We start from the raw sequence: 576,716 nt of genomic DNA, 5'->3' as shown, positions 1-576,716 counted from the left end.
ATAAGGAAGATATGGCATAAAACAGATAGAAACTGAAACATAAGACAGAAATAAATGCCAATAACACTCCTCATAACTCCTCAGATGCTACGACGAGATCTGAGTTGTGAGCAGTATAAACTTAAATAATTTAGCGAAGAGGCTTCTTTAAGAAAAAGTATAAGATTAAGTAAAAGACTGGCAGAAGATGTATATATCTCAATAGAATGGAATTGAAAGTCCATGCAGAAATTCATACATCTGTGGCCAACTGATTTTTGACAAGAGTGCCAGGTACATTGAATGAGAAAATAATGATCTCTTCAATTAATGGTTCTGGGACAACCATATTTCCCCATTAAGAAAATGATAAATTGGACTTCCTCATATCATATACAAAAATTAACTCAAGATGGACCAATGATCTAAATATAAGAATTAAACCCATAAAACTTTAAAAATAAAACACAGGGATAAATCTTGATAATCTTGGATTTGGCAATAGATTTTCTGATGTTAAGTAAAAAAGGAAAAATAGATAAATTGAACTTCATTAAAATGTAGAGCTTTTGTTGTTCAAAGGACATGATCATGAAATTGAAAAGACTGCCTAAGTAAAGGGAAAACATATTTGTAAGTCATGTCTTGTAAGGGTCTAATAAGGGGAATAAATTGAAAAAACACTACTCCTAAAACTTAAAAAATGAAAAAAAATGGTTGAATTACTTGATTAGATTATTCTCCAAAGAAGATAAGCAAGTGATCTGTGAGTGCATAAAAAGATGCTCAACATCATTAATCACAAGAAATGCAAATCCAAATCCCCAAAAGACATCACTTCATGCCTACCAGGATAGTAGTAGTAGTAGTAGTAGTAATACTAATACTAATAATGATAATAATAATAATAAAGGTTGGAAAGAGATATTGAAACTCTCACTCATTGCTAGTAGGAACGTTAAAACTGGTGGTGATTCCTCCAAAAGATAATCTGTGAGATCCTGCAACTCATTTCCCAGAGATACACCCAAAAGAATTGAAAACTAGGACTGAAGGAGATATTTGTATGTCACTGTTCATTTCACCTTAATACGCAATAATTGAAAGGCAGAAACAGCTCAAGGATCCATCAACAGACGAGTGGGTGAAGAAAACGTGGCCTCTGCTCACCACGGAATTTGGTTTAGCCATAAAAATACATGATGTCTGACACATATTATAGCAAGATTGATCCTAGGAAATATAATGTTAAGTGAAATAAACAAGACACAAAAGACAATTATTGTATGATTTCTCTTATATGAACTATTTGGAATAGAAAAATTCATGAGTAGATAAAAAGCTACCCGGGGAAAGGCTGAGGGGTCATTGAGGAGACATTCCTTCATTGTTACAGAATTTCTATTTGAGGTGATGTGATAGTTTTGGGCATAGATAGTGTAGTGATGGTGGTTGCATGGTATTGTGAATATAATTAATGTCATCAATTTGTACACTAGAAATAGTCGCAAATATTTTACCAAAAAGTAATCTTATGTTATGCATATGTATGTCTTAACAACATAATATTTAGCTAACATAATTAATGATGATTTAGGTTTTGTATTACAATCATGAATAAACAAAAACAATTCTATTAAGGTGAGAAATGCAAATGAGGAAAGGCCACTCCTTGCTGCTCTTTCCAGGGAGATTAATTGAATTGCCACCCTGAAACCACAGTCTCACAGTTGTGCTTAAGAATGAACAATATATTAATCTAGAGAACTCCCTCGAATGTCTAAATACTAGGGTGAATACTTATTTAGAAAAAAAAAATTCATCACAACAAATTGTAACTTAAAAAAAACTGACATATATCACAAACGTCTCCGAGCCTTTACTATCTTTTTAGTTCTTTATTCTTTCAAAGTTTCTTCATATGATAATAATTTCTAAACCATTTTCTAAAGAAAGGATAGAAAGATGATTTAATATTTCTCCTACTCTGTATTGAAGGTTTTCTTGGTAGGATTAAAACCTAATACAGCCTTTGCGGAAAGAAGCATAGAGAATTCTCAAACAGCTAAAAGTAGACCTTCTACTTAATCCCACAATCCTATAACTAGGTATCTAGTCCAGAAGTAAAAAAAAAAAAAAAAATCATTTTACCGTAAGGACATCTGCAGTAGAATGTCATGGCAGCTCAATTCGCAATTGCCAAGATGTGGAACCAACCCAAGTGCCCATCACCTCACAAATGGATTAACAAACTGTGGTAAATGTATACCACGGAATGCTATTCAGCCATAAAGAAAGATGAAGGCGTCACATCTTTTGTATGTCCGTGGATAGAGTTGAACATTCTCCTTAGTAAAGTCTGGAAAAGCAAGTATCCCATGTACTCAATACTAATAGGAAACAAGCAGATAAATGAGAAAGACAGAAAAACTCGAGTGGGGGTGGTGCTAGGAGGACTATGGAGGGGGAGAGAAGATGGGAAGGGGGATTGGTGAGTGTAATTGGTGATCTTATCTAATGGGTGTAATGTAAGTACGGGTATGTGACACACCTCCAGGGTGAAGGCCTCAACTACAACTTGGATTTTCAATAACAAACACAAAAAAATGTAACCTAATTGTTTGTACTCCCATATTAATTGAAATATAAAATAAAATGGATGATTAAGGAAAAAAAATAATCAAAATTTTAATTGTATGGTTAAGAGTTAGTGCCACAGTCCAGGAGCCTCAGTATCACTTCAGGGAATCTTTCTTAATCCTCCACGCTTGTGGTTTACTTTTACTCACCCCACTGAGACCACCTGTGCTGCTGGAGGAAAGGCATGTCCTAATGGCTGTGTTCATTATTGCGAGGAATTTAATGTATATCTCAGACAAAAATCAAGAGCTTCCTGAGAAGACCTCCAGGTGCGGTTTCCTGACATGTGTTCCTGGTATACCTCAGTCTCTGGGAGGTTTCAGTGTCTCCCAAAAGCTCCCATATGCTCCCATAAAAGCATTTAATGTTGAAGTTCAAAGTGATCATAAAGATCGTCTAGTCTAGGATTTTTTAAACTTTAGTCAGGTAAGATCCACCCTCACTGTTTCATCACTTTCACATACCAGTTTTGCTATTGTTCAATTACCATTTATTTTCCAGGTGTTTACTTGATCATGCTAATCTGGCATGACACAATTCTATTCATGTAGTTACATGTTTGAATAGAAACATGTTTTTTTCCAATGTACATTAAAATATCAAAAAAAGTATGTGTGCTACCATGCCCAGCTATAACTGGCTCAAATCCTGTGTGCTATTAAAGATAATCCTGAAACGAAGTAAGTTGCAATGTCTAGGGAAGAAGATATTTATTAGGGAACTTCATGATAGAAGAATAAAAAATCCCAGTGATAAAAACTACACAGAAATCTTGTTATTTTCAAAGGCCAAAATGAGTATCCTTTCTATTTAAGCAAAGTCAAGAAAACAGCTATGCCTGGGGTGGATTTCTGTTTTTTTCTAGGAGTATTTTCATTTAAACAAGAATGATATTTTTCCTTAGATTATACCAATAATGAGTGCACTTAAAAGTCATTTTAGTCAAGTGAAAAAGGGTGATAAAATTGAGTTTATATAGAAAGGTAGGAGGGAGTGAGGGATCCAAGCCCAGAGTTAATAAAGAATAGAAAAAAAAAAGTCTTTGGCCATGTCCCCTATGAATCTATAAAAAATTTTCCTTCTCATTGTCCTAGTCAATCTCTAGACAGAGAAGCTAAAAACCCATTTATCACTTCATGCACTACCTTACCTACATAGTCTTTTGAAATTCAATTTTTATCTTTTTCTACAACAGTCTATAAAGACCTAGAAGCACTGAGTTGGTGCTATTCTCAAAGACATTCCCATTACCTGAGCTCATGCCAAGCACATGGTAAGTATTTACCATTATTGAACAAATGGACAGAAAGTTATATGTCATTCTAACATTTATTTTTCATTTCCCTTATCATTCTAACATTTATTTTTAATGTGCATGAACAATAAGCAATAAAATGTATAGTATTCCTATGATCAGAGCACTGAGTAGGAATTGTGAATGAATGCAGATTTAAGAGCATAAAAAGACTATAAGGTACTTTTTAAATTTCTGTAACACATCAGAAACTCTCCTGTTTAGTTAAAATACCTCAAAATGCATATAATGGGGTTAAAACATAGAAACCACAAAGAGTACACATCTATGAATCTTTTCACAAGGGAAAAAATCCTTGTGGAAGACACAGGAGAAATGGTCTTATGTTGCCACCAGCTAAGTTTACTCTATAGTGTGATATTTGATATCCAATGAAACTTCAGCCCAATTAAGACTTCTAAGTGGATCCCTTATATCTTGTTTATTTCCTAAAACAATATTTTAAATAAAATTCCATTTGTATTAGCACATGACCAAACTTAAAATAGTAACTTATTCATCATATTTATTTTTAATTAGAAACACAGAGAGTTTCATTCCTGCCACCATGGTGGTCTTTGATAAATGGGAGACAGACGGTAAACAAGTAAATTAAACAATACGATGAGTAATTGCAAATTTTGATAAATGCCATTAAGGAAATACTCGAGATACACTAACAGAAAATATTGGGGGAACTTACTTAGGATAGGTGAGAAAAGCCTTCCAGAGAAACTAAAAATCAGTTTGAGGCCTAAGAGAACAGTCCTTGTAACAGGGGTAAGACCATAAATTTTAGGCAAAAAAGAAGTCTTTGAAAAATTTCTGTGTTGAGAAAGTGCTTACCTAGGCCTAAAATTGTATAGAAGACCAAGATGACAGTACTTGTTAAACATAAGAGAAACATAACATTCATTCTGAAATGAATTGGGAGAAATGCAGGACCAGAGTGTTGAGGGAATTATAGGCAATGACAAGGAGTTCGGCTTTCACTCTATGTGTAGCACAAAGTATACTCATAATTGTAGAGGACGGAAATACGTGGGTATAGGACGAATGAGATCTGGAGGTCTAATACCTGACATGGTGACTGTAGTTAATAATGTGTATTATACAATTGAAATTTGCTGAGAGAGTGGATTTTAAATGTTCTCCCCATTATCGCTTGATGGTGCTAATCATTTCACATCATATACCTATATCAAAACATCATGTTGTATACCTTAAATACATAAAAGTCTTTGTCAGTTATACCCCCATTAAGCTTAAAAATTAAAAGAAAAAAGGCAAGATGGAAGAATGCTAAAATTATTTCAGCTGCTTGATGAAGAATAGAAGAGGCAATAGAAGAAGTAGGAAAATATGGGAAATCTATTTTTTTATTAGTAATTATTAAGTCAAATGGGAAAGCTATTAAGTTGTTCAGGAGAGGAGCATACTTTTACATTAGGATAATGATAGTATATATGAATAGAAATGCAGGAATTACAAATATGTCTGAGAAGTCAATGGTAGTAGAAAGGGATAAAATTCAAGATGATTTTAAATTTCTGGCTTGACTAACTACATGTGTGCCATTTACTGGGAAAGAGAAAAAAAAAAAAAAACCAGCAAGGAATTTTATTGAAAACATCAAAAGTTCTCCATAAAATCTTTTCCCAGGCCAAGGTTATTATATTTTCCCACTCTGTCTTCTAGAATTTTCATTGTTTTGTGCCTTAAATTTAAATCTTTTATCCAGTGAGAGGCAATTATTTTAAGCAGTGATGAAGGGCTGATAACTAGAATCCACGCAGAACTTAGAGTAATCAATCAGGAAGGAGCAAACCATCCCATTTATAAGTGGGCGAGAGACATGAACAGAACCTTCTCTTGAAGAAGACAGACAAATGGCAGCCAAACACATGAAACAATGCTCATCGTCCCTAATCACCAGAAAAATGCAAATTAAAACTACCCTAAGATATCACCTAACTCCAGTGAGAATAGACCACAACACAAAGTCCCAAAGCTGCAGATGTTGGCGTGTATGTGCAGAGAAGGGAACACTTTCACATTGTTGGTGGGACTGCAAACGAATACAGCCTCTATGGAATGAAGTATAGAGAATCCTCAAAGAGCCAAAAGTGGACCTTCCATATGATCCCACAATCCCATTATCTACCCAGAAGAAAAAGTCATTTTAGCATAAATGAAATTTGCACTTGAATGTTCATCACAGTCTAATTCACAATCTCCATGACGTGGAATCCACTCAAGTGCCCATCAACTCATGAATGAATTAACAGACTGTGATATGTGTATGGATGGAATACTATTCAGTCATAAAGAAGGACAGAGACTTACATCTTTTATATTTACCTGAATGGAGTTGAAGAACATTGTTCTCAGTAAGGTATCATAAGAATGGAAAAGCAAGTATCCATGTATGCAATACTAATATGAAACCAACAGAGAAACAACTGCCAGCCCTTATGAGAGAAAAATACAATTAAATTCAAGTTGAGGGGAGAAGGAGGAGAGAAAGGAAGAGGGACGGAGAGAGAGGGATCAGTAAGCTCTCACTTAATGGCACAATGGAAGGGTCTATGGCACAACCACTGGGTGAAGGGCTCAATTACAATTTTAACTTTAACCTAACAAATGCAAACAATGTAACCTAACCACGTGTACCCTCATATCAATCTGAAATTTAAAAAAGGAAAACAAAATCAGTAGTTTTTTTTTTTTTTTTTTGTAGAGACAGAGTCTCACTTTATGGCCCTCGGTAGAGTGCCGTGGCCTCACACAGCTCACAGCAACCTCCAACTCCTGGGCTTAAGCGATTCTCTTGCCTCAGCCTCCCGAGCAGCTGGGACTACAGGCGCCCGCCACAACGCCCGGCTATTTTTTGGTTGCAGTTTGGCTGGGGCTGGGTTTGAACCCCCTTGGTAGATGGGGCCGGCGCCTCACCGATTGAGCCACAGGCGCCGCCCCAAAATCAGTAGTTTTAGTTTGAACACATTTAAATTAAAATGTTCATAAAGTAGTCCTGTTGTAGGTAGGTAGTGGGCAATTGGATATACAAATCTGGCTTTAAAGACAATATAAATCCCCCGTCTCCCCCCTCTCACGCCCTGCTCTCCCTCTTTCTCATTTCCTCCCCTTACTCTCTTCCCTCTCTCTACTATAAAATAAGCATCTTTTTATAGCCTAAAATAATAAAATTAAAATAATATAAATCTTATTAAATAAATGTGGATAATATAAATTCAAATTAAGTATAAATGTAGTGTATAAATGATACAAATTTGGATGATATAAGTTTACTATCATCTGAAAGGAATTTAGTCCTATAGGAAAGAGTCAGCGGCAGAAATGGAAGGTGGCAGGTCCTCAGGCAGTAGGAGCTTGGTTTCTAGTCAGCCAATCATAGAGGTGCCTCCTTGTTTCTTTTTCCTTTTGTTTTTTTTTTTTGGCCGGGGCTGGGTTTGAACCCGCCACCTCTGGCATATGGGACCGGCGCCCTACCCGCTGAGCCACAGGCGCCGCCCAACCTTCCTGTTTCTTTAAAAAGAGAATAAGTAGCCAATTGGTGCAGAAAGTGAAAAGTTTGACGTTTTAGTATTGAAAACGTGAGGAAAATTTCTTCTAAACTGTTATTATTTTTTGAGGTTGGAAAAACAAAACAAAAGATAAAACAGTCATTATAGAGATAAAGATCGCAAGATAAACAGAGAAACAACAAACTCTTCTTCAAGTTTTAGGATTGGAATTTCCAAATCACTCAAATGGATTGGATGTGCCCTTGGTAAGGACATTCTGGCAGGGTTATGTTGTACTGAAGAGACCAACGGTGAATCTTCTCACACACGCTGACTACCAGAACACAGGCAATACCAAGGGAACTGTTCCCAGGGAAGGAGAGCTCAATTTAAATGTCCTTACTTCATAAAACTCCCTGGAATGAACATTGCTTTGATGCTCAAATAATTAGAAGGCATTTTTTGATCTAGTTTTTCTCTCTGTTGCAGAGTTTCTGCCAAAAAAAAAAAAAAAATAGAAATAACTGTTCTCTCGATATTTCTACTAAAGAATTTCAAATTTCGTTAATCATATACCTTTTACTATACAGATTTGTGGTCCTGCCCTCAGAGATTCTAATCGCATGTCTAAAGTTACCTGCAATTTTAATTAGTTCCTCAAAAGATTCTGATATATGGACTGTAATTTGAGAATCGCTATAGAGGGAAACAAAAGAGGGGTGAACCTTAATAACAAACATGATGTCTTTAATATTTTATCTACATGTGTTATCTTTAAGTGTAGGGGTCATCATAATAGAAAAACAAGACCATCAGACAGCAGAAAAAGGTGTGTATATAGTTTTTATATGTAACTGAATATATAAATATTGTATTCAAGTGAAAGACAAATGAAGGCGAACATTATTTTATGCTTTCATATTTTGATACATCTGTCAAAACTGAAGCTTGGATACAGGTGAATTGTCATCAATTTTCACTTAAGAAATATAACTTTTAGACATAGAGAACAAAAATTGAAATTGATTTAAACTACAATTACGGCTATTTGATTGGCATTAAATAATGTTGAACAAGATCAATCATATAATAAGAACATTATTTTAAAAGTGTATTATGAATCTGTCAGAATATTCTGAAACACAAATCTCTACTTTTGTTATAATCACTTTTCAACCATTGCTTTTTAAAAGTGATTGTTTCTCTCTTTGCACTGAAATATTATCCTAAATAAGTCAAATAACCAAGCGACAGCAGTGTAGAACACATTAAAACAAGTTTAAATGAAGATTATATTGAGAGAAAAATATACACGGTATCCCAATAAGCATTTACATTTTCGATGATAGTTTTGAAATCACCTTAAAAAACAAAAGGCACTATACTAGCAATAAATGTGTAGGAAAAAAGAGAACAAGGAGAGAAAAAATAGTTTTTATGTGACATTTAAATTTCTGAACTTTTTCTAGAATTATTAAACCTAGAAAAAAATACTTATTTTAAATACTCTCAATCTAAGGATTAAATATCTCAGTTATGTTTTGCTTCATGTGTACGTGTAGAAACAAATATTATTTTAGGAACGAAGCTTATAACCTGCATGCTCAAATTATCAAGATAAGATGTGCTTCAGTTTTCTCATCTGAAAATAGGATAATAGTAGTATTGACCTTGTCTATCTTTTGAAAGTGTAAAATGAATTAACGTGCATAAAGCACTTACACCAGGCTCTGGCACACATTACATAGTCTGTATTTATTCTTAGTATCAAGTTTTATTTTTACATTTAGTTTAAAATGTTTCCCCTATTTTATCTAAATTGCTGTGACATTGTTCAAGGTAGAAATGTACATACCCAATAGCTGCTGAGATTACCATGTATCTAAGTTCAGACCAAAAAAGAGGTGTGCAAAATTTTACTGTTTTGGAGACAAAGGGTTTGTTTATTTGTTCATTTGGTTTTTGTTTTCTGCTTTTCTTTTGAGACAGAGTCTCACTCTGTTGACCAGGCTAAAGCGCCATGGCATCAGCCTCGCCCACAGCACCCTCGAACTCTTGGGTTACAGAAATCCTTCTGCCTCAGCGTCCAGAGTAGCTGAGACTATAGGTGCCCACCACAACGCCCAATAATTTTTACCATTTTTAGTAGATAGAGTATTGCTCTTTGAGCTCAAGGGATCCTTCTCCCTTGGCTCCCCTTAGTGGTAGGACTGTAGGCATGAGCCCTACGCCAGGCAGAGATGTACAGTTTTGATTTGGTGCAGATAAATACACCCAAGACACAAACCATGTCATGGAGATACTACAACCACCTTGGACTTTCTGTCCTGAGGTTCCATTTAATGAGGCTACTGTTTTCAGGTTGCTACATGCAGCCACTGGGCCTAATTGACATATTTGTCTGAAGGAACTCAATATCATTTACATGTTGATCATCTAAAAACTACAAGTAGAGAGTAAGTTTCCAAATATGCTCATAGCTAGATAGCGGGTCTACAGCCGTCAGGTCCCTTGGCTGCCTGTTCTGGGCAGCCAGTAAGGCTCTGCTCTGCCCTGGTTCCTTATCTCCACGTGGCAAATATCACTCCCATCCAACTTTTTCTAAAGCTAACCTATACATTCTCTTTTCCCCCCTCACTGGAAGCTTCCCTCAAGGGAACTATGATATTAAGGATTCTGGTGCTTCATCTCTTAACTGTACATTTCCTTTTCTCTGTAAAGGAAGGAATAATATTTTTCTATGCACCTAAGTATGTGAACAACTAGCTAAAAATGAGTGGTTGTCCTAGAAATAAAGGAGCAAGACTTTCAGAGTAGCATGTGAAGACAGATTGTATTTCAGAGAAATTCCCTTTTCTATTAATGGTGATGGAGATAGTGAGTATCGTTGAAAGCCTACTATGTGCTGCTAATGATAAGTGTCATTTATTGAATGTTTGCTATGCTCCCTGTCCTGTACATGAATTAACTCCTTCACTCCTCCAAACAAACTTAGGACTTCAATAGTATTATTATCCTTCTCTGATAGATGCAGATATTGAGGCCATCTGATCCCCAAATTCATGTTTTTAAATATTAAAATAAATTTCCCTCCTATTTTCATTGTCTAAGTATTCTCGTTTCTCTTCATTTGGAGGAATATGGATTACACACGGTTTTAGCGATGGATTCTCTTTAGATACCTTTCTGGGTAGTATCTGTACTGTGTGATCTGACTCCCTTTTTCCTATCCAGAAATTGCTCTGTCTTCTATCTTCCCTATTCCAGACAGATATCAGATTGTCAAAATATATTTCTAGGTCCTTTATATTTTTATAAATAGTTCTCACTTAGGCTTTTATCACCATTTGCCAGAATAATTTTAAGTCTCTAACATGCACTTCAGAATTTCATGTTGCTGCCTTTTCAGCATCATACCCTGTAACAGAGGAAACCCGTTTATCTTTGGCAGCAGTCTATGGGCTGTTCAGCCCAACATTCTTAACAGCTTTGAATATCCCACTCCTACCTAATCAAGTATTTGTCAAGGATGCACTTGAATATGACCCAGCTTTTAAGAAAGTCCACTTCATCCTCTAATAGCTTAAATTGTTATCTGTTTTTCTCGAATTAAACTAAAGATTATTTGGGGGGCAATTATGTTCTAATTCTACTCATGAAAAATCTGCCATCTTTTGCCACATGTAGTGCACATTTTTTTGCCCAAATTTTTGAGAGAAAAATAAGGATGCACATTTTACATGGGTAGTACTAATTCTGTGCTACATAAATGTTTCTAATTCTTTTTTTTTTACGCTTATGCATTAAAAGTGTAACTCTAGAAAGCAATAATGGTATCTGTATGCAAAATAATACCCCAGAATATGGTAAGTATGCGCCCCCTGCCCCCCGCATGCTATGGGCTTTCCCAGCAGTCCCCTCGCCAGGTAGGTACTCCAGGTGACGGGGCCTCCAGCCCACCTGGCCGAAAGCACCCAACGCTACAGCTGCCAGCATCTTGGAAGCAGGCGCACTGTGACAGCAACGCGACAGTTAGTGTCAAGACCTTGGTGTAAGGGGGAGCAGTAGCTGTGCAGGGCACGGAGCTGGCCCATGCAAAGGAGCCAAGAGCAAGGTGGGCAGCAGGTGAGAGTGGCCCAGATGACCTGAGCAGCCAACTGTCCCCTCCCAGTACACCTGTCCCCACATTCTCTCATTTCCTATTCCCGGCCATGTCCACTGGCTACTTTCCCAGGATACTGGTCAAGAGCCAGGGCCATCCCTGCCTGCCCCAGGCTCCCGACAGTAGATTACTGCCCTGTCCAGGCTGCCTCATCTCTGGGGCAACTGTCTCCATTGCTGAACACCATGCTGGGGAGGGAAATCCCTGAGCTGGGTTCTGGGAGACCTAGGCTGTGAGACTCAGTTCCACGAGTACCCCATTGTCGTGACCTTGGGCCTCAGTTCCCATGAAGTTTCTGTCTGTGGGGGTACCCAGCAGCAAAGCATGAAAGCTTGGGGGGGCCTAGACCATGCATTGTAATTCTGAGCCTATAGTTTATGCAAACTCCCCAGCTGTTGATATGGGATAATTTCCCAAACTTGCCTGGGGAAATAACAATCTAGGATACTTGTTACTGAAATGGATACCCCAGTCTCTTTCCTGGAGAGATGAGTCAGTGTAATTGGATGGGGCTCAGCAGTCTCATTCTAACCAGTCCCCTGAGTGATTTGTAGGATTTGCAAGTTTGGGAAAACTGGTGTCATTCTGATGTTACTGAGTGCCCAAGATGTGGATGGTTCAAAGAGGGCACAGTCTAGTCCCTAAACAGAGATAGAAATGCACGGGAAAAAAAAAAAAAAAGAAAGAAAAAAAGAAAAAGAAAGAAAAGAAAAGAAATGCACCGGCCATTCAATCCTGTAATTCCTCTGCTGGGCATATACCCAGAAGACCAAAAATCACAACATAACAAAGATATTTGTACCAGAATGTTTATTGCAGCCCAATTCATAATAGCTAAGTCATGGAAAAAGCCCAAGTGTCCATCGATCCACGAATGGATTAATAAATTGTGGTATATGTATACCATGGAATACTATGCAGCCTTAAAGAAAGATGGAGACTTTACCTCTTTCATGTTTACATGGATGGAGCTGGAACATATTCTTCTTAGTAAAGTATCCCAAGAATGGAAGAAAAAATACCCAATGTACACAGCCCTACTATGAAACTAATTTGGGACTCTCACATGAAAGCTATAACCCAGCTACAACTTAACAATAGGGGGAAGTGGGAAAGGGGGGGGTGGGTAGAGGGAGGGGAATCGGTGGGATCACACCTGTGGTGCATATTATAGGGGTATTTGCGAAACTTGGTAAATGTAGAATGTAAATGTTTTGGCACAGTAACTGAGATAACGCCGGAAAGGCTATGTTAACCACTGTGATAAAAATGTGTCAAATGGTTTATGAAGTGAGTGTATGATGCCCCATAATCATATCATTGTATACAGTTATGATTTAATAAAAAAATTAAAAAAATAAAATAAAATAAAATAAAAAATAAAAAATAAATAAAAAAAAAAAAGAAATGCACCGGGGTGTCATCAGGAAGACTTCTTCCTCCATGTGTATCCCAGAGGCCTCAGAATGGGGCCAGCTGTGCAAGAGACTGGGCAGCCCAGAAATGGCAGGGATTTAGAAGCCCAGGATCGGCAGAGGAGGCAATCATGTAGTGAACTTCATTTATTATATAATATGGTTCTAAATAGCAACAGATCATTTTAGTACTTTTTTCTTTTTCTTTTTTTTTTTGCAACTACTCCTTTTAAATTGACTGCTGACTCCCAATTTGCCCTATCTCTAGGGTCCCAGAGTCTTGTGCCACAAAGTAAAAGTCTATGGAAGGATAAAAGTGCATGAGCTGCTGGTAAGCTTGAGAGAGCCGTGGACATTATGTCATAGAATCCTCAGGCCCAGCTGTGGGCCATGTTCCACCACATATGCTTTTTGAAGGTTCACCAATCCACGTGCCAATAGGAACTGACTGGTTAATATAAATGCATGTATTACATCAAGCAAGGACCATGCTGGCCCAGAGAATGCATAGTCCAAGTTCAGACCAAAGCAGCGTCTTATAAAAATAGAGGACTAACCTTGCCAGAACATGTGACTTTGTAAAAATAAGCCACAAATCTTGTGCTTACCTTGTGCTCAGAAATCATTTCTAATTTTTAGAAACGCAAAACGGAGACAAACAGAACACACCAGCAGCTCCCTTTTGTCCCTTTACCCTCCAGATTGTGGATAGTGATTTACCAGCAGCTCAGTGAGATTTAAATTATTACAGAGATTATTTAACATAACAATGGCTTTCAAATGTTATTTTAACTGTAGTGCAAAATATTTGATATGTTTAAAAAATTATTAAAGCCATCTAGGGAAGAATCACGTCTACGTATTACTCTACACTGGGAACTGTTAGATTGCAAAGCTAATGAATGTGGGGGGTGCCGATGTCTACATTTTACACAATAAATTATTTCTCTCATTCTCGCTGTTTCAGAAAGTTAATGATGGGCCTCAATTGATGGCAAATCAGCACTGTTAGTCTCTCCATTCCATTATGTAGTATATTTTACCTATTCTCCCTTCATTCCTTATTCTTCCAAAAGAATGAATTATTCTAATGTGCTGGAGAGGTATACTTCTATTTCTATGCAGTCTTTTAAAATTGAATTTTTTTTTTCTTAGACACATAATTGTAGCTTACTAAAATGACAGTATACTATGGAATTACTCATTTTCTACCTTTTTCTTTTTTTTTTTTTTAACTAGGCATGTTGTTTTCAGCATGTATGTCCATGTGGCTTATTCCCCAGTGTTTCTGAGGAGCAGTGCACATCCACTAGATCCAGCTGAAGTAACAAGTGCACAGCAAGAATCTAACTTGGTGCCATCACAGGCAATGCTGCCGCACCGAACCTGTGCATGTTCCCTTGTGTACTTGTGTAAAAAGGTCTTTGAGCTAGATGTGCAGGACATGGATCGCCAGTTCACAAGGCAAATGAATATTTAATGCTATTAAGTGCTGCTTGACTAGCTTTCCAGGCAGCCTGCAGCAACCTGCATTCCCACCAGCAGAACATGAGGGTTCCTATAGCCCACGTCTTGCCATACCCTTGGCATTATCCAGGTCCTTAATATATCTAAAATGTCATATAATTATATAATTTTTATTTCCTTACCTACCAAAGGATACAATTATTTCTTTATAAGCTTATTGACCTTTAAGATAGCTTTAAATTCCTGATCCCTGTTTCATATTGAGATTTTTATCTTTTTCTTGTTTATTTATGAAAATATCTTCTAGATCAAAAAGAAGGAAATTAATAGGCATACAAATTTCTTGGGGACCGTAAAAAAGAAAAATACATATTTTTGTTCACTACATTTGGCTTGGGTCCCAAGATTTTGCATTATTCATAGGCTCCCAGGTAATAACGATGTGGCAAAGGTTAAGACCGCGTGTAACTACTTATGAATCTTTATTCTTTCATTTGTATTAAAGTAAATTTATCAAGTTTTTCAGAATATCCAACTGAAGTTTTATTGGGTTGATCAATTAATGTTAAAATTAATTTAGAGATAATTGTTATTTTATACTATCATTCACTCAAGAACATAATTTTACCTGAAATTATTCATATTAGCTTCTATGTTTGTCATTGAGTGCAAAATTTTTTCATAAAATTTTTGTATATTCTTGGTAAAGTCCTAAATATATGGTAGCTTTCTGAATTGTGAAGTGTGTTTTATTATCGTTTATAGTTGGTTACAACTAGCGTAGAGAAGGAAGCTGTTGGTTGTATAATATTCTTATTTTATATGACAACTTTGCAACACTGTCAAATTCTCTTATTAATCCACATGATTTTTGTTTCGTTTTTGTTTGTGAGGCGATGTCTCACTCTGTCATCCAGGCTGAAATGCAGCACTGTGATCATAGCCCACTGCATCCTCAAACTTGCGGCTCAAACAATCCTCCCACCTCAGCCTCCTAGGTAACTAGGACTATAATTGTGTGCCACTGTATCTAGCTAATTGTTTTTATTCTTTATTCTTTTATTCTTTATGTGGACATGGGGTTTCCCTCTACAAAGGGATCCCCATCCCTATGTTCCCCAGGCTGGTTGAAAATTCCTAGCCTCAAGCCTTCCTCCCACCTCCCCTTCTCAAGTTGCTGGGATCACAGGTGTGAGCCACTGTGTCTGGATTCAAATAGTTTGTTAACTGAGGTGATTTTTTGTTGTTTTTAGGTAAATGACCACTTGATCTGGCTAAAGTCCCAATTTTATTCTTTTTCTTGCCATTCTTACACTTCTTCAGTCCCCCTTCCCCCAGAGCATTAATCAGGATGTCAATGCCATGTTAGCAGTGGTGATCATCAGTGTACTAGTCTTGACTCCATCTTCAAAGAAAAGCATCTGTGCCAGCACCTTGGTTCAATCCTATGATTAGCGTTGGAGGAGGCTGAGGGAGAAGGATTTCTGGAGGCTAGGTGTTCCAGACCATCCTAAGCAAGAGTAAAACCCTGTTTCTACAAAAAATAGAAAAATTAATGATATGTGCATGGTGGCACATACCTATAGTCCCAGCTACTTGGTGAGCTGAGGCAGGAGGATCACTTGAGCCCAAAGACTGAGGTTGTATTCACTGGGCTGTGATGATGCCACTGCACTCTAGCCTGTGAAACAGACTAAACTTTGTCTCAGAAAAAAACGAGGAAGGAAGGAAAGAAGGAAGGAACGAATTAGTAAATGTAATGTTACACATTTTTAATAATCATTACAATTATGGGAGAAATATATAAATAAATTTGTATGTTTTTAGCCATACTTTTCTTATAAATATGTTTTCTAGAAATATATTCATGCATAAGTGTGTATGAAATATGTATGTAACCTAACTATCTTAAATTATAAGTAAAACAAATGCATATAATACAGAATATAATTTCTGAAACATTCAGAATTTGTTAAGTTCTTATCAAAATATTAGGAGCTGTATTAAAAGCTCTCTCTGCAGCTCAGTGCCCATAGCACAGTAGTTACAGCACCAGCCACATACACTGAGGAGGCTGGTAGATTCAAACCTGGCCCGGCTGCTGAACAACAATGACAACTGCAACAAAAAATAGCCGGGTGTTGTGGCGGACGCCTGTAGTTCCAGCTAGTAGGGAGGCTGAGGCAAGAGAATCACTTAAACCCAAGAGTTGGACGTGACATAGTGAGACTCTGTCTAAAAAAAAAAAAAACTCTCTCTGCATCTATCGCTATTATTTTTCCCTTGAGATCATTAAAATATTAAGAGAAAAAGATAATTATATTGATAAATTTTCTGATATTGAATCATCTTTTAATTTCTGTAATAAATCTTACTTTGTAATTATGTGTTGTCTATTACAATTCTATATTTATCTCTTTCATTATTTCAGAATTGTCTTCATAATATTTTTAAAGATTCAAGAATTTTGGTCTTTACCTTTTGGGATTAAAATTATAGTAACTTCATAGAATAAGTTTGGACGCTTTACTTTTTCTCTTTTCTTTAACAATCTGTGTTGATAATTTAACTGCTTTGTAAAATTAGATAGAAATCCCACAAAATAATTTGGGCTTTGGATATTTATTATGAAGAGGTTTTGAAGAGTATTTTTATTACTAGTCTATTTTTTTAAATTCTCCATAGCAGTTAAATTTGTAATTTGTAATGACTTCTGATGTACTAATCATCTTTATTGTTCTTTAATTCTCTTTTAATACAAGCTCTTTGAGAATGTGTCAATTTATTTCTAAACATATTGAATTTTTAATACAGCTTGGATTACTGATTCCTAATTGAAATGGAGAATTTACACTGTAACATTTATTCTATGGATTTCCTCAGGCTTTTTAGTGGACTCATCCACAGACTATTTTGTAAATAAAGGTTTAGTTTGTTGAGTATGGATAGCTTTATAAACGTAGTTAGTAGCTCAAGTATCTCAGATACTTCGGTTTTTGTCCGTACTTTGCCTCAAAGAAGTATGTGTTAAAATGTCTGATGTAGTCATTGTTTTCTGTTATTTTATATAGTTTTTTTATGCAGTGAATTTACATGCAAACATACTCAGAACTCCTATGTTGTCTTTTTGTATAGTTCCTTTTGGGGAGATTATAAATTATTAACCACTTATTTCTCAAACAAATTAAATTGTGCTTTGCATGCAATAACTTTTAATAATAATGTTTTCCTTGAAGTAAGCTCAAACTTAATTACATAACATCATTTGTTTTTATGAGTAGATATACAGGCAATTCAAAAGTTAGAGGTTTCCGAATGAATTAGAATGGCAATAATACATCATTCTTCTCATGACATTTCCCTGAGATTGAATATTTCCGAGATTTCAGAAGCCAATTTATGTTTGTGGTTTCACCTGAAAAATTCTGTCTGTGAAACCACAACTAGAATCCAGGTCTTCTAAATTCAGCTTGAAAGAAAAAGAGAGAGAGAGGAAGAGAAGGAAAGGGAGAACGTAAGTCAGAATTATATGAATGTGTGAGAAAGATCAAGGGTCCGAGATGGGGAGAGGGGGAGACAGTCAGAATAACTCCCTTCTTTGCCCAGCATATCCCCAGGCACTGTGATAGGTTCTTTACATATATGATTTTGTGAAAAGAGACAAACATACTCCAGAAAGACAGTTCTAACAGCAGGAGCAATGTAGAGCAGACTTTTCCTATACAACTTGGCCATTTATGGCTTAAGTCTTCATAGTCAATTCAATTCAGAATGAGGAGATGATTTTGCATAATCTACAACAGCATCTATTTTTAGCAGATTTTAAAAGACTCCTTACCACATTTCTAGCAGGAAAAAAAGGAGCCAACACTTCTGTTATTGCCTAGCACATTTTAAAAATATTTCCATTGTAATGCTCTCCAAACCTCAGTGCAAAATCATGCCTAAATGAAGAGGGTGCCAAAAAAAATGTATACACGTTTTAAGAAAGGAAAAAGGATTAAATTTATAATACTCAAGTCAGGTTTGACTTCTGAAATTAAAAGAGGTACTCAAGGTGACTTACATTTATTCTTTGTTACTGGTATATATTGAATATTAAAAATTGAATACAGTGTTTTCCTCTCTTAAAATTTGTGTACATTTTTTGGCACCTCTGTTTTTAGCTAATAAGTGCATTTGGAAAGAAAGCATTGTGGAAACAGACTTTATATCCCTTGGTTACAAAAATAGTTAATATTTTCTAATATTTGTAATGATAAAAATATTATTATTATGGCTATATAAAATGTGAACAATGTGAAAATTATGTACTTTATGTATACTCTCTGCCATGTTTTTTTGTTTGTTTGTTTTTTAATTTTTTGGTCTTCAGGTTCTTAATCAGGAGTCGTTGAAATCTTTACGTTTTCCAGGAACGTGTGTTGTTTCTGTTGCCATTGTTATCACCTCATTGCCCTTGTTTTTTGCCAATATCATTTCAATTATCCTTTCTTTAAATGTCCCATACTCACAGCACATTTACTCCAGGATGTGACTCAAACTTAAACAGCAGAACATTCCACCCACACAGGTCAGTGATGGTTCACATATTAGCATGTGAGCTGTGTCAGGTCAAAGTCAATTACCTGAGATTTTACTAGAAAAACAGAACAAACAACAACAACAAAACACTCCCTTCCCAAAGATGTTGCTAACAGTGTTAGAAATGAAGTCCAGAGTTACCGGTGGCCATCTGCTATTTCCAGTACAATAAAACTAAACACAGGGCAGCAGAGGCAATAGATTCAAGAAGACACCATTTGAAGACTGATTTTAGTTTTGTCAAAAACAAATATTATTCCTGAGCTTCTTATTAAAATTGGCTTAAATTGGTTTTATATTTCTTCAATGCAGGTAATTATATTCCAATATAACAATTGTAGAGGTTTACAAAAATTATAAAATTATTTACAAATGCTGTATATATATGCATGCACGCGCGTGTGAGTGTGTGTGTGTGTATGTATAACAGGATGTTTTCTTAAGGAGGGTGATATGCTTTGATTAATGGCATATAAAACTGCCGGGTTTTGTCATTATAATGTATTTAAAGCTTCAAACAAGCTAAGTCAAACATTAACATTAGCCATTAATATTTTTGAACATTTTACTGGTTGTAAATTAATCCATAAATATCTGTAGGAAGACGAAGATCTGGAACGTTGTTTCTTCAGCAGTCACTATCCTCAGACAAATGGAATATTTTTATTAAAACTTTATTCACAGAATAGAGATTTTATCACAACTGTAAAAAAAATTATATAAACTTTTTATATGCAAATCATTATATGTAAATAAACATAACATTCAACTTATGTTTTTAAAGCATCAGATGAATTGATATTAAAGGTAAAAATGAAACATGTATTCATCCATAAAGGACTAATAGTTTGTGAATTAGGCACCATTTTTAAGATTGTCATCTGGAGATAAGAAATTAATAAAACTCTGAGAATGGTGAGGTGCTCTAATTACTTAAAAAAAAGTTGTCCCACAAGGAATATTCGATATAAGTTTTAGGATTATATTTCTTGATATTTCAACTAAATGTTATACATGTAAGAATTTGATATTTGAGATAACTATTTAGAAAATAATAATTGAAAACTAAAAGTGTAATGTACTTCATTCTTTGGAAAGCCTAGGAAGTTATTTCATTATATAGATTTAAAAATGTCTTTATATTTGGACTTAAAAATAAACTAAAATTCGGGTGGCGCCTGTGGCCCAAAGGGGTGGGACATTGGCCCCATATGCCAGAGGTGGCTGGTTCAAACCAGCCCCAGCCAAAACTGCAAAAAATAAAATAAATAAAAATAAATAAACTAAAATTCACATGTGCATGAGAATTAGGTTTGTTGCTATTGGTTTTCAGGATGGTTGCTTGACATGCAAAGCTCAAAGTAGATAAACTCACCTATGTAATAGTCTCTAAAGTATACTACAATGAAAATGTTTATATCATTTCTCGCCCAAACTGGGGTAATTTTAAGAGTGAAGGCAGGACTTATAAAAATTATTCTGGCATGAAAATTGAAGATGTTGCCGGGCATGGTGGCTCATGCCTGTAATCTTAGCCCTCTGGGAGGCTGAGGCGGGTGGATTGCCTGAGCTTCCATGTTGGAGACTAGCCTGAGCCAGAGCAAGACCTCATCTCTAAAAATATCCAGGTGGGTGTTGTGGTGGGCACCTGGAGTCCAAGGTACTTGGGAGGCTGAGGCAAGACAATCGCTTGAGCCCAAGAGTTTGAGGTTGATGTGAGCTATGATGCCACAGCACTCTACCAGGGGTAGACAAAATGAGACTCCGTCTCAAAAATAAAAAAGAAAAGAAAATTGAAGTTGTTGCAGACAAACCAGAATATATGATCACCTTAGCCACCAAAGCTCTGAACACTTCAAATTTACTTCTTTTTTTTCCCCCCAGTAAAATAGTTTCAGCAGAGGAGGCTTTGGGATATTTAGGACATTTGAGGTATTCCTTAACAGACTAGGTTCACTATGGCACATCTCCGATTGATTAAATAGGAGCACTGGATAACTGAAAGGCCTGGTTAGTGCTCAGCAGGAAGTCTCACCACGATCAATTTCAGTGGAAGAGGTAGTGGTCCAGATGTGGAATATTCTTTGACTTTGATGGAAGGTATATTATTATCTAGGTTAGCAATTTATTCGTCCTCTTACTTTATTGAACAAAGCAACAAGAAGAAGGTGTTGGTTAGCTGTCTACAGGATCTAAATTATGAGCAAAACAGTTCTATGGGATAGACCGTTATTAATGTCTCCATTTTAATAATAAAAATGGAGATACTGAGAAGTTTGAAACCTTCCTACAGTTACAGAGCTAAGAACTGGCAGAGCTGAGACCCAGACCCAGGCTGTTTTGGCTGCACTTACTCTGTACTGTGCTAGTTTGCTAGAAATTCTTTGCGTAGTGCTTGAGGCACATGGAATTTTGAAGTATTAATGCCCACAAGAAATATATAATCTAGTAGTACACTATCCGATTACAGTGTCTTCATTCATCCTTTTAAAATTAATGAATTCCTATAACCAGAAGAAGTGAAAGGAATTATTAAAATATGAAAAAGATCAAAAAGTCAGAATTGCTCAAAGGAATCATTTGTCCATAGAAACTAAAATAGCATATCTGGTGATTAGCAAGTACTTATAGAATGAATCAATGGGTATCTGTGTATAAACCTGTGATCTTTTCTCTTTTTCTCAATTTTAATAACTGTCCATAAAAGGCGACAAAAATGTGTGTTACAAAAACTGAGGCTGTTCAATAAGCCACAGTTACATGGGCAACAGTAAAAAGAAATGGCATGCCTGGGCCCCTGGACAAGCCTTGACCTGGGACTAGGAGTTTAGTCATAACCAGACTCACCTCCACCTCATACTGTGATCTTAAAATCTGATCTGAAAATATGCAAATTCTCTCAGCTTCCTTTTTCATTGAAATAAGAGAAAGCAAAGTATTTAAATGCATCTTAAAGTTTTATAATTTTAAGTGACTTTTTGTTCTTATACAAGTGGCCTGTTGTTGCTGCCTGCCAAAGTGGATGGTTGAGGTCTTAAGAGTTTTCATGTTATTCTATCTCTTAAATTCTTCCTTAAATCTAATTTTAGAACATTTAATCAACATTTCTCCAGTGTTTTTGATGTTCCTTAGTTAATTTGAACTGAAAATATATGACAAAGCTTTTCTATTTTTTTCCATGAAAATGTATCTGAGAAAGATGTGCACTTGCAGAAAAATCATAATGCTATTACTACGTAAGAGGATTGGTACCTATGGAAGACATTAGCAGAGCTGTATCCATGTCAGTAATTTAGAGGGGTTGGTCTAGCTGACTGATTATTATTCTTATGCTGGTTTAGAGCTAACTTAATTAGCAAATTATGATCCCAGCATGACACACTTATCAGAATGAATATATGTCCACAAGCTATCTAATAGCTGAAGGATATCATTTCCAGCTCACACAGGATGTCCAATGTATAATTTCTCATATGCTAAGTTATCAAAGTCATAACATTGCTTAATTTGGGTTAGGATGGAAATTTATGTCTCTGTATTTGTTGACATATTATGATAAATATATATTAGTTTTGCAATTTAAAAACAAAGTACAGTAGAAGATGGTGACTAGAAGCATCTGGCATGTACCTGCTCCACAAAGAATCAAAATAGCTAGTAGATAATCAGACTTTAAATGGAGCGTTGAAGAGGAAATGCTGACCTTCAGCACGGAAGGGAAGTAAAGCATCTGCCCCAGATGGGATAGGCTGGGAGTACAGAGAAACTGCCCAGTGTGGGCAAAAGTAAGCGTTCCCCAGTGGTTCAGATGGCTACTGTGCAATGCTGCAGTACTGCACATGGGAGAAGCCCTTGACCCTCACAGGCCCCGAGACTAGTACAGGAAGCTGCCTGGAGTTAGTGCAATGTCATTGCTCCAGAGAGGGAGCTCACCTAGGTCCCACACCCTGCCCATGACCCACGCAGCTATATCACACTGCCATTTTGTGTACCCAGTCCCATAGGACTGCATTTTGCCAGGAGCCCAACAGCCCCTGTATCTTCACATCTCTGTAGCCCAACTGACATATCCCTGCGTCCACCCCCAGGGCTGCACCAATGTGACACCCATCAGACCCAGAAGTGGAGCAGGGTCCCCACACCCTAGTCCACACAGTGTCCTGTACTATGGGGAGTGGACAGTGCGGCACACCAGGGAGGCCCCCCCGAGACAAAGGGAGCCAAAGCGTGGGCTCCCCAGACTCTGAAAGATGCCTGCCTGAGGCCACCCTCACAGAGAGCAGTTCAGCTCCCACAAGTGTCAGGGCTGTCACACAAAGAAATAAAAGGCTTCCAAATTGGCAAATAGAAAGTCAAATTGTCCCTCTTTACAGATTACACAATATTATATCCAAAAAACCAAAATCAGAAAATTTTGGTGAAGTTGCAGATTAGAAAATCAAAATTTAAAAATGAGTAGTGTTTCTATACACCGATAGTAAATTAGCTGAAAAGCCTAGCTGAAATCAAGAAGGCAATCCAATTTGTAATAATTACCAAAAAAAAAAAAAAAATATATATATATATGTATATTTAATCAGGGAGGTGAAGTCCTATAGAAGGAAAACTACAAAACATTGATGAAAGAAATTGAAGAGAACACAAATAAATTGAGGGAGACGTCTATCCTTATTGATTGGTAGAATTACAATTGTTAAAATGATCATAGTATCCAACACAATCTATAGATTTGCACTCCCTCTCAAAATATCAATGCCAGTTTTTCACAAAAATAGAATAAAGACAATCCTAAAATGTGTGTGGAACCCAAAAAGTACCTGAATAGCCAAAGACTCCTGGACAGAGAGAGACAAACTGAGGGCATTTCATTATAAAACTTCAAAATACATGTAAGGCTGTAGTAACCGTAACAGCATGACATTGCTAGACAAATAGACACATACACCAGTGGAAAAGAATCAGTAACTTAAAAATAAATCCACGATTTACAACCAATAAAAGTACCAAGAATATATACCCTCTTCAATAAATGGTGCTGGGAAAACTAGATATCCAGAGACAGAAGAACGAAACTAGTCCCCTATCCAAAATCACCTCAAAATTTACCAAATACTTAAATGTATTAGAGACATTTAATACTTAAATGTAAGTCATGAAACTATCAAAGTACTAGGAGAAAATACGTGGCCTTCTGATTTCAAGATTAAGACTGTTCTTTTTGGGCGGCACCTGTAGCTCAGTGAGTAATGCTCCAGCTCCATATACTAAAGGTGGCAGGTTCAAACCCAGCCCCGGCCAAACTGCAACAACAACAAAAACAAAAACACCCAGGTGTTGTGGTGAGCACCTATAGTCCCAGCTACTCGGGAAGCTGAGGCAAGACAATCGCTTAAGCCCAGGAGTTGGAGGTTGCTGTGAGCTGTAACACCACAGCACTCTACCAAGGGTGACAAAATGAGACTCTGTCTCAAAAAAAAAAAAAAAAAAAAAAGACTGTTCTTTTCTAAACCCCAAAAGGAGGCAAAAAAAGCTTCAAGCAGTTTCTCTGCTATAGCTCTTTTAATCAAAGGATTTGTCATGTAAAATATGGGTTGGGTCAAAGGCCTTACTTAAGAACTGGGAAGCGGGATGGAGGGAGTGGGGTGGGGCTTTGGTGTGTGTCACACTTTATGGGGGCAAGACGTGATTGCAAGAGGGACATTGCCTAACAATTGCAATCAATGTAACCTGGCTTATTGTACCCTCAATGAATCCCTAACAATAAAGAAAATAATAATAATAATAAAAAAAAAGAACTGGGAAGCGCACAAATTTCCTTTAGCCTTTAGGTTCCCCACTCACATGATTTTATGGCTAAGCCCTTAAAGGCACAGACAACAAAAACACAGTTAGATAAATGAAACTATATTAAACTAAAAACCTGGTGCACCTCGAAGGAAACCATCAACAGAATGAAGAGACATGCTGAAAAGGAGAAAATACGTGCAAACTATTTATCTGACAAAGGACTAGTATCCCGGATATTCAAGGAACTTAACAACCAAGGACAAACAATCCTATTTAAAAAGGGCAAAAGATCTAAAGAGATATCTCTTAAAAGAAGATACACAAATGACCAATAGGTATGTAAAAAAAAAAAAAAAAAAAAAGGTCGAACAACACAAATCACCCTGTAAATGCAAATTAAAACTATAATGAGACATCACCTTATTCCAGTTAGAATGGCTATTATCAAAGAGACAAAAATAACAGATACTAATGAGGAAGCAGAATAAAAGAGAAATCTCAGACATTGTTAGTAGGAATGTACATTTGTACAAATATTATGTAAAACAGTGTGGATATATCTGCACACCCATTTTTATGATAACACTATTCACAATAGCAAAGATAAGGAACCCACCTAAATCAATGAATGAATCAGTAAAGAAGATATGATTATATATATATATATACACTTATGTACATATATACACGTATATATATGAAATGGAATATTATTTGGCCATAAAAAAGAATGAAATCATGTTATTTACAGCAACATGGGTGGAACAGAGGACTTTATGTTCAATGAAGTAAGCCAGGCACAGAAACATATCACATATTCTCTGCCAATATGAGAGCTGAAAAGGATAATCTAGTAGACATAGAGAGTAGAGGATAGGGACTAATATGTGTGTGGTTGGGAGGCGAGGCAATGAAGACAGGTTGGTTAATCTACACAAACATACAGTTAAATAGAAGAACTAAGTTCTAATGTTCAATAACCAAGTAGAGTGACTACTTTTAACAACACTGTATTGTGTATGTCAGAATAGTTAGAAGGCAGGTCTTGAATTGTTGCCAACACATAGACATGATAAATGCAGAAGGTGATGAGTATCTAAATATTCTGACTTGATCATTACACATTCTACATAGGTAACAAAATATCACATGTACTCTGTAAATATGTATGAATATTGTGTATTAATGTATATATTTTTGAAATCTGCTCTTTCTTTTTTTTTTTTTTATTGTTGGGGATTCATTGAGGGTACAATAAGCCAGGTTACACTGATTGCAATTGTTAGGTAAAGTCCCTCTTGCAATCATGTCTTGCCCCCATAGAAATCTGCTCTTTCTTTACAGCAATATTTAATTAGAAACATCAGCTTTGTGTGTCGTCCTTAGGTCATGAAAAAAACACGCTCCTGAGAACGTCTCTAGTTTAAATTTGTATGTCACTCAGATCCTTGATAAACACCACATATATCTAATCATGTAATAACAATAATAATAATATATACTACAAGAGCTCCTATGTGGTATTAATAATACAGTATAATACTATAATAATAACAGTAATACCCCCATGCTGTAATAAGAAATTACAGAAACTATGGTGATCTTTCTTCTAATTCAAACAAACATAACATAAAAAACAAACTCATACAAGAAGTTTAGAGAGGAGATAGGAGACATTTCAAAAAAGAATTTTATTAGGCTAGCCCTCATTTAACTTCACATCAATGCTAGGCTAATAGCAAGCTTACACTTATTTCAATCTCCTAACCACATCAATAATAACCTTTCTAATTCAATAATTAATCCACTGTGATGCTTAGTAATAATTGATGCTTTTAGTGGAGCACTGCCATTCACCTGTTCCATTATTCTCTCTTTGTCTTTCGTAATTATTCCCATAGTCAAAGAACTGAAGCCTAACGATTTCTCAATAAATGATGGCTTCCGGCCTTTCGCTAAATGCTTGATTAGTTCTACTCCCCTTTCAATTGCAATCACCTTTTGTCTTTGCTGCAGACTCACCTGAACTTGCAATGGACTTTCATTTTGGAGGATGGACCTAAGGGTAAACACAGACTCACAAAACTGAATTTCAAAGTTCAGAACAAAGTGATGCCGTGTGTAAACGACTGTATAAGCAGTAAGACTAGCTGCTAGCACAAATATATCGCACCAACAAACTGCTTATGCCTTCTGGGTTTGTTTACATGCATGGAAGAAATTAATTCCTGAATTATTAATTTAATTATCTTCTTATGAATTATCCTTACAGGGAGTCTTAGAAGCTTGCTAGTAAGTATGAAATGCTGTAAGTTGGGTCCTCCATTACCCAGGGACTGGCAGTGTTACCAAGGCTTTGGCAAAAAATATAATATTTGAAGATATGTTTAGAATCTCCGGTTTAAAAAGTTCTTAACCTTAAAGTAAGCAAATAAAATTGGTACTTCCTGACAGGCCTACGAACCTTAAGACTAAAAGTAAATTCTAAAGTCTGTTTTGGTTTGCTTCCCAGCTTCAAGAACTTTTTAAATCTGAGATTCCTATGTTGAATAATGTAGAAAGAAAAGCATTGTGCATCCAAAGAAAAACTGTAATGCCTTTGTTATTACAATAGATTGTAGCCCTGTGCATTCTTTTCGAGCCTTATGATATAGCTGTGGACTAGACTAGACCCAGAATTCTCCTAATTTCCTCCAACATATGGCTACAACTCTCTAAATAAAAAGCAAAAACTGCTCTCTCCCCGTATAAGCTGAAACTTGTTGAATTTTAAGGAATAAGCCCGTGTCTGAGGTATGGGCCACACAAAAAGTTCACCAATCATCTAATGTCATGTCCAGAAAGGAAGATAAGTTGATATTTCGCACTGGGGACAGCTTTCTCCAAGATTTCAGAACAAAACTCTGTGTCATAAGGATACTCTTTATTTAAATAGCTGCCTTTAAGCCTGCGTTCCCAGGTCAAAATCATCATTCAAACTGAGATCGTCACATTACTGTTTATTTTAGTTTGCATTTTCCATTTTAAAACTTTGTGTCAGTTACTTGTTAAATTTTTTGTAGAAGTATGATTCCTACAAAATAATGCTGGCCCAACACTTGAGATGAAGGCAAAAGAACCCACAAAACTGGACTCGAGGGAAACTTAGTCGGAGAGCCACTTCCTTTAAACACCTGTTGTTTTCAGAAGTGGCCAAGGATGTTTTGACTCCAGTCACCAATCGCTCTCCCTAATGTAGAACAAGATCAGCAACCAAGACAGGTCCATCTCAGCATTGATGGATGTCAAAATCTAACTGCAGGATGGGTAACCAGTCATGCATTCAGAGAAGGTTTTTCATCAAAAGACATAAGTGAATGTTGTCAAAATCAAAATGGAGGCACTAATGTTAGCACTGACAAATAGCGACAGGGAAGGCTATGAAGACACGATTTTCATGCTTGTGTGCCTGATAATAGAAACTATCACAAGTATAATATTAGCTGTGAGTTTGTCACAGATGGCTTCCATCAGATTTTAAAAAAATGTGCCACCTATGCCTTTATTCTTAAGTGTTTTAATTAGAAAAGAATGCTGAATTGTATTGAATGCTTTCTCTGCACCTACTGAGAGGATCATAGGGTCTTTGTTTTTGCTTCTACTAGTATGTTAAATTACAGTTATGGACTTGTGTATGTTCAAACAGGCTTGCATTCATGAGATGAAAAATACTTGATTGTGATGAATGATTTCTTTACTGTATAGCTGTAATCTATTGGCTAGGATTTTATTGAGAAATTTTGCATCTATATTCATTAGTGAAACTGGTCTGAAATTTTCCTTTTTACCTGGGTATTCTCCTGGGTTTGGTATCAGGGTTTTGTTTGTTTGCTTTATAGAATGTGATGGGAAAGATTTCTTCCTTGTCGATTTTTTGGAATGATTTCTGCAGTATGCGTATAAGCTCTTTTTTGAAGGTTTGATAGAATTCTGGTGAGGAGCCATCTGGACCAGGGCATTTTTTGGTTGGGAGATATTTTATAGTTTCTTCAATCTCCGTTCTTGAAATTGGTCTGTTTGAGGATCTAATTCTTCTTGATTCAGTCTGAGGAGAGGGTGTGATTCCAGGTATTGACCCATTTCCTCCACATTGTCAAATTTCTGGGCATAGAATTTCTTGTAGTACTCAGAAATAATCTCTTGTATCTCTGTGGCATCTGTTGTTATTTTCCCATTATCATTTCTGATTGAAGTTATTAGACATTTTACTTTTCTATTTCTAGTTTATCTAGCCAAAAGTTTATCTATTTTATTTATTTAAAAAAAAAAAACAACTCCTTGTTTCATTGATTTTCTGAATGATTCTTTTGTTTTCAATTTTATTGTTCTCTAATTTAATTTTGGTGATTTCTTTTCTTCTTCTGGGTTTGGGATTAGGTCGTTCTTCTTTTTCCAGTTCCGTAAGATGATGGTTCATGAGTTTGTTGATGCACTCTCTTTCTGTTTTTCAAATGTAAACATAATGTGATAAATTTCCCTCTTAAGACTGCTTTTGCTGTATTCTACAGGTTTCAGTAACTTATGTCTTCATCATTGTTATGTTTGAGGAATTCAACAATTTCCTCTTTTATCTCTTCCTGAACCCAAATGTCATTCAGCATAAAGTAGTTTAATTTCCAAGTCTTCGTGTGTGGAAGAATGTTTTTGTTGAAGTTGAGTTCCACCTTTAGTGCTTTATGGTCTGAGAAGATACAGGGTACAATTTCTATTCCTTTAATTTTGCTGAGGTTTGATTGTATACTAGGATGTGGTTGATTTTGGAGTATGTACCAAGGGCTGAAGAGAAAAATGTATATTCCTTAGCTGTAGGATGGTGTGTTCTGTGTATGTCTATTAATCCCATTTGTTCTAGGGTCACATTTATGTCCTTTGTGTCTGTTTTTAGTTTCTGTTTAGAGAAACTGTTAGTTCAATCAGAGGGGTGTTAAAGTCCCTGACTTTACAACGTTATGGGATATCATATTGTTTAGGCCCAACAAGGTCTGTTATGTAAATCTGGAAACATTGAAGTTGGGTGCATAAATATTTAAAATGCAAATGTCTTTTTGTTGTATTCGTCTTTGCCCAGTATAAAGTGTCTATCTTTATCTTTCTTAACTTTAGTTGCTTTAAATACACTTGTATCTGAAAATAAGATTGCAACCCCTCCTTTCTTCTGATATCCATTTGCTTGAAATGGAAGCAAGAGTTTTCCATCCCTTAACCCTGAGTCTTGACTTGTCCTTCAAGGCTAGGTGTGTCTCCTGGAGACAGCATATGGATGGCCTGTGCTTTTCTTTTTAATCCAATCATCCAACCTGTGCCTCTTCAGGGGTGAATTCAATTCATTGACATTTTTTGTGAAAATTGATAAGTGTGGTGGAGCTCTATTCATTTTATTTTGTGAAAATCTGTTGTGTATTTTCATCCTTTGCACTATTGTGGAAGCTAAGTTTTGACCTTTACCTCCTGGGTGTTTACTTTGTAGGTGGTCCATTGTAATGGTGAATGTTGAGACTAGATCTAAGTATTTCCTATAGAGCTGGTCTTATTGCAGCAAATTTCATTGGTGCTTTTATATCTGCAAAAGATTTTATTTCTCCCTTAATTTTGAAGCTTAGTTTAACAGGCTACAGAATTCTGGGTTGAAAATTGTTTTGTTTAAGAAGTTGAAGGTGGATGACCATACTCTTCTGGCTTGGAAGGTTACAGTTGAAAAGTCCCTTGACATCCTAATGGCTCTGCCTCTGTAGGTCAGTTGGTGCTTACTCCTGGATGTTTGCAGAATTTTTTGTTTCATCTTGACTTTGCATAAGTTCATTACATTTTGTCTTAGAGATGCTCTGTTTGAGTTGAGATGACCCAGGGTATGATATCCATCTGAAAAAAGTGTGTCAGGATTTTTAGTTAAGACTTGGGAAGTTTTCATTTATGATAATCTCCAGTAGGGCTTCCATTCCTTTGGGACAATCTTCTTCCCCTTTAGAAAGCCCTACTATTCGTATGTTTGAACACTTCATGAAGTCATGTAGACTGAATGGAGTAAAACTGAAAGCTTTTCCACTTCAAACTGGAACCAGACAAGGTGTTGGAAGTTCTACCAATACAATCAGGCAGGAGAAGGAAATAAAGGGCACCCAAATAGAGGCAGAGGAGGTCAAACTCTCACTCTTTGTCAATGATATGATCTTATTGTTAGAGAACCCCAAAGACTCAACCACAAGACTCCTTGAAGTGATAAAAATATATAGCAATGTCTCATGATATAAAATCAGTAAACTTTGTATATGCCCATAACAGTGAGGATGAGGAGCCAATCAAGGACATAATTCCCTTCACAGTAGCTTCAAAAAAATTGAAATACCTAGAAATATACAGAACAAAATAGGTGAAGGACCTCTACAAAGAACATTACAAGACCCTAAGAAAAGAAATAGCAGATGTTAATAAATGGAAGAACATACCATGCTCATGGCTGGGAATAATCAACATTGTGAAAATATACTACTCAATCTACAAATTCAAAGCAATCCCCATTATAATATCATCATCATACTTTCAAGATTTGCAAAAAAATAATTCTTCATTTTGTATGGAACCAGAAGAAACCGTGTATAGCCACCACAATTCTTAGTAATGAAAACAAAGCCTGGGGTATCACCCTAACAGACTTTTGGCTATACCACAAGGCCATAATGATCAAAATACCATGGTATTGGCACAAAAATAGAGACATTGACATCTGGAACTGAATAGAAAACCAGGAGATGAAACTAGCCTCTTATAGCCACCTTATCTTTTATAAACCAATAAAGAACATACACTGGGGGACAGAATCCCTACTCAATAAATGCTGTTCAGAGAACCGGATAAGAACATATAAAAGACTGAAACTAGACCTGCATCTCTCACCACTTACAAAAATTGATTCAAAATGGACAAAAAATCTAAATCTAAGGCATGAAACAATAAAAATCTTTAAAGAAAGTGTGGGAAAAATACTTGATGATCTAGGCCCGGGGAAAGATTTTATGAAGACTTCTGTGGCTATTGCAACAACAACAAAAATAAACAAATGGGACATAATTAAACTGAAAAGCTTCCTTACAGCTAAGGAAACAACCACCAAAGCAAACAGACAACTTTCAGAATGGGAAAAGATATTTGTGTATTATGAATTGGACAAAACCTTGATAACTAAGATCTATAGAGAATTCAAATTAATCAACAGAAAAAGACCCAATAATCCCATATATCACTGGGCAAGAGACAGGAATTCTTCTCCCTAAAGAAGACAGATGAATGGCTAACAAAGATATGAAAAAATGCTCATCATCCCTAATCATCAGAGAAATGCAAATCAAAACTACACTGATATTATCATCTAACCCCAGTGAGAATGGCCCACATCACAAAGTCTCAATGCTGCTGATGCTGATATGGATGTGGAAAGAAGGGAACACTTTTACACTGTTGGTGGGACTGCTAATACAACCTTTTTGGAAGGAAGTACAGAGAATCCTCAAAAAACTCAAATTAGACCTCTCATTTGATCCTGCAATCCCTTATTAGGTATCTACCCAGAAGGAAAAAAAAAATCATTTTATCATTAGGACATTTACACTAGACTGTTTAACACAGCTCAACTTACAATTTCCAAAATGTAGAAATAGCCTAAATGCCCACCAATCCAGGAATAGATTAACAAGCTGTGGTATATGTATACCATGGAGTACTATTCAGCCACTAATAAAGATAGAGACTTTACATTTTTATATTAACCTGGATGGAGGTAGATCACATTCTTCTTAGGAAAGCATCACAAGAATGGAGAAACAGGAATCCATTGTACCCAATTCTAATATGAAGGCAGTAGAAGTGCTAATAATACAAGGTTGGGGGTAGAGGAATGAGCAAGTGAGGAGAAGGGAGGAGGAAGGGTGACGGAGGGTCATGGTGGATGGCACACCTCTTGGGATTAGGACATAATTATAAGAGGGACTTTATTTAACCAATGCAATCAGTGTAACCTAAGTTTTTGTACCCTCAATGAATTCCAAATGATAAAAGAAGAAATTAAAAAAAAAAAAAAACTATGACAAGACTGCACAAGTCACAACCTTGTATAAAGGCCATCACATTCTTCCGTAAAACATCAGCTCAGCAACTGTCCAATGTCAGACTGACATCACATTTATAACTGATCTTTGTATACATAGATAATTATTTCAAAATCATTATTTAATTCTCTTTATTTTTCCTTTAAAATCCTTTGTATTTCTTTACTTCCTTGAATACATGCATAGTTTATGATGGAATGTTTATTCTCGTTGCAATGCCCTACTCCCCTATAAATATCTTTTTATTTTAAAAGAAAGAAAAAAAGGGGAGAAGATACAGCAGAGGGGATAAAATTGTTATTTTTTTTTTAAGATTGTTACCGATTTGGAATTTCTAGATGCAACTTAATGGGTTGATACATTAGTTCACACGACACTCAACAAAGTAGATGCTATTAATATTTCCAGTTTATAGGGGAGTTAAGCAAGATTTTGAATATTTAATCATTCAGATGTTTAATTCATGATTAAACTTTCAAAGTCATATAGTTCATATGTGGCTTCAATAAATATTCTTTTTCAGATATATTTGTGTATTTGGAAGGTAGGAAATATTCTCAGAGTAGCAAGGCTGTGCCCAAGGTTTACACATTTTTAATTTAGAGAATTACTGGCAAATTGGCGTTCAAATAATATAATTCCCATTAACACAGCCAATGTCAAATGCGTCTTCACTTTCTTGCTAATGTGTATTGTTAATTTTTTTTTTTTTTTTTTTGGCCAGGGCTGGGTTTGAACCCGCCACCTCCGGCATATGGGACCGGCGCCCTACTTCTTGAGCCACAGGCGCCGCCCGTGGATTGTTAATTTTATTTTTAATTTACAAAAGTGAAAGATGAAAATTACAAGTAATTGTTCTAAGTTTTATTATATTTATTTTGTTCTCAGTGAGATCGAACATTCTTTTAGGTGTCTACTGGCCATTCATAATTGATTGCAGAGAAAAATTTCCAATGAGAAAACACAAAGCAGCAAAAATATAGGTAGACTTATTTTTTTTCCAATCTTGCTTGGCTGATTTTGCCCATGACATTGTGTCTTTGCTAGGTGATTAGGGTAAATTGTTGTAATTGACTCCACAAATTATATTTCTAAAATTTTGGTCCTTGAATATTGCAGTGATTATTATTGGCTGGGTGTAGTTAATTGGCTCTTGAGGAGAAAATAACCCTAAAGCAATTCTAACTAAAATATATAAATTGCATTTTAAAAATTAATCTGACAATAGGGGAAGGTTTTGAATTTCCTCTTTATTTTTCTCTAAAATACTAGAACTTGTGTTTGTGTCCTGACTCCACCACTGAGGAGTAATATCACTATAGAAAAATTACTTCACTCTATGAGGCTGGGTCTTAGGGTTCCTGATGACTCCTATTTCAGGGGATTGACATACTAATGGGAGATAATGTTTGTAAAATGCTGTTGTATTAAATATTCTCAACAGATAATGTTATGAGTAAAGTAAGAAATAATGTTATGAGTAAAGTAAGAAAAGCTAATCGATAAAATGTTAAACATTTTATGTAAATACATTTGTTGTATTTGTCAATGGCCATCTTCACACTAACATAATTAGTAATTCTGGAGGACATTTTAAAATAAAATTGAGTCTAAGGAGATTAAAAGAGAAAAGGAATTCATAAAGAACACCTTTAAATGGATTCTATTATAATTACAAAACTGACCTAAAATTATTCATCTTGAAAAGCAAAACAAAACCAAAATATAATTATAGTTTATTTATGGAAACAAAATTAATTTGCTCAAAACAATATTAATAGACCTCAAAACAAGTGGGAATGTTTTAGTACGATGTAAAAGAATGTAAACATTTTAAGAGGATTAACAACAAATTTGAAACAGCAGATCATGATGCTAGACGTTTCTTTACAACGTAGACCACAGTTGGGTGATGTCAGTATGATGTTAGATATTCAGAAGTAGGAGGTGTTATCTAAAAAGTACTATGTGTTCACCGTGCTGTGGAAATTCACAGACATCGATCATAATTATAAGAACCATCACAACAACCCCAAAAGTGCTCATAACAAGCCATATGAGAGAAAGTCAGTTTTTATGTTTACGCCATACTTCCTATCCCAACCCTCTGTTCACCTCCCAGGCTGTACTTTATTCAAAACACACAAACTAAGGAGAGGGAATGTGTAGGCAAAACCAATCAGTTTTGCAAATTAAAATAACTCCTTAAAGAAATAGAGATGAGAGACAATTTTCTTCATCTACATCTTTAATTTAGAAAATTGTTAACAGAAGTAGAAACTTAATGGAGAAGCTAAGGAACGGATTAGATTTAACTAAAATGATCTGAAATTGGACTCAATAATTTGCCTCAGAACCAAAATATATTTATTTTCAATATAGGCGGTGTATTCAAAGCTGGTATACTCAAATAAGGCACAAAGATTATCCTACTTCAAAATAAATACCGAAATTAGAAGTGAAGTTTCCAAAAGGAAAAGAAAATCTTAATTAAGTTAATGAAATTGTGCTTTTTATGCTGAGAATACAGGAATTGAATTCTTTAGTCTGAATTTATCTTCTGTGTACTATGCGAGGTGTCTATTATGTGCTGTTAATATTTTTCTCCTAACAACCCTACAATCTTGCAGGAAGCAAATGATTAGCTCTCGTTTTACAGTTGAGGAAACTGAAGCCTGAGCAGTTACAGGCCGGTATTGTTAGGAGGGAAGTGGCAGAGCTAAGGCACACTTTTACATTACCTCCCGCACTGGAGTTCACTGGAGAATTAAGTCTAGAAGAGGAAGTGCTACTATTAAGCGGGAGTGGGAAGAAAGAGCAATTAATGGTGTCAGGTAGAGCATGTCAGTGCATTCCATATCTGAGGATGCCATCTGGCTTAAAAATGAGTCCCAGAATGGTGAATGCCATGGGACTCTTACCTATAAACAAACTTCATATTAAAGGTATATACTTAGCTGATCTTTCCACTGTTAGAATCCAAATCTTCTCCCTCATTTCTTTCCTCACATGGTGTGAAATTGCTGGCAATAAAATCATTGGATTCCAAAGATTGGAGATATAATGACATGTCATTATAAAGTGAGATTTATGTATAGAAACACCTTTAGCAGAGCTGTGTGAGTGTGTTTCCGAGAACTGGGATACCTGTGGGAAATCCTAGTGTGTGGTCAATCCAATAGCAGTATTTCCCAATAGAAAAATGGTCAAGTCTCATGGACAAGATCCTTCAATCTTCATCCCGTTTCTGTTTTGGGACTTTTTATCTTAAGCCACAGGTCTTCAGTCATTAGAACTATTTTTTTTTTTTTTTTTTTGGCCAGGGCTGGGTCTGAACCCGCCACCTCCGGCATATGGGACCGGCGCCCTACTCCTTGAGCCACAGGCGCCACCCGTCATTAGAACTATTAACAGCATCATCTACAATGCTTTTAAAGCAGAGCTAACTTTCCTCATAGTCTCTGTTAACATCTCAGGAGTCCAGTTTAAGGCATCTGGGGAATGTCATGTACCATGAATACTTCTGGCATATTTGAAGAATAATATTATTTCTAAGCTGTACCAATAAAAGGGTGTGCATTGTGAAGGTAGGCAGCCTGCTATAACTGTTCTGTAACTAGTGTGCTTGGCAGAGGGAGGGAGGGATTCTTTTGTAAAGAATGCTTTGAAAGCCAAACAATAAGCCTCATTCTCATTTGTATCTGTTGCACGTCTACACCGTTTTCCTCTTGACCTTCTTAAAGCAAATCACCTTTTAAAACCGAAATATTAGGATAGTGCTTTTCAGTTTGAAACTATAATTCTTTGAAGTATTTGATGTTCCTTGTTCCATCCCTTCTACTCCGCTGAAGGCTAGGCGACTGAGCCACATGCTGGCTCAGTGAATGAGTGACCTTGGCTTCTACCAGCGGAGGGTCTAAAATAAGCAGTTACCACCTGAGAAGAGATGAAATGTTAGGATCCCTGTGCTCAGCAGACAGTGAGATCTGTGACCAAAGAATCGAGCTTCAACAGCTGGGCAGGACCGAATTCAAAAGAGCCAGATAAATGAATCAATAATCACACACCAGATTTTAGATATGAGGAAAACAAATTAAAATAAATCAGGAATTAGCAAATATTTTTTTTTTTCCTGAGCAGTTTTTTCAAGCATTGACTAAGAGTAACTTTTGGGATTCCTTTTTGACTTGGGATGACCTGAAGGGTTCATTTATGATTGAACATCCTCTTCTTTATGTTCCAGAGCTTTTCTGTATTTGCCTGGAGGAAAACTGAGCTATATGTAGAGGTCTCAGAGTCATCATGACTGCCTTCCAGAAAGTTTGTTTTTTCAGGAATGGACACTGGTTTTGGTGCACATGGGATCCAATATGTTCTCCACTCTGTATTCTGGTTTCCACCAGGGGCTATGGGGGATAGATTCAGTGGTATAGAAATATGAACCTATTAGCATTCCAACAGAGATGTTTATAAATAAGAAAAAAGATGTAGGGATGCTGGTAGTAAAAGCTACCAGCAATTTGGTTCACTCTCCGTGGAACACTCACATTTCCCTGGATGGAAGTATGGGGTCTACAGCCCCCAGGTCCATCCCCAAGTAAAATTCATGAGCAAACGTCAACCACCAACCACATGGAATTCACAATAACACACCCATTCTTTTCTTCTTTTTACACAGACTTGATTTGGAGACATGGGTTTGATAAATGATGGACTTGACTAAGCCAAGTTTACTTATAAGGTGACAGCAATGAACCCCACTACTGCTGCTTTATGGGTGGTGACAAAGCCTTATAAGTAACAGCTTCATGATTGCAAGATTATCACCAATTTTAGGAATTGTGTAATAAGGTAGTTTCTATTAATGAAATTGAAAGTCTCGGCCAGAAAACAAAAGTCTATTATCAGCACTCAAGCGCGGTAATGTACAGACATACATTTAATATCCGGCATAGAATGGTGTTCACTACATCAAAAACATTTTTTCTTTACCTGACTTAAAAAAAGTCTACCTCCTGCTATTTCTCCATTCCACTCTTTGTGAAGAAAATCACACATAGTACACTGCTTATAACAATTATTACCCTTGCCTGGTCTATTACAAAGACTTTTTAAATCTCCTCCACTGTTGTCCACAAGGCTAGCTGCTAGACTTATGTTTCCAAATCTCAAATCTAATCACATTTTCTTTCCACTTACTTTAGGACAGGACCAACATTTTTTATTATAACTTATATAAATTGTCATATGGGCATATCATTTTTTATATAAATAATTGCTCTTTAGTATGGAGAAAACAACACAGCCGTAAATTAGCAAATCCTTAGGCCATGACCATTAATTAGTAAGTATCTTCTAAAATTTTCAGCTGGGTTTAATTACACTTTCTACACATTCTGTTTTGGGTAATTGGTCTTAAGTAAATCCCTTTCTCTAAAGATATTATATACTAATACTGTATTAGGCAGGGTCCTTCAGACAAACAACCCATAGGATATACAAATATATCTAGAAAGATGCTCACAGAATGACCAAGAAATATTTTACTACTTATCTGGGCATCCCTTAGCCCAGTCACATTGACACACAAAATTAAGCATCATTAATATGCAACATAGAATTACTGATCCAGTGAAGAATAAAAGATATAAAATATGGGAAGCACCTAGTATATGATGGATAACAGATTAAATGGAAATATACTTAAATATATATATATTTTTCTCTCCAGCTATATCTCCTGTCTTTTCCCTTTTAAGTCAAGTTAATTAAAATGACTTCAAGTTTCCAGCTTGGGAGATTAAGTTGTTAGCAAGACTCCTCAAATAAAACTAGTTAGCATCTGTAAAATACCATCTTTGGGGATTGCTAATGCTTCCCCTTCCCTCTAAAATATTGTAAATCCCTTCTGTACTCAGGAGAAATTTTTATTTTATCTAAGAACATTCTTTAGCTGCTCTATATAAAAACAGTATTTAATTTTCCTAATTCTATAAAACGTTCTGATTAACTTTTTTATAATACTAATCTCTGTAAAGTAATGGCACGTGCCACGACCACCCATTGGTAGACTGTATCTTAGAGGGATACTCATTTATTCATTTCCCTATCCCCTGAAGTCTAAGAATATTCTGACTCACATGGTTGTGCTCAACAAATATGTGAATGTGATGGAGTAAATGAAAGTCTAATTTAAAAAATAAAGTTTCGAAGACTTAAATAATATCTCACAGCTAAAATACCATGTATACTGTATAAAATAATCAAAAGAGAAATGAATTTCCTAAAAGGAGAGAGCATCGGACACATCAGAAGATATGGTCAAATAAATTGACTTATGTTATCTAGAAACTAATGAAGATTTCCCAAGAACCTCATGAGACATTTATCATTATAAAGAATTTTTAAAATTGTAGTAGATAGGAGACTTGCAAAGGGCATATTTTAAAATACCTGTACTTGCCATTTTCTAACAAGAGTTATTCTCTCTTGCTGTCTCACATCCACAGGCTCGTAGTTCATTTAACAGGTCCCCGGAGAGAGGAGATAAGGGAAGAAGCAGAAGTTGGAGACTGGGGATTATTGTCTGTCCAGAGTCCCAGTCCAGAAGGAACCCGGAGTAAAGACCAAGCTACTAGGAATAGAAAAATATGCACTGATGTGATCGCATCATTATCTCTCAAAGTTTTGCTGCCATTTCTTCAGCAAACTTTCTTGGTTTTGACAGTTGCAGAATGAATTCTAAAGATAAATAAATAAACTACTTTGTTTGGCAGTGGAGTAAATTCTGTGGTTTAATCATTATAGGGAGTCATCGATGTAAAGAAAGTAGATGGTAAAAAATGGCACTTCGGGGATTCAGTAAAATGTGTGTTTATTAGAAAATATATACAAAGAATCCTGACACAGAGCAACTCAGTGGGCCTCTTTAGACTATTACACAATGCAGAGTTTTCTAGACGTACACAAAAATTTATTTCAAAGTAAGGGAAGCAGACGGCGAGTTCCTTAAGTAGTAGCCATGTAACAAAACGTGCCAAGAGAGACTTGCAGGGTTTGGATTGTGAACTCCCACCAGACTGGGCATTTTGTGTCATAGACTATATTGGGCTTTGCCTTACACCTGGTAGAATTCATGCAATAAATTAAATGCTAAAAAAGTAAGAATAGAAGCGTAAAAGATGAAATATTCTAAAGTTGCCTTTTCATAAGCACAAATAGAAACATACACACACATGTACAAAAAATAAATAAAATACATAAATTTCAGTCTGATCCCTTGGCAGTCTAGGAGAAATAATTGAGTCAGTTCCATGATTAAACATAAGGGAATAAGATTAATTAGTGTATTCTCCTATGATTTCAAATTGTGATATGATTGTGAGTTTAAGTGGAGTTCTCTGAACATATTTCATAGCCTGAACGGTAGCATTATTGGAATATTTTGCGAAGTGTTGCCTACATCATGCAGATGCCTACCTCTGAAATCCCAATATCACCTATCAGATCTTCCTTATGTATGTTGTGTTATATTGTTTTCTCACCTAAGAAACAGAAGTTCTTTCTTTAAAATTTGAACTCCATATTAACATCATGTATAACTCTTGGAGACAACAGATTCTTTCCTGATAGACATTAAATGATCAATTGCTCCTATAAATTCACTACTTCGTAAATCCATCAGCCATTGACATTTACATGCCCTGTTTTATTTCTAGGGTGGACTATCTCAATCATTTCCTTCAATTCCTAAGACTTTGGGGGAGGGTACATAATTTCTTCTCTCTTAATAACCATTAAGTCTCAAGATACATCCGAAGCTTCACACACAATGAATGACTTAGATGATCCTTTGAATTATGTTTGTAAAGGTGATAAGCCTTGAAGCTTATAGTCTGAAACACAGTCTAATCTGAAGCAGGTGAATTCAGCTCTGGAACACATACTGTGCTGTGCACCTGTCCTTTTTGAAGGTAGAAATTGAATTATCTTGGCCTATTTAACCCAACCATTTGCAGAAAAGTGTTATCTATAAAAGTAAAAAATGAAAAGGAGCTCAATTTAAAATAGGAAAGACCCCTTTACCACAGTAAGAAATTCTTATTTGTTATGGGCCACGGTCTTCTGTGTATCAGTGATGAAATTAAGGATAATATACCTCTCCATTATAGAGTTCACAGCTGTGGGTACCCATTGACACCTGTTGTCCTTAAAACACTTCTCGACTGATTTACTGAGGACTCTCAACACTTTGCATGAAAATAAAATGAATAGTGTGTCCATTCTCTTCTGTCAACCTTGCCTTTGGAACCTATTGAAATCCATTTCCTCTTCTCCCCTGAAAACCTATTTGAGCCAAACTCTTCCTTATTCCCTTATTAGTTTAATCATTTGCTTAATGCACTTTGGTGCAACTTTTAATCTTGTCTGCAAAGAAAAGCTCTACACCATCATGCTCCCTTTAACAGATGCTTGCTATTCTTAGTGATTGAGAACAGGAAGGATTAAGAATGGCAAAAGTCTCGACTTGGTTGCAGACCACCACTCTTTGAAAGCTGCTGCCTCTGAGGCCGTGCCTTTTCTGCAGCCAGCATTCAAGCATTCAATCTCATGTAGGAAGCATTGTTGGCTTCTCTGGAAGGCCCTAGGAGGTCTTGAAATTGCATCATTTCCTGACGTAAGTAATTTGGATCTACCTCAACCTCTTCCATCTATAGCTTCTCATCACTGCTGAAGGTAGTTTGCCCAGGGATCAGCCCTTTGGGGTGGGATGCTGGCAATATGAGTGATTTTTTTTTTTTTTATGGTGTTCACTGCCTAAGAAAACCTGTCAAACACCAGCAATGAAGCCTGAACCACAGCCTCACCCTATACCATCTCCCTTTATTCCCTGGCCTTGCCTCTGCATGAAGTTGGGGCCAGGTCTAAGAAGATTTATTTATTTTTGCTGAAACAGAGTCTCATCTCACTCTGTTCCCCTGAATAGCGTGTGACAACCTCAGCATAGCCCACAACAGCTTCTAACTCCTGGATTCAAGCAATGCTCCTGCCTCTGCCTTCTGAGTAGCTGAGACTATAAGCTCCCACCACCACCCCTGGCTATTTTTTCTAAGTTTAGGAGAGACAGGGTCTCATTCCTGCTCAGGCTGATCTTGAACTCCTGAGTTCAGGCGACCCTCCCACCTCAGCCTTCCAGAGTGCTTGGATTCCAGGTGTGAGCCACTGCATCCAGCCAAAGGAGATTTTTAAAAGGAATGACATCCTCATTTTTTAAGAATCAATTCCCCTCATCCTGATTAGAACAAAAAGACTTTCGGTAATATTCCTACCCAGTCCACAAGACTCATGCACCTCTGTTTAAGTTCTCCTCCCTGCAATTTAAGTCCTTTCTGTATGTGGACTAGTAAGATTGATGGAGTAGTGCATTACTCTAAGAGGGCCCTTCCAGCTTTTAAGAACCTGCACAGAAAAATCTTTAACCCTGGTTTCTGATGACTATGACCTCTTACGTGTGAAAGAAGGTTTGTTTTATAGTTGGGTCCAGCCAATCTATAGTTGGCCCTAAAGCAAATTTTAGGCGTGTGGAAGAGCCTCTACAGTCTAGTTATTAGGTCTCAGTCACAAGGATGTTTCCACCTTCCCCTCAGCTCCACCCCACAATTAACCTTCCTGGTGATGAGAGTAGTTCTAGTGGTCCAGCAGTACAGAAAATTTCCCAGTCTAATTTTAAATTCAACTTTGTATCAATGAAGGCAATGCATACATTTTGTGCCACTTAATTAAAACCCCATTGATAATGTTTCCAGCTTATTAAAAATCTTAGGGCAATAGCCACAGGGGTCATTATGACCCGTACAATACCAACCTCGTGTCTGGATATCACGTAGTCAGTCTTGGCACTGGGCCTCTGCCTGGGAAGCCGGTCGTTTTACTTTGTTTTATTTTTCACACCTGCAGATTACAAAGATCTGCTTGAAATGGATTAGCCTGACCTCTTCTCCTTGTTATAGGAAAAAAGAATCTGGTTTTAAGTGTCACCATTCATCTGGGAGGGCTCTAACAGAGCCATTCAATGCCCACGTGTTGGTGCTTTATAATAAAAGCCATCTTGGTAACAAATAAAAATGGTCCTTAATATAATAGTGAGGTTTTTCTTTCTCAAAAAGGAGAATTAGAGCTACAAAAATAGAAAACATTTGTGTTTCTCAAGTAATATTAAATTGTATTTTTTTTTTTAATCTGAAAGAAACCCACATAACTACTACAAAGAGAAGACATCTTGAGAGGAAACTGGTTGCCAATCATGCTGGTGGGAAGAATTGCCTGGATACAACTGTTCACACCTTCCGAGGGCCTAATTTCTCAGCATTCCTGCCACAGCCTCTGGCTCTTTCGAAGCACACAGGAATGAGTTAATTAGTTAGGTCCCCACTTGTAATTCTCTTCTGTACAGCTGTGAGATGCCGACTCCATTATTCAAGAAGACATACTTTTAAGCATATTTCTGAGTTAGTGTGTGTTGGGGTGGAGCTCAGGAAGAGGAAGCACCTTTCTCGAGTCGCCAGGTGATGCTCCATCCCCAGGGAGCTGAGGGACAGTGTCTGTCCTCGTTCTCTGCATTCCCAGGGCTCAGACAAAACATCAGACACTGCCCACGTCTGAGACTCAGGCCTGTTGTCTTCCCCCTGTCTCATAGCTTGCCCAGACACATCCTAGTCTGGGAAAGAAAAGACAGTTCCTAACACCAATCCTCCACAATAACAACAAGCTGATTATTGAGAAAAGATTTGGGAACGGTTATGTTTTGTGTTTAAGTTACTAAACACAGTAAATTGGGTGATCAGGGTAGACCACTCTGCGTGTAACTCATCTGACAAAGAACAGGAATCTTTTCTCTGCTTCTTGAATCTTTCCTTTCCTACTATGCACGGACATACATGTCTCTCCCACTCTAGGATTTCTGATTATGTTTCTCTGCCCAGATCTCATATTTTTTAGACCCTTTTCTCTTACTTCCATGTTTCTTGGAATTATTACTCCTATTCCATTTGTTTCTTTTAATTTCTCTTTATTTAGTTGAAGACCCTTTATACTTTGACACCTTCACAAACTTCAATATTATAAAATTCAATAAATGCTTTCTAAATTATATTTTTTGTACTGGAATCCATTGAATACCAAATTCTCTAAGCCCTGAATTTCCCAGAGTGTCCCTGCTTTTCTGAACATACAGTGCTGGTGTCCTGTACGTTTGCTACGTTCACCCTGGAGCCTCAGAGTTGGGCCAGGGCCTGTGTTCTCTGGTCCAGGGTTTCACCCAGCTGAGGGCTATGACTGCACCGTCCACATGCATGTGCCGCTTCTGAGCTCTAACACACCGCTTCCACCATCACCAGCCTCACCTATCTGAGATGTCCTAAAAGACCAGGCATCAACCTGTCCAAGTGTCAACTGGGCATTGCTCAGCGCTGATCTTCCTTTCTTTAATATTCTTGTAGAGTCTCTGATTATATATCCTCAGCACTTCCATTCATATTTTAACAAATGAATTAATGATGGTTAATGAAAATTAGCAATAACTGTGTCTAGAATAATCATATGAAAGTAATTGACATGTTTACCCCAAATATCAGGTTCATTGAGCGTATAGTAACTCAAAAGTTAAAATCACTAACAGTTTTGTTTCTCCCTTGAAACCTTTTATGGCTTTCTCACTCCTCTACCCCCTCCCACCATAGTCTATAGATATCTAGAAATAAAAATGTCAATCTTTGTCCTACCACAACATTCATACATAACAAAGGCAGAAGTGACCGCACGGTAGAGTGGTTAGTTTGTCTAACAGGGTTGGTTTGTTTGTGGCCTGCGAGGTGAGCATCCTGAAGATGGAGATGTGCCTTTTTAGTTTTGTCCGTGCCTGACATACTGACACTGCTGGACTTAGTATTTTTAGACAAATAATAAAATCCGTATAACATTTTTAATGTAGGATTTTCTTCTTGCTTTCTATGTAAGACTTCATTAGATGATTAAATATATACTTTTAAACATGTCTTTAATATTTGCTAAACTACCATGGTGCTTATAATGGAAGGCAAGAAAATATTAACAGCACTTATTTAAAGAAAACACCATGATTAATAAATGAAAGACTATGAAATAGATATAAATATCTTTTGAGACAGTGTCTCAGTATGTCGCCCTCCATAGAGTGCTGTGGCATCACAGCCCACAGCAACGTCAAACCCTTGGGCTCAAGTGATTCTCTTGCCTCAGCCTCCCAAGTAGCAGGGACTAAAGGTACCCGTTACAACGCCCAGCTTTTTTTGTTGTTGCAGTTGTCATTGTTGATTTTAGCTGTCCTGGGCTGGGCTCGAACTCACCAGCCTCAGTGTATGTGGCTGGCACCCTAACCACTGAGCTACAGGCACCACCCTAGGCTATTAAATATTGAAGTAAATTAGTATTATTCATTATAAAACACAGATCCAAATCTTGATTGCTTACCACCTGCTCAGATTTTTCCAGACCCTGCCCCTAGGGATCATTGCCAAGAGGGTGATGCTATTACTAATGGGAGTACATCCTATCTCTCAGGTAAATTAGAGTAAAAAAAAAAAAAATCAAGAGGAAAATGTAAAAAACATCACAAAACATTATTTTCTTCATCTGTAGAAAGCAGAATGACACATACAAGCTATTCTATAGGAAAGTTCCAAGAATTAATAATCACCCCAAATAAGTCATTAAACTTACTGTAATCCTCAGGGTATTTTTACTTCATAAGATAATGTCTATATGTCATATCTTAATCCCTAACCCAGTTTAGTGAATTTGGACTAGAATAATGGTAATCTTTTCTGAAGGGAATCAGATTACTTTTATATAATTAATCTTCTTTAGTCATTTAAACATCAAATTTTATTATAGATGTTAAGAAGATATTTGCATAGATGATTTCTACTTTTAATTTTTCCAAAGAAAATAAAGTTAATTACATGACAAACTGAAAAGTTGGTTAGCAGTTCATGATTCCTGTAATTATTAATAACATACTAAATTGGAAAATAATCTCTTCAGTAATATGGCTTCAATGGTTTTATATCTGAAAAGTTTTGTTCGTATCAGTTAATCAGTTTGATGTAAGCATTCCACATTGTATAACAAATCAGCACATATGTATCAGCATAATGTACACAAGTTCATTAATGTACACAGTTATGATTTAATACAAAAAATTTCCGTTTCATTTGATATGGTCAATAACTTGAACATTGTTTTATGAATGATGGAGTAATTTTGCCACAATTATTCTAAAGTCAAGTAAAAAGAAATCCCAAGTGATCTTGAACAATTGGTACTCAGATTATTTATTATATAGATAAACATAAAGAAAAGCTAATACTTGTATCACAAATAAAGCTAAAATTCTATTTTCTCAAATCATAGATATAACACTATTGAAAATATTTATATTCTCAAAATCCACCCCCCAAAATGATGATTATTCATTGATAACATTTATTTTTCAATATTTGTTTCCTATACTATACTTGGGTAAAATTCTCTTAGATTTAAAAGTAAAAGCAATCTCTCCACAGAAATTGAAATTCAAAAGAAAAGTGAAAGATACAGAAATGACTTTATAAAGATTTCTTTATATCTAATAAAAATGTATCTGGAATATCTGGGATGGCTATATATTTCTGCAACATCAAATAGCTGACTTGCGATGTGAGTCACTCTGCAAAACAAAGACACATGTATCACTCTCAGTTGCTACAACCCAAATAAAAAATGTGTCGTATCTATTCAGATAATTAACCATTATTCCCTTTCTAAAAATAAGAGAAAAATTAATCTCTCGTAGCTGAGACATATTTAAACATACTTGTTTACTGATACATTATGGTAGTAAAACATTCTGAACAAAGCTACTGATGCTTATGGATACCTGGGCACACTGCAGTCTTCTAAGCATTAGATAAAAAGTCAGCATCTGTAGGGCCTAATTTCAGTAATGTGAGTCACCATGGCAAACATAGTACAAGCTAAATCTAAGTTAGCTTTCTATGTAGATGTTAAGCAGCTTTTGATTGCACCATAATTCAATATGCATAAACAGTCTATTACACAGTGCTGGCTGCCAGATTTTCATTCCCTACTGTCTAGACAGCCAGTCTAAACACTGTGCTCTGAAACCTTCGTGGAGCATAACTCCCCCTGAAAACTTCTGAAAACTCCTGGTCGTGTTAACTGCTTTGGAAACTCCCATTTTATTGCCTTACTATGGCACAGTTTGTCAAGAGAAAGAGAATATAGGATTCCTTAGGAGGGGGGAGGAAACTTCAGTCATTCTTTAACTTGTAAAATCAATAATGTCTTTATAACCAGTCGCCCACTCTCAGTCTACAGTCCTCATGATAGCTTTTAAACGGTATTCTGCAATCAGGCTGAGTAGTTTTTAGAAGAGATAAAAGTATTTCCATGAAATATACAATACATAAAATGTTTCCCGAGAGTGAAACCCCTGGAATTAAGATGAACATTCTCTATTAATTGGTGCAATGTTCAATTTATTGGCATATCTATACACATGCTTTATAAAAACAAAATAAAATAAAATAACTTTGTTTTTAACACTATACGGAGCAGTGGATCATAAGTAGGTTAAAACCCACGGTAGAAGAAATGGGTTCAATCTGAGGACAACCATAGCACTCTCGAGGACAGTCAGCCAAATTCAATCAGGACCTCCAGAGAGATGTTAAAAATAAGAATATAATCTATCAATCAAGTGTGGCTCTAAACTAGGATCAAAAGCCAAAGACAATGGGGTAGAAAGTTCAGAAAGAATCCAAGCAATGGACACTGCCAAGAAACATTCCATGAAAAGCAAGAAGATGCTAAAATCCATGATAAATAGTTTGATACCAAACGACTTTCCACTATTGTGCATGTAGCAAAGATTATATGGAAATTATTATTTTCTACTGGCCTCCTTACAAACTGTGATATCCTTGCATGCAATGTTTTTTGTTAACTTGTTATACTTCATAGTTCCTGGAACATAATAATATGTTCAGAAAAAAATTTGTAAAGGTACAGACTAGAAGGAGGCTAGAATGGGTAAGCATCAACATGGCCCTTGACTGATAGCTCTCAGCTTCCTCAAGGTCTAGACAGAGCTTGTAAATAAACCTGAGCCTGCATCTCAAGGGGGAATTACTTGTGCAGCACTATACAGAAAAAGTGTAGCAGGGTTATCATCTTATGGCTGACAGACTGAGAGATAGGTTTAACCACAGAAGTAGCTTAGAAGAAAAAAAAAAAAAAAAAGGACAAAAGCTCATAATTTAAGGGAACCAAATACTAAACATTTGATTATGAGGCTCCCATTTCTAAACGTGTTCTCTTATGTACTTAGACTTATCTGCTCTATTTTTCTTTTAATTTCCCTCAAGAACGCTTTAGAATATAGGTTGACAATTTTGTTTTTTCTGTAAAGAGCCAGTGAGTACGTATCTTAGGTTTTCAGGCCACATATAGTCAGTCTTGTATTTTTCTTTATGTGTGTGTTTCATGATGCTTTAAAAATGTGAAAACAATTCTTACGAAGAGCTAAACAGAAACATGTCACAGGCCATAATTCGCCAACCTCTATTTCAGAATAAATTGCTGTGACATCAATTGGGTTCCGATCGATGGCTGAGTACCATGAGTTTTCAAAAGGCAGAGACACGGAAATTAGGGATGGAAGTATCTGTTAAGCACCCTTCCCATTCCACCCAAATACATACCCCGTGAATATGCAAAACCTTGTGCATCTAATCATTTGGCACAGAGTGAGGATGGACATGTTGACGTGTTTGAGGCTTTCTGGAGTTTGGCTTCTAAATATTTGTAAGTTAATGGAAACCAAAAGCTTTTAGATAAACTTGGAGAACAACTATGTTGTATTTACAGACATATTTTATGCTAAGTAGTAACATTTGATTCACATATTTCTTATAAATTAAAATTTAATGCTTCCAAAATAAATGTCAGCATAAATCTATAGTAATGCCTCTTTATTTGGGAAATGACATGATTTTTTATTTTTATTTATTTATTCATTGTTAAATCATAGCTGTGTACATCAATGCATTTATGGGGTACAATGTGCTGGTTTTATATACCATTTGAAATACTTACGACAAACTGGTTAACATAGCCTTCACTGCACTTTCTTAATTATTCTGTTAATGTTATTATAATTAAACATAATGTTGTTATAATAAACGTAATTTTATAATAAACATAATATTATGTTTATACTCTACACTTAGTAGATTTGATGTGTTACCCTTGTAAAATGCACCATAGGGGTGGTCTGACAAATTACCCTCCCTCTGCCCATCCTCCCCCCCCCTCTTCTCTCCCCCTCATCTTGGGCTGCAGTTGGGTTATAGCTTTCATATGGAAGTGTGAGTGATTATGTATTGATTTCATAGTAGAGCTGAGTTTAAAATTTATATTAAAGGCATATTTGAAAAGGCTAAAGATGTATATAATAATCTTTATTTCCATAGAGCACAAACATTTAAAAATGTCTTATCTATCTATTTTATTTGGGTGAACACGTTAGGATTATTATTTTTATATTTGACAGCTGTTTACTGAACATCTAACTTGTCTTGTTAGAGTACAATGAGGAACGAGATAGACACAGTCCTTATTGTCATGGAGTCTACTTTCCATAAACTGAGGGAAGATAAAAGAAGAAACAGGTAAGAGAATTCTAGACTGTGACAAGTGAAGAAAGTAAACATGGCAACTTTGGGTGAATAAAGAAGCCTCTGTAAAGTTGTCATATTAAAGGTGGGACCTCAGTGTGGAAGAAAAGGCAAAATTGTAAAGAGATCTGGGCAAAGCATGTCAAGGCTGAGGAGAGTCAGTAGAAAAGGCCCCACATGGAAACAGCTCAGTGTGTTTGAAGAATCATCATGAAGTCGAATATCTGAGGCAGTGAGTGTGACCAGGACATGCTGAGGCCGTGACAGGGACTAAGGCTCAGGCTCCCTCTCGGAGAAAAGACTGAAGCCGGAGAGAGAAGATGGAAAAATAGCAGGGAAGAATCAACATCTCCCTTCCCTTAGCTAAAAAGTCCACAAATTCCCCAAGTGAGAGACGGCAACGGGTTAACGGCAGAGAGATGAAAAGAGAGACATGGGATGGTGGAGGGTGAAGGCCACGGCCTATTTGCATTCCCGGGGGAATGACCCCGTAGAGAGGGAAAAGACTGAGGATGCAAAGCAAGAAGAAATAACCAAGAAATTTAAGCGCTTCTGAACTCAAATTGCGTTTTATTTAGCATATATTTTTAACAAAAATGACAGGAAAGTTGTCTGTTGTTTAAATTCTTGCAACATTTAGAAATGAATTTTAAAATGTTAACCATCAGCTTATTTACCTTAAAAGTTTTAATTCACTGAACATGAATAATTGCCACACAAGGCTATATGCTAGATACTGAGAATGAAAATATACAAATATATGACTCTTGACATCTATGAGCTTGCATTTTAGGTGCTACTTATCCTTTGTGAAAATATTTAAGATTATTTTATATTTTTCCTTTACATTTTTTGTTGTATCTTAAGCAAGCAAACACACGAAATGTTTTAAAACAGCACAGGGCTCCGACTTTTCTTCCTCCTTGTCTTCTTCTCCTTCCTTTTTCTTCCTGAATAATTCACTTGTTGAGTCATTAAGTAAAGCTGAGAAGGGTATGTCTGCATCCGGGGCTGGGATGCCGAGGTGGCCCAGAGCAGAGTTTTGAAGACCAGCAGTGTAATGAGAACATGTGCGTGGGCCATGGGTGGGGCTGGGTGGTTTGGCAGGCTGAGGAGGTTGCACGCCGAGTTGGGGCAGACCTGTGCAGGGACGCAGAGCTCAAGCAGCATGAGCAGGAAGTTAAGCACCTGCTGCAGTGTTTGGGAGCCCAAATAGGGTGAGAAAGGTGCCACCATAAAGAATGGCCCTGTGTAGGCTCTGTGCCCATTGCTCAGTGGTTAGGGCACCGGCCACATACTCTAGGGCTGGCTGTTTGAAACTGGCCCAGGGCCCCCTAAACAATAATGACAACTGAAACAAAAAAATAGCCAGGCATTGCTGTGGGCACCTGTAATTCCAGCTACTTGGAAGGCTGAGAAAAGAGAATCACTTAAGCCCAAGAGCTTGAGGTTGCTGTGAGCTGTGACGCAATGGCACTCTACCAAGGGTGACATAGTGGGACTCTGTCTCAAAAAAAAAATAAAAAAGAATGAAAGAAAGAATGGCCCTGTGTATGGAATCAGAGCCCAAGGCAAGGTAAAAATGACATTCATATGTGGGCAAGCTTAGCAAAGGATGTTGGAATCCCAGCAGAGTGAGGAAGAAGGCAGTGTATAGTAACAGGCAAAAGTGCAGAGATTTGCAGCCCAAATATGGCAAATAGGACATCCATTCCACCAGTGTGGCTGGTGCCTTGCCGCGAGGGCTCAGAGACTCCCGGGACACAGAGAGAGCCAAAGCCATGATGGAGACCTAATCACAGCAGGCCTCGGAGGGTGTCTCCACCGGGGAGGATCGCCGCAGAGAGGGCAGATTGATTACAGACATGGAAATTGATTGACTACATGTTTATCAAGGGTAATGGGAGCCAGGATTCTTGCTAGCAGAGAAGGGATGGAACCCTGAGGGGTTGAATTGGAATTAGAAATATCGTTGTGAATTCATCCTATGCAATCTTTGTAAATAGAACTATAATACATATAAAAGTTCATATAGATGTGTATGTATATATATACATAAATCATTCATAAAAATGATTTCTCAGCTCAGTCTGCTGAAAGGTGCTGAAAGGGCCTGGGAGTAGCAACCCCTCGGTGGCAATGAGCCCACCTAGCATCTAGATTGTGGCTTCTGAAAACCTTCTCCTCTAAGAGGAGCTGTCATTCGTTGGAGATGTGGATAAATCCACTCACTGCTAGGACAGGGAAAGTAAAGAATAAAGTTGGTGCCCAAAGAGCCCAAAGCACAGAAGAGCATAAGAAAGATGAAGATGTGTCAAAAAGACACAGAAGCAGGTTCATGGAGCCCCCGCTACCGCATCAGCACCATGTGTGCACCACTAACAACAGCACAATCACAGTTTATTATAAATTGTTTAACAAAATAAGAAGCCCTCAGACTTCTTTACCTCAGATAAAATATAACACAAAGATAAAAATAAACAAAAACACACAAAACATATAAACATATAACTTTAAGAGGGAAGAGATATTTATATAGTTTTGAAGTATCTCTCATAAAATTTGTACTATTTCTTTATTAATTTTGCAGTTTTTTGCCAGGGCTGGGTTTGAACCCGCCACCTCCAGCATATGGGTCCGGTGCCCTACTCCTTTGAGCCACAGGTGCTGCCTGTACTATTTTAAAAGTAGGAAAGATACACTTTAAAATGGAGAAGTCAGGCAGATACCCTGTAAGTGAGGATTAATCACTATCATTCTGAGTAATAGGGCAAATCAATATTATGTAACACCTGATAGGCTGAAATGAGCAAAACAAAGTATATCCTGGGTTATATTCCTGCCCAAGTTACATGAACTGAAACTAATTGTGAGGAAACACAAAAAAAATTGGACATTCTACAAAATACAGCAAGTGTACAGCAAACTGGTCTGCAAGTCTACATCTTCAAAAGTGTCAAAATCCGTGAATGTCAAAGAAATATTAAGAAACATTTCCAGACAGAAGAAAACTACAGACACATTACAACTAAATGCAATGCTTGATTCCAAACTGGATCCTTTCTGCATTAAGGAATTTTTAATGACGCTATTGGTGAAACTCACGTGGGATCTGTGCCTTAGATGTCAGTAATAAGTTAACATAAATTTTCCTGATTTAGGTTGTTAGCTTGTGGTTAAATCAGATTATTATGAGAAGGTGGAGCATCAGGTCAGAAATTATTTTCAAATAGATCAGAAAACAAATATTCTCATATCATACTTATAGCCTTTCTGTAAATTTGAAGTTTCAAATTCAAAAATAAAATTAACCACACACATCTAGTATTAGAATCATAATTTTTAAAAAAAACCTATTATTTAAACTACTACATAATTTCTAATTAAAAACTAAAACAGCCCATTCTGGTTTAATGATGTTTCTTGTGCTCATTTGTTCAATTAATCATTTTTTCATTTATTCTTTCTTACATTTATTAATGAACCAATCTATTTTGATACCTCTTTGTGTCAGGCATAGCATCATGATTGGATATTTTGTATACATTTTTCATTTAATCATAACATCCTTGCAAGCTGTGAATTAGCCTTCTAAATTTTGCGTGAAAATAATGTTCAGTGAATTGTAGGCCCCAGTTTCATACAATTACAGACTTCAACTTCAAGCCTGACAGACTCAGCAGATAAGGCTCCACTCAATCAAACACACTTAAGACAAATCATCCATCCTTTCTATTAAGTGGTCGATTAACTAATAATTATGATGTTACATTAACACACCTTAAAAGCATAGCATCATAAACCTTCTTTACTCAATACCATTTCAAATAACCTCTAGCAGAGAAAGAAAGATAGCAGATAAAAATGCAACTCAGAAAAGGCAGAGGAAACATAAATACATATTACTCTGTAAATACATATTACCTTACAGAGGAAATGTAAATACATATTACTCTGTGGAAGAAGCAGCAGACATGGAAAAGCTACATACTATCCGATTGCAACCACATGGAATTCTGCAAAAGGCAAAACTGCGGAAACAATAAAAATATGACTCGTTGCTTGCCATTTTTAATGCATTTTAAGGTACAGTAACAAGTAGCCTCCCCAGGCTGTCTGTACAGCAGGGACAGAAGGGATGGAGGAATGAGCTGGAGATGGAAGAAATCCTAGGAGAGCCTGGGGATGTGGGGGGAAAGCTGTGTGAGCAGTAAAGAGCGCTCTTTCTTCTTACCCACTCATCTTCAGCAAATTTGTCAGAAAGGTCAGGGTGTAGTTTCAGTTCACAGGGAAGCTAGTGAGCAACGAAGTCCTTTCTCAGAGCAGAACTAAGTGGAAGGGTACTGAGCCCACACAGACTAGGGAGCTGTTTGGCCGAATCCTGCTAATTCTCCAAAGGCCTGAAAGTCTAAGGTTCCTTGGATTCTACAAATATCTATATATCACCAGATTGCTGTGTCCATATGTTCTTTCACTGAGTAATACATGTTTAAGTTTCCTCTGTCTTTTTTATAAAGGGTAGGGTCCAAGGATGGAGCTGAGATTACAGTGCATTTCAGTTTTACAAAATGTGCTCAAAGAATTTTTGAAATTTCCTTTGCCTGCAATTTGTGCAATGAAATTATTGAACATAACTGAATAGTATCAAGACATTTATATACTATATATATATATATATCAAATGCATACATACCCATACATTTTGCCATTTATTTTTTGCAAATGTGTGTGTATACCCACATGTAGTAGGTATTTACTGAGAGAGCACATACATAATAAAAATAACATTATGATGAATTAGGTTCTACAACAAGGAGAAGGCTCTTGGAAATACCTTAGGAAAATGCCAGATTTAAAATACACACAGACCCACGTTCATTAAGCCCAAAACAATCCATTTTCCTCTCATAGGACTATGTCGTTATTTATTTGGCTGAAGATCATAGAAAGATGACATTTTTATATCTTTCAGCAGAAGAATTAACACTTGGCACCATGGGTTTACAATAAGGCAGGATTTGGGGGGTCCTCGACCAGCTAAGGGGCAGCAGGGTTCCAACTCCCATGGCCCATTCACTTGCAAAGGGGACCAGAGAAAGACTAATCTGTGAAATGGTCATTTTGTGTATGTGCATGAAGGCAAATATATAGACTCATCTAAGTATAGGTTCCACTATAAGTCCAGAGAGTTGACTATGAACATTCAAAGAGAAAAATCTCTTAAAAAATACATTAGGAGGAAAAATGGTAAGAAAAATAATTTAATTCTACCAGTCACATCCGCCAAATAGTTATTTGGTGATAATCCAGTATTGCATGGAAGGTGGCGTGAGAGATCTCTGTTGTAAAGAAGAGTTTTGAGGTGATAACTAATTTAGACAGAGAACCAGATGCAGAATGGGGAGACAAAGGCTAAGTAAAGACAATTCCATCCTATAACAAAATACACTTTAATTTTGCTTTAAAGTACTCATAATTGTACCAATTTAAGACCATAAAATGTTTCTTAATTCAATAAACTAGAAATTTTATAAATTTGTAAGGCATTGATAGATATTAAAAACTCTGTATAAAAAAACCATACTAAAAAATTAAGACATCCGTGATAGGCTAAGCAGTGGGAATCTAACAGGATGGGACTGAACTTGTCTGACTGTAGATTGATGATCAAAGGGAGTCTCCTGCTAAAATTGTGTGTGGGGGGGTGAAACCTAATATTCACATTATTCATTCAGCCTCATAGATTTTTGAAGTAAACTATAGACACAAAACCTATTTATGCAAAAAAAGTACAAAAAGAAAAGGAAAGAAAAGAAAACAACTTGGAATACTCTCTGAAATCTGATCTGTTTCACTTTCCTTCCCCTGCAGTCCCACAGAGCCATTCTCCATGAAACATCTCCATTGCTGATGCCCGAGTGACATTACAGACCTATATAAATTCTCCTAAGAGTAGACAGATGCTTATGAAATCACGGCTGAGTCATATATATGTTCATCTTATAGAGATGTAGAGGCAAGTTTGGGCAGTAACTGTGTGTAAGTTGCTGGTTCTGCTTCAGTAACCAAAGTCAAAACCATCTTTTTTTCTTGTGGAGAATGTCACAAGAGGAGGGAAAATGACTCCAGCAGATGCGTGTGCACCTGGGCACCACCCAATGCTTGCTTGCTGTGGCCTTTCCAGGCTCAAGAGTACAGTAAGTTGACTGCGAAACCTTGCACAGGAAAACTCACACCTCCCCAATGGCTCCAAGCCCTGAGACTGACCTCCTGTCTCCAGCAGTCCCTGTGGTTTGCCGTATGTCAACATGGTAGTTTATTCACCTCACATATGGATGGATGTACACAAAGCTTTCAACAATGTCATAAACTTTAGCAAACTTTACTGGCAGTAAATTAATACGAAAAGAATGGGCTTACAGCCACCTGTTCTCTAAGTTATACACATGTGCATTCTCTCTCATCTCTCTCTTCTTTATACCCTTTTCCACTCAATATTCAAAACAAAAATTCTCATCACCTTCAACGTAGTTTAATCTCCTTCTCCATAAGCATCAGTATTATCTGGTCCTCAGCTGCATAATGACTCAAATTCTATCTCAAATAAACTTACCAAGAAATCACTCTCAAATACCATATGTACTTACTATATAGGAAAAATTCTAGTAACTAGAATGTTCTCAACCTTATCACCTATAACACATATTAGGGTTTACCTAATGTCCTCAGTATAAACATAAAAATCTGCATATGCGTGACAACCCCCAATCATTTTCTGGAAAACCAGTTCATCTCACAGGGGGGCTAAGCAGAATCAAGAAACATTTGACGAATGGTTCCTGCCTCCAGTATCAAGAAACATTTGACGAATGGTTCCTGCCTCCAGTGAGCCGATGGAGATGTAGGTGTGACCGAGCTGGCTGCCAGTTTGGTCTGGTGATTTTCTCAAATATATTTATTCACTTGTTAAAAATTTCAGAATATTGCAGGGGTGCAAATATTTTGGTTACATGGATTGCTTCTGTACTGCTTGAGTCAGGTTCCAAGTGTGTCTACCCCCAGATAGTGTTTGTTGCACTGGCAAGGTGTGATTTTACATGTCCCCTCCTCGCCCTCCCACCTGCTTGACTGAGTTTTACCTCCTTCTGTGCACAGCTCCTTGTTCCCATGAGCACGTGCAGTGTTTGTTTTACCTTTTTTTTTTTTTACTTACGCATATTTACTGTTGCTGGTTAAGAATAATTAGAAAATAACCTACTCATGTATTTTTCCAAAGGTATTTTTACAGACAACAGTGACTCTAGGAGAGAGGTCTGTTCATTTTATTTACCTATTATTTATTTATTTATTTATGTTTCAGGTTATTATCGGGCATGTATGTTTTGGGTAGACAGCTTTGCTTTAACCAGCTTTGTCTGGTTAAAGTCAGAGTTACAGGTGGGTCCTTCACCCAGAAAGTGTACAACGTATCCATGTTGTGTAATTACTGGGTGGGAATTTGCCCTCACTCTTCCCCCCATTCCCAACTTGAATTTCATTTTAACCTTTTCTTCTCTGTGAGCCTCTGTGTTGATCCAGTGGTTCTAATTTAGCATTTGAGCACATGTGGCGTTTGTTTTTCCATTGTTGCAACATTTCACTTAGGGGAATGGTCTCCAATTCCATCACTTACGATATTGGTCTTCAGCTCCATCCGATTTTTGCAAAAGGAATTAAGCCATCTTCACGGCCGAGTGGTTTTCCATGGGATGTATATGTATGCTTATCTCACACACACACACACATTTATTTTTGTATTTATACCACATTCTCTAAATCCACTCAGGAACTGATGGGCCCTTGTGTTGATTCCATATCTTTGCAATTGTGAATTTGTGTTGTAATGAAGATTCAAATGCAAGCATCTTTGTGACAAAATGACTCCTTTTCATCTGGGTATATACCCAGTAGTGGGATTGCTGGATCAAATGATAAGTCCGTTTTAATGCTTTGAGGCATCTCCATAGTGTTTTCGAGAAAGGTTGCACTAGTTTGCTGTCCCACCAACAGTACATACGTATTCATTTCTGTCTTTACCCATCCCAACACGCAGATGGGGGGAGGTTTGAGAGCTGAACTTGGGTGCGGAGGGAGCCCATGTAGACTGAACTGATGGGAGTATGCTGGGGGGGGGTCCAAGGCCCAGTGACTGAGGACAGCTCCCACCCCTCCCTAGAGAAAAACTGCACTATTGGGAAGGAATGTATTTATTCACTTTTGAAGCTAAAGATATTCAGCCCTTGATTTTCAGAAAGACTACAAACCAGGTAAGCTAAGAACACTCTTTCTGGACAGCTCGCCTATGTGTAAATATTATTAATGTGTGGCTTTGCTCACATGATAGCAAAGGAAAACCTGTGACAGCTGTGACATCAGAGGCCCTCCCTGACATTCAAACATATCTATATATGGTTCCAATAAGCCTGTAATAGCTGTGATGTTCACAGGCCCTCCCTGATATTCAGGTATATCTACACATGGTTCCAGTTTGTCTTCTGGTTCTAGGATTGCCTCTTTTGTAGCAATGGCCACCAAGTAGAGTGTTTGTTATTCTGTGGATAATTAACATTGCTCTGGTAGCATGCCTTCATGACATTTGTTTTACAATAGTACTATCAGCCTTTCTCTGCCTCCTCCCGAGTCTTTGTCCCTGGACAGTGAGTTTGGAACTAAGTATACTCAAAATGCAAATAAAAACTATATTAAATATCTCCTTTTCACATCATCTTCTTTATGGAGGGGTGTTTTCTCCGATTAGCACAGTGCATGAGATTTGCCCCATCAGAAGAGATCTGGGACTTCCCAGGTACGCCATCATTTGCATATGTTAAAAAGAGGACTATAGCATCAGGGAATCTACTGATGTGCACATTTAAAACATTTCCTCATTGGCCTTGGATGTATAAAGAAGATAATCTCACCTGTCTCTGTCTCCTCTTATTTATTGATATGTTTCTGAGTTTGGGTACAAAGAATATGAAGACAAGAGCTAGTATTGCTCTTTCCTAAATGCCAACAAGATGTTAGGGACACTTACCTAATTTCCTATGACTATGAGCTCATCAAGAAGCGGATGCCTGTTTGGAGAACGCTGAAATTCCCCAAGTCTCCAAGCTATGTAAACTATCTTTACACTCCAGCCCTACCTTCAGGATCTCCTACCGCAAACTCTTCTCACATGGATACTTACGTTGTTTTCATCATCCAGGATATTTCAATAGTCCATTTCCTGTTTAAAGAATTCCTCTTTCATGTTTACATGGATGGAGCTGGAACATATTCTTCTTAGTAAAGTATCTCAAGAATGGAAGAAAAAGTATCCAATGTACTCAGCCCTACTATGAAACTAATTTATGGCTTTCATATGAAAGCTATAACCCAGTTACAACCTAAGAATAGGGAGAAGGGGAGGGGAGAGAGGGGGAGGATGCGTGGAGGGAGGGTGATTGGTGGGATTACACCTGCAGTGCATCTTACAAGGGTACATGTGAAACTTAGTAAATGTAGAATATAAATGTCTTAACACAATAACTAAGAAAATGCCAGGAAGGCTATGCTAACCAGTGTGATGAAAATGTGTCAAACGGTCTATAAAACCAGTGTATGGTGCCCCATGATTGCATTAATGTACACAGCTATGATTTAATAATAATGAAAAATTAAATAAAGAATTCCTCAAATTCTAAGCCAGCAGTTTTCAGCCTGTGGGTTGCAACCCCTTTGGGGGTCGAACGACCCTTTCACAGAGGTCGCCTAAAACCATCCTGCATATCAGATATTTATATTACAATTCATAACAGTAGCAAAATTGCAGTTATGAAGTAGCAATGAAAATAATTTTATGGTTGGGGGTCACCACACCATGAGGAACTGTATTAAAGGGTTGCGGCATTAGGGAGGTTGAGAACCACTGTTCTAAGCTATGGTGTTAGCACGCTCTTCTTTGGAGAACCAACACCATTTGCCTGTAAGCCTGATTTTAACCTTACAAAAATGCTGTAACAGATTCGATACCTTTGAATTGATATTCTTACTACTTTAATAAATGTGGGTTCTGTTAACTGTAGCTAAGACATAAACATATCCTCTGAACATCTCCCAGGTAAAGTTAGCCAGAACTGCTTATCTCCAAGTACACCCCTGCTGGTTATAATGGTCTTCATTAACCTTCATTAACCTCCAAAACACATCATTAAATCCAAGAAAAGAGCTTTTCACAAAAAATTGGTGCTAATTTTACTTTTCAATTCTTAGAAGAATTTCCCACATGTTCAAAAAACTTCTTCTAAATATATGAGTTTCTTTTTTCAACTCTCAAAACACAAACTGCCTATCTAATGAAATTGACCTTCCTGAACTTAGGCTGCTTTTTTCAAAGGAGCAGGAAAAAACTAAATATATTGAATATAACTGTGGATAACACACTGACAAAGATGTTTTATGCACAAATGTCCTTTGACTTTCCAACTCTTACTATAAAAGCTACATGAATTCCCTATTTTTACTTTACAGATAGGAAAGCGTGGCATTAGAAATTATGTAATCTGCTGATAGTCACACAGTCAGCACTCCAGCACAACTCTACATGATTTCAGCTATTCTCATTCCCAACACTGTGCGACATTGTCTCATTTTTAGACCTAGCTTATAAAATATTGAAGAACATGTTAGGTACAATATGTTGTATTTCCAGAAAAAGCCTCAGGCCATGATGGTTCCCATGGAAACATGCGATAGCGGAAAGTACAGAATTGAAGCTAGAATGAGCTCATACACTAGGATAAGACAGTACAGATCGGTAGGTCCCGAGGAGCAGGCTCCTAGGTGAACCTCTCCACACCTCAAAGCAGCTTCAGCTTCATGGCAGAAAATGGTTTGTATTATTTTAATGATAGCCACTAGAGTGATTTTTACATTGGCTAACTCTGATAAACCAGAATTATAGGCATTCATAAGCCTTAATTCAACAACAAAGTCAGAATTGTGCGTTTATTAAATAATTATTGAGTGTCTAATATAGACAAATTATAATTAAGTGTTGAGGGTACAGAGAATAAATTGATGTTGTGAATATCTGAGTATCAGAAGCAGATTTCAGCCACTGAGTCTTTAGATCATAACAGAATAATATTTCTAAAAGGGAAGGGAAATCTGAAGACTCAGGGTAAAAACAAATTGTAAACTAGAGGTAGAATGGAGGATAAGTGAAATGAGCACTTGAAGGACATTGCTAAGTGTCAGTGATCACCACATGGTCCCCCACAGTCTAGATCTATATCACGATCTGATTGAAATTTCAATAATTCCCCTTTCACTTAGATCTATGTTCTTGGATTTTAATAGAGATTCCGAAGACTCATACTCAAGAAATTGATTCAAGGTTCTTTGTGGAGTGGTTCACAAATTCCACTAAACTCTATTTAACTCTGCATATTTTGCTCTTCAGTTCTGCTTCCAATCCTTAATGTGTTCTCTATAAAGATCATTATTAAGCCATATATGATAATATTATTTTATTAAACCATCAATTTGGTCTATTTTCTTGGTGAAGAAGAGTATATATTTCATTTCAAATCTTTTGAATTCAGGTTTCATATTTGGAATTAGTCATTTAATGATTAGTTGACACTTGAATAAAGATTATTTTCATGATTTTTTTTTTTTTTTTTTTGAGACAGAGTCACTATGTTGCCCTCAGTAGAGCATTGTGGCGTCACGGCTCACGGCAACCTCAAACTCTTGGGCTTAAGCGATTCTCTTGCCTCAGCCTGCCAGGTAGCTGGGACTATAGGCACCTGCCACAACGCCCAGCTATTTTTTGGTTGCAGTTGTCATTGATGTTTGGCAGACCCGGGCCAGGCTCAAACCCACCAGCTTTGGTGTATGTGGCTGGCACCCTACTCACTGAGCTACAGGTGCTGAGGCTACTTTAATAATTTTAAAAATAAACGTGCACCTGCTATTGGTGTTATGTGTGCAATTTGAGATGAGTGTGGTGCTCTGGTAGGTATTACATTTTCTTGTAATAGATTTTCTAGGTATCCATCAAGTTACTACATAGATACAGATATCAAAACTCCGTTAGGATTAAGAGAGAAGGCTCAACTGACATCATCTCAAACAGCTGAGATTTTTCCAAAATAATTTGAGAAAATAATTTTATTCTCATCATCATATCCTCAGTGTTATTGTCTATATCTTAGCTCTAGATCAAATACTGATCTTACATTGTTTTTTTCTTTTCTTTCTTCTTTCTGAACTGTAAAAGTATATAAATTATTTTTGGCAAAATTACCAACACAAATCTCAACCCTTACATGTATACATATTGCGTATAAAACCCTTTTATGCTGGATTGAATTATGAAAATGACGATAGTGGAAAACTAAAGTATATACAAGCCAAAATGATTTAGACCAGGGATCAGGGAATTCTTCCATAGAGGTTCAGATAATACACATAGTGGCCTTGTGGGACATACTGTCACTGTCACACATATTAAACTTTGTTATTGTAGCACAAAGGCAGCTGTAGGCATTATAAAAATATCTATGTTCCAATAAAACTTTATTGACCAAAGCAGTTGGCAAGCAGATTTAGTCTATGGGACATAGTATGCTGACTTCTAATTTAGATACTCTCCAAAACAACATTGATGTTTATTAACAGTAAAAACTAAAATTATAGAATGATTTTTGAATAATGATCAAATATGGAAATCAAAAGTGTAATTATCCCACACTTAAAACAAAAAAAAAATGGGCTACACATAATCTCTGAGGGGTTAAAAGGGTCAATAAAATAAGATTTACTACAATCATCGAACATCTTCCTATCTTAAAATTGTCACCACCACTCCACACCCCACTCTGTGGCTTAAAGGAAGTGAATTAAAAGAATGAGAGAATTTTTCAACCTAAATATAAAAGCTGCCAACTTTATGAAATAAGTGTTGGTGGAAAGAAAACAATTTCCTTCTCAGTAAAATGAGCACTAATTTCCCCTGTCCCCGAGGTATGTTTCACAGCAGGAAGCTCTGGTTCAAGGACATCCAGTGATTGAGAGGGAAAGATGGTCACTTCCTTCCTGGGCAGATAATGCACCAGCTGTAGGATACTGAGGTCCATCCTGGTGCCACAGCTGAAATGACATTGGTCACAAGGAATTAGATCTTAGGAAGGCTTGATGCGCAGTCCCTGCATTTTGAGGCAATAGGGAAACACGTTACAATCAGTGTCCATTTCTAGTCTATGGTTTTCTAAGGACTTGAGACTTGTGGAGAAAACCTGGGTCCAAAGACAGTGCCAGGAAGCAGTTATAACATTCTTGTAAAGAAGTATAATTCAGGCTCTAGTACACCTTCCCTCAAGACTATAGAAGAGGAACTTGGCATTTCTGATGAAGTGTTACAAACATTCAAATAGGTAACAAGCCCTGGGAAACACCCAGGAACACAGGTATTTCTTGAGTGTGTGTGTGACTACAATGGTAATAGCTAAAGGATGTTAGAGAAGCATTTTTTATAGCTGACCATGTTTTCTCCCTTTACTGCAAGCAGAGAGACACTCAAATCTATGATAGGGAAGAAAAGAAAGAGTACATATTTACTCTGAGTTTAAAACTTAACTTTCAAAGTGACCTAGAATTTTATCAAAGAAGTGAAAGTTTTAGAAACTTCACAACGCACTAAGGACTATGAAGGGAGTACGTTGCATGTCATGTTTGGGCACAGTAAAATTAAAATATTTAAAAGTTATGACCAATAGACCAACTCAACATGTAACCAATAGAATGATGATATGATGATTCAGAAAAAAGAAAGTTTCAAAAACAGGAAGAACTTCAGCTGTGGTCTAGAAATTACTATATACGATATATGTATACATTTTATGTAGACCACCACCCATAAGACTGACCCCAGTTTTATGTCTACTGCTTAAGTGTTACCTTTCAAGAAATGAAGAAAATGGGGATTGCATTTCTGTTCCATTCATTTATCATGGATTTTAGAACATCCAGGATTGATTTCCCTGGAAGTAATTTATTTACATAGATCACCTACATCTGAAGTCAGGGTCAAGAAGCAGTCTTTGTTTACTGAACATGCTTGTAGCAACTCTGCATTCCAAACTATAATTGTGGCTTTGTTATATGACCAGCTAATAAAGGCAGCAATATTATTATGTACCCAGGTGATGAGTATACCATAATCCATTGATTATTTACTATGTCTTAATTTACAAATAAATGTTTCCAATTACTATAGGGTTAGTTACTCAATATGAAGGGAGTAAAGGAATCAGAAATATCATGTGACTTTTAAAACTCTGGTCTCTCAAAATCCTTTAAACAAACAGTTCTGTTTTCACTAACAATGTTAGTTCCAAGGGTACAATGTATTGATCTAAGAACATGATGTCAAGCTTGAATATTGTACCCAACAAAAGAAGTGAAAACTTATATATTTTTTTTAACTAGTCAATCAAATAGTTTTAACATAAAATAATAGCCTATGCACATTTGGGAAAAATAAGTTAGAGAGTCAGAGGTACATAGAATTAAAATGATATAATATTTTTATTTTAACATAATTCAATTTGTATGGAGTCTTACTAATAAATATTCTGAAGCTATTAGAACAGATAGAAGATGGGGTTCTAGTTATGAATAAAAAACAATAATATATTGAGTAATTTGATGGAACAGTGCCTTCTGAATATTTAGCGGAGGTATATAGAAGAACAAAGTGACAAATAATACAGCCATTAACTTAAGCTATAAATGAGAGTGTCAGTATGATATGGAAAACATCATAATAATTAAACACATACATACTCATCACCGTGAGGCTTTCAATGAGATGTAGTGGGTTTAAATGTAAGTTTATTTCTATTTCTTTCTCAACCCACAGCAATAGGATTTTTAAAAAGATAAAAAGCAGCATAAATAAAAACAGCATGAAAAGAAAATGACAAGATGTCAATAGATTAAAGCTATCAAAAAAGTTTTTAAAAAGGGAAGGCAGCATGGGTAGAGATAGCTAATCTGTCAGGATAATGGAGAAAACTATTATCTAAGTGCTTGCAGAAGAGTAAGCCAAACAGCAGCAAACTCCTGGCCACAGAAGAAGTCAAGCTCAAAGCTCCAGGACCGCTCAAGAAAAGGATGTGGGATCTTTTAAATAACAGCAGAAGTTTTTGAAAAATTATATATGTAAAGCTGTATAAGATTCTATCTTCAGTCCCACCCAAGGTAGGCCTACTTTTCATCCATCATCCCAGACACTTAGAAATTTACTCTGTGAGCATTAGGCCTATAAGATATCTGGACTTAGGGACCCCAGGCACAACTGAGTGTGAGGTAGCTATACTGAAAACTTGACAATGCGATTAAGTGTAATTCTAGATTGTGAAAAGTGAAATCCCGATCTCGTCTATGTAACTCCTAGACATGTACCACCTGGGGTGGAAAAATGAAAGATGTATTTCTAAGGAGTTTGCCCCAAAATGAAATCCAAATTTTACAATTAATCATGGCAGCTGATGACTGGTGTCCACAGCGAGAACGGTGTGTTAGGAATCATGCCATTTAACTGGGGTCTGTTCTAACTCCTGGAAGGTATTGTCAGAATGGTATTGAAGCCCACTGGTTATGTCAGAATGTATGGAATCCAGAGAACAGAAGAGTGTGCAGATTAGTAACGTTAAGAAAATCCCAAAGCTGCTTGTTTGAAGAAGGCCCAGGAAACCAGCCAGAGTGTAGGGTACATATAGATGGAGGCCTCCCAGAGAGTGAAACTGACAGATAGCCTGATGGGTTACTTATACTTGGAGAGCATTTTTGATTATTTGATAAATTTTAATGAATTGGTGATAGTTACAAAAAAAACCCGAGCAAATTAAAAAAGGCAATTATTCGCTCCATGTAAATGCGAATAAAAATAATACACCATATGACTCAATGTTCAACAGTCATTATAAAGACATAAAATTTAAACATTGTTCAAATCCAATAAGACTGTTTTGGAAATATGGGAGAATAAAAGTTAGTTTGGTGAAAAGAATCTCCATCTTTCATCTTCTTATGAGTAAGTTGGAAAATATTATACAAAATTGAAATTTTAAGAAATATCATAGAGAATATTATTTACAAATTTAAAGGTATAAACCAAAAACAGGATAAAAATAGCTGAAGATACTGTCTCTGGGAAATGAGGTCCAGAGATGTGCTAAGGTGATTCCATAACCTGGGTCATTATAAAGATCCAAACCCCTTTGGTGATTAAGAATTCAAAATTCAGAGATTTTCAATTTAGAGGGGCAAGATGATGAAAAAATAATACATGTTAAAACCCTTGCAATGGAGTTTGGTACATCATAATCACATATATACCTTTGACATGAAACATTTGAATGTTTATTGTCCGCAGATAAAAAAAAATAGATTATAACTAACCCTATGTATACAACTTTAGGTAAGATTTTGCTACCAAATGAGCTTTAAAAAATCTTTCATTTTTCAAAGCTTTTTGAAAATTTTAATTGTAGTTAAGGATTTTCTTTTACCTATTTGAAACTTTTGTTTTTGAAATCATGTACATGTTGTCATTTAATAACACTGCAGATCTATTTTTAAAAGGCAGATAGGTAAAGATAGGATAAGGGAAAACCAAAGATGGCTTAACTACTCATTTTCAGATAAATATGCCATGCAGGTTTATGAAATATAACTTGTGAAAAAAAAAACAAGAAAAGAAAGATGTCTTGGATTTTGTGTTCTTGGTGCTAAAGTAGCCAGAGAAAGAGGAACCCAATTTTGTTAATAAGAGAATAAATAGGCAAACTTCATAAATTTGAAGGGTTTTTTTTTCTTTGACCCCATCAAATAACTTTATTCACACGAATGCCCCTTAATTTCCAAAGCCTCAGTCATTCATACATATTAGGGGCATCCACAGTGTTCAAGGAACTTAAATATAATGTATCATACCAACCCAAGTAAACCAAGTACAAAAAATATTCATATAAAGTTGTTCACATGTAGGTCCTAGATTACCAGCTTCTGTGCAAAAAAGGAAATAAAGAAAAATAGATTAACTACTATTTGAAACTAACTTTGTGCCTGGCTTAAAACCTCCCTCTCACTCAAGTCTGTTCCACACGAATGTTTAAGAAATCAGTGAAATACACTTTCCTGCTCCAATAATATAATAAATTCACTATATCATCAAGAAAATATAGTAATGTAATATTAAATTAAGGTAAATTGCTGTACAGTAAATTACACTTATAAACAGAGTCAACATGAACGCCTATAGAATATTTGAACGCCTTGACAATAGTGTCAAAAAATATTTCTTCACTATTAATGATTTTAGTGTTCCCACATTGAGATTGTGTAGTGTAGAGGAAAGGGTTAACCTTGTAGATCTGGTTGCTCAAACCCTGCTTATTTCCAAGAAAGACCTTTTGTTAGGATCTGGCCTTTTGCTGCCTACTGAGAGCTGAGTGCTGAGTACTTAGAAGGTCTTACCTGAAAGAAGTTTTTGTACGCCTAGAGCCTTGGACCATGCTGTACCAATGTGACCAGATAGTTTTTGGTAACAATGTCACTTATGCTGAACACCTGCTCTTTTTCCTGGGGGTCTGGGATTACAGAGTAGTTGTATATATAAATCATTTGCAGTGCTTTATTGAGAGACCCCAGTACAGACTCTGGGTGCCCAGACTCAGGTGGGCTTTCCTGGTTGGCATTGCTTCATACGTATTGTCACACACCATGGCCGGGAGAATTAGGTTCCACATGTGAAACTGCACAAGAAGAGGACAATTGGAAATGGCACCTGTTTTCTCCCAGACCTCATCCCATGTTTCCTTTTTTTTTTCCCCCCTTTTGCTGATTTTTAATCCACATTCTTTCTGTGTCATAAACTGTAATTCTTAGTAGAAGAGCTTCAGAATCCTATGAGTCAATCTACTGAATCAGTGAGTTTGACAGTGGTCTTGGGGATTTCCACATGTGATATTAAAAATTATACTAAAATAATAAAATTTGGCATTAAGCATGTATGCATTTCTGATGCCATAAAATTTGATTACTGGGACTTACTTCTTTTGTTAACGTTGCAGCTATTGTTACTCTTGTTTACTACATTTTATTTCAACTGGAGATCTTATATTTTGCTGCCATTTTACACTTTAATAGACTTTTTGAAGTCTAAAAGTCTATCATTAGTCAGGGACGAATTCTACTTTCTGTTCTGATGCCCTCTCAGAAGATCCATTACCTTACCAATTTTCCACACAAATTTAGTCCTGAGTTTCGCTGTAAGCCATGATGGATAATATGTGCCATGCGGAAGAAACTATTAACCCTTTCTTTTCAGCTCAAGGTGGCAAATTGGCAGAGTCTCATTTATGCAAGAAGTAGGCAAAATTGTTAGCAAAGCAAATACACAGTGATTGTATCTACCTCATATGGCTGTGCAGAAGACTGACCAAAATAAAGTCTATGTATTTGAGAAGGGCTTCCTAAACTTAATAAAGATGTTAGTTATTAACTCTACCTGCATTTGTGTATTACAGCAGTGGCCAACTTGCTCAATTTGTTTCTTTTACTCCAGACTGATTCCCTTTTCCCTTCATTAGGAAAAAAGGAATCTTCTAAGATTGCTCAAGAAGGGATATGATTTTCAAAGTAAACTACTGTTTAACAAGATAGCCTAAGATGTGTAATGCAGCTTCCCCCCGTCAAGGTAAACAAACTTCTTATGAGTTGTATGTTATCAGATCGCTGGAATGGACCATATTCCCATAGGAATTTCCAATGTGAAGAATAATTAGAACAGATACGTTCTGAACAATGACCCTTTGTTTTCAAGGTGGATGGCACAGTGTAGGAAGACTAAATTTTTTGTGTGTAAACAAAGCTGCATCTGCTGTGATCATTAACTGAACACCCTTCTGTAATACATAACTGATGTTTTATATTTTGTCTTGAAGCTGTTACTTCAGCCAAGCATGCCTTGCCCCTTGCTGTGTTGTCTGGTCCTTCTGCCTCTAGTTATAGTCAGCAGAAGCCGTCCTGGGGGGAAAACACCAACTCTTTCCTTCCTGCTGTGCTTTCAAAAATTAGCTTCAACAAAAAGACATGTCACATGTCGAAAACAGTTACTGTGACCTCCCCAAAGCATCCTTTTCTAAGTAAACGTTTTTCCCTAGAGAAAAATAATTCTGTACATTGTAATTTGGCAAGGAAAGAAAGATTCTCCGTCCTTCAGAAATCTCCTGCCTGCTTCATTTTCTTCAACTCTGTCTTCACAGAAGTCTATTGGCATTAAGGAGAGGGCAGCTCAGCCCACATTCTTCAGCACCCAGGTACAGATAGATGGAAAGCAAGGAAAAGAGCAGGGTACACGTCTGCACTTCATTTCTTCTTTCTATTTTCTCCTTCCTTACTCTTTCTCTTCTCTTCTACCTATTTTGCATCCCTTAGGATTTAATAAGAAAAAGGAAGTGTGACTGTGGGGAGGCACAGAGACTCTCATCAGTGCAAACACAGTAAATAAATGCCATCCTGGGTTTCGTACATCCTCAAGGACGGTAACCAAGAAGAGCAACACAAAACAATGACAATTAGATTTCTTCAACACGGTCAGACAAAAGTAAAGACAATGGCTAAAAATTCACTCATCTTACTAACTATTCAATTTAGAATCTTGTCTTGTTCCCCAAACAAGTTACTTTCTTTTGATTTGTAACAAATTTACTCATTCAACAATAATGTAATTGATTTTTATGCCCAAGACTTGGCTCCCGGTGGGCTCTGCAGGCCACCAAGATGGCTCTCAACCCGCATAACATGAGGAGTCACTGGGTGGTTCAACAGGAGAGTGGTACTGTCTCAATTAGGAATTTTTTGAAGATGGCTGCAACATGAAATCATAAAAAGAAAATTATTTGTCACTGTAATTTCTTCTTCCTTTTAAAAGCCTGAGGGCTTACTCTTCCATTAACTGCAGTGGAATGGAGTGAGCCAGAAGTTTGGATCGACAATTCCAGGATTCAAAGAACAGCTCCAAAAAATGAAAATACAGAGGTGAGTATACAGAGGCGAGTGAAACGTTTAGAAAAGTGCCTCGGGGATATCAAGACAGGGCTTGAAGAAATTAAGCCGGGGAGCCATCCCCTCTCTCTTCACTTCCCCAGAGAGCCCTCTTTCCTCGCCAGCTCCTGACTCCCTTCACTCAGCACCCTGGTGGCTCCAGTTCATTGCCTCCTGCTTTGAATGCACCTGACATCCAGAACATGCTGTGGTTCAGCCACTTCGCAGCCACATTGTCCTCCTACCCAGGCCTCAGCCCAACCCACTGCATTTCTTGCAGTTGCTTTCAATGAAATGTTTCTAAGCAGCCGTTTCAGAGACTTGCTCACGTCAACTGCACACATGTTCTGCAGTAAATATTGTGCTTCAACCTCTACGTTGATGCTCTTCCAAGCAGAGGGATCTTAAGAAAACGCAACATAAATTGTTAATATCTCGGCTAAAGAAAATTAGGGAAATGTTTCATTCTTTAAAAAAAAAAAAAACCTATGGGAAACGAACCATATAAAATTAACTAAATAGAAAATGATTTTTATTTTTCAGGAAAAGAATAATTCTGATAAGTAAAAAAAGTAGATGACATACAGAGTAATTTCCAAGAGGCATCGGAGAGCTGAGAGTGTTGTGGACTGGACTGTGTCCTCCTTCCAACCCCCCACAAATTCATAGATTGCATCGCTGCCTCTGCAATGTGACTGCATTTGGAGTTAGAGCCTCTAAAGATGTAATTTTGGCCAATGAGACCATAAGGGAGGGCTCTAATCTAATATGTCTGTAGTCCTTATAGAAAGAGGAAGAGATACCAGGGACACGTGGGCATGAATAGAAACAGCCACATGAGAACACAGAGAGAAGGCCCCATCTGCAAGCCAGGAAGGGGGGCCCCAGGGACACCACCCGACAGCAGCTGGATTCCAGGGTTCCAGCCTCCAGATCTGCGGGGTGACACCTTCCTGTTGCTTCTCTCCAGAGACACTGTCTGTAGCTTTTTGTTGTGACAACGCAGCTGACAAATACAAAGAGACTGAAGACAAACAGAAGTTCAGTAAAGAGGACCAGAGCATAGAATGTGGACAGGGGTTGAGAAGGGGAATTAGCTGGCCTTCGCTATGCAGAGATGGCTGGCTGTGAGATCGTGAAGGTGGTGTGGGCGCTGGAGCTGAAGCCCTGGAGAGAAGTCAAACTAAACATGTCCAGGAAACACATGCTTGTCACTTACAACTTGTAAGGGACTGCAAGTCTGTGTCCTCCCCAAATCCACACGTTGTAACTGTAACCCCCAATTTAGTGGTATTAGGAGGTAGGCCTTTGGGAGATAGTTAGACATAGATGAGGTTGTATGGATAGATTCCCCACAACGGGATTAGCAGCCCTGTGAGAAGAAAAGGAGATCAGAGCTTGCGCTCCAGGCCCTGTGCGGATACAGTTCCAAGGCAGCCATCTCCAGCCAGGAAATGGGCCCTCACCAGACCCTAGACCAGTGTCTTGATCTTGGACTTCCCAGCTCTAAAATGCAGAGAAATAGATGTTTGTCTATGGTATTTTTTATTATGGCAGCTGAAAGTGCCTGAGACACAGCAGTTTCTATAAATAATGTAAAAGTAGATTTATTTCAGGTAATACAGTTCTATATGAACTGTACTCAAATGAGTAAGAAAATAAATTCCAGAGAAACTTAACTGTATGTAATAAATATAGGTTTTACCATTAATTACAAAGTATGAGTGATATTTAATCTATTTAAATTTCAATTTCCTCATCTACACTAGTTACTGCAAAGATCTCATTAAACTGCCATTTTTAGTCTGCATTAGTTGTCACCATGGCAACTAAGTAAATGAATATATCCAGTTTACACTCAGTGGTACGCTTTATGTTGGGAGAATTTTACAAGTAACATACAGAGTTAAAGGACCCTCAGACAAGAAAGAAAGAAACACTGGAATCATTTGGTCCTGCTCTCTCATTTGACCCACAGTAATAAAAGTGATGTTGATGTAAGACGAAGGTTAAGGGACTCGTTTGACAGTGCAGGGACTACAGCACAGGGCTCACACTTCCCACATCAGTGTTAAGCCTATCTCAGAGCCTGGGCAGCAAACACACATTGTACACACCGCAGCAGTCCTTACTACCAAATGCCAAGCGATTGCATTTCAGAGCTTGATTTGTAGGAATTGTATAATCGTGTTATTTTTACTTTACAATTAAGATGAGAAGATTGAGCCCTAGACATTTAAATAAGGGAGCACAGGATAACAAAGCATGCTCTTTGTAGACACAGAGCTATGCCTAGCATCTATTGACTTAAAGCCTTGTTAGCTCACAGACTTTCTTGTGCCCAGTCTTCTGGAATACCAAGGACTGTGCGGCCAAAGCCCATGAAAGAGAATGCATTGTTCGCAGAAAAACTAAAAACAATAATAAAACAGAACACAACTTGGTCTGTTTGTAATTATACCCCTGCACCAGTAATTCTGAATAATTTTAGTGATAAAATATTTTTTCCTGGAAAAAATATTTATTGGTGAATGCCCTAAGCAATTACTGAAGGTATCATTGAATTTTAATAGTATATATAAAAGCTTCAAATGAGCACATATTTATTATTTATCGTTTAATAAATATTATATTCTACACGGAACTAAATGGTGGAGAATTCCCAGTCATACAATGAGTCTCTAATATACCTTCATTCATTTTCTGTAACAAAAACAATTTAGACTGGTTAGCTATTAGGACAATAAAAATGCACTATGTTTCACAATTTACCTGTAAAGGGAATTTGAGTATATTCATCTTCGCTTTTAAGTGGGCTTTCGTTACATAAGTAAGGTCATTGGAAAGGCAAATTCAACAAATCTTTCAGCACACATGTTTGGGAATTAAAAAAAAATTACCGTGTAATATTAAAAACTACTTGAAAGTGTTCATTAAAAAATATCCATCTTTTCTCTGTTTTTTCTTCAATGTCTTATTATAGAAACTATGATAATTTACCTAAGCTAAGCGTGAATCAAGGGATTCCACATCTGCTAATCTTTCTTTTCTCCTCTACTCTCTGTATTTTGGACAATATCTTGAAATGTGCACACACAGAGGACACTTGCACAGTACTTGGAAATACTTTCTGGATTTTATGTGAGTAGCACTAATTTACTTGAAACTCTATTACTAATTCTTCAAACAGTATTTTTTAAATTATATACCACGGTACTCTTAACGCCTGAGTAGAGAACCCAAGAAAAGTCACAGTCCCTAAAATCTCAGTGCTGAGAAGTAATTAATATCAGCAAGGTCAGAAGCAAACTAATATTGAGACCACAAATTAAAATATATTAGAGTCTCAAAAGAGGAGAATGAGAGAGGGTACCTGAGAAGGGTGAGGTCTAGAGAACAGGTCTGCTCCAGGAGACCACGAGGATACACCTGCAGGGGCCTCTCCATGGTGACTCAGCTCTTGGGAATTTGTAAACTTAACTTCCTGGAATGTGGAAATGTCCAAGTTCCATGAAATCCTGTAGTTCTGTAGGGGCTGGAACAGCATGTCCCACTTGATTCAAACTGGCCAGTGAGAAGGGTACCTATGGGTTGGAACTTTTTGACTATTGATAAAAAGGGAAAGACCAAGCCAGTCGGGGAGCACAGCCATTTGGAATTCTTCTATGCCATTCGCTCCCGGCCGGTAAATAAAGCCCTTCCTCTTATTAAAAAAAAAAAAAAAAAAATTGGGTGGCACCTGTGGCTCAAAGGGGTAGGGCACCGGCCCCATATACCAGAGGTGGCGGGTTCAAACTCGGTTCTGGCCAAAAACTGCAAAAAATAAAAATAAATAAAAATAAAATCGTAATTTTTAATATTGATTTCCAAAAAAAAAACCAAAAACACCAGCTGTATTGACAGCACAACAAAAGTACTATAATCAATAAGTTAGGGTCCACTTTCAAATAACTAAAAGAGTGGAAATGGAATGTTCTGAGCACAAGGAGATGTCAAAGGCCTGGGGTCACCCCAATTATCTAGATTTGATTAATTCTCATTGTATGCCTATATCAAAACATCACATGTACACTATAAAGATATACAAATATTATGTACCCAGAAAAATTATACATTTAAAACATAAATAAAATTATGAAAATATGCTTTCTATATATTAGTTATATTTCTGGCTCTTTAGTGTTTTTTTTTTTTTTAAATAGTTCAACTATTTATATCCATAGTGTACTTTTCTGGCAAATTATGTGATAACATAAATTTATATTAGTCATTTTGCATATGAATTAAACTCTGTTAATTACTGTTATTAGATTTCCAACAAGGATTTCTTAATCTATTGATATTCAAATTATTCTCAGTTATAGCCCAATTATGTCAATACTCTTCCAGTTTTTTTTTTTAATTCGCCTATCTCTGCTATAATTTTGGTAGACTCTGTAATTAGAGTTTACTACCATTTTCATTAACTTCCTAAATTTTCAATTTACAATTAGTTTGCATTTTTTTGCAAGTATATCTGCAGATTAAGTACTTAGAGTGGACATTCAGAAAAGACAGATCAACAAAGGTATTGAGAGAAAAGATACTATGATAGAAGAAATTGTTGGAATCAGATTCCCTTTGTAATTATTCAAGTCTTTAGTAAATAATTTCACGAGATCTACATTATGAAAATACCAGGATGACCTTTATTCTCTTCTCAGCATCATTAAACTTCAAAGAGGTTTCTTCCTGACTATAGGTCCCTGAGTTCCCTTTTCTTACAGCATTTACTTTAAAAACTTATCATTGCCAATTCTTTCTATGTCCCCTTTGAAATGTGTCTAAATCTCTTTAGGTGATTTGCCATCTTTAAGCCTCTTGCCAACTCTAAGACCCAGGGACTATCTCATTCAAGTACCTGTGAACTATCTCTTTGAAATATAATCTTCCTGAAAAATACTTTATCTCACAGTTGCTTTGAGAAGCTGGGAGGCTAACTTTGATAGACACCTAGCTCCAAGCTGTCCTGAAGATAGCTTCAAGTTTACTTTTCCTTTTGGGTAAGATGAGTTAGCAAATGTAAGTGGCCTAATATCTTTGGCCCCAATGCACCTCACTCTTAAAAACTCTGGCCCTCTAGTTCAGTGGTATTCTATCTCTTCACCTGTTGGAACGGTTTTGAATAAAATCCTCCTTGCTTTTCTAACTTTGTCCAGTGTAATTTTTCTTTGACAGTGTTTTCTCTAATTCACTTTTCTAACTCCTAGGACTCATACAATGAGTATTCACCTAGCCATAATTTTCTCTATTATAAATTTTGGGAGAGTGCTGCTGTTTTTCACAGGTAGTCAAGAAACTTTGAAATAAACAAATCCTCCCTCTTAGTAGTATATATACTGGTTATACTCAAAAGATACATCTGTATCAAGTTGCAAGATTTTCATTTCTATTTGGAGACTCCATTGGAGAATCCGTTTCCTTGCCTTTTTCATCCTATGAAGACCACCCACATTACGTGGTTCATGACCCCTTCCTCATCATCAAAGCCAGTGGTGTTGCATATCCGGCCATTCTGCAGCCACGTTCCCTATGAATTTCCTTTTGTGATTAATCCCTCTGGGCCCATCTGGATAATTCAGGATTATCTAGCCTTCTCAATGATTTTAATTGAATCACATCTGCAAAATATATTCCTTTATATAACATAACTTACTCATAGGTTCTGATGATTAGGACATGGGCATCTTTGGGTGCCATTATTCTGCCAATCTCAATAATTGAATTATTTTCTTTAACAAATCCATGGCATTAAAAAAAAGGAGATTTCTAGATTGTTGACCTGAATTTATTTTTATGCATATTTGTGAATTTCCATAATAAACATTATATAAATATACTTAAAAGACTTAAAATATTATGCATGGTCATTTTAAATACTAATTTAAACTTTAAAAAAAAATTTGTCAAGTATGATGATTGCATTATACTCATATGAGAAAATGTGTATTTTTTTTTTTTTTTTTTTTTTTTTTGTACGAAAGGTTTTTATTGACGAGGGAGGGATGCTGCAGAGCAGCACCAAGGAGGAGAGAAAAGAAGAGAGAGAGGGGGAGAAAAGAGAGAGAGGAAAAAGAGGGGGGGAGAGAGACGGGGAGAGAGGGAAGAGACTGAGAGAGACATAGGAGAGAGAGGAGGGGAGAGAGAGAGAGAGCACACGTTGCGAGAGAGAGAGAGAGAGAGAGAGAGAGAGAGCAATGTGTATTTTTTTTTTAGAATATGTTTATTTTAGTGATATATGCTGAAGTATATAGAGGATTATATGATTTCTGAACTGTCTTTAAAATACCTCAGCAAAGAAAGAAAGATAAAAATGACAAATGGTAAATGAACAAAAATACAGTTAAATGTACATAAAATGTACATGTGGGGATCTATTATGTTCTCTTTTTATTTTTACGTATATTTTTTAATTTCCATAATAAATACTATGTATATACATATTTGCTGAAAATACATTATAAGGTTTTACTTATAATATAAACATATTCTTGTTTTTTAACAAATTTATGCACACGTGAAAGATCAATGTGTGGAAAGCATTCAATATAACTATGGTTATCTCCCAATGAAGTAATTATGGATAACTATGCTCTTTTATTTTATTTTTTAATTGTCTATGTTTTATAACTACAATGAGAATGTATCATTGAAATAATTAGAGTTAATGATGAAACATACCAACAGCTTGGGTTTATACCTTCCAAGGCTCAGAAAATGAGAAGATAACATGTATTGACGATCAGATTTGAGTTTGTGTTCCTTGGTTCTTGGTTCTTCCTGATCAAAGAATCAAAGGAATGAATAAACACGCCAAAGAGGAAGATTTATTTGGCACAGAATATCCTGGAGAGGGGCCTGATCTACCTCTGCAAGTGGAGAAGGCCCTGAATTTAAAGACAGAGTATAAAAAGTTATGTATACACCCTCAAAACTGGTAGAGAATGAACTGCTCCAATAAGAAAAAGCAGTCCCCAGGTCTAGAGTCTGTCTTTTTTTTATGCTAAATCCCTAATAGTATGCTAAACTTTGGGTGGAATAGTCATGATTTTTCTGGAAAAGGGGTAAAAAGTTCTCAGAATCTGGAGTATACTTCTTTTTTGACCTTTTAGGATGACTTTCAAGGGTTGTAATGGTTACTGTAAACTGTTATAGTACTGATGGGTGTGATTTTCATTACTCCAACAAAGATAGGTCATTTGAGGAGTTGGACCTCCCCTTTGTGCTAATATTTGAAAAGCTAAATGGTAAAAAGATGTTGCTGCCCTGTGATTTGAGAACATGTTGTAAACTTATGTGATCTGTCCTGGGTCTTTTAGGATATAACAAATTCATGCTTAGAAATCTAAGAATGTTTATTGCAGCCCAATTCATAATAGCTAAGTCATGGAAAAAGCCCAAGTGCCCATCTATCCACGAATGGATTAATAAATTGTGGTATATGTATACCATGGAATACTATGCAGCCTTAAAGAAAGATGGAGACTTTACCTCTTTCATGTTTACATGGATGGAGCTGGAACATATTCTTCTTAGTAAAGTATCCCAAGAATGGAAGAAAAAGTACCCAATGTACACAGCCCTACTATGAAACTAATTTGGGACTCTCACATGAAAGCTATAACCCAGCTACAACTTAACAATAGGGGGAAGTGGGAAAGGGGGAGGGGTGGGTAGAGGGAGGGGAATCGGTGGGATCACACCTGTGGTGCATATTACAGGGGTATTTGCGAAACTTGGTAAATGTAGAATGTAAATGTTTTGGCACAGTAACTGAGATAACGCCGGAAAGGCTATGTTAACCACTGTGATAAAAATGTGTCAAATGGTTTATGAAGCAAGTGTATGATGCCCCATGATCATATCAATGTATACAGTTATGATTTAATAAAAAAAAAAAAAAAGAAATCTAAGTTCTCAATAAGCCGGACGTATTTTACAATGATTGTGCAACAAAAAGAGACAATATCCTTAGTAATGAGTATGTTTAGCACACACACGAATTCCCAACTGATTCCCTGAGCTCTGTTTTCATTTTTTGTCTTTTTTTTGCCCCATAACAGTGGTTTATCCACCTACTTCCTTTGTAGCCATCTCACCAGAATTTGGTCTCATTGTTTCTCACAAGAGCTGTCAAATAGATGCCCGGAGGGTCCACCTGCTTTCCAGTATTACTCTCCTTTAAAGTGCCTTTCATATTAAAGTCAGAGTGGTTTTCCATAAGGCAAATATGCCTATAAACTTTCCATTAACCATAAGATTTGGCCCTAGTTGTTGAGCATGAAATGCAGGGTCCTTTATGACTTTAGCATCGTGGTTGGTCATCTTCACCTTCAATTACTCTTCAGTCTTCCCTTTGCAGTTACATGATCCAAAATCACTTGTATTTTTGCTGAAAAGACTAGGTTATGTCTCAAATCTAAAAAAAAAGGATTCCCTTCCACCCACACATTTGCAGCTTTCTCCCTAAGAAAAGTGACCTGTTTCTATTTAGAGTGTCCCTTGGGAGTCTCTCTTGATCCTGCACTCTGTGTGTTTTCCTAAACCCACCACCTTAACCACCCCACAAGAAAGCCAGACCCTGGATCCTCCTGTGACTTTTCTCCACTTCTCCACCATCTCTCTCCTAAGTAGGCCCTGCCTTATTCCAAAATTCTGTCTAAAATAAAAACCTTGATCTAGGCAAAGGAGAACAATCCCCCCCAAACAAAACTGTTATTCCTTCTTTCAAGAATGTCCACCCATTTCCACCATCATTATTACCTGGGAATGGTTCTACAATGCATAAGTACCAACGTCACCTTCCTTGAGAGGCAAGCTTTCATATCTTCATGTGGACCAAAGCTCCTCTTTTTCTTTGCACGCATAGCATTTTTTAATACTTTTTAAAATTTCAAGTATTTTGTTTTCCTGTCTTACCTTGCTACACCATAAGCACTTACAGGTCAGAGGCCATTTTCTATATCTCATTTCTAGGACAGGAACTGGAATATAACTGCTGCTGTCTAAATTTTCTTGAATTAACTTGAAAAAAAATCCTGGCTATTTTCTAGTCACTCTTCTCCTGCTCATTCTTCACTTCCAGTCTTTTGTTAGTACTGCCATTTTTTCCTACGTGAAGCAACATGAACATATTTGAATGATACCGTACGTCAAGGAAATATTCGTGAAGTCTGGGGGAAGGCAGGGAATAGTCAATATTTGCTTTATATAAGATGACAAAGGAATAATTTCAGTAAGTTATGGCCTCATAAAAATTATTATGTAAGCATCTATGGTATTTCACATCTGTCTCATATGAACGATGCTTTCCAAACCGGGGACTACGAATATGGAAATAAACATGTGTAAAACACTGTCTTGAACAGCACACGGCCAACTGAATCCCACTGATGCAGAGCCCTGAACTGATGTGTTACCTACATATATGCACAATGTTTTGTTTAACAAGCACAAATGTCACCTCCTTACAATGTATACTATGCTAATGTGAAAAACAAAGCTACACATATTGACACAATGAGTTAACAGTTTTAAAATTTCTAGACTCCAGTGGAAGAATGTTTGTCATCTGTGGTGCCCATAAATTAGAGCTTTGTCCTCTATAAAAGGGATAAACATTCAAAAAAAGAAGTATCTGACAGGAGCACAAGTCATAGAAGTTGAGAGTTTGAAAGAGCTACCAAGCCCTTTGTTTCTAGTCATTCTATATTTCAAACAGAGCAACATACATGTTATCAATATTCTATAAAATAGAGGCCTTTACTTACAATGCAAACACTGGTTTAATATTTAATAAAACCAATAACTTCTGAATTATAACAGTAAGGCCAATAGGGTAAATTGTTGTTAGATTCAAGGATGTCTCCTCTTTTTTCTTGAATGTGCTTTCTGCATTCTGAGAAACTGCATTACTGCATTTTGAGTTCTTGCTAAATAGTTGCTATACAGACCCAAATTGACAGAGGCCTAGTAAAAGTGCACTCTGCAGGCAAAAGTGTCCCCATAGAAGAGAATGCCTCAGGTTGGGGATGTAGCAAGGTTTATGCAGTGGATTAACCCAGCCAAGTGCAAGTACCATTTTTGCTTTACAGACCTGATTTTGTTCAGCTCCAGTAATTTTGCTCATGCTGTATTTCTACCAGTTCTACTTATGAGATTTATAGGTTCTTAAACCTTATTTATTCCACAAAGAACATCTCAAATGTCATCTTAATGGAGTAAGCCCCTCTGATACCCAGAAGGAGTACAAATCTTTCACACTTTTCACAGGATTTGCATGTAAACAAATAAGGTCAAGTACCCATACTCAGAATTATACTCAAAATCCATCAGAAGGGCCACTCTAGAGGCAAATAGATCAACTTTCAATAAGTCTTCACTGGGAGACACCACCCCTCATTTGAGCACCAGTGAAGGTATTTCTACGTTGTTCAGTGCAGGACACACTAGTTCTATCAAGTACTTGAAACAAGGCCAATGGCACAAGTTGAAATGATAATGTTTTTAATATAGTTGGTGAATAATAAAATATATTATTAAAATTATTTTACCACTTTCAGTTTCTGGTGTGGCATTTAAGGGCCATGAAATTTGACACTTCATCCTAGAAAAAAGTAAAAATCTGAACAAATTGAAAAACCAACAATTCTTAGATTAATTTGACAAGTACAGTTGCAAGCCACATCACTGTCCTCAAGATCAGAAGGACAGACAGGTGACTACAAAGAGCCATAATCCAATAGAGCACAAACTCCGGAACAGAAATCTGTGTGGGAACCAGTGCCAGACTAGGAGAGGCCAAACTGTAATTGATAAATGTTGGAGGTTTAACGTAGACAAGCCTGCATAACAAACACCAGTGGGACTCAGTCTTACAGAGGCCTCCAAACTCTGTGAGGTTCCTCTCCAAGTCCTCACAGGTAACACCAGAGAAAGAATCCCGCCCCACCCCCACCCCCAGTAGTATTGGCAGGGAAAGGGGAAACAGCTGGTTTTGGAATAGTCCAGAGCATTTGGGTTTTTGTTGTTGTTGTTGTTTTATAAAAGGCTTTCCATCCACGGAAAATCTTCTACCTGGGATTTTTACAAGAGTCTAATCTACTTGAGAGAAGACAGAAGGAAAATATTTAACTCCAGGGTTCTCTAGCCATCCATTCACATCTAAGGGATATGGGGGGTGGGGGGGGGCTGGTGCCGAGTAGCACTGGTGACATTTACAGTTCAGGGGCACAGGTTCACCCAAAAGGCTGAGACTTCATCATAGACTGTATCGACCATTTCCCTCCCCCCACATTTCACCACTACATTACTAAAATCTAATTAACACAGTTCATTCTGCCAAGTACATTACACCCACCAATCAACAAAAGATTACAAGGCATACAAAAGGGCAAAAATACAGTTTGGAAAGAATGAACAAGCATCAGAATCAAAGTCAGATAGGGAAGGAATGTTGGAATTATTACACCAAGAATTTAAAAGAACTACAGTTTATTTGAAAGAACAATGGTTTACATCTAAAAGAACTATGGTTTATATGAGAAAAGTGGGCTTGGGGAAAAGGACAGATAAAGTAAACATAAAGATGGACATTTTAAGATAGCATCTAAAAGAAATGCTGGAGATCAAATATACTACAACAAAAATGAAGAATGCAATTTGATAGACTGAGGAAAGAATCTCTCACCTTGAAAAAATATTAACAGAAACTAGGAAGCAAAGAGGACGTCGACTAAAAAGGGAACAGAATATCCAAAAACTATGGAACAACCCCATGAGGTGTAAATCTACATGATATAAATATCACAATGAGAAGCAGAAAGAGGCATAATATTTGAAGCAAAAATGACTGACAGGCAGACGCTAAGAGCAAAGACCACGGCCAAGTCCGGGGATAAGAGCAGCAGCAATGGGAAGAAAAGCCTGGAACAGAAAGCCGCCACCAAGGAACCTCAGGAGGCTGCAGTCGCTGAGGATGGGGCCACAGAAAGCGGGGTCCAACCCACGAAAGCGGCTGCCTTTCCCCCAGACATTTAATGTTCACCAGGTGGAAACAGCATCAGTGGAAGGAAAAGTTGGCAGCTAAGAAAAGACTTAAAAAAAAAGAGAGGGGCGCTTGTTGAGAAGGCTCCACCAAAACCTGTACCAAAGAGCACTGACAACCAGCGAGTGTACGATGAAACCACAGTAGACCCTAAGGATGGAGAGGTTGCTTATGATGAAGCTACAGGTGAATTTGCTTCTTATTTCAACGACTTCTCCCAAGATTCTGATCACACATCAGGTAGGCCTCATGGAGAACAGCACGACTCTGAACAGCTCTCCACAGTTACACCAGACTCCCATGTTTATTACAGAAGAGGACTGGCTCCGAAAAAAATGATTCCACAGTGCATCTCAGGAGATTTCACAGATCTGATTGTTATTAATGAAGATCGTAAAACCCCACAGACTTATTTTGAGTCACTTGCCAAATGGTCCAACTGAGTGTTCATCTTCGTAAAGAAATTAAGAGAAGAGGCAAGAACCCCAAAGAACACATCTGAGATAATTCTGAATAATTTTACAACACGGTTGGGTCATTACATTGGACGAATGTTTGCATCTCTCTTTCCTCATGATCCTCAATTTATGGGAAGGCAGGTTACCACATTCCATAATCAACATGACTATATATTCTTTAGATTTCACAGGTACATGTTCAAGTGTAAAAAAAAAGTAGGAATTCAGGAACTTGGACCACGTTTTACCTTAAAATTAAGATCTCTTCAGATAGGAACCTTTGATTCTAAATATGAAAAGTATGAACGGGTCCATAAGCCCCAAGAAATGAATACAAGTAGAAGAAAATCCCATTTATAAAGTGCCGAAGGAACAGAATTAGACTTTTCTGAATACACCAATTTTAAAGTTGGTAAAATATTTGTGACAAAACGCTCTTTTCAAAATGGTATTTACTGATTTCATAAATCATCTTTCATGTCTGGACAAATTGCTAAATAATAGTACATTTATATAGCAAACACAAATAAAAGTCACTTTGGAACAGTTTAGGTTTCCTAAAACTTAAAAAAAAAAAAAAAAAGACTGAGAATTTCTTCAAATTAATGTAAAAGACCAAAACACATGTAAACATTCCACATTGTATATCAACTCAGAACCTTGTACCCGATAAATGCATTGATGTACACAGTTATTATTTAATAAAGAATTTTTAAAGCAATCCTCTTGCCTCAGTTTTTTTTTTTTTTGTAGAGACAGAGTCTCACTTTATGGCCCTCGGTAGAGTGCCGTGGCCTCACACAGCTCACAGCAACCTCCAACTCCTGGGCTTAAGCGATTCTATTGCCTCAGCCTCCCAAATAGCTGAGACTACAGGCGCCCGCCACAACGCCCGGCTATTTTTTTGGTTGCAGTTTGGTCGGGGCCGGGTTTGAACCCGCCACCCTCGGTATATGGGGCCGGCGCCTTACCGACTGAGCCACAGGCGCCGCCCTTAATAAAGAAATTTTAAAAATGTAGTCCCAGCTACTCTGGAGGCTGAGAAAAGTGAATCACCTAAGCCCAAGAGCTAGAGGTTGCTATGAGCTTTGACACCAGGGCACTCTACCAAGGGTGACAAAGTAAGACTCTGTCTCTAAATAAATAAATAAAAAGACTAAAACAAAGATTCAGGAAGCTCAGTGAAAACCAAGCAAGATAAAAGTCAAAACAAACAAACAAAACTATACTGAGGCTTACCTAGGCATGTTGTATTTAAATTTCAGAAAATAAGAGATGAATAAATCTTGAAAGAACTCAGAAGACAAAACAACTTACCTTGAGGAGGAAAGGTAAGAATGACATCTAACTTTTTCTTAGAAACCATGCAAGCGGGAAGAGGGTGGAGTAAAATATTTAAAGTGTTGAAAGAAAAAAAATAAAAAATCAACCCAGAATTATATACCCAGAGAAGTTATTCTTCAAACGTGGAAGAAAAAATAATGAAGTCTTTTTGATATAAAAAACATTAAAAGAAAATTTTCAGAGAAAAGGAAAATGATATGAACCAGAAACTCAGATCTACATAAAAGAAAGTGATTAGATCAGCAAGACAGAGCCAACATAAATGGAATTAATGCCCTTGTGAAAATCCTTGCCCCACCTGGCCATTTCAGCCTTGTTACATTTCAGTGAAAAGATTGCCACTTAAGAAATGGACCTTAAGCAGATATCATACCTATTAGCAACTTGGTTTTAGACTTCCCAGCTTCCAGAACTAGCCATACTTTAACTGCATATCAAAAAGCAGCTAGAATTAATTTTTGGTGAAAGAACATTGTCCAGTACTCCTGATAACTTTTACAAGGCTTTATAAACAATACCTGGTACTCAGAAAAAAATTACGAAATAACTGAAAACCCAGGAGGGGAAAAAAGCAATAGAAACATCCCCCAAGGCAATCTAGGTATCAGAGAACTTAGACGTGGATTTTAAAGTAATTGTAATTGATATGTTTTCCAAAGATGAAAAATTGAAATTGAGTAGGAGAAAGGAATAGATTTTAAAACAAAGTATATGGAAATCAAACAACTAAAAATGCTCTACCTAACATTAAGATACTGAGAATTGGTTTAATAGAAGATTAGACTAGTAAAAGAGAGAAGGTGACAGGGAAAAGAGGTCATTCCAAAGTATTCAAAATAATGCAGGGAAAGCAAGTGGGAGGCTCTCCCAATATAAGGCTCAGATTTCAGATTTCTCAAGGCTACTCAAACCCTTAAATCATAATAATAGGAGTTCAAATGATCACTCAGAGAAACTGCTGGCATCTTCTTCCCTCCCTCATCTTACCCACTGGGCAAATAGACTTCAATAAAAGCAGAGTGGCGCAAACACTCTGGACCATTGCCTGAAACCCACAAACGGGCAAAGGATCCTGAGTTCCCACCTTTAATTCTATGCTGTGACTCATGTCTCTTTCTTTGCTGTTGTTTCTTTCTGGCAGTTCCACAGGTCTTAGTGGACCCTGCCTCTGGGGTGGGACCCCGACAGATCAATAGTAAAATAAATAAATTGTGTAATATTTAGTCAATGAATTACTATGCAGTAGAGAAAATTAAATTAATATTAGAGGAATAATGTAACTCAATCTCATAAACAAAATGCTAAGTGGAAAAAAACCAGACATAAAAGAGTGTATAGCTGCATGATTATGTTTGGTTCAAAAATAATCAAAACTAACAGATAGTTTTAAAATCAAGATAAAGGCTAATATTAGGGAAGATGGAGGCCTATTAACTAGAGAACATGTCATGGGGTTTCTGGAGTGCTGAAAATATTCTTTTGTGATCTGGGTAGCGGTCAAGTGGTCATTTGTAACAATCTATTAGGCCATATACTTGTGATTTGTGTACTTTTTTTGGATGTTGTTAAACTAAATAAATAAAATGCTTTTAATATAAATAGGTAATAAGAGGCACTTCATGTAATGTAAATGTTAATATGTGGTATTTGGGAAATTAAATAAAAGGAATTGTGAAAGATTTTAGCCAATATGCGAACTTTCTTATCCTTAAAATATTATTTTCTCGCTTGTATGAAAATAGAAAAAAATAGGTCAAGTCCAGTTTCTCAATATAACCTCAACCCAGCAAAATGGACTTGTAAATATCTTTTTTTAAATGTACACCTTTAACAAACATTCACTGTCTCTTCTTTGTGTATCTTTAAGGGCTACAAAGAATGTAAAAATATAAATAGCATAGTAACATTCTAGCTTGTCTCAAATGGGAATGAGATAAAAATGTGCTCCCAGGTTAATTTTCTGTTCTTGTTTATCTTAATATCTTAGCAATCATCTCTTCCACAGACGATTAATTAGTCTACAAAATTATACCCAAAATGGTCAGCACATTTTACTCATTTTTCTTGGGTTAAATAATCATTTGGGGGTAGGTATACATATATGTAATTTAAAATTATTTTCTATATTTCAAGTATATTTTTCTGGAACAAATCTATCATGATTTCTCTTGTTACTAATATTTGGGAAGAACGAGTACAACTAAAAACATGTGGTCTAAAAGCCCACAACAGGAGAAATTTTCTAGAACACGCTTCACAAACTGCTAAACCCGATTTTTTTCTCAAACTTTAGAGGCTAGTGTGCATTTAAGCTTAAGACTAATACCTAGATGACAATTTGATGGCAGCCTGAACAGTCTCTTGAGATAAGCTGGAAAAAAGTAAGGCTGCATTTCTCACGTATCAAGTTTTACAATAGATATTAATCTCAAGAAAACATTTAGTCACTTAGTCCACTGTTAGTAATAAGAAAAGGTACATGTTCCATCTTTTAACAATTCCTTTTTCTGGACTTCAGGGACAACTTTTAGCCCTTATTAAGCCTGCATGTGCTGTCCCATCTGCTACCAAGTTTCCAAAATTATATAATGCATCTCTTTATCAAGTAAGAGAAGCACTACAGATTGCTAGAGGATGAAATGTGCTGTCTTGAAGCCAAAATTGATTAGAAATTAATTCTAGAATCTTGCCAAATGATTCCTGAAGTGAACAGAAATCTGGACATCGGTATTTACGAAAACTTGAGGATTAATGTGGAAAAGAGGTTCTGTTACACATGACCAAAAAGACGTATGTGCTCACAGCCACAAATACACTCTGCAATAGTGTTTACATTTCATATCTAAAATTACTATCTTATTTCCAATACATCAATTAAGCAACATTGGTCAAGGGCCTAGTCTATACTGCCTCTAGGTTGATGGTCATTCAAAGAGCTACAAAGCTGTGGAAGTTATAAAATAGTAAAAGCAAGATCAGTATAATCAATATAGAGCCAAGTGTCAGGCAGTGAACACTAAGGAAAGTGTGGGTATAGAGTAGTCTAGGCAGGATAAAGATCATAACTAAAAATCAAGACTATAAAAAGTACCCATTGTATCTGGGGGAGAATGAGGTAGAATCTGATGGGAGGGGAAGCAGTATGTCTGTGAAACAAACTGTTAAGTGTAATGAAAGGATGCCAAAACTTGAATGCCAGAAAAAGCATTATGGACTCACTGTGGACTCATTTCTTTGGATAAGTCAGATAGCAAAGTATGAAATAGACTAAAAGGAGATGGAAGGAGCTTAAAACAGATGAGCTGGCTAGAATACTTGCTGAGTTGACCCAAGCAGTGGTTTAGAATACTATTAACAAGGATGGAGAAAATAGAACTGTGGAAACTTCATGAGAAACTGTGAAAGGAAAGACCGCAACCCCAGTCAAATGTATACCAAATGTGCATAATATTGTTCTTCATTTATTTTATAATATAACTAATATTCAGTTTTAATTCAATATTTAATGAATTGAACTAACGTGATTAAACTAATATTCAATTTTTAATAATCAATAATACTAATTTCAATATTTTAATTGAAATGAATAGAGTGAAGCATTTGACTGAAAAGACTGAGTTGTTTATCTAATTGTTTAGAGGTTGACATTTTAAATTGCATGGATCAATAGGAAATGTCAAAGGGGAGGAAAGCAAAGAGAATCTTACAGTCTTAATTCCAGACCTTCCATTTTTAAAAGCCCATATTGGATTTATTAGCATGTATGACTCCCAAAATGAATAATAACAAATAATATTTATGCAGCACTTACCATGTTCCTATCACCATGCTGAGCATTTAATTTTTACTGTACTCTTACTCATTTATTTATTTTTAGAAATAAGGTCTTATTGTGTTACCTAGGCTGGAGTGCAATGATGAGATCTTAGCTCACTGCAGCCTCAAACTTTTGAGCTCAAGTGATTCTCCTTCCTCAGGCCCCTGGGTAGCTGGGACGTCAGGTGCATACCACCACATTAGCTAATTTTTGTTTTTAGAAATGGGGTCTTACTGTGTTGCCCAGGCTAGTTGTGAACAACTGGCCTCAAGTAATTCTCCTGCCTTGACCTCTCAAAGTGCTGGAATTACAGGTGTGAGCCTGGCCTTATACTAAGTATTTAAATAAAACATTCTGATTACTCTTTACAAATGCCTTCCTGGTAAAATCTATAATTATCAACATATTGTAAACAATAAAATGTAGTCTAAGAAAGATCACAAAATCTGCCACAGTCATGAAGTTACTAAGTGGCAAAGTCTAAAGCAACTCATTAAGGTTAGTCTATTGACAAAACTCTGCTCTTAACTATATGGCACTTTTCTAAAACAATCTTCTGTAGCATTTTTTATTTAGTACACTTGAAAAATCATATTTCAGGAGTTGAGATAACTGATTTTTTTTTTTTTTAGAGACAGAGTCTCACTTTGTCGCCATTGGTAGAGTGCTGTGGCGTCACAGCTCACAGCAACCTCCAGCTCTTGGGCTTCGGCGATTCTCTTACTTTAGCCTCCCGAGTAGCTAGGACCACAAGTGCCGCCACAATGCCCATCTATTTTTTGTTGCAATTTGGCCAGGTCTGGGTTTGAAGCCTTCATCCTCAGTATATGGGGCCGGCGCCCTACTCACTGAGCCACAGGCACCGCCCGAGATGACTGATTTTTATACTTTGGTCTGTCAGTAACTGGTTCTGTGACCTTAGGCAGGCCAATTAATCTTGGTAACTTACAATTTCCCAATATAGAAATAAGGATATTTGTATATTCTGATTCGTTTAAGCAATAATGTTAAATGACTAACTGATATTTAACATAGTATTAGGTTTACAGAACTGCAAGAATTTATAATTGACACTTGTTAGGGTTTAATACATGATTTTTTCTTTTGTTTTATAGTCAGTTAAGGATGCTGGCTGCTTGCAACCTCAACTTTTAAATAATCAGCTTTGTAGTTAGTGATAAATACTTACTGTTTTTGAAGCACCATTATTTTCCCCAACTCAATCTGTCTGTTTTATTTTAAGCTAAATTTCATTATGTAGAGCTCTACATCTTTGCTCTGAGCATTAATATTCAATAGTGAGTTATATTTGAAGCTAGTAATATTACAATACTAAATCCACTTAATGCATAAACACATTTAGAAAGGACATGTTTAACATAATTGCATTGGAACTTTACAATAAAGGTCTAATCCCTTTCAGAAAATTATAACCATAAGAATTGTTCATGGGCAAGCAGGAAAAGAGCTTTATGTTTTTTTAATTTTAAAATCATGGATATGCATTCACACACATATACAAAATATACTTTTGCTACTCGACATCTAGTCACAACAAGTCACAACCTGCACTTGCATGAGTTTCCCAGTAACTTTTCCTTAAAATGTTAAGCATAAGCTCTATAGATTTGTTCTAAAATCTAATACCAAATCTACTTTGATTAATTAACCACTGTATAAGTAAATTATTAAATCTAAGATTAAAGCAAATCTCATGGCATACAGTTAACTCAAATAACAATAAGAACTGTTTTTTTTTTTTAATTTGTTTGTTTATTTGAGACAGAGTCTCATTTTGTTGCCCCTAGCAGAGTGCTGTGGCATCATAGCTCACAGCAACCTCAAACTCTTGGGCTCAAGCAGTTGTCTTGCATAGGCCTTCCCAGTAGCTGGGACTATAGGTGCCAGCCACAACGCCCATCTGGCTATTTTTAGAGATGAGGCCTTGCTCTGGCTCAGGCTGGTCTCAAACCTGTGATCTCAGGCAATCCACCTGCTTCCGCCTCCCAGACGGATGGGATTCTAGGTATGAGCCACTGCGCCTGGCCATTTGATATATTTTATATATACTAACTTTCTTTTTAAGAAGAAAACAAAAACAATTAAATTCTGTCTAATATTTTCCAAAAATATTAATATCAATAATTAAAAAATTCTTACCAAAATATGAATATCCAATGTGTTTCATTATGACACACCACAAGTATGGTAACTCTTTTCCTAAATACATATAAAATGATAGAATTTTTTCAAAATCTACTTCTTTAAAACATGGAAAGCAAAGCAGTATTCACTTGCACTAATTCAATTGTATATTTCAAAAATATGTGAAAGGGATTAAAATATCAATTTAAATCCTTGAAACAATATTTTTGCATAACTGTGGGCAGGGCGTGGAAGACACCAATCTTACAAGTCCATCTTCACCCCCTTGGGCATCGCAGCATGAGCATCTTACCAGGTTTAATGCAATCCTAATTGTTACAGGTAGATATTTTACAACATATCCTCAAATAGTAGCCAAATGACTTCAACATATTTTCAACTAAAACATACCAAAAGAAACATTAATCTGTTACCCTGGTGGAGAACTAAAAAAAAAAAAAAACTGGCTTATTAGAGTTATTAAAAGATGGTATGTCCAAACGTAGTGTTCTCCCCAAAGAATTTTTAATGGTAAGTTTACTAACTCATCATTTTGTTTGTTTTGACTTAGTAAAAAAAAATATAACTCAATGATATCACAGTCTTCATTTGAGTGTACCTGTATATTTCAGTTAACACCTGATATAGCATATACATTGCCGTTTTTCTTTTCCTCCTATACTTTGCTGTAAGTACCACACAACTAAAATAATCTTTTTAATAAATTCGGGGCATGGTATCTATAGATCTGAAGACACAAATTCTCCAGTTTACAGATGCCATATTTTTTTCTGTTTAGCTTGTACAATAAGGAATGTGAATCAGATTTAAGGAGCAAGATTCAGTGGCCGGCATGTGCGGACCGAAGGACGCCTTTTGTGTACAGAGAATTAAAGCAATTGTTTATCTTATGCGATTAGCCCTTTGAAAGGCTTTTGGGAGCGCACCTGATCTGAATGCTCAACAAAGGCCTCCATGTTTTCTGCTACTCTCACGCCTGCCTCAACCCTAATATTCACTTCTATGTGTAACTATTTAAAAATAAACTAGTTGAAATTTTTGAATTTCCTTATAAACCCATGGATGAAAAGAAAAGCCAAAATAAGTTATAGATTACTTGAAATTAACAAAAATAAAGCTATTCCATATCAAAACATAAGAATACTTTGTTCTATATTTATAAAGAACCTTGGCAATACTCAGCAATTGGAGGCCACAGCTACCTCTGAAGGCAAACAATTAGAGCAGAGTTCAAACCCAGAAAATCTAACACCTACTGAACTGAAGCAGTAAAGATTACTCTCCTTATAGAAGTTGATCAAAAGTTTTTTTGAGCTTGGGGATACAAGGCAAAGCGGAAAGAAAAGTTGGGGTACACGATGAAAAGCAGACTAGGTCTCGTCAACTAAGTAGTGAACTTCAATCAAGCCAAGAAAAATAAATTTTATAGAATACCCAGGAGGTGGAAATGAATGAATTTTTCATGCTTTTATTTCACTATTAATATAACCGAACCATCAACATGTGAAATGTTATTTAAATTCAGTCGTCTTTAGCATTTTGCTTTTCTAGTCATATAAAAACCAAATCTTTATTCATCATTTTTATTTTGTCAATACAAAGGTATTTTTTGTCAAGGAAGAAGTATATAATGTATTTTATTTAGTAGTTTTTTTAGCTAGTCTTGTAAATTTTAAATATTTAGGCATTTGAAATATGATCTATCATTTGTATTCCTGTTACTGGTCTTGCAAATTTGAGTGCTAGGTCTTTTATGTTCTTTTTCAGGCAAAATCTGTTAGTAGAAAATATAAATACATGACTTTTGTATTAGCCACGGGTTCTTCATGGGTCACTATGTAAGTTTTGAGTCAGATTGTGTAATGTGCATTATTTTGCTTCCAAGAAACACAGTCGACAGCATCCTTTCTGATTCCCCTGTGCAAGTTTCACCTTGCTTGGTTTATTGCTGTTGCAGTAAAGACTTCATTTGTTTCCATCCATGCGGATTTTATGTTGCTTTATTTTTGTATATCCCAAAACTTTCATGATGACCTATCTTTGAACTGAAGTAAGAACTTCTCTCAGCTCTACCACTATTACCACAACACAATTTGGAATACAAAGTCAGTAACAGATGCAATCAAAGAGAAAACACAACTCCGTACTTGGTCTTTATTCTTATTTAAATTTCTATCTTTCAGGTTATTCAGATTGCTGGTTTTTCTCCTGTAATTATAAATGCAAGAAAAATTTGTTTAATTGAAAATGTATTTCTTCAAAAGAAAATTTAAATAAGTGACATTCAAGATAGATTTCTAAAATGAGATCTTAATGTATGCTTTGCCCATTAAAACAATTATATTCTACATGTAGTGTTTTACATAAGGAATTACAATTATGGGGTAATTTTACTGTAACTGTATATTGGTCAATTTTTAGGAAGCCAAAGACACACTAAAAACTTCACAATGGTCACTACGAAACAGTGTGTTGTACTATTTTCGTGCATATATAATTTAATGCGTCTACAAAAGTCATCAAATTCTCTCTTCTTTAAAAATCATAACAGGTTCATGTGCAATGCCTCAGTCATTGAGATTATAGCCTTTCTAAGCCACACAAGAACATAATTGTCCCATGAATTGATTAATATTTCTCTGGACTCAGAAAGTGACTATGCTGAGCCCCTATGTCCACTAGAGAAAACCTCCAAAGATATAATGATCAAACAAATACTACATATATTCAACAATATTGATCCCAAAAATTGCATCTCAAGAATTTAAATTAGCTTGGGTAGACCTGAACTACTGATAAGCGTAATGAAAAAACACATTTGGTTTCTTTTCATCAGCACTCGTCTGCGAGGTAATAATTTGGCTCAGAATTAAATGGTGAGGTAAATACACATCAGTCTAGGGATTTGTCTATTCATGGTTTCTTTTGTGGAATATGAATACTACTTTATGTTTTCGGCCCTAAATGGATGGCAAGTTTTGAATAGCTACATTATGAATAACACTTTTTCCTTATTAGAATGTTTTGGCAACACTGGAAGCCTCCGCTCTCCTACTAATGTAACTATGAACTTCTCGTACAACTTAAGGTCAAGAGAGCACAGCAGGATGTGTGCACCCGAACGGTAACCTTCTCTCTGCGCGTTTACAGAGTCTCGGCAGTAGCTCTGTGCTGAAAGACAGCTTGGGAGAGAAATCATGGATATTTGCTTTGGGGGAGATTGCTTTTCAGCAAAAATTTATGTGAAATTCTACAAAATGTGACCCATTTCTAATTACATACAGAAAATGGAATGAACTCCATGAATAAAGCCACGTATGTCTCATGTTTGAAATAGTGAAAAGCAACTTCAAGTCCATTGTAAATACCTTGTAGCTCTGGAGAACATGATTCAATTTGATTTAATTTTTAGTATTTGAAAATGTTTTCTTCCCCACCAGTTCCCTAACAGCTGAATAAAAATGAGTCCTGTGCTTATGCAGGTGTACATGTGGTTTGTTCTGTCTGTAGTAGGTTCAATCTTGTATTTTTTTAAAAAAATTATTGGTAGCTTCTTTAATCTAGTATACTTTAGTTCAAAGAATAGCAGAGGGTTAGAATTTTACATATGCCACCGTCACTGGCCATATCATTGGCTCCTTAAAAAAGGTAGGGCTATGTCTGTATACCTGGATGAAAGTACCCAAATGTTTAAAAGCAAACCAACAAAAAAAAAAAAAAAACTTGACTTGAATCTATTTTTTGATGTAACAGAAATAAAATGGACAAATACCACCTGCAAATGACATCTCAGGCTATGCTCTGGGAAGCCTGGGCCTTTGGCATGAAAGATGCACCCCACGCAGGGAAGAGATTCTGTGGCCAGTAGATGAATAGCGTTGCCTCAAATAACCTGCAAGACCCAAGAATAGACTAAAGCCAGGGACAGGATACCATTGTTGATTTTGTGGGACATCTGCAAGAGTAAAATATTGCAGAGAGGTCTAAAAGATACATAAAAATAAGTGGGAATGATAAAAAACAACAGTTAGTAAGCATAGAAAATCTAGCACCATTGAAAGGAAACATTTTCATGGAGCAAGTGTGTACATGTGTGTGTTTCTGTCTGTGTGTATGTGTGCTTGCTTCATGTGAGTCTGTGTGTCAGGTGAGGGGTAGGTATGTTTTCCGTGAATTATCTACCCTGGTATAAATGTCACACAGGCTGTAGGATAATATTTAGAAATAAACATATCCTATATCAAGCACACAAAGTGAACTCAGTGTGAGTTTAAAATGACTTGCTATTTTTCCAGAGGCTTAAGGGACATGGGCCCCCTGGGACACATGCAGAGTTGGCTTGCCTGGAGTTAACAATTCCACAAGCCCATTCTCTGAATCTGTGCACCCTGTGAAGCCTGAGATCAGAGATACGGGCCAAAGGGTTGACGTATGTTAACAGCATCTTGTCAGAGGTCTATAAGTGCTCTGCCCTGAGGAAAAGACACAGTCGTTACTTCATACTTAGTAAACTGAGTGAACGCTTAAAGATACTCTTCCATTAACTCTGTTCCCCTGTGGCTACTTTCTTCTTTATGGTTTTGTTTAGACACCTGCCCAGAGATTAGTCAGTGTCTAGAAGAAGTTTACTGCGAAAGTGATTGTGTTGATGTGGTAACAGGATGTTTCCTTTCAAGTTGATTTCAGATCGGTAAAATGAGGTAATGGTGAAACTAACAGATGATAGATTAAGTGTGTACGTGACTAGAAAGGTGTAAAATCAAACCCCTAAATAAAGAACTTGGCTACACGCCATCCCATCCCATGTAGTCTGTTTCTTGACTTAATAATTACAGGAGCGAGTTTACACCCACGGCAAAGCTGCTGTTCGTTCATGTCTCCAGTCAGCAACACAGGCAGTATGTGGACATGCTGCCTTTTGGTAACACCAAATTGATCTTTATTTTTTGAGCATGTATCTTTGAAGCTATTCTTTGTGACAGTATGCTACCACTACTTAGAAATCAATTTCCTTTAAGCCTTATTTATTTTTTATAAAACAGCATCTTTATCTTTTCTGAAATCAATTGCATATCTGGTGATGTTTCCTCATTTATATCCAGTATGACTGTATTATACAATTTCTCTACAAACATCTGGTATATATTTTTTCTTCAATTTATTCCATTTCTATTTAGAAAACAAAGCTAACAATATTTTGTTCGGAATTCTCTTTCTTTGGGCTGACATTTTCTTAGAATGGACATTAATAGCCTCAATTAAAGTGCACGCAATTAATGTACGTGCAAAAAAGACCTGACTCTTTCTCCCAGGAAAGAAATAAATGGAATTCTGCAAGGGCAGCTTGAAAGACAGAAACTGGGTTAGAAGCTACATAATAGAGAAGGGGATAGGAGATGCGTTTTGGAAAGAAGTGGAAAAGGCCAGTTTGTGCAGGAAAAGAAGCTAAGTGAAGGAAATGCCTGAGGCCTTTAGGGACAAGCAGAAATTTAGGGCAGGTAAAAGGAAAATAAAATAAAATAGGGAATACTAGTAAAACTTAAGGGTCAAACAAATGTGTAGATATTCCAAAGAAGAAATATGAAGATAAGGCAATGTTTGAATAAGTAAGGGCTGACAATTATCCAATGCTGATGCTGAGTACCAAGCATCTCATTTTAGAATTCTCAGACAAGACAAATATAAACAAAAGTTAACCTAAACACAAAATAGTAAAACTACAGAAAATCAAAGACAAAGATAAAATCTTATATCTAGCCAGAAAGAGAAGACAGAGCACCTGCAAAGGAACATCAAAATGAGCTTGATTTGCGACAGACACATCCGCAGCCAGGAGACAATCTACATCCCCAAAGGACTTTGTGTGGGAGGGGGATGGGGAGAAAAATATGCTAATTAATAATTTAATACCCATAAAATATCCTTTAAAATGAAAGCGAAATGTTTTAGAACTAAAGGTAGTAGTTGCAGAACATTGTGAATATACTAAATGTCATTGAATTATTCACTTTAAAAAGGATTAATTTTATGTTATGTGAACGTTGCCTCAACCAAATAAAAAAAAAGCAGGTGATATGAATTCATTTTCCTATAATCAAAACTATGGAAACTTACCTGCAAATAAACCATATTGAAATCATTTAATTATCTCAGTAGAATCATTAGTAATATGTATAAAAATTCAATGGCTATTCCTGATAGAATCTTCTAGCATGCCAGAAGGAAACCTCCCTGACACAGAGAAACATCATACTACAGGAGGAAGTGTTCAAAGCATTCCCTCCGAACTTGATAAGGCAACATCATTGTAATAGAAGTTACAATCACAGAAGTTACAAAACAAAACTCTGGAGAGCAAGATCCAAGTAACAGCCCCTGGAAGTACTTGGGAAGGTTTTACATTTCTAGGAAGAATAATTAGTAAAATCTCAAACTTTTACATCCACTCTTGATGCTACCCAACTCAATAAAAGATTACGTTAGAGTTTTAAGCCACAGGATCATTGAAAAAAATAAAGGTAGATAATCCTTTTTGGTAGGCACACAAAAACGTTTTAAAGTTTATAAATAAATAAAACTCCAGCAGGGATGTATTAATTTTCCTGAGAGAATTAACAAATAAAGTTCCATAGATTGGATTCACACTGTCATTGGTATTGGAAGAGAGAGGAAAGGCTATTGATACTAGGTTTTAATTTTTCTTTTAAATCTAATATTTTTAATGTTATATATAGAAGCTAAATTAAGATATCATTTTACTGAGAAGAATGTTTATTTTGGAAGCACATGGAATATGCAAGCGTTTGTTTTATGTTGTTCTCCCTTCACCTATTCTTGTTGAAAGCCTAATTAGATGTTTAAACTTGTATCAAGTTCAAGTTGATAACTCTTAAGCATCAGAAAATCTTTTATCCTTAATGAACTATAATGAATTTTTAATACGTTTTAAAAATATTTAAACCAAAAAAAATATTCAAATCTATAAGATATCTATCCCAAAGAATACCATATTTGGGGGATGAGAAGTTTTAAACATGAGTGCAGCCAGACCAGTCCCTTGTGTCTGTTCATTTCCCCATTGCCTTTGGGATTGCAATGTGAAATGATGATCTTCTTACACTGGTGCTTCTTTTAAGATTTTATAGAGGATTCTGGGACCACAGAATCTTCTTCATAGATGAGTAGCAAATAGATTCTTGGGACCTCTTTCAGCACAAACTCCATAAAGGAAAAGACACAAGATGGACAGCATCATATATGTTACAAAATGTCATAAAAAAATAATCAAGAACTTTTAATAAAGATAACAATATTCTACATTAACTGAAGGAAGATATAATCATACACTAATCATAACACAATATGATTATGTAAAGCCAAGGTCCTATTCACAGTAACAACTCTCAAAGAGTCTGGGGAGTATAGGTTTGGAGCTTGGAGGTTTTGCTGTACTGCAAGACAGTCCAGAGGAGATAAGAAATTGGTATCATAAATGAGATCACTGGTAGTGTTCTCACAAATAAAAATATCCGTGGAAGAGTGTATAAATAACTTGTGGTAGTCATATGCTGCAGTTATATATATAGTATGGAAATAAAGTATGCCTTCACACATGGAGTGTATGAGTCTTGGGAACAGAATGGTGAGAGAAAAAAAGAGGAGAGTCAGTAGGATTCCGTCTTTGTAAAGTTTAAAACCAAATAAAACCAAACAATATTCTGTTTGGGGACACAATCATATGTGGAAAAAGTATCAGAGAAATCAGTTGAATAACATGTCCAGAGAGTATTTACCTCTGAGGGTAGAGAGAGAGAATGGGATCTGGGATGGACCTTTCAAGGCCTCAAAGTTTGGGGTTGTTTCTGGAATTTTTTCAAAGTAGACAATGAGTAAACAGGTGTTTGCTTTGTTACTAGTCTTATTTTCCACTTATATGTTATACATGTTTTCTGTATATATTTAATTTTCATAAAAAATTTTTGAAAAAGAAAAGCCAAAGGAAAAATTAAGGGTATTCGTAACTAAAAGAAAATCAGCATTTGATTTTTCTTAAATCACCAAAAAAGTCGGGAAGCTCAGAGTGCCATTTAATTCATCAAATTCAAGAAAACAAATTTGAAAAATGAGGACACGCATAGGATCTCAGCAAGGGGGGAGGGAAAACGTACATGTGGGTGGGGCGGAACAATTACCTGGGGGAATGGAAAGAAAACTGGTGGCTTTACTGCAGCACGGGAGGAAGTCAAAGAGGTGAGATAAACCTAAAAACATAAGTGATCGCCTGAAGGGAATTAATTGTCAAGGTAATTGAACTTGTGAAGTTTGTTTTTGTTTTATGTGTTGGAAGCACTGGGAGTCTGTAAAGATTTTTTTTAATAGTATATCCTTACTATGTTAATTATGTTTGAAAGCTAAGCTGATGGTCCTGTGGGGAATGAATTGCAAACGGACCTTATCCACCCTTGACCCTGCGCCAGGGGTCCTCAAACTACAGCCCGTGGGCCACATAAGGCGGTGTGATTGTATTTCTCCCGTTTTGTTTTTTTACTTCAAAATAAGATATGTGCAGTGTGCATAGGAATTTGTTCATAGTTTGTTTTTTTTTTTTTTTTTACTATAGTCCGGCCCTCCAAGGGTCCGAGGGACAGTGAACTGGCCCCCTGTTTAAAAAGTGTGAGGACGCCTGAAGGCCCGCACTGATTTCCGTGTGTGTGCTGAGACCTCTACGGAAACGCCTGACCACAGGGGACTTGCCTGCACTTTTGCTTCATGGCTACAGGCATTTCCTCTCCATTTTAAATATTTGTAGTCACAGATGTTTATTGCAGGAAACAAACATTATTGTTTTCCTTCCCCAGAAAGCATGGAGAAATGAAAATGCTAAAATGAATAAACAAAGAAGTCACGTAAAGGAAAATGGTGGAGAGAAAGCGAATGGGAGACAGTCGGGAGGCGGGAGGAGCAGCGGGCGGGAACCAGAGACCCGACCCGAGAAGCCGGCCTGCCGGGTTCTGTCCTCTCCCACAGGTTCCCCAGGAGTAAACAGAAGAGCTCAGCTAGATGACCCTAAGTCCCCCCAGAGACGGAAATGTGTGATGTGACTCTTTTATTTTATGATTCCATTACAGAGGTTACTGAGGGTTCCAGGGTAGAGCTGGGGTGACAGGAGGCCAGGCAGGGGATTAAGAAGAGAAGAGAGGAGTCTCCAAACGTCCCGTCCCTGTCACACGACTTCAGGAGGCTCTGTGACCCGGGCCTGTGGGGCTGGATGTGGGACAGGGATTGCTAGGGGATCATCCTCTAATGCAGAAGGACTGATCTTTGCACCAAGGACTAACCTTGGATTTACTCCCTTCCATGAGGGGACCAGGAGCTCATCTTTGGTGCCACCAAGGGCTGGGCAGGAAAATTACTGTTCTGTTGTCTCCCGGGAACACTGACCTTGAACCATCCGGGAGTGCAGGGAGGGAGTCTTCTGGGATCCTGCAGTTTGGTTTCTGGCCTGTTTTTTCCAAAATGGCTGCACTCTTGCCAGGACAAAGTCATTGTAGCTTTCTTCATGTTGAAGTCACTAGAGCAAGATTCAAAGATGCTGGAAACATACAATCGTGTGTGTGAGTGTGTGTGTGTGTCTGTGTTGAGAGAGAGAGAAATGAAATTCAACTGTAGCTTCAGAGTTTTATATTTTTTTCAGGGACTTAATTTGGATGTAGGAACAAAACAAGAACATTAATTACAGCAAATTGTTATTATTTTGCTCACTGAGAGTGAAAGGAGGCATTCAGTGACCTGCCCAGCACCACTCAACATCACATGTTATTTACAAAACCAGAATTTAATGATCTTTTTTCCTTTTGCTGCTTTAAAATGATAGTATTTCTGATAATACACGCAGAGCTTTTAATTCCATAAAGATTTGCCTGTTTAAAGTGCCCCAAACCTTGACCCCTAAAAACTATTGTGAAAGAAATAAATGTTTTAAAAAACAGCCAGAGCAATTAGATTTGACTGTTAAAAAATTCGAATTGATAAAAGTGAATATTATTTAATAAACTAATAATGCAATCATTACTGTAGTAATCACAATTATAAAGGCTAAGGAAAAAAAGAAGCTATTCATGGGAAGACAATATTAACATTATGGTCTTTTCATTTCAATTCTGAAGCAGAAAATACAGTGGTTGTCTAGTTTATCATATATTTGTTTATATAGTTTATGTCCCCTAACTTCAGTTACATTCTCTATTTTACTAGTGTCCTGCTAATAAAATTAAATGGCTAAAAAATTGCTAAGGAAGTCTACTAACACGTGTGATTTAAAATAGCTAATATTTGGGGGAGCTTATGTGCATCAGAAATTTTGCATCAGAAAAAAGTAGGAATTTTAATTATCTATTATCTATTTTACTATATAATTAATCTTCAAACTAATGGCAAAGATTCCCTTCTTGACCAAAGTCTAGTCAGCATCTTCTGAATTCTTACCTAAGCCTCAATCTTGACTTATGAAAACTTGGAAAGAAAACTAACATAGTTTCTAGCCACAGAAGGCCGCATCCTCAGGATGACCAGAGCTCCATCTAAAGTGTCTGCCTGAGAAGACTCAAGGCTACCAAAACAAGTTATGGTTTTTCCAGCCAGTTTCTGAAAATTGGGTTCCTATTTCTCAGCTTCTATGGGAGGATGTGAGACTAACTTCAATAAGCACCAGCTGGCAAACTTGAATTAGTTTCGTGTGGACTAACCTCTCTTCTTGTATTTTGTAATTTTTCACTTTCCCGACTCGGTATTTAAGTCCCTGCCTATCACCTTTCCTGTTCCCTCGTCCTTCGTTTAAACTGCCCAATATTCTTCCCTCTTACAGTAGTACATTACTGATTGAAATCTGTCCTTACCACTTTAGTGTCTGGTTTTGTTTATCTTTGACACAAATAAATTCTCATCTGTGGAAGAAAAATTTAACTCAGAACTGTAGTTTAGCAAGATGACAAAGTAACAGGTAAAAATCAAAATTTCAATCTGGATGTGTTTATGAATCACTACATTATCTTATTACTTACTTGGACAGATATGTTTAATTTTCTTAAAAATAAAGAGTAAAGCATATCCTGAAGCTGATTAAGTGTCAATAACATCCTGAATATGAGAAAACTTGTGTGACATTAGAATTCAGAACTGAAGAATCAACTTCTGTTAAAAATTGCATTATGAAGATTAAATTCATAGAGGAAACTATGAAAACCTAAAAAATATATCTAGGCCAATTAAAGATTAAAAAGGCAATACATGAAACAAAAATAATACTGATACTGACATTATTTGCTTATTGGATTTTTTTTTTAATTGTTGGGGATTCATTGAGAGTACAAAGAACCAGGTTACATTGATTGAATTTGTTAGCCAAAGTCCTTCTTATAATTGTGTCCCACTCCCAACACATTGTATGACATTGTGCTTCTTGGATTATTAAAGGAATTGATAATTTTAAGGAATTTTTTTCCACAGATTTTCCACTGGGTGCTTAAAAGTTTCTTCAGCAGAAGTTACAAATGCAAACAACATAAGCTTGAAAATCAGGGAGGCAGAATTTCTAATGACACTCCTGAATGTATTGGCCTGTGACCTTGACCAAAGTCCTTAATTCTGTGAGTCTCAGCTTCTTCGGCGATATACTAAAGACAACATGTTGGTGGACAGAATGCTAGGATAGTCCCCAGGATTTCCAGACCTTTACATACAATGCCATATATGATCCCATTTTGTTAAACTGTAGGTGTTAAACTCACTATAGATATGGTGAGACATAATTCCTATGATTATATTCCTTTATATGGTAAAGAGGATGATATGTTACAGATGTAATGAATGTCCCTAATCAGTCGAATTTGACTTAATTGTAAGGGCTATTATTCCAAGTAAGCTGGTAAGCTGTTTAAAAAGGGGTTAGAGGTCAGAGAAAGAAGAAGTCAGTAGATATGCCTGTGATGGTCTTTAAGAACGGAGTTGTTCTCCTGTGAGAGGATCTTTAAGTGGTAATTATGGAGCCAATAGCAGCCAAGAACAGAAGCACCTCAGCTCTATAGCTAGAAGAATTGGATTCTGCCAACAACCCGAGTCAACCTGAAGAAGGACTTCTAGAATCTAAAAAGGCCACATTCCTGGCTGACAACTTCATTTTTGCCTGGTGAGACCACGAGATCAGGACCCAGCTAACTTGTACCTAATCACCTTTGGATTGCAGAGTCACTTTTTGGGAGGCTGTCATAACACTAGAAATGCACTTCCAGATTACAAAGCATTACTTCTTTTAAAATATCTCAGCTTTCCTCATATAATAGAGAAGATAAGGAAATTATAAGGTCCTACTCTACTTACTGCCATTCCCTTTATTGTTTTTAAGACTATTTGGAGGGAGGGGGTGGATATTACTACTGTCCTAAATTCTTCAGCTGCTCTTGTTTTCTGCTCAGAAATTTCAAATTCAATTTCTAAATGTCAAAATGATTCTCATATACAGTATTTAGCTTTTCAAAACACCAGTCACCACTGTAAGTCTATGTTGCAGGCCAGTTATTTGATTTAGAATCTCTCAGCTACAAATAAGTGAACACCTGACAATGGGGTTTAAATAATTATATTAATTTATTCCATATCCCCTCAAAGATCAATATAGACTTTGTTTTGGCAATTAAACAATTAAACAGATTCTTCCCAGTTTCTCTTCTGGTAATATCAGGTGTTGGTAATGTTTTTCCTTAGCACAAAATGATCCTTGTAGTATTATTTATCACATTCTTGAATAGTAGCACCACAGGCAGGGAGGAAATGGGTAATGTTGCAAAAGGGTTCTATTTTATTGTGTTCTTTTTTTCATTTGTAAGTTAAACATTAATAAAAAGTACTGCATTGGGACTCTTCCCTTTTAGCTAAAATGGGGTCTCATAACTGTTGGCAGAGAAGAATGGAATTACTACGGCTGGCACAGACCAAAACAACTAATTCCTTGAGTTAGACATGTTGCCAACAAAGCACATCAAAATGTTTCAACTTGGAAAGGTGGAGAAGTGACTGTTCCTTGGACCATCAACAATGACCAACATGAAAAAGGCTTTTTCTCAATGTTGTACAAGCTTGGGCTGCTTTTGGTCAATGCTTGAAACAAATTACATAAAATCCTATGATATGGGTTTGGGAAAGGCCTTATTGGGAAAAAGAGAAACTTATAAAGGCTGTGAGTCTGTAAAAGAAGAGAAGGTAAATATTCTATAGCCTCCAGTTATATGTACATTCAGAAGTGCCTCAGTGTATACAGGGGATTGGTGCCAGGATACCCTCCCCCAAACTTGCATATTCCAAAATCCACACACATCTGTGTCCTGCAGTTGGCCCTGTAGATGTGCAGGTTTTCCATGCAGAGAATGCTGTATTTTCAATCTGCATTTTATTTAAAAAACATCATATAAGCAGACATATGCTGTCAAATCTGTGTTGTCCAGTGGTCAACTGTGTGTAAACATACCTTAATATATAACCTACAACCTTCAACTGATGGCTTAAATGACAAATACTCATTGTGGTAATGGAAGCTGGCAAGTTCAAGGTCAGGGTATCTGTCGTTTAGGCTCTCAGTGAGGTCCTCCTTCCTAGTTTGCACACAGCTACTTTTCTGTTGTATACTCACACGGAAGAGGGGGCTCTTATTACGGCAACTCCAAATTCATGATCTAATTGTTTCCCAAAGTTTTTCCTACCCTCCACATACCGCCAAGTTGGGGGTTAGAACTTCAACTTAAGAATTTGGGGGCAGTCAGATTGCCTATTCTTTGTTTGTTCGTTTGTTTGGTTTGTGTATTAAGCTCTATGAGGATAGAAGAGTTGAATTTTGTCACCATCAAGGACAAAGAGAATAGCTGAAGTACCACCCAAGCCAAAGGCAGTGTCTCTTTTGGCTCATTCAGATATAACTTGACATCTTACTATTAAGGTCAGAGCAGTGAAAGGACAGAGATTTACATGTATTGTTTCTTCTTGCCCTTCACAAATTTCCAAATTTCTTGGTAGATTACTTATATAAATGGACCCAGAGTTAAGCCACTCCCTCAGTGGACCCTCTCTCTAGTACATCAGCCAACAGGGGTCATGACCTGATCCACCTCAAGTACCAGCTGTTGGAAACCTCAGGAGTCTAGAGATGAACAGTGTGATACCTTTTCTCCCTATGATAAGGGTCATAGCTAATACTCCTATAAGAAAGATGGGTTAACAAGAGAAAAGCATAACAAATTTACTTAATCAAAATTCTGTGTGACATGGAAACTTTCAGAATGCGGAACCAAAGATACGCAGACACTATCCATTTTTAAGCCTAGACTTAAAATACATATAGCCATAGAGAAAAATGATTAAACAAAAAGCCCTTGACCTAATGTTAGTAGATTGAGTTAGGGAAACCGGCAAGGAATGGCAGTTCGTGTACATCATCCCTTCCTCCCAAATATGGGGGCAGGGCGACTGGACCTTTGTGCAGCAAGCATCTTGTTACGTACAATCAGACCAAGAAGGGTCAGAGAATTTCTTTATGTGGCCAGCTCTTAGAAATGCAGGAAGAGATTAAATTACTAAACCTAGTTTTTATGGCTTGCTTTGCTCTAGTTTCTATGATTTGCCTTGGAACAAAAGGAATCCCTAAATATTTGGAGATTTAAGAAAAAAGTTTCATTTCTATGACTCCCTTCAGGAAAGGAGAGTGGAGAGGTGTCAGGGTCAGAGAAGGCCAGAGGAACCTTGGTTCTAAGGCATCTTAGGAGGCCTTCCAATGTCCTTTAGTCCAAGGAATTCAGTGCCAAAGTGGTGTACTGGGGGGCCTGGTTTCCTGAGCCCTGGCAGGAGCTGCTGCTAATACCAGAAGTGACCTCTGGAGCCACAGTTAGTGCTATGGTGTCAGATGCTGATGAGCCGCTGTGTGCGCTGGACCATCCTGTCTGTCCCCCTAAGGCACTGTCAGTGTTAATGGTGATCCCACCCCTGGGATCCCATTGGTCACATGGAGGCCATAAATGCCAAGGTTCAGGTGCTGATTTCTGCACAAAAGCCAAGGACTCCCCTTCATGTCCAATTTCTTGCACAATTCCCACAAACTACTTTGACAAGGTAAGTCCTAAATCTTTTAGTTCCTCCCCCGTCGTCCTTTTGGTACAATTCCACATTTTGTTATAATGGGCAGGAAGATAATTTGAGCCCTTTACTATAATTGCAATGCTCTCTAGATATCAACAACCTGTCTGCTTCAACTAACTTTCCTTATGATTAATTCTTCTTAGAAATCTCCTTGTTCTTTCACATAGATAAATGCCTACCCTAAACTCTGAGTCTCCTAACATATCTAGAATGAGCACCATCTTAAGTCAGTGGCCTCCCTCCCTTCACGCTCATAGAATCTTTCTCTTTTTTAATACTTGCTGTTTTCTTCTGTGTCTCTATGTTGATTGTTAGTGAAGATCCTTAAGTACATAAATTCAAGTGACTATTTTTAAGAACATCAATAAAAAATGACTTTAATAGTCCTCATATATACTCCTTGCCTTGCTTTTAGTCTTCCTGTTTCCCTAGTTTTAAAAATACACGTGAAAAACCAAAAGCACAAAGATGAAATAGAAATAAACAGAAAAAGAATCTGCAGAACATAGGCAATTCAATGACAGCTACTGAGAGAAAAGAAAAGAGGCTGAACATTAGAAGTACACATAGGGCTGGACGTGAGCTCTGAGCAGGTCTGTAGTTGGTGAACAGGCCCTGGGACTCCCTCTCCACCCACCCAACCTCTTCATAGTCTTTTCAGACCAAAGTCACTATATTCTGTGTCTAGTACCTTAATTCTCTCCCTCTGTTCTGTTTAAACAAAAGACATGTATGTACTTGTATAAACCCTGAAACCGTCTTTACAATGAAGAGAAGGTAATTTTGCAACCTCATGTGAGATTGTCTGAACATCACCCTTGGGAACAGCATGTTCAGGGAACAAGGTCAACACACACACACACACACACGAAACAAAACAAAACAAAAAAAACCCCAAAAAACACAGAATGGCAAATGGACCTGAGTTTCTCCTCTTTACTGAAATTCCTGTTTGTCTTAGGCAATCTGAAAAACATTAAGAAAGTGAAGAAAAGAAATACTTCCAGACAAATTTAATTGAAAGAAAAATCATATCCTGCTAGAGCCAAAAGCAAGCAAAGCTTAGCACTTCAAGTACTTTGCGTCAACATCCTCAGTAGGCTGACCCGTTCTTTGCCATAGGTTATGGTAGTTCCTCCTCCCATGAAGGAGACAGAGACATTCACCGCCCCTGCTTTTGGGTTTAACACGTGATCTGTTTCGGTTAATGGAATGCTAACAGTTTGTGCCGTGTACTTACTCTCTTTTACATCTGCCATAGGTCGAGAAGAGTGTGCCTGGGCCAGTCTGGTGGAAAATTAGAGGCATACGGAGCCACGCCGTCCACAGAAGTGCTATATCAGAGAGACTGCAGATTTGTGGGGTAGGTAAATGCCTGTTACTATCTGCTACCGAAATCATGTGGTTGACTGTCACACATCTTGCTTTGTGACCCTAAATTAACGGACAAAGAGTCTAACAACTTCAACTCCTTCAATTTACAAAGGAGAAAATTGCACCCCCAAAGTAGAACAGACTCGCAGTTGTGGCAGGACTGAGAGTGGAGCCCCCAAAACAGAACGGTGAAGCTCTGGGCTTTGCCTTAGGCTCACGTACTTACTGGCCTTGGAAATTCAGTTTTAACAAATTTCAATGTTTCTTTTTTTAATTGGGAGTAATATATACAGTACTCTATATAAACAATAACTGTGTGGTCTAAACAAGATAATTAATGTGAAAACACTTGTGGAAAAGGAAGAAAGACGCTAACACACGCTTACTGTTTACTGTTTGCCAAGCACACAATTAAACGTTTATTTACATGATGCTGTTTTATCTCCTTTAATCCCATTAACACCTGCTTATTAGTAAGGTAGAAGCCTGCCCATTTGTTCAGCAACAGTTGATTACCATGTGCTTACCCAGAGCCAGATCCTGTGTGCATTTAATCAATGAGCAGGTTGAAGTGAAGGGAATTTAAGTTCCTTACCCAAGTAATGTAATCCTGTAGCATCTGGCATTATTTCATTAATTGTTATTGCCTACTGATTGTACCTGTTAACCACTACTATTATAATAATTTTTTTTTTCCTATTGGTCACCTAGATACATGTTACAAAGTCATTCAGATTGAAACGTCTGTTTTTACTGAGTTTGAGAATTTGATTAGAAACATCTTTGTTTCTTGCTGTCCATCTACACCATCCCGGCTGCCATCAGCAGTCACCCTGCTCCCTAATCACAACTCCTCTGTCCCCGCAACTGTGGAGGATGACCACCCCTCCTTATGACGTGCTCCCAAAGGCATCAGGTGCATTTTAAAGGTGGCCTACATTTTTATTCAAACCACATCAAGTATACCTTCAGAACTCATTAAAATAAATATGCATATTTAGATTTTAACTTCTTTGGATGAGTACTGCCTATTTTTTTGAGGTATTCCCTAAGGCCTTTCGAAATGAAATGCATCAAGATACCTGCCTGTAAATGTAGAGGGAAAAATGATAAGAGAAAAAACAATATTTATTTATATGAGTAAATATTACTTAAGGAAATATAAGGTCAGTGCCCTCAATTACTGGGAATCTTGATTAGCAATCCAGAATCTTGCCTAAAGTAAGACTTCAGAGAAAAACACAAAAAGATTTTGAAAAGTATAGGCGAGCACAGAAACTCACAGATCTGCTTTCTGCTTTCAGGGTATTGTGTTGAAATTCTTCCCTGTTTTCCTAATTGCATGTTGGTTTTACATATGAGAAGTTTTTCTGACGTGACATCTCATGCAATTTCTTAGAATCATCAGGCATTTTGGTTAATCCAGATTTAAGTAAACCATTCTGAATTTGAGAGGATTAAATGATATACTTTTATTCCACCTGAAAATCTCTTTCCCAATAAAATGTATTTGACATAGATTCTTTTCATGGGTCCTAAACCTTCACAATATTTCAAAGAAAATAAGAGATGTCATTGGAGGGAGACAGAGGAGCCCTCAGAGAATCTAAGAAGGCTTACCTCTCAGCTAGGTTCATTCTGATCACTTCCACAGCACTGAGACAGGACTTTCAGGACACAAAGAAATGAAGGGACGAACAGTGAGAGCTTCCTTTTCAACTCCAGATAAAGCTTTGCAGATCCATATCTCCCTCTATTTGAATAAAAACCTTCAATTCATAATTCCTGAACACAAATGGACTACAGGCGAGACCTTTGCAAACATTTCCTATTCTTTTTTTATTGAACTATTTATAATTCATATTTAAGAAAGACACATGATTTTGGAAAGAATCTCTTAGATAAATTGTTTAATTATGATAGTTTACTGGCTAATAACAATAAATATCTAGTTTAATAATAACTGTATATATGTATATGTAAAGTGCCAGGGTAATATTATATTTCACAAAGGTACTAATAATTCGTTCTTTTTTTTTATTTTTTGAGACAAAGTCTCAAGCTGTCTCTCTGGGTAGAGTGCCGTGGTGTCACAGCTCACAGTAACCTCAGACTCTTGGGCTTAAGAGATTCTCTTGCCTCAGCTTCCCAAGTAGCTGGGACAACAGGTACGCCACAATGCCCAGCTATTTTTTGTTGTTGTTGCAGTTGTCATTGTTATTTTAGCTGGCCCAGGCCGGGTTGGACCCACCAGCTTCCATGTATGTGGCCGGCACCCAACCCACTGAGCTACGGGTGCCATCCTAATAATTCTTTAATGAGGTAAGTTCTGCTTTTATACATCTGGTTAGCAAATGTATACTTTTATCATGTGTAAAAATTCAATGTGCCATAATTATAATATTCACAACCCAAAAAAATTCTTTAATGAGAAAATTTAGCAGTATTTTCAGTAGGAAAATATTACCATGTACTGTGGAAGACGATAGTATCCTGACTGTATGCTGCAGAGGAGGAACTCAAGGAAGTGCTACTCTCCCCTGTCTGCATTTTAAACAATGCCTAAAAGTGACTGTGTCAGATTTAAATGTCAATTTACATTCAGAAATATCAAAGTGCTCTAGAAAAAAAAACATATTTAAAATGGAACTCACTTGTGGGTAATAAAGGGAGTTTTGTGTTTGTTTCTAATCCCTGCGCAGCTCACTTTCCCTTTGATTTGTGGTTAGGGAAGAAGACGGGGGGTTAGCATACGCTTCTATATATTGAGTGGGCTTCTGCTCAAAAAGACTAGTGGAGAGTGTTGGGGTCAGGGCTCCTGTTCCCCCAAATGCAGTTGACCTGGTTCAATTACACAACTGAGCTGGAAAATTCTACACAGCCATGGAGGTAATTGGAAATAATAATGAAAGGAAACTGCAAATAAACTGGAGCAGCACAGGCAGAGTGAAGAGCAAAAGTAACCTGCACAAGTTTCAAGGTACCAAGGAAAGATTTTATTTAGGAAGAACAAAGAGAAAGTTTAGAGCACTTCCAAAGAGAGTTGGAAGCGGGTCCCTCTCACGGAGAAGAGAAGGTGAGAGAGACAGAGATGCAAAGGTATACCTGCAGGGTATAAAACCCTCTGCCTTTGACATTGGTCACAAGGCTTTCATTGTCCTCTGTGCCTCCAGGCAGTGGTGCCCTGGCTATTCATCACTGATCGTCTCTTTCTATTGGCCATTGGTTACCTAGGTGACTCCACACCCACATTCTTTTTTTTTGTTGTTGAAATTTTTGGCTGGGGCTGGGTTTCAACCCACCACCTCCAGCATGTGGAGCCAGCACCTTACTCCATTGAGCCACAGGTGCTGCCCCACACCCACATTCTTATAGGCCCTCCAGACTTCTGGTTCAGGAGGCCAGGGTTTCCTCCCCCCTCCCTTAAAGCCCCTTTCTTAGTGTCCCTTCACAGAGAACATCGCACAAAACCCCTCTCCTGCGGACAAAGTGTCCGTGTTCATATATATGTGGTGGTGTGATGCTTTGAAATTAAGAGGTTCTCTGAATTTTTCTGTATGACTTGACATGTCTCCCATCAAAATACCTGAACTGTGGGATGTAATTACTTTTCTCCTAGAGTAGCAAAAAGCAATTTGAAATTGTAAAGACAAAAAAACAAACAAACAAAAAAAAAAAAACAGAGTCTGGGTTAGAGTTTGAATAGATTTAGAACACTGGAAACAAAGCTTCCCAGGCTCCTTGACCATTATAGCCATTGGTGAGGGAGTGGGTGCACAGGTTGGAAAAGCCCAGCAAAGAATCAAAATGAAATGGAAAAAAGGAACAGGGTAGAACGTAAGATTTCCTAAGAGAGGTGGGTTCTGGGCCCGGCCCCAGGAGGCCGAGTAATTGAAAGGCACCTGGAAGCCTGAGAGTTTAAGGGATGGAGATGAGACTCACCTGGAGATCACTAGGTCTGAATCTGATTACCTGGGAAAGGCAATAGGGAAAGAGCAAGGATTTTAAAAACCCGCTCTCCTTAATGCCATTATGAGACTCAGATCCCCTAATAAGAAACCCCAGTCTCAGCTGTAAGCCTAAGCTGCTATGGAAACAATTAAAAAGGCCAGGCAAGGGGAGAGAAAGTGAGCCATTTGCAGCTTCTGTTAAACTCCTTGGCAACTGGTCTGCAATTGACACGGTCCCTCTTTGATGTAGGCTAGAAGGGTAATGGAGAGGAAAGGCGAAGTGGCACAAATACTCAAACACTAGAGAGGAAATTTACATTTCACAGCGATTGGTAAAGCGACAAGCACCCCACTAAAATACCTGGAGTGCTAGGAAGTCTGTGCTATGCCTCCCTTGGTGGTGATATGGAGGTGCAAATGTGCCTGACAACCAGGCACGTCTTGGTTTTGCTTATGCTAACTCTGGCCAAGAGCGAGGAGTTCACCACCCCCAGAGAACCTGCTGAGTGAGTATGGCTGGTTGCGTCTCATAGAGAACAGCTGTGTAACATGACTTGCAGAAAATGATAAAAGTTTGGGGAACAACTTTTTACTTTTCAGTCTGTGCATGGCAAACAGGGCTTGTACATATTTGTTGTAAACAATCGAAAAGACTAAGTGTATTTTAATGGTACTATGAAAGTTTTGAGACAGATTGTGTTCCATTATTTCACTTCCAAGAAAGTTTCACTTCCAAGAAACATGGTTGACGATATCCTTTCTCATTCACACCAGTGCAAGTATCACCTTGCTCCCGGCCTATCCCGGCTTCCCTTGCTTCCATCCAGGCAGATTTTGCTTCTTGATTTTTGCACATCTTTCATCATGACCCATGTACCCAAAAAATTAGCTGGGGTTCTCTGTAACTATCGGATGATCTGCCTTCTTTTTATTATCGAACAAAGGAGGGCAGGATATCTAATAAACGATCAAAGAATTTGACAGCTCAGAACCACCTCACATTAGAAGCTACATTTGAAACACAGAGTTTAAGAGAGGCGTGTCTTACAGATTGATGTTACAAAGAAACTGGGTACAGGAAAGCACCAAAGAAAAACTATGCCAATGTAGTTAAACAAGCCCGGGAGATATTATTCAAGATTCTTGCAATAAGAGGGGAGAAATTGAACTAGACTTTGTTAAAACCAAAGGCAGGAGAGTTTTAAAGCACAATAGTGAGCTAGTGAAATAATACTGGAGAACTTTAGGGTCGCAGGTGTGTGGGTCCATGTGATTTGGCCATCTGTTTGCTAATTGGGGCTTATGGAAGTCAGTATCCTACTCTCTCTCCGAAACTGAGTGATTGGGGTCCCATGTTTCTTGTCGGTTACTTTTCAAAGAGATAGTTCCTAGGACCTTGAGAAAAACATTTTTGGGTTGTAAAACTGGCAAGAGACTAGTAGATTGATATCGTAAGGGGGCATAGAAAGAATGCATAAGTTTTTTAAAGTAAGTGCTCTAAGAAAAGGGAGGTAAGGAGCTTATAGTCAGAAGAAAGCTGTTTAGAGTTTAGTCAAGCTCCAATGATCAGTAAGGTTAAAAAAAAGAAGAAAGAAAAATAGAGTTTAGTCAAGCTGAAAGGAATATTAAAGATGCTTTGGTCATAAGGTAGCATTAGGCTTAGAAAGGATTTGAAGATACATTTCCTTCCTAGCATCAGGGCACAGACGGGAGCACATGGGAATCCAAGACTTGCAGCATCCTATTCTGTTACTTGGAAATGGGAAAGAGGTGTTGGTCTCAGTTTCCAACTGGACTCTTTTCAGCACTGGTATGGTGGAAAGGTTTAACAATTTCGGTCTTCAGGAAAAAAAATCAAAAGGATTATTTTTGTAATGTTCACTAATTTCCATAGTGTAAATACTTTTACCCTGGCTTATCTTAAGCTACCAACTTGATTACATTGAAATGTGAATGCGGGAAGAGATGTTTGCAATTGTCTCCACAAAAGTAGAACCAGCCATCTCAAAAATACCTCTACTATTTACCCTTACACCCTAGCAAGACATAGGAATAAACACCTAGAGATAAAATAATCTATGCTAGGGATACAGCCTCTCATTAATGAGACAGCAGACAAGTTCATGAAGAGAAACTTAAGATACAAGTGTCTTAAGTATTATAACAGATTTATTGACTTGTAACCCCTAACAGTTACAGCTGCAGTAATTCCCACTACTGAGTTTGTTGGGTTTCAAGGCAGCTGTCTGTCTCCGAAAATGTCAGAGTTTCAGGTAGCTATCTCTGTCCTCAGTTCTTAGAGTGCTTGGTTGAAAAATGACCAGATACCCCAAAGTGAGGCAAGCATGAAGTTTATTGAGAAAGAGAACAAGACCAACATAAAGGCTTATAAACCAAGATACCTTTGTTACAGACAGTGATCAGGGCTCTCCGGTCCTGACAAGGAAGAAGGCAAAGAGGGAAAAGTTATGGCTAGGGAGGTTCCCTTTCTAACTGCCTGAGTTGGGTCTACCTTGTGGATCAGAGGTCACCTTGGCACCAGAGTCTTAGTGCATGCATGGACCGCCTATGAGCCTCTGTGAGAGCCCATGTGGGCGTGTGGACCACAATGTAGATTTCACCTAACAACATTGTGTTTAGTCTTAAGGCTGTTCCAGTCACTATTAAGACCCTGTTGTTAGGCTAGAGAGCCTTCTACGTAGTTTTGCAGCTGACACACTAAGTTCTAATTGGTAGACCAGTAGGGTCTCCCTCTTCCCCAGGGGTGAGCAATCACTTGGGATAGAATGAAGGTGGGCGACAATGATACCAAGGCCTGGAAGCCTCGGCCTGTTTTCTTTCCCAGCAGAGCCATTCCTAACTACCTACCTAACAAGTTCAGACAAAGAACCTGAGGTTCTCAGCTTTGGATACATATTAATAGTAAATAGCAAAGCTGAGAGTGAACCAGAGAACAGAGCTGCTTCCTACACCCTCTCTCCTCTCTCTTTGTGCTCAGCAGAGTCCAATCTGTGTTGAGACATCCACTAACTCAATTACAGAAAACATTCACAACCCACACCCTTAAGAATCTCCTTTATTATCTTACTCAAGAGTTCACACTCCTACATGTTGACACCTGCTTTAAAGATAAACATTTAACTCAGGGAGTTGAAAATAATGTGAACCTTTGGCAGTCAGGAGCCTCATTATTCCATTAGCAGCTCTTAAACACTAGTGCAAAATATTCTGATATTGCCCAGTGGGTCAAAAAAGAAATAAATTTTTAATTTGGAAGGAGAAAGGTATAGGAAATTATAACAGAGCGATGCCCGATCATGAGGGCAGGAAAGCAAATATAGGTGTACAGTGGGGACGGGCAACAACAGAGACCCCTGGAAACAATAATCAGCTGACTCACTCATCTTTGTATCCTTAGCCATCTGCAGGTTTTTGAACTCATGGCAGGTACCTGATACTAGAGTGAAGGAAGGAAAGAAAATTAAAAGAGAAGATGGATAGAATAAAGGATGGAAAGAGAGAGGAATGAAAGAAAAGGAGTCAAGAAAGAGGGCGGGGCACCTGGTGGATGAAACTCTTAAATAGTCTTAAAGAAGAATAAAAAAGCTGTCACGAGAGGGAAATGCACTTTCCTTTGAGACTAATCTAAGTACTGCCTTCCATAGGCCCCCTACAATTATGCTAAGTGAATTTTGTTTATAACATTTGCCGTAACAAAACATCGAATTCCACTATTTATGCTCTTTTGTTAACTGCCCATACTTGTTAACTGCTATAGGGGACTAACTGGGCACTGATGCCATCCTCATGTCTTGTCTTTACCTTTGACAATTTGTATTATAAATTGAATATGCATCGTATGTGTGCTTTTTATGGAAAAATAAGAAAGATTTTTTACTCATAAGGAGTCAAATAAAAGTAACAGAAAGTTCTCCTTTTTCATTCAGTTAAGTCAACAAACTGCCCACCAGGAGGGTAAAGTTTCCACTGGGAACCTTGAAGCTACATTAATCATTGTATCTTCTCTGATACAACCATTGAGAAAAATATTTTTTTTCTGGTTTTTAACAAAGTACTGTTCTATGGGGGATATTATAATCTTCCTATGCAGTTATTAGTAGTTTATTTTTCCCATTAACATAATTTTAATTTGTTATCCAGATAATCAAAACCTCTGAAATATACCTAGATAATGATATAGACTTAGGATTATTCATGGATTTTTGTCATCATTTTTTTCAAAACTAATTACTACGTATTACATATTTCTCTGTTAAAAAAGTATTCACTGACCAGAAAATGGTATTTATGTTATGAACACTTTCATTAAAAAAAAAAAAAGGTCTCCAAAATTCTCTGTACAAATTAAGGCTATTAATTAATAACTTTTCCATGATATTTAGTGAACAAACCATGCTCTACTCCAACTATAATCATCAGGGCCAGGCCGGTTGCTCGTCACATTGGAGAAATTTATTTGCAGAAGCAGATTCAGATTCGGATATTTAAGGTACAAACTTTCATTCATTTCCTGAATGAAAAAATCATTTTAAAATCAGTAAAACTTTTTTTTTTTTTTTTTTTTGTAGAGACAGAGTCTCACTTTATGGCGCTTGGCAGAGTACCGTGGCCTCACACAGCTCACAGCAACCTCCAACTCCTGGGCTTAAACGATTCTCTTGCCTCAGCCTCTCGAGTAGCTGGGACTACAAAATCAGTAAAACTTTTAAAAACGTATTTTTTTTTTTTTGTCTTCTTATTTATCTCTTGCCATCCCTTCAGAAGAAAAATGTTTATTGTCAGGAGGCACTAAGCACCTCCGGAAAAACCGAATCTTTTGACAGAATGTGCTACTGCCAGATAAGAGAAAATAATGGACTAAAGTCATTGCAGGGTAAAGTGTCCGAAATCAACCAGAGGAAGACGCCTGGTCAACTGGATGAACTGCTGTGAATGTAAGCCTAGCCCTGGCCATCAGAGGAATGGGACCTGGTAGAACCAGGCCATAAGGCAAGAGGATTCGAAGAATTCATCCACTTCTACCTTAGGAACCCCAAATGCACTAAGAAGACATTAAAATGGTTTTATTGCATCAAAATTTAACTTTATGACATTTCTGGGATTTTTGCTGCTTACAGGGAGAAACCAAGGTTAAACCTCCAAGTGCACCAGGGGAGATGGTCAGCAGGGCACTAGCCAATAAGAAAGGACACGGGTTACACTGATTCAGGGTCCTGAAGGATCCCTGATGTACCGGACTTAACTGTTTCCAGTGATTCTCAACCTGTGGGTCACGACCCACAGGAACTATATTAAAGGGCTGCAGCATTAGGAAGGTTGAGAACCACTGGTTTACACTCTGCCCTGTGGAAAAGGAGGAGCACCCTGGCAGAAGAGTGTCCTATTCCACCTGGGCTGCTATAACAAAGGACCGCAGCCTGGGTGTCTCATAAACGACAGAACTTTAGTTCCTGTTGTTCTGGAGGCGGGGAAGTCCACCTTCAAGGCAGGGGCATATTTAGTGTTGGATGAAAGCCTGCATCCTAGTTCATAGAAGGTGCCTTCCCTGTGTGTCCTCATGTGGTAGAACGTGCAAGGCAGCTGCTGGGGCCTCTTTGATGGGGGCACTAATCCCATTCCTGAGGGCTCCACCTTCATGAGCTAATCACCTCCCAAAGTCCCACCTTCGAATACCATTACATTGGACATTAGGTTTCAACATATGAATTTTTGGGGAAAACATATTCAGCCTGTAGCAAGAAGGTTCGTGAGAAACTACAAATTTCAGCATCCCATGGTCAGTGTAATGTAATATCCTTGTCATATGTAATTCTTTAGGTATTTATTCATTCCAGTAGTTATGAGTCAGAGTCTTTCAATTAATACCCATTTCTTCCCACCTGCCAGACCCTGATATACTTTTATTTATGCAATATTTCATTCATAGGTCATTTAAAAATATTGTACCCTTATATTTTTTTCTCACTTCAAACTTTAAGGGTAACTCACATAACAGGACAGATAACATAGAATAAAAAGTGACCTCTTTATAGGATTCATTTTATTTTTTGTCTCCAATGAATTTGTTCATTACTACACTCTTCAGCCTACAAATGGGAGCTATTAAATTCAAAAGAAATGTTTAAGCAACTAACATTTTGAGCCAGAAATATGCTTTCTTATTCATAAATATATGTAGGAGTGACAAAAACATTAACATATGGATATTTACAGCCCTTCTTCCTCCCCACACTCCCCTTCCTCTCCTGGAAGAGTTTGGCTGGCATTTTTCTCCTCTTGTCTGTGTATTATGCAAATGAAATCATAGGGAATAGTACTTAGGAGTGGGGAAGAGAACATAAATATAATACTTATGTGTGTCATAATTCTTCACATGCACACACCTGGGATGTGATTCTCTTCTCTGCCTGAAATTGTAACACACAAAGAAACCTTATACATTACAGGTACTGTGACTGTTGTTTAAAGAAATGAACAAATATCTATCCAACCAGAAAGTAGTTACGCCAAGTAAGCTTTCTTCATTTGATCAATATCTCCGCCCTTCCCAAATCATCAGTACTGTACGCCATTATTCATCAGCCATGGATATAACCAGATACCAGCACTGAATTTTTAATAAATCAAATTCCTTTGGACTCGAAGATGTTTGTTCCTCACATTCTGGTCATGTCACTATCTTTTTCCTTTTCAACTGAGTCCTTTGGAATGGTAGAACCAGTGAAAAAGTAGGAGAAAAAAAGAGTATCAACCAATTAATTCACTAAATATTTTTATAGTACCTAATATGTACTGACACTAAATCACTCAAAATTCTTTTGAAAAGTAGGTAAAGTATGAATTCATCAGACACAGATCCTAAAACTTAGGATATTCCAGGCCATTAGTAATGTCAGGAAAACAAATAGGATAAAATTTTGCTACATTCACTTTATCAACACAGAATGACAGCCCATGTAAGAGTAGTGATAACTTCAGGTATGTACCAGAGAACTTCTCAAAGGAGGGGGCTATGGGTGCTCCAGGCACTGGCTGTTCAGCATAATTATGAAGAGAGCAAGCTACAAAGTTATATGTGGTTCAGAGGATATGACTTTGGGTTTCACAGTTAATAACTAGAGGCCCCAGGCAGATGACTTTTCTTCTAAGTATCTATTTACTCAATCTGTTTATACATTAGAGAGTGAAAGGGTGAAAGAGAAAGAGAGAATGGTTAACATAACTTAAGTATGTAGGTCATTATGAAAGTTTTGAGATACACAAAAATCAAGAAACATTAAAATCCACCCAAAAGGAAACAAATGAAGCCTCTTAGCAAAGCCAATAAGTTGCACACATTAAAACGTACACTGGTGAATGAGAAAGCATGCGGTCTACTGTATTTCTTGGAGGCAAAATAATGGACCATAACACAGTTTGTCTCAAAGCTTCCATAGTGACTCAATACATTGTACTTTTTTTTCTGAATAATTATGGCGATGTATTCAGAGGACTATAATAATTTCTGTATAAGTGATGTGAAAAGGTTCAGATTAGATAATGAGAATCTAGGCAGAAAAGAGAGTTCAGGGTTAGAGGAAGTTCTGGTAAAAAATACTAGTTGTGGCAGGTTGAGATTTCTGGAAGCAGATGCTGAGGAACAGTTGGTTTATAAGGGATTAAAACCTGCGAGAGGAAGGAGCAGGAAAACGTGTAGAATCAGAACTGCGAGGCAAGCTTGACAAAGCCTCCGCCTCCCTGCAGAAAGTGAGGACTTACTGCAGAGGCTGGAATGGCCAGGCCTTTGGAGCCCTTCCTCACTCAGTCTCCAAATATGGGCTGCCTCAGGAAAGGCAGGGCCTGGATCAAGACAGCTCTGCGAAGCTGAGATACACGGCCATAGTCCCTTCTGCTGTTCAGACTCCCAGCAGCTGGGCAGCAGGGAGAATCTGGGCGGTGAACGGCTTCCTCTGTCAAACCAGGATGGCAAACAGGATGCTCTCTTCCCCTCTTGGAGGAGATAGCCTTCCTCAGTTCCCTTGGAGTTGATCTAGGGAAATGATTCTGTGATTCTATGTAGACAACAATTGAAACCCTAGGTCTTCTGTTTTAACAGGAAGTGTTGGAGACCTTGAAGAAGACACTGACGTGATTAGATTTGCCTTAAGAAATATTAATTTGGCAACAATGTGCAATTGTGAAAGTGATAAGGCTGGAGGTAGATAGCTAAGTAGATGCTACATAAGCAAAACAAATAAAAGAACAAGGAAAAAGGATTTAGAGTGAAAGAAAGAAATTTAAGCTACAGTTAGGTGTTAGCTAACTATTTAATGATGAATTGGTTGTAGGGCAGGATATGCAGCCTGGGGTATGGTGGCATAATGCTGGTGTCCTTTACTTTATTTCCATTCAGAGTGGCTCTCATAGAATAATAATAGCAGCTAAGATTCACCAAGTACTTATGTATCCCAGCCACTCTGCTCGTCACTTCTCAAGCAATCCTCTACCTTTTGGATGACTCATTGTCCCTTCTGCCTTGCTGACAGAACCTCACTCAATTTAGAAACTAGTTCATCATATATCTTATGGCGCTTTTCTATCCCCAGGGGACAAATGCGCATTTGCCTATGACAATTATAACAATTCTGGTTTTCTTATTGGTGATTTGTTAGATAAGTTCATGTGACAAAAAATGAGAGAGAAAGTCAAGTCAGAGGCTCTGGAGTTGTTTTCTTCATAATCAAAAAAAAGGGAGGGAAAAATAATTCTTCGTTTTGTATGGAACCAGAAAAACTCCATATAACTAAGGCAGCAGTTCTTAGTAATAAAAACAAAGCCAGGGGCATCAGCCTACCAGACTTTAGGCTGTACTACAAAGCCATAGTGGACAAAACAGCATGGTACTGGCACAAAAATATAAACATAGACATTTGGAATCAAATAGAAAACCAGGAAATGAAACTAACATCTTACAGCCACCTAATCTTCAATAAAAAAACAAGAACATACACTGGGGGAAAGACTCTCTATTCAATAAATGGAGCAGGGAGAACTGGATATCCACATGTAAAAGACTGAAACTGGACTCACACCTTTCCCACTCACAAAAATTGATTCAAGATGGATAAAAGACCTAAATTTAAGGCATGAAATGTTAAAAGTCCTAAAAGCAAGCATTAAAAAAAAACACTGGAAGATATCGGCCTGGGGAAAGACTTTATGAAGAAGACTTCCCTGGCAATTGCAACAACAAAAATAAACACATGGGATTTAATTAAACTGAAAAGCTTTTGTACAGCTAAGGAGACAACAACCAAAGAAAATAGACAACCTACACAATGCGGAGGACATTTGGAGATTTTAAATCAGATCAAAGCTTGATAACTAGGATCTACAGAGAACTCATATTAATCCACATGAAAAAAGCCAACAATCCCATATATCAATGGGCAAGAGACATGAATAGAACCTTCTCTAAAGAAGACAGACGAATGGCTAGCAAACTTATTAAAAAATGCTCATCATCCCAATTATTAGAGAAATGCAAATCAAAACCACCCTGAGATATCATCTAACCCCAAGAGAATGGCCCACATTACAAAATCTCAAGACTATAGATGCTGGCATGGATGTGCAGAGAAGGGAACACTTCCACTGCTAGTGGGACTGCAAACTAGTACAACCTTTTTGGAAGGAAGTGTGAAGAACCCTCAAAGAACTCAAGCTAGATCTCCCATTTGATCCTGCAATCTCATTACTGGGCATCTACACAGAAGGAAAAAAGTCCTTTTACCATAGGATCTTACACTAAACTGTTTATTGTAGCTCAATTTACAATTACCAAAATGTGGAAACAGCCTAAATAAATGCCCACCAACCCAGGAATGGCTTAACAAGTTTGTGTTACCATGTATTTCCAGTATACCACGGAATACTATTCAGCCATTAAAAAGGTGGAAACTTTACATCCTTTGTATTAACCTGGATGGAAGTGGAACACTTTATTCTTAGTAAAGCATCACAAGAATGGAGAAGCAAGAATCCTATGTACTCAATTCTGATATGAGGACAATTAATGACCTAGTACATGGTAGGGGGGTCAGGGAAGGGGAGAGCAGAGAGAGGGAAGAAGGGAGGGGATGGGGGGTCATGGTGTGTGATACACCTTTTGGGGGTGGGACACAATTGTAAGAGGGACTTTACCTAACAAATTCAATTGCTGTAACTTGGTTCTTTGTACCCTCAATGAATCCCCAACAATTAAAAAAAAAAAAGGACGGGAACTAAGGTAGGCACTTGCTTGTTCCTGGCTTTGGACACTTTCAGGTGAAGCCCCAACAGTAGAAGTGACTATATTCTTATCTGGGGTTAAAGAGGGAACTCCCAGAGAAACTGACACAGATCCCTCACCTCTGGAGCCCTGAGTTAACCAACTCTGGATAGCCTACTTGGGACTTCACGGCAGTGCATTTTCTAAACTTTTGGTTTATTCAGTTACTTATAGCTAAATAATTTTCTGATATTTAATCCTGTCTATGTACCAAAAAAGGGAGGAAAAGGAGTAACAAAAAGTCATAAGCTCCCCAAATCTGCTAGGGAGACTGAAAGATCCTTTCACAGATTTGGAAGTCATGCTAATGAAAATATTAAAACCTTAAATGCCACTATTTGGGAAAATACAATTTGCTTGGTTCATTTTCTTTTTCTGAGATCTGACCTCAGACTTTCACAGTCTAAAATTGTCTTCTCAATGTAAGACATCTTTTGTTTCATGTGATTTCAACATCACATTATAGCAGCAGTCTTGCTAGGACCCTTAAACATTTCCCTGGCTCCGTTTACCACAACAGAGGGAGAGTGTCATTAGCTCCAAATGGTTGTTAGTGGCTCTCTAAGAACTAACTATAGAAATCCATCCTTTCATTAGGGACTGGTTTGCAATTTTATGACATTTAACAGAGTCCTATGCTCTGCAGATCAAAAGACTTGGACTATATGTTTCTGTCACTGCAAACTTTTTAGGGATTGTGTTTTTTGAACAGAAGATGCTGCTACCAAACTCTCATATTGTATTTTTGGTGTCGTAGTCTCCTAATTCCTATGACCGTTTGTTTGAAAAACATTTTTTTTCCCTAGTCTTAGTTACCCTTCAAATCTATGTTGACTTCATTGGACAATTATTGTAAAATTAAAATAAGATAATTGATCTTCTAAAGGTTATGCCCTAATTGAAGTTGTTTCCATTGAAGGAGGGAAAGAGAGACAATTCCATCCTGAAGAATAGTTTTACCTAAGACACTGTATTTTCAGTGTTGTAGTCTCCTTAGTGTCTTAGAATGTTAACCAAAGAATAACTCTAACCAAATCTATCTTGATGCTTTTTACATGTTTACTTCTAAATTGACTGTTTAAATACAGACAATGAAATCAATATATTCTCTTAGCAATATGCTCAATTTCCCAAAGTAAAAAAATGGTATGAAATGTCAGGTCCTCTGCTTGGGGTTTGGATCCTATAAGTTCTCAGCTTTTCTTTGTTTTGTTTTTTTACAGTTTTTGGCCAGGGCTGGGTTTGAACCTGCCACCTCCAGCATGTAGGGCCAACACCCTACTCCTTTGAGCCACAGGCATCGCCAACTTCTCAGCTTTTCAAGGGCTTTCCTCAATACCTAATTCTCTTACCTGCATCAACAATTTCTTGATTATTTATGGGATATTACTGATAGCACACAAACAAGCACTGTTTTATTTTTTTCTTGAAACAAAATTATTCCATCCTTAAGGATCATTCGAGGAATAATTTGGAGAAAATTTCTATCAAATTCTATTTGGAAATGGCAAAAAAAAAAAAAAAAAATTCTAGCAATAAAAGCATTAAATAGACCATACCAAAAAAATAAACATCACACAATGAGCTCTCCAAAAAAAATGTAATGTAGAGCTTACGAGGATAATGGTTGAAAATCCATCAAACAAACCACCATTCTAAAACTCACACAATCTGGGGACACATACTCATTAGCCCATTATTCAGTGGGGTAGTCCTAAGGCACTGTAAAGAGCTTAAGCGTAATTAGTGGGTGAATAGCGAGTTTATGAGAAAACTGATCACATCAGGTGATTTAAGCTAAAAATGGCAGAAAATCCTTTAATCACTTGAAAGTCCTTACATAAAATGGCTGCGAATCTGAGGCATAAGCATTAAAGATGATTTTCTTTTCCTCAATATAATGAAAGGAGAGCAAGACCTGGGATATTTCCAGATTAGGTCAGCATAAAGCCTTGGGTTTCAGAACTGAAATTGCTCCTACCAACTTTAATAAATGATGCGTGCGCTTTTGAAATCTAGGTAAGCATTTCCATAATATGCCTTCTTTCAGTGTGAAATAAAACTTGAGGGGCTCCAAACAGCTGTAAAGCGATTGCTTCAGTGATTCATTCATTCATCCATCTGATGGGCCACCTGTTGAATGTGCTCTTTGAAAGGATTGCATATTCTTTGTAGGGAAGTAAATTATTCCATCAAGTTCAGTTATGTCACATTAGTTGAGACTTGGTTCAAGTCTTCTGTATCCTTATTAATTTTTCTGTAAAAATTTCAATTATAATTGTAAACTTGTATATTTTTTATAGGGTTTTTTTTAAGAGGTGGAGACTTCTGATTCTGTTTCCTCATTTAATTGGTGCTGTCACCTCTATGAAATACCCCGCTTCACCTTTATATCTTGTCCTGTGGTATTAAAGTAGATGTTTCCATCTTTTTACTTTGAGCTTGCTTGTAACTCCATAGTTAAAACACATTTCTTCTAAATGACACACAATTGGATTTAGCTGCTATACTATTCATGTCACTTTATTTCCTTCATAAACTCTGATGTCTCTCTAATCTCTAGAACTTCCTTTAACCTTTAAACTTCCTTTAAAAGTGCTAATCTTCTTATGCTGCAGTCTCCCAGTTTTACTTGGACTGAAAATATTTTACTGTATGAAGAATTCTCAGTTGCTAACATGTTTTTCCAGGAATTTATAGTTGTTGCTGCAATGTATTCCGGTTTTCACCGTCTCTGATGAAGTAAACAATATTATTGTATTTATTCTTCTAGATTTAATTTCTCTTTCCTTTTCATTTTGAAGCTGTTTTTTCTTTAATTCTGTTTATATAAAATTTGAATTACAGGCTTCAGTTTTGTTTTTTTGTTTCTTTCCCCAGTTGGAATTTGTTGAGCTTCTAGAACATGTGACCTTGGACCTGTGAGCAAATTTTGAAGGTTTAAGCAAATTATCCCTTTAATCTTTTCACTTTTTCTGGAAGCACTAGTTTTTTGTTAGCATTCATGTTAGATTTCTTAGAATCATCACTGTATAGGTTTAATATAAAAATAAGTGTTTTATTATTGTCAATAATTTTTTTCTTTCGGTGCTTCCGTATGGATAATTTCTATCACTATTTCCTTTTATGTGTGCTGCTTTTTCTTTTTTCCCCCTGTGGCATTTAATCTATAGGAAAGTTCAGCAGAACATGTAATGTATTTTGCGTTCTGTAAGTCCTCTTTGGTTCCTTTTTACTGTATTTTATTTTACTTTTCACTATGTTCATGTTTACACCAGTCCTTGAAATATCTGTATGTTTCCCTTTTCCCAATCCCCAGGTTACCCAGATAGCAGATTGTGGACCATTTTGATAAAGTACTGGATAATTAATACTGGGTATTTGTCACATTGAAAAAAGATCCTCTGTTGTAAACCCAGCCTCTCTTTTAGTCAATGGGTTGGTGGTCTGAAAACTGAGTAGTTGTGGAACGTGGGAAGGACTGTGCCCTTTATAGCTTTCCTCAGTCTCTTCATCATCCTTCTTTGATTTATTTCAATTCCACAAATTAAATAAAAGCTTGTTGACTGTCTGTTAATTTTTCCTCCAACAGTGACACGTTTTGTTAACTGTCTTCATATCTCCTGAGTACAGGCTCCCCTATCTACAAATCAGATCTCGCCACTCTGTGATTACTGCACTTAACCTGCTTCTGCTGACCGAGCACCACCACTACCTTGTCCTTATTTTGAGGTCTCATCATTCTAAGAACTGTCAGGATGTCCATTAACATAACAGCACCAGAGAACAGCCACTCTAAGCTTTGTAATAAGAAGTACTTCCCTTTACCGGCACATTTCTTCTCCTGCTATTGACTGGACTGTCCCCTAGGCCTGTCGATAGTTTACCCAGGCTTATTTGGTATATCCACTTTAGTTTACTTCTCTGATCTCTCTGCTGCTTTTTAATTTTTTTCCCATCTGCTTAATATTGTGGCATTTCTACTTAATTTACTTTGAGTCAGTATTTTCCCATGTTCCAAGAGCTAACCTGGGAGCGGATTAGTACGATCCTCCGGGGTAGATAGCCGTGCACTGAATTCTGTTTCACAGTCCATACTGACGAGCTCTCTGTTTCCTCAGTTCTGTGCTGTTCCGTCCCCTGTGGCTCAGTATTCTCAGCACCACTCCCATGCATAGGTTCTTGTCTCCAGATCCTACAGCAACTCCACATTGGTCCTTACTCCTGACCAAGCCTGGCATGTTTCCACGTGGATGCCCTGGGATTTGGGCTGGTGCTGTATTAGACAGGCTTCCTGGAAGTGGGGACTTGCAAAGAGAAGGTTGATTGGCAATGTGAAATTCAGCACCAGGAGGAACCTATCTGCAGTGCAGGCATCCCTGAGTGCTCACCCAAGGCACAGGAAGTTCTGGAGTTTGGGGTGATCTTTAGAGTTGTCCCACATAAAATAAGGATGTCAGGCTTCAAATAGCACATCACGTAGTAATTGTCCACAGGTGTCCTTCCCCCTACCCTGACCCAGAAAGAGATATAATTTTGAACCAACAGATCCTCGCTGAAGGAAAACCCCAATGAAGGATCTGACTTGGTGCTATTTCATCAGCAGCTGGCAGACTGATGCGTTGGCCCTACAGAGGTGACTTGGGCAGAAAATATTATATCCACTATATATGACATTCAAAATGTTGAAATCAAGACTCTAGTTTCTTTTGTTCTGACTTCCGCACTTACGGTTTGCAATTGTTCTGCGCTAACTTAGTCAAATGTAATATTGCGTTCATTCTACTTAGTAAAATCCACCTGTATTTTTTTCTTTTTGGGGGGAGGAGTTGTTTGTTCTCTGTTTCAATTTGTGGCATCACTATTCACCTTGTTTTCCAAGGTAAAATTCTGGAATTCATCTTTACCTCCCCCAATTTTCTGCCTTTGGTTTTATTTATTTATTTATTTATACAAATGTATCCAGGAGGTGTTTACCAAATGACACACTGAGTGACTGGAATTCTAAATTCATGTAGGCAAGACAGTGGTAAGAAATATTACTTAATATTATATGTGAAATATTTTATATTACGTTCATTTTTAAAATTAGGGAAAAAAATTTTTAAGTGAATGAATTTCAAAATCATGATACACTTGTTATTAGTCTTGAAAATCAACTGAGGGGAGAATTGTTCGTTTCATCTCTGTTACATCTCTCAGTTGACTCTCCCTCAGTTAACCATAAGTGACGCCGTGTATTACTGGTTCCTGTGAAGAGCACATTTGGTGGAAGAAACTGGGCCTTATAAACGAAAATTGATGTTTGACTTAAACTATGAAATGAACCCATTAGCCAGAAGACAGTGATAAATACAACAAACAGAGAAGGGCCTCTGAAAATTGATGACTCAAGCAGCTTATTTAAAAGGGATGGTTCACATTCCAGTAAATCTTCATTACTCTGAGCCAAACCAGATTGTAACCTTTTAGTGTTCTAAGATGGAATTGGTTATTGATCATAAACAAAAGTCATAGAATTTGATACAGGCATAATGAGATGAGAAATAGGGAAATATCCCTCATGTTAATGGCTGTTAACACACTATGAACCTTCGTTTGAAGTAATTCAAATATACTTTAGCATATTATCTTCCATAAGGAACATTTTCCAACATGCGTCCATTTCATGTGTTGTATGACAGGATAATTTCCTAGAGTAATGACATTAAGCCCATAACGCTTTCTTCAGTTTTGGATTTATAACCTCCTTGTTCTCATTTCTTTCTTAGTTTATAGTAATGAAATACCACATATATAGCTGTACAATTAAGCATTGATTTCTTTTTGACTGCATTTTTCCTATGCAATCTCTGAAAGTAATTTTTAGATTCTTTCTTAAGTGCATAGTAACTTGTCTTTAAGAAATATTGAGCCTACATGTCCTTAACCTTATCTCCAAAATTCTGGATTATAGTTTGGTATCTTCATGAAATTTATGTTTGCATTAGATATTCCACCCAAAACAACTAAGTATTCCAGAGTCTTTCAGGAATATCTTAGATTTTTGAAGAACTGGAAAGTAAAGTGATGTTTAGAGAAGAGTTTTAGCATGCCTTGTATTATACTGGTAAAATACTGTGAATTCCAAAGAACATATGTGAACAGTTTTGGAGGCGGGGGAAAATTTTAGAGAGGGAAGACCGAGAAATAGGAAGGGTGATTAGTGACTGGGATGCCTGAGGTTCCTTGTAGTGACCATATAAAAGGGATGAGAGTTCAACGAAATCGATTCTTCTGAATTTAAGACAAATAGAGATGAGGAAACGGTAGGGGGTGGGTAGAAAGAAATGAGTGTCTGGTATATCACCTTGACCTCTGCTGACCGAAGAAAGGAAGGGAACTCAGGTCTTACCATTAACAAAGATCTCTTATGGCTGGAATTTTAGGGGTAAAATCCCTGTAGAAGTGTGGTCTAGAACAATGTGCGTATTTATTCTTGACTACTATTGACAAAGAAGAAGCTTTACGTAAAATTTAGTACAAGTTAAATTTTCTATATTACATACAGAAAAGTTACACATTCCAATTAATATTTATTGAGTGTTTAGTACATGTCAGGTAATGTGTGTACTTAGTATGTAAATGTTATAATTCAAGTAAACAACATAAGACATAGATGCAATTATCATCCCTATTTTATACATGAAGAAACTGAGGCAGAGAAGGTTAAGTAGTTTTCTAAGATCATGAAACTACTGAGAAAATTCCAGAATTTTATCCCAGGGAGTCAGGCCGTATGACCCATATATTTACCTAAATGCCAATAAATGAAAATACAGTGATCTTTTTGTTGTCTGTCTTAGCAGAGCTCCATTTTCATATGTTAAATCTAACCTAGACAACCCCAAATCAGTTCTATGGGATGAAAAATTATGTTGTCCTATTTCCATTCATAGCCAGCAGCAGAACACTTTGATTGATCACCTTTGATATCTGTTGATGAAAATGTGTTTAATTGACTTAATTATTTCCTCTCTGCAGATGTTAACTATTGAACTATTGAAAGCATCCAATTTTATCTGTTAATTACAGCTATTAGGTAAAATAAAAACACTTTCTACCTCAGGAACAGATATTTAAGAAGTGTTTTTAACAACAACCATGATCCCGCCACCCGTCCTCCTCTTTAACAAGAGCACATCAGAGACAAAGCTGAGAAAGCATCAGAGAAGTGGAAGGAAGTATTGCTAGAAAAAAAACCACCAGAATAGCTCCTCAAGAAACAAGGAAATAGGTCAATTATTTGGAAAGCTGTTAGGCAAGAGCCGGCTCTGCTGTTCAGGCCCAAATTCTGTGTTTGAGATTCTAGGATGATAATTGTGATTGAACATTATTTTAAGCAGAAGCCAGATGTGTGATCAAATTCTATGGTTTGGCTACAGTTTGCATGACAGTTTGATTTTGCAACATTGCCTGCACTTAGCAGATGCCTTCATGTCCACTGTATAAAACTTAAATGGATGAACAACCAGTTGTCATCAAACAAAGGTAATAGTTTCTTGGGTTCATATTTTCTACAATTTGAATTTCAGCTTGCAAATTTATTTAATTACAAAGTAAATCCACCATTTCAGATACTTGCAATTTATTTTGTTAATTTGCGGGGTTTTATCAGGGGTTAAGGTACATCCATGCAAATTGCTCCTTTTTTGTCGGATTTCAGTCTTCCTTGCCATGACTTATAAATTTCATTACTCTGAACAGAAATGGAACATAAATGTCCACAATTGCTTCTCCAGCTTTTGGATGGGAGAAACCAGACCAAGAAGAAATCAATGCCAGACTGAAGAAAAATCAATAAACCAAGGATTAACGCAGTACATGCTACCAGAGGATTTCCTCTTTATGTTTTTTTTGAAAAATTATGATAATAAGGCTTAATCATGCCAATTTGTTTTTGCTTTTCCCCCCAGATAGCAATTACCCAATAGTATTTTTGTAAAGATTAGTCGTGCACTTAAAAATTATTTGTCAATTTTCTTCTAACTTGTTACTTTTCCAAGTTAAGTCATATCTACTTCTTTTGGAATCGATTTTACTAACTGAACTTCTAATCGCCTCTGGATATATTTTCTATATAATGAAGGAGATGTGTAATGTTCTTCAAAATGAGAATTTAATATATGAAGACTGTCAGAGTTAAAAAAATAAAAACTAAACAGAAGATGTATTGTATGCATGCAATAACCATTCCCATTACCCAGCATTCTGCTGAGAGTCCTGAGACTGTCTCCAAATTGTAAAAATATAATAACCACCAGATTCATTTTCTATATGAATATGGTGTTCTTGATACTCAGAACCAGAGCTTCTTTGGTGCTTACCCGTAAGAATGATAAAGTTAAATCAAACAAACCTATTTCCTTGCTGTGTTCCTTGAGATCAGCTATAAACACTGCAAAAAGAGTTGGAAAACTTTGGGGACCATTTGCACCAGCATGTCGCAGTGTCTTCCTTTTGTTCAGTGAGCTTCATGGCTGTTGGCTGCTCATCTCCTAGACATGGGTCCTTAGTTGTGCACTACTAAGATCAGTATTACCCAGAACCTCCAGCCTTTGGTAGGTAGGGAAGCTGGAGAAGACCTGAACATGGCTGAGCCAGCTGAACACTACCCAGGCCAGACTGATACCTACAAGGTTTGCAGAGAAAAAAATTTAAGCATAAAAGGATAAGCTGAGACAGAAAGGCAAGCTCAGGGAATCTAGCTCTGTATAAGGAGCTTGGGGGGATAATAAGCTTCAAAGCAACGTGGTTGAATTGTTCAAGTTTGTTCCAGCAAAAAATGTTGGTCATTCATTGCCAATGTCATCCTTATTATGCCACCCCTTTATCCTGGGGTACTGACAGCCCACCCCATATTTACCCAAACCAACATTTTGCTTGGAATCTTCAGCTCTGAGTTTGATGCGCCACCTCTGTGGCTTTATCTACCAGTTGTTCTTCAGCCTCCCACTGTTCAGACCAGCACTACAACAACAGCCCTGCAGCAGGTATCAGTCCCTGGGTAACAACGTACGCAATTCTCACTTGTTAGATGCTTCTTGTTGATCCCATCTACTTTACCTTTTATACTAAATTCGTTTGGTCGTTCTTTAAAAATTGAATAATACAGGCTCTGCGTCAGACTTGACAGCTACCTGGATGTCTGTCCTTTCACTCTTTGTAAGCAAGAAAAATATGAAGCATAGTAGTGTAGCTCCTCAATATCACTCACATTGAATCAGTTGATGATTGGAGAGGCTGAGGAATTGAAAGATGATGATTCACCATGGCACAGTCCTGGACCAGCCTCTTTATTCTGCATGTAACAAGACAGAGCACATGTCGTCATCATGATCACCACATGGGGTCTACTCTTGGGACCTTATCAATGAAAAGTTGACTAACTTCCTAACACTTAGGTGAGCACAAAATACACAAGTAAATATCCTTTGGGTTGACCATTATGCTTTTAGCTGAAATCCTATTTTCGAATCTTTACCTATTTGTTGTTTCCTCTTCACCTTCCTGACTTTCCAATACTAAGGTACCAAAGGAGTCTATCCGTGAAGTTTGGTATACTCCCTTCTCAGATGAGCTCACCAAGCCAGCTGGTTTTGCATCTTGCATACTTCTGATGATGCAAATGTCTACCTTTATCCTACACTTTACTTGGAACTCCAGCTGCCTTTCTTGATGTCACTTGGATATCTAACATGCATCTCAAAGTTAACACACACTAATCCAGATCTTATGCCTTTATCAAACCTGGAGTGCCTTCTACTTTAGTCTTACCCATGTCAATACAAGGAAATTTTCTCTCTTCAGAACCCAAAAAATAAAAACAAAAAAATAAATCCTTAGGGTTATTCTTGACACCCCTATTTATTTCATAACCCATAATCTGTCCATCTACAGATGCTCCTCAACTTAAAATTGAGTTACATTCTAATAAACCTATTGTAAATTGAAAATATCAAAGTCCAAATTGTATTTCATGCATCTGACTTCCCAATCACAGCTTAGCCTCACCGACCTTAAACATGCTCAGAATCCTTATATTTGCCTATCATCAGGCAAGATCATCCAACACACAGCTTATTTTTTTAAGTCATTAAAAATAATTTTGAAACAAAATTCAATAAAATATGTTGTCTACTGAATATGCATCACTTCAGCTTCACTGTAAAGTCGAAAACTCGTAAGTTAAACCATCTTAAGTGAAAGACCGTTTATATAGTTATAACTTTTGTTAAACTTTTAAAACATATCCCAGCATCAAGTACTTCTCACCATCTCCACCGGGATCCCCCCCTGTCCAAAGCAATAGCATCTCCCTGTAAGATTAGTGCAATTATCAGCTAGATCATCTGTTAAGCTTCCGACTTTGCCCAAGATTTGAACTCCATGTTAGACTGATCCTTTTACAAAGTATGTCAGCTTACTTTTCGGATCTTGCCCCTCTCAGATATAATTTCTATAACAGCTTCTCATTTTACTCAAAGTAAAACTCCAAGCCATATTATTACTATAATATTTTAAATTATAAAATATTATAAATTTTACCCCTCCCACCTGGTCTTCCTCATCTCACTTCGCTCCTCCCTCACTCCACTCTGAGCTGTTTAACTTTTCCTCAGACATCCTTGGTGTGTTCAGGCCTTTGGCTCATGCTCTCTCCTTCCCTGAAATTCTCTTCCACTGACTACACAAGGTTAGCTCCCAAAGTTCTTTGTATCTCCGTTCAGATGTCACCTTGCCTAACTTTTGTATATATAATAACATTTTTATGACCCTCACTTTCCCGACCTCGTCATTTTCCATTCTTCTTACACATCTGTGTTTCTCTTCCAATTTCTCATTAACATTGGAAATATTCTATATTTGATGAGTGAATACGTGTTTACTTATGACAACTCTCATGAGAATACAAACCCTCTTGTTTTCTGTGCATTACTGTATTCCATCTTTTAGAATTTTGCCTTGGCCTAGTAGACACTGATTAAATACTTGTAGAATACATTAAATGTATAAGAATTGCGGTATTAATTCCTGGGAGTCCAACATTTTTTTCTTGTATAATGAATGCACATCCAAAGTAACCAAAAATATGCAGTAATTCAAATGTTTTCTGCCCAATCTTGTCTTTAGAATAATATGAATACTTGGTCATTATGTTTTTGTAATTTCCAGATTAAAGCTTAAGCCATTAATGTGGATAAAAGAAAAGACAAGTCTTCGAATAATTTTTTTGTTTCTCTCTCAAACAAAATATAGAAACAATAGCATCAAATAAAGAGAACCATGCTTAATGGCCTGATTAATTATGTTACCACAAGAGGGCATAAATTCATTCATAAAAGTCTGTTTAGGACCGTGCTGATGCAATTGGAAGAAAATGGAATACAATAGCAAAATCCACAACCCCACTCTCACAACTACGAGGACATTTCTTTGGACAAATAAAAATAAATATTTCTATTTATTTTCTATCCTATCAGGTGTTGAAGAATTTCACTGATTTAATAAGCACTATTTTAATTTTAAGGTTTCAGTGAGAAGCATAGAACAGATGGGTATTTACTAAAGAAAGTATCCCGGTGAGTTTTTTATTTTGTATTTGCTATTTTTTTATTTTTGGTTTTGAAAAAGAAGTTCTGGCAAACTGCTCTATGTAAGAAGGAAACTATAACCTGAGGTCAAGGCAGCTACAAAGGCAGAACCATGGCCTTGAGGTAGAGTGGCTGAGAAGACGGATGCAGTTTGAATAGGAAAGGGAGAGACAGAGTAAGATGTGATCAAAGACAAATCCCACGTTGTACAAAATGAAATGTAAAATTGTAGGCTAATATAATCTAATGGACAAATTAAACTGAGTGCTGGTACGTTAGCTAGGATATAATCCCCCACTGTGCCGTGTTTGTTTCAGTGAGATATGATGCTACGCGCCCAAAGCCTTGTGCACTTTGCTGAGAGGACAATAAGGGTGATTGATGTTCAGTCTTAGGGGAGACAGATGGAGAAGACATCAGGGCAGTGGGTGCGACATGGAACCCAGAAACCAGGGGAAACAGGCCCGTGGGGCAGGTGGGGAAAGGGAGAGAGAAGACTCTCAGAGATGCTGGGAAGGGGCTGGTTTATCCTCCAGTGTGAGTAGAAGGGGGAAGTGAGCTTCCGTAGGGTGTTAAGACAGATATTTAAAGGATCTGAAAACTAAAGTGGCAAAATACTGGTTTATACAGAAGACAGTCTTTTACATCAAATCATCTAGTTATGTCAAGTTTGGGTCTTGGAAAAAAAGAAACAACAGACTGTGTTAGCTACTAACATGCAAAACTTCTTCCTCTGAACTGTACTCCATTGTTCAGCTGTTAACTTTAATTGCTTGACACTTCCTCTTTCTAAGGAATTAATGCTACAGCTTAGCATTTTTCAATTTTGCTCTGACTTTCAGGAATCTCCAAGTTAGTATTTTACGCTTGAGCAATGCCCAGTGATTAACCGTTACAGTCAGGATAGCTGTCTCCTCTCTTTCCTTTAGTTACAATGTTTACATTTGTATCAATTAACTTATTGCCTGAACTGCCTTTAGTATAAGCTTCTCAAATCCTTTTTTGTAAAGAAGTTCCATAAAATAAATAATGTCAACAGACCTTAAGTCAATTGAAGGTGATAGACCATCCAGAAAGGAAGCTAACCTACATTCTCATCCTGCGTTTTCATTGCCAGATTTCTTATCCTTCTCTCAAATACCAAGTTCTCTCTCTCTGTTATTCTTCATTTATTCCTTTTTCAATTGCTATAATTTGAAACCAAATATCTGATAGATATTTGTTGAATGAGTGAAAGAGAATAGTCAAGAGCAAGATGTTAAACTGAACCTATCTTGCACTCAAGGATTATGAGTTTCCAGGAAGAAGGGCTGATGACTCAAAAGTTCTGGATTATGTGGAAACTTCCACAGGAGTGGAAGTTTTCATTAAATCGGGGTAATTATCCAGGTCATTAATGTCAGCATCCTCAGAAGGTAATATTGAGAAATCTTTTCTGCTCTAAAAGAACTAAATCTAAAAGAACTTCCTTATGAGGACACTGCTTCTCTTAAATGAAAGCAAATGTTTTCCCTTTTCTGTTTTTCCTTTGCCACTGTCATTGTCACTTTTCCCCAGTTATTGTAAGTTCCTTAGTAAAACTGCATTCTTTTATTCAAAAAAGCAATGAATGTCCAGTTTATACACAGTATCACACACCGCTGTATCTAACAATGAATGTCTGGTTCATACATAGTATTGTTAGGCCTAGACTAAGGTGGGAAAATATCCGTTAACTCCTGGCAAATTTCTGGGCTGCAAGCCCTGGAACAAAATGGAGTAAGTCTGGTTCACTCCCAAGATAGAAGGGAAAGTATTGATTGATTTCTTGCTTAACTAACTCATACCCTGGGAAATAGACCAGGCAGTACCAACTGTCCCTGGACTGACCTTTAAATAATACCAGGTGGACCTTTAAATAATACTGAACCAAGAAGTGTATTGGAAGACAGTACTGAAACAAAGATGTATGACTAACTACAAAGTGCTTCTTTTTTTTTTGCAGTTTTTGGCTGGGGCTGGGTTTGAATCCACCACTTCCGGCATATGGGGCCAGCATCCTACTCCTTTGAGCCACAGGTGCCGCCCCAAAGTTCTGCTTCTGTACAATGCTTGCTTACCAACCTGGGTGCACCTGGGCAGCCTGCGTTGCAGACCAGGCCTTAAAAACCCAACCCCTTAAGCAGTCGGGGCTGCTCTCCAAACCCCTGGGTTGGTCTAAATCAGTGGCCAGCCGGCTTTTCAATAAGGGACTCTTCTGCTAATTTAGCTTGTGTGCAGGTGTGGTCTTTGGGAGCTCGTGGGCACAACAGTATCCCACAAAGAAAAATCTTTGGCAAAGACCACTTCATCACATTTCTTCGTCTCCTCTCAAATAGTTTTCTGTTTTAAAGAAGCAGTTTTGGAACTTTTCCTTTTTATCAGGATGTGTGTGTGCAGGGGTGGATATTTGGATAATTTTAATTTCTTAACCATCTGTTGATTGTTCTTGATAACATAATTTTAATACTCACATGTGCCAGTTTCTAGTTAGGAGAATATTAATATTTTTTAAAGTGTGAATTGCATCTTCTGGCATTTGAAACTCAAATGCATATATATTTCTTGTTTTAAAATAATTTTTAGGCTAAGTGGACATTTGTATTTGTTGTGCAGTTAGGACTACCATGTACACTTAGCTGGTGAAAGTGTCAATTTCTAAGGGAGACAATTTTGTGACTAAAACACAATGATCATAAATTGTCACATGGAGAGAAACATTTCACATTTTTTACTATAATTGAACAATGATTTTAAACTAAAATTGAACAACAGTTTTTTCCCCAAAGCATGATTTGATTCTAGAAAGGAACATTTAAAAGGAGGCCTCAATGTTAACTGAAGCCACACAGCAAGTTGGATTTAACACACACCATAATTTCCAGTGTTGTAGAAGCATAATTAGGAGCATGTTTTGCTTTTTGAAATATATTTACCTTCTTTCTTCATGTTTCTTACTATGCCTACATCTACACTTTTAAAAAATAATGACCATTATACAAAAGGACACTTCTCCAATAAAATCAAATCTTGCATTACTCCCACCCCCACCCCAGTCTAAGCTTTTTTCCCCTTTGCAGTTTAATTTCCTGGTAATTGTGGAGACTTTCCTGAAATGAAAAAGAGACTTTTCACATACCGCTCCCATTACTACCAGGCGATAATAAAATTTCACAATCTGTAGTATTTGTAAATGCTGGCCATGTGTATTTCCATGAAGTGGATTTCAGTGTCTACCCTGTAGTATGCACCAGGGCACAATCACCTATACTTGTGTTTCCTGCAGTATTGACTGTAAGAGCAAGCACTAATCGTCAAAGTATCTCACAAATGAAAACTGAATAATTAGATTCTGGTGGTGCATTTCCATCAGGAACAAGTTAACAGCTAAATATGTGTGTGTGTGTGCCTATATACATGTATGTGTGTGCATATACACATGTATGTGTGTGCATATACACATGTATAAATGTGCAGATATTTCCAAGATTCATCCCTGAGTGGAACCAAATCAGGTGCCGGAGCATTATATAAATCATGATGCTGTCACTATAAAGCCCCCCCCCCCATATTCATACACACATCAGTACTTTTTTTATTGATATTTATTTTTATTTTTTATTTTTTTTTTATTGTTGGGGATTCATTGAGGGTACAATAAGCCAGGTTACACTGATTGCAATTGTTAGGTAAAGTCCCTCTTGCAATCATGTCTTGCCCCCATGAAGTGTGACGCACACCAAGGCCCCACCCCCCTCCCTCCGTCCTTGATATTTATTTTTAAATTTATTTTTATTTCAGATTGAGAATAAAATTTTAAATTTATTTTATTTCAGATTGAGGGTACAAATGATTAGGCTAAATCGTTTGCATTTCTAATGTAAAGCTCAAGTTGCAGTTGAGCCCAGTAATGTCAAATATTAGAATGGTCACATTGGGAGCAGGGATGTGCAGATGGTGGTAAATGAAGACTTTTGTTTTAGATGAATTTTTAGTAATAGTAATAAGTTAATATATTTTAAGTGAACTGAAAACTTTAATTTAAAGGAAGGTAAGAGGTGATGTATGTCTTCCTCATTTTATTCCTAAGCGCTTTCCCTCAATTTTTAGATATTTTAAGCTGAAGTGGTTTTTTTGTTTGTTTGTTTGTTTTGAAACAGGGTCTCACTTTGGTAGAGTGCCAGGGCATCTTATCTCACAGCAACCTCCAACTCCTAGGCTTAAGCGATTCTCTTGCCTCAGCTTCCCGAGTAGCTGGGACTACAGGCGCCCGCCACAACACCCAGCTATTTTTAGAGACAGGTTCTCACTCTGGCTCAGGCTCGTCTCCAACCTGTGAGCTCAGGCAATCCACCCACCTCAGCCTCCCTAGTGCTGAAATTACAGGCGTGAGCCACCGCATCTGGCTAAGCTGAAGTTTGAAGAGTATTTACTTGACATATGATAAAATGCTGCATATTTCCTTCTTGCTAATCTTACAAAGGAAATGTTGTCAATGCACTAAACATTATTTACCCTTGCCGTCGAATTTCATGTTTCACAATAAATTTCTCTACATTTTATTTATATTCAATTATGAAAACATAGACATTATTAAAAAAATGTATCAGGTTAGTACACTGTGGATTCAAACCTCACATTGGATAAGAATAAACACTTTTAAATATTTATGTATCTTTCCAAATACATTGTGTGGCATCCCCAGAAAAACTGAAGGGCACTTGCAGAGAGTATGTGCTCTGTCTTTAGAAAGCTCATTTTGATAATAGTCATTGGTTAAAGTAACCTTTCAATGATTAGCTTTATTTTATGATTGAAAGACTGCAATGTCTCAAACTCTGTGAACTTCTTTCTCTGATGGATCACACTGCCTGCCAGGGTGTGTGATTTTTTTTTTTATAAAATCTGAATCTCAAATAATCTCAAACAGGTTCAGCTGCTTTACACATTTATAACTGGCCTGGGACCAAAGATACTCTCTGAGCCTACTAAGGCAAGTGCATCTTATCATGGGAGCCTGCATTTCTGTGGGAGGCTGTGGCTTGCCCTGTTTACATTGTTACTTTTTAATACTCAGTGTGTATTTATTTCCTCAGAAAACCCTCAGGAATACTTGGATCTTGTTACCATCTGCTGTGAACAATCCTCTCCTTACCTGTGCCCAAACCAGAAATTGAAGAATGCTTTCAGAAACCCAGCATAAAATGTACCCTCAGACTTAAGTACCTTTGAGTAAAAAAGATGTCAGACAATTTCAGTATTACTTTTTCCAAAAACAAACAACTTGATAAAACACCCTACTTAAGGGTTCGCAAGTCAGTAATTGATAAATCATATTTGCCAATTAATTAGATTAAATCATACTGATGGCGAATACAAGCTTATAGAGTCACAACAGCCCTTCAAAATCTCCTCATCTTCTGAACAGAATCACATGTCGGTGAGATGAGCCGTGCACAGCAGGAGACGTAATCAGCTTTCCATCCGTCTTTCCCCACTTGGGTATATGTTCATGGAAAGGAACAGACATGAGTGAACTAGGCTCCACAAAGACAAATGGCGTACGCAGTGTGACCCCACTGTATCCTTTTGCTCTTGAAAATAAGAGCTATGAGGGGAAAATTTCATTCCCTCATGTGTACATATAATTTAATGTCTAAAATCCTCAATATTCCTGGTGGCACCTGTGGCTCAAAGCAGTAGGGTGCCAGCCCCATATACTGGAGGTGGCCGGTTCAAACTCAGCCCTGGCCAAAAACTGCAAAATCAATCAATTAATTAATTAAATAAAATCCTCAATATTCCAATGAAGAATTAGTACTACATTTTTAAAGTCTTGAGGCGGATTTAGATAGTTTTAGACAGTGTATCGACATCATTTATTGTTCCCAGTCTCGTTTGCATCCGAGTACAAATTTATTCAATGTGAGGTTGTATCCATTCCTTAGTCCTCCTATGCTGAAGTGGCCAGTTTAAATAATAATAAATATACCAAAAGTTCCCTTCAAAAAAAGGAGATAAACCACCTCCTTGTCCGGCTGCCTGGAATGTGATGTCTGGAGTTGTAGCATTGTTTGTACCGTGAGAGAAAAGTTCATATTCTAAGGATGTCAAAGGATGTCACAGCAGGGAGTTGGAAAAGTTTGATTTGTGATGATTTTATGAAGTTCCCATTCTGGGTCTAAAGAGAGTTGTTTGTTATTTTGGATTTTCTGATGGATATGGGCTAACAGAGTTTAACCCAAATTGGTTTCAATACATTTTTGTTTATTGGACGTCTACCTGTAGTTGCTCGAGTCTTTCTGAATTCACATATGCCTGTTGAATGCGTTTCTAAATTTTTCATGGAGAATTACATGACAAAAAATGCTCCCAATGCCATTCTTAATTTCTAACTTAGACTTCTGCTCTCTTTGACGGAGGCACACCTTGGAGATATTGTAAGTGTGGTTCCAGACAATTACAATAAGATGAGTATCATAATAAAGTCAATCACACAAATAGTTTTGCTTTCCAGTACGTGTAAGAGTTGTATTTGCGCTCTACTGTAGATTATTATGTGTGCAATAGCATTACATCTAAAGATAGACATAAATGAATATTAACATACTACAGATTATCTGAGCCTTCGGTAAGAAATAATGATCATTTTGCTGGTGGAAGGTGTTGCCTTGGTGTCGAGGGCTTTGCTCTGGATTAGGCTTTGGCTAAAGAGAGAGATCTGGCTGGTTTGATCTTCTATGCAGACCACTAAAACTTTCTCCACTTCAGCAATAAGGCTGTTTCACTTTCTTAAGATCTGTGTGTGCCCTGGAGTAGCACTTCCAACTTTCTCTGAGAACATTTCCTTGCATTCACAATTTGGCTCACTGCTCTGTGAGAGAACCCTGCCTTCTAACCTGTTTCAGTTGTTGAAATTTCTTCCTCGCTTAACTTCACCATGTCTCACTTCTGATTTTTTTATTTTTATTTTTTTCTGCTCATAAGAGCAGGGGTTTTTATTTTTATTTTTTTTAAATAAGAAAGTCACTTTTTATTTTTATTTTTGGGAAGGGAACATTCCATTATATTTAATTTCATTTTTTATTAAGTCATATACACGTAGATCATGAATACATTTATGCATATGTGAGATACAATGTGTTGATTTTTTTATACAATCTGACGTGCTTACATCAAACCAATCAACATAGCTTTTGCCTCATTTACTTGATTATTGTGTTAAGACATTTATGTTCTACACTTGACAGATTTGGCCTGAATCCTTGCAATATGCTCCATAGGTGTGGTCTCGCATTTTACCCTCCCTCTATCAAGCTTCCCCCCTCCCCTCCCTTCCCACTCCATTTCTCTCCTTCATCCTGGGCTATAGTTGTGTTCTATCTTCCATAAGGAAGTGTGAGTAAATATAAGTAGGTTTCATAGAAGTACTGAGTACATTGGATACTTTTTCCTCCATTCTTGAGATACTTTACTCAGGAGAATATGTTCCAGGTCCCTCCACGTAAACATAAAAGAGGTAAAGGCTCCATCTTTTTTTAAGGCTACATAGTATTCCATGGTATACATATACCATAATTTATTAATCCATTCATGGGTTGATGGGCCCTTGGGCTTCTTCCATCACTTGGCTATTATGAATTGAGTTGCAATGAATAATCTGGTGCAAATATCTTTTTTGCAAAGTGATTTTTGGTATTTTGGATATACTCCTAGTAGAGGAATTGCAGGATCCAACAGCAGCTCAATTTTTAGATCCCCGAGTGTTCTCCAAACTTCTTTCCAAAAGGAACATATTAGTTTGTATTCCCACCAGCAGTGGAGAGGTGTTCCCTTTTCTCCACATGCATGCCAACATCTGTAGTTTGGGGATTTTGTTATGTGGGCTACTCTTACTGGAATTAGATGATATCTCAAAGTGGTTTTGATTTGCATTTCTCTGATGATTAAAGATGACGAGAATTTTTTCATGTGTCTGTGGACCACGCGCCCGTCTTCTTCGGAAAAGCTTCTGTTCAGGTCTCTTGCCCATAGTGAAATGGGATCACATGTTCTTTTCTTATTAATAAGTTTGAGTTCTCTGTGGATTCTGGTTATCAGAGCTTTGTGGAAATGTAACCTGCAAATATCCTCTCCCATTCTGAGGGCAGTCTACTTGCTTTACTTAACTGTGTTCTTGGCAGTGCAGCTTTTTAGTTTGATCAGATCCCAGTAATGTATTTTTGGTGTTGCTTCAATTGCCCTGGGAGTCCGCCTCATAAAGTTTTCTCCCTGGCCAATTTCTTCAAGTGTTTTCCCTGCACTCTTTCCAAGAATCTTTATGGTTTCATGTCTTAGGTTTAAGTCTTTTATCCAGTGAGAGTCAATTTTTGTTAGAGGTAAAAGGTGGGGTCCAGTTTCAGTCTTCTACAAGTCACCAGCAAATTCACCCAGCACCATTTGTTAAATAGGGAGTCTTTCCCCCAATTTAAGTTTTTGATAGGCTTATCAAAGATAAATGACAATAGTGTCTGGATTCATGTCTTGGTTCTCAATTCTGTTCCATACATCTACCGCTCTATTTTTGTGCCAATACCATGCTGTTTTGATCACTATAGATTTATAGCATAGTCTGAAGTTTGAATGAAGCATAATTTCACCTGATTTGTTTTTATTTCTGAGTAATGTCTTGGCTATTCAAGGTTTTTTTCTGCTTCCATATAAAATGAAGTACGAGTTTTTCCAGATCTTTAAAGTATGACAGAGGTGCTTTAATGGGGATTGCATTAAATCTGTAGATTGCTTTGGGTAATATGAACATTTTAACAATGTTGATTCCACAAGTGATAATACTGCAATTTCACTGTAACTCTTCTCTGTTTAGATATGTGTCGATTCACAAACACTTACATGGTGTTAAAACGGCCCACCGTACTCAGTGCAGTGACATCCTGGACGGGCTGGTAGAGTAGAAGTAACAGGCTGTGTGGTGCAGGCGAGGTAGATAGCACAGTTTTGTTAGTGCCGTGTGACATGCACTTGATGAAATCTGTACAAGGACAATGCATTTCTCCTAATACATCCCAGTTGTTAAGTAACAATTGGCTGCTTTTCTGTCATTTCAGTTCTGTCTTATTACATAGGATACAGAAAGATAAAACTCAGGTTTCATATAATCTTTTTGTTTTTTTCTGCACTAACCTCTTTATTCTCTTTCACTTTAGCCTTTTTTCAGTCCTTCTGATGTCTTACTAGGTTGGACAATTAAGTTCCCAAACTGGCCACCTGTGCTGATGTTGGCAGCACTGCACGGACAGCTCAGAAAGGTTCCACAATGTTGCTACATCAGCATCTCACGGCTGTGCTCACATTCATGTGTGGTGGTGCCTTGCTGAGTGGTGCTGACATTTGTCATCGTTTGGGGGTGTTTTATATGCTGTATGACAACAGTTCTGATGCTTATTCCAGAAAAAAGAATTCCAAAATCTTTGAAGGGCGGACAAGGCACTGGTGTCTGTGCGTAATTTCCCAAGGGAATACTTTGAAGGTGGCCATAGTGATAGTCGGCAAGGAGGGATGTGGCACTTTTGCCAGGATAAGTTTGTGAGCTTAATTGTCAGAACTAGTATGTTTCTCTTCCCTTTTGGGCTGCTCTGTATAGGATTTTGCCCTTTTTAACTACAAGCCACCCCTTGGGTCTCAGTAAATTTGTGCGCCCACCAGGTTAGATCCCTTGGGTAGGTAGTCTCTACAAACCACAAATCTTTTTTCACAGAACTTAGCAAAGTTGTAATTTTTTGTTAACCAATATAATTAAATGCTCAATGTAGTTCTATCCAAGTAGATTTTAAACTCTATCAAAACAGGATCTGGTTCTTTTGTCCTCATTGTTTTGTTCCTAGGACCCAGTACAGTCCATGTTCCATAGCGGGCTGCTAGTAAATCAAAAAGAGGAATCATCCTGCCCTAGTAGGTTAACCTGATTAATTATGTGAAGTGAGGCCAGCAAGGAGAGAGCTGCATGTTAAATGTAACATACTTGAACTCTAAAAGCAGAGAAGATGTGAATATTACCTACACCGGTATTTTCAGCAAAAAAGAAAAAATCCATTAAATGGTACTTTTCATTGGGAACTGATGATTGCTTAGTAGATTTTGTAAAAATGGTATTGAATTATTAATTGAATTGTGAAAATAGCAAATGTAAAATTTGAAGATAAAAGAGGAGATGGTGATTTAGAAAGTAAATATAATCAAAACTTAAAGAATAAACTCAATTCAAGGAAAATTATAGGCACTTTATCTGGTCTGGGCATCTCTAGTCTCACCATGATTCATTGTAGAAATTGCTACTAGAATTATCCTGCTGATGATTAGACCTGGTCATTTCACATCCTTGCAAAACCTTTCAGGCACTTTCCAGAGAGTGTAGCAAATATAGTGCTTATTGTTGAAAAAATTCACAAAATGAAGAACAACAACTTTTTAGCACTTCTTCTTTATGGACTTTATATTAAATGCTTGGGGAAAAGTTGACTTTCTAATTTACAATTCCCAATAAATCTCAGGTTGCAGCACTCAGTATGGATTTTAAAATAGTTTGAATGGGTCCAGGGGACAATATTTCAATGCCTATCATCCCAAAGGTACCGTCAAATTGATTCCCCACTGGATTGTTCAAGGTACTAAGTCTTAGTTTCCAGGGGTTCAAATCATGCATGACAAACTAGTTTCCTTTGTTATGTTACAGGATACTCTATGTACCGAGGCAGATTGTTGAGAGTAAACCAATTTAGGTATCAAAAACAATATAATAGGTTTGTTTTCATATTATCGTTTTGAGATAAACCTAATGAGTTATTATTTAAGTGGTTAACAGTAATGTGTTTGAACTTCACACTACTTAATGAGTAAGAAGTAGCAACAATCACGCAAGCTGACTGTAGCTGATGAATCTGAAGTAAGAATGGACATTTTTTAGGTGTTCATGAGGCACTTGCTGAGTCAGAGTCCCATTTTTGATGCAGTCTGATTGCCTAGTCATTTTTATATATACTGGTGGACACGCTCAGAAAACTCCTGGGTGGTAATAATGAGGACTCATTAGGTATCGTTAATGACCTATTCTTTTGTATATAGTTATCAACTTCTTAAGCAGATTCTGGGAACAAAACTTGGAGAACATCTCGACTGACACAGAACCCAAATTTATCATTTTCCAGCAACACCCCTTGTGTGAATACTAATTCCTGTTAGTATAACCGTAATTGTAAAACACCCCTTGGCAAGAAAGTCATAGCGATAATAAAAGCATTTTTTTTTTTAGAGTTTAGAAAACGGAAAGGATACCTATATACCACGAAATTACTTTAAATTTCAGTCTTCCTTTAGTTCTGAAGGAATACGACAACAGTTTACCCACGAACCAAAGAAAACATCTAATCTAGGTAATGAAAACCGAATCAGATAAGCAAATAATATAAACAACACGTTTATTTAAAAAAATAAACAGAAAAATGCTGTTTGTCTGGTACATTTTCTCATGAAGCATAGATAAATGGCTATAAAAAACTATCATATGTTAAATACAAATTACAAATGACTTTCTGACTAAGAGAACTAATAGATGTTCAGCACATGCTTAGTGTGAAATTCACTGTATTTGACTTGTTGGCTGCTAATGATAGAAAATGGTCATCATGAAAAAACTTCTGATCTTTTTTAATTCATTCAACTGCATTAAATCTTTTTCATTTTTATTCTGTTGTTATATTTTAATTCGACCCAAGTCCATTTTTTGTTAGACAACTGATTTTTATAGAAGAAAGAGAAATCAATTTCTTGAGGATTCTTAACCTTTTTTTCTTTTTAAGATCACTGCAAGAAACTGCTTGTTGCGGTCTCAAAATTCCTGTGACTATCTGTGCAAATAAAAGGACACCTCATTACCCTGAATGGAAGTAACAGTGTGAACATGAGGAGTGCACTGAGAAGTGATCAGTAAAAACCTATTTCCTCCTCTTTCAACAACATGGGGTGAAGGATTGAAAGCAAAATATTTTCTGAGCCGTGCCTGTGGCTCAGTGAGTAGGGCGCTGGCCCCATATACTGAGGGTGGTGGGTTCGAATCCGGCCCTGGCCAAACTGCAACAAAAAAATAGCTGGGCATTGTGGTGGGTGCCTGTAGTCCCAGCTACTCAGGAGGCTGAGGCAAGAGAATTGCCTAAGCCCAGGAGTTGGAGGTTGCTGTGAGCTATGATGCCACAGCACTGCACTGAGGGCAATAAAGTAAGACTCTGTCTCTACAAAAAAAAAAGCAAAATATTTTCAAACAATTGACAACAATGCTGTTATTTCATTATGGCTTTGAAAGTGAACAAAAGATGGCAAATATCCTCTCTCTACACACAGCAACCTCGGTCCTAGTATTGTCCGTCGCTATGATGCTTCTCTGTTCAATTTTCTTTCTGTCTACATGTTTTTAAATGATGTGTAATTTGGGCTGGAGATAACTCCAATCTCTGTGCTTTCACCTTCCCACGTAATAAATCAATTTATAGTTTATTAGCGTAAGTGCTGAATCTTAAATTATTTGGTCACACATCTAAGAATAATTTATTTCCATAGTAAAATAACATGAGTTTGGTTTGTTTTTTGTTGTTTGGTTGGTTTCTAATTTAGTCCCTTTGTTGCATGTATTTTGACTTCTTAGTAATTTTGGAGTAAAAAGATTTAAGGCTGTGGCTTTCTCCCACCCACCCCCAAGGCTCTGCTGCTAGATGTGAGGCAGATGGTGTCCATGTCGCCGTGCCAGTGACCCCTGATGCTCCAGAGGTGAGGGATTTGCTGCTTTGAGATGCTCAGGTTAATTTAAAATTAGATCTGGCCTCAAGAAGTCATACTGATGAATTGGAACTGAGAAATTCAAATTTACATGCCTCCAAATAAAGGTATTCCTTCCAACCTGAAGAAGCTGTCGGAGGAGAAAAATAAAACATAATCAGTGTAAGCAGTCAGTATAGTTTAACGAAACACATGAAAATTATTATAAACGAGGCAGTCATTTATTAACAATACACATAAGTTTAAATGATCTGAATTATCAAACATTTAACTCAATGGTCTAAACATACTTTAAACGGATGCACCATTGAAATTTCAATTATAAAAACATTATTCTATAACAGGCATCAACATTTAGTAGTACAGTGGCACTTCATATTTAAATTAAAAGATCTTCTCTTATCTTTAACGGTTTTGTGAAACTGAGATAAATCTGACCACATGTAAATGTGTCAACTTTTCAAGGTATTTCTTAAACTTGCTGACAATAAACTTTTTTACAGATATCACCCTCAAAAACAGTTAAGAAATTCTTTTTCATTAAGGCAGAGGCTACATCTAGAACAAAAACCAAGGAAAGCATTTCCAAACACTTTGTAATATAATAATAATGCAGCCTTTCATTACAATCTATATAGTTTATCCATACACATCAGATTGTCAGAGGATAGCCTTTCTTTGATGCATCAGCTACTAAAGGTTTAACCTACCTTTTCTTTGTGAATATCTTCAATACTTTTAAATTAGCACCAATATGTAAATATGTAATGAATATACATATTTTGGACAGCTAAAAGAAATGAAGCCTAGCCATAAATTCTGATTGTTCCATTCAGCATCAAATATGTTTAGTGCCACTTAATGTAAAGGGTGCTTCTGGCCTATTTAAGGATGTAATTGACAATGTTTATGCTTATAATGACTCCAAACAATAGGCTCAGAAAGTTATAAAAATAAAGCTGGTACCATAATTAACAAATCATTAGAAAAGTGAGAGACAAATGCCTTTAAGTGAATTTGTTTATCCTTAAAAGTCCATTGCAAGAGGGACATTGCCTAACAATTGCAATCAATGTAACCTGGCTTATTGTACCCTCAATGAATCTCCAACAATAAAATAAACAAATAAATAAATAATAAAAAATAAGTATAAAAAGTAAAAAAAAAAAAAAGTCCATCTGAGAATGTCCTGCTTTAACCTTTTTGTTTGCAGTTAGGCGACCCCTAAAGAACATGCCGCCTTCTTCTATTGACACACAGACCACAGGGTAACATTTAGTCCTTCTGTGATAAAACCTATAATTATTATTATAGTAAGTTAATAAGTGATGATTTTCATTATGTTACCCAACCACCACAGCAATGTCTTAGTACTAAATAATTTAAATAAATAATAAAAAAGGAAAAGAAGTAAATAACGCTTAATTGCAAGTTCAAAACTAGAAAAATCATCAAACATAGTAAGTCAATATGGGTCAAAATAAGAATATTACTCCGGCTCATCATATCATAAAACATCAAAGGTGTTCTATGAAAGACACAGGAGGGCAGCGCCTGTGACTCAAAGGGGTAGGGCACCAGCCCCATATGCCGGAGGTGGCGGGTTCAAACCCGGCCCTGGCCAAAAACTGCAAAAAAAAAAAAGAAAGATACAGATGGAGTGGAAGATGGTCTTTCACCAGGGAGCTGCTCAGGAAGATGCAAAGTCATGTCTGTACAGAGAAGTGAAGAAGGGTGGATTGAACGGCCCTGATAGTCCTGTAATCCTGTTTGCTTTGCTGGTGTTGTCAATTTGTACCATTTTGTTTTATTGACAGATTAAGCCCCATATCTATAAAGGAAACTAGCACTCAGGCTGTTACTAATGTACAAACAAGAGTCCTACAATAATTAATATTTTGATTTTACTATTAAATAAAACAATATGAAAAACAGACAAAGGTGACTTTGTACAAATACATAGGTGCATAACTCATATACACTTACAACAAAGAGAATTAAGTGTACCAATTATGTGCTTATGTCTCTGCAACCTGGAAGTCTTTAGCAATATTTACAATTGTTCCAGGTATTAAAACTGTTAAATAAATCTATCATTGATTTATTTACTTATTCGAAAACATTTATCCATCGCTAACTTTATACCAGATACTGCTCCAGGAGCCGTGAATGCAAGAAACTAATCTCCTGCCATCCCCAGAAATCAGTTATCAAAGGTAAAAAGGCAGGCAAACATTCAGGGTAAAAGATTTGTGCCATAATATTGGTAAATAGGAAATAAAAATCGACACAGGAGTAGTAAGCCTACATTTGAATTGAGACTTAAAGAATGGATTGGAATTGTCATAAATAATACATTGTTCCTAGTTATGAAATAAGGGTGTTTCTAACAGAGGAACCAAGATGGGCAAAGGTTTAGAAATAAGGGAGAATGCAGGACCTTCAATATTGTGCCACATAAAATTTAAAGGAGAGAAGACATAAGTTTCTGAAATGCTGGGCAGAAGACGTTATCCTTTTATACCATAAAAAAATTATATTTTTCTTCAAATAGTGGTGAGAAATGTTGAAGAATTCTGATGCGGAGAGAGGATAAAGGAAGTGTGGAAACTATGACTGAGGGAAAGAGGAAGTCCATTTGGCTGGCATTGTCAGGGCAGAGACACCGACTGGAAGCAGTAAGAATAACTTCAGTTACAGATATCTTCTTTCTTTTTTTTTTATTGTTAAATCATAGCTGTGTATATTAGTGCAATCAAGGGGTACAATGTGCTGGTTTCATATACAATCTGAAATATTCTCATCAAACTGTTCAGTGTAGCCTTCATGGCATTTTCTTAGTTATTGTATGTAGACATTTGTATTCTGCATTTAGTAAGTTTCGCCTGTACCCATTCTAAGATGCACCGTAGGTGTGGCCCCACCCATTCCCCTCCCCACCATAACCTCCCCCCTCCCTTCCCCTCCCTTGGCCCTTTCCCCATATTCTTGGGCTATAGTTGGGTTATAGCCTTCATGTGAAAGCTATAAATTAGCTTCATAGTAGGGCTGAGTACATTGAATACTTTTTCTTCCATTCCTGAGATACTTTGCTAAGAAAAATATGTTCCAGCTCTATCCATGTAAACATGAAAGAGGGAAGGTCTCCATCTTTCTTTAAGGCTGCATAATATTCCATGGTATACATATACCACAATTTGCTAGTCCATTCATGGGTCTATGAGCACTTGGGCTTCTTTGATGACTTAGCAATTATGAATTGGGCTGCAATGAACATTTTGGTACAGATGTCTTTGTTATATTGTGATTTTTGGTCTTCTGGGTATACACCTAGTAAAGGAATTATAGGATCGAATGGCAGGTCTATTTTTAGATCTCTAAGTATTCTCCAAACATCCTTCCAGAAGGAACGTATTACTGTGCATTCCCATCAGCAGTGTAGAAGTGTGCCCTTTTCTCCACATCCACACCAACATCTCTGGTTTGGGGATTTTGTTATGTGGGCTACTCATACTGGGGTTAGGTGATATCTCAAAGTAGTTTTGATTTGCATTTCTCTGCATTTGATGATTAAGGATGATGAGCTTTTTTTTCATGTGTTTGTAGATTGTGCATCTATCTTCTTCAGAGAAGTTTCTGTTCAAGTCCTTTGCCCACCCTGAGATGGGATCGCTTGTTCTTTCCTTGCTAGTACATTTGAGTTCTCTGTGGATTCTGGTTATTAAACCTTTATTGGAGGTATATCCTGCAAATATTTTCTCCCATTCTGAGGGCTGTCTGCTTCCTTTACTTACTATGTTCTTGGCTGTGCAGAAGCTTTTTAGTTTTATCAGGTCCCAGTAGGGTATTTTTGATACTGCTTCAATTGCCTGGGGAGTCCTCCTCGTAAAATATTCACCCAGGCTGATTCCTTCAAGAGTTTTCCCTGCACTTTCTTCAACTATTTTTATAGTTTCATGTCTTAAGTTTAAATCTTTTATCCAGTGAGAGTCTATCTTAGTTAATGGTGAAAGATGTGGGTCCAGTTTCAGTCTTTTACAGATCGCCAGCCAGTTCACCCAGTACCATTTGTTAAATAGGGAGTCTTTTCCCCACTGAATGTTTTTAATTGGCTTGTCAAAGATCAAATAACGGTAAGTAGCTGGATTCGTCTCTTGGTTCTCTATTCTGTTCCAGGCATCTACTTCTCTGTTTTTGTGCCAGTTCCATGCTGTTTTGATCACTTTCGGTTTATAGTATAGTCTCAGGTCTGGTAGCGTGATTCCTCCTACTTTGTTTTTATTTCTGAGTGATGTTTTGGCTATTCGAGGTTTTTTTCTGATTCCATATAAAACGAAGTATTATTTTTTCAAGATCTTTAAAATATGACAATGGAGCTTTAATAGGAATTGCATTAAAATTATATATTGCTTTGGGTAGTAAAGACATTTTAACAATGTTGATTCTTCCCAGCCATGAGCATGGTATGTTTTTCCATTTGTTAACATCTTCAGCTATTTCTTTTCTTAAAGTTTCATAGTTCTCTTTGTAGAGATCTTTCACGTTCTTTGTTAGGTATGCTCCCAAATATTTCATCTTCTTTGTCACTACTGTGAAAGGAATAGAGTCCTTGACTGTTTTTTTGGCTTGGTTATTTTTGGTATGTATAAAGGTTACAGATTTATGGGTGTTGATTTTGTAGCCTGAGACATTGCTGTATTGCTTGATCACTTCTAAAAGTTTTGTAGTAGAATCCCTAGTGTTTTCCAGATATACGATCAAATCATCTGTGAAGAGTGAAAGTTTGATCTCTTCTGACTATGTGGATACTCTTGATCGTCTTTTCTTCCCTAATTGCAATGGCTAAAACTTCCATTACAATGTTAAAGAGCAATGGAGACAATGGGCAACCTTGCCTGGTTCCTGATCTAAGTGGAAATGATTTCAATTTAACTCCATTCAATACGGTATTGGCTGTGTGTTTTTTGTAGATGGCCTCTATCAGTTTAAGAAATGTCCCTTCTATACCAATTTTCTTAAGTGTTCTGATCATGAAGGAATGCTGGATATTATCAAAAGCTTTTTCTGCATCAATTAAGAGAATCATATGGTCTTTATTTTTTAGTTTGTTTATGTGCTGAATGATATTTATAGATTTACATATATTGAACCAGCCTTGAGACCCTGGGATAAATCCCATTTGCTCATGGTGTATAATTTTTTTGATGTGTTGTTGAATTCTGTTTGTTAAGATCTTATTGAGTATTTTTGCATCAATATTCATTAGTGATATTGGTCTATAATTTTCTTATTGGGTCTTTCCCTGGTTTGGGGAACAAGGTGACGTTTGCTTCATAGGATGTGTTGGGTAGTCTTTCTTTCTCTATATTTTGGAAGAGGTTTAGTAATATAGGCACTAGTTCTTTTTTAAAGGTTTGGTAGAATTCTGATGTAAAGCCATCTGGTCCGAGGCTTTTCTTTTTAGGGAGATTTTGTATAGTTGATGCTATTTCAGAACTTGATATAGGCCTGTTCAACATTTCCACTTCATTCTGGCTAAGTCTTGGTAGGTGGCATACTTCCAAGTATTGGTCAACTGCTTTCAGATTTTCATATTTCTGAGAGTAGAGTATCTTCTAGTATTCGCTAAGTATTTTTTGAATTTATGAGGGGTTTGTTCTTATTTCCTCGTTAGCATTTCTGATTGATGAAATTAGAGATTTTATTCTTTTTTTCCTGGTTAGGTTGGCCAAAAGTTTATCTATTTTATTGATCTTTTCAAAAAACCAACTTTTGGATTTATTGATCTGTTGTATAATTCTTTTGTTTTCAATTTCATTTAATTCTGCTCTGATTTTGTTATTTCTTTTCTTCTGCTGGGTTTGGTGTTGGAATGTTCTTCGTTCTCCAGTTGCTTGAGATGTCCCATTAAGTTATTAACTTCCTCTCTTTCCATTTTCTTGAGGAAGGCTTGCAGTGCTATAAATTTCCCTCTTACGACTGTCTTTGCAGTATCCCAGAGGTTCTGGTAATTTGTGTGTTGATTGTTGTTTTGTTCCAAAAATTTGGTCATTTCCTTCTTAATCTCATCTATAACCCATGTATCCTTCAGCATAAGGTTGTTTAGCTTCCATATTTTTGTATGGGTATGCAGGTTCCTGTTGTTATTGAGTTCAACTTTTTTTTTTTTTTGTAGAGACAGAGTCTCACTATACCGCCCGTGGCATCACATGGCTCACAGCAACCTCTAACTCTTGGGCTTACGCGATTCTCTTGCCTCAGCCTCCTGAGCAGCTGGTGAGTTCAACTTTTATTCCATGATGGTCTGAGAAGATGCAAGGAATAATTTCTATTTTTTTAAATTTGCTGAGGTTAGATTTGTGGCCTAGGATGTGATCGATTTTGGAGTATGTTCTGTGGGCTGATGAAAAGAATGTGTATTCAGTTTTGTTGGGATGAAATGTTCTGTAGATGTCTGTTACATCCAGATGTTGAATGCTTAAGTTTAAATCTAAAATTTCTTTGCTTAGATTCCTTTTGGAGGATCTATCCAGCACTGCTAAAGGGGTATTAAAATCTCCAACTACTATGGAACTGGAGCAAATCAAGATGCTCATGTCTGTTAGAGTTTCTCTTATAAACTGAGGTGCGTTCTGGTTGGGTGCATAAATATTAATAATTGAAATCTCATATTGAGTATTACCTTTGACAAATATGAAGTGTCCATCTTTATCCTTCCTTATTTCAGTTGGTTTAAAGCCTATTGAGTCTGTGAATAGGATTGCAAAGCCTGCTTTTTTCTGCTTTCCATTTGCCTGGAGTATAGATGACCATCCCTTCACCTTGAGTCTATATTTGTCTTTTAATGTAAGATGAGATTCTTGTATGCATCAGCTGTCTGGCTTGAGTTTTTGTATCCAGTCAGCCAAACTGTGCCTCATTAGAGGACAATTTAAACCATTCACATTAATTGAGAATATTGATAAGCCTTTCGAGACTCTGGTGGACATTTTTAATCCTTTTGCAACTGTGGAACTTGGAATTTGATCAAAATTTTCTGGCTGGGTTTATTTTTGTGGCGGAGGATTATGCTGGTGTTTATGGAGGACAGGTCTGAGAATATCCTGGAGAGCTGGTTTAGTTATGGCAAATTTCTTCAACATGTGAATGTCATTGAAGTATTTAATTTCTCCGTCATAAATGAAACTCAGTTTAGCAGGGTATAGGATCCTGGGTTGAAAGTTATTTTGTTTTAGGAAATTAAAATTCGATGACCATCCTCTTCTAGCTCGAAAGGTTTCAGCAGAAAGATCTGCAGTTATTCTAATATTCTTCCCATTGTAGGTGATGGTTTTCTTTCGTCTGGCAGCTTTCAGAATTTTCTCCTTCATATTAACTTTAGTGAAATTGATTATGATGTATCCGGGGGATGTCTTATTTGGGTTGAGTCGTGTTGGAGTTCTGAAACTGTCTGCTATCTGAATTTCAGAATCTCTTCGCATGTCTGGAAATCTCTCCTTCATAATCTCATGGAGAAGAGACTCTGTGCCTTGTGAAGCCACTTCATCACTTTTGGGGATCCCTATAAGACGAATATTGGTTTTCTTCGAATTATCCCAGAGCTCTATGAGAGAGTGATCTGTTTTTGCCCTCCATTTCTCTTCCTCTCTGAGAGTTTGGGAGCATTTGAAAACCTTGTCTTCAATGTCAGAAATCCTTTCTTCTGCTTGCTCCATTCTGTTACTGAGGGATTCTACTGTGTTTCTCAGATCTTTGAAGGCTGCAACTTCTTGTCTCAATGTGTCAAAATCTGTGGTCATTTGGTCTTTGAATTCGTTGAATTCTTGAGACATCTTTTGGGTTACTGCATGGAATTCTTATACAATCTTATTTACTATCCAGATTCTGAATTCAATTTCTGACATCTCCGCTATTTTTTTGTGCATGGGATCTTGTGCTGTGTCTGCCCCATTGATCCTTGGGGGAGTTGATCTACTCTGGTTATTCATATTGCCAGAGTTTTTCTGTTGATTTTGCCTCATGATTGTTTTTCACTGTTGCCTATGGCCATCCTCAGAGTTGGGGAGGTTTCTCTCCAAGATTAGACCCCAGCGGGATCACTCTGTTGTTGCGGATCTTTGTAGGAAATGACCCTGTGTAGTTCCTCTGGGGCTGCCCCAGCCAGGGAGTTCTGGTTATGAAAGAAGCTCTGGAGAGTGACACACCCAGATCCAGGTGCACACGTGGTGCACACGGTTCTGGGAGTGCCTGGCACCCAGTTACTCTGGCACAGAGGGTCCAAGGCTCCAGCAGTCTCTGGCCAGGAGAAGGGCTCCGTGCAGATGCAGGGAGGGCTCTGGAGGGCACGTGGCTACCAGAGTCCCTGGCCAGATGAGCGGGCCAGTGTGGAGGCAGGGAGGTACAGGGGAGAGGATGTGGGGTACGTGGCTCCCAGAGTTCCTGGTCAGGGGATTGCGGAGGCCTGGTGGGCTCCAGTAGTGGGTTGGGGGTCACGGTGCAGCTCTTACTGAGGTCCTGGTGGGCGCTGATAGTGGTTGCGGGGTAACACTTATGGAGGTCCAGGCGAACGCCAATCACAGTCTCAGCTCAGCTCTTATGGAGGTCCCGGGGGGCTCTTATCATGGTTGCAGTGCAGCTCTTATGGAGCTCTGGGCAGGTGCTAATCCAGGTTGAGGTGCGGCTCTTACGGAGGTATGGGCGGTTGCGGCCGTAAAAGTTTAGCAGTGGGGCTGTCCTCAGGCATAGCTGGATACCTGGTTCTTCACCTTGAAGGTCTGCTTTCTCTGGGTAGGCTCCATTCTCAGAAAGGCTTTCCTGATGTATCCATGAGATGACTATAGCAGTTCAAACACATACATCCAGGCTTAAGCCCTAGGTGAAGTGTGAGTCTGCTTTCCCGTTACTCAAACAAATGAAAATCCCACAATTGAATCTCACAAATATTTACTTAATGGCAAATTGAAGAAAGAGAAACTACCAATTCCTCCATATTAAATTAGGAAAAAATTGTATTCAATCACCACCCAGTCAAGGTAATACCCAACATTACTATGAGGCTTTTTCTGTTCCACTGATGTTTTTAGGTATCTCATGGACACCAATAACTCATCGTTCAGCCTTCTGCAGCAATATATCAGAAGGAGAAGTTTTTATATATGCTTATTGGACTCTAAGATTGAGTAATAAAAAAATGCATTTTTTTTTTTTTTTGAGACAATCTCACTATGTTGCCCTTGGGAGAGTGCCATGGTGTCATAGCTCACAGCAACCTCAAACTCTTGGGCTTAAGTGATTCTCTGACCTCAGCCTCCCAAGTAGCTGGGACTACAGGTGCCCACCTCAATGCCTGGCTATTTTCTTCTTGCAGTTGTTATTGCTGTTTAGCCATGTTCAGCGCATGTGGCTAGTGCCATAACCACTGTGCCGTGGGTGCTGACCCTTAAAAAATGCATTTAAGTCTCACTGAGCTTTGGAGATTCATTACCAATATCCAGCCCCTTTCTGGATAGTATTAGCAATGTTCTAAATAATTTAAATAAATAATTTAAATTTAAATTTTTTATAATAAATTTAACTTTATTAAGTTGTTATCTTTATTAGTATTTCTTACCTCTTTTTTTTTTTCTTTTGGTTTCTTGAGTTAAATGCAAAAATGCACATTTGATCCATTAACTTTAGGCCCACTAAAGAAAAGCCTCAAATAGCTTTTCATGTATAATTTGCCAATTTAGTAATTTCATGAGTGTTCCTTATTATAGATTTTAAACAAAAAAAAATTAACTTCACATTATCTCTTTTGCATATTTCTTCAAATATGGAGACATAATATACCATCATTGTTGTACAAGTTGAATAAATTCACTGTGAATTGAAATAAAAAATGAATTAAATGCATACACCAAGGTTTTGTATAAACAAAAATGTATTGAAGTGCCTTGAATGGAAATGCTTTCTAACCCACATTCTTTAGATAAATGGTTTAATTGCTACGTCCTATTCAAAATGGATTTGCTTAAAACCACTTAAGGTTTATTTATTTTTTGAATGGAAGAGGTCAAAGTTTTCAAGGACTTTAGTGGTCTTTTTTTTATTCTTATGTTTCCACATACATATGTGATATGCAATATAATGAATAATACTAATTTTTTGGCTTTGGATGATTTTATGTCAATTTATGTAAGGAACATTTTAAATGACCGAGAGCATTTCTATTTATTAAGGGCAGCATGACTTAAAAATTTCAGATATAGAAATGAAGCTAAAAATCAAGTAAAAAATTGTGTATTTACTTGGATTTTGATATTTTAAAAATACTTTCATATCTAACTAATTTAATCCTTCTTTTTATTGATTCAAATAGGCTTTTATTGATATTTTTATTACCTAGATTATAGCATTTTCTATAAATATTGAGAATTTAATCATTCCTTTTAAAAATTTACAACTTAGGGTTTTTTTTTTATCTCTGTTTACTTCATTGTACTTTCTCTAATTCAATGTTGGACAGTGACAGTGATAAGAAATGGTCCGTGCATATTCTTATGGTGCTGCCTTATATTTATGGGAAAGATTTGATTGCCTTTCATTCCCTTCTGTTGATATTGGTTATTTAAATGTTTCTTATAACAAATTTAGTAATTTATGGCTTTCTATAAGATAAACTATTTTATTTACATTGACACATATAAATTCCTTAAATCTACGTGTTTCTGATTTCTAAAGTTACTCATTTAATTTCTATTATTTTTCTTCTTAATCTTTTATGGCAAAAAAAGAAAACCCACATTCTTTTTCAAAATAAAGGTGATTTTTTTTTTTTTAGGATATAATGTATAAGTTTATATTATATTAAAGAGAAGGAAGAGAGTGAGTAGGGAGAAGGGATGAAAAAGAGAGAGAGAAGAGAGCAGAGAGTGAATGAGGGAAAGATGGTGGGAAAGAGAGAGAAAAGGACCAAGGGAATGGTGAATCATCCCCAAGAAAGAAAGCAAGGAAGATGATTTTTAAAACTGAGTTTTTTATATTTGTCAGGTTTGCTAGTTTTTATTACGTTTTTATTTTTATTAGAATTTCTTACCTTTTTTTTTTGGTTTCTTGAGTTAAATGTATATTTGGAATTTTATTGCTTTATGAGTCAGATAATATGGTCTCTTTGGTTCTATATTCCCAAATACTTGTGTTTCTTAATGTAAATAAAGGGAAAGAAAAACCCGTTCTTCTTTTCCTACAAAAGGCACTAACTTTCAAGCTCTATTTCCATGGAAACCTAAAGCTGAGAATCAACCATCTTACTAGGCAATATTGCTCATGAGAAAATAAACCCTGGGTGGTTAACTGCATCTGGTTTGGGAGGAATGCAAATGACTGTAAATCTTCATGAGCTTTCTTGGGTGCAGTGTCTTCTTGTATGTGTGTCATTATGAAAGTTTTGAGATACATATGTTGCAGGAAGATGAGGCCCAATGGAGAGAAAGAGCACCCAAGCACCATGTTTATAAGAGGGAGGGTTTTATTTCAGCCAGCAGAGCTTATGGCATAGAAAGATTAGAAATGGCCATGATGTCTGACTGGTTTGGTCTGTCCCTTTTTATCTCCAGTCAAAAAGTTCCAACCCACAGGTACACTTCTCATTGGTCAGTTTGAATCAAGTGGTAGATGCTGTTTCAGCCCCCACAGAACTACAGGATTTCACAGAAGTGGAAATTTCCATGTTCTAGGAAATCAAGTCTACAAATTCCTAAGAGCTGAGTCACTATGGAGAGGACCCTGTAGGTGTATCCTTGTAGTCTCCTTAAGAAGACCTCTGATCTCCTAGACCTCACCCTTCCCAGGTATCCTCTCTCACATAAAAATTAAGAAATGTAAAATCCATGTGGCTGGAAACAAATGCAGCCCTTCCAGCAACACCAATAAGCTGAGCAAGTTGAAACTTGCACGAGTGAATCACAAAGGACACTGTCGACTGTGTTCTTGGAAGTGAAATAATGGACCCTAACCCAGCCTGTCTCAGAGTGCACTAACTCATCATGGTGGACCCTAACCCAGTCTGTCTCAGAGTGCACTAACTCATCATGGTCTTTTCTTATGGGCTGTTACATTCCTCTGAAGAAGCCATTGTCAAGGGCGGCCTACTGTGGTCATGTGAGATTGATTTTTCAGATGAGCCCACGTTTCTATATGAAGATTGTTTTTATTTATGTGTTTATCAAAATGTGATTGGTTTCCCACTCTGTGACATGCAGAGGGTGGTCAAGAGGGGTGCAGGGCAAGAATGTGCCACACCTGCAATTCCGTACGCGCTCTGCAGATACAACACTGAGCATCCTGAGGATGGTGCCACTGATGCCCCTGTGACAAGGCTGTCTTATAAGAAAGGAAATTTTGAATAGGAGATTCAATGTCATTATTTTAGGAAGAATTAACAAAAATGTAAAAAGTGCTACATTGGAGGGTCAGAGCAGGAGTTTCCTAGATGCCTGGAAAAAAGTTTCAAAAAGCTTTCAATCCTAGAAGTAATATTCAATCTAGTTCTCAAAAGATAGATAAGGCAATATCTACAATCTAAAAAAGCAAGCAGGGGGAGAATTATAGGTAGACAGATTTAAAAGACCATGTTGCATTTTTTTAAACATCATATGCCGTCTTTCACCTGTGCAGTTATGTTTCATATTCAGCCCACATATCAGTTTGAAATTGCAAGAAATTTAATTGTTTCTGTTATTTACATATGCGTAGAATTCAACACATGATTAAATTATAAAATGCTAATTATAGAGGTACTTTATTGTAATCTTTAAGTTCTATTAAATTATCTACCTACTTGAGAAAAACATTTCATTTCATGCTTCACCAATTATGAATATTGAGAAAATCACCTTGAAAATGATCATATTAACATGAGGGGAATGATATTGCTGATTCTAGCTTCATGTTCTAAGTCAATGCAAATAATTTCTTCTTGTAAATTATCTATGATGTTTTCGAAAGAGCACGTGTGAGTATCTGCTGGCTGCTCCTGCTCTCCTGAGTCTGGGAGCAGCGTATGTGCTACAAAGTCTGTACACACTGAAAGAACTCTGAGTTAATGCTTATCATGCTGAGGATATTTAGTATGTATGTAGCTGTCTGACAAAGCAACGGTGTAGAGACATGCTCATGTCAGATTAGATGGTCATTTTTTAAAAAAATAAGTATCCAATACTCTGAAATACTCGCAGAATTGCCTTTCTCATCTGAACTGGTGCATCAGACCATCATTACATTGAGTAACATTAAGTTCAAATTATTAGGGCCAGCTACAAAATTTGGAAGGCTCACTAAAAAAATAAAATGCAGGGTTCTCCTGCTGTGTTCAAACAGCAGGAGAAAAGTTTTGCCTTTAGTATCCAGTCTCTTGGGGTTTTATTTGCAATTTAATGCCTTGCTCCATTTGACACAGGGGTACTTACAATGTGAGTTCAGACCCCATGCTGCTTGGGGCCCAGCCCTCCAACTCAGAGGATATCCTAAGAATGCCAGTGCTGTGGCTCCCAGTGAGACAGAGGCAGGGATCTCTGGGTGTGGGAGGGAAGTTGGTGGCCAGAAACTCATCCCAGGAAATTTGGAATGATGCTTGAGGGGAGGCACAGCATCTTAGCACGCTCTGCAGGGTCCCACCAGGCTTCATGTCCAATGCACAAATTCCAAGATAAATTTATTATTGTATCAAGACAGTGAATGTGGAGCATAACCACCCGAGTGTGGGGGGCTGCAGGGAGGTTGCTTCCCAGCACAGTGGCCCTAGGAATCTAAGCCTGCAAGTCTGTCCCAGATAGACTATTTCATTTGCCCCTCTCCAAGCCCTTACCCTGAACCTGAAACAACACCAGCCACATGTTCAGCTTAGCCTGGCACTGTGCTTTACTGTGTCAGAAATAACTACAGGAGAATAATGTGCATAAAAGATAAGCAGTAACAAAGGTAGTTAGGAACTAAGAACGCCTTAAAAGACTTATATACAAACCAATATTTTTATTCCATTCTGGCTGTAAGTTACTAATGCCCAGTTTCTAAAATTTTGATGCTTTTATGTATTTTTTTTAAAAAATGGAATCTTTCACCTATTTCTGCAAATCTTATCCTCTAAATAAGAACATAACTTGTAAAGGCCAATTACAATATAAAAATGCTTGAAAAACAAATTTGGTAAAATCTGCTAAGAAAATTAGCAATAGTTTCATAATAAGGGTGAGTACATTGGGTACTTTTTCTTCCATTCCTGAGATACTGTACTAAGAAGAATATGTTCCAGCTCCATCCATGTAAACATGAAAGAGGTAAAGTCTCCATCTTTTTTAAGGCTGCATAATATTCCATGGTGTACATATACCACAATTTATTAATCTCTATAACCCAGTTACAACCTAAGAATAGGGAAAAGGGGGAAAGGGAGGGGAGGGAGGGGGAGGGAGGTGGAAGGAGAGGGATTAATGGGATTACACCTGCAGTGCATCTTACAAGGGTATATGTGAATCCTAGTAAACGTGGAATGTAAAGGTCTTAGCAAAATAACTAAGAAAATGCTACAAAAGCTATGTTAACTAGTGTGATGAAAATGTGTCAAATGATCTACGAACCAAGTGTATGGTGCCCCATGATCATACTAATGTACACAGCTATGATTTAATAAAAATGAATAAATAAATAAAAAGAAAATTAGCAATAGATATAAATGAAGATATAGAAGTTCTGCTGTCTATGAAACACTTGTATTTATACCGCAACAAACTATTGTATTATTACTATCTGAAACCATATGTCTTCTTTTTACATATGTATATTCATGAGAACATGATACCCCAAAATATGGCACCTTGGCCTATGGGAAATTTTAAGCTGAAGGAACTCGGCAATATCAGAGAAGCAGATAAGTGTCTCTGACCTTCACCCCTGAGACAAGTCATAAAACTCCCAAGAAATAGGTGCCCTCTCTATACCTGGACAACACATTTCTGAAGACAAAAGACCATACAGAAGAATCTTAACAAATAGGCTCTGCTATGTTTCCTTTCCATTATCATCATTCAATCATACATTTTTTATTCCTATCCTAATTTTTCATAACTATCCATTTCTCCATCAAATATCACCCACCTAAAAAATACATAAGTTGATCCATTTCTTCAGGTCCCTCATTCCTCACGAATGTTCTCATGCCAAGTAAAACTTACATGAAATAAATTTGTATGCTCTTGTCTTGCTAATCTGTCTTTCATTTTGGGAGCCTGAGCCATTAACTTAGAAAAGGGGGAGAAAATATCTTTTCCTACCCTGTGATATGCCCAGGATATTATTAATTTGAAAAAGGATACTTGTCAGTTATTTTGCCAAATTAATTTAATTCAGATGAAATCAATTTGGTAACGTAAATTTTAATAATGATGGAAAGTGTGTTTTATGAAGGATACCTTTAAGGTTACTATGATGTGTTAACTTTTTCAGGTATTAATAATAATCTTGTAATTATTTCAATATGTATATTGTCAACAAAACACTCAAACAGCAGACTCTGGGAGGCTGAGGTGTGTGGATTGCTTGAGTTCAGGAGTTCGAGACCAGCCTGAGCAAGAGTGAGACCCCATCTCTACTAAAAATAGAAAAAAATTAGCCAGTGTTGCAGATGGCACCAGTAGTCCCAGCTACTCAAAGCCAAAGCAGGAGGATTGCTTGAACGCAATAATTTGAGGTTTGTGTGAGCTAGATTGATGCTGTGGCATGCTAGCCTGAGTCAACAGAGTGAGACTCTGTCTCAAAATAAAAAAAATACATCTTAGAAGTCTAGGTCAAGCCTAATTTGGAATATTTTAGCAGACTTGTGCAAAATTTTCTTATTGCTCTACAAAGTGTGGGGTTAAATACCAAAGTCAAATTCTCTCATGGAAAAGGAATAAATGATGAGGAAAAGAAGTCATTTTATTTTTTCTCCCTTTAGGTTCCAAGTTGAAGCCATTGCCTTGAAGAATACTTTCTAGAAATCCTTTTCTACTGCTTTCTAGGGACATAAAGAAATCTTTGATTAGTCAAGACCAAAACAATTTCTTGTGATTAAGTATAAATTATGGTTTTAAATTCTGGGGTTCAAAATTACATTCCAACCCACAGTAGTTCTAGGAGATTGTACAAGATTGTTTTTAAGATTTAGTTCTCATCTGTTAAAAAAAAGAAAAGTATAGACCTTTCTCCTTCCTTCCTTCTTTCCCTTCCTTCCTTTTCTTCCTTCCTCCTCCCTCCCTTCCTTCCTTCCTTCCTTTTCTTTCTTACAAAATATTATGAAAGCATAATCTTTTTCTTTATTGTTTCAGATTCATTGAGGGTACAAAGAATTAGGTTACACTGTTTGCATTTGTTCGGTAAAGTCTCTCTTGTAATTGGGTCCCACCCCCTAAAGGTGAGCGGTACACCATGACCCCCATGCCCCTCCCTCATCTCCTCTCCCTGGTCCATTGTTCCCTGCTGTCCACCTTGAATTGATTTGAGTTTTTCTCTTATGTGAGTGTTATTAGATCATCTACTGGCTTTATATTGGAATTGAGTACATTGGATGCTTGCTTTTCCATTTTTGTGATACTTCACTAAGAAGAATGTGTTCCAACTCTATCCAGGTTAATACAAAAAAATGTAAAGTCTCCATCTTTTTAATGGCTGAATAGTATTTCATGGTATAAATATACCACAGCTTGTTAATCCATTCCTGGGTTGGTGGGCATTTAGGTTGTTTCCACATTTTGGCGATTGTAAATTGAGCTGTGATAAACAGTCTAGTGTAAATGTCCTTATGATAAAACGATTTTTTTTTCTTTTGGGTAGATGCCTAGTAATGGGATTGCAAGATCAAATGGAAGGTCTAATTTGAGTTCTCTGAGGATTCTCCACCCTTCCTTTCAAAAAGGTTGTATTAGTTTGCAGTCCCACCAGCAGTGTAAAAGTGTTCCCTTCTCTGCACATCCATGCCAGCTTTGAGACTTTGTGATGTGGGTTATCCTCACTGGGACTAGATGATATCTCAGGGTGGTTTTGATTTGCGTTTCTCTCACAATCAGGAACAATGAGAATATTTTCAAATGTTTGTTAACCATTTGTCTGTCTTCATCAGAGAAGGTTCTGTTCATATCTCTTGCCCAGTGGCAGATGGGATTGTTTGCACTTTTTTGTTGTTGTCAATTAATTTGTATTCTCTGTACATTCTAGTTATCGACCCTTTGCCAGATTTATACCCTGCAAACATCTTTTCCTATTCTGAAGGTTGTCTTTTTGCTTTACTTGTTGTGTCCCTAGCTGTGCAGAAGCTTTTCAGAAGAGTTCAGACGCCATGGAGAAGCGGCACAAGGGCATAATCATTTTGATTATGTGATTTGCTTTTGTGCAGTTTGAGTCAAAATTATAGTTGTGCCCGTCTCCCAGATCTCATGCATTGTTCCTGTTACCCTGTTTCCCCGAAAATAAGACAGTGTCTTATTTTAAGGGGTGCTCCCAAAGATGTGCTAGGTCTTATTTTCAGGGGACGTCTTATCGTTCCTGTAAGTAGGTCTTATTTTCGGAGGATGTCTTATTTTTGGGGAAATGGGGTAGATGTAAATTTATCTAGCCCCTCATCTGCACTCCCATCTGCTTGGTTTCACTGAGTTTTACTGCCATATGTGCACATGGGCGTTGGTCAGTTAGTTCCAATTTAATAGTGAGGACATGAGTGTTTGCTTTTTTATTCCTGAGATACTTCACTAAGAAGAATGGCCTCCAGTTTCATCTAAGTCGTTACCAAAGGTATTAACTCACAATTTCTCATAGTATTCCATAATATAAATATGCCACATTTTATCAATCTATTTTGCATTGGTGTACACCTGGGTTGATTCCACATCTTTGTGACTGTAAATTGTGCTGCAGTAAACATTTTAGTGCATGTGTATTTTTGATGAAATGACTTCTTTTCCTTTGGCTAAATACCAAATAGTGTATCTAATTTCAGTTCTTTGAGGTATCTCCACTCTATTTTTCATTGACATTGGACTGGTTTGCAGTTTCACCATCAGTGTATCTGTAAGAAGTGTTCCTTTCTCTCCACACCCTTTCCAGCATCTCTTGTTATGGGACTTTTTGATAAACACTGTTTTCACTGGAGTTAGGTGATATCTCATTGTAGTCTTGATTTCCATTTCCCTGATGATTAGAGATGTTGAGCACTTTTTCATGTGTATATTGGCCATTCTTCTATCTTCTTTTGAAAAGCTTTTGTTCTTATCTTTCGCCCACTTTTTTATGGGGTTGTTTGACATTTTTTTATTGATTGAGTTCTTTATAGATTCTGGTTATCAATCCTTTCTTGAATGTACACTATGTAAATATTTTCTCCCATTCTGTTGGTTGTCTGTTTGCTCTATTTATTGTTTCCTTGGCTGTCCAGAAGCCTTTTAATTGAATCGAGTCCCATTTGTCACTTTGTGTTGCGGTTGTGATTGTCTTTGGAGCCTTCTTCATAAATTCCTTGCCAAGGTCAATACTGATAAGGTTTTTCAATGTTTTTTTTCTAGAATTCGTATAGTTTCATGTCTATGGTTTAAGTCTTTTATCTGTGATTAATTGGTTTTGTGAGGGATGAGGGGTGACGGTCCTGTTTCAGTCTTCTACATGTGACTATCCAATTTTCCTATCACCTTTTATTGAACAGACATTAATATCTCTCTCCAAGGTGAATAAAGAAAGTAAATAATGACATAGATAAAAAGGAATTTTCAATGTTCATGTATTTCTTTTTTCTTTTTCTTTTTTTTTTTTGAGACAGAGTTTCACTTTGACACCCTAGGTAAATTGCTGCAGCATCACAGCTCACAGCAAACTTCAACTCCTGGGCTTAGGTGATTCTGTTGCCTCAGCCTCCTGAGTAGCTGGGACCACAGGCACCTGTCACAATGCCAGGTTATTTTGTTGTTGTTGTTGCAGTTTGACCAGGGCTGGGTTTGAACCCGCCACTCTCTGTATATGGGGCCTGTGCCCTACTCATTGAGCCATAGGCACTGCCCTCATGTATTTCTTCTTTACAAAGAGAGAGAAATATTGAACAAATATAAAATTTCTGTAGCTAATGGTATAAAAGTGCAGAACAAGCTACCTGAGCACTTGACTTAAAAAGTTAAATCTCTAAGGCTACTTGGCACACCTTGATAGGAGAGCTGTCTCACATCTTGTATTCAGAGTTCCGCTACTGAAGGAGGCCGTAATAGCAGATTTTCCAAGGAATAAAACCAGAATCAAAATGGTTTTGTTATTGTTAATAACAGCATATGCCACTTTTGCAATCAAAAAGTTATAAAATGCTTCCTGATGTCTAATTATTTTAGTGTAAGGCGAGTGCATAATATAAAAAGTGTAAATACTCTAGGAACCAATTTAGAAACAGTCCCCAGGATAGGGTCCTTTTCCATGAACACAGAACAGCACATTAAATGAGAACCCCTATGTCATTATCAGAGGAAGTCGGGGCTTCAGGAGTATAAAACATAGATGTTCACTCTGCCTCCCTTGACCCTCACTAATGGTGTTCAGAGGACTGTTGTGTTTTCTGAAAAAGGTCAGCTTACAGAATGTTTTCATCAGCCTAAGCTAAACAGGAATTTTACTCATGCTAATAATTGTGAATTTTTTTTTTAACCTCTTCCTAATTCTCTATGTTCCATGCCCTCCTTTTAATTTCCTTTTTTATTCACTGATGTGCTGCTTAGAGAAACAGTTGTAGCCAGATTGGGGAGTGCAGTAAAATGAATGGCTGTGATATTTATCCCTCCTTCTGGCAAAAATTCTTTGCGTAACTGCATTAAACCCTGCAGAATTTAATGTGAACATGTGCATATTCTACTGAGTTCCTTTGGAAATGAGGCATGCCAGGAGAATGGCATAATTTTTTCATGGTGGAATGACAGTACCTTCAATTCAGAACAAAATTAAAATGCAAACATTACTCCCTTCTTCTTGTTTAAACATTTATGTCAAACAACATTTATTTCTGCTTTTAATTTATTACATGAAACAAGTGATAACAATACTTCGCTCTCTAATATCTACCAACGTTTTTTCAATCATTAAAAGTGTTAGACAAGCAATCACACCCTGCTTTCATCTTTATGTAAAGCCATTTCTTTTTTCCTTTAGCTTTTAAATAAATGATAGGATGCCTTCCATGAATCAGCAAGCTGGTGTTTATGGTTTGTGATTTTATGAACTTAATATAAGCAGATTAGCTAGTAGTCCCTCCTCAAGCATAGGAAGAGTTAAAAGTCAAAAACAGTTTGGTCAGCCACGACTAATCTGTTGAATAAAGTTATATCACAGATTGAAAAAGAAATGAGGGATTTTCCTGAATTATTAAGGCCACTGAAGCTACTGGACTTGAAAAAAACCTAACATCTAGTTGTCTAGGGAAGAGGGTATCTCTAATCTTCATTTTCTGTTTGAAACTTTGTACTTCAGAAGAAATTAGAAACAAAGTAAAATAAAATACTCTACCAAAATTTTATTTTTATTCTTCCAAGATGCTTTGCCCCTTAGTCAACCATTACCAAATAATGTAAGATTAAGGAGAGGAAAATGCCTTGCTTCAAGTACAATACAATGATATTTCTGGAAAGTCCTTATGAAACAAAATGTGAATATTGTCTCTTAAAATGGCTCTGTTTTACTCAAGGAGAATAAAATAATGTGACAACTTTAATTGCCAGGTGTTTAGGATATATTTTACTTAATCTGAGAATGGGTCAATTCTTTACCACCTATCAATGTTGCCACCATTATGAACTAGGAAATGTGATTATTTGTAAGTACACAAAACAAAAGAGATTACCCCTGTACATTGGACACAGAAGTGAACAATAAGTAGTCATTTACTGCCATTAAACTTGAAATTAATTGAAAGTTCTGAGTATTTTAACATTTGACAGGGTACTTCTCAAATACAATTTGATAATGTATCATTTTAACTCCCCCCCAAATAATACAACTATCTGCCCCATAAAATTGCCACAATTTCATGTTATCTTCGTACTTGAACAAGTTCCAGTAATGGTGAAACCAATTCAGTGCACTTGTGGTTTCTTCTTTTACGTCCATGAACCATATACAAACAAGCGACACCTATGATTTATATGCTTTCAATTTGCATTATCAATAGACTCTAACTTTAATAGATCTCCAGAATTCAGTGTACTTCTGGATATGGGGACTCAGTTGAATATCGTAAGGCTCTGTACGATATATACCTAGAAGGCCTGGTTTTCTCTACTGTTTTGTTCACTTTCTATATCAGATTCTAAAGATTGAACTTTTCCTGTCTGTCAAACCGAAATCCAAGTTATAACATGTAGAGAAGTGTTCCATGATATACTGTAAAGGACAAAACTAATGAGAATGGAGGTGGAAGGCAAAATGTAGGTGAAGAACATAGTCATATCAAATTCAAGTTACTTGATAACTCACAATTGCTAAAAAATATATAAAATTTGAAGCCAACTACAAATCATGTTTTAACTCTGAAATATCTAAAATAGAAAATAATAGCAATTTATATGTTATTACTTTGAAAATAAATGTTGAATATTGCAATAATTAAGCGAGTTTAGCTTTATTGATAAATGCTAACAAGCATTGTGTCCAGCTGCCACTCGGTAAATATGTTAAGTAAATATATTAAATATTAAAACACTTGTTTAGTTTCATTGCAGTAAAGGTATTGAACTTTGTAAGATTTTAAAGAACATTTAGACCACATCCTTAATTTTAATAGATAAGGCAATGGGGGGCTTAGGAGGTAAGGAAGCAATAATGCTTCTTATTACTTTCCAATACAACGAACAATAAATATTTGACAAAGGCCAATTTTTTAATAAACTGAAACTCATTTGGTTATGCACTTTTCTGTTAACTACTTTTGATGGGAATTTTATTTATTATTTTTTCAATAGCCAATAAAACTGAATACACAGGAGATAATTAAACCTTTTATTAATTACTGATGTTTATAATTGAGAAAAACAACCATGACCCTATGTGAGTGGTTATCAATGTCAGGAGTGGTTTCACATCCTTCCTCAGATATTTGCTGATACCTGGAGATGTCCTCACTGTAGAGGTGGTGTCTGGTGCAACTTGCATTTACTGAAAAGAGATCAAGGGCACTGCTAAGTCTGCTACCACACACAAGACGGCCTCTCTCTCCAGGAATATCCTCAACAAAAACTTCTGGAGGGTATACACTGCACATTACATGAGTCAAACTGTAAACCTCAACCCTTTTTCAACTATATAGTCAACCACTGCAGATACCTTCCATCAACAATAGTAAGAAGTGTGGTTAAAATAGAGAGAGTAATACCTTAGAACATTGATGCACATCAATTTTTAAATTTACTCTTAATTTTTATTCTACCTCACATATTTTAATATGAGGATCTTTTAAAAAGATAGTAGTAAGATGCAAATTCCAGTGTTACTTATGAGAAATTATAACAGTATTTGTCATCTTTATGTCTTGAAATACATAATTTAAAAACTCTAAATTTCTTAATTTAGGTGACATTCTATACATAAAACAAGGAATCTTGTGAAATGCTAAAACACTTTTGGAATCTCATTTGTTTATAGCCCTAACGATAGCAGTTAAAAACAACAACAACAACAACAACAACAAAAGGAAAACGTTGTCATTTTTAGAGCTGGTAGGAGACTTTCTCATTGCATTCCTTCCACAAATTCATGTTTTTTGTATAGCTGAGCCTGGCTAACAAAGACAATGCTTATCAGCAATGTTCAGTTCCAAGCAAAGTCTAACACTGGCATAGTATAGTCAATCTAACTACAGAAATATATATTTTTTAAAAATGTAAACATGGGCAGCACCTGTGGCTCAAAGGAGTAGGGCATTGGCCCCATATGCCAGAGATGGTGGGTTCAAACCCAGCCTCGGCCAAAAACTGCAAAAAAAAAAACAAAGACAGAAAACACAATTAAGGGCTCTGTCTACCTTAGGCCTCTTGATGAAGCAAAACAAATTTTGGGGGCAGCACCTGTGGCTCAAAGGTACAGAGCGTTGGCTCCATATACCGGAGGTGTTCACAGCCTGCCCCGGCCAAAGACTGCAAAAAAAAAAAAAATCAACAACAGCAACAACAACAACAACAAAAACAACGTAAACATGTGCCATAAACTGCTCAAGGTGCTTGGAAAACAAAAGTAAAGTGATATTAAAATAGCAAGTGACTTTTGAGCAGAAATATGAGAATAATGAACTCTGCATGGGGGAATTGGAAAACTTTGAAACCTACCTTCTTTTTTTTTTTTTTATTTTTTATTTATTTATTTTTTTTTTTTGTAGAGACAGAGTCTCACTGTACCGCCCTTGGTAGAGTGCCGTGGCGTCACACGGCTCACAGCAACCTCTAAGTCTTGGGCTTACGCGATTCTCTTGCCTCAGCCTCCCGAGCAGCTGGGACTACAGGCGCCCGCCACAACGCCCGGCTATTTTTTGGTTGCAGTTTGGCCGGGGCTGGGTTTGAACCCGCCACCCTCGGTATATGGGGCCGGCGCCCTACTCACTGAGCCACAGGCGCCGCCCGAAACCTACCTTCTTTATGACAGATGAATAGAATGTCAACAAGAGAAGGAAAGTTATTTTAGCAAAGCAAGGGCAGCATAAGAAAGTGCATATCCAAGGATGGTAAGAAATTAACGCAGTGAGAGCCTGGCATGCAGAGGTGATAGTGATAGTGGGAGACCAGGCCACCGAGGAAAATTGGAAGAGCATTCATAAGAGACTGATTGCCCTGCTAGAGTTAAGATGGCACTGTGCAGGGAATGGGGGAGAAGTCTTAAATGTGTTTCCCTGAGCAGTGTCCAGGGCAGATTGGCACTTTAGAAGGATATCTCTGCAGGGATATGAAAAATGCAGCAGAAAAGAACCGAATCAAGAATTGAATTCAAATGTCTTAACACAATAACTAAGAAAATGCCAGGAAGGCCATGTTAACCAGTGTGATGAAAATGTGTCAAACGGTCTATAAAAACAGTGTATGGTGCCCCATGATCACATTAATGTACACAGCTATGATTTAATGAAAAAAAAAAAATAGCACTTAGGGGGTTATTAATGTGATGTTCCAACTAAAAGAGAATAAGTTATTGAACTGAGAACATGGCAACAGGAATTGAGACTAGGGAATGGATTTGATCAATATTTAGGGTGTAGACTGAACAAAACATGAAAAATAATTGGAGTTGAAAATGAGGGGGTGAGGGAGATTTTCAATTATTATTTCTGGTCTAGTGACTTGAATTGACAGCAATGCCATTTCTCAAGCTAGAAGACGACAAGGAAGAGGTGTGGGCAATACACTGTTAACTGCACCTAATATACCATTACGCTAATTGCCTATGTTGTACATAAACAACATGTATAACAAAGGATATTTAATGCATTTAAGCATAAATTATAGAAATGTTGGGTAAAGTAGGAAATCTGACTTCTTGAATCACAAGCTATCCAAAAGGAACTCTACTTGTCAATATTATTTCTATTAATAAAAGGAGATTCAATTGGAAATCTTTAAATTTCATTTTCGTGTCAGGCCTTAATTGAGTAAGGTCAGGAAATGTGCAAACAATGCCAGAAAGAGAAATTCAGCTGAATAGAAGGAGGATAATGTTTGATTAATACATTAAAACTCTTTGAGTTTGTACACAAATAGAATGGCTGCCTTTGTGAAGTTATGAATACTTTAGAGAATCCAATGAAAGCTATAGATGTAATTCCTTATAAATTTGTAGATTTACATATATGTAACATTTTGTTTATGATTTCAATATAGAGTTCCATGGACTAACTCCCTTGCATTGTATTAACTTCAGCTTAAGGGCCTTTGGTTTACAACTGGACAAGTTTAGTAATGAAAAGGTAATATTTACAAAATCAAGGACAGATTTAGAGGTATCCCATTAGCACTAACAGGGAATGTTCTCCATCCAAATAAACTCATAAGGTGATGTCAAGGTTTACAACTCAGCAGTAATGACATTTGGGTTAGATAATTCTTTGCTGGAGCAGGAAATGGGAGATTGGGACTGGCCTATAAACTGTAGACTGGTGACAGCATCTCTGGCCTCTACCCATCAGATGTCCTTAGCAACCTATACTTGTGAAAAACACAAATGTCATCAGATCCTGTCCAATTTCTCCTGTCTCATTTGAGAATCGTTGCTATTGATAATGGTTTTTATGTGTATAAAACTCACCCCTGAGAAATTAAGTTAGGAATTGTCTTTCTGAAGAAGAAAAGTTAAGAGAAAATTTTGTAGAACAGAACTACAAAATTAACAAGCAGCTGAGGGCATAGCTGAAGTCTCCTGTTTTTGTGGGAACAAACACACACAATATTTTCTCTGTCATCCTTATACTCTTCTAGGAGTGAAAATTACCCTTTCTCCATAATGGCTAAGAGTCACACAATTAAATTCTTAAATCATGCAGCTGCCTTTATTTTTTTCTCTTGTCTTTAAAAATTTATTTCCTTTTTAATAAATTAACACTCAAATTTAAGTAATTATAGTAGAAAGTGTTATTTTCATAGCAATAGGAAATCAATCCATCTCCTTAAAAATAAATGAAATATTATAAAAGCAAGTGAGTAATTGTATGTACTACCATCTGTGATGTGAGTCAATGTTCTTATAGAAAACATTAACTTTATCTATTTCCATAACAGGAAATCTGTAAGCAATGGGACATACTGGCATAAAGATGCTTAAAAATCAACAGAAAGGTTGTTTTGCAATTTTTTTTTTGCTATTTCTTTATATCCAGCCTTCATAAAGCAATACATTTTGTCTTTCCATTTATCATCTTTCATATTTCTTATTCCTTTGTATTTTTCAGTACACTAGATACCTCTATTTTGTTCTCTGTATTCTTTGCTTTGTTTCCTGATAATATTCTCTGTCTTCATTCCAGGGGACTTTCCCTCCCTAACTATTAACCCAGGTATTTCACATATTCTGGTAGAGAAATAGCCTTTTTCTACGTAAAACAGGACACCTAATACTTAACTAAGTATCTGATCATGCAGAATAAATACTATCGTGAGGTTAAGTGTGGCTATGGGACAAATTCAGAAAAGAAGTGAAAGCATTATGTGGACAATTCTGGAAAATATTTCTTGCTTTCCTTTGCTGCTTAGAATGTAGATTTGAGGGCTGAAGCTCTGGCTACCATTTTTCACAATTAGTATAAACTTACTATGTTAGAGATTGCCAAGTGGAGATTTTTATTTATTTTTATTTATTTTTATTGTTAAATCATAGCTGTGTAAATTAATGCAATCATGGGGCACCGGCACCATACACTGGTTTTATAGACCGTTTGACACATTTTCATCACACTGGTTAAAATAGCCTTCCTGGCATTTTCTTAGTTATTGTATTAAGACATTTATAGTCTACATTTACCAAGTTTCACATGTGGAGATTTTTAAATGAAACTCAATCTTTAAGGACTTTGTAGGCCAAAGCTGCTGTATTGGCCCTGATCCATCTCAAGACGTACATTAAGGAATAAATTTGCATCTTGTCTTTTTCAAGACACTGTGATTTGAGAACTCTGTTATTCCACAGGAGCCTAATCTTAGCTAATACTGGTAAGAATTCATTCTCAACTCAGGATGGAGATTGTGACCTAAATACAAGCCAGACACTGACCATATTCACTTCAGAAGTAGGAATGCACTATACCAACTTCTATTATATTTGTCTAAAATATAAAAATTCATGTAAGGTTGAGACAAAGCAAAACATTCATGGGAAAAATGCATATAGTTTTAAAGGATGAAAGTGAATAACTCAGGGTTATGCAATTGAACCAAATATAGGGAACCATGAACATGCTTTACAGAAGAAAAACGTAAATAAGATTGTCTCATGGGAGCTAAACAAATTCTGGAATTTGTAGAAAGACTTGGTAGCAGATCCTCATTACCTCATACATCATCAAGCCAAATAATCTTCACCCATCCATTCCAACTAACCCTTCCCAGCAGTTGACCAGTTTGTGAGAAAGAGAACAAAGATGTTTATAGCTTTTAAAGGTATGTCAGAACTTTTTAACTAAAAATGTCAGTGAAGGTTGATTTTGTTAAGAGCCATTTCTGATACTCATTCCTTAGATACAATTCAAATAGTTTATTGGGCACTTGAAATACTACTTAAAAACTCATAGGCTTTCATGGTATAGTTCAAATACTTACCACTAATGGCTACAATGAAGTGATGGCATTCAACCAATATCGAATTATCCATGCTATTTCTTGGGCACTATTAAACACACTTTATGTTTAATAGTGGGTAAACAAAAGATTCAAAAGTTTATAACTTTGTGGAACTTACATTTTAGTATAAGATTGTATGCAAGAGCAAGCTAAGTCTTGGGGTGTGAGTGAGGAGGGCAGGAGGCCAAAAAAATGCTTCTCCCATGAGAAGAAACCTGATCTTTGCAGTGTGGGGCTAGTTCGAGGGAAGGAAGAAGAAAACAGTGGTCACCATACTTCAAGTTTCTGTCTCATTTATTTTTCTTCTGTCCTGTTTAAACCAGAAAAAATTTACCCACTTGTCAAATCGAGAGATAGGGTATAGCAAATGCATGATATCTTTAAGTTTGTTTTCCAATGTTAATATATATTTTCTTAAACTTTGAAATAATGCACAATTACTGAAAATTATCGGAAAATATGAACAGCTTAAATAAGGGGTAAAATGTCCTTTCAGACACTAAGAGGCATCCACTATTATAGCTTTATTGTATTTTATTCTTATCTTTAAACATTTTTGTCTCTTCGATCTCATTGTTATGCATCATATTGTAGAATCTGATATCAAAAATCATTATCACATTATTTAATTATAAAATGGTTCTACAATATTTTAAAGTAAAACTATGTACTTAGTAATTTTTAAAGTTAATGTGTATAATTGCATAACATACTCTTTGATATTTGGTCAGCCTTTGAGCAGGGTAGAGGTGGCGGAGTTCACTATAAATCGCCTTCAAATACAAACACTTTGAGTGGAGAGCTGGAGGCTGTGCCTTCTCCTCCTTCATTCACCCTTCTTGATATTCCCAGGCCTCCTTTGCATGAGAAGTCTCCGTGCTGGATAGTGCAAGTGAGTGAACTACGGTTTTCTCTTCAGTATCATATCCACGGAATATGTTAGATCAAATCAGGTTGCCACGGAGATGTCTCCCAGTTCTGCAGTGGACAGCCACAGAACTCAAATCTTCTCACTTTTGCAAAAGGGATGTTGAGATAAACTGCCATGACTGTGACACTTGCTTTTGGGTGTGTGGTGTATTGCCCCACATCTCAAGCGATTCTCTGGTTCATACCTGCTCACAGTCAGAGGTACACTGAGTGTGATTGTATTGTTGCCGATATTTGTTGCATCATTGGCGTTGTTGCTCTCAGTAGCTTTTGAAAGAGAAAAATGGCTTTCAAAATTCCTTTATTCTGTGAACCATAATCTGAAAACTAATTTCATGCCTACAATCCTTGAAATAGCTCAGGTTTATTTAAGATATTTACAGAAATATTTTGGGTATTATCATAGAGGATTTTTGTCCTTTGGTTTAATCAGCAATTAGTCAACAAACATATATCTAACATCTTTAATCTGAACCATGAACTATGTGAGGTACCAAAAATGTGGACATGAATGCTATAATGTCTTACAATCAAAGAACTCACAAATGTAGTAAGTAAGATAGACATGTAAATAAACAGAAAAGTGCAATGTGTGTGTATTTTTCCATGAGACAAATATCCAAATGAAGATATGGGAAGTCAGAGGAGATAGCAGATGAGTTAGTTGTATGTCATTGCAAAGAGAAGATGATGTGCGAATTATGGCATTAGAGATTATTAGGAATTTACCAGGCAGAGACAGACAGGGAGAGCTAGTCAGTGAAAGAATAGTGTGCTTAAAGAATGGAACAAAGATTGGGTTCTTTGTACACTATTGAGCTATAAGAATTACTTATATATTTTGAAAATCATTCTTTTATCAACTATACTATGGTTTACAAATATTTCTCTTATTCTACAGATTGCCTTTTCCTTCTGTACTGGGTTTTCATTCTGTTGATTGCTCTTTTTGCTCTGCAGAAGATGTTTCATGTGATGCAATATCACTTATCTGTTTTATCTTTTGTGTCTATATTTTTGATGTCTTATTCAATATATTACTATCAAGATCAATGTGAAGCTTTCCTCCTATGTTTTCTTCTAGAAGTTTTACAATTTTAGATCTCATGTTTATGTTTTTGATCTATTTTAAGTTGATGTTTATGTATGATGTAAGATAAGGGTCCAATTTCATTCTTTACATGTGGAAACTAACTTTTTCTAACACTGTTTATTTAAGAGACTATTCTAGCTCACTGTGTATTCTGGAAAACTGTTGAAGATCAGTGGATCATGTATGAATGGATTTATTTATGGTCTCTCTATTCTGTTTTATTGGTCTATATATTTGTCCATCTACTAGCACAATAGTTTCAATTACTTTAGCTTTGCATATACTTTGAAATCAGGAACTGTGATGTCGCTAACTTTGTTCATTTCTCTAAAGATCAGTTACATTATTTTGGATCTTTCATGGTTACACATGAATTTTAGAAATGTTTTGTTCCTTAAAAATGTTATTCAACAGTAAAAAAACAAAACAAAACAAATATCTCACTTAAAAATTAGACAAAGGACTTGAACAGACATTTCTACAAATGGTCAACAAGTATAAGAAAAGATGCTCAACATTGTTGATTATCAGGAAAATGAAAATCAAATGTAATATGGGCTAATCTTACTGGAGTTAGATGATATCTCAAAGTAGTTTTGATTTGCATTTCTCTGATGATTAAAGATGATGAGCATTTTTTCATATGTCTATAGGCCGTGTGCCTGTCTTCTTCATAGAAGTTTCTCTTCAAGTCCCTTGCCCAGCTTGCGATGGGATCACTTGTTCTTTTCTTGCTTATACGTTTGAGTTCTCTGTGGATTCTGGTTATTAAACCTTTATCAGAGACATAACCTGCAAATGTCTTCTCCCATTCTGAGGGCTGTCGATCCACGAATGGATTAATAAATTGTGGTATATGTACACCATGGAATATTATGCAGCCTTAAAGAAAGATGGAGACTTTACCTCTTTCATGTTTACATGGATGGAGCTGGAACATATTCTTCTTAGTAAAGTATCTCAAGAATGGAAGAAAAAGTATCCAATGTACTCAGCCCTACTATGAAACTAATTTATGGCTTTCATATGAAAGCTATAACCAAGTTACAACCTAAGAATGGGGGAAGAAGAAAAGGGAGGGGAGGGAAGAGGGAAGGGGGCGGAGAGAGGGGGATTGGTGGGATTATACCTGCGGTGCATCTTAAAAGGGTATATGTGAAACTCAGTAAATGTAGAATGTAAATGTCTTAACACAATAACTAAGAAAATGCCAGGGAGGCTATGTTAACCTGTGTGATGAAAATGTGTCAAACGATCTATAAAACCAGTGTATGGTGCCCCATGATCACATTAGTGTACACAGCTATGACTTAATAAAAAAAAAAAAGAAAGAAAATCAAAAGTACAATGAGATATTACCTAATACCTGTCAGGATGGCAATTATCATAAAAATCAGAAGAAAAGAAGTGTTGGTAAAGATATGAAAAAAAACTGGCATCTTTGTACACTGTTGGTAACGTAAAATGGCGTAGCCATTATGGAAAACAGTATTACTTTCCTCATAAAATTAAAAATAGAATTACCATATAATCTAGATATCCCACTTCTGACTATATAGTGCCAAAGAATTGAAATTAGCATATTAAAGAAATATCTGCGTTACCATGTTCATTGCAACATTATTCCCAGTAACCACAAAGTGAAAACAGCCCAAGTGTCCGTTGATAGATGAATGGATTAAAAAATGTGGTAAATAAATATGATGGAATATTATTCACCCCACAAAAAAAAAAAAGAAATTCTGCTATTTGAAATAACAGGGGAGGGGAAAGGGAAGTTGTTCAATAGGTATAAAGTTTCAGTTGTGCTAGACATGCAAATTCTAAAGATCTGAACTGACATGTGCTGTCTTTGTAATAATGAAGCAATGTTAACAGTTCCTAAGGATGAGAGCAGTCTACCACAAAGAAGTGAGCACTCGTTTTTAATCCTTCTAAATTATTTTCTGTTTATTCCTGCTACGTTTACATAAAAACGTTATCTAATTGTGATCGTTTGTACGCAAAATTTAAGCTAATGTGAGCTGAATAACTTGAAGAATGGTTACATAAGCATTCTTATTTTATTAATGTTTTAACATCGTATTTTTCTAAAAACATCGTATCTTAAAACATTTACTTTCTCTTGTTACTCCAATCTCTGGTGCAAAGCAGTCCCTTATATTTTGTATACATGTGGTTAACACTTACAGGAACAGAAGGAAATTTAAATGCTTTGAAATAATTTTAAATCTAACATTCTACTTGACAGAATTCTGTATTAACCAGGATTATATTAAACCCATTGTTTTTGTTGTTGTTGTTCATTTACTGGCATTAAAAATGAGGGCACCATTTGGAGAATTGTCAATTATAACAATATCTTCAATGCTCATTTATTTTATCAAATATTTAATAAGACTGTTTTATATATCCAACTCTATAATTAGCTGCTTATAGTCTTATATGGAAAGAAGACTTTTGTGCAATATTGAGGATTAGAGTTACCGGAAAATCAGTGAAATGGAAGATCAGTGTGAGCTGATGAGTTTAAGAAAGAATTTACGAAAAAGTGGGAACTAAGCTGATTATTCAAAGTAAGTAGAGATAAAAGTCACTGCTTAAAAATGGAAATGGAATTCATACAGAGAGAGGACAATTGCTATGCATATATTGTCCAAAAGATTCATTCAGAATATATTAAAACATCTGTGTATCAATGAAAAAGATACAAGAGAAAATAGTAAGTAAGAAAATAGTTTAATAGTTCACATTAAAGAAATCCAAATGGCCAATAGATATATTTAAAAATATATATTAGTCAATGGAAAAATTCAAACAAAAATACAGTATGATGCCACCATGTATCTCTTAAAACAAATAAAATAAAGGACAGGGAATGCCAAGTTTTGGTAAGAAATTCTTATAGAGCCAGAACTCTTCTAGACTACAGGTGTAAGAATAAATTCTTATAGAGCCAGAACTCTTCTAGACTACAGGTGTAAGAATAAATTTTCCAAATACTTTGGAAAACTATTTGAAGTATCTACTAAAGCAAAATATCTGGATAAAAACTAATCAACTCCATTTATAAGTTTATACTAATACATAGATAAGTTTATCAAAGTACAGGCACTAAAATTTTTATAGCATCACAGCTTAAAACAGCCCCAAACTGCAATCTTCTCTAATACCTATGCCTTTCAACATTAGAATGGATAAAATAAATTTTGGTACAGTTCTGTAATACTAGTATTTAGCAATGAGAGTAACAGTGAAAAACCACATGCGATACTATGGATAAAGGTTGTAGATACTTTATATGTCAGTCAAAAGAAGTTAGGTATAAAAGACTACTACTTATCTCTCTATGTATACAAGGTGCAAAATGGACAAAATTAGTCTGTGACATTAGAAATCAAGAAAGTTACCTTGAGTGTGAGAAATAATGATTAAAAAGAAGTCTAAGTGAGCTTTAGAAGTGCTGGTGGTGATCTATTTCTGCATCTTACTTCTAATTACACAATATGTTCACTTTGAGAAAATTTATTGCATTGTAAATTGATGATAGGTGGACATTCATGTATGTATATGTTAATTCAATAACAATTTTAAAAATGGGTAAAGGAGGTTTAGGAAAAAAGTAGAGTGATTTATTCTTTTATTAAAGAACACTTTTCATGGTCAAAACAAAAAAAATTGTTTTCTTAAATAAAAATAAAGATGAAAGAACCTTAAAAACTCTAAAAATTTTCCCTGAAGTGAGACGTTTTCTCAGACTTCATATAATGCAATCTGCTTACACTAATCTATTCTAAACAGCCTTTCAACACAATGACGATCCAAGATCAACAGCTCTTATTTATATATGTAAGGCATGTCTAGGCTACATTTGAATCATCAAAGATGGACAAAGATGGGTTCAATTTAATTTAAATCTATTTGGTTCCATTTTCATTCTTCGAACATCAGTAGAACCACATGTTATATCTAAGGGAAAATATTTCACAGACTATTTGCTTAAGTAGCTAGTTATGCAAGGGTTTATGATCCATTTTTTCAATTTTAAAGACTTCATTTTATTTTAGAATCATTTGATTTTGTTCTCCACTTTCTTCTTTCAATTCTATGACAAGTCATAATTAAAACCTATGTATTCTACACCATAATCTGCCAGATTATATAAAGTAGAGACTATCATACAAACATTTGGGGAAAAGAAAAAAAGAATCATGCACCACGTAGACTCTACGATCTTGTGCAGTCAGGGTAATCCTCAAAAAGAAGAAATGACTAGGTTATCGACTTCTTGGCAAATTTGGTTGGAGGTTTCACTTTCTTGTATGATGATGAGGAAAGTTAATGAATTTAAATTTCAAAGGCGAACCACAAGTGCTAGTGGCTGGCAGAACCTGTTATCAAGGATCTAATTTTCTTCATTTTTATAAGGAATAGGATCATTTTAACAGGTAAATGCCAATAACCTCTATCAGTGATAAAATGTTAAATCAACAACTTCTAAAATGATTTATACATGGATATACTTATTTGCACTTTTCAATTGTCAACACTGGAACAAATTTTAACCTCTTCCTTGATTAATTAATAATTATTTAATCTTCATGAGTACATTTTACATATAGTAAACAGGTCACTTCTGCATTTAATTTCAAAAAAGAAATACTTTTAAAGTTTAAGTTTTACACTTTGAAAAGCATGAACATTCTTAACTAGCTAGCTGAAATTCCCTTGTAGGACAAATCCCTTTACTGAGGATAAGCTGTAAGAGATAGAATAAGAACATAAATTAAGAAGGTCAGGGAAAACAGGAACTTTAAAAAAAGGTGCAATTAAAACTGGGTAAGGAAATAATTCCAGAAGATTTCACAGAATTACAAGGTCATCAATTTTTAACATTTACTAAAGAAAGTAAAAGAAAGATCAAGAGCCGAACAGACTGATGGTCCTCCCTTTTTCTTCTAAAACTTCATTGAAAAGGAATGAAATAATGTCTCTTATAGCAACTTGGATGGGACTGGAGAACCTTATCCTAAGTGAAGTATTTCAGGAATTGAAATAGGAATTAATGAAGGAAAAATCTGAGATTAATGAAATTGAAAACCACATGCAACCATACAAGTGCACACACACACACACACACAAACAAACTGAATTTCTAGGTTTAGATATTGCTTTATTGAAAACACCAATAAGAGAGAAGGACATTTGAAACCTTAAGTACATTAAATAAACCATATGATAGTTCAGATTTGGAATAAGAAAGGAAAATCAATTGCAGATCCAGATGAGACTAAAAGAATTAAAATATATAGAACACGTAACTCTCTGGCACAAATTAAGTTAAAACATATACTATTTCCTAGGGGGTTTAACTTAATGTAATATCTCCCCCCAAAATGAATTGGTTACAGATTAGTTAGAAAGGTTATTGTTTCAATTAACAAAGAAAAAAAATCAGAAAAATGATCAAAGATCTACCACTAAAGGGCAACTAACTAGGAAACCGATTCAGAAGAGAAATGGCAAAAGCCAAAAAATTGAGAGAAATAAGCAGAATCCAAATAAGAGAAACCAGATGATTTCAGATCTAAAACTTCAGCAATGGACAGTGCAGAGTATTTATTTTATTTTATTTTTTTATTAATAATAAATCATAGCTCTGTACATTAATGCAATCATGGGGCACCATACATTGGTTTTATAAACAGTTTGACACATTTTCATCACACTGGTTAATATAGCCTTCCTGGCATTTTCTTAGTTACTGTGTTAAGACAATTATATTCTACATTTACTAAGTTTCACATGAACCCTTGTAAGATGCACCGCAGGTATAATACCACCTATCACCCTCCCTCTGCCCATCCTCCCCCCTCCCTCCAATGTACTCAGCCCTACTATGAAACTAATTTTTGGCTTTCATATGAAAGCCATAACCCAGTTATGACCTAAGAGTATGGGAAATGGGGAGAGGGAGCAGAGAGAGTATTTCTTTTAAATGTGTAAGTGTGGTTCAGCCAAACAGAGGGCAGGAGCAGACACTAAGTAGATAAATATTCTTAACGAACAAACAACAACAACAACAACAAAAAAAAACAGCGCCAGACCGGAGTTAATTGTTGGAGACTTCCTGTTAGCAGTACAGTATATCCGCCTATGTCTGATAATCATTCAGACGATGTATTTAGATACATGAAGAAAACTTATGAATCTTATGAATCTGACACAGGGAAAGATGACAGGTTCCAATTTGGGTAATTCTTCACTATTTGGTACAAGGAATCAGTTCAATCTCCTTAAAATAGTTAATTTCACTTACATTCCTGAGTAACATGGTCCCCTTGGCTTGCAGTTTAACTGTGACTGCCCTTTCATTGAAGCTAATGTTGATAGAAATAATGTCAGACTTCATCAAATGACTTTTTAGGTCCTAAGATCCTATCTGAGTTGGATGTCACAAATCTAACTCAGGACAACGACAGAACACTGGAACCCAAGATAAAGCTTTAGATAAGTAAAAATTTCAGGAGCTGGAAGATCAAGTTAACTATGATTAATTACATAACATTTTACAATCAGAAGAAAATATAACTTGGAATTTTTTATTCTGTCAAATAATATTCTAGTTCTCTTATTTTGCTATCATTTTTGCTTATTTAAAAAGCAAAATCTTTCTAAAATCAAACTCCATAGGCATTCCAGAATGAAAAATATTTTAACAGTGCTTCAGTTCGGTCACCTACATCCAGGCTGACCCCTGTGTACTAAACAGGATTCTGTGTTTAAAAGAAAAGAAAAGAATATGTGGATAGTTTTGTAATATTTTGTAGTTGATTAGAAAAAAGAAGGAGTATTTCTTAGAATAAAAACTGAAAAGCCACACCCAGACTGAACTAGGTAAATAGAAGCTACGGCAACTCTGAATAACCAAGAAACTAGTGACCTGTATCTATTGTGGTCCTTTCCAGGGATAATTAACTTGCCACCTCCTGTAGTTCATATTCTAGGGAGAGAGATTCTGATTGACTTGGATCAATTTTCAAACTTGATCAGGAGAGGAAAGGGCATTATACTACCAGCCCCTCTTGGAGCTTATCCAACAAAAGCAGATTAGGCCTTCAAAGAAAAGCTTGGTGGTTGTACCAAGCTTACAGAGAAACGCATGCTGGGTAAACCAAACAACAAATACCTGTGCCACACTCTGTGGTTCCTGAGAAAGTCTATCCATTCTACTTAAACGTAATCAACACAGAGAGTCCATAACCTCCCAGAGCAGCCAATTTCATAGTTAGATAGCTTCATTACACATGTTTCTCTTAAGCTGAGCTTGCTTTCTTTATTATAACTTTGATCTTCCCCTTTGAATTCTACCCCATGGAACTTTTCCCTAGTCCTTATCATATATTTGAAAGCAACTTCAAACAACTCAACCAGTTTTTGATCTACTAAGTAGTCCATATATCATATTTGTGTATCCACAACTTATTGACAAAGAATTTGGGGAAACTTTGAAAAAATGTCTTAACTATGTATTTACCTGCCAGTGCCAAGGGCATGGTTGAAATGCACACAACCTTCCATAGAGCCCTTTCTTGGCTCTGGTGATCATCTCTTCCTCTTCTGTTATTTTGTTTCCATAAGTCAGCCATTTCGTAATTAACTAAATAAAGTTTGATATATGTGGTTAAGACTTTGGCTTACCATTGCCACATGGTGGTGACATAAACAACAGAAATATCTAGAATTATTTTTCAATAGACTTATATTTTTATAAATCTTAATGATTGAGGGAGAAACATAAATTAAAAATGTCACTTTAGAAAATGCTTGATAAACTAATCCTTCCTTCCTTTCTTTTTTCCTTTTATTTTCATATATATATGTGTTTTCATATACATATTTTACTATTTTATTATATTTTATGAGACAAAGTCTCACTGTCACCCTAGTAGATGGCCATAGCATCATCCTTGCTCACAACAAGCTTAAACTCTTGGGCTTGAATAATCCTCTTGTCTCAACCTTCCAAGTAGCTAGGACTACAGTTACCTGCCACAATGCCCAGCTACTTTTTCTATGTTTAGTAAAGACAGAGTCTCACTCTTATGCAAGCTGTTCTTGAACTCCAGAGCTCAAGCAATCCATCTGCCTTGGCCTCCCAGAGTACTAAAATTACAGTCTTGAGCTTCACACCCAGCCTCTCTTTTCTCTTATAAAATAAATGGGGCCTTGGTGTGTGTCACACTTTATGGGGGCAAGACATGATTGCAAGAGGGACTTTACCTAACAATTGCAATCAGTGTAACCTGGCTTATTGTACCCTCAATTAATCCCCAACAATAAAAAAATAATAATAATAAAATAAAAAAAATAAAAATAAATGCCTATGCTCCCAAAGGCACCTGATTCTATACATAGATATGTATTGTATTTTTTTTACTAAATAATACTTGCCAATTTAATGTGAGATTGTGTATCTGCAGGCATTCATTCTGAGTATAGCATCTCAGTCGTGCAGCTTTTTTTGTTAACATGCAAGGTAAGCTCCCTTTTCATAGTGACATCTCCCTCTGGCAGTCATACAGTGCTTTGAGAATCGCTGATCTGATCAGTTCTACCGAACACTGGAGCATTTTCTAAAAGATAAAGCTTTCTATATGAAATAGAATCGATTGAGATTGCAGCTCTACTGCAATTTGTGAATTTGTTCAAGTTTGATTAATGACATTGATTCTTAACAGAGTAAAAGTTGATTGCCTAATTTACATATCAAAATAGCTTAAGAAAATTGAAAACAAACCAAAACAAAAAAATGAAATAAAACTTGAAAGTATAAAGCAAAGATAAATTCTTTAGTAGCCCAGTAGGTTAATTGGTAAATATAAACTATAAACACCCCCCCAGCCATCTCCCTGGCCCTGCAGTTATGACAAATCTCTAAGCATAAACTTATATGTCATTTTGTTTCTCTTTTGAAAAAAAAAAGTTACAGATTTTTTAACACACATTTAACTTGGAACACATTTTCTCCATAATGAAAGTAAGCTTCAGGTAATCCTAAAGGCAAGCTTTCTCTTCTATAATTGATGAAGAAATTAACCTCTTGGTGACTCTGATGGAGCAAATTACCTCAGCAGAGCTAACTATAAACAATAATATTTTAATGTTTTTTTTTTACCCAAACTTCAAAAGAAAGTTTGCTTTTAATTTCCAAAAGAAACATGCTTTTGTTCAGAAAGAGGATAGACAAGGCTGAAACAAAGCAAAACAAAAGTAACAAACAACAAAATATCTCCACAAACACACCAGAAGCTATTGAATCAAGAGCTAGTGGCCAAAGAAAAAGATACCCTTTTGTTTATTTATTTGTTTCTCTATTTTTTAATATTCTATAAGCTGTGACATGGTTTAGCTCCATGCAATTCCTAATAATTAAATAAGCAGCACAGGGCAAGAAAGATGATTTTTAAACCTACTGAAAATATCCAACTAATATTAGGAAAGAGCATAACGAGAAAACATAGAGGCAGATTAAAGAGGACCAAGTTCCACACACCTCAGAAAGTGGTTAACTTTCATGATTTTGGTTTTCCTACGTGGAGCAAAGCACAGAGAAAAAGCAGAAGCATTTCAAATACCCAGAGGTTTTATATGTAAAAAATATGAATACATATAAATCATTACAATTAACAGCTGAATTTAGCAAGGTCAGCAATCAAGACTGACTGCAGCATAAAAACTGATTCTATTTCTCTATATAAGAAATAAACAAAAAGAAAAAGAAAAATTATACCGTTTATATTAGCAACATATTACATCAGATATGAAAGAAAATAGCGAAAAGATCGTCAAGTGTTCTATATAAAAATAATGCCCAATAATACAAGAGAAATTATAGAAAAGCTAAATCAAATGAGGTCTGTATTAGTATGTTAATATATTAATACATAATATATTAATCAGTTTAGAATAAATCTAGATGATTTAGCATACTGAAAATTGTCTGGATGTATCAAAATAAAAAACTTTAATTTTATTTTCATAAAACAAGTCTCTCTTGGGAGATGTCCATATTGCACGTGGAAAATTGATGGATTTATAGTCGCTAATTTGGTAGGGATGAAAGAAAAAGAAGAATGCAATTAAATGATAATTTTTATATTATTTTTACATAATTACCTAACTTGCAGATGTTTTCAGACACCTACATACCCATGGATCTATTTTCTCTCAATAATTGCCTGGCATCCTAATAGGTTCTGAAATTGAATGATCATAATAGCATTAAGGGTAAAAGAGAGGGGCCTTTAAAGAAAATTAATTGAATTCTATATTTTTGTAAAGAAATATCCTTCCTGTGATTTTGCTGTCAACGTAAAATGTAAAGTCAATGCTACTTTTTTCATAGTATCACACAATTTTATAAAAGATCATTTAAAAGTACAACCACCCCCCCCATATTACCTATTATAAAATCACTAATTTCCTCAAATTGATCTATATAGTCAGGATAACCCCCCCATAAATCTCAGGGGTCTTTCATTGAGAAACTGAAAAACTGACCCTAAAATTTATAGAGAAACAAGAAAGGTTAAGAATAGCTAAGGTAAGAGAAGAACAAAAATTGAGAACTTACACTATAGCATGAGACTCCTTTTACAAAGCTGTTGTAATTAAGACAGCTTGGTGTTGGTGTAAGGATACAAAATGAGTCCAAAGGGACAGAATGGAGAGGCCAGAAACAGCCACAGACTTACACTCAATTGATTTATGACAAAGGTAACAGCAGTATAGTAGGGAAAGTTTGCTCTTTCCCAATAAAATATTTAAACATAAAAAGAAATAAACACAAAAAGTTTTAGAAAGAAAGTATGTATAAATGTATTTATAATTTCTATGCGAGGGTAGTATTTTTAATGATAACACGAAATACAAAAGCTATTAAGGAAAATTTAGTTAAATTTAGCTATCATTTTTTTTGTTGTTGTTGCTGTTGTTTGTTTGTTTTTTGAGACAGAGTCTCACTCTGTGACTCTCAGGAGAGCGATGTGGTCTCAGACCTCACAGCAACTTCAAACACTTGGACTCAAGCAATACTCTTACCTCAGCTTCCAGAATAGCTGAGACTTCAGGCAGGTGCCACTACACCTGACTAATTACTTTTTTTTCTATTTTTAGTAGATATGGGGTCTCGCTTTTGTTCAGGCTGGTCTCAAACTCCTGAGCTCAAAAAATACACCTGCCTCGACCTCCCAGAGTGCGAGGATTATATGCGTCATCTCTGGCACCTGGCACACTATAAATGTTTTACCAATTTCAAGGAAAAAAACAAAACTGTGACTTAAAGAAACCAGACAGACACTATGTGGTTACATGAGACACCCTGAGAATGGATCACTAAAAGAATGAAAATGAATCATAAAACCTTTTCTACTAATGTGAAAATATCATCTGAACAGAATGAAAATAAAGGCCAAAGCTCCCTAAAGTATCCAATGACATGGTCATTATTTTGAGAGTAATACTCAGTAAGCTATTGGACTATTATTCAATAAGCCAAAACTTCAAACATTGAGTAATATTCTAAAGTCCTAGGAGTTACAATATAACCATTTAAGCATCTGAGTATATTTACCACAAAACATTTCAGTAGATCAAATCTGCCATTTCCATTTTTATTCATTGATTACATAGATTTAAAAACACATTTAAGTTTCATAGTATTTTATTTAAGGCTTATAAAAAAATTCCCTCCAGAATTCTACTTACTCAAAACTGATAGGAATAGTAGGATTTCCAGAAGGCTAAAAATGTGAAATATCCAATGTATCTTTAAATATATTTAAGAAACTACTTCTTTCTTCAATTGACAATTTCTTGTAATGAATTTTTTTCTCCCAATAAGTGGAGAAGCAAAGGAACCCCTATGTCCAAAAAGAAAAAAAAAAAAGTCATAGATAGAAAATAGTGCTATCAAATAGGATTACATTTATTGATGTCATATGTACCCTATAAAATAGAACAATTTGTTGAGATAATCTAAAGAGATTCTCGGCTTCTCAAATTTTGAGCCCAAATTTGTCCTTCAGTATACCATTTTAGGAGGCTGATGTTTATATATGAAACTCAGATATGCCAATTGTCTTTTTTAAAAAAGAAAAACTTTCTTTCAGTTGAGTTGAACAAAAAAAGTAATCCATTGTGCTCTCCTATAACCACGTAGGGACTTGTTATCTATGGTTTCAACCTTACCTTTTGATAGCAACTTGAGTATGGAAGATACATGTTCAAATACATACATTCTTTTTTTTTTTGCTTAATCTTCTTTTTTATTATATATATTTTAAGTCATATATACATAGATCATGAATACATTTATGCTTTGTGGGATTTGTGGAGACCTTGCCTCTTTTATGTTTACATGGATGGAGCTGGAAAATATTCTTCTAGTAAAGTATCTCAGGAATGGAAAAAAAAATATCCAATGTACTCAGTCTACTAGATACATACAATTTTAGGCCACCAGATAATTCTTAATATTTTAACATTACAATTTTTTATACAGATATCTAAAATATACCTTGTAGAAAACATCTTCTACACAAGCATCCTGCTAGAGTGCTGTTCCTATTGCCTACATACTTAATTTGGAAACTTTAGTTTTCAGTGTCTTTTGCTAATTTCTTCCAAAATTATACCTGCCTCATTACATTACCTGCTGCTGCTTAACCTCTATTTATATTTATACATGTGATTCCTGAGAACATGAACCATATAATATTAGCCTTTTTAATCTTTGCCAGTGCCAGAAGAATGTTCAATCTAGTATGTAAATAATAGCTTTATATGCAGGAATTAGTAAAGGTGCAGAAAAGTTTAGAAACCAGATCTCTTCTGCAAATATTTGATCTTGGTTTGTCTCAGCAGGTGGCCCTGTCTCTCTGCTCATTGCTGTTTGCTAAATAGCCTCTTGCAGAAAGGAAGTATTTGCTAAAAGCTGTAATTACCGACATTGAACTCAGATCAGCCAGCCACTCTGATGAGGTCAAATCAGACTGGTACACAGATGGAGCTACCTACATAATAGACACAGTTTTGAGCTCTGCACTTACAAAGTGAAATCTAAGATCAGCTGCAAACCTGTGAACTTTTAAAATGGTTTCATTCAGGTTCAGGTATAAAGGTCTCCACGAATTTGAAAGGGTTTTTACCAGGTGCAAAATCATTCCCTCACTTTCAGTCATCATAGTGATGTTGTCAAACTTACGAAGTGAATAAAGTGAGGTATGGGCAAAAATGTCAGTATTAAGGCTTAAAAGTGGAAATCAAATTTCAGATGGTTAAAGAAGAAAATTTGTGATATAACAATATTAAATCAATAAACTTCTAAATAAGAGTTTTATAGAATATTTTAAGGATATCATATCTAGGTTGGAAACTATAAAGACTAGACTGGCTAGCTTCAACTCATTTTATATCCACCATCCAACTTAATGGAAGAGTTAAATTCAGTCCAATAAAAGAGAAGGTTGTCACACAGCAAACATAGGAACTCCCATATATGTATCACTGATAGGACCAATGCTTTAAAAAAGACTTTTAAATAATTCTCCATTCCACTTATTATGAAAAGTAGCCTTTTGTATATAGGCATGATTTTCAGTTTTGTTCTGGTTATTTCTTCTTCTCTGTGATTCTTTCTACTACCCTCATTCTCCAATTCTCAAAACTTTTGCCCAGAAAGGCAGGTTCTTAGTCCGTCCGTCCTTCCTTTCTTTCTTCCTTCCTTCCTTTCGCTCTTTCTTTCTTTTTTGTATTTCCTGAATCATTGTCTGAGACTCCTTTTTCCCCCTTTATTTCCTCTTAAAGAATACATTGTCTCACTTCAGTATTGAGTTAGGATTCTAGGCATGCATATGAGAATAGAATAAGTGGTTATTTGCTAGCAAAACAAATAACCTAGAAGAAATGGACAAATTCTTAGAAATATGCAAACTATCAAGACTGAATCATGAAGAAATTATGAAAATCTGAAGAAGTCTATAACTCATAAGGTTATTAAATCAGTAATAAAAACTCCAAACAAAAAAATCTAGTACAAAAAGCTGGCTTTACTAAAGGATTCTACCATGTTTATGTGTAGAAATTAGAATTAACACCAATTTTCCAGGGCGGCGCCTGTGGCTCAAAGGGGTAGGGCGCTGGTCCCATATGCCAGAGGTGGTGGGTTCAAACCCAGCCCTGGCCAAAAACCACAAAAAAAAAAAAAACCACCAATTTTCCTCAAACTCTTTCAAAACAATTTAGGAGAGAGAACACTTCCCACCTAATTCTATAAAGCCAGGCTTATCCTAATACCAAACAAAGCCAAATAAGGATACTATAAGAAAAGAAAACTTACAGACCAGTATCCCTAGTGAATATTAATGATTGATACATAGACTCAACAAAATATCAAACTGAATTCAACATCATGTTACACACTAGGGTCGGAGAGGACTTATTCCGGGGATGCAAGTATGGTTCAATATATGAAAATCAATGTAATACAGAGAATAAAAACCACAGGAGCACTCTATTGATCCAAATAAAAATTGAATAAATTCAGCATGATTTCATGATAAAAACATTCAACAAAATAAGAATAGAAAGAACTTACCTCAACACACAAAAAGCCATATACAAAAGACAACAGCTAATATCATACTCAATGGTGATTGAAAGCTTCTCCTGCATAGTAAGGATCTAGACAAGGATGCTCACTCTCACCACTTTTATTCAGCATAGGACTAGAAGACTTAGCAAGAGCAATTAGTCAAGAAAATAAAATGAAAGAGACCCAAATTGGAAATGAAGAGGTAAAATTATCTCCTATTGCAAATGACATGATTTTATATGTAGAAAACTCTAAAGATCACACACACACACGCACACACACCCTTCTTAAAACTAATAACAGATTTCAGCAAACTTACAGACACAGAATTCACTGACAAAATTAATCATGCTTCTTTTCATGGAAGTGAGTAACACTAAAAGGAAATTAGCAAAATAACCCAACTTACAATCAGATCAAAAAGAATAAAGTATAAATAAACTTAACTAAGGAGAGAAAAGACTCATATTCCAAAAACTATAAAATGTTGCTTAAAGGAATTAGAGAAGACATATAAATGAAAAGACATTCTGTGTTCATATATTAAAAAAATTAATATCATTACATATACATACTACCCCCCAAATTATCTACAGATTCAATGTAATTCCTGTCAAAATCACAAGGGAAAATTTTTACAGAAATTGAAAAATCATCCTAAAATTCATATGGAATCTCCAGGGGCCCAAACAGCAAAAACAGTTTTTAAAAAGAACAAAGATGAATTTCTGACACTTCATGATTTCAATACATATTACAGAGCTTTAGTATTCAAAATAAAAGCTTTAGTAGTACAAAATAGAGTTGTACTTGCAGAAAGACAGATATGTGAGGTTCTGACAATTAAGTTTTAAGATCAAACATGTTTTAGAAAAAGTGCTACCTACCTTCTTGCTGAATGGCATTATAGTCACCTTTAAAGTACTCCCCCTGGGAAGCTATGAACAGAAACCAGAACCTAGTGTACCCTTTAAAGAAATTTTGGAATTCTTTTTTGGAAATAACTATCAGAGCTGTCATACGTACATCAATGGAACAGAATAGAGACCCCAGAACTAAATACTTGCGTTTGTTGTCAAAAGATATTTGACAGGGTTGCAAATATCATTCAGTGAGCAAAGAATAGACTCTTCAATAAATGCTGCTAGGAAAATTGAATATTGACATGCAAAAGAATGAAACTGGATCTCTACCTTAAATAATATACAGAAATTAACTCAAAACTGATCAAAGGCCTAAAGATAAGGCCTAATATTATACAACTCCTGGAAACAAACAAGGAAGAAAAGCTTCATGACATTTGATTTGGTTATGATTTCTGAATATCACACCAAAAGCATAGGCAAAAAAAAAATATATATATATATATATACACACATATATATATGAGTCTATATCAAACTATAAAACCTGTGCACATCAAAGGAGACTTATCAGTAGCAAAAGGCAACCTATGGAAGGGGAGTAAATATTTGTAAATGTAAATGATGTATTTGATAAGGAGTAGATATCCAGAATATAAAAAGAACTCCAAGAACTCAACACCAGTAAAAATCACAGTTCATCCACTCTTTTCCTGCTTCAGCCTGCCTCTGGAGCAGGCACACTAGGACATTACCAAACCTAGTCCACTGGCAATGTCACCCAAATTCCTTCCTAGGGAGCTGAGTTCCTACTAACCCAAATTGTCAGTAACACCACAGCAGCTATCTCCCAACCCAAGCTGAAAGGTAGCATACCTCTCCCTCTCTATACCGAACAGCAGAGTTCCCAGCAGAGGTGAACAGGTGTACCAGTTTTAAGCCAAGAGAAGAGATTGCAGATGAGAAGGAACCAGCATAAGATGCTGGTAATATGAAAACACAGGACCCCTCGACACCCCCAAAGGATCACACTGTCTTCCCAGTGAAGGACTTTAACCTAAAGGAAACTTCTCAAATGTCAGATATGGAATTCAAAATATGGATCAGAAGTAAACTCCATAGGATCAATGAGAAAGCAGAAAACCAACACTGAGAAACCAAATACATAATTCAAGGCATGCAGGCGTCACATTGACACCTAAGCCAGGAAAGGACACACGCACACACACACACACACACGCATGCAACACACAGAGACAAGAATGTAGAGACCAATATCCCTTGTGAACATGAATGCAAAAATCCTCAACAAAATAGTATAAAATTGAATTGAACAGCAAATCAAAAAGAAAATGTGTAATTCATCACAATAAAGTGGTTTTCATCCAATGGATGCAAGGGTAGTTCAACATACATGAATTTGTAAACAGAATTAACTACATAAATAGAACTTAAAAAGAACAAAAACAATGTGATAATTTTAAGAGATGCAGAAAAAGCATTTTATAAAATTCAGCACTCCTTCATGAAAAATAATTTGTTACACGTTGAGAATAGAAGGGACATACCTCAAAATAATAAAAGCCAAAATAACAAAACTCACAGCCACCATCATACTGAATGGGGAATAGTTGAAAGCATTTCCCTGGGAAATGGAACAAAGTAAGGGTGGCCACTTTCTCCACTTCTACTCAGCGTAGTACTGGAAGCCTGAGGTCAGAGCAATCAGGAAAGAGAAAGAAATAAAGGCATCCAAATTTGAGAAAAAGAAGGTCAGCTATCTCTGCTTTTTTCAACAATATGACCTGATATTTAAAAAACCCTAAAGATTCCTTCAAAAGACACCTAAAATTAATAAAGGAATTCAATAAAGGCTTAAGTTACAAAATTAACATACATAAATAAGTAGCATTTTTATACACAAATAACAGCCACACTGAAAATCAAATCGAAAGTCAGTATTATTTATAATAGCTAAAAAATATAAATAAAATAACAAGAAATATACCTCACTAAGGAAGTGGAAGATTTCTTCAAGGAGAACTACAAAATACTGATGAAATAAATCATGGATGACAAAAATAAATAGAAAACACTCCATGCTCATAGATTGGCACAATCTATTGTTAAACTGTCCCTACTGCCCAAAAGTGATTTACAAATTCAATATGATTCCCTTCAAAAATTCAACACCACTTTTCACAGAATTAGGAAAAACAATCTTAAATTTAATATAGAATAAAAATAAACAAACAGAAAAATATCTCAAATAGCCCAAACAATCCTAACCAAAAAGAACAAATTTGGAGGATTCACATTACCTAAGTTCAAATTATACTACAAGGCTATAGTAACCAAACTAGCATGGTACTGGATATAATAGTGGAAACAAAGATCAATAGAACTGGATAGAAAACTCAAAAATAAAACCACATATCTCCAACTAACTGATCTTCGGCAAAGCAGACAAAAACATACACGGGGTAAGTAAATCCTATTCAGTAAATATTATTAAAGGCTGGGTGTGGTGGCTCAACCCTGTTATCCCAGCACTCTGGGAGGCTGAGGCAAGCAGATCTCTTGATCTCAAGAGCTCAGGAGACTGGCCTGAGCAAGAGCGAGACCCTGTCTGTAAAAAATAGAAAAACTAGCTGGACATTGCGCTGGGCACCTGTAGTCCCAGCTACTGGAAGGCTGAGGCAAGAGGATCACTTGAGCCCAGGAGTTTGAGGCTGCAGTGACTATGATACCATGGCACTCTACCAAGGGCAACAAAGTGAGACTCTGTCATAAATAAAATTAGTATTGGAAAAATTGGAGATAAATACGCAGCAGAACGAAATTGTATACTAATCTCTAACCTTATATAAAGTCAGCTCAAGATCAATTAAGGATTTTAATGTAAGATCTGTCACTGTAAAAATGTTAGAAGAAGACCTGGGAAAAACTCTTCTGGATATTAGCCTAAGCAGAGAATTAGAATGACTAAGATCCCATTGGCAAATACAACAAAGCAAAAATAAATGAGATCTAATTAAACTAAAAGGTTTCTGCACAGCAAAATCAATAATCAACATAGTAAATAAATAGTCTTCCGAGACGGAGGACATATTCTCAAACTACACATTCAACAAAGGATTAATATCCAGAATCTACAAGGAACCCAAACAAATCAACAACAAAAACAACAACAAATAACACTATTTAAAAGTGTGCAAAAGACATGAACAGACATTATTTTTCCAAAGAAGATATGCAAATGGAAAACATACAAATGAAAAAATGCTCAGCATCACTGAGCATCAGACAAATGCAAATTAAAACCACAATGAGATACCACTTTCCCTGAGTCAGAATGGCCTTTATTAAAAAATCAAAAAATAACAGACGTTTGCATGCATGCACTGAAAAGCAAACACTTATACAATGTTGGAAAGAATTTAAATTTGTTCAAGCTGTATGGAAAACAGTCTGTAGATTCCTCAAAGAACTAAGAATCAACCCAGCAATCCCACTACAGGGGATCTACCCATAAGAAAATATGTCCTGGGTGGCGCCTGTGGCTCAAAGGAATAGGGCGTCAGCCCCATATACCAGAGGTGGTGGGTTCAAACTTGGCCCTGGCCAAAAACTACCAAAAAAAAAAAAAAAAAAGAAAGAAAAGAAGTTCTTACATGAAAAATACACCTGAACTCTTACATTTATCACAGCATTGTTTATAATAGTGAGTATAAGGAATCAACTGAATTTGTCTGTAAACTGATGAGTGGTATATATATCTCACGAAATACTATTCAGCCATGAAAAAGAATGAAATATCTTTTGTAGCAACTTAGATGTAACTGGAGGTCATTATTCTAATTGATGTAATAAAGGAACAACAAAAAATATACCACACGTTCTCATTTGTAAGTGGGAGCTAAGCGATGGCTATGTAGATTCCCACAGAGTGATTTAATGGACATTGATGACCCAGGAGGCGAAGGTGAATGGGGAATGGAAAATCACCTAAGGTGTAAAATGTGCACTATTCAGGGGGTGAGTAAATAAAAAGCCTAAAGTTTTCCACTATGCAGTTCATCCATGTAAAAAAAAATCCACTTGTGCTTCCTAAAAACACTTAAATAAAAAATGAAAAAAAATGAATACAGAGCTTAAATTTGTATGTGTTCAGTGAAGATGTTCAAGTGTCCAATGAACCTTTGAAAAGATGTTCATTGTCACTAATCATTAAAGTAAAGTAGATCAGAATCATAATAAGATATCATTCATAATTATCAGGATGGCCACTGACTAAAAATAAAAACAGAAAGTGATAAGTATTGGTACAAATGTGGAGAAACTAGACCATTTATGCACTGTTTGTAGGAATGTAAAATGATGCAGCCACCATGTCTGGATGTACAGTAGAACCTCTGTACATTGACCACCTAAGACACTGTAACCAACTGGTGAAAACATGACATAGAGATGGTCGACATATGGACCTAGGTCCACTGTACTGATATGTACATGTGGTGCATGTCCAGTCTATGAAAAATAGGTCAACTTAAGGAGGGGGTCAATGTAAGAAGATGGTCAGGTATGGAGGTTCTACTATACATCTGAAGTATCAGGATCTCAAAAATATTTTTGCACACCCATGTTGTTCACATCATTATTCATAATAGGCAAGATATGGAAACAACCCACATACCTATTAATGGACAAGGAAAATGGGCCATATACACACAATGGAACATTGATCAGTCTCAAAAGGAAGGAAATTCTAACACATACCACAGCATGAATGAACTTTAAGGACACCATGCTGAGTGAAATAAACCAATCACAACAGGCAAACGCTGTATGTTTCTACTTCTACCCATAGAAACAGAAAGTATCGTGGTAGTTGCCATGGGCTGGGATGCTGACAACAGGGGCATCTGGTGTTCAATGGGCATGAAGTTTCAATATTGCATACTGAGGAAGTTCTGGAGATCTGTTGCAAAACTGAAATTTGAAATACAAAGGATTATAAATTTTATTCATTCCCCTGACATATTTGTTGAGCCAAATGTTGATGTTATCTTTAACTCAAAACAAACAAACATAAAATCTAACAACATATTTATGATTTGCACAGATATTCAATAAGCTATATCTCAAACTGGTGAGAATCTCTATGACATCATTTTAAACCTGAAAAGATGAATATCACATATTGATAAAAACAAATACAAATGAATAAATATAAAGAAATAATATCAAAAATAAATATATCAAAATAGAGAATTAGAAGGAGAAAGGAAATCAGCCAGTTTTATTAATCAGTTAGCAGAATCTGTTTCTTCTACACACACATCATTGTAGTAAGTGATATAAGTTGAAATAAAATAGATGTAAGTTTAAGCATGTATTTAATGTATTTAAACATTAAATGTTTAAACTATGGTAAAAACACTTTGGTAAAGAGCACATGATTTTTTTTTGTTTGTTTTGACTCATTGAAAGCACTAAAATAGAGAGAAGAAGAAAGCAATTGATTTCAAAAAATGAATTGATAGAGCCCCTTTTAACCAGCTCATGAAAACTTGGGGAAAGCTGGATAATCAGACAGGATTCACAAGTTTCTGTGGTAATTGCATTTGAAAGCTCTAGATGCTTCCTAGTTCCATAATAACAAAGTTACCAAGGAGATAATTTAGACAGAGCTGATCATAGGTTGAAACTTGTTCATGATTACAGACCATATTGTGCTAACACGGGAGAAATTTCAATAATTTTTAGTAATACAGGCAGAAATTTAGCACAATAAAAATTTTCAGAGTTAGATGCCAGGAAATGGTATTGAATACCAAACATATATTTTACAATATCATAATCCTCTCTGGACTTTGAACCCAAATCCCTTACATACGAAAAAATATACAACACAAAAAATACTGCCATGTGACTAGAATCTCATTTAATTACATTATATTTCACCCTGTCCGTCATCACACTGTGTGGGGAGTGAAACCATCCAGGCTCACAGGCTTCCTATATAGAGTAAAGCCATTTACTCTTCCTATGTAGAGTAAAGCCGTCCAGGCTTATGGGCTTCCACTCCATTTTGGGGGGTTTCAAAAGCAAGAGTGGCCTTAGCAAACAGAGAGTTTTACCCTTTCAGGCACCTAATAATACTGAGTTAAGACACAACGTCCTCTTTTGCTCTCACCCTCATTCAAGGTGTTCATATAATATTGGATTCTCCTTTATTTATACCCATTTAGCAATTCCTTTATCCTCAGCTACCATTATGCTTTCTCTCCATTAATACCGAGACATTGTCATCTTTGGAAGGAAAATTAGAATCTGACTGCAGGCGGCAATAATAGTCTAGCCATTCCTCTTCCTCAGGCCCCTCCCAGTCAAATGGGCACAGAACTGGTGAGCCATCTTCACTACCAGGCAATATAGTTGCACTCACTCTAGCCCCAATTTTGCCAGGTACGGTAAAGACACAACTCATCCCTCTCGGACCCTTAGAAATTCTGACATAAGGCTTCAAACTATAAGTTAGAGATTCTTGCTTAGGAATCATTCCTGTTTCCTAAACTAGTAGTTGCAGGAGTGGTCCGAGGACCACTGTATCAATGGTCAGAGGGAACTGAGGTGATGTAAGGAAGATAGAAAAAAGTATAATCACAAACATAGATCAAGTGGAAGAGTTCAAAAGATCTCCAGCAACTAGACAGGGGGGGGTCCAAATAAAAACCCCTTTGAGACATCATCTAACTACAATAAGAGTGGCTCACATGACAAAATCCCTAAACTACAGATGTTGGTGTGGATATGGAGAAAAGAGAACACTTCGGCACTGCTGGTGGGAATGCAAGCTAATACTCGCCTTTTGGAAAGAAGTATGGAGGATACTCAGGGATCTGAAGGTAGACCTGCTGTTTGATCCTGCAATTTCTATACTAGGTGTATATCCAAAAGACCAAAAATCACTTTATAACAAAGAAATGTGCACCAGATTGTTCATTGCAGCTCAATTCCTAATAGCCAAGTCATGGAAGAAGCCCCAGTGTCCATCAACCCATAAATGGATTAATAAATTGTGGTATATGTATACCATGGAATATTATGCAGCCTTAAAAAAGATGGAGACTTTACCTCTTTTATGTTTATATGGATGGAGCTAGAACATATCCTACTTAGTAAAGTATCTCAAGAATGAGGAAAAAGTATCCAATGTACTTAGTACTATTATGAACCAATTTATAATCACTCATACTTTCATATGAAGAATAGATCACAACTACGGCCCAGGATGAAGGGGGAGAGATGGGAAGGGAGGAGGGAGGCCAGATGGAGGGAGGGTGAATGGTAGGATCACATCTATGGTTCATATTTGAAGGGTACATCTCAGATCTATTAAGCACAGAGTATAAATGTCATAATACAATAATTAAGTAAATGAGATGAGGGATAAATCAACCACGTAAGCATTCCAAATTGTATAGGAAATCAGCACACGGTACCCCCTAAATTCATTAATGTATACATGATCTACCTCTTTTTTATTTAATAAAAAAAATTAAAAAATAATAAGTAAAGCTGAAAAAAAAAAGAAAAACATATAATCATTATATCAGGATACTTCTACCTTAGGCAGAGTTGCACAGCCATACCAGTGTTTTTCTCCACAATAACTTCCCCAGACCAAAGAGAAAAAATGGAAGGAAGTCTAGCAGGGACACTCCTTTAGTTCCGCCCATGTTGAATGTGAGTACACACTTGTGAAGACATGTACGTCAGCCCTTCATGCGTTTCTCTCTTCCTATTTTAGACAACCAATTCTTTACCCATTATGCTTTCCAGCAAGCTATTACAATGTGACCTGTACAGTGTGTTCCTTGGTTGGCTCTCCACATCTGTACATTAACTTCTGCTCTGTTTTTCTACAGCACTCTGTGCACTTGAAATTTCCATCAGGCAAGCATAGCCTAGTCCAGGTTCTATGTCTATTCCTTTCAAGACCCATTTGTAGCCCTCTGGGGCTACCAGCATCAGTCTCACTTGCCAGCTATACACAAAGCCCTTCCCACCTGGGAATCTGCCACCTAGCCATCAACAGTCTGTCTCTTCTCCTGGCAAACAGAACAGTTTTTATTGGTATTACTGATTATGAACCTATACATGTTAATGTGATACAAAATGTTAAAAGGGAGAACATTTAAACATAATTGGTTCTAAATATTCACAGCATACTGCACTTTAATTGCCAGCCTGGTCTTGCTATGGAAATTCAGGAAGTGTACAGCACTCTATGGGGTTGTGTTCCAATGTACTAGGACACCAAAAGAGCCCTACTAAAGGAGTAAATAAATATCAACTCCAAAGCCATGCTAGTAAAATTTTAATGACTAGTCCTCCAGTCATGATGGGGGGAAGGGTTTGATCTGTAGTCTTTGCCAAGATCCATGGCTACTAAAATACCCCCACCGTGGCTGACTAAGCTACCAACTTGACATCTCTAAATGCAGAGTTCAGAAAAGGTGTTCACAGTCAGCATTTACAATTTTGTGCAGGCCAGATCCAGCACATCACAGTGACAGCAGCAACCCCCGAATTGCATTAGAACTGACATAATCTCCAAATCATACTAGGCAGGGCTTCCTTGGCTTAATAGCATTTGAAAAATATTTATGGAGTATACTAATGCACCATTCTTGGCCTCTGTATTTCAGAATTTATAACACATTGTAGTCTACTATTGACTTTTAAGTACAAATATCTATTTCCCACCTTGATTTATATCTTTTGAGGGGAAATATTTTATCAATTCATGCATAGGACTTCTTATGATTAGATTCTGAGACCTGTTAACTTACAAAGTATATCTTTTATCTCAATTTTCCCACAAACGTGAAAACTAAATGCCACACTTTAAACTTGTGGTTAAAGGGTCACAGTGAAGGTTACACTGTTCTAGAATACAATTTATGCTTTAATTATATCCCTTTCAAATACTCATAGAGGTTAAAAAGATTAACCTCCGTATAAACATTTTCAGTCTGAGCGAAGATAAGCATAAGTGAGTCAATAAAAAGCAAAGTATTTTCAGGTGAAAGTGATGAAAAGTTAAACTTGGATGACACGGTAGTGCTAGAAAGAGCATCTCAGGGTAAATAATAACTTTGTTTATCATATTTAGGAAGTATAATTTTGACTCTCTGATAAATACAATAGACATCTTGTGTTTCATACCCTCTTTCATTCCTTCTTGAACTCCACATACCTGCAGCTTCCACATTGTCCTAATTCTTCAAACTAGTTCCTCAAACTATCCTCATCATCTCTTTGTACAGTAGTAACCATTTCCTTCCTATCTTCTTGCTGGGCTCCCAATACCCACCCCGCTCTCGGCTTGTCCCAGCTCTTCTTTGTGAACTCTGACTGGTTAATTTTATCTCCTTTTATAACATAACCTTATAATTGACACTCGAACCTATGTCTTCAGCTCCAAAATTTCTCCAAGTTGCACGTTTTCTGCTTAACTTTTAGTTAGACATCTGCTGCTGGATGTTCCACAGGTTCTACACATTCAGAAGTGACCTAAAATGACTGTACATCTTCATACTAAACTCTGTTTCTGATCCTAGAAGGTTTTACTTCGGTTGTACCATGATTAACTTTCTTACCTGGCTTGGAAACCTGAGACATCATCCTGTGGAGAGATTTATATACCTACGCTACAAAATCTCCACACTGTTCTCCTATTCCATTCCATTATCACCTTCAAAATAGTATTTTTATGTATATTGCAAAGTGATGAAAATTATTTAATAAAACATTATTTTAAAAAACCTAAATATATTATTCCAAACTGGTAGAGGAAATGTCAGTTTTGACATTTTGACAAATATCCCCAACCTCATATTGGGATTATGGGAGAGAAATGGATGTTGTAGCCATGTAAATAAAGCCCTATTTTCATGGCTTTCTCTCAGTCTCTGTGGCAAATTTGAGGTAATCTGAGGAGCCCATTTGGATCCACATAGCAGAAGTTCATAGCTACTGGACTGTAGAATAATGTTCACATCTTGGGATGACATGTAAAAACCTTCTCCCCACCTTAGTCTTCACAGTCCAACAATCTCAAACCAACGGGCACGTCCCCAAGAATCACACTGTCATTCACTGTCATCTTTGATTATATTTTCCCTTTGAGACTCTCCACTCAGTGTCATTTGGCCCTTTACTAGAATGTTGTAAATTTAAATTATATGACATTTCTCTCATTCATTAGTCACACATCCCCATGTGAACAAAATTAAAAAAAAAAAAAACTTGCTATCATGGGATTTATAATCCTGTGGGAGGAGACAGACAATAAGCAAACAAATACAAAAACCCCAGTAAATGGGGGACTGCTTAAATCATCTGTTATTAGTGCCATGCTGGCCACAAAGCAGGCACTCCAAAATATATTTAGTGAGCATCTTTTAGTTGCCATTTACAATGATAAATGCTTTCATATAAATGATAGTTTTAATTCTCAAAAATGTGTCAAAAAGAAATATTACTTTGCCTCTTTTGTAGATGGAGACAGGGCTCAGAGAATTTTATAATTTTACCTATGGTCACATATCAGGAATGTATGACTCTTAATACAATTTCAGAAATTTCCAATGTCAGAAGATATTGCTTTTCTATAACTTTACAAAATTATAGAGTCCATCCTTATCTCAAGTCAATTCACATGCTCAAATTTTTCAATCCTAGGTGGATTTTACTAAATTCTAGGAAGCTTAGGGGAAGTTTTACAGTGTAGCCCTTTAGAATTCAAAGGATTTAATCATGAGCAGTGATTCTGCAAAATATGCTCTCAGAGCCCCACTGGTTTCAGCTATAGGAAGGAACAGTCTCCTGCAGCATCTGTTAGAATGAAATGGCTTTGGGAAGGGAAGGAAAAGCATAAGGGGTGTACTGAATGTCTGGTATTTAAGGCATTCTTTGCTATATATAAGCACCATATTAAAGCGTTAGTTATTCTTTTTGAAAATGCATACTGCTATGCAATAAAATTCTCAAATATTAGATGTGGGCTTCAAACATAATCAGAAAATACAATTTATAGTAGTATGTGGTTACTATAAGAATACAATGAGAATAAATAGTGTAAACAATGTCAAAAATTAGGCGTTTGAGTGCTTGGACTGCTGGTTCCTGCTGCCCGGATGCAGAAAAGCATGCCGTACAGATTAAAGCCTTTCCCTGGAGAGTTTGAACAAATATTCTTTTTGAGCCTGCTGGAGTAAATTTTCAAGAGAAGACAAAATCAGAAAAGCTCAAATTCATATTTTATTTCAAATAATCTCCTTTCATTTATTATTAAAATAGGGAGATCTTTTGGGAAGTTAGTATAATCTGGGCAGGTATTATTTGCCATAAATGAAGAAATATCCCCTTAAGAAAACTTCATAATTATATCATTAAAAATTAATAACTTAAAAAATTGCCTCCTTGCTGGAAAACAGAGGAAAATAATGTTCTATCTTTGTGTCTCATTTTTTAATATGAAAAATGCTGTAGGTACTTAAGTTCTTACTGTTACTATTTCAAACTATTGTATTATGTTTAAATACTCATATTATTTCTTTGGGCTTTTTAAATCTGAAGCTGTTACTTTACCTGTTTGATTTGATTACCCAGGAGGAGGGGGAAGATGGCTGACCAAAGCCAGCTTTCAACAGAAGCTCCCATCCAGAAAGAGACATAATGGCCAGAAAGAACCCAATAAAGCTGAAGGTCGGGAGCTAAGCTGAGAGAGAAGACTGATAACTGCACATCATTCCTGGTGAGGCAAGTTGCGATTTTAAGAAAGCAAATTTGAGGTAAAAAATCCATCCCAAAGAGGACAAGAGTCTGTCCCCTCCCCAAAGAGAGTGACTTGCTGTGTGACTTCTGCAAGTGAGCAGTGAACAGAAGACCTCTTGTCTCACCCCACAGGGCAGAGTTGCTGAAGGCTGGGTCTCCTTCTCCAGAGAGACACCGCTGTGAGCCTGGGGATTCTCTTGACTGGCATAAAAGTTGAACAAATATCCTCCCTGACATTTTGAACTCCAAGTCCGCCCTTCCCCCCTTGTCTGGCAGTCTGGAAGCCCACCCCCTACAGAGACTGGAGTGCCCATGGTTCCTTGCTAGGGCTGGACATTGCAGGAGCTGCAGAAGCGCAGCTGCACTGAAACTGTGACTTGAGCAGTAGGGGAGAGAGGCTCGGGGGAGGGTGACTGGCCCAGCACTGTGAAAGTGCATATTAGCGGTGGGCGAAGGCTCAGGAACCTGCACGCAGGTGCCTGCCATGCAGCAGCAGTTACAGTAGTGTGATCCCACCAGGGTCAAAGTTTAGACACATCCCCAATTCTGTGGACTTCCAGAGGGAGCCAGATTTTGCCCTGCCTGGGTACCAGATGAGCAGTGTGGCTGGGGCAGAGGTGTGTTCTCTGAGGGAGAAAAGCATTCACTGCATCGTTAACCGCTGGCTTGGAACAAACTCAGGTGGAACACTCCCCAGTTTCCATTGCACCAGAGGAAGTCAGACTTCAGCTCCCCCTGCCGGCTGGTGGCAGAGGGTGGGAGGCTGGCCAAGGAGGCATTGACTACCCCTTTGACTCTGGCAGATGCAAATCTCTGGCACATTTGCTCATTGGAGGGAACTAGGCCACACCCCACAGGGTTACCAGTGACTGGGAGTGGTTAAGGTGCAAGGTAGGGAAGGATGCACCAGCTCCCTTGGACTAACTTTTTTGCTGGGTGGGCCTTTCTGACTCCACAGAGCACCTGAATGAGTCACACTTGTGCTGGAGAACTTTTGAACTCTCCCAGTTGATCAGTGATTGTACTGATCAGGACAATGGGTTTGGAACTCTCAACCTGGGCCGGTTATCCAGGGACCCACCAGGGTTGAGCCCCGGTTGTGTTGTAGTGGGAGAGGCTGATTTTCCCTTCCAGGTGTTGCCTGTCAGGGGTGGGGTGTCTTAGTGGCTTGTATTTCTCTTCAGCTGAGATTTCAGCCCAAAGCCACAGATTCACTAGGATAGGATAGAGACTAGCTAAATACAAGACAGAGCCACCTAGCCCCATCACACCAAGCAGGTCCCCAGAGTCTCAGGCTCCAGTACTGAGTGGGACCTTTATAAAGCTGTAGGGGAAAAGCCACAGTCATCAATCCCAGCTCTTTGGTAAAGGGCTGGTTAATTACAACTCCAGGAGCCCACAATCCAGTTTCACCTTACCAGCTTCTCTAGCTAAATGGTGAAAAATAATCACAGGGCAGAATCAGCAGAAAAATTATGGCAACATGAATAATTAGAATAGATCAACTCTGCCAAGGAACAACAAAGGAAACACAATAGAAGATGCCAGTCATAAAAAAGTGGCTGTTATGTCAGAAATCAAGGTCAGAATATGGATGGCAAATAAGAGTAATAGAATGGCTGTAAAGTTGGAATTAGAAATTCAAGGAGTAATTCAAAAGTTGTCTCAAGAAATCAATGAATTCAAAGACAAAATCTCAAAGATTTAGAAGAAAAATGAAGCAAGAAATTGTAGCCCTCAAAGATCTGAGAAACACAGTAGAATCCCTCAGTAACAGAATGGAGCAGGCAGAAGAAAGGATCTCTGACACTGAAGACAAAGCTCTTGAATGCTCCCAAATGCTCAAGAAGGCAGAGAAGTGGAGGACAAAAACAGATCATTCTTTTGAGAGTGTTGTGGGACCACTCCATAAAAGGAAACATTCACCTTATAGGAATTCCTGAAGTAGAAGAGAATGGTCCTAAAGGCACCAATGCTCTACTCCAAGATATATTGGAGGTGAATTTCCCAAGCATGGCAAGACATACAGAAATTCAGATTGCAGACAGTTTCAGAGCCCCAGCACAACTTAATCCAAATAAAGTATTGCCTATACACATTGTAATTAACTTTGCCAAAGTTAATAAAAGGCAGAAAATTCTGTAAGTAGCCAGACCTAAGAAAATCATAACCTACAAAGGGAAGAATATTAGAATGACTGCAGGTCTATCAGCTGAAACTTTTAAAGACAGAAGACAATGGTCATCAACCTTCAATCTCCTAAAACAGTGGTTCTCAAACTGTGGGTTGTGACCCACAGGAACCTGGTTGAGAACCACTGTCCTAAAACATAAAAACTTTCATCCCAGGATCCTGTATCCAGCTAAACTGAGTTTCATTTGGGAAGGATAAATCAAATACTTTAATGACATAGACACGTTGAAGAAATTTGTCATAACTAAACCAACTCTCCAGGATATTCTCAGGCCCATCCTCCACAATGACCAGCACAATGCTCCACCACCAAAGTAAACTCACCCAGAAATTGTCAAACAAAACCCAACTTCTACAGTGGTGAAAGGATTAAAAATGTCCACAGGACGTTCAAAAAACTTGACACCCAAAACACTAACAGGCTTATCAATTCTCTCAATTAATATGAATGCTTTAAATTGTCCTCTAAAGAGTCACAGGTTGGATGACTGGACACATAAACTCAGACTAGATATTTGATGCATACAAGAATCTTATCTTACCTTAAAGGATAAAAATAGACTCAGGGTGAAGGGATAGACAGCTACAATTCAGGCATATGGCAATTAGAAAAAAAGCAGATGTTGAAATTTTATTCGCAGATATAATAGGCTTTAAACCAACAAAGGTAAGGAAAGATAAGAATGCTCACTTCATATTTGTCAAGGGAAACACTCAACATGAAGAGGTTTCAATTATTAACATTTATGCACCCAACCAGAATGTTCCTCAGTCTATAAAGGAAACCCTAATAGACATGAACAATTTGATATCTTCCTGCACCACAATAGTTGGAGATTTTAACACCCCTTTGGCATTGTTGGATAGATGCTCCAACAATAAACTAAACAAAGAAATGTTGGACTTAAACTTGACCCTACAACAAATGGACTTAATAGACTTCTACAGAACATTTCATCCAAATAAAACTGGAATACACATTCTTCTCATCAGCCCATGGAACGTCCTCCAAAATTGATCACATCTTAAGTCACAAGTCTATCCTCGGCAAATTTAAAAGAATAGAAATTATTCTTTATATTTTCTTGGACCATCACAGAATAAAAGTTGAATTCAACAATAACAGGAATCTTCGTACTCATACAAAGGCATGGAAACTAAATAATCTTGTGCTGAATGATAGCTGGCTCATAGATGAGATTAAGAAGGAAATTACCAAACTTTTGGAGCAAAATGACAATGAAGCCACGAATTATCAAAACCTGTGGGATACTGTAAGGCAGTCCTAAGAGGGAAATTCATAGTGTTGCAAGCCTTCCTCAAGAGAATGGAAAGAGAGGCAATCACAACTTAATGGGACATCTCAAGCAACTGGAAAAGGAAGAACATTCCAACCCTAAACCCAGAAGAGGGAAAACATAAACCAAAATTAGAGCAGAATTTAGTGAACTTGAAAACCAAAGAACCATTCAAAAGATCAATTAATAAAAAATTGGTTTTTTGAAAAGATTAACAAAATTGATAAACCTTTGGCTAACCTAATCAGAAACAGAAAAGTAAAATCCCTAATATCATCAATCAGAAATGATAAAGGTGAAATAACAACAGACAAATCAGAAATTCAAAAAATCCTTAATAAATACTATAAAAAACTCTATTCTAAGAAATATGAAAATCTGGAGGATATATACCAATCCTGGAAGCAGGCCACCTTCTTAGACTCAATCAAAAAGAATTGAAAGTGTTGAATAGATCTATATCAAGTACTAAAATAGCATCAATTATACAAAATCTGTCAAAAAAGAGAAGCCTGGGACCAGATGACTTCGTAGCATAATTCTACCAAACCTTTAAAGAGGAACTAGTACCTATATTATATAACCTTTTCCAAAACAGAAAAAGAAGGAATACTTCCCAACACATTCTATGAAGCAAATATAACCCTAATCCCCAACAAAGGATCCAACAAAGAAAGAAAATTATAGACCAATATTATCAATGAATATTGACACAAAATATTCAATAAAATCTTAGCAAACAGAATTCAGCAACACATCAAAAAAATTATACACCTTGATCAAGTTGGTATTATTTCAGGGTTACAGGGTTGTTCGACATAGGCAAATATATAATATAAATGTAATACATCACATAAATTAAATAAAATCAAAGACCATATGATTCTCTCAATTGATGCAGAAAATGTTTTTGATAATAGCCAGCATCCGTTCATGATCAGAATACTTAAAAAAATAGGTATACAAAGGACATTTCTTCAACTGAAAGAGGCCATCTACAGCAAACCCACAGCCAATATCATATTGAATGGTGTACAATTGAAAACATTTCCACTCAGATCTGGAACTAGGCAAGGATGCCCATTATCTCCACTTCTTTTCAACATAGTAATGGAAGTCTTAGCCATCGCAATCAGGCAAGAGAAGGCAATCAAGGGTGTCCAAGTAGGGTCAGAGGAGATCAAACTCTCACTCTTTGCAGATGACATGATTTTATACATGGAAAACCCCAGAGACTCAACTACAAAACTCTTAGAAGTGATAAAGGAATACAGGAGCATCTCTGGATACAAAATCAATACTCACAAATCAGTAGCTTTGATTTGATTATCTAAATTCTAAGAAAAATTACAATAAATACTGTCTTAAAATTTTTTTCAGCTTATGCATATGTTTAAAATACAGATTTTGAAAATTATTTGCATATACTATTACTTATGCATCTCTGTGTATAATTTAAGCAAATGGTATATGTAATTCTATATCATAATTTCTTCATGTGACATTATATATAAATGCTGAATCATCATTTATAATAGCTTCCCACTAATTTGTTGCAAAGGTATTCTATTGTTTACTTAATCTTTGGGGGGACATTTAGGTTATTTTTAGTTTTTTTTTCCTGTATTCTTAACACTTGTTTGCCTAATCTTTAAGAGTCTTCCGGAATTTTATGTATTTAAAAGTTTTCTTAAAAATTATAAAAATAAATATATAAAAGACTCTACTAGTAAATCTTATTTTCTGCATTTCCATATTTTAACATGAATAAAGCCTGAAGTCTTGGTTTTATTTGGACACATGAAACAGGTAACAATAGTGATTTTTTAGATAATAGTGTTTGTTAAATCCATTATATATATATATATTTTACAGTAATTCTGTAAGACAAATATTTTTCTCCATTTACAAACAACCATTTTAATATTTTCCTGGTTTGTTAAAATGGGTGACTGCAGGGTGGTGAGGGTGAGAGGTTGAGAAGAAAAAGGATAGTAGGAGCTTGTGTGAAGGAGCCTGAATTCAGCCTTGGAGACCTTGAATGCCCAAATGAAGTTATATAGCAAGTAAGTGAACACACATTTTGAAACTTGGAAGAGAATATGTTTCTTAAGAGACCAATTTGAATGTCTTTCTCATTAGATGTGGACAAGAAGCTGTGGAACCGAAAGAGATTATCCTAGTAAAGTATGCAACACTTCAGGCACAGTAGGCAAGTCCACAATCTTGGAGCAGCAGTACACTTGGCCAAAAGAAGAAAAGAAACTCAGGAAAGAACAAAAAGAAGAACAGAAAAGTATAAGGAAATAAGAGGAAATAAGCATGGGTGATGTCTTAGAAATCAAGGAAAGAGACAATTCCAGGACAGGACATTAACCATTCAGAACTGTGGATGCCAATGGAGATCTTGGTTAAAGGATGCTTTTCTTGATATTCTAGGGGTAAAGGGTGTGAGGGATTTTGGTGGGCTGGTGATCTGCTGTCCAATTTAATGGGCAGAACTGTTTTGGAAGGCAAATGTGAAAAACGAGAAAAAAATGCTGCTCTTTTATAAATTGTAGTAACAAAGCTCCTACATAGGTAGATGGAAGGACCAGGCACTTTGCCATGGAGACACTCAAAGCCGCCTCTTAGGATCCATTGCCCTGAGTTCAGCCTAGTTTTATGGGAAAGTGATACTGAATGTTTTCTCAATGCCCAAAGTAAATATTCCAGTCAAAATAGGCAAGAGATATGAACTGTTAATTATCTTGTATAACTAATGAATAAAACCAAGAGCAAGTACTCTTTTTTTGTCCAGTTTGTATAATTTCAAATTATTTAAACCATGAGCTATTAAGTTATGATGATGATAGCTGCCTTTTTCCTTCAGATTGGTATTTTTGTTTTCCATGAACCAGGAGTTAGCAGCAGGATTCTGTTTTTGAACAGTTCACAATTTGTTAACATACGATGCTTAAATATCTGTTTTTAACAAAAGTCAAAATACTGTAGGGAATTGAGGAAGGCTGTGCAGATGTTACCATTTCTACACTCCCTCAATGCATGACCTTTAAACATCCAGCCCTAATGCTCCCCTGCAGCTGCATGGCTTCAGAAAGCTTACAGACAAAAGTGCAACTGTGAGTTCGTGACATCCTCTGATAATTACTGCTACTATTTGAGTCTGCAGGAGACAATTCTTTGTTCTGCCTTACTTTTGTTTAGAAAACCAAACCAAAATAAAACAACAAAAAAATGCTATTGACATCTTTATTTTCTTTATGTTTTGTATTCAGAGTATTATAAGAACTACCAAAATCACATGAAGCCCCTGGCATTCTCTTACTGACTCTATTCCATACTGAACTGTGCAAAAATACTTTTAATTGGATAAAATGAGCAAATTTCATGCCAAGTACAAAGGAACATGTTTAGCATCATAATCTCCTCTTTTTCCCAAGATGTTTTCAAAATGTTGACATAATCAAATCTCATCCACAACTCTGGAGTCTCAAAAAGAATGAATTAAGGTTACACTACAGTTGGAGCTTATAGATTCCCTTCCCAGAAGACAGGTGTTCCTTTGTCTTCTCACTTTAGTATTCATTCACTCACTCATTCATTCATTCAACAAAAATGTTTTGAAGATAATTTTCAGCCAACATTTTCTTTTTAGGACCTTTAGCAATCAAAAGAATGAAAATATTCCCTGCACAGATGATAGCCTAGTAAGGAAAGGCATGTAAACACATGATAATTACAACCTGAGGGTCCCATAGTAGGAACAGAAGATGTAAATAGAAGATGCATGTTGCCTAGAGTATTGGTGATGGGTGTGAGGTGTGGTAGAGAAGTCTCCCAGAGGCGTGAAGAGAGATTGGGGCTGAAGGCTGAGTAGTACCACCATGATTCTGTTGCTATAGCTAGGGTTACATGATATTTTTGACTGAGCCATATATATTTCTGTCATCAAGACACAAGTTTGATCAAAGGGGAAAAATTTAAAAAAAATGGACAGATCAACTCAAAGCTATAAAAGGCATTAACTAATGTAAATATATTGATTATGACAAATAGCCTTTTTATCTATAACTAGATCTATATCTATGTGTAGATATAAAAATGAATTGATACTGAAAAAGTGTTAATAAAAATGTTACAAATGTAAGTATTAGGTCATTAAAATGCTCCAATTCAATATTTATTGAAGAGTCGTGAGATTGCTAGAATTGATACAAGTCTCAGACAATTAAAAAATTTTCAGGGTATTGTACAATTCCTTTAATTGAATGATGAAAGACAAACAAAAATAAAATGCTTTTAGATGTCAGAGATATTATGCCTACTCATTAATTGCATGATGATATTTAAAAAGCACAATTTGGGGACTATTTTAATTTCATGACTCCTTATTTCCATTTGAGAGCTATGTGAAATAGGGCATAGTGACACCCTAATTTTAGAGAGATGACCTCAGAGTCAAGACAAATTTCTTAGAAAGGAGGAATATGGCATGAGGAAATGGAATTTACTTAACAAACCAGTCAGAATAATTGCAGCATAATGTTCATTGAAGATATCAGATATTTTAATGGCAGTTGCTGATGAAAATAACTCTCTTTAGCACAATAAAAATTCATGATCTTTTTTACATACCTGAAAAATTGATAACAATATATTCAGCTTTTGGTTTTTACTGTAATTAATGCAACATTACTTAATTGACTTGCTTTCAAGATTTTTCCATCTGTTGTTGCCATAAATCTTTGAGTAAACTTGGGAATTTTTGTGTCATCTTGTATCACAGACAATATGGCAAAGAGAATACTTAGCGCCATTCGTGTATCTATGCTAAGACTTCTCACTGTAATCCTCTGCTTACTTCCATGATGAACTAAAAGGAAATTATATGCCATTTCTTTCATCATTTTGTTTTTCTTCTTTGCTCAGTTTTATAATGTGCACCAAATAAATACTTCTGTGGGAAATACTAGATAGATACAATACTGAATGAATTCTATGGGCAACTCATCTTATCAGAGGAAATGGATGACAAAGTAATATAAGGCACTTTCCTTTTCCTAGGTTTTGTTTTATCTTGGTTGGTTAGACATAAAAGGAATAATTTAAACAAAAAGTGGTAATATTGTTCCCCATCCACAGGATCAGATCTCTCTGTACTGATGCCAGTGCCAGTGAGTAGTCTCCCTGCCATCAGGTATTTTAGCAGAAAACTGGATACAACCAAAAATTATTTTTTTAACCTTGAACATACAGTTTTTTAAAACCCCACAGATTCAGTCATATAAATATACGTCTTGTTTCTGAACCCTCCTTCCACTAACATACTTAAAATATTCATCGGAATGATTTATGTTCAAAGGGAAGCCTAATACCATTACAAAGACTGATCCTAACAATAACTCTGCACTTACCTACAAAAGTCTTATCTTGTCCTTGTGGTATCAAGAGTCCACAATGGTCTGGTGCCCACTCACTTCACTTGCTTCTCTCCTGCAGCACCTACCACCCTCCCTTTCAGCCATGTCAGCTGAATGGAGGTCCCGGAATATTCTGGGCTGGTGTGTTTATACTGCTGGGATTGCCCAGACCTCTGAAGGACACAGTCGCTCTCTAACATCTTTGTTTGTTTGTTTTGTTTTTTGTTTGTTTGTTATTCAATACATATTTATTATGTTAAAGATCTGCTATGTGCCAGATTCAGGACTAAGTCTTCGTAATGAAAAACAAAACAAAAAACTCCATCAAATTTGCAACTTCAAGGAGCCCAACAGTCCTGAAGAAGATGGCACTGAAACTAATCAGATAGTCACTAACTTGTCATGACTCCAACTCCTACCTCCCCCTAGTCTTCCTGCTGCTTCAGCCCACCTGGCCTCGTTGTAACCAGACCTCCCACTTCAGCACCTGCATACACTGTGCCCTTGGGTTGAGATACTCTCCCTTCACACATCATCATATCTTGTTCCCTTATTTTATTAAGTTCTCTGTTCAAATATCTTTTCACAGTGGCCTGTACTCATAATCTTTTTCAGGGCTAAAAAAAGATATTTTCTCATTATTTTTAAATTTTTTGTGTTCAAAATATGTATTGCTACTGAAGTTATATTATACATGTTTCTTGCTGACTTTTCTGTCTCCCCCAGAATATAGGTTCCATTGAAGCTGGAACTTGGTCTATTTGTCCTCAAGGCTTAGAACAGTGCTTGCTACGTGGTAGGCTCTTCTTAAATATTTGATGAAACAGTAAATGGATTACATAGTAATTTAAGCATGCACTGAGATGTTATACTAGGAGAAAGTCCAGGGTGTAACAAGAGCATAAAATACATGGGGGTGGGAGAGATAATCTAAAGAGACCCATAGAAGAATGGCATTGTGATGGCTAAACTGAGGTCTGAAGAATGACAAGGAGTTAATCAGACCTTAGGACAAAAGTTTCACGAGTCCTGAAATCTCTGTGAAGAGAAATGTAATGAACAATATAATTGATCTCTGAAAAATGGCAGTTCATTCATGAAGAGAATATTAACTAGTATTTCTTGAAAATTTACAATGTGCCAGGCACTATTCTAAGGGCTTACCTGAATCAACACATTTAATTTTCTCAGCAACACTTAGGAATAGATGCAATCCTCATCCCCAGTTTACAGATGAGGAATCTGAAACAGAGAGAGAAGCAACTTGTCCGTGAGTGCACACAGCAAGTAAGTGCTGGGGTTAGGATCTGAACCTTGATCTTGTGCCTCAGTCCCTGCACTCTTAATAACTACTCTGTAAGAAGACTATCGCAAAAGTAAACTTATTTTTGTCTAATTAATTAACAGATTCCATACAATTCCAATTAGGGTGGAGGGTTAGAAATTTGCAAGAAATGGAGCCTAAGAAAGAAGATGACATTCATTTGCAATAATAGCCAGTTGGGAAAGCTAATAAAAGTTAGAGTAAATGATATTCTTAGATATGCCAAATATAAAAATCTATGCAAAGATTGGGAGAACTATTTCCAAATGGTGGTCACCTGATTTCTAAGATTATGGGTAATTTGATTAAATAAAATCAAAAACCTTGTATAATTTCATCAAAAATTAAAGTATTTAGAACATCTGTAAACTATAATGTGATATCAAGACAAAGTACTGACCAAATAACTATATACTGCACAGGGACAAAATAAATGAAGAAACACATGATCTGGGACATCCTGAAATTCAAAGGCACAGGAAAATGTACTAGTCCAGGGTAATTGTGAGAAATACTTGGCTAGTTTTTAAAGAGTATGTTAAAAACAAGACTCTTATTTCTTTCTGGCATAAATGTTAATATAAATGACTTGTATAGAAAAAAACAAAAGTCACATTTGCTATATTGAGAATATAAAATATTATTTATGATCAGTATATTGTTTGTATGCTGATTACACTGTTAAAATGTTACATCTTTTCTATAATTATATTCTTGAAATCTTATTTAAATTATTAATTTACTTAGGAAAACTCTCATAGAAAACACAAGAGTTTCCTCCATATTAGTATTAGATTCCATGTACTTAGATGTAATTCTATAAAATCATTTTGCAGGCTGAACTACATACAGTGATGGTGGTGTTGCAAAAAGTAATGTGACTATTCAAAATGTGCCTTATGCAGAATTTTAAATTGTATCCTAGTCTCCATTTGATATAACTACATTACAAATTTTTAATATTTCTTGAAACATCATTTTTAGTAAAACTTTATAGCTGATAACAACTAGAAGTGTTATGTACCAAGCATTATTGTTAGTGATACACACACACACTCATTTCTAAGAATGCATATATGAATTCTCAGAATATACAAATACATAGACATATATGTACATACACATATAAAGCACTAAGCATATATGTGTTCTTAGAATATGTAAAGTGTATATGTATAGATACATATAAATAGGTAAGAATATAAATATTCTTAGAGTATCTATCAAGAAAGAAAATTTCCACCACTCCAGGTGCTATTATTACTCATAATTTATGAAAGATAAAAGCTTAGAGAAAGAGTGTTAAGCAACTTACTTGAGTTCTCACAGTCAGTATGTAGTAGAGGCAAGCATAAGGATGAAATAGTAGCCTAGCTCTGGAGTTCATAATATTAACCATCTTGATTTGCTAATACTACTTCAGATAATGAAAATTTGAGTTATTGGCTCAGCGCCCACAGCTCAGTAGTTAGGGAGGCAGCCACATAGATCAGGGTTGGTGGGTTTGAACCTCTTCCGGGCTTGCTAAACAACAACAACTTCAACAACAACAATAACAACAACAAAAATATCTGGGCATTGTGGCAGACGCCTGTAGTCCCAGCTAGGCAAGAGAATCACTTATACCCAAGAGTTTGAGGTTGCTGTGAGCTGTAATGCCACAGTGCTCTACTGAGGGGGACATAGTGAGAATCTGTCTCAAGAAAGAAAAGAAAAGAAAATTTGAGTTATCTAAGCAATCTAGATATCTGTCTAGATTGCTTAATTCATTTACTAGAATTTTAGTATTTTATTTTTCTTTACATTGTAATTTCCTGTTAGTTTGAAATAGGAGAAAACTAGAGTCCTTAAATATTTTAAATTATTGAAAGATATGCTGTATATAAAAGAACATTTCCTACAATACCTGGACTTTTGTGTATACTGAATAAATGTTAACAACTATTATTATGGCTACTGACTCATAAATCCTATATTTTATTACATTAAAGTCCAACATAATGTCTTAATATATGTTGCTAGAAGGTTACCCACATTTGAGATTCTGCAATGTACACAAAGACTGCTTAACCTTGAAATATACATCATATAATATCAGAGGTTTCTCTTTTTCTCTCATACCCTAAGAAATCTTGGCTCTATGAGAGAATACTAACGCGCATTAGTCAACACTTCCAGTGCTACTACTATTGGTCTAAGTGCCATTATTTTTCTTCTGAGACTAAGGCAACAGCATCTAACTGCTCTTCCATCTGGTACTCTTGAGCTTTGCAGTATTTCTCAACACAGAAGCCAGAATAACAATTCGAAAATTTAGTCATTTCATATTAGCACTCTGTTCAAAGCCCAGGGACTTTACAGTGGCTTTGGATGTTCTGTGCAATCTGTTATTTTTGACACTACATGTTCACCCCACTTTGGCCACACTGAGATCCTTGTCCTTCCTTACATGCTCAGAGGTGTTCTCCCTTTAGGAATTCCACATTTGCTTTTCCCATTGACTCTAAAAAACTTAATGCAAATAATTGCATGGCTAAGTCTCCTATCATCTTCTCATTGAAATCAAACATGACAGCCCCATGTGAAATTGTAAACTTACCCTTTCTTCCTAACCTGTCATTTTAAATCCTGCCTATCTTTCTCTACCTCCTCTTCCCCATAGAATTTGTCACTTGATGACATGCCATAGAATGTAATTATTTTATATGTTTATTGCATATTTGTCTGTGTTTCCTCTGGAATATAAGCTTCAAAAAGAAACACAATCTCCGTTTTTTCACTAATATATCCTTGTGTGCTTAGTAAAATTTGTAGTGCATAATAGTCACTCAATAAAGTCTCATTTAATAAATGGATAGTTGGACTTGCATACATTTCATTTAACAATTATTTATTGAGCACTTACATGCATAAATTAGAAAAATATGATTCTTGCAAAAAAAAAAACTCATGGACTGTAAATTTCCATATGATGATGGTCACTAACATAACCTTTTTCAGTGTATGATGAAATGAATTATAAAATGAAATAATGTATTAATTACTAATTGAACACTACTATTGTTCTCATAGGTATTGGAGACTCATTTTTCGTGCTGCTGAAGTATAGAGTATTTGGATAGTCCATCTCTTTTTACTACATAAAAGTGACTTACAGTTCATTCAAGTAAGAGAACGAAATGGGAAAAAATAGAATCCATTAAAACACTGTTCAAGACACATTTTGAGAAAACATTTGTATTTACAAATACAGAAATACAATAAAATTGTGCATAATGTAGAAATTTCTGCAATTTTGAGATAATTATTCAAGAAATACATTTATTTTTCCAAATTTCCATTGTTTGCTAATTCTCTGATCAAAAGGCGGGAAAGGAAAGAGAGTGCAGATTCCAACTATCCCCCCTAAATAGTTGTACTCTAATTGGATGAAACCAGAACAAGATTGGCAGAGATGGAGATCAGTTATGTGAATGCCAGAACAATTGCTGATGTGCCTAGGCAAGGGACTATATTATTCTCTGAAATTTATGAATTAAGGTATACAAGAAGCTTGAGAGGATTTAATATTTATATTTAAGAAAATTAGAGGGGTTACAAATGTTTTGGTTGCAGAGATTGCTGTTGAACTGCTTGAGATAAAGCTATATTTGTTCCTACCTGGTGTACATGGTACCTGTTAGGTTTGATTTCTCCCATCCCTGACCCCCCACTCACCACATACTTGATTTCCATTGAGCTTTACTTCCATCTGTGAACGTGAGTGTAGTTCAGTGAGTTCCAACTTTTTACATGTGCATAAGAAAGATGCATATCTTTTCATTTGGAAGAGACAAATAAAGTGGTAAAAGATCAAAAGAAGATTTAACAAATTATCATTTTGTGTAGAAAAATGGCAGAATAAAGACAAAAAGTAAAGAAGAAGGATGGAAATGAAAATGAGAGGAAGCAAATGTGAAACAAATGGGGATGTCACATTCACAGGGATGGCGCAGGTAGAAACACCATGTACAGAATATGCTGAACCCTGAGTGAGGTGTGTCACACTCACAGGATGAAGGCTTCCTTTGGTAGGTTAGGAGATGGGAGGCAAGAGCATTATTCTTACGCTATGAATATTACAATTACTCTTTTTTGCCCCCCCCAGTTAGCAAAATGAAATATCAATAAAATTTATATTAAGTGTTCCCCCCTACCTTGGGAGTATATCTAAGCAAGTCATTAATTAAAAACTTCTACTAAATGGAGGGCTTCATCATATAAGGTTCTTTATATGTTCTTCATATAAGGTTCTTTTTTTTTTTTTTTTTTTGTAGAGACAGAGTCTCACTTTATGGCCCTCGGTAGAGTGCCGTGGCCTCACACAGCTCACAGCAACCTCCAGCTCCTGGGCTTAAGCGATTCTCTTGCCTCAGCCTTCCGAGTAGCTGGGACTACAGGTGCCCGTCCACAACGCCCGGCTATTTTTTGGTTGCAGTTTGGCTGGGGCTGGGTTTGAACCTGCCACCCTCGGTATATGGGGCCGGCGTCTTACCGACTGAGCCACAGGTGCCGCCCTTCATGTAAGGTTCTTTTAGACTATGTTAACCATGCATTCTTCCAAATTAAGGAAATACTTGGTAAACATTTCATTTCACAAAGATTGTACACAATTTCCAAGGATTTCAAAGAAATTAGTCATTCTCACCTTACATAAATTTACATGGGAGATCAAGATGAAATAATTAAAAAAAAAATAAGCTTAACTAAACCTACAAAGTACCAAAGACAAAACTCATAAAATTTATATTGTTAATCTCTGTTGTTAGAACATTCCCACAAATTGACAATCAAAACTATTTAAATTTATTCTTCTATAGTTCTAATGCTATTTTTCTAGTATTATCTAGGATTGGGAATGTGGATTTCACAGACAACTGGCTTTTGTACCGTTGTCTGTACAATATTGTTGTACAATATGTCTCAAGTCATAGTATTATTTGCAAATTGATTTAATGAGTATATATGATGTTTTCATCAGTAACAAATCAAATGGAAAATATGTCACATACTTTGTGGTCTCTCTTTGTACTTTTGTGATCTAAATAGAAAAATCAAAAAAGATAACCTGTATTCTCCTATTAATGAGACATTATAATTGAAAGTTACCTTGATGGAGTTAATTTATTCTGTAGTGTGTTAATAATGTTTGGTGCACAAACACAAAAGTTAAGAGGAAAATATTTCCTACAATCCATCTGATATCACACACAGACAAATCAGCAGTGATATCACATCTGTCGTAAGATTGTGATCATCTATCAACATTGTCAATATCACTCTGGTCAGTCAAACTCACCCTCTCTGAAATAACAAATCCTAAGACTACAATGAAGAGTAACATTTCATCTTTCTTATTAATATATATCCCAAGAAAAGTATAAAACAATGATATCTTAGTCATAATATAGCTGAAGCAATTAAAAATTATTTAAGATACTTTACATAATATTGTCAAAATCTAATGCACCAAAAATGGAAAATTATGACAAATCATTTAAACTTCAGTCATAATCAAATAGCAATAATATTAGAGCTCTGATATTCTCAGATGTAGTATAATAACTCTGACTGCGCCTGTTAATTTAAAATAATATGCCCCTTCTCTTTAGAACCTGAGTGATATCCCCTACACTACATCATGGTACAGTTTACAATCATTTATTGTCTTATTAGTAACCTACACTGCAGTACAAAATCCTTCAGGCCAGAAGCCTACTTCAATTTTTTTGTTTGTTTGTTTGAGACAGAGTCTCACTTTGTCACCCTCGGTAGAGTACTGTAGCATCACAGCTCACAGCAACCTCCAGCTTTGGGGCTAAGGTGATTCTCTTGCCTCAGCCTCCCAAGTAGCTGGGACTACAGGCACCCATCACAACGCCTGGCTACCTTTTTTTGTTGCAGTTTGGCCAGAGCCAGGTTGGAACCCGCCACCCTCAATATATGGGGCTGGTGCCCTACTCACTGAGCCACAGGTGCCACCCAACCTACTGCAAGGTTTGTTTTTTTTTTTTGTGGTTTTTGGCCAGGGCTGGGTTTGAACCCGCCACCTCCGGCATATGGGACCAGCGCCCTACTCCTTGAGCCACAGGCGCCTACTTCAAGTTTTGAGATCATACTTACTGCCTACCAAAAGCTGAACCTCATGATTTCCTGATAGCAGAGTCCTGATTATATCCTGGTCCACTGTCATACACCATGTAATTTAGGGAGGAGTGACATCTCTCTTGGTGGAAGGTAAACTGTGGATTTTAGCTGAACCTTGTCATTCCTTTCTATTTCTAGTGATTTGTTTAGGCATAGGTGTTAGACACAATGCTGGCCAGTGAGAAGTGAGGAGGAAGGCTTTTATACTTTTTGGGAAAGGTTTAATATGCCTTTAAAAAATTAAAAAAAAGAAGAAGAGAGAATTGATAACTTTCCTCCTTTGGAAATTTCCATTTGCGTCTGAATGTGATATCTCTAACAGTGATAAGGATTTACCAACCACGAAGGACCAAGGATAGAAAAGAACCGGTTTCTTGCATCTATTTTTAGCTACTGAGCCACCATTCTGGAAGTTGTATGTCTTCTTACTATGACAGATAATTGATATTTTTGTGTTTAATTTGGTGGTATTTTCTGACACTTGAAATCAGAAGACTACCATAGGACATAAGTTTTTTCACATTACAGAGTTAGGACTACAATGTTAAATAAACAGTGAACTCTAGGTTTCACTGCAGGATAGAAACACTGATCGGAAAATTTATCAAAAAGAATTATCTTATGCATAAGAGAGGTACATTATAGGATTTCTGAAATAGCACCCATAATATGAACTCACAATAAAGTTTTAACAAATATAGTGTATTATAAAGAGGAAGAACTGAATCTGCAAGGCATTTATTTTTTGTCTCATTAACACTAGATTTCTAAATTAAGGAAGGAAAAAACAGAATATTGAATTGGCATTACTTCAAATTTGCAGTCTTGAATGTAAGGTAACATGTAAGTGTACAAAGCAAACCCCCTATATTTGGATATTAAAAAACTATCAAAAAGTTGTTTATAAAGTTTTCTTTCTGACATTCAAATTTAATTAATAGTGTCTTGATGCTAGACAGCGTGATTTACTTTCAAACACTGGTTTATAAAGAGCAGGGAGTTGTGAAGTGTCCCAGATGAGGGAAGATATTACATCAAGTTCTCCACAAAGGCAATAGTGCATGATGCTCCTATCAGGTCCTTTTCCTTTTAAGTCAAATGCCATCATCTTTCTAGATTATTACTAGGCAAGAATAAAGAGCCTTGATATGTGAAAGACAGCATTGCCATTTTGTTTGCAGCGAGTGGTTAAGTAGAAAATTGAAAATACACAGGTGCAAAAAGCACCTTGGTGATTTCTATGCAAATCTCTTTTGCATGAGATTATTAATCGAATCATTATTGTTATCAGATTATCCATGAGTTTCTTCAAAAGCTTTCAGAAAATAAATGATCAAGGATAAATAGAAAAAGACAAAAGCATAGACTTGGCTAGTAATAACATGTACACAACTGTCATATTTCTCTTCAGAAACATTTTTCCTCTGGCTAAATCTATGCACAAGAATCTGTCACTAGTGTCAACTCATTATTTTACATGAAAAGTAGCTAATAAATAAAGCTTAAAATGTTTATGCGGTCATAATAATTCTATGATTTGAAAGATATTTTAAATTATTAGCACGATTTTCATAATATGTCCATCATAGCATTATAATAAACCACATTAATATCAAAATAATTACCAAACAATGGGTAAATGGTTATGAAAATTATTATTAGAAAATTATTATTAGACTGTAAAGTCACTGAGTAAACATCCCAGGTCCATATTCCTCACCCTCAGCATATTGCCTAGTACACAGTAGGTGCTCGGGAATTTTGGTTCATTCACTCAGTCATGCAGCCTACTTATTAATTCAATGACCACACATTAAGCTTTATATTCATTCGGGAGTTTGCCAGCCACTGGTGATACAAAGAAAAATAAGATGCAATTTTGTCTTTAAGTGGAAAGTGCTGTGATATGTGTTTGATGATACCGCGGGGTAGGAAGGAAGGACAAAAAGAAAAAAATAACACATGAAAGTAGGGTGTTGCAGTGATAGATAATACACCTCAGTGTCTGATGGTGGTTTGTGGAGTAGATGATGGAAACCATGGGTTTTTATCAGGGAAATAAAAAAGAGAGAAGGGTTAAAAAGAAAAGGGGTAGAATTCACTTGATTCAAAGAACAAGAGGAAGTCAGGGTTGCTACCTGAGAGAATCAGTCGCATAGGTGAGAAAACAGATCTTTGTTTGTCAGGGAATCAGGGAACATGGTGGATTGGAAAAAGGATTGGACACAGAAGGGGCCCAGTAAATATTTCTGGAATGAATGTAGCAACTTGGTATAAATGAGAACTGGGAAAAAGCTTCTAGATTTTTTTCATTTTTGATCTACATTTCTCTGTGTTGGAAATTTTCTGGAGATGCCCTCTCCCAGGTTCTCCTGATTTGTGTTTGCTTGTATGTGACACAGACGCAGATAAGATGTAGTAGAGGCTGAACTAATGCTTGCAGCTGTTAAGGCCTAAGAGCCACTTTGATGTTCAGAATTCCACGTGGGACAGTGAGCCTTCCAAAGATGTTTGGCCAGCCAGAGAGGAGCAGAGGAGTTTTCCCCAGTGTCCACTGTACAGAAGGAGGCCTAGGTTATTAGAATAAAGCAGCAAGACTCGAGAAATGCCTCCCTGTACTCTATTTGTACACTTCATCTCAAAAGAGATTGGGGAGGGGACAGAAACACACTTCAAAAATCATGCATCTGAGACGTTCAAACATAAAGAATAACAAAAGGAAAAGCACCAACAGGTTGATTTTGATTTTCCTACACACCACCACTGCTTTCACCTTTTTTCCTTTGCTTTATTTTTAATATGAGAATAAGAATATCATAGGGAAAAATGATGCAGTTATAGATCTCAGAAATTAAATTTGGAAATGAAATTGTAGATGATATTGATAAAGGGTTTGTTAAGGTATAATAACCCTAATAGAGATCATATTTATATATATCAGGAATTATCATAAAGACAAATATTTTTACTTAATTTGGACTTTTTATTGAATCTGGGAAACATTCATTTATAGCTTATCACCCAGTTACAATATGAATAAGAAATATGTGTGTGTTCGTATATTTTTCATTGACTAGTAAAGGATATAAATGTGAAAAATTGAAATGTTTCCTTGAGCTCTTCCACAATGCTTTGTGCCACTCACACTAAAGTCCTAATTTTATTTCAAAGGCATAATATGCAATGTTCAAAACTTTAACAAGGTTGCCACTTACAGAAGTCAGACATAGGAAACCAATAGATTTCAATACCTCCCACCCTAAGTCAAATCTAGCATAAAGTAATTTTGTTCATAACACTTTCTCAGAAAGTGTTAAATAGTTCCACTATTTTAGTGGAACTAAAATAGTTCCAATTATATATTTTATATTATGTATTTCCACATTTTATTTCAATAAGTACTCTAACAATATTAATCAATATTAATCAGTGACTATAACAACAGTATATGCCGCTCACTTCTATGGTCATTTCTTTTTCTTTTTGACACCTTAATATTGTTATTTAATATACTATTATAAATATATCTAGCACAAAGAAGAAATTATTTACCTGAAAAAAGACATTAAGTAATCTCTTAATGCCCATTGATTTTTCTTTATAATTGCTTTCTAATTATAAAACGCATATTATGTAATCCTAAAGCCACAAGGGAAACTGATGGAGCTTGAAAATACAATAAAATTCTGGCCAAAGAGCAGTTTTCTGACCTAATCTGGGCATTGATATCAGAGAAATATTCAGAAAAAGACTGCATAAAAAAGTCAGGATGATAGCCGGGCATTGTGGCGGGCGCCTGTAGTCCCAGCTACTCGGGAGGCTGAGGCAAGAGAATCGCTTAAGCCCAGGAGTTGGAGGTTGCTGTGAGCTGTGTGACGCCACGGCACTCTACCGAGGGCCATAAAGTGAGACTCTGTCTCTACAAAAAAAAAAAAAAGTCAGGATGCATTCAAATTCCTGAACAGCCATCTAAATATATTCCTACTGATTAATTGAGTAGTATATATTTAAATTCTGCAATTTTTATAGTATCCACATCTTAGAAACTCAACCAATTGTTACTGTGAAAATTATATCACATGGAAGAAAGCTATCTTATGAAACAAATAGGTATAAAGAGGTAAAACTATTGAGTCGAAGGCTTGGGTTCTAGACCTGACCCACTATGGAAATTTTGGCAAGCTGCTTATTGCTGTTCGGACTCAGATTCTTCATCCATTGCATGTTTTAATGTCAAATCTTTGACCTTTTTATCTAAGATTTTGAATTTCCAATTTCCACATAAAAAATTAATTTTACCTTTTTTTTTTTTTTTTTTGAGGCAAGGTCTCACTCCAGTCTAGAGCGCTGTGGTGTCAGCCTAGTTCATACCAACCACAAACTCAAGCCCTCAAGTGATCCTCCTGCCTCAGCCTCCTGAGTTTCTGGGCCTACAGGCACTCAACACAATTGCCAGCTAATTTTCCTATTTTTGGTAGAGGTAGGGTCTCGCTCTTGCTCATGCTGGTCTCAAACTCCTGAGTCCAAGTCATCCTCCTGCTTTGGCATCCCAGAGTTCTAGGATTACAGACGTGAGCCATCACGTGTGGTGCTGTCATTTTATCTTTAATTTCTTTTTTATATTAGGAAAGAAAATTCCTCTGTGTACCTGACTGCATTTCTAGACTGATTAGGACATTCTTTTTCTAGTCTATTACAAGAAAGTTAAAAGCCTTGACTATATGCAGATTATAGATATAGAACCTCCATTTATATAAGTAGGTTATAAGAATATATTTTCAAGATTATAAGTAAAATTATGCAGCATTTTTCTTTATGAGTTATATGCTCTGAGTTCATCCGTATTTCACAAACTTGGCTGCATCTCCCTCTATAAGGTTGAATAATATCCGTGCGTGTTTGCGTGTATGTATGTATGTTTTATGCCTCTCAATCCTTTTGTTCATTCACCTGTCCACAAACCCAAGTTTTTTTGCCTCAGCTATTGTGACTAATGCTGCAATAAAGATAGTTATGCAAATTCCTGTTTAAGGTACTGGTTTTATGTCTTTTGGTTTCTAGATCATATGACCGTTCTAGTTTTTATTTTTCGAGAGCCTTCCTTACTGTTTTCCACAGTGGCTGCAGCAATTTACACTCCCACCAACCATGTATAAGGGCCCCTCTCCTCCATACCTGGACCAGCGCTTGTTAATCAATTGTCTTCCTGATAATAGCTGTTCTGGTAGATGTGATATCTCATCAGGGTTTTAATTCACATTTCCCTGAATATTAGTGATGTTGAGTATATTTTCATATATCTGTTGGCCATCCATATATTTTCTTTTGAAAAATGTCAATTCATATCTTTTGCTCATTTAAAAATGGGGTTACTATTTTGTTATGGAGTTGTGTGAGTCCCTTGTATGTATTTGATGTCAATCCTTTGTCAAACATATAAATATTTTCTCCCAATCTTTCAGTTACCTTTCCATTTTGTTGATTATTTCTTTTGCTAGACATGATCTCAATAAAACGTGGAACCGTTTAAAAAGGCAAATACATAGAAATAGAAAGAGTGGTTACCTGTATTTGGGAGGGAAAGAAATGAGTAGATGTGGATAATAAATTGTAAACTTGCGTTTACGAAGGAGGAATAAGTCTATAGCCCTAATGGACAACAGGAGGAGGACAGCTAATAATATTGCATGTGGAAATTTTGCTAACAGAGTAGATTCTAAGTGCTCTTCTCATAAATAAAGTGGTAACCAGGAAAGGTGATGCTTATGTAAAATTGCTTGCTTGTAGTAATAATTTTACTATGTATGTGTATATCAAAGTATCACGTTGGAGGCCTCAAATTTATACAATTTTTAAAAATAGTTTAAAAGTAGCCCAACCATTAGAGGTCTGCAGAACACTAACAACATAGAATCAGAGAGTTGTTAATAAGTGGGAAAAAAGAAGGCACACATGGGCAAACGAGGGCTAACTTAATAATTTAGAACACAGAACCTTCTGGGTGAGGAACTGGGAAAGGAAACTGCCCTCCCTCTCACAGTTTGGGTTCCTGCTCTGTAAACCTCTCACTCCTCCCTGTAAAGAGAAGTGTAAGTTATCTGTTGAATTTAAAAGAACAGATGATCGTGCTTGTCTCCACCTGCTTCACTCTGCAGTTCATGGACTATGTCACAGGCTGTTTCCTGGGCCCCACACAGCTTGCATCTGTAATAGACACAGGCTTTTGTCCAGCAGTTTCAGGCAGCTTCATTTCTAATCCACAAGAGATGTGTCTATAGTAATATATGGCCCAGATCGTCAATCTAGGTTTGGTCAGTAATAAAGCTGACATACTCAAAACTTTCTGCTGAAACTTTATAAATATCAATGGTTCTCAAAATAATCTCTGTATTAGAGGGGTAGTGTTAAGTGGCTACTCTAAAACTATAACAAACAGAACATCAGATACTTTATATCATTTATTTACTCAGTCTACATTTGACTAATATTTGATCACCGGTCAAGAGAGAAAAGATTACCACTCTCCAGTGATTCTGTAGCCTAGTGGGAGGAAGCAGATAAATCAGGTAAACAAATAAGTAAAATAATTGCAGTTGTGGTAGGCCGAAAAAGGGTCCTGCAAAGATGTCCACATCCCAATCCCCAGAATCCACGAATGAAATGTTACATGGTAAAAGAGAATTAAGATTGCAGAGAAAACAAGAGTTGCTAATCTACTCTCTTTGAGGTGGGGGCATTATTCTAGATTACCCATGTCTGCCTACTGTAATGACAAGACAACTTTAAATTTGAAGAGGAAGGCAAAAGAGCCACAGTCTGTGTGATGAAGCGTGAGGAAGAATCGACTAGCCACTGCTGGCTTTGGAGATGGAAGAAGGGACCATGAACCAAGGAATGCAGGCTGCCCCTAGAAATCAGAAAAGGAAAGGAATGCATTCTCTTGCTAGAACTTTAGAATGAACACAGCCTTGTCAACTCCTTGGTTTTAATCCAGTGAAACCTATTTCATATTTATGTGTACTATAACTTTTAGATAATGAATTTGTGTTCCTTTCTGCCACTAATGTTATAGTAACTTGACATAGCAGCAGTAGATACAGGAGTAATTAGTGCTGTGAAGGTATCTCTACTCATGATTGGAAAGTTTGTATTTGGAGTGAGGTGTGCTCGCTGCCAAGTACAGGGTAGTTCAGGCAAGCTAGCTAAGTATTTTAAAATTGTTTTAATTTTAATTCTTTTAGGATATCTAGACATGTACGAACATTTTCTTCTGGGTCACATGCACTTGTTATGACTTTTTTTCCATTGGCTATCATACGCAAAATAACCAGTACCTATGAGATTTTTAGAAACCAAAAATAATTTTGCAAAACCCTTTCCCTGTCCCTGAAATAGTAAATTAAAAAATAAGTAACATGGGTGGCACTGTGGCTCAAGGAGTAGGGCGCGGGTCCCATATGCCGGAGGTGGCAGGTTCAAACCCAGCCCCGGCCAAAAACCACAATAAATAAATAAATAATAAAGTAAATTAAAAAAAAAATAAGTAACATGCACTGATTGTGCTATTGAACATGAACATGCTTAACATCACTAATCCTCAAGGAAATGCAAATCAAAACCAGAGGGAGGTATCACAACACCTCTTGTAAAAGCTGTTATCATGAAGACAGAAAATAGCAAATGCTGGTGAGAATGGGGATAAAAAGCAACATTTACATGCTGCTGTGAACGTAGATTAGCACAGCCACAGTGGAGAACAGTATGCAGGTGCCTCAGACATCTACAAATGAAACTGTCCTGTGATCCAGTATGCCTATGGCTGGGTAACCAAAAGAAAGGAAATCAACACATTGAAGAGGTATCTGCATTTCCATGTGTATTGTGGCACTATTTAAAATACCCAAGGTAAAGAATCAACATAATCGTCCATTAATGGATAAACAGATAAAGAAAATGTAATATTTATATACAATGTAATAATATTTGACAAAAAAAAAAAAAGAATTAACCCTGTTATTTGCAGCAACATGGATGAAACTAGAGGTCATTATGTTGAGTAAAATAAGGCAGGAAAGGAAAGATGAATTACTACATGTCCTTATTCATATGTGAGGCCTCCAAATTAATCTCATGTAGGTAGTAATAGAACGGAAGTTATCAGAGGTTGGGAGGAGGAGGGATGAGGAGGAGGGGTTGGTTAATGGATACAAAAATATACTTAGAGAGAAGGAATAAGTTCTAGTGTTTAAAAGAATAGGGTGATTATAATTGACAGTAATTTATTATATATTTTAAAATAGCTAGAGGACAATATCTGGAATTTTTTCAACATAAGTAATTGGCAAATATTCGATATAATGGAAATCTCAGTTACCCAGATTTGATAATAATACATTGTATGCCTTTATCAAAATATCTCATTTACCCCATAAATGTGTACAATTATTATGTATCAAAAATTTTTTTTAAAACCTTTGAAAAATAAAGTTAAGAAACTTAATTACATGCTTATAAAATGCATTATCATGCTATCTTTATTATCTTTATTTTTGTATAAAATTTATTGCATTTGTAAACAATCTTATCACTTTGAAAAAAAGTCTCCTGTATTTCTGATTACTAAGTGTATATAATTATAATGACATTGTAGATAATTGACAATCAGACCAGTTAATTTTAGTCAAATAATCACATGAAGGAAAGTTAGAACATCATCTAAACAGTTAACTGCAAACGTATTCTGTGCAGTGCAGGATGGGGAGTATTTTAACAAGTTGTGATGTCGCATGGGCAGGGTCTCTGAAGCTCAGCATCTATGTATGTGAGCATCTTCAAAGGTTTCTGCTCACTGCTCTGTATTACTTCATGCTAAACAAAGAGATGGCTTTGTTTTCATTATCAAGATGTTCCCAAATTGCAAATGAATTTTTGACTCTCTGTCCAATCAACCATTGACACACTAGAAAATGTAAAAGAAGTTTAACTTGCCTTTACGTTGGGCCAGCAAGGAGTACAGACAAATAACATCTATACTGGCCTCTGATATGTTTCCCTTACACTGAATTCCATATCTGACCTACTTTCCACCTTTGAAATAAGGAAAAGATGGTATAGTACAATAAAATACTTGACTAGAGCTAAACTTCCTGGGTACCTGTAGTCATAGGATATCTGAAAATCTTAAAGGGTCTCAGTTTTTCATGTTTAATGGAAAATTTGATACAAATAAACATTAAACTCTAACACATCTTTTTATATGTCTTCTAAGGGACACAACAATACTGGGCTATGTTTAACCAATGCATCTAGCATAAATCATCACCTCTGAGACTCCATGTAACTTCAACTTTGACAGGACAGATTTAACCTACCTGGAATTTTGAGAGAGGTCGAGACTAAGATAGGTGCCCAAATAATTGATATCCCAGTATCCCAGCTCCTCTATAATTCATCAAGTTGCAATCTGTTTCTTTTATAAAGCACATTCTTCTTGAAAATTTAAAAATGTTGTAATCCATTTGGGGGAATTACATGAAAAAATAAACCTGTATAGGAAAATGTAAATTGTAAGTTCATTCCAAAATACCAATCGGAAGAACTTCACTGGAAGTATGTTTGTAGGACTGTGTCTGGAGGGAACTATAAACCAGACTCCAAAATTATGGAAGACACAGTATCTTATTTCAAAATAGCTGTGATATTTCTAAATTGGTATTTGCTTCTAGAAGTACAAACATTTCATAAGTGTGAAACCCTTAAATATATCAACTTGTAACAGACCACTGTGAACTTAAAAACAAACCACCATCAAAATAAATGCTGTTTAAATCAAGATATTGTTTAGTTTTGAAATATCATACTAAGATCAAGGGGTTTCATATGGGGTTTTCATGTTAATAAAGATTGATTCTTCACAGCGTATGTTTTTCCAGAAAGTGACTCTCATATGTAGGTTTATATGTAATTATAAGATGTTTTATAAAAATGTGCCAAAGAGTAAAGATATATGCAGGAGAACGTTTGAACAAACAATACAATTCTACTCTACAAAATCTTCCTGCTAGTATCGGCATCACTTGAAGATGACCGGTTAGGAATGACCTGGGCATACCATTATAATCAAATGCTAATTTAGACTAAATGTATTTTTGCTGGGAGAATGGGGACCAAAGACCACATTCTTGGAAAGGGAAAGCACCCCCAGAAAAAGAGGAAAATTAAAAATTAGGCTGAGTGAGTCAGAACAAAGAAAAGTCAGCTAGTTTACATTTCAGCTAGCCATTGCTAGCAAGCTTTCTGCCTTTTCTGAAATTCTAGCCTGTTGGGGATATAACTTACAAATACCCCTGCTAGGTCTGTGAGCACTCTGAGGAAAAATGGCCATAGAAGACGCTATGACAAAGACCTAGAAAGATGCATTTACTGGGTCATTTCCTGCCTAGTAAACAGGAAAAGCAGATACCCATTGTGGAGATTTTCATTTGCCCGGGGCAAAGATCAAGGGAGTAGCTGGAGCCCTGAGATATGGGCAGAAGAGCTTATATCCCTTATCACAGAGGAAGATCCTCTGTGGTGGTGATGGGAGAAAAATGCCTCCCTCCCACTGATTCCTCAGAGGAGATTAATGCCAGTAACATAGGGAACTATGGAGTTTAACACCTCCCTAGAAGTCTGTGTGTGTGATCTCAAATGGGAGGCTCTCCCAATATAAGGCTCAGATTTCAGATTTTTCAAGGCTACTCAAACCCTTAAATAATAACAATAGGAGTTCATATGCTCACTCAGAGAAACTGCTGGCATCTTTGTTCCCTCTCTCATCTTACCCACTGGTCAATAAAAGCAGAGTAGAGTAAACACCCTGGACCATTGCCTGAATCCCACAAATGGGCGATGGACCCCTGAGTTCCCACTTTTAATTCTGTGCTGTGACTCATTGTCTCTTTCTTTGTCGTTGTTTCTAACTTTATATTTCTTCAGTCAGTCGCCACCAGTTACGTAGGTCTTAGCAGACCCTGCCCCGACAGTATTTGATAACACTTAGGTACCTTATTCTATTATGCTTCCTATTTCCCAAACTCTTCAAAAAAGTTGTGCATGTACATCAAATTTAATTATCATCATCCTTTGGCTCTAGGATAGAGTCCTGAGACAGGCATGTTTAATGCTATAATTACCTTTTTCCTAGTGTTTTCAGTACTTGGTAGTGGTTTCTTGTACTTCATAAAATTACCAAGTGTCTTCTTTACAATTTCCTTTAATATTTCCTACTTGGGCCGGTAGTCTCCTCTCACCAAGGCTGAGGTACACTGAGAGTGTCAAGGTCAAAATCATGGTCAAGTCCCTATTGGGTGACCTCTCTGAGCCTTAATTTCTTAGCAAGAAACAAGGGAAGTAAACTTTTACCTGAAGGGTGAGCAAGAAGGCTATTAAATTCTCCAAAACTCTTCTAAACTTCAGGATTTTTTTTTTTGCTTGTTTTTTATTTTTTTCCAGACTATAGAGCTTTTACTTCCCTTTCCTTAGAGCATTTACATTAGAGAACTTTCAATTGTGAATGTTCTCTATCCAGTTTAATATGTAAATGCTTCCTATCCAGTTTTACAAACTAGAAAGATCTTTCTTGACCTGGAAGCCATCCCTTTTAGATAGCAGCATCAAACCTAGTGCCCCATTTCCAAGCCTGGGACCCTAACTTAGATAAGCACCAATTAGCAAAGGCGGGGACCTGGTCCCATTGACCGACCTTCCCCTCCACCACCCTAACCACTCACATCAGTGCTAGAAATGTAGCCCACCTTTCTCTCAGCAAAGCTGAGCTCAGTCTTTCTCTCTTACTGAACTAATCTTAACCTCTATTCCAACAGCCCTGAATCAAGTCTTCCTTCACAGTTTAACCTATCCAGTTCAATTTTTCTCTAAAAAAGGTTGGTTAAAGAATTTGAATAGCATAGGGAAAACACTCAACATTGGGTATAACAATTGCTTAGTAAATGTTAAATTTTCTCCATCACCTTATCTTTCAAACCACAAAATTATTCTCTGAATTGAGAGCCTTGAAAATTGCAAATACTTCTTTTCAAAAATCAGGAATAATAGTATGATGTAGCACCTAAAGAACTTAGAAAAACTCCTTGTTGTTTTTTTTTTTTTTTTTTGAAGGGGTGCTTTGAATGAACAGACACCGCAGGCACTTGCAGCAAGTTGTTTCCCTCATCCACAGAGTCAACTGGAGTGGTCTGCTCGTTAAACCCGGTTCCAATGAAGGCGCTTTCACAGTCGCATCCCAGCCAGAAGGCGCAGAAGGTCTCCAGACCAGATGTACTGTTACAAACAAAGACGTCTAAAAAAGAGGGCAAACATTCCCCCCAAACCAAACTACAAGTTGCCTTCTTAGGAACTGATAAAGTCATCAGGGGAAAATATCTAACTATCAGGAGACAGAGGAGGGAAACTTGGGCAAAGTCTTTTTTCATGGTTTCCATAGGAAAGGAAAATGTAGTTGGCATGAGCAGGTCTAAGATTGGACAGTTTGAATATTTTCAGCAGGCCCTGGGGTGCCTGGGACAGGGATGCTTCCCCAGGTGGCCTGGTGTGGACGTTGCCTCCTTTTAGGAGCTGTTAAGTATCAAACTATCTTTTCAATGGCAATTGTCTCCTGATCCATTAGCCTCTCTTTACCTGAATCATAATTAAACCTGCATTTTAAAACAGAGAGAAAAAAAAAAGAAAAGAAAATATCGAAATATCATTTTATCAGGAGCACGCAGATGACATACTTAGAAAGTATCAGATGTAAGATCATAAAGTCCATTTAATTCTAAATGCACTCAGAGTTAAGTCAAAGGACCCCTTCTTCCAAGTAGCTGAGTATAAAAGGGTAAAATACAAGTCACTGTCATCTTCATTAACGTGATAATGGTCTTTTAATTCTTTACTGGGATCATTCTCAAGCCATTCTATTTTAATTAGATTACATTTAATTAGACACAAAGTAAATATTTGAATAAGGGGTTTTTTTCAAAGGCAATGTGTGTTACAATATTTTTCTATCCAGTCATCCTATGCCAGGCTCCAGTTCGAGTTTATTAACTGGCAATATTTATTTCTACAAATAATGACCACAGGGTCATAGAAGAGCACCGTCAATAGTTTATAATTGTTGCTATCCTTAACATTAAACACAGAATTGAAATAATTATTAAATCATTATTTTTAGCTCATATCCTGTATATCAAAAGAGAGACTTTTGCTATCACAGCTAAAGAGCATAGAAACAAACGAATAAATAGACGGTAGTTCTTTAAAGCTAGTGTGGAAAATATAAGCTGGCAATTAAAAAAATGCTATAATAGAAAAATATAATTGTAAGAGTTTATAAATAATATCATTTTTCTGGGCACTGAAATTGACTTCAACTTCTTTAGAATAAAAATTAAAAAGATATACAGATACTTAAAGTTTTTTAAAAGCACATGTAAAAAATTAATAAGGTAGGGTGGTGCCTGTGGCTCATTGAGTAGGGCGCCAGCCCCATATACTGAGGGTGGCGAGTTCAAACCAAGCCCTGGCCAAACTGCTACAAAAAATAACCAGGCGTTGTGGTGGGCCCTTGTAGTCCCAGCTATTCAGGAGGCTGAGGCAAGAGAATCGCCTAAGCCCAAGAGCTGGAGGTTGCTGTGAGCTGTGACGCCAAAGCACTTTACTGAGGGCAACAAAGTGAGACTCTGTCTCTAAATAAATAAAGAAAGAAAAAAAAAGAAAAAATATTAAGGTATTAAACATAGTTTAATTTTATCAGCACAATTTATAGAAAGTATAATTTGATGGAGGTCATAAAGAATATAACATTTCTGACAATGTCAAAATATTAGATTTGATTCTTTAATTCTACTCTCAGCAAATATGAATAAAAGCTGTCAATAAATTATTTTCATACAATTAAAATAATATTCTATATTCATAGCCAGTAGAGTTACTGATACCAAAGTATGTTACTGACACCTAAGCAATGTTCTTAAAAGGTGCACAATTCATCTCTTGCTCTTTACAGCAATTTAATTTTCTAACTTTACTTTCCTCTTTTTGGAATAGACATTGAGCCTGTGAATGACAGAAAGTCTGAGTAGTAAGTTAATGCCCACTTGAACCTTAAATGGATCTCTAAGTTAGTAATTAATTACTTTTTATTGCTGCATTAAGTTAAAAACAACTTTTAATGCTCCACATAAACTTTCTAAAATGTGGCTCTCTGAGTACATTTTGTCTCTTGCACGTATGTGTACATAGGCTTCATAAGTCCTGATTTTATGCAATTAGGATAAAGTGATATCAGATGTATCATTGTCTTTATTATTTTATGATTGTTAGGCCTGGTAACACAGAGTGGCCATGAAGTTTGTGTGCAATTTAAAATAGTTACTACTATTTATAGTAAATCGATATATTAAATCCAATAGCTAAGTATATATTAGAATCAGCTGAGTAATTTTAAACCTACTGCTATCTGAACCCATCCATATAGAGATAATGATTTAACTGTCCCATGATGGGCCTCAGGGAGTAAGGCTCCCTGGGTGATTCTGATAGTTTAAAAAGAAATTGAGACCCACATTGGTATACATTGGAAAGCAAAGAAATAAGGCTTCTGAGATTAAAAAAAAAAAAAAAATCCTGAGTACATTGATGTTCTATGCCATAAAATGCTAAAAATTCTTAGAACATATATTCTTAGATTTTGCTCATTTCTCTTTTGTGCAATCAACACCATACCGAAACCCTGTATTCTTTCAGATTGGCAACACATCCCTGGGCTAGAAAAGAATAAAGAAAAGAACAGCTTCAAGCCAGGAGTCAGTTTCTCCTTCCCATAGAAACTCTCCCTCCCCCACCGCCACCATCACCACCAGCATCTCAGATCCAAGATTAGGTGGGAATTCTGCTTCCCACAGCACTGTCTGCACAGATTGTCTTTTACCCTTCCCCACCACCAGCAGGAGTTTTTGTTTCTTATAACCTTTAAGAAATGGTTTCTCTGCGGAGTTTAGAGAGGAGTCTAAAAATCTATATTCTCTTCAGAGAAAAGTTTCTTCTCTCAGCCTCTGTGTTTTGACAATAGGGCAGCAAGAAGCCCACTATTCTGTTTGCCTACCTAAGCCCGGATGTACCATCAGTATCTAACTCATTACAGAAAAGCTCCTAAAATGCCTTGAAGTAGTACAAACTGCCAAATCCAATTCCGTCTCCCTGTTGCTTTAAAGATCAGTGAATATCAAGTAAGTAGCAGCTATTTATATGGGCCTTAGGTTACAGGGACTCTACAATAGCTTCCCTCATTTCCTGGATTAGGAAATTTGAGAACTAACCTTTATAACTGTAGGCTAAGCAAATGCCACAATTTTTAACTATCAATAAGAAAACTCTCAGACACAGTGTCATAGACATAAGAATAGTCTTTTCAAATCTCACTTGATTCTTCTTAGACGTTACAAGGAACAATACATTAAATACAAGCAATAGGAAAAGCTATGAGATTAGGACAGAAAATCAATACAGCACTTTATACCTGACTATTCATTCTATGAATTCGGTCAACAAATACATATTGAGATGGCAGCTGTGGCTTTACCAAAGTGATTTCATCAAAGGCAACAGAGAGAATGCCCTGCATTCAGTCCACATGATAGCACTCCTCCGAATAAAACAACAGGAGGCCTCAGTTCACTAGGCTTAGAAAATACATTTGCTGTAAATGCTGTACATAACCGTAGAATGTACAAAACCCATTAGAATTTTCTCACTGGGAAGAAAACTCCTATCCCTTGTGTGTGTTTATTGCAGTAAGTGGACAGGTTTAGGATAGTTAAGGAGAATGCCATCTGTACAATTCCAATGACAAATTGTATTTACCTCTTTGATTTTTATCTTTGAATCTGACACGGAGATCCTTGCCAGCAGGGAGCACTCATCTTGTCCCATCTACATCACCATGGTGATTTGGATAGAATTTAGAATGAAATGGATCTTAAATACATGCAATTGAATGACTAAATATAAACCTAAGTAAAAGCCTTATCCTCATGGGAATGTTTATATAGCAGACCTCTCTCTCAGAAATCCCTCTTAACAGCTATATGCATCACTGGAAGGAAAAAGTCACTTTTTCCACATTAACTTAGTCAAAGTAGAATGTATCTTCAAGTTTAAGCAAAATGAGTAACATCAAAATTATAATCTTAATCTAAGTGGTAAAAAGTGTAACTGAATATACATTAATTTAAGGGCTTGTTTTATTTTACTTTATTTTTTATTCTATTTTATTATTTTATTTGAGATAGAGTCTCATTCTATCACTCTAGCTAGAGTGCAGCGGTACCATCACAGCTCACTGTAACCTCAAACACCTGAGCTGAAGTGATCCTCTGGCCTCAGCCTCCTCTACAATTGGGACTACAGGTGCACACCACAAGGCCTGGCTGAATTTTTCCTATTTTTAGTAGACACAGGGTCTCACTATTGCTCAGGGTGGTCTCAAACTCCCAAGCTCAAACAATCCTCCCTCCCAGAGTGCTAGTATTACAAGTGTGATACTGGAGTTGGGTCAAATATTTATTTATTCCCTTGGAGTTGGGTCAAATATTAAGTAGAAGATTGTAATCTCTTCTTTTAAAAACATTTGTAGTCCTTTATTTTTAATTGACAAAAAAAAATTTATATATTTATGATGTACAACATGTTGTTTTGGAATATGTATACAGTGTGGAAAGGCTTTATTGAGCTAATTAATATACGTGATACCTCCCATAACCCATATTTGTGGTGAGAGAATTTCTCAATTTTAATGATTTTTCACTTCCCATTGTCCTTTTTGCTGAGCACTTTCTGCACATGTGACAGAACTTTACATCATTAATTTGAATTCTCTTGTTTATTTCTTCTTTTGTGCCAAGATCCTAAGATACCAATATGTACCAATTCATCTTCTCCAGAGAATTGCTTGCTTTAAGTAAATAGGAATTCATTTTAGATCAAGTGAGGTAAGTTACATTTCTATGCATGAATTTTCAAAAGTTTGCTCATTAAAGTGAAGGCATTGGATTTAATCATTTTAAGTTCCTTCAGTACACATACCCTATGACTTTTTGTTGTTAATAGTAAAAGTAGGTTGGTAGACACTGCCTTTAATAGTATTGCTAACTTAAGAGAAGATGAACATTTAAAACACTTCATTTAATTCCTAACTGGTTATTTAAATGCACATTTAAAAAACTTGCATTTATTTAATTCCTAGTTGGTTATTTCTTTCCATATATATTTGTAGGTTTTATTTTGTGGATTTTTACCTGTGTCATATACATCTTACCCTTATCATTTTTTAAAGATAAGGAGAAAGCTTAATAAATGATTGAAATATACAGAGAAAGATTTACGAGACCATAACACTGAGAAGTTATTTCAGACTTGAGCCACAAGTGCAAGAGAAGGGTGCAACCATGACAAGTGAACAACACACGTCAACAGGGCAGGAATTACCCCACCTGGCTGCAGGATTCCTTTTATTATTGGGCTTCTCAGATCCACATGGAAAATTAGACATGGAAGAGTTTTGTTAGCATTGCCAAACCCAGAATTAAAAAATTTAAAATAGTAGATAAACCTAACCCATCGAAAGGTGGGGGTTGTGATGAATAGCGAAAGTAAAATTTCTCTGTTGGAATTATGCATGGAGTGACGCTCAGGGCAAGTGGTCAAGTGATTCCAGATGGGTGGCAAATGGGACTTTAGGAGTGAGAGGATGAAAGCCTCTCTCACCAGGGTCATTAGGAAGTGACTTCACTAAGGAAGAGTGGGCAAAGAATTAAAATTATTTAGATAAAAGGCAACAAGGGAGATAAAAATGCTAAATATATCTGAAATTTGGAGTTTGGGTAATCAGAAAACTAAGAAGTCATATGGAAGAGATATTTTTAATATTGATTCTCTAATAACTGGTAAGTCCACTTAAAAAAGAAATCTTTTTTTTTTGGTTTTTGGCCGGGGCTAGGTTTGAACCTGCCACCTCCGGCATATGGGACCGGCGCCGTATACTCCTTGAGCCACAGGTGCCACCCAAAAAAAAAAAAAAAGAAATCTTTTTAAAAGGCAGAGCTTCAATACTGTATTTTAAATGTCAAGCAAAACACAATGATAATTTGATACAACCATGCAGTTTTAAGAGTGGATAAAATAGATCAAAATACTCTATTTTCTCATAAAGTCTGGTTTGAAATGCTAGAAAATAATAGTTCCAGATGAAGTTTTTTTAGATTGCCCTTGGCAATATTTAATTTCCTTATACTTAAGGCTTAAATGATCAGAGGACTTCAGTTTTCACTGAAGGCACCTCAATGAAATAGTATTTGAATATATCACAAACTTTGATTAAAACAAAGTAATAGTTAAAATATCACTGATAATCCTTTCTCAGCCTTTTGGCTAAGATCAAGTACAAACTATCACTGATAAATGTTTTTAACCACAATCATAAACATTCTCTTTTTTAAACAAAAGCTTGATGACTTAATTTCTTATTTGAACAATTTTTTTTAATGTATAGATGACTAGTAGTATTGGAATTTAATTAGTTTAACAAATTATACTTTAAATATACTTACTCATGTGCTTTATGTGTTGAGGCAGCCTGGGGAGGGCTCCGGTATTCGCTGAAATAATTGAAGAGAATAAGAGCAAGTTTTGGCAAGAGACGAAAAGTTTGTTTTAATGACCTGAGCAGCAGGCAGAGCCTCAGCCTAGAGACCGCAGGCATCATGGAGAGTACAGTGCTTGATTTTATAAACAACTTTTGAGGGGTCTCAGTTGCTTCTTAGAAGTTTCCTAGGGGCTTGATCAAGTCTATTCCAATAACACGCTCCCATAACAACTTGTATCTATCTGTACATGTCATTAAGTCCCTGGGACATTAATCAGTCACCCAAAACAACCACCTCCCCCAAACAACCTACCAAGGTCTTGCATCTGCAAGGTCTTGGTTAGCTCTATTCTCATAAGAGCTCAGGCAGCCTGACCCAAGCCAGTCCAAAAAGCCAAAATACCCTAATCGCATCCTCCATCCACCCTACTTATGTCTGACTACCTACCTAACCGTACATATTGTAATAAGTAATTAAAACTAAGTTACACTTGTCAAAATAGTTTAATAAAATGCGCTTATTATTTTAGTCACCATTCAGGGGTCCTCAAACTGCGGCTCGTGGGCCACATGCAGCAGTGTGATTGTATTTGTTCCTGTTTTGTTTCTTTACTTCAAAATAAAATGTGTGCAGTGTGCGTAGGAATTTGTTCATAGTTTTTTTTTTTTAAACTATAGTCCGGCCTCCCAATGCTCTGTGGGACAGTGAACTGGCCCCCTGTTTAAAAAGTTTGAGGACCCCTGCGCGGCATGTTCATTTTCTGACTTGATAATTCACAAAATGTAATCATTCAAAAATGAGACTTTTACATGTGAACTGACAAAGTCCTAAGAAAGTCATTAGGCTTACCTGATAATATTAATGTAAGAACATCTAAATAAATAATTACTTTATAAATGAGATGATTAAAATATCATTAGCACCATCCTAGGCAAATGCAAAACAATCAAATTAATGAAGTATAATAAATAAACCATGTTAACAAAGAACATGGAAATTTGACAAGAAATATCACAAATTAATAAGAATGATTTGTGTTTGTTTTCATAGTTTACTGTTGGTTAAGTACTTTGACATTCCTTAAATAATTAAGGGTTTGCAACAATATGTCATCAGGCGGAACCTTTCAGAAGAGAAATGTGGGGAAGTGTTAGCAAACTGGGTGGGGGGACAGATAATTATATAGAAATAAACATGTAGAAATAAAATGCATAAAACCACAAAATTTGAGCAAAAAGTATAGGATCAAGATCTTGTGATGGAATAGAAAAAATAAATGGAAATGCACATTATTTTTGTATTTGCCACTGCAAGAGAGACATGAGTTGAGAAAGGACTAGTACTTGACTAAATAAATGAAACAGAACTTATGATTGAGCTGAACTATGTGTGTACCCACCCTGTGTCAGCAGAAGAGCTGTTACCCCATGCAAATAACATGATGAAATTTAAAACAAAATATCAGGTAAGTAGTAATTAGCTATGAGGCCAAATATAGTTTAGTTGGCTCTAATCTAGGGGATAAGAGCTTGGGAGGTGTTTCTGATAGAAGCAAAGAATGAGGTAGAATGATGAGACTTCTGGGCACTAGTCTATCCTGATTAATAAAAAAATATATACTTATTTTTCTCTCATTTTATATGTTTCAACACTCTTGAAAAGTTCCTGAAAATCTCTACAGATTACCTGTATAGATTGCAAAATCCACACATGAAGGCAGTTCTGAAAGGTGGTGAAGAGTGTGTGTCGTGGAGCCAAGACTTGCCTCCCTTATTTCCAGCGTGACCACTTAACTGGCTCTAAGGTCTTGGGCAGCCAGTTTCCGGTGCCATAGTTTTCTCATATTTAAAAGTGTGGATAACAATATAGTGTCTAGGACATCAAATTGTTATGAAGGAAAAATCATGTGCATAATAATAATATATGCAAATCGCATAGAAGAGTATTTGGCATACGCTCTTGAGAAGGGTTGGACATCAAGTCTTGCTACCATGAACCCTTACCTCCCCCAGGAACACAACGTTTTAGTTAGCTGGTCTCAGATCCCCTTTGGTGGTTAGGAAGATTGACAATTCCATCATCAAATAGTGGAAAATCATATTTATAGTCTAATAACAAAAGAATGCAAATACTCTTATTGGAGAGTTTGAATGCACTGGTGTTTTTTTGGAGGTTCCATGGAGTGAATGTATTGCTATTTTGAGCTATAGGGGTCAATGTTAAAGAGATGTAATTCATAAATGAAATATTAGTGAATGATACATAGTTGTGACACATTCGGGGTTAATGGCATAATTCTGTGGAACCAGAACTTCTTTGAATAAAAATCCAAGTAACAGTCTTTGAACTTAGAAGAGGAAAAAAAGCCTGAAAGATGAAGCCGCTGGATAATACATGAGAAAATGAGGCTTGCATTATGCAGCAGCTCATTCATTTTAGACAGTAGCTAAATTGCCTGAAATTCCTTTCATAGTCTGCAAAGATCAAACACATTAAGAATGTCAAAACAACATTAGGTAACCCCTTTCAGGCGTCAAAATAACTGTTCAGAATAAAGGAAAAGATTTGTGAAGTTCAGGGCTATGAAGTACATAATTTAATGCTGTCTTGTGGGGGAAAACTATGGTGATTCACACTGGCACTAAAATGCCAGCATGATACTTACTAAGGGGCCCCTTTTGGCAAAATACTAAAAACGATGTCTTGGATTTCTCTGCTTGTAAATGAGGACAATAATATCTATTTTATACATAGCATTGCAAATTTGTAAAGTGGCAGATTAAAGTTAGTATATTAGTCTATCTCTACTTGACGCGTCTAGGAGTTATCAATTATAAGTAATATTTCCTCATTATTTTTCATTGGTCTTCATGCAATTCTATACCTGTATAACTGTATTTTAAAGAGAGAGTTTCTTTATGGTCTCCTTATGTCCTTTGACCTAAAGATGGCTTCGTTCTTTACATTCCCCTTCAGTTTCCTCTCAAAAGACTAAAATGATAAACACAAGCGTCTCAAATGAAACGACCCCCTACATAATTGCTGTTTCTCTAAGATACAGCTAACTGCAATTGCACGGTCAACACTGCTGTGTGCCCTAGTCATGGCATCTCCTGTTTCATTATTTCAGGATCATGCAACTTGAAAAATTCTGAAACTCCAAAATGTTTGCCCTGAAACCTTAATTACAGCGTCACAGTCACACGTTGACCTCAACAATGTCATGTGATTTGTGATCACATCCAGTCTCTGTCAGATACCGTACATTGTACCTAATTTTCTGACATGGATTTTAATAAACAGAGAAATAGAAATGATTACATCTCTCATAAATCATCCATATTTCACCACAGTGCATTGCAATGTAATGTGTCATGATAATTTGGAGTGTAAATTATAGCAAAAGGTGCCTCCAACAGAGAATCTCAAAAAGCAAAATCTTTAAAATAATTAAAAGAGTTGGCATCGCATTGTCATTTTATTCCATGGGAAAAAAATTCAATCCAGGCAATGATTCATCACTTGATTACACCGTTCCTTGTGCAATTATATGCAGAACTTCTCAGAATTTTCTTCATGTAGCACCCAGAGGGAGCTATAATTAGCACCTAAAGATAAAAGGTTTTGTACAGTTTCACAGACTGTGTGTAGCTGCTGCTCTAGTCGTGCTAAAAGTACTGAGTAATCTGTTCAGAAAAAGGCGCTTAATATCGTGTCTTATTCTTTTATTCATTTAAAAATTAGGATGCAGTTATAATTCAAACACAAGATTTTGGGGGTTAATTAAAGCACTTTTGCAAATAGTACATTCTTTTTTTATTATTATTAAGCTAATAAGGGGAGATATGAATATAATAATATCAAATTGGAAGAGTGGAAAATTTCTCCCTTGGCATGGTCTGGTATTTTTGTTAAGATATTTTTACATTTAGCTAAGGCATGACTTAAAAATATCAGTTTTATTTCCTTTTACAACTGCTGTAACTATTGCAAGGTGGCACACAAGATAGGTCCATTTTTATTTTCTTTTTGTCTCTCATTAGTAGAGACAAAATGACTTCCAAAAATGGGATAATTTGTGTTTAAAGTAAAAAGACAAAAATCTTTTCTATCCTGTTTTAATCAACGAGTCTCATCTTTTGAAATATGTTCTATGTTTACACTATTATTGTGATAATTATTATTAGTCTATTACTGTTTTGCATTTTGTGGCAATACCACCTTCAAGAAGTATGAACACTGGCTCTGTGGCACAAACTATGTATAAATAAAATTGTTCAAATCTATATTGTTTTTGAAAAGCAGTTTCTTTTAGGATTTCACCTAATGAAAAAAAAAAAAAACTCACCTAATGTATACAGTGTAAGGGTGTGCTGAGCACCCAGTGGGTGAAGGGCTTACCTACAACTTCAACTTTACCTTAAAATTGAAAACGATGTGACCTAAAAATTTTTGCCCTCATGATAAGAAAAAAAAAAGTATTTAAGAAAAGCAGTTCTTTAAAAAATATTCAGGAAAAAGAACTATGTAATGATGATGAGTAGCATTTGCATTTCAAAATTTAAATTTTGAGAGCAACGTTGGCTGATTAAGAAACTATGCTACCACCTATTACAAGTTTCTATGCTAATAACACAATACCCTCTTCACTGGCGTCTATGTTTACAAGTTTATATATATTTGCAAATAAATAACTAAGTTCCCGTGAATGTTGCAAAATTATCGGTTGGGCAAGAAAACATACTAACATTAAGTAGTTCAAATTTTAATGAAAAATAAAATAAAAGAATGAATAAACTCAAAAGATGCTCCAAATATTGTTTTCATCTAACATTTAATGTTGATCATAAATAAACTGTAATAAGAAAGAAACATCAATAACTGTAACATTTGTGGGCCGGGATTAAACTCAGTTTTCTAGGCCAATAGTTGACTCTTGATGTGTTGAATAAAAACAAGTAGAGTTTTGACATATGTCAATAATCACAGAGAAAAATATGGTCATTCACGGGGAAGCTTTGTCCATACTTCGAGGAAGAGAGATGGATTTGAACCTCCGAGGTTATTTCTGGGCATCTGGCTTAATATCCAATAGCTTGAATGATTCAGCTTATTCAAAGTGCTTTATTGCAAGCAAGTTGTCTGCTTGGGGATGACTTGTGATTATTAGAAAGCTCTATCTTCAGGTCCAGATTGGTTTGCAGACATTAACAAGGGTCAAGGTCTCAAACTGTACAGTTATTATTAGGCCACAGTGGCTGGCCTAATAGAAGAAAGAAGATGGGCTGAAGAAAGAAAACTCTGGGTCTTTCACAATAGTTTATAATCTTGAACAGACTAATGCTTGATGGACATACGAAAGGACGCAATTATTTAAAATCTAGAAAGATGATGAAACCCTGGATTTATTTATATCACAACTGTGAATGCATTAAAAAGTTAGGAACACATAATTTTGGTGCTTACCAAGTCAATTATTTATTTACCTGTCTCATAGCTATTAAACATACTGATAATACAGTTAATAAATTTCAGATTATGGCCTTTCTTGATCATTGTCCTTATAAATTGCAACTTTCTGAAAACTTGGATTATATTGTTTGCATTAATTCCATATCCAACACATACAGAAGAAAGAGCACGCTGAGTGCTCAACAAGACATTTTCTGTTTTTCACTCATTTGATCATTGCTTCAAAAATAAAGCTAATTTTCTTTCTGTATTCTGTCTAAAATATATTCCATTTTTTAATAGGAAGATGTTTAAAAGCAGCACTTCCTATTACCATGATGTAGGCCGAAAAAGGCAATAAAGGAATATAATCATATAATTGAAGACTACCTCCCTGCAGCAGCAAAAAAAAAAAAAAACGTTTAGCGATCAGTTGCACAGTAAACACATTGCCACCACACCTGACTATCTCTATTCTTACCACTGAATGGACCAATTTTGTTTAGAAACCCACCTTCATCATGACTCCAGAGCAGATAAACTCATTTTCTAGGTCCAGGGCAAAAACATCTCATCAGTTCAAATCAATGCAGTTGGGAATTGATGTTGGCTCCTAAGTGGGTAAATTTTCTAAGTTGGCAAATGAGACTAAAGAGGACTTTTTCTTTCTTTTTTTTTCTTTTTTAATGTTTGAAGGAAAAAAAGATTCCTTCTCTTCCATCTATGGAACAGCAAAGAACTATGACATCTTTCAACTCTGAGAGAATAAAGTTTTCAGCCAATGCTGAACACACAGGTCACAGAAGCATCTGTTATTTCCCCCTAGAATCCTCCTATAAATGTGTGTTCTCTCAAGGAAGTAGAAAACTCACTGATGCAGGAGGAACAACACACCACAGCCTCACATTTAGTCTGTTCTGGAACAATGCTGAGCATGAGAAGGGTCTAAAGAACCTGGCCTCACACACGGGGGGACTTGAGTCCAGGGTTCTTGAAGTACCAGATGGAGATGTATAATATGCATAATATGTGTAAATGTCTGTTTAGGACATGGAATATGATATTTAATTTAGAAAAGGCTGATATAAACTCACTGCAGTCTTCTCTAAATTTTTTCAGATGAATAGGAATACGGGGTAAAATGAACAACTACTTTAATTCTGGGGAACATTTGGTTTTGCCATTATTTACTGCTATTTATTGACATAATGATATTTCCAAAGATGAAAATATTTTTATTACATATGTAGCTGAACATATCATTCATAATCGTATAGTATAGAAAATAAACTTTTTGGTATTGTCCTCAGCATTTCATAATGAAAAACTAGTGACAAACATCTTTAAAAAAAATAATAAAATAGTCCTTCAGTATTAAAATTTCTTAGTAAAAAGTATCAGATCAAAGAGTATGACATGTTATCAATGCATAGATGAATTAGTCATGAGTAAAATGAATCAAATCCCGCCTCTTCTAGTAAATCAAAATATTTGAAATCTGCAGGTCACAGTCAGTCACAGGGCAATTGTGAAATCAATGCATTCATATTTTTTCATCACTCTGGGGTTTTTGATGATACAACATTTAAAATAACGCCTACCCCATGGATAAGCAACACACTGGCTGCATACTTACCAGGTGATTTTTATGCACTTTGCTGAATGCAGGATTAATATGTTTTGGGTTTTTATTGCTTGAGTAGAAAGTGCTCATTACTTATTATTTTATGCTTATAATATAGAAAATTTTTAAAAAGAACCAAAAAGTTATTTTTAAATGGCATACATCACACTGTTGTAGTGGTTGATTTCCTCAAGATCGTCTTCTGTGGTTTGGGCGCAGTGGGAGGCACAGTTGCGGGTCTGAGAGGGGGGAAGCTGTTACTGTGGCTGATTCCCAGCCCCCCGTTTTCTAGTGGGAGAGCAGGGAGGTGGGGTGGAGGAGGGAGCGGAGGGCCTTGGTGAGGAATCTTTCCCGGTGGGTGGATGGGCTCACTGTGTAAGTGGACCTCCCTGGTTTTTATGTGATACCGGGTATCACAGTCAGGACAACAGCCATGGTACTGTACTTTTTCATTAAACCGAACCCGTTCTCGAGGCCCTGGCTGGGGACACCTGTCTTTTTCAGGTCTATGCATTAGAGGCTGCACTGCAGTCTTGTCCAAGTTACTATTGGGTACGCAGCAGATGTCTCCATTGGGAATTTTGCTAGGTCCACCTGGTAAGCTTCCGTTCCGCAGAAGGGTGCCATTGGTCTTTACGGGATTACCAGTTGGCACTATTCTTTGTGGGTCTTCGCACTTCACAGGTGTCAACCGTGGAGGAGGCGGTGGGGGATTTGGCTTTCTCAGGACCGTGAGGATAGCGGATGGGTGTGCTGGGGGTTTAATAAGTGGCGCATTGGCCTGCACTTTGATCTTCTCCAGGCTGGAGGCTGTGGTCCCACTGGAACTACTGTTCAGCGTGTCTGTTTTAGAGCTGTCAGTCATCTCATCCTCCAGCTGCAGGTCAGAGGTCAGTGTATCAATCTGGTCAACCACCTGGTAGAAAGGACAAGGTAATTGTGTTGAAGAATAACTCACAGCAAAACATACTAGAAACAATTGTTTTTTTGTGTGCTTTTTTTCTGGCTTTAATCTAATATACAAGTTTTAATACTGAACTGTGCTTTCCACGCTACTTAACATTTCCTGTCAGTAAGTTTAGAGAGCAGTTACCATGACACAAACTGCCAAGTGTTTGATAACATAATTTCACATGCTTAGAATATAATATATTATTTTTGTATACATTCTATCCCCAAAGTGCTATACCCATGAAAGATGAACCCTGATGTGGGAATATAACTGATTTTTCTTTAAATAAGGTGGTGAGAATATCCGTTCTTCTTAGTGTGTGGGCACCACAGGCCAACCTGCTTCCATGCTGCAGATGAGGAAAAGGCCAGATTAACCTGCAAGATTCACAACTTTTCTTGAGACCAACAGAGTCTGAGATCACAAGGCAACTAAATGAATGAACTATGAAGAGTTTCACGTCCTCTAAGGATAGATAGGATACAATAATTGTCTAATCTTGGGAGGAAAATTACAAAAAATAGAGGCAGCAGACATCGGACAGAGTAAACAGTTGAAACTCTGATTGCTAATGAAGGGCTGAACGTGGGCTGTCCTGACAGCCTGGAACCCTGGGAGCCCAGACACAATGCTGTCTGTGTCCACTCTCTCCTTTCCTTGGACCTCTCATGTGGAGCTTGAGGAAGGAAAGAGACTGGAAAGAGCCCCTCATGGACACATAGACACAAAACATATCCATTTCTTGAACTCTTCTCACTTACAAAGTGGTTCACACCTGTAATCCTGTCACTCTGGGAGGCCAAGGTGAGAGGATCACTTGACTTGGGAGTTCAAAACCAGTCTAAGCAAGACCAAGACCCTACCTCTAGTAAAAAAGAAAAATGAACTAGGCATCCGACCAGTGCCTATAGTCCCTGCTATTTGAGAGGCAGAGGCAGGAGGACTGCTTGAGTCCAAGAGTTTGAGGTGGAAGTGAGCTATGATGACACCACTGCACTCTACCTAGGGTGACAAAGTGAGACCGTATGTCAACAACAACAACAACAACAACAAAAAGCAGATGCCTTGAGCACTGGTGTTGGAGAAAGAAACTCTTCAGCTTCTAAGACACAGGTAAATAACCTTCTGGGAAAGCATAGAAGCCAAAGGTCTGTGACCTTGAGAAATGGGACAAAACTTACTATGGGCCCAGGATGCTGTGCTAACTAAAAGAAGATGTTGCTGTCACTGGGGGAGTGTCAGGAAATCATGACCACTCAGAGCTCTCTATAGGCACCAGACAGGGAATCACATAATCATAACGCTGGCAGAGAAATCAGACCACAATGCAGGTCTAAACCCAAGTTAAGGAGAGAGGTTGTAAAGATGGGAAAATTGGATGGAAGCATCTTAGACCAGCAGGATCAGCAGTCTTCAATCTTTTGGGCACCAGGGACCAGTTTCATAGAAGACAATTTTTCCATGGACAAGGGTAGGGGAAGTGGTTTTCAGGAAGATTCAAGCACACTACATTTACCTAAGATCATCAGGCATTAGATCCTCATGAGAAGCGTGCAACCTCGATCCCTCAGGACTCAGTCATCAGGTATCTCAAAGGCCAATGAAGTCAACATTTTCAATACTTTCACCCAATACAAAACATAAAACAAATTACTTCTAAAGTTTTCTATTTTAGCAAATGCTAATACGAACTTCCATCTGAATAGTGAGAAGTCTGGAAACAATCCTTGATATTACCCTTTCACTCACCTTCTGGGCAGGGCTCCTGGAGGATAAGTCCTTCTCGTTTTAGCCCCTAAAGCAATCTAAAATCCATTCCCTTTCCTACATTTTCACTTCTGTGATCCTTGCCTGAGCCTCCCTGATTAACCATGTGGATCCCCCAAAGTCACCTTGTTTCCTATTTCTGTAGTCTCAGTGATTTATGTTTAAACAGATATGTGCTCTTTTCAACTCCCTGCTTAAGTAATCTCAGTATCTGTTCATTTCTCCGGTGATCAAGATCAATATTTAGCAAGGATTTCAAGGTCTCACTCAGTGGTGTGCTGCTACTGGCTCTTGGCAGTGTAAGGGAGTCTGGATTTGAAGAGTTTCAATTCCCAGGGTGTAAAAATCACACTGTGGTTTATTTCAAGTTAGCGACAGAGCATCACTGAATATGGCATTGAAAATAAATACGTAGTAACACACAAGGTGGTTCCACTATATTGATATAATAGGCTTCAATAAACTCAGGAGCGCAAATAAGAATAAAGTAATTAAGAATAACTAGGATGAATTTGAAAATCTGTGTCTTCAATGCAATTTGTTTAACGGTAAGTTTACACAGTTTTGTTCTTAATAATGATTGTGCCTAACAACCAGCTCACAAAATTTCTGAAAATGTAATTAAGGATTGGCCCTTCTTAGCCAGTATCCGTGGATTCCAGCACGTGACTACCTCTCACTCCTAAATAATTCTCATCCTCAACTCTAATAAGTTTACCTTCTTAGGTTTGTTCCTAATCTTTCCATTCCTCGTTTAGACCCTGATAATTGCCAGTCTGCTTTCTAGCAGGATGTTTGTATGTACTAATATATATTTTTTTCTTAAAACGTTCTGACCTCTCCTCTTTGTCCAATTAACTCTTTCATGTCCTTGAATTCTTAGTTCAAGAGTTACTCATGAAGTAACCTTTCCATGCCAGACTGCAATTACAGGTCCGATTCACGTTCTAAATATTCACAAGGAACCTTGTCTCTTACATTCAAAGCATTCACATCATTTTAAATTAAATGTTTATTGATGTGGTGAGAATCAGAATAATGTTTCCCTTGTTTATTTTCTCTGTTATATTCTGAAGGCCTCAATCAGCCACCGGTACTTACTGGGGGTCAGCAAATACTTGTTAAGTAAATGCTCTGGAGGGTCAAGTGTGAGCATTTTCTTTCTTACTTCATTTTTGGAGGTGTTGTTATTTTAAAATTTGCTTAGATATTCTAGAAGAAAATGGGAAACAAAAGGATTTATGAATAAATTTATGAATAAATCCTTTTGAATGAAATGGTAGAATATTCTAATTCTAAGTCAGATATTGTCAAAATTCATGTAGGAAATATCAAAAGAAGGTAAGAAGTGGGTACAGACTTATGGGCATCTGTGCCATTGCACCTGGAGAGGTTATCTACCACAGTTTTTATCCCATTGCATTCTGTAGCAAAGGAGAGAAAATGGGTCCACTGTGAGGGAAGTGAACTGATTTTCGGAGATGAATACTTGCTGCATAGGTCCCTGATAGTTTTCAACCTCTTGGCTGTTCCAGTCTCTACAGTGTTATTCCCCAGGTGCCTATAAAATGGCAAGAAAATTTAAATAAACAAACAAACAAAATGACAACTGGTAAAATGTCACAGTTTCATGGATCAGGGAACCCAGTCCAAAGGCTTGACTTTAGTCGCCAGAGTTGGTGAGTTCAAACCCAGCCCCAGCCAAAATCTGCAAAAAAAAAAAAAAAAAAAAAAGAATACGAGAGTGAGAGGAGAAGAGGACCGGAGGAAGAGTGGTTCAAGCCATCTGCTCAGGAAAGAGCCCCAGAAAGGCTTCTGCCACCAGGAGGCAACTGAGTGCGATTTAAAGACCATTTTGGCTGAAGGGCACCGTGGGACATGAGATTGGAGGCTAGACTGTTACTTTGTGTTGTAACACAGTGTGGCATATTTTTTAAAAGAATTCCAAAAGTGAGATAAGTAAAGAGTCAATAAATTAGTGTTTTGAAGAACTGAAGTGTCCTCTAGTTTAAGTACACAGAGTTTCAAACAAGAAAATATAAGCAAACCTTTACCCAGACATACTGTAGTGAAACTACCACTGAAAAACCATGGCAAAGTTTTACACCAACAAAAGGAACACTCAAAATTTGTAAAGTCATAAAAATGAAGCTGGTGGGAGATTATCACACTAGTAATAGAAACCTCGAAACAATTTAGAAATAGTTTCCACATTGGATGAAATAATTGGAAATGTAGCACAGTTTAACGCTCATGCAAAAGTTTTGAGCAAAATAGACATTTTCAGACAACAAAGACTGCCGGTATTTTTATAGCTCAGTATTAAAAGCACTGATAAATAACATCTCAGTGAAAGGCAAATTATTGGGAAGAAGTACTGAAAGTACACGGTGAACTTATAAATCAAATGTGCACTGATTACAAAAATAATACATTAATGTCTAATTGGGATAGACTAGAAAAATGTGAAAGGAAAATACTAGGAAATATAAAAAGTCTGATTATAGAACCATCAGAATTAAAATATTTTAAGGTCATTATCTTATTTTGTGTGTGAAAGAAAATCTGTATGCACATAGTATTTGATACTGATTAACTTTGACCATATTTATAGTTAAGAATGCACAGGAAACATTTTAACTTCCAAAATAATATAAGGAGTGAAAAGTGAGGCAAGAATACTCACTATATCTTTAAAAAAGGCAGAAAGTTTAACAAAACTTAAAAAAAAAAGGAAAAAAGACATAATAAATAAAAGTCACTCTGTAAGTAGAAGAAATAATTTTGATATATTTGCTATAACAAATTCAGCCTTTTGGGAAAACTTTTTGATAACATCTTGTAACTTGGACAGGGGGCATGCCCTGTGGCACAATTTTTGTAAGAACACGTCCTACACGACTCTAAGGAAGCTTCAGCAGATGTTCACAGAGATGGAATTACACAAGGATGTTCCCGGCAGATTTTTGATTTTATCATAGCTAAAAACTGGGGGGAAAAATACCCCTAAATATCAGTAAGTGATTGGTTAAGTAAATACAGACTAGTCAAATGGATTAACTAGCGTGATTTGTACCAGCACGGATTCATTTAAAAACATAAGATGAATATCTTTAAAAATTATTATAAACAGATACATACCTTCATATGTACCTATAGGATACATACCTATAGAAAGACAGGTAGTTTAGTTTACATGACATAAAAATAAATGACACGCATCAAATTCAGACAATGAGGATGAGGCTGAATGTTGGGCCACAGCAGCTACACAATTGAATTATTTGTTCCTTTGAAAACTCGATAAAGGTATTCTGAGAAAATGTTAACATTCATTAAGCCTGGGTTATTGTGTTATATTAATTTGTTTATTTTTAGTTATAAATAAAATAAGTGAAATATTCCATAATTAAAAAATAAATAAATATTTTCAAACCAAATATCATTGTGTACATTTAAAGTATACTAAATTATTTAATAAGATATATATATCGCAAAAAGATTACTCAAGTGGCACACATTAACATATTCCTCAACTCACACAGGTGCCCCTTTCACCTTCTGATAAAATGTTACGATCCACCCACTTAGCAAAAGTCCAGAATAGTCTTATTATTAACTATAGTTCCCTTGTTGTATGTTGGATCTTTTGACTTGTCCATCTTACAATTTGCTACTTTGTATCCTTGTACCTACATCTCCTCATTTCCTTCCCAACTCCCAACCCTGTTTGTTTGTTGGAGTTTCTGTTTGTTTCTTTGTCAGTTCCTTTGGAAACCTCCTATAAGGGAGATCATGCAGTAATTTTCTTTCTGCGTCTGCTTTACTTAGCGTAATGTCCTCTAAGTCCATCCATGTTGCGGCAGATAGCAGAATCGCCTTCTTTTTTTAAGGTTGAATGAACACGTTTAACATTAGTTAAATAAAGATAGAAAGAAAGAAGTGATCTGTAAAGATGCCACAGGGAGACTATATTGAAGGACACTGCAGTTTATTTAACCGGCCATTTAAACTTTATTATACCAAGTGAGAAATGAATAAATTACTCAGACAAGGAATCCAATGTAGCCTTATAATTGCACGTTTCTGTTTTGCTTAAGCTATTTTAAAGAATTATGTCACATCTGAAGGAATAGTAACCACAAGTGTGATGGAAATTAAAGAGAAAATAAAATGGAAGAAAGTATGAATGGAAGAACAGATTTTTTGCAGGTATCTTGAGATGAGAAGACATCAAGCATAAATGTAAAAACACCTACACTGCTGAAATGTCAGGCCCTAAGAAAAAATATGAATATCTCAAACTCAAAATGGGGTCCTTTGTCCAAATAACTGTGATTACATCAGCCTATGGAGGACTTTACTAATAGCGTGAAACAGAGAGAGTTTTAAAAGAAAGCTAATGATAGGTGCTGTTTTTGAAAATTCCAAGATGTTTTTTGTAGTCACCCATGTAAGGAAGCTACGGTTAGATTGTGGAATAGTTAAGAATAATGATAAATAGGACTTACGAATTACATGAGTTCGAGATTTTCCCATCTCAGAAAATATACCTAAGTCTTTTTTCTAACAGAGAAACAGATTTATAAGATATTAAATGAATATATGATCTAAATTATTTGTGGGAATCAAAATTCAGTTAATGTTACTTCTATACATCTTAAACTACACATAATAAAGCAAATATACCACAGGAGTGTCATTAGAGTGGAATTGAAAAAAAATGGATTCACCCAAAAGTTAGAAAAATCATATTATATTAGGACCTTTCCTCATGCTCCCACTATACTCTGTTCCTTTGTTAGAACGATTGCCTTTTTGTACTAGAATTGTCTAATTCTGTGTTTCCCCTCAGACTATACAAGCTTGTATTTCTATCTTTAATCCCTGGCAAAGAGCACAGTGATGGCACACAGTAAGAATTCAGTAAAACACGACTTAGTGAAGAACTAAATAACTGTAGATCCCCAGAGAAAAGGCATTTCTTCCTTTTTTATTTCCACCCCTCTCCAAGTGGGTCTGATTTTCAAGGTCTTCCACACCAGCATTCACAGATGGCCTAGGAAGTCACATAAAAATAGATCAGCTAGAGAAAAAGGAAGCGATAAAGGCTGGGTGAACTCTTTCTAGGTGACCTGAAAGCTTTTTCTCCAAAGCCTGACAATGACACGGGTCAGTCTGTCTTCAAAACTCTGCCTTTTAAGTGTATATTTATCTTTAAATATCAGTCCATAGAGCTTTAAGTATATTTAGAGTTTTCCTAAATTCTATTTCTTGTTTAATCAAAATATGTAACATACAATTCAATGGTTTTAAAAACAAACAAACAAACATCAAGAAACTTCTTTAAATTTGAGAGAGTCTTTCTCTAACGCCTCCTCCTCAATTCTCAACCATATCAATGCCCAGTGCAAACTTAACAGGTAGAAAGGAGGGAGTTAACTCGGACTAAAACTTTTTCAAGAAAATTTATAAATTCTTCTAAGACCTTTAAGATCGATTTATAAAAACAAAAACAGCCACACTTAATATACGGTGTCATAAGCAGTGAAAAAATGGAAAAGGAAATGAACAGGAGCTATAGGGATGTCAACCAAGATAAACAGGTGAAAACACAACTGTTTGGCCACACTCAGTAGCTGAACCCACATGCTGGCCGGCACAAAAACTTTGTCCAACAGGACATAATATGCAGAATAGCTACAGATCTTTTGCCAGAAGAGAAAAGAGGTAAGCCTACCAGAGCAGAAGCAAATGTGGTAGACTCAGTGGTGAGAATATTCAAGCATTAAGACAAGAAGGCCAGTTTTCCCCAAGCTCATCTTTATAACCCACACATTTCATACCAATTTAAAAAATTTCTATGTATCTATTCCAAGCTCATCCGACAGCCTACAACTTGGTGCTCAGTGATCACAAAACTTTTGACATGCTGCATATAAATTAATGTGTATAATAAACTCTTTCATTACCTTGTTAATGGTAAAATCATATTGCATTATACACGTATTCGATATAATTTGATCAATGAAAACATTTACATTATTCCACTATTGGATCACTCGGCTTTTGCATTTATTTATTAAAAAGGATCCATAAGAACTTTACAAAAATGTGGGAGTGATGAGGCTTCTCTGCACCTCTGAAAACGCCCATGGTCCTGTATAGAAAAATCGCACAGGTGGTTAACACTAAACGCTTGGTTCCTAAAGAATACTATAATTGCCTTGGGTTTCTTGAACGGTCCTTGGATTTCTAAAGTAACCATTATTTCTTTGACAACATTATAGTTTTTTAGAGATGGGGTCAATTAGCTGTTGAGATAGTGCCAAATTTTTTTCTAAGATCTCTCTCTCTTTGCAGTTTAAAACATCCCAACACCATAAATTATTACCTAAATTGTAAACCAAGCTGTGTTATCTCAATTTTTCTCTTTTTCCTTGCTATATTTGATAGAATATACAGGGTAGATAATGGACATGATCTAGACTCAGTAAGGCAATATGCTGAAGTTGTCCGAGACCTCGACTCCACCTAACTTTCCGCTCTGCTCTCCTAGGGTATGGACTTCATGTCCAAGTTCAGGACGGAAGCTCAGCTTGCACAAATGCATTTCGATGGGAAGGATGGAAAAGGATGGAGCAGGCATGCCTAATTCATTTTTAAATATATTTCAGGAGTTACGCATTTTATTCACTGACATCTTACCAAGAAAAATTAAGTGACTTCAACATAGGGGACTGGGAAATGTTGATTTTCATCTGGGATTCAGTGTGTCCAGTAAAAACTTATGGTTTTACTGCAAAATAAAGGATTCCAAGGCAACAAGCACCATCTGAAAGAAATACTATAACAAATAACAAAACACATACGTACAAATAGACACATTCATCTTCCTGTTGGAAGGTAAATAAGAAAAACATGGAGGACACAGACTACCAATTGTTACTGAAATGTTTTTGCAATTTTTTGAGACAGAATATACTAAATCTGGGGAGATGTTGAGTTATTTATTTTTGTCATATAGGTGGTTCTCTGGAAGTAAACTAGATTAAAAATGAATAAACAATCATCACTCACAGTCAAGCCTGATGTTACAGTGATTAATTACTTTATTCACCCCATAGAGTTTGTCTCCTAAAGACTGCAACCTCCTGAAGGGCAGGGAATCCTATTCCTTTATGTCTTGAATATATATCCTTGGAATGAATGAATAATAAACATAAATGAATCAAATGAAAAATTCTACACCTAAGTATTTTTACATTATGTACATATTGCTTATATTTTGCATATGTTCAGACATTTTTGAAGTAAAGAATTTGGGCTGTAAATAGCTAATCCATGAGATTTCTAATATCTATTTCTTAAATACATATTATTCTACACATATCTTTAAAATTTATGGCACTTTGAGAAATAGTTATTTTGGAGGGAAGATGTTCAAATTACAAACTGTAAAATAAGCTTCAAAGATTACTATGGCATTTCATTTATAAATATTTTAAAGAAAAATTTAAATTTACATAAAATGATATTTTGACACATTTTTACTCTTTACATCACAGATATTGCTTAGTATACAATTTTTAGTATGTTGACGATTTTCCTTAAATTTTCTTAGAATCTAGGTATAATGTTAAATTATTTGTCAGAAATGCCAGAAAAGCATTCTCTCTAATATCTCTAGCACTTAATTATACCGTAGAAATAATAGGATTTATCAAAAATTTACAATAATATTATTAGAAATGGTGATATAGCACCAATGGATATAAATAAAGCTAGGATAGTTGTATGTAATTATAATTTGGACTCTCACTAGTACTGTGATGATAAAATTGGCTCCTCTAGAGTTAGTTTCTACTTTCTTATTTTATTTTATTTTGAGACAGAGTCTCACTATGTCGCCTCAGTAGAGTGCCATGCTACCACAGCTCACAGCAACCTTAAACTCTTGGGGTCAAGCGATTCCCTGGCCTCAGGCTCCCAAGTAGCTGGGACTACAGGCACCTGCCACAACGCCTGGCTATCTTTTTGTTGCAGTTGTCATTGTTGCTTAGCTGGCCCAGGCTGGGTTTGAAACCTCCAGACTTGGTGTACGTGGCTGGCGCTGTAACTATTTTGCTATGGGTGCCGAGCCCTTTCTTATTTTAAAAAGAAGAAAGGGAGAAGGAAATTGTGAAAGCTAAACTTTGAAGGATCATGTAGAAAAAAAAAGTGGAAGGGTACTCCAGTCACAATAAAATGCAAAGAAAGGAAATTAGGTTTGAAAAATAAAATGAGACTCCCAGCAGGAGAAAGTCATCTGATGTGGTATAGTTAAGGGACAGGATGGGTAAGTAAGTGCACGTGTGCATATTAGGGGGATATGTAGGTGAATAAAGGGTCACGGGAGGAAAAGGAGGTAGTGTGTGAGGACAAGTATGGAGAGGGGGCCACGGGGACCTCCACACCAGGCTAAGGAGCTTAGCCCTTACCAGAAGGCGATGTAGATGGCCACAAACAGTTTAAACAAAAAAGTGACCTGGGCATCTATGATTTTGCACAGCCTTGGGGAAGTGGAAAGACATTGCCAGAAGTCAAGTCATTACAACAGATCATTCCTGTCACAAGCAAACCTAGGGAAAACTACGGAAAGTGACGCAAGATGTGCGGTTACATTATGTTATTTTTATGTTGTTGAAAACATTTGAAAATCTCTAAAGCCCACCTTTAGAACATCTTTCTCAACTTGAAAACGCCTGTTTAGCTCAATTGTGACAGAGTGTGCTTAGCATGAATGCACCTGGGGACATTATCCTTGGTTTAATAAAGGCATGCGAGCATTATGAATTCCTTTCCATACTCGAGTTCTGGCATTTTTAATGGAGAGAGGGGACTTGCATGTTAAAATATAACACCTTCACGGCTGATGTAATGATCCTGAATATATGAGACGAAAGAGAAAGGGGGGATTTAAAATTTGGAATTCTTGCAGAGTAGGCTTTCCAAGCATCTGTTTTCCCTGTCATGGGGCTCCAGAGGTATTTTACAGAAGTAAATTACACATAATTTGGAAAACAATGAAAGTCTTCATCACAGACACAACGGTCACCTAAATCTACTAGGAGATTTTGAAAATTAATCTTTTATGACTCTCATTCTGTTGCCAATACTCAGAAAGACTTCAACATTCATTTTTTTCTTTATATTAACAGAGTATTCGCTGTATTCATAGCAAAAGCTATTCCTGTTATTTAGCCTTAACAAAACTGTATTGGGAGTTACTATAAATACACATGTTCTATATGTGGTATTGAGAAAAGCAAAATTTAGAACGTGTCCTCACTTTCAAAAATCTAAGGCAATGAACATAGGAAAACTTTAAAACTTATCTCATTTGTTAAACTGTGTTATTTACCACTCTTCACATATTAAAATATAAAACATTGCTTTCACCACATACAATGCATTAAATACATTACATATCAGCTTATAGTTAGGATCAAAGTATTGCATATTTTATATATTACAACTTCACTTAAAACTGTCTAATTATATAAAACCTTTGCTAAACTTACAACCCTTGTCATTGTTCATCTTCATAATTATACTTTTATTGGTAAAATATATCAAAGCCCTCTAGTGGCCAAAATTGTACATTTCTACTGTATTTCCCTAAATTTTCTATGAATTATTATTTAAAAAAATTAATTAGCACATTTGTTATGCTGTTAGTATAAAACCCAGGAATACTGTTTCTTCTTTAAAAAAAAAAAGAGAGAATTTCTCTTTTATTGTGGTCTAATTTAAAAGAAAATATGAAACAATGTGCCATGTAAGTTAGTGTCATTATTGAAAAAGACATTTAAAAAATATGCCATGTAGTATAAAATTAGACTATGAACAGATTGCTTTGAACTTTAAGATTTAATATATGGAGGATTAGGCATGTGGACTGAGGGACACATGATTTTCATATTAGAAACCAAGAATTAGAGAATAATGACAAAGTAGCCTGGGTAAATTGTAATATCTATCCATTCAAACAAATTTTCTTTTTAGAAGGCTAATGTCAATCAAATATTTACATAAGAACTACATGAAGCACTTTTATACAGCAATAAGCCATTTCAAATATACCACAGAGTCTAGTTGGCCAAACAAGAAGGTGGAGATGCGACTCTACCACATAAAGCAGGGAACCAGGGGGCAGGGGGCAGGATTGATTAGCTCATGAGAACCCAGGATGAGGCCCCCACATCCCCTGTTCAAAGGACTTTCAGAGAAGGTAGAAAGACAGATTTTTATGTTATATCTACAGATTTTCAAATACTGGTGTGATTTTAAAAAATGATAATGCAGGTTGAGCTAAATGTGTGTTTAGGAGTTAGTACACGGATCACTATTTTGAGACTTTTTGCTTAATAAACTCAGGGTCATTACATCAAGACACCACAGGGTTATCCTTTTATGGCGCATTTGAAAATAACACTTAGCCAAATCCTCCTCAAAATTAAAATATCTGCATTAGTCTGTCCCCATCAACAAATTAACATACGGCATGCCCTTTCACATGGGATCATTTTATCTAATAAACATTTTTTTCCCCCAAACTTTCATTTCCTCATCACCTATAGGAAGATGTGCCATGTGGTAATGCTTTCCAAGTGTGTGACATGGGTAATCCCAGTAAGGATTTTCTCAGTTCTCCGTATATTTACTGTTTTAGTCAATATATTGCTGGAGAGTTAATCTTTTTAAAGTAAATTAATTCTGCCACTTCAAAATTGATGATTAGAAAACTAAGTTACCCTCAGTCCACCTCAAAAAAGGCTTTGAACCACAAGAGTGTTGTCACAGGTTACTAATGGACTTTCTATTACAAGCTGTTTTGCATAGAATTGCTTATCAAAGAGTATGAACTTGCTGAGACACAGGGTGGGGAACCTGTGGCCTTCTAGGTCCTTACGTGGGGCCTTTTGGATGTATTTTACAGAGCAAATCTTTTCACTTTTATTAATCCTTTTTTTTGTTTTTATTTATTTATTTATTTTTGCAGTTTTTGGCCAGGGCTGGGTTTGAACCCACCACCTCCTGCATATGGGGCCGGTGCCCTACTCCTTTGAGCCACAGGCGCCACCCACTTTTTAATTTTTGTTTTATTTATTTATTATTTATTCACTTACTTATTTAGAGACAGAGTTTCACTCTGTCACCCTGGGTAAAGTGCCATGGCACCATAGCTCACAGCAACCTTAAACTCTTGATTTCAAGTGATCCTCCTGCCTCAGCCTCCTGAGTAGCTGGGGCTACAATCACCTGCTTCAAAGCCCAGCGAGTTTTTCTATTTTTGAGTAGAGATGGGGTCTTGCTCTGGCTTAGGCTGATCTCCAATTCCTAAACTCAAGCAATCCACTTGCCTTGGCCTCCTACAATGCTGAGATCACAGTGTGAGCCACTGTGCCTGGTTGTCTTATCTTTAAAAGGAATATATTTAAAATACCAAAGAATGAAATAAGTTTCAATGAAATAATTTTCCTAATTGACCGGCACAATTAGAACCTTACTTTTTAGTAAGCCATAAAGGTTAAGTGGGTGGCTGCCCTCCTCATGATTTAGTTTTAACTTCCTCCACCTGACTACAAAATGGGCTGGTTGGCGAGAGTTTATGGGGGTTAAGTACAGTAATCTGCTATCATTTTTTGACAATATCCAGTGTTTCTCTTTGAAATGTAACAGTGAATAGTTGTACTCCTTGATGGTATTTCTAAATTCTGTCTGCTTAAGAGCACCCTGTCAATGAAGACCAAGAAAACATTGAAGGAAGAAAACAGATTTTTTTTTTTTAAATGAGGATTGGGATTTGCAATGTTATCTTGTTCCTGCTATAGATAAGGTGATTTGTTAGCTTTGTGATATCGGAATAGCTACATTAAAGAAATTCAAGTCTCATTAGCATTATAATACTCATAAGCACCACAAATATTTTAAATTAGAGAGAGAGATATGAAAGTAGCAAAAGCAATTCTTTCAAGTAACAATAAGACTAGAAATAATGCCACTGAAACAACTTATAAAGTAGCTTATATACCTGGGGAAAAAGAGGGGAAGCCATTTAGTGATATGGAACTCGTGAAATAATGCAATGTTGAAGTTGTAGGATGCTTAGACCCTGAATGCATTTAAAACCACCTCTTTCAAGGAGAACCAGAATGGACCATCAGCATGAAAGAGCCTTCAATTTAACAGAACTTCATGCAATACTTCAAAAGAAAAATATTTATTTTCAATCACTTTGGACAAATCAATTGATACTACTGACACAGGGCAGTTTTTATATTTCATTCAGGTCAAAACAGAAGATTTTCCCTGCTATAAAGACTTACTTGTTTGGGGCACAGAACATGAGGAATAGGTATCTTCAACAACAATCAAGCTAAATGTAGTGAAGTTGGAGGGAATTTGGTAAATTTAGTAAGCGTATGTGCAGACGGTGTACCTTCCGTAACAGGAAAACATGAAGGGTTTATTGAACAGATTAAAAATTATTATTATTATTATTATTTTATTTATTTATTTATTTTTGCAGTTTTTGGTGGGGGCTGCGTTTGAACCCTCCATATCTGGTATATGGGACCAGTGCCCTTCTCTTTTGAGCCACAGGCGCCACCCACAGATTAAAAATTATTAAGAGATTCAGATGCTCTCATTTCTTTTCATTGTATCTTGCATTAGGAAAACGTCTGTGCTTTAAGTGCAATTTTAAGTGACACCTTGCAACAAGTTGTAAGTATTGTCAACTGTATTCCTGCAAAGGGAGCATGACATTGTCAGTTTCATAATATGCTCAAGTTGAAGGGTGAAGTATTCAGTGTTGATTTCCCTCAACATTCTAAAGTGCATTGGCCATCACAGGGACAGGTATCAGCCAAAATTTTGTCTCTGCAAGAACAGATGGTTAAATTTTAGGAAGAATTAAATCAGCAATGTGATATTATTGAGAAATAATTCTATAGGACTGCAGCATTTCTGAGTGATATCATGTCAAATCAAACAACTCGAATATTTCTTTGCAAGGTAAAACTAGTCTATCTATGCTATGTGGCCAACAATTCTAAGCATTTAGTAAAAGATCTTTTTTCAAAAAACTTCTTTGAAAGGAAATTTCAGATGACTATTTTCCCCAGTTAGCACAACTCACGGATGAGCAGGTTGACATACATGTATGTGATTCATCTGAAGAATACACAGCCATTATAAACCTGCTTGATAGGAAGACACCATGAGAGGTTCATGGTCTTGGACGATCATAGCATCACACTCAAATTAGGATTTTAGCCTCACCTAATTGATATCACCAAGGCACCTAAAGAACTGGTTGAGCTCTCAGTAGATGACATTTTAAAGCCATTGTTTGATGCTAAGAAAGATCCAACTGAAACGTGGAAAAACGTGGTAGAATACCCACACCTTCAGCAATATGCCTCCAGAATGCTTTCTTACTTTTCAACCACTTACTTATTGGTGTAAATCTACAATTTTCTGTCTACCTCAAATCAATATGCTGTTAAGGTCACAGATGACTGACACCCATCTGGATAAACTGAAACTGTGGACCTCTATGCTGCAACCAAATAGCCAAACGCTTTCCAACAGAAACCAGATGCAACAAAGTAATTAAAAGGTTACTTAAGATTAACAGTTTTTATTTTTTGAAATTAAGTACATAGTAGTTAGATTTTTACAAAATAGCATTTTTTTTTAAGTATATCTAATGAATTTTCTTGACTGCAGGCTTAATTGATTACAACTAAATTCATGTGGCCTTCCAACATGGAAGATTCCCCATGCCTGGCTTAGACTCAATTGTCAAAAACACAAAGTAAAAATCTAATTTCCATAAATATACTAGATTCACTGCACAGTGTGTGATAAGAATGTGTCTATCAGAGAGGCAAGAGTTTTTTAGACAGAAGAAAAATGAAGTTTGAGGCTCGGCACCCATAGCACAGGGGTTATGGTGCCAGCCACGTACATCTATTCAGTGGGTTCGAACCTGGCCTGGGCCAGCTAAAGCAACAATGACAACTGTAATGAAAAATAGCCAGGTGTGATGGTGGGAGGCAGAGGCAAGAGAATTGCTTAAGCCCAAGAGTTGGAGGTTGCTATGAGCTGTGACGCCACGGCACTCTATCCAGGGTGACATAGTGAGACTCTGTCTCAAAAAAAAAAAAAAAAAAAATGAAGTTTGATTGTTGAAAACTCATAACATACGATTTTCTAATTTGTGATTTTCTTTCTAAACTCATTTTCCTTAGCTTCGATGTCTTGGCATGAGCTAGATAAAGAACTAAACCTACTTTACACAGTAGGATGAGGAGTGAAATCTCAGGAAGTATGACAAAGGAAATTAAGAGCAAATAAATAATCATGGTAGGAAGTGTGCACAGAGCAAAGTGAAAATAAAATCAATTCCAATTTTTAAAAACTAACCTTTTCACCATTTTCAACAGCATACATGTATTATTTTCACTTACAAAAATGAGGTCATAGTGAAAAGTTTAAGAAAGTAGAATTTCTTTCCTCAATACCAAAATAATAAAAAAAGATAAATATTTAATAGTAGAAACCAAAAACCCTAAAGAGTAACAATCCACTGTCTTACATTTGAGGTACTATCTACTACAGAAAAAAAAAAAAGAAAACTGTTATCAAACTATTCAACAAAATGCACACAACTAAATAGAAGACAGACGTGATTGAAGCTGAATTTATGACTTAATAACTGTGAACACAGGAGGGATTTCATATAGAAATTTCACCCCAAACATTTGTAGGGTTTAGGGTAAGAGTAAAATACCATATGTCTCTAAAATGAAATAAAGGTCATGTCAAGCTAATAAACTGTTTTAAAATGTTTATATAGTCCATCCACTTATCTTGAAAAATAGTCCATCCACTTATCTTGAAAAATATACTGTGGTGCGGCACCTGTGGCTCAGTCGGTAAGGCGCCGGCCCCATATACTGAGGGTGGCGGGTTCAAACCCGCCCTGGCCAAACTGCAACCAAAAAATAGCCGGGTGTTGTGGCGGGCGCCTGTAGTCCCAGCTACTCGGGAGGCTGAGGCAAGAGAATCGCTTAAGCCCAGGAGCTGGAGGTTGCTGTGAGCTGTGTGAGGCCACGGCACTCTACCGAGGGCCATAAAGTGAGACTCTGTCTCTACAAAAAAAAAAAAAAAAAAAGATTTAAAATAAATAAATAAAATAAAAAGAAAAATATACTGTGATAGAGAATTCTGGGACCAGTTCTGAATACAGAATTTATAAACAGCTCAGAGAACTCCATGTCAGAGGGTGGCAGGGAAGAAGAAACCTGTGCTGGCTCCTAGCACTGACTGTGGCCTCTCACCCTCTTCATTCCACTGCGGCTGTGCCCTGCACCATGAGGGGGCCTCAGATGTACTTATGTGGACACCCCAGCCCACACGTCCAAGCTCTGTCCACAGACAATCTTTGGCCTTTCCTTGGTCTAAAAATAAGTATATCAGTGGTCTGGTCTACTCTCAGAAAGAAAAATCATGAAATAAAGGTACCAATGTCCTTAAACTGTGTTTGGAATCAATAGTAAAGGATTCCAGGGTCTTGGATAATGTAGGGTGATCCAGAGAGGAAACAGACTCCAGGTGAGCACAGGTGCCTGGCAGCCAGAGGAGGGCATGGCCAGGCCCACTAAAGCACGGTGCCCAAAAGGTTTACAGAAATTAGAAAGGGGATTGGAGAGGAAATAATAGGTATAGAGGAAATTCAACGTTGATATACATCAGAGGAAACACTTTTTTGGTAATAAATAGACTACATTATTATGGAACAGAAATAAAAGAGTATTCAAGAGCCTAATTTCTTTGAAAGGAAGCAACCACTGAATTTGGCCACTTAAACTGTATAATATGTTTCAGTAAGATCTACTGGTGAACAATAGCCTTTAAAAAATACCCACCAGTTCAGAAATAGGCCTGCAGGAGGAAGGGGGGAATGTTGGGCTCGTCTGACTTCTGCAGAGCAGCGCCAGATGATAGAAGATGGAAAAGCAAAGGTACAAAGCTCTGAAGGAAGGAAAGTGTGACCCAGGCATTTCATGCCCAGCTAAGGTGCTGTGAAGTATAAAGACAACAGATATCACAGTCTGAAACCTCAAGTACCCATGAAATACACCAAACTCAAAATCTTCCAACCCAAAAGATGAAAGGACAAGCCATTATGAAAAGATTAGATCGAAATTCACCATCCATTTCTACACGTTCTGCAGAAACTTATTACTTTAGACTGCTTTTAAATCACGAACTTATCCTTCGTGGAGGAGAGACAACTGACAGAAAACCTCAAAGATCTAATCACACAAAGATGACAACAGCTTTGAAAATTTCTTTAAAAGCAAACACATAAAAACTAAACATAATTTCTGGAGAATGTAATTAATAGCAAAGGGTCATCTCAGAACTGGAAAAGGATTTCAAATCAATATGGCTTTTTATATTCCATAATCACTCCACAATAAACTCATAATCATAATTGAAAATAAACACAGAAATTATACACTTATGCAAATTTTAAAAAGTCATATTAGAGTACATATTGTCGTGGGTATCTTTGCAGTAAAAGCCCAAAAGCAATTAGAGGATAAGTAACAAGTTCAAGGAGAAGAAGATTGAGTTCAGAGTAAGGAACTCGAGCTTTCACTGTATCTGTGTAGTTTAAGTAAGAAAACAAAGTCTCTAAACAAATAGGTTAAACAAAAATGTGTTGAAAAAAGGATTATTGGTACTATGCACTTAATACCTTATGTACTTTAACATATGCTTAAAAATGCCCATTATTAAACATATTTTAAAAAGTGCAAAGCCAAAAACATACTTTTTTTGCTTTAGCATTGAGAAGTTTTGACTATTTTATTGTGTAATATGTGAGATTATTAAAAATCAGACTCACTGTTAGAAACGTGAATAAACAGAAAGAGCTCAGTGGCACGCTTCCTTCATAGTGATGTTTGTTAATAAAAAGAAGTTAGAGTTACACAATATGTTGCCACTAATATCACATTATTTAAACTGTGTTGGTAACAACAGAAAGTGTTTGTAAGAAAACTCTAGAAAAAAGTGTAGGGGAAAAACTCTGGATACTATCAGCCTGGGAAAAGACTTTATGAAGAAGCCCTGTTTGGCAATTGCAGCAACACCAAAAATAAATGAATGGGACATGACCAAGCCAAAAAGCTTCTGTACAGCTTAGGACACAGCAACTAAAGCAAACAGACAACCTTTGAAATGGGAGAAGATATTTGTATCCTACAAATCTGATAAAAGGCTGATAACTAGAATTTACAGATAAGTTAATCAACAAAAGAGAACAAACAATCCCCTGTGTCTCTGGGAAAGAGACACAGACAGAACTTTCTCTGAAGAAGACAGAACGAATGACCACAAAACATTTGAAAAAATCCTCATCATCACCAACAATCAGAGAACTGCAAATCAAAACCACCCTGAGATTTCAACTAACCTGCGTGAGAATAGTCCTCATCAGTCCCAAAGCCATAGATGCTGGGGTGGATGTGGAGAGAAGGGAAAACTTTTACACTGTTGGTGGGACCGCAAACTAATACAGCCTCTATAGAATACAACCAAATAGAATTATGAAGAATCTGCAAAGAGTTAAAAGAAGACTTTCCATGTGATCCTGCAATCCCATTAGTAGGTATCTATCCAGAAGAAAAACCTCATTTTACCATAAGAACATGGGTACTAGAATGTTTATCACAGCTGAATTCACAATTGCTAAGATGTAGAATTGACCCCATTGCCCATCAGCACATGAATGGATTAATAAACTGTGGTTCACATATATACCATGGAATACTATTCAGCCATAACAAGATGGTGACTTTACAGCTTTTGCATTAACCCGGATGGAGTTAAAGCACATTCTTCTTAATAAAGTATCACAAGAACAGAAAAGCAAGTATCTAATGTAATCAATACTAATATGAAACCAATAGAAAAACAAGTACAAACCCACAAGAAAGAAAAACACAATGGAATTTAAGTGGGGATGAGGGAGGATGGAAGGAGGGAGAGGGACTGGTCAGCCCTCACTCAGTGGGTACAATGGAGGATATATATAGCACACGTCCTGGTGAAAGGCTCAACTAAAACTCGGACTTTGCCTGATAAATGGAAACAATGCAAGCTAATTATTTGCACCTTCATATTAATCTGAAAATAAAAGAAATATAATTTCAAATTCAAAACCAATTATAATGCATATGGTTGGGGACCAGAAGATAGAAAGTTGGTAAGTGTATGATGTGTGTGTGTTTAGCCTCTCGAGGCATCCATGTATTTATACTGTCCTTATGCCACTCTGACCAGCTTAGGATAAATTTAGTAATGAAATGCTTGTCTGTGCCCTGGGCTCCATACTGACTCCCAGGAAGAGGAACCTGGCTTGGGACTGTGCGTGGCTGCACGCCTGTGGAGGGAAGTACTAGGTCTCTGGGTTGGAGGACACAGGTACCATCCCAGATTCTTCAGTAACCAGCTCAGGAGGCAGATACAAAGATGTTTAAGCTACAACATCTGTCTATCTCTATAAAAGGGAAGTGATTTGGATCAGCAGTTCATTCCCAAAGCTTTACCACTTAAACCATCCTCACTTCACATATCACCGTATTTGTTTTTTGATTAAAGGATGTCAAGGCAGCCAAGATTCTAGTATAAACCCAAGAGACCTGACATGTCAAACCCCAGGCACCCAAGGATCATAACGAACAAAAATTAATTAACCAGAGTCAGAAGGAACATCTATGTTGAAAAGATGGGGTGGTGGACCTGTGGCCTTAAAAAACTTTTTACCTTCCTGGCCCTCTAGCGGGATCAAATTTTATACAACCAATCCTTTCATTAAAAGCAGTGCCGCAGAGAAAGAGGAGGCTTTCCTTGTCTTCTTTTGTGCTTAAAAAAGAAAGGTCTTGAAATGAGAAGGTGATCTTTATACATTATATAAACCTATCAAAATATCACATGTACCCTAAAATTATGTACAAATATTATTTATAAATAAAAATCATTTACACATTGTGAAGGAGAAAATATATCATCAGGGCACTTTAGAATTATAAAATTTTTCAATTACACGGACAATTGATACTCTCAAGGTTCTAAAATTACACAGGATACAGATCTCTTCAATACTTCTTTAAAAATTAATGTACTTAATAATGAAATCTAGCCAACAACAAAGTAGAGTAAAACAAATGCAGTCTTTGAGAAACCTTAACTACTAGGTCCTGGAGTCCAATGGACTCACTTTTGAACTTTCATGATGTGGAGCCAATGTTTCTTATTGTATGTGTCCAATTAACTTTTGGCTCATGACAGACTCAGCATCAAATTAACCTAACTTCTGAGAGGAGCCTGGAAGGATAGGGGAAGGACAGATAAAGGCAAGAAAAAGGAAAAAAAAAAAGATTGACAAGAAGTACAATTTCTGTAGGTTTTAGATGAACAAGGGCAAGATAACTTGATTTCAGACTATATGTCTAGATTTTAATTTACAAGAGTATTCATTTTCAAATAAACATTTACCCCCAAATAATTAGAAAATGGGAGCAGATTTGATTACAAACTTGGGCATTTTATCATTGGCATTTTATTATCGGAGCTCTTTATGTATTTTGTATCCTTATGTTCAGGGAGTTCTATCTGCATATGTATTATTGGAGTAGCTTATTTTTTGTATTAAGTAAATTGAAAAGTTTCTGCTAGACAATATGATTAGATTAGAACTAATAAGGGATAAAAAAAGACTAGAAAAATTTTTGTGACTGAGTACAGAGAACCATTGAGATTGATTAAATTATTATACTGTTTGGAACAACTTCAGCATATTATGGGGAGAGTGGAATAGTAATCAATGAAGAGAGTTATTTTCTTTCTTTCTATTTTTTTTTTTTTTTTGAGACAGAGTCTCACTATGTCACCCTTGGTAGAGTGCTGTGGCATCATAGCTCACAGTAAACTCAAACTCTTGGGCTTAAGCGATTCTCTTGCGTCAGCCTTCCAAGCAGCTGGGACTACAGGCATCCACCATAACACCCAACTATTTTTTTGTTGTAGTTGCCATTGTTGTCTGGCTGGCCAGGGCTGAATTTGAACCTGCCAGCCCTGGTGTATGTGGCTGGTGCCCTAGTCACTGAGCTTCACGTGCCATGCCTGAATAGAGTTATTTTCTATCTGCTTCATTCTTTCTTAGTGCTGCCTAGACATTCCACAAATGGTGGTTTCAAGAACAACTAGACTTCAGAGCACATCCCAACCACCTGTGGGGAACTATTACTACAGCTGCAGAAATACCCAAATCCTACAAACCTAAGTGTGGTTAGAGTTGATAAACTGGGCGGATGGACATGTCACAATGGAAATACCTAATTATGGGCTTCACTACTGTGAGGGATGCATTCCATTCTGAAATCAAGTATTGTTGCAGAAAAAAAAAAAAAACTGTACCACAAAATTCTGCAGCTAAAACTATAGAGAGAGAATGGAATTTAAATCTATAAATACTTCATTTTCAAATATGGGTCCAGTAGGTAAAGCTCTGTGGGAACAAAAAATAACTGATCACCTTCAGGGCATGGTGGCTCACGCCTGGAATCCCAAAACTCTGGCAGGCCAAGGCAGGTGGATTGCCTGAGTTCACAGGTTCAAGACCAGCCCGAGCCAGAGTGAGACCCTCTATCTCCAAAACATAGTTGGGTGTTATGGCAGGTGCCTGTAGTCCCAGTACTTAGGAGGCTCAGGCAAGAGATCGCTTAAGCCCAAGAGTTTGAGGTTGCTGTGAGCTGTGATGCCATAGTATTCTACCAAGGGGGACCAAGTGAGACTCTGTATCAAAAAAAAAAAAAAAATCATAAGTATTCCCAGAAAGGTATCCAAAAGGACAATGGTTGGTATTGGGCTCATGAAGGTAGAAAGATTGTCCTAATGGAAACATTTTTTTTTTCCCATAGAGAAAGAGTCATAACTTTATTAAAGTCCAGTTCTTAATAGTTAAGTCCAATAGACAAAAGAACCAAAATTGAAGATTGGGGACCCAGGGAGGGAACATTTTTTCACACTGCTGATGTTTTCTTCTGAGTGAAGTCACATTTTTTCACATCCTCACTTCTTTTTCCTTTGAGAAGGGAGAATGAGTTGGGGAATGTGGAAATTTCTTACATAATTGAAGTTCTTCCTTTCCTTCCTCTCATGAGTAAGCCATCAGCAGAGAACACACTCAGCTCCGGGGCAGGGAGTGCATCTCCCAGCATCTGCTGTGTGGGACAGTGCGGAACTCCGGGGCCCAGATCCAGAAAAAGGCACTTTTCAAATGGTGGTGTTCCGTTAAATGTTTAACACCCATATCCCCAGAAGAAAAAAGCCCCTGCGTGGTGTCATTTGCAATTTCCATAGTGTAAATACTTCAACCACAACTGATTTCAAGCGGCCAATATGAAGTCCCTGAACCTGGAACAGGGAAAACGTGGACCAATCAGCTTTCATAAACCCCTACCTGGCTCAAGCACATCCCTTAATATAGTGAGAGTCATTCTTCAAGCTGTTTTTATTAGAAACTTAGTTGTTATTTTAGCTTCAATCTGCTTATTCAGAAGTTTATTCTTAATTGGCTTAAAACCAAGGCTGGCAAGAGGTGTCCTAATTATTTATCTCCCTCAAACAGCAAAATATGTGTGCACCATTTCTAATTTACCTGTATAGTAACCGAACCATACCAAGCATCCAGCAAATGAAAATGAATAAGTTTGATTTTGTGAATAGGAAATTTTTCCCTAGGAAAATTTCCCTATTCTATAAAATAACACTAGGTAAAACCTCCATTTGAACAATCTAAGCATTTACTTAAAAAATATTGGCTACTACAGAGGCCTAAATGCAGATGTGTCTTATTCTACAATTCCGAGGAATCAAAATACTAGGTTATTTTATGTTTAATCTCAAATATTTCTCCCAAAAGCATTTGGATGTATTTTCTTCTTGAAGAAGTCTTCAATAAAAGAAACTTACTCTTTGCACAGATGGTAATTTCATACCTCATAATAAATGTAGATCAGATGGAATAAATTTCCAAAGTTAACTTTGAAACATTAAGCACACACTAGTCACTTACGTATGATAGCAGTTCAACAATTGACCGACCACTTAAATTGCTTATATGTATTTATAACATATGCAAAAATTATAAAAGTGGCTACTCTTAAAATTGGCAATGAGCTACTCTGGCAAGGAATTTGTAACTATGTTAACTCAAACGTGTCCTTTTCATAGCTTATTTGTAGTACAGCTAATTCACACTGGATTTTAGTTCTTGACTTTGTACTCAAGGTGATTTTCCTTTCTATTCCAGTGTGTTTGAAAAGTATGTGAGTGAAACGTTTTATTTATTTATTTATTTTTGAAGCATGATCACTACTGTTAGAAAGTCTTTCTGTTTTCTTTGGAGCTTAATGTGACAGGAGAGATTTGGGGGGGAAATAATGTTTTTCACTTAATAGCAATTACTCTTCTTACCTCGCTTAAGAAAAGTGGTGCTATAAAAAATGAACAGTTGACCTAAAAATCAGGAAAGATATAATTTTAAATGAGCTATATAATCTGACTCTATTGCACAGAAAGCATAATTGCAGAAATTCGGTGCTGAGAAATTAAAGTACAGTAAAATCCTATCATAAAGTGGTAAGTAGCATGCAAGTGATTCAGTCACGTAAAAGGTGGTGAAGCTATTTTGAGAATAATGAACAGTTGAGGGGTTGTGAATTCTGTGTCTGGCCCGGTGTTCCAAATCCAAGCTGCAGTTGAAATTTGGCGCCACCTGGTGGCGACTATCCGTTCAGTCAAAAATACAGAATATGGTGAAGGCTGCGTTCTGAGACTAGTTGGGGCTTCCCAAATGAAGAGAGTGATTCAAGGACTCCACCGCTTAGCTGGAACCTGTCTTATCCGTCCTAACTGAGGAGTTGGGAAGGATTCTCACCAAGAATCCAAAGACCTCTGTTCATGCACAGCTCTTTGGGACCCCGTCTCATTCTCCTCCCCACATCTGACCCCATTTGACTACCTTCATTAGGAAATGTGGGCTGGTTTAAGGATAAAAATCAATACCAATCACTGTCATCCAAGTTGTATTCCCACTAGTCATGTGTGCCCAGTTTTTTTTTTTTTTTTTGTATTATGCTCCATACCAGGGGATGTAAATGGATAATCCCACAGACTATATCCTTAAGTTCTGATGTTACAAATTAAACAAAGAATTATAAGGAGAAAAAAATGAAGCAAAAAAAGTAGGTTCTCAGGTATCACTATATGTTTATGTACTGTTTTCTTCTTTATTTTATGTATTTATATAAAAACAGGACTTGGTCAAGATGGCTGACTAGACACAGGTAGAATGTGTCTCCTCCACCAGAAGAACCAACTTCTTGGTTCTTTGAGAACCAAGAGATTCTTAGAGAATCTCTAAACAGATTCTCATGTCATGAAGAGAGAATGCTGGGATGTGCAGGCTAGCTGTGAGAAGCGCTTAAGGTGTACAAGGCAAGGACTCAGGGCAACTTGACTGGCCCAAGACCAGCTAACAGCTTGGGGGAGCTCCTGGATGTGGGGAAACAGTAAAAGAGAAGACCCCAGGGCTGACAAAAAACTGAGACGCCATTCCTATACAATATATACATGTAACAGAATTCAACTTGTACCCAATAGATCCATTAAAATTAAAATATACACTAGAGAAACAAAGGCTAAAAATACTATCCTCTACAACACCCGGCTATTTTTTTGTTGCAGTTTGGCCGGGGCTGGGTTTGAACCCACCACCCTTGGAATATGGGGCTGGCGCCCTACTTACTGACCCATAGGCACCTGTAGTCCCAGCTACTCGGGAGGCTGAGGCAGAAGAATCGCCTAAGCCCAGGAGCTGGAGGTTGCTGTGAGCTGTGTGATGCCACGGCACTCTACTGAGGGCAATAAAGTGAAACTCTGTCTCTACAAAAAAAATAAAATAAAATAAATACTATCCTCTTCCTTACTTTTGAATTTCTTTAATTATCTGGCATAAAATATTTAGATGTTTATTGCTCAAAAAATCCCTTTATAATGCACATAATCTAAATTCTATTGAAGAAACGAATGCTCCCATGGCTGTTAATTTTAAGTGAGCTATGACATGTACACAAAGTAAGAAAATCATGAGTATAGCTCAATCTATTGTTTTTTAAGGTGAACACCCCTATGTGACCAATATGGAGACAACGCATCTGAGTATTTTTTTATTTCAAAATGTTAATTAAAGGAGTGATGGCACACCAGGAATCTGAACATTAGCAGCTCTCCACAAAGTCGCTGCCTGCCTCTCTTGTTACTTCCCATTCCCGAGTGAAAACAGATTCCTAATTTATAACATGATGTACTAGTTTTGCCTATCCTTGAACTTTATCTAAGTAGATTAGTGTCTCATATGCATTCTTTGTCTTTATTTATTTATTTATTTATTTATTTATTTTATTTTTGCAGTTTATGGCCAGGGCTGGGTTTGAACCCACCACCTCTGGCATATGGGGCCAGCGCCCTACTCCTTTGAGCCACAGGCTCTGCCCATGTGGCTGAATTTTAGGTGAATGAAATATTTCTGCATTGTTCCATACATAGCTTTGTTGTAATCTTTAGAACATTTTCAGATGTACTGAATTAGTGAGAAAAAATTACAGAGAAATACTGTGTTCCCCACACTCAATTTCCTCTACTTTTAGCATCTTACTTTAGTATGGTGTATTTCTCACAACCAATGACCCAATATTAATACATTATGCCCATCCTTCATTGAGATTGCCTCACTTTTCCTCTAACATTCTCTTAGTGTTCCATCATCCCATTGATGATACTAGATTACAGATAGTCATCACATATCCTTAGACCCGTTTTATTGTTGCAATTTATCAGATTTTCCTTGTTTTTCATGACCGTGTCAGTTTTGAGCATGATTGGTGAAGTATTTTATGGAATGTCACTCAATTGAGAGGTGGCTACAACGAAGAGGATAATTTTTGTAAAATTTTGTAGGGAATATGTTGTAAATAAAGGAATACGTTGTACATTTAGCTACAACTTCCCATTTTCCACACGGAGGCAGTTTCGTGGACCCCATATATACTACAAAATAAAAAGTTTATTTGATGCTAAAGTATAACATCATGACTACAATGGGAAATCGAAATGCACATGAAAAGGGCATTTACCATTGTCCCAATTTATGACGTCAATGTACAATATCAATCCTAAAAACCTAGACACCTTTGTAAATATTTTCTTTAACACAATCATCAAAATTGACTGTCAAATAGTTAACTTGATTTTGAGTCAGTGTACATATATGGAAATAATCCTGTAGCAAGTACACACAAAGCCAACTGAAAGAACTAGGAAGTACAGAAATAATTCATGTGCAAAAAATCATTTGAAAATCTGGATTAGTCAAATTTTGAGTGATTTCTGTCATTTCCTTTTGTTTTGCATTTGAAGGCCTATTTCCGGAGTTTCTAAAGAAAAGTTCCAAAAATTTACCACATCTACCACAAGTATAGAAGAATGAAACATTTATTCATAGATTAACATAATCATATAATTTAATTTATTATGAAGGTTCTTATAAAAATACAATCAACAAGCAAGTTACTACCATCTCTTTCATCTTATAAGAAAACAAATATTTAAAAATGCGGTGGGTAATATAATTGAAGAATGTCTTAATTATTTCTCTGGTCTAATATTTTATTAATATAACAACCCTGAAAATAATACAGCACATTTTTCCTATACCATATTGGAAATTGTATAATCTAAGTATTGATTATATAATTAAATTTTTATTGCTACTCAGTAATGAAAATTAACTTCTAAATTGTCATAGGGCTGGAGTTACATCTATTTATTTTATGCTTAAACCTAATTATCATACATCTTTTTTGAAATTAAGTAAAATTAAAAACCTGGGTAATTCATAAATCCTGTAAATTCAGTAGCAGTGGAAATGACAATGATCTTTAAAAACAGATTTTCCTATCTTCATTCATTCCTGAGCCAAAACAACTCTGATCTTCACGGTAACAGTGAATCACGTGGGCTGCCGTGGCTGTCATACATAAATCTGAATGATAAATGCATTGTAACCTTCTGAAAAAAGAAAACCACTGAATTACCTTAAAACTGATATTCATACTAAATTTCAAAAGAGCAGGAGAACAGTGTAATGAATTAGAGCTAAAATATTCCCCCAGATAGTTTATTTTCTACATGACTTAAGTCAGACCTTCTCCTAATGCAGTGGAGTGGTGTGCTGGAGCCACCAGCTCCTACTGGCTCTCAACAGCGATTTGTTACATTTTGGAACAAGTGGAATTTGTTAGCCTTTTGTTAAAAGTAGCCACTATTAAAAACTTAAAATCATATAAACTTATATTTAATCATACCCAAAATAAAGGTAATAAATACCCTCAAATGATCACTTTGAATGAGTTATTGCCCTCTATGTTTTGTTTGTTTGTTTGTTTTTGGCCAGGGCCGGGTTTGAACTCACCACCTCTGGCATATGGGGCCAGCACCCTACTCCCTTGAGCCACAGGTGCTGCCCACCATCTATGTTTTTGAGGTTACTTACATCTATCATATATGCTAAAAATTCTCTAAATAGTGTACTCCTGTGCATCTTTTCCCAATTCCACATTCAGTGACATAATGTTGGTAGCTTAAAACAAGCCACAGTGAGAGTATTTATACCACAGGAATAGGCAGATGCTACAAACCCGGGCTCTGCCTTCCTACCTCAAAAAGCTATCTGGCTGTGAAAATGTACCAGCACACCACTGACCCCATATTTATCTCTCCCCCCAAAATCTATCTCACAAGGAAAATCAAGCTCTTAGCTTTTGTTCTCTATAAAGATACTTGTCTTGGAGAAATGTCCTAGTTTTCCCACTTTCATATCCTTCATTCATTTAAAAATGATAAATAGTGATCTTAAGTCTCTTGAGAGAAAAACATAAAAGCAACGCTACTCTCAACAACCCACCATCTCTCAGGTAGAAAGCTTCTATATGGAGTTTACCAAATGCTGAATTTAAGGGAAGGTAGAGGAGCACATTGGTAGTGGAAAAAACGAGTTTAATTCTGATTTTGCCACTTACCACACTGGAAATACAATTAATCTCTCAAAGACTTGAATCCTTATTTATTTAAAAAAGTGGTTATACACTAAAGTTGTTTTGAAGAATCAAGTGCAATTACAAACATGAAGCTAATGGAGACACTCTGTAAAGATTAGCTATTATTTGTATCACCACTTTGACAACAGAAGCTACGATTCAAAACACCTAAGTAGTGCAATATAGACCCACCTTTCCTAAACTCTGCTCACACATTTACATTGATTAATAGTATATTAAATCACAGAGAAGTTCTGCACATCAAAAGCTAAATAAATATACCTACAATGTTCCAAAAACTTCTCACATTTTGTTTGCTCTTCCAATTTCTGTTCATTGCTAACCCATTCCTCTCCAAAATTCTGTATCTAATAAGTCCCCTCAGCAGGGCTAAACATCAATATAAGGCTGTTTCATTTCTCTGCTAGTCCCTAAGTCAAGATCTCTGTGTGTGCCTCCAAACATAAAATTCTATAATCTGGCAATTTTCTCTTATTACCTATAAATACAAGTTATTGTAAAATGCCTTAGGAAATGATATTAAAATGAAGCATAATTATTCAGATACTGTCACTAAGGACTGCAATATTTTCTAGGCTATATGAAATTAAAAAGGAGTATAAGTTTTTAAACAAGGTTCAGATGTCAGCCCACAGCAAGTACAGATTTAAAACTACTGAACTCATGAGTAACTCTGTTAGAGATTGGAATTAGTAAAGGAATAATTTGAAGAATGATATTATAATTAACTTGAATTAAGCCAAGGCTTAGCAATCAAAGGAACTGACAAATGACTATCAAGTCACGGAACAAAGATAAATAAATTTACTTCTTGGTACAAGTACTTAATTCTAATTATAAACAATAATTTCTTGACAAAGACTGGTATTTATATAGTCAAATATATAGTAGCTCTGTTTGTAAAATCTATTTTTTAAACCTCCTCAAAAATTAAGGAGATTTTCTTGTATGCAGAACATTTTAATTGTAATCTTTGAGAGCAAGACAGAAGATTGGGAAACATCAGAAATCTTTTCTGTTCAACAAATAATATGATTAAAGCCAATCATATTATTAGTTGCCTACGTATTAGGCAACAACTAAATAATTTCTGGGGAAAAAAAAAATTGTCAATGTATTCCGGTATTTCCTCCTCAAAATTTTTCATCCTGTACTTTTTTCTGCAATGACCTTTTGGCAACCTTTTCCTTATTCTTAGATTCCTTTTGAGGCTTGTATAAATCATTAATAATTTACTTCATTTCAGAAAGCATTTAATACAACTTTTATTATTGTTTGTGTCATCCCCTGACACAAGTGTTCCAAGTGGAAGAACTACTGCCTTTTCACCTGCTGTTTCTGTAACCCATATTCCCTGAAAAACAATACAAAACAAAACAAAAAACAAAATTTATGTAATGGTTGCTTCTGGTATCTACAATTCTGTGCTCATGTTTTTTTTAGCCTTCCCATTGGTAATTAGTTTCTCTCTTGCTCTTAATGTCTTCAATTCTCATCTGTTAGATTGGTATAAACACATTCATTGCAATGATTTGTCTCTGTTAACCCCAAATCAGGATCTCAATTACCCTTCTGGACTAGTAAGACGGCCTCCAGCCAGCAGTCGGATCACTCTCTTCCTCTTGTGATCTAACATACCATTTCATACTAAAGCAGAGTGCTTACTTTATCACCACCCATCTTTGAAACATTCAGTTCTCTCTTGTCTATGCTAAAAGAATCCATGCAGTTCACACTCTGTACTATGGTCCCCGCTTCTCACTGTTCTCCTATATTCAAGAGAGTCTCTAAGTTTTCCTGATTTATGACTTTGCTCATGATAGTCCCTTAACCTGGAAAGTCATGTTCTTGGCTGCTACAATTTTACAAGTTCTCCAAGGTCATTTGTTCATTTTTTAATTCATTTAATTAGAGTCACGCATATTGGCAAATAAGACAAACATTACTGCCGTCCTTACATAGTTCTAGTATGAAAGGAAACACAGAAAATAAGCAAATTCCTGTAAATAAATGTTGCAAATGTGTGAGGTGTCATGAAGAACAAGTTAGAGGTAAGATGGAAAACACTCTATAAATTACGTGACTAAAACTTTTCTGACACCTTCTTAATCTATCCCTTACATCCACAGATTGTTGTCATATTTCCTGTTTCTAAGCTCTGTGCCAGTTTTATATTTCAATAATACTCCAATAATATTTCTATGGTAGTTGCCAAACTCCAGTACATCCAACTTTTTGTGTGTGTTAACACACAAAGAACTCATCTTCATATTTGCAGGATTGTAGGTAACTTGAACATCGATCCCTCAGCAGATGGCCAGTTTACATCAATCACGATCCCCCCACTGAACAGTGAGACCTGGAGCAAAGACTGCTGGGCTGCTTCCAGGGAACAGTTTCCTTAGTCTCAGGAAAGTTAACCACAAGACTTTCTTCTGCTCATTTATATCAAAGATGCAATGCCTGGAAGTCTGCGCTGATTAATCACCAGAGTTAGCATAGTACCAAAACCAAGAGTGACACAGTGGAGCAACAAAGGAACCTGTGCTCTTGCTAATACCGTTGGGATATTGAATGATCTAATCCAGCAGTTCCTTAAACCACTTATTAAATGACTTGAAGCTGTTCTTTTTGTTTAAATGAGTAATTTTCTGCAAATACCATAGAGATACACTATATTACTAGATTGTAAACACTTTGAAGATGAAGACTATGTCTTGTTATATTCATAATTTCCACAGTATGAGAAATGACTTTTGCTTATAATAGCTGATCACAAATAGTAGTTTGGAAAATTAAAACTGCACTTCAATTAAAATATTCTGTGGGGGGTGTCAAGGCTCTTATGCATTACACAGTACTAGGCCTCATGCCTCAGCTTCTTTAGAAAGAAGCTCTAACATTAAAATGATGTTATAACCCTACAGGTTGGGCTTACATAATGATATAAAGAGACAAGAGACTTGATTTTTCAAATCTTTGCTGGTTTAGTAAACAAGGCAATCATCTCTTGTTTCTATATGGGATGTAAACAGACCAAGCAATCTGCATTTTTAAAGAGAATTAAAAAGGTGTAGGTAACAGAGAAGTTGAAATTGTCCAACATTTTTCAGAGATGTCAAGATGTTCATATGTTGACAAAACACTTACTCAAAATAGAGCCACGGAGATAAATATCTGATTCTGGTCAACATCTGACTTTAGAAGGATTGGTTGCAGAGAGGAATCTGGTATTATAAATGAAAGTCAGATAAGAAGGCTTTCTCTCAAAGTTCTCATTTCAGGTTTTGTAAATTCCTACATGGTTATGAACTTACAGTACATGCCAAGTGAAGGACATAAACCAGCAACAGTCTTTCACTCTACCAAATGCCCTCAGTGGTGATGCTCTATCGGAGAATGACCGGGATCGTCCATTACTCTAAGAAAGAGCTGAAATGCTATTCCAAATGTCAGGTCGAATGAAGAATCATGCCTATGTGTTTTAAAAAAGGAGGTAGCCCTGGCCTTCACCTTGACAGATTATGAAATATTTTTGACCCCAAAACCATGATTAAGTGAAAATATAAATGCAATTCGATTCTCTATTGACTCAGGTATAAATGCCATGGCTAACTATCAAATATTCTGGAAAGCCCATGTTTGTACTCTCTGAGTGTGTTAACCTGTGCCCTCTATCTGCCCTATATATCTTTAAATCTCATGAGGCTCTTTTATTAAGAATATGAACAAAGTTAAATATCACATATTACAATATCCGTGTTTGAAATTTTCCAAGTTTCTTGTTCTTAGCCTAGTTGGGCTTTTCCTTTCAATTTTCAATATTCTATATGTTGAAGTTAAATTATAAAAATAATAGCCATATTTACTGAATGCTTACTCTGTGTCTGGAATTAAACTAAAAACTTTATGGATAAATCCTCATTATGAAGTAGTTATTATTAACATAGTTTCTGTTTCTCCGGAATGGGAACTGGATATTAGAGAAGTAACTATGTACTTTACACAACTAGAAAGGTAATAAATAGGTTCAAGACCTAAGTCTTTGAACCTCTATCTAGGTTGGTCTTTGGCCTTAGCTACATAGAGTTAGCGCCCAGGCTGTTCTCAATTCCCTAGTTTATCCAGGTTTATTGAAACCTTAGCTGGAAATGGAAGCACCTGCTGCTTACACTGGAAGGCTCATTTTTCCATTTTGTCCTGTTAGGATATTTTCTGTACGATTCGTCACATTTTCAGTATAGATATTTTAGTCATATTTAATAATTTTGGTAGTTGTAAAAGATAAATCACTCAAAGTATAGTGTAGAATTCAGTTTTCTAAAGACTTATAGTAGTCCGACAAAGAAAAAAAGAATGAATTATACTTTTTTTGTCTTTAGCATGCTCTTATTTTTCTAGCTTTACTAAGTTTAAACACTTAGTAAGTGAAATGTAACCCAAACTTAAAATCATAAGTAGCTATTTTGACTACCAGTGCTCATAGTACAATTATGTAAATAAGAGAATCTTTGGAAGGGCTAAATATTGGGCATGCTCTTTTCAAATTCCTTAGCTTTACTCATAAGAAATTGAAAAGGCCAAAAAAAAAGAACATTTCATATCTAGTATTTGGCCCACAAATGGTGTAAAAGTGGCAAGTAAAAAATAATGTAAGCAGACTCTTCTTGATTTCAATACTTTCATTATCAAAAGCTTACATTTTAATTCTTATTTAAGTAAAAATATGGAAACATATCACTGCATCAATATTTTAAGAGTATATTTACCTTGAAAATGAAGTTTGCTCTGATTATAATAATATAGGAAGCAGGCTATCCATTTATTCATGTCACAAGTATAGGCATATATCTCAAGCTTTTCATAGAATTTATATTCAATATGTGGAAGTTACATAATAAAAATAATATCCAGTATTATTAAATGTTTATTCTGTGCCTGGAATTAAACTAAGAAACATAGGCAGAAAGTCTGTGTTAGGAAGGTACTCAGAGACGGAGAGTGAAACCACGAATACTGGTTTCAGTGCGTATCCTGGAGAAACAGTTGTGAAGACAGACTTACACAGTAATATACAAGTGGAGGTGTAAAAGCAGGGGGAATATAGAGAAAGAAGGTTGTGCCGAGGGGTTGGTGGTGGTGGTGTGATGAGAAATAGATGGCACTCCATGGGCTTCAGATGGTAAATAGCCAGTTGCATGGAGTTCCTGCCAGGGGGTCACATTCTGGGAGGAGAAACCATTGTTTGCACAGAGGGGTGATAGATCCCAGTGAGTCTATGAGGTAGCAAGAGTTCAGTATGGTCGCAGCATGAGGTGTAAAGATGAAGAGAGCAGAGAATGAGCCTGAGCAGGTGCACAGCTAAGAGTTTACATATCGTGCGAGGATTTTATAAGTTTTTCTATAGATCAATTCTTTTCAAACTGCCCTGCAGATGTCCCAAGATACCTTAAGGTATCCAGTAAGGAATGATTTAAACAAACAAAAAAAAAAAACACCTCTCTGAGACCACCATTCTTTTTATATCCCTGTCCTACCACAATGAACTTCACATTTGATCAAATCCATGTAATTGTGACAAAATATTATTGATAAGAAGTTTTTGCCACCAGAAACTAGCTTAAAAACCATTGTCATGGTACAAAAGACAGTTGTTGAAGAATTTTTAGAAGAGAAATGACAAGGTCAGCTTTTCCTATGAAAGATCAAGAGGTCCACGTGGTGGCTATTGGAGCTAAAAGTGATTAGCAAAGACAGTGTCCCACCCTCCAGATGAGAACTGGTGATGGTCTGAGGAAGGAACAAAGGAATGGATAAATAGACAGTTTGGGAGAGGGCACTGACTAACTGTAGAGAGGAAGGAGAAAGGAAGTTTGCAGAAGGGACATGAACGCGTAGCTTGAGTAAATGGGCAACAATTTAAGACACACTTAATGAACGGTGGGTTGGAGGTTCCAAAGGAACCTTTCCTGGTTCCACAGGAAAGGCAGAGAACCAAAAGGACTCAGTTTTTCATATACAAGGTTGAAGTTCTATGGACATCCAGGGAACTGTGATCAGAACACAAAAGGACGCCCATCTCGCAGTCAGGTGGGGAGCTGACCTGTGGGTTCAGGGTGGCGCTCTCTCCAGATGGAGAGTGAAGCTGCATAGGGATGACTCGTCCACAGCACGGTTTTCAGAGAGAACAGAGATATTTTCTTATACTTGTTTTCATTAGAAGAAATGAAATCCAGCTATAATGGAGGAAAGGCCAAGGTCTTCTTACACAGCCAGAGCAGATGAATGGATGTCTTTTTTCTCTATAGCACGAACAGTGTTTTCCTGCAGGAAGACTCCTTACAGGTCATTCTAGGCCTCAGCCCCACTTCACGAAGGACAGGGTGACAATGTGGCAAGTCTAACTTTCCTACAGAAAGGTGGATGATATAGTTAAAGGGAAAGGAGGGGAAAAACATTTCCTATTCTATACATATGCATGTGTGTGTATGTATCTGTAGTTGCTTATGTTAATCTAACAGCATTATAATTACTGGTTTGCCCATCTCCTTCTATTAATCTTCCCCATTGGGCGGCGCCTGTGGCTCAGTCAGTAAGGCGCCGGCCCCATATACCGAGGGTGGCGGGTTCAAACCTGGCCCCGGCTGAATTGCAACCAAAAAATAGCCGGGCGTTGTGGCGGGCACCTGTATCCCAGCTACTCGGAAGGCTGAGGCAGGAGAATCGCTTAGGCCCAGGAGTTGGAGGTTGCTGTGAGCTGTGTGAGGCCATAGCACTCTACCGAGGGCCATAAAGTGAGACTCTGTCTCTACAAAAAAAAAAAAAAAAAAAAATCTTCCCCATTAATCAGTTAGCTCTATGAAACCAGGTATTATAACTTTTTTTTTAATTTTCAATTGAAATCATAACTGTATGCATTAATGGGGTACATTGTGATGATTTGATATAGTTATCATAGCTTCTTAACTATTGACTTTTCCAGTCCTTTCATATAGTCCTCAGTAAGAATTTGCTGAATGGATAAATTGAGAAAAAGGATTTTGTTTATTTGTATTGTGTATGGAAAAGGCAGGTCATGTCCTGCTGTAGCCTCGGCACAGTTTTAAACTGGACAGAAGTTCTGTTTAGCTTCTCAGCCTCACTGTTTCTTTTTGCTTGTTTACTACTCCCCTTAAGCTCCTCTTCCATCCCACCCAACTCTGTTCCTCTGGTTACCAAGGCCAGGATCTTACAACAGTCCTATTTTCAAAATGATATAATAGATAACTCTTGATATCTCTTACACTCACTGCCTCTAGGCTCTGTAGGATGTCGGCCACGTAGTCATTTAGAGCAAATTCACAGAAGGGCAAAGTAAAAACAGCCTAACCAATAAACTAGTTCATTCAAAAGGGTCAAAGGCTCACAGTGGTTTAGTGGGTGAGAGACTGAGACAGGGGAGAAGAGGTAAGCTTTATTTCATCTTTTCTTGTTTGATTTTTTTTGAGAGTAAGATCATTTGATGGTACCATTTATCTACTTTTTAATAAAGATGAAAACGTTGGCCAAAAGTTACCCTGTGAAAACATAATAACAGTAAAATCCATATTTTAATTTTGACCCTTGACCTATGGCTGCAGTAATAAACACATATAAACAAGCTAACTGTGATTTCAATCCTCTATTCATATGTAAATAATTAGCGTGATCATTAAAACACCATTTTTCCTAAGATTATACTGCCTTAAAACCTGATATTTCACTTATGGTGAATTATAAGACTTTGATGAAACATTAGAATGACCATAGATCTCTATAAAAGAACTATGAAACCCTGAGGAAAGAAACAGCAGATGATACTAACAAATCAAAGAATATACCATGCTCGTGGCTGGGAAGAAACAACATTGTAAAAGTGTCTATAACACCCAAAGCAATCTATAGATTTAATGCAATTCCCATCAAAGCACCACTATTTCACTTCAAAGAACTTGAAAACATAGTACCTCATTTTATATGGAATCTGAAACCAAATCTGGAGGCATTATGTTACCAGATGTCAGGTTATACTATAAATCTATAGTAATCAAATCAGCATTGTACTGGCACAAAAATAGAGACGTAGATCTATGGAATAGGATAGACAATTTGGAGATGAATCCAGCTATTTAGGGTCTTTTTATATTTGATAAGCCTAACAAAACCATGCACTGGGGAAAAGAATCCCTATTTAACAAATGTTGCTGGCAGAACTGATCAGCCACTTGTAGAAGACTGAAACTGGACCCACATCTCTCACCACTGACAAAAATTGATTTTCTCTGGATAAAAATTTAAATTTAAGACATGAAACAATAAAAATTTTAGAAGAGATTTGGATAAAATGCTTGAAAATATTGGCCTGGGAAAATATTTTATGAAGAAGAACCCCCTGGCAATTGTAGCAACACCAAAAATAAATAAGTAGGATTTGATCAAGCAAGAAGCTTCTATATACAAACAGAAAAACTTTGGAATGGGAGAAGATTTTTGGATGTTATGAATCTGACCTAGGTCTGATAACTAGGATCTACAGAGAATTCACATTAATAAATAAGAAAAAAGGAAACAACCCATTTCTGTGTAGGCAAGAAACTTAAACAGAAACTTCTCCGAAGATGACACATGAATAGCAAACAAAAACATGAAAAAATGCTCATCATCTTTAATCATCAGAAAAATGCAAATCAAAACCACCCTGAAATATCAACTAGCCTATGTGAGAATAGTCCACATCCTGAAGTCCCCAAGCTGCAGATGCTGGTGCGGATGTGGAGAGAAGGGAACACTTCCACACTGCTGGTGGGATTGTAAACTAATATAATCTTATGAAAAGAAGTATGAAGAATCCTCAAGCACTAAAAGTTGAACTTCCATGTTGGAAGGAATTCCAATTCCTTCCAATGGGATGGCAGGAATGATCAGCTGTACAATCCCAACACTCTGGAAAGCTGAGGTAGGAGCATCCCTCCAGCTCAGGAGTTCAAGATTAGCCTAAGTAAGAGCAAATCCCCACCTCTAGTAAAAATAGAACAATTATCCAGGCAAGGTGGTAGATACCTGTAGCCCCAGTTATTCAGGAGGCTGAAGCAGGGGGATTGCTTAACCCAGGAGTTTCAGGTTGCCATGAGGTAGGCTGACACCATGGCACTCTAGCCTGGACAACAGAGTGAGATTTTGTCTATTCAAAAAAAAAAAAAAAAACTCCTATAAAATAACATCTTTCCTGAGCATGGGAGCATTTGGATCAGATAGTCCATAAGTCCATATTGGGGTCATTATTATAAACCAAAGAGCAAGAGTGTTCACTCCTTTTCTTCCTAGTGGTGGCCACCTGTAGTCACAGCTACTCCGGAGGCCAAGGCAAGAGAATTTCTTGAGCCCAAGAGTTTGAGGTTGCAGTGAGATATGACACCATGGCACTCAATGCCAGTGGGACTGAGTGAGACTCTGTCTCACAAAAAAAGAAGAAGATAAACAGAGAGATAGAAGTAGTATTTCTAAGATAATTACCACCTCATAGGCTGTGTGTGAGTGTGTGTTGGTGCGCATGTGTGTGTGTGACTTGAGAGACAGAATAGGGTAGGAATTGATAACTGGACTGTGGAGCCATACTTCAGACGGCCTGTTTGCAAATCCTGAAATGTCTCTGAGGAGGCTCCACCTCTAAGCACTTAATATTTAAATGGAATTGTAAGAGGATCTCGGGAACTTGAAGGGGAGAGCAGAGAGAGAAAGAAGGAGGGAGGGGTGGGGAAAGGAAGAGCAGAGAGAGGGAAGGTGGGAGGGGGGTGGGGCCTTGGTGTGTGCCACACCTTTTGGGGGCAAGACACGATTGCAAGAGGGACTTTACCTAAGAAATGCAATCAGTGTAACCTGGCTTATTGTACCCTCAATGAATCCCCCACAATAATAATAATTTTAAAAAAAGAATTAAATGAAAAAGAAATAAATGGAAAGTTTCAAAACGGTGCTTGGCTCACAGTACCATTATCTTACCAACCATTATTGAAATCCTTCTCATCTTTATGTGTCTGTGAAATATCATAATAATGTTGGATCAAATATATTGTTTAAACAACTTTTGCATATACGCCTGTTTCAAACACCACGTTACTGATAACAAACCAAATGGCCTTCGTGAAATAATCTGCGTGAGATGCCATTTCTGTGCAGGTTAAGCATCCCTAATCTGAAAACATAAAATTAAAAAACTAAAATCCTGAGAAAGAATACCTGAGAAAAGTATGTTCTAATCTGGAAGGACAAAAGGCATCTCACAGAAACCCAAGGACACGCCTGCAAAGTCTCTAAGATTTATGAAATCTTAGCTTCCTGGAACCTTGAAACTAACACTTGCTTCTGCTTCTGTAAACCCTGAACATGCTTTGAAACATCCAGGGAGGACAATATAATAATTCCTTTGTCTGCCTTCCTGTAAACCTTACCAAAGGACAGGGAGGAAGCAGGCCAGGGAGTTTCGGACTCTAGTCATTTTGGACTCTAGTACCCACCGGCTCTGCCGGCTTAAATAATGCCTTCCTCTTGCAAACACAGATGTTCAGGTGACTCTTTCTCTCCATCAGGCCTCACCTTCAAAATGTGAACCTTTTTCAGCACCAACATGATGCCACAAGTAGAAAATTCCACACCTGACCTCACATAGCAGGTCACAGTCAAAATGCATTCAGTGCTCTGTTTCAATCAAAAAAATAATAAATATTGTATAAAATTACCTTCAGGCTATGTATATGAGAGGTACATAAAACATAAATAGATTTCAGATTTAGACTTGGGTCACATCCCAAAGATCTTATTTTTATATGCGAAAATTCCAAGATCTGAAAATTTCTGAAATCTGAAACATTTCTTGCCTTAAGCATTTAAGATCAGGGGTACTCAGACTGATTTTTAAAACAGATTACTCTGACACCTGCCAACACCAGAAAAGTTCAAGAAGAATTAGTCAATTTGGCTAAAATTTCTAATAAGAATTGAAAAATATTATTACAATATCTCAATGTGTCTTTGTTTTTGTGTGTTACTGAATGCTTTCTAAATTAAACCAACAATAAAACTGCTAAATCCAGGTTCCTTTTAAAGGAGATTTTATAAATGTGTATATCAAAGAGTTACAAAGCAGGAAAAATAGGAAGACACCAAGAGGAAATAGATTCATAAAAAAAGAAACAAATGATGCATGAATTGGTACTCAAATGCTAACGTACCTTTTTCCATTTCCTCTTAGGCTCAGTTTAAAAAAAAAAAAAGTATTCCAGGCTTATATATATTTACATATATGATTAGGACTCTAGTGCCTCCAAAATCAATAATTAAAAAAAATCGACTCTTACTTTACTGTAGTGATTGATAAAAATAAAGATGTTTCTATTTTAAATTAATAAGTTCCCTTTGAATTTTTATGTTGTAAATAAATCTTCACTATCAATCAATTCATTTTATTGTCACTTTGCTTCTTTATGATGAGTCAATTCCAAAGGTTAAAAATCAGTTTGTTTGTGTGTGATGCTGGTCCTGAATATTTACAGAAAACATGGCTAAACAACTAAGGGATATGAAAAAATTTTATTCCTCTGAATTAACAGACTGGATAAACTAAATAATCTGCAACTTCTCTACACATGTCTATCTCGATTTGCTCAAAAGGAAATCAACATTCAAAGTGCCAGAAATAGAAAAGTAAACTAATGAGCTATGATGCAAAAAATCCTGGGGCTGGGAAGGAAGGTGATCATTTGCCTGGTAATCAAGTAATCTAAGATTTGACAGTCATGTGGAACCACTAATAATGAGAAAGTGGTGATACCGGCATCAAATCAGAATCCTAGAACACTTGTGCCCTGTAATAGGGCAGGCAAGAAAGAAAAATATATCCACTCAAAGTGGAAGGTAAGAACATTTTTCCTGTATTATGGATGCATGAAAAAAGTGGAGTTTCTTTTGGTAACATCTGAAAATCTTTAGTTGGGCTTGGGATCCAAATTCATACAACTTTCACATCTTGACTATCACATGGCTAGTGAGAGCACAGGGGCATCTGGCAGAAGTAGAGGAAAGCCAGGCCACAGGAGATTTTGAAGCTTAAGATGACTGCATGATCATAAAATCACAACATGTATATGAGAACAGCCCATTGTGGATAAGAGCCCGGAAAATAAACAATAGACATAGAAATCTCAGAACTTAATAAAATAAAAAAGTAAACTGTGAAATAGCATTTTAAATTGACTAAGTCATAAATTTTAAAAAATAGAATAAGATATACACATAGTATATATTAATATAAATAAAAATATAATCAAATTTTATGCAGCTTAAGAGGAAAAAGTGAACAGACAAGAGACAATATAGAAGACAAATATACAGATATTGAAAATATTAAAAAGTCGTTAAGAGCTGCGTAGGCTTGAACAAGAAGGAACAACATTTTGTAGAAGTTGAGAGAAAAAGCAAAGGAGAGAATGAAAATAAGAAAAATATAAATAAACTAGTATTTAAAGAAAAATAGTTCAGAATTTTCCAGAATTGATGAAAATCATGAATCTTTGAATAGGAGGGGGAAAAAATGAGACGTGAGTTAAACATACACACAGAGCTGGTGGCATCACAATGGCCAATGACAAAAGAAAATAAAAGAACCATAAAGAATAGACAGATTAACTTCTAAACAATTAAATTATTCTAAAGTCGATTTTAGGCTACTCAAAGACAACAGTAGAACCCAGAAAATAGTGGATTGATACCATTTAACTGCTGAGCGGAAATCACTGTTTGGCTAGAATTCTATATGTACTGATAAGACATCATCTAAGTGAAATAAATATAATTTGTATCAAAACAGAGTCTTCTACTAACTAGTCTTAACTGAAAAAAAAAACTAAAAAATATATGTTAAGAATATGGAAACTGAGCCAGAAATGGTTTTGAGGCTATAGGGAGCAAAGAAACTGGAAAGTAAGTCCTTAAACCTAAAACATTGTTGTGTAAAAACTATAATGATTATTTTATAATACAAAAATAAGCCTAAAATATTAGACAGTAAGCTACTGTGCAGAATTAAAACATTTTAAGATCCTTTAAATGGTCAAGAGGCATATAGAAATACTTTACACACATTTTAAAATTTGTACTTCAGAAACACGCACTTGAAAATGTCATATTAGAAATCTCTTCAGGTAACATAGTCAGGAGGCATATATGTGTTTACTTCAAACAAGTAAATTCAACAATGAAAATCCCAGCTTCCTGCCTAACATGCTTACTGTTGGAAGACAAAGATATACACAGAATGTCCTACACCAAAAGACAAACATTTGCTTTATCCTAGAGAAATCTAATCTCTTTTGCCTACATTTTTATATACTTTCCCCTTTAAGCCTTATAGGAGAAAGAGTTCCAATAAATTTACATCCTTCCTAGAGTTTAAACCACAGTGCTGGGTTTTGCCAGAAACACATAACAGAAACAGAATCCGTTCTTCGACATGTGTGCAGAGAGCTCTAACAAGTGTCTGCAAACTCGCCAATACACGTGCTTTACATTAAATTCACCCAATTCAGTCTCATGTACATGTAATAAATGTCTTAAAAGCAAAATAAAGAAAACCAGTAAAATGTTTACATAGTTCTCCGCCTGTCAGCAAAGTAGTTTCTGAATTAAAAAAAAAACAACAATAAAAAAAGAACACCCCCCCCCAAAAGCACAAAGTGACAACAGGAGGCCTACAAGTTAAAAAGCGAAGGATGCCGACTTGAAGCTTAAACTTTAGGGGATAATCCATTTTTTACAAGTAAGGAATATAACCAGATAACCAGAGTGATTGAAGAATTGATTATAGGATCAATGTTGCTGCTAAAGAAAACATATCTAGTAACAAGAGGAAGGAAATGTAATTAAGAAATAGAATCATATGAAGAATAAGTCAATAGATACTGTATATGACCAAAATCTATTGTATATTTTCAAAAATCCAGAAGAGAGGACTTTGAATGTCCACAGCCACAAACAAATGATAAATGCTTGAATTGATGGATTTGCTTGTTATTCCGATTTGATCATCATATACTGTATATATGCATTGAAATATCATTCTGTCCTCTGTAAATACGTATGATGATCACATGTCAACTACAAATAAAAGGGGAAAAAGAATAAAAAGATAAGTGTAAGAACAAAAGAAATACACCCACAAGAATAAAAACAACAGAAAGGGGATATAATTAATAAATATAATTAGATTAAGAATAGGGCAAGAGATACTATTTAAAACAAAACAAGAACAGCACAGTAACATGTCTTCTATTTCTTTAATAAAAAGAATAATAAGGAAGACAGAGAATGGATTTGCCAGCTTTTGACAGTGTCTCTCCAACAGGAAGTTGTTGAGTCCGTAAGAAATGGACTGAGATGTAAGGCTTTGAAGCATCAGGAATCATTTGGAATATTCCTGGGGAAGAATACCCTGTTTCCCCGAAAATAAGACCTACAGGAAAGATATGACGTCCCCTGAAAATAAGACCTAGCGCATCTTTGGGAGCACACCTTAAAATAAGACACTGTCTTATTTTCAGGGCAACAGGGTAGCTAGCCATCTATCAGAGCCCAATTCCACCTTTAAAAACAGAAGTGTGCCTGTCTTCTTTTGCTTTGATGTAATCTATAATATTTTCCTAATTTTTTTCCACATAGTTTAAAGCCCAAGAATGAAAAATGATGCACTCAGGAACATTATTTTCAAACGAATATGGCCGTGTGAGTGGATTTTTCTTTCTCCACCTGTTCTGTTGGAAGATGCCTGATAACACACCTCGAAGACGACCATAACACATTCACCTCAAAATTTAAAGCTTTATTGTTTGCAGCTCATCTTACCATAGGACACTTAAAGAATATTATAAGGTGAGAGTGTTATAACTTCTTAAGAACCCAACTACGACGTCTGCCCTGATTGTGAAGACTTAAACATTCACTTCAAACAATGAACGCCAAGAATTAGACACATCTCAGCCATTCAAAAGCTACATGGGGGTGGGTTTAATCTTAATATGCCACTGTTGCTGAATCTGGAAAGTGGTGGAAGTGATAAATGGATGCATTACATATCTCACAACGTAGGACTAAATACAAATCAAAGGACAGAACATTGTAAAATTGAGTTTTCACTGTAAAGAGGTGTCTCTGAATGACTCCCCAGACTACAGGTGCAGAATTGCTTCTTTATAGATCATCCTCTCTGTATGAATCTAACAACCCAATGAAACTTCCCTTTCAACATTTTCATTTGAAGGGACAGATTTTAAATTAAATGCATAAATTTATTGCCAAAGTTAGATATTCTGTTTGTCAAAAATCCAAGAGAAACAGTATCAGTACAGAATTCTAAATAAAGAAAACTTCCTATTCTATTGCCAATTTATTTTTATACTGGATATTAAAAATGACTTTCTTTTATTCTACAAATTATGGAGAAAGGGTAGATAAGTTTTAAAATTACAATGGATTGTAGATGTTTAACTTGATTTTCAGCCTGCTTTATTCTTATCATGAAATTATGGTCCAGGTACTTCTGGGCCATGATCCAATTTCTTTGTCCCTTTATAAATAGTTTTATTGGGGTATAACTTGCATATAATAAAACTTACCCATTGAAGTGCACAACTTTCTTTTTTAGTAAATGATTTTTACTAAATTTGCAGATTTGTACAACCATCACTGCAATCCAGCTTTAGAAAGCTGTAGCATGTGTCACTGGCTTACCTTTTGTTGCTAAAAAGTACCCCACAGCATGGATATATCATACGCTGTTAATCCAATCATCAGTTCATGGACATTTAAATGGCTTTCATTTTTTGACTATAGCAATAATTGACTATGTAAATATCATAATCCAGTATTATGGTTATATACACGTTTATAGTGATTATTCAGCCTTGGGGAAATTGGTACGAAGATGTATAAAGCATAAATTTAATCTTCCCAGGTTCTTGATTATTTAAGTTTTCTGGAAGAAGAAAGAATTGCAGAGCGGTTATGAGCATAGACTCTGGAGTCAGGTACTTGAGTTTCTAAACCAGTTCAACATTATACTAATCCTAAATTAGACAAGTCATTAACTTTCCAGGTTTCCTTCACTTTACAATGGGGACAATGACAATGGCTCCTTGACAAGATTGTGCTTAAGGTTTGATCATGCAAAACACACTTTGCACAGTGCTCACTAGATACGATTAACAGCAATGTACCAAATCATCATTTAGTAGTGCTAATAAAACAAGATGCTTGAGAGATTTCTGAGTCCACTGTCCTACTAATTGATGTAAACCTCATTATGAATGACATAATAATTACCAAGCACAAACATGTATTTTGAATGGAAAATAGAAAAATCCTTGTTTTCTAATCTGGCTGCCACCACACAGTCATTGATGGGGAAGAAACTCTCCAATAGTGATTCACCTTAAGACAGCACATCACTAGGTTCAGAGACAAAGTAACAGAACTAGATTTGTACCCCTGAACACTAGTTCTTCCTGCTACCATATCCTCATGAATATGACACTAGGCATGTGACAAAAGAAAAGAAAAAAAAAATAAAACGAATTAAAAGCAATTTTGTAGCTTTCTCAACATAACAAATATATAGTGCACATTTTGGATCAGAAGCAGTTCTTAATCTTTATTTTATTTTATTTTTATTTTGTTGTTGTTGTTGTTGCAGTTTTTGGCTGGAGCTGGGTTTGAACCCACCACCTCCAGTATATGGGGCCGGTGTCCTACTTCTTGAGCCACAGGCACCGCCCCAGTTCTTAATCTTTTAAAAATAGTAACTCGTAAAAGCCAAATGAACTAGTGGCTATTTATTATCACCATTGATAACTGTGGCACAGAGATGTTGAATAATTTGTTCAGCTGGCAAAAACAAAGCTGAATCTCCAAGCAGACACCCGGCGCCAGTGTTTACCTCTGCACTACTGTGCCACGCCACCTCTTTTAGTGGAAGTAGAAACACCTGAGTCAAGTAACATATTTTTGGAAAAGACGGGTGGAAGCATGGTAAGTTTTGTTCTGCACACACACCTATTCCCTTTAATCATGCTGTTTGATTTGCTTTAAGCCACAGAAAACTATTTCTTTCAAAGATGAGTGGAACAAAGCAAGGGAAACTGTATCTTACTGTTTCATCTTAAATTCTCTTGTCTATTATATATATATGAGTGCAGTGCTAAAAAATTAAAAATTTTCAAGTTCACAGATGAATTTCTATGGATAGAAATTTCATAGGAATATAAACAAAAATAGAAAAAAACAAACCCCAAATTCTATTTTTTGTTTCAGAAAAAAATCTCTAACCTGACCATAAAAATGTTATCCTCATAAGCAATCATCATTTCATTATCTGTGAATTGACAGATCATCTACATAAAAATTCCCAATTGTGGGGCGGTGCCCATGGCTCAAAGGGTAGGGCGCCAGCCCCATATGGCCAGAGGTGGTGGGTTCAAACCCGGCCCCAGCCAAAAACTGCAAAAAAAAAATTCCCAATTGTGAAAAATCTTGCACAATTTATGTCTCTTTCGGAAGATCATGGTATGTATTAATATTTGTTAAGTTTTTAACTATATGAACATTATGTCCATACCTGTAAAACATTAAAAACCTCCAGTTAAGTGGCACGCACCTCCACATTCACATTTTCTTACATACAAAGTAAGGTCATTGATATAATGATTAAATCAAGACAAGTAACATATCCATCCTTATTCATGTATTCCCAGCTCCGAAAGGTCCTGATGTATTGAAACCTGACTAAATTTGTTTAACTCAACATTTATCACATGTTTAAATAATGCATTCTGTTTTTTCCTGTGGAACGTCCATTTACCTACATTGGAAAGCACTACTCTGGATGTCTAACTCACCTATTACAAATTAATACAATTACTTCTTATTGTTCTGATGAAATTTTATTCTAATAAAACCAATAGGATTTATGACACTGAAAGGATACCAGTTAATAAGGAATGATGGCACAGGCAAATGTAAACATGATATAAAGTCACCCTACCTTAGCTAACATTATCTTAATGCTCAAAACAACCCCATAAGGCAAGTATTTGTTTGTTAATCCTTATTTTATAAAAGAAGTAACTGAGAAATGTGCCCCCGCACACCGCTGGGATTAGGTGGTAAACTGAGTTTCAGATACAGGTGTTCCACACCAGAATCCATGCTGGCGTACTTCTCACTGTGTCCCAGGCAATCAGATCATTTATACAGGTTATAGTATTAGGATTCTCTATTACTATAAATGAATTAGGACATAGATGATAGTTATATAAAACGACCATGGAAAATCTAGGAGTGGTAGATAGGATTTCCTCATGAAAATCTGTTCCTGTTAACTCTCGATACTTTTGCTGTTATAAAACTTTTCCATTTTCATCTGTGTCTCTTCCTCTTCATGAAGGAGTCTGATGATAAGCATATTCATTTTTATTCCCTATCCTAATCTAACTGCAGCGGCAGCACATTTTCGAAGGATGGTATATTCTGTAAATAGTTGAAAATAATCAAATGTGTCTGCAGTCAAAGCACTACTTTATATTATTCTTCATTTTTTCCCCAGGAAAGATTAACATGCATTAATCCCTAATTCCAAGATATAAAATGTGTGATGTTTATGCACGAACAGGACACATTTTTATTGTTCTATCTCCCCACTGCATACTTTCCAAAGTGCTAACGTTAAGTTTCTGCAAATAAAATCCTTTCTGACACACAGTCTTTTAAAGAACAAAGGGGAAGTCCTGTAAGAATACTTGATTTAAAGGGTGTGAAAAGTTGCTAAAATACGGAATGCTGACTTGTAAAAAATGCACACACGTCACGCTTTGCTCTTAAAAGCCAATAACAGAATAATGAGTAAGATATTTCTTCAGCTCCCTGTAGCTTTTTTATGTGTTGGTAACCTCTCTCCAGCCTCTGAAGATGGAAAAAGAGAAAACAAACTTGGTTGTAGAGTCTCTCTGCTCACTCCCTATACACTTACTGTGCCATTACTTTTCTAGATATTGAGGACTCGGGAATGAAAAGGGCAGATGAGAGCCATACTCTAAAGAAGCTTACATTTGACAGGACGAGAGAGTGAGCAAAGAAGAAATAAACATATAAACAAGACGTCCCAAAGTGGCAAATGCCATGAAGAAACTGTAGATGGTTCCATGAGAACAGAACTGCACCAGGAGGGTCAGGGTGTGAGTGAGAGTGGGGGAGACACCTATGAGCAGCAGATGTTCAGTTGGGTGTTCAGCAAAAGCACCTCTTGGAAAAGGTGGCATATGAAACAGGACTAAAAAAATAGAGAGTTCCAAACAGGTGCGTAGCAAGCGTAAAGGCCCAACAGCCAGAATAAGTTTGGGAAACCCAGGCCCCAAAGAGTAGCTTGTATGGTACAGCACTGGGTGGAGGCATCAGAGACTGATCTGAGATCGGTTTATGGGACAGAGTGATCACGTGGACTGATCACTAGACAGCCAGGAGAGTGACAGAGCCCTAGTGGCAATGAACAGCTGCCAAGTTTTCAGCCTAGGATGGCACAGATCCTTCTATTAAAAAAAAAGTTACTTCCTGGAAAATGAATTCCAGAAAATCCAGAGAAGGAGCAGAAATGAGTTGAGAATTCATGCAAGTTCAGTCTAACTAGATAATAAAATAAGGACGGCTAAAGTAGGAGTGAAGATGGTGAAAGGAAGAATCCGGGTTATGTTTTGGAGGTAGATTTGACCAAAGATTTCCAAAGGATGGCAGTGGGGGGTGAGTAACAGGGGGAAAGCAAGAATGACAGCCAGAATTTTAGCTTAAGCAACTTGTTAAATGAGGAAGTGATTCATTGGCATAGAGAAAACCAAGGCAGGAGAGTTGTGGGCCGAAGAATCAATCCTGAAGTCCCCTCGCCACGCTTATTTGAAGATGCTTATTAAACATCCAAGGAAGGTGATGAATGAGGGGAGAGGGCTACAGCTACGGATTTGGAAGCCATTCGCGTAGAGTAGCGAAGCTAAGGGAACAGGGGCCGTCAGCAAGAAGAGCCAGGGTGGGAGCAGAGGGGTGGAGGAACCAGGGAGAGAGGAAGGAGAGACAGGCTTGGGCTGAGGACTGGGGCCTTGTAACAGTTAGAGGTCGAGGAAACAAAAAGCATTCAGCAAAAACTGTGATGAGAGGTGGCCAGGGAATTAGAAGGGGAAATGTAAATAAATTTACCTGTTTCGTGCACAGAACCTACCCAGACCATATTCTAACAAAAAACAACCAAAAAGTAATATTCTTTGGCATTTTATACACAAGTTTACTGATCTACATCCCAGGTCTTCTTGTTTGTTGATGGAGGCTACGTGGAAAGAATATTTCTCTAGAATAATTTCTAGAGTTGTTTTGACAACAAAATAAAGCAGCCCCACCTCATCAGCACACTTTCCTGCAGGTACTGAATCACTGTGCCCTTACGTGGAGAACTGCAACGTAATTATGAAGTCACAACTGCTGGCCTTGCTGCCACTACGTTCTGTAATTCTTCACTGTTATCATAGTCAAGGTCATTCTTTGCGATAAATAAAAGGTATTTATTTTAATTTTTATTTAAATTTAAATAAAATTTAATTTTCTTTAATTTTTAAGATAAATTTCATGCACTGTGTTATTGTGGAATTATACAATCTCGCACGATTCTTGTATAAATTTCTCATCATCTTCTTTTTATTTCACTAGAACACCAAACTCGGCCAGGGCTCACTGATTTATTGTGCTTTCCTTCTTCAGAAATTCAGATAACTATTACACAATACTAATTCCAGCTTTTCAGTCTCATTAAATTTAACTATTCTGTATTATCACCATACATTCTTATTTTATAAAACTCAATTTATTAACTTTTATTCTCCCTTTGAGTTATCTCCAACTCAAACAAAACACAATTATTTGTGTGTCAACATCTATTTACTAATCTTACTTTTTTTCTTTTACTTTTTAACTCTTCTACTCTGTCTGTGTGACCATGAACATACCAAGGACATAACTATGTCTCATTAATCTTTATCTCTTTTATTTCTAATATAGTGCCCAGTGCAAAGTTCATGTTCAATAATTATTGAGTGAATTAATGGATTAAAGAGTCTATTAGATTAGTTCAAACTGTTCAGTTTTAGTCTGACAAAAGTAGCAAAGATATTAAAAAAAGGCTTGCTTTAAAATATTCTAAATTAGACTCTTAGAAAAAGTTTTCCTAAGCTAAGATTCATCAGTTCCTAAAATTTCCCTGCGTCCCTTTGATTTGAGTATGTAATTTTCATTAGTTGGCTGCTATAATAGCAAACCGTTCTGAGTGATAACTGCGGTTGAATTAATCTATGATTTTATTTAATTCTTAGGAACTAGCATGTGATTAAAATCAATAGCCACGTTAACAAGCTGGGATTTCTCTCTTGCTGGATGCAACAAATGCTTTATAATTTTAACAAAATTTATAGTCTCGAGCGGCACCTGTGGCTCAAAGGAGTGGGGCACCAGCCCCATATGCTGGAGGTGGCGGGTTCAAACCTAGCCCTGGCCAAAAAAAAAAAAAAACCTGCAAAATTTATAGTCTCTATAGTAATTATTAAAAGACACTGCAAATTCCACATGACTATTTTCAATAGTCAACTTCATAATTACTTCAATAGTAATTTCATCATTTTTTATCAAATGAACTAAGTTGAAACAGGTAAATATGACAACTGAGTTTGAGAGTTTCTGTCAGTGTCTGAGAAGTGCCTCAGCAATCTCCACGGTACAAAATACTTGAGGGGAAGATGTTTGTGGCACCACGGCATCTTTACAAAGGGTTGCTTCTGAATATATTCACAATTTGGCACAAACTTTTTATCCCAAACAACACAAGCCTAGCTCACGCCTCTTGGCAACAGCTGAAGTCCACCTAAGGCTTCTTGGTAAAGAAGAAAGACCATTAAGACTTTATTGCAGTGGGAAAAGCTGAGCCTACAGCATTATTTCCCCCACTTTTTATGTAAAAGTCATGGCAAACAGAATACATGGAAACTATGTCTTGAATTCTCTCTTTCATTAGGTCAGCTGAAGAACTTAGCAATTTAGTTTGAATAGGTCTTAGGAAATCAGATTGAATACCTGACTTATAAAATAGTAATTAGCAAGTTACTATTAGAGTTAAAATTGAAATTGAGAAATCTGAGTTTCTGGTCTTACACCCGCTTCACAGCTGAGTTTAATACCAGTTATGTCACACAGCTTCATGAGGAATTCATGTTATTTATAAAAAAGGAAAACAAACCAAAAAAATTCCAAATATTTTTCATGGGTCTTTCCCATCAGCAATAGAACAATGGACCCTTACTTTCCCGTCAGGATATTTTTTTCTGTTTTACATTCTGTGGCATAACTTCCTTTTTGCTTATCTCAAAGTAGAATTTGATTGAGAAGATAACATTTCCTCTTGTTTTATAGTTAAAATACATTTAAAATGAAGACTTGATTCATGGAACAGGTCTAACAGTTAGAGAACAGCATAATTACTATAATCTCACAAATGAAAATAGCTTACTTATATTCTTAAAGTCAAAATATGGAAAGTTTGCATAATAGGTGCTCAACTTATTATAAGATCAATATCGCTTAGGGGAATTCATTCAAACTGAATGTTCCCAAATGCATGACAAAGAGATATAACTGATTAAAGAAAAACAATGATTATAAATATTCTGCTATATCCTTAGTATTTGATATTATCCAGACATCTTTTATTTTTGGTTTTCGATAAAGTAAATTTAACCTTCAAATGTAATAAACACTACTCACTGTGTGTTTCAACTTTTATCTAGAAATATAAAATTTCAGTATCTATGTTTAGCTCATCCATAACTAGAGTCCCATATAGATAGAAGGGCGGAAAGTAAATTATTGTCCCAGAAACATCAGAGCTTAATGATCAATAAAGCTCTTGTTCTTTTATACATGGAAAAATATTAAGACCAATGAAACCCTTTAATGACTGGAAAATAGAATATTGCAACAAAAAAATGTTATTGACCTTGAGTGGACATGTTTTCACATCACTAGGAAGTCACAGCTGTTGAAGGTAATGATCCTTCTTGTGGCCACATATGGCAAAACCAAGATTTGCCCGGAACTATGAACGAATTCTATGTATAACAAATCAATCTTTTCCAAAACATGATCTATTGGTTTTAAATTATTATACTTTTCATGGAATTTTTGTTGTTTGTCTAGCCGCTAAAATTAATTTCCTACCATAATATATACGAAGAGAAATTATTGAAATGTAAACTAGTTTTGCTCATAGTAAGTATGAATATTCTAACAAACTCATTAATTCTGTCACCTTGGAAGTTAAATCGTATCATTCAAAAACACCGTAAATGTTCCCTAAGATATTTTTTGATGCTACAAAGAAAACATTGCTAAATACATGATGTTATTGTACTTTTTTCCTTTGGGGGAATTTAAACATAAAACACAGACCAAAAATAGAAAAATTGATAGGATGATAACTATTGTTATGATTACTAATCATGTTATTCACGGACATTATTTAATAACTTTAATACTTAAAGAGATTTAATTGTTAATCTCCACTTTTGCATATATTTTGAGCAAATGGCATACAGAACTCGCATATTTCTTAGAGAGGCAGGTAGGTACTATCCACATTCCTGAAAGCATCATGTTAAGGTGGGGCTGACCTGCTCAGGCAATTCCTGATGTCCTGGTGTCACTGCCTGCAGCACTCTTTCCCTGAGTCACCATGTGGGGAGGTGGGAGTAGGTTATGGAGCTTCTGTTAAAAAAATTAGAAAACTTTTAAAAATAATATATTTACTTCAGAATTTCCAAAACACACTGAACTGAACAAGGTGCAGGAAGTTATGGATGAGGTGGGGGCATCAGTCAGTATGAAGGAACAGGGTATACCGATGGAAATTCACACATGGATGGAAGACAGAAGGAGTCAACAGGTGAGCAAATCTATGGAGGACGTTCATGGGAAAGACCACATACTCTGAGTGAGGACGTAAGAACTATGAGAATAGACCAGTCGGTCAAGTCTTCAAGAATTTTCACTGAGTCCCTTGTCTTCCTGTGCACAGAATGCCACAGCAAATCACTGGCAACTTTTTTGAGTTTAACACTGATTCATTATTCAATACTGTTTTAGCATTGCTGCCCCATGAGTTATTAACATAAACAAATTAGGGCAGCTCTAGGGATAGTAATCAGAAAGAGAAAGGACAATCAACTATGTCACAGAAGCTGACATGAACACTCCAAGTCTTGAGGGAGGATAGAATAGTCAAGGTAAATAAGAGGACTATGCTAATATATTTGAAAGGATGCCCTTGGCTGGGAGCCTGTAGCTCAATGGTTAGAGTGCCGCCCTGTGCTCTGGGGGTGACAGGTTCAAACTCAGCCAGGGCCCCCCAAACAAAAACAACAACAAAAAAAAAAAAAAGAAGAAGAAGAAAGAAAAGAAACGATGCCCTCTCTCAGGAAACCTGTTCATTGTAGGAGATGCCATGGGTTGAGCCAACCTCAGGGAAACATAACCTGTGGTCACGTGATCTAAAGACTACACTATATCTGAATGACAAAGGCAGTATTATAGCAGAAGCTAAGTGATCTTGAAACCACCCTTTACAAATTAATAAAAGGGTATAAGGCAAGAATTGTGGTAAGGAGCTAAACTTTACAAATGCACAGGCATAGCTAACAATAATGATAATAACCAGCCACTCACCCCTAATTTGCTTTTGTATAATTGCTACTTAGAAGTCACAAAGATTCTTCATTTCCCCATCACTCTTGTGAAATTGAGTTTTCCAGGCCCTGCATTCCAGTCAAACAACGGTCTGGCTCAGACCAGTGCCCATACTTAGAACTGACTCAACAGGTGTTGCAACCCCCACCTAAGAATTGATTCAGCAAAGAAGACAATTTCTGCACCCCTATTGTTCTGCCCTCCAACTCAGCCAGTTAGCAGACCCAATCACCTAGTATCCTGCCAGCCAAACTCTCTTTAAAAACTCCTTCTCCCAAATTTTTGGGGCAATGGATTTGAGAAATTTGTCCCATCTTCTCACCTGCCACCTGCGCTATTGAATTCTTTTTCTGCTGTAAACCTTGCTGTCTCGGTGTATAGGCTTCTCTTGAGCAGTGGTCAGGCTGTCACAATCACTTGGTGTTGACACTGCAAAGATTCTCACTCAGTTCCAGGGGGCAGTTCCAGCTTATGGTCTGTGAGGTCAGGCTCCCTCTAGAGATGCAAGATTACTGTGTGAAGTGGGTACCCCTCACTTTTACCTTACATCTTTGGTAACTTACTCCCTAAACACTCCACTTGTTATTCTTGAGACTTATTCAAGCTAGGTATGAAAAAAAGAATGAGAGCTTAAATTATTCAGTCTGTTCAATATTCACTCATTCTTTCATTAGCTGAAGAACCCTGTGCTGTGTCAGTACTTGGATATAGAAATGAATGAAAAAGTTCCCTTCTTAAGGAGCTCAAAAGAAGCAGCCTTGGGTAGATGTTGAGAAAGGATGTAATCTTCTCAGCTTCTTTCAGCTCCCCTTGTTATTGCTGATTTTCTTAATCAATAATAATCTTGAATATTTAATAGAGAAAGCAAAACTTACATTTGAATACACTCAAGGCAACTAACTTCATCATTCACCCATTCATGAATACATTCAATAAAACACTCATTCAGCCCTATGTGCTGGAACACTTCTAGTTGTTGGGAATATGAGAATGAATAAAATGCCCAGATACCTCCCTCATACTTTCATTTCTACACATGGATTATAGAAAACATTTCTGTTTATAATAAATTGTAATGTCTATATGCAAAATACTAATTTAAAATAATTATCAAATGTAGACATCATTTAATTATTATTCAGTGTTAATTTTATGGGTAAAACATTTAACAAAATATGGGAGGGGACAGGAAGAAGAGGTAAATTCAAACCTAACAGGTTCAATGCACACCATCCAGGTAAGAGCCACACTTATAACTTGGACTCAAACTGTACAAAAGTGGTTCACGAAACCAAAACATTTGTACCCCTGTAGTATTCTGAAATTTGACTATTCTTAAAATGAATAGTCAAAAATAAATTTCCAATTGCATTTCACTTCAAATTAACAATGAATACGCTTGACATTATGGACAAAAATTAGAGTTTATAAAATTATAATGCTGGAATAAGAAAGCAAAGAAATGGTAATAATTATGCTCTTTGTATTAATACTAATAAAGGAATTTATATATCTCTGTTTTCCCTTCTACCCAAAGAGGTTAAAAAAAAACTTTAACAAACAAAAAAGTCCTAAGAGCCTACAGGAGAGAATAATGTTTCCCTGGAACACTGTTTCATTTTTCATAACAAAACACTAATGAGTGGTGGCCGAGCACCTATGGTTTCCACAGTTAGACTCACTTAGCTTTGCAACTCCTAGTAAGGTACTTACTTCTCTGTGTCTCTCTTTGCTCATGTTTGAAAAGAAGGCTAAAAAATGTACTAGCTTCATAGATATGAGAATCAAACCAACTAATACATGGAAAGAATGTAACCATTTTTGAAGTATACAATAGGTGCTTACAAATGTTTGCTCTTGTTTCTGTTATTAAGTTGGGAGAACACTGGAGTAACCATGCAGAGGTTCTCAGAACAACATGCATGAAGCATTCTGAATCAAGAAATGAAGCTCTGTGGTTGATACAAGTGTCACATATTCTCCATGCAGCAGAGAAGCAGACCACGCAGCAATGCAATACCCAGACGGTCCTCTCAAGAGCAAACTCCAGAAGCCAAATTTTGTGTGTGCTTCCAAAATCCTCAAGCTCAGAAATGCCACCATTTTTTTTTTCCCCATTTGACAGTACAGCGTCTGTTCTGCTGCTTGGCTGAGACTGTCTGGCTTTGCAAAGTAGAAAAACTATTACCAAACCATTCCAGCCATAACTTGTGATTTTATTCAGCAACAAAACTTTCCTGCCAACTACAAGCTGAACAATTCCTTTCTTCATTTCCCTCTTGTATTTTAGATTTAGTCTTGAACAAGGCTAACCAAACTACAGGGAAAGTTTGAAAATTGTCTACTAAATGTTTGAAGTATGTCATTAAATTGTATTTTAATTATCTAGACTCGGGGGTGTCCAACCTTCAGCCCATGGGCCGCATGTAGATTTTGTAAGAGCTTTTTTTAAATATATATATATACATTATATATACAAATATACATTTGTATATTTGCCTAATCAACTAATCAACTTTTGTTAGTGTTTGCATATTTAATGTATGGCCCAAGACAACTTGTCTTCTTCCCATGTGTGTCAGAGAAAAAACAAAAGGTTGGACAGAGTGTTATTGTCCATTCTAGAAGGAAAATGTCTAATTTTATGCTTGACTTTGACTACTGGGAAACAACATCTGATGATGTGAATTTGTTGGAGGGGAGAGTACAAAACCTGAACTCATGACAAGTGTGAGTTTAAACTTTCGTCCTTTGCAGAATTAATCAGCAAACTCAATCTGTTTGGTAATTCCACCATACACATTTTCTCATTCTGCCAATAAGAAAATTCAAGGCCCAAAGTATAAGAACAGTGTGTTCAATAGACTTCTGAAAAATCATGACAGGTTTTTCATGGAGCTTGCCACATAATCTTGACTCCTTTGTGGTCAATGAAGTATATTGTAAAATACATCGCTATAATCCTCAAATACCCAACAGCTGAATACGTGTGTGTGAAAGTGCTTTGCTAAGGAAAGCTCTTTTCAAATACTGACCATTATCCAACTAAGACTTCCTTTAGGGAAGTGATCACCTTGCCTTCATCTTTATAATAATAGCTCTGATAACCAAAGATTTGTTTATAGATTAACCACACTTATTTAAAGCCCAGCTTTTAGGTTAACCAGCAGAGGGCTACTGAAATCTCCATCCATATTTCTTAAAGGAACCATATACTTGGATATAAAGAATTAAAATGCAAAGTTTAGTCTATTTTTCGTGGCCATCACCTAAATGATGTATTATTGTCTTAAAGAAAAAGTATTTATCAAGCATTAGAATATATCTCAGCTGCTAAAATTATGCAAAGGACCCCAGAAAAGCCTACAATATAAGCTCTAAAAACTAAATTTTAGTATGCAATACATCATATATGTAAAATAATTTTTTTCACCTTTTTTATTGTTTGGGATTCATTGAGGGTACAAAGAATTAGGTTACACTGATTGCATTTGTTAGGTAAAGTCCCTCTTATAATTGTGTTTCACTCCCAAGAGATGGAAGATCATACCCCCATCCCTCTTCTGCCTCCCCTCTCCCTGCTCCCTCATTTCCCCTACATCTCCCCCTTGTATTAACTCACCTACTGCCTTCATATTAGACTTGAGTACATTGCATTCTTTCTTCTCCATTCTTGTGATACTTTACTAAGAATGTGTTCCACCTCAATCCAGGTTAATACAAACGATGTAAAGTCTACATCCTTTTTCAAGGCTGAATAGTATTCCTTGGTATACATATACCACAGCTTGTGAATCCATTCCCGGCATTTAGGTTGTTTCCATATTTTGGTAATTGTGACCTGAGCTGTGATAAACAGTCTAGTGCAAATGTCCTCATGATAATTTTTTTTTTCCTTCTAGGTAGATGCCTAGTAATGGGATTGCAGGATCAAATGAGAGATATAATTTGAGTTCTTTGAATATTCTTCAAACTTCCTTCCAAAAAGTTTGTGTTAGTTTGCAGTCCCACCAGCAGTGTAAAAGTGTTCCCTTGTCTCCCCATCCACACCAGCATCTGCAGCTTTGAGATTTTGTGCTGTGGTCCTTTCTCACTGGGGTTGGGTGGTATCTTAGGGTGGTTCTGATTGGCATTTCTCTGATGGTTAGGGGCAATGAGCATTTTTCTATGTTTGTCAACTATTAGTGTATCTTCTTCAGAAAGGTTCTAGTCATGTCTCTTGCCCAGGGATATGTGGGATTGCTGGCACTTTTTTTGTTGAGTAATTTGAGTTCTCTATCGAGATCCTAGTTATCAAGCTTTTGTCTGATTCTTAATATGCAAATATATTTTCCCATTCTGAAGTTCGTCTTTGGTTGTTATCTCCTTAGCTGTACAGAAGCTATTCAGTTTAATTGAGTCCCATTTGTTTATTTCTGTTGTTGTTGCAATTCCCATGGAAGTCTTCTTCATAAAATCCAGCCCAATATCTTCAAATGTTTTCTCCACCCCTTCTTTGAGGATTTTTTATTGTTTCATGCTTTATATTTAAATCTTTTATCCATCTTGAATCATTCTGTAAGTGGTGAAAGGTACAGGCCAAGCTTCAGTCTTTTACATGCAAATTTTCAATAAAGTCTGTGTAGGACTTAAGTCAGAAATTTTAGTAATGAGCTTAAGGATTTCCTAAAAAATACAAAGCACAACCTTACAACATGGTACAAAATAATTCATATCAAAATTTAAGAAAAAGTAGAAAACAGAAAAGAAATGAAATTTACAGATTTTCAAGTTTAATTTCAAGTGACACACTACAACAAAAGCAATGATAAAATCTGACTATAAAATCTAATATTTCTCATTTATAAAACACCAATACCAACATTATGTGTACTTCAATTTCTGCTAAGCCGCCGACTGTATGCTTTGCCCATAAGTTTTCAAAGTATACATAATGCTTCTGTGTCTTTATCCAATCAGTGACTGAGTTACAGAAAATAATGCAATTAGAGTGACTTCTTATTTAATGCATCATTTTAGTAAAGTAATAATATGAGTTTTCTGAATCAAAATATGACCATATAGGTCTGTATTTCTATTTTTGTGCCAGTACTGTGTTGTTTTGATCACCACTACAGACTTATAGTATAATGTGAAGTCTGGAAATGTGAGGCCTTCAGTTTTTTTTTGTTTTGTTTTGTTTTTTAATTTCTAAGAATTGCATTTGCTATTCAGGGTTTTTTTTTTTTTTTCTGTTTCCATATGAAGTGAAGTACTATTTCTTCAAGTTCTTCAAAGTATGACATTGGTGCTTTGATGAGGATTGCATTAAATCTGTAGATTGCTTTAAGTAGTATGGACATTTTAATGATGTTGATTCTTCCCAGCCATGAGTAGGATGTGTTTTTCCAGTTGTTAACATCTCCCACTATTTCTTTACTCAGGGTTTCATAGTTCTCTTTATAGAGACCTTTTACATCCTTTGTTCAATGAATTCCCAGATATTTCATCTTTTTTGGAGCTACTGTAAAAGATACAGAGTCTTTAATTTTATTCTTACCTTGACTGTTATTGGCATATGTAAAGGCTATGGATTTGTGGGTGTTGATTTTGTATCCCAAAATGTTACTATATTTCTTGGTCACTTCTAAGAGCTTTGTAGTTGAGTCCTTGGAATTTTCCAGGTATAAGATCATGTCCACAAAGAGCAAGAGTTTGGCCCGCTCTGACCCAATTTGAACACGTTTGATTTCATTCCCTTGCCTGATTGAAATGGCTACAACTTTCAGCACTATGTTGAATAGCAGTGATGAAAATGGGCATCGTATTCCAGGTCCGGTTTTGAATGCAAATGCTTTCATTTTTACTCCATTCAATATCATATTGGCTGTGAGTTTGTTATAAATGGCCTCTATTCAGTTTAAGAAATCTCCCACCTAAGCCTATTTTCTTAAGTGTTGTTATCAAAACAGTATGCTGGATATCCTCAAAAGCTTTTCTGCATCAATTGAGAGAATCATATGGTCTTTGTTTCTGATTTTATTTATGTGATGGATTATATTTTTGGATTTATGTATGTTGAACCAACCTTGCATCCCTAGAATAAAACCAACTTGATCATGATATATAACATTTTTAATGAGTTGCTGTGTTCTACTTGCTAATATCTTATGGAATATTTTTGCTTTGATAGTCATTAATGATGATGGCCTATAATTTTCTTTTTTCATTGAGTTCTTTCCTGGTTCTGGAATCAGAGTGATATTTGCTTCATAGAACATGTTAGGGAAGATTACATTCTTCCCTATGTTTTAGAATAGCTTATGTAATATAGGAATTAGTTCCTCTTTGAAGGTTTGATAGAATTCTGGTGTGAAACCATCTGGTAGGCTGGGTGTGGTGACTCATGCCTGTAATCCTAGCACTCTGGGAGGCCAAGGCAGGTGGATTCCCTGAACGCAGGAGTTTGAGACCAGCCTGAGCCAGAGGTGAAGGCATCTAATACTATAAATTTCCCTCTTAGGACCACCTTTGCAGTATCTCACAGGTTTTAATAGCTGTGACTTCATTATCATTTTCTTCAAGAAATCTAATGATTCCTTCTTAATCTTGTCTTTGACCCAGCTATTATTCAGCTTAAGGTTATTTAGTTTTCATCACTTTGTTTGAATATGAGGATTTCTGTTGCTGTTTACGTCAACTTTTATTCTGTGATGATATAAGAAGATACAAGGAATAATTTCTACATTTCTTAATTCATTGAAATTAGAATTGTGTCCTAAGATTTGATCAATTTGGGGAAATGATAAATGGGCTACAAGAAAAATGTGTATTCAGTTTTGTTAGGACGAAAAGTTCTATACACATCTGTTAAGTCCATTTGTTCTAGGGTTGTGTTTAAGTCTATTATTTCTTTGTTGAGTTTCTGCTTGAAGGATCTGTCCAGTACTATTAAGGGGGTATTAAAATCTTCACAACTATTACAGTGCAGGAAGCTATCATATTGTTTAGATCATTTAGAGTTTATTTAATGAATCCAGAGCATTCGAATGTGGTGCATAAATGTTAATTATTAAAATCTCTTCATGTTGTATACATCCCTTGACAAGTATGTAATGTCCAAGCTTGTCTTTCCTTATTTTTGTTTTTCTTTAAATTCAATTGTATTTACAAATTGCAAATAAGATTGCAACTCCTACTTTTTTCCTGATTTCCATTTGCCTGGATTATTGTTTTCCATTCCTTTACTTTGAGTCTTTTTTCATTTGTTGAGGTAAGGTGTGTTTCTTGCAAACAACAGGTTTTAGATTGGGCTTTTATATCCAGTCAGGCTGCCTCTTTAGATGAGAATTCAAGCCATTCACAGTTATTGAGAGAACTGATAGGTATGGTGGAGTTTTGGTCCTCTTGTTTTTCAGAGGTCTAGAGCTTATTTTTATCTCTTGCACATTGTGGAGGCTAGGCTTTGTTCTTTAATTTCTGGGTGTATTTACTTTGGTGATGGGCCATGATGTGGGTCTGAGTATTTCCTGTAGAGGTGGTCTAGTTGTGGCAAATTTCCTCATCGTTTGCATGTCAGTAAAATATTTGATTTTTTTCATCACAAACAAAACTCAATTTTGTAGGATATAGAATCCTGGGCTGCAAGTTGTTTTGTTTAAGATTAAAGGCTGATGATCATCCTCTTCTGGCTTGAAAAGTTTCAGTTGAAAGATCCGCGGTCATCCTGATACTTTTCCCTTTGTAGGTAATACTTTTCTTAAGCCTGACTGCTCACAGGATTTTCTCCTTCATATTAACTTTGGCAAAGTTAATTACAATGCGTGAGCCACATGCGGCAGTGTGAATTGTATTTGTTCCCATTTTGTTTTTTACTTCAAAATAAGATATGTGCAGTGTGCATAGGAATTTGTTCATAGTTTTTATTTTTAAACTATAGTCCGGCCCTCCAATAGTCTGAGGGACAGTGAATTGGCCCCCTGTTTAAAAAGTTTGAGGACGCCTGGAATAGAAGATGCTTTTTTTGGATTGAGTCCTGTGGAGTTCTGAAACTATCTACTATCTGAATTTCTGTGTATTTTGCTATGCTTGGGAAATTCTCCACCATAGTCTCAGAGGAGAGCATCTGTGCCTTTAGGACCATCCACTTCTCCTTGAGGAATCCCCATAATTCAGATGTTTGATCATAACTCTCTCAGTAAATATTCTGTTTGTTCTCCTTCTTTCTGCCTCATTGAATGCTTGGTATAGTTCAAAGGTCTTGTCTTCAGTTTCCAAGATTCTCTTTTCTCCATGTTCAGCTCTATCAGTGAGGGTGTCTACTGAGTTTTGAAACTCCTTGACTGCCTCTTTCAAATCCCTAAGCTCTGCTATATCTGTCCTCCGTATATCTATATCCTTTGTGACTTTGTTTTTGAATTCACTAATTTCTTGTGACAACTTTTGGACTATTTTTTGAATTTCTATTTCTATTTTCCCCTTCATTTCAATCATCTTATTTGCCATCCATATTCTAAATTCTATTTCTGACATTTCAGCAATTTCTCTATGGATGGTATTCTCTGCTGTATTTTTCTTACAATCTCTTGTGGGAGTTGCTCTGCTCTGATTTTTCATGTTGCCAGAAAAAATACTCTTCGTGAGTATTTTAAGTTTTTTGTTTGTTTGTTTGTTTGTTTTTTAAGCATTATACTTTTTTACTTGAAATGAGCAGTTGTCCCTGAATAGACATTGAAATAACCTAGTTGGGGACCCTTAGGAAACCCTGTACCAACATAATTGGCAACTAAAACTGGTGGGGTGAGATCAGATTGGAAGGCCTCAGGAACTACAGCTAACTGCTCCTTCGCAAATTAGCTGGAGCTTGCATTTGTGGCCTTTCATCAACAGACTGGCAAAACTCCCTCTCAGGGCTGCAACTAGAGTCTCCGAGTGCCAACCTAAACAGTCAGCTCAGCCTGGTTCTGTCCTGGCATCAGCTTGCCCTCCATTCAATCCCACAGTATTGCAGTACTTAACTGGAACCTCCACTGAACCAAGATCCACACACCTGCAGCTCTGCCCCCTGCTGGTTACAGCTGGAGGACAATCTGCAAGTAGATATGCAGAATTTGCCCCTCCCTAGTCCAACTTCCCACACCACAGCATAAACAAATTAAGTCAAACTGTGGCAGCAGGAGAGCAGGAATTCATGGCTGACTTAACAACTGAGATTTCCAGCCAAGCTCACTCAGGCAGCATAAGCAAGGAGGAGCTGGGGGAGGGAGTCCTTCACAGGAAAGGGAGGCAGCTGAGACCACACCTCTCCACAGCAAAGTTATGACTGACTATACACCACTGTTGGAGCACCCATGCTCAGGGACCCAGACAATGGGTGGGTCTCTTAGACTATTTCCCAAACACTCTGGCCCCTGCAGGGGGCAGTGTACCAGGCAAGCAGGTAGGGTTAAAGGGGAGACTGTGGGCTCAGAACTGTGGAGAGAAATTTTGTTCTCTTTTGCACCAGGCAGGACGGGAACTGGGCTCAGAGCTAGATCTTCCCAGGTGTAGGAGAACCAGGAACTTGTGACTGTGTCCAGTGGGCTGAGGTAAGAGGTCTTTTATTCCTTGCTCGCTTCTGGAAAGCCCAGAGCATGGGTTCCCAGTTGGGGGAGGGTCTCCTGTCCCCTTGATAAGAGCCTTCCCAGTAGTCATTCAGTTGTATTCTGTTAACTTTCTTCTTTCTCACCTCCAAGTTTGTCTCAGTGGGGATTGGGAGCACCACATATTCTGCTCAGATTCAACTCCCCACCTTCAGCTTCTCCCTCTGTCCAGGAGCATCTGATGACAACTGACTCTAGTTCACCATCTTGCTCCACAACGCTATCATATTTTCTAACTACTAAAGTGCTTGCAAATTTGGACTGTTAACCAATAAACAAACCATGACCTTGCAAACGTGTCTGTATTTTTGCTTTTGTTTTGTTTTTGCATTAGTGGGATAGTTTTGTATTAACTATTCTTCACTTTTGCCTCTTATTTTGAAAACTAATGTTATTATCATAAACTCTGAATGCTAGCTCTGCTTTCAACATGCAATGTTCCTATAAGAATGGCTCAGAGCTATCAATGTCCTTGGAAAGGTGAGTCTAAGAAACCTTGTTTGCGTAATAAGCATGCTATTTTTACTTCAAGCTTAGATTCATTTGGAAGGGCTAAGAGCAAGGAAATAATAGAGAAATGCAAGGAAGGCTAAATCTTACTCCATTCTTGTTCTATCACAAACCTCCAGGTTTTACTTCTAATCAGTTTAGACTAAGTCAAAACACTGGACCTATTTCTAGGAAACCTAAGGGAAGGGACTCTACCAAAATATACTCCCCTTTTCTTGTGAGTTTAAGATGGGGACACCCATGAACAGTGCATCTGAATGATTACCCTTGCTTGCAGTAACTCCACTGCAGCAACTCCCAGATTTGCTTCCCTCTGGAATGGATGAGTTGAAGAAAGGCACGGTTCAAAGATATAAAAAAGTAGATCTCTAGATGTAAGGTTTGCTAGTGTTGATTCATTTCTTTATTTACAAGGGGAAGAGAACTAAAGGAGAATGAAATGTCTCAGAATGCATCAGGTTTAGAAGATTCCCCTAGTATTATCTGAAATGAATTTACCAGAATTAAAACACACATACATAAACATACAGAAAATAAACTCCTGTAAAACAAAACAAATGAAACCAAACAATCGCTGTAACAAAAAAACTCTAATGGCATGAGTTAAAGACGTCAGTAAAATCTTCCTTAATATGCTTTGGGGGTGGGAAATTTCTAGTACAAAATTTCTTTCTTTGAGAAGCTGACTGTAAGAAGAATTTTGAAACCAAAACCAACCCTAGAGAAGGCACAGGACTGATGAAGCCCACGTCAAGGGTCCCTACTGAGGCACCATATTCACAGAGCAGCTCTGGGACCCGACTTCCCCTGTCCTTACAAAGCTCGGGGCCCATGCTAAATTTCCTTTAAATAATTAAATATCTCAAAGAAATTAAACATTTATCTCCAAAAGTGAAAAGCATAAGAATGATTTGTTTTAGTTTCCTCCATGATATCATTCACATTGTATCATTGCATGTGAAATTTAGTGTCTAAAAAACAAATACTAGGATACTATCACTTTTCAAAAGAGATAGTGTCCTTGAAAAATGAATAAATGATATTTATTCCACAAATGCCTGTTTGAGCAATGATGTTATAAATGATGAATGTATTTTACTGTTTCAAATGCTTTCTTGATTTCAAAACAGTTGAACCAGGTGCCACCATTTATAGGTTCCAGGGAGGCAGCTACATAAGAGAATTCACTAAAACTTAAAATTCCTACACTCATAAATCTAATAGAGTAAAAGGAACATCCTTTTCAATTGGACCTGCAGAGCCTGCAAATAATATTCCACTGGATTTGCAGGACCTGCAAATAATTTACAAAATGTAAATTTACAAAATGTAAATTATTTGAATGTTTGTAGGGCTAAATAATTATAGACAGTAACGCTGTGTTTGGTATAGGAAATGGCATGGTTTACCACAATTCTCTGTAAAAGTGTCAGATTGGTGACTAATGTGACTTCAGCTAATAAATGAAAAACATTTAAAATGTAATTGTAATAGTTACGTATTTATTTTCATATTACTTAGAAAAACATAACTGTTTTATCAAACCAGTGATAGAAGTTTCTCATCTCAAAGGGATATATTTAAATTAAACATTAGCCAATGTAAAAATAAGAGTACAACAATGCAGAAGATAACTTACTGTGATAAAAAATAAATATGTATCTGACATAAAAGTGAGTAATTCACAACTTTCTTTTATTTAAGTCAAAAAGTCTAATAACCATATAACTGGATGTTAGTCTTATCCTTGCTACAAATAAGGTGATGCTCTTAGCAGGCTACTTATTCTCTATTCACTTCTGAAGAGATAAAAATAATCCCAATTATTACTATAGTTTATTCACATGATAAATACAAAATTGAAAACCCTTGGAGAAAGCATTTAGGATATGTGGGGCATACATATTCCATCAATTCAAAGGGTTTTTTGGTGTAAACAAGATAACCCAAGGTGGCTTAAACAAAAAAGTAAAACTAGTGCAACTGGCAAAGTGTATGCTTCAGAGGATCCTCTGCTGCTTCATACACACATACGACTGAGAAAATATAAATGGAAAATCCTTTAAAAAAAAACCAACAAACAAAGCTGGGCTACCAAATGAGAGCATTTCCCTGGAATGGAGTCAGAACAGAAATGAGAAGGAGTGAGCAGGACTTAAGCAGGGATGTTATGCTTCAGAGGTGGCAGCTGGATGTACATAAAACTCCTGGGGGGATGACAGAAATTCACAGGGCTTAAACTATTTACTGCAGATTTGAGTCAGACTCAAAATTGAGGGCTAAAATCTGTGGCAAAGCTCCTCATAAGTCCTGTGAGCTGGGGAAAGAGAACATCAGGGGCTCCTTATGAGCAGGAAAGAGGAAATTGTCCCATCTGTCTAATAGCTGAGTGACTGGTTTAACTGTACCAGCCATAACACATGAGGAAAGAGCTGGTTCTCAATTGGAAGGGTCTGTGTCAGGGGCCAGTTTAAGGCACACCACATATCACTAAAAGAGAAAGGTAAACACAGAGTGAGTAAGAAAAATATAGGCAGAATAAATAAAATAATGATGCATTTTAAGCATTTTAACAAACTGAATGATAATCTTAGGGCAGATGCTTGTAATCCCAGCTACACTGGAGGCTGAGATGGGAGGATTCCTTGAGCTCAGGAAGTTCAAAACCAGCTTGGGCAACATAGTGAGGCCCTCATCTCAGAATACATGTTTTCTCTCTCTCCCTCTCTCTTTCTCTTTTCTTCCCTCTCTCCTTCCCTCCCTCCCTCCTCTCTTTCGCATAAATGAAACAGAACATCACTCTAATTCAATATTGTAGAGTACTATGGCAAAAACTATAAAATAATTATATTTATAAGTTTAAAGAGATCTAGGAAACTTAGTCTTTCTCTTAGAAAAGAATAACAAATTGTTAAACAAAATGAGAGTTTAAAAAGTGCAAATGCATTATGACTCATTAAAAAAGAGGAAATGAATACTAAGAAGCATGAAACTTTGCTTAAGAAATCAACATTTCAGGGCGGCGCCTGTGGCTCAAAGGAGTAGGGTGCCGGCCCCATATGCCAGAGGTGGTGGGTTCAAACCCAGCCCCGGCCAAAAACTGCAAAAAAAAAAAAAAGAAAGAAAGAAATTAATTAATATTTCAGTAACTATATTAAAATTTCAAATAAAATCATGATAGTAGAAATAGAAAATTTCTCTATGGTAGTAAATGCAAAATTTATGTTTAGGCTTGAAAATTTTGCATGGTGATTACATTTCTCTGTTTAGCCTGTGCAATGTTTCGACTTAAGAATTGGGGGAGGGAAAAGAAATAATCAATACACATGGCACCCAGAATAGAAGAGGAAAAAGCATAGCATAGAAAACTTTATCTGTCAACCAGGAGGCATGAAAGAAAGAAAAAAAATCACAAAAAAGAATCAAAGCACAATAATATGAGATCTGACAATTAAGTTCCTGAACGCATCCTAGACAAAGGGCTCCATACCTCATTGCCAAATATCACGACAGTCATCAAATGGCTTAGGGGAGTACTTAGAAGGTGACTATAGGATTTTGAAGATATACTTGCATTAAAATACGGATTATATCATCATATTTCTAAAAATGCATCAAAAATAGATTTTTAAAGACACATTCTCCCTCCATTGTCCCAGGCTAGAGTACCATGGCATCATAGCTTACAGCAACCTCAAACTCCTAGGCTCAAGTGATCCTCTTTTCAGCCTCCCAAGCAGCTAGGACAAAAGGCGCATGCCACCACACGTGGCTAATGTTCCTACTTTTAGTCAAGACAGTCTCACTCTTGCTCAGGCTGGTCTGGTACTCCTGAGCTCAAGTGATCTACCATCTAAGCCTACCAGAGTGCTAGGATGACAGATGTAAGCCACCGCACCTGGCCTAAAATATATTTTGTTAAAATATGTTTAAATGATGAGGGAGACCTTTACCAAAAATACTATGAAACTTCACTGTGAGACAGTAAAGATGAACTGCATATATGTAAATATGATTCATGTTCATGTTTAAGAAGAATCTATATTGTAGCAATGACTAGTCACTCCAAATGATTATAACTATCCAAAGAAATTTCACTAAAATTCTAAATAAACTTTTCATAAAAATTCACAAACTGATCTTAAATAGCAAATGACATAGCAAAGACGCAATAATAGCCACGAATTTTTAATAGCCAAGTAGAAGAGTTGGAAGGATGAGATGGAGGAAGAGAAATAGAAAAAGAAAAGTGATGGGCCTATCAAATTTGAGAAAATCGTTCCCCTAAAAATCAAGACACTATAGTCATAGAAATCGAGAACACATGTAATACTCTTTATAGGCTATGATGATGTTACCTAGATCAAATAAGAGAAGAGAAAGCCTAGAAATATACTCATACTAATGGGGACTTGACATGATAAATCAGTAAGGGGAGAAGACTACATGGTATTTGAGAATTTGGGAAATCAGAATATTTATCCTTGCTTTCTATGATTTCCAAAAATAAATCTTTATGAATTAAAAATGTAAATGTAAAAGTCAGGACTTTAACACTTTTAGAAATTCTAGAGGAAACACGTATATGGATAAGAAGAGAATTCTCAAAAGTAAAAGGCAAACTTTTAGAAGAAAATAATGGAAAATATAGTTTCATGACCTTGGAATATAAATGGATTTCTTAACAAGACAAAAAGCACAAAGCATAACGTGGATGATAAATTTTATTACAAATGACAAGACATTCTAAATAAAAATTTTCAAAACAACAAACAGATTAGAAGATATTTTCAAAGCATACACCTTATAAAGTATGTAGAATGTAAATGTTTTGGCACAGTAACTGAGATAACGCCGGAAAGGCTATGTTAACCACTGTGATAAAAATGTGTCAAATGGTTTATGAAGTGAGTGTATGATGCCCCATAATCATATCATTGTATACAGTTATGATTTAATAAAAAAATTAAAAAAAAATAAAGTATGTTTATTCTAATACTATTAACAGGAAATACATTAGGTAGTCTTTAATGATTAAAATATTAAGACTACATTTAAGTTGCAAAGTTAAATTTTTATAAATAAGATTACTGTTGAGATACCCCAAACCCTTTCAAGTATTATACGAAAGTGATGTAGACTAAATTGGTTGAAAGGAGGGTCCTAAAGGCAAACCCCAAATCCACATTAAGACTTCGTGGGAATCAGGTGATTTCTTAAGTTAGTAATCTGTTACACATTTTAAAAGGTTGGCTTCCATTGATTCAAGCTACAGTAGAAAATAAAACAAGATATTTTTAGAAGGTAGCATTTAATATTGAGATCCTGGGATATTACACAGGAAACATCCTAATAAATGTTGATAAACTAATAAAATACTTTTACATGCCCTATAAAATAGCAACCATTATTATGAGAATCCAAAGTCACTTATTAGCTAAGATATGGAGATACATTATCTTTATTTAAACAATAAATTATGGTCTTCCTACGGATCGGTCATAGACAAAGTGGGCATCATGCGAAAAGAAAAGATGTAACGTATGGAGCAATTGTATTTCAAATTGCTTTCACTAGACAGTACTACAAAACAGTAGAGGACCATCGTTCACAAAAAGCCTATCTTCTTAAAATTACAATATTAAATAATCTTATTTTCTATGACTCATACACTTCCTATAAATGTAATATATTGGTTGAAGCACTGTTGGTCAAAGCAAAACAAAAACAAATTACCTGTCTCACATAAAGTATTTGCAGCTTGGTTTCCTTCACCATCAATTCAGCCAAGAGCATTTGCTAAGCATCCACTTGCAGGATCCTGCTCCTGCGGCTCCAGGAGTTATTCCGCATTTCATTCTCCAGGCCTCCAAGTACGTTTCTCATGTGAATAACTAGAGTATTTTCATCTCAAATTTATGTTTGAAAGAGTGTTTCGGAAGCAGCACACAGACTTCAAACAAGTGAAGTCTGTTACCAAGATTTCTGGAAGGGTTGCGTGGCCTCTTCCTCTGTGTGTCTGGCAAAACTGTCCATAGGATAATTCGGTGGTTATGCTAGTTTGTCTTCTTAAGACATTTTGATGATGAAAGTGATAGATGTCTTAAATGCCACATGAGATTCAAGCTGTTGTACTGCAGAAGAAATAAAGACTCTGACAGCAATCCTGGGCTTTTTTTATCTTATGCCTATCAAATGGAATCATAGAAGGATCTTGCAAAGTTGTTTAGCATGTCTCTCAGCGAAGACACATGTCCTATTCTAAAACTTGTGTCTTTAATTTACACTTTGAAGGAAGAAGGATAGGGGAATCCCCGTTCCTTTTATATATCTTTGCTGAGAACACCACTGATCTCTGTAAGTGTACTATTTTAAACTTCTTCTTACCATTGTATTATATAGTAATTCCTATAATTCTAAAAATGGAAAGTGACCAACACTACCTACATCCCCAACACACTCAGGCCGTTCATGTCGTTATGAGATAACAGGAAGTAATTATACAGATAATTAAGAAAACACATAAGGTATCTGAACATATAAACTATTTGTTTCTAACTTAACTCACAAAACCAGTTATTGCATGTATTAAGTTAGCTACATAAAATCACTTTGTACTTTGCTTTATAATGTGTAATGTATAGTGTATAGAGAGTTCCAAGAAAACAGTGAAATACAGATAGATGGCCCATTTTTCGTAAGCCAATTAGGATTGTGTCCATTTATAAACACATTTATATTGCCTTTAATCCAATTATTAGGACAAGTGAAGGAAGAAGACTATACAAAAAACACACATATATACCCTTAGAATTCTCTTAAAATCAAAAACTTACTATAAAAAGAATATATAAATAACTATTATTGAATTGATTTTAGAATAGTTTGGAACACCCATAGATTAAATCTAAAAAATACAAAGGAAAGCCGCTTTCTTTATTGTACACAATTATACAACAGAGCTGTGGTGAACAATTGTAGTTGATATACACACTATTTTATTTATAGTAACAATAATATAGCCAATAGCAATGAATGTTTATCATAAGATAGAAGCTGGACTTCATAGTCAAGGACATATTCTCTCTTCTCTTTTTTCCCTCATTTTTCAAAATTTCAGATTAATGTGAGGATACAAATGACCAAATCACAATATTTGAATTGGTTAGTTAGAACCCATCTTATAGCTACGTCCTGCAGCCAAAAGGTGTAACACACATTTCCACATTGCGCTCATTCAGTGCTTTTCCCCTAATTTTAAAATTATAGAAATAGGGACTCGAGCAGGTCACAAACCTAGAAACCCCCAGATAGTAATATGAACCCCCATTTGTCTGACTTCAAAATCCCCCAGTAAGTTAGTTCAGGTGCTAATCTTAATTGCTAGGGATTCTAGATATATTAGCTGCATATCAAAATTCTCACGCTTTCTTAAAAGAAGTAAAAATTTCTAAAACTTCAATATTAAATCAGTCCTTATAGAGTAAATGGAAAATTACATCAATCATAAAAGAATAAGCATGAAATAAAAATATTTATTAAGAGATTCCTACTGATAAAATACTTGCGGAAAACACAAAATGACGCATAGATCCCTCAAAGTGTCCACTCTTTCTCAGGGGGATATAGCAAGGGTGCATATAATTTCAGGACCCAGAAGGACTGAATGGATGCTGCAAGGTAGGCACAAATTGTGATTGGCATTCATAGGAAAGAGGTAAGTGAAAAGAGGAAGAACTGCCAATCAGAGCTGGATCTTGAAGCATCACGTTGGAGAGAAGGTGGGGATGAGGCATTAGGTATAGTTACTTACCTTTTGTTTTTAATATGCTGAGAGAAAAACATATTCTTACAGCTAAATATTTTCTGAAAAGCATGTCATTGAAGGGCACAAAAATATTAATTCTTCAAAGGCTGATATAAACATTAAATAAATCAACTCAGTCTCATGGAAATGATTTTTGAGTACAGAAGGAAGGTAATCCATTATCATATACCTAAGGAAAACTATACTTGGTTCTAAGCTGCCTTCTTGGCAAGCAAATTCAGAATATAATTTTATTTTTGGCTTGTGGCCTTTGACCAGTTGGTTAAATAATTACTGCCTTAGATCCACAGCCTCAGACTAAGCAATGCGTTTTGTACTAGTTTGAATTTTCTCACACCTTGAGAATTTGTGTATACTTTCCTGGAACGGAGCTAGGTTATATAAAATGTTAATAGATTCTGATAATTAAAAAGTGCATAGAGAACATTCTAGTTAAAGAGTATTGCATCTGCAAAGCTGTGAAAATCAGAGCCAATAAAAAACCCTCAGAAATTAGGCATGTTCCAGGTTAACCGGAGTATACATATTTTAAAGGCAGAAGCCACATTTCATGAAGTGCCTTTAATTTAGATTGTAAAAGCTTTGACAATCAAGTTGATGGTTTTTTATTCTTTATTGAATGAAAAAGCTTACTCACTTAATTCTTATAATAACCTGATATCAAGTGGTTTTCTTTTTATATCTATTTTATGGAGGATAAAATTGAAGTACAGAGAGGTTATCTAATTTAAAGTCGTCTTGCTTGGAAATGGCAGAGCCAACATTCTAACTTAGAAAGTTTACTGTGACTTTTCTCCCTAAGAAAATAACATTGATAGAGCTGCGTTTAAATAACCCATGGATCCTGTGTTAGATATGGAGAGATGACAATGTCACTTTCCTATTATTAAAAAAAAAAAAGAAAAGAAAAATACGGGACAGAGAGATAAAGGCGTTTTAATTCCAGGTTGAAGGTTCATTGACAGAACTTCTATTCCATATTCAATGATGAATTAGATTCACAAAAAAGAGTTAATCTAAGGCATATAATTAACAAATACCGACATACCTCGGAATCCTTCTGCCTTGACCAGGATGGAAATGACCCAGTGTCTATGAGCCTGGGTTGATCTATTGCACCACCCGTCTCATGGGATCCCTGAGAAAGATTAAATGAGCGAACATACGAAAGTGGTTTCTGAAGGACCTCATAGATAGAAAGCTCTTAAATTCAGAAGACTACTATTTTATAGAGGGTACCCTGATTAAAAATGAGACTTGAAGTCAGAAGTTAGAATACCCTGTTTCCCTGAAAATAAGACAGTGTCTTATTTTAAGGTGTGCTCCCAAAGATGCGCGAGGTCTTATTTTCAGGGAACATCTTATCTTTCCTGTACGTAGGTCTTATTTTCAGAGGATGTCTTATTTTTGGGGAAACAGGGTAGTTAATCCCGGTTGTGTGAATTACTGAATGTTTGATCATGGGCCTTTGATAGCTTGTCCAAAATATCCCTTCATTCATCATGAAATTCAGATAATCTACTCTGTGCCTGTCTAAAAGAAACTGGGCCTCAAATTAGATACCACATGTGAAGTAGAAAAGCAGTTCAAATGTAGTATAAATTTCAAATAGCATTCTCAAAATACTTCTCAAAATTCAAGAATAAGGGCAAAAAAATTTAGCAATTAAAATTCAATCTATTAATCAACTAGGCCACCCTCTTGCCTTCCTAGACCAATTTACTACCTTGCATTTAATTAGAATTTTGCAGTTACTTACTACATGCTAAGAGTCTTACTCATTCTAAAGGTTTGTAATTTTTGACATCTGCTATCCCAGAGTTTAAATCAGAACACGGGAAAGTGAAGGCGTTGTGTCTATTCAGTTTAAATTATCAACTCTTCCTTTATGTTCTGGCAAGTACTTACCCTTTAAGCCTTCAACTTCTATGACTTCCCATTTTGTCCTCTTATTTATAATTAGTCCTTGTGACGTCCTGTCTCTATTCTTTTCAAGTGGTTCTTCCTCTGTCTAGAAGACTTATCTTTCTTTTACCTTTTATCATGACACTTCCTATCCTGTAGTGAAATGGCCTATTTGCATGTAGATCCCTTACTGCACAGAGAAGACCTTGCCCATCCGTGTACTTTCATCCTAGTAACATATTTAATAAGTGCTGAATTGAACAAATTAAAAGAATCAAGACAATCTTTAAAACAAATCTCTGGAACATGTGGGACAGCCTGGGTCAACTTCCTATATGATTACAGCTGCCTGTGGTCTGGGAACCCTCCATAACATCACATGACTAGCGGATAGATGTCCTACAGCCTTGGTGTCCAGCACTTAAGTCAGATTCCACTCAAACAACAAACATCACTGTAAAGCATTCAGCAACTTCCAGAGACGTCTTTCTGTCAAGCAACTAAGCTTAGCCTTAACACTTCAACATGCCCAAATCTCAAGATTTGCAAACAGTTATAATCCCATTCTTGACACAGTTGTTTTGTTTTTAAGGCTGTTTCTAGTCATGTTCCACAAAGCAAATTCTAGGTTTCTCAGTAAAAATATATTCACCAATATAAAAGAGACAGAATACAGTCTCTCCTTGTGAGCTGGCCCAACCCCTGTCATGTTTAATAAATTACTTCCCAGAGACAAATGTGACTCATGGCTTCCTACCTGGTTTGCCAGTCCCTGGCAATTTTTAGAACCCTCAGATGGAATAGCAGGTTGTATTTTCCAGGCATGGTGATATGCATCAATGTCAATCACACACATACACTCTCTCTCTTTCTCTCTCTCTCTCTCTCTTTCTTGCATATAGCTATTAAAATCCAATATTGGAAATCCTCCAATGAAATGTGATGTCTATATTTCCTTCTCTGTAATCCTGGATGGAGCATTGTAACTGCTTCTGCCAATAAAGTGCAGAGGAAGCGATTCTGCATGACTTCTGGGGTAAGATATAAAAGGCAAAATGACTTCAGCTTGGCTCAGCCTCTAACTTAGGACACTTGTTCTTGGAAGCCAGCCACCACATTGTAAGGAAGCCCAGGCAACATGAAAATGTCCCATGTGGCCCTTCCAGTCAACATCCACAACAGACCTTCACCCCTAGATCTGTGATGAGTAAGACTACAGATAATTTTAAACCACAGAAGCCATGAGAAATAACAGGTGATTACTGCCGTTTTAAGCCCCCTTGTTTTAGAACTATTTGTCATGCAGCAATAGATAAGCAATATAGATCAGACAGGCTGCTGGCTTCTGGATTATCAATTTATAACCAGAGTTAAGGCTGTCTGAGACCTCTCATACTCCCTCTGGGAAATATTTTATTGATGGACTAACTAAAAATAACCACTCTGAAATTCACATTCCTATAGCAAGTACTACCATTATGAATGAAATAAGAAAATCATTCAGAAAATGCTATAGCCAACTCCGGTTTGATAAAAGCTTCTAGATCATTTCTTTAAAGTCATTCGCAATTTCACACTTCCCTACCTAAGCTTCAACCACATTTCTCCAGCAGAGTTTGAAGAATAAAGTTTGTTGTTTTGTTTAATTTTTTTTTTATTTATTTCCTTTTGTTTTTAATGACACGTGAATTCTTTTTGGTAGAAAATGCTAAGTACTGTAAACTACGGTCCTCATTATTCCTATTAAATCACAATGAGGACTTAGCTCATTTCTTTGAATTTAAGTTTCTCTATGTAAAATAAATCCTTGGTACCATTCAAAATCTTTGACTTAGAAGAATATTTGCCAGAAACGCAGTTTTGTTCATGTAATTTTCACTCTTTAAATTCTATTCCCCACCACCCTTTAACCGCTCACCTCCCAGTCACTCATCAAGGAACTCTACCACAGTTACCACAAAGCTTTCTTAAACATGTCAATTGAAATATCTTTACTCCAATTGACTATACAACATACTTCTGATGACTACATAAATCAATTCCCTCTCTGAATTATTATTCACTTTTTCATATATGTTTCAGTTTTCCCATCTGAAAAATGGGAATAGTGATTGTGTCTACCTCCTGAGGTTGCTTTAAGAATTAAATGAAAATATAAGCACTTAATAAGTTGGGCTATAATTATTATTATATGCATAGCTTATCTTCACAATTGCACTCAATCTCTTTCTGAGCAGGTTCTTTATCTCACCCCACCACTGTGTCTGGCCAATCATTTAATACACATTATATGTGATTATCTGCAGTTAGACGAGACTGCAGATATATTAATCCTGCATATTATTCATTTGAAGGAAAAATAGGAAAATATTCAAAGTCAGGGGATGACTATAATTTAAAACACATCCACAAAGGTAGAAAAAAATAATTTTCTTACACTATGCCACATAGAATTTGTTAATTCTGAAAAAAACACATGCAAATTCAGAAAGCCAAGTAACGATAGTAAACTAGATCAAGAAACACAATTTTAGAAACTAGAGCCACCTCTCCCAGGGTAAGTTCAGCAAACAACCTCTTTCTCAAGAAAGAGTCAGCTTTTTCTCTCAATTCAAAGAAATACAAGGCAAAAAATAAAGGAAGCTTTGGCAATCTCTCCGGACTCAGGACAGAAGTTAACAGATGATTTTGACAACCAGGTCCAGCTGGGGGATTATATTTGAGTAATAATGATGAGAGAATCCTCAGTAATCTGAAGGCGATGAGCAAAGACGTGAAATAAAATGTCTGTACAAATAGTGCTGATGCTTCCAGAAAATAAATCTCCATGTAAATGTTTTTAATCTGTATCATTATAAAGTTTACTTGAAAAAGATAAGAATTACCAAAAAATAAAAAAATCCATTGTAGTTGTAGAATACAGCCATATCAGTATTCTTTTTTTTTTTTTTTTATTAAATCATAGCTGTGTACATTGATATGATCATGGGGCATCATTCACTAGCTTCACAGACCGTTTACCAAGTTTCACATATACCCTTGTAAGATGCACCGCTGGTGTAATCCCACCAATCCCCTTCCCTCTACCCACCTGCCCCCTCCCTCCCCTCCCTTTCCCCCTTCCCCCTATTCTTAGGTTGTAACTGGGTTATAGCTTTCATGTGAAAACCCTAAATTAGTCTCATAGTAGGGCTGAGTACATTGGGTACTTTCTCTTCCATTCTTGAGATACTTTACTATTTGGAAAGAGATATGGAGAACACTTAGAGATCTAAAAATAGATCTGCCATTCAATCCTGTAATTCCTCTACTGGGCATATACCCAGAAGACCAAAAATCACGCCGTCTCAGTATTCTAAGATCCTATGAGTCACAGGAAAAATATCACTGAGGTGCTTTATCTTAATAGATGATGATATACAATTTACCTCAAGGAAAATTACAAAGTAAAGGGTAAAAAGGTCTAGAATTTAATGGTTTTTAACGTTTATTTCCATTTGTAGTAATCAGGCTATACAAGAGGGCATTATAATACACCATTCCTGAAATTAAAAAAAAAAAAATTCTGTTAAGAAAAAATTACTTTAAAACTTTTATATAAAATGCATATCCAGATGTCAGAGGAGATTAACCCTAAATTAATTAGCCCTAAATACCCTCTATGGATACTGATGTTCATGCTTGTATTATGTATCACAATGAAAAATAAAATGTCCTCAAATAGAAATGTGGCTAATTAAATTATCGCTCATTTAGAGATGGCTCCTAAAACTTACAGTAGTGTTATGTCCCGTCCCAACTAACCCTACTTTAAGGTAAAAACATCATAAGTCAAAAATTCATTTAATACCCTTATAAACCAATCATAAAGTTGAAAAATTATAAGTTGAGCCATCGACACCATCTATACTCAATGTATAATTATACGATACTAAATTGTTTATGATGAATTATAGTAACTCAGAGAATTCTTAAGGTATAATGTTTGGTGAAGAATAAGATAGCAAGATTACATATAGGCTAGTAATCATAAAGTTGAAAAATTATAAGTTGAGCCATCGACACCATCTATACTCAATGTATAATTATACGATACTAAATTGTTTATGATGAATTATAGTAACTCAGAGAATTCTTAAGGTATAATGTTTGGTGAAGAATAAGATAGCAAGATTACATATAGGCTAGTATGACTACAATCATGTCAATGTATGCACAGTATCATAACTGAGGTACACATTACATAGAGTCCTTTGATTGCAGGTTGATAACTGACGTTTTTCTATCATATTTTCATTATTCCTCCAAATATTTCATACTATTTGGTATTCAGAAGGTCTATCTTCTAAAATGAATTTTTTGTAGTTACTTTGTTCTTATCTTCGCTTTCCCCTTACTTTCATTGTATTTCCTTTTGCACACGTTAGCATACCACTGAAGACCATGATCTTTGGATTCCAAAAGAATTTGGATCACGTCTCAGCCACCTTCTAACAATGTGAAATCATTTACATACGTAACCTCATAGGTTTCCAGATCTACAAAAATTAACATAATGGGAGCATCTGCATCTCTGATTTTTGGGAAAATTAAATGAGATAATAGAAATTAATCTCCTTGCATTGTGCCTGCCACACAGTCATTGTCCGGTAAGTAAGACCTGCCCCTCAGGCACCCTCTTCCCTGTCATTCTCCCTGCTGCGTCTTTCTCTCTTTGGAGAAGTTCAGTATTAACAGAGGCAGAAGGCACATGCAGCGTTACCCAACCAAAGCAAACATTTGTATATTCTTTCCTGCTGCATTGACTTGTGCGAAAAGATCTGCCCAAGTTCTAGGAAGCAGTGTGCCGTTCATGAAATGACGTTTCCCCCACATACCAGGATGGTGTCCACGTTACAAAGAGGAAACCCACCGGACCACAAGTTAGCATCAGGAAAACATCCGTATCATTTCTTTGCTCCTATTTTATTTCCTCAAAACCGAACTAATGTGACAATCAAGTTGCTCTCTGTGGGGATGATGGGTGGGCCAGTGTCATTCTCTAGACCTCAGTAAAACACTCTCTCTCTAGTTTCTCCAGTTTTTCAAAGTTCATAGCATTTGCTAACTGAGCTTTCACATGCTCGTGACTCCTCCATACAAACCTCGCAAGGCTTTGAACATGAACATTTAAGATAAAATACAAAACCTTGCTGTTGGAGATTCCCTTGTTACGTTTTCAAGGCATAACCTGGGGTGTGTATTGTGTTTGTCTGAATATTTTACTACATATATTTATAGGTGAATCATGTTAATATGAACTCACAAGAATATGAGATATTTCACACATTTTTGAATAATTTTGTGGAATTATATATGTAAAAGAAAAAAAGAGAATCAGCGTAGGAAAACCAAATCTTTTAAAAATGGTCTTTGGATTAGGTTTCTCCAGAGAAACAGAAGGGTGTGTGTGTGTGTGTATAAAAGAGATTTATTATAATGAATTCACTCACACAATTACAGAGGCAAAGAAGTCCCAGGATCTGCAGTTGGCAGGTTGGAGAGCCAGGAGAGCCAATGATATAGTTCCAGTTAGAGTCTAAAGCCTGTAAGCCGGGAGGGCTGATGGCATAAGTTCTAGTCAGAAAGCCAACAAACTTAAAAATCTGAGAAGAGCTGATATTTCAATTCCAGTCTGAAGGCAGGAAGAGGCCAGTGTCTCAACCCGGGCAGTCAGAGTTCTGGAATTCTCTTTTACTCACATAAGGTCAGCCTTTTGGTTCTATTCAGGCCTTGGACTGGAGGAGAGCCACCCATATTTGGCATGGCAATCGCCTTATTCAGTACACAAACTCAAAAGTTTAAATACATCCAGAAAAACCCTCACAGGCACAACCACAGATATTTGGGTACACGGCAGCCCAGTCAAATTGACACATAAAATTATTTACCACAGAGTTTTATGCAGGTGCTTGTAAAATAAATGCAACATGAGAAGTGGATTTTCTCTTACATACTCCTAAGGTTAGGTGAAGAGCACATTACCTGGGATGCAGTTAACATACAAAAAGGAGTGATTTGTAAACGAACATTAATATATTCCATCTTCTCTTACACATTTTGACCATCATTTACTACGCATGACTACAGTGGAGCTTTTAAGACCACATGAATAATTGCTTCTGTACTTTACTTCTAAATAAGTAAATGAAAAGAGGGTAATCACTTATTAGATAAAAATATCACCTTGGCTCAGTGCTTATAGCTCAATGAGTAGGGCACCAGCCACATACACCAAGGTTGGCAGTGTGAGCCCAGCCTGGGCCTGCTAAACAACGACAACTGCAACCAAAAAATAGTGGGAATTGTGGTGGGCACCTCCTGCCTCCCAGCTACTTGGAAGGCTGAGGCAAGAGAATCACTGAAGTCCAAGAGTTTGAGGTTGCTGCAAGCTGTGACACCACCGCACTCTACCGAGGGTAGAATAGTGAAACTCTGTATCAAAAAAAAAAAAAAAAATTACCTGGTCATCTTCCCTGCTTGAAGTAAAAAAAAAAAAAAAATTTTTTTTTTGAGACAGAGTGTACTCAGTGGCCCTGGGTAGAATGTTTTGGCATCCTAGCTCATATCAACCTCAAATTCTTGGGCTCAAGCAAGAATTACTGAGACTAAGCAAATTCTTAGTTTCAGCCTCCCACATAGCTGGGATTATAGGCACCTGCCACATACCCAGCTAGTTTTTCTATTTTCAGTAGAGAAGGTCTTGCTTTTCTTGAGACAGAGTCTCACTTTATCGCCCTTGATAGAGTGCTGTGGTGTCACAGCTCACAACAACCTCCAGCTCCTTCTCTTGCCTCAGTCTCCCAAGTAGCTGGGACCACAGGCACCTGCCAAAATGTCTGGCTATTTTTTTGTTGCAGTTTGGCCCGGGGCTGGGTTCGAACCCACCACTCTCAGTATATAGGGCCGGCGCCCTACCCACTGAGCCACAGGCCCCACCCTGGAAGGTCTCACTCTTGCTCAAGCTGGTCTCAAACTTCTGAGCTCAGACAATCCGTCTGCCTTGGCCTCCCTGAGTGATAGGATTCTAGGTGTGAGCCACTGCACCTGGCCTGAAGGGAAAAATTACATGGTCAAAATACTATACGGCAGTCTAAGAGTGAATAAGCCTCTCTTTCAGCATTTTATTTTAAGTAGCATTACGTAAGGGATATCCACTTAACCTCATGGTGTTCAGTAAGAAAAATGTGTACATTAGTGATGGGAAAGAAAATCATTACCTACACATTTATCCTAATCTCAACCACATTTGCTTTTGCAAGCAAAAGGTATATGTGAAAGCAAGCCCCTTCCAGGAAACCTAGAGCAAAGTGAAATGAACATGTTTTACTTTTACGGAAATTAGGGAGAAAGGGGTTATGGAGGATCATCTACAAAGAAGAGACCGCAGACAAACACTCCAAGAATGATGAGGTAGAAAAGGGGGAAAGCGGGCAGTGTGTTAAAATATATGGAGCACACTGATGCTGTCACCATTCCTTGAGGCTCTGCCTCAACTGGGTTAGATTTGCAGAGCCTTGCAGCCAGAGTAAGGCTCACACAGCAAAGCATTTGTTCCTTCTCACAAAAACTGATAAGCTATAAAATGGATCCAAGTCCATTTAAGAATAAACTCATATGAGTGAGTATCCCTTACTCACACCTGTAATCCTAGCACTCTGCGAGGCCAAGGTAGGTGGAGTGCTTGAGCTCAGGAATTTGAGACTAGCCTAAGCAGGAGTGAGACCCCATGTCTACTAAAAAAAGAAATCCTTCTTACAAGTGAAGGATTATGTTGTAGATACAATTCGATCATGTTTCTTCTCTCCTACTTTCTAAATGAAAACAGAAGAGTACATATTTTTAAGTTTGCAAAATCCAAAATCAAATCATATAAACATACCACTTCTATTTTCACATTTCGAACACACAAATTCCCAAGAAAGCATTTGTCCTTCAGGATATAAATGACTAAAATGATGACAGAAAAAAAATATATAATAAATAATTAAAAATAAGAAAAAGTAAAGGCATCCCCTGAGTAAAGAGTGGCGAGTACCTTAAAGCCACTAATTCTGAGAGTGCCCTAGACAAAATTATTCACGGTATCCTGAAGAAGTGGTAGGGTTACCCAAGTTCAAGTTCCCCAAAGAAAGTTAAGGACAAAGATTTTAAAGATGTATTTTGACCGGTCACTGCTTTTTTAAATTAAAAATAATTTCTGATTTTTCTAGGCAAAATTCCAAGAATAGAGTATTAGTATTATTAAAGAATTACAACTCAATTTAGGATAATACCTGAAAAAGGGCAAAGTGTAGGAGGGGATTTTTGCTTAACGGCAGAAAGATTTTTGTTATAAAAATGTTGAGCCTTTTCTCTTGAAGAAATCAATTTGCAAATATGTTCCCTTTATTCATTTTTCTACCTTTATTAACACATTTTATTACAGGGGTCCTCAAACTACGGCCTGCGGGCCACATGAGGCGGCATGATTGTATTTGTTCCTGTTTTGTTTTTTTACTTCAAAATAAGACATGTGCAGTGTGCATAGGAATTTGTTCATAGTTTTCTTTTTAAACTATAGTCTGGCCCTCCAACGGTCTGAGGCACAGTGAACTGGCCCCTGTTTAAAAAGTTTGAGGACCTCAGAAACCATACAAAGTACACACCTATGAAATCAAGAAATAGTTTATGAGCTACTCCATTAGCTCCCCTTAAACCCTTTCTCAGTTACTGTCTCTCCAGAAAAATAACCAGGATTCTTATTTCTAATTCCACAAATTCATTTAATATGTTTAATTATTTATTTTTTTTTTAATTTGAGACAGAGTGAGTCTCTGTGTCTCTGGGTAGAGTGCCATGGTGCCACAGCTCACAGCAACCTCAAACACCTGGGCTCAAGTGATCCTCTTGTCTCAGCCTCCTGAGTAGCTGGGACTACAAGTGTCTGCCACAATGCCAGGCTAATTTTTCTATTTTTAGTAGAAATGCGGTCTCGCTCTTGCTTAGGCTAGTCTCAAATTCCTGAGCTCAAGCACTCCACCCACCTTGGCCTCCCAGAGTGCTAGGATTACAGGTGTGAGCCACGGCACCAGGATGAGATTTTATATAAATGAAATAATTTTTGTGTCTGGCTTGTTTTGCTCAAAATAGTAAAACATTATGAATTATTTAATAATTCATAAATTTATGAGTAATTATAAATATATTCATAAATTCATAAATTTAATCCATAGTATTGCATATAGTTTATTACGTGCTACATAGTATTCTAAGTATACGATATATCACACTTTACCCAGTCTATTATTAACCAGTGGGTTATTTCTAGTTTTTCTTTCTGTGCATTTATGATTGACACATAATAATTGTACATATTTATAAAGGGAACAACCTAATGTTTTCATACATGTGTAAGGATCAAATAAGGATAATTAGCATATTCACCTCCTTAAACATTTCTCATTTATTTATAATGTAAACTTTCAAAAAACTTCTAGCTATTTTGAAATACTCATAATTAACTTTAGTCACCCTATTATATAATAGGGCATCACAACTTACTACTGCTATCTAACCATATTTTTGTACACATTGGAAAATACCTCCCTTACCTTCTCCAACCTCTGGTAAACACTATATACGTTTAAGGAAACAATTTTTTTTTTTTTTTTGCAATTTTCGGCTGGGGCCAGGTTTGAATCCTCCACCTCCAGCATATGGAGTTGGCACCCTACTCCTTTGAGCTACAGACACTGCCCAAAAGAAATAATTTTTTACAATCTACATATGAGTGTGATCATGTGGTAATTTTCTTTCTAGATCTGCATTATTTCACTTCACGTAGAGCCTTGCAGGGTCGTCCCCATTGTCCCAAATGGCAGGATTTCACACTTTTTCATGGCTGAAAAGTATTCTACTGTGTATATATACCACAGGTTTCTACTCAGGCATCCACTGATGGACACTTAGGGTGCTGATTCAGTATCTTGGCTATGCTCCGATAAATATAAGAGTGCACACAGTTCTCCACACACTGACATTTCATTTCCTCTGGATACTTGCTGGACCATATCATAGTTCTATTTTTAATTTTTTGAGGAACCTCTATGCCATTTTTCATAATGGCTATAGTAATTTACATTTTTTATCAACAGTGTATAAGGGCACCCTTTTCTGCACACCTTCACCAACACTTGTTTTACGTATGTTTTAATTTTTTGATAATGGCCATTCTAACTAAAGTGATAAAGTTTAACTTATAAATTGGAGATTAACAATAAAACTAAACAATGATAACAATGTATTACAATAAAATTAATATGAATGTGGTGGCCCTGTCTCTCTCTGTGCATACATGTATACATACATACACACAAATACATAGATCATTATTCATATACATATATATACTCACTGTAGATATATATATATATATGCATATCCATATATCATTATACTATACTCACTCATTTATCTCTTTTTGGATAAGCGTTGAGCACAGGTAACCGAAAATGCAGAAAGCAAAACTATGAATAAGGAGGATTGTTGTATGTGAATAATTACCTTTGGTATATACCTCGAAGTGAAATTACTGTGTTTTAATGTCCACATTATAGTCATTCTTTGGGGGATTTCATTGTTGGGAATTCATTGAGGATACAAAGAACCAGGTTAAATTGATTGCATTTGTTAGGTAAAGTTCCTCTGATCATTGTGTCCCGCTCCCAAAAGGTGTGTCACACACCGTGACCCCCCACCTCACTCCTTCCTTACCTCTCTCTGCTCTCCCCTTCTCCCTCTCCCCACCATCCCCCACCGTGTACTAGGTCATTAATTGTCCTCATATCAGAATTGAGTACATAGGATTCTTGCTTCTCCATTCTTGTGATGCTTTACTGAGAATAATGTGTTCCACTTCCATCCAGGTTAATACAAAAGATGTAAAATCTCCATCTTTTTTAATGGCTGAAGGGTATTCCATGGTGTACACATACCACAGCTTGTTAATCCATTCCTGGGTTGGTGGGCATTTAGGCTGTTTCCACATTTTGAAGATTGTAAATTGAGCTGCAATGAACAGTCTAGTGCAAGTGTCCTTATGATAAAAGGATTTTTTTTTCTTCTGGGTAGATGACCAGCACTGGGATTGCAGGATCAAATGGTGAGGTCTAGTTTGAATTATTTGAGGGTTCTCCATACTTCCTTCCAAAATGGTTGTTTAGTTTGCAGCCCCACCAGCAGTGTAAAAGTGTTCCCTTCTCTCCACATCTACACCAGCATCTGCAGTTTTGAGATTTTGTGATGTGTGCTGTACTCACTGGGGTTAGATGATACCTCCAGGTGGTTTTGATTTGCATTTCTCTAATAATTAGGGATGATGAGCATTTTTTCATATGTTTGTTAGCCATGTATCTGTCTTCTTTAGAGAAGGTTCTATTCATCTCTCTTGCCCAGTGACATAAGGGATTGTTGGCTCTTTTTATGTTAATTATTTTCAACTTTAGTTCACTCGAAAGCAGCAAATTAGTTGCACCAATCTGCATTTCTACCAACAATGCATCAGAGTCCTAGTTGTTCCAGATACTCCCAAAATCCCATATCACTTTTTCATTTTAATTATTCTACTGAGTGTGTAAAAATATCCTGAAACAGTTTTAATTTGCATTTAGCTGCGATGAAATTAAATAGCATTTTATATATTTATTGATAATTTGGTTACACTCTTGGTGACGTGGCCATTTGCATCTTTTGTGCATTTTTTTGTATAGGATATCTTTATTATTACTTTTATTGACTTGAAATTATTATATTCTGTAAACAATTACTTTCTAAAATATACATATTACAAATATCTTTCCTCATTATGTGCCTGTATTTTCCTCCTAAAAAAATCATGAAGATGTTGTAGTTTTTTAATTCAGTGGTTTATCTTTCATTTTTAGAACTATCATCATCCCAAAATTCATTGCATGTAATGATATAAATTACAGTTAAATATTTATTTATTATTTCTAGTCTGTATATCTAACTGACATAGCATTATTTATTGAGAAAATATATCCTTTCTTCAGAGATACAGACTTTTGGGCCAACTTTAGCTTACTTATTGTGCAAATTCAAAGTAACAAGTCAGACACATAATTATGCTGCTCTTTATAAATACTTAGAGAACAAGTCTATTACCTACACAGTAGCAATGTATTTCAACCATATTCCTAATTCCACAACCTTACAGGTTTCTTAGAGAATAGGAGTTAAACATCTTATATTCATAGCATCTTCCAAAGTCCTGGCATATTACAGGTGCTTAATCAATGTCTCTTGAATGAAGTGGTTTTTATATTCTTCCACTAAAAGTACTGGATTCTTTGTTATTTAATAAGTATATCCAAATTCAAAATAATTATAAATATCAAAGTGATTTGATTTGAAAGGATGACATGTAGAACCTTTATGAAAGAATTAAGTAGAATTTAAAAATATGAGAATCCATAAAACGAGTGATATTTCTCACAACAGAACAGAAACCTCAGATTTAAAATTGGGCTCATTAAGAAAATTACTGCTTTAGAAATTCAAGTATTTCTATTTGAAAGGATAATTCTTGCCCTGGGATTATGCCTCGTATCCTACTTTCTCCTTTACACTTCAGCATATTAGCCAAATGAGCCTACAGTATTTTTGTATTCAGTAAAAAATGTTACCTACAAAAGTTTTCATTTATCTCAAAACTACCGGTCCCTAGTGAGAAGCATTCCTATCAAAGTCCTCAGAAGAAGGCAGGTGGTTGAATGTTCAGTATCAGGAAAAAGTTGGGTCTTCTGGCTTACCTATCTGCTGCTATTTAAAAGGCTAGAAGGTTAGTGTTAGAAAAGTACAAAACAAAACAAAAATCTTCTCTCAAATCCATCTCCTCCCTATATTCTCCTAATTTCATGTAATTACAGACATTTGCCTAGAAGAGAAAATGTGTTCAGTTAGCAAAAGTGGCACCGTAGCACCATCACGTAAACCCAGCAGTGGAGAGGACAGTACGCTAAATTCTGCTCTAGAGAAAACCAGCACCCTAACAGCTTTGGGGAGACTTGAGCAAAGACTCAGTTCTGAAGTTTGACCATTTAAAGACTGCCTAAATCAAATTCTGTGTCATGGTTATTACCCAATGGTCTTTAAAATCCAAACAGTCCTCTCTGAATTTTTCAGACTAATACTAAACAAGCTTGTAACGTTAAGTGTATGTTTGCAATTCTGGATAAAGTCGGGAAATGAACCGCATGCTCTGCGGTGTGGTTTCAGCAAACCTTTTGATTTATGAGTGAATCCGTTTCACAGAATTCATGAGTGGTAGAAATAGGGAGTAAATGACCCTAGATTCCTGCGATTTGTATTTCTCAAAACGAAATAACATCAGAACAAGGGTGGATTAAATGAAAATTGTCCTATCTAACTTAACACATAGAAGAGAGAGAAATGAAAGTTTTATTTCAAAATATATTACTTAGGTTACTTTCCTGCCCTTATTTCCCTCTAAGTTTAATGTGAACTTAAACATGTTTTGAAATCAAGTAACACATTTTCTCTTGAATCCTGTATATATTCTTCTTTAACGTTTTCTGGTTTTAGTTTTATGAAAATGATATTTAACTGAATGGAGAACAATCACTTCAAAACCAAGGAAAGTCAAGGCTATTAAAAAACTTGTATAAAATTTACATTTACGATTATTAATATGTGACTTATTATTATGGAAAAAGGAAATACATCAATCTCTTGGCTTTCATTATGAAAGACTGAAAGGCGAGTCACTTTTTGCGCTCCTCTATTTCATCACAATAAAAAAAAAATGAAAAATCAGGAAACTTTGAGAATAGAACACAGTGTTAAAAATCAGTAACCGGGCCCTTAAGCAACTTCACTGTAAAAATTATACAGTGTTTCATAGTTTAAAGAGTACATTTATGTACATATCTGCTTGTTTCTCAAAATAAGACAAAAATAGCTAAAATGTTATTACACCTTACTTCACTAAATTGAAATTAAATTCAGGAAGGGGAGAGAGTTGGCATCTTAACTTCCCATGTCAACGCTGAGCAAGTTAGCTGTGGGACACCGGACAATTATTTAAAATCATTAAGCCTCAACTTCTCATCTGCAAAATGACAAAGATAATCCTTCTTACCTCAGTTTATAGGAAGGATGCTAGGAGACAGTAGGTACAACTGGAAAAGCCCCGTTTTCTGTGGTCTTGCTATGGAGGTTAATATTACTACCATCATCATCACTATTATCTCAGCATTCAGTTGAGTAAGCAGAGCCAAGTCTGGACCTCGGATTCCCTATCTCCTGCTTTAATGCTCTCTCAGCTCATTGTACTTCTTCTAAAGTTTTACTAAATTAGCTCAACAGAAGGTTGCAGCTTTGGCACAATCAAATCTGCAGTTCTAATGCAAATGCCTTCAGACAGAGTCAAGGTGTGAACTACGGCATTACTAAGACAACAGATAACAGTGTGAATTAGGGCCAGCTGGGAAGTATAAGGCCAAAGGCTTCCGAGTTTAATTGTTGTTTCTCTATATTTAAAATTGAAATTTACTTCTCCTGCCATTTTGACATGAGTCAGAAAACATTTCAAAACAAGTATCTGAATGCAATGTGATGAAACCATCAAAATATTTATCCATGTGAGAGGGAGACAAACGAAAACATAGGTGATAGCCACGAGAACTAATTCTAATCAGCATTCTTTAACTCACAAACTTACAGTCACAGCCATTAGCTTTACCCATTTCCTTGAGTTGATGCAAATGCCCAGGGCCTTCTCTTTGTCTCTGCTCAAAAACAAGGAGCAGAATGAGAACAGCCACATTTCATTTTGGCAGACAAGATGCATAATAGAAAATGTATTATGGATGGTGCCCGTGTTCGCTTTCCTGTTTTTTCTCTCCTTACATTGTGTCTTGAGGTTGCTTCCATCGGGATATTTCTTTTCCATGACTCAAACAAAATAGCTCCCAAAATTCACTCATGGATTCCAGATTGCAAAATGATATCCACTTTGTAACCAATTTGACCATTTGCTGCACCTCTAACTTTTTCACGAGGCTTCCGATACATCATTTTCCCTGGGTTCTTCTACTTCATGACCCACACTTTAATTTCTTTGCTAGGTTTTCCTTATGTCTACAATCTTTCACATGCGAACTTCACTTAAGCTCAGCGATCAGCTCTCTCCCCTTATCCACCGACTTTTCTCACTAAATGAAACTCACTCAGTCCCATTAATCTAAACACCACCTATATACAAACAGCTCTCTGCTCAAACCTCTCTACTGAACTCCCGACTCGTATATGAAAGCCTACTTATGTGTCTAAATGGGTAATGTAACAGGTAACTCGAACTGGATGTGTATAAAATGGAACTTCTGATCTTCCTTCCCGCACTTTTCCCTGTCCCATTAAATGGCAATCTGTCTCTCCAGTTGTATAAATAGGAAAAAGAAAAAAAAGAACTTTTTTTTTTTTTTTTTTAGGTAGGACATACTTTCTCTTTCAAACACCACCTCTAACCCACTGGACAAATGTAGAGATTTCATTTAAAATTTGTCTAGAGTTTTTGTTTGTGTTCTTAATATTTAATTATTATGAGTACACAATACTTATATATGTTTCTGGGTAGATGCGCTGTTTAGATCAACCACTTCTGATAACCTGCACCTCTTGCACTATGTAGGTAACATGTGGCCACAAACCCTTTGAGAGTTTTCTCCTGAAGGGATGAGTTTTAAATTCACTATTCTAGAATTTGGGTGGGGCTGTGACTGCTCTAACCAACAAAATATGAGAGAAGTGACGTGGCAGGTACCACCTCTGGTCTTTGGGGATATTTGCCAGAATCTTAAACTGCTGGATATGAAGTCTGGAAACCATGATGGAACGACCTTGCTTGTGGTGAGCCCCTAGTACTACACCAAAGGATAGAGTCAAACCTTTCATAGCTCCCTTTCTAGATACCAGCATGTATGTGAAGTTGTTTTGGATCTTCTAGACAAGCCACCAACTAAATGGCTCCAAATTATGCTACTTAGCTCCTCATGAAGCAGAATTGTCCAGCTGAGGGTGCTGCCCATGTTCTTGACCCATAAACACGTGATACATAACAAAATAGGTGTTGTCAAAAAGCAGCCCAGTTTTAGGAAAACTTTTTCCAAAGTAACAGCTAACCAAATTATCCTCTCCAAGGTACTATCACGCCTCTCTTGAATAAGTTACAGCTTTCTAACTGATCTCTGATCTCCTTGATTTCAAGCTTCCCCTTTCCATTCTGCTCTTCACAAAGCATCCAGAGTAATCTTCAAAAATATATTGCTCCTTTGCTCAAAACCCTCTAGTGGATTCCAGTATCACTGAGGTCAACAGCCCCATTCTTAGGATGACTTTCACGGCCCTACGTGATCTAGACCTCCCCTCATTTTCTGACTTCAGATCATCCGTTTGTTCCTGCCCTCACTCCACTCGACATGCTGGCTCCACACAAGTTCCTGGGACACGCCGAGCACGCCCTGGCGGCACTCACTGTTGTGTTCCCGGGACACGCCGAGCACGCCCTCAGGGCACTCACTGTTGTGTTTCCATTTTTACTCCTTCTGCCCACAACAGACATCCTCCCTTGTCACCGCGTGGCTCCCTCCTTAACTCCTCTCCATTCTCTGCTTAAATGCCACCTGATGAGAGAAGAATTCAATGATCACGATATCTATAAAATAAAACCCCAATATTTCTATCCAGTTTTCCCTATCATCTTATATTGTTTCATTTTTTCCTAAATAATATAAGACTGCTATCTATATGACCTATTTGCTTATTTTATGTTTCATCCCTTTTTGCATCATTTTATTGCTTTCCTATTCTTCTTTTTAAAAAAACTATACCTTTTTAAACCTTAGTTGTTTTCAAGTTTACAAAAAGCATCACGTTTATAATCTTGAGTATTCCATTTAACAATTTATTGTTAAGATCTATCCATATTGCTTCATGTTTATAATTCATTCATTTCTTCATTTCGACTGTGGTCTTATGTTGTGAATTTATTAAAAAGTACTCATGCACCTTTACCCTTATGGGTATAAGATACTCATGCACCCTTGCCAAACCATCTAGCATTATACTGGCTATTAGCCTGTTACCCTCCTTCTATTATCCTTTGCATCAGGCCACATTTTCATTGAAAACCAACCTACCTTACACATCTGGACCAACAAATCTACCCATGCGGGATATGGGTAACTGCTCTTCACCATTGATCTCCCTTTCTTCCACCAACAGTGCCCTAATTTTCCCTTGATAAATTCACTTCATTCCTATTTTCAGCAGTTTAGAGGGTTGGGATACAATGCCATCTCTAGGAATGGAACTGAGTGGCAGAAAGGATTTAATACACATCATCTCCTTTATCCAGAGTAATTGGTCAGGATAACCAGCAAAGCTATTTGCTGGAGCTCCTGGAAAGAGTTGTTGCTCTTCTATGGAATTTACTTTAAAAACGCTGTCGTATCGTAACTTGGCAGCAAAAAGACATAATTTTCTAGGAATGAAGCAAAATTCTGAAGACACAGAGCAAAGAAATAATAATACAGAAACCGCATCTTGGTCACATCCTCAAGCTTCAGCCTTATTATGGTCCTAATAAGCCAAATCTAAAATGAATCTTATCCCTGGTATTTTAAGCTTTTATGATCTAATAATCCCCACTCTTTTCTAGTTCTTTAACCAGATCTTCTGTTTCTTAATTCATGTTTATCTTTAACAGTCCTGCACATTTTAACCCTTTGCCCAACTGTGCCCAGCTGGGTCGCTCATTTCCAAACACTTGCCTGGCGTTCATTATTTTCTATTTTCTATCGGGCAAATTCTCATCCACATTTCAAGCCCAGCTTTAAATCCACCTCTTTGATGAATCTTCCCTGATCACTCTGCAAGTTGATAAAAGAGCACATTTTAAAAAAATGTACTGTCTTAAGTGTCTTAACTCTTATGGAGGATACAGTGAACAATCAATAGAAGGTATTTTATGAGTATATAAGAGAAAAACTCTTATAACATCTCCAAAAACATTCATAAACATTTATAAACAGAAAAGAGTATAAACGATCCCTAAAAACAGGATAGGAGTGATGAGTAAAATGAATATCTCTAACGTGACTGAAAGTAACAAATAGAAAATTCACAAGCTAAGAAACCTCAAACAGGATCTAATTTTATGACTGAGAGATGAATGGTGATTCTATTGAGTTTTTCTGTTTGTCAAAACTCTATGATGACAGCATTCCAAAAATACTTCACAGTTTTTCTAAAATTAGCTAAGTTCCTTTTTCAACATTTCCATACAGATGGTTATGAAAAGTGTACCAGACAATTAATGTCCAAATCCTGTTCCTCATACACAAAAAAGCATCCAAATCACTTTATGAAAAAAATACAACGAGGCGGCGCCTATGGCTCAAAGGAGTAGGGCGCCAGCCCCATATGCCGGAGGTGGTGGGTTCAAACCAAGCCCTGGCCAAAAACTGCAAAAAAAAAAAAAAAAGTGAGGTTGTATATAAAACTATCGTGACTGAAGAATGTGTAATTCTCACCTTTGTGTTACCTGCTTCACTCTAACATATGTGCCATGATATACAACATAGAAAATAAATTAACAAATATTAAACAATATTTTCTACTTAGACCTGGTTCTCTTGATTAGGTAATAGAGAAGGTGACAAGATGGAGGGAGAGGAGTTGCTATTTTATTTTCTTTTTTATCCACAGCATTAACAAAGTCATGTTTTTCCCCAGACAACTATATTTTGGTTTCTTTCAGAAAAGATCTTTCCAATATCGATCTCGTCATCCTGATCATAACCAGGGACAGAAGGTTCATCACTTGCCTCGTGCACTGTATTTCCCCACCAGGTGCACAACTGTGTTGCCTAAAGTGTTTTTAATAGTATGGGCTCTTTAGGTTCTAGTCCAGTTCTACTGGTCCAGAATCTCCCTGGTGTGACCTGGAGCCCTGTAATTTTCAAAGCCAGCTTACTGGGATCGTATTTGCTTTTGCAATCTCTGCCATCATTGCACGTTGTTAGGTCCCATCTGCTTACATTTTTCTGAGCTCTCCAGACCTCTCAAATGACCGCTGATGTGTAGCGAAGCAATTCCATCACAACACAAAGCGCATCATAACCTGTTCAGTAGGCGGATGATGTATTAACAACCACGGAAATACGGTAGGGTCCCAGTATAGTCCATTCATGAATTGAAACTTTTACCAAATATTCAAAATGCACTGTGTAGATACAGCCTGCTCCAACAGACATGGGGGGCCTGAGTAGGGTAGGTGAAAATGGAGCAGACCTAGATAAGTTGAGGTGTGGTCCACAGGGACTTAGCAATGATTTCACAGGAGTGGTCCCCAGAAGGTAATCAGCTGTATTAACCATGACTCTCTGCCAGCCTCTGTGTACGGCCTATTCCACACAAACATTCTTACTGAAAGGTCAGATGTGAGGTAGAGCACAAGGGCAGGAATGTGATCTAAAGGTCCAGTCCTTCAGAGGAGAAGTCCTATGAGAGCGAGGCAGGCTGCCGGGACCCTAAGCAGAGATTGTGCTTCAGAAAAAAGAAACTAGGCCAGAAATCAGTGGCACAGACTGGGCAAGTGTTTTTCAGTGAAGGGCCAAAACTGTCCTTTGGCAGATGTGAGTGTTCCACTACAAGCTTAAATGGCATGTGGGAGACACTGATCTTGAGAAAATGGATTTATTCCTCTATACCAATGTATAAGATACAGTAAGTATGACGGCAATACACAGGCCAGACGTGCTGGCTCACGCCTGTAATCGCAGCGCTCTGGGAGGCCGAGGCTAAGCTCACGGGTTCGAGACCAGCCTGAGCCAGATCAAGACCCCGTCTCTAAAAAGTACCTGCGCGTTGTGGTGGGCACCTGTGGTACCAGCTACTTGGGAGGCTGAGGCAAGAGGATCACTTAAGCTCAAGAGTTTGAGGTTGCTGTGAGCTGTGACGCCATGGCACTCTACCCAGGGTGACAGAGTGAGACTCTGTCTCAAAAGTAAATAAGTAAATAAATAAAGTAAAATAAAATAAAAATTAAAAAAACTTCAAACTAAAACATTCAAATACAAAATTCAAGAAAAATAAAAATATTTTTAAAAAAGAAAGCATAACACAAATTGATCTTACTAACATAAAAGAACAAACATGAACTGCTGGAAACCTGTTTACTTTGAAACTTTGGAAGAGTTGAATATGCCATAGGAGCAAAAAAAAAAAGAAAAAAAAAAAAGCAAGGGACAGAATTTCAAGAGACATATAAGACAATCACATTTTATCAATTTAAGAGTAATACATATGTCAGAAACACAGTGAAACATAAAAAGAGTATAGTGCTGGTCAAGGTAAGGTAAACGTGCTTTTCTGATTGAATTCACAGAGGATTGTTTCTGAAATATGTATGGGAAGCTCGTCAAGAAACTGTTAATAGTCACAGTTTCCCAGGAGAAGCAGTGAGAGGCAAAGACCTTGAGACCGAAAAATCTTACTCTAAAGTCCACACTCTTTAAAATTTTACAGTGTGTACAAACTATTTAAAAACGAATCACTCTTAAAAAAAATAATAAATTAGTGCTTAAATCTCTCATTTTATTTTTTCATACATGGATATAACCATATTCTGAAATCAGTGATTAAAAATATTTCCGTCAGCCAATAACACACCTCTGCAAAAGACATTGCAGTAAATAGTGGTGAGGCCAACAGATCTGTTTACTTTGTATAAAAAGTAAAAAATACCCACCAAAGTAATATATGTAAAGCTCAAAATGATACAAAAGCATGTGACGGTCAAGTTATTGGTTGGTAACACCCACTGGAATGGGTAGGAAGATAGTCGCACATTTTAGTCAAATGTTGGTTTTATGCTACTTTGAATATAATATCATAGACCGGGTAATTTTTAAAGAGAAGAGATTTGTCTCACAGATCAGCAGGCTGGGAAGTTCAAGATCAAGGGATATTGGCAAGGCCTTCTCACTCCATCATAACATAGAGGAAGACAGTAAGGAGGATGAGAGAAAGTGAAAGAAAATGATAGTAAATTGAAGAGAGAGAAAGTAGGGGCCATATTCATCCTTTTCATCAGGAATCCACTCCTGAATTAACAGCACTAATCCTTTCATGATGGTCAAGACCTCAAGGCCTAATCACCTCTTAAGAATCCCACATCTTAGGGCGGCGCCTGTGGCTCAGTCGGTAGGGCGCCGGCCCCATATACCGAGGGTGGCGGGTTCAAACCCGGCCCCGGCCAAACTGCAACCAAAAAATAGCCGGGCGTCGTGGCGGGCGCCTGTAGTCCCAGCTACTCGGGAGGCTGAGGCAAGAGAATCGCTTAAGCCCAGGAGTTGGAGGTTGCTGTGAGCTGTGTGAGGCCACGGCACTCTACCGAGGGCCATAAAGTGAGACTCTGTCTCTACAAAAAAAAAAAAAAAAAAAAAAAAAAGAATCCCACATCTTCATACTGTTACAGCAGCAATTAAATGCTCCCGAGTTTTGTTCACGTTCAAACCATAGCACCAACCATCCCATGTGTACACGTTCAACACAGAAAATTCTTTGATGCTTGTAGGAAGAAGATAGATCAGACCTGTCAAAATTCAGGGAAAGTTATTTGGAATAAATTTTAAATGTCCATATGGTGTAAAAGAAAGCCATGTGTGATACAAATATAAAGTTAATTGTACTTCCAATAGGCTTAATACTCAAACAATGATAGAATAATTTTAGCAGCATTGGGTCTTGAGATGATAACTACTAAGGCTTATAACACACTTTACAATTAACAAGGCTGACAGGAAACACACCTTTCTTGCATCCCAGAAATCTTTTCAGTAGTGGTTATTTGTTTTAATTTTATATGTAATAGTAGAGAGTTGCTAGAGATTTCACAACTGTTAAGTGGGGGAGATAGGAATTAAAGTCAGGATTCATCTCAAATATCTAGGATTTTTCCAGACCCAATTCTAATGAATTAGAAATTTAATCAAACATGGCAGAACCAGTTCTTCTTAAAACTACACTCATTAAACGTTTCTCCACATTTTGGCAAGGCTAATCAGATTAATCTGAATGGGCTCATTTCCACACACAAAGTATAAGGAGTACAGAGCCTTACAATGTCACCTCATCTTGGTGATATGTATAATTACACCAAATTACCATTTTATATTTCAAAGATATGCCTTGCCTTAATATATTTTTAAATTCTTTTTCTTTTCTAGTTAATGTCTAATATATTACACATAAAGAAATTGAAAAATTCAGGTAGGATTTCGGCACGAGTATTAATCACAGCCACATAAATACATCATCGGAATGCTAGACCCCCAGAAACTATTAGGATATATTATGCCATTGCATATATTGAGACCATTCGATTGTATACTACTAACACACACCATTAAAATGTTTTAGGTTAATGTGTGCTCTAAGGTGCTGTAATCCAAAACAACCAAAACAAAAAATTGCCAGGGTTTCAGATGAAGCCCACATATTGTATTATGATGTTGTCATTGTACATACAATCTGGACCTTATTCACGTATAAAACAAGCAATAAAGTTCCTTCCCATATTGACTGTACAGGAATAATTGGGAGAGACTGACATTTAGAGCTATTGGTCAAAAGGATTTAGATATGGGTTTAAAAAAACATCATTAGCCAATTATTTCTCGGAAGGATATTGTTAATATTTCCTCAAAATAGTAGGTTTCAAAAATCATATTCAAAGTTGCATATGGAATTTAGATTAGAGTCTAGTGCAAAGGTGTCCATTTTCTTTCAACATCTCCTATGTCAAAACATAAAATTAGAATGTTGATTCTATTTATAATCCTTCCAAATGTCCTTTCCCTTTCCACAGCTATATATTGTTTGTATAAAGAAAGAATTTATCTTACATCTCATTAATTTACCTCTTTTTTCCATTTTTATTTCAAATTAATATGAGGGTACAAATTTTTAGGTTACATTGTTTTCAATTAATAAGGTTCAAGTTGTAGTTGAGCCCTTCACCCCGGGGGGCTGCTGAAAATCCTCAGGCTATGCATATTAGGGGAGACCCCCCAAAAAAATTGGGGAGAAGATAGAGATGAATTCACTTCTTAATAGTCTTTCAGCCTTTAAGTGGAGAAGACCTCAGTGCCTTTACACTTTTCGTACATGGATTAATAAACTCTACTATATGTATGACATGGAATACTATTCAGCCATGCCAAAAGATGGAGACTTTACAACTTTTGTATTAACCTAGATGGAGTTAAAGAACATTCTCCTTAGTAAAGTATCATAAGAGTGGAAAAGCAAGTATCTCATGTACTTAATACTAATAGGAAACCAGTAGATCAACAACTATACACCCACGTGAGGGAAAAAATAATAAAATTCAAGTTGGGAGGAAAAGAAGGGGGAGTGAAGAGGGGAGGAGGGACAGGGATTCGTAAACTCTCACCTAATGGGCAATGTAAGGGCAAATTTGAAATGTTTTTAAATATTATTAGTTTACAAGTAGCCTGAGTTTGAAAATGATTCTTCAGAAGAATCTATGTATAAAAATTCTAACTTTGAAAAACATGCTATTTCAAGGGATTCTAATTACTTTCAAATTGTCAATAACCTAATTATCAGGTGTAGTTCACATTTTTTATAATACTAAGTATTGCCACATATGATTTTGGAGTTTCTGCCTTGAAGAGGTTTAGCAAGTTGAGGATTAGTGAGGGTTGAAAGCCAGCCAGTCTTCCAGTTTCCAAGATGTGCAGTTGGTAGCCAACCCAGGGGAAAGGGGTTTTGCAATTCATCTGTTCACAGCAAGCTCCTTTTTCCTAAATTGAACAAAAGCATACAGAACGTGCAAGCAATCCTCTGTATGTGGGTGGCAAAGAAGTTGTAGCCAAAAATTCAAATATCTAGCCTTGGTATCTATCTTTAATCAACGATACTATAAATGAGTGTGTACAGGCTATACAAGGATTTTTCTCAAGAAATAGCTCTGTATCTATTTAATTCTTAAAGCCAATAAAATCAATCACAGAGATGGAAACCAGAAAGAACAGCCTTGGCCTGAATGATGGTGATCACAGACATTTTCTGTTTGGGCTTCTGTTTGGTGCTCCCCAAAAAGCCAAGTAGATAAATTATAGGGGATGTGAACCTCCAGATAAACAATGGTTTAGCAGATTGCTTATGCTCCATTTGGATAGCATGGTACAAAAACAAAAGAATGAAATTAATTCTGGTATAAATAGTACTATAATAAAAGCTCTTACTGGTAATTGGAGAATAGGTGGCCTATTTACTGAATTTTCTGGCATTCAAAGCATATGTTTTCTGTATGCTTTGCAGATGCTAAAAAGCTGTGAGTTGAGACAGTTCTATTTCATGTCATTTTAACTGTGAATCTTCCATTCTGAATTCTCTGAGTCTCAGAATGGTGAAAAGAATTGGTGAAAACTGTGATGCCTTTATTCAAAAACTATGACTTGGCTGACATATTTCTGTCCATGGAAATAAGTCCTCATCAGTTTAAAAAAAAAAATGCAATTTTTCTCTAGAAAACAAATATGACAAGGGTGAGGATGATCTTTTGTAAACTAGAATCTTGCTGTTCTCATGATAAAAAAAAATGGAGTAGGGGTGGAGAAACTCACATCAGAAAAAAATAAAAGCTTTAAAAGGCCACCTAGAACATTGTGCTTATAATTTAGAAAAATCAGGAAGTTATTAATTTTACAGAACAGGTATTGTTATGGAGTAAATGTTTGTAGCCTCCTTCCCAAATTCACATGTTGAAGCCCTAATGTCTCCGAAAGTAATTAGGTTTAGATGAGGTCGTGGGAGGGGAACCCCTATGGTAGGGTTACATGAAATAAAATCAAAACTCTCTTAGAAGGCTACTCTCAAGGGTACAGTGGGCCAGTGCCTTCATTTGGGACTCTTGCCTCAGAATTGCGAAAAATACATTCCTATTATTTAAGCCAGCCAGTCTGTGGTATTTTGTCACAGACGCCAGAGCTGACTGGCACAGACCCAAAAAGTATTTTGCAAAACTAATTTTTGGCAGTGGTCAACTTTTTTCAAATAAATTTTATATTAATATAACAGCTCTGAGATGAAAGAGTTTATTGGAGTATAGGAAATCTGGAACAGAGAATTTGTTTTGAGTGAGAATGTAATCTCTGCTCTCCACAAATGAGATTATCACCTTCCGAATGCTGAATTTGCTATTAATAAAATAATAAATATATGCTATATATTTACAAAGAAGCTTTCTTTGAAAGAACACTCAAATTGTCAGTATAAATCTTCTCAAATTGCTAATATAAACCTTCATAATACACAGGCCATGAGTTACAAGAATTTGGCTTCATCTTCATTAAAGCCAAATTCTCCGTTTCCAGAGTGTCACTTTCCTAACATCCCGTCTGTGCAGTATGGAGGTAGCTGCTGCTTCTTTTTTTTTTTTTCCATTTTTTTTTTAATTAAATCATAGCTGTGTACATTAATGCAATCATGGGGTACAATGAGCTGGTTTTATATACAATTTGAAATATTTTCATCCAACTGGTTAACATATTCTTCACCGCATTTTTCTTAGTTATTATGTTAAGATATTCATATTCTACAGTTAGTAAATTTCACATGTACCCTTGTAAGATGCACCGTAGGTGTGATCCCACCAATCACCCTCCCTCCACCCATCCTCCCCCCTCCCCTCCCTTCCCCATCCCCTTTCCCCATATTCTTGGGCTATAATTGGTTTCATAGTAGGGCTGAGTATATTGGATACATTTTCTTCCATTCTTGAGATACTTTGCTAAGAAGAATATGTTCCTGCTGCTTCTGTTGTGCTTCGTTACCTTTCCTGTGTTCGGTGAAAGTCGTAGGAAATTGTGACAGGTGTTTATGATATTTCCTTCCTTCCAACCCCAACCTACCCATAATGCTTCAAACAGTCATATTAAAATGGAGAGAGCAGAGCCGCTGCGGCCAAGGTGAGCTGGGAAGGCTGGAGCTTGGAGTATTGTGAGGCTTATGTGAAATACTCTCTGTGAAACTCAGACAGGACCTCAAACATAAACACAGTCCTTACTCAGGAATGTCAGATCTCTTACTTACACATCTGCCAGTCTTTCCCCCATTTGAGAAGTAGAATTACCTCTCAGATTGGAGTCCAGTTGCACTTTGAATTTTATTATTATTTTACTATTCCGTTGGCTCATGTCTTCACTGAGTATTAATGAAGCAACCTAGTTCTTTAATACCCAGTTTTGTTTTTACAAGTTTTTTGGTCCATTCTGTAGTTTGCATAACTGAAATTTTTAAAATATTAATTTATAATTTGAAATCCTTCTCTGTTAAATTTGTTCATGGTTTCTACCAACATTTTCAGACTACCAGGATCTTGTGAATGTGGAAAACAGACAAACACTATACATTTATAAATTCTCCCTTGAAAGAAAATGCGGAGATTATTGGCAGAAAACCTCCCAAAGTGGGAGTCTGCAGACAGAACCTAGAAAATCTCCCATAGCAGTCCTGCCCACACACCTGGTCCCTGCCACAAACAGCATTAAACAAACTGGATTTAGAAAATCAGATTCTAAACTTCAATATGTTCACTCTCCCCTCTTGATTGTGTATTACCTGTGAACTTGGTTAATATTCAGTGTATGGATATAATCCATTTAAGGAAAATGGGTTGAAAAGGGACAAAACTCATTGGAATGTGACTAGAGAAGGCTTTGCCGGTCAGACCAAGCAGAAATGCAACTTAACGCTAGAAAATTTCCTGCCTGTGATCTCATTCACAGAAAGACTGTTACTAATTGATATGAGCTGAGCATGTTGTTTCACTGATAATTATACCAAGTTATAATGTCATTGAGCATTTTATTGGAAGCATGATTACTGACTGTAGTATAAGAATTGTGAAAAATAAAACACACTAATCAGAAGGAATGAGAGAAAATGGTTATATCTGTAGATGCTAGAAACTGATTGCATAGTGCCTTGAAACACAGCGAGAGATTTCTAATTCTTTAAAAAAAAAAAAAAAAAACTTACCAGTTGCTATGGATATGTATGGATATGGCCTTAAAATTCCTCTGCAAGAATGTGAAAGAAAATGATTATGATGATCTAATGATATCACAAATAAGGCATGAAGACCATTTACTTGAAAATAAAGACATTCACCTTGAAAAACATTTTTCAGAAAAGGAGAAAGAACAAACGTCAATAATTGAATCAAAAAGCTCTAAAACTCAGACCTGTGAGCAGTATTATTTAGAATGATTGCATGTTTGATAAACTGTGAGCAATACTCCAAAGAAATGCTCTTTCTTTAAGTTGGAAGCAGCCTCTTCTGTGCAACAGAAACATCATGAGACACTGCAAAATGCCTCCGTAAAATCAAATTATGGCACAGAGAAAGTAGTTTCTAATTGATCATTTCCATTTTGCAATCCTACCAAAACATTAAATGAGTTTGATAAAATTGGCCCTCAGGGACTATAGACTGGTGATTACTTCTTTTTTTGATGTCCTCAAACCAGGGTTTAATACCAAATCTATGCAGAATTCTACAAGAATACTACGATGAAGGGCGGCACCTGTGGCTCAAGGAGTAGGGTGCCGGCCCGGCCCCTTATGCCGTGGGTGGCAGGTTCAAGCCCGGCCCTGCCAAAACTGCCAATAAATAAATAAACAAATAAAAAGAATACTCCTATGTTTACATCTCTCATGATCTTTCATTTTTCAATAAAGGAATTTCTCACTTAGTAACCTGTGATCTCCATACTTCGTGTTATCCATGTGTTGTGAAAATACCAGTAAAACTAAGGTCAGAAAACATGGATTACATTTTTAGGTTCCTCACCGAGAAAAATTTGTCTTGGACAGCTAAAGTCTCTGGACCATCACAAGAAAAGTAGTCTGAACTTAGAGTTATAGAGTCTATTCTCTCAAACGGTGTAATCCCACCTGGCTGAAAAGATTCATCAAGATCACGAAACCAGTTAGTTTCAGAGGTTAACTCAGAACTAAGGACTCCTCATTTGAATTCTAATCTTTCTTTCACTAGGAATGTACAGGGATAACTCTTAAAAAAAAAAATAAGAAATTCGTGTTAAAGTACTCCTTAACACATGAGATATTATGGAAAGAAAAACCAAGATCTTCTCAAAGATTTCTTCTGCAAAATTTTTATTACTACAGATATAATGTGTCTAACTTAGAAAGTTGACAAAAAATGTGCATATGCTTTATTTTCCCAAGGATTATCCACAATTAAGAAATATGGTTTAGTTGGATATAAAACCATTAATTTTGGGGTGGCACCTATGGCTCAAAGGAGTAAGGCACCGGCCCCAATGCCAGAGGTGGTGGGTTCAAACCCAGCCCCAGCCAAAAACCACAAAAACAAACAAACATTAATTTTTGAATGACAAGAATTTTCTAAAACTGTTTTTGGGTAAAAACAGAAATCCACATCAGATTTATAGAAAAAGCAAGGAATGACCCATATAATATCTGAAAACATATTATTTGCATTTTTTATTTTTTGAGACAGAGCCTCAAGCTGTTGTCCTGGGTAGAGTGCTGTGGTGTCACAGCTCACAGCAGCCTCCAACTCTTGGGCTTAAGTGATTCTCTTGCCTCAGCCTCCCATGTAGCTGAGACTACAGGACCTGCCACAACGCCTAGCTATTTCTTTGGAGTTGTCATTGTTTGGCAGGCCCGGGCTGGTTTCTAACCCTCCAGCTATGGCTGGCATCCTAGCCTCTTGAGCTACAGGTGTTGAGCCTGCATGTTTTTCTTAGATGATATACATGACATGGATTTTGAATGATTAAAAAATTATGTTTCATTAATTGCCTTATGATTTCTATCTGACTTTAGCTACATTACCAATGTCAAAACATTGCCCAAAATAACAGGTCCCTCTTATTGTTTTGATTCCATTTATAGTTGCTCTATTTTACAGGTCACATTTATAACAAGCCAGTGAATATCAGTAAGAAAGAATCAAGCACCAAGTTCCCAGAGCAAATCATTTGAGCCAATGTAATGAGACTGAGGAAAGAAGGGCTTCTCAGTGGCAACAGTATCTCCAACCATGTAATTAAAAAAAAAGTCATCAGAGGCTTTGGAAAGACACAAATTGAATTTCTAATCAGAATAAACTTCAGAGGCTCACGTGGTCTTTTTGCAATAGTCCACTTATGGTACAGCTTGCTACTGCTGTGAAAATTATATGTCACTTTTATTTGTTCACAAACTCCATAGAGGCCTTTGCCTTGAGATCTGAGAGCATATCTAAGATTCATTTTTGTTTATGGCAGCATCAGCAAGGAAGCTAGTTCTGATCTCAAACAAAAAGCAAATCCATACTATGCTCTGCTCATCCTGAGTTGAATCTCGGAGAAAATATGAATTCATCCAATTGAGGAGTGCGTTCTTATTACGTACATACTACACGATGCCAGCACAGCAAGAGACCCGGCTCTGCCAACCCGCACAGTCCACTCAGATCTTCCCTCTGTTGGATGAAGCAACCCTTCCATACAACCAGTGTCCTTTTCCACACCCGTGCACTAACACTAGTTCCACATCCACAGCAATTCCTCTTGCACGTTGACCACGTCCTACACTTAGACGAAGGCCAGGTTTTCAACACTGATCAAAGAAATCATTGGCCATTGGTAGAAAAGTTTAACAGACAGTAACATTTGATAAAGCTTAACTTCAAGTTTGATTTATTTCCAGTATATGAACAAAACTAACCTGCATTTATCACGTATTGATTATATGCCAGGCGCTATGCTAAGAGAAAAACTTGACGAGGGAATTCTTATCAACCATATTTAATAGATGATGAAGCTAAAAGTTCTGGCTAACAGTCTCAAAGCTAGTTACTGAAAAAGCTAGCATTTTAACCCACGTCCATCTGATTCTAAAAGTTAAATTTTCATTCTTTAGAAAGGAGAAATGTGGATGAACCTGAAGGACATTATGTTATGTGAAATAAGCAAGACACAGGAAGACAAAATCTGCTTCATCTCACTTATATGTGGAATCTAACAAACTTGACCTCTTGGAAACAGAACAGAGGAGCAGTCACCAGGGGTCGGGGGAGGGGAAATGGGAGCTGCTAGTCAAAGGGTGCATAAACTCTGGAGCATAGTGACTATAGTTAATAATAATAATAATGTATATTGTACACTTGAAATTTGTTAAGAGAGTCGATATTATGTATTCTCACCATACATACAAAAAAGTTAAACACCGACTGTGTGAGGCAATGTGTATGCTAAAGGATTTATTGTGGTGATTGTTTCACAGTGTGTACATGTGTTGAAACAGCACATACAATGTGCTGTTTGAATATATACAATCTTTGTCAAGTTGCTTAATAAACCGGAGAAGACAAAATTAAAAATCAGCATCACAAGTTGGTGAAAAGCAATGAAGATACTGAACTAATCAGGGCATCTGCCAAGTTTTCTTTGCTTTAGGCCACATCACATTTTAAAAGTATTTTAACAATGAGAAAAAAAGGAATAAGGGTTTAAACAGAAGAGAAAGAGTGTGCCCACAAAAATAATGGCAGAAATGTCTGTGTTCAAGGAATTGCGCTGGCTCTTTACACAAATTATTTAATAGTAATTAAATATTATTGTTACTATTAGTTACTATTAGTAATTAAATACTATTGTTACTATTAGTTACTATTGAATAGTAACTCAATTAATCCTCTTAATACTATTTCTATTTTCACATGGAGAAGCACCTGATAGCAGCACCAGGATTCAAGTTCGGGTGTTTCAGACTCAGAGAAAGTACATTGTCAGACCCCTTGTCTGACCTGTGTGCGAAGATCCACTCACTCCTGTCAGTCTTAACACGTGATAAATGGAAATGCTCTTCTTCTCATCAGAGCGGAAGGGGAGTACAGCTACTTTCTAACTATAGTGCTTTCCATTATCTAATAGCAAATCCAGGAAATCCTGCCACCTTGCCTGTGTAAAATTATCTAATCCTCAATTTGTCTCTTACTTCTCTGGTCTGCTTCATTTTCGCTAGTCAAATATTTATCTTCTCCTTAACCTCATAGAAAAACTAAGATAAGCTATTCAAACTCAGTGCCCAAGTCTCAAAACACCTGAGCCTTGAACTTCACTTTCAGAGCTATTAGTCAACAGGAATCCAGGACTGTGGGCCTCACGACAGGTAGGATGACAGGTGCTATGAAACTCCTCTGCAATACTTCATTTTGTTGATTATATTTCTATGAATAGCATTCTCTCTGCCTAGCTTGGACATATCTCTTCTTGTCACTTAGTTAATTTTTGATCCATTCTTTAATTTCTTCTCCTAGGAAAGTTTTCTTTAACTAGGCCTTCTCTGATTTTCTTAACTAGGCTAAATCCATTTAGTCATTAGGCAAAATCCCATTGGTTTTAAAGTCCTTTGGAGAGTTGCAACTGTACATTTATTTGAAGAATTAGATAATTTTAGTCCCTCAGGGTACATTATAAGCTCTGAGAGCGCAGAGAATTGACTATATTTACTCAACATTGTATCCTTACCATCTAGCAACAATTTTGTACATAGTATGTGCTCCATGAGTATTTGGTATTTGCAAATTAATAACCTAGAGTCAGGGTTAGACAAATCCGTAGCCATGGAATATAAAAGAGTTGCTGCATTTTAACTTAACTTTAATTGAAACAATGTTCCATCCCATCTACTTTAACCATGAGATACCTTGGCTCCTAAATTTTTCTCAATACCAGCAAAACAAAGCATACTTTAAGGAACCAATAAGTATGTGTTTATAATCTTCACACACATGAGATGCTACAGAAGTACAAAGAAATAGAAATTATGTTTCCTTGCCTCAAAAAGTTCATAATCTCGTTAAGGCACTAAGACGTTCATAGCCACGCGAAGAAGGGAAATCGTGGCAACATTGATACAAGGTCGATCACGAAACAGCTCATGTGGCAACATTGATACAAGGTCGACCACGAAACAGCTCACGTGGCAACACTGATACAAGGTCGATCATGAAACAGCTCACGTGGCAACACTGATACAAGGTCGACCACGAAACAGCTCACGTGGCAACACTGATACAAGGTCGACCACGAAACAGCTCACGTGGCAACACTGATACAAGGTCGACCACGAAACAGCTCACATGGCAACACTGATACAAGGTCGACCACGAAACAGCTCACGTGGCAAAAGGTCGACCACGAAACAGCTCACGTGGCAACACTGATACAAGGTCGACCACGAAACAGCTCACGTGGCAACACTGATACAAGTTCGACCACGAAACAGCTCACGTGGCAACACTGATACAAGGTCGATCATGAAACAGCTCACGTGGCAACACTGATACAAGGTCGACCACGAAACAGCTCACGTGGCAACACTGATACAAGGTCGACCACGAAACAGCTCACGTGGCAACACTGATACAAGGTCGACCACGAAACAGCTCACGTAGCAACATTGATACAAGGTCGATCACGAAACAGCTCACCGAAAGCTGGGCTAGTCAGAGAAGGACTCCAAGTGGAGTAGGATTGGCAAGAAATATACAAAATGTGGATTAAAGCAGAAAAGGAGATGATTTCAGGCCAGAGAAACCGGGAGAGCGTGAGATATTCTGAAGGAAAGAAAGAGGTCCACCTGAGTCCTGCAAAGGGTGAAAAAACTAGTGGGAGTATTTCCATAAGTAGGAAGACCAGAGATGGAGAAGGTTCTCACAGCCCAGCCTGAGACTTCAGTACGTGGGGCAGATCACAGATAGCCACTTCCAGTTCTTAAGAGTGGGAGGACGTGCTGGAATTTTTGTTTTAAAAGGATTATTTTAATGTAAGTTTCTCTTTTAAAAAATAAAAGCAGAAAAAACATGCAAGGTAGGAGGCATTATTAAAATAGGTTAATATGCTCTTCTGGAATACAAATTTGACTTTATTACAGAAAAATAAATGATGGATGTGTGTGTGTGTCAGAGAGGGACGGGGGAGAGTGAGAGAGAGAGGAGATAGAACGGGGCAGTGTGTTTTCAACACCAAGCCTCAGCATTCTCAGCAGGCAGGTGTCAGTGCCCCCCACACTCAGTTCAGCCCATGCAAATTCAACTTGTGGAAAGTGACCAAAAAACAGAGAGCATGGCGTCCATGCAGTGGTTTACATCATATTTGTTCCCTAAGGCCTTAGTCATCTCTCGGCCAATAGCAAGTCAGATCCCATCAGAATGTTACATTACTGTAAATCTATGAAAAGATAACATGTGGCAAGCCCTGAGTTATTTCCAGCTCCACTAATAAAAGATAATTCCAGACGAGGTCGGGGGGTGTTCAGGGAGGTGTGGCACTGCATATTATCACTCGTAAGTGGAAGCTATAAAATGTTGATTTCATAGAAATAATAATAAAAAAAGAATAGAGGACACTAGAGGCTGGGAAGGGTGGGAGAAAAGGGAGGATAGAAAGAGATTTGTTGAAGGAAACTAAATTATAAATAGGAGGAATAAGTTCCAGTGTTAGAGATCACTGAAGGGTGTTTATAGTTAATGATGATACATTATATAGATTCTTTTTTTTTTTTTTTTGACAGAATCTCACTTTGTCACCCTTGGTAGAGTGCCCTGGCATCACAGCTCACAGAAACTCAAACTGTTAGGCTCAAGCGATCCTCTTGCTCCAGCCTCCCAAGTTAGAAGGAAGCTATGGAATGCTCCAACCACAAAGAAATGATAAAAGTCTGAGATGACAGAGTTGCTTATCACTCTGACCTGATCACTGCATTATATAAAAAAAAAATCACTATGTACCCCAGGAATATGTACAATTATTACTTGGACATTAAAAAATACATTAAAAAGATAATTTCTGGACAACAAAAAATGACCAAGCATAAAATTTGAGTTTTAACTATAACCCTTGACACATAAAATGGAAGTTAATATTTCAACCAGAGAAAATAGGTAGATAAAATGACTGACCTGTGAGGTTTTTTTTTCCTTTAAAACAACATAATTCAATTAAAGCAATTTTCTTTGAACCAGTAATAAAAAGTGCACAACCCTTTAAAATATATTTCTGTTTACGATTAGCTGAAACGTTTGCTTAAAAAGCTGTAACTGAGGCTGGCTGAGCTTTAAGAGAGGATTTTGCAGAAGAAGCCACTGAGAGTAATCAAATGAATGTAAAAACATTGATGGATGTACATCTGAGAAAATTAAAAATAATGTCTACAAGAGCTCAGGTAAACATTGCTGAACACCAAGAAAGTTAATCTATTTGAAGCTGGTTATTTAGAAGTGGTAGATAAAGTCAGGAAACCAAGCCAATGGTAGCATCAATCACGCATGGCTCAGCTACGATATTTGGAAAAGGGGTCATATGTTTTGGGAATTTTCTTTTACTTGAAATTGAAGTTCTCAACATGAAAAATACTGTCTTTCTTCCTCAGTAATTCTTTAGACTTAGCACTATCATTAGCAGGACCCAGAAGCTGAAGAAATCCATCCTGAACAGATGATTTATTGTATTTATTTACCAAAAATTTTGGTGTTTTTATCTTCATTACACAGCATTTTTTTCATAACATTAGGTAAGGTCCTATGAAAATTAAAATAGGTAATATCCCGCAATACTTCCTGTCCTACTGCGTACTTTCATAAAGATGGGTAGAATCATTGCTCATTTTAATCAGTGTTTTAATAACTGGATATCTATTCTTATACTATATATACTCAGAGAGCCTCACTTTCCTGTGAATCTTTGCAAGTCTTACAGTTACGAAGGGACTTAGTACTTGGCACTGAAACTTATAAGTCATTTTAAGTAAGTGAGTACTTTGCTCCCTTTAGTGACATCTTTTAACATCTGTGACAGATAACAAAATCGCAGTTTTGTTGTTATCAGTTATGTTCTTGTAGATAACGCCAAAAGATAATTAATACGTAAGAAATGAAAACTGCATCATAATGAAGACGCTGTGCCTTCCAAGAAAGGCACAGGCCTAAGATATTAATTAAGGCTTTGAGGAGGGAAACAGAGGGGAGAGTCACCAGCTCTTTTATTTTTCCTTTCAGAATAGGCCAACAGGGGCTCTAAGTTCAGAGAGACACTCAGCCACCTGCCTAGGTAGGTCATGGAAGGATGAGATTTGGTAAAGTATCCTTCCGTTTCTTGTCTCACTTGGCAGCCAATATTATATCCCAAGATTTACATATTGCCATCTCCCATTTTTTGGGTACTTTCCCAGGAATAAATAAGGACCCAAGTATCTGTGGGTATTTTTCCAGGCTTGAAAATGGATGATGGTTTGAGCTCTTTAGAATTTATCATTAGATTTCATGTTAACTCTTAATTCTTCCAAGAGCAGAGAAGAAATCTCTAGCTGAATCCCTGGTGTTTTCAGTTCAGCAATCAAGCAGTGTTATCTGACAAATCATCGCACCCATCTCCTCCAATTACACATCGACATGCAGGGATGATTTCAAATGATTTAACCAGCAGTTGATCAAACCAATCACCAGACAGCCTGGGCCTGTGGACGGGGGCAGGCTGGTGTTGGTTCCTGCTGTTCCAGGCAATCACGAGGGGCCTATGGAAAGGCAGGGTGGGGGTCTGACCGGCAACTATCTTTCAATCTATCAAAACAATCAGTATTTTCACAACCCAACAGGTATAACCTTACCATTGTGTACTGAATGAATATTAATCATGTTTCTATGTATAAACAGTCTCTCTATAGTCTAGGGAGTGTGCTGATTTAATTATTGGGCAAATTACAAGTAAGTCTTTGTCAAGCGAAAGGTGGAGATAGCAGCCCTGTGATTAAGAACATAAGCTCACAGCTACTTGGGAGGCTGAGGCAAGAGAATCGCTTGAGCCCAGGAGTTGGAGGTTGCTGTGAGCTGTGTGAGGCCACGGCACTCTACCGAGGGCCATAAAGTGAAACTCTGTCTCTACAAAAAAAAAAAAAAAAAAAGAACATAAGCTCAGCCACTAACTGAGCAACATCATCTAACTCAGGCATCCTCACTGATACAAATACCCCCACATAAGTGCTCTGAGAATTAATCATGTATGAAAATCACCTTGGATGGTGAATGTGCAATAGACGCAGGTATGTATCTGCTTTAACTGTAGACTATATTATCATCTAACTACACAGTCAAAATCAGTAGAAAATGGAACCTCCAGGTGTATGGTAAGTCACCTAAAAAGAAATTGGCAGCAATACATCTTACGTTTCAAGCTGTTGAAGGATGAGATAGTCAACTTAAGTCTGGGAATTAAAAAGCAAATATATTTATAAAAAGGTCTAAAAAAAATCAAATTTTTAGATAGCCAAAGTCCCTTTTTATTTTGAATGATGCAAATGATTTGTTAAGAGCAGTACAACATGTTATCAATAATTCATAAACAAAACATACAGTTTTCAGATATTCCTCCACGGAAATCAATGAAAAGTATAAAATATTCCGTGTGGTACATTTTAAAGAATTTAGTTTGGAAAGTCCTAAATACCGCCTTATTTTTCTATATAATTAATGATTTCTTTTGCTAATATGTTCTCCTAAAATTTAGCCCCATTCCAAGGAAGGATTCAAAGTGTAAAGTGAGGTCTGCAGCCTTTTTTGGGATATGAAAGCCTCTACCATACATGACTTGTCACCTACAAAATTATAAAATGTTAGATCTGAAAGAAACTTTACTGATTAACGTCGTATGATATAGAGACTCATATGATTAATGAGTAATTCCAAATAAGGTGTCTTAATAAAAACATGAATCATACAGAATCTAATATCTAAGGTAACGTATTTATTATCTAATAAAATCTACTTTGATTTGCTAAAAAGCAGCTAAAACATTTGTGATAGACAAGGACCCTTGTGCACACAGTCACGTGCATGTGAACAACATGAAGAAATGACATCTTTGGGCAATTAAAAGGAAAAAAAAACCCAAAAACTCATTTCCCAAAAAGACAAGTGGTGTAAAATTTTAGGTTCCAAAGAATCACGTCTCTGTTCCCTTTCTCCTGCCTCGGCACTCAGCCTTGGTTCCTTCTCAGAGACGCTATTATTTTCCAATGTACTGATTACTTGGACTACGTGCAAATCTCAAACCCTCAGTTAGCAATACTTTCACATTGCTTATGGAAGGTTTCTTAAGTATCAAGCTGAGGAAATCACTTCTATCTGATCTCTAGGTAGGAAAATCACACTCGATTATCAAGAATACTGCCATCTAGATTTTTCAAAGGAGGAATGAATAGGAAATCAACTCAATGTGAATCACAACAATGGCAAATGACAGACTGAGGGCGAGTGCAACTACTCTTTTCAGAAAATGAAAAATAAAGTATAGGATAGACTAGAAAACATACTACATAGAAAAAAATAGAAAACCTCATGGTATTACATATACTGTTTCATGAAATTTTTGCTTCAGTGCATTTAATAGAGGCACATACCCACACACACACACACACACACACACACACGTGTATACTAGGTTATGATGGGAAAGGCATTGTTTACTGTAGTCATAGGCAAAAACGTTGGAAAAACGTGGTCACTGATATGGATTGAAATCACAAACTAACATCCAGTGAATGAGTTCAAGCCCACAAAATATTTAATTTAGTACAGAATGAGGTTTTTTTTTTTTAATCTAATTGTTTTATGAGAGTTAATACAAACAGCCTTTCTGTGGCATCCTTTGAGATCAGGAGAACTCACAACCCTCTGGGCTATAGTCCTTGAGAGCTGAGTAACAGCTGTACCATTAGAAAGAAAGGGGGTCATCAGGGTCCTACAACTTCCTCTGCAGTCAGGTCTGTAACTGACAGACTTTGAACTTGACACCTCTCCTCTAGACCTCTGCTCCCATGATGACTGAGATCCAAGGATTATGATAGAAACTCATGATTTGGCCCAGATCCTCCCACAGCCTGACAGTCACTGAACAGCATCTGTACACAACCGTGAAAAAAAGAATTACAAACTCATCCATCTGTAAAGCCAATGCCTTCCTTAGAAGTCCTTAGTCTACACTTTCATTTCACTAATGAGGCGACTGAGATTTAAGGAGAGCAAGTAAAATACCAGAGGCCACAGAGTTAATGTCATAGCTCCATGATGAGAAGCAAGTTCTGACACTCACCCTGACATCACTTCAATTACACAGGAGTGCCCTTAAATTATTTAGAGAAAGAAAATGCAATTAAATCATTGCCAAGGCATAACAAAATCAATGTGATAGGTGTTCTGTGTAAATGATCAATCAGTAACATGGACAGGGCTGATAGAAATGGAGTATTATCAATCACTAATCCTGTCACATCGGTTCCCTTATTTGTCTACAATTTCCATGTGTCCATCCACTTGAACAGCACTGTTGGTATGGATCAATCACTATATAATATACATTCTAAAACATGAGCAACCCAGTTACATAGGACTATCTAGAAATAAGTAACTGATCTCTAAATGACTAAAAAGTGGGTATATTCCCAGCACATTTCAATCTAATCACCCCCAAATAAAAGTCAACACCAGGCTCATAAAATTACTACATTCAGTTAAGAAAGAAAATAATGCTGCTATATGCTCACCACCTGCTACAAAACATTCTTGCAACTGATAGTACTTCTTAAATACTTATTAAGTAGTTTTAAGTAAATTTTAATCAGTTTTTAATATATTTTAGAAAAATTTCCCAAGTAAATATTTTATAATATGGGGAAAGGTCAATTGTTTTCTTAAGAATTTAAAAATTGTAAGTTGAATATTTGCACATAAAAGGTAAAGGAATTACATTTCAGCCCACAGATTTCTAACAAAAACAAACCAAGCAATACTTTTTAGAAGTAAATAAATTATTGCAAAACCATAGAAATGTAATGATCCTCATAAAATGCTCTTCTCGGGCGGTGCCTGTGGCTCAGTCCGTAAGGCGCCGGCCCCATATACCGAGGGTGGCGGGTTCAAACCCCGCCCCGGCTGAACTGCAACCAAAAAATAGCCGGGCGTTGTGGCGGGCACCAGTAGTCCCAGCTACTCAGGAGGCTGAGGCAAGAGAATCGCTTAAGCCCAGGAGTTGGAGTTTGCTGTGAGCTGTGTGAGGCCACAGCACTCTACCGAGGGCCATAAAGTGAGACTCTGTCTCTACAAAAAAAAAAAAAACAAAAACAAAATAAAATGCTCTTCTCACCTACTAAGTCATCAAATAATTTCCTCATAGTTAAAAACAAAAAAGAAAACTACAGGTTATATAATTATTCATTTTGTCATTAGTTCTTTGAAGTGGAATGCACAAATTAATGTGCATTTTGGTCTCACTTCTCAGCAAAATCCTGTCTTTGAAAGGAGAGGCAATGAAGAGCTGAGAAGTAATGAAAAACATCCAGGCTTTCAAAAAATAGTCATTTGTTACTGAATGTCTAGTCTGTGTGCCCCTCTGCCCCCAATATGAGACCTCTAAAGAATCTCTTTATAAAATAGGTATGTGTGTTTATGTGTGTGTCAGAATGCATTTGTTGCAAAGCCTTCACCTTCATGGCACTGTTCCAGGCGTCCAGACAAGCTTACATTGTACATGAGCTGGAAGATTAATGATTTAATTACAGTAGTGATAGGACCACTGCTACAAAGATACAAGTGTCACAGGTGTTGATCTATTCTGGCATCATTAGAAGGCTGAACTTATTAATCGGAGTTCTAAAGGATGGGAAAAACTAGGGAAACCCAAATGAAAGAGACACGGGGAAGAGGATGCCTTACATCTACCATCTGGGGCAGGAGGGAGCATCACATTTTCCAGAAGTAGTAAAGAGGGCTGTGAGATGATAACATTACCCAGGGTCTGTTGTGCAAATGAACCTGGTGACAGAGGCCTGGCCAAGCACATAAGGCCTTGCAAGCTTGACACAGAACTATGGTTATTATCTTAAAAGATGAGAATTTTCTGATCAAATCAAAAGCAATCTTGTAATGCATATTAAGGAGGGAGGAGATGTTTTCATATTTGTATTCAATCAAGAGAGATCAGTCTGGCTGCTATATGCAAACAGATAAAAGGTTCCTGACCAGCCCCCACAGGGGCCCTGCTGAGAATTCCTGGCTTGGCCTGAAGAGAGGCTCTATCTAAGTGAACAAAAAAATACAGCATGTGAACGTGCTTGGCTCAGCCAAGAAAACAACACTTCATGACTGTCTTTGCTGACTAATGAACCATCCCTATATGAAGTCCTATGAAGGTTCGCCAAAAGTGAATTGGTTTCAAAGTAAACTCGGAACATGGCCAGCTCTACATTGGTAGACTCTAAAAATGCCTCAGTCATATCTCCCACTACATTTGTTAACTACTGATTTTAAAATAAGAAAAAAATCCTTTACTATTCATATAATGTTTTCACAACATCCAATAACATTATGCTGAACTGATAAACAATAAACAATGAATAATACAAGAGTCTCATGTTCCATAATGCTCTTCCATAAATTTTCTTGTATCTACAAAGATTGCTAAAATTTTGCTGGATATAACATTTAAATCCATGGCTTAGATGGCTATTCAAATATTATGTAATATTAATCCTTTAATTTTCAGAATAAATGTGTATTAAAATCATTTTGAAAATATGGCCATTGTTTCTTGGCTTTTGGTCTCTGTTATTTTAACTATTTTATCCTGATTTAAAATGTTTTTCATCTGCCAAGAAAAAAAAATCTGGTTTAATATAATATTCATTATTGCTTTATCTGACCAATATCATGATATTTAAAAATCTAGCGTCCAATAGGAACTCTTCATGAGCGCTTGCATCACTCTTCCCTATCACGTTGTGAAAATAGCCTCGAAGCTGCTTATTAGACATTTCACAAAAAGCTAAAAGCCAAACTGAGCTACCCCTTTCTGTTTTCTCAGGATCTAAGATATTTGAAAAAAAGAAAAAAAAAGCCTTCTCTGCCCTTGGCGTCATCTTGCCTGCTCCCAATTTTCCATCATACTGATTGTATTTCTCTGTATTTCACTTCACCCACTTTTGCAGAATCTTCCTCCAGGGAACAAACTCACAATACAATTGCTGGTCTGCAGCCAACACTCTCCTCCAGCAGTGGCCCTAAGTAGGCCGTACATCCTCATCCCACGCCCAGCCCAACTGTCACCACTGGGAAAAGAAGGCAGGGAGGAAATCCAGATATTGGTAACTCAAAGTAACAGATTATTTGGGAGATTTAGGAAAGTGTAGGAAGCAAGGATAACTTTCCTTTTTTATCTTCAATTGTAGCACATTCATGCAAATGAAGAAGATGCTTTCAGCCTTTAAAAGCACCCTATGGATCTGTATGTACTTCTTTCCCGCCCCCCACGCCAAGTACTTCAACCACCAAGGAGATATTAAGCTGTTTTAGCAGTGGAAAGTTTTTTTTATTATTGTTTAATCTTAAACACATAGATAATGTACATATTAATGCATTTATGTGGTATATTGAGCTGATTTCATATAGAATTACTTACATGACACTGGTTAATATATACCTCATCTCATTTACTTAATTATTGTGCTAAGACATTTATACTCTATACTAATAGATCTGACATGTACCCTTGCATTATGCACCATAAGTGTGATCCCACCATTCACCCTCCCTTGATCTGACCTCCCCCATCCCCTCCCAACCCCCCTCCTCCCTCCTTCATCTTTGGCCATAGTTGTGATCTGTTCTTCATATGAAAGTGTGAGTGATTGTAAATTGGTTTCATAATAGTACTGAGTACATTGGATACTTTTTCTTCCATTCTTGAGATATTTTACTAAGTAGGATATGTTCCAGCTCCATTCATGCAAATGTAAAAGAGGTAAGTCTCCATCTTTTTTAAGGCTGCATAATATTCCATGGCATACATATACCACAATTTATTAATTCATTCATGGGGTGATGGGCACTTGGACTTCTTCCATGACTTGGCTATTAGGAATTGAGTTGCAATGAACAAACTAGTGCAAATATCTTTGTTATAAAGTGATTTTTGGTCTTTTGGATATACACCTCGTAGGGGATTGCAGGATCAAACAACAGGTCTGCTTTTAGATCCCTGAGTATTCTCCATACTTCTTTCCAAAAGGAACGTATTAGCTTGCATTCACACCAGCAGTGCAGAAGTGTTCCCTTTTCTCAACATCCATGCCAAATCTGTAGTTTTGGGATTTGATTATGTGAGCCACTCTTACTGGAGTTAGATGATATCCCAAAGTGGTTCTGATTTGAATTTCTCTGATGATGAGCATTTTATCATGTGTCTATAGACCATGTGCCTATCTTCTTCAGAGAAGCTTCTCTTCAAGTCCCTTGCCCACAATAAAATGGGATTACTTGTTCTTTTCTTATTAATAAATTTGAGTTCTATGTGGATTTTGGTTATTAAACCTTTGTCAGAAGTATAACCTGCAAATATCCTCTCCCATCTGAGGGCTGTCTGCTTGCTTTATGTACTGTGTTCTTAGCTGTGCAGAAGTTTTTTAGTTTGATCAGATCCCAGTAATGCATTTTTGGTGTTGCTTCAATTGTCAGGGAGTGGGTCCTCCTCATAAAGTATTCTCCCAGGCCAATGTCTTCAAGTATTTCTCCTGCACTCTCTCTAAGAATCTTTATAGCTTCATGTCTTAAGTTTAAATTGTTTATCCTATGAGAGTCTATTTTTGTTAATGGTGAAAGGTGTGGGTCCAGTTTCAGTCTTCTATAAGTTGCCAGCCAATTCTCCCAGCACCATTTGTTAAATAGGGAATCTTTCCCCCAGTTTATATTTTTGATGGGCTTATCAAATCAAATGATGATAAGTTTCTGGGTTCATCTCTTGGCTCTCAATTCTATTACATACACCTACCTCTCTATTTTTGTGCCAATACCATGCTGTTTTGATCACTATAGATTTATAATATAGTTTGAAGTCTGGTGGCAGGATTCCTCCTGATTTGTTTTTATTTCTGATTAATGTTTCAGCTATTTGAGGTTCTTTCTGGTTCCATATAAAGTGACATACTATTTTTTTCAGATCTTTAAAGTATGACAGTGATGCTTTGATAGAGATTGCATTAAATGTTTAAATTGCTTTGGGTAATATGGACATTTAATAATGTTGATTCTTCCTAGCCATGAGCATGGTATGTTTTTCCATTTGTTAACACCTTCAGCTATTTCTTTTTTTAGAGTTTCATAATTCTCTTTATAGGGATCTTTCACATCCGTTGTTAGGTAAATTTCCAAATATTTTGTCTTCTTTGTCACAACTGTAAAGAAAATAGAGTCCTTAACTTTTTTCAGCTTGACTATTATTGGTATATATAAAAGCTACTGATTTGTGAGTATTGATTTTGTATCCTGAGATGCTACTGTATTCCTTGATCACTTCTAAGAGTTTTGTGGTTGAGTCTCTGGGGTTTTCCAGGTATAAAATCATATCATCTGCAAAGAGTGAAAGTTTGATCTCCTCTGACCCTATTTGTGTACCCTTGATCACCTTCTCTTGCCTAATTACAATGGCTAAGACTTCCATTACAATGTTAAAAAGTAGTGGAGACAATGGGCAACCTTGCCTGGTTTCTGATTTGAGTGGAAATGTTTTCAATTTTACTCCATTCAATATGAGTGAGTTTACTTTGGTGGTAGAGGATTGTGCTGGTCATTATGGAGGATGGGTCTGAGGATATCCTGAAGAGCTGGTTTGGTTATGGCAAATTTCTTCAACATGTGTATGTCATTGAAATATTTAACTTCTCCATCATAAATGAAGCTCAATTTAACTGGATACAGAATCCTGGGCTGAAAGTTGTTTTGTTATAGGAGATTGAAGGTTGATGACAATCCTCTTCTGGCTTGAAAAGTTTCAGCAGAGAGATCAGTCATTCTAATATTCTTCCCCTTATAGGTTATGATTTTCTTATGTCTGGCTGCTTGCAGGATTTTCTCCTTCATATTAACTTTGGCGAAGTTAATTACAATGTGTCTAGAGGATTCTTTATTTGGGTTGAGTCATGCTGGGGTTCTGAAACTGTTTGCTACCCAAATTTCAGTATCTCTTGCCAGGCTGGGGAAGTTCTCCTCAATTATCTCTTGGAGTAGAGTATCTGTGCCTTTCTAACCATCCTTTTCTCCTTCAGGGATTCCTATGAGGCAAATGTTTGCTCTTTTGGAGTGGTCCCACAATTCTCTCAGGGAATGATTCATTTTTGCTCTCCATGTCTCTTCCTCTTTGTGCATTTGGGAGCGTTCAAAAGCTTTGTCTTCAATGTCAGAGATCCTTTCTTCTGCCTGCTCCATTCTGTTACTGAGGGATTCTACTGTATTTCTCAGATCTTTGAGGGCTGAGAGGCCTCAATGTGTCAAAATCTTTGGTGATTTTGTCTTTGAATTCATTGAATTCTTGAGACAACATTTGAATTGTTTCTTGAATTTCTAATTCCATCTTTACCTCCATTCTGTTAATCTTATTTGCAATCCAAATTCTGAATTCGATTTCTGACAACTCAGCCATTTGTTTATGAATGGGATCTTCTGCTGTGTCTCTTTTGTCATCCCTTGGGGAAGTTGATCTACTCCGATTATTCATGTTGCCAGATTTCTTCCACTGATTCCACCCTATGATTATTTTTCACTGTTTGGCTAGAGAAGCTGGCAAGATGAAATTGAATTGAGGGCTCCTGGAGTTGTAATTAACCATCCCTTTGCCAAAGAACTGGGACTGGTGTTTGTAGCTTTTCCCTTAGAGCTTTACAAAGGTTCCATTCAGAACTACAGCCTGAAACTCTGGGGACCTGCTTGGTGTGGTGGGGCTAGATGGCACTAACTGATATTCAGCTAGTCTTTGTCCAATCCTAGTGAATCAGTGGCTTTGGGCTGAATCTCAGCTGAAATTTGTTTCTTTGGAGTCCTAGCTTGTCATAGCAGTGGTGATGTGAACCTTTCAATCCTCTTTCTCAGCCCTTCTACCAATCTTCTACTTTATTGGGTTATTTCTGGCCATTATTTCTCCCTCTGGATGGGAGCCTCTGCTGAAAGCTGGCTTCAGCCAGCCATGTTGCCTCCTTTCAGCAGTGGAAAGTTTTATTCAAACCCATAAATCTCCATTATAAGTTCAAGACAGTACTACATATACCCAATACATTGAATTATGTGTATTTTAACAACACAAAATTTTGTAGTTGATGTTTCTAGATGACTGCTGCTTCCACGGATGCATTACATGTGGATTCCATGTTGGTTGCAAAGTAATGACAAAATACTGACTCATACAAATGTAGCTGAAAATGCCAATGTTGTCCCAAGAGCTCCACTTAAAATCTTGGAACACTTAATGAATTAAACTAAACCAGTAGCTTGCAAAAGGGGTAGTAGAAACCTTTCATTCAAATTAGACGTTGGAACATTGATAAGTAACAGCGTGCTTGGATGTCCTAAATAGTAAATATTCAACGTAATGCAATCAAAGAATAGACATCTGGGTCTTCATCTCCTTTATTTAGCAGAAAGTATGCTTCAAACTCTCAATATTATGTTTGTATTTTTAAAACTGTTAAAAAATCTAAGATATATGAGTGAGCATTTCTGACTAACATACCATCTAAAAGCTCAAAAACTTATTTTATTCTGACTACAAATTTTATTTCCCTTTCATTATTAGCATTTTAACTGCATCACTTGCCAGGTCATCCCGTGATTTTGCAGCTCAGTCTGCTTCAGAGAAGTTGGTGGGGAGGGGTTCTTATCTATTAAGCATTACTGTCATGGATAATATATTTTTATAATGGGATGGCTAATGTTTGTGTACTTGCTAGAGTAGCCATTGAGTATTGCCTGGTATGCGACATGTGTATTGTAGTAACTGAGAAATTTTATATTACTACAGATGAAGGAAGTGGAATACTACCCCCTACCTAGTCAATTACACAGTTTCCAAAATGCTAAGTATATGCTCAAAGGTGGTAAGGGAGGTTTTATTTTAAGAATTAACTTGGTGAAACAAATTACATTTGTGATCTTCCGTGTATTCAAATTTAATTAATATATGTGCATTTTTTTAGGATTTTCAGTGGTTAATTTTTTAATTAAATTTCAGTCAGAGAATGATTGGTTACATTGCAGTGCTAAGGAATACAGCTTAAAAATAATTAGAGAAATATTTTGGTTGATAGAAAGCAGACAACAGCTAATCCTAGTAATGGACTTAATTCATCAGTGACCATGAGGACAGATGTAGACCCACTAAAATGTAAACACATACTATACCTGTTCCCACAAAACAAAACTGCTATCCTTTCACATGGACATGTTTTCTGTCCAGTAATTCATGTTTTGCATTAGCAATACCGTGTCCATGTGTACCTTTTTCTAGGCACCGTTTTTTAAAAAGAGAAGATATCTTGGTACATTTCATCTATAGGAAACTTTGAAGTGGACATTGTCGGATATTTAACTGGAAAAATAAAGTAACTTTATAAAGATGTGAGTAATATAAAATATCTGCTATATTATGGCACTGGCCAAGATGTGGTCATGAGCAGCACCATGGGAATCAGTGCATCACCAACATTTAAATTAAAGGTCATGTGCTAACTGTTGATGCCAACTACCAAAATTCTATAACTAAACATTAGCAATCTTTACTATGATATTTTATAAACAAGTAATATAAGTAATGACTATGGTTAGTTACTAAACATGGGATAATTGGTGAAATTTGACCAAGGTCTAAGACAGGATAATAGTATTAAATAAGGGATAATTTCTTAAACTTGGTAACTACATTATGGATATCTAAGCAAATATCTTTGTTTGACAGAAAATATACACAAAATATTTAGAGACAGAGGTGCACGGTGAATACAAATTATTATCAATGATTGGAGAAAAAATCACAGAATGAGAGAAAGAGAGTAACGAGTTAACGTGTTAGTGTCTGGGGAATGTGGGTACACATGAATTCTGAGGACTGATTGTGCAAATTCTCTGTGACCAAAAAACCTTTCAAAGTAAAACATTTACAAAATCATCTTACAAATCATATAATCCAAATTCTGTGCTTTGCTCAGTAGTCTGGCTTGTCCCCCTCCTCTATTTCATGCAGAGAAAAGCAGAAAGGATTACAGTAGCCAGAGACCAGACTCTCACTGTCTTTTAAGTTTCATCTTCCAGCGGCCTTTTCTTGCTCCTCTGTTCCAGCCACACATGCTGCCTTGAATATACCAGGCTTGGTCCTGCCTTGGAAACTTTGTCCTGGCTGTTGAAAGCAGCTAGAATATCTGTCCCAAAGATAGGCACATGGCCAACTTCCTGCCCCCATAAAATGTTCACCTTTGTTCACCTGTCACCTTTTCTGTAACTGTTCTACATGAAGAAGAAACCCACTCCTACCTCCACCCTGACACCCAGATCCCCTTCACGGAAGTCCTTCTCTTTTGTCCCCAGTACTTATCAATTTCAGAAATGCTATATAACTTACTAGTTATTAAGGTTATTGTTTAATTTGCATCTCCCCTTTTAAATGTTAAGCTACAGCAGAGGTAGAATCTTCATCTGCTTCCTTTACTGCTCTATCCCCACATCGCCAGAACAACGCTTCACGTGTTAGCAGAATCCAGTAAGCATTTCTTCTGTGATTGGGTTGACTGGAATTTATTAAATTTGATGCCCTCCAGTTACATTCAACGAGCGAAAAGAAAACACATGAAAATTTCTCCACAGAAAATCCAGATCACTCCAAAGGGGTGAAGAAGTAGATTAAGGGGTAATTTATCCCTTAGTCTTTTATCTGTCACCTAAAGTAGACCTGAAGAAGGCTGAAGGAGACCCCTGAGTTAGACAGTCAGAGTTGAAGGGGGAGTAAAAGAAAAAGAAAGCAACAATCAGCCTATAACTGAAGGGACATTGCTCTGAGCCAGAATGACACGGAAAACTGAAAGCTGAGGAGAGGCATGACCCTATCCCACACAGTCTGTAGCTTTTACTAGTATACAAAAAAATTTCTGGGATAACATTGGCAATGATGTTTTTTCTGGTGAATAGTCTTTGGAGGACTGGTTTTTTTTTTTTTTTTTTTTTGTCATTTTTTCCAGTACGTGGATTTTTTTCTATAAATTCTTATAAACAAACAGTCAGTTCTTATTTTTAAAAAATAGACATTGCAATAAAAGCCTATATGTCTCCTTATAAAGGTTCATAATCCTGAAAGATAAAACTAAATATTTTAAATTCCTTCTAAGTTTCTTAGATGTAATATTGTTCACTATAAGCTTTTTAAGCATTTGAACCTAAGGCACAAAGGCAAACCCTAGAAACAAGGACTCCTGAAATGATTAATCATTCTTATAATGTCTGACATAAGATTTGACAAATAATTTTCTAATCCATTTTATAATATTTATAAAGAAGTAAAAGTGTTTTGCTTTTTCTTGCGTAACATTCTGGGATAAAGCTTCTGCACAGCTAAGGCAATAATCAATAGAGTAAACAGATGACCTACAGAATGGGAGAAAGTATTCACTAACTAAACATTCCATAAAGGGCTAATATCCAGAATCTACAAAGATCTCAATCAAATCAGCAAGTAAAATACAACAAACAGCTCCATGGAAGTGGACAAAAGACTTGAACAGAAATTTTTAAGAAGATAGACAAATGGCCAAGATGTGAAAAAGTGTTCAAGGTCACTAATCACCAGGAAAATGCAAATTAAAATTACAGTGAGATATCACCTTACCCCTGTCTTTATTATAAAGTCCAAAAACCACAGATGGTGGCACAGATGCAGAGAGAAAGGAATGCTTATTTACTGTTGGTGACACTGTAAATGACTATCACATCTATGAAAAATAGCATGGAGGCTTGGCGCCTGTAGCTCAGAGGCTAGGGTGCCAGCTACATACAACAGACCTGGTGGGTTCAAACAATGACAACTACAACCAGAAGTAACTGGGCATTGTGGTGGGCACCTTGTAGTCTCAGCAACTTGGGAGGCTGAGGCAAGAGAATCAGTTAAGCCCCAAAGTTTGAGGTTGATGTGAGTTATTATGCCACAGCACTCTACTGAGGGTGACATAATGAGACTCAGTTTCAAAAAAAAAAAAGAAAGAAAGAGAGAGGAGAGAAAGAGAGAGAAGGAAGGAAGGAAGGAAGGAAGGAAGGAAGGAAGGAAGGAAGGAAGGAAGGAAGGAAGGAAGGAAGGAAGGAAGGAAGGAAGGAAGGAAGGAAGGAAGGAAGGAAGGAAGGAAGGAAGGAAGGAAGGAAGGAAGGAAGGAAGGAAGGAAGGAAGGAAGGAAGGAAGGAAGGAAGGAAGGAAGGAAGGAAGGAAGGAAGGAAGGAAGGAAGGAAGGAAGGAAGGAAGGAAGGAAGGAAGGAAGGAAGGAAGGAAGGAAGGAAGGAAGGAAGGAAGGAAGGAAGGAAGGAAGGAAGGAAGGAAGGAAGGAAGGAAGGAAGGAAGGAAGGAAGGAAGGAAGGAAGGAAGGAAGGAAGGAAGGAAGGAAGAAGGAAGGAAGGAAGGAAGGAAGGAAGGAAGGAAGGAAGGAAGGAAGGAAGGAAGGAAGGAAGGAAGGAAGGAAGGAAGGAAGGAAGGAAGGAAGGAAGGAAGGAAGGAAGGAAGGAAGGAAGGAAGGAAGGAAGGAAGGAAGGAAGGAAGGAAGGAAGGAAGGAAGGAAGGAAGGAAGGAAGGAAGGAAGGAAGGAAGGAAGGAAGGAAGGAAGGAAGGAAGGAAGGAAGGAAGGAAGGAAGGAAGGAAGGAAGGAAGGAAGGAAGGAAGGAAGGAAGGAAGGAAGGAAGGAAGGAAGGAAGGAAGGAAGGAAGGAAGGAAGATAGCATGGAGAATTCTCGAAGAAGTAAAATAGACCTACCATTTGATCCAGTAACTCCACTATTGAGTAGCTACCCAAAAGCAAAGAAGTCATTTTATCAAAAAGATACTTGTACCTGAATGTTTACTGCAGCTCTCAATTCACAAAGATCTGGAATTAACCCAAGTGCCTACTGATTCCTAAGTGGATTGACAAAATGTGGAGTACTACTCAGCCATAAAGAAAGATCAATTAATACCTTTTGCAGCAATTTATATGACTAGACCGTTATCCTAAGTGAAGTGTCTCAAGAATGGAAAGAAAAACCACCACATGTAGTCACAAATAAATTGGAACTAACGGAGGTGTACATGTGTACAGAGGGAAGTAAAAGTCACTGGAAATCAAACAGAAGCCAGGGGAAAAGGGAAGGGGAAAAAACTTACCTAATTGGTACAATGACCACTATTCAAGTTATGGGCACACTTAACTCAAACATTACAAAAGCTGTCCATGTAACAAAAACATTTGTACCAGGTGGCACCTGTGGCTCAAGGAGTAGGGTGCCAGCCCCATATACCCGGGGTGGTAGGTTTGAGCCCAGTCCTGGCCAAAACTGCAAAAAAAAAAAAAAATTGTACCCCCTTAATATTTTGGAATACAAAGCTAACCCATAAATTTAAAGAATTTTAATAAGCACTATGTAAGTTCAAGGAAAAAAAAATTTTAATATGCTTCAAAAGAACTGTAGGTAGCTAAATAAATACAGAAACTATTTCCACATATTTGTGCAAAATCTTTACCTAAAATGGCATGGCTGGCCAAGAATCATGAGAATTCTATATAATCTTGCCTAAGAAAGGAATTAGGCCATATGGTATCTCCAGACCCCAACACATAGGATTTTATAATTTTGAAAACACATTCCATAATCACTTTATAAATGTTATTTTCATTTTCTCTGTTGATAAAAAATTGAAATTTATGCTTACTTGTTCAGAATTTGAGAAAAGAGAACCTAAACATTTCCTCCAAGAAATCCTGATCTAATAAAGCCTTTTGCTAAAGCCTCAGGCATCAGGGATTGTAGCAAGCTCTCCAGATCAGATGGAAAAACAGAAACTACCACTTTGAGCACCGGCAGGAGACTCTTCTCCATTACTCTAATGACCCTTCACCTTTCTTCTCTGATCAAATCTTACCCTGCCATCCCTTTCTCTTACCCATAGCTGCTAGGTATCACCTCATCCAAAAATCAAATGCTACTCAGCCTTGCAGCTTTAATGATGTGCTACTTCATTACCATCCACGTATCCCAGCACTAGTTTTATGTTATTATCTCATATTTAATCTTACTATTTAATTACTTAAAGAAGAAAGGAAAAGAAAAAAATGTAGGAAAGCAAAGGAGAAAGAAGTTTAGATTTAATACAGGGGACTACAAAACACAAATTGCAAGGAGACATCACATGAAAGTCAACGAAGACAAAAGACAAAGGGAAGAAGTCAGGGAAACAGACACAGGGTGATTAGAGAATTATCGCCTTCACCTATTCTGAAGACTTACTCTGGGGAGGGCATTGTGCTAATTACTTTAAATGAAGTATTTATGTAAAAAATATATATTTATATGTACATAGCAGATTTGCAGGGATAACTTTTTTGCTTGAGAATTGCCTGTACTTGGTTTTCAAATGCTCAGATTTTGTTAGCTTGATATATGACAGGAAAAAATACATTTTTTAAGAAATTGGAAAATATGTCAAAATTCTCTCTTTTCTTCTCATTTCCACGCAGGACCCCCAAATCAACTTTATATTGGTTTCATGTAGGGAAGAATGGTTAATATTAAGACAGAAAAAAAAAATCCTGTTATAGTATGTTCAATACTCTCTGGTAATAAAATTGAGTGACTTTAGTTACGTGCTCTTAAAAGACAGTAAGTTACCTTGGTAACTAGATCCTTGACAATTATTCTATTTCAGTGCAAAATAATACAAAAAATACCCTATTCTTAAATGCAGAGACTCGTAGTCATACTAAAGTTTATCCTTACCTCACCTGCCATATTTTTCAAGAGTATGTTTGAAATTTTTCTCTGCCCTAGTTCACCCTTCATCAAGCTGATCTGAATAGGAAGACTTCTCAAACCATGAATGTGGATGGACTCTGTGGTAGTGAATGCCCAGTAGGAATTTCTGCACTTAATTCAAATAGACAAATATCACCAGAAATTGTTACATAATCCAGAAGGTTATTTATTGTACTTACTGTTTTACAGAGAAAAAAACTAGATTTTTGTTTTAGAGATGGATATTTCTTTTTAAAATAAAGCCTTGCCATACATTGTTTTATTATATCAGGGGATGATTTGGTTGTTAATAAGTCATTGTTAAACACTGTCAGAAAGAAAAAAAAATACTTACTATGCCGTCTGTGCTTTTACAGCAATTTTATGTATCTCTTCATTAGTAGTGACCATAATATCAAAATTAATATAATTAATAAAGCTCTTTGTCCAAAAATCATGTCAAATTCATTTTTATAATCCAAGTACAACACCTGGCACTTTGTGGGCCCTCAATGAATGGTATAAAGAGAAGGGGAATTATAATGAACACCATCTGTTTGCTCTTCATCAATGGAAGTATAGTGCTGTAATATACATTAATAACTAATGCCTGCTGCATTGGGGTTTTCTTTTATAGAGCGGAGAAAAAAATAAATCATAAAATTGGTGGTTAAGCAAAATTGCAAAAATATGATTTTCTACTCAAGAAATGGTATATCATCATCCAGATAAATCTGTGTCAGGGTCAACCTAACATAGCATCTTTCTGCAAGGCCCTAAAGTTTTAGTCAGCTTATGCATAACATCAGATCTATTCTAGACATTTGAGCAAGCCCCGCTATTCAGGTTCCTGTACTCATCCATCACGGCTATGCCGACTTCATTCAGCCTGGGGGGGGGGGCAGGGAAGACCTGTCCACAGTCTCCAGTCAGCTGCTCAGCGTGCCTCCCAGGACTTCCCCACACTCTCAATCTTCTAAGGGAAAAAAAAAAAAAAAAATGGCCTGCACTGTGCTCAGACTGAACTCTGCATCAATCACCTCTAGACCTGGTGTCTCTACCATATCTTGTTTGTGCTGTTAAATCTGAGGTCCCCATCCTTTCCCATTGTCACTGGATCCCTAAGGTCCAACTGGAAACTCGGACGCCTTCACGGAGCTCAAATTCATAACTGATGTATGGACGCTCTTATTTCCTCTGAGGTACCGCAGTTTTACCCGTGTCCTCCTTTTTACAGGCTCTCTGTCATGCCACGCTCTTTCCTATGAATATGGCAAAGTGGCCTCGGTTGAGCAGTGTTTTGATTCCTATAACAGCATGTGTCTGGCAATCACCAATTACCCTCAAACGGAGGCACATGAAGGCCACCCCAATTCTACTGCCCTCCAGCCGCTCTCCACAGCCTTGCTCTGCTCTGCTGCAGCTCTCCATGCTGCCCACTTAGTTTACAGCGCTGAAAGTGTTTTTTCCACCTCAGCTCTGCATTCTACCTAGTTTCTGGAGCGTCCCACAACGACGGTTAAAAGTTAGTCTCTCTGTCCATCGCAGGCTCACAAAGTGTTCATCACAGCATGCCGGGAAGACAAAAGCACCTTATCACACTATGAAGGCTGCATACCTGTCCTGTCTGACTTTTATCCAAAAGAATCTTTACTAAGTAACTTAATTTAGAATTTTTATATTATTTTTAAAAAGCATTCATGGAAATATCTGTGGATTTCCTTTCACCTCTTCATACTGTTTTCACATTAGAAATGTACAAAATGATCTTTTCATTCTTTTTGTCCTTTTGACTTAGAGCAACCGTGTTCTTCTAGAGGAAATTAAATGAGCACCCCTTGGTCCTGGCTTTGATGTATTCTCATCCTTCTGCCAAACGGACACCCTGTCTGGGAGCACGCACACAGGAAGACATCTGTCAACGCTGTCCAGCCTCTTTGCAGAAAGCCCATGTAAGTTTCAGGAGTAAGGAAGTTACATTTTAAATTATACAACTTTCTTTCAGAAACCAGGAACCCACTGCATAGTCTCAAATTTTTCTACAACTGAACTGTACATCTAAATACCTTCAGACACTGTTACAGCTGTGCTTGTCACTTTGTGACTCAAAATTAGCCTGAGGTTACTTAAAACTGTTACTTACTAACATGTTAATTTGATCAGAATCTTTCTTTACTCTTCTGCTTTCATAATCCTTTAAGACCAGGATCAGCAAACTACAGCCGTGTGCCAAATCAGGCTTGCCACCTGATTCTGTACAGCCTACAAGCTAAAAATGTTTTTTACAGAACATTAGCAATCAATTTGATGACAGGGAACATTAACTTTGGGCCAGAATTAAGGAAAACGTCTTCCCTGCCCCCTCCCATAAAGAACTCAATTATTCAGTAGACTTATGTTACAAAAACTTGAACCCAATTATTTTGAAGAAATTCGTACATCAAAAAATGTATGAAAATTTGGTTTTTATATAAACATCTGCATTATATCCTTGGTTATGCCTTTCAGCCCACAAAACCTAAAATAGTTGCTGTCTGTCTCTTTACACAAAAATCTTCCTGATCCCTACTCCATTCCACTTACATGAGTTACCTGGAAAAGTCAAATTCATGGGATTAAAAAGTGCCATGGTTGTTCCCAGGAGACTGTGGACGGGGTAATAGGAATTTACTAATTACAGGGCATAAAAATTCAGTAAAACAAGATGAGTAAATTCTACAGATCTGTTGTACTAAATAGTACCTATCATTGATAACAATGTATTTTATACTTACAATTTTGTTATGAGTGTAGATCTCATGTTAAATATTGTTATTACAATAAAAAACAAAAAAGAAAAACAGAAAAAGGGGAACACGCATCTAGACATACATCATGAAAGGGAAAGGAAAGTATCCACAAAAGTTTAATTAAAGAAAAAACTAGGAGTTTCACATTATGTTTTTCTCAGATTAATCTACATGAATTTCTTTGTTTTTTGCCTGAGATAGTGCATATTTACCAAATATAGGAGGTAGGGACTCCTTTATCGTCTTTTCTTACTATTTAATGAAATAGGTGTTGTTATTTTTCATGTTAGTACTTATTACCAGCATGGACTAAATACTTATTCAGCATTAGGCTTTATGACTTTCACAAACCCTTTGAGGAGGGCGTTACTTCTCTTCAAACATGATAATAAAATGGAGACTTAGGAAAACTAGCCTACCAGAGCTCGTTTGAGGCATAGCTTAGTTTGACCCTTGAACTTCTATTTTTAATCACAATAATGCACTGTCTCCCTGTTCTTACACAATCCCTTTAACTATCTCCAGCTTCCATTTGCCCTCAAGGTAGCAATTATTCGCTGCTGTTTGCTGTTTGCCCTCCACCTCCCATTCAGAATCAGCAAGAGCAGCCACACAGCCATGGAAATTTAGAAGTGAGGCAATAGCTGTGTCCTGATGCTAACTTGAACTTCCGGTACTCTGATCTTGTACAAATTACAAAGTTCAGCGTGAACTCTAAAAAAGGCAAATACCCATGCTAGAATGAAGGGACCAGGAAGGAGCTGTCACTGCCAGATCTTGCTTCTTTTCCTAAATTTGGAGACTTGGCTAGAGAAGGTGGGTGGGAGTGGGTGGGGGAGGTGCTTATCACATCTTATACCTGGGTCCTAGCCTGAATAGGCTTTAACCTGGGAAAACATTATCTATCAAAGTGAAGATTTATACAGCATTACAGAAACACAAAGAAAATACAAACAAATTGATCAGGCAAGGTAATGATTTAACAGTAGGTAAACCTCAGTTATCCATCTAACTCAACCATAAATTCACTGTATGACTTTGTGGTTCATTTCATATAATTAGTACTTTTTTGATATGTTCATTTTTTTTTTACTTTAATGATTACTGAAATTTCTCCTAATTCATATATTTCCATGATCCTAGGGCTCTGAAGTTCCATACAGTGACACACGTGGAGAAGATTGCTCTCTGAGCAGTGGCCTCATCACAGCAAATTATTGGCCAATCAGAACACACATTACTGATTCTCTTCATAGATTCATCTGGAATAGCTGAGTTCATCTGATACCACTGAAAACCGAGATATAGTCTAGAACTGCCTGAAAATCCAGGAAATAATTACTAAACATTCTTTGCTATGATTTTACAGAAATCAGACTGATCAAAAATTTTAACCAACTTGGACCTGGAAATCATATTGTTCCTGCTCACTGATCTCTGGTCGAGAGCAGAATTGATACAAGTGGCCGTGGCTCTGTGACCAAAGATGTGGCCTGCCCAGAGCCCCCCACACAGGGGCCCTCAGTAAGCACACTGCAGAATGAATAAGTGAAGGCAGAAACAACAAGAGTTCAGATTATTACCAGGATTTGTTCCCAGAGGGGAAAAAGTAACAGGCACAGAAAATATATTCCGAAAGTCAGAAAGAGAAGGAAATGACACCCAATTATAATTAAATAACATACATTCTTTGGGAAGAAATACAGATCTGCAAGTAATGGTGTATATATAGATTTAGGAATGGTGACAAGGGACTGAGATGGACTGATTTGTGTTTTCACTGGGGAGGTGCTTCTGACTTATTACATCTTATACCTGGGTCTAGCCAGAATAGGTTTTAACCCTGGAGAAGGAGCCAGGTGGGATCTGGTTAATAAGAGGGAAAAAGTCTGCAAGGTTCACATTAAAGGAAAGAAGGTGGCCACAGATGAGAACTTTTTATCCAGACCCACACTTTGTGGCAGTTACACACGTTTCTTTGCAGCTCATACCATCGATGACCCACCCCCTAAGAACAGAAGGGCTGGATCTGAGATTGCAAAAGTTACTGTTTCCAGGCCCTTTTCCCAACCAAGAATAAACCAAATGAGATTTCTCCTCAGATCCACCTTTATCTATGATGGCATTTCATAGGAAATGCCTGTCCAAAAATGTTGTTTTTTCTTTTTAAACATATGAAATTGTTTAACCAGGGATCAAAGTTAACCATTGCCTAATAATCCATTCATTGCTTCATTACAAAAATAAATGCTGTACTCAACATCTATTGCACCAACTTGACCATTTGCACTGCAGTGAGTCATCATGAAAGCTTATTTTTTAATGTGAACTAATGACTAATAAACACTAATACGCTCTGTAACTGCTTCATGTGCGTCCATTTTTTCTACATTCATTGCTTAAAAGTAAGGCAAGACAAAGGCCCTCAAAACACCTAGAAGAATTTCCTACTCAGTCATTGCAAAAACAAAAATGAAAATATGCAGCATTGATGTTTCTGCTAAAGGAAATACGTATGTTCTTAAATTTGACCAATATCACATATTCACCATAGTCTCTGAAACTAGATAATGTGACATGGAGTTTTACTTAATAAACATACACGTTTATAATCAGCCATATTCCAGGAAGAATTCAAGATAGCTTGCAAAGATTCTTAACCTATAGCAGGATAACAAAAATTAAAAAGAGGAAGAAGAAAATAAAACAGCAGTGGAGCTAAAATCTGTACTTCAGCGTAGGAGAAGTCTGGTTCTAACTCGCCGTCGGACATTGGACAGATAACGTCAATGTCTGTGTCTCAGTTTCTTACTGGTAAATTGGAGGTAATAGTATTACCCTAACACTGAATGTTAGGTAACTGGGCAGTTTTTCTTTCTAGTGTGGCTCCTAGAAATTTCAGAGCCAACTGGAATCTCAATTTATAGAACAATGGGCAGTGCCTGTGGCTCAAAGGAGTAGGGCGCCAGCCCTACATGCCAGAGGTGGTGGGTTCAAACCCAGCCCCGGCCAAAAACTGAAAAAAAAAAAAAAAATTGACAGAACCACAATGTTTCTTGTAGTCTGCATATTAATATTCTTTCCTCTAGTTTTCAGTTATTACTTCCTTATGTTTCCCTTCAGTTTAATTATATGTTTCTTATTCATTCCATTTTATTAGTATTTTTTAAATGACTTCAAATAATTATACATTTCCTCTTTATTTAATTTGTATTAGTGTTTTTGATATGACTTCAAATATTCTGTTGTACAAGTTGGGTTAAAACTAATCAATAAATGAACACATATATACACTCTTGCTCTGGAAAGGCTGACTGAGGACAACTTCCTCTAGAAAATGTATGTTAATTTAAACACACAAATAAATTCAAGCACAATAAATTACTGACTGCAGGCAGTGATGTCTGAAAAATATTACTGAAGGACCTCCTGCAGTAAACAGATTTAAACTGAAAATAAATATTAAAATATAAATTATTGATTAAAAATATGTTCAATGAATGTAGCTATAAGATAAAAGAACTAAGTAGTATTAAACGTAAACCATATGAACTGATGTCAATACTAAACAGTATTTAGTTATAAAATTAATAACTACAAATGAATTTATTACACTGTTCAATGGCAACATTTATATCTGCAATTCAAAATAATACTCCATTCACAATAACAAAAAGCACATTAATAAAGTCAACTAATTAAATAATACTAATCAAAATAATCAACTAATCAAAATAATACTCCATTCACAAAAACAAAAAGCACATTAATAAAGTCAACTAATTAAATAACACACCTAATACCATATAATGTAACTAAATTACTCTAATGAAATATATCAATTCTAAGAGGCAATTAAAATGTAAAATATTTTCATGTCATTAAGGTCAAAATAACTATTAAATTATATAAAAACTATAAATACATGTAATGAGAAAATAGATTATTTTTTTTTAAATTCACAGGCAATGATATCTAACTCTACAGGACAGCAACAAGTAAATGAAAGAATTAAAAGCAAATCATTTCATTTAGCACTTTTAAAACTAGTTTTGAATCAATCATAGCTAGGATTTGTGCTCTTTGATTCTAAATTTAGTGAAAAGAAAGATAATAGGCTCAAAGGTTTGACACAAAAATGAGTGCTGTTTATAAAGTCTGCTTTTCTATCATGTAGTAGGGAGAATACAGAAAATAACATACATTTATAGTATAGTATTAATAACATACAAATAGTATACATTTCAAGATAGCTAAAACTGAAGATTTTTAATGTTATTACCACAAAAAAAATGGATGTTTAAAGTAATACAGGGTGGCCTGTCTATAGGGTAATTTTCCTGATTTGAGCATTACACTACACTTTACTCCATAAATGTGGACAATTATTATGTGTTAATTATAAATAAAAAATAAATAAGAAAAATGAATCCAATAAAGATAAATGGACCATAATTTCTGGTTTGTTTGCATACAACTATGTATCATGTAGAAACAAAGTCCACCCATTCTATTACAGCTAGATTAACAATTACAGCCACACAATGATAATACATCCAGAAAGCTATAGGATAAAAAGATTGTGACACTAAAGATACATTCTTTCTGACTATTCTAAGAAAAGTGAATAATTTCATTCAAGACACATTTTTAAGCAAAAAGACCAAATCTGGAGTTATCACATTACTTGATTTGAAATTATACTACAAGGAAGTTTACAACCAAGTCCCTTCCCAGAAACTTTCCTAGGACCACAGGAGCTATCTCATCCAATGCTATACTCTCTACATTATAACAACCTGTATGCAAGGTCTGGCTGATGCAGAGGAGCAAAGGTTTTTGTCTGAAATCAGGCAGTTTAAAAGGGCAATATCAATTTTAGAGTTTCCACTAGAATTGGCTGCATACACTCTTATAAATGTAACAGCTCAACTCTCCTCTGCCTGATCTTCCTTTCCTTCCCTTCCTGGTGTTTTCCTAGGCCACTTCTTAATAAGCCTCTTGTATACAAATCTCCATCTCCAGAAGAATCTGAGCTATGATGCTGGAAGAAAAAAGTAAAAAGCCATGTATGACATAATTCAATATAAACTAAACAAATATAAATTCAATATAATACAACAGTAACATTTAAGAAGTTTTTCTCTTTCTCAGAAGAGACAGAATTCCAAATTCTATAGATCCTCAAGATTTTAAACAACAACAAAAAAATTTCTAATTCACATATTTTATATTACCTGACTAATTTTCAGATATAATGCAAACCTAATGACTCACATAAAAGATTCAAATTGAGAATAAAAATTAAATAATGAAAATTTCACCTAAACCAAAAGGACCCAATGTTAATGCACTATCAGTAATAAAAGTACTAGATGCTTTAGATGTCATTAAAATACTGAACTGAAATGAACCAAGATTTGGGTGAAAGATTTCTCTCCACCTGGGTTCTTTAAAAGACATCATCTGCCTACTACTGCTCTTTGCCTTGCTTTTTCTTTATTTCAATTTTTCTATAATTTCAGAAATATGATCAAACTATGTGGGCAAAATCCTAATAAAATATTGGGCATATGGACATTTAAGTTGACTCATCAGTCTACAGTGCCGTCTCCTGAAATGCCTTCTAATAGTGTTTAGGAATTAACAGCACATGAAGAAGATTCAGAATAAAACAATTGAAAGGCTGAGGGTAGGGATACATCTATAGAAAAGCAAACTAAATAAAAAAAGATCCCTTCAATTAAGAAAGACGAAGCTGAAAAATGACATAATCAAGTGTTAAAAAAAAAATCAGGAAAAAATCCCCTACAACGTACTCTTTATCATCTCTAGGAACCTAGGAATCTTATTTGTATTGTCAACCCAGAATCTTAAGAGCCCATTCTTTTTTAAAATAAGCATTGCACTGTTGGTTCAAGAAGATTTTTTTCTTTTTTGAGTGATGAAAATTGTTTCTTAAGAGATTTAAGTTGAGGGGCGGCGCCTGTGGCTCAGTCGGTAAGGCGCTGGCCCCATATACTGAGGGTGGCGGGTTCAAACCCGGCCCCAACTGAACTGCAACCAAAAAATAGCTGGGCGTTGTGGCGGGCGCCTGTAGTCCCAGCTACTTGGGAGGCTGAGGCAAGAGAATTGCTTAAGCCCAGGAGTTGGAGATTGCTGTGAGCTGTGTGATGCCACGGCACTCAACCGAGGGCCATAAAGTGAGACTCTGTCTCTACAAAAAAAAAAAAAAAAAAAGAGATTTAAGTTGATAAATGAAAGAATGCTAGTGAGAGGCGAAGCATGATGGCAGACGGGACGGACATGTAGACCACCTCTCCCAAGTCATCAGGAGAGAGGAAGGGGGGTCTCGACCTTTTCCCCACATGGATTATTGGTGTGGACAGACAGCTGGAGATGCGCAGCGAATTGGCGGATTGCTGTATATGAGATGTAATTTAAAACCGCGGACTCCGTTGTAGAGATATCCCCTGCTTGGCTGTGCTGGCCGGCAGGCCCCTCCCTCACGGAGGACAGCAGTTTGCAATTCTTGGCAAAACCCAACTGATGAAAATTTATTCTTGAGCAGAGTTTGGCACCCAAAATGGGAACCACTCAGAATCACAAGGTAATAAGCAACCTGATGGAAAATTGAAAGGAAGGGATCCCGCCCGGGAAACAGACATTTTGAATTGTCCAAAAAGGCGGGCACCTTCCCCAAGAACAACAGGAATGATTAAATACAGTGGACCATTCCTGGTGAGGAATACTGATGTGGGCTGGCAGTTCAGGCTGTGCAGCGAACTGGCAGGTGGCTGGACTCAAAACTCCAGAGCCACAAAAACTGAGTATAAGGTTTCCATGTGCCAGCAGCCTCCGGACCCAGCAGCAGCCAACACCAGTGAGACCCGGCAGCTGCCAGCACCCTCCCCCACAGCCGACTGCAGTTGCCAGTTTGCAGGAGAAGGCAGGAGCAGAGTTGAAATATTTGTGTTGCGTGGACTCCTGCACTGAGTTGGGAGGTCGGATAGGAGTATTGTCTGGAACAGAGCAACTGAGGTTGCACAACAATTAGGTAAAAAAAAAAACTTTTACAGAAACTCCAAAATGGTGATCGGCCAGGTAGGGTGGTAAAAACTGTGAATCAGGTATAAGCCTGGGAACTACTCACAGTGCAACCTGGTGTCCAGAAAGTATATTGCATTATAAATATATTCCTACAAAAGTTGATCCCTATGTCATATATATAGATGTATATTTCTACATATATACAAGAATAATATTTTTGTGGTTGGTGCCTTATTTTGTTTTTCTCATCATTTTCTTGGAGGAACTATCGTCAATATTTATTATTTTTTTATTTTTATTTTCTCTATTTTTGATTTTTTCTTTCTTTTAACTTTTTTATGAACACCATGTTTTTTTCTACCTTCTGTCTTCCTCTTCTTCCCTTCCTATGGTTTCTGAAAATGCTAACATCAGATTTCTAGACTTTTTTTGTTTCTTCATTTTCTTGGTATGTTTTTTACCCTTTATTTTTTCTCAATTATTTTATGATTATCATTATTTTTATTGTAGTTGTTTTTTTTTGTTGTTGTTGTCTGTATGTCTATGTGTTTCTGATTGTGCATCTGTGGGCTTGTGTGTCTGCTAGCCTTTTTATCTCCTTATTTGCTCATTTGGTTTCAATGAGTTTGCTGTATTGACCTGCAATTCTGAGCTCCCAGAACTCCACTCCACACTCACTATGAGGTCTGAAGGCCTGTCCTCCAGGAGTCCAGATTCTTGGGTGATTTCTTGAGGGGTGGGACAGGGCCTGGACTGCAGCTGGGCAGTGCTGATTCTGGGGCACGGAAGTAAGGAGACAACAGTCGGCTGAGAGGGAACCACAACGGAGCGGCAGTGCCCTGAGGCGCAGAGCAGCAGCTGTTTTGGGCAACAAAACAGCCCACCCCCAGATATTCCAAAGCCACAACGCCTGTCTCCCTGGGCAACCAGAGGAGGCCAGGCATCTTCTCAGATGGCAACCACTGCAGAACAGATCTGGGACTGAAACACAGGCCTCGTGAGTAAAAGGTTTGCCTGTGGCAGTAGCGGCCTGGGTGGAGCGCGGACAAGAAAATGCATGCACAGAGCCAGGAAATTCCCAGGGCGGGTCTGACCCAGAGGACCACTTTACTGAGACTAAGACACACCCGGCCCTCAGGGGATCATCAGCCTATAGACAAAGGAAGGCAGGAGGCTAGAGCAGACCGTGCTATGAATACAAACCTGTGGGAGTAAAGACAGGGCCTAAAGACAGGAACTCAAAACAGCTTCTCTTCTGCAGAGGAATTTAGCAGGGACAGAAACAAATTCCCAGAAAGTTGTTCTGTTCTGTCAGTAACATCAATCAGGGGTGTGGCTGGAACTGAGTGAAAACCCCCCAGCCTCCATCAAGCGCCCAAGGTTGTCAGGGCTCACCATGCCCTGCTGGATAGAGGCAGAGAGCAGTGGCCTGGCTGAGCAGATACAGATGTCCTTGTGATTCAGGCAGGTACAAAGCCCTGGAGTATCTACTCATGGGAGGCAACTGAGTCACAGCCCTGAGGGGCTATCAGTGACTGGGTGTGACAAAGGTGAAAGGTGGAAAAGGAGGCATCAACCTTCCCAGAATACTCTATGTGCTGGATGGGTCCTCCGGACTTCACGGAGCACCAAAGCAAGTCATACTTGAGTTGTCACCAGACCCCTGTGATCCAGTTCCCAGAGACCTTTGAAACTCTCACACCTGAGACAGGTGCTGACTGAGACAACTGATTTGGACCTTTTGAAATGAGCCAATCGCCTGAGGACTATTCAAGTGGTGCCCTGGGTGGGTGTTTGTAGTAAGGTTTGACTTTCCTTTTCCAATTGTTGCCTGTGGGGGGCAGGGTGACTTAATTGCTGGTATTTCTCCACAGCTGAGACTTCAACCCAGAGGAACTGTTTCACTAGGGTCAAACAGAGAACAGCTGAAAACAAGACAGAACAACTTAGCCCCGCCACACCAAATAGGTCCCCAGTTTGTCAGGCCACAGCACTGTTTGTGTCATCAACAAAGCTCCAGGGGAAAAGTCAAATGGTGTAAAAAAATCATGGGGCAGAATTGGCAGAAAAACTCTCGTAACATGAATAAACCAGAATAGATCAACCCCCCCCCCAAGGAAAGTATGGCAGATGTAACTGAAGATCCCATTCATAAACAGCTGGCTAAGATGTAAGAAATCGAATTCAGAATTTGGACTGCAAACAAGATTAATAGAATGGAGGAAAATTTGGAATTAGAAATTGAGCAGCAATTCAAAAGTCGGAATTAGAAATTCGAGGAGAAATTCAAAAGTTGTCTCAAGAATTTAACAAATTTAAGGACAAAACCACCAAACATATTGATGCACTGAAGCAAGAATTTGCAGCCCTCAAAGATCTGAAAAATACAGTAGAATCCCTCAATAACAGAGTGGAGCAAGCAGAAGAAAAGATTTCTGACATTGAAGACAAAACCTTTGAAAGCTCCCAAACTCTCAAAGAGGAAGAGAAATGGAGAGCAAAAAACAGATCATTCTCTCAGAGCACTCTGGGATAATTCGAAGAAGGCTAATATCTGCCTCATTGGAATCCCTGAAAGTGATGAAGTGGCTCCCAAGGCACAGAGGCCCTTCTCCATGAAATTATGAAAGAGAATTTTCCAGACATGTCAAGAGATTCTGAAATTCAGATAGCACACAATTTCAGGACCCCAGCACGACACAATCCCAATAAGACATCCCCCAGGCATACAATAATTAACTTCACTAGTGTTAATATGAAAGAGAAAATTCTGAAAGCAGCCAGACATAAGAAATTCATTACCTACAAAGGGAAGAATATTAGAATGACTGCATATCTCTCTGCTGAAATTTTTCAAGCCAGAAGACGATGGTCATCAACTTTTAATCTCCTAAAGCAAAATATCTTTCAACCCCGGATCTTGCATCCAGCTAAACTGAGTTTCATTTATGACGGGGAAATTAAATACTTTAATGACATTCATATGTTGAAGAAATTTGCTATAACCAAACCAGCTTTTCAGGATATTCTCAGACCTATCCTCCATAATGACCAGCCCAATCCTCTACTACAAAAATAAATTCCCTCAGAAACTTTTGATCGAACTCCAATTTCCACAGTGGAAAAAGGATTAAAAATGTCCACTGGACTTTTGAAAAACTCGATATCCAAAATTTTAACAGACTTATCAATATTCTCCATTAATGTGAAAGCTTTAAACTGTCCTCTAAAGAGGCACAGGTTAGCTGAATGGATACAAAAACGTAGGCCAGAAATTTGCTGCATAGAAGAGTCACATCTTACGTTAAAAGAAAAAAAAAAAAAAAAGATAAATACAGAGTCAGGCTGAAAGGATGGTTGTCTATATTTCAGGCAACTGGTAGCCAGAAATAAGCAGGCGTTGCAATTCTATTTGCAGACACAATAGGCATTAAACCAACAAAAGAAAGGAAGGATAAGAACAGTCACTTCATATTTGTTAAGGGTAATGCTCAATATGATGAGATTTCAATTATGAATATTTATGCACCCAACCAGAATGTGCCTCAATTTATAAGAGAAACTCTAACAGACATGAGCAACTTGATTTCCTCCAGCTCCATATAAGTCAGAGATTTCAGCACTCCTCTGGCAGTGTTGGATAGAACCTCCAATAAGAAGCTGAACAAAAGAATTTTAGATTTAAACCTAACCAACCAATATTTGGATTTAGCAGACATCTATGGAACATTTCATCCCAACAAAACTGAATACACATACTTCTCATCAGCCCACAGAACATACACCAAAATCAATCACATCTAAGGTCACAAGTGTAACCTCAGTAAATTTAAAGGAATAGAAATTATTCCTTGCATCCTCTCAGACCACCATGGAATAAAAGTTGAACTCAGTAACAACAGGAACCTGCATACTCACACAAAAACATGGAAGTTAAATAACCTTATTCTGAATGATAGCTGGGTCAGAGATGAGATCAAGAAGGAAACTGCCAAATTTTTGGAACAAAATGACAATGAAGACATGAATTATCAGAACTTCTGGGATACCACAAAGGCAGTCCTAAGAGGGAAATTTATAGCACTGCAAGCATACCTCAAGAGAACGGAAAGAGAGGAAGTTAACAACTTACTGGGACATCTCAAACAACCAGAAAAGGAAGAACATTCCAACCCCAAAACCAGTAGAAAAAAAGAAATAACCAAAATTAGAGAAGAATTAACTGAAACTAAAAACAAAAGAATTATACAACAGATCAATACATCAAAAAGTTGGTTTTTTGAAATGGTCAATAAAATAGATAAACCTTTGGCTAACCTAACCAGGAAAAAAAGAGTAAAATCTCTAATTTCATCAATCAGAAATGACAAAGACAAAATAACAACAGACTCCTCAGAAATTAAAAAAATCCTTAATGAATATTACAAGAAACTTTATTCTCAGAAATATGAAAATCTGAAGGAAATTGACCAATACTTAGAAGAATCTCACCTTCCAAAACTTAGCCATAATCAAGTGGAAATGTTGAACAGCCTAATACTAAGTTCTGAAATAGCATCAACCATACAAAACCTCCCTAAAAAGAAAAGCCCAAGACCAGATGGCTTCACGTCAGAATTCTACCAAACCTTTAAAGAGGAACTAGTACCTATATTACTCAACCTGTTCCAAAACGTAGAAAAAGATGGAAGCCTACCCAACACGTTCTATGAAGCAAACATCACCCTGATCCCCAAACCAGGAAAAGACCCAACAAGAAAAGAAAGTTATAGACCAATATCACTAATGAATATAGATGCAAAAATATTCAACAAGATCCTAACAAACAGAATCCAGCAACACATCAAACAAATTATACATCATGACCAAGTCAGTTTTATCCCAGGGTCTCAAGGCTGGTTTAATATACGTAAATGTCTAAGTATAATTCAGCACATAAACAAATTAAAAACATGGACCATATGATTCTCTCAATTGATGCAGAAAAAGCTTTTGATAATATCCAGCATCCCTTCATGATCAGAACACTTAAGAAAATTGGTATAGAAAGGACATTTCTTAAACTGATAGAGGCCATCTACAGCAAACCCACAGCCAGTATCATATTGAATGGAGTTAAATTGAAATCATTTCCACTCAGATGAGGAACCAGACAAGGCTGCCCATTGTCTCCACTGCTCTTTAACATTATAATGGAAGTTTTAGCCACCACCATTAGGGAAGAAAAGGATATCGAGGGTATCCATATAGGTTCAGAAGAGATCAAACTTGCGATCTTTGCAGATGATATGATTGCATATCTGGAAAACCCCAGGGATTCCACTACAAAACTCTTAGAAGTGATCAAGGAATACAGCAGCGTCTCAGGTTACAAAATCAACATTCATAAATTGGTAGTCTTTATATATATCAACAATAGTCAAGCTGAAAAAACAGTTATGGACTCTATTCTGTTCACAGTAGTGCCAAAGAAAATGAAATATTTGGGAGTTTATCTAACAAAGGACGTGAAAGATCTCTATAAAGAGAACTATGAAACTCTAAGAAAAGAAATAGCTGAGAACATTAACAAATGGAAAAACATACCATGCTCATGGCTGGGAAGAATCAACATTGTTAAAATGTCCATACTACCCAAAGCAATACACGATTTTAATGCAATCCCTATTAAAGCTCCACTGTCATAATTTAAAGATGTTGAAAAAATAATACTTTGTTTTATATGGAATCAGAAAAAACCTAGAATAGCCAAGACATTACTCAGAAATAAAAAGAAAGCAGGAGAAATTATGCTATCAGACCTCAGATTATACTATAAATCGATAGTGATCAAAACAGCATGGTACTGGCACAAAAACAAAGAAGTAGATGTCTGGAACAGAATAGAGACCAAGAGATAAACCCAGCTACTTAGCGTTATTTGATCTTTGACAAGCCAATTAAAAACATCCAGTGGGAAAACATTCCCTATTTAACAAATGGTGCTGGGTGAACTGGCTGGCAACCTGTAGAAGACTGAATCTGGACCCACACCTTTCACCATTAACTAAGATAGACTCTCACTGGATTAAACATTTAAACTTAAGACATGAAACTATAAAAATTCTAGAAGAGTGTGCAGGGAAAACCCTTGAAGAAATTGGTCTGGGCAAGTATTTTATGAGGAGGACCCCCCCCAGGCAATTGAAGCAGCTTCAAAAAGACACCACTGGGACCTGATCAAACTAAAAAGCTTCTGCACAGCCAAGAACACAGTAAGTAAAGCAAGCAGACAGCCATCAGAGTGGGAGAAGATATTTGCAGGTTATGCCTCCGACAAAAGTTTAATAAACAGAATCCACAGAGAAATCAAACGTACAAGCAAGAAAAAAACAAGGGATCCCATCGCAGGCTGGGCAGGGGACTTGAAGAGAAACTTCTCTGAAGAAGAGAGGCGCACGGCCTACAGACATATGAAAAAATGCTCATCATCTTTAATCATCAGAGAAATGCAAATCAAAACTACCTTAAGATACCATCTAACGCCAGTAAGATTAGCGCGTATCACAAAATCCCAAGACCAGAGATGTTGGTGTGGATGTGGAGAAAAGAGAACACTTCTACCCTGCTGGTGGGAATGCAAATTAATACATTCCTTTTGGAAAGATGTTTGGAGAACACTTAGAGATCTACAAATAGATCTGCCATTCAATCCTATAATTCCTCTACTAGCCATTTACCCAGAAGACCAAAAATCACATTATAACAAAGATATTTGTACCAGAATGTTTATTGCAGCCCAATTCATAATTGCTAAGTCATGGGAAAAGCCCAAGTGCCCATCGATCCATAAATGGATTAATAAATTGTGGTATATGTACACCATGGAATATTATGCAGCCTTAAAGAAAGATGGAGACTTTACCTCTTTCATGTTTACATGGATGGAGCTGGAACATATTCTTCTTAGTAAAGTATCTCAAGAATGGAAGAAAAAGTATCCAAATGTATTCAGCCCTACTATGAAAGTAATTTATGGCTTTCATATGAAAGCTATAACCCAGTTATAACCTAAGAATAGGGGGAAGGGGGAGAGAGAGGGGAGGGAGGGTGGAGGATGGGTGGAAGGAGGGTGATTTGTGGGATCACATCTCCGGTGCATCTTATAAGGGTACATGTGAAACTTAGTAAATGTAGAATGTAAATGTCTTAATACAATAACTAAGAAAATGCCAGGAAGGCTATGTTAACCAGTGTGATGAAAATGTGTCAAACTGTTTATAAAACCAGTGTATGGTGCCCCATGATCGTATTAATATACACAGCTATGATTTAATATTAATAAAAAAAGAAAGAAAGAATGCTAGTGAACTTTCACTAAATTTAGTATCAACAAAGCAACTAGGACTTCTAACATTACGTCATGTGTAATCTTTGTTGTGTAAAATAATACTGGATTATTCTTTGGAAAGCTTCATACTTGAATTACAATGCTTGTCATAGAAAATAATTTCTTATAATATTGCTATAATAAAATTGTTTGTGCCACAAATTCCAGTCTGTTCATGTGTAGCAGACTGGCATTCTTCATTGTATTATACATATAGTGACCACTGTAAATATCACTTTTCTGTATTTGCTATTAGCACATGAAAAGCTAATTCTAATATTCAACAGATAATAAATTAACACTGCATTGAATCAGGACCTTTCTCCTGAGAGCCAGGAACCTGCTAATTGTGCTTCATGTCCTGGGCTACAGATGCTCTCACCAGGCTCTGAAATCCCAGTGGTACCTTGAGACGAGAGATGGGGTTACCCCCTCCTTGCAGGTTACATTCAGCTAGAGACAGGGTAGTGAGGGTGGCTGTTGTCACAGGTTTCTCTATCCTCAAACTACTGGAGTTTTATTAATGATGACATAGGCTTAACTAATAAAATAAAATAGCAAGAGTATCCTAAACAAGGCAGTTTATTTCTCCCTTCTGTAGTAGTCCAGGTAGGAGCTGTCATTGGCAAATATTGCTAATCCACAATGTCAGAGATTCTGGTTTTTTCTATCATGCTGCTCAAACATCCTTAAGATGTGATTTCCACCTCATGGTCCAAGATATACCCTGAAGCTCTAATTATAATTCAGCCAGTAGAAAAGATAATAAAGGCAAGGGAAAGTCACACGCACTCCATATTAGATCAAAGTGCAGGAATTACACACATCGCCATCGTCCATATCCATGTATCTGCTGGCTAAAATGTAGTCATCTTGCCACACTGTACTCAAAGGGGAGAGGAAAATGTCCTGGCCACGTGCTTAGGAAAAACTCTATTACTATAGAAGGTGGTCCACATACTGGAGACAACCAGCAACTTAGGCAAAAATGAATTTAATGAGGAAGGTTTTTCATTTCACAAACATAGTTCTCTTTCCCTGCAGAGTAAACAAGCTCTCCAAGGATGACTAGGCCAACATGCACTTGAGTACCAGTTTCCATGACTCTCCTGGAACCTATATCAAAGCTCTATCCCTGGTCTCCTTGTTACACAAAGAATTCCTTCTCAAGGACCTCACAGTTTTCACAATTTGGTTCCCATATGGTCACTCTACTTCTTTACAAATACCTATATATAATTAAAATTCAACTGTGGGAGCTGAGCAAATGATTGTCCTGAAAAGGTCCCTGGGCTTCATGGAACTCATGTATGTAAATAAATACCTAAAAAAGTTAATGAGACTTAATATGCATTAAACACTGGTTTTCCTAAGTGTTCTTGCTTATGGGGTGTACATTATTCCTATTCCCTTTGTAGATTAAAACAAAAACTGAGGTAAAAAGAGAATAACTTATTCTGTATCATACACATTGATGACATTTCACCCTTGGTAGTTTGATTCCAGATCTTATAGTTCAGTAGCTGCCCATCCTTCACTAGACTGACACACTTTTGCCTTGGCCAAGTTCATTTACTGCACTGCAGAGAATCCCAGGAATTCCTTGCAGATCTAGAGAGCAGAAGTAGAAAGTCACATACAGAGCAGTGGCCAAGAAGGAACTAGAATCGAGCTTCTCAGAACGAGTCCAGCAGCTACTTCACCCTGGCACCACCCTTTAGAAATGGAGTAAAGAATGAAACAGAAATAAAGGAATTTTCACCTAGGAACACTCTTGTATCACCCACAAAGTCTTAATTAGGATATTTTAAGGTACTTCTATTAAAAAGGTCAATTTATTAAAAATTAATCACAGTTTAAATAAAAACGAGGATGTATGAAATTATGACTTTTCAGACTCTAGCAATTTTTACAGGCCATTTTTTTCCACCATCAAAATATTATTTTCTTCCTACTCACATTTTATTTAAGGAAACAAAAGTATATATTTTTATGGAAATTCATTCATGTATATGCAAAACCTTGTTTAAAAAGTATCTGAAAAATATAAACAAATGTTTTAAGAATGGTTATCGAGTGTTCATGGGAATGAGTAGGGGGTGGAGGGAGAGTAGAGGAGGCATCAGTGTGTCACAAACCACGCAAATTTCCACTTCAAATGTAACGCTCTAATTTATTTTAAAAGGAAATGAATTAAATTCCTGCGCTGATTGTGTAACTTGTGTAACTCTAATAAGGTAAACACAACATTAAAATGAATGTGTTACCATGAAGAAAAGTAGACTTTCCAAAGGGATTCAAATCCAGCAGTCACCCTCAATATATTCTCTGCCGTGAGAATCTTCTCCCAGACTATTCCAGCATAGCAGTGTAAAAGTACCTGGTTTCTTACCAATTTTTTCCTGTGACTCAGGGATACCCCAGAGCAGCCTTCTCTCTGGGCAGTATTTACTTCATGAGGATTTCTCCCAGAATTTGCTAACAATAGAAATTGTTCTTGGTTATGATACAGACCCAGCAGGATGTTCAAAATGCCACAGGTGACTCAGTGGCTCTGCCTTGCCAATCCTGCTGGGAGGTACCATACAAGCCATATGGAAATTGCTAAAATGGGAAATAAAGCAGCAGGTTCTGAAGCCACCAGCTTTCCCTGCCATGGTAGAATTAACACTAGTCTAGAGTGAAAAACAGACTCACCTTTGAAATCCCCAGTGTCCATGGAATCTCGTCAATCCGTGGCAACATACCAGAGAGTTTTGTAATATATTCTGCTGATTTCCTTTTTATGTCCTTGATTCAGTACCTGAAATAACCACATTTTGAAAGAGGAAAGTGTACAAAGAAAAGCCTCTAGGCAGGCCCTACTTTGCTGCACAGAATGAATATTCTTTGGACACTACATTGTGACAGGATGATTTTAAGGTAGAGTGTAGTGGCTGATACATGTGCCCTTCCCTCTTGAGAGTTAATCTCACAAGATCTCTCTCTCTCTCTTTTTTTCATTTCTACTAGAAATCTCTGATTCTTGCACTGCTTTGTGGGGACAATCTGGGGTAGCAGCTGTACAAACGAGAGAGAACTGTCGTAAGAGTGAAAACTCTTCACCAAGAAATCCCCAGGATGGAGAAAGAGAAACACCATAGATTTAAATTTGAGACATGTGTTAGGTCACGTGCTCTTGAACAAGATATTCTTGGAGAAAGAAATTCTATCAATATATGTAAATACCTTCCAACTAAATAAAGCATCAATAATCTCAGAAAGCATAAATGCTACAGAGGCAATAAACATAGGGTCTTTATTTAAACCCCAACCAACAGCAGACGCATGAAGCTTTTCTTTCCTTAATATACTGCTTCAAAGTGACTATGAAAAACACGCTGTATTTATTATTTGGATTAATATGCACGTACACGTATCAAAGGCTGGTACGTGCATATTAATCTGCTTTATTGAAGTGAGTGAGAGGATAAAATTTTAAAAAGAAAAAGTGATTGGAAGGTAGAGTATCTTTGAGGCTATAAAACCTAAGTAATTTCCAAGGAAAGTTGCTGGGTTCAGGTTCTTTATACAAAATTCTGATCATCATGTTATCATCAGTTTACATCATCAGGCTTATGAATCACATATCAACTTTTCAGTGATTTACAAAAGACATTATTTTAGAAAGGGACTTCTGATGGAAGTGGTATGAAATCCCTCACATGTTCGCTATGGTTTGAATGGATTCCCCAAAGTTCATGTGTTATAAACTTAACCCCCAATGCAAGAATGTTGCAAGGCGGGACATTTAAGAGGTGACAGTGAGGGCTGTGCTCTCGTGAATAGGTGACCATCATTATTACAGGGTGGGCTTGTTATGAAAGCAAGTTTGAGTCCCCTCTCATCTCCCTGTGCTCCTTTCTGTCCATGCGACACCTCCCACCAGGTTATGTAGCAGCAACAACATCCTCCGTAAGATGCAGCCCTTGAACTTGCTAGCCTCCAGAACCATAAACCAAATCAACGTTTGTTTACAAACAACCTCATCTATGGTATTCTGTTACAACAGCATAAAATGAGTAAGAAGGAACATTGGTACTCAGAAGAAAGGCTGTTCCCAGTAACAAGCACCTGAAATGTGGAAGAGGTTTGACATGGAGTAATGGAGAGAGGCTGGAAGAATTTAGAAGATCAAGCTAGAAAAGGTCAAGATGGCCACAAACAGAGCATCGGAGGTGACTTGGGTGAGAGCTCAGAAGAGAACTGTAAGGAAATGTGTAACTTATTAGGGAGTCAAGTACTGAACTGGTTGTGATCAGAATGCTATCAGAACATGGACGCAAAGGCCATTCTGATGAGGTTTCAGATGGAAAGTGAAGTGAAGGTCACCCTTGTGACAGGTGCAAATAACTGTTTAGGAATTATGTCCCTATCCCAGGGCCTCATGAAAGGTAGAACTTAAAAGTTATGGACTAGGGCGGCGCCTGTGGCTCAGTGAGTAGGGCACCGGCCCCATATGCCGAGGGTGGTGGGTTCAAACCCAGCCCCGGCCAAACTGCAACAACAAAAAAAAATAGCCGGGCGTTGTGGCGGGCGCCTGTAGTCTCAGCTGCTCGGGAGGCTGAGGCAAGAGAATCGCGTAAGCCCAAGAGTTAGAGGTTGCTGTGAGCCGTGTGACGCCACGGCACTCTACCGAGGGCGGTACAGTGAGACTCTGTCTCTACAAAAAAAAAAAAAGTCAAGGACTAGGATATCAGGAAGAATAAACGTGCAAGCAGCAAAGCACTAAAGGGGCCTTGCGGCTTCTTTTGGCTACTTAAGAATAAAATGAGAGAAGAGAGAAATGATTTAAAGACAAAAATCATAATTAAAAGGGAAGCATAATAGAAAGAGTTGGAAAACTCTCAGCCTGACTATGTAAGAAATAAAATAGGGTATCCAGGGGAGAATGTTAAGGGTGTGGTGAAGTGCCCCTCCACTAAGGAGATTAATACGGGCAGAAGGAGGCCAGGTTCTATGTATCATACAGTGGGACCTTGAGGGCGGGTTTCCTCAGAGGCACCCACTACTTGTTACAATGGCTTAGAGAATCAGTAAATCACTAGGATGAAAATAGCATCGTAGGTTCATGCATTCATCATTGATTCGTGAACAACTCATTGGGCATCTAATACATGCCCTTCGTGGGGCTAAATGCTGGGCAGGTTATGATGAATGAAACAGGTGTGATCTGTAACCTCCTTACTTCTCACTGCCAGTAAATGTGTAAGTCCAAATTGTGACAACTTCTATAAAAAGGGGAACACAGTGTTGTCATGGAGAATATTGTGATGGAGAGGGAGGGTAGGGGTGGAATTGGTGTCAGAAGATGAGGCACCAGCAAAAGAGGAAGGTGGGAAACAGAATTTCCAGGGGGTCAGTGTGACTAGAACACAATGAGCAAAGGAGAGTGGGCCTGGGAACAAGATAGAAAGATAAACAATTAAAAATTACCATCACAAGAACCCTATACTCTTCAGGAAGTCACTGGAAAGATTAAAAAAAAAAAAAAAAAAACAAGGCAGAAGAGAGACTACATCTGTTTCGAACAGGCTGTTTGGGTAGAGCCTGCAAGAAGGACAGTGCGAACGTCCCGGACAGTGGCCGACATGCTGTGGCGATCGGAAATCTCAGATCTTTGTGGGTATTTCCCAATTCCATCTTCTTATAACAGGCAGGAAAGGATCTGATTCTAGCATCAAATTAAGTATTTTTTCTCTTCTGCCCCAAACGCCATCCCTCCCTTCTTAATGTCTGAGAAGAATGCTCAGAAGCAGATCCCACAGCAAGAGATTTTCTGTAGGAAAGTTCCATCCGTGACCGTGCAGCTCTGTTGGCAGCTGGGCTCTTCCCTGAGATTGCTGACATTTCTGGCTAAGGGCAGAACCACAGGCAGACAATGGTGACCTTTGATGGATTTTATCCCGTGGAGCCCTCACACCCTCATGCTCACAGATCTACAGGAAAATGTGAAGTTAGGCTACAGAGAAAAGTTATGGGCACTCTGTGGGGTGGGCAGATGTGTCTCCTGGATGCTCCCTCGCTACCTGGAGGGGAAACAAGGAGAGTGGAAGGGGATTCCCGGAACAGTGAACAATTAGAGGTGAAGCTGGGTGCCTGCAAAGTGGGTCAGCAGGTGCCTGAATCCAGGGCAATGCTGAAATCCTGCAGAACTGTGTAGGGGAGTTTGTGAAACCCCATTAACTCCTTCCCTCTCAGGGTCCCTTGACTACACTAACAAAACATTGCCTCCTTGCTGGGCTGGATGGTTAAGGCTAAATAATTTAACTGAGGGGCTTCAAACAGATTTATCTTTCACTAAAGTTTTTAAAAACAAGATCTCTTTATTTTCCTAGAAGACTCATAGAAAGGGCAAGTCTCCTTGCTTTTCTAAGACAGATCAAATTGATGAAAATGACACATGTGGAAAGGTTTTCTAGGCTTCTTACATGACACTAAATTGTATCAAAAAGTCAATTCTATTTCTCCTCTTTTGTCTAGCTACAGTTTCAAATAAATTTGCTTTTGATTTTTTTCTATAGAATGAAAATCAAATATAAAAAGTCTTATTGTCTTTTATTTGTTTTCTTTTTTATTGTTGGGGATTCATTGAGAGTACACAGAACCAGGTTACGCTGATTGCTTTTGTATAAGGACCCTCTTATATTTGTGTTCTGTCCCCCAGAAAGTGCACCACACCCCTTGACCCCCCTTCCCTTTCTCAGCTCTCTCCACCCCCCACCCCCACTGTGTACTAGGACCTTAACTATCCTCATATCAGAATTGAGTACATAGGATTCATGCTTCTCCATTCTTGTGATGCTTTGCTAAGAATAATGTGTCCCACTTCCATCCAGGTTAATACAAACGATGTAAAGTCTCCAATTTTTTTTAGTGGCTGACTAGTATTCCATATTCCATAGTGTACATATATCACAGCTTATTAATCCATTCCTGGGCCAGTGGGCATTTAGGCTATTTCCACATTTTGGCGATTGTAAATTAAGCTACAATAAACAGTCTAATGCAAGTGTCCTTGTGGTAAAAGGTGTTTTTTTTTTTTTTCTTCTGGGTAGATGCCCAGCAATGGGATTGCAGGATCAAATGGGAGGTCTAGCTTAAGTTCTTTGAAGGTTCTCCTCACTGCCTTCCAAAAAGGTTGTATTAGTTTGCAGTCCCACCAGCAGTGTAAAAGTGTTCCCTTCTCTCCACATCCACACCAGCATCTGCAGTTTTGAGACTTTGTGATGTGGGCCATTTTCACTGGGGTTAGATGGTATCTCAGGGTCATTTTGATTTGCATTTCTCTAATAATTAGGAATTATGAGCATTTTTTCAAATATTTGTTAGCCATCATCTGTCTTCTTTAGAAAAGGTTCTATTCATCTCTCTTGACCAGTGATCTAAGGGATTATTGGCTTTTTTTATGTTTATTAATTTGAGTTCTCTGTAGATCGTAGTTATCAAATTTTTGTCTGAATCAAAATATGCAAAACATATTCCTTCCCAATGTTTAGGTTGTCTGTTTGCTTGGTTGTTGTGGCCAACATCCCAAAATAACTGCCTTAACTAAGTACAAAGTTGCCCCAGACCAAATATCTCTCAACATTGAATTAACCTAACAGAGGCAGTCAAAGTAGGAGAGACGTTGCAGTGAGAAATTCCACCAAGAATTTATAAATAAGTGAATAACATTTCCCTCTGAAAATTAAATATTATCAAACCCAGCATCTAATAAGTGAGAAACAGATAAGGCAAGTCATTTTGAAAAGCCAGAGGTGACTCTGAGACAGAAAAACTGGTAATACTGTGATTAAAATTGATAATAATAAATCGGTCAGGAGATTCAGCAATGGAGATTTACAAAGACATAGAAATGAACATTCTCAGATACCCAATCTAGGGGAGAGGGGGCTTGGATTTTTTTTCGTCTCAAGAACAGAATTTTATTTGCATGAATTAAGGTAACTCAGAATGACGCAGTTCAACCTAAACTGATACTAAGCAACCTGTACAGTTCTGTAATTGCATTTTGACTGCCCAAGTACTTTGCCTTTAGGGAGAGTATCAGTGAGCCAAAGATGACCGCCCCTCTGTAGTGCTATTTCTCAACATACATTAATACACGGCCATTCTGTTTGGATGATCAGTTTCTAGGATCTTGTATATGGAGCCCTAAGAGACAGGTACACATAAAGTGCATGGATAAATCAGGTTCCAGAAGTGGTCATGCTATCAGATAATACTGTCTTGCACTCTCACCCAAATGACATTCGTTTTCCCAGTAAACTAGGGAATGGACAACCACACATTTCTCAGATGACAGAAGCAATGTCACGTGGCTCACATGGGGCAGAACCAGGACAGAATCTGGGCCTCCTGAAGTTTTGTGCACCTTTCATGCCTTCAACAGCGCTGAGTCAGATACGTGTATAACACACTATTTATTGACCCTAAATTTCAAGATTTGGGGGTAAGCCGGAATCCTGTAAGTATTCCATTCTGGGGACCATGGTGAGTAAATGCCTTTAGCTAATTAAATCATTTCCAAAATTCTCCATTCAGTCACCCAATTCCTTCTATTTTGTTCATCTGCTATATGTAAACCTGCTTCTGGTGGTTTCAAAAATATGGCAGCATCACATCATGTCTAACATCCAATATGTTGAGTACAGATGTCATTTCACAGGATATAATCTTTTTCTACAAATGATAGGAAATGCAAAATCAGCCCTCCCAGATAGCAGGCTCTGTTGCACAATGATAAGCACGCCAGGTGGTAATTTTTCATTTTAGCAATTTCAACTAAGGAGCAGTTTCAACTGTCAAGACCCATCCATTTCTCATATTTCCATTATGAACTGTATTCTAACATACATTAACAAGCTCCTATGTAACACATTGAATGTTATTATTTAGTATTTAAATAGCTTTCCAGGAATACCGAGTGTTCTGCCAATCATGAATGCTTTGCTCATAATACTATCTCTTCAGAGGCAGACATAAATGATTCTCTCGTTTTATCACAGTTGAGAAATTAACACTAAGTCAGAGGACGTTCATGGCAAAAGACAGGCCAGCTTTGAATAACAAAGCCTAGCTAAAGTAAAATATGGATTTACCCCGTTTTGTCCATCATAATAGCAGGGCCTTTTAAATCTTCATGAACTGGCTCTTTTTGATCCTATCTCTTGACTAGTAAGAGCCTCCATGAAGAACTAATCCAAATGTGAAAATGTGCAGGGCTGAACAATGAACAGGAATCACTGGTCCTGTCACATCGGGAGGCCAACATGTACAATTGGCAATATGTTCCAATCAAAAAAAGAAAAAAAATTGAAGGCCTGAAAGGCCATTATTGATTAAATATTACTTAATGCTAATACACAATTCCATTTTAGAAGGTTATTAACTCTCTGTCAGTGATTTTACTGATTGAACAGAAAAAAAAAAAAAATCGAACTGCCTTGGTGGTCACCTGACTTCTTCAGCCAACAATAATTTCCTCCTGCTTGAATTTGAATACCCTGTACTACTGGGTAAAAATCCGGTGCCTTAAATATCAAAAGACAATTGGAAATTCGACAGCCATCAGTAACCTAAAATTGATAACTTCCTCTTCTCAAATCTAATGTCTTTCACGTAATACTAGATGCTACTATATTTAACTATGAGAAATGATCCAAGGAAGTGGCCAAAAATAGAGAAACCCTCAGGGCAGGAGCCCGTCTCAGCCATACCTTAGTTCCACTCTAAGAAAAACAGAGCCTCGGCAACCAGCAGACTGTCAAGCTTGTGACGATGCCCAGATGAAACATTTCAGTAGCCCAAAATGACTTGCCATTCCTCTCCTGGTGGTCTCAGCCAGTCCGTTTATTCCCACATTATACCCAAAGCATATGGTTGTAAATAGTCCTACAGACAGATGAAGGGAAATAGAAACCAAGGGGAAGTCTGGTCTGCAGATGTATGATCACACCACAGAGGGCCTGTGGTGCTTATAAACCACGTGAGTTAAGGTATTTACAAGACAAATCCTGGAAACAGAAAACACGTGTGAATATAAAAGACACGGATTTATTGTGCTACCGCATTTTGCCAGTTAATTAAAAATTCACTATCCAGATTCATGGACAACAAACATAAGACAGAGCTGTGTAATCTAAATCAACAGCCTGATTTACAGAAACCCAGACCCATGGGCACATATTTTCAACTTTACAATTTTATTTGAATGATGAAAATAAAACAAACTCCTACCCAACAAATGTTATAGGTTAAACAGAAAGGAGCATATACTAGTAAATGTTTGCATTCAGAAAATACTGCCCCTAGTCCATCTTATAATGTGACTTAGCTTAGTCAACTGAAGCATTTATATATTCAATAGAATCAACGGTAGATGAAGAGGACCATAATTTTATAATAGCTTTGTTTTTAAAGTAATTCTTTAGATGATCCCCATAGATGGGAAAACACCCAAAGTATAAAATGAAGTGTTTGCATAAGGATATTATCCTGTATATTCTGGTTATATGGAGAAAATTGAGTTTACAGATATGGGAATCCAATTATATAGAGAGGGGCTGAAGACTTTCCTTTCTACTGATTTTTTCAGCAACTGAGGCTTCTTGGATTTTCACCTGTCTGGGAAGCATCAATCACATTGCAGCAGAATGCCATGAAAAGATGAAATTGTCACAAGGCACCACATTGTCCTTTCAGTCATTTACAACAATTAAAAGTCGGTTCAATTGCACATAAAAGAAAACCCAAACAACGCTACTTTCAGTCCACAGAGTTTTCCATAACAGGAAGTCAAATTTTAAGCAATCCCGGGATGATGTAATAATTACAAGTCCGGAATAACTATTCCAGATGCTACCCATCTCAGTGCACGGCTTTTATCCTCATGGTTTCCAGATGGAAGTTGTGTCTCTGAGCATTACACCCTGTTCCAAGCCACAGAAAGGAAAGGAAAAGAGAGAGAGAGAAGGTATGTGCAGCCGAGTCTTTCAAAGCATCCCTGGAAGGTCCACCGTGACACACTCAGGTATTACTGACCCGAATGAACCACTTTCACATCAGAGAGAAGGGCGGCTCAGAAGTGTAGTTATTTACTGGGAACGCCAGTGCCTCCAACCAATGTGGGATTCTGATATGAAGGGAGAAGGAGGGATAAACAGTGGGTAGGTGAAGCTTAGCATGTGGATTGGTACAAATGCCCTGTGTTGTCACCCAGTCTCACCATCCAACCCAAGAGGACGTAGTCTTCAAAGTCTCTGATTACTTCCTCACACAGAAATGCTGTTTCAAAGATGTCCAAGCTCCAACTTCCATGTTTAATGCTTATGCTGAACAGCATGCCGTTTCCCTAGTTGATTTATTAAAAAGGTGTTTTTAATACACACAGACATACATGTATACATACATATACATAAAACAAAGCAAAATGAACTAATAACAGTAACCAAAGCATTGCACTGCAGTCTCCAAACTTTATTTATACACATGCAAATTATGCCTACGTCCTGCCAGTCCAACACTGTACCATGGCTGTCTGTATCCTGATAAAATCCTGGGCATATTAACCCTGAGGGAATTACACTTTTCTGTGAGATGATCAAACTAAATTGATGAGGTGCGCCATCTGTTCTGCATGCAGGCACACATCGGCCATTTCTGCTAACTTAAGATTTTTCATGCCAAGAAACACTACTCATAAATTAGGAATGATCACTGAAGGGTTCGTTTTGTAATTTAAGTAAACATTTTCTGGACATATTTTATCAAAAATAGAAATAAATTTTTCCTGTCCATATTATCTTTGAAAGTACAGGTATATGCAACATTAAAATGTCTTAAAGGCTGTAAGTCTCTGATTTTAATATTATACGTGTAGAGCATTACATACTATAAAAAGTGCAGTTATGGCATACAATTGAGGGGATGGTGACCTTATGTTTCTGGTTTCTTTAGAGATTCTGAATATAGTCTCAAGAATAAAAATAGGACTCTCCTTTAGGACAAATCACTCAAACATGAGACTTCTCCTGTTGGATTTCTTCAGCCTGGTGTGTTCACTGACAGAAAGCTGAAGTGAATGGAGTGACAGATCACGAATTTACTCCCTCAAGGCCATTCACAGTTGTCTTGCCACGTTCTACTGAGGCCCCAAAACTAAAATACTCCTCTCTCCACTCTCCCTTCTGGTCATGGAAACTAACTGAGGTCAAGGGGAAGACAGAAACAGATGTGAAGCTTTTTAAAAGGACAGGCTCAGCTGGCAAGTTCTTCTTAGCACGTCTTTAGTCATTTGCTCTTTCTTCCTTTTTTCTGCCTGGAAACTGATGTGACAGCTGGAGACACAGCATCCATCTTGGCCCCATAAGGGAAAAGTCACATAATACGGATAGAGAAATAGAAAATAGCGGATGTCTGGGTCCTTGATGACAGTGTGAACGTGTTGCTTTAGCCCCAAATAGCCTCTCCCAGAATTTCTTGTTACAAAAGAAAATTTTAAACCACTATTAATCAGGTTTTCTATAATTTGCAGCTGAACACAGTCCTAAGTGATAAAAATCAGGTCAACTTACATTATATGTATTAATTTAACATCAGCCCATCCGGATTTTTTTAATGTTTTAAAAATAGTTAATCAAAATTTATTCTAAATTTTTAAAATTTTGTTATTTGAATATTTCTTATAAAATAAGGTTGCATCTTTCTTTTCCTTATAAGAAGGAATTTTAAAGATAATCTAAAGGTACTTTTTATGAACATTTTAAATTAAAACGAGCATACACGCATGGTAATTCAATGATAACTCATATAAAAGACCTGCCCACTGCCTCTCTATAGTAAATATGCTTGACTATTTGTTTATTTTTAAAGAATCATTATGGGGAAATCAATGATTTTAGGTCCTCAGTGCAAGAGAAGTTTTATGCTTTGTCTTACAATAGGGCTTTATAGGTGAATGTCATGAAACCAGATTCACTTTATGCAGAAAAAGAGGAAAAATCATATATATATACTTACACATACATGCATATATAAACTCTAAGTACGTTTATATACACAGATACATGTACACATGTATATAAATGCACATACATTCACATACTTTCAGAAGAGAAGTAAATTTATACATCTATATATAAATAAATGTGTGTATACCACATATTTTCAGAAGAGAAGCAGTCTATTTAAAAAGTAGATTTTATATTAGTTTAAAATAGACATGTCAAATAATTCATGATTTTTTTATTTGTTTGACAACTTTTTGAGAGATTAAGTCAAAGACAAAGGACAATGAAAAATTTTAACCTTTTTAAAATTTCACTCTTTTGCAATCTGTTGTAAAAAAAAAAATGGAAAATTCCATTCCACTTTTTCCATTAAAATAATTGACACTTGTACAACTGCCAAGTGTATGAAATCTTCATCCTCAAGTGATGGATAGTCTGATAATTCTTAAGATGAACAATCTCAAAGTAAATTTTGAGAACCAAGTTTTGGAATTCAGCTTCACCTACTCAAGTATTCTCCATCTATTAAGTGTGGTGCAAAGGAGTCTATTTGAGAAGTCCATTTACAACTGGACAACTGCCCAAGCAGGAGGCAACAACCACACTCAACACCTGTAAAGTAACTGTGAAGTGTTAGGGTTCTTGTCCAGGACTTGAATTGTTTTAATGTATTTGCTCAGAAACACTTTAATAACCAAATGGATTAGAAATTGTTTCTTTATTAAAGAGCCCATCAGAATTTTAGATATTATTAGAGTTCTTAATTTAAATATTATGGAAGCCTCATTAAGTTTATATTATTCTGCAACTCATTTCCAGTATTAAAAAAGTGTCTGGTAAGGGAGAAAAAAGAGGGAAGGCGATTAAATTCATCAGATGGTATTCTTTTCTGTATTATTCTTTCAATGACTAGTACACAACTTGATTCTCCATATTATATCCCAAACGTGTAGGGAAAAAAAAAAACACATAAACTTCCTAAGAACCTGGAGTGATGCTACAACAGAAACATTCCTGTCTTCTGTCACCAACCTCTCCATTCTGTTCCTGTCAATTAGTGGGAAGGGACCCTTGAGGATGCAGAGCATTTCTTTGCCTGTAGATGTGTGACTATGGGCCTTGGGAGATACCGGGATAGCAAAAGTGATCATAGGATGCGAGAATCTCTGGCACTTACATTTAACATGTCTAAGAGGCATCATGAAAATGTCTCAGCTATTTTCATCCTCTCAAGAGTCTTGGCTTCAAAGGGGATCCCTGTAGCTGAGGGGACCGCAGGGCTGTGAAGCCAAGAACTGATCTGATACCCTCCTCTGAATTCCCAGGGAGCATCTCTCTTCTGACCACATCAGCATTTTTGCATGTTTGAGACATAGTTAAAATATATTCTACAGTGTTTTAATTTTGTTATGCAAATATTTCTTATAAAATAAGGTATCTTTCTTTTCCTTTTAAGGAATTTTAAAGACTATCTAAAAGCTACTTTTTATGAACGTTTTACATTAAAACAAGTATATACACACAGTAATTCAATGATAATTCATATGAAAGACCTCCCTACAGCCTGTGCGCAGTAAATATGCTTGTCTATTTGTTTATTTTTAAAATATCATTGTGGGGAAATCAATACTTTTAGGTTCTCTCTAGATTCTGCCTTTCTGGGATCAAATGTTCATTGTCCATGTCAACCGTACCAGAAGCAAATCACTGTTCTTCTTATTTTATTATTAATTGGTAGTATTCTCAAAGACTGGAGCAAAAAAGTTCCTATTCAACATATTATCCCAGTGCCTGACAGATTTCTTCAAGTAGGCAGTCTCAAGACAGTCCATGTAGATGAAAAAGACTAAATATATCCCAACAATTTCTCCAACAACTTCTCAGCTCCATGCTTAAGAAACACCCAGGAGGAATACAGGGAATGCTTATCATTTTTTTGGTTGGTCTCCACTAGAATCTGAAGATAATACAAGACTCCAGTGCACTTCTGATGACTCTGGTGTGTTGCCAGTGTCAGTTGTGCAATTTCAGATGATGCAACATGGTTGGTTGTTTACTTCCAACAAAATCAGCACCAAGGCCAGGGCAGAGAGCGTGTGGTGGGGGGAGAGGAGGTCTGAATCTCTGCCAAATACCACTGTGCCTTAGACAGCTGGATTATTTTACAAACAGGTTTTTTTTCCTCAAAGAAATGTGATTCTTATTTGAGAGTTGATAAAAGTTCTCAGCTCCTAAGGTTATCTCGATCTCCTTGCCTTTTTAAAATTTTACCATTTTCTCCACAATGATTCTGTGTCTTTTATTATTTTTACTAGGGCATTCACACTATATCAACAAAATCATTTTATTAGCCCTAAATGAGAGCATGTAAAATTATGGCACTTTATAGAAATGGAAGGAAAAAAAGTTTTTTTTTTTAATTTAAATCTTTAGAACTTACATTTCTTTTTTAAGTAAATACTTTCTATGATTTATCTCATTTTTCTTTATTTCATTAAACATGAAATTTAGATCCTAGACTCTGAAAAAATGTAAAATTTTAATATTTTTAATATTGACAAAAATGCACAGTACTCCTATTAAGTAGTTTATTCTTAAATTTTCTTAGATTTATTAAAGGGGATTAAATGTCTTTAACCAAGGTTAACTTGAACATGTAATAATTAACTTTTTTGAAACCTAGAGGTCCCCAAATTTTTTAAATGCTTCAATGTCTAACATGGGATAATGAACCAGAAAAATATAGTAGATCCTCTGTACGTTGACCACCCAAGGGACTATAACAAACTGGTCAACATACTAAGGTGGTCAACATAAGGACCTAGGCCTACTGTGCTGATATGTACATGAGGTGCATGTCCAGTTTATGAAAATTAGATCAACTTAAGGAGGTGGTCAGTATAGGGCAGGTGGTCAACTATGTAAGTTCTATTGTATTTTTAAATGAAAGGGTGAGTTCTAAGTTTGCCAAAGTAATCATTTCACTATATAATAAGAATTTCTGAATGGCCAGAGGAGGTCATTTGAAGAGAACATTTGAACAAAAGGAACTATTTTTCAGATACAACAGCATTAACTTTAACAAAGGATCCATAGATGGTTGGAATTCGGAGAAAGTCTATGACTCATTTCATTTGGATAAACCAGAAATTTCTGGTTGGGAACTGCTTTTGACCAACAAAAATGGCCACATCATGAGCTTCAACCAATAAAAAGAAAATTGCCTCTAAGAGGTATTAGGAGACTTGCCCAAAGTTAGGAACAGAACTGGAATTTAAACTAAGACCTCTGGATTCCCGTACCAGGGGGCCTTGCATTTTAAACAAACAGAGCCTCTTCCAAGGTCCATTGTCCTATTGCAGTTTCTGTTTTCTACCACGTAAAACACTCCTGACACAAACACAAGGAAGAATTAAAGGAATTTTCTGCCAGAGGAATAACAAAGCCAGTAAGAATAATAATTAACCTTCAACTGACTATACTACATAGTTTAAATGAATTAAGTATTCAATTTTTAATATATGCTTTTTAAAGTAATATTTAAGTCTTTACTAATTTGAAATTACTATTTTTATTTACCTAAAGGAAAAAATAAATAAAATAAGAATCATGAAGAAAATTAAAATAAAGAATAAACATAGAAAACATGTCATGGAAAACTTTCAGAGGCATTTGATGCACACTCCGATTTAAAACTTTCTATGCTCCTCTAATTCTTTCCTTACAACAGATTCCATGAAGTGGAATTACTGAGACTAAGGGTTTACAGGGCTTCAGATGGATTTTACAAACTTGCCTCCAGAAATATTGTTCCAATTCCCACTTTCATCAACATTTCATTTTGAGCAGGCTTGATTCCCTCTTTCCCTCTACAGAAATATTTTATATGTATTCTAGCTGGGAACTCAAATAGACTCTTATGCCCCACAGCCAACTGACTGGACCCATTCTTGATCAAGGGATCCCAGAAAAACCTTAAAGCTAAAGTGAGGACAGATGCTCTACCTTGTGGCTTCTCCTTTTTGTGGCTTCTCTCTTTGTAACAATAAGATGCTAAATCAGAACCATCTGGGCCTAAGGCAAGGCAAAAATGAACTTAAAATGAATCACAGAACTATATGTAAAATGAAAATTATAAATTTTTAGGAAAAAGATGGAAGAAATCTTTCATGACTTAGGGCTAGATACTAATAGCATAATTTGTAGAATACAAAACTGATAAATTAAACTTCATTGAATTTTAAAACTTTTGCTTGTGAGGAGGAAAAATAGACAAGCTACAGGCTAAGAAAATGTATTAGCAAACCCCATATCTGACAAATATTAGTATCTAGAATGCATAAAGGACTCTCCAAACTCAACCGTAAAAACCAAACACCCAATTCATAAATGGGCAAAAGACATGAACAGACATTTCACCAAGGAGGACACAGATCTAGCAAATAAGCAAATGAAAAGGCACTGAACACCATCAGCATCAGGGGAAATGCCAATTAAAACCACAACGTTGTACCCATCAGAATGGCGAAGAAAAAAGCAGTGACACCAAATGCTGGTGAAGAATCAGAGCAACTTGGAAACCGGACCACTTACACATTGCTAGTGGGACTGAAAATGATGTGGTCACTCTGGAAAACTCAGTTTCTTATAAAACTAAACAAGTAAGTGGAATCTGATCCTGCAATTGGATGTTTAGGCATTTCCAGAGAAATAATTGTGTTCACACAAAACACACGTACATAAATGTTCATAGTACTTTGTCATAATAGCCCCAAACTGGAAACAACCAAGAGGAGATGCCTTTCAAAGGGTGAACGGTTGAACACACCATGGTCTATCTACGCCATGAAACACAAGTCCACAAAGTGAACAAACCAGTGATACACAGAAAAACCTGGAGGAATCCCCAGAAAATTACAGACATTGCTAATGGGAAAAAAGCCAATCACAAATTAGTACACATGTGTATTTTTTCATTCCACTCCATTTACATAACAATCTTGAAAAATAAACTAGAAATAGAACACAGATTATTGATTGTCAGGAGTTAGGGAGTGGGTGGGAACAGTGGAGGTGAGTGTGGCTATAAAAAGACAACAGGACAGATTCTGTAACTTGAACTTATCAATGTCAATATCCTGGTCATTATCATAGCTTTGCAAAATGTTACCACCTGAGAGAAATGGAAAAGGATAATGGGATCTCTGTGTATTGTTTCCTACAACTGCATGAGACTCTACACTTAGCTCGAAACAAAAAGTTTAAATAAGAAAAGTAAATGATATCAACTTATTTAGACTGATAAAATAAGACAGGAGAAAAAAATGTGTAACAGTTTTGGCATAGTGCATGACACAATTAATAAGGCTTTTTTATTTTAACTAAAAATCAAACAAATTAATAGAACCCAAATTAATAGAACCCCCCAAATTAATAGAACCCCCCAAATTAATAATTCCAAAATACATCCCTAGGTAACTGAACACCATGTTTATAACACATGTTATAAATTAAACATAAAGGTGAACAGGCTGGGCATGGAGGCTCACCCCTGAAATTCTAAAGGCCAAGGTAGAGGATCATTTGAGGCCAGAATTTTGAGACCAGCCTGAGCACCACAGCAAGTCTAGAAAATGTTTCTTAAAAAATTAGCCAGGCATGGTGGTGTATGCCTATAGTCCACTTGGGAGTAACTTGGGAGACTGAGGCAGGAAAATTGCTGGAGCCCAGGTATTTGAGATTACAGTGGGCTAAGATGAAGCCACGGCAATATAACCAGGATGACAGATTGAGACATCACCAAAAAAAGAATAAAGTTGAACAAGGAAACAAGGAGATTGCACACTATGATTTATTAACTCCGTTTATATTTTTGTAATACTATGTATTCTGGTAATTCTATCCTTCTAAATTTACTGATTTGTTAAATGATCTTAATGAAGTTTGTTGTGACGGTATTATGATCTAGGAAGTGACAGCATTCCCTTAAAATGGTAGATAGTTTTAAAAAATTAAATCAATGAAAATCAAAAAGAGAAAGAGTGCGTGCCCTTAGGCCTTGTATCTAAGTTACTACAGAACATACAAAAAGAGAAAATAAATCAAGCTAGAGTATTTCTAATGCATTTTCAGTGTAACAGATTTCCAAGTAAATTAATCACAGGACATAGTCATTTTCCATTCTTTTCAAGTGATTTCTCGTGCTTTACACAATGTGACATCAGGGAAACATTAGACACTAAACGTCGACATAATTTACACCAACATCTCTAAGTCTCACTAACTCATTATGAACATTTTTACTTGGGTTTGGTCTGTACTTTGAGTGATACATCATTGCTCCATTTAAGAGAACTTCAGTAAATACATACCAGGTAAGTCAGCAGATGTTACAAGCATGTAAATAATCATGTAAATGTCTGCTTCATGTTGGAATCTGCCATTATCTGAAGTGGATCAGGCCAACATGCTCAAAAGGCACGGTCCTTTTATCATTTTTCACTTATACATACGAACAACTGAGGGTAATCAGTATTTATCTTAAAATATTTTCTAGAAATATGGCAAACAACATAGAGAAAAACATGTCCCCAATTTTTACAAAGCTTAATTATTATCCAAGAAATAGGGAAATAGTTTTAAACCCACTTTTTTGAATGGGATATGACTTATAAAACCTAACTGTTGAGCAAGTTCATTAACATTTCCTTATAACTGTAAATTAGTAGGAGTGCACAGGCACTCGTTTTAAATGTTAACACAAACGTTATACACAAAATAACTGTTCTCAAGTTAGACAAGAAGCTGTAGGATTTCAATCAGTATAAACATGTTTTTACTGAACAGGAAAAAAATTATATATACCTTCACGTATGGAATCATACATGTTTTGTTAACAAAAATACGTAATGTCTTAAATTACAGAATTACACTTAAATTCTGTAACAGATCACTTAAATTGTGCAAAAATAGACGTATATACAATTTTAAACACTAATTACAAAACCAATGGCCAACTTCCTGATTATGTCATGATCCTATTAAGAGAAAAAATAAGAAATAAAAATCTACGTGACACATTTTATTCTCCAAATTCAAGACATCACTTTGCCATTATCTTGTACTTTAACATTGAAGGAAAACATACACTCTGAAAGCCCATGCTTTGTGCTTCTGAAGGTTACAGTTTTTATGAATGAAACTATTTATTGATTTATTTACTTTCAGTACTAGAACCAGCAATCATTAAACTATTTTATACATTTGTCTCATTTTATTTAAAACAGGCTAATAGTACTCACCCCTTGCTTAGATAACTTAAATAACTGAAGGATAGAACTTTTTCTTCTCTTAAGCAATATTGTTAGTGATGCATTTGCTTGTTTTTTAATACTCATTCTGTGCTTTCTTATTAATTAACAAAGTTAATTAATTAATTAAACAGGCTGTATTCCCACTTGTGACAGTATTTAAGTCCATACAGGGGAAAGGAAACCTGTATCCCACTCTAATTTGGCATCTGTAACCTCCTATGGTCTAAAAATCAAGATTGTTACTATCCTGTGCCAACTGAGGTCAAGTTAGAATTGATTGAAATAAAATGTGTTTTAGTGCCTGATCTTTGCACAGGAGGACAATTAATGACAATTATGGTTATGGGGGGGGAACAGAAAGAGGGAAGGAGGGAGGGGGTGGGGCCTTGGTGTGTGTTACACTTTATGGGGGCAGGACATGATTGCAAGAGGGACTTTGCCTAACAATTGCAATCAGTGTAACCTGGCTTATTGTACCCTCAATGAATCCCCAACAATAAAAAAAAAAAAAAAAAAGATTTTGGACAAAACCCGATCTCATAAAAAAAAAAAAAAAAAGAAATGCTACTGATTTTTGCATGAGTTTGTACCCTACGACTTTACTACATTTATGTATCAATTCTAGTGGTTTCTGGGTTTCTTCTCTCTCTTTTATCATCAATAAAAATAATTTTACTTTCTCCTTTCCAATTTGGATGCTCCTTATTTTTTTCTCCTGTCTGATTTCTCTGGCTAGAATGTCCAGTACTATGTTAAATAACAGTGGTGAAAGTATCTTATTCTAGATCTTAGGAAAAAGGCTTTCAGTTTTCCACATTTACTATGTTATGATACCAGTTATGGGTTTGTGATAAATGGCTTTTACTGTGCTAAGTGCCTTCCATACTCAGTGTTTTCAGGGGTTATATCATGAAGGGATGTTAACTTATTGAATGCTCTTTCAGCATCAATTGAAATGATCATATGGTTTTATCATTCCATTGATATGATGTATCACATCAGTTGATTTTAATATGTGAAACCATTCTGGTATCGCTGAGATGAATCCCATTTGATTATAATAAATAATCTTTTTAATGTGTTGTTGAATAATGTTTGCCAGCATTAATATTTTGTTGAGGATTTTTGCATCTATGTTCATCAGAGATATTGGCCTATAGTTTTCTTTTTTATTGTGTCTTCATCTGATTTTTGGTATTATGGTGATTCAGGCCTCATTAAATGAATTTTTAAGTAAAAAAAAAAAGAAAGAAACATTTATGTCGCCATAGGCATTTCTTTTCCCACTTAATTTCACCTTCTTGGTCAGCTCTGACATCTGAAATATTCAGAAATTTGTATTCACAATAAACTAAGTGGTACATATTTTTTATTTAAGTTTTTACTGACAAGCACAATAAAAAGTGATGTATTCATGAATTTACTGTAGGCTAAAGACTCCATTACAAGTGAATTTCTTCTTTTCATGACACATTCCGACATTTATTCAATCTACATGCTCAAGAACAGCGTTTTCTAAAATTGCTCTACAGAACAATAGTTCCGGCATACAGTCTCCAAAACGTAAAAGCTTTATCCCAGTAACCTGGAGAACTGATGTCAAATGTTTTGAGTTTCACAAATTTGCAGCGTATATAAAGAAGCTCTGTATGTGTATGTGTAAAACCTATTTGATTAAATGAATATTCCATAAACCTTACTTTGAAAAGCAAGAATCCAGAAATAGTAACATCGTTTCCAAGACAATACTGGGTTCATTAAATTCCCACTGATTTTTTTCCATCATGGGTTCATGACAAGGTTTCCTTTCCCTTGCATTTTGGTTGGAGGGAGGTACAGTTCTGTATTTTTTGTCACTGGTAGATTAAAACACGTGAGTGTGGGTCTGAATTCTCTTTGCACCCTTTTCTCGCTGGAAACCGTATGTTGAGATAGCAATCTCACAAAGAGCCAGGGTCCCTGACTGGCTCTTTCTGAGTAGAGCTCCCTCCAACCTGCATTGGAAATTGGACTGTGTTGGAAAAACTTTTGAGTTAAACAACTGAAATTTCAGGGTTAATTGGTTACTGCAACATAATCGGACCTATCGGCACTAATACAAGGGTTAAATTCTGAAACAATGAAAGCAAGAAGAAGGGAGATGATGTAAGATGAAAGTTACAGGTGCTCAGACACTGAAAATTCTTTATTTACTCTATGCCAGCGAAACAGCTTGTCAAAAATGTTGTGCTTATAGCTCTTAATTAAATACACGTTTGCTAGTCTGCTCCATCACAGGACCTGCTGTAAGACCACAGGGTAAGGCAATGTACAGACATGTAAGGTTCTTACTCTATTCATAGAGCTTATGTCCTTATTGTAAGAAAGAAAATGTAGACAATATGCTCATCATTTAAAAAAAAAAGGTGAGATATTTTCCGTTTTTTTTTTTTTTTTGGATTAAATAAATTACACATGTATTTCCTGCTCCCATACTAAATTTCATTTAAAAGTATAATTATGGCAGTCATAGCAACAAGAAAAAGGAACTCTTGGCCATTTTCTGTTAGAAGGGCAGATTGGATACTAAATCAGATAGTCCTTGGTTTTCTTGAATAATGGAAACCTATTGAACTATAATAATGAAACAATTTCAACATTTACTTTGGAACAGAAAAGGAGTCTAAGCAAACTGACACAAATTTTAATTTCATTAAAAAAATGCTACAATTTAAAATTTTCCTTATCACCAACCAAATTCTCTTTCTATGATGCTGCATCTGAAGCATTCCATTAGGAAATTTCAATTCACAGAAACATTATTCTTAAATTACACTTCTAACTGCGTTAATGTATCACATTCCACTTAATACTGATCCAAGTAATGTGCCTTCCAGAGGAAAGATGTTAACATAATACATTGTTACTTTTATCTTTTCAAAAATCAAAAGCTCTTCCAAAGACTTCCATAACAATTTCATATACCAAATTCCTTTCCTATACTAATACTGGAATTTAAAAGGTTGGTAAAGCACTTGTGTTTAGTTTGAAAATCAACAAACATTAATGAAAATTAGATCAGCAACTGCTGCTTGCCATATACATTAAGAAATGCTCCGGGTAGTGTTAAGTTGATGAATACGTGTGTAGTGTGGGATTCATAGCAGTGGTCTGCAGCCTTTTTGGCACCAAGGACTGGTTTCATGGAAGAATCTGGGTGGACCGAGGGGGCTCATGAGATCCTCATAAAACCCACCTAGATCCCTCTCATGTCCAGTTTCCTTGAGAATCTAATGCCCCACCTGCTGTGACTGGGAGATAGAGTTCAGGGGGTGATGCTGGTGCTGGGAGCAGATGTAAAGATAAATGAAGCTGGTGGGTTTCTAAGAGGTCAGAGACCTGATGAGTAAGTCTGTGGCCCAGGGGTTGGGAACCACAGGTTTAGAGGACAAATGCTGAAGACATGAATTAAATCTGATCTCATATATTTACTGTTAGTGTAGAGTAAAACGGGAATATTTTATAATTGTATAGAAATAAGCTTCTGAATACAAAATACTTAATTGGTTTAGCTTTCCTCACAAAATAAGACAATTCTCATTCTGCATAAATTCAGTAAAAAAGGCCTACCTTCAGGTTTACGAAACATAATAAAAATTGTGTGCTAACTTAACTGTATATACAAAACAAGCTTACTTACATACTCCCCATTCAGTGATAGCTCTTGCCCTGTTTTTCCTTTGGCTCTAAACCAGTGGTTCTCAACCTTCCTAATGACGCAATGCATTTTCATTGTTAAAAAGGGGTCGCGACCCACAGGTTGAGAACTACTGCAGTCTAAACTCTGTTCAGGTGACAGTGCTTTTTCATTAAATACCTTTTTCTGCATTAGTATTTCCGAGGAGAGAAGACACAATATCAGGAACCCGTAAGAACATAATGTGGTTAGAAACATTTCAAATCAAAGCAACACCTAAGCCGTACACTACAGTAGTTAACTCTATTAGAAAACACCAAATTGCCAATATTAAAAAATAAGACTTCACTTTTTAGTGGAGTGACAAAAAGAAAATCATGATAAGTAAAAATTATTTGGAATAGTTTCTTGATAACTAGTCCTCCTCCCCCTAAAAAATAATATGCTAGCAGTGTTATTGGCTAACCCAGCATTCAATGCAAAGTACGTATCAGGTTACCTGGTTCTGTAACCCACAGACTGTTAGTGAGTGATGGAATTCATTAGACATTGCAGGTATTAGCAACATTAGGAAGCAGATGTTAAACTCTCCAGCATTTTGGTGCATTCTGTCTATGATTAATGAAACAGTAACAAACATTCATGCTGTGCCATATTATTCTGTATATCAACAAATGTACGTTTCCCCAAGGCCACACAATACTGCCTGTTACGCATCAGGTTTGAGCACTGAACATAAATCTTCCTGAAAAAAATATTGCAGGGTGAATGTTTAGTTTTGAATTCCACTATTGAATGAATTAATCATTATAACATAAAGTATTTCTAGGGAGTGAATAGCATTTAGAAAATAGTGCTTTAGAAAGTTATGAAAGTAGTTTATTCTATTTTTTTATTTTTTTTCTTCTTTTTTTAATTAAGTCATAGCTGTGTACATTAATGCAATCATGGAGTACAATGTGCTGGTTTTATATATAATTTGAAATATTTTCATCTAAATGGTTAACACAGCCTTCACAGTATTTTCTTAGTTATTGTGTTAAGACATTTATATTTTATTTTTTATTCCATCTAATGCTAAGCTACTGACATGGTAGGCATAAAAGTGGCTTAAAACCTATATGAGTAGAATGACGTTTTCCAGAGGCTGGGAGGGGTGGGGAGAAAGAGGGGATAAAGGCTTCAAAAATAGAGTTCGCTGCATAGAATGAACAATACTTTATAGCACAATAGTGACTAGGGTAAAAAGTTATGCTGTACTTTAAATTACTTAAAGAGTAGAATTGAAATGTTCTAACGCAAAGAAATGATAAACATGTGAGGTCATGGATACCCCAATTACTCTGATTTGATTATGACACACTGTATGCCTGTATCAAAATATCACCTATATGTAATAGGTATGTAAACTACTATTATGTTCCCATAATAATTAAAAATAATTTTTAAAAAAGCCATAGGACACTAAAAGCCGTAGGACACTAAACAAATATAAGTGATATTTTTATGTATCAGTTTAGAAAACTTAAACACTAGTCTATGATTTTCAAAAATAAGTAAATGTTAATAATTTAGTTCATTTTATAATTTAAAATTATCTTCCTTTTGACTTACATTACCAATTATTAATATTCCATGTTAAATGATAAGAATATGCATTTTTCCTTTTACTTTCTGCTATGCCTCAGGATATACTGATTATTGCCTAAGGTAGCTCGAAATAAATATATAACATTTCAGAATATTAGAGCAAAACGATGTCATTAAATGTTTTAATGTCTATGTCCAGAGATACCGTCTAGTTATTATAGTTTATAATGTTTTGTAGTTTGCATATATTTAGCGTGTCAGAAGGTTTCTGTTCCTATTCAAAGTGCACAACTAAAATCTAGACTTCAGTTATGAAAATTAAAAATCAGTTTTCAACATAGCATGTTCTTTAAACACAGGTCTAATAGTCTTCCTGAATGAAGTGAACAGATTAAAAACACACATGTGGAAAGGTCGGATGCGACTGGATCCCCACAGGTAAGGGTTGAGAGCTTTTTCATACCGTAATGCTGAAATTCTAGGAACTTGATAATATAATCTGAGGAAAACAAAATAACATTAGGTAAAAAAGCCCTCCTTCTACATTAATGTCTGCAGGGCTCTAATATCTGAATCGGCTAATTGTAAGTCCTCATATTTTTGAACACTAGAGGGAGTACAGAAAATGCAGCCGACACGGGTATCACCCAGGTCTTACCAAACTGCCCGCTTGTTTTTTACATACATAGGTGGAATGTTTAAAACTTATTTAAACAGTACCCAATATTCCTTTTTAAATGTTATTTTTTTTCCAGTTAATTTAAAACTTGTAACGACTAATGGCAAGAAAAATGCCTGATATTTAAGAAGCAGAAAAACACAGAGGAGGCTGTAAAAGGAGACATACGCTCTCCTCATTGTAGTTAACATATTCTATTAGAAGAAAGTAGAATTACATCTGATTTATAGAATTATATCCGATTTAGAAGATATAATTCTAGGTAATTCAAAGAGTTTAAAATGACAAGCCTGGGCCTAAGGCAATAATGAACGCTCCCGAATCAGAGCCAGACTTTGGTTTCGCTGTAGCATTCCAGGCCACGGGTAGGGTTTATATAGACAGAATGTCTCGAGAATTTCCATGTGTGGAGGGATAATTTGGAAACTCTTGGCTGAGAGATAAGAAGGGTGAAGACTTGATGAGTTAATATTTTTTTAAAAACTAAAAACTCTGTCTCACACACAGTAAATATTAAGGGTACTAGTTATTACTGAGACATTCTCTGTCTGTTTAAAACAATATAAATGTGGGTTGAACTGGAGTGGATGGGTTTAACAAGAGTTGTAGATTATGGAATAAAAATTGGGGAAACAAGCTCCCACCAGTCAACTCACAAACCACCACCATAGTGATAGATAGGTTAAGAATCCACAGAAACCTCGGTGTGTGTCACACTTTATGGGGGCAAGACATGATTGCAAGAGGGACTTTACCTAACAATTGCAATCAGTGTAACCTGGCTTATTGTACCCTCAATGAATCCCCAACAATAAAAAAAAAGAAAAAAATTAAATAAAAAAAAAAAAAAGAATCCACAGAAAAAGGTTTTAATAAGCATGTTCGTTCTCTGCAAGGAGTGGATGGCAGTGAATATAAATCTTCTTCTATAAAAAGTAATAATTTTGACCTTTGAGAACTTTGGAAGAGAAAGTTTGGAGTTAAGAAATATCCAGTAATTATTAATTGAGTAGTTCATTTTGTTTATTAATGCATTAATTAATAAGCATTACTACGCATCATCCAGGCTCTAAGAACTTCAGACACATAAGGGAACAGAAGTCACTGGCCTTCGGGAGCTGCTCTCCTAGAGGCAGGAAACAACCATGAGAAACAGTGTATCAAAAACAGACAAGTATTAAGGTGCAGAGAAAAAATAAAGAGGGAAAAAGGTTAAGGAGTGCCAGATTCTATAACGACCTATGGAGTTGGCTGACTAGCTGCCATGTAGTGAAACTTCAGCAAAACTTGAATGAGGTAAAGAGTTAGCTCAAGAGGAGTTAGGTGTGAAAATGCGCATAGCCCATTTGTTCCTAGAACAGCAGGCTGCTGCTACTGAGGCTGAAGCCAGGTGACCCAGAGAGAAAGTAGTAATGAGAGAGAAGGTCAGAGCAATAAAGGAGAAGGGAGGAAAATCCCTGGAAAGGCCTGGTAGCCACTGTCAGCACCTTGACTTTGAGTAAAAGGAGAAACTGCAACAGGAATCTGAAAGGACTGATGTGATCTCACTGACTAATGAGCTGAGAAAAAGCTTCAGAGAGCAAAGGAGGAGAACAGGAGACTATTCCAGCCATCCACATGAGGGAGGATGCTGGGGTGAGCCAGGATGACAGCAGTGGGGAAAAAAAATTGGCCAGATTCTAGAAACATTTTGAAGATAAACCCAATCAAGCTTTCTGATGAATTGCATATAATTTATGATAGGAGGAGGAATAAGTAAATACTCCAAGGCCTGAGAGTATGGACATGCCATCATCGACATGGGAAAGACTGCAGGATTAGGTTTGGGGGGAGAGAGGAGATCGGGGTTCAGTTTAGAACATGGTAAAATGAAGATGCCTCTGAGACAGCCGATAGAAATGGGAGTAAACCCCTGGTTATACAAGTTCAGAATAAAGATCTGTGCTGGAGATATAAACTTGTCAGTTATGAACCAATGACATTTTTCCATAAAACTTACTACCAAGAAGTGGGGTAAGCTTAAAAAAATAAATAAATAAAAATTTGAGTTAGGCTATTCCAGAGAAGGAACAGTAACGGTAACAGAGAAAGAAAAATCAGTGAGGTGAAAAAGCCTTGTATTCTTCAAGCTAAATGAGGAAAGATTTTTAAAGAGATTGTCAAATGCTGATGGGTTACACAGTATTAGGCCTGAAAATTCACTATTTATTAAATAAATAACATGGAGTCACTGAAAACCTTCAGAGAGGCAGTTTTGCTATCGTAGTAAGATTATAGATCTGAGTTGAGCAGATTTAGGGAAAAAACAGGAGAGACTAGGTGATAGCAAATATAGTGAACACTTTCATGTTTTTTGTAAAGGAGAGCTAAGAAATGGTATGATAATTTTCAGCAGAACTAAGGCAAAGAAAGGATTTTACATGCATTATTATATTTGTTTTCACTAGTATACTGAAAGGAATCCTCTATGGTAGAGTGAAAAAAAATGTTGGTATAGCAAAAATAGGGGAGGATTTTTAATGATCTTCTAAAGTAAATAGGCCTTCATACTCAACTGTGGAGCCCTTAACATCCTTAATAAGTACTACTTGGAGATGGACCCCTCAAGTTCAAGTTCCTCAGTAAATAAGAGGGAGACTTTAAAACTGTTGAATTGAAACTTAAATAATTAGTAACCAACAGAGAACAGTTACTAGATCTTAAAAAAGACAACACACAAAGAGGGAGCAATTACGAAGTAATACAAGCAGATCCAGGATTGTGGTATAATGAATATAAACACGAGGGATGCAGATAGCACACTGATTAAAACATTGCGGTGGTGTCAAGACAGTCTGGGATGGTCTCTGTGTTTTTGAATGAAGAGAATACGAGACAGGCTTAAGGGGAAAGATGAGACCCCGGGTGTCAGGCAGGAAGGCTAAGTCTGGTCATCTAACATTTTAAGTAATAGGAGATAGTGTATGACCTTCTAAGCAGGGGTACGGCCTGAAGGGAGCAGGGCATTAGATTAATCCGGCCGTGGTTAGAGAATAAATTGGCACAGGAAAACAAAAGGCAGAGAGAAAAATCTCTAGATTTGTGAAGCAAACAGCACAGGGAATGGAGAAGAAACGAAAGAAAGAAGTCAGTCAAAATCCCTCGTTCAGCAAGAACCAACAAGCCCTATAAACAATTTTGTTTTTTTTCATCACGTACTTTTCTTTTTTTTTTTTTTTTTTGTAGAGACAGAGTCGCACTTTATGGCCCTCTGTAGAGTGCCGTGCCCTCACACAGCTCACAGCAACCTCCAACTCCTGGGCTTAAGCGATTCTCCTGCCTCAGCCTCCCGAGCAGCTGGGACTACAGGTGCCCGCCACAACGCCCGGCTATTTTTTGGTTGCAGTTTGGCCAGGGCTGGACTTGAACCCGCCACCCTCAGTATATGGGGCCGGCGCCCTACCCACTGAGCCACAGGTGCCACCCGCATCACGTACTTTTCTTTCATAACCCTTAAAACCCCTCAATAAATATTATTTTTTTTATTATTTAGAAAATGTCTATTAGAATGTAAGTTCTAAGATGGCAGAGGCCATGATTTGCTGACTATTTTATCTCTACGGACAACCTTAGTCTCCTACGATGGGTGTGTTTTCATTTTTAATAAGTAAATAAGATACGGAGGCATTTTAAAGAAATAGATGAGGAAACTGACGAAATAAGAAGAGGAGAAGAAAAGGAAGATAGAAGAGGAGGGGAAAAGAGGCAGATGATACAGGGGAGGAAGAACACGGGAAAGAGAAGAGGGAGAGAAGGTTGAAGTTAAAAGCCTGAACAATAGCGGAGCATTGGCGCCAGGAATGGGGAGCTGGTTACGGATAAAGGTTTAAAGGGGGAAATACCAAGAGTTCAACTCCATCACTTGCTCTTCGTATCATAGCTCTCTGCCTCTGCTTCCTAGTCCATAAAATAACTACAGGAACCTCAAACGGCGACTGTGAGGATTAGATGAGGCAAGTCAGGACAGGGCCTGGTCGATAATGAGCAGTTACTTGATGCCAGTCCTGTGTGTCACCAGCATCACCATCACTGTACCGCTTCCGTATATAATTTGTACCCTGCCAGCGAGCAGTGAAACCATTATAGCCTCTCCTGTGTCTGCACAAGTGGGAGAAACAGGAGAAGCACAGGACTAACTGATGGATGAGATGCACGGCCTTCCCCTCAGTCAAGGTCGCCACCGACCTCACACAGGAACTGCCTGGCACAAACACAAGCAGCTCAGCCTTGGCGGTTCCTATCCTCTCTTCCAAGTTTCTCTTATTTTTTTCCAAATCCTAAAATATATAGAGGTACCAAAATCTCTTAAAAATGTTTAACTTACTTTTTTATGTCATTATAAAAATAAAAAGAAAAGAACTGATAGCAATGGGTAGGTGTATATTCAATGTATGTTGGATGAAGGAAAAAAGAATCAGGCAAATGAGAAGAAAAATACAGCCAATGGTATTTTTTTTTAATGATTCTGGATATAAGACATGAAAGCAACAAAGTCCCAGTGCTTGGTGGATTAGCATGGGAAAGGAAAAGGTGGGTAGAGAAAGCACCCCACATCTGAACTCCCATGGAATATGAGGAGGAGCTGGAGCAATGCTCCCAGGAGAGGTGATTCTCCTCCTCTGACCAGACTTCTGGCTGCCGCACTGGCATTTTCAGTGGCTGCTGGCATCTAGCTGGTAGAAACCAGAGACACTGCTGCTAACTGTCGTACATTGCAAAGGACGGTCCCTGCACACCAAAGGATTGTCCTCTCAGAATGTCAATAGCGCGGAGTTTGAGAAACCCTAAGCCAGAAGTAAAAGATCCAGTCACTGTGCTCAAAAGCCTGCAAATCCCCATTGAACTCTCAGTAAGAGTCAAACATTTAGACAAGCCCCCATGCCCATCCGACCCTGTCTCTGTCACTCTTTCCCCTGTTCATTCACTCCTGCCAACTGGCCAACTTGTCCCTCAAAGGCGTGGGGCACTAGCCCACCTTCAGGCCCCTGCACTGCTGTTCCCTCTCCCTGGGAAGGTGCTCCCTAGGTCTGCAGAGGGTGTGCCCCTTCCCCTTCAAACTGCCCCCCACACTGCCATCTCACTTTCTCAGAGGGGCTGATTCCGGATCCCCCTATTTAAAATTGCACCTCCCCCCCCCCCACCGTTTACTTCGTCATCCTCTATTATTTTATAGCACGTTCACCTTCTAACATTGTATAAATTCTGGCATTTATTATATCAACCTATCTTCCTTATGCCCTCCCCACACATAAAGGAATTTGGTCTGTTTTGTTCACTAGTGTATCCTCACCAAATAGAACAGTGCCTAACATGCGGTAGGGGCTAAATAAACATCTGTTTGTTGAATAAATGAATAAGAATGCTCAGATAAATTCAAACAAGAACAATATTGACAGATAACACAGACAGTGCTTGCTCTATGCATCGAACTGTTAGAAGGCCTTTGCATATAACCCATTTACTCCTCATAACTAGCCTATACTGTAGGTAACATTATCACTATTTCCATTTTAAGGAGGAAATAAAGGAGAGAGAGAGATGTTAAATAATGTGGCCAATATTACATGGCAGAACGATTTAAAACAGAGCAGCCTGGCTTCAAATTCTGAGATCTTAACTCATTTATACTATGCTAACGTACTGACCATCATAGCCTCAAAAATTGGATTGTTTAAAAAAATCACATACACACACAATGCCAAACATTGATCAGAAACATTGATTTCTTCAATAAGAGATAACCAAACACTTTATTCTACACATCATTGCATAAACCTAAATACGTGTCTGATGTTCAGGCTTTAAAATTTCAAAGTTATTTTCAATTAACGATAGTTGACCTACATAGTGCTACCATTATTATCAAAAGTAAATAGAACATAGTTACCTGGTTATCTTTTTCAGTAATTCTCCCTATTTTTCAAGCCTTATTCAAATTAATTCAAAATGTACAAATGCTATACCTGTAACAGCTTGATAGTCACACATATGTAAATCATCAATGATTTATCTTAATAATTTTTAAAGAGAAAAATAATTGATTTCCGATTGTTTTCAAATGCATTTACCTCTCTTTAACAACAGAGCTTCTCATTTGGAGAGATTTGCTTCAGAAAGGTAGCTTCTGCTGTTAGTAATATGTGTTGAGATTTAATTACACTAATTGACCATAATCCCTATGAATAATGCTCTAATTTACAATAACAAAGCAACACATTTATGAGTTTGAAAATTCTGCCCTCACATCCCAAAACTATAATGTATCATTACAGGAGTCACTATACTTCTTTAGCAAAGTTTAGAATGTATTCATTCAGAGAAAGATAAATTAAAAATAGGAACCAGGATGAAAGCTTCCCCCTCTTTGTGTCCTAAGTGTGCTTTCGTTGGCTGGTACTCATTCCGCGTTGCTGTAACTCTCAAGCCCCTACCAGGGGTGACGTTCACCCTCCTGGGGGTGATGCTCTCCATGACAGGACCTCATTCATTTTGCGTCTTTTCCAGTCTTCAGCACAGTGACCTATACATATCATGAATTCAATGTATCTTTCATAATTCATGAATTAATGTCACACAAGAAAATGATTGGTATACCACCATTTGCTCCCTCGAATAAGAAAACATCAGATTACAACCATCAGCATTTCTTCCCCTCCCCTTTTTGTAGAGGGAAAAGATATATATATATATATCTTGTTTTTGCAGTTTTTGGCCTGGGATGGGTTTAAACATGCCTCCTCTGGCATATGGGGCCGGCAACCCACTCCTTTGAGCCACCGGTGCCGCCCAAGAGCCAGGAATTTTCATCCTCAAAATTATGGAGGTACATGGCCAACAACCAGAAAAAAGTGTTTTTTCTTTAAAAAAGGCAATCAAGCACCTATTTTGTCTCTTATCTCTTCACCTGAGTCATTCCCAACCATCCAAATTTCTCTGAACATGTATAGAAATTTATGTTTGCATAAGCTTTTATTGCAGAAGAAATATCCCTAACACTTTTCATTCCTTCAATGGGGTCTGTGGTGGTGAGAAAAAATTAAGAACCATTACCACTGCAGGCAATTAATTTGACTGAATTTTTTTAACCAGTATTTTTCTGTCACCTAAATATAGAGTTTAAAATCTTGAAGTAAGCTGTGATGTCATGAAAGGGGCAAAAACACATCAGTATATCTATTGCCTTTTTTTGTGGTGCCAGAGAATAGAACCTGTTAGAAATTATCAAATTTATTCTTTCCAGACAAATTTGGAAAGACATATGACATATGTTATCTGTAGCTGAAAATCTATTTATAGTGTGTGAGACTCCATAATCACTGATTCATGGGGCATAAGCATGCAATTCGACTCACTTCAATTATTCTACAAATACAAATTGTCTCAAACACCAACTTGAAGTTGTATTTTCCAAGTAGAGGGATAGAAAATAAAGATCATGAATATAAATTTAGTCCTAGCAATGTTAACATGTCTTGCCTAAAAGTGAGGTCTGGGAGTTTAATTCCTTTGGAATTCTCATGTCTTTCCATTCTCAAAATAAATAAATAAATAAATAAATAGTTTGTGCCACATAGGTAAGAGATTCGTTCTGAGTTGACAGGCTACTTTGTAAGTCTATTTTTATTTGGACATTAATTAGATATATGTTTATTTTCTTATTTCAGTTCATGTTACTTTCTGGCTCGTGATTAAAGCTGAAATACTGCTGACTGTGGCTTCCCAGGTCTTATGGGAAACTTAATTTGGAGCAGTTCTTCCTATTGAAACTTTCACTGTAATGAAAACATCTCTATTCCTATTACACCTGAAAAGAAAACAAATAGAATTTCAGATAAGGCTGTTTTTCATAACTCTTATATGTGGGGGAGAAGGGAGGCCTATAATCCATAGTGCTAACATTACTCTAAGAAATATAATTACAAAATACACATGAAATTATTTTAGCCAGTTCGACAGTTTTGGGCCCAGTAAAGAATTCAACAAGATTTGCTAATTCATCAGTCATGACATAAAGCACAAGTGTCAAATCCAAAGCATCTCAGCAAACTTGAGGATAATGCCTCCCTTCGTAAGGCATTTTGATAGCCACAAAAGAGACTAGTATTTCCCAAACTATGTTTATTCATTTGGAACAACTGTATGTAATGCTAGATATCAACAAGCATTCATATGCGTTGTTCCTTTATTTTCTCAGCGGTGATGTTAAAAAGATAGGTAATATTCTTATCAATATTTTTGTTGAATAAAGGTAATCACTGCACTTACTTGCAAAATTTAAACCACAAGGTCCAATTCCCTCATTAATAATTTTGCCTCAATATTTGTGCCCTAAATGAAGTGCAACAAAAACAATGACTGTTAACTGTGACAATAATTAAGTACACAGAGAGCCTTAAATAAATAGCTTATTATCTTCACTCCCAATTTAGGAAACAGCATCTACACCTACACCGCTGCTGGGAGTAAGAATCTGTGAACACACTCTGGAAGACGGTTTGGCAATATGGATTAAGAACATCAAAGCTTTCACATCCCTGGCTTCTATAAAAAAAAAAAAAATTTAAAAAAAACCAGGAAACAGGATTATGATAGCGTTTAGGGGTTAAATTCCTGGGCTCTGTTCCTGTACTATCTGGCAGTGAATATCACTTCACTTATACTATAAGTGATCTCAAGCAAGTGACTTAACTTCTTTAGCTTCAGTTTTCTTATCTGTAAAATGGGGATAAGAAAACTGTCTGTTGGAGAATTATATCATCTAATATAAATAAATGCACTCAAGAGTACCTGGAAGATAGCAGAAGCTACCTGCATTAGCTATTTTTACTGCCAAAGATATTCTTTCTAGTGATATATATATATATAAATAATAACCATTAATAAGTAGAAGTAAACATAATAATCAACATTAGGAGAAGAATGAAATAACACTGCAAATCTGTGCAATGGTTATGATCTAATATTATTTGAGAAAGTAGAAATGCCATTGCATATAATTCATAATTGTAAATTCATCTATGCTAAAATATGAATACAAAAAGACAGAAAGAAAATACAGCAAAATGTTTAGCATACTAATTTCCATGCAGTATTAAAGACAATTTTATTTTATCCTTTATATTTTATTCATTTTTTTTTTAATTTCATGTTACATTTATAGGCTGTATTACTTCTGAGATCAGTAAAAAAGGAAATATGTTCTTTAAAAGAATAGTGCCCTTTGTCGTTTATTGATCTTTCATTTGCAATGTGAGGTCAGGAAAGCACATCTCAATCATAATCGAATCAGTAACAGATCGGAATTTTGTCACTGTCATTTTCAAAATTTCCCATGAAGTTTTTTATGCACTAGATCTACAGAAGGCAGGTACTATAGTTTGAGAAAATATGTTTTGCTCAAAGTTGCATTTCTATTTCTTTCCTGTTAATAATGTAACCCATGACACTTGTTTTACTATCTCTTACTTCACTATTTATTGCCTGAAACACACTGCCTATTACTTCAAGGCTGCTTGGGTTTCTTATCAGCTAATTCTCTAAGTGCTGAATGATTTAATTCATTGGAAACACAGACAGTGAAGGATGGTTATAGGCTAACTGTGTGTTCTCAGAACCATTCTCTTTTTTTCAGTAACATGCTAAGCCATCATCATTCCTAAAGAAACAAAATTTGAAAGAATTTGACATTTGGTAAATATCAGTTTAGGGAGGCAAACTATTGTATAGAACAGTGAAAGTACAGCTATAGCTACAATTAAATGAACTATTAAATTCATTTAGGGAGGCAAACTATAGTATAGAACAGTGAAAGTACAGCTATAGCTACAATTAAATGAACTATTAAATTCCACTCATTCACAACTTTAGAACTTAGAAAATACTCCAGAGATTATTCTCTATAATTTGTTCTAGTAATAAGTTTTATATGCATGAACTTGTTAGCCAAAAAATACCAGTAGGATTTCCCAGCACAATAAACTATGGAACTCCAAGTGAATAACCTATAAAAAAGAAGAGAACATTTAAAAGCAAATAGAGTTTGCAGATAATTATTAATTCGTTTTCATCTGGCCCACATAAAGGCAAGTTTTGGACTTTATAAGTTTATTCATGACATTATAAGAAAAATCATGAGTTCTTTATAGTGCACAGTGACAATGCCACACACTTTCTCGCCCACGGATCCAAACACTGAGTGCTTCCAGGCACACACAAAACACCTCATTTTAACCGGGTCCTCTGTAGAGCCATGTCTACTTACTAAGCTCCTCTAAAACAGTAAACAGTCTGCATATACATACACATATACACACACATACACACATACATGTAAGTACTTGCTCAACTCATATTAGTAGTCATGTTACTTGAAATCATAAAATGAAATACTCAAAAAATGCTCAAGGTTATAATCAGTTTAAAAGCAGCAATGAGGCCAGGGGCCGTGGCTCATCCCTATAATCCCAGCACTCTAGGAGGCCAAGGCGGATGGGTGGATTGTCTAGGCTCACAGGTTCGAGACCAGCCTGACCAAGAGCGAGATCCTCTCTCCAAAAAAAAATTAGCCTTTCATTGTGGCGGGCACCTGTAGTCCCAGCTACTTAGGTGGCTGAGGCAAGAGGATTTCTTGAGCCCAAGAGTTTGAGGTTGCTATATGCTATGATATCATGGCACTCTACCAGAGGCAACAAAATGAGACTCTATCTCAAAAAAAGAAAAAAAAAAAGCAGTAATGAATTTTGCTTCCAGATATAAGTGTTAGAGATTGCAATGGGACTCTAGCCAACTAGATTTGTGATCCCATACTAACACTAACATTTAATACAAAAAAGTTTACTAGTGAGATCTTCATAAAAGAGCAGGCAAGTTGCTACCCAACCAACTCTGATTATCTAAGACCTATTCTTAAAAAGCAGTAGCTTTGTTTCTACATTTCTTAGTGAAAATGTATCACCCACACCTGCTCTACCAGCTACGGTTAATTTTAGCCCTATAACTCTAGAGCAGTGGTTCTCAACCTTCCTACTGCTGGAATGTGTTTTCATTGTTACCAAGGGTTTGCGACCCACAGGTTGAGAACTGCTGCTCTGGAGTTTCACCAATATTTCTTTCCTTTTTTTTCATGTGTATAGAAAAGCAATATGGATTAATCTTACACTCCAAAATTGTTTTCTATTCATTCCTTCCCCTGTCTACCTTTCAAATCTTATTCCTTTACAAAGGGGGATTCAACATCTTCCATTTTACTCTTTATTTCTCTAATGAACATCCCTTCATGAAAATCTTCAATATTTAATTATAATATTTGGATATGTGATCTCCTGTATATGGTACTGATCCATTTATGTCAATCATAACAACCAACATAAACTGTAAATTTATTAAAATCCATACCTACCATCTTTTTAAGCTTCTACTTTCTTCATCAAAGGTTTATCATACTACTCAGTACATAGCCTGTATTGATTTATAAATCAATATAGAGTCATTCTTATTCTCAATTCTGCTTTCTTCCTCTGAGCCTATTGTGAGAGTGGCCATGAACAGCTTTAATGTCTTTTTATACCATAATATTAAAAGACAGGATGAATATATCTCAAAGTAACCTTTTGAGCTCATTGAGACAAGAAACTACAACTTTTTCATCTCAGTGGCAATAAAAATATGGTATAATACTTGAAATATGGTAGGTGCTAGATAAATACACTAAATTATATTTAAGTTAGTGGCACAGAAGACCAACAGACCCATATTATTTCTGTAAAAAAATCAAGTTATCTAAAATTTACTAAATTCTAGAGGAATAAAAATGCCTTTAGACTTATTAGAAGTCCTATTCCTCTTGTCTTAATATATGTAGCACAATCCAATAACTGCCTCAGTAACTATAACTAAATAATCATAAAAATATACCCATAATAATTATTCTTCTTGTTGGACAGACTGGAATTTCATTACTACTTATTAAAGTGTTCCAAGTAGCGACTATTATGCTTAACTTTACCCTAGTAGCTGAATTTTCAAATGACTAAAATCCAGAAAGCTTCTATAAAAAAAAAAGCAATTTCAGAATAAGCTCAAACAAAAATCCAATACTTTGGCACAGAGTTTGTGTGAAACTAAAGGGCAGAATATTAAAAAAAGTAGAAATGAAAAAAGTAGTAACTGACATAGTCATCTAGTCATAACCACTCTTTTATTTTTAATTTCTGTTCCAAGTTAACAGAAGCTTGCTAATAATTTATACAAAATATACTATGGCCTAAAAGCATAGCAGTGCCAGTAAAAGAAGTAGAATTCTAAATAGATCTGTTTATATTTAATAAATCCTAATTATAAAACACCAGAATATTGGATATAACAACTGATGAATTAAGAGCACCATTTATATTTACGAGTAACAGATATAGAAACCAGCAGGCTTTGTCATAAACAATGTGTTGTTATTCTGTTATTCCAAACCACATCAAAGACATGTTTAGTCACATATGCAAAATTATCCTATAGAGATAAATGGTAGACAACTGCAAGATGCCATTGGTTAAATATGTCTTGTAAATATTTTGTTCTCAAAATAACTCTCATTCATATTACATAAATAGCCAATGTCTTGAGATTCAGCCATAGTATATACATTTCCATGGGCAAGCATTTCATGATACCCACACAGGAGTTATTATCAACCACATCACACAATTTATCATTCATAAAATTCAGGTTCATGGTGAGATTTTGTTACTCAAACATGTCCTGGTAATCAATCAAATTCCAAAAACATTAAGTGAAAAATTGATCTCTGGATCTGTCAGATCTCTTCGTCTACTTAGTTGTACATAATCTAGGCCTTTTTTAAAATTTCTTTTATAAGCTGCCTTTCTTTTTTCCCTTAAAAATCCTCAAGTAAATGAAGTCAGAGAGCAAGAGACCCCCCTGATTTACATCTTTGTAGTTTTAACTAAGAACCAAAGGGAGGTTGAAAGTTTCACTATAGGTCTCCTTGGTCTCCAAATGTTCCTATGATAATGATGCAAACTAGAACCAGGTCTATGTCCAGGTTGCTGTGAGTTAGTCTATGAAATCTAAGTGAGTGGACTGACCCGTCACCACATAAGGAGGACGGCCCCCAACGCAGGGTTTGACTGACTACGTTCCTCTTCATCTCACTCGACATTAAACAGTAACTGCCTGGCTGGGCTGCGGCAGGTTTTCCACGTCCCCCACCTTAGAAATCTCAACTGTAAAGCATAATTCTGCCAAAAGGAACATGTACCATTTGTTCATTTTTTAAAACGCCATGTTTCAGATGAAAACACAGCCTGCCAAAGATGTCAAATAAAAGAATAACAAAGAAGCGAACAGCATCTTTAGACTTGAATTTCAACGCGTAACCCCTCCATCTGTCCACCAGTTGTGAAGCAGTAATCCCGGGGAGGGCCCCGACAACGTGACAAGTTTTATCCCCGCCTATGTATCAACAGCCAGTCTCCGGACCTCGGCAGGAATTATGTCTGTCTGTGGAGCAAGCTTCAGGAATGACATTTGCTTTGGGCAAACTGAACCCTGGCGACGAATGGGCCCGTTTCACAGACTTCCATTTGGAAACACACGCGGAGTTTAGCTCACAGCGGTGAAGGGGGTGCGGGAAAGAGGAGGGAGAGGTCTCTCCTCCAATTTGGATAGGAAATTGAATACAGAACGTTAAGCTCTAGAGGCCAATTAAACAGCCCTCGAAATCTCCTCCTTGGCTTCAGACAGGATTACAATGTCGGATCCAGACTACACCTCACCTCTTCTCTCCCCGCTGTGGCCGCCACCTTCCAAGTTAAGGTCTTAACTCTCCCGCAACAGGGGCTGCCGACTCCCGCACTGAGACCACACCAGGAGCCCACTCATTAGGGGACACCGTGCCACGACTGTGCCACCAGCTCCACTACGCCACTAGCGCCAGATCCACGCACCCAAGACCCCCTTCCAGCACAGCCTCGCCCCCGGCCCGCAGCAGCCGCCTGGGTTACGCAGCCTGAACCCCTACCGGGTCTCTGCTGCTTTCCACTGGATAATATAGGAGTGAGGGTGGGGGGCAAACCGATGTCGGAGGAGGGAGGGTGTAAGAACCAAAACAGTCTCAGTTCTGAACAGTCCGGATGCCAGTGGCAAGACCCCATGCACGCGCGCTGACCCCCCACACTCTCCCACACACGCACACGCGCACACACGCTCGCCTGCTCACCCTGCTCCCCAGGTTCAGTGGCAAATGGGGACAGGATGGAAGGAAGGAAAGGAGGAGAGAAGGCGTGGTGGGAAGGCCCAGAGTTAAAGGGAGCGACATTTGTAGGAGAGAAGGGGAGGCTTCAGTAACTGCGAAAGTGAGAAAGTCCTAAACCTCCTCCCTACGCCCAAGGCTGGACTCTGCTGCGCGCGGCCCAAGTCGCCTTTCTCCCAGTGGGACCGGGAGACCTGGAGACCGGGAGGGGAGCCTGAGCCGAGTTTCCCCCAGCCTGCCCTCCCTGGCTTGGCCCAGGGCCCAGAACCTGGCCCCCCTTTAGCCCCGACTTGAGGAGTCTGCCAGGCAGGGAGCGGACTTGCCAAAAGACTCTGGGGGAGCGAGAGGACGCGAGCGAAGCATCTTGCAGCCCCGACCGCTGTCATGTCTCCCTCCGGCGACACACCCCCGTGAGCCCCCTCCCCGTCACCACACACACAGACGGAGACAGGCGCGCGTTCAACCCCCCGCCCCCACCATCCCAGGTCCATCCATTAAAACACTAGTTGATTTCTTCCTGATTAAAAAAAGAAAGTACAACAACAACTCTTCTCCGGAGTACAGTCCCCGGAGCAAAGAAAGTCAGTCCGCAGGCGTCTTTCTGTAGTTTCCCGGGAGTTTAGAAATCTGGGAGTCCCTAGCGAAAAGGGATCGGAACCCCAGAGGGAGCCAAGGTGCCGAACTCCCTCCCAGCCCCGCGCCTCTCACCTCCTTGAGTTCCTTGGCCACGTCCTTCAGGTCGCCCAGGACTAATTCCAGATCCTCCACGATGATCTTGATCTGTTCCTTCACCTTGGTTTTGGAGGCTGCCGGCGGTCCTTCGGCTGGAGCGGAGGAGGAGGGGGTCCCCTTGGGCTTGGCTGACATTCTTTGGGGGCAAGCGAGGCAGGTCAGGACAGGCGGGCGCGCGGAGGCTGCTGCGTGCCCCCGTCCCTGGCGCTGCTGCGGCCACCCCGGTCTCCCCACATCTTGAGCGCTCCCCGGCCGGCGGCGTGCGGCTGCGCTCGGCGCCCGGCCCCGCGGCCGCACCGCGCTGCTGCCATCGGCTCCGGAGACGCGGCGCTCCGCGCTGGGCTGCAGACGGGCGCGCAGCGCGCCTGCGCCTCCCCCGCCGCCGCCGCGGCTCGCGCGCACCCGCGCCCGCTCCCCGCCCGCGCAGGGGGGTGTCGGCTGCGGTCAGCGCCCTGGACAGGTGCCCCCATCCCTTCCGGCCGCCCTGGTATCAAAGTGCAGGGGGACAACTTCGCATCCTGCTCGCCCCCTGTCTCGGTTCGGAAAGGCCCCCACCAGCCTGCGGTGCGTCTTCTCACGTGTAGCCTGGTTTCCTTCTGCTTCACCCGCTAAGGGAGACTTGGAGCGATTTGGAAACAACCACGATGGGATCAGGAACTGGAGTTAGGGTCAATAATGTAACCCTAAATGCTTTTCCAGAAACGCGTGGCGTCCAGAGGCCTCTGATCAGCATCCCAGTGACCTGTGAATTAAACATAATTCTGCAGGAAAAAAAGACGTGCATAATAGCGACCCCTTATCTACTGGAATTGTGACATTTAACCAGCATTATTGAAAGAGATAGCTTCATCGTAGTAATTCCTCAAAGCTAGGAGTGGATTTATTAATTTGAAGTCCCACCCCCAAAAAATCCCTCCATAATCCCCCAGAGACTGTGTGAGTGATCTTGACTCCACTTCTTATCTGGTCAGTCTCTCTCTCTCTCTCTCTCTCTCCTCTCTCTCTCTCTCTCTTCTCTTCCCCATCAGCTCACCCCCCAGCTCTCTTTGTGACCTATACTGATTTTCAGTGAAGGGGGAAAATCATCCTATTTGGATTCCCCAAAGAAGCCAAATAAGAGTTGTCTCCAATTTCTCTTCTATCATTCTTTACCCTCTATTCCAAGTCTTTTGCTACTAAGCAAATAGGAAATAACTTCCTTAGTATTCTGTCAAAAGGACCCAGACAGGGGAGTTAATAGGAAGCCTTCAATTCATTCTCAGTGGGTGGTTACCATTCTCATTAGCTGCAATTTTAATTTCCTTAGTAGCAAACCCAAGGGCTGTTAGTTACTGACCTGGCTGGCTGGCTCTGCTCTGTCAGTTCACACTCCTCCAGATCGTTCTCTTAACAGGCTTTCCCTTTTGGTGAGGCCTTAGCAGGGCTCCCTGTTTCTTGCATCTCCTACTCCAGGTAACTCCAAAGTGCTTCTGCAGGAGAATATCTTGGCAGCTCTCCTCTTCCCAGTTCTGTGGACTCTTAGTAATCAATCACTCTCTTAATTCTGAACAATTCATCTTGACAAAATCTTTGGAAGTCATATTTGTAATACGAAGGACCAAAGGAATGGAAGAAAAGAACTTTGGAAGTGATGTAAAAAATGCAGAACTAAAAATTGCAGTGAAAAATCAGAGGAAAGGTGGGTAAAAGCAGATGCTGCTGCAGGAGGAATGAAATAAGAAAAGAACAAAAGAACCACTTTGCAGTAAGCAAATCAGAGAAGAGAAAAAGAAAAAATGATTAAAAGTATTAAATAAGTAAAGTGCTTGAGTTCTCAGAGGTAAGGACAATAGATTTTTTAAAACTCCTTTTGTCTCTTCAGGCTTTTCTCTGTTTTATAAAAATGGAACAGTAAAAATAATTCTGTTAGGTTTCAAAACTCCCCCATGGGAAATTTCCGATCTTTAATGATACTCTTAGATCTGAAGCAAGACAAATGGTCAGGAATGCAGGAGCTAAAGTTAAGGTAAAATAGAAACCAATCTTTCTAGGTTTGAAGTTTTGCCTCTCAATAGGAGGCATGTGAGTAAGGAAGACCACTAGATTCAGAGAACAGTGACTTTAGGTGAGGATATTGGAGAAGGCAGGGAAGTGTTTGTTTCCTTCCCAGAGACAAAATAATCCTCCTACAATATGGGAATATTTCCATACTACTCTGAATTTCTTCCACTAAAGATTAAAAAAAAAAAATCTGTTCTCCAATGATACCATTGCCACTACTGAACCAAATTATTCTGGACCAACGTCAGACCATAACTGTAACTCTGAAACATACCACCCACACCCACAGCACAATTTACTCAACACAATTTGCTATTTAATGGTCATCATTGATCTTTACCTACATCTGTGCCTGTTTACAATACAGAGTTAACGAAAAGGGGGAAAGATAAAATTGGTTTCCAAGACTAAACTGAGAAAGCTGTCAGGATTCCAGCAGGGGTAACTCTCAGTATCTTCTAGTCATTTAAGATCGATTAAAGCAAGTCTCTATAAAATATTTCTGGAAAAGAAAAATTTATAGAGTTAAAAATATAAAGGAGAATAGCACAGAAAAAAATACACAAATATAAATCAAATCTATTTACACCCCATTTTCATATTACCCTTCTGGAAAATTATTCATTCCTTTGGCTTATCTTAGACTCTCAGAGATGAGTATATATAAAGTTTTATACCAAAACCACCATACCACAAAAGTGATACATAATGAAATTCTTGATGACATTCTCCATAAATTTGCTTATGTACCAGTGCGAGTTGCAAATAGTTACACACCCAAATACATTACTTGTGAATTTAGAATAACAGAATTCTTTTTTTTTATTTCAGATTATAGAGGGTACAAATGATGAGTTTACATTGTGAATGTTAGGTAAAGTTCAAGCTGCAGTTGAGCCTTCCACCCAGAAGGCGTGCTGTATCCTCCAACATTGTGCCCATTAGGTGGAGTTTGCCAACCCCCCTCCCTCCTCTCCTCCCTTCTTTTCCCCCTCCCCCCTTCCCCACTTGAATTTAATTGTGTTTTTTCTCTCATGTGGGCTTGTAGTTATTTATCTATTGGTCTCATATTAGTATCGCATATACTGGATATTTGCTTTTCCATTATTGTGGTACTTTACTGAAAAGAATGTCCTTCAGCTCCAACCAGGTAAATACAAAAAGATGTAATGTCTCCATCTTTTTATGGCTGAATAGTATTCCATGGTGTATATATATACTGTAGTTTATTAAACCATTCATGAGTTGATGGGCACTCAGATTGATTCCATATCTTGGTAATTGTGAATTGAGCTGCAATAAACATTCTAATGCAAATGTCCTCAGGGTAAAAAATTATTTTTTTCTTCTGGGTAGATGCCTAGTAATGGAATTGTGGGGTCAAATGGAAGGTCAATGTTTAGTTCTTTCAGAATTCTCCATATTTTCCATAGATACTGTATTCATTTGCAGTCCCAACTGCAGTATAAAAGTGTTCCCTTCTCTCCACATCCACGCCAGCATCTGCAGCTTGGGATTTTGTAATGTGAGCTGTTCTCACTTGTTCTCAAAATAGCTTTGAATTGCATTTCTCTAAAGATTAGGGATGATGAGCATTTTTTTTTTAGTTAGTTTGCCATTCATCTGTCATCTTCAGAGAAGTTTCTATTCAAGTCCCTTGCCCACTTATAAAGGGGGCTGTTTGCTCTTTTCTTATTGATTAGTTTTACTTCTCTGTAGATTTTAGTTATCAGCCCTTTGTAGATTAGTAGCATGGAAATATCTTCTCTCATTCTGAAGGTTGTCTGTGTGCTTAGTTGTGTTCAGCTGTGCAGAAGCTTTTTAGTTTGATCATGTTACATCCACTTACATTTGGTGTTGCTGCAATTGCCAAGAGCAGTGGTTCTCAACCTGTGGATAGCAACCCCTTTGTAACAATGAAAATACACTGTGGCATTAGGAAGGTTGAGAACCACTGGTCAAAATGGTCTTCTTCATAAAATCTTTTCCAAGTCCAATTTTGTTAAGTTTTTCCTCCACACTTTCTTCTAGAATTTTTATGGTTTGTGTCTTAAATTTAAATCTTTTATCCAGTGAGAATCAATTTTTGTCAATGGTGAGAGGTTCGGGTCCAGTTTCAGTCTTCTACATGTGGCTAACCAGTTGTCCTTAAGAGTTTTTCCCATACTTTCTTCTATAATTTTCAACGTTTTGTGTCTTAAATTTAAATCTTTTATCTAGCGAGAGTCAATTTTTGCAAGTGGTGAGAGATGCAACAGCCTTCATAAATTCCAACAACAGTCAAGCTGAGAATTAAAGACTCAATACCCTTTATCCTAACTTCAAAGAAAATGAAATACGTGGGAATATATCTACCAAAGGATGTGTAAAATTCTTTGCATGAACTTGTTTTTGTTGGTAAGATCTAATGAGGTCCAACTAGGAAACCCTGAGAAAAGAAATAGCAGAAGACATTAACAAATGGAAGAACATACCATGCTCATGGCAAGAAAGAATCAATATTGTTAAAATGTCCATACTACCCAAAGGAACCTCCAGATTTAATGTAATCCCCATCAAAGTACCAATGTAATACTTTGTATAACTTGAAAAAAAAATAGCACTTTGTTTCATGTGGCACCAGAAGAAAACCCTTCATAGCCAATGCAATTCTTAGAAAAGATAACAGATTTCTGAACAGAGGAGGGTCTTATTTATAAATGTGAATATATACTTAGTCTATTGTTTTTTTCTATCTCTTTATTCCTCATTTTCTGAATTTTGTAGCAGGAAGAATTAGTTAATTATGAGAGATCATCTAATGATTGCTTCTTTAGTTATAATCTCTTATCGATATTCTCAAGTGAGTATGTGTGTATGTTAATTATTAGCTATCAACTGCAATGATACCTAATAATTCCTCATGTTTTGAGTGACTATTGTCGACTATTATTGACACACTACCACAATCCCTCACCAATTCTGAAAGAATAATATATGGGCATAATATAAAATCACTCTTAATAAAGGCTTTCGTTTTCCTTTTTTTTTCTTTTGCATGAATTTGTTTTTGTTAGTAGGATTCAAGGAGGTCCTTAGATATATTCGAAAACATGAAGAATAAAAAACTAAAAAAAGCTTTGTTCTGACCAAAATTGTTTGCACTGGGATGTGTGGAGCACTTTACCGAGTTTCTAGGCTGTGTGTAGAAATCACACTTTGAAAACCACCGGTTTGTGAGATTAAAAAGAGAACTTTAGCATACATGTGCACATTCTGTTCTGGGTGGTAAGGTAGGTATATGTTTAGTTTTAGTTAATTTTGCCAAAATATGTCAATACAATGATTTTGTCAATTCACATTCCCACTGGCAGTGTATGAGTTGGAGTCGCTCCATATCCTCCCCACTCTTGCTAGTCTGTCTTTTCAAGCCGAGCCAGGATGGAGGACATGTGTGTAAAGAAACAAGAAGAGGAACGTTCATTGGCACTTTACCCATGATAAGCCCAAAGTGGAGCAACCATAGTAATCTGTGACACAGGCAAACAATACTACACATTAATTTATGTATTTGGAACTACTGTTACATACAAAAATATGGATCAATCTCACAGACATAACGTTAAGGGGGAAATCTAGACAGAAAAGAATGCATACTTTATAATCCTATTTCTTTCAAGTTCCAAAGTAGATGAAATTAATCAATGGTGAGGAAGGTCAGAATAGTGATGATCTGCATGGGAGGTAGTGACTGACAGGGCCAGGGGGAAGCCTTCTGTGGTGCTGGTGGGATTCACTATCTCCATCTTAGGGGTAGGTACAGAGAGGTGTCCACTCTGTCGAAATGCCTTGAGCAGTGCCCTCAGGATTCATGCACTTAACTGTAGGTGTATTATATATCAATAAAAATGCAAAACCACAAATCCTCTTGGAACCTGAATTTTTATATGAAATCATGTTTTTGGCCTGTGTTATAATACAAAGTATAGCATAATCTTTTTATAAACCCTCTGTAAGTTTTAGGAACTGAAAATCCAACTAATATGTTATTTGAAGCTAAAAAAAGAAAACTTTAGGTTTCTTTTGAGCTACAATAAGCCTGAAATATCATCCAGTTAAATTTTCTTTATGCTATTGGGTAGAAAACTCAGACTTTGGGAGGCTAAATGTCATACCCTATGTTTCCCATTTTCACATTTAGGGAATGACAAATTGAGAACTCGAATCTCTTGTTCACTCATATGTTTTGTTAAGGTGTTTCCATTTGTTGGAGAATGTCTCCTTTTAGAACATCAACTGCCTTTGTCATGATGTCTGTGTACTGTTGATGCATATTGGTTAAAAAAAAATAAAAAGCAAATGTGATCTGGAAGTTTCAATACAAATACTTTTTATAGCGTCCTGAGTAATTAGAACTGTGTCTATTGCAATAGGCTGCTCAGTAAATACGTAACAAAATGAATGAATGAATAAAGTGTTGTCTCTTTGTGTTTTGAAATTAATTCAATTCAATAAATATTTTTAAAATGATTACTCTGAGCAAGAAACTATGTTGTAGAGAAGATGTGCTACTAGGTTTAGCAAAACATAATCCTAGCAGGAACCATTAGATAATTGTACTTAAGGCTTTAATATAAAGTAGGATTTCCTTGGAATATCTCTTCCTGCTCTCTTTCTTGACTATAGTCAATTCAGTTTACTTGATCTCTGCTGTGGTGTGAATACTGCACCCATCACTTAAAATCCTAACTCCCTTGGTAATGGTATTAGGAGGTGGATCCTGTGGGAATTAAGTCCTGAGGGCAGAGGCCAAGTGAATTGGACCTCCCTCGCCACTTTCCCTGAGTAAGGCTATAGTGAGACAATCTTCCCCTGTGAAGGGCAGACACGAAATCTGTCTGTGCCTTGATCTTGAACTTGTCAGCATCCAGAATGGGAAGACATAAATTTCTATGGTTTACGAGCAACTCAGTCTATGATTGTTTGTCATAGCAGACTGAATGGACCAAGACAACCTCCCATGTATGTTAGTTTGTTGGGAGACCTTTTTATCCATGAGACAAAACCCCGAAATTTTACTCAACAATGTAAATTGTCTCATCACTGACCACAGAATTGGGAGGATAAAAATATCTTTAGGTAGAACTGGATCCAGAAATTCCAGACCCCTGCCTTTGTACCCTTCCCCTTTTTGTGGATTGGTTTCTTTCTCTTATACTAGTTTCTTCACAAAGTTGAACCTTGGTTATTGGTAAATCCAGGCTCATAGTTTGACAACTTTGCAACTAGAAAAGAAAGAAGTGATCACAGAACACTCTCAGATGAAAATTTTGATAGATCTTGCTTAGATCGTGGGCAAATATTTCAGCCAGTCACTGTTATTGAGATGGGGTTGTAGGACACAAAGCTGCTATTATAGTTCTGACATTCTCAGAAAATCATGAATTTGTATAATTATTACCACGATTTTCCAGCAGATGGCAGTAAAATGAGTTAGTCTACCAAAATCGGTATATTATGATAATTTTCTGATAGGTGGAAGTAAAGTGTTTTCAGGAAGCAATATCATTTTCAAAATTCATGCAAAGACAGACGCTCTATGAATTAGCACTGGGCTTTCTTTGGTCATTAACTGGTGGTGAGGACGTGCTATATGATGATTTTGACCAACTTGGTGGAGTTGCCTACTCTGCGCTGTATTTCTTTCCCCAAAGAGTAAATAAGCTCCTGGGAAAATAAAATAAATATGTATCTACCATGGAACCTTTATATTGGAATATATGCCTTACTTTTATCTCACACCTACTGATTGACATTTTTGACTTGTTCTTGCTTCCTCAAGCTAGCTATTCTCAAGTCTAGATTTGGCCTTCAGTTTACCAAACTCAAGAGCCTCCTAGTGCCCCATTCATTTTGATCTCAGGGTCAGGTCCCCTCTGTAAAGCCTTTAAGCCAACGGTTATCAATCTGTGGGTTGTGACGCACAGGAACTGTATTAAAGGGCTGCGGCATTAGGAAGGTTGAGAACCACTGCTTTAAGCAGGGAAGCACTCTGCTGAACTGCCCCCACCACATGTGCAAGCAGAGCTCAAACAGTTATTTCATTTCATTCATGTTTTCAGGCGTTACCATCTGTGTTGAAAGCCTGGGGTCAGTGCCTAACATGATAATCCCAAACTTTTTCTACTTCTCAGCTTTACACTGTTGGACCAGGTGTTGGGAGAACCTACCCCAGACTTTCAATAAGCCAAGGCACTCATAGCTATGGCTAAGGAAGTACTACTAAAGTTTGAAGTGATCTGCCACTCCGAACTGTTACACAGAACATTTCCCTGAAAGGGAATTCAGCTCCAACCAAGGACACCTTGATAATTTTGTAGAACTCAATATACCCAGGATGCACCAAGATTACCAAAAGCCCTGTTCATTCATTCATATACCCAGATAATTTTTGTAGTTATTGGTAGGTTCCTGACCTATTACTTTTTAAAATCTTTTATTTTTTTCTCCAAGAAAATGAGTAAGGGGATAAAAGGTAAAGTCAAAAAGAACAAAGAAGCTGTCAGAAGCTATGCCCCTGCTGCCTAGGGAGTATCTTGGTGTTCAGACATAAATCCACATGCTGCCAGGTGTTAGGTGCCCACCAATATTTTCCACTGAATATGACAAGATAGAGGATGCCATTTTAGTTCCTTATCTAGGAAGTGGGGTAAAATGACTGGCCCAACTCTGCAGTCGAGCAAGTACTCACGGACATTCTATATAAAATGGAAGTGTAAAGACTGAGACATCCTGCCAATCTGAGCTGGTGGACCTTGATAAAATAATTTGGGTCAATAATGATGCTCTAACCTATTTAACCAGCATGCCAAGTCCTCTGGGTGTCAGCAGAAGTTCATGATCTATGGCCTATGCTTCAACCTTGTCTTTAAATCTGTAAAAGGATTTTGTTGTGGATTAAATGTTTGTGTCCCCCTCATCAAAATCATATGTTTAGGTCTCAACCCCCATCATGACAGTATCTGGAGTTGGGACCTTTGGGAGGTGATAAGAGTTGGTGAAGGCATGAGGGTGGAACTCTTTAGATGGGATTAGCGACCTTATGAGAAGAGGAAGACCTCTTATTATTATCAGTGATAAAGCAGTAGGCTATGCTGGAAACTCATGATGTGAAATATGACATCTTAGGTTTGAGACTAATGTTCTGTCACTTGCTATACAATTGTAGACACTGAAATTCCACTAGCATTTGCTTCGTTATATGTAAATACAGAACCTGTTTTATAAAAGGGGATTGAGACTCAGAGAAAGATAATCTTATGGGAATACTTTATAGTCCGTGAATCACTGAACAAATGTTAGTAACTGTTATTCCTTTTTATTTTTGTTGTGACTGATGGTCTCTGTGAGTCAAGGAATCTGCTACCTTCACGGGTTCAGAATTTGGCTGCTTTCCAGAAATGCTTGTTTAAGCAAATCCCTCTAGAACAACATTTTCTGAGTATGTTCCAATAGTTCCAATTGTCAAAAAACAATGAAACTCTCCATACTCTACGGCTCTCTTCACATAAAGATTAGGTTAAATATTTGCATAGCAAATTTTGAAAAATTGCACTTGTTTAATTCAAGTTTCTAAACTTACTTTATTTGACTGTAGAATCCCTTTCTTTCTTTGTCCTTTCTCCCATCCCTCCCTCTCTTCTTCCCTTTCTCTTTTACTCACCTAAAAGCATCCTACTTAAAGAATTTTCATGGAACATATTTTGACAAAACCTGTTCTAAAACTTTCTAGTGATTACCCTGCTCATATTTCATTTTCCCAAAGGATTGATTCTCTAAGCCTGGATTATCCCATATAGGAGGGGTTTATCATGAATTTTGTGTGTGTGTGTAACAGCACAATTTCATTCTGCTGTTACATTCATGCAGTGTTTCAATGGAACTTTACTATTTTCTTAGCATTTTTCAATGTCATATTACCTCTTTCCTTGATTCTCAGGATGTTCTGGTAAACTGCAGCAGGGAAGTGCTGTTATCCTCAGTTTTCAGATAAGAATTCCAAAGCTAACCCACGTGGCAGAGCCAAGAACAGCACACAGGCGTCTTCTGTCTTATTCACTGAGCCTTCACCCACAAAACGTAGCTTCTCAGAGTCTTTGCCTTTCACAATCTGCATCTCCAATCTCTCTACTGTCCTTTGGTGCCAAAACACAGTGCATTTTCTGCTTCAGGTAAGAAACATGAAGGGAAAAATTTACGTGCTTATTTTTAGCTGCCCAATAACTCAACACTTACCTTTATGTACTACAAAGTACTTAGAAATAGGGGGCGGAAAGTAGAGAGGTTGACATTTGGCTTGAATTACTACAGAAAAAGGCTCCCTTTCTGAACTTTAGACTGAAAATTAGCAAGCAAGCTTTGAAGACTATGGCTATTTTAGATTCAGAAAGCACAAGATAGACTCCCCAAAGGTTTGAGTTAATAATCTTACAGTAGAAAAGTATGTATCATGCCCATGGATGCTTTCCTGTCATAGCAATATTTTAAGAAAGGCAAAGCAGTTGTTCAAGTGATACCCATCTGGAGTCATAAAGGAGCACAGAATATACTAATACAACCGAGAAAACAGAGGGCAGAACTTTTCACGATGTACTTTCCTCCATGCATTTGACATATTGGCAGCTCAGTAACATTCCTAACATTTCTGAGCTGTCCTGTGGAGCCACGCATGAATAGAACGCGTGGCTGAGATGATGCTGTCGCACAGGGTGAGATTCAGGCAGCTTCTCTTTCACAGGCTGAATGCCAGGTAATATATAGCCAAGTGAACTGATGCTTAGAATGCTGCGAAAAACATACTGTGTACCGAATTCTGCTATAATGAAACCATTGGATTCAATTTCATCCTGACCCAGGATTTTTTTTGTTTTTTTGCAGTGTTTGGCCGGGGCTGGGCTTGAACCCACCACCTCCAGCATATGGGGCTGGCGCCCTACCCCTTTGAGCCACAGGCGCCACCCAACCCAGGATTTTTTTTGTTGTTGATCCAGTAGTTGTAGCATAAAAATCAATGACTTGCACACTAGTGATCTAATAGGGTTTATACTAGTTCTTCTTTTCCCAGCAATATATATGTTTTTCAGTTTTATGACATATATAGTTTAATTAAAGGCAGTGGTAAATTGCATTCTATAAAACTAAATTTGTATCTTCATTTTTATTTTGACACATTACATACATTAAACATTTTCAATTTTATACGGATAACTCTTATGAAGTTATAAATATAATATGGGGCTTCTTTATTACTTCCTCCTAAAATTATTCTGCTGTTACAAAATGTGTATTGGACAGCAGGTGCGGGGAAGAGGGTTGATGAATGGAGCCTGATGGAGGAGTCACCGGAAGAACAACTGGGATTGGTCAGACCAGATATGCTGTCCATTATTCTTTGCAGTGATCTGTGCGTAAGACACCTGTACAAACTATACCCCCATGTGTTTTTAAATCTCTATCTTCAAGACTGGTTCAGATAAGGGGGACTAGAGGAAGAATATTTAACTTGTTTTGCATGTTTTATTTGGGCTGACTGTGCCTGAAAGACACAACCCTTGACAAAGGGTCCTTCTGGATTCCAGTTAGTATTTCTCCCCTTGTTCTCTCAGGCCTCAAACTTTTTTCAGGTTCTTTATCAGTGCATGGTTTTACTATAGCCTACATAGACTTTATCCACTATTCCCTTATTGGACTCTTTTGAAATTACTCAATATGAAAGTGCTATGTTTTACTTGACTCTTTCTCAAATAAACTACAGAGTCAAATATGTCTACACAATGTGGATGGCCAACCAGGTAAGGTCCTATTTACAAAATATAAACAAAGCCTATAGAAAGTCAATCACTCTTCAGAAGAGAGACCTAGGGTCCCCAGTCGCATCCCAAAGCTCATCTAACCATTCACAACCCATCCCAAACTATGAGTGCATTTGTCACCACTTAATTCAATACATTTCTTATGTTTAATAAATTACTTTTATATTTGGTCAAAACAGGAGAATATTGATAAGTGTATATAGATCAAACTACCATGCTTTTACCAGTGCACAAAATTTCAGATTTTTCTTGTGATTTTCTATCTGCACTTCTCACATTTGAATTGTGCAATAACTTTATCATCATACATACCTTGTTCAAATTACTTCTGCACACAATTAGGTATATGCTCATATTCAGAAACCATCACTTCTAATAAGTAGTGTTGAGTGTTCTTCCATAAACAATACAAGGGAAATAAAAGATACAGGGCAACATAACTGTAAGTGGCAATAAATATTTTAAAATGCAGTTGGATTATTTTTAACTTCTGTGTTTATATGTTTTCATAGAAGAATAGTCAGTTATATGGCTGATTAACTTGAAAACAACACATTAAAATTTCTTTATGAATTATTGTAGAAAATTTATTGAAAGATCGAGTTTCTTTTACTATATTGGCATATTCTTCCCAGTTGAGTGTTCTCATTTATATAGTTTATAATGACATATGTAACTCTATACTATATGATTTCTCACAATTCTAATTTCTAGAACCATCTTTAGCATGCTTCTATGACACAGTTATACACTGTTAGACCTTTCCAATGTCCAACATAGTTCCCTGAAATAGATGACTTCAGGAGACAAAGGTAACAGGTTCTCGCTGGGCTATGGAGAGCGTAGGATGTTGTTGCCCACACCCCTAAGGCGTGTTCTCTGGGCATGTGATAAGTGTGAGTGTGTCTTTATCCTTTGGGAAAAAATGTAGCTCAAGTTAACACTACATTTAAAAATCTCAGAATATAATTAGTTGATTGTAGCTTTCAGTGGATCCTGGCTAGCAGGGTTTGATTCTGTGCTCCTAAGTTTTCTTTTCAAATTCCAATAAAGACAAAGAACTAACAACAATATCAGGCAAAACCACCCCCTGTATCTACCATTGGAAACGTCCTTTAATGTAGTCAGTACATTGCTAATGTCCACTTGCATAGCTCCACATTCAAGCAGAGGTTGTGACTGACAGATTATAATAGGGCAGCTCTGTGAAGAGCAATGCAGATGGTGGCAGATTAAAACCCTGATAGTAGGGGAGAGACCTCAAAGTAAAATGAGATGATCAGAGAAAGTAACACGAGGGAGTTCTGCATAATAGAAATTGCACAGTTTGATGTAAGGAGTACTTATTAACATTTGAGGTGTAAGAAGCTAGTCAGGAAGTAAAACAGGACTCTCTCTTAAAGCAGAAATACACTACATACGTGCCAGCCAAGCACCAAGAAATATGTACCATGACCTGCCTTGTGTTTCGTCTGATATGATCTCAGGGTAGGGCGATGGGTGTGCCAGACTGATGGCCAATCCTGAAGTAGCAGCTCCTCAATATCCCCTGAAATGAGGATGGAGGCAGTGGGAAGGGAGGGACAAAGAAGATAGGGCCTGTGACTAAATACGTAAAACAAGTAAGGAAAACTGTTACGAATAGTGAGGAGGAAGACTCTTTAAGAAATAATTTAATAAAGAAGCCAGATAAGCAGCATTAAAAAAAAAAATGTTTAGCAATATCAATAAAAAACAAGAAAATTATGGCATACTTGAAACAAGACTAGAAAAGTATAATAAAAAAACAGGTTGAGCAGTCAGCTAATATACTTTCTCTTTGAATATTTCTAGAATACATATAAAATGTATTATTCTCCCAATATAATTTTGCTAAAGCAGGTATTATATGCCATGCAATAATCAGAACACCATAAATCCAGACACTAACATCGCACATTTTAAAGATAATTATGAAATTAACAAACATGCTCTTACAAATTACTATTGAATTCCGCTAATAAAATGCCTAACAAATAATGCTGATGAGACCACGGCCTCTGAATTCGGTGCAGCCAGGTGAAACGCGTGTTTTCTTCTCTGTTGCGTGCTCAGTGAGGGTGTATCTGAGACGGGGTTTATGCTCAGTAAGTACATGAATAAACGTTACTACCTTAACCTGAGTTCCGTAGGAGTAAATCCTGAGCGTGATCTCAGGAGGACGAAAGGAAAGCAAGACAGAACACAAAGAAACCGGGCAAAGATGTACTAGCCTGGGCTGCCTCAACAAAATACCACAGACCCCGTGGCTTTGACAACAGAAATTTATTTCTTACAGTTCTGGAGGCTGGAAATCTGCCATCAAGTTACAAGCAACGTTAAGTTTGATTTGAAGAGTGGGTTTGTAATTGCTACGACCTCCCTATGTACCCACATGAGATCTTTTTGTGCTGGGAGAGAGAAGGGAAGAGGAAGAGCTCTTTGGTGTTTTTGTAAGGACACTAATCCCTCAGGACTTCATAGAACCTTTGGTATCTCCAACTACTATCACTTTCGGGGTTAGGGCTTCAACATATGAATTGAGAGGGGACATGAATAGTCCAGAACAGATGTCGTTTCAGAAGAATTCTAGCCTTCAGTGAAACCTAGTCTGGTCACAGCAAGAACTCTAAAATATAAATGACACAATCGAGATTTTATACCTAAATAAAATCAGTATCATTTTATTTATTTATTGTTTATTGAATCATAAACACATAGATCATGTCTACATTAATGCATTTATGGGGTACAATGTGTTGATTTCATATAGAATTAGGAACGCTTATATCACGCTGGTTAATATCTACCTCATCTTGTTTACTTACTGTGTTAAGACATTTATACTCTATACTAACAGATCTGACATGTACCCTTGCATTATTGGTGTCCATGGGTATACTGTGCTTTAAGAGCCATCTTTTGGGTCAGATGTCAGAAGTCTCAGGGCTGCCGCTCTGACTCAGGGGGCCCACACACCCACCTGCTTTTACTGATTAAGTTCTTCCCCTGAGCCTCTACTAGTCTGAGATTCCTCATTTCCACTGTTACGGAGAAGTAGCAGAATCTCCTACTGTTAACCCTGTCATACAGCGTGCAACCAGCACCAGGTGCTTGGGAGTCCTGGTGTTTCTCTCTCCTGTTCATCCTTTATTACTTAGGTGTATGCAGCTGGAGTGTCATCCAACCTTACACAATATTCACTCCATCCTCTGCTCTTCTTTGAGCTTTTTGGTCCAATTTTCCATATTCTTTCACAGCAGTTCTGCTATTTCTAACTCCATGTGGGCCATCGCCTTTTCCACATTTCTGAGAGTCATCAAAGAAGCAAATTAAAGTCGCCTCCAAAGGGCCCAGGCCTGAGTGTTAATTCCTGGCCTAGGAAAAGAGCCTCAGATTCAAAACTCTCCTTATCCATAGTTGCATTCTTATCTCTCTGGCTCAGTATTTTCAGTATTCATTCTCACGCATATTCCCAGGTATATATATATTTTTATGTACAATGGGACCTCCATAGTTGACCATCTCCCTACAGTGATCACCTCCTCAAGTTGACCTCGTTTTCATAGACCAGACATGCACCACATGTACATATCAATACAGTAGGCCCAGTTTCTTATGCTGACCACCTCCATATGTTGACCACTTTGTTACAGTCCCTTAGTGGTCAACTTACAGAGGTTCTATGGTAGTACAATTTTATATTTAAGTATATAGAAATTAATAATCTGATATTATCCATCCTTTCTAGTTCATAAGTGGAATATTCTCGTGTGTCTTTCCGTGGTGGAAGGGGTGGGAGGTCTGTGGTGCCTCTTGTTTTAAGTGCAGTAACCTCCTTCATGAGGGCTCTGTCCTCATGAGCTAATCACCTCCCAAAGGCCCTGCTACCCAATGGTAGAACTCAATACATATGAATTTTGGAGAGGACACATGTAGACCATAGCACTTAACCATTCTTAGTCTTTATTTCACCAATGCTGATTTTCTCATCAATAATAACCTCTCAGTGTAGAACAAACTGCAGTTTCTCCATTATCTGATTAAATCCTTTCCCTTGGTTCTTCTTCACAACCGGTACTCTTGAAATCTGGCAAATACTCTCCCTTTCTTGTTCTGCTATGTTCTCTCATTTTCACTACCTACTGGCTCCTTTGCCTTTGTCCATACGTGAGCTGCTGTTTCCATTTTATTCAAAGAGCCATTGCTTAATTCCATCTGTGTATGTTTCTACGTTCTTGTTTCTCTCTCATGCAACATAAACACATTCAAAGGAACATTTATACAAATGACTATCCAAACACAGAACAGGGAGTGAGCGGCTGGGGAGGCTGGGAAAAGGTTTTTATGACTTAGGTTCTGCAGAATCTCTGAGGCTTTTCTAGATAAATGGTTCTCGCACTTTTTGGTATCAAGACAACTTCATGCTCTTAAAAGTAACTGAGGATGCCAAAGAGTTTTTGTTTATGTGTGTTATTTTTATCTATATTTTCTGATATAAATTAGTATTAAATTCTTATTAATTCGTTTACAAACAATAAAAAATTGCATGCTAATATAAAAAACCTTTTTTAATGAAATACAGCCATATTTTCAAAAAAAATCTGTGAGATGAGTTTTAAAAGTATCAGTTTACAATTTTTTTTTTTTTTTTAAGTTGAGACAGGATCTTACTTTGTCACCCTCAGTAGAGTGCCATGGTGTCATAGCTCACGGCAACCTCAAACTCTTGGGCTCAAGCAATTTTCTAGCCTCAGCCTCCCTAGTAGCTGGGACTACAGGCACCCACCACAACGCCCAACTATTTTCATTTTTGTTTTTGTTCAGCAGGCCTGGGCCAGGTTCGAGCCCACCAGCCCCACAGCATGTGGCTGGTGCCCTAACCACTGGGCCTAGGGCGCCCAGCCTAGTTTACAGTTGTCACATCTCACTTCTGCCACCACTTGTCAGGGCCCAGGACTGGCCAGGTCTCGGGCCAGCTTAACCAGGTTCCAGACACAGACCGCTAAGTTACCTTGCTCAGGTACAGTTTCTCTTAGGTACCTGAGGGCTATCTACTTTAGCTGGAAAGAGAGAGAGTATCTTAGAGAGAGTAAAGCAGTCTTCTTAGAAAAATATATCTTAGTCTTTAGCAGAGCTTGCTAATCTTCAGCAGAGAGACGCCGTGCTGGTGTTCTGCAGGCAGGAGAGGAGACAGAGTCAGAGTAAGCAGGTCCGTGATAGAAGGCTCATGCTCCCGACTGCCTTCTCCTCCAGCCTAATGTAAGGCTGATCTCATGCCTCTCACCACGACAGCTGTAGAGACTGCCAATTCACCACTGCTCTCATCTCATGAGCTCTCATGCTTGTTAGGCGAGCTAAATTCCTCTCCATGCCCTTTCCACCAAGGTGTTCCCTTATTGAGCTATACAGGTATTTCTTATAACGCTCACTCCTCCTAGCCATAGGCTATACGGGCTGCTACAGACAGTTTTATGAATCTTCTTAATGTCGAACTTAGTAGATCATCACTGGTTTCGCCCACCTGTTCCATATTACGTCTGTTGCAGAACGTTATTTTCATTGATATAGGTAAAGAAAATCCCACCTTGCACAGATATATAATTCGCCAAGGGCAATAATTTTGATAAACTTTTCAGATAATTAAAAATAGTATTTTTTGCTATTCTACTAAAAGTCAAGTGGCAAATTCTTACATATTAGTTATAATGTGCATTCTGAAACTGTATCAGTAAACTTCTTTTATCCTGTTTCATTAAAATTCTTTGGGCTATCTTACACTTTGATATTTTACCCACAAATAATTGTCCATTAATCATTTGGAAAATATTTATTCATAGAGTTGTATAGATCTTTTAGATTTTGACACATTTCATTATACAATATAAAAAATCACAAGTGTTAATATTACCAGAAGTGTCTTCAGAAAACTCTTTGTCAAGAAACAGTTAAGCTTACAATGTAGAATGAAAGTTTTCCCAAAATTTAAATGTGTAGATAAAAGCTAAAATTCTATCCTTGGTCATATATATCATCAATTTTCTAAATGTTAGGGTTACTTTGCTCATTTTCTGGAAAATGCTAACCAAACTCCCAATTCCTAATAATAATAACCTTCAATCATTCTTTCAAGTGAAAAGAGTGTTCAGTTCACAACTCAGTCGCACCATGCTTTGGGGATAAATATTGTCTTTCAGTATCCAGTTAGGATTTTGTTTATATTTCCCTTTTTGCCACATAGAATAATTAAAGTTGAAAAATTTAGTCTATTTAATGAACTTAAATAGACTTAATAGTAATAAGACTTTGGCTTAATAGTAATTTTATGGCCTCATTAACAACATTCTTAAATAAAATTGCCTTTACAAGAATAGAAGCAATGTCTAAAGGTTATTACATTTAAACATTGCTATAGAAGCTTAACTTTTATCACAGCTGAAAAAATATATATCTGTATTTTGGCTCTGTAATTATAAATATATATATTCAAATTATATATATATAAAACTGGGATTCAAGGGTTGGCAAAAGATTTTTACTCTACTCCTGAAGAAAAAAAAAGGCATTTGGATGCCAAATTTGGAGAATTTAGACTACCTTGATATTTTAATGGAGAAAATAGAAGTATCTATAATCTGCCTGTGTGTGGCAGCTTCCTCTTACATAATTAATGGCCAGATTGAGACTCTGTCTCAAAAAAAAAAAAAGAAAATACAAAACGTCAGACTTTTCATCATCCCCACCTTATTTATAATATCTCTAAGTATTTCTCCTCTGAGGACCTTTAGTTTCTTTAAAAAATAATCCTAAATAAATTAATGAATTAATTAATAAATAATCCTTACACCTTGTGTCGTCACCTTGTGACCAACCCCCTCTGTGTTTAGTTCCACATAACAATTGCCTCTCACCAAGTGGGGAGCTGTAAGTTGAGAGCTTTTCTTGGGGTTTCAGGACAACCCCTTGCCTGCCCCTGTGCCCCTCTCTGACAGCGCCGTGGTTTTTTCTTTCGCCGTTTTGTTAAGCCGATTATGATTTTCCCTTCTGCCACGCTGTCTGTGCTCCAGCTCTTTCTCTGCAGTGTAATAATGCAGTTACAAAACTCGTTTACTGTCATTCAGTGGAGAATTGGAAAAGAGAGCACATAGACATCAGTGGTCACTGAGGGAGGTAATTCTGAAGCCGTGGAGAAGGGGTGTTCCAGCAGGAAAAGAGAAGGCTGTTTGAGGGTTCCAGAGAGTGCGGCTGACAAATGAGAGAAAAGGAAAAACACTGACAAAGCTGCTTCTAAAAATGAGTTCCCCCGCTTTTTCATTTGGGCTTGCTTTGTTCTTAATGCCGGGTGTCAAACTTTGCACCAAGAAGAAACCTTGCTAGATTTAGAGAGAGGAGAATCTGGATTACTGCAGGTCACCTTGGTCTGTTGTCTCTAACTGGTCAGAGCAGAAGACTTCTTCAGAGACACCACATGTCCTACCTATGCCCTTGGCTTTTGTATTTTCCTGAGGAGGTGGCTGGATTCTTCTTTAATTGGAGAACCTGGAGGCAGCCACGTCAACCCCTTAGTTCTCCGGAGGGAACTGGTGATGCCAGAAGGTTCCAAGCAGGGAAGATGTTTTATTATGTTTAGACGAGCAGAATGACAAAGTGGCGAGTGAGATTTAGAGCAGCAATTTTTCTAAGTGTGTTCCATGCAACATTACCCAAGTGGATGCTCCTTGAAAAAAAAAATTCTGGATCAAGTCCATTAAAGGCCTTTAACACTGAAGAAATAATCAAGTGTATAGTACTATACATACCAAAATAAGCTCTGTGGAATAAATTTACCAAGTCCAACAAAATTCTGATTTTTTCTGGTGTCGACGTCTTTAATACCCGTAAGCCATTGTTAAATGGCGATATAAATTTTTGCCAACTTTGCTGGTCCCAAACATGTATTTTATCTGACTAGTGGTTAATGGTTATTCTAGCATGGGTTCTATAATTAATAATTTTGGAAAGTGATGCATTCTCTCGAGAAGATTCATAATGCGTGCAAGTATATTAAAGAGTCTGAAAGTTCATTGGAGATAAACATGGGCAACTTCAACATAGCGTTTCCAAATCTAATTTGATCACAGAGTTTTTTTTTTTGTGTGTGTGTGTGGTTTTTGGCCAGGGCTGGATTTGAACCTGCCACCTCCGGCATATGGGACCAGCACCCTACTCCTTGAGCCACAGGCGCCGCCCGATCACAGAGTTTTTGAAAGAGTATCTATTAATATTCTACTGAACTAGTAGTCTGTAGAAAATACTTGGAGACAACTGCTTTTTGGACTAAAGTTGAACAAGGCAGGTATCTGGCTCCTACAAGCTGTGCATTAGGCACAAATAGACAGGATGGCCCAGAGATTAATCTCTCAGAACATTTGTTCTTTTAATATGGCATATAAATCCCAACTTTCTAAATATAATTTTTGCTTTTATCAGATAAAGTATTTTCTGCACCTCACTGTAGTGTGTCATTACTGCTGCTATTTTAATTGCCACTTGATAGCCTCTCAGGAGCAGCTGGCTATGTTATGACTGACAGAATTGACAGCCGTTGTGTATGTATGTGTAATATAATTTGTAATTCTCTGAAGTTTTATGTTTACAAAGTGCCATTTGCTTCATAAATGATAAATCACTTACAATTTAAGATTCAGACAATCTGGTATTGATTAGATGAAGCAGTAATTTTTTTTTATTTTTATTTTTTTTGAGACAGACTCTCACTTTGTTACCCTTGGTAGAGTGTCATGCTGTCATAGCTCACAGCAACCTCAAACTCTTGGGCTTAAGCAATTCCCCATCCTCAGCTCCCAAGTAGCTGGGACTCCCAGCACCAGTCAACTCCCAGCTCTGGCTCAGGCTGGTCTCGACCTGAAAGCTCAGGCAGTCCATTCACCTTGGTCTCCCAAGTGCTGGGATTATAGGCATGAGCCACTGCACCCAGCTAATAAATTTAAATTATGAGTAAATTAAGACATAAACTAATAATCATAACTTTTTATTTGTTTAGTAACATTCTACATAGTACTACAAGATCTTTGCAAATTTTCATTTTTTAGATCCTATCAAGGCACAATGTTCTGACTGGATATACTAAATATATATATATATCTCTGAAACATGCAATAAATATAATGAGTAAATAGAGTAATTGAAGGGTGAATGTGACTCCGTTATATAGCAAGCACCTGGTAATATTACAAAAGAAAATTTGGAGGTGAGAGAATACTCTATTGGACATATATTTTGAGCTCTTCTTTGCTGTATAATTGATGAATTTTGTGTTAACTCATCCCACTCATCTCATTCCTCCTCATTATTAATCATAAGAATAAAAACAAGACTGATTGTGATTTAGGATATGATCGATGACCATTAAAATAAAAGAAAAGTTAACCTGCCCAAGTGAGCATTCTAACAGTATAATTAGCATTTAATCACTAAATGAGTTAAGAAGTTATATGCTTTCTTCGTGTCTATGGTAAGGAAGTTCTTAGTACTCCTTTTATTCTTAACATCAGAGGAGTGAAAACTGCACCCAAATGACGTCATTATTGTATGATTCACTTTTTTGTCTAGTGAAGTAAGAGAGGCCACCATTAAGTTTTTTAATTTTGCAAAAACCATCCCTTAGAATATTCCATAGAAAAGCCTTCCTCTCATGCACACATCAGTCAGCCCTAAGCTCAGAGGCTGCTGGAACTGACGATTTATTGGAATGGTCTAAAAATAAAAAGGATTCCAAAAAAGTGTTCTGTTTCAGTAGCTTTTCTTCAGTTCTAGCATGAATAAAAATCTTCAAATTGGGATAGGTGGGAAGTAAATCTGGATTTTTCTATAAAGAATATATAAAAATATAAACATGTTTCACTAAAACTATTAACTATGAACTAAAGCACTAACAAACATTGTTAGGATAAATGGAAAAATGTTTTGTCTCTTAGCATAGAGGAAAAAGAGAAGTCATTGTGTTTTTCAGGCTGGAGTGCCGTGGCTGTTCATAGGCACAACCATAGCCCACTGCAGCCTCCAGCTCCTGGGCTCAGTTATCCTCCTGCTTCAGCCTCACTGGTAGCTGAGGATACAGGCACTGGCCACAGTGCATAACTAATTTTGTAAACATATTTTAGAGATGGGGATCTCACTTCAATTCCTAGCCTCAAGCAATCTTCCTGCTTCAGCCTCCCGAATAGCCTGTATTAAAAAACAACCCTGAGATATCATCTAACCCCAGTGAGAATGGCCCACATCACAAAATCTCAAAACTGCAGATGCTGGCGTGGATGTGGAGAGAAGGGAACACCTTTACACTGCTGGTGGGACTGCAAACTAGTACAACCTTTCTGGAAGGAAGTATGGAGAAACCTCAAAGCACTCAAGCTAGACCTCCCATTTGATCCTGCAATCCCATTACTGGGCATCTACCCAGAAGGAAAAAAATCCTTTTATCATAAGGACACTTGTACTAGACTGTTTATTGCAGCTCAATTTACAATCACCAAAATGTGGAAACAGCCTAAATGCCCACCAACCCAGGAATGGATTAACAAGCTGTGGTATATGTATACCATGGAATACTATTCAGCTATTAAAAAAAATGGAGACTTTACATCCTTCGTATTAACCTGGATGGACGTGGAAGACATTATTCTTAGTAAAGCATCACAAGAATGGAGAAGCATGAATCCTATGTACTCAATCTTGATATGAGGACAATTAATGACAATTAAGGTTATGGGGGGGGAAGCAGAAAGAGGGAAGGAGGGAGGGGGGTGGGGCCTTAGTGTGTGTCACACTTTATGGGGGCAAGACATGATTGCAAGAGGGACTTTACCTAACAATTGCCATCAGTGTAACTGGCTTATTGTACCCTCAATGAATCCCCAACAATAAAAAAAAAAAAAAAACATGGGCGGCGCCTGTGGCTCATCGGAGTAGGGCGCCAGACCGATATGCCGGAGGTGGCGGGTTCAAACCCAGCCCCGGCCAAAAACTGCAAAAAAGGAAAAAAAAAAAAAAATGCCACTAGGAAAAAATATTGAATGAATAGCAAGACATTAGAAAATAATTAGTTTTTATATCAATAATTAGATTTTATATCATTGTTTCCCAACAAAAGCCTTATTCGGAAAAAAGCATATTTTATATGTTAATATAATATTTGTGCTTTTAAAGATATCCATCCTTATATTAACCAGAGCTTCTAACAGAATGCATACCACCAGGTAAATCTTCATTAAATATTTATAGATAACATTATTTTTCAGGAAGTGCATAATTTCCCCTTAATTTAAGTATGCTGCTAAAAGTAGTTATCATTATATTCCCAAATCAAACATCCGCACAGACATTTCTCTAACTGAAAAAAAGAAATCTTGATCTCCGGTCTTCCCGCCTCTTATTCTATTATTTTAAATATCCTCGGTTAAGTGGACCTTGTTTAAACCATTTCCAAATTCTCTCCTTCACAAGGTGGTCTACACACATTATGTGGTACCACACGTATATTTACAGCACACCTCAGCTCCCCGTCACTCCTAGGTCCACTGTAAAAGTATCTCTTTGAGATAAGACTTAGACCTTGCCAAAATTCTTCTTATCCTTATAGAGAATTTTCTCTCACCCAACAAACCTGTCCAAGTGTTGCATTATCTAATTCAAAGTCCTCTTTTACTTACTCCCATCCCTTCCTCACTGGATCACAACTTCCACAATAGTGATGATTTCATCTATTTTTATTCGTGTAATAAAAAGGTGGACTCCACTTTTTGTGTTTTAGCTGACAGCTTTATAGTCCCATCTCTCTCCTTGGCTTCCCCATGTTGGATAATCAAGGTAAGAGAGTGCCTGTGGGCCACTCATGCTCTGAGGCTGGCCGCCACCCCCTCACCCTCGACAAACACCCAACCGGCACGTGGCATGGCCTCAGCCTCATACCTGAGCCCTTCTAAAGACCCCAGCTTATTCTTTGCTCCCTCTTGCTTCACTCCTTTCCAAACCTGAGCCCCTCACCGTGGGAAATGTTTTTGTGGTTTACTGTGTGAGTAATAAACTTATTTCCTACCTGGGTCCCTTTATGTCATTTTTTCTGACATCTGTTGTAAATTCCTGAGGGGAACTTATGGCAGGAGAAACTAGTCATTCAAATAAAACAATTCTCACACATTTATTTATGCTAATAAAGCTCATCCTTGTCAACCACACTTTTCTTTCTTTTTTTTTATTAAATCATAGCTAAAGATGGACACACTTCTCCTTCAAAATATTAGAATGGTGCCTTACTTTCTTTTTGCCCAATGCAGACATCATCTCATAGATGCAAAGCATAATATGTATAATAAATGTATCCAGCACAAGTGGTCTCTGTCTCAGTGTGAAAAATAATTAGCAGCCAAGATTATCTTCTTTGTTCTTATGCAATTATCATATTCAAATAGATATTAACACATTTTATTTAATGGGTACTAATAAGGATTGAATTCAATGAAAATAAAAAGCATAACATAAATATATTCTTATGTTTTACATCTGACTATCTAATGCCACCTCTTGGTAAAATAGTATTTATTTAGGTCAGTTTGTTTTGCATTTTGTCTAATCCATCACTGAAGTCATTCTGTCAAGCTCACTTCCTTCCATTAGTTTCCCTATGTGTTAATCTAGTAACACATTTGATATGCATGACTGTTTTCTAGACTAGCAGTCAATTCTTCTGTTTTTTTAAACTAAGTTTTCTAACCTCACATCTGTATATTATGAGCTGATGTGACTTGCGAACTATTTCATATAAAAAAGTATTCTTTTGTTCTTAGAGTTTATTTCAAACATGTGGACTAGAGCAGAAAACTCTTGAATTCTTTGCCCCAAAATGTCTCAAATTGTGTAGCCAAATGAATAATATAAAAGTACAATGGAAAAGGTGTAGAAACACTGATGTTATCTAAAAATGGAGAGCTGTAATCAAATATTTCACTTCTTGTGATGAATGTAGCAATTTTCAGGCTACTTTCATTTAGAGAACGAGAAGATATGTTTTTCTTTGGACTATAGTTTTTCCAGTCAATCGAGAGCTTTGCACAAAGGCAACCTCCAACACAAGTGACATTCAAATGACAGAGGCATGAATAAAAGTGCTCCATAGCCAGAATAAAAAACGTTAAAAATGGTACTCAGTACCTTGATCATGCAATTCTTGTCCTTTTGAATTTGGTTTACTAGTGTTATTTTTTTAATCTAGTAATTTTCTTTGTATTTAACTTTAGTGAAAATCTTCTCTATAAAACCAATAACCATGTGACTAAATAGTTGCCTCAGAAACTTGAGCCCTAATTTCTGTTCTCAGCACATTTATGATAATTTTTAAAATACAAATAAAAGATAGCTCCAAGCAAGTGAAATAAAATTTTAATCTAACAAAATATAGATCTTACGGATTTTACATATTTTGAAATATTTAACAGCTACTAAATTGGCTGGAATAAGTAGTCTAACCCTGCCAGGGAAGAACTTTAATAATGACTTATTATTGAATCATGATTTTAGCAAATATGTTAATAAAGAATACAATTGGCAAATGCTTTAGGAGATTCTAATATCTCACCTGAATATACCGAACAAAGATGAGAATTTCATATAACTGCTAATTTGGGGGAGAGAGAGGGCATGGAAGACATTCCAAGGGAGTCCTGGAAACATATCAAACCTGACTTGTATCCTTTAGTGAATCTCTGTCCCACCGAGATGTGCTGTTTAGTGGTTCTCCTGCTAAGAAGCCGTAAGGAAAGTGTGTAGTACACTCTGACAGCTTCCTTTTCCCTGGAAAGGACCCCATACGCAGAAAACCCGCTGACTCTGCACTGCCACGTGACCTGGCTTCTGCACTCTCAAATGACTCCCTTAAAACCGTTTTCGACCTCACTAATCAGAGAAGTCAGCTAAGGAATTTGAAAATTGACCATGTGGCATAAAGCGAACTGCTGGGGCAGGATTATCCCCAGGGGCAGCTCCTGGACAGCAGACCTGCGTGTTCTCATTGAAATCTCTAGAAATTTCCTTGTATCTTGTGTCGTCTTTCTCTCAGCCTCATGTTTTAGTTATTCCTTTGATTTCTGTTCTCTGCCCCAGCTATTTTTCTAATAAATCATTTTGGTTTTGTTGTTAATGTGTTCAGAGTTGGTTTCTGTTGCTTGTCAATATAATGGAACCTTAAGTCACACAGTTATTGGTGCCAGAGAGTGAATTTTAGGCAACCAATTTTTAAGGACATGTGGAATGTTTAGAAGTGAATGTCTGGCCAAGAAGATTGAAATTTACTGAGTCCTTTCATTTTTTAATTTCTTTTTCTTTTTTTTTTTTTTTTTTTTTTTGTAGAGACAGAGTCTCACTATGAGTCCTTTAATTTAGAATGGCAAGCAGCCTATGGTACATGAGGACAAAACAAGTTCATTAGTGAACCAACTGTAAGTTGACTGAGGTTGGAACTCTGAGGAACTTGACAAGTGGTACAGTAGAAAATTTAAAAACAACTAATAAAGTCCAAGAGTAACAGAAATTAGCAGTTATTTTTCTGACAACATTAAATAACATACAAGACTCAACTCTAGATATCAAAGTCTGGATCGATCGTGTCATAAAATAAAATTGAAGTAGTTAGTAGATGTGTATGTCGAGACTAATTGCTATTTCCAGCCATTCCGACATCTGAAAGCTTTGGAACACTTGACTGCCCTATTGATGCCCAAAGACTTCAAGGTAATACATGAAATTTATGAGCCTGAGAGCTTTCTTATAGGATGTTTTTATGTGAGACCTGGTAGACTAGAGGTTTAATAATTCAAGGAAGGAATGTTCTTCCCCAAGTATGTTTTACATTGTAAATGTACCCATTCCAAACTGCTTCTCATATGTAGAAGACAGCATAATAAAAATTACTCATTTTCAGATTCTCTTGTAATGAAGGCTCAGTACATAATTTATGTTCAGCCAATCAATGTGCTCACACAAGACCTTAACTCAGAATTAGTTTTTATAACAATGAGATGTATATTTAGCTGGTTGCATTGTGACAGAGTCAGAATGCTCTTGGAAATAGCTGTTGCTACGGCTTGCTGACATTGTAAATAGCACGACCAGAGCAGACTGAGCACCTTTGAAATGCCTTATTCCTTGAAGTTTAAACAGGAGTTAATGCTTCAGCCTTGCTGATAACTTGGAAAAACTGTCCATAATTTTAAAGATATGCCTTTCTATCAAAACTAGTCAAAACAAATTTATTTATTTTTACCTAAGATCCAGAATAATCGTAATTAGACGCTGAAACTGTCATTTTATCATTTTAGATTATTAATGTCCTCATGGGAGCAGGCAAAAAATAAGGTCACATTGTCTGTATTAATATCTCTGAAACAGGGGCCGCGCCTGTGGCTCAAAGGAGTAGGGCGCCAGCCCCATAAGCTGGAGGTGGCGGGTTCAAACCCAGCCCCCACCAAAAAATAACTGCAAAAAAAAAAAAAAAAAGAAATCTAGTGATTTCAATATCTCTGAAATAGCTAAATAAAACTGATTTGTTGGCAAATATTCTAGAAATATTACTATTTAATATAACTTTTATCAGGAAGAACTGTAAAGTGTTTATACACCTCAAAAATAAAAACAAATTCACTTTACTTGGCAAAGTGTCTAAAAGTATGGGCTGAAGAGCTAAGTACAGCAAATGAAACGGGCAGCATGATAATAACAAGGTCCAGCCCCTGCACTATTGCACATGACGAGTTGCATAAACAAGGGTTATATTCTTCCCCCATGTTTACTTCTTTGACGGATAGTTATTATTATTGTGTTTTTCTTATCCTTTTTCCCTTCCTTGTCCATGGTGTTTTGCAAAAATTTGTGTGTATGTGAGCGTGTGAATGTGTGTGTTAAACATGCTAACTAGGCTGGTAGTTATAGGATTAAACTTCTCCAGTATTAAACTAGCTCAACAGAAAAGTAAACAAAGACAAGCAATGGAAATAACTGTTTTTGACTATAGATTAATTCACACTTTTCTAATAATGAGGAAGCAGGGTTTGGGTTAAGGGAGAAGAAATGGAAGACGTAGGTATTTGAATTTTCATCTATCCATTTCTCAATTAGCTAGGAAGAAATTCTGATGTCAAGGAAGATAATACTGACATACACATCGTTTTTAATGGATGAATAACTCCCCTTTAATTTAAAAATAATATACACTGCTCCATTTCCTTTATCCAGGTCAACCCTTCTGACCCTTAACAACTTTGCCTTAAGAGAAAAGAATCAGAATAATCAATTGCCCGGGGGGTCCTCCTCATAAAATATTCACCCAGGCAGTTTTCCCTGAAAGGTTTAATAACCAGAATCCACAGAGAACTCAAACGTATTAGGAAGAAAAGAACAAGTGATCCCATCTCAGGGTGGGCAAGGGACTTGAAGAGAAACTTCTCTGACGAAGACAGGCGCACGGCCTACAGACATATGAAAAAGTGCTCATCATCCTTAATCATCAGAGAAATGCAGATATCATCTAACTCCAGTAAGATTAGCCCACATCCCCAAATCCCCAAACCAGAGATGTTGGCATGGATGTGGAGAAAATGGAACACTTCTACACTACTGGTGGGAATGCAAACTAATACGTTCCTTTTGGAAAAATGTTTGGAGAACATTTAGGGAATCTAAAAATAGACCTGCCATTCAATCCTACAATTCCTCTACTAGGTATATATCCAGAAGACCGAAAATCACATTTAACAAAGGTATTTGTACCAGAATGTTTATTGCCACCCAATTCATAATTGCTAAGTCATGGAAGAAGCCCAAGTGCCCATTGACCCATGAATGGATTAATAAATTGTGGTATATGTACACCATGGAATATTATGCAGCCTTAAAGAAAGATGGAGACTTTACCTCTTTCATGTTTCCATGGACGGAGCTGGAACATATTCTTCTTAGCAAAGTATCTCAAGAATGGAAGAAAAAGTATCCCATGTACTCAGCCCTACTACGAAACCAACATAACCCAATTATAGCCCAAGAATATGGGGAAAGGGGACAGGGAGGGGAGGGGGGGAGGAAGATAGGTGGAGGGAGGGTAATCGGTGGGACCACACCTATGGTGCATCTTTCAAGGATACATGTGAAATTTACTAAATGTAGAATATAAATGTCTTAACACAGTAACTAAGAGTGTGCTGTGAAGGCTATGTTAACCAGTTTGATGAAAATATTTCAGATTGTATATAAAACCAGCAATTGTATCCCATGATTGCATTAATGTACACAGCTATGATTTAATAATAAAAAAAAAAAAGAAGAAGAAGGGGGGCAGTGCCTGTGGCCCAAAGGAGTAGGACACGGGCCTTATATACCGGAGGTGGTGGGTTCAAACCCGGCCCTGGCCAAAAAAAAAAAGGAAGGGAAAAAAATGATGATAAATCAACCCTATCACAAATGGAAAAAAAAAAATCAGAACAATCCTGTATTACTACAACTCATAAGTGATGCCTTAATCAGCTGATGTTCTATTTAGATTTCATCCTGCTAGTTTCATTCACCAGGGAAAATGAAATTCTCTGATGATAATTTTGTAGTGATATTTTTATTTTCTCAGCTCACTTTTTGGTTATAATATTAAGAAGTAACATGAAAAATAAATGGAAAATAAATAAACGCCAGAGTTTAAAATTGGTAAAATAATTCTTTGTAAGAATTCTCAGATTAACCTTCTTTGTACTTTTAATGCACCAATAATAATTCTCCAGCACCAGCAGGTTTCCCTGGTGAATTATATTTACTTGTGAAGAAGAAATAATATCAATATTATGCAAACTTTTATGCAAAGACGTGAAAGTTACAGACCAAAAATTGTCCTGAAAAGTAATGGAAACATCCATATAAGATATTGGCAAATTGAATACAGAAATACATAACAAGAATAATACATTGTAACCAAATAAAATTTAGCTCAGGAATGAAAGATTGATTTAATAATTAATAAATTTTAACACACTACTTTAGCAGAACAAAGTAGAAAAAATACAATATCATAAAATCAGTTCTTATTTATAATAAATAAACATTCTCTCAGCATGAAAGCAGCAGTGATCACTTCCTAAATCTGATAAAATGGGTGTAAAAAAAAACCCATCAGTTGTCAACATAATAATCTGACAGTTCAACAATGCAAGAAAAGAAATAAAATGAATGAAGATCAGAAAAGAAGAAATAAAATCATCTTTATTTCTAGACAGGATGATCAGATACATTGAAAGCCCCTTTAAGTTACTAATTTATTAGAACTAAGAAGTGAATTTAACAAGCTGATGAATACAAAGTTGAGTCCAAAATTAACTGTCTTCTATGCAGAAACAGAAAAACAATCGGAAAGTGAGTGATAAAAGCCATTTATAATAGGATCAGAAATAAAATACTTATGAATTAATATAAGATGTGAAAGAGTTCCATGCTTAAATCTAAAAAATGTTGCTGAGAAAACTAAATAAAACCTAGGAAATGGAAAGAGAGATCATATTCATAGCTCGAAAGATAATAGCATACTATGGATGTCAGTTTTTCTCAAAATAATATATAGGGTTTTTGGTAGAAATTAACAAACTTGTATGAGAATTCATGTGAAAAATACAAAGGCGCTTGAATAAACAAAACACATTTGACACAGAAGTTATCCTTCATTATGTTCAAGATTGCAACCACTATCCTACATTATTTTAGAATTTTACAAAGCCTAGAGTAACCAAAACTGAAAATGGTGTAAAGATACACGAAGAGTTGGTGGAACAGAAGACGTGTCCACAGACAGGCCTCCACACCATCCACTCAGGAAGGCAATTCAAAAGGGAAAGGAAAGTCACTTCAACAAACGGTGCTTGAATTACAGGTAAAAATACGTTAATTATTTATGAAAAATTTTATTTCAAATTCAATCCTAATTCACTACTGGCATTAACGTAGGACAGGGGTTAGGAAAATCTTAGGAAACACCCACTGTTCTACTCTTTCTTAAAATATAGGACTTTTGTCAGTTACTGTTGAATTATCTGATATTGATATGAACCGTTTTTAATTTATTATAATGATTTTTATCATAAATAATTATTTCTTTTATTCTAAATGACAATTATATCACGGGTCAGGCCTTGAGCAAGTATGCCGTAAAGGACAAAACCAAATGCTCCTTGTTCTCAAGGGTTTTTATTTTATAACATTTAAAGGTGGAAGACACACATTACTCAAATAAACATATGCACTTAAGATCACTTAAGTTTGCAATAGCAATGGGTTTTTCGCAGCTTTTAAAATATTCATTTTGGAATGGATCACATCCCAATCTGTCATTTTCTTTCCTTCCCATCATTCTATACTTTACATCTCATCTGTCTATGCTATGAAAGAAAACATGATTATGCTTGGTAAAGATCATGGGTCTTAAATTAGATTGGGAGGTAATGATTTGTCTTTCCAAAAATGTCAGGAAGTTGCGATTAGGGTGAGACCTGCAGGTAGGTGGGAATTAGTCAATATTGGGTAGAAGACAGATGTCCAAATTTTGGAAACAAGTGGAAAGGTTCTGAATTAGTCAAGAGCTCTGCCTGCTTGCAGGGCTGTCAGACCATTTGCATGCATCTGAGAAACTAGTCAGTCTGATGGGGAATATTGAGCAGGAAGAGGCATGGCCGCTCATGAAGAACCCTGAGGCTGAGGTACCAAATTTAAAGTTTATCCCAGTTAAACCAAAGAACAGGGTGTCCCCAAGTTAACCTAAAGTTGCCATACATAAGCAAAGTGGGAAATTATGGCTCAATGCACATTTACAAATATTCATTGTGCAATATAACAAAAGGGTGAACAACAGGTAGACAATGTTTTGTAAATATTTTGTAACATTTTATAATGGATATCTTATAAATAAAAGGTACATTTAGTTATAATTTCCTATTTTCCCTATTTTGGGGATAACTTTTGGGACACTCTGAAGTTTAAGATGTATCCATTTTTACACATTGGTAGATTCAGTTTCCTGATATTTTCTTTCGGATAATTCATCCTTCGTTTCTTAGATACGGTTAATACACACTTCCCTTTCTTTCTGTGAATTTGTGTAGAATTTTTATCAAGAACATTTTAGCTTCATAAAATTAGTTGAGGAAGGCATTGGTTTTCTATTTCTGCTATGAAAAAATTGCCACAAGCTTAGTGGCTTTGCACTTGATTCTATATCTCTTTGACTCTCTTCTGCCTCTCCCTTACACTTTCAAGGGCTCTTGTGATTTCTGGGTGCTCCTGGATACCAAGTTATTCAAGGCCCTTAACCCAATACATCTGCAAAGTCCCTTTTGATATGTAAGGTAACATAGTCACAGTTTTGGAAATTAGAATACATAGGTATATATCTTTGGGGGGCATTACTCCGCTTACAACAAGGTAGTCCCACTTAGCTTTTTTTGTGAAATATTCCATGCGGATTTGAAATTTAATGCCTTACATATTTGATAAAATTTATGTTGGAACATCAACTGAATTTTTCAGTTTCTTGCATGTGACAAGACGTTATATTTATAACTCAGTTTCCTTAGTGGTAATATAAACATTCATATTTGTAATTATCTGAGTGTCCTCAGAATTTTGATAAATTCTGGAATAGAGATATTTAACCTTTGTTTTCAAAGAATAGTTCAAGGACATAAAATTTTTCCAAGTGTTTTTTACTAACATTTAACAATGTATGCTTTTCTGAAGTAAGGCTGTTTTTTTACTCAAATATTGGGACAATCAAATTTGCTAACAGGCTATCTTATTAGTCTTTATAAGGAAACAGATTCTGAGATTGTTGAAGGTACTCATATATATTATTCTACTCATATATATTATTCTACTCTCATTGATTTCCAACTTGCCTTATTTTTCTCTCTTTTACTTGCAGTTACATTATTAGGTTTTTTGATTTCTTAAATCGGATGTTTAGCCATTAATTTAAAACATTTATTTGTTTCCGGGAGTGGTGGCTCACGCCTTTGTAATCCTCGCACTCTAGGGGCCGAGGTGGGTGGATTGCCTGAGGTCACAAGTTCAAGACCAGCCTGAGCCAGAGTGAAACCTTGTCTCTAAACAAAAAAAAAAAGTCGGGTACTGTGGTGGGCACCTGTAGTCCCAGCTACTCAAGAGGCGAAGGCAAGAGAATCTGTCTTTTTTTATTTATTTATTTATTTATTTATATTTATTGGGGATTCATTGAGGGTACAGTAAGCCAGGTTACACTGATTGCAAATGTTAGGTAAAGTCCCTCTTGCAATCATGTCTTGCCCCCATAAAGTGTGACACACACCAAGGCCCCACCCCCCTCCCTCCTTCCCTTTTTCTGCTCCCACCCCCATAACCTTAATTGTCATTAATTGTCCTCATATCAAGATTGAGTACATAGGATTCATGCTTCTCCATTTTTGTGATGCTTTACTAAGAATAATGTCTTCCACTTCCATCCAGGTTAATACGAAGGATGTAAAGTCTCCATTTTTTTTAATAGCTGAATAGTATTCCATGGTATACATATACCACAGCTTGTTAATCCATTCCTGGGTTGGTGGGCATTTAGGCTGTTTCCACATTTTGGCGATTGTAAATTGAGCTGCAATAAACAGTCTAGTACACATGTCCTTATGATAAAAGGATTTTTTTCCTTCTGGGTAGATGCCCAGTAATGGGATTACAGGATCAAATGGGAGGTCTAGCTTGAGTGCTTTGAGGTTTCTCCATACTTCCTTCCAGAAAGGTTGTACTAGTTTGCAGTCCCACCAGCAGTGTAAAAGTGTTCCCTTCTCTCCACATCCACGCCAGCATCTGCAGTTTTGAGATTTTGTGATGTGGGCCATTCTCACTGGGATTAGATGATATCTCAGGGTTGTTTTGATTTGCATTTCTCTAATATATAGAGATGATGAACATTTTTTCATGTGTTTGTTAGCCATTCGTCTGTCACCTTTAGAGAAGGTTCTATTCATGTCTCTTGCGCGTTGATAAATGGGATTGTTGGCTTTTTCCATGTGGATTAAATTGAGTTCTCTATAGATCCTAGTTATCAAGCTTTTGTCTGATTGAAAATATGCAAATATCCTTTCCCATTGTGTAGGTTGTCTCTTTGCTTTGGTTATTGTCTCCTTAGCTGTAAAGAAGCTTTTCAGTTTAATGAAGTCCCATTTGTTTATTTTTGTTGTTATTGCAATTGCCATGGCAGTCTTCTTCATGAAGTCTTTCCCCAGGCCAATATTTTCCAGTGTTATTCCTATGTTTTCTTTGAGGATTTTTATTGTTTCATGCCTTAAGTCCTTTATGCATCTTGAATCGATTTTTGTCAGTGGGGAAAGGTGTGGGTCCAGTTTCAGTCTTTTACATGTAGACATCCAGTTCTCCCAACACCATTTATTGAATAGGGAATCTTTCCCCCAAGGTAAGTTCTTGTTTGGTTTATCGAAGATCAAGTGGTTGTAAGATGTTAGTTTCATTTCTTGGTTTTCAATTCGATTCCAAGTGTCTATGTCTCCTTTTGTGCCACTACCATGCTGTTTTGAGCACTATGGCTTTGTAGTACAGACTAAAATCTGGTATGCTGATGCCCCCGGCTTTATTTTTATTACTAAGAACTGCCTTAGCTATACGGGGTTTTTTCTGGTTCCATACAAAATGCAGAATCATTTTCTCCAAATCTTGAAAGTACGATGTTGGTATTTTGATAGGAATGGCATTGAATAGGTAGATTGCTTTGGGAAGTATAGACATTTTAACAATGTTGATTCTTCCCATCCATGAGCATGGTATGTTCTTCCATTTGTTAATATCCTCTGCTATTTACTTTTTGATTATTTCATAATTTTCTTTATAGAGGTCCTTCACCTCCTTCGTTAGGTATATTCCTAGGTATTTCATTTTCTTTGAAACTATGGTGAAGGGAGTTGTGTCCTTAATTAGCTTCTCATCTTGACTGTTATTGGTGTATAAAAGGCTACTCACTTGTGGACACTGATTTTATATCCTGAAACATACTGTATTTTTTGATGACTTCTAGGAGTCTTGTGGTTGAGTCTTTGGGGTTCTCTAAGTATAAGATCATGTCGTCAGCAAAGGGGGAGAGTTTGACCTCCTCTGCTCCCATTTGGATTCCCTTTATTTCCTTGTCTTGCCTAATTGTATTGGCTAGAACTTCCAGCACTATGTTGAATAGTAAAGGTGACAGAGGACAACCTTGTCTGGTTCCAGTTCTAAGAGGAAAAGCTTTCAGTTTTACTCCATTCAGTAAAATATTGGCTGTGGGTTTGTCATAGATAGCTTCAATCAGTTTTAGAAATGTGCCACCTATGCCTATAGTCTTCAGTATTCTAATTAGAAAAGTATGCTGGATTTTATCAAATGCTTTTTCTGCATCTATTGAGAGGATCATGTGATCATTATTTTTGCCTCTGTTAATATTGTGGATAACGTTTATGGACTTGCGTATGTTAAACCAGCCCTGCATCCCTGGGATGAAGCCTACTTGATCATGATGAATGACTTTTTTGATGATAAGCTGTAATCTATTGGCTAGGATTTTGTTGAGAATTTTTGCATCTATATTCATGAGTGAGATTCGTCTGAAATTCTCCTTTTTGTTTGGGTCTTTTCCTGGTTTTGGTATCAGGGTGATGTTTGCTTCATAGAATGTGCTGGAGAAGATTCCTTCTTCCTCAATTTTTTGGAATAATTTCTGCAGTACAGGAATAAGCTCTTCCTTGAGGGTTTGATAGAATTCTGGTGTGAAGCCATCTGGACCAGGGCATTTTTTGGTTGGAAGATTTTTTATTGTTTCTTTGATCTCAGTGCTTGAAATTGGTCTGTTCAGGAGCTCTATTTCTTCCTGGCTAAGTCTAGGGAGAGGGTGTGATTCCAAATATTGATCCATTTCCTTCACATTGTCAAATTTCTGGGCATAGAGTTTCTGGTAGTATTCAGAGATGATCTCTTGTATCTCTGTGGGATCAGTTGTTATTTCCCCTTTATCATTTCTGATTTAGGTTACTAGAGATTTTACTTTTCTATTTCTGGTTAGTCTGGCCAATGGTTCATCTATTTTATTTATTTTTTCAAAAAACCAACTCCTTGTTTCATTAATTTTCTGAATGATTCTTTTGTTTTCAATTTCATTGATCTCTGATTTGATGTTGGAGATTTCTTTTCTTCTACTGAGTTTAGGCTTAGATTGTTTTTTTTTTTCCCAATTCCATAAGATGGCTTGTGAGATTGTTGATGCGCTCTCTTTCTGTTTTTCTAATGTAGGCATCTAAAGCGATGAATTTTCCTCTCAAAACTGCTTTTGCAGTATCCCACAGATTTTGGTAGCTTGCGTCTTCATCGTTGTTATGCTCAAGGAAGTTAATGATTTCCTGTTTTATTTCTTCCTGCACCCATCTATTAATCAACAGAAGATTGTTTAATTTCCATGCCTTTGGGTGAGGTCGAGCATTTTTGTTAGAGTTGAGTTCCACCTTTAGTGCCTTTTGGTCTGAGAAGATACAAGGTAAAACTTCAATTCTTTTGATTCTGTTGATATTTGTTTTGTGTCCCAGGATATGATCAAGTTTGGAGAATATTCCATGGGGTGATGAGAAGAATGTATATTCTTTATCTTTGGGATGGAGTGTTCTATGTGCATCTATCAAGCACAGTTGTTCTAGGGTCTCATTTAAATCTCTTATATCTTTGTTTTTATTTCTGTTTAGAGGATCTGTCCAGCTCTGTAAGAGGAGTGTTAAATTCCCCTGTTATTATGGTATTATCAGATATCATATTGCTCAGACTGAGTAAGGTCTGTTTCAAGAATCTGGGAGCATTTAAATTGTGTGCATAAATATTTAGAATTGAAACATCTTCTTGTTGTTTCCATTTGCATGAAAAATTGTCTTAACCCTTGACTCGGCACTTTAATTTGTCTTTTGAAGCCAGGTGTGTTTCTTGCTTGTTGCTGGAATCACTGCTGAAGTGGCTATCCACTTATCCAGTGTGCCAAAACCAGTGTCACTCTGCCCCTGAGGGTTAGGGCTGCAAGGCGGCTCAGACCCCACCCTTAGGCTACTCGGTGCTGGGTTACCAGCTCCCACCCGATTCTAGCTCTGCGACCCTAAGGGCGGAGCTTGCCAGGGCAGATTGCTCACAATGGCTCCCTGTGGCCCACAGCCAAACACTATTAGCTCCGTCTGGCTCAGCGGCTCAGACTGGGGCCCTTGACAACCGCCAAAGTTCTCCACACTCCCACCCAGGCTGTCCCCAAAGCAGCCCAACTGAGTGCCAAGTCCGAAGACACCAAAACAGTTCACAGGTAAGGCCTTTCCGGTTTGCAGTCTTGCTGCTACTGAACTTACAGTTGCAGGCGGGTTTAAACCGATTGAACACACGCGACCACTTGCAGGTTTTCCACTGTTTTAGTCCTTCTCTTGGGGTCCAGAAGTCTCTCACTGACTCTCTGTATCCTCACAGGGGTGATGATAGGCAGGTCCCACCAGCCAGAGATGCCTGGAGTCCTATCTCCCCGGACTCCTGGTGCCCAGATGCAAGGAAGCTGTTACTCGGCCGCCATCTTGCTCTCCTTTTTCCGTACATTATTTTTTTATTCTTTGTGTTTCTATTACTTCTGTACGCTTGCTTTTAATTACATTTCCTATAAAGAACATAGACCTGATTTTTATCTAGTCTGAATGTTTTCCTTATATATTGTCTAATGTGTAGATATTGTTTCTTTTATTTTTAACTTCCCAAATTAGATAATAATTGCCATTTCATATTTTCTCAGTTGTTTATAGAATTTTGTTATTCATTCCTCCTTCTAGAAACTTGGATCTTCCTTATTGATTTTTTTTTCTTTATGAGACAGAGTCTCCCTCTGTTGTCCAGGTCATAGAGTGCCAGTCTGGCATCAGTCTATCTCACAGCAATCTCAAACTCCTGAGCTCAAGTGTTCTTCCTGCCTCAACTCTCATGGTAAGCTGAGACTACAGGTGCCCTCCACAATACCTGGCTAATTTTGTATTTTTAGTAGTGACAGGGTCTTGCTCTTGCTCAGGTTGGTCTTGAACTCCTGGGCTCAAGTGATCCTCTTGCCTTTACCCCCGAGGGAGCTACAATTATAGGTATGATCCACCACATCTGGCCCTTATTGAATTATTTTTATCTGTAAAGTCCATCCTTCAGTGTTTTTTGTAATAAAGTTTGGCATTCATTAGTCCAGTCTCTATTTGTCTGAAAATTCTAGATTGCAGTACTGACATGCAGGAGCCACGGTGCCTTTAGATTACTGAAAGCATTGCCCTTTGGCCATTAGGTTTAGCACATCAAACGGTGTTTGAAGAGTCTGTGCATGAGAGGGATAATGGCAAGTTGCATCTATTTAGATTGCAAATGGCCTTGTAGAATATGGCTGCACTTCTTAGAAGTGGACTATTGGTGTCTTATACCTATCGGGACTTTGCCCTCAAGCTCAAGAGCAGGGAAAACTTCCTTGCTGTGAGATACACACACACAGAGAGGAAACAAATACGTTCTAATGCAAAGTGTAAGAGAATCAGCCAAAGAATGGTATGTTAAGAGGGTCAGGAACTTGGGAGGTGTAAGAGCAGGAAGAGAATTGGTAAAAATTTGGAAATTTTCCCCTTGGAAGCAGTCCAGTCTGGCAGAAGTTCTGTCCAATATGCGTGCTCACCCACTGCTGAGGATATAGCCAATAATTGAATTGGCAAAATAAACTACTCTGTAGTTATCAATCAGCCTGCTTTCCCAACCATCCCAGAGTGTCCTTAATGAGTCCTTTAACAACTTGATTGTGGTAGAGAGAATGGAGGTGAGGCTCAAACATAAAAACACAAGCTGGCCGTCATTGGAGCTAACTTTTCCTCACAAGTTTTTGCCTGATTTAATGGCAGTGATGTCTGGCTCTGAGCCCTCCATATGGCCATATAATTGAGCAACAAATCACCTCATGGCAGAGACAGTGCTTCCTAATACAGGGAAATTGTTTTTAGTGTAATAAACAAATATTTTCTATGCAGTTTTGCTATTCTTGCCCACCACACTTCTAGGAACAGTAATAACTGTATTTATACCTCATGAAAAATCTTATTTAACCCACATCATCCTACTAATACTTATTCTGAGCAAGAAACTCATATTCTTGCAATATTAGTAAGGCAAAGAGGATTAAGGGCACAAAATCCATTGGCTTTATTATGTACCACATCACTTAGAAATCACGTAAGTTATAAACCACTAGTGGATAGGAATGTTGGAGACCGTTACAGTACCTCCTGGGACACGCACCCTGAGATATGTTCCAACTGTCCTTCGGGAAGTGGTATAAATCCTGAATTAGCCATTCATAGACAGTGCTGGTGCTGTTTGTCTTCATTCCCCAAACCAGAATTTGTGGGTACAGAAACCTTGAAAATACCGACCAAAATGAGTTTCGTTCCCCTGACTATCTCACCACAAAATACATTTGCAGAGTGAAATCTCTGTTAAAAATAAAGAGTTGTTAAAATTTGGGAAGTGTTCCTTTGGAAATGAGTTTAGGCTGGGAGAAATTTTGTCCTATGTGAATGTCCAGCCAGCATTCACGCAGCATATACTCAATAGTTATATTACAATATTATCAAGCAGCCTTTCCTCCCATCCACCCTAGACTTTACTTAATGAGTTCTTTATCGAAATGGCCACGGAAGAAGATATGGTGGCAAGGCATACATGCCAAAACATAAGCTGGCCAAAGACACAAGGATACAAGATATGTTACTCCATCCAAGGTACACTGATTAAATGGTTTTGAATCTGTAGATAGAATTCCATGAAACCTAAATGAGGTAACATATGCAAACTTTTATAGTCAGTGTGATTCACTGGCCCAGTTAAACAGAAAAGCATTTATTATTAGAAACTGTGAGTGCAAATCTGGACACTGGCTGCATGACTCATCACGCTCTTGTGGAGCCTCAATTTTTTCATTGTACCTTGGTTTGCTTGCAACTTGGAAGAATTTAGATCATGTTTGTGAAATATTTGAATAGTGAATGCCTTGCTTATATGGATACACGCAGCATCTACTATAATATCCAATGCATTGTGTTAAGAAATGGTTGTCCAATTAAACTGTAAAGTTTATGTACTGTGGACATATTACCTACTCATATTAATAAATTCAGCATTTCAAAATACATTAGTAATATCGACCTATTTGTAAGAATCTAGATGTACAGAAAATGTTTCCTGTACAATGTATAGCAACAAAATGTCAACAGTTTTGTTGAGGTGAAGTCATAACAAACTTACTTGGAATCTACTATTGTTCAAATATCCTCTCAAAAAGTCATGCTGAAATTTTACTACCACTGTGATGGGATGTGTAGCTGAGGCATTAAGAGAAGTGATTACTGGGGGTCCCAGTAATCACAAATAATGTCAGTATTACAGTATAATCACAGTAATAGTATAATCACATGTAATCCAGAAGTCCTGGGGGTCCCACCCTCACAAATAATGTCAATATTACAGGAAAGTGTTAATATAAAGTTGAAAGGATTATTACAAAAGTGAGCCCAGACCCTGTTGCTCTGCTCTTTGGCCCGTGCTCACTTGCATTTCTGCTTTTCTGCCATGGAATAACAAAACACAAAAAGCAGATGCTGCAACCATGCTCTTGAACTTTCCAGCCTCCAGAACTGTGAGAAATAAATTTACCTTTTTTTAAATAAAATATCCAATCTGTAGTATTCGGTTAGAGCAATGCAAAAGAGATTAAGAAAGAAGCTGTATCTGTATCCAGGGATGCCAGCACTTAAGTAAAGCTGTGCCAGCACCAAGAAATTCTGCATAAGCAAAAGGGAAGAGACAGACGGGCAGAAGGAATATTGAGATGGACGTGGAAAATATGTGTGTGACGATAAAGACGGAATTTAAGGGAAGACTGAAATGTCAAATGAGATAGTAATTAAAATGTTTTATTACTGTATTTTCCATGTAGGATTTGTTATAAACATTTTTCACTTTCCTTGAATCATAACCAATTTTTTTTTTGGTGAAATCTACACAATCCATTATTGATTTGGTAGTAGATTTAATATAGATCTGGAAGAGGACGGAGCAAGATGGACAAATAGAAACCTCCAGCAATGATCTTTCCATACCAATACCGAATTTATTATCCACACAAGGATGAACCTTCAGAAGAACAAAAAATTAGGCCAGCAAACACAGTACCTGGTTGTAGCATTCTATCAAAGGAAGAGGCTCAGTAAAGGGCAGAAAATAGTCTTGCTAAGCAACCCCTCCCATCCCCTGGTGCTGACCAGCAAACTGACTTCTGTGAGGATCTGAGAATGAAGTAATCCTGGGATTTAGCAGGGTGGCCAAGCCAGTGCCTGCAGCACTGTTCCTCCAAATCCAGGCAATGCAGCTCAGGGAGCATTTTCTTCCACTTTGTGTCACAGGAGTCTGCAAGGGTCACAGCATTACTGGCCTTGGAACATACCTAGTCCTGATATGGCTGCAGTGACTTAAGACTTAGATCACACTCCATTCTCTTTCAATGTCTGAAAGACTTCTCGAGAAGGATGGGTTCAACCAGGCCAGACTATGAAGATTAAAATAAATACCTAACTCTTCAATGCCCAGACATTGGTGATTGATTTTGTCAAGTGCTTTTCTGAATCATTTCAGAAAATCATGTTTTTGTTTGTTTACTTACATTTGTTTGTACCCTTAATATGGTATATTGCATTGTTGGTTTGGGGGATGTTAAACCAGCTTTACATTCCTGTGTTAAACCCCACTTAGTGATGGTATAGAATCCTGTTTTATGCTTTGCGTGCTTTGCTGGATTCAGTTTTCACCTTGTTCTTGTTAGTCATTTATTCAATCTAGTAATGAATGACGGGTATTCTGCCAGAGCCTAAGGACAAAATTATTATCCAAATCATACATAATCCTTTCCTTCATGAATCCTTAGTTTAGTTTAGATTGGAAGACATAATTTATTCACATAGTCATATAAATTATTATTTTTTACTAATGAAAATAAACATTATAAAGGGAAAGGACATGGCTCTATGTGAGCTTATAACAAAAGAGGTTTGAAATGTGGTGTTGTTTGTTCAATAATTTGAAAGCTACTTAATCACTAAGTGGGATATGGAATGAGGAGAAATTACTTAATGGGTACAATGTATATCATTTGAGTGATGGATATACCAAAATCCCAGATCTCACCACTATGCAATATTCCATGTAACAAGATTTCACTTGTAAACCTTACAGTTATACAGAAAAGAATATTATACTTGTGTTTTTACAATATTTATACTTTTTAATGTTTATAAATGAGTAAAGACTTCTATTGTTTTGAAAGATAATTCTTCTTCTTTTAACATATATTACCAGTGTAAATTTCAATAGGCAAGGCATTTATTTTGTCAGACATTCTGCCTTTTAATTTTCATTTTATACATTCATAATGATAACTCTAATTTTCACAAAAGACCAATGGAAAATTAATTTTAAAAACACATTTGGTTGCACATATGTTTGGAATAAAATTGTTGTTTTAAATGACTTAATTAGAACCGTTCGTCATACTTACTGGAAACTGGTATAATGGTATTATTTTAACCACTGAGTTCTGGCAGAAGTAAAAAAAGAGGCTTAGAGAAGCTGTTGAAGCTTTTCTATTCTGTGTCTTTCTGAACAGTTCTATCTGGCTCATTATCTCCAAGGTACTTGTCACTATAAAACTGAATACTCAGAAAGATGTTAAACTAGAACATAAAGATCAGTTTCTTAGTTCAGTAAAATAATATCTATTCAACATCTAACATGTGCACACACTTTTTAACCTCTAAATGTGAAATTGATTTGAAGAGAATTTGATTTCTAATAGTGAATTTCTCATGAAAAGCTAATGAGCTAAATGCCAGGAGACAGTCCAAGAGTAGGTACTTTGTTTAACTTGAAAAGAAACACACAGCTAATACTCTGTTAGGTTCTATTTTATCCTTTGGGAGGATCCATAATTCGAGAAAGCTTTTCAGCAGAACAATAGTTACACCCTATTTTTCTGTCTCTTTTCCTATTATTCTACACATAGTAAACATTCTGAGAAAATTGGGCTATTTAATCATTCTCAAGCAAAAACCCATGTTTTCTTATTTGTCTATTTCTTACGTTGTCACTTCATACCTCCTCATGTCCAAATCCTTTGCAAACTTGAGGTAGGAGATTTATAAAGGGTCCCACCTTTCTCCTGGTCCAGTACCCGGTAAGAGCTGAATTTCTCCTTCCTCGTGTTCCCATGGCAGTTTTTTTCTTCCTAGCTTATGCCCTTGCAATGTAGTTGTTTATATACTCTGCTAGCTACGCACTCCATGAGACTATACACTCCACTGAGGCCACTTCCTTATCTTCATATTCGACCTCTTCTCCTGCCTCCAATAGCTCTTGGTGCACAGCACAGCACCGCGACAGGCATTGCCTTCGCAGAGTCACGGGCAGGTCCAGGCTCAGGACGCACATAATGAGTGAGCCAGTGACTCACAGAGGAACAGAGGTCAGAAGAGCCTGCTGCTCTCAGCTTCTAATAGTGCCCTAGGGATGCATTTGGAGGAAGAGTTCTTACAGCAGAGTTTCTTACACATCAAAAGAAAGAGAAAAAGAAAGGAAAAGCCAGAGGAGTTAAAAATTTTGACCCAGAAAAACAACAATGGCACTGAAAATTTAAAAAAAAAAGAATAGGGTAACCCCAAGAATGAAAGAATCACTGTACCTCCTCAATTAAACCTGAGATCTTCCATCAAACGCCATCCCTTTCACCTTTTCTCCTTGGAAGTTTTGATGTACAGCTTATTTCTGAGAACTAATGCAAGAAATTTAAAATTGTGGTTTAAAATACATTAACTGTACCTCATGAATATTTCTTACTGTTTTCTGAATCAGTCTCTTCTCTCCTTTCTTACACTTACGGACTCACCTTCTACAACCTTACAGGTTTGATACAATTAGCAGAGTATCCTTCCCACTGGAGAAGTTAAAGCTCCAGAGACTCATTTTGGCAGCCTCCTTTGCACCTAGAGTTTGGGCTGATCTCCTAGGCTTTGAGAGTTAGGCGACCACCCTAGACTTAGAAGTTTGTGGACGTGATGAACTAAAGAAACTTTCTAGCAGGAGGAAAATTAAAGCAAAGTTAAATTCTAAAAGCAGCCGGAGCAGGAATGCTCATGTGGATGTCATAGGCTCAGAGGTTCCTGTGCTGAGGTGGAAGGGGCAGGTTCCGCTGCTCTGCGAGGCGGCTGTCTACACAGGTACTGTCACAAAACGCTTTCAATGGAGGCATTTAGGGAACTTTTCTACAGTTCCTAACTCTGAGTTAGGTTGGCCTTCTGCTGATTCCATCTATCTACAGCTTTCTATGTATGTAAGGGTGCATGTATGTGTGCGTGTGTATATTACATATATAGCAGGAAGACCACTTGAGATCTATCCTCTTAAAAGCTTTTTGTGCGCAGTACAAGATTGTTAACAATATGTGTAATGTTGTGCAAGAAGGCTGCAGAATTTACTCATCTTATATAGCTAAACTTTCTATCTGTTGAATAGCAGTTCTCCACTTTCTCCTCAACTCTTGGCTACCATCATTCTTCTCTCTTATTCTGTGAGTCTAATCATTTTAGGTGACAGATAAATGGAATTGTACAGTACTTATCTTTCTGCACCTAGCTGATCTTATTTAATATAAGGTCCTCAAGGTTCATACTTGTTACATATGGAAGGATTCCCTTCCTTTTTAAAGCTGAATAAATTCTGTTGTATGCATATGCCACATTTTCCTTGTCTATTCCTATGATGATGGATGTTCATGTTGTTTCCATGTGTTGGCTTCTGTGAATAATGCCAAAATGAACATAGGAGTACAGATATTTCTTTGAGATCCTGATTTCAGTTCTTGGGATGCATGTACATAACCATAAATGGGATTGCTGGATCACGCCGTAGCTTTATTTTTAACTTTGTAGGAAACTCTGTACTGTTTCCATAGTGGTTGCACCATTTTGTACCCCTATTAACAACATTCGGAGCTCCAGTTTCTTCATGTCCTTGCCAATATTTACCTTTTTTTATATATTAGCTGTTATTACAGGTATGAAGTGGTATCTCACTGTAGTTTTCATTTCCCTCTTTCTAATAATCAGTTATATTGAGCACCATTTCATATACCATTTATACTTTTTGTTGAAAAATGTCATTTTTTGTCTATATTTTAATTGTGTGTGTGTGTTTTTTTTTTTGCTATTGAGTTGTAAGAGTTCCTCATATATGTTGGATATTAATCCCTCATTTCATACATATATGTAGTTTGAAAATATTTTCCCTTGTTTTATAGGCTGCCCTTCCCTCTCCACTGCTTTCTTGGCTGTGACGGAACTCTTTGGTTTGACGTAGCCCCACTTGTCTATTGCTGCTTTAGTGGCTTACTCTTTCAGTGTCATATTCAAGAACCATTGCTAAAGTCAATGTCCTGAAGTTTTGTCCTATGTTTTCTTCTAAGAGTTTTACAGTTTCTGATCTTACCATTAAATTTTAACCCCCCTCTCCCTTGCCTTTTTAGGACCTGCCAATAGACTTCCAACTATCAGCATCTACTCGGTGCCCAAGGACTTGCTCCGGCTGCCCACGCCCTCTCCACCTGTGCACAGGCAGGCGGGAAAGATGCGGGATTTTAGTGCTCCACAGAAGCAGCTTTCCATCATTACCTGTGAGGAGTCATTTCATAATACTCGCCTAACTTTCTGTCCTCAGGACTAACAGGTAAGTATGTGAGGTTATTAAGCTACACCTTCCCACCAGGGCACCTGTTCTGACGATGCTCCTCGACTGACTTGTTCCTCTTTCTCCCCCACTTCCCCACTCCTCCACCCATGCTCCCGGGGACCACTTCCAAAATAAACTCTTTGTGTATAAATCCTGTCTCAAAGTCTGAGTCTGGGATCAAAACTGAGATATTTAATGGAAAATTGGTTTCTGTTAGGAACACGATTCATGATAACCCAAGCCCTCATGGTGTTTTGCTTCTTTCTCATTTTAATTAGTGTTTCATAAAATATTATGAGTAGAGTTCTAGAGACACTAGGTCAAATACCAGACTTTGCTCCTAATATGCAAGTGGCATAGAACGATTCATCTAATATTTCTGAATCTCAGGGTTTGGTTTTTTTTTTTGGAGAAATAAGGGCTCCTATAACTCCCTCACTGTGCAAATATATTTAAAAGGTATTTCAAGTATCTACACTACTCTGGTCACGGTAGTGTCTAATATAAACACCTTTCCATCCTTCTCTTACTTTTTTCCATCTTCGTGCCTTCCCTCATCAACCTTCTTTTTTTCTTACATCAGCAATAATTAAACAAAAGCCAGAATCCTCAAGGGAACGTATAGGTAAACAACTACAGGAAGCAATTAAAAACCTTGACGGGACATTTCCCTCAAGGAGGCAACATGGATTCTACAATTCAAAATATTTTCCCTAACTGTAAGTCCCTATCCAATATACATTCAACAAGTTAACCTTGCACAAAACACATCCCTTCAGTAGAGATATAGCATATGCAAGAGTTACTTTTTATACCCACTGCTTTTTGGCAGCTCACACTTCTCTCGTGTTCACATGTTCAGTGCATTTATCACACATCCTCGTTGCCCCAAATATTCCCTTTGCTATCACCTTCCCCAGAGCTGCATACCCTGGACATGTCTGTCCCTACTCTTCTTCTCCTCCACTATCATGAGGTCTTGACAACTAACTTAACTCATACGACAAACCAATTTACTCCAAAATGCTCTTCCAAATAACATATTCATGTTAACTTGGGCTTTGTTAACCCTAAGGAAAAAGGAATAGGATACCTATAAGCATAGAAACAAAAGCTTTAAGGGAGATATACAAATATTTGGACAATAAAATAATTTTCCCATTTTTCGAATCCTACCTCACTTATTTCAGAAAAATATAACACTGGTTCTGGGACTTGTAGGTTACCATAAATCTGCTATTTTCTCAACATTTTAGCAATTATGAATTGTCTTTCCAACAATACTTATTATGCCACTTACATAGAAGCTGACTTTGAAACTGAGTGCTTTCTTTTTAACTATCCATTTATCAAAAACTTGTGAAATATTACTACGTTCATAACATTATTTTAAGAAGTGAAAGTTGGCTAATAAAGATTGCACACTCTAACTTAGGTATTTGCTTAGTTCAGGCTACTATACTAAATGATCATAGACAGGGTTATTTTTCAAAAAAGTAATATATTTGTCACAAGCTGCTGACTGAAGGTTTGAGGTCAGGGTTGCAGTATGATCGGGTTGTGCAAAGGGGCCTCTTTCAGGACACAGAATGCTAAATTACTATTGTAATTCAGACAGACATGACAGAGCAAAGAGAAACAGGTTCTCTTGCAATTCTTAGAAGGGTCACTAATATCATTTATAAAGGCTCTGCCTTCATGACCAAATCACCTCCTGGTGGCTTCACCTCCCAATATGCTTACATTAAAGGTACGGTTTCAACACATGGAATGCGGGGGAGGACATGTATGTTCAGTCTATAACAATATTGTAGCTGCAAAATCAAAGAATATGCACTCAAAGTTATTTATAAGTTAATGATTGTCCTTGACTTAGTGTCCAAATGAATTTATATGTACAATATATTCTCTTGGAGTTCTAGAAAGCAAAGATAAATGGGTATTAGAATAATTAAGAAAGAATGCACTGAGTGTGTGAAAACTGGGTCAAACCTTAAAAGAAGGGGGATCGTTTGAATATGGGAACAGAAAGAAAATGAGCAACCCACAGGGAAAATCACAAGCATAGGCTGAGAATAGATATGGAGAGAAAAACGGGCCCTCTGGCTGAAGAGGAGTTATAACATTGAGGAGTGAATAACTTGACTGTGGTCAAATTCCTCGTGGTTGGTTAAAAATATATCTGTGTTCTTACAGGTCATGAGATGTTGTGTTAGAGTGTACAGGAAGTCATGGGATATATGTTGTCTATATTTCTGGAGTAACAATTTTATTCATCGTTAAGAAAAACATAATTGACATCCAAAAGAAGGGCTCTATTGAGAGCAGGTTGTAAGGTTCAAATGAGGCACAGTCAGAAGAAAAGCTGAAAATATAAATTCTAAGCTGCGTGAACATCCTATTGATAGCTAAAGATCAGTGAACGCGATTATCAAAGACAGTGTTCAGAGCAAGAAAAGCAGAGTTTTGGAGAAGGCAGAGAAAGAGCTGCGCATGAAGGAGCTTAGAGCAGGTCGTGGGGAAGCAGGGGCGCCCTGAGAGGTGTGATGGAAGCTGAGAGTTCAGGAAAGGAATTGTCATCCCTGTCAAATACTGCAGAGAAGTCTAGTGACATACAGATTAAAATGTATCCTTTAGATTTAATTTTTAATAAGTGATTGGCAACATTTGACAGAGGATTTTGAGGAAAATGGTGAGTTAGAAAGCTCAAATAACAATAGAATTTCAGAGTGATGGGAGGATTTTTCTATACGCCCCCAGAAAGTGGCTCATCTGTGGGTCATCACAGCTTCCCATGGTGAAATCCTCTGGCTACCTCCTCGTGCTACTAGGAGCTCCTTCTCAGCAAGAGTGGAAATTTGTATGTGATGCTGAGGGATATGTCTACTAAGGGATAACAGTCCACCAGATTTGTGGGAATTATCCCAATGTGAGGAAACCAGCATGGGAGCAAGAATTTTCTAAGTCCAACGGGGAAGATCTTGGCATGAGATTTGCAATGAATGACAGATCTATCTTCAAGGAAAAATAGAAAAGTATTTTCCAAAGAATGGAAAGGTCATAAGGATCTCAGGTGGAGAAAAATTACTTTTCTTTTTTGGGGGGAGAGAGGAGGAAAGGAAGTCCTTCTTGAAATAGGTAAAAATTATAATAGAGTACAGTAGTTCAGTAGAATATCATATCTATTCTAAAAACAACTGGTAGATCTCTTTCAAAAGGTAGTTGAATGGACTACAAATATAATAATGATGATGTGATTATCCCATCATTCAGTTAAAAATATGTTAGTAAATCATTTTTAATATTAAAGGAAGTTTCATTATTCTTTTTTCTCAATGAAATAGTATTTCTATTCCATTGTCCCTGCATATTTGTATCACAATGTATTTTTATACTCAAATGTTTCCTTGGAACACTCTACATACTTCTTTGAAATAAAAATATATAACTAAATATAAAATTATATTAAAATTCCCCAGGAACATAATCTCGAATTAGTCATTGCAATTATTATTAGTAGTAGCAATGAACTTCTCAGAACAATAGTATAAATCATTATAAACAAATATTCAAAACATGAGAAAGCAAAAATTTTTTTGGAAAGGGACCTACAAGTGATATATGGGAAGGAGGGTTGTGGCACCTTGATTAAAGGAATTTCCCCTTCTAGCGTGAAGTTTCTACATCTCCGGGCAACAAAACATATAATTTGAGATAAGGAGAGGTGCAGAAAAAAATGGGTGATCATCTAAGAGAAACCAGGCAAGTCATGCAAGAGACTCGGGAATACTCCGAGCAAACTGGGGCCAATGTTTACAAGGAGAAATGCTGCTCTAACAGCAGGACAGAACTCTCAGAAACCAGGGATTGTAAGTAGCAGGGTTGGGTGAAGAGGTGTGTTTGGGACATGGGTGAAAGGTATTAGAAGGATTTGAGTGCAATATATCACCAGTCTCTAGGAAGACCCATAGGATTATACATAAGTGTAAAACCACGAGTTGTGAAAATAGTTTTAAAAAATTGTTCATTTAAAGCAAAATGTATGTAGAATAAGGAGAAGTTTCAGATGATACATAGCCATTGATACAATTGTATTAAATCTTAGAAGGCAAACGATTTCATTTGTGGAAACAGCCTTTAGGATGTGACGATATCAAAACCCACACCAAAATGGCTTGACATAATTGATTTCAACTTTTATATGACTATGTTGCTTCCTGGGTCAGTGACATGAAGATAAGGTATTATGTGGCGTTGCTCCAGAGAGGAGAGCAGCGTGACACAGGCACAGCGTTGCCATTGACATTAGAGCTGATGCTTCCCGTACCAGTACAAGGGGAAAAACGTGGGCAAAGTGACAGAAACGAAGACCTTGAGCCAGGCATGAATCATATCCTCTTCTTGTAAAACTTTGTGGTTATACGAGATTTACACAATCTGGTTGTGGGAAGGAGCCACCAGAAATCTGTACAAATGTTTTTCAACTGAACTGTGCAGAACCAAAAGAGACAAACAGTTTCAAATAGAGGAAATTCCTACAGCTTCAGAGGGAAACTCTGGCATTTACTTAAATTTCTGTTCCAAATGTCAAATGCAACACAAGGCAAAGTTTAGCTGAATTTAGAATCTAATGCTTGAGAGGCACATGCAGCACAGAGCCTGCTTACTGGAACAGTATTCCACACACACACATCTGCTTAATGAATAAATGAATTCATTAATGCAGGAATGGTCAGTGTCCCCACCAAAGAGGAAAAAAAAAAAAAAAAAAAACCACCTTAAACTGAGTATATAGGAAAAAAGACATGAGACTTTACAGCGACCACAATAGTTTTAGGGAACGGATCTATTAAACCCCTGAAAGTGATTAAAAATGTTTCAATTGTGTTTTTCTAGTGATTATATTTCATTTGTCATCCCAAATACTGTTAGTCTAAAGTAATTATGAATTATTTTCCACAATAAAACACAATTTTTAATTTAAAACCTCAAGGTTTTATTTTGAAAGGACAATTTAGAATAAAGAACTTAGAATTTAGGCTGAGCGTGGGGGCTATGCCTGTGATCCCAGTACTCGAAAGGAGAGGCGGCAGGATTGCTTGAACCCAGGAGTTTGGGGTTATAGTGAGTTATGATTATGCCACTGCGCCCCATCTTAGGTAGAAAAGGGAGACTGTCTCAATGACAACAAAAAACTTAGGTTTAAATTAATTTTACTGAATTTTCCATTAATATGAAAACATTTATGATTCATGTGATAAAAAGAGTTAAGAGTTAATTAGAATTGGATCTCTTCAAATTTATCTATTTATTTCAGGCTATGTACATTAGGGTTCTCTGAGATGCAGATAACATGATGGGATTGGATATGAAAAACATTTATTTGTAATTCACCTGTGAAGGATAAACGTCAGGAAACTGGAGGAGGTGGGGAGGTCCTTCAAACCAAGACGGAGCTCGGAACCCAAGAAGGAGAAGAAAGGAAGGGGGATGGAGTCCAAAGAGTTTTTCCCTGCAGAGTAGTTCTGAGAAAGTGTTAACTAGTTGAGTGTGGCAGTGTCTTCACACTGTGCCTTCTATAGAATGAATGTTTTTGTCTCCCCAGATTCCTATGTTTATGCCTAATCTCCAGGATGGAGTCTTGGGAAGGCGATTAGGTTCTAGGGTAGACGCCTCATCTATGGTATTACAGCCATAAGAGGCAGAAGAGACTAGAGTTTTCCCTGGTTATTGTGTGAGGACACAGCTAGAAGGTGACAAAAGTCGGAAATCAGGCCCCACACATAAACTGATCTTCACATTTTTCTGTCCTTCGCTCTCTGCTATGATCTGAATGTTTGTGTTCCTACCAAAATTAAAATGCTCAAATCCTAACCCCAAACTGATAGAGTTAGGAAGTGAGCCCTTTGGAAGATGATTCAGTCGAGGGGGTGGAGACGTCACATGTGGGCCTTGTGTCATCATCATAAAACAAACTCTAGAAAGACCCCTCTTGCTTTCTGCACTGCGAGGACACAGCCAGGAGGAGCTCTTCTATAAACCTGAAGGTGAGTTTTACAAGATCTGTAGCTCTTCGTTTGGATTGCCAGCTCCCATAATGGGGAGATTTTTGTTGTTTGTGAATCACCCCATTTATGATACTTGATTATATCCTGAACAGACGAAGCTGTGAAGGATGGCATCTGTGTGACTTTGTGGGGACCCAGTGAGGTGGCAGCATACACCATCACTCAGTTCTGCTCCATGTAAGTGGAGAAGTGGGCCACAGATTTTGCTGCAGCAAAATCACAACAGACATAATTTTGACATTTTAATGTTTATGTTCCAATTTCTAACATTATAGGGAATCTCAACTTCATTATTCATGTCAGTAGCTAATACAGGACATGACATCTCAGTGTAAGGGACTTCTGTTATTTTTATTCCTTTTTTTTTCAAAAGTAATGTGTAGAAAAGTCTAAGAGGAACATTAGGAAATAGGTTTAACAAATTGAAGTTTTAAACCAAACATAATTTTTAATTCATGTGGGAAGCAAGGAACACATGTGTAGCTTTTCTCGGTTATTAAATATCATTTACACATAAATATGTTTTTAAAGTGCAATATGGATTCAACACGATGTCCTCCTTGCTAGCTTATGTTTGATCTTGCTTCTTTTTTAATTGCCTGTTTACTTTTTGTCTATCTCCTAATTGTCAGGAGAATCTGAGTTATATTTATTGTTTTAGGGCCAGATGTTTTACAGTATATAGGACATAGTAGATTTTCCCCAAGTATTTGCTGAAATAAAAAATAAGGGCAAAATTAAGGATATTATATCCTAGTAAAAAGAAAAAGAAAAAGTAAATCCAAAAGGATTTGCTAGATCACTCATTCATTCAGAACATGTGTCGAGGATAAAAGCAATTTTGATATTAATCCAAATGAAAAGTACCTTCAGAGGGTTCACCTGGGTCACACACTTACCCAGGACATGCAGGGAGGAAGAAAAGCAACTTAAATATTAATCCAAATAAAAATCCCGTTTTCCTCAAACAGAAAAATAATCCTATAATTACGATACAAAATTCCTGAATCCAACTCAAATAGTTGTAAGAATGTTCAACATCTTAGAATATCGAACCAATGTTTATAGTGTCCTATAATAGAACCCCAATCATAGAATGGCAATGGTAATTATTGCAAAAAGAAATATAATAGCTTAATTCTAGTCAGATTTCATTAGATATTCTTAAAGGTATATGAGTCAATGTGGCACACAGATGGATTAGTATTCTGGAGATCTGGATTTTAAAATATGGATCACATACCAGGTTTCAAGACTCAAAAATTATAGATGAAATTTCTGGGACCTGTGGGAAAAAGTAACATAACTGAGAAAGACGAGGAACAAAGATGATGTCTGATAGGCTGTGGAGGTCACTTTCTGTGCAGAAGAAATGGGAATCTTTTAAAACCCTGGAAGGCCAAGATAGGTTGAAAGCTAGGCCTCTGGTGCCAAACATTAGCCAAGTGTGAACACAAAGAAAAAGTCCTTGAAGGAAATTAAATGTGCCGCTCCAATGAGCACATGAATGATAAGAAAGCAAAACAGCCTTATTGCTGACAGGGAGAAGGTTTTAGTGGTCTGAGTGGAAGATCACATTATCCCTGATATTCACTTACGCCAAACCCTCCCCCCAAACAAAGCCCTAACATTCTTTAATTGTATGAGTAGGAAACAAAGTTGGAAGCTAGTAAGTGTGGTTTGTGAAGTTTAAGGACAGAAGAAATCTTTGTAACATAAAAGCGCAGCAGTAAGTGGTGGTATAGGAGCTGCAGCAAGTTATCCAGAAGATCTAGGCGGGATTATTAATGAGGGTGGCCACACTGAAGGAGACAAGACAGGCTTTTATTGCAAAAATATGCCATCTAAAACTTTCATAACTATAGAGAAGAAGTCAATGCCTGCTCTCAAAGCTTCAAAGAATGAGCTGACAATCATGTTAGGGGTCAATGCAGCTGACTTCAGGTTGAAGCCAAAGCTCATATATCTACCATTCTGGAAATCCTAGACCTTTAAGATTATGTTAAATCTACTTTGCCTGTACTCTGTAAATGGAAGATGAAAGCCTGGTTGATAGCACATCTGTTTATAACTTTGTTTCCTGAATATTTTAAGGCTAAATATTGAGACATGCTATTTAGAAAAAATAAAAAAGATTCTACTGTCATTGACAATGCACCTGATTACCCGACTGCTCTGATGGAGACATACAAAGAGACCAATGGAGATCAAGGCTGTTTTCATGCCTGTGAACACAGCATCTATTCTGCTAACCATAGGTCAAGGACTAATTTCAACTTTCAAGTGTTATTACTTAAGAAATATATTTCATAAGGCCATGGCAGCCATAGATAATGATATCTCTGATGGATCTAGACAAAGTAAATTAAAAACTTTCTAGAAAGGACTCAACATTCTAGATACCATTCAGAATGTGTGTGATATCAACATTAACAGAAGTTTGAAACAAGTTGACTTCACCTCTCATGGATAACTTTCAGGAGTTAAAGACTTCAGCGTAGGAAGTCACTGCAGATATATAAATAGCAAGAGAATTAGGATTAAGAGCCTGAAGATGTGACTGAATAACAGCAATCTCATGATAAAACTAGAACATATCAGCAATGACTTCCTAAAGGTGAGCAAAAAAACAAAAAAGTGGCTTTTTTTGAGATGGAATCTATTCCTGATGAAGGTTCTATGGAAATGTTGATATGACAACAAATAATTTAAAATATTATATAAACTTAGTTGGCTTGGCGCCCTTGCTTGGTGGTTAGGGTGCCAGCCACATGCACCGGGGCTGCTGGGTTTGAACCCAGCCCAGGCCTGTTAAACAACAATGACAACTACAACAATAACAACAACAACCACAAAAATAGCCGGTCATTGTGGCATATACCTTTAGTTCCAGCTATGTGGGAGGCTGTGGCAAGACAATTGCTTAAGCCCAAGATTTGAGGTTGCTGTGAGCTGTGACGCCATGGCACTCCACCAAGGGCGACATCATGAAACTCTGTGTCAAAAAAACAAACAAGAACAACAAAAAAACCTTAGTTGTCTCATTTTAAGAAATTGCTACATTGACCCCCCCCCCACCTCCCAGCCTTCAGCAAGTACTACTCTGATCAGTCATCAGCCATCAACATTGAAGAAAGATCCTTTCCAGCAAAAACAATGATGCCTTGAAGGCTCAGATGATCATCAGCATTTTTATCAAAAAATTTTAAATTAGGTATATACATTTCTTGGACATAATGCTATTGGATACTTCATAGGTAGTAGGATAGTGTAAATGTAACTTTTATATGCACAAAATATTTGTGTGACTTGCTTTATTACAATATTTAGTTTACTCCTTTAGTTGGAACTAAACCTGCAGCATCTCCAAGGTGTATCCTAATATGTAATTTCCAAAATAGCTTTCACCTTTTTATTAATTTTTGTAAAATATACAATTACATCTGATGTGTGATTAGTTGTGTCCCCCAAAAATTCATATGTTGAAACCCTATCCCACAGCATCTCAGAATGTGAATGCATTTGAAGATCGTGAGCCTTTCAATAAGGTATTAAGTTCAGTGATATCATTTAGTTGGGTCCTAATCTAATGTGAGTGGGGTTCTTATGAGAAGAGTCAATTAAGACACAGGCAGGCTCCGAGGTAGGACCATGTGAAGACACAGGGAGAAGATGGCCATCAATAAGCCAAGAAAAGAAGTCTCCAAAGAAACGAGTCCTGCTGATGCCTTAGCCTCAGATTGCTAAATTAGGGGAAGAGGGAAGAAGGGAAAAGAGAGAGGGGAGGAGGGAAGAGGATGTGTAAACTCTCACTTAATGGACATGATGTAAGACGTAAGGGTATTCAGCACACCTGCTGGGTGAGGGGCTCTGCTACAACTTGACCTAAACCTAACAAATGCAAACAATGTAACCTAATCATTTGTACCCTCATATTACTCTGAAATAAAAAAATAAAATAAAACTTTGAGAAAAATAAATATTATTTATGTCACCCAGTATGTGACACATTAATTTGGAAACCCAAGCAAACTAATCTAGTATCTATTGACTATTTAATGACTCCAGATATTATGTTTTATTCTTTCTCCTCATTTGCAATGTTTCCATATAGACACCAGCAACTTTATGAAAATATGGCCATAAGCATTGTTAACTTACACTATATATATAATAAAGATCCTTATATATCAGAATATCACATAGTAATTTCCAACGCATTACTTACATCTAAATAATATTTGCTAACGTGAGAGAATCTCAAGATCAATGTTAATATGCTTTTGCAAAAGAAGGAAATATGCTTCTCTGAAGTAGCAAGATGAAATATTGCATAAAGAGGCCAGGTGCGGTGGCTCACTCCTGTTTCTAGCACTCTTGGAGGCTGAGGTGGATGGACTGATTGAAATCGGGAGTTCAAGACCAGCCTGAGCAAGAATTAGACCCCATCTCTACTAAAAATAGAAAAACTGAGGCAAGAGGATTGCATGAGCCCAAGAGTTTGAGGTTGCTGTGAGTCATGACAATGCCATGGCACTGTACACAAGGCCACCGAGTGAGATTCTGCCTGAAAAAAAAGAAAAAAGAAGAAAAAAGCTGGATTTCCCCATCTCTTCCCTGATTAGCATGTAGGTCAAACACAATTCTAACAAAATCCTCAATGATGTTTATTAACAACAAGCTTTTAAAATTTATCTCATTATAAATGTTAACAAAAATTTCATTTAATTTAAGTGATATCATCTTGAAAACCTTGAGGTTTACTTCCTAAGATTTTAAGGTACAAATGAAGATAAATAAAAGACAATTTATTGACAAAAAGGTCAATGAAATAATTCATATTAATAAAATACTAACAGAAGATGAAAAATGGATTAAAATGAGGTATTTATTATGTGGCATTTGGAAAGGTGTTTATTAACAAAATAATTGAATTGCACATTCATCAAAACCAAAGTTATTTCATATAAAAATTTAATATAAAAATAAAATCTGAAGAAATAGTGGAAAATTTATTTCACTATTGAAGTGAGATTGAGTTAGGAAATTGTTCTTAATGCATAAAAATATTAGAAGAATTCATGATTTTAGAAATGACTAGATTTTATTAAAATAATTGAATAATTGTTTAAGTAGAATAGAAAGACCAACATATATTGGGATAAATTATCTAAAACAAACATATCAGAGTATCAGCTAATGTATTTTATAAAATACCCTGACAAATTTATAAGAACATAGTTAATACTATAGTAGAAAATAAAAGTTGCAAACATTTAACAGTAGAAGATATGGAAATAATCAACATCCATTTGAAGAAGAAGTTCAACTTTATTTGTGATCCTATGCAAATTTGTATAATTCCCATCATTCAAATAAAATTATAATACATCGTGGTAGAAAGGAAACAGTAACTCAAGCAATCTCAAAGTCTGCAAGTGGGTTTGTAAATTGGTACAACTTTTTAAAATTTTTCAATTATAGACCCTAACAAAAATTCATAATCTATGACTTACCGAGTAAAATTGTAGTAATCTATCCTAAGAAAATTCAAAATATTATTAAAATATCTATGCACAAAAATGTTGCTCCAGCATTATTAATAACAGTAAAGAATTGGAAGTTGCTATCTAGTCTAACTGCTGAATGGATAGACAAATTATAATACATCTGCCTATGTATCATGCCCATACAGTGATGTCTCAAAGATATTTAATAATATGGATAACAGCCACAACATAATATTGGGCAATAATTATTAAATTAATCTATAGCAGCGGTTCTCAACCAGTGGATCACGACCCACAGGAACTGTATTAAAGGGCCGCGGCATTAGCAAGGTTGAGAACCACTGATCTATAGGATAATCTAATTTATGTATTTACCTGTGCATGGAAATAAAATCAGGCAGCATTGCAAAGGGGTTTAAAGTCCAGATGAAGAGTAACACGTACCTGGGCTGGAACACTAGTTCTGTCACTAACTGATAGTTGACTCAAACATCTTCAAATTTTTAGTGAGATAACAAGAATTTCTGCTACTTGGAACTTTTACAAGAATTGCATATATAAAAAAATGAGATTTACCTCACAAGATTTTAAGGGAAATCGTAAAGATAAATAAAAAGCAATGTATTTTTAAAATGAGATAATACATGTAGTCCAGTAAGCCCAACCCTATCTATCATTTTCATTAAAATATTTAAGTGGTTTTCTTAGTATTTTAAGAGCATTTTCTTAGCATTTTAGAGTTTTTTTGTTTTTCTTCTGATAACACATATTTATTTTTTCTTTTAACTCTGTTTATCACCTTTTTGTATTATTTGGGATTCACTGAGGGCACAAAGAATTAGGTTACAGGGATTGCATTTGTTAGGTAAAGTCCCTCTTATAATTGTGTCCCACCTCTAATCACTGACTTTTGCAATTTTTTACCATAACATTGCTTCTAGTATAATTTCTGTAAGTTGACCATTCAAGGGACTGTAACAAACTGGTCAACATAAGGAACGAGGCCACTACGCTGATACATACATGCATCGCATGTCCAGTCTTTGAAAATTAGGTCAACTTAACGAGGTGGTCAATGTAGGGAGATGGTCAACTATGAAGGTTCTACTGTAAGTATACTCAGAACATTATAAAAAAAAAAAAAAGGCAAGCTGAACAAAAAGGTAGATTACAGCAAGGTGTAAATTGTTTGAAGAAATAAAAATGTGTATATTTCATATATATATAATTTGCACATATATCTCTCTCTGTAATTGCTTCTAATTTCCATTTTTCTTGTTTCCATTCTTAATTGGATTCTTTGCTGTAATTTTTATCTCTTTCCCTTGACAGATTGTTTACAGTCCTTGGATGTCTGTGCTTACTGCTTATTCTGATCCCTTTCCACTTTTAGCCAATTTGGTCCTGAATTTCTGCTTCTCTATTTAAACAAAAACAAAATAGATTTTCATCGTAAGTTCTCTAATTGTTACTAAATATTTTCTAGCTTTTGGTGGCTGACTTTATAAATATCATAGAACCCCACAGATTGCTACATGACAATCTTTCTTAAATGCCAAAGATAGTTTCGTTGGTTTTTAAAATGCCATTTTTGTATCCAGTCTTAATAATTGTTATTGGATCTGCTCTTAACTGTCCTAGAAGCAGGGTTTTATCATTAGATATAACCAGCTTTCTAAAGAACTATCTCAACTGAAGTTCACTATGTCTCAAAAAAGAAACCTCCCTACCTCAGATAGAGTATTAAATCTTCCTTTTATTTTTGGTTAGCTAATTTGTTGTTTGAGTTCATGTCTGCAAAATCATAATTAAAACACTAATTTTTCTATGAGCAAATTTCAAAAGAAATGGGATGCTTTTAATAAGATACTTCCCTTCTAGGCTATTTGTTATTTTTCTCCATCATTCTGGTATGATTACAGCTCTATCTGCTATTTAAGAAAATAACTGATATAAAGGGAAATATGTCTAGTATATTTAATACCGTATCTAATATGCTTTTGTTCCTTTGTTAATTTACTTGCCTGGTTGGCCTCTTTTATTGTTGCATCTTTGTTGCTTAATTTGTTCCACAAACTGATAGTTACTGAGAGGCGACCAGAAAAAATGGAGTGACTCGTCAGCTCCTGAGGCTTACAAAATCTTGTTAAAGTAATTTATTCTTGTCAAGGAGAAATACGTTCTAAAGGGTAAGAGACTCTAATGGGTTCTACTTTGGTTTAAGAAAGAGTTGCGCTTTTGAATAAAGATTCGGGCAGTTGTTTGTCCAGGAGACATGGCAGCTCTAACTTACAGTAACACACATACGTGGGGGCTGCTTCTCGTACATGTAAAGCATTGCTCACTGAACCTATTTTAAATATTCCATAAATGAAAACATTTCTTTTTTTTGTTTGTTTTTTAAAGAAAGGTAACACGATTAAGGATGAGTTTGGGATGAACAAAATAAGCTAGAAGAAAGTGACGAAAGCGATGATCTAATTCAAGAATATCCACTCCAGAGTGGCAGTCTCCCTACATTGCTTTACTGTGATGTCTATTCCCTTTGCTTCTCAGGTGGAATGGAGAAATCAACAAAGTTTAATACCCTATGTTGCATCGATTGCAAAAGGACAATAATCCACAGACATTCAAAGGGAATGTGAATCTGGTTTTTCTCAGGCTACAAAGAAGTAAAAATTAAAACTAATTCAACAGGTAGCCTATATACATGTAACTTGTTTTGAGAAATCATTTAACACATTGGAATAAAGGCCTTCATTATATTCTTCTGATATTTTTCTTTTTTTGTAAAAAGATAAAGAAATGAAAATGTTCTCCCTCAGTAAATTATTAATTAATGGAAATGATTAATGCAAATCTTAGGAGGATGAGCTGGGGAATCAATTCTTCAGGCAAGTAAGCCAATGAAGTATTGGTTACTATACTAACCTGAGTGAGGAGCTAAACCTGAAATTCCCATTAATCTCTAAAATGTTAGACGTGTTTCATAAAGAGTCATGTTTATGATATTGTTGTGCTCTTGGAGAGTTTGGAGGTGTCCATTTTCATTCTACTGTACTTTCACAGATATTGACTTGGATTTAGAAAAAATGAAAATTTAGTGCTTTATAAAATATGTTACTTGCAATTTATACCTTTGAACAAGTCATAATTTTGCTTAAAACAATATCCTACCTCTGTCAAGTCCATGTTAGTTGTATCTATTTAATTTCTAGGTTTTGAATTTTATTAATATATTGGCTCAACAAATTGCATAGTATTCTTCATGTCTTCAACATTCCCACTGTGAACAAGTTCACTTGATGTGAGTATACAGTGTCAAATCATTTATGTGGATTTTTGAAACTATTTAAAGCTCCATATAGACATACTTGCTTTTTAAAATAACAAAGTAGAGAACGGTTAGAAACAGCTACTTCAGTTCTGCGTAAATAAATTTTGGTGCTTTTAAAGGCATAATCAGATGCAGCCATATATACTAACACGGGATATATTCAAAGGTTTTGTGTAAAATTGGTATTTTCTCACATGGCCAGATTTTCACAATTTTATTTTCCATAGAACTTTTTCCGTTCAATTTACATATTTGTACCAACCCTAATTTCTCCTGGCTCTGCATCTCTCATTCATTCATTCCTTTTCCACGAGTATTTGCTTAGTGCCAAGAACGTTCCAAGCACTGAGTGAGATACTGAGGTAGAGCAGTAAATAAAAAAGAAAAAAAATACCTGCTCTCTAGAAACTTATATTCTAGTGTTTTACATTCTTCTGACACCTTTAAAGGCTCAGTTCCACCCTAGGCTGATTGCCTGAGGCAGACAAAAGCTGTGGTACCCACTTACATCATGGTTTCCAACATATGCTTGCAAAAGATGCAGAATTCCAAAAGTGCACCACTGTGCAACTTTGATCATGGCTTGAGGCTGATGCTGATCTCCCTGTGAACTCTCAGTGGTGGGCTAGTTCATACCTGAGGACCAGGGCTCTCCAGTGGTTACAGCCCTGCTCTCAGACCCACTGGCTGGAATGGAAGGGCACATTATCTTTGATACTAACCTATAGTCTTTGCTAAGCATTCTGTCTAGTTCTTTATTTCTCTAGGAAGGAGGCCTCTCCTACTACTGAAAGTGTGCATTTCTGAGGATAGGAGCCAACCCTTAGCTCCTGTCTTTTGTCTGGACTCCATCTCCATTGGTGATACGTCACAGAAGGTGAGCGCCAGCATGGACTTCTTTTTTTTTTTTTATTTTTTTTTTTATTTTTTTTTTGTGGAGACAGAGTTTCACTGTACCGCCCTCGGTAGAGTGCCGTGGCGTGACACAGCTCACAGCAACCTCTAACTCTTGGGCTTACGCGATTCTCTTGCCTCAGCCTCCCAAGCAGCTGGGACTACAGGCGCCCGCCACAACGCCCGGCTATTTTTGGTTGCAGTTTGGCCGGGGCTGGGCTTGAACCCGCCACCCTCGGCATGTGGGGCCGGCGCCCTACTCACTGAGCCACAGGCGCCGCCCACCAGCATGGACTTCTATCATAATTCAACTGGATGCCTCTTTGGTCAGATCCCTAACCAGTTGGAACACAGCATTGCTTTCTTTCCAATCCCAGCCTTGATTTTTCACCCAAATGACAACCAGATGCTGCCAGCATAGTTGGAAATCATGGCCTGGAGTTCTGGCTGATTTTCTAGTCTGTGACCACTGTTGGGAAGGCTTCACTCTGCACTGTCTCTGCAGTGCTGGTGACAACTTGACCATGCTGCTCAGCTGATAGATGTTGTGATCATCTAGATCTGTAAACCATCACCCGTCAGCCTCTCGGGGCCCATTATTTTCTCTCTATAAATGAATTCACACAAACATATGCATTTTATTTGTAAGATTTCCTGCTTTCTATCTTTTTCTCATTCAAAAAAATGTATTATTATATTTCTTAATTTCTTATTAAATAAATTAAAATATTGAACATACTCAAAAGAACATCCAGTTTTACAAATAACTAAAAACTTCTAAAATACCTCTTTAAAATTCGATATTTTGACAAATTATATTTTACAATTAAGTAGGCATACAGGTATTGGTTTTCAAAAGTGTATGGTTGTTGAACATTATCATTTAATAATAAGATGGAGAAATGAAGATTTGTTCATCAAGTAAATTGATGGCCAAATTGTTGCTTAATTTCTTGAGATTTAAAATTCAATTTAACTCTGAGTCTGTTTTCTGTCTCCCTCTGAATATCTCTCTATAGATAGATAGATAGATAGATAGATAGATTGATTGATTTTATATTATAGATATATATTTTATTATTTCTCTCTATATATTTATAGTCTTGTGTTATTCAGCTTCAGTATTTTTGGTGTAATAGACAAAATGCTCAAATATCCTATGGCCAGTGAACAAAGCTGTTGATTCAAAGTTTAATATTTAGTCCCTACAAGGAAAATCCTATTTTGGAACTCCAAAGTTGGTCTTTCTTCAAAATAATGTATAATTATTTGGTTTTATACAAACTGTGTAATGCGAATTCAATAATAGCCATCTGAAAGTGAGAGAAACAGCTGCCGCTGTTAGTATAAATGTCCCCTATTCTGTCCGAATGATAGGGAACACTGGGCATTGTTAGGTTTGTAATGATCAGTTTTAAGAAAATTATCCAGTGATTGTCTTGACATTTCTAAATGTAATGGTCTTGGAGTTATCATTGTTCTATGTTGAAAATACGCCTGTAAGTTGTAATATGTCTGATGTACAAGAGAGACTGAAGAGCAATGTGCTTTTTGTATGTGCAAATTATTGAATGGATTTCAAATGTGATAAAACTAAAATTAGAATTCGTGGTGGATTAAGTAACATTAAAAAGAATTCTTAGGTGTGGAAAGAGGAAAGAAAAGGGTTTCCAAGTGAAAGAGTCAAGTTCAATGGCAGCTACTTAATTTACTAGGAAGATAAAAATAATAACAGGACAAATTGGCTGAATTTCCATCAAGAAGAACTATGAAATGTAAAAATAAATTTGAGTTACCCATAAAATGTAGTATTACTATGTATCTAAGAACATAATTAAATGACTTCTGAACTGACTGATCTATTAATTATATTTTATATTAAATATACACATAACCTTTTTCCTGTCTGCCTTCTCACTTTAAAATACAAAAATACTCATCAAAATGTGGTCAAATATAACTCCGACTGATAGTGTAGTACCAATGATACCGACCTGGCTTTTGATCTAAGTGAATGGAGACACTTGCTGTTTGAATAAATAAGCACTGTGTTCCTGGAAACATATCCAGCTGAGTTGTATCACCTCTGAGATTTTCTTTTCATCTCTACAACAGACCAGGCATAGAATCACATAGTGTATCTAACACATAGTCTTGGGAAGCAATTCCTCAGTCTACAGGGTAGCATAAAAAAAAACGAGGAAGAATTTCTGATAATCAGACTCTTTGTGATTTAATACAATGTAAAAAAGACCATCAAAAGGCTTTGCTTTTAGAAGCATGAATCCTATGTACTCAATGTTGATATGAGGACAATTAATGACAATTGAGGTCACGGTGGGGATGGGGGAAGGGGAGAGCAGAGAGAGAAAAGAGGAGGGAGGGGTGGAGAAAGGAAGAGCAGAGAGAGGGAAGGAGGGAGGGGGGTGGGTCCTTAGTGAGTGCCACACCTTTGGGGGGCAAAACAGGATTGCAAGAGGCACTTTGCCTAATAAATGCAATCAGTGTAATCTGTTTTATTGTACCCTCAATGAATCCCCCAACAATAAAAAAAAAAGAGGCTTTGCTTTTTATAAATAGTTCCCTCAAGGCAATATTCAGTTGATTCATTAGAGTAACTTAGACTCAACAAAACTAACAACGTGGAGCTCTATTTTGTATCTACCATTAAACTCTCTTAGTAAAATGGTCCAGGGCAGCCACTTGAACCACCAAACAAATATTTAGATATATATTTATCTAAATTTTCTTATATATCTAAATTTTCATTTTTAGCTCTAAATCTTATCTATGAAAAAGGCTATGTCCCTGAAGTATAGGAAAAATCCATGACTGTGAATCAAAAATCTTGGCTCTGAGTCGTAGTTTTACCAATGAGTGTATATCTAGTTTTGGCTAATCACTTTATTTTTCTAAATCTATGTCAACATTTATAAAATTAGGTGATAAAATAATTTCAAAATTTTCACATTTCTAAATAAGAAGAAATGTGAAAATTAATTCTCTGGAACTTTATTTCACTCTTGTAATGAAGTTCTGGACTTTAATTCGTTAATTAATTCTAATTAATTCTTCCTCATTTCTATTCTTGGTCTCTTCCCCGTACTTTTTAAACATTTTCTATATCAGTTGAAATTAAGAAAAGCTATTATCTCACTATATTCTTTATCATGCTATAGCAGTCTTCCTTAACCCTATTGTTATGTAATAAACACTTACCACATTAATAAGTGCTCAAATTGCAAAATGATCTAGTTCATTTGGAATTCTGATGCAGTCCTTAAGGATGCCAACTCTCCTCGTATATAACAACGTGTTACTCCATACCTTGAATGCTTAAAGCATTGACCAGATGTAAAACCCATATCCTCAAAAAGTTAAAAGTTTGCAGTGGAGACCGAATATACAATAATTTATAAAACAATAAATCAGAAGAATGGGGAATAGTGGCACACACACAACGGGGTGAGCATTAGCTATCTTTATATATAGCAAGTGACATTTTTCAAGAAGAGAGTGGCATTCTGAGTCTCAGTCTACGTATTAGACGCTGTGGTTTACTGCCAGACCCGCGTTAGGAGCTGGACGCGCATTCCTCGCAGCTACAAGGCATGTTGCTGCTGATAACTAACATATGAGTCTCTTTCCGGTAAATGGCCAAGGTCAACAGGAGATTCCTGGCACACGCTCAAGCCTCTTTCTACAGGCAACTCAATGAGGAGGAAGGCTGCAAAATTTCACCCATTGACCTCAATTTGGGACATTTTTTTCCAGTGTAGAGTTTCCGTGGAATTAACTGGGGCCTCAGCTGCAATTGTAACATAGATCAATTCAAATTTCCCTTCACCCAATCCAGATTCCCTCACTCTTTTGTAGGTGCTGATCGTGAGAGAACATTCTTTAATAAATTATGGGCAAATCAATTTACATCGTAAAGTCTGTTTCCTAAGAAACCTCAAATATAACTGTCAGTGCCAGGAATGGTCCAAAAAATCAAACGCTAAAATGGGTTAGGGAGCTGAATTCCCTGCTGGCAAGTCGGCAGGCAAAGATAATCTATCATTTATGGTGAGCAAAGGGTTAACTGTTAAAACTTTCACCAGCGTGAGGTGAAAGGTGCCCCCTGCTCCCCAGGTGACCCTTTGTTGCCTCCTGACTCCCAGATTCTCCCTCACCTGGGACTCAGGAACCCTCAAGGTACCCACTACTCGCACTGCTGCCCACAAGGAGCAGCTTATGCCAAGGGCCAGCTGCTGTGGCTGCTCTCTGACCCCAAGGTCTCCCCTTTCTCCCCCTTTCCCCATTAACACCATCAGAAAAAAAAAAAACAGTAATAAAATGGATTCAGATCTAGGGATGATGGAATGCACAGTTAAGAATAATCTGAGGCCATTTGAAATGTTAGAAAAAAGCAGTCATTACAAGAAATATGAAAATCAGATGGCTATTTTAAGGGTTAATACAGACTTAAAGATGATGCAAGCTGAAGGTGATTAATCACCTGTTTAAGGCCAAGTGTGAAACCAAAGGGCTAAATGATGGTAGATAGAGAAAGTTTAACCTCCTTAAGCTAGAAACTTTACATCCTTCTTATTAAAACCTGGATGGAAGTGGAAGACATTATTCTTAGTAAAGCATCACAAGAATGGAGAAGCATGAATCCTATGTACTCAATTCTGATATGAGGACAATTAATGACAATTAAGGTTATGGAGGGGAAGGAAAAGCAGAGAGAGGGAAGAAGAGAGGAGGGCGGGGCCTTGGTGTGTGCCACACCTTCTGGGGGCGAGACATGATTGCAAGAGGGGCTTTACCTAACAAATGCAATCAGTGTAACCTGGCTTATTGTACCCTCAATGAATCCCCAACAATAAAAATGAATAAATAAATAAATAAATAAATAAAAGAAATTATAGAATCATGTCCAAAACTTTATTACAGAGTTCCAGAGAAAATTATATTCCCCAGCATGAAAAGTTTGCCTTGCCAAGATCAAAAGCTTGGGAGAAACTTTGCACCATGACTACCATCTACACATGAACAAAACTTGAATTCCCAGATTCCACTTAATCCCCTGGATTGGCAGAGGTGGTCCTCTCCCCCCCATGTGAAAGGGTAGCCCACTGTCTATCATTAACATGTAATTCATACATATTTGATCACATAAAATGATGTTCTCATTCCAATTGACTTGTTTATATTGTGTAAACATGGTTCCATACCAATGGAGCTGATAAAGATGTGGTACTAATAGCAACAATGAAGCAGAGAGTAAGAAGGGCATCTTGCAAAGGAAATTGGGGAACTGTCAGAAAGTACTGAGCCCATGTCATACCCAAAGTTGTTGCATATTAAAAAAAAAAAGAAAAGAAAGAAGGAAACCTCATGGGCAGCTGTTAGCATGTCTCCCATGAAAAAGTACATTTCATCTGGCCAAATTTGCAGTCAATAACCCTGATCTCTCATCATCTGAAATACAGTTTTCCCTTGCGTGTTTTTCTTTCTTTTGTTCTATGAACTGTCTTCCACCCCTGCACTTTTTCCGTCTGATTCCAATCTTCATCCATTTGATTCTGGTCATATAATTTCAAATATTATCAACAATTGTGCTATATTGAGCAAAGATCCACCAATAAAGTACAAATTTAATTGGTCACAAATGTGACTTTAAAAGTGTCTGTAGGACAGTTTAACATAAGGTAGTAGAGTGTATATATATATATATATAAAACACCTGATTTATAGATTTATATTATGAAAATGTAAGTGATAAAAACTAAAAAAGAGGGAGAAAATAAAAAGATAAAATTAAATGTATCAATAATTATACTTATCTCCAAGACCCCCAAATTGCTTAGCATCTGAAGAAGTACTATTGCTAAATTTATTGTGCTGCTATATAGATTTCTTATACAATAATAAATTTTCAATATTTCATGTTATTCTAGAATTATGAAACCTGTTTCTAATAATTGACCTTTTAGTAGTGTCAATTCTCTTATATATTGTGACTAATCTTTTAAATAATTTTATTTTTCCATTTCATCAACTGAGATATTCCAACCCTGCCTTTCTGTCTTCTTGTTATGTATCTTCTTTGAAACCACATAACTCTTTTTGACCTGCTTTTAGTTATGTAAATCATATGTCTGGTTTCCCAATGATTTCTTCTTATTTGTCCTTCCTTGGGTTATTTTTTGGTTTGCTTATGTGCTGCTCAGCTCATATTTTCTTCTAATTTTCTTGCATAGACAAGTATCACACACTGTGTTGTTTCTAATTATTACTCATCTTGCAACATAAATACTACTTCTGGGTCAGTGCTGTACTTAACTGCCGTACTTGAGCTGAGCCGGGGCACGGAGCTGGAGAAGCACACACATAGAATTTGGGGCTTGCACAGACTCATTATCACTTTACTGTGCAGTTACATTTCTGCTCAGGAACAGGAGAAGGAATTGTTGACTCGTAGCGGAACTTTAAGGGTCACACGGCCTTCCCTGGAATTTTTTACTTCTCCTTAGGTGCCAGGGATGAGTTTTAGATGTGATATTCACTTACAATACCCCTCCCGCTGTCATAGTGACAACACTTTTCAGGCAAAGATAATGTGTCCATGATGTTCATCTCACTCTACTTTCCTTGTCATTCTATAGAGCCATGGAGGCACGGGACTTACTTGCAGCCTTTATGTGACGACTGTCTACTTTTCTAAAGAAAGGCTCACAGGCTTCCCCATGTTTAGAGCAGTTATCAGCAGTAATCTGCCACCAAGTTGCAATAAGTAATGGTTTAAATCCTCAGGATTTTCCTTCAATTTCCTGCACAGGCTTCCACATGTTTAGAGCAGTAATCAGCAATAATCTGCTGTAATCTGCCACCTAGTTGCAGTAAGTAATGGTTTAAATCCTCAGGATTTTCCTTCAATTTCCTGTATTATTATTCCTATTATTTCCTATATTATTATATTTGGCAGTGACTCTTCCCCAGGTACATTAAAAACAAAATCTATTTTTCTTTTCCAGCTTATTTTGAATTTGAAGAGCAAAGTAGGGCAATAACGACCTTAAACTGTAACTTTAACCAGAAAGCTTCATAGTAAGTTTATCACAAAAAATAATCCATCACATGTCATTATGATGGAAAAGTAACCTGTCTCTGCATTTGTTTTTATTTACCAAAATTCTTTAGAACTAACATGTGTTATATACATACAGAAAAAGTTTCCTCATAGAGTTTCTAAATTAAGGGAATTAATATGCATTTGAATCCTTTTTAAAATATGGACACTTGAGTTTATAACAATACAATCTATGTTGTGTGATAAAACCAATAGTGAGTACTTAAATTCAGAAATTCAGTTTTTTTTAAAGTAGAGAAACAAATTTTTATAAAATGTTTACAAAATATTCTCTACATGTTGGCCATCTCTGTGTAAAATTTTGTTATGAATATTTTGTCAAGATACATTTAGCCACAATATCCCATTTTCTCTGTGTATGGTGACTTTAGAAGTAACTTTTGAGACAGCCTTTGTGTGTGTGTGTGTGTGTGTGTGTGTGTGTGTATGTTTACATATGATTCCTCCATATACCTTAAACCATATTTTATGGATATGTATATCCATAAAATTAGGGATATACATGTGTTCTCCGAATAAGCACATTAAGCTCAGACTTTAACTGATCATTTATCTACTTATTGGCAGAAATTGGACTAAGACCGGATTAGATCTTAGATTAGACCCGTTAGATCCAGTTATGGGTTTCTGCGATTCTTCAGAGACCCGGGATTTTTAATGGGTAGGATTCAGAGCTGAAAACAGAAATTTAGGTATATAGAATAAGTTGCCCTGTTTGTTCATGTGCCAGCCTGGTTCATTTCACTGAGTTTGATGATAGATAAAAAAATATAGAGTTCTGCATTATTAGTTTGAAGGCCATTAAATTCATGGAATGCCTCAAGTTATGGAGAAAATAGCTAGATGAGAACAGGGTGACAATTTTTTTTTTTTTTTTTTTATTGTTGGGGATTCATTGAGGGTACAATAAGCCAGGTTACACTGATTGCATTTTTTAGGTAAAGTCCCTCTTGCAATCATGTCTTGCCTCCAGAAGGTGTGGCACATGCCAAGGCCCCACCAACCTCCCTCTTTCCCTCTCTCTGCTTTTCCTCCACGGCCATGACCTTAATTGTTGTTAATTGTCCTCATATCAAAATTGAGTACATAGGATTCATGCTTCTCCATTCTTGTGATGCTTTACTAAGAATAACGTCTTCCACTTCCATCCAGGTTAATATGAAGGATGTAAAGTCTCCATTTTTTTTAATAGCTGAATAGTATTCCATGGTATACATATACCACAGCTTGTTAATCTATTCCTGGGTTGGTGGGCATTTAGGCTGTTTCCACATTTTGGCGATTGTAAAATGAGCTGCAATAAACAGTCTAGTACAAGTGAATTTTTTTCCCTTCTGGGTAGATGCCTAGTAATGGGATTGCAGGATCAAATGGGAGGTCTACCTTGAGTGCTTTGAGGTTTCTCCATACTTCCTTCCAGAAAGGTTGTACTAGTTTGCAGTCCCACCAGCAGTGTAAAAGTGTTCCCTTCTCCACACATCCATGCCAGCATCTGCAGTTTTGAGATTTTGTGATGTGGACCATTCTCGCTGGGGTTAGATGGTTTTGATTTTGCATTTCTCTAATAAGGATGATGAACATTTTTTCATATGTTTGTTAGCCATTTGTCTGTCTTCTTTAGAGAAGATTCCATTCATGTCTCTTGCCCATTGATATATGGGATTGTTGGCTTTTTTCATGTGGATTGAGTTCTCTATAGATCCTAGTTATCAAGCTTTTGTCTGATTGAAAATATGCAAATATCCTTTTCCATTGTGTAGGTTGTCTATTTGCTTTAATGTTGTCTCCTTAGCTGTACAGAAGCTTTTCAATTTAATGAAGTCCCATTTGTTTATTTTTGTTGTTGTTGCAATTGCCATGGCAGTCTTCTTCATGAAGTCTTTCCCCAGGCCAATATCTTCCAGTGTTTTTCCTATGCTTTCTTTGAGGATTTGTATTGTTTCATGCCTTAAATGTAAGTCCTTTATCCATCTTGAATCAGGTTTTATGAGTGGGGAAAGGTGTGGGTCCAGTTTCAGTCTTTTACATGTGGATATCCAGTTCGCCCAACACCATTTATTGAATAGGGAGTCTTTACCCAAGGTATGTTCTTGTTTGGTTTATTAAAGATTAGGTGATTGTAAGATGTTAGTTTAATTTCCTGGTTTTCAATTCGATTCCAAGTGTCTATGTCTCTGTTTTTGTGCCAGTACCATGCTGTCTTGACCACTATGGCTTTGTAGTACAGACTAAAATCTGGTATGCTGATGCCCCCAGCTTTATTTTTATTACTAAGAATTGCCTTAGTTATACGAGGTTTTTTTCTGGTTCCATACAAAATGCAGAATCATTTTTTCCAATCTTGAAAGTACAATGTTGGTATTTTAATAAGAATGGCATTGAACAGGTAGATTGCTTTGGGAAGTATAGACATTTTAACAATGTTGATTCTTCCCATCCATGAGGATGGTATGTTCTTCCATTTGTTAATATCCTCTGCTATTTCCTTTCTGAGGAGTTCATAGTTTTCTTTATAGAGGTCCTTCACCTCCTTCATTAGGTATATTCCTAGGTATTTCATGTTCTTTGAAACTATGGTGAAGGGAGTTGTGTCCTTAATTAGCTTCTCATCTTGACTGTTATTGATGCATACAAAGACTACTGACTTGTGTACATTGATTTTGTATTCTGAAACATTACTATATTTTTTGATGACTTCTAGGAGTCTTGTGGTTGAATCTTTGGGATTCTCGAAGTATAAGATCATGTCACCAGAAAAGAGGGAGAGTTTGGATTCCCTTTATTTCCTTGTCTTGCCTAATTGTATTGGCTAGAACTTCCAGCACTATGTTGAATAGTAAAGGTGACAGAGGACAACCTTATCTGGTTCCAGTTCTAAGAGAAAAAGCTTTCATTTTTACTCCATTCAGTAAAATAGTAGCTGTGGGTTTGTTATAGATAGCTTCAATCAGTTTTAGAAATGTGCCACCTATGCCTATATTCTTCAGTGTTCTAATTAGAAAAGGATGCTGGATTTTATCAAATGCTTTTTCTGCATATATGAAGAGGATCATATGATCTTTATTTTTGCCTTTGTTAATATAGTGGATAATGTTTATGGACTTGCGTATGTTAAACCAGCCTTGCATCCCTGGGATGAAACCTACTTGATCATGATGTATGACTTTTTTAATGATAAGCTGTAATTTATTGGATAGGATTTTGTTGAGAATTTTTGCATCTATATTCATGAGTGAAATTGGTCTGAAATTCTCCTTTTTTGGTGGGGTCTTTTCCTGGTTTTGGTATCAGAGTGATGTTTGCTTCATAGAACATGCTGGGGAAGATTCCTTCCTCTTCAATTTTTTGGAATAATTTCTGCAGTACAGGAATAAGCTCTTCATTAAAGGTTTGATAGAAATTCTGGTGTGAAGCCATCTGGACCAGGGCATTTTTTGGTTGGAAGCTTTTTTTATAGTTGCCTTAATCTCAGTCCTTGAAATTGGTCTGTTCAGGAGCTCTATTTCTTCCTGGCTAAGTCTAGGGAGAGGGTGTGATTCCAAATATTGATCCATTTCTTTCACATTGTCAAATTTCTGGGCATAGAGTTTCTGGTAGTATTCGGAGATGATCTCTTGTATCTCTGTGGGATCAGTTGTTATTTCCCCTTTATCATTTCTGATTTAGGTTACTAGAGATTTTACTTTTCTATTCCTCGTTAGTCTGGCCAATGGTTTATCTATTTTATTAATTTTTTCAAAAAATCAACTCCTTGATTCATTAATTTTCTGAATGATTCTTTTGTTTTCATTTCATTGATCTCTGATTTGATTTTGGATATTTCTTTTCTTCTACTGGGTTTAGGCTTAGATTGTTCTTCTTTTTCCAATTCCATAAGATGGCTTGTGAGTTTGTTGATGCGCTTTCTTTCTGTGTTTCGAATGTAGGCATCTAAAGCAATAAATTTTCCTCTCAAAACTGCTTTTGCAGTATCCCACAGGTTTTGGTAGCTTGTGTCTTCATTGTTGTTATGCTCAAGGAAGTTAATGATTTCCTGTTCTATTTCTTCCTGCACCCATCTGTCATTCAACAGAAGGTTGTTTAATTCCCATGCCTCTGTGTGGGCTCGAATATTTTTGTTAGAGTTTAGTTTCACCCTTAGTGCCTTTTGGTCTGAAAAGATACGAGGTAAAATTTCAATTCTTTTTATTCTGTTGATATTTGTTTTGTGTCCCAGGATATGATCAATTTTGGAGAATGTTCCATGGGGTGATGAGAAGAATGTATATTCTTTATCTTTGGGATGGAGTGTTCTATATGCGTCTATCAAGCACAGTTGTTCTAGGGACTCATTTAAATCTCTTATATCTTTATTTAATTTCTGTTAAAGGATCTGTCCAGCTCTGTAAGATTATTTTTAAAGTCCCCTGTTATTATGGTATTATAGGATATCATATTGCTCAGACTGAGTAAGGTCTGTTTCAAGAATCTGGGAGCATTTAAATTGGGTGCATAGATATTTAGAATTGAAACATTTTCTTGTTCTATTTTTCCCTTGACCAATATAAAGTGACCATCTTTGTCTTTTTTGACTTTAGTTGCTTTAAATTCACATGTATCTGAAAATAAGATTGCCACTCCTCTTTTCTTCTGAATTCCATTTGCCTGAAAAATTGTCTTCCAACTCTTAACTCAGTGATTTAATTTGTGTTTTGAAGCCAGGTGTGTTTCTTGTAGACAGCAAATGGATGGCTTGTATTTCTTAATCCAGTCAGCCAATCTATGTCTCTTCAGTGGGGAATGCAAGTCGTTAACATTTATTGAGATAATTGATAAGTGTTGTACTATTCTGTTCATCTTATTTTGGGAGAGTCCATTGCTTAGTTTTATCTGTTGCATCAGTGTGGAGGTTAGGTTCTGTCCTTTAATTTCTGAGTTTTTACTTGGCTGCCGATCCATTGTGATGGTCAGTGTGTAGAACAGGTTGAAATACTTCTTATAGAGCTGGTATTGTTGTGGCAAATTTCCTCAATGTTTGTATACCCATAAATTATTTGATTTCTCCATCACTTTTAAAGCTTAGCTTAGCAGGGTACAGAATTCTGGGATGGAAATTGTTCTGTTTAAGTAGATTAATGGTAGGTGACCATTGTCTTCTTACTTGGAAAGTTTCATTAGAGAAGTCTGTGGTCACTCTGATGGATTTGCCCCTGTAGGTCAACTGCCGCTTACTCCTGGCAGCTTGTAGAATCTTTTCTTTTGTCTTGACTTTGTACAAGTTCATCACAATGTATCTTGGAGAAGCTCGGTTAGAGTTGAGGCAACCTGGGGTCCGATATCCCTTTGAAAGCAGTGTGTCAGAATCTTTGGTGATATTTGGGAAATTTTCATTTATAATATTCTCTAGTATGGCTTCAATTCCTTTGGGGCATTTTTCTTCCCCTTCTGGGATTCCTATAACTTGTATGTTGGAATGCTTCATAAAGTCCCATAATTCTGACAGTGAACATTCTGCTTTCTCTTCTTTTCTGCCTCTTTAACTATCTGAGTTATCTCAAGAACTTTGTCTTCTACCTCCAAAATTCTTTATTCTGCATGGTCTAACCTGTTGCTGAACTTTCCATTGCATCTTTAAGTTCCCTAATTGACTGCTTCAGTTCCTTCAGCTCCACTATATCCTTTCTATATTCTTCATATCATTCATCTCTTATTTGATTCTGTTTTTGGATTTCCTTTTGGTTATTTTCCACTTTATTTGCAGATACCTGCATTGTTTCCATCATTTCCTTCATTGTTTTCATCATGTGTATTCTAAATTCCCTTTCTGTCATTCCTAAAATTTCTTTATAGGTAGAATCCTCTTCAGTAGCTACCTGGTCCCTTGGAGGGATTGCTCTGGACTGGTTCTTCATGTTGCCTGGTGTTTTCTGCTGATTCTTCCTCATGAGTGATTTCTTTTATCTGTTTCCCTGCCCTAATTTTCCTTTCACTTCCTCTTTCTCTTTAAGTTTCCATACCTGTGGACTAAGGTTTCGATGAACCCTTTTGGTACAGGACCAGAAGGATGAGAAGGTTGAAGACAAGAAGGGATAAAAGAAAGATAAAGAAAGAAAGAAAGAACGAAAAGAAAATAGAGAAAGGAGAGGGGGTGGGTAAAAGAGAATATTGACAAAAAGAAGAGAGGCACAGAAAGAGGGAGACAGAGCAATACAGTAGGGTACTTTGACACAATCTGGAAAAAAAAAAAAAACCCGACCTCTGGGGGTGCCCTGTTGGGTGGTTCCCTTGAGGTCAGCAGCTCTTTGCTAACCTGATCAGACACAGTACCCCACCTCCACCAAGTATAGAGGAAAGACAAAAATGCTATAAATCAAACCAAAACAAGCAAATAGAAAACTTTTGGGGATAAAATTGGGTGAAAAAAAACAATTATAGGGGTAGACACACTAGCAAAAATGAAGTTCTAATTATTGGAAAAGGCAGCAATGGGAAATTGCATTTAAACTAGAAAAATGGAGAAAGAAAAGAAAGAAAGAAAAAAGGAAAAGAAAAAATCTGTATGGAAAAGGTTGAAATTAAAAACAAAACAACACCAACAAAATAAACAAAAAACAAACAAACAACAACAACAACAAAAAAAAACACCCCCATAACAAAGAAGTATATATATATATATCTTATTGAATATTGTCTGGACAACAGGTGGTCTTCTGGAGTATGAGATGTTAATCACAATGCTGATTCTACTGGAGGCCTTCGCTGATTTCTCAAACCCCACAGGGTGGACACTCTAAATCTCTCTTCAGCCCTCTTAAAAGGCACTTTAAACTTCTAAACTTGACTAAGCAGAAGCTTTCCCAGGAAAGTGCTTGTCACTGGGATCACTGCTGAAGTGGCTATCCACTTACCCATTGTGCCAAAACCAGTCTCACTTTGCCCCTGAGGGTTAAGGCTGTAAAGTGGCTCAGTCCCCGCCTTTAGGCTGCTCAGTCACTATGTTACTAGCTCCTGCCCAATCCTTGCTCTGCGACCCTGAGGGCGGAGCTTGCCGGGGCAGTTCTCTCACAATGGCTCCCTGTGGCCCACAGCCAAACACTATTAGCTCCATCTGGCTCAGCGGCTCAGTCTGGGGCCCTAGACAATGCCTGAAGTTCTCTGCACTCCTGCTGAAGCTCTCCCTAAGGCAGTTCAACTGAGTGCCAAGTCCAAGAACACCAAAACAGTACAGAGGTAAGGCCTTTCCAGTTTGCAGTCTCACTGCTGCAAACACACGTGACCACTTGCCAGTTTTCCACTGTTTTTGTCCTCCTCTTGGGGTCTATAAGTCTCTTGGTGACTCCCTGTATCCTCAAAGGGATGATTATAGGCAGATCCCACCAGCCAGAGATGCCTGGAGTCTCATCTCCCCAGACTCACGGTGCTCAGTTGCAGGAAAGCTGTTACTTGGCCGCCATCTTGCTCTCCTTCATCAACAAAATTTTTTTTAAAAGTACAAATTATAACACATGAAGGCTTGGTTAGGGCCCAATAGACCTCAAGTTCTAGAGCTTTGCCAAAATGTGGAAATGAGGTGGTGGGAGCAGGGCATGAATCACTTTGGATTGCACATTTATAACATACTTTTCTTTTTCAATTCTCAAATCTGACTTTATTCAGTGAGTATAGTAAGTAAATATACATTTATTATGTGTTTATTTTTAATGGACAAATAAAAATTACATATATTTATTATGGACCACTCATTTTGAAATAAATCTTCATTGTGAAATGAATAAATCAAGCTAATTACCATATGCCTTCCCTTACATACTTTTCATTTTTGAGTTCCCTATAAACTAGAATGTTTGGCCTCTGATACAAGCCATCAATTTAATACATTCTGACCATGGGACTAAAAGTCTACTTCTTCGTCAAGAAAGAGAGAAGAGTAATTCCACAATTCAGGAAGACTCGTGTGTGTGTCTAGCAAGGCAGAAGAAACTGGATGAAAGCAAACAGTAGACTGTACCCTTCATCACTGAGGACCAGAAGCAGATTGTTATCTTTGAATAAGAACAGGAAAAATTCTCATAAAATGAAATATAATTGATTCATGATATTTAATTCTAAAAAAATTGAAGGAAAGAATATGAAAAATTGAGAGTCGATAATACCAAGCCAATTTTTTTGTATAGCTTCCTAGAAGCCAAATGTTCAGAATATTATTTAACTTAGCATAAGAACTAATTATTGATAGCCTGTTCAAAATCTATTAGTACATTATGTAGATATATAAGATTTAGAAAATATTCGACAATTTAATTTTAATTAAAATTAATAAATTTAATTTTATTTGACTTGTTTTTCATACTTTACATTTATTTTACCAGTGACTACATCCCTAAGAAACATATTTTGATCCACATACATAAGTTAATAATTGTTGCTTTTACTACTTAATTCTTTCAACTGTTATTTTACTTGTATTTCAATCCATATTTTGTTACTAAAGAATATTTGAACACAATCTTAGCTTTCTTAGGCACTTAACATTTCTCTCAAGTTCTCTAGTGTGATTAAATTTGTAAAATAGAAATTCCAAAACTCTCATTCCATTTGAAATCTCAAGTGTTTTGCGTCATATCATATTTGAAGAACAGCTGGATATCTGACTATGGTACCTTGAAACCAAGTAATTTCAAGATTGTTTTTACTTGCTTTTACTTTTAAATTCTGTTTTAATATCTCATGTTTATCAATAACTCAATATGAAGGTTATGAGATTGTTACATAGTTAGCTTGATATGAGTAGGTCAGATGACAGACATGGTTGAGCTATTTTGGATGGCTTTAGGTCAGGCTGACTTGGGCTATTATGGGAATGAGGCTGATTAAGACCGTGAAGGTGGTTGTTATCAGGATCTTACAGGTAAAAGGGTGAGGCAGGTAGATTGCTCCAGCTCAGGAGTTTGAGGCCAGCCTGAGAAAGACCACTACCACATCTCTACTAAAATAGAAAAAAAAAAATTTAAATAAACTTGATGGGCATGGAGGCACATGCCTGTAGCCCCAGCTACTTGGGAGGCTGAGCCAAGAGGATCATTTAAACCAGGAGTTTGAGGTTTCTATGAGCTAGGATGATATCATGGCACGCTTCTCAGGGTGACAGAATGAGACTGGGTCTAAAAAAATAAAAGATCCTGTAGGTGAGTTGTTTTGAGAACAGAATTAATTAAGATCCTGGGAGACATCCAAGAAGCACCTGATACTCCTCAAAGTTGTGTATAAAACGCCAAACTGCACTTTCCATGGAGCCCACAGACACCAGGATGGAGCCTGAATTGCTGTACCCGTCATTAATAAACTTCCTTTCTCTTGCTAAAACTTTACTTGCTCTTTTCAATTATTTCAACAACTACCTCGAGCCATCACACTGCTCTAACAAAATCAAGAAGAGTTCCTTTTATTTTAAATCCATCATCATTTTATTAATCAAGCAATTCTACCAAGCAAGTGTAAATTATAGATATAATGGTTTAAATCTCATTGATAATAACAGATTAAATTGTGTCTACTTCTAATAGACTTTTAAAAGAAAAAGAAAATCAGGCCTCTGAAGACATTTTATTCTATTTCAAGTTCTTCCTTTAGGGCAACTTTGATTTAAATGATTCATCTTCATTTGTACCAACTGTATGAAAGAAAATATCAAAATACAGATTGACAGCCTTTATGTGATTTTGCTTCTATTTAGTGCTGACACAATTTTGTTTCAGCTAATTAAAGCATCTAAACTAGCTCTAATATTATAAAATTAACTGAGGATCCTTTACAGGAAAAGGTAGAAAAATGTGTATCTGTGGTGAAACCAATCTCCATATTTATTATTTTCCTTTCCTTCTGTTATGACCATTAGAAAGCATCTCTCTGCTCTCATACCAATGTCTGTGATAAGAAGTCAAACTCAAGGCCAAAGTCCTACGCATGATACTCAGGTCTGACCACAGGCAGTTATAAGGCTTTGCCTGGCAGCTGAATGTCCTCCCAGCAAAAGACTCAGCACACACACGGTTCACTGCAGTTTGGCAGAGGGAGCTGCGGTCAAGGACCCTGTGGGTCAGTCATGCTCACACGTGTACCAGCCTTTCTAGTTCAGGTACCTCCGTATGGAGGCCTTCTTACTGGGGGACTTGGCAGAGGCACTTTCCAGGTGCCTCCACTAGACTCTTTGCTTTATGAGAAACCTTGGCTGATGTACTTTTTCCACGTTAACTCAGCCATTCCTATCCCCTCCCCTCCATGCCCTCCATGATGATTCCATAAACAGACAGGAGCCTTTTGTTCTGAACTCTGGCAGCGAGAGGTTCTGCCCTGTCTGTACTGCAGCCCTCTTACCCTAGCCTGTTATTGTTCCATGTCTAGGAGGCCAAGGGGCTGGAATACGTGGAAGCTGGCACTATTGGCAATATATTTTTTCCCCTCTTGCTTATATTGTCACAGTAAGTGAAGAAAAGCTTGGTTGTTACTTTCAGTTTGGCTCCTTGTTTTTGGTCATTGCCAAGGTCATTGCTATTGACCACCTGGACAGCTGATTGCTTGATAGTTAAGTATAGTCGTGTGTCACTTAATGACAGGAATACATTCTGAGAAGTGTGTCCTTAGACGATTTTGTCTCTGTGCAAACATCATAGAGCATACTTACACGTTCAAAATTAAAACTTTACCATTTAACACATTCCCACTATGTTCCCTGCTAACACCTAATACCTCAAATGATATTTAGCACATAGAATGTGCTTAATAAATATTTGTTGAATAAGCAAAATGCATATATAAGGCTTTGATATTAGGAAATCGAGAATATAATTTAAGATCATAGAGACAATTATATATTCTTATTAAAACTCATTTCTCATTTCTATGTAGGTAAGTACTCAATGTGATCATTGCTTATAGTAGTGGGCTTGAAACAGAAAGCAAATTTCCAAGGGGCTGCAAGCTAGGAGGGTTCCTCAAAATTGCAGCTGTAGGAAGTAACTTCTAGTTTAGAATTTTGGCAGCACCATTCAGAGAGAGACATGGCACAGATCAGAGAGCACAGAGAACAGAGAGAATGAGCAAACCCGCACGGCAGAGAGGACTTTCCTCCAAGAAGCAGCTGCCCGCAGCGTTTGGAAAGCAAGCTTCCTTAGTACTCCGCAGATTCACGAAGATAATTAGAAATGATTACCTTATGTCTCAACCCCAAGCAGCATCAGAAACACTAAAAATGAATGAAATGAAGTGAGTGGTAAACATACTCCAGAGACAGTCACCATTGAAGCACATCTCTACAGTCAGCTCACGTTCACTTGCTCTTTGCAATATGTCAGGCAAGACCTTGTTTATCCTTCATAGCCATTCGCAACAGTTGTGCACTGTATTTACTCTTATAAGAAAGATAAATAGGCATACAAAAATGACGTCCTTCTAAATATCACCATCTAGGAAGTAACGAGTTTGGAAATTTAACACAGAACCCCATGGTGTAGCACAAGGAAAAGGCGATCAGATGGATGAACAGAGAATACCTGGATCTGGCAAATTCCTTGATCTTGCCAGAGAAAACATTCTACAGGCTTCCAGGGAAGAGGACCTGTCAGGATACCACACTCACAGTGCTTATTAACTTTAGTTGTTATCTAGAGTCCCTAGGAATTTTTTTGAGCAATTTTTTTTCCCTTTTTTATTTCAAATTAATATGAGGGTACAAATGTTTAGGTTGCATTGTTTTTAATTCAAAGGTGAAGTTCAAGTTGTAGTTGAGTCCATTACCCAGGGGACTTGCTGAACACCCTCACAGTGTGCCCTTTAGGTGAGATCCCATCAGTTGCGCCCCCTTGCTAGACTATAGTTGTGTTTTTCTTTTTTCTGTTGGCATGTTATTGTTTATATACTGCTTTCGTATTAGTATTGAGTACATTGGATACTTTTTTTTCCATTCTTGACATCGTTTACTAAGAAGATTGTGTTTCAATTCCATTCAGGTAAACACAAAATTTATAAATTCCCCATTTGTTCTTATGGCTGAATATTACTCCATGGTATACATATACCACAGTTTGTTAATCCATTCATGGGTTGATGGTCATTTGAGTTGCTTCCGAGTCTTGGCAATTGTGAATTGAGCTGTAGTTAACATTCTGATGCAAATGTCCTTGGGGTAAAATGATTTTTGTTCTTCTGGGGAGTTACCTAGTAATGGGATTACATGATCAAATGGAAGGTTGACTTTTGGTTCTTTAAGAATTCTCCATACTTCTTTCCATTAAAGTTGTAATAGTTTGCCATCTCACAAATAGTGTAAAGGTGCTCCCTTCTCTACACATCCAGGCCAGCATCTTGATTTGGGACATTGTGATATGGGCTAACTCGTTGGAGTTAGGTGATATCTCAGAGTGGTTTTGATTTGTATTTCTCTGATTAGGGACAATGAGCATTTTTTCATGAGTTTATTGGACATTCATCTGTCATCTTCAGAGAAGGTTCTGTTCTATCCTCTTGCCCACTTATAAAAGGGGTTGTTTGCTCTTTTTTGGTTAATTTGAGTTCTCTGTAGTTATCAGCCCTTTGCCAGATTCATAGCATGCAAACCTCTTCTCCCATTCCAAAATCTGTCTGTTTGTTTTAGCTGTGGTACCTTTAGCTGTGTAGCAGCTTTTCAGCTTGATCATATGCCATTCATTTATTTCTGTTGTTGCTGAAATTGCCAAGTGGATCTTAATAAACTCTTTTCCCAGGCCAATATTCTTTTCTAGAATTTTTATTGTATGCTTTAAATTTAAATCTTTTATCCAGCAAGAGTCAATTTTTGTCAATGATGAGAGGTTCAGGTCCAGTTTCAGTCTTCTACATGGAGCTAACCGGTTCTTCCAGCACCATTTATTAAATAGGAATTCTTTTCCCCAGCACATGCTTTTGTTTGGTTTGTCAAAGATTAGATGGCGATATGAGGCTGGGTTCATCTCTAGGTTCTCTGTTCGATTCCATAGATCTACATCTCTATTTTTGTGCCAGTACCATGATGTTTTGATCACTATAGACTTGTAGTAGTATAACCTGAAGCCTGATAACATGATGCCTCCAGATTTATTTTTATTTCTAAAAATTATACTGGCTACTCAGTTTGTTTCTATATGAAGTAAAGTACTTTTTTTTTTTTTTTTTAAGTTCTTCAAAGTATGACATTGGTGCTTTGATGGGGATTGCATTAAATCTGTAGATTGCTTTGGGTAGTGTGGCTATTTTAAGAATGTTGATTCTTCCCTGGCATGAGTATGGTATGTTCTTCCATTTGTTAACATTTTGGAGTAACTTTTATTTTTGTGGAATGCTGTCTTCTGCATGAACACAAGACTAAAATAGTAATTCACGCACACCTTTTATGGAATGCCATGTATTGTATGAGTGCTTTATATACATCATTTCAATAAATCTGCATAACAATATTATAGGACAACTGTTGTTATTGTTATTATTATTACCTCCACATTATAGATGAAAGTAGTGAGATTTGCATAATATAACCTATTTTAAAGCCACACAGATTCAAAATCAGTTCCGGCTCATGTCAAATCCCCAACCATTCACCAAAATGTCCTGCCATATATGGTGTTCAACTATATGTAGAATGATAAACGTATCTTTACCCTATAGTAGGTTGAATAAAAACAGTTCCAGGCAATTTTATTAGTGGTTACTAAAGCACTGATCTCTGCATGACTCTTCATTTTATCATCACTTACTTGATCTCTGACAGTGTTCCTATTAATGAACACCCCCTATAAGTCCCACTGCTCATCTCCTGAGGCCCTCCTTGCTGAGAACTCCCAAGATCCTGATTTGTACGTTAGGATCATTCTCTGTCTTAGGAGTGCAGAGGAAGGAGATCATGGGTATGGAAGAGCAAAGTAAAACACAGCTATGAATATGAGCAGTTGGGATCTGGTTTGTGGGCCTGAATGGACACATCAATAGCTGCTGAAAGTTTAAGCACATGAACATAGTATAAAAGAGAAGATACGAATAGACTGTTCATTGACACACAGTGACTGGATGACCACTAATGAATTTAAGACATTTATTGGCCATGCGTGCAAAACAACCTACCATATTATTTTATATCCTTGTTTTGATGATAGTTAATAAGTTGGTCCCTTAAACATGAAAAGCATATTTCTTACAAGGAAGCTGATTCTGAATTTGCCTTTGATATATACTTTATCCCATGTCAGTATTGTATTTCAGAGATCTATATTATTACGATAAAACAGTCAGAACTGATTAGGGAAAACCCACAGAATATAATCCATATAAATCCAAGAATTTGGTATATAAAATAAATAGTATCTGCTAATAGATTCAGGTTACAAAAGGAATTGCAACACTGGCATCCTTTATATGCATTCGTTTTCTCTTGTTTTGTCTCCAGCTCATGCGAGATTGCATTATCACCAAGCATTAAATTCTCTTTGAAGAGTATTCTAACGGTGCTAAAAGACTCATTTTAAAAGCAGACAATTCTCATGCTGCTTTAAGAGAAAATTTAACAAAAAATGAAAAGAAAATCATGAGATGAACTATTTTACCATATTACTGAGAGAAAGGACTCCATATCCATACATGAATTCATATTTGGAAATAGGGGTAATGGTAAGGCAATCAATCACAAATCCACCTTGAAGCACTCAAGAGTATTGCTTAAGATCTCCCAGCAGCAGAATGCACAAACGTGAAAACTCCAGTTATGTTATGGGACTAAGTTAGAAATCACATATTATGTCAACAGGAAAATATTTTTGTTCCCAAAATAATGTTCACAGCAAGATAGCTCATCAAATTTCAGCTGAGAGAGTCAGATAAACCTCAAGTAGAAAATGACTTTAGGCTGTAATTAACTCAAAAATAGGATCTGTTTCTTAAACTAAGCAGAATAATGGAAGTCAGACTATTTGGGGTTATTAGGAGGGTGTTCATATAATAAATCACCCAAACTAGGATACCTTTCTAGGTAAAAAAGGATATTTTTTGCCAGATTAAGAGCTATAAACCATGAGGACTATCCCTTGGAATATATGGTCACCTTATTTATATGATGGTTTTTGGAAGGGTCTAAAATTGTCCTTCAATTTTTAACATATAATGATGCAGCATATAATGATCTTTTGGTCAAAACCAGACCGCATTTACAAAAGTGATCACATGAGATCGTAATAGAATTTAAAAAGTCCTAAGGCCTAGTGAAGTCGTAGCTGTCGAAAAGTCAGAGTCTAACACACCACTCACTGGTTTGTTGTGATACTGCTGTAAACAAACTTACTGCCACTGACAGGCCTGAAAGTACAGCACATACAGATACGTGCAGCACATACTATTTGATAATGATAATAAACAACTACATTACTGAGTTACATATTTACTATACCATTTTACCTTCATTTGAGAATGTACTTTCTTTACTTAATGAAAAGGAAAAGTTAATCATAAAACAGCCTCAGGAGTTCCTCAGTGGGTGTTCCAAAAAGAAAGCTGTGTTATCCCGAGAGATAACAGTTCCACGCATGTTATTGCCCCTGAGGACCTTCAGTGAGACATAATGCAGAGGTGAGACACAAGGATATTCATGACCTTGACCTGTGTGGGCTAATGCTGAAGTGTGTGTTTGTGTCTTAGTTTTGACAAAGTTTAAAAAGTTAAAAAAAAAAGGTACAAATAGAAAAAAAGCTTAGAGAATAAGATATAAAGAAAATATTTTTGTGTAGCTGCACAACATGTTTGTATTTTAAGCCACATGTTCCTACAAAAACAGCCAAAAAGTTTTTTAAAAAACTAATATAAAGTAAAAACATCCCAGTAAGTTAAGTTTAATGTATTATTGAACAAAGAAAATTTATATTTATAGCCTTCATAAGGCCTAATTGTACAGTGTTTATCAAGTGCACAGTAGGGTACAGGGACGTCCACTTACCCCTCACTCGATGACTCACCCACAGCAACTTCCAATCCTTCATTCTCCACTCAGGATAAGTTCTCTAGATATGTAGAACCCTTTTTATCTTTCATACTATACTTTGACTATACCTTTTCTATGTTTAGATACACAAAACCTACCACTGTGTTATAATAGTCAATACAGTACTATACTATACTATACAGGCTTGTCACCTAGGAGAAACAGGCTATCCCATACAGCCTGGCTGTGGAGTAGCTATGCCATTTAGGCTTGGGTAAGCACATTGTATGCTCTTTGCTTAATGAAGAAATTGCCTAAAGATGCATTTCTCAGAATGTATTCCTGGTGTTGAGTGATGTAATACTGAAATAAGTATTGGCTTATGGACGTGAAGATTCCTGGATAGGTGGTCCATTAAGATAATTTAATGTATCTTTATAGTGATTTTATGATACTGCTTCCACATCTTGAAGAATCTAGGGTTGCATCTAAATACCGAGTACTTTGAATCAAAGGGAATGAAAAAGTGTATACATAATGGTATTACATGATAAGGTATCCATTACGCTACACTTGACACTGAAAGTGTATCACTTTCAAATGCTGAAACAGTCACAACTAGGCAAGGGAAATGATGGTAATGCAATGATTAATCATTACTTATAGTATTACTTTACCGAGAAAAGGATTTCACAGATAAAAAAAAAAAAAGCAAGTTTTTCTGATGACTAAAGTGAAAAAGAATGGTAATGCTAAATATTGGTGAGAATAAAGAGAAACTTAAAGTCACAGTCTTATTAGCAGGTGTAAACTGATGCAACAACTTTAGAAAACACTCTGAAAAATTGTTTGACATTATCTATACAAATATATGAATATATATGAATCTATGCATATTTTTTGACCCAACAAGTTATATCTATTTTTTTTTTTTTTTTTGAGATAGAGTCTCACTCTGTTGTCCCAGGCTAGAGGGTCATAGTGTTAGCTTAGCACATAGCAACCTCAGACTCCTGTATTCAAGCAATCCTCTAGCCTCAGCCTTTGGAGTAGTTGAGACTTCAAGGCTCTCTCCACAATTTCTGTATTATTTTTTTCATCTTTTAGTCAAGGTCTCGCTCTTGTTCAGCGTGGGCTAGAACTCCTGGACTCAAGTGATCCGCCTACCTCAGCCTCCCAGAGTGCTAGGATTACAGGCGTGAGCCACCACACCCGGCCAACAAGTCATATCCTACCAGAAATGTGTATGTATGTTCATCAAAAGACGTACAGAATGTTTATCTCAGCATTCATCATAATGGCCTCAAACTAGAAACTACTCAAATGTCATCAATAGAGGGCTATGGTATAGATAAATATATTTTGATATATTTGCATAATGAATTACTGTACTATAATGAGAATGAAAATAAAATATACCCACCATTATAGATCAATCTCAGAAAGAGAATCTTCAGCTAAAGAATCCAGACCAAAGGGGGCGGCACCTATGGCTCAAAGGAGTAGGGCACCAGCCCCATATGCCGGAGGTGGTGGGTTCAAACCCAGCCCTGGCCAAAAAAAAAAAAAAAAGAATCCAGACAAAAGTTACAACATATCGCATGATTCCATTTACATAAACAGACCACCCAGTCTATGGTATCAGAAGTCAGGAAGGCGATTAGACCAAGGGGTTGGTACTAACTGGAAGAGGTCACCAGAAAGTGCTCCAGGAGGCTGATGAGATATTATTTCCCTGTACAGATGCTCATTACATGAATGTGTTCAATTTATGAAAAGTTCATCAAACTGCAACATATAATTTGTGCTTTTTTCCTATGTGAATTATGTTTCAATAAATTTCTTTCCTTTTTATTCTTTAAAGAAGCAAACTTCATTTCAGGACTGGTTGGAATGATAATAACTTCAAATTAACAAGTAATGTTTAAAGCATACAGAGATATTTTTTAATCTTTGGGGAAAGTGGTAGTAGGCAAAATATGTTCCAAGGTTTTATATCATAGTTTGACAGAATCATTTCCAATTCTAAATATCCTTAAAAAAGACTCTAACCACATTTTAGAAAGACTTGAGATTATAAAAAGATGTAAAAAGGATGACCCAGTTTTTTGTGATTGTATATATAGTATCTGCATTTTTTCTTATGTTTCCTCTTTTTTTATTTCCTCTTTTTAAAAAGTAACATACATTGCTTTTTACTAAGGAAGTTTTGAATTTTAAATCTATAATTTTTATAGTTTTAAGAACTATTTTTTAGACAGAAGAAATAAGAATGTGTTGAAAGGCCTCTTTGGTTACATTTTAATGGGAAAGGAAAGTTACTGCCAGTGGCGTCACCTTTGACAGATGGCTTATTAAAAGTAAAGAATGTAAAATATAATTTGTATTTCTAAACTGAAGTCATTAGCCAGACTGTACTCAGTCATTCACAATATATTTAGAAATTCTTGCAGAAATATTATGTTAAAAACTGTCAAACTAAAATCAGGTCTTCTTTTACTTAAAAAAGTATAAATATGTACTATATGCTGAACTCTCATTATTTAAATATTTTCTATGATTGTTAATTTATATATCCCAAATAAAAATTATTATAGTAAATTATCTTTTAACTGATAAACAGTCTATAATGGCATTCTTTTTACATTTTATTTTGCTAATTATCAGTGCATCATTTACCTATGTTAATCATATTTTCAATTTCATTAATATTCAACATGAAAAATGAATGAAAACATTTACAGCTCAGTCTGTATGTTATCATTGCATTTAGAACACATATGTAGTCCCAAGCAGCTGGGACTACAGGCGCCCGCCACAATGCCCAGCTATTTTTTTGGTTGCAGTTCAGCCAGGGCCGGGTTTGAACCCGCCACCCTCGGTATATGGGGCCGGAGCCTTACCGACTGAGCCACAGGCGCCGCCCAGGAAGATAATTCTTAATTCTTCTTGTTACTGATAGAGTAACAAGTTTAAATAATTACTTACTCGGTGTTATAAACAGTTTGTTTATATATTATGTGCTATTTATATGTTCAGGAGAATTGTGGCAATATTTGTGATTGGAATATTTGATTAGGCAAGGAATGCATTGTGACTTCTCTTACTAGAAATAACATAATTCAGACTCATACTATGTTTGAAAATTCATTCTGCAATGTGTAGTTAAATTTGATTAGGCTCATATCAAGAAATATGACATTAACATTTTACATAAAAAAGATAAAAACATATTTGCTACATTCTTGACTACAAAAGTAAATGTGAATCCTCAATCTGGTTTAAGAGGACAGCAACAAACAAGCATTGTCAGTATGTTTTGGGAAGATAATTCTTTTTTTTTTTTTTTTTTAACATAGTCTCACTTTATGGCCCTCGGTAGAGTGCCGTGGCATCACACAGCTCACAGCAACCTCCAACTCCTGGGCTTAAGCGATTCTCTTGCCTCAGCCTCCCAAGCAGCTGGGACTACAGGCGCCCGCCACAACGCCTGGCTATTTTTTTGGTTGCAGTTCAGCCAGGGCCAGTTTTGAACCCGCCACCCTCGGTATATGGGGCCAGCGCCTTACCGACTGAGCCACAGGCGCCGCCCGGGAAGATAATTCTTAACCACAACATTTTAATCCCCAGGAATATTTTGTAATGATTGTTCTATACTTCTTGAGGATTAGGGCAAGGGTGTGCATGAAAATTATAAATTAAAGTCGTTGTGTAGTCAGATATAGATGTACAGTTTTCCAAAATTATACCATACAAATACATGTTTGATGACTGCCTAAGAGGATAATAATGGATTCTGGAAAACTTCTTATGTTTCAGTGCAGGATAATATTATAGACCAGATAGATGGGATAAGGAGAAGATGGACCAAGAGGATATGCAAATGGATGGAAAAATTATTCCTGACGCCACAGTCCATGCTTTGAGTATCAGGCCTCAGAACCTGGTATCAATTTGTGTATGAGACTAAAGACTGAGAGGCTGCAAACCTTCGGGGAGCTCCCCACTCCTTGCCACCATGTTCCCTCTGAAGCAGAGAAACAAAAGCCTCTGCCTCGAATTCCTCAGGAAGAAGTCCCAATAGTCCCTTTCTCTGTCCACAAGCCCCAGAGATTCTCTTAGCCTTACTTGTGGTCTCATTCCTGGAGTTCTCCATCTCATACATGGGCATGCCCATGCCTTTATTTCTTTTTTAACAAAGATGTAAGAAATTCATTAAATAAGTCATTTGCTTTTGCCTTTTATTTCTTTTCTTTGGCAGTTTTGAGACAAACTATTATAGTAAGAATGATTACGGACTTTGATTAAGAATGTTGAAATATATTTTTAATAGAGAAAGTGTTATTGCCTCAAAAAGCATATTCTCTTAGTTTTTTTTTTTAAATGCCCGATCTTCATAATTTTGGTCAAAGTATTTGTGTTTTCTCCTACTCGAGAGCATTTTTCCTTTGATCCAATGACGTCTTCAAGACGCACTGCAAATAATTTCTACCTATGCAGGCACTTTATAAAACTGACAATATTACACTTTATAAAACTGACAATATTACATTCTTTGACATAGAAAATTATTTTCCTTAACTCGTTGTCAATATTATCATGTTTAGTTCTTATCTTGGAAGGGTGGGCTAAGTTATCTTCCATAACTCCAAACATAATTTCATATGTATTTTTGGTTAATCAATCAATTAATTATTAACCTCTGCCTAATCAAAGCTATATTCTGGAGAGTGGAGTAAAATATACAACCCATCCTTACAAAAGCTGATGTTAATAAAGTTACAGTCTGGGTGTTTCACATGTTACACGTATACACGTCTAGGTATCTATCAGATTGCCATAGAGAGTTCCTTTCTTAACCATATCAGTTTTGAATTTTGAATCGTCTCATGAAAAATTATTTTGCCCAGTACATTGATTTTAACAATGATATTCTAAACATACCTGTACATGTACACACACACACACACACACACACACACATATATTGGATTCTCTATGCTTTATACCTAAAAAATTACTGCAAAGCCATATTCCAGGGCTTTATACAGTTGTCTTTATTGAACTCTTAACTCTTGGCCAGAACTTTATGAAGGTCTGCAAGAATAGAAGTTCTTCTGTGTCACATCTACAGAGTCGTATTTGTCACGAAGTTTAACCTTAGTTCCTCTGTCTTCCACGGGTAGCTTACTAGGCCCTGAGAGGGACTCTCTTGCTGGGTTCACAAAGTCAATTATTTTCAAAAGTAAAATATTTTATCAACAACCTGTCAAATCTCCCTTGACATACTTCCCTTTTTGTTTGGTGACACTGTGGCCCCAAGAATTTTATGCATCAAAGGGGAATTTGGCTCGGTCAATCATTTATTTGGAATTTAATGGGTTATATTGTGCGGTGGCCAACGCTTCATTGGAAAATATTGCTGTTCCCCATCATCCTGATGGTGTGATATAAAAATGCAGGGCTTAAGGTCATAGCATGACCAGAATTGGAAGAAAGAGGGTAGTAGAAAAGAAGCAGTTTTGGCAATGTAGATGGCCATCGCCGGTCTTTCAAAATTACTTCTAATTATGAAACATGCAAATTAGCAGAGGATTCAGTTCCTATAGATGCCAAGTGAATATGGAAGTTTCTTTCTGCCTGCCAGGATTAAACTCAACAACATAGCAGAAACAATTTAAATAATCACGAGACATTTATTTTTAGCTTTCATGGGAACAGAGGGAAATAGATCTATCAGAATTCCTGTCTTTGTAGGACACAAACCTGTGGAAATACTATAAACAGTAAATACATCGGAGCGTGAAGTTGCACTCTTTATGCTTCTCACGGTTGCATATTGTGTCTTTGTACATCTGATAGCCCTTCTCTTGCTGAAGTCTGGAAGTTTCAGACAAAATGTCAAGTAAATCACACTCAAGGCAGTAAATCCTGAATAAGAAAGACAAATGCCACGATAGTGAAACATAAAGTAAAAATCTTGGATTGTTTGATGATCTAATTAATGGCAAGTACACATTATATCAACACATGGAGAATGTTTAAAATGTTTACTGATTTGATTTCAATTTGACGAGAATTACTCACATTAGCAGAGTTAACAAAACTCATACATCATGGTAAATGAAAGTATTGATAATGCATTAGCTAAGGTGTGTATTTATTAATATATTAATATGTCCATATTAATATAATCTCACATATTATCTTGAGTCTGATATGCTGCAGCTTTGTTAAATAAATGCAAGCTCCTCTCTGAAGGTCCTCTAGGCAGTCTTGAAATTGTGATAGGTAGTATTGCTGCGGCAATTTTATTCAATTAGCTGCTTTGGCATCTTGACTTTGATAAAGTCAGCGTAATGATAAGAGTGCATTAATTTCTAGCCAGTGTAAGAGTCTCCTATTAACTTAATGGAACCCTGTAGCCACAAGGAATACTGGGTAGTCTTGGCAGCATTACTAGCCCAGCGACATCAGCTAATTTCCTGAACTAGGGTTTTTCGTGGCAGGTAGCGGTCTGCTATCCAGTTCTGTCTTTAGAAGCAGTAGGTGCTGTCTTCATTGAAACCCATCAGCTTTCTTGATAGTGGCCCTTTTCTTTTCTAGGGGAAGGTCTTAATGTGAACTCACACCACTTGACCTCAATGGAAGAAGTCAAGCTAAAAATGAAATCTCTAACCATCGTATTTCTAATTTTACATCTGGTGGGGACATTGTAGTTTGTGATGACCGTGTGTGTGTGTGTGGGGGGGGGTGCACATGTGCACATTGGCCTGGGGAATGAAGGAAGGAGCAAGGCCTCCCTGTAAGAATTCAACCACTCCCATTCGTTCTTTCTTGACCATGAGTAATAAGAATGCTAAAATTCATGTGTGTTCTCAGAACCTTGATAACATATTCTGTGTACTCAGAACACACAATGAAAGAGACAACAGACTCTTGTAGGTGAGAAAAATAAATCAAAGAAACAGGGAGAAAATGCAATGGGACGTAAACAATGAGAGAGAATTAATGTCCCTTCACCCCCTTAGTGCACTTGTCCTTTAACACTGACCATACTGGTTCTTCTGTGAACACACACATATTTTAGTCACTTAAAGTTATTTTTCCTATACTTTTATTTTAAGCTAGTGAACTTACGCTAAGATAGTAAAAGTTTTCTTATAAGAAAATCAAACAATTGGGTAAAATAAAGAGTTAAACAGAAAAAATATAAGCCCAATACAAGAAAATGATGGGGGGGGGCCAAAGAAAATTAGCAATTTTTGTAGTTTCACAATATTGCTATGCATTAGCTTATGGCAGTTTAAGTAGCCCTGAATTCTGCTTAGTGTGTATTACTAAGAGGGTTGGGGATTAGGTAAGAAATCAATATCCTGGGAAGTATATCACCTGTAACTCCACTCAGGAGAGAAGTGGAAAAGAAAATGAGCCAAGGAACTTTGGAGGGTGGTGTAGATATTTCTGCAAGATTAAAAGCTCCCACCACCACCACCTCTTCTCAGTCACTGTAAGGGGAGGGAAAATACTTCACCATTTTGGTAGTTCCCTGATGGGCATAAAATTGTAAAGGAAAAACTAAACAATTCCATAAAGCTCAGTGCTAATTATTTCCAGTAGCAAATCGCAATCTAATCAAACAGAAGATGAAAGATAAAATAAATAAAGAAGAACTTGAGAGTAGTTGGGAGACACACCTGGCTTATGGAGATCTTCAGCTGGTGTTCCTCATCCACCCCCCGTTTTAATGCAAATGTCAAAAAAACACATCATGGCTGTGTTTTTCTGCTCTATTGTTGGGATATGGTAATAACTGGTGACAACGAATATGTCGGCAAGAAGAAGGAAAAGGTTGGGATTTAGGTCAAATTACTGCAGCAAAAGGAGACAGTTAATGAAAGGACCGTGGCATGCCATGGGCAGAGTGTGACTTCATCCTGAAAGAAAATACAACTGAAGAAGTTACAAAAACTTATAAAACCTTGTCAGTGCTCAAGCTCTCCCTAATAATCGCCCATCCTGAAAACACTAGCTTTATGTCTTTAGGGAGATTTTCTTAAATGTCTTTTGAAACCTAAATTATTATTGAGAATTTAACAAAAATCAAAGTTTATATTAAATAATGAAAATTGCTTTAAAAAGTCTTCTAATGAGGCCGGGAGCAGTGGCTCATGCCTGTAATCCTAGCACTCTGGGAGGCCAAGGCGGGTGGATTTCCTGACTTCACAGGTTCGAAACCAGCCTGAGCCAGAGCAAGACCTCATGTCTAAAAATCAGGCAGGTGTTATGAATGGTGCCTGCAGTCCCCGCTACTACGGAGGCTGAGGCAAGACAATCACTTGAGCCCAAGGGTTTGAGGTTGCTGAGAGCTATGACTCAATGGCACTCTACCAAGGGTGACAAACTAAGACTCTGTCTCAAAAAAAAAAGTCTTATAATGACAGATGTAAAGTAAAAATTAATTAATAGGCTTGCTAGATAATTAGATAATTTCAAAAAAGCTTTGATTCATATTTAGCTAGAAATAAATAACAGCTTGCGCCTCTCTCTATATATATGTGCACACACATACATACATATATATCTACACATATATATATTTGACAAAAGAAGGGCATGATTAAAGAGACACCATAGCTATCATCTCATTTTCCAGTTTTAAACAAATGCACTTTCAAAGATGTACAAAATTATTTTTCTCAGTCTTTAGACAGAGTTTATAAATTTTTACTTTTGTGAATCTACAACTGACACGCATGCCGTCAGTTAATTTCTGTTCATTCTTCCCTTTTTCGGCTACAATAGGAATGCAAAGTAGCAGGAGTGACAGAGATGTAAAGTCGTAGCCTCCAGATCAGCGTGCTCATTCACTAAGGAGACAGAGCTTGGGAGAGGAAAAAGCTCTTGGATTTTCACTTTTCATTTTAGACAATATGGACATTTGACCTGTAAACCCTCTTTACAGGATGAATAAAAATAGCTTTGATCTTATTTCATTTTCTTATCTTTTACTAAATCTTGCTTCTTTAAAAAAAAACAACAAAAAAATAGTGGTCCAAAAAACTCTAGAGAAGATTTTTATTAGTGAAAATTGCACAGGACTGAGACGCACCAGAGCAATAACTTAGTTCCAGTTGTACCATTCACTCACATTAGGAAGCTGAGACTATTACTGGGTATTTCTCTGAGCTTCTGTTCCCTCTGGGATGAAATGAGGCAGCTGATGGAGGCTTTTCTACTTCCATGTTCTCCCTCCTTCTCATTCTTCTCATCCCTTCTCCTTCTAGTTTTTCCACCTTTTTAAGCTTTACCAGACTTCTTTGAGAACCTTAAAATCTATAAAACTTTCTTTTCATGAAAATGCACCTATTCCAATGTTTTGTATGCAAGTTCAGCAGCCCCCTATGGGAAGGGGTCCACTGACCCCACATTAACATTCCATGAACTTGACAGTCTGTAAGGTCACTGCCAGGACTAACATGGTAGAAATTCACCTTACGACGCTAAGGCAGCTGGCAGGATTTACCTTTGTAATATCAGAAGATCTTTTCACCATATTAATAATTTACCTTTCTATATGTTTATTTCCTTGCACATAAATTTTTATAAAGTTGGTAAGACACATATCATTTTAAACAGGATCCTGTATTAAGTTCATTTATTTAGAGATTTCAAGATATGAAATGAGAGACAGTCTAATGCAGAGAATCAAATCCTTGGTTTGTGAACAGAGACCTCAGTTCCTCTCTTGGATCTCATATGTTCTCTGTAACTTTGAGCAAGTCACCTTATACTTCTTTTCCTAATAATGATAATAAAATTTGCCTGCCTGTGTGATTTCTAAGGTCATTTCTACTCTGTATTTTTATTGTAAATTAATAAAGAGACTATTGTTTTTATTTCTATTGATACAACACCATGTGGAATATTATTAAGTGGTTTACAATGAATCCAATTTGCATAAATTATCAGATTTGTTTAGCTGCACTCACTCAGGCCTTACTGTGCACAGCTTTCATCCTAATGTCACTGGGGCTATGGGTGCTCTGGTTCCTTCCCTCGGCCCAGATTCTGATGAGGGACCACGCTGTGGGAGAGGAACCTGGCTTTTTCAGTGACCACTTGGTGGGAATACATAAAGAACCATGGAGTTTGGAGAGAATCAATGCTCCTGGAGTGAATTTTGTACAGCAAGAAACAGGCGATTGGAAGGAGCAAGAAGATCAATTCTTTATTCTTCCTCCCCTCTGACAGCTTCTCTGGTGACATCCACAAAGACCAAGAAACCAGTTGCATTTTCTTGTGATGATATCTTTAGCAGTCACTTTTTATTCACTGTCTTTATTAGTCAGTGTTCTCCAGAGAAACAGAAGAGATTTATTATAAGGTAACAGCTCACGCACTTAATGATGTTTGAGAAGTGCCATCTGCAAACTGGAGATCCGGGAATGCTGGGTGTGTAGTTTGGAGAGCTGAGAGGTAAAGAGCCAGTGGTGTAAATTACAGTCCAGGTCTAAAGACTGGAGAATCAGGCAGGCAAAATTTATCATCATTATTAGGAAAAGAAGTATAAAGTGACTTTCTCCAAGTTACAGAGAACACGTGAGATCCAGTAGAAATGAGGTCTGTGGATTCATAAACCAAGGATTGGATTCACTGTATTATGGTGTCTTTCATTTCATATCTTGAAATCTCTAAATAAATGGACTTAATACAGAAGTCTGTTTAAAATGATACACATTTTATCAACTTATAAAAACTTATATGCAAGGGCAAGAGAAGATTGATATTCTAGCTCAGCTATCAGGCAAGGCTACTTCAACCTCCCTCTACCTTTTCATTCTACTCAGGACCCAACTAATTAGGTAAGGTCCAGCTACATTGGGAGGGTCATTTTCCTTACTGAGTACCAATTCAAATACTAATCTCTTTCTGAAACACCTCCACAGACATACCCAGAAATAATGTTTAACTAGCAATCTGGGCATTCCTGGGCCCAATCAAGTTAGCACATAAAGTTAATCATCACACTCTCCCTCTGTCCTGCGTCACAGTCCTTTTCTATCATTCTAGATGCCCTGGAATTGCACCTCCATAAAGTACAGTAGGTAATCTTTATCTCAGCTCTGTTTTCTAATTTATGTTGTTCCAAACAGACAATAATATTCATATTATTAAATTAAGCTTGTGAACTTGCCGCCATTCACTTATGTCGGCAGCACTGTACAAACAGCTCAATAGAGTTTCTTAAACTTGGTATAGTACCATCTTACAGTTGTGTTTGTGCTGGTAGGTGCTGATGTCTTGCTGAGCGGCATTCATTATTGTTGTTGTGTGCTGTTGTGTGCCATTGGGAGGATGCTGGAACTTGAATTAGAGCAATAAACAAACATTTGCAATTTGTTGTTAAGCTTGGCAAGAGTAAAAGTGAAATCAGGAACATGTTACTCCAAGTTTATGGGGATAATTATACGAAGAAAAGGGCAGGGTACATATGGATTAAACACATTTCTGAGGGGAGAGAAAGTGTTACTGATTTAAAAAAAAAAACAATAACAAAGGTCAGGGTGGCCAATCAAACATCACTGAGGGAAATAAGGTAAAAATTCATGGAATTGTGTGTTGAAATCATCTACTGACTGTGAGAAGCACAGCAGACCAAATAAACAATCGAAAAACAGAAAAATCTTAACTGAAACTCTTGGCCAACAACCCATGGCTCTGACATCATGCCAGTGCCCAGCTCACATAGCACTTTCTGTGAGGGAGTCTTTATCCAGGAAACAAATAACTGTACTGGAACAAAACTCCTTACTCAGCTTATCTGGCCTCCAATGAATTTTCTCTTTACCCAAAGATAAAATATTGGGTATTTTGATGACATTCAGGACATCAAAAGTAATATGAAAACTTTGATGGACATTCCAGAAAAAATGTTCTAAAACTGCTTTGAAGGGTGGGCTAGGTGCTGGCATTGGAAATCATGGTCCATAGCTTTCCAAGGGGGATACTTCAAAGCTGTCTGCAGTGATTTTCAGCAATAAGGTGTGTAGCATTTTTGTAGGATGACTTCACAAACTTAATTGTCAAACTTCACACTTAGGATCTTCCAAATTTGCTTCTGGTCGACAAGGTAATTTTAAAAAATAATGGCAGGGTAAGTAGAGGAAATTGAATGATACGGAGTAACTCCAAACTTGACATGTGACAAATGTGTGAGCTTGTCAATGGTTGAGGAATCTGTAAATGGTTTCCGAAATCTGTAATGTCACTTCTTCAGTATGTCAGTCAAAACAGACACATCTTATATTACTACTCTACCCAGAGTTGGGGTGGGGGGAATATTTTATAAAGAAAGTAGAGAAAAAGAAGAAATAGAGAAATCAAACAATAGAGACCATGTGAGAAACTAATTTAGATTATTAGATTGTAAGAAGGTATTCAGTCTTACACATATTAATAACTATGGAGATCTAATTTAAATGTTATATATACACTAAAATATAGAGTTTTTAAAATCGGATTTCTGTCTGTGTGTTTAAAGACAAAAACATTGTAAAGTACATTAATCATTTTTCAGTGAAGTAATAAAACCGTAGTATTGATTTGTGCTGGACATGGAGATGTACCACCTAGATCGCTCTTAAAAGGATTTATATTGCCTCTGGTGATGGGAGTCCTGTCAGCAGAGACCCGTCAGCTGCCAGCAGCTTTAGGGATGGCCTGAGCATCACAGAGCAATTTCATCTGAGATCATCTCCCTCCTAAGTCAGCACAATCCAGGGACCAATGGAGGGCACGATCAAGGCCTGGCTATTCTGACCTAATGAGGAGCACCTAGGATGGGTCATTTCACCTCCAGAGTTCCCTTTTAGGTCTGTCAAGCCTCTTCTTGGTTACATTGCAACTCAACTTCTCTCTCTGTACCATTGGAACCCCTTATAATCATAGATGTTGATCCTGAGGATTTCACTTGATATACATTATATATGGTACCTTCTACAAATCAATCTGCTCTATATTAATTTTTATGTGAATTTGTGTGGGGAGGAAGGAGGGAGGTTGTATGTATATCTTTGTGTGGCAAAAAGCATAAATGTAATCCCTTTAGCCTTTAATGTTATACTACTGGTTTCCAAGCAGAAGTAATAATAAAATATTTAAAAATTTGAAAAGCCCGAGTATCACTCAGAACAGACATATCTTAAAGAATCTTACTGTGCATTAACCTTCTGTTTGCTGGTCTATGTGAACTTTAGAGAAGAAGCAATCCATATGGAAGTGTTTAAATATTTTAGCAACTGACACAGATATTCTGGATCATTCTGCCTGGATACCAGTCCTCCCCTAAGTACAGTGGAACCATTATAGCAGCTGGCTCCCAATATGGAGCCACACTTAAGGCAGGAACACAGTGCTCTACATTTAAGGTTTTTACTAGGAAAAAAATATGCAAAGCTTTTTTCACAGTGGTAATACTTTCCATCATGCGGCAGCCCATGAACTGATCTAGAGCACAGTTTTATCTCTTTTACTGTCCACAAATATTTGTTCTGCCCTGAGGAAGACCAACTCTACTGATGTCTCAGCAAAGTACAATCAGGAAAGGGACTTGCACAGAGTAGCTAAAAGGAAACTCCTGGACTAGGCAGTGAACATTCCTGCTGAGAGACTGCCTTTCAAGTGGCTTGCATCCCAATTCTCATGGCCAACTGGGACTCAAATCTACACAGAATTACAACAAAAGAAACCCAAAGAGGAGGGAAGGACAGTTGAGAGAGGGAGAGAGAAAGAGGTTCAGATAGTATCTCTTTCTTTTGTGACTCAAATATTTGACCAAAGGTGCACCTGTTCCATGGAAGGACTATCAGTGGCCAATATTAGACAATCTGGGCCTCTCTTTGTGAACCCCCACCGTAAAATCACTGTCCCATCGTTAGGAAGCAAGATAACTCTTCTGAGGAATTTGAACAAAAATGCCTTTATGAACTAGATTTACCTCAAGAAATAACAGAAAACTTAAAAAACATTAGTTTATTTTCTCAACAATATATTGAAATACAATTTATTAATAAAAGGCTTAGGTGAGGTAGAAAAATATCTCTAAGTTGATATACTCAATTATTGAATGAGAAACATTTTTAGGTGTGAATATTATTGTAAATGAGTAAAACTCCTAGGATGTGAATGCTAACACTTTAGAGTTGAAATGTCTGTTGTGTAAATGGTGAAGCACAATTCCAAAGATGGAGAGCGAACAAAGAAACAAAAAGATGGGGAGTAGAAAGAATAAGAGAGTGAGAAAAACAGAGCAATTTGGTCAAAATATTATCAAATGTGAATTTATCCTTTCAACTTTCATAATGTTTAAAATATTCAAATTATAACTTGGAAAAAAGGAAAATCACAAACTTGACAATAAAATCATGAGGAAAAATTAAACATAAAGTCACAATCAATAAACTACCAGTTGAACTGTACATTTTCCTGATAGAATAAATGTCATATAATTTTTATTACTCCTAAAGATGACATTGTGATCCTCAATAGCTTTAGACACGGATTTAAAAGAGAATAAACCCCTTTTGATGACTCATTCTAGAAAGAAATGCTACTTCTACTGTTAAACAAATGAGTTTAAGCTTATACAGATTCTATTCTCAGCTGACCTCTTTCAGGGCCACCAACCATATGTCCATGACTAGAATACAATGAATTTGAATGTAAAGTTGATTTGTCTCTGGATTGCAAAATGAAATATCAATAACACTGTTTACATGTGAATCCAATGGAACTAAAAAAAAAAAAGTGATTTATGCATTTGGCTACATCGCTAAGGTGTTAGAGGCATGTTGTTTTTTTTCCTCCTTGAAGAATACTGAGAATATAATTCCTAACTATAGTAGACTGCCTCAAATGTGAACGAATTTGTTTAGCAACATCCAAGATACTACTAAAAATTATGTCTTTTTACCAATGCTTGCCATCTCTGTCATGTAAATTAAACGTGTGATTGCTTTTGTGAGATGCCCATGATAGAAGAAGAGTTCACAAACTGTATCCGATTTTTTTTTAAGTACAATGTAAATTAAATGGTCAGCTCTTGTCTAAAATAAGATGTTTCAAAAGGATGAAAGAGCAAACATAAGTAAAATATGGCAACAAAAATTTGGAAAGAAATTTTCTTTCTCTAAAAAAAAACTGTTTTAGACTTTATTTAGACTTCCCTCATAAGAGATGTCATTTGGAGGATAATGAGATTATAATTTGTCACTTACTTAGCTTTAAGAAATAAAATATACATTTTTGCATATTTAAATCCAACTTAATTATGGAGTATTTTAAACATTTAAAAATCAAGAACTAACGTCCCCTTTAATAAATGTTAATGTTTGACATATTTATGTCAGAGATTTTAATTAAAAATCATGTTAATGGTATGGCTGGGGCTGCATTTATGCTCTTCTGGATGTAATCCTTCCACCTCCTTCCCAGAAATACCAACCCTAGATGGCTAGATGGTTCCCCTTTTCATCCAAGTTTTTGTACATTCATTACAAAATCTGTTTTCCCCAAGACATGCCATTGATTTGGATGCTTTCAGTATTTGCTATTACAAGTAGCATACTTTTGTAGCTCGCTTTATTTATATTCAGTGTTGTATTTTTCAGATTTATCTACATGGATTCACATTGTTCCACTTTGTCAATTGACCTACTAAATAGCTTTCCATTACATGAATATACCTTAAATTCTTAATCTTTTTCTGTCGATTGGCAGTAACATTAATTTCAATATTTTGTTAAAGATTACCATCCGTAAACTTCCTTGTACAGATCCTCTTACATGTATCTGCTAGATTTCTTCCGCTTTATAGAAAATCTATCTAGACATGAAAAGAATGGGTTATAGAATATAGGTGTGTGTATCTTTGATTTTACTAAGTAGTTCCACGTTTTTTATGCATAGTAATACCAATTTTTACTACCACCAAAAATAAATGAGGTGTTCTCAAAAACATACAGAATTGCCGTATTTTAAAATATTTAACAAGATTATCCAATGAGAGAGATGTGACAATATAATAAGAATATTATCAATTATTGATCTGCAACTTCTTTTTGCAAAAAAGAACATTTCCATATGTTTATTAGCCTTTTTCTGTTCGTATCCTTGGATCATTATGCCTATTATATTCCTAATATAATTTTTGACTTACACCATTTCTTTATACGTGTATTTTTTAGGTTCTGATCCTTGGTCAGACAATGGGTTGCAAATAACTTCTGACTTTGTTTCTCATTTTAATTTTGTTTTATGGAAACTCTGGAGTGTACAGTTTATTAATTTTATTGTTATAAAATTAGATTTTTATAAAATCTATAATATCAATACTTTCCTTTATATCTTGTATATTTTGTAAGAAATCCTAATAAATATTCAGATTTAAAACACATGCTCTTTTATTTGCTTCAGAGGTCTAAATTTTGCTTTGCAGATTCAGGTCTTTAATCCTTTGAGGATTTCTTTTTCTATATAAGTGCAATGGAAATTTAATGACTGCCCCCCAAAATAGTCAAATTGTTCTATTGACATGCATTGGATAGGTCATTTTTTTCTCCAGATCCAGATTCTGTCATATGTAATTTTCCATTTCTGCTTGGGACTCTTTCTGTGTTCTCTTTGCTCTATTGGTCTAACTGTTGGGTTTTCCAGCACTAACAACAAATCTTCACATACTAGGGAGGGCTCCAGAATACTTTCTACTATTTTGGAGACTCTCTTCACTCTGTTTTTGTTTCCTTTGCTGTGCAGAAGCTTTTTAACTTGATACTATTCCATTGCCTATTTTTGCTTTTGTTGCTTGTGCTTTTGAGGTCTTACTCCAAAAAGCTTCACCCAATGTTTTTGTCTAGTAGTTCCCAGTTTCAGGTTGTACATGTACATTTTTAACCTATTTTGATTTGATTTTTGTACATAGTGAGGTAAGGATCTAGTTTCATTCTTATGCTTATGGATATTCAGTTTCCTCAGCATTTATTGAAGAGACTGTTCTTTCTCCAATGACTATTCTTTTTTTGTGTGTGTGCAGATTTTGGCTGGGGCTGGGTTTGAACTTACCATCTCTGGCATATGGGGCTGGCACCCTTCTCCTTTGAGGGTGCACTGCCCCCTGCAATGAATATTCTTGGTAGCGTTGTCAAAAATAAGTTGGACTTATATATGTGGATTTGTTTCTGGGTTCCCTATTGTGTTCCACTTGTCTATACTTCATTCTGTAAGCCATTATCATACTGCTTTTGTTACGATAGCTTTGTAGTACATTTTGAAGTCAGGTAGTATGATGCCTTCAATTTTGTTCTTTTTGTTCAGGATTGCTTTGGCCATTTGGATACTTCTGTGGTTCCTATTAATTTTAGAATCTTTTTTTCTCCCCATCTCTGTGATGGATTTCCTTAGTATTTTTATAGGGATTGCATTAAATGTGTAGACCAGTTTTGGTAATAAGGTTATTTTCATAATATCAGTTCTTCCAATCCATGAACATGAAATGGCTCTAGAACAGGAGAAAATATTTTCAAACTAGCCATTTAAAAATTTTCAGATACAGTGATGAGATAAACAAGATGAAGACCTTGCTGAATGTCATGTAACTATACATTTGCCTTTGTAAATGAAAGGTAGCTATGTGCTGGTGGCTTACAGGACGGACTTACCAGGGGACTGTGTAAATAGTTCTGCCAGCTATATTTCAAATCCTGAAGAGGAGCTGGCATTTTTGAAAAATTAAGTAAATCAATAGACAAAACATGAGAGCATATCAAATCCATTAAAAAAAGCATACCTTGGGCATAGTATAACCTTTAGATAATGAGCTTTGGAGAAACCTAAATGATGTATTTTATTTCACATGGAGAAAAATAGCCTGGACAAGGGAATTAGGCAGGTTCTGCTTAGGTAATTCCCAGGATAAAATACTGATTCCAATTCAACTAGAAATTATTGAACGGTTTCTATATATTAGGCACTCTGAAAAGTTGCAACTACAAAATATCAATGGAATGAATGTGTGTGTGTGTGCGTGTTAGTATTTTGCTTTGTTTCAGGAAATATTTGGAAACAGATAAGGACTTATAAAATACAGAAATATAACATTGAATAAAAATGGACAAAAAAGCAAGTGTAAGAAAATTACATGTAACTATGAACATGGCTAATATAAGTAGATATGCAATAAAATGCTCTTCGCTCCTGCAGGCAGGTCACTACATGGTAAGAAGTTAAACACATTCATTTGCATTTCACTGAATAGTTCCTTAGGTTCAATTTCTAAGAGAAAAATAACTGAGTAAAGATTGTGAATAATATGAAGGTTTTTTTTGGACTCAGAATGCCAATTGGCCCTCTGCAAATGTTATTCCTATTTATAATCCTGCCATCTTTGTATGAGAATGTCTATTTCCCATATGTTAACTAATTTTTATCATTCTTTAATTACATTAATATATTCTTTAATATATCTCTTATATTCTTTTAATCATTGCTATCTTAATTACATAATATGCCATTATATTTCCATTTCCATGGCTATTAAAGACATCTAAATTATAATATAATTTTCCATTTGAAATTTTGTGAATTTCTTCTTTGAAATAATTACTTTTACCTTTAGCTGAGTCATTTGTCATTGTCTTAGTGATTATCTTTCAAGTAATCATAAACAATTCATATAAGAAAAATAACCTATTTTCTGTTACATATACTAAGTAACATTTTCCCTCTTGGGAATACCTTTTAAACAAAATTTTACTCTACTAAAATTGCCTCCTTCTTATCATGATTAATTCACATCGTTTCCTGTGTCATTCTGCCTTTGTTGTAATATTTTATGTGTTGTATGTAAACCAAGATTAGATACATATTTGTGTATATTTTCTTCTAGCAATTTTATAAAGTTATGTAATTTTGCATATAAATCTTCAAATATACAATTTTAAATATTCATGTACATTTTATTTGGTGTAACCTGGGATAACCACATTATTTATAATTCCAGATAGTGAGACAATTTTTCTAATACTGATTATTAAATAATAATTCATTTCTTCACTAAGATGAAATGTTAAATTTATAATTCTCTTTTGAACTTTATATTCTGCTCGGTTAATATTATGCTGAGGGAGAAGGATTTTTTCCAACGCTTAGAGAAGGAAATAAATTTTCTAAACTTTTGTTTTTTTACCTTGATGATATTTTTCCTTTCATTGTCTGAGTGGACATTGTGGATACACGAAGTGGAAGCGTGATAGCCACTCTCAGAGCACATTCATCTCACTGGGTATGGGGATTTAGCAGTGAACTAAGGAGCTATCCGCACTGAGGCTGCATTTTGTGAGGAATATAATCAATGAACAACCAATTATCTAATTAATTATGTAATCGTAAACTCAGCTGGAATTTGGAACAAAAGAGCTTCCAAAATGAGAAAAGGTGAATAGGTGAAAACTCATCTGATAATGTATTTTAAAAACAAGGATAGGAAATTAATAATGAAAGGAAGAATAGGGGAATTTCTCAAGAACCAATGACAATGTGCAAATATTATAAGGTAATAATAGGAAAATAGTGCCTTTGGGGAATGAAAAAACTGCTGGTTTGGCTGGAATAATGAAAGGGGTTAGAATGGCTCAAGCTGTAATTGGTATCCAGGATCACAGCATTCAAAACCTTAAAAGCCATAAATATTTTTCTGAACAGCAGTAAGAAGCTATTGGGTGAACTTGCACAACAGAGAGATGTTAGAAAATGAGTCTGCCTCCAACATAAGGCAAGATCAGGAACACAGAGTGAAACAGTAAGACTAGTTTGGAGGCTATTGCCATGGGGGGCAAGATGTAATGGTGGCTTAGAACAGGGTCATGGCAGTGAGCAGAGAAAAAGATACATTAAAGATATACTTGAGAGAAAGAGTTAAGATAATTCATTGATTTAGTGGATGTAGACAGTAAGCAAGCAAATATATCAGGGATACCTTATAGAACTCTGCAACTGTGAAAATGGGTAGATGCCGGTGACATTCACTGTGTCAGGGGACAATGAAGGAAAAGAAGCACATTAAGACATACAGTTTTATTACTCTATGAATGATCAAAAGAGTAAGATTTCTAGAACTAAGAGGTGGAACTTGAATGAGTAGTAATCATCAGCATATAGATGGTCATTTAATCATGTGATGGATGTGACAACCTATACAAACAGAGGTTGTCCTGAGAGAAAAAATGCTAACGTTCAACCTTTAACTGCAATGCTTAAAGTTCAGACATACAAAAGGAAACTGGCAAAGCAATCTGATAGATAATCATCAAAGACATGGGATAAAAACTAGGAATATACAAGGGAAGCCCAGGGAAACCAGAAGAAATACAGTAAAATACTACTAAGTAAATTTAACAAACATGAATAATGTTAATGTAATTCTTTAATATAATTAATAAATACTGCACATGTATTAAATTTAGAAAAAAAGAGAGGAAAGTATAAATAGTGAAAATTAAAAATTTTAAGCAGGGGGCGGAGCCTGTGGCTCAGTGAGTAGGGCGCCGGCCCCGCATGCCGAGGGTGGCGGGTTCAAACCCGGCCCCGGCTGAACTGCAACAAAAAAAAAAATAGCCGGGCGTTGTGGCGGGCGCCTGTAGTCCCAGCTGCACGGGAGGCTGAGGCAGGAGAATCACGTAAGCCCAGGAGTTAGAGGTTGCTGTGAGCTGTGTGAGGCCACGGCACTCTACCTGAGGGCGGTACCGTGAGACTCTGTCTCTACAAAAAAAAAATTTAAGCAGGACGTTAACCCAAATTTTTAAAAGATAAAATTTATAGAGCCATAAGAAATAATTGTGGCAACATGTATAAAAATGTAAAATCTTTTACTCTGCTGTGAACATTACACATTGTACACTTGTGTCAAATATCACAGGTACCCATAAATATATGTGATTATTGTGTGTCTATAATAGACATCGACTGTATAAAATCTCCGCAAAACGAAAAATCTGGGACCAGATGGCCTCACATTAGAATTCTACCAAACCTTTAAAGAGGAACTAGTACCTATATTACTTACCTTTTCCAAAATATAGAAAAATTTTTCCATTTTTCTCTTTTTAAAATGTTTAACTATTATAGACACACATAATAATCCTTATGAGGCACAGATTGTCTTCCTTCAAAATTAACCATTAAAATAACTCCTAATGTGTCCATGTGTTATTTATGTGAGCCTGGTTTCTCCTTTAAAATACAACTTGTCCAAAACAAACAAACAAACATGTCCTAGCTAATCAGAGAAAGTCTCTTTCCTGCTCAATCCTTTTTTACATGTATCTTGCAATTCTACCTCCTAGCCTAGATTCCACATTCCACGTTGTTAAGAATCACACCTGCTTGCAAACATCTCAAACTTAAGTATGCAACCCATCTTGGCTAGGAGGGTTACCAGCAGAAGGTAAATATGTACATTGAAGAATAGGGTGGGGAAAAGTATTTCTTTATTAAAATGTTTGTTGTGTAACCCTAACCAATACACATCCACTCCTGAGTAAATGATATTGTTTGTTCTGAGCAAAAAACATGTATCATATCTACTTGTAGAAAACTGGATCAGCCCATGGAAACCTCAAAGTTGATGCCATGATACCATAAGGAATTCTGGAGTATTCACAGCAAATAACTTGTAGATGTCCTAGTCTACAAATGCCCACATAAAGAAGCAGGATGCCGCGGCCAGCAGGGTAAGGGGAGGCCTATCTACTCCTTCAGTTCTCCCACTGTCGCTACTTTTCTTGGTAAGAGAGGATTTTCTGTGGAGTAAGAGGAGAGCGAAGACATGTATTTTAGAACACTGCATAGCAATCCATGGCTTTGAACTAGATGGTGAGTGGTTTTTATTTATTCATTTGTTCTTGTTTTTGCTTGGTGGTGGCAGGGCAGATTAACGGAGATAATAGAAAAGCTCTTTTAACCAAGCCTTATTATTGCTTCTTAGACCTCCAATATCCCATTTCATAAAAGCACATCTCAACCCCATTTTGATCTGTTTTTTGAGAATTAAAAAGAAAGCATGAATGACTTAAATTTCTTCAAATATGATACAAATTATAAAAGAGATAAATTAAACACATTCTTCTCTCATGAACATATGAGAGCTTATATGAATCACTCACTGGGTCCAATGGGGCCATTAGCTGTTTTGGATTGACTTGCGTGGTAATTTTGGCACCTGCAGGTCTCTCAAATTCTATGCCTTTTGGATGAATTATCATTATTCCCTCTTTTAATATGAAGAAGCTCAAGGGGACATAACCCCTTCCAGTAAACCATTAAGCATGGTGGACTCTTCTGCCATCTTAAGGATCTGCATGGGTGCCTGGGCCCCAAAGGGGAAAATGCCATATGGCACGTGAGCTGTCCAGCTCTGAGCAGGGATTACTGTCCTAGGCAGGCTGTAGGACTTAGGTGAACTGGGGACAATTATAAATCAGTATGGATATTTGGATGCAAACACTGAGAGTTATCACCTGATTTATCTGCCAAGCACGCCAGCCATTGTTCAGAGGAAAAGTGGTCTTAACTGAAATTAATTAAATTTATTTTCAAACCTATTTTGTTGGCTCTATCTTTTGGAGTTTTGCATACCTTAAAGTTTTATTCTAAAAATGCTTCTGAATTTTTTGTCAGAAGGTAATGCTATGTTTTTTATTCAACATAGCAACATATATGTCTGGGAATTTCCATAATGCCAGGATAGAAGTGAGATTTCTCTTGGACGTCTTTATTCGGCCGTGCCCTACCATACAGGCATGTGTCTTCTACCTCCAGGAGGCATAAACAATACGCAGAGCCCAGTTAAAATGCCCTTCCCAGTGCTTCTCAGGGATAGAGACAAATCCCCAAGTAAATAACTGGACCAGTGAACAATCCACTGCCAAACGCTGCCCAGAATTAAACCATAACATCTTGAGATACTGCTTCATCAAAGCTGTGCTGGCTTTGACATGCGAGCCTCCCTAGGCTGTAGTCTTGGGTGGATGAAAAGGCTAATCACACCACACTCTTGTAAAGAAAAATGGGAGCTCTGTGTAGTGCTGGTCCATGTATCATCACTATTTTCAGGACAAGTGAAATGTCAAGGCTAAAATACCCTCCAGCTATCTATAAAATAATTTAAGCCAGGTACGCAGTCATGGCAGAGTTTTGAAATATTATTCAATTGGTTTTCCACATCAGAAAAAAAAAACCCAAAAATATATCTTTCTGCCCTACGTTTATCAAAAAGCGTACTGAATTAAAAGTAAAAATATGGCTATGGTCTAGTACCCTGTCAGAGCTAATCTCTGTGCAACAGTCCAATCTATCCCACAGATATGCATTGTTCTGGAATTGGAAGGCTATTTTCAGTAGAATAGTTGCTTTAAGACTATTATTTGCTTTTTAACTTGCATTATTCAAACAACAAAAGATCATGTTTACTGTGTTTGGCAGTTGCTAATCCTATAAATTAACTCTTCTGTTCACAAAATGGAAGCACTCCTGCAGATTAAAGATATTTTATTTCAATATTTTCTATTTTAAGAGACATTTAAAAGATTGACACTCATATATAGTACATAAAATCATGACAATGCAAAGGCGTAGGTAAACATGAAGTGAAGAGCTTTTGACGTATTTATTGAAGCACAATGTTAAAGGTTAGGGTTAGGGTGTAAGCAGGTAGTGGAATTATATTCACCAGTTCCTCCTCTTTACATATGAGACATGTTTAATGCTATCATCATCCTTATGTTTTGTTATATTAACCATGGAAGAATACAGTCTCATTACTGCCAATACGCATTTTGAAAAACAGCAAATTAGAAAGTTTATTTTTTCAACCCACATTTAATTAATATAAATAATTGATATCTGCTGCTTGTTTAGGATTTAAGATAATTAAAAAATAAAATAGATTATCCCTTCATTGATCTCTGAATATATTAAGATTAGCATAATATTTTTATAAAGACTTTTTAAAAATAAAATGTCCACCTTAGAGTTTAAAGGAAATCATTTAAAAACATTACAAATTGGCCCCAAAGAGAAAGCCTTTGGTCCCTCTCTGAAGATTTTTCTAAATATATTTACATGTGTAAACAGAGAATAAAACAAGAAAGCTCTATCTTTATACTGACTGTAGGAATACAATTCCCCAAAGATGTTTATATCTCAATGACATTCATATAACTTTTACATTTATTGATCTAATACCAAAAGGAAACAACCCTTCCCTGGACTATTTCATTATCATTTTGGTTTTCAAAGACACCATGTTAATAAGGCTCAGCTAGTAAGTCGAGCTTTCAATTTCGAGATCTGTTTAAGAAGAGAAAGTGAATGATCGAGATTGTTTCCTATTATTCTTCATTTTTATTTCTTTCTCTGCTACAAGATACTCTACCTCCACTCATTATCTGGAATTAATACCCAGGGACCTAGGCTTAGAAATATTGTACATATTACTATGAAACAAGAACAGGAGATCTTATCAATTTGACACTCTGAAAACAGTCAAGAACTATATCACTCTGTCAGAAAAGGTTAGGCTTGCATGTCACAAAATAATCATGTAAATTAACCTACTCAAATTCACAAGGTCCACTTGCTTCTTCCACTTAATTGTGGAGTTGTCCTCCTTCTAGAACTGATGATGATAATGCAGGTTCCCTCGCTCAGGGCTGGACATGGACCTCGTATTCCGAGCCTAAGCAAGCTCAATAATCAGCTTGACCACAGAGCTCAATCTCCGGGCCCAAGCAGGCCCAAGAGCCAGTTTGGTAAGTGTCTCATCTGGGCCACCACTCCTGGGCAGCGCAGAATGCCTTAAGTGGGGCCACATTCCATACAAGGGCAGTTTCATTTTTATTCATTCATTCATTCATTTATTTTAACAAGAACGGTTTAAAATTAACTTCTGCCCATAGGCCCTGGTGCCAAATGGTTGTGACATATTTTAGACATACGTTCATTCTTCCCAAACCTCCCTGCCTGCAGGATAGGAAAAGCTGCATATAACCCCCTAGACCAGTGGTTCTCAACCTTCTTAATGCTGCAACCCTTTAATACAGTTCTTCATGTTGTGGTAACCCCGAACCACAAAATTATTCGGGTTGCTACTTCATAACAATAATTTTGCTACTGTTATGAATCGTAATGTAAATATCTGATAGGCAGATGTATTTTCATTGTTACAAAAGGGTCATGACCCACAGGTTGAGAACTGCTGACCCACACGTTGAGAACTGTTGCCCTAAACAAAAAGCAGAAATAGGCTACTTTCTAGAATCCCCCCTCCATTGCACCAGAGGCTTTATCTTCCTTCTCCTCTTTCTATCAGCAAAATCTATGCTTTCACTTACTCCATGGTGGTCCATGGATTCATTCTTTGAATCTATGAGACAAAGAACCTGGCAGACAGATTCTGATTACAATGCTTTTTAAATTAAAAAATTGAAGTTATTCCATTGGAAGAAACTTTAGAAATAATTTTATCCAATGCACACTTCCCTATGCTGTACTAAGGAAATGAAAATTTAGAAAGATTAATCTCAGAACTGCCAAAGCTCTCCTACCCTCTATTGTGGTGCTTTTTGAGTATATATTCCCAACAGATGACTATAATAATTACCATCAACCTATTTAAACTTGAGCTGTAAGGATTCTCATTGGAATAAGCCCCTTACAAAAAAGACCTAGACATTTTGAACAGCATATGTATAAAATTTTATTTAAGATTACTCCTTCAAATCATATAAACTTTAAATTGAACAAAACCTGGATTTTTCCATGCTGATATGAGTAGCTCATAAAGTTGCATATTGTTGTAACTTATTAACTCTGCAGTTGACAAGAATGAAATATATTTGTTTAGCAAACGTCCAGCCTATTAAAAGAATCTAGACTGAATCATCAGGGCTTTCTCTCTTTTAAAATGTGAATTTCAAGGCATTCCCATTATTTATGAATCAAAGTTTCTTTCTTTTTCTTAGGAACTCATTTTTTTTTTTTACCATCACTCATAAAATAAAACTAGCTAACATCAAGATATCTCCAGAATTCACGTATGTCCAACTTTACTCAAGTAAAATGTTTTAATAGGTGAAGTTAAAAAGGTAGAACATACACTTATATTTCAAGACAAATAATTTGTTACATAGTGGTTATTTTATCATATTGAAGCAAAACTTAGACTTTTGTACAAAGGAGGGGAATTCTAACAGAAGTAGCTCTGCTTATTAATTTCAGTTTCTTTTCTTTTTTTCTTTTTTTTTTTGTAGAGACAGAGTCTCACTTTATGGCCCTCGGTAGAGTGCCGTGGCCTCACACAACTCACAGCAACCTCCAACTCCTGAGCTTAAGCGATTCTCTTGCCTCAGCCTCCCAAGTAGCTGGGACTACAGGCGTTCGCCACAACGCCTGGCTATTTTTTGGTTGCAGTTTGGCCTGGGCCAGGTTTGAACCCGCCACCCTCGGTATATGGGACCGGCGCCTTACCAACTGAGCCACAGGTGCCGCCCTTATTTCAGTTTCTTATTGTTCATTGTCCACATGGGAGAGAATCCAGAAGTGTATTTTTGAAACACTGTTCCATACCAACAGTGAAAATATCCTCCCTCTCAGATACATCTACTTAACATCTAGTTTTAGTTCCATTATTAGTAGCATGACTTTATAATAAAATACTTCAAACTTATCACATTATAATATGATGAGTATAATATCAAACAAAACCAATGACAAGGAAAAGTATAAGGTTTGGCATACTTTGATATAAATTGGTGAAATCATGAATTATAAATCTAAAAATCTAGAAAATTTCCTGACCATTTGAAGAAAGAAAATATATAAGAATATTCTAATTATTCATGACATAACAGAGTTTTACTTAAAGAAATTATTTAGTTTCTAAAGAGGTTTTTCTAGCCCTTTGAGAGTTTAGAAAAATATACCATATTTTAAATAGTATAAGTCAATTAAGTCTAATTAGATAATATCAAGTCATTCATCTAAAAATCCCCTAGATAGTATGATCCTAGAAAAAGATATTATTTGGGTAGAAAAATGGTATTTAGAAAAAAAATTCTGTTTTAAGTGAAAAAAACTGTATTTTATTCTAAGAAAAGTCTGATATTGTCTTTCAAAAAAACTCAAATTTACTGATCTGCAGTCATCTATTGCATAAGAAGAGCAGATAAGAATAGATCACTTTTTAGAAACAGATTTTCACAGCCTTGTAAGGTTGTTAATAAATACTACTGGGGTAGGGGTATTATTATGAAAGAAGTCCATGCCATTTATATTTGAGAAACTTCATTCCTCTCTCTCATGTTCCCTAACTCCCTGTTTATTCTATAGAAGAATAAAGTTTTTAGTAAATAATTTTGCTTTTTCAAATCTAAAGTCCTCCAATATTTTGACTCTTGATCTTGTTTTCTTTGAATAGCTCTTAAACATGAAAGCAGTGTGTATGTATACAAATTAATGTGAGGGTACAAACAACTAGGTTACAGTGCTGACATTTGTTAGGTAGAATCCCTCTTGTAATTATGTCCCACACCCAAAAGTGGTGCCACACACCCCTACACTGTGCCCATTAAGTTGGAGCACAGCAACTTCTTCTTCCCTCTCCCGCCAACTTGAATGGAATTGAGATTTTCTCTTACATGGGCATTTATTGGATCATCTACTGGCTTCATATTAGTCTTGAGTACATTGGATACTTGCTTTTTCATTCTTGTGATACTTTGCTAAAAAGACTTTGTTTCAAATCCATGGAATAGTAGTCCATGATATGCATATACCACAATTTGTTAATCCGTTCCTGGGTTGGTGGGCAATTAGGTTGTTTCCACATCTTAGCGACTGTAAATTGAGCTGTGATAAACAATATAGTGCAAACATCCTTATAATAAAATGATTTTTTTTTTTATCTTCCAAGTAGATGCCTTGTAATGGGATTGCAGGATCAAATGGAAGGTCTATTTTAAGTTCTTTGACCATTCTCCATACTTCTTTCCAAAGAGGCTGTATGAGGTAGCAGTTCCACCAACAGTTTAAAAGCCTTTCCGTCTCTCCACATCCACGCCAGCATCTGCAGCTTTGTGGCTTTGTGATGTGGGCTATTCTCACTGGTGTTAGGTGATATCTCAGAGAAGTTTTGATTTATATTTCTCTGATGGCTAGGGATGATGACCATTTCTTTGTTAGCCATTTGTCTGTCTTCCTCAGAGAAGATTCTGTTCATGTATCTTACCCAGAGACAGATGAAATTATTTGCTCTTTTCTGTTGATTGAGTTCTCTGTAGATTCTAGTTATCAACCCTTTGTCAGATTTTTAACATGCAAATATCTTTTCCCATTCTAAAGGTTGTCTATTTGCTTAACTTGTTGTGTCCTTAACTGTGCAGAAGCTTTTCAGTTTAAATAAGCCCCATTTGCTTATTTTTGTGGTTGTGATCGCCACAGAAGTTGGCGATAAAAAGTCTCCATAAAATCCTTAATAGCGATTATTTCCTCCTGAGCTAGGGAGCAAGATGGCGGCCGAGTAACAGCTTCCTTGCATCTGGGCACCGTGAGTCTGGGGAGATAGGACTCCAGGCATCTCTGGCTGGTGGGATCTGGCTATAATCATCCTTGTGAGGATACAGGGAGTCAGCGAGAGACTTCTGGACCCCAAGAGGAGGACTAAAACAGTGGAAAACTGGCAAGTGGTCACGTGTGTTCAATCGGTCTAAACCTGCCAGTAACTGTAAGTAAGTTCAGTAGCAGCGAGACCGCAAACTGGAAAGGCCTTACCTGTGAACTGTTTTGGTGTCTTTGGAATTGGCACTCAGTTGAACTGCCTTGGGGAGAGCCTGAGTGGGAGTACAGAGAACTTTGGCAGTTGTCTGGGGCCCCAGTCTGAGCCACTGAGCCAGATGGAGCTAATAGTGTTTGGCTGTGGGCCACAGGGAGCCATTGTGAGTGATCTGCCCTGGCAAGCTCTGCCCTCAGAGTCGCAGAGCAAGAATCGGGTGGGAGCTGGTAACCCAGGGACTGAGTAGCCTAAGGGTGGGGTCTGAGCCACCTTGCAGCCCTAACCCTCAGGGGCAGAGTGACACCAGTTTTGGCACACTGGATAAGTGGATAGCCACTTCAGCAGTGATTCCAGCGATAAGCACTTTCCTGGGAAAGCTTCTACTCAGCAAGTTTACAAGTTCAAAGTGCCTTTTAAAAGGGCTGAAGAGAGATTTAGGGTGTCTACCTGCTGTGGTTGGAGAAATCTGCAGCCTCCAGTCATATCAGCACTGTGATTAACGCTCATACCCCAGAAGACCATGTGTTGCTCAGACAATATTCAACAACATACACATACTGCTTTGTTTTTGGTTGTGGTTTTATTTTCTGTTTTTTTGGTTTGGTTGTTTTTCTGTTTATTTTGATGTTGTTGATGTTGTTTTCTTTTTAATTTCAACCTTTTCCATACAGATTTTTTTCTTTCTCAATTTTTCTAGTGTAATTATAATTTCCCATTGCTGCCTTTTTCAATAACTAGAACTTCATTTTTGCTAGTGTTTCTACTGCTATTATTTGGTTTTTCACCCAAATTTATCCCATACAGTTTTCTGTTTGCTTGTTTTGGTTTGATTTATAGCATTTTTGTCTTTCCTCTCTACTTGGTGGAGGTGGGGTACTGTGTCTGACCAGGTTAGCAAAGAGCTGCTGACCTCAAGGGAACCACTCAACGGGGCACCCCCAGAAGCTGGGGTTTTTTAAAGGTTGTGTCAAAGTACCCTACTGTATACCTATATTGCTCTGTCTCCCTCTTTCTGGGCCTCTTTCTTTCTGTCAATATTTCTTTTACCCACCGCCTCTCCTTTCTCTATTTTTTAATTTTTTCCTTTCACTCGTTCCTCCTTTCTTCCATCCCTTTCTTGCTCTTCAACTTTGTCATCCTTCTGGTCCTGTACCAAAAGGACTCATAGAAACCTTAGTCCACAGGCACGAGAATTTAAAGAGCAAGAGGAAATGAAAGGAAAATTAGGGCAAGGAAACAGATAAAAGAAATCACTCATGAGGAAGAATCAGCAGAAAACTCCAGGCAACATGAAGAGCCAGTCCAGAACAACCCCACCAAGGGACCATGAGGTAGCTACTGCAGAGGATTCCACCTATAAAGAAATGTTAGGAATCACAGAAAGGGAATTTAGAATACACATGATGAAAACAATGAAAGAAATGATGGAAACAATGAAGGAAACTGCTAATAAAGTGGAAAATAACCAAAAGGAAATCCAAAAACAGAACCAAATAAGAGATGAACGATATGAAGAATATAGAAAGGACATAGCAGAGCTGAAGGAACTGAAACAGTCAATTAGGGAACTTAAAGATGCAATGAAAAGTATCAGCAACAGGTCAGACCATGCAGAGGAAAGAATTTCAGAGGTAAAAGACAAAGTTCTTGAGATAACTCAAATAGTAAAAGAGGCAGAAAAGAAGAGAGAGAAAGCAGAACATTCACTGTCAGAATTATGGGACTTTATGAAGCATTCCAACATACGAGTTATAGGAATCTCAGAAGGGGAAGAAGAATGCCCCAGAGGAATGGAAGCCATACTAGAGAATATTATAAAAGAAAATTTCCCAAATATCACCAAAGATTCTGACACATTGCTTTCAGAGGGCTATCGGACCCCAGGTTGCCTCAACTCTAACCGAGCTTCTCCAAGACACATTGTGATGAACCTGTCCAAAGTCAAGACAAAAGAAAAGATTCTGCAAGCTGCCAGGAGTAAGTGCTAGTCAACCCTACAGGGGCAAATCCATCAGAGTGACCGCAGACTTCTCTAATGAAACTTTCCAAGCAAGAAGACAATGGTCATCTACCTTTAATCTACTCAAACAGAACAATTTCCAGCCCAGAATTCTGTACGCTGCTAAGCTAAGCTTCAAAATTGACAGAGAAATCAAATCATTTACGGATATACAAACATTGAGGAAATTCGCCACAACAAGACCAGCTCTACAGGAAATACTTCAACCTGTTCTGCACACTGACCACCACAATGGATCAGCAGCAAAGTAAGAACTCAGATATTAAAGGACAGAACCTAACCTCCACACTGATGCAAAAGACAAAACTAAGCAATGGACTCTCACAAAATAAGATGAATAGAATACTACCACACTTATCAATTATCTCAATAAGTGTAAATAGCTTGAATTCCCCACTGAAGAGACATAGATTGGTTGACTGGATTAAAAAACACAAGCCATCCATTTGCTGTCTGCAAGAAACACACCTGGCTTCAAAAGACAAATTAAAGCTCCGAGTCAAGGGATGGAAGACAATTTTTCAAGCAAATTCAATTCAGAAGAAAAGAGGAGTTGCAATCTTATTTTCAGATACATGTGGATTTAAAGCAACTAAAGTCAAAAATGACAAAGATGGTAACTTTATATTGGTCGAGGGAAAACTACAACAAGAAGACATTTCAATTCTAAATATTTATGCACCCAATTAAAATGCTCCCAGATTCTTGAAACAGACCTTACTCAGTCTGAGCAATATGATATCTGATAATACCATCATAACAGGGGCCTTTAACACACCTCTTACAGAGCTGGACAGATCCTCTAAACAGAAATTAAACAAAGATGTAAGAGATTTAAATGAGACCCTAGAACAACTGTGCTTGATAGACGCATATAGAACACTCCATCCCAAAGATAAAGAATATACATTCTTCTCATCACCCCATGGAACGTTCTCCAAAATTGATCATATCCTGGGACACAAAACAAATATCAACAGAATCAAAAGAATTGAAATTTTACCTTGTATCTTTTCAGACCATAAGGCACTAAAGGTGGAACTCAACTCTAACAAAAACACTCAACCCCACACAAAGGCATGGAAATTAAACAATCTTCTGTTGAATAACAGATGGGTGCAGGAAGAAATAAAACAGGAAATCATTAACTTCCTTGAGCATAACAACAATGAAGACACAAGCTACCAAAACCTGTGGGATACTGCAAAAGCAGTTTTGAGAGGAAAATTTATTGCTTTAGATGCCTACGTTAGAAAAACAGAAAGAGAGCACATCAACAATCTCACAAGCCATCTTATGGAATTGGAAAAAGAAGAACAAGCTAAGCCTAAACTCAGTAGAAGAAAAGAAATCTCCAAAATCAAATCAGAGATCAATGAAATTGAAAACAAAAGAATCATTCAGAAAATTAATGAATCAAGGAGTTGATTTTGTGAAAAAATAAATAAAATAGATAAACCATTGGGCAGACTAATGAGAAATAGAAAAGTAAAATCTCTAGTAACCTCAATCAGAAATGATAAAGGGGAAATAACAACTGATCCCACAGAGATACAAGAGATCATCTCTGAATACTACCAGAAACTCTATGCCCAGAAATTTGACAATGTGAAGGAAATGGATCAATATTTGGAATCACACCCTCTCCCTAGACTTAACCAGGAAGAAATAGACCTCCTGAACAGACCAATGTCAAGCACTGAGATTAAAGAAACAATAAAAAATCTTCCAACCAAAAAATGCCCTGGTCCAGATGGCTTCACTCCAGAATTCTATCAAACCTTCAAGGAAGAGCTTATTCCTGTACTGCAGAAATTATTCCAAAAAATTGAGGAAGAAGGCATCTTCCCCAACACATTCTATGAAGCAAACATCGCCCTGATACCAAAACCAGGAAAAGACCCAAACAAAAAGGAGAATTTCAGACCAATCTCACTCATGAACATAGACGCAAAAATTCTCAACAAAATCCTAGCCAATAGATTACAGCTTATCATCAAAAAAGTCATTCATCATGATCAAGTAGGCTTCATCCCAGGGATGCAAGGCTGGTTTAACATACGCAAGTCCATAAACGTTATCCACCATATTAACAGAGGCAAAAATAAAGATCACATGATCCTCTCAATAGATGCAGAAAAAGCATTTGATAAAATCCAGCATCCTTTTCTAATTAGAACACTGAAGAGTATAGGCATAGGTGGTACATTTCTAAAACTGATGAAGCTATCTATGACAAACCCACAGCCAATATTTTACTGAATGGAGTAAAACTCAAAGCTTTTCCTCTTAGAACTGGAACCAGACAAAGTTGTCCTCTGTTACCTTTACTATTCAACATAGTGCTGGAAGTTCTAGCCAATACAATTCGGCAAGACAAGGAAATAAAGGGAATCCAAATGGGAGCAGAGGAGGTCAAACTCTCCCTCTTTGCTGATGACATGATCTTATACTTAGAGAACCCCAAAGACTCAACCACAAGACTCCTAGAAGTCATCAAAAAATACAGTAATGTTTCAGGATATAAAATCAATGTCCACAAGTCAGTAGCCTTTGTATACGCCAATAACAGTTAAGATGAGAATCTAATTAAGGACACAACTCCCTTCACCATAGTTTCAAAGATAATGAAATACCTAGGAATATACCTAACGAAGGAGGTGAAGGACCTCTATAAAGAAAATTATGAAATCCTCAGAAAGGAAATAGAAGAGGATATTAACAAATGGAAGAACATACCATCCTCATGGACGGGAAGAATCAATATTGTGAAAATGTCTATACTTCCCAAAGCAATCTACCTATTCAATGCCATTCCTATCAAAATACCAACATCGTACTTTCAAGATTTGGAAAAAATGATTCTGCGTTTTGTATGGAACCGGAAAAAAAACCGTATAGCTAAAGCAGTTCTTAGTAATAAAAATAAAGCTAGGGGCATCAGCATACCAGATTTTAGTCTGTGCTACAAAGCCATAGTGGTCAAGACAGCATGGTACTGGCACAAAAACAGAGACATAGACACTTGGAATCGAATTGAAAACCAAGAAATGAAACTAACATCTTACAACCACCTGATCTTTGATAAAACAAACAAGAACATACCTTGCAGGAAAGATTCCCTATTCAATAAATGGTGTTGGGAGAACTGGATGTCTACATGTAAAAGACTGAAACTGGACCCACACCTTTCCCCACTCACGAAAATTGACTCAAGATGGATAAAGGACTTAAATTTAAGGCATGAAACAATAAAAATCCTCAAAGAAAGCATAGGAAAAACACTGGAAGATATTGGCCTGGGGGAAGACTTCATGAAAAGACTGCCATGGCAATTGCAACAACAACAAAAATAAACAAATGGGACTTCATTAAACTGAAAAGCTTCTGTACAGCTAAGGAAACAATAACCAAAGCAAAGAGACAACCTACACAATGGGAAAGGATATTTGCATATTTTCAATCAGACAAAAGCTTGATAACTAGGATCAATAGAGAACTCAAATTAATCCACATGAAAAAAGCCAACAATCCCATATATCAATGGGCAAGAGACATGAATAGAACTTTCTCTAAAGATGACAGACAAATGGCTAACAAACATATGAAAAAATGTTCATCATCTCTATATATTAGAGAAATGCAAATCAAAACAACCCTGAGATATCATCTAACCCCAGTGAGAATGGCCCACATCACAAAATCTCAAAACTGCAGATGCTGGCGTGGATGTGGAGAAAAGGGAACACTTTTACACTGCTGGTGGGACTGCAAACTAGTACAACCTTTCTGGAAGGAAGTATGGAGAAACCTCAAAGCACTCAAGCTAGACCTCCCATTTGATCCTGCAATCCCTTTAATGGGCATCTACCCAGAAGGAGAAAAATCCTTTTATCATAAGGACATTTGTACTAGACTGTTTATTGCAGCTCAATTTACAATTGCCAAAATGTGGAAACAGCCTAAATGCCCACCAACCCAGGAATGGATTAACAAGCTGTGGTATATGTATACCATGGAATACTATTCAGCTATTAAAAAAAATGGAGACTTTACATCCTTTGTATTAACCTGGATGGAAGTGGAAGACATTATTCTTAGTAAAGCATCACAAGAATGGAGAAGCATGAATCCTATGTACTCAATTTTGATATGAGGACAATTAATGACAATTAAGGTTATGGGTAGGGGAGGAAAAGCAGAAAGAGGGATGGAGGAAGCGGGTGGGGCCTTGGTGTGTTTCACACTTTATGGGGGAAGACTTGATTGCAAGAGGGACTTTGCCTAACAATTGCAATCAGTGTAACCTGGCTTATTGTACCCTCAATGAATCCCCAACAATTAAAAAAAAAATCCTTAATAGCTTGTTCCACACTTTTACCCAGGATTTTTGTCATTTTGTGTCTTGGATTTAAATCTTTTATCCATCTTGAGTCATTTTTTGTTAAATAGTGAAAGGTATGGGTCCATTTTCAGTCTTTTATATGTGGTCATCCACTTTTCCCAGCATCATTTATTGAATAGGGAATCTTTCCCCCAGGCTTTTGTTTAGTTTTTTGAAAATCAGATAGCAATAAGAGACTGGTTTCTTCTCTTGATTTCTAGAACTGATTGTAGCCAGCTATGACAAACCCACAGTCAATATCATACTGCATGGAGTAAAACTGAAAGCTTTCCCACTTAGACCTGGAATCAGAGAAGCATGTGGTCTATCACTGCTACTATTCAACATAGTTGGAAAATTCTTGCAAATGAAGCAGGCAAAATGAGGGTATTAAGGGCATCCAAATGGGGCAGAGATCAAACTCTCACTCTTTGCTAATGATATGATTCTATACTTACAAAATCCCAGAGACTCAAATGCAGTACTCCTCGAAGTGATCAAGAAATAGAGTAATGTCTTGGTGTGTAAAATCAATGTCCATAAATCAGTCAGTTTTGTATTCGCCAACAAGAGCTAAGTTGAGAAGTAAATTAAGGCATAATTCCCTTCATAGTAGTTCCAAAGAAAATGAAATACCTAGGAATATTCCTCCCAAAAGAGGTGAAGGATCTCTACAAAGAGAATTATAAAATCCTAGGAAAAGAAATAGCAGAAGACATTAACAATTAGAAAAGCATACCTTGTTCTTGGCTGAGAAAAATCAACATTATTAAAATGTGTATATTACCCAAAGAAATCTACAGATTTAATGCAATTCTTGTTAAACACAAACATCATACTTTAAAGAACTGGAAAAAAATAATTATTCATTTTGTATGAAGCCAGAAAAAAAAAAAAAGCCCTATAAAACCCTATTGCCAAGACAATGGTTAGTAATAAAAACAAAGCCACAGAGCCAGGGACATCACTCTACCAAGTTATATTATAAGGCGACAGTAATCAAAACAGCATGGTATTGGCACAAAAATAGAAACATAGACAGAACAGAAGGGAAAGCAATATTCTATATGACAAACTCAAGAAAAAAAAGAAACAAAAGTATTCTTCGAAGGTATACAATGTAGATTCCTGATAATTTGTTTCATGAAGAAATCAAATCCAGTTGCGAACTAGCTTGAAGATCTTGAGAGTCTATTTGATTTATTTTCTATTTTCTGTATTTATTCAGTGTTGTAGTCTGTTTTCTGTTGCTGTAACAAAATATCTGAAAATGAGTAATTTATGAACAAAAAAGAGGCTTGTTTGGCTCATGATTCTGGTGGCCAGAAAGTCCAAAATCATGGTATTGGAATCTGATGTGCTTCTTTGCTGCTGTGTTATAGCATGGCACAAGAGGTAAAAGAGGAAGTGGACACAAGAAAAGAAGCAACATGTGGGGCATCCTCACTTTATAATAACCCACTCTCATGGATCCTACTCTGTTCCCATAACTCCATTCCCATGCAAGTTAATCCAGTCTCATGAGAGGAAGAAATCACTACCGTGAGAATGACACCAAGAAGCCCATGACGGTGGAGCTCCCATGACTCACACACTCCCCATGAGACCCCCTTCACTTAAAGGGTCTACTTCCCAGTTGCTGTTCTTGTAATCAAGGTTCTCATATGAATTCTGAAGGGATCACAAACATAGCTGAAAAAGTGTTAATAACATGGGTCAATTACATTTGTCTATTATATGACCACGGAGAGTCACTGAACTCTTATCCTGTTTGCAATAAATATGCACATTCAATGCAAATTATGTATTCTGAAGGTAAGTTGGCTAAGATGATACTAAATCTTGCTACAACCATGAATACTTATTTTAATACTCCCAAGCCTTTCCATTAAATCTAAAATGATGGATTGTCTAATCCTACCTTATAATATTTGAAATTTCTCCAAACAGTCCATTCAAAATGCTAGTGGGAGTACATTCTCATTTAGGAACCAAATTCAAAGTTATGGACTTTTATCTGAGGTTCTGGATGAAGAACCATTTCCATTTTTAAAAAAAATTATTTTCTAAGAATTAAATTTTACTTGCCTTGGACTCTGTTAAATATAAAAAACACATTTCTATCCGACTTCTGATCATACTATTAATTTATGTAAAAAAGAAAAAGAGAGGAGAGAATGGAATAATTCTTTAGTTTTGTTCATTCTGCCTTTAACATTAAACAACACACTTAGATGTTGTGCAATTGACAATTCTGTGTTAGATTTACAACATGATAATGAAAAGGTAGTATTATATGTTTGCAAGCAGTTTAGATATCAGTTTTATTTTTCAGTTTGAATTCACATCTTTTTTTTTCTTTTTTTATTGTTGGGGATTCATTGAGGGTGTAAAGAACCAGGTTACACTGGTTGCATTTGTTAGGTAAAGTCCCTCTTATAATTATGTTTATTTTTTTATTTTTAATTTTAATTAACACAATAATTATACACATTTATGGGGTAAAATGTGATATTCTGATACATGTATATATTGTATAATGATCAAATAGAGTATATTCATCACTTCAAACATTTATCATTTCTTTTTGATAGGAACATTCAAACTCCTCTCTTCTAGCTCGTTTGAAATACATAATACCTGATTGTTAACCATAGTCACCCTACTGTGCAATAGAACTCCAGAACCTATTCTTTCTAATTGTAACTTTGGACGCAGACCAGCTTCCACTCTTCCTTCCCACCTAACTCTCCTCAGTGTCTGGTAACCACTATTCTATTCACTACTTTTATAAAATCAACTATTTAAAATTCTACACATAAGCAAGATTATGTGGTATTAGTCTTTCTGTTCCATGGTTTACTTCACTCGTCCCAATGTTCTGCAGGTTCATCCATGTTATCACAAATGACAAAATCTCATTCATTTTTTTATGGCTCAATAGTATGCCATTGTGTAGGTATCACACATTTTCTATATCCATTAATTCATCATATTTTTATTTGTTATTTAAATGTATCATCTTAACATTCCACAAGTCATGTAGAATTTTTTTTTTTTAAGATTAAGAAACTGAAGCTTGGAAGGCATCACTATACGAGGGAGGGTAATGGGTGGGGCCACACCTATGGTGCATCTTAGAATGGGTACAGGCGAAACTTACTAAAAGCAGAATACGAATGTCTACATACAATAACTAAGAAAATGCCATGAAGGCTACGTTGAACAGTTTGATGAGAATATTTCAGATTGTATTTGAAACCAGCACATTGTACCCCTTGATTGCACTAATGTACACAGGTATGATTTAACAATAAAAAAAATAAATAAATGAAAAAAAAAAGAAACTAAAGCTTAGGAAGATTATATTAGATTGCTACTGGGTAAATAAAGTAACTACCCCTCTAGCAACTCAAGGAGAAGCAATAAAAATGCCAACTTTACATATGAATTAAAATAGAAGCTTTAACCATTTAGAATGGTCCATTTAACTTATGCTATGCTATATATTTTATGGTTGGTTAATACATGAGCTTTGAAGTGTGAAATTTGAATTAAGTAGCCCACATAATTATAAATGATATAAATTTTTTCCATCTGAAATATTGAAGTATGTTTTTCTAATATTCAGTTGAGCATGAATTTTATTTTACCCAAAGTACAATACAAGGGGTTTATACATGGATACTCCAGCCAATGAATAGTGATACATCCTATAAGAACAAGTCCTTTGAAACTTTAGAGAAATGAAACATTTTTTATATCCAATAGTGATAATAATTACCATTTAATTAAAAGTAACTATAAACCAGGTACTGAGATAATATAAAAACACTTTAAGTAGGTACTGTTTTACCAATTGCCCTATGTTACAAATGAGGAAACATATTCAGAAGATTATGCAACTTCAAATTTTAACATTCCAGAGAACCACATTTTCTAATTCTGGATGTCAGATCGCTTGACTTCCCTTATCCTGGCACTCATTTTGCAATGGCTCAGTAGTGGAGGGGGGACAGAAAGAGAGACTGATTAGGGTATCATAGCTAGTGGGTTGCTGATCTGTCATCCATGGGTTGAAATTTTGTAGGCATGAGAAGTTGAATAGATGTGATGGGGAAAGTGGTTACTATCACCCAGGTCACTAAGTCACCTATGGTTAATTTTGGCTGGGGAAGACAGCAAAGACTCTCTTTTCCACAGATAGCTTTTGGGCAGTGAAAAGGAGGCTAAACAACTCTCAACTCCATCTGGAAGACCACCATTTCCAATAAGCTGAAGAGGCAGTGGAACAAATAAAACCCATGCCCTTGGTGGGGTAGTCTAAAGTAAATAGGTTAAAAAAAAATTGTTTAACAGAATGTGTTCCAACTCGATCCAGGTTAATTCAAAAGATGTAAAGTCTTCATCTTTTTTAATGGTTGAATAGTATTCCAGTATACATATACCACAGGTTGTTAATCCAGTCCTAGAATGTACTCAATTCTAATATGAAGGGAGTAGATGAGCTCATACAAGGTGGGGAATAGGGGAATGAGGGATTGGGGAGAAGGGATGAGGGAGGAGAATGGGGGTCATGGTGTATGGCACATCTCTTGGGGGCAAGACACAATTTTAAGAGGAACTTTACCTAACAAACGCAATCAGTGTAACCTAATTCCTTGTACCCTCAATGAATCTCAAAACATTAAAAAAGAAATGGTTTAACAAACATACAATGGACAGACTCCTAAGAATTTCTACAAATACAATGTTAACTCACTGAATTAGGATTCCTTAACATCCTATCAAGTAGAATCTATTATTATCTTCACTGATTAAGTAACACTAAAGTCTCCCTACAGTCTCCCGACTGATAAGTGCCAAAGTCACAACTGAATCCCCAGAGTCTGGTTTCAGTCTACATCCTTTACAACTAAGCAATTCCACCTCCCTCCACCCAGGAAGTCTCAATCCAGCTATGACCCTGGAAGACTGAATGCTCTGGACATGATCCAGACAACTCACTAACCAATCTTCAAAACACAGACCTGAGTAGTCACACTTATGACTGATGCAGATTAATTATTGCAGACACTGACTGCTTCACACTGCTTAAGATGCTATTTTAATTATAAAATTTTAACAAGTACATTAGCAGAAACTGAAAATAAAATTCTGATATAAGCCAGTGAGTTATGAGCCAGAGAGGGAGTAACCATGGTGGTTAAGAGAACGGGCTCGGGGCCAGACTGCCTAGGGGTTCAGACTTCAGGCTGACTACTCCCCAACCATGTGGCTTAGTGAGTTACTCAGATTTCTTAAACCTTTGATTCCTTATCTTTTAAAGAGGAGTAACAATACCTACCTATTTTGGTTATTGTAATTATTAAGGATAAAGCACTTACAATGAAAAATGATACTTTTAAAGGCTTAAGTAAGGGTTGGATATTAAACTTATTTCCACACTAGAAAGAATGAACAGAACCTGGACAATGAGAAAAAACATATATATTATTGATTCAATGTACCCAATACTTATATGAAACCAATATATAAACAACTACATGCCCACAGGAGTGATAAAACACAAATATAGTCTAGCAAAGGGGAGGGGAAGGTAGGAAGAGAAGAGAGGGGAGGAGAGAGACAGGTAGGGGGACTGGAGGGTTATTGGTGGTATCTCAGCTAAAGGGCACAACGTGAGGGTGTTCAGCATTCCCCCTGGGTGAAATGCTCAACTACAACCTGAACTTCACCTTAGAATTGAAAACAATGTAACCTAACAATTTGTACCCTCGTATTCATTTAAAATATTAAAAAAAAACTATTTCAGAGATGTTTTCTTTAGTCATAGTGGGTTGATTTTAGCAGTCCTATAACAAGAAGCAACAGGAATCAGTACCCATCCGTTTGTCAGGTGCCTCTTTAAGGGGGTTGACTAAAAATCTGCCCTAATTAGTTTCAATTAACTTTTGTCATCCCTAGTAGACTCCAAAATACGACCCCACATTCCTCCCAATCCAGTGTGCATCCCTTATACTATGCAATTTTGTCATTCCTTTTAGAAATAGTCTATTTCCCCACCCTTTGAAAATGAGCTGGTATTTGTCCAGTAGGAAGAAGCAGAATTGTTTCCATAGTATCTCCAATGCTAGAACGTAAGAAACTTGGCAGTATTCCTCTTGCTCTCTTGGGATGGTGTCCTGAGACTAAAGAGTCGAGCTAACCTACCAGGTAATGAGAGTCAGCAAACGTATATTACTTTTAATGACAGCAAAATTATCGTATAAGTGACTCCCCATACGCTGAAAGTTTTTAGAATGATTAACAATGACTATGCTTGTTCATAAAACATGGAAAAATTATAAAACAGTCCCTCCCTTTTCCCAGTCAAGTATGATATGTTAGTTGCCTTATAGGAATTACCACATTAAATCGACATTTGGCAAACACACATGAAAGTGCACTGGTTTCCTCCTTTCTCGTAGTTTTTTATTCACTATGACAATCTTTGCTGCTGAGATGTCCCTTACTAAAAGACCACTGATTTAGGCATGGCCACCTTCTGTGGCAGCCCGTGTAAACAAGAGCAAACCCATGAATTATTTCACATTAAATGTGGAAATGCAGCCTGTTTTCTTATATCTTCTCTCCGCTCTGCCATCTGTGACTCTTTGTCCTCTCTTTTTCAGTAGGCATAGAAAGCTACTCATCAGCTTCGCGTAGAAGTGATGCATAAACACAGAACTGGAAGCCAGTCTCATGCTTAAACCCCCACATATAATTCTCTTGAGGCAGAAAGAACTCAAACTCTTCAGAGAAAGAATGAGAAAGCAAAAGCCAAGGGCTTTTCATCCCCAAGTTCAAATTTCGTGACGCTAATGACCAATTATTTATCCCCATCCTTAGTCTTCTGTTATACAAGCTGGGGCCGGAAGAGGCAAAATGACGCTGGAGGTAGCAGAGCCAGTGAGCCTCCAACAGTGTACTTTTCTCTAGCATGTGAGGCACCTGATACTCTGTTCTCAACTTTGGGTACTAGCTGCCAATTTTGGCAAAAGGAAAAGTATTCTTCAATGCCATTTTGTCTTAGCCATCATACCAAAATACCAATATTAATGTAAGTTCTCCTACTTTAAGATTTCTTTCATCGTGAGTGACTGATTTCATGGTGTTTGTTTCTGGATACTTTGGTTCATTTTATTAAGTCTTTTTAAAAACTCTTTTTTTGAAAACTCTGCCTTAAAATCTTTATGTACTTATGCATATATGGCATTGAAATTGTTAAAGTGTTGGCTTTATATGTAGTTGCCTAAATAGGATTAATTAAAAAATAAGGTCTAGCTCAGAACAAATGTATTCCAGCTTACCTGATGAGTATTTGTGAATATAAATATTCAGAATACGATGACAACAAAACTCATTGCTGAACTATTTGAACCATAACTGACCAGTCGTGGATTTAAATGTGGTTGCATAAATAGAAGAGAAACGAAGTCTCATTCATTCTTATTATTTTGCCACATAGCATCAATTAGGTTCAGATGAAACTGAATGTTTCATCTGAACAAAATGTTCTGTTGTTCCCAAGAGACATTAAACCACTAAGCTACTTGAAGAATTTATTTGGTAGCTAAAAAATATTTTGGTTTATTCAGTGGTCCTAACTTCTAAAGAAATGATTCTTAATCTGGAATATTTAACAGAACACCTGCAGGATATCAAGAGCCAAATCTAAAATCTTCTAGGTCCTGTGTTGAATGATGAATGAATGAAAAAAGATCAAACAATTAGTATTGGAAGAATTAATTATCTCTTTTAATTATGTATAGTCACTAACTTTTGGTTCGTAAAACAAACAAGCTAGAGATAAAGAGTGCTTACATGGTTCAAACTTCATTTATGCCCTATCGTGGTCAATAGATCTTCAACTCCTTCTCTATTCATTTGTTCATAATATTTTTATGCCAGAATATTTTGGATAAGATAGAGTAGAAATTTAAAAAGAAATATTCCCTGGGTTCATAATGTTCATCTTCATATGAGTATCCTTGGCAATCATAGTTCAGAATGGGAATAGACAATGAACAGATCAATATACCATAAGTGTTAAATACTAATAAAATATGAGGTAGAATGAGTGAGATAACAACTCAGGGTTAGGCAGGAATATTGATTTTTGCATCTTAATAATCACCAAATAATTGATTCCACAATTTCTAGCCTTTTAGTTAATTCAGTAAATATTTACAGAGAGCCTATTCTGTGTCAGGCACAAGAGAGGTAAGGGCGAGCAAAAGCTGGTATATATTCTATGTGGATGAGTTTGGAAGATAAATATTATTATAACAATAGCTCAGATAAGTACAAAAATTGGTAACTACTACAATTTGTTTTTGCATCCCTTATATATATCAATCCACTTATATGGTGACTCACATGTGCATACTATGTTCTTGAGATGAATATACTGGCTCTGTTGGGATTGCTGCTGTAACTCTTTAATCAATCACCCAGAATACAAGAGACATTCTGGGGACTTAGAAAGTAAACCTAACGAATTCCAGTGGCAAAACCTCGACTCGGGCTACTCATCAAACTAAATCCGCTGTTCCCTCAATTACACGGATCATTGCTTTAACTCTCCATCTGGCTTTAGCAGCAAGAACCTTACTTCTTAGAATAAAATAACAACAGATACAGTCATTTTTAGAAGATGTATGAAAATACGCATTTCTCATATGCTATATAATCTTGTTTAGTTTTCCAAAATGAAATATCAAATCAAAGTAAACATAAAAGAGATTTTAAAAGAGAATATCAAGGTTATTATGATAATCCATAGGGTCTACTGAGATGTGGCACACTTAAGTAAAAATTAATTTCAAGTAAAATGGTCATTTTAGAGAATAATGAGATTCTATTTACAAAATAATGTTAGCCTTTAAATTTATTCCTATTTTTGTACGGTAAAATATTTGTCAGTGCCTACAGCTGAGAAGTCAGTTAATGTCCACATTTTACAGTCTGCACATATATGAACCTGAATGAGACAAGAAAGGAGAAAGAGTCAAGAGATAAGTAAGTACCTGCATAAACATTACTCAAAAGAGGACGTACCAATGGCCACCAGCTATATGAAAATGTGCTCAACATCACTTGACATCAGGAAGATGCACATCAAAATCGCAATGAGATATTGTCAAAAAGGCAAAAGATGACAAGTGCTGGCAAGGATGTGGAAAAATGAAAGCCACGTGCAGCATGCCTTGTGTAATCATTTACACGAGTAGAAATGTAAATTAATACAACCGTATGGTAAATGGTAAAGGGCATTCATCAAAAAACTAAAAATAAAACTACCATATTACCATATAATCCAAAAATTCTGCTTCTGGGTATCTATCCAATGGAAATGAAATTAGAATCTGAACAGTTATCACCAAGCCCATGTTCACTGAAGAATTATTCATAATAACTAAGATATGGAATCAACATAAATGTTCATCAATGGATGAATGGATAATGAAAATCTGAAATAAATACGTGCGCATGTATGTGGGTGTGTATACAAAAAAATGGAATATTATATAGGACTTTAAAAGGAAGAACATCCTGGCATTCTTTACAACGTGGATCAGTCTGGAGGACATTATGCTAAGTGAAATAAGCCAGCCGCAGGAAGACAAGTATCGTGTGATCTCACTTATATATTGAACTTAAAATAGCCAAACTCATAGAAGCAGAGAGTAGAATGGTGGTTGCCAGAGGCTGCAGTGGGGAGGAGGGAAGGGAGAGATGTTAGTCTAAGAGGACAAAATTTCAGATTTGCAAGATAAGCAGTTCTTGAGAGTCAATGTACAACATGTTGGCTGTAGTTAATACTACTGTGTCATACACTTGAAACCTGCTGAAAGGGTAGATCTCAAGTCTTCTCATCACAGAGAAAGAGAAGAAGAGAGAAGAAAGAAAGGAAGAAACAGAAAGAAAGGAAGGAAGGAAGAAAAGGGTGAGGGAGGAAGGAAGAAAAGAAGAGGCAGCGAGGGAAGGAGGGAGGGAGGGAAGGAGGGAGGGAGGGAAGGAGGGAGGGAGAGAAGGAGGGAGAGAGGGAAGGAGGGAGAGAGGGAAGGAGGGAGGGAGAGAAGGAGGGAGAGAGGGAAGGAGGGAGGGAGGGAAGGAGGGAGGGAGGGAAGGAGGGAGGGAGGGAAGGAGGGAGGGAGGGAAGGAGGGAGGGAGAGAACCAGTATCCATGTGAGGTTGTGGCTATGTTAATTAGCTTTATTCTCTTTACGGCAGTAATAGATTTATCTTTATTGTGGTAATTGCTTCACAATGTATACGGATATCAAAACATCAAGTCGTGCATCTTAAATACATGCAATTTTTATTTGTCAAATACACTTCAATAAAGATGAGGAAAAAAGAGTCAAGGAGATGGGTTTAACAATTCAAAGTGAAGATGATAGAAACGTTTTCTAGTGATTGATAGTTATGTAGACACAGATTTGCACTCTCTCTTTGTTAACCTGTGATAAGGTGCTATTTTCGAGAGATTGCCATGTTAAATTTACTAAAACTAATAGAACAGCAGAGTTAATGCCATTACCTCATTTCTGGCTCAAGTATGTTCAGCTTCAAAGAAATCGCACCTGTCTTTCTCAATTAGTAATCTTTCTAAGTCATTTACAACTACAGTTTTCTAGTTTATACAAGCTGCTCAATTGAAAATGATCTGGAACATATCAAATTATGTCTTTAGAAATAAAAGATTTATTTTCATGTATCAACTGTGGTATCCTCCTTGTCTTGTGTAAATCCCCTTCTCCATACCTGATCTATTGTCAAGTCCGACTGTCTTTCCCCTGAAGTATCAGGTCACTCTATTTCATCTTTTCTATTTCTAGTGATGCTGCTTCTTTCTCATCAGCATTGTATGAACTTCCACTTAGTCCAACAAGTCCTACAACCTTTTCCATAGTTTCTCCAATTTTAATATCATTCTCCTTATCTTTGTATTTTGTAAAAGCTGTGTCTTTCTAAACCACAATGTAATTATGGTTTGTTATCTTATTATAACTATGTCACTCATATAACTCTTCTTTTTTCTGTGTAATAAAATCCCAGCTACTTGAAAGGGCAGTAAGCCCACAGAGTTATATCAGCTTATTTTTTAATAGCCCTCAATTCCCCTATCTCTCATTCTTCCCCAAACTGACACATTCTGTACGGCAACAAAAAGGCACAATGGGCCTAACCACTGCTCCTTACCTGCTTTCTCTAAAGGGTAGTAAAATTAATTTTAAAGGCAAATTCATTACTCCACAACAATGGAATTATGTTAAAATTAGGAAAAGACTGCAACCATTTTTTTTTATTCTGCAAAAGATAAGCTTTATCCCTCCCATTTCCTTGTATTAAGTAAAATATACAGCAAATTGGAGACTTAAATCCTCATCGAAGCAGACCACCTAGGACTCTTGCTTCTGGCTATTTTAACAGCTAGTAACAGATCAACCCTCTGTCTTTGAACAACTACAAAAACTGGCCAATTTTTTTTTAAAAAAACTGCCTTTTGAAAGCACTAGGAAACAACCATCCCAAAACTTACAAAGCTAAGATCCTAGAAAAAAAAAGGAAACGCAGTAGAGTACACAAAACTCAAATGACAGAAAACAGAAGACTTTCAGGATGAAACCAAATAAATGTCAAATACAATGTCTATTTCCAGTGAAAATGTTTCTCAAATATGAAGACAAAATTAAGCCATTTTCAAGAGACATATTTGCTACGTGGAAGCCTGCCCTAAAAGAAACAGTAAAGGGAATTTTTTCAGACAGAGAAAAAAATGACCCAGCATGGAAATATGAAGATACAGGATGGAATAAAGAACACAGAAAAGGGAAACACATAAGTAAAAATAATGAATACTCGTTATACAAAATAACGATTGTAGTGTCATATAATATTTTAAACACAGAACTAAAACACAGGCAAAATGGGATTCAGAAGGCAGTACATAAAATTAATATTTTCTATGGTTTTAGAATTATTCTGGAAGGGGGTAAATGTTAAATATTTTAGTTGACTGAAATAGTTATATGCCTGATGTAATTGCTAGGATAACCACTAGGAAAATAGTGGAATTCATACATAACACATACACTCAGGGAAATGAAATATAATTTAAACATTGGTAATCCATAATAAGGCAATTAGGGAATATAAAATAACAGGTGTGTTAAACTGAAAACAAATAGTAAAAATGGTAGGAATAAACTAAAATTTACCAAGAAATAAGTATGTAAGTGGACTAAATAATACAAACAAAGGTCTGATATCCTCTACAGAATAAAAAAAATAGCTTTTAAGTATAAAGATACAGAAATTTGAAAGCAAACAAGGAAATCACATCATAGATGCATTATTTATCTATTATTATTATAACAATCACAAAACTTAGCAACTTGAACAAACACATGTTTCTCACAGTCTGTGGGTTGGGAATCTGGGAGGTGTGAGCCAGTTGACTACAATTCAAGTCCTCTCCTCAGCTGCCATCCAGGTTAGTCTGGGGGTGCATTCATTGCTAGGATTTATTAGGAGAGTTTTGGTTTACAAGCACTTCCTGTGGTCTTTTTCACAGGGCTGCTTTATAAAATGGCAGCTGGCCTTCTCCCAGAACCTATGATTCTAGAGAGTAGAATGCCATACCAAAGTCTGGTTGAAACTTATACTTGAAATTGATATCACACTACTTTTGTTTCATTCTATTACTTAGCATTCAGTCACTTCATGCAGCAAAATCAAGGGGAAAACATGCCACACACAACATACTAATCTACTGCAGATTCTGATAATTAAGTTTCAAGTTGTATCTCCAGGGTAGCAAATTCTCAAAAGGCAGTCTAAGGTGCAATATCAATTACATTCACAGCGAGACTCAAATATACATATTATTTGCTTTTTGCTTTCATTCTCTCTTAAGCATACGGTGGAGTTTTCCAGAGGTAACATGATGTGTGATATCAGAGCAAGGATAGCTGATGACTAACAAAATGTGTGGTTATATATTTTCCGGTTTAAAACTTTTTCAGTTTTAATTTCTAATATTATATATGTATATGGATTATATGTCATATTATCAAAGGATCTTTTGGACCCCTAATAATTTATAAAAATATAAAGGGATCCTGAGATATGTTTAAGATTTATCCTATCTTACATAAGAAAGTGTGAGTAAATATAAATTGGTTTCATAAAAGTACTGAGTACATTTTTCTTCCATGCTTGAGATACTTTACTTAGGAAAATATGCTCCAACTCCATTCATGTAAACATAAAAGAGGTAAAGTCTCCATCTTTTTTAAGGCTGCATAGTATTCCATATACCACACTTTATTAATCCATTCATGGGTCGATGGGCATGATCTATGTGTATATGACTTAATAAAAGGAAAAAAATAAAATAAGAAATATAAATGTAAAAAACAACATTTATACTAATATTTCAATATTTAGGATAAATAATTTCAATCATTTTAATTCAATTAAAATTACTAAATGAATATAAAAGACAACGAAAAATAATAAAGAAGATTAATAATAATTGTTAAAATACTTGGTCACTCAACAAGTCGGCAAGAAGGGGAAAAAAGAACAAAGAAATGATATCAAATAGTAAGATTATTAAATCAAAATATGTCAGTCATTAACATTATGAGTGTCATAAATCTCATAAACACAATGTTAAATGAAAGTAGTAGGAAAATAGTACAACAAGTACGATTCTGTTTACAGAAAGTTCTAAAGCAATCAAACATCTCCGTGCTAGAAGTCAGATACAGTACTTGCTGCTCTGGGGCGGGGCAGCTGGGCTCTGCAGATGGCCCTAGAGTGGTGGTAACATTCCGCTTCCTTATTCCTGGAGGTGGTTTATGTGAATGTGTTCACTGTATAAAATGCCATTAAGCCTAACTTTCTGTATCTTTATTATTCTTATATAAAAAGATTTACTTCAAGAAAACAGAAGGTAACTCGTACTTGGTTACTATATCTATGACTCAGGTACAGCCGTACTTCTGCACATTACAAAAGCTATGCTGTTTCATCTACGACATTGTTCAGCACACCACTTCTAAGTTTCTATGCACTCTGAGTTTCCAGAAAATCATTTTTAAAATCAATTCTACTTTCATTACACTTCCTTTGAGTTCTGTTTAATTCTCTCAAATTCATACTGCAGCCGTGCCATGGTGTAGTGTAGCAGAGAGTTCATAACAGCCTAACCTTTGCTTAAGTTCCCAAGGCAAATTTGCAGAAAGATTGTCTCCAATGTTGTTCGGATTTTTACCATTCCTTAAAAGACTCCTTTTTGCCTAAAATTCCTATCAATCTCAGTGATTACATAGCTGGAAAAACATGATTTTATATGAGGAAAGTGAGAGCAAGAAAGTTTAAGCAAATTATTTAAGTCAATTACTTCCTTCATTTCTCCCATGAATCTTCACCAGATCGACTTGACCCAGTTTCCTCTCTTGTGAATTACATTGGTACACAGTGTCCATCAGTGGGAAACCATGGATTAGGCACTGCCTTTCCATTATTAATTGTTTTTTATGGTCATTTAAATTGCTCCAATTACTTTGTGTGTTCTTGTGGGTCAGTGACTGTGGCTCGCCTTTTTGTTGTTGTTTTAATCCTAGAAATCTAATTTTGTTCTGTCACCTTACCAATTAGTAAACATATTTATTTGCATTCATTGATGGATTCAACACATTTTTTGAGAACCTACTATGGAGCACACAAAGTCCCTTTCTTCATAAATCTTAGATCTCAATGTAATTAATTAGTAAGTACTAAAAAGAAAATACTGTATATGGTATGTTAGTTATATTGTCCTCAATGTCTTGAGGAAAAAAGCAGACCACTAATTTTCAAATAAAATAGTTTTCATGCTGCTTTGAGATCCCTGGGCTTCCTTCGGTGCTCCCATTGGAATTGCCGGTCTGAAAGCAATGCAACCAGACAACCTCCTAACCTGACTTTATTCACAACTCGTGCTTTTATCTCTTTCACATAAAATTCCATCTGAACAAAGTACTCTGTAGATGAAAATTAATTCAACACATCTTTCAGGTTCTAAAACATTTCCGCTTTCAAAGGGACAAATGATGTTCTCAGTGATGGAGTCTGTAGATTCATGTCAGTGAAACTCATTTTATGTTTTACATTTCTACTCTGAACTTGTAGGATTTGTATAAGAAGGTAAGTCTGTGATGATGAGGACGGTGTAACCCTCGTTTACTCTAATGACTGCGGAATGACTTTACTGAAGACAGCAAAGTTCCCTGTGGGCATTTGTCCCTGTATAAGTAATGTAACCATTAGACGATTAAGAGAATGACTATATTGTAATGATGATTTACTTCTGTCCACGACAGGTTAGCCGTGTGGAAACAGGTTAACACTGCCACGCAGAACCCAACACTTCTGCGCTAAGTGCTAGCTCACTTCAATTAACTTCTCTGTCACTCATCTGGATATATACCACTACTACAGGTATGAAAGGCCCACAAAAATTACTTCAAACAGAGCAAATGTGATTTTAAAATGGAAAATGTTAGTGCTAAACAGCAACTAGAGACCTTAAGAAAAGATCCTTTTTGACCTACAGCTCACTGAATCAGAGCTGTGACGAGCTTCCAGTGATATCAATGCTGGTGATGTAAAGGTTATGAAATGCCCAAAGTCTTCTAGGAGTCATGGGGCACCTGTTACGTCAAAAGACAGTATCTTTCCCATCAGGGATTTCTATCTCCAAAAATAGATCAGACAGATTACAACATTCCCATGTACACATTCATCATAGATACACTTGAATAGCTTTTGTTGCAAATTAAATGGTTAAAAATAAGATACTAAGATAATAGAAGGGCAGGTAAAGGAGAAAGAGAAGGTATGGTGTCTACTTGGTAAATGCAGTGTTGAAAAGAAAAAGGATGGCAATTCACTTATACATAACAAACATATTTACAGACGAGTTTTAATGTATATGCGTAACACCGTTGTGTGTCTTAAACTAACTAAAAGGCAACAGTCGGTGCTTTTTTTTTTTTTTGCAATTTTTGGCCAGGGCTGGGTTTGAACGCCCACCTCCAGCATATGGGGCCCGCGCCCTACTCCTTTGAGCCACAGGCGCCACCCAACAGTCCGTGGTTTTGAGGAAAGTGTATTGACAAAGGGTGTTGAATGAGTATTAGGGGAATTACTAGTGTTTTCATTCCATTTTGTCATGTTTTTGGAGAAGGCAAGTTTTTCTTTTCAGTAATGTTAGCATAATCTAGTACAATTCTCAAGTTTCAGAAAAATTGAATATAAAGCATGCACAGAAACCAAGATGAGATTTTCCGTTGAAATAAAATTCCTGCATAGATTTCAAATACTAATTTGAGGAATGCAAGTATAATTACCTAAAATTTGATTAGAAAAATATTACCTTTATGTCTCTCTTTTTTAAAAAAGAAAACTGTAATTTCCAGTCATATTTCTGTTGGGGCCAAGAGCACTGAACTGAATCATTGAACATTTCTCAACAATTTCAAGGACTTGTCAACCCAGGAGAAAAACAGGACATGATAAAAAGGAACTGGAATTTAGCAACCATGTTATGTGGATTTGTCCTGCAAGGGCATACAAATAGAAACCAGAAAGATGCCTTAAAATTCAAGAAATTCTCAGAAAGATATTGCCAAAAAGGGCAATTCTATTGGCTTCCAAATTATTTAGTTGTTCTGTGGCTGTGCCACAGATGTAACTCTCTCCAGAGCAGTTAGTGCCCCTCACCTGTGGTCCCAAGATCAGCGGCACCAGCATCTTCCCGGTGTGTGCTAGAAACACAAATTCTTATGCCCCTTTCTCAACAGAGTAAATCAAAACCTCTGAGATTCTGATCTGGACATCTGCCTTACCACGAGCCCTTCAAGTGATTCTGCTTGCTGAAGTTGGAGAACTGTCCTGCCATAGACTGTGGATTGTACCACATTGTAGTGACACAAAAAAAAGACTTGAAGAAACAACTTCCTCACCAAGTCTCTACATTTGCTCAAATCATTCTGAAAACTACTTCAGGGATACCCCACGCCAGCTCCACATCTCTATGATAACTCCAGACAAAGCCACCTGTACACTTTCCTGGCTATTCAACTACGAACATATCCTGAAATCTGATTCACTCGTTCTGTTTATCTCTTTTAAAGGAAGGCTCACTATGTTTAAGCCATTTAATAAATAAGACTTTCAAACCTGTTGGGGAGGGAAATGAGCACAAATAAAAATTTTAATAACGTACCCATTGATACATTTTGGGGAGAATGTGAAAGAGCCTCTTTTTTTCTCTGAGTTATAGCAACTAGAATGACATGTCAGAACTTTGCTTTTCAACTTCCATCATTTACCAGTACAATAAAATCCAGCACTGTATCAATGAAATGTAATGCTCAAATCAAGTAATAATTTTCCAGAATTTTTTCTCCCTTTATTTTATGACACTTTTTATTTTTATGAGAATATGTTCTTCAGTTAACTTGCAAGCCCTTTCAAATCTCCCAGGGCACATGTAAAGCCAGCCACTTATGGTGATGGGAAATAATGACAAGCTGAAAATTAGTTTTCTTTAATAATGTTATAGAATGAAATTATAACTCTACAGTGTTTTTTTGCTTCCTCAACTTTTCTGGCATCTGGAACTGGGGAACCAAACCAAAAATATTTCATTGTTTTGACTCATGCAGATTACTTGAAGTTCTTTTCCCCTTTGATTTGTACAATATAGGCTGAATCATGGATGTAAGGATGGGCCCACCACTAAAGCAATGATGACGCTTGTGACAAAGAGAGAATCAGAAAGGCAGATTACCTTGACAACGTGGTCAAGAGTTTAGTGAAGTTATGAAAATATAAGCTATTTTTTAACCTAATATTTGTAGCTTGTGTAAACAAATATCTTTGCTAAATGTTAACTATGATTATTTTAAGCAATATACTTTCAGTGGATTTTAGAGTTTAAATAGTACATTTCTAATAAATGAAATCTAAGTCATTAAATTTCATAATAATAGTAGAGGGTATAGGAAAATGATTAGTTTTGCCTTATGAAATATATTTTAATATGCTTTTAAAAATCATGCTGAAATTTATCTGGAATAATTTGAAAATATTCAGAAGTTCAAGGTTTTAGTATTGAATTTTACACATTGAAAGTAGTCAATTCACATTTTAAGCTAACCAGTGAAATCTCCCAGAAATGAAAGCCAGATGTAACAGTCTCAAAAGTCTGCTTGAACATAGGAATTCTTATTCTTCTTGATTTAACTGTGAATAAGTTAATTAAAAATCAGATCCCCACAGAAACTTTTCTAATGACATTTCCCTGATCATGAACCATAGAGCCCTTTCCTCATTATAAGGCCTCCCCCTTTTCTCGTCTCTGGGGTCTGAATCACCATAAACCTCTTGGACTAAAATGTTGGGTAACTCACTATTAACATTCATTAAATATGCAAGTAATGCCACACAGGGTGGGGGAAATTAAAATGTATTAAATAAAGTTCCAACCGAGGACATGTTAGCTAATACAAGAAATCTTGCACATATACCTCCTAATTTTTTTTTCAAGTAACAAACACTTTTAAAGAATCATCATGCTATTTGTTAGAGAAAAATATTAGTCATGTGGCTGAAAAGTAAAGAGCAACACAGGTCATCCAAGTTAGCATTTTAGTTAATCAGTTTGAATTCTAATCAAATCTCATCAATTGCACCCAAATGATTCATTTAATACAGAAAAAATATTTAATTAATAAGCACTAACTGTAGTTTTTATATGTGATAAACTACAATAATCTGCAATCTAGAAGTTTGCGATCCGGATAAAAATATGACAGGTGCACTGATTGAAGTATTGTTACTAAAAGAGGGAAAAGATGGCTTTAAATATAATAGTTTTACTATTGTAAATAGTTGCACTTTGTACTAATTGTATTTTGACCCTTAAAATTCGTGATTACAAATTTTTAACTTAATATTTCTTGAGAGTTAAATTAGCCATGAAAATAATTACCCACAAGGATATTTAACATTTGTAAAGTAGCTGCAATATTCCAGACTAAGTACATTCCCATAGATATTATTTAATCCCTAAAACATTACTTTGTTCATATAACTACTATGCCAATAGGTAAACACCTCCCCTGATAACAAAAGTTCTTCATCATCTTTAACTAACTCACTCTAACATTTTAACCCTATTGTATGCTGCTGTCTTCAGCCTCATTCCCCTACACACGGTTATTACATCTTCATGAGTCCATAGGTACTGTTCTCTCTGCTGGAATCATTGGCCCCTCACTTCCTCTCCATGACTTAAAACATCTCCTAGCTACCCAAGTGCCTGTGTAGTCAATTCTCATTCCAATTAATTATTTTATACAAATTCACAAGTCATCCCAATAAATTTACAGTGACTAATGAAGATCATTTTCAATGCTAGTTTTCATTGACACCAGAAGGTAAAGGATAGACTTATCTTTTTTATTATCTAATACTAGATTTTAAAAAACTGATAGACTATTTTTAGAGTAGTTTTAAGTTTACAGCAAATTGAGCGAACAGTAGAGAAAGTCCTTACATAGCACCTCTTGCTGCTCAGTTTTCCTATTTGTGTATTATTAACATCATGAATTAGTGTTTCTCTTTTGCTGCAATCGATAAATCAGTATTGACACATTATTATTAACTAAAGTCCACAGTTTGAATAAGGATTCTCTCTTCGTATTGTGCAATTTCATGACTTTTGGTGAATTCACAAAGCTATGCATCCACCATTATAGTGTCATACAGAATATTTTTATTCCCCTAAAAGACACTGTGCTCTACATATGCACCTGTGCCCCACTTCCCTAAACTCCCAGCATTCAAAGTTTTACTGTATCTTTACGTCTTTTCCAGGGCATCATATGTTTAGAATCATAGAGTACGTACCCTTTCAAACTGACTTTTTGATTAACAATGTACATTTAAGCTTCCTTCATGTCAATTTCTGGCTTGATGCTTGATTCATTTTTATTACTGAATAGTATCCCATGGTGTGGGGTATACTTTTATTTCCTTATCTTAGGACATCCTGTATGATGCTGCATAGGAGTAGTAAGAGGAGACATCCTTGCCTATCTTAAGGGGAAAGCATTTAGTTTTTCACTGTTAAGTATGTAACCAAAGAGGTTTTTTTCCTTCTTTTGTTAAATACATTTTTTTTTTTTTGGTAGATGTTCCTTATCAACTTAAAGATGTTCCCCTGTAATCCTAGCTTGTTGGGATTTTTTTTTTAATCATGAGTACGTGTTAGGTTTTCTCAAAAGCTTTTTTGGCATCTCTTGATATGATCATAAGATGTTTCTTTTTTTCTCTGTTGATGGAATGGATTGCAGTTACGAAAAAGAAAGAAATTGTATCACTTGTGACAGTGTGGATGAACTGGAGAATATTATGTTAAGGGAAGTCAGCTGGACACTCAAACACAAATACCACATGATCTCATTCACATCTACAATCTCTTCCAGAAAACAGAAGCAAAGAAAAAACATCCTAATTTATTTGGAGGTCAGAATTACCCTAACACAAAAATCAGATGAAGAGATTACAATAAAGAAAAACTACAGACCATTGTCTCTCATGAATGTAGACATAAAACCCTCAACAAAATAAATAGAAAATCCAACCATTATATTCCTCTCTTTCTTGGAAGATGTCTTGGTTAATGTAAGTTATTATATGGCATGTGGGGGGTCCAAACAACGAACATTTGTTTCCCACATGTTTGGATTTTGGAAAGTCCAAAGTCAAGACATCAACAGATCTGGTGTCTGGCAAGGTCACATTTCTTGGCTTACAGAAGATTATCTTTTTGTTGTATTATAGCTTCACCTAATGGAGAGCAGGGAAAGGACATTTCTCTGGCTGCGGCATGGTGCCAAGGGTGCGGCATCTCTTCAGTATGGGTACTAATCCCAGGCATGACGGCTCCCCCCTCACGACCTATTACCTTCCCAATTCCCTCCTCCAAATACCATCACATGGGAGACATAGGCTTTGACAAATAAAATTTGGGAGGGGGACAGTCTATAACAGAAAGTTATTAAAAAACCTTCCAATTTTTAAATAAATGTAGGTAAATTTGGATAACCTATTTATCCTTGAGGGATTTTGGTAATCACACAAAATTCATAAAACATAGGCACACGTAATTTCTTCATTAGGCACAGCATACCTTTCTTATGCCTAGAAAACACCTGACAGCCTCTCAGCAATGCTGTTATTTGGAGGTCAATTTATGCAGAGAAATAACGCCCCCAAAGCACAAAAATATAGAAAACAAATGTCACTTAATAGACTGTAAAAAGGGTACTTATTATATATAAGATGTGAAACATGAAAGTGGTACAACACTTTAACTTTGACTGGGGGACTGTGTGCGTGGGCCAACTCAAATCCCTCCTACCACCCCCATTCATATGTATGTCCATTAATGACGTGAAAGTACCACAAACATTGATGATTGGGGGTTATGAATAAATTTTAGTAAGGAGGCCAAAGCACAAAAGTAAAATCTACAGATAGCAAGGATGGACCCATATGTGTGTGTGTGTGTGTGTGTGTGTGTGTGTATGTAAGGTGACACGTGTGCATGTGTGTGGGAATGCAGAGAGGATTGAAAGTGAACACTTGGAAGCTGGCATATGGGAAAGTACGTAGCAGTAAAATAATTTTCCCTTTAACATTTTGTCGTTGGTTAATTAAATAGGCTTTGTTGTGAGTTTACTTATATAAATGACTTGTAAGAAAGTGACCAAATACAAGTGTTAAATGTATGAAATTATAATTACCTCCAAAATACTCTCTACTTCCAGGCATGAAAATAGGTAAAAAATGATAATAATAAAATGTTCTCATCTCTGGCACTGCCAAGAACAAATCTAACTCTTGTCAGTCTTTGTCAACTTCCTTTTCTTCAAGCTCTCATGTCACTGAATTTCTGCTTTTCTTAATACTCTGGAAAAACTGTCATGACACATATTTCTAACTTAAGCTGACAATTTTAGAAGATGGACCAAGGAGCCGTCAGCTTAATGAAATCACTAGGCAAGAGCTAAAAGGAAAAGCGAGCCAATAGATCATAATGTAGGAGATGAACTTCGAGGGATAATGCTTTGTTTGTGAAATACAAACCACTGGCTGTCGGTGTGGGGTTGTCGGAAATGAGTTCTTTTAGCCGCGTAGTGAGGATGAGATGAGGTAAAAGGAACTTGTCACTTCAGTTGCAAGAAAAACCTTCATTATTATTTAGAAAAATAAAACAATATTCTGACATATTAAGATAGGAAAGGATAATAAAATGAGTGTTTGCCAAAAAAGACGTGATAGCGCTGGGAAATTGTTTTGACAGGAATTAGCTAAGAACAGGTTTTTTTCTGGTAAGAGTCCATAGCTTACCTAAAGAGACATTGTTGGAGAAATTGAATGCATTCAGAAGACAAATCCACACAATCTTCTTAAACAGTTTATGACAAATATTTTATTATTTTTACAAATGTCACTTAAAGGGTCATCCAGCAGTGATCTAAACTTAGCTAAAATCAGTAAACATCAGAGATAGGATAGTTCCCACAAGCCAGACTTGTACGTAACCACTGAAGTGCTACGTACAAGTTGAGAACTGAGCACTTGTGCAGATGCTACGCAGTGAGTAGCAGACGGAAAGAGGAAGTGGCGCAAAACAGACTTGATCTTACAGTCCTTCGGTTCCTGATATGAACCAGGTGCAAAATCATACTTTTAATTAGGAAGAGGCAAAGAATTTAAGTAAAAAAAAAGTATGAAAAGATAAAACAAAATGCCATAATGTGACATGTCAACTTCAGATAGTTTGAGGGTCTTTAAAATCCTAAACCCAAACTAAACCAAACCAATCACTGCCTAAAAGAAGTTTTTAAATGCATGGGCAATAATATGTATGTAAGTTAATTCTGCAGACAGGCTGTGGCTCCAAGCAGAGGAAGCCAAGCTATGACAAACCTAATTCAGAAGAGATACGATTGAGAAACCTGCATATTTGCACATACACATACACAATTATCCCTTTGTTGACTTCAGAAGTCTTCAGAAAGCCTTGGGAAGGGAGCTGTATTGGAAAAATAAAATTTGAAAATAATAGCATGATCAAAAGTACACCAATGTAAAAAGAATTTATAATGAAAATTAAAGCTAACTTAAAAATAATGTAACAAGATAATTAAGATTTGTTTCTTGCTTATGTTCGTCATTATTCTAATCACTTTGCAGATATTTAATTGAGATATTTCTTAAAATAACAATACAACGTAGATACTTTTATCCCATCTTACTGATGAGGAAACTGAGGTTTAGGAGGGTTAAAATCACAGGACTGATAAATGGAGCCAATAATTGGGTCTTAACTACAGCCAAGACTTTCTCCGATGGACCACATCACAAAAAGTGTTCATTTCCAATTATTTTAGCCACCTTCAATCTCTCATTATTTACTCATCTCATTTTCTTGCATTCTTTCCTATCCTACCATTTTCTCCTAATGTCTTTCTTTTTTAATCTTTATCTCTTTATCCTAATTACTTTCCAACTTTCTTCCCTATCGTTAATAGGTTATCACACAGAACTCAAATGCACTTCCCTACGTGAATTAAATGATGTAGTGGTCCACATGATATTATTACCTCTCCAAAATCATATTGGGTAATTTATCAGGTTTTGTTACCTCTCAATATTGCAGGAGAAATGATGATGCTTAGCAAGCTCAGGTGGGAAACATTTCATGCCCCAATTCTACATAAATCATAGTCACATAACAGACTAAGCTGGGACAGCTACAGCTTGACAGGTCATTAGCAGAGATGATCTTGGGGCCCACCATTGAATATATTGAATTAGTAAAAAAGAAAGTGAACAGAATATAGGCCAAATTGGCTAAGAGATGTGTTTTCTTTGGCCCACACTGTATTGTAAACTTCTTAAAATTAGTGGACAATGTTTCCAAATTATGAAAAGTACATAGGAAAATCAGAATTTCTTATTTCTCTTGAAAAATTAAATCTGAAAATGCTAGTCCCGAATTTTTCAGAGCAATAATTAGATAATATAGAGTAACAACGTCTGTCTCCCTTAGACAGGGTTAGAACCCTCTACTTTTTGTTCCTTCGCACGTTCCACTTGGTTCATTCAGCTTTGCTGGCCCTTTACAGCAGGTGATTTTTTGTGAAGCATGATTTTAAATACTCATGAGCTGCCATAACATCCTATAGGGTGCAATGGAGATGAAGAACTTTCTTTTGATCTGATTTGTAACTTGAAATTTTTAAACAATTATTTCAGACTGCTTCTAAAATGGACCTACTTTGGGGGCAGCGCCTGTGGCTCAGTGAGCAGGGCGCCGGCCCCATATACCAAGGGTGGCGGGTTCAAACCCAGCCCCGGCCAAACTGCAACCAAAAAATAGCCGGGCGTTGTGGCGGGCGCCTGTAGTCCCAGCTGCTCGGGAGGCTGAGGCAGGAGAATCACTTAAGCCCAGGAATTGGAGGTTGCTGTGAGCTGTGTGATGCCACGGCACTCTACCAAGGGCCATAAAGTGAAACTCTGTCTCTACAAAAAATAAAAAAATAAAAAATTGACCTACTTTGCAAATTTGCTAGTCCTTTCTGAAAGATCAAGAATTTCAATCCGTGACATGTAGGAACACTAGAGTTGACATTGTTGTATAATGAAATAATCCAAGGGTCAGGCAAGACGACCAACCCAGAGCAGACATAAAACTGAAGAAGGAAAATGCCCTTCTCAGATGATGAAAGTGAGTCAGCACAGGATGCTAATAAGTGTTCAAGTTCTCCAGTGTGGGCAGAAGTTCTTTTGTTTATCCCAAGTGTGTTTGGATAAAAAGCATGTTGAAGGGTGGCACCCAAAATGTTGAATGTGTAGAATTTAGAGGTGATATTACAGGCAATTAGGGAGAAAGCTAGTGGAGCTGTTTTGAAAGACCTTTTCCAAACAAGCTCATGGTTTTGACTTAGATTATATATTACAAATATATAATAACAAAGTCTATTACCTTATTTTTATTTATATTTAATACAAGTATGATTGGACAAACCTCAATTCATCTGACTTTGTGGAAGAAGGCAAATATTACAAGGTCCTTGGAAGAATCCTCAAATCATCACTTTGATTTACCAATGCCCTGGGATTTAGAATTAGACTGATGTAAATTTGAAACATAGTCATTTATTAATTTTATAATATTAGGAAAGTTATTCAAAACTTTCTAAGTCACAGTTTCTTCATCTAATATTGGTGACAAGTCCAAACAAATGTATTTGAGCTTTTGCAAAATAATGAATATAAATATCTTTGCACAGTACCCAAGTTATGTAAGAAAATTTCCTTTTGAATATTTTTTTGAGACAGACTCTCACTTGGTTGCCCCAGGCTAGATTGCTGTGGCATCAGCCTAGCTCACTACAACCTCAAACTCCTGAATTCAAGCTATCCTCCTGCTCAGCCTCCTCAGTGGGTGGAACTATAGGCAGCCACCACAATGCCTGGCCAATTTTTGTATCTCTAGTAGAGATGGGGTCTCACTCTTGCTTAGGCTGATGTACAACTCTTGAGCTCAAGCAGTCCTCCCCTCTCAGCCTCACAGAGTGCTCGGATTACAGGTGTGAGCCACCACACCTGGGCTCTTTTATAAATTATTATTTTTTTCTTTCTAGCACCACATTCCAAGTTACATTTATTAAAGTTTGCAACTGTGGTTTGCCTATGTCTCACAAAGCTCACACGGCCCGTTCTCAAAAGATGAGTGTGAATACAGAGGCAGACAACTTGACCCCTGAGTTTCCTTGATATAGTCTTTCCTTATCTACTAAAATTTTTAGAAAAAAAATATAAAAATTAAAACAATATCCACTAGAAGATATTACTATGGCTTTTAGAACTCCTCCTGAAACAAAATAGGATTCAATAATTGAGGAAATTGCTGACATTTCTAATTAACTCCTTATTCTTCTGTGGTTCTTCAGAGAAATTACTGATGATGAGTTCAAACTGAGAACATGGCTGGTGCTAGCATGGTCCTTCCACTAGAATTGACAGCGCTGACTACAAAGAGTTCTGCCATTGTTTTATTTTCAACAGCATGTGACTACATCACGATTTTGTATAGTTCCCCTGTATTCTCTGGTTTCACAGGTTTTCATCTCCCTGATTGCTCATGAAGTCTTCCCCAAAGCCATTACTTTCTTTATCTCCTGCTACTAGAGGATTGTTTCCCTAATGTCTCTGAACCTTTGGAAAGAGGTCCATGTGTAAGTTCTTTGCCTCCCAGAGCAAGTAAAACCCAGTAAAGAGTAAAAGTTCATCTTCTAGGCTTTCATATGAATTCCCCCTGTTGTTTTCTAGACCTAAAGTTTCTTTTTGTAAAATTTTAATTTTTAATTAGTATGGATGCATAATAGTTGTATATACAGGGTGGCCATAAAGTTGCACACTATTTTAAATTGCACATGAACTTCATGGCCACCCTGTATTTACAGGCTACATAGGTGTTGTGATGTTTGATACAGGAATATGATGTGAATTAATCAATTCAGGGTAATTGAGGCATACGTCACCTCAGGCATTTGCCATCTATCATTTATTTGTGTTAGGAACAATTTTGATTCCACTCTTTCAGTAATCCCAAGGTCATTGCTGTGTGTTTTATAACCATTGACTTTATGTTACATGGCCAGATATTACCTCCTTTTCCAGTGCCCTCAACTGTTACCACTCAACATTGCCTGCTCATTGATCATAGACAAATGTGAAACTGGACATTCGCCCATAATCAGTTCCTACTGCAGGCTTCCTGGCCTTCTAGGCGGCAAGGGGTATCCAGAAAGGAATTCCAAAAAGATAAGCACAAAAAAGGATAAATGTCAATGTAAATTGGAACACAGCCTAGCTCAGGGCAGAGGGGATAGAAAGCTTTAGTCACAAGAAGAAAGAAGGTACGTTTGTTGAGTCTCATACTGGCAATAGCAATGTTGAATGTTTTATACTGTTATGTATGTGTGTATACTATATGTACATGTGCACACACGTGTGGATAGCATGTACAGACGTACATATTGTACATGCATACATATATGTATGAATACATGCCCTGAACACACACAAAAAATATGTTCACATAATGTA

The 576,716-nt window shown here is 36.7% G+C and overlaps 1 protein-coding gene and 1 pseudogene across 5 annotated transcripts; one reads left to right on the top strand and one right to left on the bottom strand.

Annotated features, from left to right (window-relative positions):
- Positions 1-81,793: 81,793 nt before the first annotated feature.
- On the top strand, positions 81,794-82,810 carry LOC128568491 (ribosome production factor 1-like; annotated as a pseudogene).
- A 60,971-nt stretch (positions 82,811-143,781) lies between these two features.
- On the bottom strand, positions 143,782-429,756 carry PRR16 (proline rich 16). 5 transcript variants are annotated; one of them, XM_053566624.1, is made up of 3 exons: positions 429,363-429,756; positions 244,153-244,906; positions 143,782-145,211 (listed from the first exon to the last, which is right to left on the bottom strand). In XM_053566624.1, exons 1-2 carry the CDS (start codon positions 429,519-429,521, stop codon positions 244,154-244,156), a joined length of 912 nt encoding a protein of 303 aa, XP_053422599.1. In that variant the 5' UTR covers positions 429,522-429,756; the 3' UTR covers positions 143,782-145,211; position 244,153. The 5 variants fall into 5 exon arrangements, with proteins under 5 accessions (XP_053422599.1, XP_053422601.1, XP_053422600.1 ...); XM_053566626.1 differs by lacking the exon at positions 143,782-145,211 and adding an exon at positions 297,828-297,921 and having other exon boundaries at positions 243,537-244,906; positions 429,363-429,489; XM_053566625.1 differs by lacking the exon at positions 143,782-145,211 and adding an exon at positions 390,740-390,845 and having other exon boundaries at positions 243,537-244,906; positions 429,363-429,462.
- Between the last annotated feature and the right edge of the window lie 146,960 nt (positions 429,757-576,716).

This window comes from Nycticebus coucang, chromosome 17 (genome assembly GCF_027406575.1).
Source record: "Nycticebus coucang isolate mNycCou1 chromosome 17, mNycCou1.pri, whole genome shotgun sequence".
Taxonomy (NCBI): Eukaryota; Metazoa; Chordata; class Mammalia; order Primates; family Lorisidae; genus Nycticebus; species Nycticebus coucang.
Note: the sequence above shows the minus strand (reverse complement) of the source record. Positions and strands in the feature narration are given on the sequence as shown.

Coding starts and splice junctions, on each gene's coding strand:
- PRR16 (XM_053566624.1), bottom strand. CDS start 429,521: ATGTCAGCCAAGCCCAAGGGGACCCCCTCCTCCTCCGCTCCAGCCGAA. Junction 244,907..429,362: donor TGGCCAAGGAACTCAAGGAG/GTGAGAGGCGCG, acceptor CCTTTCTACCAG/GTGGTTGACCAGATTGATAC.